This window comes from Panthera onca, chromosome D4 (assembly GCF_046562875.1).
Source record: "Panthera onca isolate mPanOnc1 chromosome D4, mPanOnc1 haplotype 2, whole genome shotgun sequence".
In the NCBI taxonomy this organism is placed as follows: Eukaryota; Metazoa; Chordata; class Mammalia; order Carnivora; family Felidae; genus Panthera; species Panthera onca.
This window is the reverse complement of record NC_138351.1, coordinates 92563968-93110720: the sequence shown is the minus strand read 5'-3', so window position 1 is coordinate 93110720 and position 546753 is coordinate 92563968. Positions and strand designations below refer to the sequence as shown.

The 546753-nt window shown below is 61.1% G+C and overlaps 20 protein-coding genes, 5 long non-coding RNA genes and 5 other non-coding genes across 55 annotated transcripts; 18 read left to right on the top strand and 12 right to left on the bottom strand.

Moving 5' to 3' along the window:
* The first annotated feature begins 78653 nt into the window (after positions 1-78653).
* On the top strand, positions 78654-81587 carry LOC132676820 (uncharacterized). Its single transcript, XR_014135997.1, has 3 exons — positions 78654-80202; positions 80673-80922; positions 81226-81587. It is a non-coding gene; the product is annotated as an uncharacterized LOC132676820 (long non-coding RNA).
* A 27494-nt stretch (positions 81588-109081) lies between these two features.
* LOC145713039 (uncharacterized) lies at positions 109082-110856 on the top strand. Its single transcript, XM_081790983.1, has 3 exons — positions 109082-109272; positions 109702-109951; positions 110258-110856. Exons 1-3 carry the CDS (start codon positions 109135-109137, stop codon positions 110836-110838), a joined length of 969 nt encoding a protein of 322 aa, XP_081647109.1. The 5' UTR covers positions 109082-109134; the 3' UTR covers positions 110839-110856.
* A 32722-nt stretch (positions 110857-143578) lies between these two features.
* On the top strand, positions 143579-146178 carry LOC132662771 (uncharacterized). The gene is made up of 3 exons (XR_013551618.2): positions 143579-144744; positions 145176-145425; positions 145737-146178. It is a non-coding gene; the product is annotated as an uncharacterized LOC132662771 (long non-coding RNA).
* A 7004-nt stretch (positions 146179-153182) lies between these two features.
* Positions 153183-165670, bottom strand: LOC132663875 (histo-blood group ABO system transferase-like). Its single transcript, XM_081790870.1, has 12 exons — positions 165575-165670; positions 160999-161068; positions 160374-160427; positions 159735-159787; positions 159497-159547; positions 159148-159412; positions 158838-158885; positions 157242-157277; positions 156627-156761; positions 155968-155996; positions 155423-155664; positions 153183-154454 (listed from the first exon to the last, which is right to left on the bottom strand). The coding sequence occupies exons 1-12, from the start codon at positions 165600-165602 to the stop codon at positions 154113-154115; spliced, it is 1353 nt and encodes a 450-aa protein (XP_081646996.1). The 5' UTR covers positions 165603-165670; the 3' UTR covers positions 153183-154112.
* An 8457-nt stretch (positions 165671-174127) lies between these two features.
* LOC132663876 (histo-blood group ABO system transferase 2-like) lies at positions 174128-199492 on the bottom strand. Of its 6 annotated transcripts, none has more exons than XM_078436254.2 (9): positions 199169-199491; positions 192832-192904; positions 189862-189912; positions 189229-189279; positions 188927-188983; positions 188465-188512; positions 187579-187614; positions 185205-185333; positions 174128-176229 (listed from the first exon to the last, which is right to left on the bottom strand). In XM_078436254.2, exons 1-9 carry the CDS (start codon positions 199206-199208, stop codon positions 175542-175544), a joined length of 1173 nt encoding a protein of 390 aa, XP_078292380.1. In that variant the 5' UTR covers positions 199209-199491; the 3' UTR covers positions 174128-175541. The 6 variants fall into 6 exon arrangements, with proteins under 6 accessions (XP_078292380.1, XP_078292381.1, XP_078292384.1 ...); XM_078436255.2 differs by having other exon boundaries at positions 189229-189276; XM_078436258.2 differs by lacking the exon at positions 199169-199491 and adding an exon at positions 198747-199078.
* An 8309-nt stretch (positions 199493-207801) lies between these two features.
* On the bottom strand, positions 207802-212123 carry SURF6 (surfeit 6). The gene is made up of 5 exons (XM_060610344.3): positions 211960-212123; positions 210741-210944; positions 210089-210177; positions 208803-209003; positions 207802-208677 (listed from the first exon to the last, which is right to left on the bottom strand). The coding sequence occupies exons 1-5, from the start codon at positions 212051-212053 to the stop codon at positions 208198-208200; spliced, it is 1068 nt and encodes a 355-aa protein (XP_060466327.2). The 5' UTR covers positions 212054-212123; the 3' UTR covers positions 207802-208197.
* Positions 212124-212236: 113 nt separating this feature from the next.
* LOC132663787 (uncharacterized) lies at positions 212237-214008 on the top strand. 2 transcript variants are annotated; one of them, XR_009603272.2, is made up of 3 exons: positions 212237-212580; positions 213469-213553; positions 213646-214008. It is a non-coding gene; the product is annotated as an uncharacterized LOC132663787 (long non-coding RNA). The 2 variants fall into 2 exon arrangements; XR_013551623.1 differs by having other exon boundaries at positions 212237-212585.
* A 443-nt stretch (positions 214009-214451) lies between these two features.
* On the bottom strand, positions 214452-222041 carry MED22 (mediator complex subunit 22). Of its 3 annotated transcripts, none has more exons than XM_060610367.3 (5): positions 221902-222041; positions 221331-221506; positions 219782-219862; positions 218838-219046; positions 214452-214965 (listed from the first exon to the last, which is right to left on the bottom strand). In XM_060610367.3, the coding sequence occupies exons 2-5, from the start codon at positions 221451-221453 to the stop codon at positions 214701-214703; spliced, it is 678 nt and encodes a 225-aa protein (XP_060466350.1). In that variant the 5' UTR covers positions 221454-221506; positions 221902-222041; the 3' UTR covers positions 214452-214700. The 3 variants fall into 3 exon arrangements, with proteins under 3 accessions (XP_060466350.1, XP_060466351.1, XP_060466352.1); XM_060610368.3 differs by lacking the exon at positions 221902-222041 and adding an exon at positions 221602-221883; XM_060610369.3 differs by lacking the exon at positions 214452-214965 and adding an exon at positions 215735-216397 and having other exon boundaries at positions 221902-222032.
* A 58-nt stretch (positions 222042-222099) lies between these two features.
* RPL7A (ribosomal protein L7a) lies at positions 222100-225631 on the top strand. Its single transcript, XM_060610362.2, has 8 exons — positions 222100-222190; positions 222788-222908; positions 223386-223535; positions 224034-224174; positions 224385-224464; positions 224766-224896; positions 225198-225267; positions 225457-225631. Exons 1-8 carry the CDS (start codon positions 222188-222190, stop codon positions 225559-225561), a joined length of 801 nt encoding a protein of 266 aa, XP_060466345.1. The 5' UTR covers positions 222100-222187; the 3' UTR covers positions 225562-225631.
* Positions 222569-222642, top strand: LOC132663955 (small nucleolar RNA SNORD24). The gene has a single exon (XR_009603342.1). It is a non-coding gene; the product is annotated as a small nucleolar RNA SNORD24 (small nucleolar RNA).
* On the top strand, positions 223228-223302 carry LOC132663954 (small nucleolar RNA SNORD24). Its single transcript, XR_009603341.1, has one exon. It is a non-coding gene; the product is annotated as a small nucleolar RNA SNORD24 (small nucleolar RNA).
* On the top strand, positions 224226-224300 carry LOC132663952 (small nucleolar RNA SNORD36). Its single transcript, XR_009603339.1, has one exon. It is a non-coding gene; the product is annotated as a small nucleolar RNA SNORD36 (small nucleolar RNA).
* On the top strand, positions 224627-224698 carry LOC132663951 (small nucleolar RNA SNORD36). The gene has a single exon (XR_009603338.1). It is a non-coding gene; the product is annotated as a small nucleolar RNA SNORD36 (small nucleolar RNA).
* Positions 225039-225105, top strand: LOC132663953 (small nucleolar RNA SNORD36). The gene has a single exon (XR_009603340.1). It is a non-coding gene; the product is annotated as a small nucleolar RNA SNORD36 (small nucleolar RNA).
* A 226-nt stretch (positions 225632-225857) lies between the features above and the next one.
* SURF1 (SURF1 cytochrome c oxidase assembly factor) lies at positions 225858-229460 on the bottom strand. 2 transcript variants are annotated; one of them, XM_081790982.1, is made up of 9 exons: positions 229275-229460; positions 229125-229176; positions 228224-228375; positions 227828-227910; positions 227147-227338; positions 226789-226861; positions 226538-226700; positions 226129-226210; positions 225858-226035 (listed from the first exon to the last, which is right to left on the bottom strand). In XM_081790982.1, the coding sequence occupies exons 1-9, from the start codon at positions 229458-229460 to the stop codon at positions 225966-225968; spliced, it is 1053 nt and encodes a 350-aa protein (XP_081647108.1). In that variant the 3' UTR covers positions 225858-225965. The 2 variants fall into 2 exon arrangements, with proteins under 2 accessions (XP_081647108.1, XP_060466329.2); XM_060610346.3 differs by having other exon boundaries at positions 228224-228357.
* On the top strand, positions 229429-233821 carry SURF2 (surfeit 2). Its single transcript, XM_060610366.3, has 6 exons — positions 229429-229536; positions 229622-229776; positions 230450-230553; positions 232359-232547; positions 232646-232812; positions 233222-233821. The coding sequence occupies exons 1-6, from the start codon at positions 229459-229461 to the stop codon at positions 233300-233302; spliced, it is 774 nt and encodes a 257-aa protein (XP_060466349.1). The 5' UTR covers positions 229429-229458; the 3' UTR covers positions 233303-233821.
* Positions 233677-246332, bottom strand: SURF4 (surfeit 4). Its single transcript, XM_060610361.3, has 6 exons — positions 246105-246332; positions 238834-239020; positions 238083-238159; positions 237438-237481; positions 236738-236924; positions 233677-236044 (listed from the first exon to the last, which is right to left on the bottom strand). Exons 1-6 carry the CDS (start codon positions 246150-246152, stop codon positions 235778-235780), a joined length of 810 nt encoding a protein of 269 aa, XP_060466344.1. The 5' UTR covers positions 246153-246332; the 3' UTR covers positions 233677-235777.
* A 361-nt stretch (positions 246333-246693) lies between these two features.
* STKLD1 (serine/threonine kinase like domain containing 1) lies at positions 246694-268956 on the top strand. 2 transcript variants are annotated; one of them, XM_060610328.3, is made up of 20 exons: positions 246700-246805; positions 247867-247989; positions 248489-248575; positions 251429-251473; positions 252991-253065; positions 254530-254631; positions 256779-256849; positions 257705-257820; positions 258884-259002; positions 259562-259725; positions 260331-260461; positions 261707-261790; positions 263838-263954; positions 264240-264380; positions 265209-265337; positions 266042-266170; positions 266241-266369; positions 267634-267774; positions 268099-268178; positions 268658-268956. In XM_060610328.3, exons 3-20 carry the CDS (start codon positions 248522-248524, stop codon positions 268745-268747), a joined length of 1917 nt encoding a protein of 638 aa, XP_060466311.3. In that variant the 5' UTR covers positions 246700-246805; positions 247867-247989; positions 248489-248521; the 3' UTR covers positions 268748-268956. The 2 variants fall into 2 exon arrangements, with proteins under 2 accessions (XP_060466310.3, XP_060466311.3); XM_060610327.3 differs by lacking the exon at positions 247867-247989 and having other exon boundaries at positions 246694-246805.
* Positions 268295-278525, bottom strand: REXO4 (RNA exonuclease 4). Of its 2 annotated transcripts, XM_060610335.3 has the most exons (8): positions 278194-278524; positions 275994-276352; positions 274666-274803; positions 274294-274487; positions 272838-272926; positions 271143-271217; positions 270650-270724; positions 268295-269979 (listed from the first exon to the last, which is right to left on the bottom strand). In XM_060610335.3, exons 1-8 carry the CDS (start codon positions 278410-278412, stop codon positions 269815-269817), a joined length of 1314 nt encoding a protein of 437 aa, XP_060466318.2. In that variant the 5' UTR covers positions 278413-278524; the 3' UTR covers positions 268295-269814. The 2 variants fall into 2 exon arrangements, with proteins under 2 accessions (XP_060466318.2, XP_060466319.2); XM_060610336.3 differs by lacking the exon at positions 270650-270724 and having other exon boundaries at positions 278194-278525.
* A 45-nt stretch (positions 278526-278570) lies between these two features.
* ADAMTS13 (ADAM metallopeptidase with thrombospondin type 1 motif 13) lies at positions 278571-310931 on the top strand. Of its 8 annotated transcripts, none has more exons than XM_060610318.3 (34): positions 278571-279141; positions 280811-280929; positions 281234-281345; positions 281691-281757; positions 282777-283057; positions 283137-283278; positions 284313-284458; positions 286439-286522; positions 286687-286811; positions 286931-287077; positions 288582-288722; positions 289203-289365; positions 290078-290182; positions 290485-290636; positions 290732-290795; positions 293181-293307; positions 293706-293854; positions 294200-294320; positions 295030-295110; positions 296265-296446; positions 298136-298271; positions 298374-298503; positions 299694-299897; positions 300098-300281; positions 300889-301009; positions 302442-302571; positions 302681-302860; positions 303529-303711; positions 306365-306569; positions 307202-307493; positions 307998-308144; positions 308478-308654; positions 309655-309830; positions 310448-310931. In XM_060610318.3, the coding sequence occupies exons 2-34, from the start codon at positions 280892-280894 to the stop codon at positions 310631-310633; spliced, it is 4878 nt and encodes a 1625-aa protein (XP_060466301.3). In that variant the 5' UTR covers positions 278571-279141; positions 280811-280891; the 3' UTR covers positions 310634-310931. The 8 variants fall into 8 exon arrangements, with proteins under 8 accessions (XP_060466301.3, XP_060466298.3, XP_060466304.3 ...); XM_060610315.3 differs by having other exon boundaries at positions 281174-281345; XM_060610316.3 differs by lacking the exon at positions 278571-279141 and adding an exon at positions 279854-280052 and having other exon boundaries at positions 281174-281345.
* A 382-nt stretch (positions 310932-311313) lies between these two features.
* CACFD1 (calcium channel flower domain containing 1) lies at positions 311314-321968 on the top strand. Its single transcript, XM_060610372.3, has 5 exons — positions 311314-311518; positions 314429-314501; positions 315931-316056; positions 319120-319227; positions 319735-321968. The coding sequence occupies exons 1-5, from the start codon at positions 311398-311400 to the stop codon at positions 319823-319825; spliced, it is 519 nt and encodes a 172-aa protein (XP_060466355.1). The 5' UTR covers positions 311314-311397; the 3' UTR covers positions 319826-321968.
* Positions 321969-322362: 394 nt separating this feature from the next.
* SLC2A6 (solute carrier family 2 member 6) lies at positions 322363-329830 on the bottom strand. Of its 2 annotated transcripts, XM_078436273.1 has the most exons (10): positions 329609-329830; positions 328932-329094; positions 327634-327840; positions 326940-327039; positions 326196-326407; positions 325644-325796; positions 324876-324984; positions 324276-324461; positions 323917-324062; positions 322363-323219 (listed from the first exon to the last, which is right to left on the bottom strand). In XM_078436273.1, exons 1-10 carry the CDS (start codon positions 329698-329700, stop codon positions 323064-323066), a joined length of 1524 nt encoding a protein of 507 aa, XP_078292399.1. In that variant the 5' UTR covers positions 329701-329830; the 3' UTR covers positions 322363-323063. The 2 variants fall into 2 exon arrangements, with proteins under 2 accessions (XP_078292399.1, XP_078292400.1); XM_078436274.1 differs by lacking the exon at positions 328932-329094 and having other exon boundaries at positions 329609-329717.
* A 2105-nt stretch (positions 329831-331935) lies between these two features.
* Positions 331936-334058, top strand: LOC145713088 (uncharacterized). The gene is made up of 3 exons (XR_014136021.1): positions 331936-332005; positions 332356-332507; positions 332759-334058. It is a non-coding gene; the product is annotated as an uncharacterized LOC145713088 (long non-coding RNA).
* Positions 334059-334127: 69 nt separating this feature from the next.
* On the top strand, positions 334128-336366 carry LOC144614028 (uncharacterized). Of its 2 annotated transcripts, XR_013551564.2 has the most exons (4): positions 334128-334633; positions 335188-335244; positions 335505-335613; positions 335932-336366. XR_013551564.2 is itself a non-coding variant. In XM_078436138.2 (3 exons), the coding sequence occupies exons 1-3, from the start codon at positions 334175-334177 to the stop codon at positions 336015-336017; spliced, it is 1029 nt and encodes a 342-aa protein (XP_078292264.2). In that variant the 5' UTR covers positions 334128-334174; the 3' UTR covers positions 336018-336366. The 2 variants fall into 2 exon arrangements, 1 of the variants encoding a protein (XP_078292264.2); XM_078436138.2 differs by having other exon boundaries at positions 335505-336366.
* A 12931-nt stretch (positions 336367-349297) lies between these two features.
* On the bottom strand, positions 349298-361128 carry MYMK (myomaker, myoblast fusion factor). The gene is made up of 5 exons (XM_060610370.3): positions 360882-361128; positions 356511-356625; positions 355565-355713; positions 352620-352736; positions 349298-352151 (listed from the first exon to the last, which is right to left on the bottom strand). Exons 1-5 carry the CDS (start codon positions 361014-361016, stop codon positions 352002-352004), a joined length of 666 nt encoding a protein of 221 aa, XP_060466353.1. The 5' UTR covers positions 361017-361128; the 3' UTR covers positions 349298-352001.
* A 7878-nt stretch (positions 361129-369006) lies between these two features.
* On the top strand, positions 369007-403833 carry ADAMTSL2 (ADAMTS like 2). Of its 2 annotated transcripts, none has more exons than XM_078436263.2 (20): positions 369007-369273; positions 369948-370073; positions 370881-370971; positions 371536-371678; positions 372344-372419; positions 373475-373577; positions 373946-374091; positions 374229-374352; positions 376813-376893; positions 379389-379564; positions 385205-385553; positions 387749-388112; positions 392736-392833; positions 396987-397113; positions 398195-398408; positions 398492-398647; positions 399181-399351; positions 400047-400223; positions 402280-402424; positions 403158-403833. In XM_078436263.2, the coding sequence occupies exons 3-20, from the start codon at positions 370882-370884 to the stop codon at positions 403274-403276; spliced, it is 2859 nt and encodes a 952-aa protein (XP_078292389.1). In that variant the 5' UTR covers positions 369007-369273; positions 369948-370073; position 370881; the 3' UTR covers positions 403277-403833. The 2 variants fall into 2 exon arrangements, with proteins under 2 accessions (XP_078292389.1, XP_078292390.1); XM_078436264.2 differs by lacking the exon at positions 369007-369273 and adding an exon at positions 369483-369702.
* LOC144614102 (uncharacterized) lies at positions 399742-403803 on the bottom strand. The gene is made up of 3 exons (XR_013551624.1): positions 403691-403803; positions 399950-400057; positions 399742-399851 (listed from the first exon to the last, which is right to left on the bottom strand). It is a non-coding gene; the product is annotated as an uncharacterized LOC144614102 (long non-coding RNA).
* Positions 403834-406396: 2563 nt separating the features above from the next.
* Positions 406397-433931, bottom strand: FAM163B (family with sequence similarity 163 member B). The gene is made up of 3 exons (XM_078436265.2): positions 433536-433931; positions 407899-408014; positions 406397-407380 (listed from the first exon to the last, which is right to left on the bottom strand). The coding sequence occupies exons 2-3, from the start codon at positions 407989-407991 to the stop codon at positions 406982-406984; spliced, it is 492 nt and encodes a 163-aa protein (XP_078292391.2). The 5' UTR covers positions 407992-408014; positions 433536-433931; the 3' UTR covers positions 406397-406981.
* Positions 433932-451496: 17565 nt separating this feature from the next.
* On the top strand, positions 451497-471892 carry DBH (dopamine beta-hydroxylase). Its single transcript, XM_078436266.2, has 12 exons — positions 451497-452305; positions 454824-454970; positions 456572-456829; positions 457695-457871; positions 458525-458627; positions 461885-462051; positions 464920-465063; positions 465465-465503; positions 466168-466227; positions 469723-469850; positions 470223-470382; positions 471340-471892. The coding sequence occupies exons 1-12, from the start codon at positions 451988-451990 to the stop codon at positions 471469-471471; spliced, it is 1833 nt and encodes a 610-aa protein (XP_078292392.2). The 5' UTR covers positions 451497-451987; the 3' UTR covers positions 471472-471892.
* Positions 471893-477169: 5277 nt separating this feature from the next.
* SARDH (sarcosine dehydrogenase) lies at positions 477170-539278 on the bottom strand. Of its 5 annotated transcripts, none has more exons than XM_081790978.1 (24): positions 539262-539278; positions 538134-538247; positions 537684-537738; positions 537266-537457; positions 535225-535584; positions 533734-533912; positions 532494-532673; positions 531678-531801; positions 531356-531456; positions 524289-524393; positions 523020-523149; positions 520491-520577; positions 520092-520182; positions 516724-516865; positions 513616-513699; positions 511790-511903; positions 506737-506875; positions 504994-505107; positions 499545-499692; positions 495329-495422; positions 482564-482726; positions 481900-482068; positions 480123-480258; positions 477170-478652 (listed from the first exon to the last, which is right to left on the bottom strand). In XM_081790978.1, the coding sequence occupies exons 4-24, from the start codon at positions 537348-537350 to the stop codon at positions 478527-478529; spliced, it is 2871 nt and encodes a 956-aa protein (XP_081647104.1). In that variant the 5' UTR covers positions 537351-537457; positions 537684-537738; positions 538134-538247; positions 539262-539278; the 3' UTR covers positions 477170-478526. The 5 variants fall into 5 exon arrangements, with proteins under 5 accessions (XP_081647104.1, XP_081647103.1, XP_078292396.2 ...); XM_081790977.1 differs by lacking the exon at positions 539262-539278 and adding an exon at positions 538344-538458; XM_078436270.2 differs by lacking the exon at positions 539262-539278 and having other exon boundaries at positions 538134-538443.
* Positions 539279-546753: the final 7475 nt, after the last annotated feature.

The following is a 546753-nucleotide window of genomic DNA, read 5'->3' as shown; positions in this document are numbered from 1 at the left end:
TGTGCCCACTCGGGGATGCCCAGAGGAAAGGACCCCACACGGGATGGGTTCAGTGGTCCTCCAGGATCTTAGAGGCTCTCATTCCCTCGAAAACCCCCTGGGAAAGTGAAGCCCTGGCCTAGGACCCGAAACCTCCCCCAGCCCCTCTAGGCTCTGCTCACCTGCTGGGTCCCCGGCCAGTCCCTGCCTCTTCTGGCCTCAGTTTCCTGACTGTTCCATGAGTGCTTGGAGGAGGGGCTTCACCAGTCCGGCTAGAGTGGCCCCTGGCTCCCACCTTTGGGCAGGATGGGGCGCGGGAGCCTCGGGGGCGGGGAGGCGCTCCCACCAAAGGTCGAGGCAGGTGGAGCCTGGGCAGGTGCACGGGGACCACGGGACTGCGCGCACGGGACCACCTCGCGGCAGGAGCCCACGACACCTGGGGTCGCACGTATCCGATCTCCGACGCCCGCTCAGTGACCCTCATATCCTCTTAGGCCTGGGCCCACGGCCACTCCACCCAGGCAGGGCGGCTGGACGCAGTGGGTATGGAGACACGGGGGCAAGAGGGAAACGAGACACACCCCCACCCTGCTGACCTGGCCCCCACACTCCACTCCGCTGTTCATGCGGGCGCGTGGCTGAGCCAGGAGGAGGGGGAGGTGGACACCAGCCCTGGGGTCTCTGGGGGGGACTGGAAAGACAGTCCGGTCCCTGGGGTGCGTGGAGATACTGGGAGGTCAGCCAAGGCATTGGGGTCTCCAGGAGGGACCAGGAGGACAAACCAGGCCCTGGAGTCTCCAGGAAGGACTGGGAGGACATCCTGGGACCTGGGGCTCCTGGGGGGACCTGGAGGACAGCCTGGGCCCTGGGGTCACTGGGAGGGGGACCGGGAGGACAGTCCAGGCCCTGAGGTCTCTGGGAAGGAAAGGGCTCCAAACTGAGACTCACAAGCTGCCCAAGCAACTTCCTGCCGAGTTTTCAGTGAAACCGCCTCTCAGAGTATATGGTGAACTCGGGGGCTCACACATTCAAGTGCAGAGTCACAGCCAGGATAACCCGCTGACCCCCTACCATCGCCAGGGAAATAGTCACGGGGAAGAGCTCTCTGGGCTGGGGGAGCGCTCCTCCCATTTCTCCTGGCCTGGGGGAACCCCAGAGAACGTCTCCATTGTTCTCTTTCCCTCCAAGGGAGGAGCTGCCCCGAGCACCCCTGCACCCTGGGTGTCCCCGCCCCCCGGGTCCCCACTGCTGAGAAAGAGGCCACAGTGACCTGTGTCCGGAGTCTGGTCGGCCACCGCTCCTGCGGCCATGCCAGGCCCTGGTGGCTGGATGGAAAGGCTGGATGGCTTTGGGGGCGGGCCTCACTGGCGTCCCCTCTCCCCTTCCCCACTGCGGTCTGCGATCCGGGCCCTGTACGGGTGCTCCATCCGTCACCGGTACCTGCCTTGTTCCTGCCATGGGAGTGATCGCCCTGCATCACCCATTTCACAGAGCAGGAGAGTGAGGCCCAGAGAAGGGAGGCAGGTGTTTCTGGGCACAGGGCTGGTCAGCAGAGAGCTGGAAAACCACCTCCGGAGCCCCCGCCGGCCCGGCACGGACCCCCCGAGCCGAGGGCGAGCCTTCCCCTTCTGCCTGGCCACTCATTCTTCCCAGACCTTGACGGTGGCCTGTTCCTTTTGGCCACAGGTATTGCTGGCTGAGCAGGAGGTAGTCCAGCTGGTAGGACAGGTGTAGCTACAGGGCACAGGGACACCTGTGAGCTACCAGGAGCCACATTGTGGGCTCTGTCCCCGAGCCTGCCCGGCAGCTGGGGTCCAGGTGCCCTAGGGATCAGCACACACCTGGGTCTGGGCTGAGCAGGAGGCCATGACCTCGAGGAGCCTCCACTCGGCCCTCTCCTGGCTCCTGCCCGGTCTCACCTGTCCTCCCTGAGGGGCTCCAGGGCCCGGATTCAGGCCCCTGATGGCTGCTCGGGCTCCAGCCATGAAAGATGTAGAGCCTCTGGAGCCGCGGAGTTCTTGGGGCTGGAGGGAGAGCCGGCCACCGACGGGGCCTCGGCTGGGGAGGATGCGGGCCTCGTGGGATGAAGAGGGGGCCGGGACCCGGTCCCGGGGTCGCGGCTCATGTATACAAAGGGCTGAAATCACTGAGTGCCCGGGGGATAGCCAGTTAAAGTAGCCCCCTGACACTTGGTCATCCTGGAGGTGGCCCCCGGCCTCCCCGGGCAGCTTGCCACCCTCTGACTGCTCACAGGGCTTCAGCCAGGCACAGGCGGGACCTCTGTCCATCCAACGCCCTGCCAGGAAGACAAGGCAGAAGGAGGAAAGGAGAAGGGCAAGGGGCAGACCGACTTCTCCCTGCCCTGAGTCGGCCTCCACTGCTGCCTCCAGGAGTCCTGGCCCAGCCCCTGAGATGCTCGGGGGTCCCTATCCACCCCGTCCCTGTGAGGCTGTGACCTCTGGGCATCTCCAGAAAGGCGCGTGCACACACACACACATTCTGACTGTCCAACTGGAGATCAGAGGGGAGTCCACACTGGGAGGGGGTGGGTAATACGGGGGAAAGAAGAGAACGGCTGGAGGCAGTGGGGCCATGGGGCAGGGACATCAGGATTCCTGGCAATAGCCCGGGACCCACAGCATAGGGAGGGACACATGCCGGCTGAGGTCAGGGGGTGTCCAAGGTGTCCAGGAGGATTGGCAGGAACTAGGGAAGACGGGGTCTGGGGTCCTGTGTGTACCACGCTGGGCCCCTGGAGCTGGGAAGTGTGGACGGGGCTACAGCACAGAAGGACTCAGCTTCCTCCTCCTAAACTGGGCTGTGTAGACAGTGTCCCAAGTGTCCCACAGGCTCATAGACGACTCTGTGTCCTGGGATCTTCATCCCTGGCCCTGTGTTCTCCCCTCCTGGGAAAATGCTTCCTACTCCCTCAAGGTCCTTCTGAGCAGAGGGCAGCCTGGGAGCTTGGAGGACCGAGGACTTGGGTTTGCAGCACTTGGCCAAGCAGCGGACCCTGGTGTGGGGACTGAGGTCAAGACCCTCCTTTTCAGAGCCCCGGGCCTCATTAGGAAGGGCTTCCAGAGGCAGTGCCTTGGCTGGGGTGAGGAAGCCTTAGGAGTGAACGGGGCACCGGGACGGGAGAGGTGGAACGGGGACAAGGGAGGCTTCTGAAGTCCTCACATCGCCCCTGGAGCCCGCAGGTCCTGCCCCTGTGCCCCCCTAGGGCCAGGGAGGGCTGCTGCCTTGACTACACCCAAACAAAGGTGTGTGTTTTGTTTTCTGGTTTCCCTGCCTGGGGCTGTCATGCCGGTGCTGACCACCAGGGGGCAGGCTGTGTCCACTGTGCTCAGGGAAGCCTCTGGAGCGGGAAGGGACGCTCAGGGGTCAAGCTGGGCGTCCCCTGCCCCCACCCCAACATGTACCTCTTACTATTAGTCTGCATGTCCACAGCGTGAGCTGCTCAGAGGCAGGTAGGGACTCTGAGATCCTCTCTGGACGCATTCAGCTCCTGTGCCTCTCACCCTGAGCAGGGGCTGTGTTGGGCCCGGGGGCCAGAGTCAAAGGTCCCACGAGGTCCCAGCCCTCCAGGAGCTCACAGCCCAGAGGGGGAGGTGGGTCAAAGCACAAGAGTGAATCCGTGTGAAAGGAAAGACCAACACTGTCGGGACATGAAGCAGGGTGAAGGAGGGCGGCCAGGGGCCCCTTGGTAGGGGCGGGTCTCACAGGCTTCCAGGGTGGCCCTGATGCTGGGACCCAGAATTACAAGAGGAGTCAGTCCCACAAACGTCTGCAAGCAGTGTGCTGCGGGGACGAGCAAAGCTGCACAGAGGGTTTGTCTGGAGAGGAGCTGAGGAGGAGCCAGTGTGGCCGGAGAGAGCTCGGGAGGGAGGAGGGCGGGCCCAGCCCCCAGCCTGGAGGATGGACTGTTGTCTATGCTGGGGGACACATTCACCTTACTTGGACCACCTCACACTTTCTGTACCAGTCTCCCGGCTCGGCTCGGCTGGGAGCCTCAGCCCCACGGTCACCCAGGAGGCCAGGGCTGCAGCCTCAGCTGAGGCTCGACTGGGGCAGGGTCCGCCTCCAAGACCGCGACCGGGCACGTGCTCTTGGCAGGATTCGGCCGGGACTGGGGGGTCTCAGGACTTCTGTGTCTCAGCCCGGAACCTCTGCAGGTTCTTGGCACTCGGCCTCCTGGGGCAGCTCATATTATCTGCTCTTGCTTCGTCAGAGAGAGACACACACAGACACACACACTGACACAGAGACAGAGAATGGACCCGGGAGAAAAGGAACCCGGAGAAACCACAGGCTTTCATGAACCACCTTGGAAGCCATACCCATCGTTATATTCTCTTCCTCAGAACCGGTCACTCGGGCCTTCCACCGGGGAGGGGAGGGTTTGTCACAAGGATACAAGAGGCTGTGTTAGTAAAAGAGGACACATGTCAGAGAGAGAGACCCCTGTGCATGCTGTGACACCACAGGCTGACGCCAGCCAGGACACGGTCGGTCCTCCCGTGGCCCAATGAGAAACCCGGAGATGCAGAAGGCCGGATGGTCACACAATAGAGGGGAGAACATCCCTCACAACCCAGGGTCAGAATGGTTCACAGGCCTCTGGGCCAAATTTTGCACCAAAGCCAGTGCTTTCCCCGGGATGGAGACCAGACCCGTCCCAGTCCAAGGGAGGGGGCCCCCACGGGAGCAGGCGTCAGAGATGCGGGGCGTCCCGGGGAGGGACTCGGGCAAGTGAGACCCGAGGGAGGCAGCGGTGGTCTCTTCAGACGGGCAGGTTTCTGGTCTGGGGACCGGCAGCCCAGGTGAAAACGTGAGGAAGCAGAGGTCCCCAGAGACAGGTTTGACGGGCTCCCGTCTCCGGGAGAGAGTCCTCAGGCAGAGAGGAGGGACCGGGGGCTCCAGGGGGACGCGGCCAGCCTGAGGGGAACCAGCCCCTCTGGCTGCAGGTGCGCTCAGGTGGCAGAGGGGACCTGAACGGGACAGCAGTGCGTGGCTGGCCTCGCTTTCCCCATCCAAGGCCAATGTCCTCTGCACCCCTTGCCACTCTGTCCCTTGTGTCAAAGCAAAGTGGTCTCTTCACTCAGGTTCCCTGGTGCCCGTTCAGGACAAGGATGCCTCCCGGTAAGAAAGACGAGAACCTGTGGGGCTCACCCATCCCGGGGACCCTGGCAGACAAGCCGGCACTCAGCCTGTGGACCACGGCCCTCTCCTGCCCCCACCGGCACCGTCTGCCCTCTGTCCGCTGATCCCCACCTCTCAGGAGACAAATCCAGCTCGAGGACAGCCTTGGGGACGGCCTGGGAAGCGCTGAGTGGAAGGACAAGTGAGGGAAGACACAAGGGGTGTTCTCGACTCCCAAATCTGACGACCCAAGTCTAGGAGGAGAGAGGAAGATGGGAGGAAATGCAGGGTGTGCATTTTCATGTCTTCCTAACAGGAGAGGTGGGTGGGTGACCCAGGGACTCGGGCGGAGACCTGACGCCTTCAAGGGAGCCGGGAGGAGGATCCGAGAGAACCAGAGCAAACCCACAAAAGCACAGGGGCGGCGGGAGGTGCCGGAGACATATGTGTGCGGGTCCTCCAGGGCCCCCACCCTTCGCTCTATGTGTGCGTGTGTGCGTGTGTGCGTGTGTGTGTGTGTGTGTGTGTGTGAGTGTGTACAATGGTTAAAAACCTTGGTGAATATGGCTTACGTGTCTTCTTAGGGTGAGGAGGGCCATGGGGACGACGCTCCCCCTTGCTGGCTGTGGCCCAGAGCCCCTGGGTGGGGTCCGGGGCTCGCTTTTGGGATCCAGGTGCGTGCACACAGCGGGGAGCAGACAGGGTGCTGAGGGCAGGCATGGACGCGTCCACACAGGAACAAGGACAGAAGCGGTTTCTGCTCTGGGGGGTGGGGCAGAGGCTCTTAGGTCTTGTGCTTGGATTTGGGGAACTGGGGCTGCCAAGGCACAGCTGTCCCCGTGACGCCCCCTCAGGGCGCCCGAGTCCACCTGCCCCTGGGGGAGCACCTGCGACCCTCCTCTCTGCCTGAGGGCTCTGTCCTGCCCCAGGGGCGCCTCCTCTCCTGCCCGCCGGGGCCAGCCTGCCACCTGGGAGCACAGGTACCCCGCATGCCCTGGGGACAGGGCCGGTCCTGGTAGGACACCGTCTCCCAGCGGACTTGAGCGCCAGGCCGCCACGGTGCTCCCCCTCCTCCTCCGGGCTGCGTGGGTCCAAGTCCTCCTCTGCTCAGGGACCACCCTCTGTCCAGGCTCCACACGCTGGCACTTGAGGCAGGTCGTCTGGACCTTCTGGACTCGTGCTTCCTTGTCGGGAACGTGAGCAGAGGCCTCCCTCCCAGACTCGCCAGAGGGGACACGGCCAGGAACATTCAGACCCTGCAAAGGAAGATGCCACGTGGGGGACCTATCGGGTCGTGCTCCCTGAAGAGGTCACGGTGCTCGGCACACGGCAGGGACCTGAGATCGCCGGGTGATTTAGGCAAGGAGGGAGGGAAGGAGGGAGGGAGTGAAACCACAGAAGCGGGGTCCACACCAGGTCAGGTCAGAGGGTGTCACAGCTCGGGCCCTGGAAGGGGGCACGGGACACGTCCTTCTGTCCCTCCAGCGCTGACCTGCCTCCACGTGGGACCTGTTGACCTCCTGGATCGTCTCCACCTCCTCCGCAAACAACGCTGAGTGTTCCCAGAAGGGGGACAGCGAGCAGGGGCCAAGGAGGGGCTTCCGGAATCCAGTGCCCTGGGGGACTCTGGGACAGACTTCCAGGTGGCCCTTTATGTCCTCCAGGCACCAGGCCACGATTCCATCTCATCTCTCAGGGAATGTGCCAACCCATCTAGAAGGCCCGTTACGTCCCCATGTCACAGATGGGGACACCGAGGCTAATAGCACAGCCTGGGTCACAAGTAAGACGAGCTGGGTCAGGAAGCCCATCTCCTTGACTTTGGATTGTCCTACCCGCGGGCCTGCATCTTGGCATCCTGGGGTTCAGGATCCCTCTTCCTGGGGGACCCCACCACCCGCTGAGGGCTCCCCCTGAACTCAGGGGAGCAGAGCTGACCAACCTGCCTGGGGCCCCACATGGGGCTAGGGAAAGGCCAACCGGGGCTCTGTGGGCTCTCCCAGTACTGGGCTAGCTGGTCCCCTGCAGGACAAGGACTTCTCGCTGGGGATTGCCTGGGGCCTCTGCTTCCTCACATTGTCACCTGGGCTGCTGGGCCCCAGACCAGAAACCTGCCCGTCTGAAGGTGACCACCACTGCCTCCCTCGGGTCTCACTTGCCAGAGTCCCACCCCAGGACGCCCTGCATCTCTGATGCCTGTTCCCATGGGGGTTGCCTCCCGTTGGACTGGGACGGGTCTGGTCTCCATCCCGGGGAACGCACTGGCTTTGGTGCATTGTTTGGTCCAGAGGCCTGTGAACTTTTCTGGCCCTGGGTTGTGAGGGATGCTCTCCCCGCTGCAGTGTGACCGTCCAGCCTTCTGCATCTCCCGGTTTCTGTTTGGGCCACGGGAGGACCAGCCGTGTCCCGGCTGGCGTCAGGCTGTGGTGTCACAGCACAAAAAGGGGTCTCCAAGATTGTCCCCATTTTTACTAAAAGGGACCCAGTTTTACATCTAATCTTTAATCCATAGGGGAATTTCCCTTTCAAATAGCAAAAATGTTATTTCATTCAAGACAAGGCACCTGTTGTGAGATTCCACTTATAGGAAGCATCCAGGGTAAGGAATGGAACAGGGAGAGAAAGCAGATTAGGGCTTCCCGGGTTCTGGGTGAGGGGATGAACGGGGAGTGAGGGCTCCGGGTACATGGTGTCCCTTGGGGACTGAGATATTCTGCAACGATATTCTGTGGTGTTTGCACAGTGTTGTGAGTGGACTCAGTGCTCAGGAATTGTCAAGGTCTGGGAAGAATGAGTGGCCAGGCAGAAGGGGAAGGCTCGCCCTCGGCTCGGGGGGTCCCTGCCGGGCCGGCGGGGGCTCTGGAGGTGGTATTCCAGCGCTCTGCTGACCAGCCCTGTGCCCAGAAACACCTGCCTCCCTTCTCTGGGCCTCACTCTCCTGCTCTGTGAAATGGGTGATGCAGGGCGATCACTCCCATGGCAGGAACAAGGCAGGTACCGGTGACGGATGGAGCACCCGTACAGGGCCCGGATCGCAGACCGCAGTGGGGAAGGGGAGAGGGGACGCCAGTGAGGCCCGCCCCCAAAGCCATCCAGCCTTTCCATCCAGCCACCAGGGCCTGGCATGGCCGCAGGAGCGGTGGCCGACCAGACTCCGGACACAGGTCACTGTGGCCTCTTTCTCAGCAGTGGGGACCCGGGGGGCGGGGACACCCAGGGTGCAGGGGTGCTCGGGGCAGCTCCTCCCTTGGAGGGAAAGAGAACAATGGAGACGTTCTCTGGGGTTCCCCCAGGCCAGGAGAAATGGGAGGAGCGCTCCCCCAGCCCAGAGAGCTCTTCCCCGTGACTATTTCCCTGGCGATGGTAGGGGGTCAGCGGGTTATACTGGCTGTGACTCTGCACTTGAATGTGTGAGCCCCCGAATTCACCATATACACTGAAAGGAGGTTTCACAGAAAACTCGGCAGGAACTTGCTTCGGCAGCTTGTGAGTCTCAATTTGGAGCCCTGTCCTTCCCAGAGACCCCAGGGCCTGGACTGTCCTCCCAGTCCCCCCCCAGAGACCCCAGGGCCCGGGCTGTCCTCCCAGTTCCCCCCAGAGACCCCAGGGCCCGGGCTGTCCTCCCGGTCCTTCCCAGAGACATCGGGCTTCAGCTCAGCCTCAGCCGCCACACGCCCCGGGGCAGCCTTGGGCCCTCACGAGCTCTGTCTCTCAGGGTCCGCAAGCACAGCTCCTCACTGCCCCTGACCCCCCAGCCGGCGGGCGACACCGCATCACCGGTGCCGGCCTGGACGTGATGATCAGCAGCTTGGACGAGAGCATCCGCCGAGCTGGCAGGGGCACGTCCCTTGGTCCCCTCTCCGAGACCTCTCCGGGTAGGGACCTCACTTGAACAATGCCTCTGACAGGAGACCATCTCTGGACCTGCCGGGGAATCCAGCCCCGGGAGGAGGCGGCGACCTGCTCTGCTCTACAGAGGAGGAGACTGAGGCAACATCATCCTCCCAGGCCGGTGCCTGGGAATCCATGCTTGCCTGGGGGCAAATACCAAGCCCGCGAGCTCCCTCCACATCTAGGATGCCGTGGCTCTGAATACATTGCCTGGTCTCCGTCCCTGAGCCTGGCCAGAAGCTGGGGTCCAGGTGCCCTAGGGGTCGGCACACACCAGGGTCTGGGCTGAGCAGGAGGCCATGACCTCAAGGAGACTCCACTCGGACCTCTCCTGTGTTCCGTGCCAGGCCCACCCTTCCTCATCCTTCCACTGCCACGTGTGCCCACGAGCCTCATGGGATAGCAGGCACGGGACGTGTCTACAGGTGGCTCCCTGATGGCGCCCCTACAAGTAGATGCCACAAGGACCCCACTGTGCAGACGGGGAGACCGGGGGGCCCCGGGAGGCACAGGGTCTGAGCGGGTCCCAGCACTGGTCAGGGGGAAAACCCAGGTCTGAACCCAGCGCTGTGGCCCCAAAGCCGTGGCACCGGCGGCACCAGGCCTCGCGGGGACGTGTCTGGGCTGTGTTGGTGTCACTGTAGGGACAGGGCATGGGGTGGAGGGGAGCCCTTTGCAGCCTGGGAGGGGCTCTTGTAGGAGCAGGAAGCCGGGTAAGGGGACCCCAGGAAGTGACCTCACCTCTCTGGTCACAGAGGCCAATGGAACTCACAACCCAGGTCACCAGGCACCCGCATTCTGGAGACAGCGCCCGACTGGGCTCATTCGTTGGGACACCTTCGCCTGACGAACATGTTCTCCTGTTGTGTGCCCGTGTCCCGCGGCTGCCGGGTCAGGGGAGCCCGCGGCCGCGACCCTTCCCGACCCTGGAGACAGTGGGTCAGGTCGTGCACTGGACGCCTCAGGTCTCTAGCTCGCAGGGACCCAAAGGTAACACAGGGAGACCCAGAGACATCCAGTCCAGCCCGACACCGCTCTGATCTGACCTGTGCGGCCCCATGTCCCCCCCCGTGTGTGTGTGTGTGTGTGTGTGTGTGCGAGGAAGGAGGGGTCATGTGTGGAGGGCCACCCGAGCAGGTGCAGGCTGATGAAGGGGTCAGATGCCTGGTGGGCGGGTCAGGCTCACACCCCCGTCAAGGCTGAACGGCAGGGACAGGGTGTGCTGGGGTGGCCCTCTTGTCCCCAAGGTTCATCCAGAGCCCTGCTGGTGGATGTCACTGTGTCCCAGGCGCAGGGCTGTGCACACTCAGGTCTGTGTCCGATCTGAGAGCTGCAGGGGGAGAGGGCAGAAGAACACTGAGGATGGCCGGGCGAGGATGTGATGTCTCAGGGCCATCCTCGGGTCACTGTCTTTACAGAAATCAACTGATGGAATTGGGAAACGTCTGGCCGAATCCCGATACACCAGCCTTACAGAGTTGTGCGTGTGCCCCGTCGCCCAGGAGGGCCACCCTGGACCCAGGGAGAGAGTGGCTGCAGGGAGGTCTTGGGAAGCAGAGCCTGGAGATGACCTGGGAAGGCCTCCTTCACCGCCCTGGCCCCTCCACAGGGTCCTGGTTCACCGGTCCTGGGATCAGGACCCGGAGCCCCCGGAGCCAGAGCCCGAGGGTGAGAAGGCTGGGGTGGGAGATGTGTGTTCACGGGGTCGGGGCGGTGCTGGGCCACCCAGGGAGGAGCCCCCGGGGGCTGGTGTGGGGCCAGGAGCAGAGACTGAGAGCCCCGGGCTGCGGACTGAAGGGGGGCAGAGGTCCTGGTGTGGGTTCCCGGCCACGGTTTCTCGCGGAGGCTCTGGGGTGAGTTGTGTGTCTGCAAAGGCCCCTGGAGCGGCCGGCGCTGGGTAGGGTGGGGGACCTTCCCTCCTCTCACCCTGAGGCCTTGGAGCCACTGCAACCATCACTCTGTTTCCTTCTCAAGAGTCCGGGGCAGGAGCAGAAGCCGGTGCGGCTCCAAATCCTGGCCCGACAGCATCGGGGGCCTCCGGGGCTCTGCAGGCAGGCGTGGTGCCTGGAATGACTCCAGCAGGGGCCGGAGAGCCAGCAGGTGACCTGGGACCTGTGCGGGGACAGCGGGCACCTGAGCAGAGTCAGCTGGGTCCTGCTTCTGCTCTTGCCTCTGCTGCTGTCACAGTTCCCGCTGCTGCTCCCAACTCTGTTCCTGTCACTGCCCTTCTCCCCGCCCCTCCCAATGCCCTTCTCCCCACTCCTGCCCCTGCCCCTGTCACTGCCCTTCTCCCCGCCCCTCCCAATGCCCTTCTCCCCGCCCCTGCCCCCGCCCCTGCCACTGCCCTTGCTCCCACATGGATGCCAGCCACAAATGAAGGGCCTGAAGACTCTCACGGGGTGTTTCTTCTATATCTAATTGTTGTTCCATTCCCGGACCATGACCCCCCACCAGAATGTCTCTTCCTCTTCTCCCTTATCCTTTCTCTCCTCTTCTATTTAGCTGTTACTTTATTTGTTCATTGTTTCTTTATAATCCACATTAATCTTCAATAAAAATTTTTGTTTGTTTTACATTGTGCAATTCCTGAGCACTGGGTACGCTCACAACGCTGTGAACCACGCAACAGAATTTTGTTGTAGAATATCTCAGTCCCCAAGGGTCACCGTGTACCCGGAGCCCTCACTCCCCATTCGTGCCCCCGCCAGCCCCTGGGAACCCCCAGTCTGCTTTCTCTCCGTGTTCTGTTACCTACTCTGGAGGTTTCCGTCAAGTGGAATCTCGCCAGAGATACCTTTGGGTCTGAACCAACTTTTCAGACGGGACAGATTCATTTTAGTACTTTGTGTTCATTTGAAATAGACTCTTTCTCATTTGATATTGAAATCACAATGGATTAAAGATTAGGTGGGAAAATGGAGGCCCCTTCGGTGACAATGGTCTTTGGGTGGAGACCCCTGTGCGTGCTGTGACACCACAGCCTGACGCCAGCCAGGACAGGGCCGGTCCTCCCGTGGCCCAAACAGAAACCAGGAGATGCAGAAGGCTGGACGGTCACACCACAGAGGGGTGAGCATCCCTCACGACCCAGGGCCAGAAGATTCACAGGCCTCTGGGCCAAATAATGCTCCAAAGCCAGTGTGTTCCCCGGGATGGAGGCCAGACTCGTCCCAGTCCAAGGGAGGTGGCCCCCACGGGAGCAGGCGTCAGAGATGCGGGGCGTCCCGGGGAGGGACTCGGGCAAGTGAGACCCGAGGGAGGCAGCGGTGGTCACCTTCAGACGGGCAGGTTTCTGGTCTGGGGACCGGCAGCCTAGGTGTCCACGTGAGGAAGCAGAGGCCCCAGCCGATCCCCAGCGAGAAGTCCTCGTCCTGCAGGGGACCGGCTGGCCCAGTACTGGGAGAGCCCCCAGAGCCCCGGTCGGCCCTTCCCCAGCCCCCATGCCAGGCCCCAAGCAGGTTGGTCAGCTCTGCTCCCCTGAGTTCGGGGGGGGGGGGGCCCTCGGCAGGTGGTGGGGTTCCCCAGGAAGAGGGACCCTGAGCCCCAGGATGCCAAGATGCAGGCCTGTGCGTAGGACAATCCAAAGTCAAGGAGATGGGCTTCCTGACCCAGCTCGTCTTACTTGTGACCCAGGCTGTGCTATTAGCCTCGGTGTCCCCATCTGTGACATGGGGACATAACGGGCCTTCTAGATGGGTGGGCACATTCCCTGAGAGATGAGGTGGAATCGTGGCCTGGTGCCTGGAGGACATAAAGGGCCACCTGGAAAGCTGTCCCAGAGTCCCCCAGGGCACTGGATTCCGGAAGCCCCTCCTTGGCCCCTGCCCGCTGTCCCCCTTCTGGGAACACTCAGCGTTGTTTGCAGAGGAGGTGGAGACGATCCAGGAGGTCAACAGTCCCACGTGGAGGAAGGTCAGCGCTGGAGGGACAGACGGACATGTCCCGTGCCCCCTTCCAGGGCCCGAGGTGTGACACCCTCTGACCTGACCTGGTGTGGACCCCGCTTCTGTGGTTTCACTCCCTCCCTCCTTCCCTCCTTCCTTCCCTCCTTCCTTCCTTCCCTCCTTCCCTAATTCAGCCGGGGATCTCAGGTGCCTGCCGTGTGCCGAGCACTGTGACCTCATCAATGAACACAACTCTACAGGATACCCCACGTGGCATCTTCCTTTGCAGGGTCTGAATCTTCCTGCGCTGTGTCCCCTCTGGCGAATCTGCGAGGGAGGCCGCTGCACATGTCCCTGCAAGGAAGCACGAGTCCAGAAGGTCCAGACCACCTGCCCCAGGTCCCAGCCTGTGGAGCCTGAACGGCAAGGCGGCCCCAACCCCCACAGTGGATGAGGGAGGCTGGACCTTCGTCCCTCCCAGCCTTCTCCAAAGTGCAAGGCCTTCTCTCCAGCCCAGGGTGAGCCTGCTGGGCACACAGGCCCCTCCGAACATGCCCTCGTTCACATGTGGGCCTGGGCCCCTCGCCCCACCCTCAGCTCCTCTGCCGGATGCAGGGGGAGCCCTCTCCTCTCCCTGGGTCTGCTCCTGGGGTCCCGGCCTGCTGGTCTCAGAAGCGCTTGCCGATTTGCTCCCCATGACCAGCGTGGGTTCAGGGACAGGATGGGGGCTGTGGGTCGAGGCCTGGACTTAGCGAGTGCGGGACGATGGGATTTGGCGAAAGAATGACCTGCAGGTTCAGCTGGACCGTAGACTGAGCAACCAGACTGCATACCCACTGGTCCCCCCTGAGCGCACAGGACAACAAGGAACAGAGGAGCAGAGACCCGGAGGGACAGGCTTGGCCCAGCGCTCACCTGCCCTTACGGTTTTAAACCTCAGCTATATGGGGGCGGGCGTATGCTGTCCCGACGGTACCTAAGGCAGAAGCCCTGTGTGGCAAACACAGGACAGAGCTGCTCAGGGTGACACCGGGATGAGGCGTGGACTCCCCGAACGTCCACGACCCCTAGAGGCCCGACCCCCAATCCCAGAAGCACAGCTTGACGAGCCCATGAGGAACCCATCGCTTCTTTTTATAGCGGGAAACACCGAGGTTTTGTCCAAGGTCACCCAGAACGTCGAGGGCAGGGCCCGTGGCAGGTGGCCTGAGACCTGGCATCTGTCCACAGAGACACGTGTCCTGTTGTCGCCCAGTCCCGGTACCGAGGCCCCGCGGGGCCTGACACGGATGTCTGGGTCTACCCTGAGCTCTCCAGAGCCGTCTGCTGGGCTCCCGGGAAAACGCTGGCCCTTGCTCCAGACAGAAGGTTCTGCCCTCCGGTAACAAATGGGAGGTGCATGCACTCACTGGGCTAGAGGCCCTGCCTCCACCTGCCCTTGGAGATGAAGGTCTGGGGAGCCCTGTTCCTGCTCCTTCCAGGGTTCTAAGACATGCTCGACCACGTAGCCCCTCCTTCCTGGGAGACATTCCCGGGCCTCCTCCGGGATCTCAGGCGGAGGTCACAGCCAGGGATCAAGCGGGAGGATCTGGGTGGTAGGGAGGTCGAGGACGGAGTTTGGAGGCCAGGGCTCCCGGTCCAGCTTGGCCGCTTAGTCTTTCCTTTCACACGGATTTGCTCTTGTGCTTTGACCGACCTCCCACTCGGCTGTGAGCTCCTGGAGGGCTGGGACCTCGCGGGACCTTTGACTCCGGCCCCCGGGGCCCAACAGCCCCTGCTCAGGGTGAGAGGCACAGGGGCTGAATGCGTCCAGAGGGGATCTCAGTGTCCCTACCTGCCTCTGAGCAGCTCACGCTGTGGACATGCAGACTAATAGTAAGAGGTACATGTTGGGGTGGGGGCAGGGGACGCCCAGCTTGACCCCTGAGCGTCCCTTCTCGCTCCAGAGGCTTCCCTGAGCACAGTGGACACAGCCCGCCCTCTGGTGGTCGGCACCGGCATGACAGCCCCAGGCAGGGAAACCAGAAAACAAAACACACACCTTTGTTGGGGTGTAGTCAAGGCAGCAGCCCTCCCTGGCCCTAGAGGGGCACAGGGGCAGGACCTGCAGGCTCCAGGGGCGATGTGAGGACTTCAGAAGCCTCCCTTGGCCCCCGTTCCACCTCTCCCGTCCCGGTGCCACGTTCACTCCTAAGGCTTCCTCACCCCAGCCAGGGCACTGCCTTTGGAAGCCCTTCCTAATGAGGCCCCAGGGCTCCGACAAGGAGGGTCTTGACCTCGGTCCCCACACCAGGGTCCATGCTCGGCCACGTGCTGCCCATCCAGGTCCTCGGTCCTCCAAGCCCCCAGGCTGCCCTCCGCTCAGAAGGACCTTGAGGGAGGAGAAAGCATTTTCCCAGGACCAGGAGCATCTTGGGGCAGGGGTGGAGGTCCAGGGCCAGCAGACAAGCCTGTGGGACCCTTGGGACATCACGTCTATGCAGCCCAATTTACACAGGAGGAAGCTGAGGCCTGTCGTGTAGCCCCCTCCCACTAGCGGGGTGTCTCCTTCTAGCTCCAGGCTTGTGGTGGACACAGGACCCCAGACCCAGTCTTCTCCGGGTGCCCCGGGGAAGTGCCCAGCCCAGGCAGCCCCCTGGGTACCCTGGAGACCTCGCTGGCCATCAGGCTGGCACGTCTCCCCACCCCACGTATGAGCCCTGGTCATGCTGCCAGCCCACTGGGCGCCCCTGCCCCGTGGCAGAGCTGCCTCCAGTCCCCTTCTTCTTGCCCCGGTGTCACCTCCCCCCTCCAGGGTGTACTCCCCTTGAGCCGCTGCCGGGTGGTCAGTGTGAGTGTGTGTCTGTGTGTGTGTGCGTGTGCCTGTGTGTGTGTCTGTGTGTGTGTGTTTGTGTGTGTGCGCGTGTGGTTGCCTGTACGGTCTGGGGACATCCAGATATAACAGCCCCACCTCGTACGGGGTTGATAGGGATCTGACGGGATCTCAGGGGTCTCATTCCCAGGGCGAACCCCAGGGGAGGGCTGAGTTTGGCCTAGGACGGAGACCCCCACTGCTTGGACTCTGCCCACCTCACGTATCCTGGGCCGGTCCCTGGCCTCAGTCTCCCACCTGGCCCTGAGGTTGGGCGTGGAGTGACGTCAGCGTGGACAGGGCCCAGGCTCTCCTCCTGGGTGGATGGAGAGGAGATGGGCCAGGCACACAGGCCTCCCTAGCAAAGGGCAGCTGGGTCTCGTGTCCTCGGCCTGGCACGGCTGTGTGCCCTCCCCGGGGGGCTCCGTGCCTCTGATCCCGTGTGCACCCTGCCTCCAGACCGCTGCCCTGTAACCCCAAATCCTGTGAGCCCTCGGATCAGCCTCACCCCAGCCAGTGGGCTGCAGACTTGAGGGCCGGGTGGGTTGGACACACGGGTACACGAGGGTCGCCGAATGTACCTACACCGTCCCAGCTGTCACAGACCCTAGGCTCCCCTGGCCAGGGTCCAGCTGGGTGCCTGGGTTTTCTGTACTCAGTGGGAATCAGATTTTACAGCAGCTTGAAAACCACGTTTAGGGTTTGAAACCCTTGGGGACCGAGATATTCTGCAGCAAAATTCTGTGGTGTGGTTCACGGAGTCGTGAGCGTACCCCGTGCTGAGGAATTGCACAACGTAAAATAAATAAATTTTTATTGAAGATTAATGTGGATTTTAAACAAACCATGAACAAATAATGTACCACCTAAAAAGTAGAGGAGAGAAAGGATAGGGAGAAGAGGAAGAGTCATTCTGGTGGCGGGGTCGGCGACTGGGACTGGAGCAACAATTAGAAATACAATAAACACCCCTCGAAGGCCTTTGGGCCCTTGATTTGTGGCCGGAATCCATACGGGAACAAGGGCGGTGGCAGGAACGGTGTCGGGAGCAGAAGCAGGACCCAGCTGATTCTGTTCAGGTGCCCGCTGTCACAGCACAGGTCCCAGGTCACCTGCTGGCTCTCCGGCCCCTGCAGGAGTCACCCCAGACTCCACCCCTGCCTGCAGAGACGCCGAGGACCCGGATGCCCTTGGGTCGGGCTCTGGAGCTGCACCGGCTTCTGGTCCTGCCCCGGACTCTTGAGAAGGAAACAGAGTGATGGTTGCAGCGGCTCCAAGGCCTCAGGGTGAGAGGAGGGAAGGCTCCCCCCCCACCTCCACCCAGCGACGGCCTCTCCAAGGGCCTTTGCAGACACACAACTCACCCCAGAGCCTCCCCGAGAAGCCGTGGCCAGGAACCCACACCAGGACATCTGCCCCCGCAGTCCGCAGCCCAGGCTCTCAGTCTCTGCTCCTGGCCCCACACGAGCCCCCGGGCGCTCCTCCCTGGGTGGCCCAGCACCGCCCTGGTCCCATGAACACACATCTCCCACCCCAGCCTTCTCACCCTCGGGCTCTGGCTCCGGGGGCTCCGGGTCCTGATCCCAGGACCCGTGAACCAGGACCCTGTATGGGGGGGGGGGGGCCGGGGCGGTGAAGGAGGCCTTCCCAGGTCATCTCCAGGCTCTGCTTCCCAAGACCTCCCTGCAGCCACTCTCTCCCTGGGTCCAGGGTGGCCCTCCTGGGCGACGGGGCACACGCACAACTCTGTAGGGCTGGTGTATCGGGATTCGGCCAGACGTTTCCCAATTTCATCAGTTGATTTCTGTAAAGACAGTGACCCGAGGATGGCCCGGAGACATCACAGCCCCGGCCGGCCATCCTCAGTGTCCTTCCACCCTCTCCACCTATGGCTCCCAGATTGGACACAGACCTGAGTGTGCATAGACCTGCACCTGGGACACAGTTGCATCCACCTACAGGGCTCGGGATGAACATCGGGGACAAGAGGGCCACCCCAGCACTCCCTGTCCCTCCCAACCAGCCTTGACCGAGTGTGAGCCTGACCCGCCCACCAGGCATCTGACCCCTTCATCAGCCTGCACCTGCTCGGGTGGGCCATCCACACTCGACCCCTCCTTCCACACAGACACACACACACACAGACACACACACACACACACACACACACACACACACACACACGGGGGGACATGGGACCGCACAGGTCAGATCAGAGCGGTGTCGGGCTGGACCGGCTGTCTCTGGGTCTCCCTGTGTTACCTTTGGGTCCCTGCGAGCTAGAGACCTGAGGCGTCCAGTGCACGACCTGACCCACTGTCTCCAGGGTCGGGAAGGGTCGCGGCCACGGGCTCCCCTGAGCCGGCAGCCGCGGGACATGGGCACACAACAGGAGAACATGTTCGTCAGGCGAAGGTGTCCCAACGAATGAGCCCAGTCGGGCGCTGTCTCCAGAACGTGGGTGCCTGGTGACCCGGGTTGTGAGTTCAATTGGGGTCTGTGACCAGGGAGGTGAGGTCACTTCCTGGGGTCCCCTTACCCGGCTTCCTGCTCCTACAAGAGCCCCTCCCAGGCTGCAAAGGGCTCCCCTCCACCCCATGCCCTGTCCCTACAGTGACACCAACACAGCCCAGACACGTCCCCGCGAGGCCTGGTGCAGCCGGTGCCACGGCTTTGGGGCCACAGACCTGGGTTCAGACCTGGGATGTCCTCCTGACCAGTGCTGAGACCCTGCACAGACCCCGTGCCTCCTGGGGCCCCCCAGTATCCCCATCTGCACAGTGGGTTCCTTGTGGCATCTACTTGTAGGGGCGCCATCAGGGAGCCACCTGTAGACACGTCTCGTGCCTGCTATCCCAAGAGGCTCGTGGGCACACGTGGCCGTGGAAGGATGAGGAAGGGTGGGCCTGGCACGGAACACAGGAGAGGTCCGAGTGGAGTCTCCTTGAGGTCATGGCCTCCTGCTCAGCCCAGACCCTGGTGTGTGCCGACCCCTAGGGCACCTGGACCCCAGCTTCCGGCCGGGCTCGGGGACGGACACCAGAATGTGTCCCTGTGTCCTGTAGCTCTACACAACTCACCCTGTCCCTCCCGGTCACCCTTGACCTGGGGTGTGGACATGACCCTCCCATCAGCCTGCTCCTGCTCTGGGTGGGTTCCCCCCCACGTCCCATCCTTACAAACACACACAGCCTCACACACACTCACAGACACAGGGAGGCTCGTGCGACTCACCAGTCGGATCAGGGCCGTGTCAGGCTAGACCGGCCAGTCCTGGGCCTCCCGGTGTCACCTTTGCGTCCCTCCGGGCACATGACCACAGCCTTCGGGGGTGAGACCTGACCCACCGTCTGCAGGTGGGAAAAGGCTCTCCCTGTGGGCTTTCCTGAGACCACAGCCTCGAGATATCAGGACACAGCATGAGAACACGTCGCGCATTCGAAGGTCTCCAACCACGGGAGCTGAGTGGGGTGCTTCTCTAGAATGGGGGTGCCTGTGATACACACGGGGGCATCTTGGGGATCCCCTGGCCATCGGCCTGCCGTGGCTCCCCTCATGGGCATGTTCCCTGGAGACAAGGTCCCCGCCCCACACCTCTTGTCTCCCCCCACCCCTGTCACCTCCAGGGTCCACTCATCCTTTGACCCCCACGCGGGTGGTTAGTTACTGGGGGGCGGGGGACCGTGTTTCCATGCAACTGCGTGGACCTGTGCCCACTCGGGGATGCCCAGAGGAAAGGACCCCACACGGGATGGGTTCAGTGGTCCTCCAGGATCTTAGAGGCTCTCATTCCCTCGAAAACCCCCTGGGAAAGTGAAGCCCTGGCCTAGGACCCGAAACCTCCCCCAGCCCCTCTAGGCTCTGCTCACCTGCTGGGTCCCCGGCCAGTCCCTGCCTCTTCTGGCCTCAGTTTCCTGACTGTTCCATGAGTGCTTGGAGGAGGGGCTTCACCAGTCCGGCTAGAGTGGCCCCTGGCTCCCACCTTTGGGCAGGATGGGGCGCGGGAGCCTCGGGGGCGGGGAGGCGCTCCCACCAAAGGTCGAGGCAGGTGGAGCCTGGGCAGGTGCACGGGGACCACGGGACTGTGCGCACGGGACCACCTCGCGGCAGGAGCCCACGACACCTGGGGTCGCACGTATCCGATCTCCGACGCCCGCTCAGTGACCCTCATATCCTCTTAGGCCTGGGCCCACGGCCACTCCACCCAGGCAGGGCGGCTGGACGCAGTGGGTATGGAGACACGGGGGCAAGAGGGAAACGAGACACACCCCCACCCTGCTGACCTGGCCCCCACACTCCACTCCGCTGTTCATGCGGGCGCGTGGCTGAGCCAGGAGGAGGGGGAGGTGGACACCAGCCCTGGGGTCTCTGGGGGGGACTGGAAAGACAGTCCGGTCCCTGGGGTGCGTGGAGATACTGGGAGGTCAGCCAAGGCATTGGGGTCTCCAGGAGGGACCAGGAGGACAAACCAGGCCCTGGAGTCTCCAGGAAGGACTGGGAGGACATCCTGGGACCTGGGGCTCCTGGGGGGACCTGGAGGACAGCCTGGGCCCTGGGGTCACTGGGAGGGGGACCGGGAGGACAGTCCAGGCCCTGAGGTCTCTGGGAAGGAAAGGGCTCCAAACTGAGACTCACAAGCTGCCCAAGCAACTTCCTGCCGAGTTTTCAGTGAAACCGCCTCTCAGAGTATATGGTGAACTCGGGGGCTCACACATTCAAGTGCAGAGTCACAGCCAGGATAACCCGCTGACCCCCTACCATCGCCAGGGAAATAGTCACGGGGAAGAGCTCTCTGGGCTGGGGGAGCGCTCCTCCCATTTCTCCTGGCCTGGGGGAACCCCAGAGAACGTCTCCATTGTTCTCTTTCCCTCCAAGGGAGGAGCTGCCCCGAGCACCCCTGCACCCTGGGTGTCCCCGCCCCCCGGGTCCCCACTGCTGAGAAAGAGGCCACAGTGACCTGTGTCCGGAGTCTGGTCGGCCACCGCTCCTGCGGCCATGCCAGGCCCTGGTGGCTGGATGGAAAGGCTGGATGGCTTTGGGGGCGGGCCTCACTGGCGTCCCCTCTCCCCTTCCCCACTGCGGTCTGCGATCCGGGCCCTGTACGGGTGCTCCATCCGTCACCGGTACCTGCCTTGTTCCTGCCATGGGAGTGATCGCCCTGCATCACCCATTTCACAGAGCAGGAGAGTGAGGCCCAGAGAAGGGAGGCAGGTGTTTCTGGGCACAGGGCTGGTCAGCAGAGAGCTGGAAAACCACCTCCGGAGCCCCCGCCGGCCCGGCACGGACCCCCCGAGCCGAGGGCGAGCCTTCCCCTTCTGCCTGGCCACTCATTCTTCCCAGACCTTGACGGTGGCCTGTTCCTTTTGGCCACAGGTATTGCTGGCTGAGCAGGAGGTAGTCCAGCTGGTAGGACAGGTGTAGCTACAGGGCACAGGGACACCTGTGAGCTACCAGGAGCCACATTGTGGGCTCTGTCCCCGAGCCTGCCCGGCAGCTGGGGTCCAGGTGCCCTAGGGATCAGCACACACCTGGGTCTGGGCTGAGCAGGAGGCCATGACCTCGAGGAGCCTCCACTCGGCCCTCTCCTGGCTCCTGCCCGGTCTCACCTGTCCTCCCTGAGGGGCTCCAGGGCCCGGATTCAGGCCCCTGATGGCTGCTCGGGCTCCAGCCATGAAAGATGTAGAGCCTCTGGAGCCGCGGAGTTCTTGGGGCTGGAGGGAGAGCCGGCCACCGACGGGGCCTCGGCTGGGGAGGATGCGGGCCTCGTGGGATGAAGAGGGGGCCGGGACCCGGTCCCGGGGTCGCGGCTCATGTATACAAAGGGCTGAAATCACTGAGTGCCCGGGGGATAGCCAGTTAAAGTAGCCCCCTGACACTTGGTCATCCTGGAGGTGGCCCCCGGCCTCCCCGGGCAGCTTGCCACCCTCTGACTGCTCACAGGGCTTCAGCCAGGCACAGGCGGGACCTCTGTCCATCCAACGCCCTGCCAGGAAGACAAGGCAGAAGGAGGAAAGGAGAAGGGCAAGGGGCAGACCGACTTCTCCCTGCCCTGAGTCGGCCTCCACTGCTGCCTCCAGGAGTCCTGGCCCAGCCCCTGAGATGCTCGGGGGTCCCTATCCACCCCGTCCCTGTGAGGCTGTGACCTCTGGGCATCTCCAGAAAGGCGCGTGCACACACACACACATTCTGACTGTCCAACTGGAGATCAGAGGGGAGTCCACACTGGGAGGGGGTGGGTAATACGGGGGAAAGAAGAGAACGGCTGGAGGCAGTGGGGCCATGGGGCAGGGACATCAGGATTCCTGGCAATAGCCCGGGACCCACAGCATAGGGAGGGACACATGCCGGCTGAGGTCAGGGGGTGTCCAAGGTGTCCAGGAGGATTGGCAGGAACTAGGGAAGACGGGGTCTGGGGTCCTGTGTGTACCACGCTGGGCCCCTGGAGCTGGGAAGTGTGGACGGGGCTACAGCACAGAAGGACTCAGCTTCCTCCTCCTAAACTGGGCTGTGTAGACAGTGTCCCAAGTGTCCCACAGGCTCATAGACGACTCTGTGTCCTGGGATCTTCATCCCTGGCCCTGTGTTCTCCCCTCCTGGGAAAATGCTTCCTACTCCCTCAAGGTCCTTCTGAGCAGAGGGCAGCCTGGGAGCTTGGAGGACCGAGGACTTGGGTTTGCAGCACTTGGCCAAGCAGCGGACCCTGGTGTGGGGACTGAGGTCAAGACCCTCCTTTTCAGAGCCCCGGGCCTCATTAGGAAGGGCTTCCAGAGGCAGTGCCTTGGCTGGGGTGAGGAAGCCTTAGGAGTGAACGGGGCACCGGGACGGGAGAGGTGGAACGGGGACAAGGGAGGCTTCTGAAGTCCTCACATCGCCCCTGGAGCCCGCAGGTCCTGCCCCTGTGCCCCCCTAGGGCCAGGGAGGGCTGCTGCCTTGACTACACCCAAACAAAGGTGTGTGTTTTGTTTTCTGGTTTCCCTGCCTGGGGCTGTCATGCCGGTGCTGACCACCAGGGGGCAGGCTGTGTCCACTGTGCTCAGGGAAGCCTCTGGAGCGGGAAGGGACGCTCAGGGGTCAAGCTGGGCGTCCCCTGCCCCCACCCCAACATGTACCTCTTACTATTAGTCTGCATGTCCACAGCGTGAGCTGCTCAGAGGCAGGTAGGGACTCTGAGATCCTCTCTGGACGCATTCAGCTCCTGTGCCTCTCACCCTGAGCAGGGGCTGTGTTGGGCCCGGGGGCCAGAGTCAAAGGTCCCACGAGGTCCCAGCCCTCCAGGAGCTCACAGCCCAGAGGGGGAGGTGGGTCAAAGCACAAGAGTGAATCCGTGTGAAAGGAAAGACCAACACTGTCGGGACATGAAGCAGGGTGAAGGAGGGCGGCCAGGGGCCCCTTGGTAGGGGCGGGTCTCACAGGCTTCCAGGGTGGCCCTGATGCTGGGACCCAGAATTACAAGAGGAGTCAGTCCCACAAACGTCTGCAAGCAGTGTGCTGCGGGGACGAGCAAAGCTGCACAGAGGGTTTGTCTGGAGAGGAGCTGAGGAGGAGCCAGTGTGGCCGGAGAGAGCTCGGGAGGGAGGAGGGCGGGCCCAGCCCCCAGCCTGGAGGATGGACTGTTGTCTATGCTGGGGGACACATTCACCTTACTTGGACCACCTCACACTTTCTGTACCAGTCTCCCGGCTCGGCTCGGCTGGGAGCCTCAGCCCCACGGTCACCCAGGAGGCCAGGGCTGCAGCCTCAGCTGAGGCTCGACTGGGGCAGGGTCCGCCTCCAAGACCGCGACCGGGCACGTGCTCTTGGCAGGATTCGGCCGGGACTGGGGGGTCTCAGGACTTCTGTGTCTCAGCCCGGAACCTCTGCAGGTTCTTGGCACTCGGCCTCCTGGGGCAGCTCATATTATCTGCTCTTGCTTCGTCAGAGAGAGACACACACAGACACACACACTGACACAGAGACAGAGAATGGACCCGGGAGAAAAGGAACCCGGAGAAACCACAGGCTTTCATGAACCACCTTGGAAGCCATACCCATCGTTATATTCTCTTCCTCAGAACCGGTCACTCGGGCCTTCCACCGGGGAGGGGAGGGTTTGTCACAAGGATACAAGAGGCTGTGTTAGTAAAAGAGGACACATGTCAGAGAGAGAGACCCCTGTGCATGCTGTGACACCACAGGCTGACGCCAGCCAGGACACGGTCGGTCCTCCCGTGGCCCAATGAGAAACCCGGAGATGCAGAAGGCCGGATGGTCACACAATAGAGGGGAGAACATCCCTCACAACCCAGGGTCAGAATGGTTCACAGGCCTCTGGGCCAAATTTTGCACCAAAGCCAGTGCTTTCCCCGGGATGGAGACCAGACCCGTCCCAGTCCAAGGGAGGGGGCCCCCACGGGAGCAGGCGTCAGAGATGCGGGGCGTCCCGGGGAGGGACTCGGGCAAGTGAGACCCGAGGGAGGCAGCGGTGGTCTCTTCAGACGGGCAGGTTTCTGGTCTGGGGACCGGCAGCCCAGGTGAAAACGTGAGGAAGCAGAGGTCCCCAGAGACAGGTTTGACGGGCTCCCGTCTCCGGGAGAGAGTCCTCAGGCAGAGAGGAGGGACCGGGGGCTCCAGGGGGACGCGGCCAGCCTGAGGGGAACCAGCCCCTCTGGCTGCAGGTGCGCTCAGGTGGCAGAGGGGACCTGAACGGGACAGCAGTGCGTGGCTGGCCTCGCTTTCCCCATCCAAGGCCAATGTCCTCTGCACCCCTTGCCACTCTGTCCCTTGTGTCAAAGCAAAGTGGTCTCTTCACTCAGGTTCCCTGGTGCCCGTTCAGGACAAGGATGCCTCCCGGTAAGAAAGACGAGAACCTGTGGGGCTCACCCATCCCGGGGACCCTGGCAGACAAGCCGGCACTCAGCCTGTGGACCACGGCCCTCTCCTGCCCCCACCGGCACCGTCTGCCCTCTGTCCGCTGATCCCCACCTCTCAGGAGACAAATCCAGCTCGAGGACAGCCTTGGGGACGGCCTGGGAAGCGCTGAGTGGAAGGACAAGTGAGGGAAGACACAAGGGGTGTTCTCGACTCCCAAATCTGACGACCCAAGTCTAGGAGGAGAGAGGAAGATGGGAGGAAATGCAGGGTGTGCATTTTCATGTCTTCCTAACAGGAGAGGTGGGTGGGTGACCCAGGGACTCGGGCGGAGACCTGACGCCTTCAAGGGAGCCGGGAGGAGGATCCGAGAGAACCAGAGCAAACCCACAAAAGCACAGGGGCGGCGGGAGGTGCCGGAGACATATGTGTGCGGGTCCTCCAGGGCCCCCACCCTTCGCTCTATGTGTGCGTGTGTGCGTGTGTGCGTGTGTGTGTGTGTGTGTGTGTGTGAGTGTGTACAATGGTTAAAAACCTTGGTGAATATGGCTTACGTGTCTTCTTAGGGTGAGGAGGGCCATGGGGACGACGCTCCCCCTTGCTGGCTGTGGCCCAGAGCCCCTGGGTGGGGTCCGGGGCTCGCTTTTGGGATCCAGGTGCGTGCACACAGCGGGGAGCAGACAGGGTGCTGAGGGCAGGCATGGACGCGTCCACACAGGAACAAGGACAGAAGCGGTTTCTGCTCTGGGGGGTGGGGCAGAGGCTCTTAGGTCTTGTGCTTGGATTTGGGGAACTGGGGCTGCCAAGGCACAGCTGTCCCCGTGACGCCCCCTCAGGGCGCCCGAGTCCACCTGCCCCTGGGGGAGCACCTGCGACCCTCCTCTCTGCCTGAGGGCTCTGTCCTGCCCCAGGGGCGCCTCCTCTCCTGCCCGCCGGGGCCAGCCTGCCACCTGGGAGCACAGGTACCCCGCATGCCCTGGGGACAGGGCCGGTCCTGGTAGGACACCGTCTCCCAGCGGACTTGAGCGCCAGGCCGCCACGGTGCTCCCCCTCCTCCTCCGGGCTGCGTGGGTCCAAGTCCTCCTCTGCTCAGGGACCACCCTCTGTCCAGGCTCCACACGCTGGCACTTGAGGCAGGTCGTCTGGACCTTCTGGACTCGTGCTTCCTTGTCGGGAACGTGAGCAGAGGCCTCCCTCCCAGACTCGCCAGAGGGGACACGGCCAGGAACATTCAGACCCTGCAAAGGAAGATGCCACGTGGGGGACCTATCGGGTCGTGCTCCCTGAAGAGGTCACGGTGCTCGGCACACGGCAGGGACCTGAGATCGCCGGGTGATTTAGGCAAGGAGGGAGGGAAGGAGGGAGGGAGTGAAACCACAGAAGCGGGGTCCACACCAGGTCAGGTCAGAGGGTGTCACAGCTCGGGCCCTGGAAGGGGGCACGGGACACGTCCTTCTGTCCCTCCAGCGCTGACCTGCCTCCACGTGGGACCTGTTGACCTCCTGGATCGTCTCCACCTCCTCCGCAAACAACGCTGAGTGTTCCCAGAAGGGGGACAGCGAGCAGGGGCCAAGGAGGGGCTTCCGGAATCCAGTGCCCTGGGGGACTCTGGGACAGACTTCCAGGTGGCCCTTTATGTCCTCCAGGCACCAGGCCACGATTCCATCTCATCTCTCAGGGAATGTGCCAACCCATCTAGAAGGCCCGTTACGTCCCCATGTCACAGATGGGGACACCGAGGCTAATAGCACAGCCTGGGTCACAAGTAAGACGAGCTGGGTCAGGAAGCCCATCTCCTTGACTTTGGATTGTCCTACCCGCGGGCCTGCATCTTGGCATCCTGGGGTTCAGGATCCCTCTTCCTGGGGGACCCCACCACCCGCTGAGGGCTCCCCCTGAACTCAGGGGAGCAGAGCTGACCAACCTGCCTGGGGCCCCACATGGGGCTAGGGAAAGGCCAACCGGGGCTCTGTGGGCTCTCCCAGTACTGGGCTAGCTGGTCCCCTGCAGGACAAGGACTTCTCGCTGGGGATTGCCTGGGGCCTCTGCTTCCTCACATTGTCACCTGGGCTGCTGGGCCCCAGACCAGAAACCTGCCCGTCTGAAGGTGACCACCACTGCCTCCCTCGGGTCTCACTTGCCAGAGTCCCACCCCAGGACGCCCTGCATCTCTGATGCCTGTTCCCATGGGGGTTGCCTCCCGTTGGACTGGGACGGGTCTGGTCTCCATCCCGGGGAACGCACTGGCTTTGGTGCATTGTTTGGTCCAGAGGCCTGTGAACTTTTCTGGCCCTGGGTTGTGAGGGATGCTCTCCCCGCTGCAGTGTGACCGTCCAGCCTTCTGCATCTCCCGGTTTCTGTTTGGGCCACGGGAGGACCAGCCGTGTCCCGGCTGGCGTCAGGCTGTGGTGTCACAGCACAAAAAGGGGTCTCCAAGATTGTCCCCATTTTTACTAAAAGGGACCCAGTTTTACATCTAATCTTTAATCCATAGGGGAATTTCCCTTTCAAATAGCAAAAATGTTATTTCATTCAAGACAAGGCACCTGTTGTGAGATTCCACTTATAGGAAGCATCCAGGGTAAGGAATGGAACAGGGAGAGAAAGCAGATTAGGGCTTCCCGGGTTCTGGGTGAGGGGATGAACGGGGAGTGAGGGCTCCGGGTACATGGTGTCCCTTGGGGACTGAGATATTCTGCAACGATATTCTGTGGTGTTTGCACAGTGTTGTGAGTGGACTCAGTGCTCAGGAATTGTCAAGGTCTGGGAAGAATGAGTGGCCAGGCAGAAGGGGAAGGCTCGCCCTCGGCTCGGGGGGTCCCTGCCGGGCCGGCGGGGGCTCTGGAGGTGGTATTCCAGCGCTCTGCTGACCAGCCCTGTGCCCAGAAACACCTGCCTCCCTTCTCTGGGCCTCACTCTCCTGCTCTGTGAAATGGGTGATGCAGGGCGATCACTCCCATGGCAGGAACAAGGCAGGTACCGGTGACGGATGGAGCACCCGTACAGGGCCCGGATCGCAGACCGCAGTGGGGAAGGGGAGAGGGGACGCCAGTGAGGCCCGCCCCCAAAGCCATCCAGCCTTTCCATCCAGCCACCAGGGCCTGGCATGGCCGCAGGAGCGGTGGCCGACCAGACTCCGGACACAGGTCACTGTGGCCTCTTTCTCAGCAGTGGGGACCCGGGGGGCGGGGACACCCAGGGTGCAGGGGTGCTCGGGGCAGCTCCTCCCTTGGAGGGAAAGAGAACAATGGAGACGTTCTCTGGGGTTCCCCCAGGCCAGGAGAAATGGGAGGAGCGCTCCCCCAGCCCAGAGAGCTCTTCCCCGTGACTATTTCCCTGGCGATGGTAGGGGGTCAGCGGGTTATACTGGCTGTGACTCTGCACTTGAATGTGTGAGCCCCCGAATTCACCATATACACTGAAAGGAGGTTTCACAGAAAACTCGGCAGGAACTTGCTTCGGCAGCTTGTGAGTCTCAATTTGGAGCCCTGTCCTTCCCAGAGACCCCAGGGCCTGGACTGTCCTCCCAGTCCCCCCCCAGAGACCCCAGGGCCCGGGCTGTCCTCCCAGTTCCCCCCAGAGACCCCAGGGCCCGGGCTGTCCTCCCGGTCCTTCCCAGAGACATCGGGCTTCAGCTCAGCCTCAGCCGCCACACGCCCCGGGGCAGCCTTGGGCCCTCACGAGCTCTGTCTCTCAGGGTCCGCAAGCACAGCTCCTCACTGCCCCTGACCCCCCAGCCGGCGGGCGACACCGCATCACCGGTGCCGGCCTGGACGTGATGATCAGCAGCTTGGACGAGAGCATCCGCCGAGCTGGCAGGGGCACGTCCCTTGGTCCCCTCTCCGAGACCTCTCCGGGTAGGGACCTCACTTGAACAATGCCTCTGACAGGAGACCATCTCTGGACCTGCCGGGGAATCCAGCCCCGGGAGGAGGCGGCGACCTGCTCTGCTCTACAGAGGAGGAGACTGAGGCAACATCATCCTCCCAGGCCGGTGCCTGGGAATCCATGCTTGCCTGGGGGCAAATACCAAGCCCGCGAGCTCCCTCCACATCTAGGATGCCGTGGCTCTGAATACATTGCCTGGTCTCCGTCCCTGAGCCTGGCCAGAAGCTGGGGTCCAGGTGCCCTAGGGGTCGGCACACACCAGGGTCTGGGCTGAGCAGGAGGCCATGACCTCAAGGAGACTCCACTCGGACCTCTCCTGTGTTCCGTGCCAGGCCCACCCTTCCTCATCCTTCCACTGCCACGTGTGCCCACGAGCCTCATGGGATAGCAGGCACGGGACGTGTCTACAGGTGGCTCCCTGATGGCGCCCCTACAAGTAGATGCCACAAGGACCCCACTGTGCAGACGGGGAGACCGGGGGGCCCCGGGAGGCACAGGGTCTGAGCGGGTCCCAGCACTGGTCAGGGGGAAAACCCAGGTCTGAACCCAGCGCTGTGGCCCCAAAGCCGTGGCACCGGCGGCACCAGGCCTCGCGGGGACGTGTCTGGGCTGTGTTGGTGTCACTGTAGGGACAGGGCATGGGGTGGAGGGGAGCCCTTTGCAGCCTGGGAGGGGCTCTTGTAGGAGCAGGAAGCCGGGTAAGGGGACCCCAGGAAGTGACCTCACCTCTCTGGTCACAGAGGCCAATGGAACTCACAACCCAGGTCACCAGGCACCCGCATTCTGGAGACAGCGCCCGACTGGGCTCATTCGTTGGGACACCTTCGCCTGACGAACATGTTCTCCTGTTGTGTGCCCGTGTCCCGCGGCTGCCGGGTCAGGGGAGCCCGCGGCCGCGACCCTTCCCGACCCTGGAGACAGTGGGTCAGGTCGTGCACTGGACGCCTCAGGTCTCTAGCTCGCAGGGACCCAAAGGTAACACAGGGAGACCCAGAGACATCCAGTCCAGCCCGACACCGCTCTGATCTGACCTGTGCGGCCCCATGTCCCCCCCCGTGTGTGTGTGTGTGTGTGTGTGTGTGCGAGGAAGGAGGGGTCATGTGTGGAGGGCCACCCGAGCAGGTGCAGGCTGATGAAGGGGTCAGATGCCTGGTGGGCGGGTCAGGCTCACACCCCCGTCAAGGCTGAACGGCAGGGACAGGGTGTGCTGGGGTGGCCCTCTTGTCCCCAAGGTTCATCCAGAGCCCTGCTGGTGGATGTCACTGTGTCCCAGGCGCAGGGCTGTGCACACTCAGGTCTGTGTCCGATCTGAGAGCTGCAGGGGGAGAGGGCAGAAGAACACTGAGGATGGCCGGGCGAGGATGTGATGTCTCAGGGCCATCCTCGGGTCACTGTCTTTACAGAAATCAACTGATGGAATTGGGAAACGTCTGGCCGAATCCCGATACACCAGCCTTACAGAGTTGTGCGTGTGCCCCGTCGCCCAGGAGGGCCACCCTGGACCCAGGGAGAGAGTGGCTGCAGGGAGGTCTTGGGAAGCAGAGCCTGGAGATGACCTGGGAAGGCCTCCTTCACCGCCCTGGCCCCTCCACAGGGTCCTGGTTCACCGGTCCTGGGATCAGGACCCGGAGCCCCCGGAGCCAGAGCCCGAGGGTGAGAAGGCTGGGGTGGGAGATGTGTGTTCACGGGGTCGGGGCGGTGCTGGGCCACCCAGGGAGGAGCCCCCGGGGGCTGGTGTGGGGCCAGGAGCAGAGACTGAGAGCCCCGGGCTGCGGACTGAAGGGGGGCAGAGGTCCTGGTGTGGGTTCCCGGCCACGGTTTCTCGCGGAGGCTCTGGGGTGAGTTGTGTGTCTGCAAAGGCCCCTGGAGCGGCCGGCGCTGGGTAGGGTGGGGGACCTTCCCTCCTCTCACCCTGAGGCCTTGGAGCCACTGCAACCATCACTCTGTTTCCTTCTCAAGAGTCCGGGGCAGGAGCAGAAGCCGGTGCGGCTCCAAATCCTGGCCCGACAGCATCGGGGGCCTCCGGGGCTCTGCAGGCAGGCGTGGTGCCTGGAATGACTCCAGCAGGGGCCGGAGAGCCAGCAGGTGACCTGGGACCTGTGCGGGGACAGCGGGCACCTGAGCAGAGTCAGCTGGGTCCTGCTTCTGCTCTTGCCTCTGCTGCTGTCACAGTTCCCGCTGCTGCTCCCAACTCTGTTCCTGTCACTGCCCTTCTCCCCGCCCCTCCCAATGCCCTTCTCCCCACTCCTGCCCCTGCCCCTGTCACTGCCCTTCTCCCCGCCCCTCCCAATGCCCTTCTCCCCGCCCCTGCCCCCGCCCCTGCCACTGCCCTTGCTCCCACATGGATGCCAGCCACAAATGAAGGGCCTGAAGACTCTCACGGGGTGTTTCTTCTATATCTAATTGTTGTTCCATTCCCGGACCATGACCCCCCACCAGAATGTCTCTTCCTCTTCTCCCTTATCCTTTCTCTCCTCTTCTATTTAGCTGTTACTTTATTTGTTCATTGTTTCTTTATAATCCACATTAATCTTCAATAAAAATTTTTGTTTGTTTTACATTGTGCAATTCCTGAGCACTGGGTACGCTCACAACGCTGTGAACCACGCAACAGAATTTTGTTGTAGAATATCTCAGTCCCCAAGGGTCACCGTGTACCCGGAGCCCTCACTCCCCATTCGTGCCCCCGCCAGCCCCTGGGAACCCCCAGTCTGCTTTCTCTCCGTGTTCTGTTACCTACTCTGGAGGTTTCCGTCAAGTGGAATCTCGCCAGAGATACCTTTGGGTCTGAACCAACTTTTCAGACGGGACAGATTCATTTTCGTACTTTGTGTTCATTTGAAATAGACTCTTTCTCATTTGATATTGAAATCACAATGGATTAAAGATTAGGTGGGAAAATGGAGGCCCCTTCGGTGACAATGGTCTTTGGGTGGAGACCCCTGTGCGTGCTGTGACACCACAGCCTGACGCCAGCCAGGACAGGGCCGGTCCTCCCGTGGCCCAAACAGAAACCAGGAGATGCAGAAGGCTGGACGGTCACACCACAGAGGGGTGAGCATCCCTCACGACCCAGGGCCAGAAGATTCACAGGCCTCTGGGCCAAATAATGCTCCAAAGCCAGTGTGTTCCCCGGGATGGAGGCCAGACTCGTCCCAGTCCAAGGGAGGTGGCCCCCACGGGAGCAGGCGTCAGAGATGCGGGGCGTCCCGGGGAGGGACTCGGGCAAGTGAGACCCGAGGGAGGCAGCGGTGGTCACCTTCAGACGGGCAGGTTTCTGGTCTGGGGACCGGCAGCCTAGGTGTCCACGTGAGGAAGCAGAGGCCCCAGCCGATCCCCAGCGAGAAGTCCTCGTCCTGCAGGGGACCGGCTGGCCCAGTACTGGGAGAGCCCCCAGAGCCCCGGTCGGCCCTTCCCCAGCCCCCATGCCAGGCCCCAAGCAGGTTGGTCAGCTCTGCTCCCCTGAGTTCGGGGGGGGGGGGGCCCTCGGCAGGTGGTGGGGTTCCCCAGGAAGAGGGACCCTGAGCCCCAGGATGCCAAGATGCAGGCCTGTGCGTAGGACAATCCAAAGTCAAGGAGATGGGCTTCCTGACCCAGCTCGTCTTACTTGTGACCCAGGCTGTGCTATTAGCCTCGGTGTCCCCATCTGTGACATGGGGACATAACGGGCCTTCTAGATGGGTGGGCACATTCCCTGAGAGATGAGGTGGAATCGTGGCCTGGTGCCTGGAGGACATAAAGGGCCACCTGGAAAGCTGTCCCAGAGTCCCCCAGGGCACTGGATTCCGGAAGCCCCTCCTTGGCCCCTGCCCGCTGTCCCCCTTCTGGGAACACTCAGCGTTGTTTGCAGAGGAGGTGGAGACGATCCAGGAGGTCAACAGTCCCACGTGGAGGAAGGTCAGCGCTGGAGGGACAGACGGACATGTCCCGTGCCCCCTTCCAGGGCCCGAGGTGTGACACCCTCTGACCTGACCTGGTGTGGACCCCGCTTCTGTGGTTTCACTCCCTCCCTCCTTCCCTCCTTCCTTCCCTCCTTCCTTCCTTCCCTCCTTCCCTAATTCAGCCGGGGATCTCAGGTGCCTGCCGTGTGCCGAGCACTGTGACCTCATCAATGAACACAACTCTACAGGATACCCCACGTGGCATCTTCCTTTGCAGGGTCTGAATCTTCCTGCGCTGTGTCCCCTCTGGCGAATCTGCGAGGGAGGCCGCTGCACATGTCCCTGCAAGGAAGCACGAGTCCAGAAGGTCCAGACCACCTGCCCCAGGTCCCAGCCTGTGGAGCCTGAACGGCAAGGCGGCCCCAACCCCCACAGTGGATGAGGGAGGCTGGACCTTCGTCCCTCCCAGCCTTCTCCAAAGTGCAAGGCCTTCTCTCCAGCCCAGGGTGAGCCTGCTGGGCACACAGGCCCCTCCGAACATGCCCTCGTTCACATGTGGGCCTGGGCCCCTCGCCCCACCCTCAGCTCCTCTGCCGGATGCAGGGGGAGCCCTCTCCTCTCCCTGGGTCTGCTCCTGGGGTCCCGGCCTGCTGGTCTCAGAAGCGCTTGCCGATTTGCTCCCCATGACCAGCGTGGGTTCAGGGACAGGATGGGGGCTGTGGGTCGAGGCCTGGACTTAGCGAGTGCGGGACGATGGGATTTGGCGAAAGAATGACCTGCAGGTTCAGCTGGACCGTAGACTGAGCAACCAGACTGCATACCCACTGGTCCCCCCTGAGCGCACAGGACAACAAGGAACAGAGGAGCAGAGACCCGGAGGGACAGGCTTGGCCCAGCGCTCACCTGCCCTTACGGTTTTAAACCTCAGCTATATGGGGGCGGGCGTATGCTGTCCCGACGGTACCTAAGGCAGAAGCCCTGTGTGGCAAACACAGGACAGAGCTGCTCAGGGTGACACCGGGATGAGGCGTGGACTCCCCGAACGTCCACGACCCCTAGAGGCCCGACCCCCAATCCCAGAAGCACAGCTTGACGAGCCCATGAGGAACCCATCGCTTCTTTTTATAGCGGGAAACACCGAGGTTTTGTCCAAGGTCACCCAGAACGTCGAGGGCAGGGCCCGTGGCAGGTGGCCTGAGACCTGGCATCTGTCCACAGAGACACGTGTCCTGTTGTCGCCCAGTCCCGGTACCGAGGCCCCGCGGGGCCTGACACGGATGTCTGGGTCTACCCTGAGCTCTCCAGAGCCGTCTGCTGGGCTCCCGGGAAAACGCTGGCCCTTGCTCCAGACAGAAGGTTCTGCCCTCCGGTAACAAATGGGAGGTGCATGCACTCACTGGGCTAGAGGCCCTGCCTCCACCTGCCCTTGGAGATGAAGGTCTGGGGAGCCCTGTTCCTGCTCCTTCCAGGGTTCTAAGACATGCTCGACCACGTAGCCCCTCCTTCCTGGGAGACATTCCCGGGCCTCCTCCGGGATCTCAGGCGGAGGTCACAGCCAGGGATCAAGCGGGAGGATCTGGGTGGTAGGGAGGTCGAGGACGGAGTTTGGAGGCCAGGGCTCCCGGTCCAGCTTGGCCGCTTAGTCTTTCCTTTCACACGGATTTGCTCTTGTGCTTTGACCGACCTCCCACTCGGCTGTGAGCTCCTGGAGGGCTGGGACCTCGCGGGACCTTTGACTCCGGCCCCCGGGGCCCAACAGCCCCTGCTCAGGGTGAGAGGCACAGGGGCTGAATGCGTCCAGAGGGGATCTCAGTGTCCCTACCTGCCTCTGAGCAGCTCACGCTGTGGACATGCAGACTAATAGTAAGAGGTACATGTTGGGGTGGGGGCAGGGGACGCCCAGCTTGACCCCTGAGCGTCCCTTCTCGCTCCAGAGGCTTCCCTGAGCACAGTGGACACAGCCCGCCCTCTGGTGGTCGGCACCGGCATGACAGCCCCAGGCAGGGAAACCAGAAAACAAAACACACACCTTTGTTGGGGTGTAGTCAAGGCAGCAGCCCTCCCTGGCCCTAGAGGGGCACAGGGGCAGGACCTGCAGGCTCCAGGGGCGATGTGAGGACTTCAGAAGCCTCCCTTGGCCCCCGTTCCACCTCTCCCGTCCCGGTGCCACGTTCACTCCTAAGGCTTCCTCACCCCAGCCAGGGCACTGCCTTTGGAAGCCCTTCCTAATGAGGCCCCAGGGCTCCGACAAGGAGGGTCTTGACCTCGGTCCCCACACCAGGGTCCATGCTCGGCCACGTGCTGCCCATCCAGGTCCTCGGTCCTCCAAGCCCCCAGGCTGCCCTCCGCTCAGAAGGACCTTGAGGGAGGAGAAAGCATTTTCCCAGGACCAGGAGCATCTTGGGGCAGGGGTGGAGGTCCAGGGCCAGCAGACAAGCCTGTGGGACCCTTGGGACATCACGTCTATGCAGCCCAATTTACACAGGAGGAAGCTGAGGCCTGTCGTGTAGCCCCCTCCCACTAGCGGGGTGTCTCCTTCTAGCTCCAGGCTTGTGGTGGACACAGGACCCCAGACCCAGTCTTCTCCGGGTGCCCCGGGGAAGTGCCCAGCCCAGGCAGCCCCCTGGGTACCCTGGAGACCTCGCTGGCCATCAGGCTGGCACGTCTCCCCACCCCACGTATGAGCCCTGGTCATGCTGCCAGCCCACTGGGCGCCCCTGCCCCGTGGCAGAGCTGCCTCCAGTCCCCTTCTTCTTGCCCCGGTGTCACCTCCCCCCTCCAGGGTGTACTCCCCTTGAGCCGCTGCCGGGTGGTCAGTGTGAGTGTGTGTCTGTGTGTGTGTGCGTGTGCCTGTGTGTGTGTCTGTGTGTGTGTGTTTGTGTGTGTGCGCGTGTGGTTGCCTGTACGGTCTGGGGACATCCAGATATAACAGCCCCACCTCGTACGGGGTTGATAGGGATCTGACGGGATCTCAGGGGTCTCATTCCCAGGGCGAACCCCAGGGGAGGGCTGAGTTTGGCCTAGGACGGAGACCCCCACTGCTTGGACTCTGCCCACCTCACGTATCCTGGGCCGGTCCCTGGCCTCAGTCTCCCACCTGGCCCTGAGGTTGGGCGTGGAGTGACGTCAGCGTGGACAGGGCCCAGGCTCTCCTCCTGGGTGGATGGAGAGGAGATGGGCCAGGCACACAGGCCTCCCTAGCAAAGGGCAGCTGGGTCTCGTGTCCTCGGCCTGGCACGGCTGTGTGCCCTCCCCGGGGGGCTCCGTGCCTCTGATCCCGTGTGCACCCTGCCTCCAGACCGCTGCCCTGTAACCCCAAATCCTGTGAGCCCTCGGATCAGCCTCACCCCAGCCAGTGGGCTGCAGACTTGAGGGCCGGGTGGGTTGGACACACGGGTACACGAGGGTCGCCGAATGTACCTACACCGTCCCAGCTGTCACAGACCCTAGGCTCCCCTGGCCAGGGTCCAGCTGGGTGCCTGGGTTTTCTGTACTCAGTGGGAATCAGATTTTACAGCAGCTTGAAAACCACGTTTAGGGTTTGAAACCCTTGGGGACCGAGATATTCTGCAGCAAAATTCTGTGGTGTGGTTCACGGAGTCGTGAGCGTACCCCGTGCTGAGGAATTGCACAACGTAAAATAAATAAATTTTTATTGAAGATTAATGTGGATTTTAAACAAACCATGAACAAATAATGTACCACCTAAAAAGTAGAGGAGAGAAAGGATAGGGAGAAGAGGAAGAGTCATTCTGGTGGCGGGGTCGGCGACTGGGACTGGAGCAACAATTAGAAATACAATAAACACCCCTCGAAGGCCTTTGGGCCCTTGATTTGTGGCCGGAATCCATACGGGAACAAGGGCGGTGGCAGGAACGGTGTCGGGAGCAGAAGCAGGACCCAGCTGATTCTGTTCAGGTGCCCGCTGTCACAGCACAGGTCCCAGGTCACCTGCTGGCTCTCCGGCCCCTGCAGGAGTCACCCCAGACTCCACCCCTGCCTGCAGAGACGCCGAGGACCCGGATGCCCTTGGGTCGGGCTCTGGAGCTGCACCGGCTTCTGGTCCTGCCCCGGACTCTTGAGAAGGAAACAGAGTGATGGTTGCAGCGGCTCCAAGGCCTCAGGGTGAGAGGAGGGAAGGCTCCCCCCCCACCTCCACCCAGCGACGGCCTCTCCAAGGGCCTTTGCAGACACACAACTCACCCCAGAGCCTCCCCGAGAAGCCGTGGCCAGGAACCCACACCAGGACATCTGCCCCCGCAGTCCGCAGCCCAGGCTCTCAGTCTCTGCTCCTGGCCCCACACGAGCCCCCGGGCGCTCCTCCCTGGGTGGCCCAGCACCGCCCTGGTCCCATGAACACACATCTCCCACCCCAGCCTTCTCACCCTCGGGCTCTGGCTCCGGGGGCTCCGGGTCCTGATCCCAGGACCCGTGAACCAGGACCCTGTATGGGGGGGGGGGGGCCGGGGCGGTGAAGGAGGCCTTCCCAGGTCATCTCCAGGCTCTGCTTCCCAAGACCTCCCTGCAGCCACTCTCTCCCTGGGTCCAGGGTGGCCCTCCTGGGCGACGGGGCACACGCACAACTCTGTAGGGCTGGTGTATCGGGATTCGGCCAGACGTTTCCCAATTTCATCAGTTGATTTCTGTAAAGACAGTGACCCGAGGATGGCCCGGAGACATCACAGCCCCGGCCGGCCATCCTCAGTGTCCTTCCACCCTCTCCACCTATGGCTCCCAGATTGGACACAGACCTGAGTGTGCATAGACCTGCACCTGGGACACAGTTGCATCCACCTACAGGGCTCGGGATGAACATCGGGGACAAGAGGGCCACCCCAGCACTCCCTGTCCCTCCCAACCAGCCTTGACCGAGTGTGAGCCTGACCCGCCCACCAGGCATCTGACCCCTTCATCAGCCTGCACCTGCTCGGGTGGGCCATCCACACTCGACCCCTCCTTCCACACAGACACACACACACACAGACACACACACACACACACACACACACACACACACACACACGGGGGGACATGGGACCGCACAGGTCAGATCAGAGCGGTGTCGGGCTGGACCGGCTGTCTCTGGGTCTCCCTGTGTTACCTTTGGGTCCCTGCGAGCTAGAGACCTGAGGCGTCCAGTGCACGACCTGACCCACTGTCTCCAGGGTCGGGAAGGGTCGCGGCCACGGGCTCCCCTGAGCCGGCAGCCGCGGGACATGGGCACACAACAGGAGAACATGTTCGTCAGGCGAAGGTGTCCCAACGAATGAGCCCAGTCGGGCGCTGTCTCCAGAACGTGGGTGCCTGGTGACCCGGGTTGTGAGTTCAATTGGGGTCTGTGACCAGGGAGGTGAGGTCACTTCCTGGGGTCCCCTTACCCGGCTTCCTGCTCCTACAAGAGCCCCTCCCAGGCTGCAAAGGGCTCCCCTCCACCCCATGCCCTGTCCCTACAGTGACACCAACACAGCCCAGACACGTCCCCGCGAGGCCTGGTGCAGCCGGTGCCACGGCTTTGGGGCCACAGACCTGGGTTCAGACCTGGGATGTCCTCCTGACCAGTGCTGAGACCCTGCACAGACCCCGTGCCTCCTGGGGCCCCCCAGTATCCCCATCTGCACAGTGGGTTCCTTGTGGCATCTACTTGTAGGGGCGCCATCAGGGAGCCACCTGTAGACACGTCTCGTGCCTGCTATCCCAAGAGGCTCGTGGGCACACGTGGCCGTGGAAGGATGAGGAAGGGTGGGCCTGGCACGGAACACAGGAGAGGTCCGAGTGGAGTCTCCTTGAGGTCATGGCCTCCTGCTCAGCCCAGACCCTGGTGTGTGCCGACCCCTAGGGCACCTGGACCCCAGCTTCCGGCCGGGCTCGGGGACGGACACCAGAATGTGTCCCTGTGTCCTGTAGCTCTACACAACTCACCCTGTCCCTCCCGGTCACCCTTGACCTGGGGTGTGGACATGACCCTCCCATCAGCCTGCTCCTGCTCTGGGTGGGTTCCCCCCCACGTCCCATCCTTACAAACACACACAGCCTCACACACACTCACAGACACAGGGAGGCTCGTGCGACTCACCAGTCGGATCAGGGCCGTGTCAGGCTAGACCGGCCAGTCCTGGGCCTCCCGGTGTCACCTTTGCGTCCCTCCGGGCACATGACCACAGCCTTCGGGGGTGAGACCTGACCCACCGTCTGCAGGTGGGAAAAGGCTCTCCCTGTGGGCTTTCCTGAGACCACAGCCTCGAGATATCAGGACACAGCATGAGAACACGTCGCGCATTCGAAGGTCTCCAACCACGGGAGCTGAGTGGGGTGCTTCTCTAGAATGGGGGTGCCTGTGATACACACGGGGGCATCTTGGGGATCCCCTGGCCATCGGCCTGCCGTGGCTCCCCTCATGGGCATGTTCCCTGGAGACAAGGTCCCCGCCCCACACCTCTTGTCTCCCCCCACCCCTGTCACCTCCAGGGTCCACTCATCCTTTGACCCCCACGCGGGTGGTTAGTTACTGGGGGGCGGGGGACCGTGTTTCCATGCAACTGCGTGGACCTGTGCCCACTCGGGGATGCCCAGAGGAAAGGACCCCACACGGGATGGGTTCAGTGGTCCTCCAGGATCTTAGAGGCTCTCATTCCCTCGAAAACCCCCTGGGAAAGTGAAGCCCTGGCCTAGGACCCGAAACCTCCCCCAGCCCCTCTAGGCTCTGCTCACCTGCTGGGTCCCCGGCCAGTCCCTGCCTCTTCTGGCCTCAGTTTCCTGACTGTTCCATGAGTGCTTGGAGGAGGGGCTTCACCAGTCCGGCTAGAGTGGCCCCTGGCTCCCACCTTTGGGCAGGATGGGGCGCGGGAGCCTCGGGGGCGGGGAGGCGCTCCCACCAAAGGTCGAGGCAGGTGGAGCCTGGGCAGGTGCACGGGGACCACGGGACTGTGCGCACGGGACCACCTCGCGGCAGGAGCCCACGACACCTGGGGTCGCACGTATCCGATCTCCGACGCCCGCTCAGTGACCCTCATATCCTCTTAGGCCTGGGCCCACGGCCACTCCACCCAGGCAGGGCGGCTGGACGCAGCGGGTATGGAGACACGGGGGCAAGAGGGAAACGAGACACACCCCCACCCTGCTGACCTGGCCCCCACACTCCACTCCGCTGTTCATGCGGGCGCGTGGCTGAGCCAGGAGGAGGGGGAGGTGGACACCAGCCCTGGGGTCTCTGGGGGGGACTGGAAAGACAGTCCGGTCCCTGGGGTGCGTGGAGATACTGGGAGGTCAGCCAAGGCATTGGGGTCTCCAGGAGGGACCAGGAGGACAAACCAGGCCCTGGAGTCTCCAGGAAGGACTGGGAGGACATCCTGGGACCTGGGGCTCCTGGGGGGACCTGGAGGACAGCCTGGGCCCTGGGGTCACTGGGAGGGGGACCGGGAGGACAGTCCAGGCCCTGAGGTCTCTGGGAAGGAAAGGGCTCCAAACTGAGACTCACAAGCTGCCCAAGCAACTTCCTGCCGAGTTTTCAGTGAAACCGCCTCTCAGAGTATATGGTGAACTCGGGGGCTCACACATTCAAGTGCAGAGTCACAGCCAGGATAACCCGCTGACCCCCTACCATCGCCAGGGAAATAGTCACGGGGAAGAGCTCTCTGGGCTGGGGGAGCGCTCCTCCCATTTCTCCTGGCCTGGGGGAACCCCAGAGAACGTCTCCATTGTTCTCTTTCCCTCCAAGGGAGGAGCTGCCCCGAGCACCCCTGCACCCTGGGTGTCCCCGCCCCCCGGGTCCCCACTGCTGAGAAAGAGGCCACAGTGACCTGTGTCCGGAGTCTGGTCGGCCACCGCTCCTGCGGCCATGCCAGGCCCTGGTGGCTGGATGGAAAGGCTGGATGGCTTTGGGGGCGGGCCTCACTGGCGTCCCCTCTCCCCTTCCCCACTGCGGTCTGCGATCCGGGCCCTGTACGGGTGCTCCATCCGTCACCGGTACCTGCCTTGTTCCTGCCATGGGAGTGATCGCCCTGCATCACCCATTTCACAGAGCAGGAGAGTGAGGCCCAGAGAAGGGAGGCAGGTGTTTCTGGGCACAGGGCTGGTCAGCAGAGAGCTGGAAAACCACCTCCGGAGCCCCCGCCGGCCCGGCACGGACCCCCCGAGCCGAGGGCGAGCCTTCCCCTTCTGCCTGGCCACTCATTCTTCCCAGACCTTGACGGTGGCCTGTTCCTTTTGGCCACAGGTATTGCTGGCTGAGCAGGAGGGAGTCCAGCTGGTAGGACAGGTGTAGCTACAGGGCACAGGGACACCTGTGAGCTACCAGGAGCCACATTGTGGGCTCTGTCCCCGAGCCTGCCCGGCAGCTGGGGTCCAGGTGCCCTAGGGATCAGCACACACCTGGGTCTGGGCTGAGCAGGAGGCCATGACCTCGAGGAGCCTCCACTCGGCCCTCTCCTGGCTCCTGCCCGGTCTCACCTGTCCTCCCTGAGGGGCTCCAGGGCCCGGATTCAGGCCCCTGATGGCTGCTCGGGCTCCAGCCATGAAAGATGTAGAGCCTCTGGAGCCGCGGAGTTCTTGGGGCTGGAGGGAGAGCCGGCCACCGACGGGGCCTCGGCTGGGGAGGATGCGGGCCTCGTGGGATGAAGAGGGGGCCGGGACCCGGTCCCGGGGTCGCGGCTCATGTATACAAAGGGCTGAAATCACTGAGTGCCCGGGGGATAGCCAGTTAAAGTAGCCCCCTGACACTTGGTCATCCTGGAGGTGGCCCCCGGCCTCCCCGGGCAGCTTGCCACCCTCTGACTGCTCACAGGGCTTCAGCCAGGCACAGGCGGGACCTCTGTCCATCCAACGCCCTGCCAGGAAGACAAGGCAGAAGGAGGAAAGGAGAAGGGCAAGGGGCAGACCGACTTCTCCCTGCCCTGAGTCGGCCTCCACTGCTGCCTCCAGGAGTCCTGGCCCAGCCCCTGAGATGCTCGGGGGTCCCTATCCACCCCGTCCCTGTGAGGCTGTGACCTCTGGGCATCTCCAGAAAGGCGCGTGCACACACACACACATTCTGACTGTCCAACTGGAGATCAGAGGGGAGTCCACACTGGGAGGGGGTGGGTAATACGGGGGAAAGAAGAGAACGGCTGGAGGCAGTGGGGCCATGGGGCAGGGACATCAGGATTCCTGGCAATAGCCCGGGACCCACAGCATAGGGAGGGACACATGCCGGCTGAGGTCAGGGGGTGTCCAAGGTGTCCAGGAGGATTGGCAGGAACTAGGGAAGACGGGGTCTGGGGTCCTGTGTGTACCACGCTGGGCCCCTGGAGCTGGGAAGTGTGGACGGGGCTACAGCACAGAAGGACTCAGCTTCCTCCTCCTAAACTGGGCTGTGTAGACAGTGTCCCAAGTGTCCCACAGGCTCATAGACGACTCTGTGTCCTGGGATCTTCATCCCTGGCCCTGTGTTCTCCCCTCCTGGGAAAATGCTTCCTACTCCCTCAAGGTCCTTCTGAGCAGAGGGCAGCCTGGGAGCTTGGAGGACCGAGGACTTGGGTTTGCAGCACTTGGCCAAGCAGCGGACCCTGGTGTGGGGACTGAGGTCAAGACCCTCCTTTTCAGAGCCCCGGGCCTCATTAGGAAGGGCTTCCAGAGGCAGTGCCTTGGCTGGGGTGAGGAAGCCTTAGGAGTGAACGGGGCACCGGGACGGGAGAGGTGGAACGGGGACAAGGGAGGCTTCTGAAGTCCTCACATCGCCCCTGGAGCCCGCAGGTCCTGCCCCTGTGCCCCCCTAGGGCCAGGGAGGGCTGCTGCCTTGACTACACCCAAACAAAGGTGTGTGTTTTGTTTTCTGGTTTCCCTGCCTGGGGCTGTCATGCCGGTGCTGACCACCAGGGGGCAGGCTGTGTCCACTGTGCTCAGGGAAGCCTCTGGAGCGGGAAGGGACGCTCAGGGGTCAAGCTGGGCGTCCCCTGCCCCCACCCCAACATGTACCTCTTACTATTAGTCTGCATGTCCACAGCGTGAGCTGCTCAGAGGCAGGTAGGGACTCTGAGATCCTCTCTGGACGCATTCAGCTCCTGTGCCTCTCACCCTGAGCAGGGGCTGTGTTGGGCCCGGGGGCCAGAGTCAAAGGTCCCACGAGGTCCCAGCCCTCCAGGAGCTCACAGCCCAGAGGGGGAGGTGGGTCAAAGCACAAGAGTGAATCCGTGTGAAAGGAAAGACCAACACTGTCGGGACATGAAGCAGGGTGAAGGAGGGCGGCCAGGGGCCCCTTGGTAGGGGCGGGTCTCACAGGCTTCCAGGGTGGCCCTGATGCTGGGACCCAGAATTACAAGAGGAGTCAGTCCCACAAACGTCTGCAAGCAGTGTGCTGCGGGGACGAGCAAAGCTGCACAGAGGGTTTGTCTGGAGAGGAGCTGAGGAGGAGCCAGTGTGGCCGGAGAGAGCTCGGGAGGGAGGAGGGCGGGCCCAGCCCCCAGCCTGGAGGATGGACTGTTGTCTATGCTGGGGGACACATTCACCTTACTTGGACCACCTCACACTTTCTGTACCAGTCTCCCGGCTCGGCTCGGCTGGGAGCCTCAGCCCCACGGTCACCCAGGAGGCCAGGGCTGCAGCCTCAGCTGAGGCTCGACTGGGGCAGGGTCCGCCTCCAAGACCGCGACCGGGCACGTGCTCTTGGCAGGATTCGGCCGGGACTGGGGGGTCTCAGGACTTCTGTGTCTCAGCCCGGAACCTCTGCAGGTTCTTGGCACTCGGCCTCCTGGGGCAGCTCATATTATCTGCTCTTGCTTCGTCAGAGAGAGACACACACAGACACACACACTGACACAGAGACAGAGAATGGACCCGGGAGAAAAGGAACCCGGAGAAACCACAGGCTTTCATGAACCACCTTGGAAGCCATACCCATCGTTATATTCTCTTCCTCAGAACCGGTCACTCGGGCCTTCCACCGGGGAGGGGAGGGTTTGTCACAAGGATACAAGAGGCTGTGTTAGTAAAAGAGGACACATGTCAGAGAGAGAGACCCCTGTGCATGCTGTGACACCACAGGCTGACGCCAGCCAGGACACGGTCGGTCCTCCCGTGGCCCAATGAGAAACCCGGAGATGCAGAAGGCCGGATGGTCACACAATAGAGGGGAGAACATCCCTCACAACCCAGGGTCAGAATGGTTCACAGGCCTCTGGGCCAAATTTTGCACCAAAGCCAGTGCTTTCCCCGGGATGGAGACCAGACCCGTCCCAGTCCAAGGGAGGGGGCCCCCACGGGAGCAGGCGTCAGAGATGCGGGGCGTCCCGGGGAGGGACTCGGGCAAGTGAGACCCGAGGGAGGCAGCGGTGGTCTCTTCAGACGGGCAGGTTTCTGGTCTGGGGACCGGCAGCCCAGGTGAAAACGTGAGGAAGCAGAGGTCCCCAGAGACAGGTTTGACGGGCTCCCGTCTCCGGGAGAGAGTCCTCAGGCAGAGAGGAGGGACCGGGGGCTCCAGGGGGACGCGGCCAGCCTGAGGGGAACCAGCCCCTCTGGCTGCAGGTGCGCTCAGGTGGCAGAGGGGACCTGAACGGGACAGCAGTGCGTGGCTGGCCTCGCTTTCCCCATCCAAGGCCAATGTCCTCTGCACCCCTTGCCACTCTGTCCCTTGTGTCAAAGCAAAGTGGTCTCTTCACTCAGGTTCCCTGGTGCCCGTTCAGGACAAGGATGCCTCCCGGTAAGAAAGACGAGAACCTGTGGGGCTCACCCATCCCGGGGACCCTGGCAGACAAGCCGGCACTCAGCCTGTGGACCACGGCCCTCTCCTGCCCCCACCGGCACCGTCTGCCCTCTGTCCGCTGATCCCCACCTCTCAGGAGACAAATCCAGCTCGAGGACAGCCTTGGGGACGGCCTGGGAAGCGCTGAGTGGAAGGACAAGTGAGGGAAGACACAAGGGGTGTTCTCGACTCCCAAATCTGACGACCCAAGTCTAGGAGGAGAGAGGAAGATGGGAGGAAATGCAGGGTGTGCATTTTCATGTCTTCCTAACAGGAGAGGTGGGTGGGTGACCCAGGGACTCGGGCGGAGACCTGACGCCTTCAAGGGAGCCGGGAGGAGGATCCGAGAGAACCAGAGCAAACCCACAAAAGCACAGGGGCGGCGGGAGGTGCCGGAGACATATGTGTGCGGGTCCTCCAGGGCCCCCACCCTTCGCTCTATGTGTGCGTGTGTGCGTGTGTGCGTGTGTGTGTGTGTGTGTGTGTGTGAGTGTGTACAATGGTTAAAAACCTTGGTGAATATGGCTTACGTGTCTTCTTAGGGTGAGGAGGGCCATGGGGACGACGCTCCCCCTTGCTGGCTGTGGCCCAGAGCCCCTGGGTGGGGTCCGGGGCTCGCTTTTGGGATCCAGGTGCGTGCACACAGCGGGGAGCAGACAGGGTGCTGAGGGCAGGCATGGACGCGTCCACACAGGAACAAGGACAGAAGCGGTTTCTGCTCTGGGGGGTGGGGCAGAGGCTCTTAGGTCTTGTGCTTGGATTTGGGGAACTGGGGCTGCCAAGGCACAGCTGTCCCCGTGACGCCCCCTCAGGGCGCCCGAGTCCACCTGCCCCTGGGGGAGCACCTGCGACCCTCCTCTCTGCCTGAGGGCTCTGTCCTGCCCCAGGGGCGCCTCCTCTCCTGCCCGCCGGGGCCAGCCTGCCACCTGGGAGCACAGGTACCCCGCATGCCCTGGGGACAGGGCCGGTCCTGGTAGGACACCGTCTCCCAGCGGACTTGAGCGCCAGGCCGCCACGGTGCTCCCCCTCCTCCTCCGGGCTGCGTGGGTCCAAGTCCTCCTCTGCTCAGGGACCACCCTCTGTCCAGGCTCCACACGCTGGCACTTGAGGCAGGTCGTCTGGACCTTCTGGACTCGTGCTTCCTTGTCGGGAACGTGAGCAGAGGCCTCCCTCCCAGACTCGCCAGAGGGGACACGGCCAGGAACATTCAGACCCTGCAAAGGAAGATGCCACGTGGGGGACCTATCGGGTCGTGCTCCCTGAAGAGGTCACGGTGCTCGGCACACGGCAGGGACCTGAGATCGCCGGGTGATTTAGGCAAGGAGGGAGGGAAGGAGGGAGGGAGTGAAACCACAGAAGCGGGGTCCACACCAGGTCAGGTCAGAGGGTGTCACAGCTCGGGCCCTGGAAGGGGGCACGGGACACGTCCTTCTGTCCCTCCAGCGCTGACCTGCCTCCACGTGGGACCTGTTGACCTCCTGGATCGTCTCCACCTCCTCCGCAAACAACGCTGAGTGTTCCCAGAAGGGGGACAGCGAGCAGGGGCCAAGGAGGGGCTTCCGGAATCCAGTGCCCTGGGGGACTCTGGGACAGACTTCCAGGTGGCCCTTTATGTCCTCCAGGCACCAGGCCACGATTCCATCTCATCTCTCAGGGAATGTGCCAACCCATCTAGAAGGCCCGTTACGTCCCCATGTCACAGATGGGGACACCGAGGCTAATAGCACAGCCTGGGTCACAAGTAAGACGAGCTGGGTCAGGAAGCCCATCTCCTTGACTTTGGATTGTCCTACCCGCGGGCCTGCATCTTGGCATCCTGGGGTTCAGGATCCCTCTTCCTGGGGGACCCCACCACCCGCTGAGGGCTCCCCCTGAACTCAGGGGAGCAGAGCTGACCAACCTGCCTGGGGCCCCACATGGGGCTAGGGAAAGGCCAACCGGGGCTCTGTGGGCTCTCCCAGTACTGGGCTAGCTGGTCCCCTGCAGGACAAGGACTTCTCGCTGGGGATTGCCTGGGGCCTCTGCTTCCTCACATTGTCACCTGGGCTGCTGGGCCCCAGACCAGAAACCTGCCCGTCTGAAGGTGACCACCACTGCCTCCCTCGGGTCTCACTTGCCAGAGTCCCACCCCAGGACGCCCTGCATCTCTGATGCCTGTTCCCATGGGGGTTGCCTCCCGTTGGACTGGGACGGGTCTGGTCTCCATCCCGGGGAACGCACTGGCTTTGGTGCATTGTTTGGTCCAGAGGCCTGTGAACTTTTCTGGCCCTGGGTTGTGAGGGATGCTCTCCCCGCTGCAGTGTGACCGTCCAGCCTTCTGCATCTCCCGGTTTCTGTTTGGGCCACGGGAGGACCAGCCGTGTCCCGGCTGGCGTCAGGCTGTGGTGTCACAGCACAAAAAGGGGTCTCCAAGATTGTCCCCATTTTTACTAAAAGGGACCCAGTTTTACATCTAATCTTTAATCCATAGGGGAATTTCCCTTTCAAATAGCAAAAATGTTATTTCATTCAAGACAAGGCACCTGTTGTGAGATTCCACTTATAGGAAGCATCCAGGGTAAGGAATGGAACAGGGAGAGAAAGCAGATTAGGGCTTCCCGGGTTCTGGGTGAGGGGATGAACGGGGAGTGAGGGCTCCGGGTACATGGTGTCCCTTGGGGACTGAGATATTCTGCAACGATATTCTGTGGTGTTTGCACAGTGTTGTGAGTGGACTCAGTGCTCAGGAATTGTCAAGGTCTGGGAAGAATGAGTGGCCAGGCAGAAGGGGAAGGCTCGCCCTCGGCTCGGGGGGTCCCTGCCGGGCCGGCGGGGGCTCTGGAGGTGGTATTCCAGCGCTCTGCTGACCAGCCCTGTGCCCAGAAACACCTGCCTCCCTTCTCTGGGCCTCACTCTCCTGCTCTGTGAAATGGGTGATGCAGGGCGATCACTCCCATGGCAGGAACAAGGCAGGTACCGGTGACGGATGGAGCACCCGTACAGGGCCCGGATCGCAGACCGCAGTGGGGAAGGGGAGAGGGGACGCCAGTGAGGCCCGCCCCCAAAGCCATCCAGCCTTTCCATCCAGCCACCAGGGCCTGGCATGGCCGCAGGAGCGGTGGCCGACCAGACTCCGGACACAGGTCACTGTGGCCTCTTTCTCAGCAGTGGGGACCCGGGGGGCGGGGACACCCAGGGTGCAGGGGTGCTCGGGGCAGCTCCTCCCTTGGAGGGAAAGAGAACAATGGAGACGTTCTCTGGGGTTCCCCCAGGCCAGGAGAAATGGGAGGAGCGCTCCCCCAGCCCAGAGAGCTCTTCCCCGTGACTATTTCCCTGGCGATGGTAGGGGGTCAGCGGGTTATACTGGCTGTGACTCTGCACTTGAATGTGTGAGCCCCCGAATTCACCATATACACTGAAAGGAGGTTTCACAGAAAACTCGGCAGGAACTTGCTTCGGCAGCTTGTGAGTCTCAATTTGGAGCCCTGTCCTTCCCAGAGACCCCAGGGCCTGGACTGTCCTCCCAGTCCCCCCCCAGAGACCCCAGGGCCCGGGCTGTCCTCCCAGTTCCCCCCAGAGACCCCAGGGCCCGGGCTGTCCTCCCGGTCCTTCCCAGAGACATCGGGCTTCAGCTCAGCCTCAGCCGCCACACGCCCCGGGGCAGCCTTGGGCCCTCACGAGCTCTGTCTCTCAGGGTCCGCAAGCACAGCTCCTCACTGCCCCTGACCCCCCAGCCGGCGGGCGACACCGCATCACCGGTGCCGGCCTGGACGTGATGATCAGCAGCTTGGACGAGAGCATCCGCCGAGCTGGCAGGGGCACGTCCCTTGGTCCCCTCTCCGAGACCTCTCCGGGTAGGGACCTCACTTGAACAATGCCTCTGACAGGAGACCATCTCTGGACCTGCCGGGGAATCCAGCCCCGGGAGGAGGCGGCGACCTGCTCTGCTCTACAGAGGAGGAGACTGAGGCAACATCATCCTCCCAGGCCGGTGCCTGGGAATCCATGCTTGCCTGGGGGCAAATACCAAGCCCGCGAGCTCCCTCCACATCTAGGATGCCGTGGCTCTGAATACATTGCCTGGTCTCCGTCCCTGAGCCTGGCCAGAAGCTGGGGTCCAGGTGCCCTAGGGGTCGGCACACACCAGGGTCTGGGCTGAGCAGGAGGCCATGACCTCAAGGAGACTCCACTCGGACCTCTCCTGTGTTCCGTGCCAGGCCCACCCTTCCTCATCCTTCCACTGCCACGTGTGCCCACGAGCCTCATGGGATAGCAGGCACGGGACGTGTCTACAGGTGGCTCCCTGATGGCGCCCCTACAAGTAGATGCCACAAGGACCCCACTGTGCAGACGGGGAGACCGGGGGGCCCCGGGAGGCACAGGGTCTGAGCGGGTCCCAGCACTGGTCAGGGGGAAAACCCAGGTCTGAACCCAGCGCTGTGGCCCCAAAGCCGTGGCACCGGCGGCACCAGGCCTCGCGGGGACGTGTCTGGGCTGTGTTGGTGTCACTGTAGGGACAGGGCATGGGGTGGAGGGGAGCCCTTTGCAGCCTGGGAGGGGCTCTTGTAGGAGCAGGAAGCCGGGTAAGGGGACCCCAGGAAGTGACCTCACCTCTCTGGTCACAGAGGCCAATGGAACTCACAACCCAGGTCACCAGGCACCCGCATTCTGGAGACAGCGCCCGACTGGGCTCATTCGTTGGGACACCTTCGCCTGACGAACATGTTCTCCTGTTGTGTGCCCGTGTCCCGCGGCTGCCGGGTCAGGGGAGCCCGCGGCCGCGACCCTTCCCGACCCTGGAGACAGTGGGTCAGGTCGTGCACTGGACGCCTCAGGTCTCTAGCTCGCAGGGACCCAAAGGTAACACAGGGAGACCCAGAGACATCCAGTCCAGCCCGACACCGCTCTGATCTGACCTGTGCGGCCCCATGTCCCCCCCCGTGTGTGTGTGTGTGTGTGTGTGTGTGCGAGGAAGGAGGGGTCATGTGTGGAGGGCCACCCGAGCAGGTGCAGGCTGATGAAGGGGTCAGATGCCTGGTGGGCGGGTCAGGCTCACACCCCCGTCAAGGCTGAACGGCAGGGACAGGGTGTGCTGGGGTGGCCCTCTTGTCCCCAAGGTTCATCCAGAGCCCTGCTGGTGGATGTCACTGTGTCCCAGGCGCAGGGCTGTGCACACTCAGGTCTGTGTCCGATCTGAGAGCTGCAGGGGGAGAGGGCAGAAGAACACTGAGGATGGCCGGGCGAGGATGTGATGTCTCAGGGCCATCCTCGGGTCACTGTCTTTACAGAAATCAACTGATGGAATTGGGAAACGTCTGGCCGAATCCCGATACACCAGCCTTACAGAGTTGTGCGTGTGCCCCGTCGCCCAGGAGGGCCACCCTGGACCCAGGGAGAGAGTGGCTGCAGGGAGGTCTTGGGAAGCAGAGCCTGGAGATGACCTGGGAAGGCCTCCTTCACCGCCCTGGCCCCTCCACAGGGTCCTGGTTCACCGGTCCTGGGATCAGGACCCGGAGCCCCCGGAGCCAGAGCCCGAGGGTGAGAAGGCTGGGGTGGGAGATGTGTGTTCACGGGGTCGGGGCGGTGCTGGGCCACCCAGGGAGGAGCCCCCGGGGGCTGGTGTGGGGCCAGGAGCAGAGACTGAGAGCCCCGGGCTGCGGACTGAAGGGGGGCAGAGGTCCTGGTGTGGGTTCCCGGCCACGGTTTCTCGCGGAGGCTCTGGGGTGAGTTGTGTGTCTGCAAAGGCCCCTGGAGCGGCCGGCGCTGGGTAGGGTGGGGGACCTTCCCTCCTCTCACCCTGAGGCCTTGGAGCCACTGCAACCATCACTCTGTTTCCTTCTCAAGAGTCCGGGGCAGGAGCAGAAGCCGGTGCGGCTCCAAATCCTGGCCCGACAGCATCGGGGGCCTCCGGGGCTCTGCAGGCAGGCGTGGTGCCTGGAATGACTCCAGCAGGGGCCGGAGAGCCAGCAGGTGACCTGGGACCTGTGCGGGGACAGCGGGCACCTGAGCAGAGTCAGCTGGGTCCTGCTTCTGCTCTTGCCTCTGCTGCTGTCACAGTTCCCGCTGCTGCTCCCAACTCTGTTCCTGTCACTGCCCTTCTCCCCGCCCCTCCCAATGCCCTTCTCCCCACTCCTGCCCCTGCCCCTGTCACTGCCCTTCTCCCCGCCCCTCCCAATGCCCTTCTCCCCGCCCCTGCCCCCGCCCCTGCCACTGCCCTTGCTCCCACATGGATGCCAGCCACAAATGAAGGGCCTGAAGACTCTCACGGGGTGTTTCTTCTATATCTAATTGTTGTTCCATTCCCGGACCATGACCCCCCACCAGAATGTCTCTTCCTCTTCTCCCTTATCCTTTCTCTCCTCTTCTATTTAGCTGTTACTTTATTTGTTCATTGTTTCTTTATAATCCACATTAATCTTCAATAAAAATTTTTGTTTGTTTTACATTGTGCAATTCCTGAGCACTGGGTACGCTCACAACGCTGTGAACCACGCAACAGAATTTTGTTGTAGAATATCTCAGTCCCCAAGGGTCACCGTGTACCCGGAGCCCTCACTCCCCATTCGTGCCCCCGCCAGCCCCTGGGAACCCCCAGTCTGCTTTCTCTCCGTGTTCTGTTACCTACTCTGGAGGTTTCCGTCAAGTGGAATCTCGCCAGAGATACCTTTGGGTCTGAACCAACTTTTCAGACGGGACAGATTCATTTTCGTACTTTGTGTTCATTTGAAATAGACTCTTTCTCATTTGATATTGAAATCACAATGGATTAAAGATTAGGTGGGAAAATGGAGGCCCCTTCGGTGACAATGGTCTTTGGGTGGAGACCCCTGTGCGTGCTGTGACACCACAGCCTGACGCCAGCCAGGACAGGGCCGGTCCTCCCGTGGCCCAAACAGAAACCAGGAGATGCAGAAGGCTGGACGGTCACACCACAGAGGGGTGAGCATCCCTCACGACCCAGGGCCAGAAGATTCACAGGCCTCTGGGCCAAATAATGCTCCAAAGCCAGTGTGTTCCCCGGGATGGAGGCCAGACTCGTCCCAGTCCAAGGGAGGTGGCCCCCACGGGAGCAGGCGTCAGAGATGCGGGGCGTCCCGGGGAGGGACTCGGGCAAGTGAGACCCGAGGGAGGCAGCGGTGGTCACCTTCAGACGGGCAGGTTTCTGGTCTGGGGACCGGCAGCCTAGGTGTCCACGTGAGGAAGCAGAGGCCCCAGCCGATCCCCAGCGAGAAGTCCTCGTCCTGCAGGGGACCGGCTGGCCCAGTACTGGGAGAGCCCCCAGAGCCCCGGTCGGCCCTTCCCCAGCCCCCATGCCAGGCCCCAAGCAGGTTGGTCAGCTCTGCTCCCCTGAGTTCGGGGGGGGGGGCCCTCGGCAGGTGGTGGGGTTCCCCAGGAAGAGGGACCCTGAGCCCCAGGATGCCAAGATGCAGGCCTGTGCGTAGGACAATCCAAAGTCAAGGAGATGGGCTTCCTGACCCAGCTCGTCTTACTTGTGACCCAGGCTGTGCTATTAGCCTCGGTGTCCCCATCTGTGACATGGGGACATAACGGGCCTTCTAGATGGGTGGGCACATTCCCTGAGAGATGAGGTGGAATCGTGGCCTGGTGCGTGGAGGACATAAAGGGCCACCTGGAAAGCTGTCCCAGAGTCCCCCAGGGCACTGGATTCCGGAAGCCCCTCCTTGGCCCCTGCCCGCTGTCCCCCTTCTGGGAACACTCAGCGTTGTTTGCAGAGGAGGTGGAGACGATCCAGGAGGTCAACAGTCCCACGTGGAGGAAGGTCAGCGCTGGAGGGACAGACGGACATGTCCCGTGCCCCCTTCCAGGGCCCGAGGTGTGACACCCTCTGACCTGACCTGGTGTGGACCCCGCTTCTGTGGTTTCACTCCCTCCCTCCTTCCCTCCTTCCTTCCCTCCTTCCTTCCTTCCCTCCTTCCCTAATTCAGCCGGGGATCTCAGGTGCCTGCCGTGTGCCGAGCACTGTGACCTCATCAATGAACACAACTCTACAGGATACCCCACGTGGCATCTTCCTTTGCAGGGTCTGAATCTTCCTGCGCTGTGTCCCCTCTGGCGAATCTGCGAGGGAGGCCGCTGCACATGTCCCTGCAAGGAAGCACGAGTCCAGAAGGTCCAGACCACCTGCCCCAGGTCCCAGCCTGTGGAGCCTGAACGGCAAGGCGGCCCCAACCCCCACAGTGGATGAGGGAGGCTGGACCTTCGTCCCTCCCAGCCTTCTCCAAAGTGCAAGGCCTTCTCTCCAGCCCAGGGTGAGCCTGCTGGGCACACAGGCCCCTCCGAACATGCCCTCGTTCACATGTGGGCCTGGGCCCCTCGCCCCACCCTCAGCTCCTCTGCCGGATGCAGGGGGAGCCCTCTCCTCTCCCTGGGTCTGCTCCTGGGGTCCCGGCCTGCTGGTCTCAGAAGCGCTTGCCGATTTGCTCCCCATGACCAGCGTGGGTTCAGGGACAGGATGGGGGCTGTGGGTCGAGGCCTGGACTTAGCGAGTGCGGGACGATGGGATTTGGCGAAAGAATGACCTGCAGGTTCAGCTGGACCGTAGACTGAGCAACCAGACTGCATACCCACTGGTCCCCCCTGAGCGCACAGGACAACAAGGAACAGAGGAGCAGAGACCCGGAGGGACAGGCTTGGCCCAGCGCTCACCTGCCCTTACGGTTTTAAACCTCAGCTATATGGGGGCGGGCGTATGCTGTCCCGACGGTACCTAAGGCAGAAGCCCTGTGTGGCAAACACAGGACAGAGCTGCTCAGGGTGACACCGGGATGAGGCGTGGACTCCCCGAACGTCCACGACCCCTAGAGGCCCGACCCCCTATCCCAGAAGCACAGCTTGACGAGCCCATGAGGAACCCATCGCTTCTTTTTATAGCGGGAAACACCGAGGTTTTGTCCAAGGTCACCCAGAACGTCGAGGGCAGGGCCCGTGGCAGGTGGCCTGAGACCTGGCATCTGTCCACAGAGACACGTGTCCTGTTGTCGCCCAGTCCCGGTACCGAGGCCCCGCGGGGCCTGACACGGATGTCTGGGTCTACCCTGAGCTCTCCAGAGCCGTCTGCTGGGCTCCCGGGAAAACGCTGGCCCTTGCTCCAGACAGAAGGTTCTGCCCTCCGGTAACAAATGGGAGGTGCATGCACTCACTGGGCTAGAGGCCCTGCCTCCACCTGCCCTTGGAGATGAAGGTCTGGGGAGCCCTGTTCCTGCTCCTTCCAGGGTTCTAAGACATGCTCGACCACGTAGCCCCTCCTTCCTGGGAGACATTCCCGGGCCTCCTCCGGGATCTCAGGCGGAGGTCACAGCCAGGGATCAAGCGGGAGGATCTGGGTGGTAGGGAGGTCGAGGACGGAGTTTGGAGGCCAGGGCTCCCGGTCCAGCTTGGCCGCTTAGTCTTTCCTTTCACACGGATTTGCTCTTGTGCTTTGACCGACCTCCCACTCGGCTGTGAGCTCCTGGAGGGCTGGGACCTCGCGGGACCTTTGACTCCGGCCCCCGGGGCCCAACAGCCCCTGCTCAGGGTGAGAGGCACAGGGGCTGAATGCGTCCAGAGGGGATCTCAGTGTCCCTACCTGCCTCTGAGCAGCTCACGCTGTGGACATGCAGACTAATAGTAAGAGGTACATGTTGGGGTGGGGGCAGGGGACGCCCAGCTTGACCCCTGAGCGTCCCTTCTCGCTCCAGAGGCTTCCCTGAGCACAGTGGACACAGCCCGCCCTCTGGTGGTCGGCACCGGCATGACAGCCCCAGGCAGGGAAACCAGAAAACAAAACACACACCTTTGTTGGGGTGTAGTCAAGGCAGCAGCCCTCCCTGGCCCTAGAGGGGCACAGGGGCAGGACCTGCAGGCTCCAGGGGCGATGTGAGGACTTCAGAAGCCTCCCTTGGCCCCCGTTCCACCTCTCCCGTCCCGGTGCCACGTTCACTCCTAAGGCTTCCTCACCCGAGCCAGGGCACTGCCTTTGGAAGCCCTTCCTAATGAGGCCCCAGGGCTCCGACAAGGAGGGTCTTGACCTCGGTCCCCACACCAGGGTCCATGCTCGGCCACGTGCTGCCCATCCAGGTCCTCGGTCCTCCAAGCCCCCAGGCTGCCCTCCGCTCAGAAGGACCTTGAGGGAGGAGAAAGCATTTTCCCAGGACCAGGAGCATCTTGGGGCAGGGGTGGAGGTCCAGGGCCAGCAGACAAGCCTGTGGGACCCTTGGGACATCACGTCTATGCAGCCCAATTTACACAGGAGGAAGCTGAGGCCTGTCGTGTAGCCCCCTCCCACTAGCGGGGTGTCTCCTTCTAGCTCCAGGCTTGTGGTGGACACAGGACCCCAGACCCAGTCTTCTCCGGGTGCCCCGGGGAAGTGCCCAGCCCAGGCAGCCCCCTGGGTACCCTGGAGACCTCGCTGGCCATCAGGCTGGCACGTCTCCCCACCCCACGTATGAGCCCTGGTCATGCTGCCAGCCCACTGGGCGCCCCTGCCCCGTGGCAGAGCTGCCTCCAGTCCCCTTCTTCTTGCCCCGGTGTCACCTCCCCCCTCCAGGGTGTACTCCCCTTGAGCCGCTGCCGGGTGGTCAGTGTGAGTGTGTGTCTGTGTGTGTGTGCGTGTGCCTGTGTGTGTGTCTGTGTGTGTGTGTTTGTGTGTGTGTGCGTGTGCTTGCCTGTACGGTCTGGGGACATCCAGATATAACAGCCCCACCTCGTACGGGGTTGATAGGGATCCGACGGGATCTCAGGGGTCTCATTCCCAGGGCGAACCCCAGGGGAGGGCTGAGTTTGGCCTAGGACGGAGACCCCCACTGCTTGGACTCTGCCCACCTCACGTATCCTGGGCCGGTCCCTGGCCTCAGTCTCCCACCTGGCCCTGAGGTTGGGCGTGGAGTGACGTCAGCGTGGACAGGGCCCAGGCTCTCCTCCTGGGTGGATGGAGAGGAGATGGGCCAGGCACACAGGCCTCCCTAGCAAAGGGCAGCTGGGTCTCGTGTCCTCGGCCTGGCACGGCTGTGTGCCCTCCCCGGGGGGCTCCGTGCCTCTGATCCCGTGTGCACCCTGCCTCCAGACCGCTGCCCTGTAACCCCAAATCCTGTGAGCCCTCGGATCAGCCTCACCCCAGCCAGTGGGCTGCAGACTTGAGGGCCGGGTGGGTTGGACACGCGGGTACACGAGGGTCGCCGAATGTACCTACACCGTCCCAGCTGTCACAGACCCTAGGCTCCCCTGGCCAGGGTCCAGCTGGGTGCCTGGGTTTTCTGTACTCAGTGGGAATCAGATTTTACAGCAGCTTGAAAACCACGTTTAGGGTTTGAAACCCTTGGGGACCGAGATATTCTGCAGCAAAATTCTGTGGTGTGGTTCACGGAGTCGTGAGCGTACCCCGTGCTGAGGAATTGCACAACGTAAAATAAATAAATTTTTATTGAAGATTAATGTGGATTTTAAACAAACCATGAACAAATAATGTACCACCTAAAAAGTAGAGGAGAGAAAGGATAGGGAGAAGAGGAAGAGTCATTCTGGTGGCGGGGTCGGCGACTGGGACTGGAGCAACAATTAGAAATACAATAAACACCCCTCGAAGGCCTTTGGGCCCTTGATTTGTGGCCGGAATCCATACGGGAACAAGGGCGGTGGCAGGAACGGTGTCGGGAGCAGAAGCAGGACCCAGCTGATTCTGTTCAGGTGCCCGCTGTCCCAGCACAGGTCCCAGGTCACCTGCTGGCTCTCCGGCCCCTGCAGGAGTCACCCCAGACTCCACCCCTGCCTGCAGAGACGCCGAGGACCCGGATGCCCTTGGGTCGGGCTCTGGAGCTGCACCGGCTTCTGGTCCTGCCCCGGACTCTTGAGAAGGAAACAGAGTGATGGTTGCAGCGGCTCCAAGGCCTCAGGGTGAGAGGAGGGAAGGCTCCCCCCCCACCTCCACCCAGCGACGGCCTCTCCAAGGGCCTTTGCAGACACACAACTCACCCCAGAGCCTCCCCGAGAAGCCGTGGCCAGGAACCCACACCAGGACATCTGCCCCCGCAGTCCGCAGCCCAGGCTCTCAGTCTCTGCTCCTGGCCCCACACGAGCCCCCGGGCGCTCCTCCCTGGGTGGCCCAGCACCGCCCTGGTCCCATGAACACACATCTCCCACCCCAGCCTTCTCACCCTCGGGCTCTGGCTCCGGGGGCTCCGGGTCCTGATCCCAGGACCCGTGAACCAGGACCCTGTGGAGGGGCCAGGGCGGTGAAGGAGGCCTTCCCAGGTCATCTCCAGGCTCTGCTTCCCAAGACCTCCCTGCAGCCACTCTCTCCCTGGGTCCAGGGTGGCCCTCCTGGGCGACGGGGCACACGCACAACTCTGTAGGGCTGGTGTATCGGGATTCGGCCAGACGTTTCCGATTTCATTGGTTGATTTCTGTAAAGACAGTGACCCGCGGCTGTCCCGGAGACATCACAGCCGTGCCCGGCCATCCTCAGTGTCCTTCCGCCCTCTCTCCCCGCTGCTCCCAGATCGGACACATCCTGAGCGTGCACAGCCCTGTGCCTGGGACACAGTGACATCCACCTACAGGGCTTGGGATGAACGTTGGGGACAAGAGGGCCACCCCAGCCCACCCTGTCCCTGCCGTCAAGCCTTGACCGGGGTGTGAGCCTGACCCGCCCACCAGGCATCTGACCCCTTCATCAGCCTGCACCTGCTCAGGTGGGTCCTCCACACATGACCCTTCCATCCATGCACACACACACACACACACACACACACACACAAACGGGCGGGGACCTAGGGCCCCTCAAGTCAGATAAGAGCGGTATCGGGCTGGACCGGCTGTCTCTGGGTCTCCTGTGTTACCTTTGGGTCCCTGCGAGCTAGAGACCTGAGGCGTCCTGTGCACGACCTGACCCACTGTCTCCAGGGTCGGGAAGCGTCGCGGCCGTGGGCTCCCCTGAGCCGGCAGCCGCGGGACACGGGCACACAACAGGAGAACATGTTCGTCAGGCGTAGGTGTCCCAACGAATGAGCCCAGTCGGGCGCCGTCTCCAGAACGTGGGTGCCTGGTGACCCGGGTTGTGAGTTCAATTGGGCTCTGTGACCAGAGAGGTGAGGTCACTTCCTGGCGTCCCCTTACCCGGTTTCCTGCTCCTACAAGAGCCCCTCCCAGGCTGCAAAGGGCTCCCCTCCACCCCATGCCCTGTCCCTACAGTGGCACCAACACAGCCCAGACACGTCCCCGCGAGGCCTGGTGCAGCCGGGGCCGTGGCTTTGGGGCCACAGGGCTGGGTTCAGACCTTGGTTTTCCTCCTGACAAGTGCTGGGACCCTGCACAGTCCCTATGCCTCCCGGGGCCCCCCGGTCTCCCGGTCTGCACAGTGGGGTCCTTGTGGCATCTACCTGTAGGGGCGCCATGAGGGAGCCACCTGTAGACACGTCCCGTGCCTGCTATCCCGTGAGGCTCGTGGGCACACGTGGCCGTGGAAGGATGAGGAAGGGGTAGGCCTGGCACGGAACACACTCACGCGGGCCTGGCTCTGCTCCGGGTCCAGACACAGCCACCCCTCCTGCCTGGGTCCCGGGCCCCGCGGAAGGTGGAGGTGAACTCGTTCAGACCCTGTGCCCTCCGGACACGCACTCCAGGGGCCCCATTGCGTTTGGGTTCTGGTCCCAGCGCCTGCTCTGGGCCTACGTGCCAGGCGGTCCCCACTGTGGCTCCCAGCCTTCCCGATTCCTGGTCCCACATCCCTCTGTCACCCCCTCCCCTCCCGGGTAGACGGCCCATGTGACTGGGTTCTAAGGGCTAGAATATGATGACTGGGTGTCATTTCCTGGCCAATTCATGGAATTTCTGGTTTCCTCTCTCCTGGGTCCATTCTCTGTCTCTGCCTCGGACTCTGTCTGTCTGTGTGTCTCGCGGGAGCAGGGCCTGTGGGCTCCAGGGTCCAGGTGACAACCCTCAGAAGCCTCCCTTGTGGCCCGTGTCCCTCCCCCGTCCTGGTGCTCAGCTCCCTCACGAGGCCTCCTCGGCCCAGCCAGGGCACTGCCTGGGGAACCACTTCCTAATGAGGACCCAAGGCTCCAACAAGGAGGGTCTTGACCTCGGTCCCCACACCAGGGTCCGCTGCTTGGCCACGTGCTGCAAACCCAGGTCCTCGGTCCTCCAAGGCCCCAGGCTGCCCTCCGTTCAGAAGGACCCTGAGGGTGTAGGAAGCGTTTTCCCAGGAGGGGAGAACAGAGGGCCAGGGATGAAGATCCCAGGACACAGACTCATCTATGAGCCTGTGGGACCCTTGGGACACTGTCTACGCAGCCCAGTTTACAGAAGAGGAAGCTGAGTCCTTCTGAGCCATAGCCCCGTGCACACTTCCTAGCTCCAGGAGCCCAGCGAGGTGGACACAGGACCCCAGACCCCGTCCTCCCCTAGTTCCTGTCAATCCCCCCAGACACTTGGTCATCCTGGAGGTGGCTCCTGGCCTCCAGGGGCCTCTTGGCACCCTCTGACTTCCCCCTGGGCTGCAGCCAGGCACAGGCTGGACCTCTGTCCAACGTCCTGCCAGAAAGACAAGGCAGAACGAGGAAAGGAGAAGGGCAAGGGGCGGACCGACTTCTCCCTGCCCTGAGTCGGCCTCCATGCTGCCTCCAGGACCCTGGCCCAGCCATGCCCCAGGGTCCATGCACCTGGACCCTGGGGTGGAGTCTGAGGTCCAGGCCAGCTGGGTGGGGTGGGTATAGTCACCGGCCATCGTGTCCCCAGATGTCCAACCCACCTGGCCTCACACCCTGGGTCCTGCCTGGATGGGGAGGGCATGGTTCTGGGGCTCAGGAAGGCTGGGGTTCCAGAGTAGTTGGTGGAGGTGGGAACATGGGGGACCAGCCAGGTGGGGAGCGATTGGATTCATGCACGTCAGCGTCACCTCTAGATCATCCACAGGTGCTGAGTGTCGGTCCCTGGGCACACGTGGCCATGACACAGACCCGGCTTGCCTTGGGGAGGGAGGCCTGTGTACCCGGGGCACCTCCCCTCCACCTACCCGTGGGGGCGAGCCTGGACCACGGCCACGCTGATGCACTTCGCTGTCTGACCCTCAGGGACAGGGGGGACACTGAGCTCAGGAGAGGCAAGGACTGGCCTATGACAAGTGAGGTGTGCAGGGTCCAAGGAGCAGTGCTGGTGTCCAGTTCTAGGCCAGCCTCTATCCCCCAGCTGCCAGGCTGCAGCCCTGGGCTGCCGAAGGGTCACATCCAGGTGACCAAGTGTCCACGCAGCCCGGAGGAGGAGGGCGAGCACCGTGGCGGCCTGGCGCTCAAGTCCGCTGGGAGACGGTGTCCTATCCGGACCGGCCCTGTCCCCAGGGCATGCGGGGTACCTGTGCTCCCAGGTGGCAGGCTGGCCCCGGCTGGCGGGAGAGGAGGCGCCTCTGGGTCAGGATAGAGCCCTCAGGCAGAGAGGAGGGTCGCAGGTGCTCCCCCAGGGGCAGGTGGACTTGGGCGCCCTGAGGGGGCGTCACCGGGATAGCTGTGCCTTGGCAGCCCCAGTTCCCCAAATCCAAGCACAAGACCTAAGAGCCTCTGCCCCAACCCCCAGGGCAGAAACCGCTTCTGTCCTTGTTCCTTTGTGGATGCGTCCATGCCTGCCCTCAGCACCCTGTCTGCTCCCCGCTGTGTGCACGCACCTGGATCCCAAATTGAGCCCCGGACCCCACCCAGGGGCTCTGGGCCACAGCCAACAAGGGGGAGCGCCGTCCCCATGGCCCTCCTCACCCTAAGAAGACACGTAAGCCATATTCACCAAGGTTTTTAACCATCGTACACACTCACACACATACACACACACACACACACACACACAGAGTGAAGGGTGGGGGCCCTGGAGGACCCGCACACGTGTGTCTGCGGCACCTCCCGCCACCCCTGTGCTTTTGTGGGTTTGCTCTGTTTCTCTCAGATCCTCCTCCCGGCTCCCTTGAAGGCGTCAGGTCTCCGCCCGAGTCCCTGGGTCACCCACCCACCTCTCCTGTTAGGAAGACGTGCAAATGCCCACCCTGCATTTCCTCCCATCTTCCTCTCTCCTCCTAGACTTGGGTCGTCAGATTTGGGAGTCGAGAACACCACTTGTGTCTTCCCTCACCTGTCCTTCCACCCAGCTCTTCCCAGGCCGTCCCCGAGGCTGTCCTCGGGCTGGATTCGTCTCCTGGGAGGTGGGGGTCAGCGGACAGAGGGCAGACGGTGCCGGTGGGGGCATGAGAGGGCCATGGCCCACAGGCCGAGTGCCGGCTTGTCTGCCAGGGCCCCAAGGCTGGGTGAGCACCGCCGGTTCTCCTCTTTCTTACCGGGAGGCATCCTTGTCCTGAACGGGCACCAGGGAACCTGAGTGAAGAGACCACTTTGCTTTGAGACGAGGGGCGGTGTGGCAAGGGCTGCAGAAGACGTTGGCCTGGGATGGGGAAAGCGAGGCCGGCCACGCACTGCTGTCCCGTTCGGGCCCCTCTAGCACCTGGGTGCACCTGCAGCTGGAGGGGCTGGTTCCCGGCAGGCTGGCCGCATCCCCCTGGAGCCCCCGGTCCCTCCTCTCTGCCTGAGGACTCTCTCCCAGAGACGGGAGCCCATCACATCTGAACTGGGGACCTGTGATTCCTCACCGTGTCACCTGGGCGGCCGGTCCCCAAACCAGAAACCTGCCCGTCTGAAGAGACCACCGCTGCCTCCCTCGGGTCTCACTTGCCCAAGTCCCTCCCCGGGACGCCCCGCATCTCTGACGCCTGCTCCCGTGGGGGCCCCCTCCCTTGGACTGGGACGGGTCTGGCCTCCATCCCAGGGAATGCACTGGCTTTGGTGCATTATTTGGCCCAGAGTCCTGTGAACCTTTCTGGCCCTGGGTCGTGAGGGATGCTCTCCCCTCTGTGGTGTGACCGTCCAGCCTTCTGCATCTCCCAGTTTGTGATTGGGCCACGGGAGGACCAGCCCTGTCCTGGCTGGCGTCAGACTGTGGCGTCACAGCACGCACAGGGGTCTCTATCTCTGACACGTGCCCTCTTTTACTAACACAGCCTCTTGTATCCTCGTGACATCCCCTCCCCTTGCCGGTGGAAGGCCCCTGTGACCGGTTCTGAGGGAGAGAATATAACGATGGGTGTGGCTTCCAAGGTGGTTCATGAAAGCCTGTGGTTTCTCCGGGTTCCTTTTCTACCGGGTCCGTTCTCTGTCTCTGTGTCAGTGTGTGTGTCTGTGTGTGTGTCTCTCTCTGACGAAGCAAGAGCAGATAATATGAGCTGCCCCAGGAGGCCCAGTGCCAAGAACCTGCAGAGGCTCCGGGCTGAGACACAGAAGTCCTGAGACCCCCCAGTCCCGGCCGAATCCTGCCAAGAGCACGTGCCCGGTCGCGGTCTTGGAGGCGGACCCTGCCCCAGTCGAGCCTCAGCTGAGGCTGCAGCCCTGGCCTCCTGGGTGACCGTGGGGCTGAGGCTCCCAGCCGAGCCGAGCCGGGAGACTGGTACAGAAAGTGTGAGGTGGTCCAAGTAAGGTGAATGTGTCCCCCAGCACAGACAACAGCCCATCCTCCAGGCTGGGGCCCGGGCCCGCCCTCCTCCCTCCCGAGCTGTCTCTGGCTATACTGGCTCCTCCTCAGCTGCTCTCCGGACAAACCCTCTGTGCCTCCGAGTCTCTGCAGCTTTGCTCGTCCCCGCAGCACACTGCTTGCAGACGTGTGCGGGACTGGCTCCTCTTGTCCTTCTGGGTCCCAGCGTCAGGGCCACCCTGGAAGCCTGTGAGACCCGCCCCTACCAAGGGGCCCCTGGCCGCCCTCTTTCACCCTGCTTCATGTCCCGACAGTGTTGGTCTTTCCTTTCACACGGATTCACTCTTGTGCTTTGACCCACCTCCCCCTCTGGGCTGTGAGCTCCTGGAGGGCTGGGACCTCGCGGGACCTTTGACTCCGGCCCCCGGGCCCAACAGCCCCTGCTCAGTGTGAGAGGCACAGGGGCTGAATGCGTCCAGAGAGGATCTCAGAGTCCCTACCTGCCTCTGAGCGGCTCACGCTGTGGACATGCAGACTAATAGTAAGAGGTACATGTTGGGGTGGGGGCAGGGGACGCCCAGCTTGACCCCTGAGCGTCCCTTCCCGCTCCAGAGGCTTCCCTGAACACAGTGGACACAGCCTGCCCCCTGGTGGTCAGCACCGGCATGACAGCCCGAGGCAGGGAAACCAGAAAACAAAACACACACCTTTGTTTGGGTGTAGTCAAGGCACCAGCCCTCCCTGGCCCTAGGGGGGCACAGGGGCAGGACCTGCGGGCTCCAGGGGCGATGTGAGGACTTCAGAAGCCTCCCTTGGCCCCTGTTCCACCTCTCCCGTCCCGGTGCTCCGTTCATTCCTAAGGCTTCCTCACCCCAGCCAAGGCACTGCCGCTGGAAGCCCTTCCTAATGAGGCCCCAGGGCTCCGACAAGGAGGGTCTTGACCTCGGTCCCCACACCAGGGTCCATGCTCGGCCACGTGCTGCCCATCCAGGTCCTCGGTCCTCCAAGCCCCCAGGCTGCCCTCTGCTCAGAAGGACCTTGAGGGAGGAGAAAGCATTTTCCCAGGACCAGGAGCATTTTGGGGCATGGGTGGAGGTCCGGGGCCAGCAGACAAGCCTGTGGGACCCTTGGGACACCACTTCTATGCAGCCCAATTTACCCAGGAGTAAGCTGAGGCCTGTCCCGTAGCCCCCTCCCAGTAGAGGGGTGTCTCCTTCTAGCTCCAGGCTTGTGGTGGACACAGGACGCCAAACCCCGACACTCCGGGTGCCCCGGGGAAGTGCCCAGCCCAGGCAGCCCCCTGGGTACCCTGGAGACCTGGCTGGTCATCAGACTGGCACGTCTCCCCACCCCACGTATGAGCCCTGGTCATGCTGCCAGCCCACTGGGCGCCCCTGCCCCGTGGCAGAGCTGCCTCCAGTCCCCTTCTTCTTGCCCCGGTGTCACCTCCCCCCTCCAGGGTGTACTCCCCTTGAGCCGCTGCCGGGTGGTCAGTGTGCGTGTGTGTGTGTGTGTGTCTGTGTGCGTGTGTGTGTGTGTGTGTGTGTGTGCGCGCGTGTGGTTGCCTGTACGGTCTGGGGACATCCAGATATAACACCCCACGTCGTATGGGGTTGATAGGGATCCGACGGGATCTCAGGGGTCTCATTCCCAGGGCGAACCCCAGGGGAGGGCTGAGTTTGGCCTAGGACGGAGACCCCCACTGCTTGGACTCTGCCCACCTCACGTATCCTGGGCCGGTCCCTGGCCTCAGTCTCCCACCTGGCCCTGAGGTTGGGCGTGGAGTGACGTCAGCGTGGACAGGGCCCAGGCTCTCCTCCTGGGTGGATGGAGAGGAGATGGGCCAGGCACACAGGCCTCCCTAGCAAAGGGCAGCTGGGTCTCGTGTCCTCGGCCTGGCACGGCTGTGTGCCCTCCCCGGGGGGCTCCGTGCCACTGATCCCGTGTGCACCCTGCCTCCAGACCGCTGCCCTGTAACCCCAAATCCTGTGAGCCCTCGGATCAGCCTCACCCCAGCCAGTGGGCCGCAGACTTGAGGGCCGGGTGGGTTGGACACGCGGGTACACGAGGGTCGCCGAATGTCCCTACACCGTCCCAGCTGTCACAGACCCCACGCTCCCCCCCAGGGTCCAGCTGGGTGCACGGCCGGGGCAGGGGGCCTGGAGGAGACGGTGGACACCAAGTACGGGCAAGGAGAGGATCGGCCTGTCACCTCCCGCCTCCCCCTCCTTCCCTCCACCTCCTCCCACGGTCTTCCTGCCAGAACCCGGGACACAAGGGGCAGCCTGTCCCTGGCTGCAGCCCTGGCCGGGTCAGAGGGGTGGGAGGGAGCCCAGGAAGGAGAGGGCACATCGTGGGGATGTCTGAGTGTTGGGGGTCGTTAGAGTTGCTAGGGACTCCCCGGGGTGCTCACTGACTTCCCCCCTTCTTATACATGAACTGCGGCCCCGGGATCAAGGGCACTCAGCTCTGAGTGACCAGGGCCAGCCATGAACGGGAACAAGGGACTCGGTCTTCACCCTCATGGAGCTCTGCCCTGACCATCACAGGTCTTATCCTGGGTTGGGGCTCCCCCAGCCAGGTGACCCCCGTGCCTCCTGCTCACCTTCCTGAGATGGGAGTCACAGGCCCCATTTTCAACGAAGAAAATGAGGCTCTGACCCGCACCACGTGAGCTTGTGGGTCACAGGGCTGGGACATGGCCCTATTGTGGGTTTGCCCCCCGGACAATCCGACCCAAAGCCTGAGCTCGCACGGGAGCCTGAGGAGGCTCCAACCCTGGAGATGAGGACGTCCTGGGTGGGGGCCACGGGAGGGGCGGTGGCGGCAGGGGCCTCTGAGGGGCCGGGGCTCCGTGGGCTCCCTGGGGGAGGAAGGCCCTCGGGAGGCCGCAGTGGGGTGAGGGCTGCCCACAGGGGAGGGCGTCTGGACCAGCTCACGCAGGGCGCCGGACGTCGGGCCCGGAGTCGGGGGTCACTGCAGGTCGGGGAGGGTGGGGATGCTCTGCCTCTGCGGCCCCCAGCTGCTGACTGTGGGGGACACGCCGTCCCACCGCTTAGGCTGTGAGCTCGAGGGCGGGGTGGTGTCTGGGCTTCACCATCGTGTGCGGGTACCTGCACACAGCAGCAGACAGACACGGGTGCTGACGCGTGCGGGGATGAATGAACGGACACGAGGCTGCGGCTCCCATCTGGCGCTGTAAACAGCGGGGCCCGCGTCCTGCGGCTCGGGACGGTCCCAGTGAGTCAGCGAGATGTGAAGTGTTATTCCTCACCCGGCACAGTTTGAGGGCTGAGAATCCAGCAGGGAACGGGACGGGGTGTGTGCGCCTGGGGCTGACCGGAGCGGGGGCCGCTCGAGCCGGGCATAGACGTCAGAAATACGTCGCTCGCGGGTGTTCTCGTCGGCCCTCCCTCTCCGGCTGGGGACGTGGTGGCCGCCGGCCTGCAGCAGAGGGAGTAGCGGGAGGGGGCGGAGTCCACACGGCCCCCAGGCGAGGGGCAGGGGCAAGCACAGAGCTGACGCGGAGGGGCAGGGAGAAGCGCCCGGGCCTGCAGCCTGCCCGTCTGGACACGCGTGGGGGCTGAGCAGGTGACCTCTAGCCGGTCAGTCCCTGGAGCCCCGACACTGGGGCGTCCGAGGGCGATGCCGCGGAAAGCCAAGCACCCTTTTCCCAGTCTGATGCCGACTCAAACGCCCAGGACCCACCCGGGAGCCAGGGGAGGTGGAGGTCAGCGGTGGGATTATGGGATGTCTCCGGGCCCATCACTGTTCTTTTTCTCATTTCTAACATCCTGTAGGAAATATGCCAGTAACTGGAACAAGGTATCACACACGATGTCTGCATAACACCCTGTTCTAGATTTTCTGAAACGAGATCCTCTACAATGAGGGTCTTGGCAGACGCTGGACCCCGGCCAGCACCCCGGCGGGAGACACCGTGGCTGGCGTGCAGGGTCTGGGGCGGCAGGGCCGCCTGGCGGGGGCGGGGATGTTGGGGGACGCACATCTCCCCCGGAAACCTGCTGTGTTTCTTGGGTCTCAGCCCTCCCCGCAGTGTCTACATTTTGTATTCCACCTGAAACTGGCCCAACCTTTCGTTCCAGAAGTTCCCATGGCCAGTAACAGCCGGGACAGAGGAGTGAGCGCACAGGTGTTTCCTACAGCTGCCCTGGGCCAGTGCCCGCCTTTCCTGGCTTGTTTCCCAACTGTCCCCGAGGGCCTGAGGTGGAAACACATCGCTCACCCAGCCTGGGGGCAGTGTGGGCTCTCAGCAGGGCTGGAGGGTAGCAGGAGGCAGGGGGTGGGGACGCCGGAGGCAGGGGTGGGGACACTGGGGCAGGACTGGGGCCCTCCAACCAGGGCAGGGGAGGAGACGCAGGCCTGGGGCAGGGGAAGGGAGGCTCGGGCTCAGGTCGCGGGCCTCTGTCCTCACTTAGCCGCGTCCTGGGACCCAGCCTGGAGGGCGCGCACCCCGCCCGGGAGACTCCGCCCCTCCTGGTCCCGCGTGGCGCAAGTCCGTGGGGGTATTGGAAGGGTTCCTCCGGCCGCTGTGGGGCCTCGTCGTGCGCACCGGGTGTGCGCAACCTGTTGCAGGGCGACCCGTGCCCGCCCACAGTTTGCAGCCCTTGCACGGGGCTCAGCCGGTGCCCAGAGTCCACTTGGGACTTTCCGGTGCTGGGGCAGGTCTGGGTGCCCTTCGACTGCCCAGTTGCCCCGGGGGACCGGGGATCCTTTGCCTGTCCCCGGGCCTTTGTCTTGCACTGTCCTTGTTTGTGTATGAAGGGACCGGCTGGAGACCTCTGTCCCTCCATGGAGGATCGGGGACCCCCGTCATCCAGCAGGTGTGAGGGCGGATCCTCGGCACCAAGGGGAGCACCGTCCACCACCACTGCCCTCGACCCCCTCGGGGCGCCTGGGGGCAGGGGCACACCTGAGGTCATTTTTCCTGTAATGACCTGGTAGCAGGTGCCCAGCTGTAGCTAGGGAGGCTGTGTTGGGCCTTTTCTATACACAGAATAACGCAGATGTGCTGGTTTCCGAAGGCTCCTTTAATGCAGCTGATGCTGTCAAGGTTCACCGTGAGTGCGGCACGGACCGGGGGAGTTCAGTCGGTCTCAAGCCTGATCATGTTCTTCAAATCATGAGATCATGACCTGAGCTGAAGTCTGACGCTCAACCGACTGAGCCAGCCAGGCGCCCCTGCATTTCCCATTTTTAAATTGGATGCGTAGTTTCTTCCTATTGAGTTGTAAGATTTAATATACATTCTACATGCGAGTCTCTTAGGATATATGTCCTTAGCCGATTCATTGTCCCATTCAGTAGGGTGCCTTCTAGCTTTCGTGATGCTGTCTTTCAGTTCACCTACTTGTAGTGTTTCTTTTTGAGAGAGAGAGAGAAAGACAGAGTGCAGGTGGGGGAGGGGCAGAGAGAGAGGGAGACAGGGAATCCGAAGCAGCTCCAGCTCTGAGCCATCAGCACAGAGCCCGATGCGGGGCTCGAACCCACGAACTGTGAGATCATGAGCTGAGCTGAAGTCGGCCGCTTAACCGACTGGGCCCCCCGGGCGCCCCCGATTTTGTTGAACGGACGCGTGGCATTCAGTCAGTTCCGTACGTACCTCGATGATTGGGTAGCTGTGTGTATGGCCGAGTGATCACACAGCAGGTCCCGTTAACGTCCATCTGCACACGTAGTTGCACATGTTTTCTTGTTACAGAGACTTTTCAGATTTACCCCTTTGCAGTTTCCACATGTGCAATGCAGTATTAACTACAGTGACCACGCTGCACATCACGTCCCTAGACTTATTTATTTTATCACCGGCAGATTGTACCTTTCGCCCACCTTCCCCGGTTCGCTCATCCCTTAGCCCCTGCCTCTCGCAACCACCAGTGTGATCGCTCTGTCTGTGAGTTCTTTGAGCTCTGTTTTTAAGATCCCACTTACAAAGGAGATATGATATTTGGGGAACAGAAGTTCCCTTCTGTTTCTGCTTTGAGCGTTCGTATCACGAAATGGTGTTGGATTCTGTCAAGCGTTTTCTGTACTTAGTGGCGATCGGATGTTACAGCAGCTTGAAAACCACGAAGTCGTGTCGCTTTCCCTCTTCTTCTGTCTTTCTCCCTCACACAAACACACAGAGCTTCTCTGGAAGCTCATCAGGATCCGGATGGGAGCTCTTTGGTCCTGGTTATCCTCGTTCGGGCCGCTGTGTGCCTGGGGGTGGGCCCCTTCAGATGACACGCCCCACAAGGGACAACTAGACATCAAAATAGTAACGATAATCTTCCAGGTGGTGGCTGCCTCTGGCATGCGTATGCCATAATTTCCTCTTCTCTGTTCCGACTATAGAGTGAGAATTTTTAGCATCAATGGAGACGACTGTACGGGAAACAGAGCATATCAAGCATGTGTCCTAACGGCTAATGACAAGGAGGCAAAAACCCCTGCTCACCCGAGACGCATGTCAGAGGGAATACAGCATCTTCTGTACCGACTTCCTTTGTGGAAGACCACGTTCCGAAAAGAACGTTTCTGGCTTGTTTTCTGAGGCCTCGTGTCGGGAGGCCCGCTTTTCTCTTCCGGGAATCTGGGTGCTGACGGTGTTTCCGGCCAGTCTCGCGAGCGGCAGCTCTGAGCCCACAACGTGGCCTCTTCCAGGTAAGAGGGCTTGGGGGGTCACCTGTGTCCTCAGCCAGGAAAGCATCAGCCACGCACTTCTCGGCATTCCCAGGAGGTGCCCGCAGAGCCCAGTATGCAACACGAGGCCTGGACCGGGGAGGCACTTTGCACGCTGCGTGGCGCTCGGTCTCTAAGGCCCACAAGTGACAGAGACTCTTAAAGTGGGAACGGGAAGGCAGTTTAGCGCTGTGGTAGTTGAGGTTCTCCAGGTTAAGCTCCAAAGAAAGAGAGTGAGAAAGTCATCCCCCCTCCTAACGTAGCACAGCTGTCCCAAGTACAGTTCAAACCATACACATCCTCTCCCCGAGGAGGATGCTGAGCTCTCAGGGGACGTCCACGCTTGTCTTTGATATCCTGTGACTTACATCCTATGATGTGAAGTGAGCCGTTATTAATGCATCTTATGCGATGTTACACGATAAGATGTTACACGGTAAGAAGGAAGGGAAGAAAAGAAAGGTATTTGATATTCACGCATACGGTCTACAGGTGAGGAAGACGCCCTGGGGTGGATCCTCGGGCTGGGGATTCTCTGCGCGGTGCTGGAACGTGTTCTGGTTTTGCAAAGGCACGTGGGAAGGCGCTCGCGTGGCCAATTTTCGTCCTCTTGCGGCACCAGTGCCGACCACGGTGCCGGCTCGACCCCCGGCTCCAAAGCTCGCACCGCCTTCAGGGCCAGCTCTTTGGTGCCGAATCCGGAGTTAGAGGCGTCTCCGGCACAAGCCCAGCAGCAAATAGAGCAGCAGGTAGGGAGCGCGGGCCGGCTCTCCCACCTGATCCAGTGTCAAGTCCAGAGCTGTGGTTCTAACATCGGCTCACGTGAGAGCCCCGGAACCACGGCCAGCTCCAGCACCGGCTCCAGGACCAGCGGAAGGGCTGGAACCAGCACAGGCACCGGCGGTATCACCGGCTGCAGAGACAGAGGCAGCTCTGTCGTCAACCGACTTGCCAGGTCCGGCACCAGCCAGCTCTGCAGGGTGGGTCAGACCGACGTACATTCCAGACCAACGGACAAGGCAGGAGCGAACTAGACCTGGTCCTCATCGCTCCCGGCAGCACGACTAGAGCTACAGGCATCTCTAGGGCTGGAACCGTCTCCACAGCCAGCGTCAGCACCGGAAGTGGTTTCGGCGCCAGATCCCACCCGAGAGCCAGCTCCGGCACCGGCTCAAGAGCTTGAGAGACCTGCAGAGCCAGCCAGCTCCCGCCGAAGCTCCAGACCCAGAGTCAGTCTGAGCCCTGGCCTCTGTGTCTGAGCCACTGCCACAGCCGGTTCTGTCACCAGCTCAGAACCACAGCCAGAACCGGCTCCAGAGCCCGAGGTCAAGCCACTTCCCAGCTCGAGTCAACTCCAGGTCCGGCACTGATTCAACTGCCGAGATCGAGGCCGCTCCAGCTTTAGCTGCGGTGCCAGGGCCAAGGTCAGGGTCGGTGTTCTCCCACCAGCCAGCCCTGGCTCGATGCCGGCTGTAGCGCTGCCTCCAGAGACGGCGGCCACTCTCTCGCCAACTGCAGTGTCAGCCCCGGTGGTCGTTCCAGTGCCCACTTGAGAGAGAGAAGCTGCTCGAGCCCCATGTAGAGCTGGTGCCAGGGTGCAAGGAGGAGCCAGCTCTAGCATCGGCTCCAGAACTAGAGTCCGGACTGAGTTCAGGGTCAGAGCCTGCCACAGCAGCAGTTCTCATACCGGGTCCGGAGCAGAAGCCCCCGCAAGTGCCAGCTGCTGCTCCAGCTCCAGAGCGAAAGCTGCCTTGGGCACCAGTGGTAGACGCAGAGCCGATGCCACCTCCGGACAAAGAACCAGCTCCGGCACCGACATCCCAGCCACGTCCCGCTCTGGCACCGGCTCCGTCACCGCCTCCTGTGCCGGAGCCCGTGTCCGCTCCAGCGCCGGCTCTGGTGTCGGCGTCCGCCCGGACGCCGGTTCCGCCGGTGGAGCCAACGCCGGGGCTCCGACCAGCTCCCCCGCCGGTTTCCCCACCAGCCGGAGGGCCAGATCCAGGACCGGCGATGCAAGCGGGTCCCCGGCACCGGGTCCGGCATCGCAGCCGCGACGAGAGCCAGCTCCGAACCAGAGCAGCTCCAGCACCATGGACAGCTCCCGCAGCGGTTCCGGGATCGGAACCCCCGGGACTCTGGCACCAGCTGCGTCGCTCGCACTGACTGCACGGCCAGCTGCACTTCCGGGGCCAAAGCTGAAGCCGCTTCAGCACCCACTCAGGAGCCAGAGCCAGAGCCAGAGTCTACAGCAGAAGCTCCAGCTTCAGCTCCAGAGCCATATCCGGCTGCAGAAGCAGGTCTGGGTCCTCTCTGGAGGTGCCTGCGGCTCTAGCACCTTCCCTAGAGCTGGAGCCACGTCCAGCACCGCCTCTTGCCCCAGCTGCAGAGATGGGGCCGGCTCCGGCTTCAGCCCTGGGGCCAGTTCCGGGATTAGAGCCCCCGTTCGAGCCAGAGCAGCTCCAGCAACAGCTGTGGAACTACCCACACGAGGGTCCGCGCCTTCCTCAACTGCCACCGTCGTGGGGGCCGGTATGGGGCTGGGGTCAGGACGGTCTTTGCTGGGCCGGCCACCCCAGGTACCCTGGTCACTCCACTCAGAGCTCGCCTGCCCGATCCCTCCTGGAGATCATAGTCCCGGGGCTCTGCACCCCCGTTTTCCCAAGCAAGGATCTCAGTGGCCCAGGAGACCGTGGAGGTTGAAAGCCGAGGCTTGTACCTGACAAATGATATAAAATTTGACCCAGAAAGTCCACTTGACGGCTTGTGTCCTGAAAAAGGAGAGATTTATGCACACAGTTGATCCCTTGAGGAAGCTGGGAGTGAAAACTCACAAACGGCCCATGTTCCAGGGCTGGGGCGCTTTGGAAATTCTGATGTGGGGACACAGGATGCAGAGGAAGAGACTTGAGTGGCCAGCACCCAGCCCCAGGGAAAGCTGGTTCGGGAAGAGCACCTACCTGGCACCCGCCTCACCCCACACGCTGCACCAGAGTTTCTCCGCTGGTCCTGGGACGAGCCCTGCTGGGGGAGGGTCCGCTCCTGTGGCCGCGGATGGGGGCTGCGCTCTGTTGTCCAAGAGAGGGGTGCCGGTCACACTTCTCGCTGTGGATCGGCTGGGGCCTGTGCTTCCTCACATTGTCACCTGGGCTGCGGGTCCCCAGACCAGAAACCTGCCCATCTGAAGGTGCCCAGCGCTGCGTCCCTTGGGTTTCACTTGCCCGAGTCCCTCCCCGGGACGTTCCGCATCTCTGACGCCTGCTCCCATGGGGGCTGCCTCCCCTTGGACTGGGACGGGTCTGGCCTCCATCCCGGGGAACGCACTGGCTTTGGAGCATTATTTGGCCCAGAGACCTGTGAACTTTTCTGGCCCTGGGTCATGAGGGATGCTCTCCCCTCTGTGGTGTGACCGTCCAGCCTTCCGCATCTCCCGGTTTCTGTTTGGGCCACGGGAGGACCAGCCGTGTCCTCTCTGGTGTCAGGCTGTGGTGTCACGGCACAAACAGGGGTCTCCACCCTGAGACCATTGTCACCGAAGGGGCCTCTTTTTCCCACCTAATCTTTAATCCATTGTGATTTCAATATCAAAGGAGAAAAAGTCTATTTCAAACGAACACAAAGTACAAAAATGAATCTGTCTCGTCTGAAAAGTTGGTTCAGACCCAAAGGTATCTCTGGCGAGATTCCACTTGACGGAAACCTCCAGAGTAGGTAACGGAACACCGAGAGAAAACAGACTCGGGTTCCCAGGGGCTGGAGGGGACACGAATGGGGAGTGAGGGCTGCGGGTACACGGTGACCCTTGGGGACCGAGATATTCTGCAGCAAAATTCTGTGGCGTGGTTCACAGCGTCGTGAGCGTACCCCGTGCTCAGGAATTGCACAATATAAAATAAATAAATATTTATTGAAGATTAATGTGGATTTTAAACAAACCATGAACAAATAAAGTACCACCTAAAATGAGGTGGAGAGAAAGGATAAGGGAGAAGAGGAAGAGTCATTCTGGTGGCAGGGTCGGCGACTGGGACTGGAGCAACAATTAGAAATACAATAAACACCCCTCGAAGGCCTTTGGGCCCTTGATTGGTGGCCGGAATCCATACGGGAACAAGGGCGGTGGCAGGAACGGTGTCGGGAGCAGAAGCAGGAACCAGCTGACTCTGTTCAGGTGCCCGCTGTCCCAGCACAGGTTCCAGGTCACCTGCTGGCTCTCCGGCCCCTGCAGGAGTCGCCCCAGACTCCACCCCTGCCTGCAGAGACGCCGAGGACCCGGATGCCCTTGGGTCGGGCTCTGGAGCTGCACCGGCTTCTGGTCCTGCCCCGGACTCTTGAGAAGGAAACAGAGTGATGGTTGCAGCGGCTCCAAGGCCTCAGGGTGAGAGGAGGGAAGTTCCCCCCCGCCCCCCCCCCCCCCACCCAGCGCCGGCCTCTCCAGGGGCCTTTGCAGACACACAACTCACCCCAGAGCCTCCCCGAGAAGCCGCGGCCAGGAACCCACACCAGAACCTCTGCCCCCCTGCAGGCCGCAGCCCGGGCTCTCAGTCTCTGCTCCTGGCCCCACACCAGCCCCCGGGGGCTCCTCCCTGGGTGGCCCAGCACCGCCCCGACCCCGTGAACACACATCTCCCACCCCAGCCTTCTCACCCTCGGGCTCTGGCTCCGGGGGCTCCGGGTCCTGATCCCAGGACCCGTGAACCAGGACCCTGTGGGGGGGCCGGGGCGGTAAAGGAGGCCTTCCCAGGTCATCTCCAGGCTCTGCTTCCCAAGACCTCCCTGCAGCCACTCTCTCCCTGGGTCCAGGGTGGCCCTCCTGGGCGACGGGGCACACGCACAACTCTGTAGGGCAGGTGTATCGGGATTCGGCCAGACGTTTCCCGATTTCATCAGTTGATTTCTGTAAAGACAGTGACCCGAGGATGGCCCGGAGACATCACAGCCCCACCCAGTCATCCTTAGTGTCCTTCCACCCTCTCCACCTGTGGCTCCCAGATTGGACACAGACCTGAGTGTGCATAGACCTGAGCCTGGGACACAGTGACATCCACCTACAGGGCTCGGGATGAACAACGGGGACAAGAGGGCCACCCCAGCACTCCCTGTCCCTCCCAACCAGCCTTGACCGAGTGTGAGCCTGACCCGCCCACCAGGCATCTGACCCCTTCATCAGCCTGCACCTGCTCGGGTGGGCCCTCCACACACGACCCCTCCTTCCACACAGACACACACACACACACACACACACACACACACACGGGGGGGGACATGGGGCCGCACAGGTCAGATCAGAGCGGTGTCGGGGTGGACTGGATGTCTCTGGGTCTCCTGTGTTACCTTTGGGTCCCTGCGAGCTAGAGACCTGAGGCGTCCTGTGCACGACCTGACACACTGTCTCCAGGGTCGGGAAGCGTCTCGGCCGCGGGCTCGCCTGAGCCGGCAGGCGCGGAACACGGGCACACAACAGGAGAACATGTTCGTCAGGCGTAGGTGTCCCAACGAATGAGCCCAGTCGGGCGCTGTCTCCAGAACGTGGGTGCCTGGTGACCCGGGTTCTGAGTTCAATCGGGCTCTGTGACCAGGGAGGTGAGGTCACTTCCTGGGGTCCCCTTACCCGGCTTCCTGCTCCTACAAGAGCCCCTCCCAGGCTGCAAAGGGCTCCCCTCCACCCCATGCCCTGTCCCTACAGTGACACCAACACAGCCCAGACACGTCCCCGCGAGGCCTGGAGCGGCCGGTGCCACGGCTTTGGGGCCACAGAGCTGGGTTCAGACCTGGGATTTCCTCCTGACCAGTGCTGGGACCCTGCACAGACCCTGGGCCTCCTGGGGCCCCCCGGTCTCCCCATCTGCACAGTGGGTTCCTTGTGGCATCTACTTGTAGGGGTGCCATCAGGGAGCCACCTGTAGACACGTCTCGTGCCTGCTATCCCAAGAGGCTCGTGGGCACACGTGGCCGTGGAAGGATGAGGAAGGGGTGCGCCTGGCATGGAACACAGGAGAGGGCCGAGTGGAGTCTCCTTGAGGTCATGGCCTCCTGCTCAGCCCAGACCCTGGTGTGTGCCGACCCCTAGGGCACCTGGACCCCAGCTTCCGGCCGGGCTCGGGGACGGACACCAGAATGTGTCCCTGTGTCCTGTAGCTCTACACAACTCGCCCTGTCCCTCCCTGTCACCCTTGACCTGGGGTGTGGACATGACCCTCCCATCGGCCTGCTCCTGCTCTGGTGGCTTCCCCCCCACGTCCCATTCTTACAAACACACAGGGCCTCACACACACTCACAGACACAGGGAGGCTCGTGTGACTCACAAGTCGGATCAGGGCCGTGTCAGGCTAGACCGGCCAGTCCTGGGCCTCCCGGTGTCACCTTTGCGTCCCTCCGGGCACATGACCACAGGCTTCGGGGGTGAGACCTGACCCACCCTCTGCAAGTGGGGAAAGGCTCTCCCTGTGGGCTTTCCTGAGACCACAGCCTCGAGGTATCAGGACACAGAATGAGAACACGTCGCGCATTCGAAGGTCTCCAACCACGGGAGCTGAGTGGGGTGCTTCTCTAGAATGGGGGTGCCTGTGATACACACGGGGGCATCTTGGGGATCCCCTGGCCATCGGCCTGGCGTGGCTCCCCTCATGGGCATGTTCCCTGGAGACAAGGTCCCCGCCCCACACCTCTTGTCTCCCCCGACCCCTGTCACCTCCAGGGTCCACTCATCCTTTGACCCCCACGCGGGTGGTTAGTTACTGGGGGGCGGGGGACTGTGTTTCCATGCAACTGCGTGGACCTGTGCCCACTCGGGGATGCCCAGAGGAAAGGACCCCACACGGGATGGGTTCAGTGGTCCTCCAGGATCTTAGAGGCTCTCATTCCCTCGAAAACCCCCTGGGAAAGTGAAGCCCTGGCCTAGGACCCGAAACCTCCCCCAGCCCCTCTAGGCTCTGCTCACCTGCTGGGTCCCCGGCCAGAGCCTGCCTCTCCTGCCTCAGTTTCCTGACTGTTCCATGAGCGCTTGGAGGAGGAGCTTCACCAGTCCGGCTAGAGTGGCCCCTGGCTCCCACCTTTGGGCAGGATGTGGCGCGGGAGCCTTGGGGGCGGGGAGGCGCTCCCACCAAAGGTCGAGGCAGGTGGAGCCTGGGCAGGTGCACCGGGACCACGGGACTGCGCGCACGGGACCACCTCGCGGCAGGAGCCCATGATACCTGGGGTCGCACGTATCCGATCTCCGACGCCCGCTCAGTGACCCTCATATCCTCTTAGGCCTGGGCCCACGGCCACTCCACCCAGGCAGGGCGGCTGGACGCAGCGGGTATGGAGACACGGGGGCAAGAGGGAAACGAGACAGACCCCCACCCTGCTGACCTGGCCCCCACACTCCACTCCGCTGTTCATGCGGGCGCGTGGCTGAGCCAGGAGGAGGGGGAGGGGGACACCAGTCTAAGGGGGCAGATCAGGCCGCCTTTCCCTCCTCCCCATCCCCTCCCCTGCCTTCCCGAGAGCCCCTCCCCCCACAAGCTCCCCCACTTCGGACACCTTCTCCTCCCTGCTTTCATCCCCCACACACCCAGCGGAGGTGGGAGCCGCCGACCCCATCTGCAAAAAGAGCACCGAGGTCCCAGAAGCTGGCACAGAGCTTGCGTGTCACAGGACTCTGACGTGGCCCCGCTGTGGGTGTGAGCCCGGGTCGCTCTGACCCGAAGCCTGGGCTTTGGCAGGACCCCGAGGAGGTGACCTCTGAAGCCAGCCTTAGAGGTGAGGGTGTTCTGGACGGGAGCCATGGAGCGGGGCGGTGGGAGCAGGGGGCTCGAGGGGCAGGGATGGTGGGCTCCCTGGGGGAGGAAAACACTAGGGGAGGGGGGAGGGGAACACCCCGGGGAGGGCATCTGGCCCAGTTCACTCGGGGCTCCGGACGTCAGGTAATGAGTCGGGGGTCACCGCAGCTTGCCAGGCGCAGGGGACGTGACCAGGCAGTGTCGTCAGAGCCACGGCATCCTAGATGTGGAGGGAGCTCGCGGGCTTGGTATTTGCCCCCAGGCAAGTGTGGATTCCCAGGCACCGGCCTGGGAGGACGATGCTGCCTCAGTCTCCCCCTCTGTAGAGCAGAGCAGGTCGTCATCTCCCCCCGGGGCTGGATTCCCTGACAGGTCCAGAGATGGTCTCCAGCCAGAGGAGTTTTTCAAGTGAGGTCTCTACCTCGGTGGTCTCCGAGAGGGGAACAAGGGACGCGCCCCCTGCCAGCTCGGCGGATGCTCTCGTCCAAGCTGCTGATCGTCACTTCCAGGCTGGCACCGGTGATGCGGTGTCGCCCGCCGGCTGGGGGGACAGGGGCAGTGAGGAGCTGTGCTTGCGGACCCTGAGAGGCAGAGCTCCTGAGGGCCCAAGGCTGCCCCGGGTCGTGTGGCGGTTGGAGCTGAGCTGAAGCCCGATGTCTCTGGGAAGGACCAGGAGGACAACCTGGGCCCTGGGGTCTCCGGGAGGGACTGGGAGGACAGCCCGGGCCCTGTGGTCTCTGGGAGGGACTGGGAGGACAGCGCAGGCCCTGGAGTCTCTGGGAAGGACCGGGAGGACAGCCCGGGCCCTGGAGTCCTGCCTTGTTCCTGCCATGGGATGGGTCAGTCTGCATCACCCATTTCACAGAGCAGGAGAGTGAGGCCCAGAGAAGGGAGGCAGGTGTTTCTGGGCACAGGGCTGGTCAGCAGAGAGCTGGAAAACCACCTCCGGAGCCCCCGCCAGCCCGGCAGGGAGCCCCCGAGCCGAGGGCGAGCCTTCCCCTTCTGCCTGGCCACTCATTCTTCCCAGACCTTGACGGTGGCCTGTTCCTTTTGGCCACAGGTATTGCTGGCCGAGCAGGAGGGAGTCCAGCTGGTAGGACAGATGTAGCTACAGGGCACAGGGACACCTGTGAGCTACCAGGAGCCACATTGTGGGCTCTGTCCCCGAGCCTGCCCGGCAGCTGGGGTCCAGGTGCCCTAGGGGTCAGCACACACCTGGGTCTGGGCTGAGCAGGAGGCCATGACCTCAAGGAGACTCCACTCGGCCCTCTCCTGGCTCCTGCCTGGTCTCACCTGTCCTCCCTGAGGGGCTCCAGGGCCCGGATCCAGGCCCCTGATGGCTGCTCGGGCTCCAGCCGCGAAAGATGTAGAGCCTCTGGAGCCGCGGAGTTCTTGGGGCTGGAGGGAGAGCGGGCCACCGACGGGGCCTCGGCTGGGGAGGATGCGGGCCTCGTGGGATGAAGAGGGGGCCGGGACCCGGTCCCGGGGTCGCGGCTCATGTATACAAAGGGCTGAAGTCACTGAGTGCCCGGGGGATGGCCAGTTACAGTAGCCCCCTGACACTTGGTTTTCCTGGAGGTGCCCCCTGGCCTCCAAGGGCCTCTTCCCACCCTCTGACTCCGCCCAGGGCTGCAGCCAGGCACAGGATGGACCTCTGTCCAAGGTCCTGCCAGGAAGACAAGGCAGAAGGAGGAAAGGAGAAGGGCAAGGGGCAGACCGACTTCTCCCTGCCCTGAGTCGGCCTCCACTGCTGCCTCCAGGACCCTGGCCCAGCCATGCCCCAGGGTCCAAGCACCTGGACCCTGGGGTGGAGTCTGCGGTCCAGGCCAGCTGGGTGGGGTGGGTGTAGTCACGGGCCATCGTGTCCCCAGATGTCCAACCCACCTGGCCTCGCACCCTGAGGCCTGCCGGGATGGGGAGGGCATGGTTCTGGGGCTCAGGAAGGTTGGGGTTCCAGAGTAGTTGGCGGAGGTGGGAACATGGGGGACCAGCCAGACGGGGAGCGATTGGATTCACGCACGTCAGCGTCACCTCTGGATCATCCACAGGTGTTGAGTGCCGGTCCCTGGGCATACCTGGCCATGACACAGACCCGGCTGGCCCTGGAGAGGGAGGCCTGGGTACCCGGGGCACCTCCCCTCCACCTACCCTTGGGGGCGAGCCTGGGCCAAGCCCACGCTGATGCACTTTGCCGTCTGACCCTCAGGGACAGGGGGGACACTGAGGTCAGGAGAGGCAAGGACTGGCCTAGGACAAGTGAGGTGTGCAGGATCCAAGGAGCAGGGCTGGTCTCCAATCCTAGGCCAGCCTCTGCCCCCACATGGGGTTCTCCCTGGGAATGAGAGCCCCTGAGATGCTCGGGGGTCCCTATCCACCCCATCGGTGTGAGGCTGTGACCTCTGGACATCTCCAGAAAGGCTCACACGCACAGAAACACACACACACGCTGACACTGACTGCCCAGCTGGGGATCAGAGGGGAGTCCACACTGGGAGGGGGTGGGTAATATGGGGGAAAGAAGAGAAAGGCTGGAGGCAGCGGGGCCATGGGGCAGGGACATCAGGATTCCTGGCAATAGCCCGGGACCCACCACATAGGGAGGGGATATGTGCCGGCTGAGGGTCAGGGGGTCCACAAGTGTCCGGGGGGATTGCCAGGAACTAGGGTAGAATGGGGTCTGGGGTCCTGTGTCCACGACGCTGAGCCCATGGAGCTAGGAGGTGTGGATGGGGCTACAGCACAGAACTCCTCCTAAACTGGGCTGCGTAGACAGTGTCCCAAGTGCCCCACAGGCTCATAGACGACTCTGTGTCCTGGGATCTTCATCCCTGGCCCTCTGTTCTCCCCTCCTGGGAAAATGCTTCCTACTCCCTCAAGGTCCTTCAGAGCGGAGGGCAGCCTGGGGGCTTGGAGGAAGGAGGACCTGGGTGTGCATCACGTGGCCGAGCAGCGGACCCTGGTGTGGGGACCGAGGTCAAGACCCTCCTTGTTGGAGCCTTGGGTCCTCATTAGGAAGTGGTTCCCCAGGCAGAGCCCTGGCTGGGGCGAGGAGGCCTCGTGAGGGACCTGAGCACCGGGCCAGGGGAGCGACACGGGCCACAAGGGAGGCTTCTGAGGGTTGTCACCTGGACCCTGGAGCCCACAGGTCCTGCACCTAGGAGACACAAAGAGAGAGACAGAGTCCAAGGCAGAGACAGAGAATGGACCCACGAGAGAGGAAACCAGAAATTCCATGAATTGGCCAGGAAATGACACCCGGTCATCATGTTCTAGCCCTTAGAACCCGGTCACACGGGCCGTCCACCCGGGAGGGGAGGGGGTGACAGAGGGATGTGGGACCAGGAATCGGGAAGGCTGGGAGCCACAGTGGGGACCGCCCAGCACCTAGGCCCAGACCAGGCAACGGGACCCGAGCCCAAATGCAATGAGCCCCTGGAGTGCGTGTCCGGAGGGCACAGGGTCTGAACGAGTTCACCTCCACCTTCCGCGGGGCCCGGGACCTAGGCAGGAGGGGTGGCTGTGTCTGGACCCGGAGCAGACCCAGGCCCACGTGAGTGTGTTCTGTGCCAGGCCCACCCCTTCCTCATCCTTCCATGGCCACGTGTGCCCACGAGCCTCTTAGGATAGCAGGCATAGGACGTGTCTACAGGTGGCTCCCTGATGGCGCCCCTACAAGTAGATGCCACAAGGACCTCACTGTGCAGACGGGGAGACCGGGGGGCCCTGGGAGGCACAGGGTCTGTGCAGGGCCCCAGCACTGGTCAGGAGGAAAACCCAGGTCTGAACCCAGCTCTGTGGCCCCAAAGCCGCGGCCCTGGCTGCACCAGGCCTCACGGGGACGTGTCTGGGCTGTGTTGGTGTCACTGTAGGGACAGGGCATGGGGTGGAGGGGAGCCCTTTGCAGCCTGGGAGGGGCTCTTGTGGGAGGAGGAAGCCGGGTAAGGGGGCCCCAGGAAGTGACCTCACCCCTCTGGTCACAGAGCCCAATTGAACTCACAACCCGGGTCACCAGGCACCCACCTTCTGGAGACAGCGCCTGACTGGGCTCATTCGTTGGGACATCTGTGCCTGACGAACATGTTCTCCTGTTGTGTGCCCCTGTCCTGTGGCTGCCGGCTCAGGGGAGCCTGTGGCCATGACGCTTCCCGACCCTGGAGACAGTGGGTCAGGTCGTGCACAGGACGCCTCTGGTCTCTAGCTCGCAGGGACCCAAAGGTAACACAGGGAGACCCAGAGACAGCCAGTCCATCCCAACAGTGCTCTGATCTGACCTGTGCGGCCCCAGGACCCCTCCCGTCTGTGTGTGTGTGTGTGTGTGTGTGTGTGTGTGTGTGTGTGTGTCTGTGTGTGTCTGTGTGTGTCTGTGTGGAAGGAGGGGTCGTGTGTGGAGGGCCCACCTGAGCAGGTGCAGGCTGATGAAGGGGTCAGATGCCTGGTGGGCGGGTCAGGCTCACACCCGGTCAAGGCTGGAAGGCAGGGACAGGGTGTGCTGGGGTGGCCCTTTTGTCCCCAAGGTTCATCCAGAGCCCTGCTGGTGGATGTCACTGTGTCCCAGGCGCAGGGCTGTGCACACTCAGGTCTGTGTCCGATCTGGGAGCAGCGGGGAGAGAGGGTGGAAGGACACTGAGGTTGGCCGGGCGGGGCTGTGATGTCTCCGGGCCATCCGCGGGTCACTGTCTTTACAGAAATCAACCGATGAAATCGGGAGGCGACTGTCGGAATCCCGATTCACCTGTCCTACAGATTTGTGCGTGTGCCCCGTCGCCCAGGAGGGCCACCCTGGACCGGGGGAGAGAGTGGCCACACGGAGGTCTTGGGAAGCAGAGCCTGGAGATGGCCTGGGAAGGCCTCCTTCACCGCCCCGGCCCCCCCACAGGGTCCTGGTTCACGGGTCCTGGGATCAGGACCCGGAGCCCCCGGAGCCAGAGCCTGAGGGTGAGAAGGCTGGGGGTGGGGGATGGGATGCACGGGGCTGGGCGGTGCTGGGTCTCCCAGGGAGGAGCCCCCGGGGGCTGGTGTGGGGCCGGGAGCATAGACGGAGAGCCCCGGGCTGTGGACTGCAAGGGGGCAGAGGTCCTGGTGTGGGTTCCTGGCCACGGCTTCTCAGGGAGGCTCTGGGGTGAGTTGTGTCTCTGCAAAGGCCCCTGGAGAGGCCGGCGCTGGGTGGGGGGGGGACCTTCCCTCCTCTCACCCTGAGGCCTTGGAGCCGCTGCAACCATCACTCTGTTTCCTTTCAAGAGTCCGGGGCAGGAGCAGAAGCCGGTGCGTCTCCAGAGACCAACCCAACAGCATCGGGGGCCTCGGGGGCTCTGCAGGCAGGGGTGGTGTCTGGGGCGACTCCTACAGGGGCCCGGGAGCCAGCAGGTGACCTGGGACCTGTGCAGGGACAGCGGGCACCTGAGCAGAGTCAGCTGGGTCCTGCTTCTGCTCCTGCTTCTCCTGGTTCCACTGTTCCTGCTTCTGCTCCCAACACTGTTCCTGCCACTGCCCTTCTCCCCGCCCCTTCCCCTGCCCCTGTCAACGCCCTTGCTCCCATATGGATGCCAGTCAGAAATCAAGGGCCTGAAGGCCTACACGGGGTGTTTATTTTACTTTATTTGTGTCATTTACTTTATTTGTGTTTACTTTATTTGTGTACTTTATTTCAAATTTATTCTCCAATCCCTGACCCGACCCCCCACCAGAATATCTCTTCCTCTTCTCCCTTATCCTTTTTCTCTTCTACTTTTTAGCTGTTACTTTATTTGTTCATTAGTTATAATCTATATTAATCTTCAATAAAAAGTTTTATTTATTTTACATTGTGCAATTCCTGAGCACTGGGTACGGTCACAACGCTGTGAACCACGCCACAGAATTTTGCTGCAGAACATCTCGGTCCCCAAGGGTCACCGTGTACCCCGAACCCTCACTCCCCATTCGTCCCCCGCCAGCCCCTGGGAACCCCCAGTCTGCTTTCTCTCCGTGTTCCGTTACCTACTCTGGAAGTTTCCTTCAAGTGGAATCTCACAAGAGATACCTTTGGGTCTGCACTGACTTTTCAGACGAGACAGATTCATTTTTGTACTTTGTGGCGGTTTGAAATAGACTTTTTCTCCTTTGACCTTGAATTCACAATGGATTAAGTATTAGGTAGGAAAAAAGAGGCCCCTTCGGTGACAATGGGCATGGTCTTGGGGTGGAGACCCCTGTCTGTGCCGTGACACCACAGCCTGACACGAGAGAGGACACGGCTAGTCCTCCCGTGGCCCAAACAGAAACCGGGAGATGCGGAAGGCTGGACGGTCACACCACAGGGGGGAGAACATCCCTCACGACCCAGGGCCAGAACGGTTCACAGGCCTCTGGGCCAAATAATGCGCCAAAGCCAGTGCGTTCCCCAGGATGGATGCCAGACCCGTCCCAGTCCAAGGAGAGGCGACCCCCATGGGAGCAGGCGTCAGAGATGCGGGGCGTCCCGGGGTGGGACTCGGGCAAGTGAGACCCGAGGGAGGCAGCTCTGGTGGCCTTCAGACGGGCAGGTTTCTGGTCTGGGGACCGGCAGCCTAGGTGTCCACGTGAGGAAGCAGAGGCCCCAGCCGATCCCCAGCGAGAAGTCCTTGTCCTGCAGGGGACCGGCTGGCCCAATACTGGGAGAGTCCCCAGAGCCCGGAGTCGGCCCTTCCCCAGGCCCATGTGGGGCCCCAGGCAGGTTGGTCAGCACTGCTCCCCTGAGTTCGGGGGGGGGGCCTCAGCGGGTGGTGGGGTCCCCCAGGAAGAGGGACCCCGAGCCCCAGGACACCAAGATGCACGCCTGCGGGTAAGACAATCCAAAGTCAAGAGATGGGGTCCTGACCCAGGTCATCTTACCAGTGACCCAGGCCGTGCTATTAGCCTCGGTGTCCCCACCTGTGACATGGGGATGTAACGGCCTTCTTGATGGGTTGTCGCATTCCCTGAGAGATGAGGTGGAATCGTGGCCTGGAGCCTGGAGGACATAAAGGGCCACCTGGAAGGCTGTCCCAGAGTCCCCCAGAGCACAGGATTCCGGAAGCCCCTCCTTGGCCCCTGCCCGCTGTCCCCCTTCTGGGAACACTCAGCGTTGTTTGCGGAGGAGGTGGAGACGATCCAGGAGGTCAACAGGTCCCACGTGGAGGCAGGTCAGCGCTGGAGGGACAGAAGGACGTGTCCCGTGCCCCCTTCCAGGGCCCGAGCTGTGACTCCCTCTGACCGGACCTCTGACCTGACCTGGTGTGGACCCCACTTCTATGGTTTCCCTCCCTCCCTCCTTCCATTCCTCCTTCCCTAAGTCAGCTGGGGAACTCAGGTCCCTGCTGTGTGCTGAGCACGGTGACCTCTCCAGTGAGCACGATCCGATAGCTCCCCCACGTGGCATCTTCCTTTGCAGGGTCTGAATGTTCCTGGCCGTGTCCCCTCTGGCGAGTCTGGGAGGGAGGCCTCTGCTCACGTTCCCGACAAGGAAGCACGAGTCCAGAAGGTCCAGACGACCTGCCTCAAGTGCCAGCGTGTGGAGCCTGGACAGAGGGTGGTCCCTGAGCAGAGGAGGACTTGGACCCACGCAGCCCGGAGGAGGAGGGGGAGCACCGTGGCGGCCTGGCGCTCAAGTCCGCTGGGAGACGGTGTCCTACCAGGACCGGCCCTGTCCCCAGGGCATGCGGGGTACCTGTGCTCCCAGGTGGCAGGCTGGCCCCGGCGGGCAGGAGAGGAGGCGCCCCTGGGGCAGGACAGAGCCCTCAGGCAGAGAGGAGGGTCGCAGGTGCTCCCCCAGGGGCAGGTGGACTCGGGCGCCCTGAGGGGGCGTCACCGGGACAGCTGTGCCTTGCCAGCCCCAGCTCCCCAAATCCAAGCACAAGACCTAAGAGCCTCTGCCCCACCCCCCAGAGCAGAAACCGCTTCTGTCCTTGTTTCTTTGTGGATGCGTCCCTGCCTGCCCTCAGCACCCTGTCTGCTCCCCGCTGTGTGCACGCACCTGGATCCCAAAAGCGAGCCCCGGACCCCACCCAGGAGGTGGTACGGCCTCTCAGCCGCAGCCAGCAGGGGGGAGCGCCGTCCCCATGGCCCTCCTCACCCTAAGAAGACACGTAAGCCATATTCACCAAGGTTTTTAACCATTGTACACACTCAGACACACACACACACACACACACACACACACACAGAGCGAAGGGTGGGGGCCCTGGAGGACCCACACACGTATGTCTCCTGCACCTCCCGCCGCCCCTGTGCTTTTGTGGGTTTGCTCTGGTTCTCTCGGATCCTCCTCCCGCTCCCTTAAAGGTGTCACGTCTCTGACCGAGTTCCTGGGTCACCCACCCACCTCTCCTATTAGGAAGACGTGCAAATGCACACCCTGCATTTCCTCCCATCTTCCTCTCGCCTCCCAGACTTCGGTCGTCAGATTTGGGAGTCGAGAACACCACTTGTGTCTTCCCTCACCTGTCCTTCCACCCGGCTCTTCCCAGGCCAACCCAGAGGCGGTCCTCGGTCTGGATTCGTCTCCTGGGAGGTGGGGGTCAGCGGACAGAGGGCAGACGGTGCCGGTGGGGGCGGGAGAGGGCCGTGGCCCACAGGCCCAGTGCCGGCTTATCTGCCAGGGCCCCCGGGCTGGGTGAGCCCCGCCGGCTCTCCTCTTTCTTGCCGGGAGGCATCCTTGTCCTGAACGGGCACCAGGGAACCTGAGTGAAGAGACCACTTTGCTTTGAGACGAGGGGTGGTGTGACAAGGGCTGCAGAGGACGTTGGCCTTGGATGGGGAAAGCGAGGCCGGCCACGCACTGCTGTCCCGTTCAGGTCCCTCTGGTACCTGAGCGCACCTGCAGCCAGAGGGGCTGGTTCCCCTCAGGCTGGCCGCGTCCCCCTGGAGCCCCCGGTCCCTCCTCTCTGCCTGAGGACTCTCTCCCGGAGACGGGAGCCCATCAAACCTGTCTCTGGGGACCTCTGCTTCCTCACGTTTTCACCTGGGCTGCCGGTCCCCAGACCAGAAACCTGCCCGTCTGAAGAGACCACCGCTGCCTCCCTCGGGCTCACTTGCCTGAGTCCCTCCCCGGGACGTCCCGCATCCCTGACGCCTGCTCCCGTGGGGGCCGCCTCCCTTGGACTGGGACGGGTCTGGCCTCCATCCCACGGAACGCACTGGCTTTGGTGCATTATTTGTCTCAGAGGTCTGTGAACCTTTCTGGCCCTGGGTCATGAGGGATGTTCTCCCCTCTGTTGTGTGACCATCTGGCCTTCTGCATCTCCCGGTTTCTCATTGGGCCACGGGAGGACCGACCGTGTCCTGGCTGGCGTCAGCCTGTGGTGTCACAACATGCGCAACAGTCTCTCTCTCTGACATGTGTCCTCTTTTACAAACACAGCCTCTTGTATCCTTGTGACAAACCCTCCCCTCCCCGGTGGAAGGCCCGAGCGACCGGTTCTGAGGAAGAGAATATAACGATGGGTGTCGCTTCCAAGCTGGTTCATGAAAGCCTGTGGTTTCTCCGGGTTCCTTTTCTCCCGGGTCCGATCTCTGTCTCTGTGTCAGTGTGTGTGTCTGTGTGTGTCTCTCTCTGACGAAGCAAGAGCAGATAATATGAGCTGCCCCAGGAGGCCCAGTGCCAAGAACCTGCAGAGGCTCCGGGCTGAGACACAGAAGTCCTGAGACCCCCCAGTCCCGGCCGAATCCTGCCAAGAGCACGTGCCCGGTCGCGGTCATGGAGGCGGACCCTGCCCCAGTCGAGCCTCAGCTGAGGCTGCAGCCCTGGCCTCCTGGGTGACCGTGGGGCTGAGGCTCCCAGCCGAGCCGAGCCGGGAGACTGGTACAGAAAGTGTGAGGTGGTCCAAGTAAGGTGAATGTGTCCCCCAGCACAGACAACAGCCCATCCTCCAGGCTGGGGCCCGGGCCCGCCCTCCTCCCTCCCGAGCTGTCTCCGGCTATACTGGCTCCTCCTCAGCTGCTCTCCGGACAAACCCTCTGTGCCTCCGAGTCTCTGCAGCTTTGCTCGTCCCCGCAGCACACTGCTTGCAGACGTGTGCGGGACTGGCTCCTCTTGTCCTTCTGGGTCCCAGCATCAGAGCCACCCTGGAAGCCTGTGAGACCCCCGCCCACCCAGGGGCCCCTGGCCGCCCTCCTTCACCCTGCTTCATTTCCCGACAGTGTTGGTCTTTCCTTTCACACGGATTCACTCTTGTGCTTTGACCCACCTCCTCCTCTGGGCTGTGAGCTCCTGGAGGGCTGGGACCTCACTGGACCTTTGACTCCGGCCCCGGGCCCAACAGCCCCTGCTCAGGGTGAGAGGCACAGGAGCTGAATGGGTCCAGAGAGGATCTCAGAGTCCCTACCTGCCTCTGAGCAGCTCACGCTGTGGACATGCAGACTAATAGTAAGAGGTACATGTTGGGGTGGGGGCAGGGGACGCCCAGCTTGACCCCTGAGCGTCCCTTCCCGCTCCAGAGGCTTCCCTGAGCACAGTGGACACAGCCTGCCCCCTGGTGGTCAGCACCGGCATGACAGCCCCAGGCAGGGAAACCAGAAAACAAAACACACATCTTTGTTTGGGTGTAGTCAAGGCAGCAGCCCTCCCTGGCCCTAGGGGGGCACAGGGGCAGGACCTGCGGGCTCCAGGGGTGATGTGAGGACTTCAGAAGCCTCCCTTGTCCCCCGTTCCACCTCTCCCGTCCCGGTGCCCCGTTCACTCCTAAGGCTTCCTCACCCCAGCCAGGGCACTGCCTTTGGAAGCCCTTCCTAATGAGGCCCCGGGGCTCCGACAAGGAGGGTCTTGACCTCGGTCCCCACACCAGGGTCCATGCTCGGCCACGTGCTGCAAACCCAGGTCCTCGGTCCTCCAAGCCCCCAGGCTACCCTCTGCTCAGAAGGACCTTGAGGGAGGAGAAAGCATTTTCCCAGGACCAGGAGCATCTTGGGGCAGGGGTGGAGGTTCAGGGCCAGCAGACAAGCCTGTGGGACCCTTGGGACATCACGTCTATGCAGCCCAATTTACAAAGGAGTAAGCTGAGGCCTGTCCCGTAGCCCCCTCCCAGTAGGGGGGTGTCTCCTTCTAGCTCTAGGCTGGTGGTGGACACAGGACCCCAGACCCCGTCTTCTCCGGGTGCCCCGGGGAAGTGCCCAGCCCAGGCAGCCCCTTGGGTACCCTGGAGACCCGGCTGGTCATCAGACTGGCACGTCTCCCCACCCCACGTATGAGCCCTGGTCATGCTGCCAGCCCACTGGGCGCCCCTGCCCCGTGGCAGAGCTGCCTCCAGTCCCCTTCTTCTTGCCCCGGTGTCACCTCCCCCCTCCAGGGTGTACTCCCCTTGAGCTGCTGCCGGGAGGTCAGTGTGCGTGTGTGTCTGTGTGTGTGTGTCTGTGTGTGTGTGTGTGTGTGCTTGCCTGTACGGTCTGGGGACATCCAGATATAACAGCCCCACCTCGTACGGGGTTGATAGGGATCCGACGGGATCTCAGGGGTCTCATTCCCAGGGCGAACCCCAGGGGAGGGCTGAGTTTGGCCTAGGACGGAGACCCCCACTCCTTGGACTCTGCCCACCTCACGTATCCTGGGCCGGTCCCTGGCCTCAGTCTCCCACCTGGCCCTGAGGTTGGGCGTGGAGTGACGTCAGCGTGGACAGGGCCCAGGCTCTCCTCCTGGGTGGATGGAGAGGAGATGTGCCAGGCACACAGGCCTCCCTAGCAAAGGGCAGCTGGGTCTCGTGTCCTCGGCCTGGCACGGCTGTGTGCCCTCCCCGGGGGGCTCCGTGCCACTGATCCCGTGTGCACCCTGCCTCCAGACCGCTGCCCTGTAACCCCAAATCCTGTGAGCCCTCGGATCAGCCTCACCCCAGCCAGTGGGCTGCAGACTTGAGGGCCGGGTGGGTTGGACACGCGGGTACACGAGGGTCGCCGAATGTCCCTACACCGTCCCAGCTGTCACAGATCCCATGCTCCCCCCCAGGGTCCAGCTGGGTGCACGGCCGGGGCAGGGGGCCTGGAGGAGACGGTGGACACCAAGTACGGGCAAGGAGAGGATCGGCCTGTCACCTCCCGCCTCCCCCTCCTTCCCTCCACCTCCTCCCACGGTCTTCCTGCCAGAACCCGGGACACAAGGGGCAGCCTGTCCCTGGCTGCAGCCCTGGCCGGGTCAGAGGGGTGGGAGGGAGCCCAGGAAGGAGAGGGCACATCGTGGGGATGTCTGAGTGTTGGGGGTCGTTAGAGTTGCTAGGGACTCCCCGGGGTGCTCACTGACTTCACCCCTTCTTATACATGAACTGCGGCCCCGGGATCAAGGGCACTCAGCTCTGAGTGACCAGGGCCAGCCATGAACGGGAACAAGGGACTCAGTCTTCACCCTCATGGAGCTCTGCCCTGACCATCACAGGTCTTATCCTGGGTTGGGGCTCCCCCAGCCAGGTGACCCCCGTGCCTCCTGCTCACCTTCCTGAGATGGGAGTCACAGGCCCCATTTTCAACGAAGAAAATGAGGCTCTGACCCCCACCACGTGAGCTTGTGGGTCACAGGGCTGGGACATGGCCCTATTGTGGGTTTGCCCCCCGGACAATCCGACCCAAAGCCTGAGCTCGCACGGGAGCCTGAGGAGGCTCCAACCCTGGAGATGAGGACGTCCTGGGTGGGGGCCACGGGAGGGGCGGTGGCGGCAGGGGCCTCTGAGGGGCCGGGGCTCCGTGGGCTCCCTGGGGGAGGAAGGCCCTCGGGAGGCCGCAGTGGGGTGAGGGCTGCCCACAGGGGAGGGCGTCTGGACCAGCTCACGCAGGGCGCCGGACGTCGGGCCCGGAGTCGGGGGTCACTGCAGGTCGGGGAGGGTGGGGATGCTCTGCCTCTGCGGCCCCCAGCTGCTGACTGTGGGGGACACGCCGTCCCACCGCTTAGGCGGTGAGCTCGAGGTCGGGGTGGTGTCTGGGCTTCACCATCGTGTGCGGGTACCTGCACACAGCAGCAGACAGACACGGGTGCTGACGCGTGCGGGGATGAATGAACGGACACGAGGCTGCGGCTCCCATCTGGCGCTGTAAACAGCGGGGCCCGCGTCCTGCGGCTCGGGACGGTCCCAGTGAGTCAGCGAGATGTGAAGTGTTACTCCTCACCCGGCACAGTTTGAGGGCTGAGAATCCAGCAGGGAACGGGACGGGGTGTGTGCGCCTGGGGCCGACCGGAGCGGGTGCCGCTCGAGCCGGGCATAGACGTCAGAAATACGTCGCTCGCGGGTGTTCTCGTCGGCCCTCCCTCTCCGGCTGGGGACGTGGTGGCCGCCGGCCTGCAGCAGAGGGAGTAGCGGGAGGGGGCGGAGTCCACACGGCCCCCAGGCGAGGGGCAGGGGCAAGCACAGAGCTGACGCGGAGGGGCAGGGAGAAGCGCCCGGGCCTGCAGCCTGCCCGTCTGGACACGCGTGGGGGCTGAGCAGGTGACCTCTAGCCGGTCAGTCCCTGGAGCCCCGACACTGGGGCGTCCGAGGGCGATGCCGCGGAAAGCCAAGCACCCTTTTCCCAGTCTGATGCCGACTCAAACGCCCAGGACCCACCCGGGAGCCAGGGGAGGTGGAGGTCAGCGGTGGGATTATGGGATGTCTCCGGGCCCATCACTGTTCTTTTTCTCATTTCTAACATCCTGTAGGAAATATGCCAGTAACTGGAACAAGGTATCACACACGATGTCTGCATAACACCCTGTTCTAGATTTTCTGAAACGAGATCCTCTACAATGAGGGTCTTGGCAGACGCTGGACCCCGGCCAGCACCCCGGCGGGAGACACCGTGGCTGGCGTGCAGGGTCTGGGGCGGCAGGGCCGCCTGGCGGGGGCGGGGATGTTGGGGGACGCACATCTCCCCCGGAAACCTGCTGTGTTTCTTGGGTCTCAGCCCTCCCCGCAGTGTCTACATTTTGTATTCCACCTGAAACTGGCCCAACCTTTCGTTCCAGAAGTTCCCATGGCCAGTAACAGCCGGGACAGAGGAGTGAGCACACAGGTGTTTCCTACAGCTGCCCTGGGCCAGTGCCCGCCTTTCCTGGCTTGTTTCCCAACTGTCCCCGAGGGCCTGAGGTGGAAACACATCGCTCACCCAGCCTGGGGGCAGTGTGGGCTCTCAGCAGGGCTGGAGGGTAGCAGGAGGCAGGGGGTGGGGACGCCGGAGGCAGGGGTGGGGACACTGGGGCAGGACTGGGGCCCTCCAACCAGGGCAGGGGAGGAGACGCAGGCCTGGGGCAGGGGAAGGGAGGCTCGGGCTCAGGTCGCGGGCCTCTGTCCTCACTTAGCCGCGTCCTGGGACCCAGCCTGGAGGGCGCGCACCCCGCCCGGGAGACTCCGCCCCTCCTGGTCCCGCGTGGCGCAAGTCCGTGGGGGTATTGGAAGGGTTCCTCCGGCCGCTGTGGGGCCTCGTCGTGCGCACCGGGTGTGCGCAACCTGTTGCAGGGCGACCCGTGCCCGCCCACAGTTTGCAGCCCTTGCACGGGGCTCAGCCGCTGCCCAGAGTCCACTTGGGACTTTCCGGTGCTGGGGCAGGTCTGGGTGCCCTTCGACTGCCCAGTTGCCCCGGGGGACCGGGGATCCTTTGCCTGTCCCCGGGCCTTTGTCTTGCACTGTCCTTGTTTGTGTATGAAGGGACCGGCTGGAGACCTCTGTCCCTCCATGGAGGATCGGGGACCCCCGTCATCCAGCAGGTGTGAGGGCGGATCCTCGGCACCAAGGGGAGCACCGTCCACCACCACTGCCCTCGACCCCCTCGGGGCGCCTGGGGGCAGGGGCACACCTGAGGTCATTTTTCCTGTAATGACCTGGTAGCAGGTGCCCAGCTGTAGCTAGGGAGGCTGTGTTGGGCCTTTTCTATACACAGAATAACGCAGATGTGCTGGTTTCCGAAGGCTCCTTTAATGCAGCTGATGCTGTCAAGGTTCACCGTGAGTGCGGCACGGACCGGGGGAGTTCAGTCGGTCTCAAGCCTGATCATGTTCTTCAAATCATGAGATCATGACCTGAGCTGAAGTCTGACGCTCAACCGACTGAGCCAGCCAGGCGCCCCTGCATTTCCCATTTTTAAATTGGATGCGTAGTTTCTTCCTATTGAGTTGTAAGATTTAATATACATTCTACATGCGAGTCTCTTAGGATATATGTCCTTAGCCGATTCATTGTCCCATTCAGTAGGGTGCCTTCTAGCTTTCGTGATGCTGTCTTTCAGTTCACCTACTTGTAGTGTTTCTTTTTGAGAGAGAGAGAGAAAGACAGAGTGCAGGTGGGGGAGGGGCAGAGAGAGAGGGAGACAGGGAATCCGAAGCAGCTCCAGCTCTGAGCCATCAGCACAGAGCCCGATGCGGGGCTCGAACCCACGAACTGTGAGATCATGAGCTGAGCTGAAGTCGGCCGCTTAACCGACTGGGCCCCCCGGGCGCCCCCGATTTTGTTGAACGGACGCGTGGCATTCAGTCAGTTCCGTACGTACCTCGATGATTGGGTAGCTGTGTGTATGGCCGAGTGATCACACAGCAGGTCCCGTTAACGTCCATCTGCACACGTAGTTGCACATGTTTTCTTGTTACAGAGACTTTTCAGATTTACCCCTTTGCAGTTTCCACACGTGCAATGCAGTATTAACTACAGTGACCACGCTGCACATCACGTCCCTAGACTTATTTATTTTATCACCGGCAGATTGTACCTTTCGCCCACCTTCCCCGGTTCGCTCATCCCTTAGCCCCTGCCTCTCGCAACCACCAGTGTGATCGCTCTGTCTGTGAGTTCTTTGAGCTCTGTTTTTAAGATCCCACTTGCAAAGGAGATATGATATTTGGGGAACAGAAGTTCCCTTCTGTTTCTGCTTTGAGCGTTCGTATCACGAAATGGTGTTGGATGCTGTCAAGCGTTTTCCGTACTTAGTGGCGATCGGATTTTACAGCAGCTTGAAAACCACGAAGTCGTGTCGCTTTCCCTCTTCTTCTGTCTTTCTCCCTCACACAAACACACAGAGCTTCTCTGGAAGCTCATCAGGATCCGGATGGGAGCTCTCTGGTCCCGGTTATCCTCGTTCGGGCCGCTGTGTGCCTGGGGGTGGGCCCCTTCAGATGACACGCCCCACAAGGGACAACTAGAAATCAAAATAGTAACGATAATCTTCCAGGTGGTGGCTGCCTCTGGCACGCGTATGCCATAATTTCCTCTTCTCTGTCCCGACTATAGAGTGAGAATGTTTAGCGTTAATGGAGACGACTGTACGGGAAACAGAGCATATCAAGCATGTGTCCTAACGGGTAATGACAAGGAGGCAAAAACCCCTGCTCACCCGAGACGCATGTCAGAGGGAATACAGCGTCTTCTGTACCGACTTCCTTTGTGGAAGTCCACGTTCCGAAAAGACCATTTCTGGCTTGTTTTCTGAGGCCTCGCGTCGGGAGGCCCGCTTTTCTCTTCCGGGAGTCTGGGTGCTGACGGTGTTTCTGGCGGGTCTCGCGAGCGGCAGCTCTGAGCCCACAACCTGGCCTCTTCCAGGTAAGAGGGCTTGGGGGGTCACCTGTGTCCTCAGCCAGGAAAGCATCAGCCACGCACTTCTCGGCATTCCCAGGAGGTGCCCGCAGAGCCCAGTACGCAGCACGAGGCCTGGACCGGGGAGGCACTTTGCACGCTGCGTGGCACTCGGTCTCTAAGGCCCGCAAGTGACAGAGACTCTTAAAGTGGGAACGGGAAGGCAGTTTAGCGCTGTGGTAGTTGAGGTTCTCCAGGTTAAGCTCCAAAGAAAGAGAGTGAGAAAGTCATCCCCCCTCCTAACGTAGCACAGCTGTCCCAAGTACAGTTCAAACCATACACATCCTCTCCCCGAGGAGGATGCTGAGCTCTCAGGGGACGTCCACGCTTGTCTTTGATATCCTGTGACTTACATCCTATGATGTGAAGTGAGCCGTTATTAATGCATCTTATATGATGTTACACGATAAGATGTTACACGGTAAGAAGGAAGGGAAGAAAAGAAAGGTATTTGATATTCACGCATACGGTCTACAGGTGAGGAAGACGCCCTGGGGTGGATCCTCGGGCTGGGGCTTCTCTGCGCGGCGCTGGAACGTGTTCTGGTTTTGCAAAGGCACGTGGGAAGGCGCTCGCGTGGCCAATTTTCGTCCTCTTGCGGCACCAGTGCCGACCACGGTGCCGGCTCGACCCCCGGCTCCAAAGCTCGCACCGCCTTCAGGGCCAGCTCTTTGGTGCCGAATCCGGAGTTAGAGGCGTCTCCGGTACAAGCCCAGCAGCAGGTAGAGCGGCAGGTAGGGAGCGCGGGCCGGCTCTCCCACCTGATCCAGTGTCAAGTCCAGAGCTGTGGTTCTAACATCGGCTCACGTGAGAGCCCCGGAACCACGGCCAGCTCCAGCACCGGCTCCAGGACCAGCGGAAGGGCTGGAACCAGCACAGGCACCGGCGGTATCACCGGCTGCAGAGACAGAGGAAGCTCTGTCGTCAACCGACTTGCCAGGTCCGGCACCAGCCAGCTCTGGAGTGTGGGTCGGACCGACGTACATTCCAGACCAACGGACAAGGCAGGAGCGAACTAGACCTGGTCCTCATCGCTCCCGGCAGCACGACTAGAGCTACAGGCATCTCTAGGGCTGGAACCGTCTCCACAGCCAGCGTCAGCACCGGAAGTGGTTTCGGCGCCAGATCCCACCCGAGAGCCAGCTCTGGCACCGGCTCAAGAGCTTGAGAGACCTGCAGAGCCAGCCAGCTCCCGCCGAAGCTCCAGACCCAGAGTCAGTCTGAGCCCCGGCCTCTGCGTCTGAGCCACTGCCACAGCCGGTTCTGTCACCAGCTCAGAACCACAGCCAGAACCGCCTCCAGAGCCCGAGGTCAAGCCACTTCCCAGCTCGAGTCAACTCGAGGTCTGGCACTGATTCAACTGCCGAGATCGAGGCCGCTCCACCTTTAGCTGCGGTGCCAGGTCCAAGGTCAGGGTCGGTGTTCTCCCACCAGCCAGCCCTGGCTCGATGCCGGCTGTAGCGCTGCCTCCAGAGACGGCGGCCGCTCTCTCGCCAACTGCAGTGTCGGCCCCGGTGGTCGTTCCAGTGCCCACTTTAGAGAGAGAAGCTGCTCGAGCCCCATGTAGAGCTGGTGCCAGGGTGCAAGGAGGAGCCAGCTCCAGCATCGGCTCCAGAACTAGAGTCAGGACCGAGTTGAAGGCCAGAGCCTGCAACAGCAGCGGTTCTCATACCGGGTCCGGAGCAGAAGCCCCCGCAAGTGCCAGCTGCTGCGCCAGCTCCAGAGCGAAAGCTGCCTTGGGCACCAGTGGTAGACGCAGAGCCGATGCCACCTCCGGACAAAGAACCAGCTCCGGCACCGACATCCCAGCCACGTCCCGCTCTGGCACCGGCTCCGTCACCGCCTCCCGTGCCGGAGCCCGTGTCAGCTCCAGCGCCGGCTCTGGTGTCGGCGTCCGCCCGGACGCCGGTTCCGCAGGTGGAGCCAATGCCGGGGCTCCGACCGGCTCCCCCGCCGGTTTCCCCACCAGCCGGAGGGCCAGATCCAGGACCGGCGATGCAAGCGGGGCCCCCGGCACCGGGTCCGGCATCGCAGCCGCGACGAGAGCCAGCTCCGAACCAGAGCAGCTCCAGCACCACGGACAGCTCCCGCAGCGGTTCCGGGATCGGAACCCGGGGACTCTGGCACCAGCTGTGTCGCTCGCACTGGCTGCACGGCCAGCTGCACTTCCGGGGCCAAAGCTGAAGCCGCTTCAGCACCCACTCAGGAGCCAGAGCCAGAGCCAGAGTCTACAGCAGAAGCTCTAGCTTCAGCTCCAGAGCCATATCCGGCTGCAGAAGCAGGTCTGGGTCCTCTCTGGAGGTGCCTGCGGCTCTAGCACCTTCCCTAGAGCTGGAGCCACGTCCAGCACCGCCTCTTGCCCCAGCTCCAGAGATGGGGCCAGCTCCGGCTTCAGCCCTGGGGCCAGGTCCGGGATTAGAGCCCCCGTTCGAGCCAGAGCAGCTCCAGCACCAGCTGTGGAACTACCCACACGAGGGTCCGCGCCTTCCTCGTCAACCGCCACCATCGTGGGGGCCGGTATGGGGCTGGGGGGCAGGATGGTCCTTGGTAGGCCGGTCACCCCAGGTACCCTGGTCACTCCACTCAGAGCTCGCCTGCCCGATCCCTCCTGGAGATCATAGTCCCGGGGCTCTGCACCCCCGTTTTCCCAAGCAAGGATCTCAGTGGCCCAGGAGACCGTGGAGGTTGAAAGCCGAGGCTTGTACCTGACAAATGATATAAAATTTGACCCAGAAAGTCCACTTGACGGCTTGTGTCCTGAAAAAAGAGAGATTTATGCACACAGTTGATCCCTTGAGGAAGCTGGGAGTGAAAACTCACAAACGGCCCATGTTCCAGGGCTGGGGCGCTTTGGAAATTCTGATGTGGGGACACAGGATGCAGAGGAAGAGACTTGAGTGGCCAGCACCCAGCCCCGGGGAAAGCTGGTTCAGGAAGAGCACCTACCTGGCCCCCGCCTCACCCCACACGCTGCACCAGAGTTTCTCCGCTGGTCCTGGGACGAGCCCTGCTGGGGGAGGGTCCGCGCCTGTGGCCGCGGATGGGGGCTGCGCTCTGTTGTCCAAGAGAGGGGTGCCGGTCACACTTCTCGCTGTGGATCGGCTGGGGCCTGTGCTTCCTCACATTGTCACCTGGGCTGCGGGTCCCCAGACCAGAAACCTGCCCGTCTGAAGGTGCCCAGCGCTGCGTCCCTTGGGTTTCACTTGCCCGAGTCCCTCCCAGGGACCCTCCGCATCTCTGACGCCTGCTCCCATGGGGGCTGCCTCCCCATGGACTGGGACAGGTCTGGCCTCCATCCCGGGGAACGCACTGGCTTTGGAGCATTATTTGGTGCAGAAGCCTGTGAACCGTTCGGGCCCTGGGTCATGAGGGATGCTCTCCGCTCCGTGATGTGACCGTCCGGCCTTCTGCATCTCCCGGTTTCTGTTTGGGCCACGGGAGGACCAGCCGTGTCCTCTCTGGTGTCAGGCTGTGGTGTCACGGCACAAACAGGGGTCTCCACCCTGAGACCATTGTCACCGAAGGGGCCTCTTTTTCCCACCTAATCTTTAATCCATTGTGATTTCAATATCAAAGGAGAAAAAGTCTATTTCAAACGAACACAAAGTACAAAAATGAATCTGTCTCGTCTGAAAAGTTGGTTCAGACCCAAAGGTATCTCTGGCGAGATTCCACTTGACGGAAACCTCCAGAGTAGGTAACGGAACACCGAGAGAAAACAGACTCGGGTTCCCAGGGGCTGGAGGGGACACGAATGGGGAGTGAGGGCTCCGGGTACACGGTGACCCTTGGGGACCGAGATATTCTGCAGCAAAATTCTGTGGCGTGGTTCACAGCGTCGTGAGCGTACCCCGTGCTCAGGAATTGCACAATATAAAATAAATAAATTTTTATTGAAGATTAATTGTGGATTTTAAACAAACCATGAACAAATAAAGTACCACCTAAAATGTAGTGGAGAGAAAGGATAAGGGAGAAGAGGAAGAGTCATTCTGGTGGCGGGGTCGGCGACTGGGACTGGAGCAACAATTAGAAATACAATAAACACCCCTCGAAGGCCTTTGGGCCCTTGATTTGTGGCCGGAATCCATACGGGAACAAGGGCGGTGGCAGGAACGGTGTCGGGAGCAGAAGCAGGACCCAGCTGACACTGTTCAGGTGCCCGCTGTCCCAGCACAGGTTCCAGGTCACCTGCTGGCTCTCCGGCCCCTGCGGGAGTCGCCCCAGACTCCACCCCTGCCTGCAGAGACGCCGAGGACCCGGATGCCCTTGGGTCGGGCTCTGGAGCTGCACGGGCTTCTGGTCCTGCCCCGGACTCTTGAGAAGGAAACAGAGTGATGGTTGCAGCGGCTCCAAGGCCTCAGGGTGAGAGGAGGGAAGTTCCCCCCGCCCCCCACCCACCCAGCGACGGCCTCTCCAAGGGCCTTTGCAGACACACAACTCACCCCAGAGCCTCCCCGAGAAGCCGTGGCCAGGAACCCACACCAGAACCTCTGCCCCCCTGCAGGCCGCAGCCCGGGCTCGCAGTCTCTGCTCCTGGCCCCACACCAGCCCCCGGGGGCTCCTCCCTGGGTGGCCCAGCACCGCCCGGACCCCGTGAACACACATCTCCCACCCCAGCCTTCTCACCCTCGGGCTCTGGCTCCGGGGGCTCCGGGTCCTGATCCCAGGACCCGTGAACCAGGACCCTGTATGGGGGGGGGGCCGGGGCGGTGAAGGAGGCCTTCCCAGGTCATCTCCAGGCTCTGCTTCCCAAGACCTCCCTGCAGCCACTCTCTCCCTGGGTCCAGGGTGGCCCTCCTGGGCGACGGGGCACACGCACAACTCTGTAGGGCTGGTGTATCGGGATTCGGCCAGACGTTTCCCAATTTCATCAGTTGATTTCTGTAAAGACAGTGACCCGAGGATGGCCCGGAGACATCACAGCCCCGGCCGGCCATCCTCAGTGTCCTTCCACCCTCTCCACCTATGGCTCCCAGATTGGACACAGACCTGAGTGTGCATAGACCTGCACCTGGGACACAGTTGCATCCACCTACAGGGCTCGGGATGAACATCGGGGACAAGAGGGCCACCCCAGCACACCCTGTCCCTCCCAACCAGCCTTGACCGAGTGTGAGCCTGACCCGCTCACCAGGCATCTGACCCCTTCATCAGCCTGCACCTGCTCGGGTGGGCCATCCACACTCGACCCCTCCTTCCACACAGACACACACACACACAGACACACACACACACACACACACACACACGGGGGGACATGGGACCGCACAGGTCAGATCAGAGCGGTGTCGGGCTGGACCGGCTGTCTCTGGGTCTCCCTGTGTTACCTTTGGGTCCCTGCGAGCTAGAGACCTGAGGCGTCCTGTGCACGACCTGACCCACTGTCTCCAGGGTCGGGATGCGTCGCGGCCACGGGCTCCCCTGAGCCGGCAGCCGCGGGACATGGGCACACAACAGGAGAACATGTTCGTCAGGCGAAGGTGTCCCAACGAATGAGCCCAGTCGGGCGCTGTCTCCAGAACGTGGGTGCCTGGTGACCCGGGTTGTGAGTTCAATTGGGGTCTGTGACCAGGGAGGTGAGGTCACTTCCTGGGGTCCCCTTACCCGGCTTCCTGCTCCTACAAGAGCCCCTCCCAGGCTGCAAAGGGCTCCCCTCCACCCCATGCCCTGTCCCTACAGTGACACCAACACAGCCCAGACACGTCCCCGCGAGGCCTGGTGCAGCCGGTGCCACGGCTTTGGGGCCACAGACCTGGGTTCAGACCTGGGATTTCCTCCTGACCAGTGCTGAGACCCTGCACAGACCCCGTGCCTCCTGGGGCCCCCCAGTCTCCCCATCTGCACAGTGGGTTCCTTGTGGCATCTACTTGTAGGGGCGCCATCAGGGAGCCACCTGTAGACACGTCTCGTGCCTGCTATCCCGTGAGGCTCGTGGGCACACGTGGCCGTGGAAGGATGAGGAAGGGTGGGCCTGGCACGGAACACAGGAGAGGTCCGAGTGGAGTCTCCTTGAGGTCATGGCCTCCTGCTCAGCCCAGACCCTGGTGTGTGCCGACCCCTAGGGCACCTGGACCCCAGCTTCCGGCCGGGCTCGGGGACGGACACCAGAATGTGTCCCTGTGTCCTGTAGCTCTACACAACTCACCCTGTCCCTCCCGGTCACCCTTGACCTGGGGTGTGGACATGACCCTCCCATCAGCCTGCTCCTGCTCTGGGTGGCTTCCCCCCCACGTCCCATCCTTACAAACACACACGGCCTCACACACACTCACAGACACAGGGAGGCTCGTGCGACTCACCAGTCGGATCAGGGCCGTGTCAGGCTAGACCGGCCAGTCCTGGGCCTCCCGGTGTCACCTTTGCGTCCCTCCGGGCACATGACCACAGCCTTCGGGGGTGAGACCTGACCCACCGTCTGCAGGTGGGAAAAGGCTCTCCCTGTGGGCTTTCCTGAGACCACAGCCTCGAGATATCAGGACACAGCATGAGAACACGTCGCGCATTCGAAGGTCTCCAACCACGGGAGCTGAGTGGGGTGCTTCTCTAGAATGGGGGTGCCTGTGATACACACGGGGGCATCTTGGGGATCCCCTGGCCATCGGCCTGCCGTGGCTCCCCTCATGGGCATGTTCCCTGGAGACAAGGTCCCCGCCCCACACCTCTTGTCTCCCCCGACCCCTGTCACCTCCAGGGTCCACTCATCCTTTGACCCCCACGCGGGTGGTTAGTTACTGGGGGGCGGGGGACCGTGTTTCCATGCAACTGCGTGGACCTGTGCCCACTCGGGGATGCCCAGAGGAAAGGACCCCACACGGGATGGGTTCAGTGGTCCTCCAGGATCTTAGAGGCTCTCATTCCCTCGAAAACCCCCTGGGAAAGTGAAGCCCTGGCCTAGGACCCGAAACCTCCCCCAGCCCCTCTAGGCTCTGCTCACCTGCTGGGTCCCCGGCCAGTCCCTGCCTCTTCTGGCCTCAGTTTCCTGACTGTTCCATGAGTGCTTGGAGGAGGGGCTTCACCAGTCCGGCTAGAGTGGCCCCTGGCTCCCACCTTTGGGCAGGATGTGGTGCGGGAGCCTCGGGGGCGGGGAGGTGCTCCCACCAAAGGTCGAGGCAGGTGGAGCCTGGGCAGGTGCACGGGGACCACGGGACTGCGCGCACGGGACCACCTCGCGGCAGGAGCCCACGACACCTGGGGTCGCACGTATCCGATCTCCGACGCCCGCTCAGTGACCCTCATATCCTCTTAGGCCTGGGCCCACGGCCACTCCACCCAGGCAGGGCGGCTGGACGCAGTGGGTATGGAGACACGGGGGCAAGAGGGAAACGAGACACACCCCCACCCTGCTGACCTGGCCCCCACACTCCACTCCGCTGTTCATGCGGGCGCGTGGCTGAGCCAGGAGGAGGGGGAGGTGGACACCAGCCCTGGGGTCTCTGGGGGGGACTGGAAAGACAGTCCGGTCCCTGGGGTGCCTGGAGATACTGGGAGGTCAGCCAAGGCATTGGGGTCTCCAGGAGGGACCGGGAGGACAAACCAGGCCCTGGAGTCTCCAGGAAGGACTGGGAGGACATCCTGGGACCTGGGGCTCCTGGGGGGACCTGGAGGACAGCCTGGGCCCTGGGGTCACTGGGAGGGGGACCGGGAGGACAGTCCAGGCCCTGAGGTCTCTGGGAAGGAAAGGGCTCCAAACTGAGACTCACAAGCTGCCCAAGCAACTTCCTGCCGAGTTTTCAGTGAAACCGCCTCTCAGAGTATATGGTGAACTCGGGGGCTCACACATTCAAGTGCAGAGTCACAGCCAGTATAACCCGCTGACCCCCTACCATCGCCAGGGAAATAGTCACGGGGAAGAGCTCTCTGGGCTGGGGGAGCGCTCCTCCCATTTCTCCTGGCCTGGGGGAACCCCAGAGAACGTCTCCATTGTTCTCTTTCCCTCCAAGGGAGGAGCTGCCCCGAGCACCCCTGCACCCTGGGTGTCCCCGCCCCCCGGGTCCCCACTGCTGAGAAAGAGGCCACAGTGACCTGTGTCCGGAGTCTGGTCGGCCACCGCTCCTGCGGCCATGCCAGGCCCTGGTGGCTGGATGGAAAGGCTGGATGGCTTTGGGGGCGGGCCTCACTGGCGTCCCCTCTCCCCTTCCCCACTGCGGTCTGCGATCCGGGCCCTGTACGGGTGCTCCATCCGTCACCGGTACCTGCCTTGTTCCTGCCATGGGAGTGATCGCCCTGCATCACCCATTTCACAGAGCAGGAGAGTGAGGCCCAGAGAAGGGAGGCAGGTGTTTCTGGGCACAGGGCTGGTCAGCAGAGAGCTGGAAAACCACCTCCGGAGCCCCCGCCGGCCCGGCACGGACCCCCCGAGCCGAGGGCGAGCCTTCCCCTTCTGCCTGGCCACTCATTCTTCCCAGACCTTGACGGTGGCCTGTTCCTTTTGGCCACAGGTATTGCTGGCTGAGCAGGAGGGAGTCCAGCTGGTAGGACAGGTGTAGCTACAGGGCACAGGGACACCTGTGAGCTACCAGGAGCCACATTGTGGGCTCTGTCCCCGAGCCTGCCCGGCAGCTGGGGTCCAGGTGCCCTAGGGATCAGCACACACCTGGGTCTGGGCTGAGCAGGAGGCCATGACCTCGAGGAGCCTCCACTCGGCCCTCTCCTGGCTCCTGCCCGGTCTCACCTGTCCTCCCTGAGGGGCTCCAGGGCCCGGATTCAGGCCCCTGATGGCTGCTCGGGCTCCAGCCATGAAAGATGTAGAGCCTCTGGAGCCGCGGAGTTCTTGGGGCTGGAGGGAGAGCCGGCCACCGACGGGGCCTCGGCTGGGGAGGATGCGGGCCTCGTGGGATGAAGAGGGGGCCGGGACCCGGTCCCGGGGTCGCGGCTCATGTATACAAAGGGCTGAAATCACTGAGTGCCCGGGGGATAGCCAGTTAAAGTAGCCCCCTGACACTTGGTCATCCTGGAGGTGGCCCCCGGCCTCCCCGGGCAGCTTGCCACCCTCTGACTGCTCACAGGGCTGCAGCCAGGCACAGGCGGGACCTCTGTCCATCCAACGCCCTGCCAGGAAGACAAGGCAGAAGGAGGAAAGGAGAAGGGCAAGGGGCAGACCGACTTCTCCCTGCCCTGAGTCGGCCTCCACTGCTGCCTCCAGGAGTCCTGGCCCAGCCCCTGAGATGCTCGGGGGTCCCTATCCACCCCGTCCCTGTGAGGCTGTGACCTCTGGGCATCTCCAGAAAGGCGCGTGCACACACACACACATTCTGACTGTCCAACTGGAGATCAGAGGGGAGTCCACACTGGGAGGGGGTGGGTAATACGGGGGAAAGAAGAGAACGGCTGGAGGCAGTGGGGCCATGGGGCAGGGACATCAGGATTCCTGGCAATAGCCCGGGACCCACAGCATAGGGAGGGACACATGCCGGCTGAGGTCAGGGGGTGTCCAAGGTGTCCAGGAGGATTGGCAGGAACTAGGGAAGACGGGGTCTGGGGTCCTGTGTGTACCACGCTGGGCCCCTGGAGCTGGGAAGTGTGGACGGGGCTACAGCACAGAAGGACTCAGCTTCCTCCTCCTAAACTGGGCTGCGTAGACAGTGTCTCAAGGGTCCCACAGGCTCATAGACGACTCTGTGTCCTGGGATCTTCATCCCTGGCCCTGTGTTCTCCCCTCCTGGGAAAATGCTTCCTACTCCCTCAAGGTCCTTCTGAGCAGAGGGCAGCCTGGGAGCTTGGAGGACCGAGGACTTGGGTTTGCAGCACTTGGCCAAGCAGCAGACCCTGGTGTGGGGACTGAGGTCAAGACCCTCCTTTTCAGAGCCCCGGGCCTCATTAGGAAGGGCTTCCAGAGGCAGTGCCTTGGCTGGGGTGAGGAAGCCTTAGGAATGAACGGAGCACCGGGACGGGAGAGGTGGAACAGGGGACAAGGGAGGCTTCTGAAGTCCTCACATCGCCCCTGGAGCCCGCAGGTCCTGCCCCTGTGCCCCCCTAGGGCCAGGGAGGGCTGCTGCCTTGACTACACCCAAACAAAGGTGTGTGTTTTGTTTTCTGGTTTCCCTGCCTGGGGCTGTCATGCCGGTGCTGACCACCAGGGGGCAGGCTGTGTCCACTGTGCTCAGGGAAGCCTCTGGAGCGGGAAGGGACGCTCAGGGGTCAAGCTGGGCGTCCCCTGCCCCCACCCCAACATGTACCTCTTACTATTAGTCTGCATGTCCACAGCGTGAGCTGCTCAGAGGCAGGTAGGGACTCTGAGATCCTCTCTGGACGCATTCAGCTCCTGTGCCTCTCACCCTGAGCAGGGGCTGTGTTGGGCCCGGGGGCCAGAGTCAAAGGTCCCACGAGGTCCCAGCCCTCCAGGAGCTCACAGCCCAGAGGGGGAGGTGGGTCAAAGCACAAGAGTGAATCCGTGTGAAAGGAAAGACCAACACTGTCGGGACATGAAGCAGGGTGAAGGAGGGCGGCCAGGGGCCCCTTGGTAGGGGCGGGTCTCACAGGCTTCCAGGGTGGCCCTGATGCTGGGACCCAGAATTACAAGAGGAGTCAGTCCCACAAACGTCTGCAAGCAGTGTGCTGCGGGGACGAGCAAAGCTGCACAGAGGGTTTGTCTGGAGAGGAGCTGAGGAGGAGCCAGTGTGGCCGGAGAGAGCTCGGGAGGGAGGAGGGCGGGCCCAGCCCCCAGCCTGGAGGATGGACTGTTGTCTATGCTGGGGGACACATTCACCTTACTTGGACCACCTCACACTTTCTGTACCAGTCTCCCGGCTCGGCTCGGCTGGGAGCCTCAGCCCCACGGTCACCCAGGAGGCCAGGGCTGCAGCCTCAGCTGAGGCTCGACTGGGGCAGGGTCCGCCTCCAAGACCGCGACCGGGCACGTGCTCTTGGCAGGATTCGGCCGGGACTGGGGGGTCTCAGGACTTCTGTGTCTCAGCCCGGAACCTCTGCAGGTTCTTGGCACTCGGCCTCCTGGGGCAGCTCATATTATCTGCTCTTGCTTCGTCAGAGAGAGACACACACAGACACACACACTGACACAGAGACAGAGAATGGACCCGGGAGAAAAGGAACCCGGAGAAACCACAGGCTTTCATGAACCACCTTGGAAGCCACACCCATCGTTATATTCTCTTCCTCAGAACCGGTCACTCGGGCCTTCCACCGGGGAGGGGAGGGTTTGTCACAAGGATACAAGAGGCTGTGTTAGTAAAAGAGGACACATGTCAGAGAGAGAGACCCCTGTGCGTGCTGTGACACCACAGGCTGACGCCAGCCAGGACACGGTCGGTCCTCCCGTGGCCCAATGAGAAACCCGGAGATGCAGAAGGCCGGATGGTCACACCACAGAGGGGAGAGCATCCCTCACAACCCAGGGTCAGAATGGTTCACAGGCCTCTGGGCCAAATTTTGCACCAAAGCCAGTGCTTTCCCCGGGATGGAGACCAGACCCGTCCCAGTCCAAGGGAGGGGGCCCCCACGGGAGCAGGCGTCAGAGATGCGGGGCGTCCCGGGGAGGGACTCGGGGAAGTGAGACCCGAGGGAGGCAGCGGTGGTCTCTTCAGACGGGCAGGTTTCTGGTCTGGGGACCGGCAGCCCAGGTGAAAACGTGAGGAAGCAGAGGTCCCCAGAGACAGGTTTGACGGGCTCCCGTCTCCGGGAGAGAGTCCTCAGGCAGAGAGGAGGGACCGGGGGCTCCAGGGGGACGCGGCCAGCCTGAGGGGAACCAGCCCCTCTGGCTGCAGGTGCGCTCAGGTGGCAGAGGGGACCTGAACGGGACAGCAGTGCGTGGCTGGCCTCGCTTTCCCCATCCAAGGCCAATGTCCTCTGCACCCCTTGCCACTCTGTCCCTTGTGTCAAAGCAAAGTGGTCTCTTCACTCAGGTTCCCTGGTGCCCGTTCAGGACAAGGATGCCTCCCGGTAAGAAAGACGAGAACCTGTGGGGCTCACCCATCCCGGGGACCCTGGCAGACAAGCCGGCACTCAGCCTGTGGACCACGGCCCTCTCCTGCCCCCACCGGCACCGTCTGCCCTCTGTCCGCTGATCCCCACCTCTCAGGAGACAAATCCAGCTCGAGGACAGCCTTGGGGACGGCCTGGGAAGCGCTGAGTGGAAGGACAAGGAGGGAAGACACAAGGGGTGTTCTCGACTCCCAAATCTGACGACCCAAGTCTAGGAGGAGAGAGGAAGATGGGAGGAAATGCAGGGTGTGCATTTTCATGTCTTCCTAACAGGAGAGGTGGGTGGGTGACCCAGGGACTCGGGCGGAGACCTGACGCCTTCAAGGGAGCCGGGAGGAGGATCCGAGAGAACCAGAGCAAACCCACAAAAGCACAGGGGCGGCGGGAGGTGCCGGAGACATATGTGTGTGGGTCCTCCAGGGCCCCCACCCTTCGCTCTATGTGTGTGTGTGTGCGTGTGTGTGTGTGTGTGTGTGTGTGTGTGTGTGAGTGTGTACAATGGTTAAAAACCTTGGTGAATATGGCTTACGTGTCTTCTTTGGGTGAGGAGGGCCATGGGGACGACGCTCCCCCTTGCTGGCTGTGGCCCAGAGCCCCTGGGTGGGGTCCGGGGCTCGCTTTTGGGATCCAGGTGCGTGCATACAGCGGGGAGCAGACAGGGTGCTGAGGGCAGGCATGGACGCATCCACACAGGAACAAGGACAGAAGCGGTTTCTGCTCTGGGGGGTGGGGCAGAGGCTCTTAGGTCTTGTGCTTGGATTTGGGGAACTGGGGCTGCCAAGGCACAGCTGTCCCCGTGACGCCCCCTCAGGGCGCCCGAGTCCACCTGCCCCTGGGGGAGCACCTGCGACCCTCCTCTCTGCCTGAGGGCTCTGTCCTGCCCCAGGGGCGCCTCCTCTCCTGCCCGCCGGGGCCAGCCTGCCACCTGGGAGCACAGGTACCCCGCATGCCCTGGGGACAGGGCCGGTCCTGGTAGGACACCGTCTCCCAGCGGACTTGAGCGCCAGGCCGCCACGGTGCTCCCCCTCCTCCTCCGGGCTGCGTGGGTCCAAGTCCTCCTCTGCTCAGGGACCACCCTCTGTCCAGGCTCCACACGCTGGCACTTGAGGCAGGTCGTCTGGACCTTCTGGACTCGTGCTTCCTTGTCGGGAACGTGAGCAGAGGCCTCCCTCCCAGACTCGCCAGAGGGGACACGGCCAGGAACATTCAGACCCTGCAAAGGAAGATGCCACGTGGGGGACCTATCGGGTCGTGCTCCCTGAAGAGGTCACGGTGCTCGGCACACGGCAGGGACCTGAGATCGCCGGGTGATTTAGGCAAGGAGGGAGGGAAGGAGGGAGGGAGTGAAACCACAGAAGCGGGGTCCACACCAGGTCAGGTCAGAGGGTGTCACAGCTCGGGCCCTGGAAGGGGGCACGGGACACGTCCTTCTGTCCCTCCAGCGCTGACCTGCCTCCACGTGGGACCTGTTGACCTCCTGGATCGTCTCCACCTCCTCCGCAAACAACGCTGAGTGTTCCCAGAAGGGGGACAGCGAGCAGGGGCCAAGGAGGGGCTTCCGGAATCCAGTGCCCTGGGGGACTCTGGGACAGACTTCCAGGTGGCCCTTTATGTCCTCCAGGCACCAGGCCACGATTCCATCTCATCTCTCAGGGAATGTGCCCACCCATCTAGAAGGCCCGTTACGTCCCCATGTCACAGATGGGGACACCGAGGCTAATAGCACAGCCTGGGTCACAAGTAAGACGAGCTGGGTCAGGAAGCCCATCTCCTTGACTTTGGATTGTCCTACCCGCGGGCCTGCATCTTGGCATCCTGGGGTTCAGGATCCCTCTTCCTGGGGGACCCCACCACCCGCTGAGGGCTCCCCCTGAACTCAGGGGAGCAGAGCTGACCAACCTGCCTGGGGCCCCACATGGGGCTAGGGAAAGGCCAACCGGGGCTCTGTGGGCTCTCCCAGTACTGGGCTAGCTGGTCCCCTGCAGGACAAGGACTTCTCGCTGGGGATTGCCTGGGGCCTCTGCTTCCTCACATTGTCACCTGGGCTGCTGGGCCCCAGACCAGAAACCTGCCCGTCTGAAGGTGACCACCACTGCCTCCCTCGGGTCTCACTTGCCAGAGTCCCACCCCAGGACGCCCTGCATCTCTGATGCCTGTTCCCATGGGGGTTGCCTCCCGTTGGACTGGGACGGGTCTGGTCTCCATCCCGGGGAACACACTGGCTTTGGTGCATTGTTTGGTCCAGAGGCCTGTGAACTTTTCTGGCCCTGGGTTGTGAGGGATGCTCTCCCCGCTGCAGTGTGACCGTCCAGCCTTCTGCATCTCCCGGTTTCTGTTTGGGCCACGGGAGGACCAGCCGTGTCCCGGCTGGCGTCAGGCTGTGGTGTCACAGCACAAAAAGGGGTCTCCAAGATTGTCCCCATTTTTACTAAAAGGGACCCAGTTTTACATCTAATCTTTAATCCATTGGGGAATTTCCCTTTCAAATAGCAAAAATGTTATTTCATTCAAGACAAGGCACCTGTTGTGAGATTCCACTTATAGGAAGCATCCAGGGTAAGGAATGGAACAGGGAGAGAAAGCAGATTAGGGCTTCCCGGGTTCTGGGTGAGGGGATGAACGGGGAGTGAGGGCTCCGGGTACATGGTGTCCCTTGGGGACTGAGATATTCTGCAACGATATTCTGTGGTGTTTGCACAGTGTTGTGAGTGGACTCAGTGCTCAGGAATTGTCAAGGTCTGGGAAGAATGAGTGGCCAGGCAGAAGGGGAAGGCTCGCCCTCGGCTCGGGGGGTCCCTGCCGGGCCGGCGGGGGCTCCGGAGGTGGTATTCCAGCGCTCTGCTGACCAGCCCTGTGCCCAGAAACACCTGCCTCCCTTCTCTGGGCCTCACTCTCCTGCTCTGCGAAATGGGTGATGCAGGGCGATCACTCCCATGGCAGGAACAAGGCAGGTACCGGTGACGGATGGAGCACCCGTACAGGGCCCGGATCGCAGACCGCAGTGGGGAAGGGGAGAGGGGACGCCAGTGAGGCCCGCCCCCAAAGCCATCCAGCCTTTCCATCCAGCCACCAGGGCCTGGCATGGCCGCAGGAGCGGTGGCCGACCAGACTCCGGACACAGGTCACTGTGGCCTCTTTCTCAGCAGTGGGGACCTGGGGGTGGGGACATCCAGGGTGCAGGGGTGCTCGGGGCAGCTCCTCCCTTGGAGGGAAAGAGAACAATGGAGACGTTCTCTGGGGTCCCCCCAGGCCAGGAGAAATGGGAGGAGCCCTCCCACAGCCCAGACAGCTCTTCCCTGGACTATTTTCCTGGCGAGGGTAGGGGGTCAGCGGGTTATACTGGCTGTAAACAGTGAGTCTACACTTGAATGTGTGAGCCCCCGAATTCACCATATACACTGAAAGGAGGTTTCACAGAAAACTCGGCAGGAACTTGCTTCGGCAGCTTGTGAGTCTCAATTTGGAGCCCTGTCCTTCCCAGAGACCCCAGGGCCTGGACTGTCCTCCCAGTCCCCCCCCCGAGACCCCAGGGCCCGGGCTGTCCTCCCAGTTCCCCCCAGAGACCCCAGGGCCCGGGCTGTCCTCCCGGTCCTTCCCAGAGACATCGGGCTTCAGCTCAGCCTCAGCCGCCACACGCCCCGGGGCAGCCTTGGGCCCTCACGAGCTCTGTCTCTCAGGGTCCGCAAGCACAGCTCCTCACTGCCCCTGACCCCCCAGCCGGCGGGCGACACCGCATCACCGGTGCCGGCCTGGACGTGACGATCAGCAGCTTGGACGAGAGCATCCGCCGAGCTGGCAGGGGCACGTCCCTTGGTCCCCTCTCCGAGACCTCTCCGGGTAGGGACCTCACTTGAACAATGCCTCTGACAGGAGACCATCTCTGGACCTGCCGGGGAATCCAGCCCCGGGAGGAGGCGGCGACCTGCTCTGCTCTACAGAGGAGGAGACTGAGGCAACATCATCCTCCCAGGCCGGTGCCTGGGAATCCATGCTTGCCTGGGGGCAAATACCAAGCCCGCGAGCTCCCTCCACATCTAGGATGCCGTGGCTCTGAATACATTGCCTGGTCTCCGTCCCTGAGCCTGGCCAGAAGCTGGGGTCCAGGTGCCCTAGGGGTCGGCACACACCAGGGTCTGGGCTGAGCAGGAGGCCATGACCTCAAGGAGACTCCACTCGGACCTCTCCTGTGTTCCGTGCCAGGCCCACCCTTCCTCATCCTTCCACGGCCACGTGTGCCCACGAGCCTCATGGGATAGCAGGCACGGGACGTGTCTACAGGTGGCTCCCTGATGGCGCCCCTACAAGTAGATGCCACAAGGACCCCACTGTGCAGACGGGGAGACCGGGGGGCCCCGGGAGGCACAGGGTCTGAGCGGGTCCCAGCACTGGTCAGGGGGAAAACCCAGGTCTGAACCCAGCGCTGTGGCCCCAAAGCCGTGGCACCGGCGGCACCAGGCCTCGCGGGGACGTGTCTGGGCTGTGTTGGTGTCACTGTAGGGACAGGGCATGGGGTGGAGGGGAGCCCTTTGCAGCCTGGGAGGGGCTCTTGTAGGAGCAGGAAGCCGGGTAAGGGGACCCCAGGAAGTGACCTCACCTCTCTGGTCACAGAGGCCAATGGAACTCACAACCCAGGTCACCAGGCACCCGCATTCTGGAGACAGCGCCCGACTGGGCTCATTCGTTGGGACACCTTCGCCTGACGAACATGTTCTCCTGTTGTGTGCCCGTGTCCCGCGGCTGCCGGGTCAGGGGAGCCCGCGGCCGCGACCCTTCCCGACCCTGGAGACAGTGGGTCAGGTCGTGCACTGGACGCCTCAGGTCTCTAGCTCGCAGGGACCCAAAGGTAACACAGGGAGACCCAGAGACATCCAGTCCAGCCCGACACCGCTCTGATCTGACCTGTGCGGCCCCATGTCGCCCCCCGTGTGTGTGTGTGTGTGTGTGTGTGTGCGAGGAAGGAGGGGTCATGTGTGGAGGGCCCACCTGAGCAGGTGCAGGCTGATGAAGGGGTCAGATGCCTGGTGGGCGGGTCAGGCTCACACCCCCGTCAAGGCTGAACGGCAGGGACAGGGTGTGCTGGGGTGGCCCTCTTGTCCCCAAGGTTCATCCAGAGCCCTGCTGGTGGATGTCACTGTGTCCCAGGCACAGGGCTGTGCACACTCAGGTCTGTGTCCGATCTGAGAGCTGCAGGGGGAGAGGGCAGAAGGACACTGAGGATGGCCGGGTGAGGATGTGATGTCTCAGGGCCATCCTCGGGTCACTGTCTTTACAGAAATCAACTGATGAAATTGGGAAACATCTGGCCGAATCCCGATACACAAGCCCTACAGAGTTGTGCGTGTGCCCCGTCGCCCAGGAGGGCCACCCTGGACCCAGGGAGAGAGTGGCTGCAGGGAGGTCTTGGGAAGCAGAGCCTGGAGATGACCTGGGAAGGCCTCCTTCACCGCCCTGGCCCCTCCACAGGGTCCTGGTTCACCGGTCCTGGGATCAGGACCCGGAGCCCCCGGAGCCAGAGCCCGAGGGTGAGAAGGCTGGGGTGGGAGATGTGTGTTCACGGGGTCGGGGCGGTGCTGGGCCACCCAGGGAGGAGCCCCCGGGGGCTGGTGTGGGGCCAGGAGCAGAGACTGAGAGCCCCGGGCTGCGGACTGAAGGGGGGCAGAGGTCCTGGTGTGGGTTCCCGGCCACGGTTTCTCGCGGAGGCTCTGGGGTGAGTTGTGTGTCTGCAAAGGCCCCTGGAGCGGCCGGCGCTGGGTAGGGTGGGGGACCTTCCCTCCTCTCACCCTGAGGCCTTGGAGCCACTGCAACCATCACTCTGTTTCCTTCTCAAGAGTCCGGGGCAGGAGCAGAAGCCGGTGCGGCTCCAAATCCTGGCCCAACAGCATCGGGGGCCTCCGGGGCTCTGCAGGCAGGCGTGGTGCCTGGAATGACTCCAGCAGGGGCCGGAGAGCCAGCAGGTGACCTGGGACCTGTGCGGGGACAGCGGGCACCTGAGCAGAGTCAGCTGGGTCCTGCTTCTGCTCTTGCCTCTGCTGCTGTCACAGTTCCCGCTGCTGCTCCCAACTCTGTTCCTGTCACTGCCCTTCTCCCCGCCCCTCCCAATGCCCTTCTCCCCACTCCTGCCCCTGCCCCTGTCACTGCCCTTCTCCCCGCCCCTCCCAATGCCCTTCTCCCCGCCCCTGCCCCCGCCCCTGCCACTGCCCTTGCTCCCCCATGGATGCCAGCCACAAATGAAGGGCCTGAAGACTCTCACGGGGTGTTTCTTCTATATCTAATTGTTGTTCCATTCCCGGACCATGACCCCCCACCAGAATGTCTCTTCCTCTTCTCCCTTATCCTTTCTCTCCTCTTCTATTTAGCTGTTACTTTATTTGTTCATTGTTTCTTTATAATCCACATTAATCTTCAATAAAAATTTTTGTTTGTTTTACATTGTGCAATTCCTGAGCACTGGGTACGCTCACAACGCTGTGAACCACGCAACAGAATTTTGTTGTAGAATATCTCAGTCCCCAAGGGTCACCGTGTACCCGGAGCCCTCACTCCCCATTCGTGCCCCCGCCAGCCCCTGGGAACCCCCAGTCTGCTTTCTCTCCGTGTTCTGTTACCTACTATGGAGGTTTCCGTCAAGTGGAATCTCGCCAGAGATACCTTTGGGTCTGAACCAACTTTTCAGACGGGACAGATTCATTTTAGTACTTTGTGTTCATTTGAAATAGACTCTTTCTCATTTGATATTGAAATCACAATGGATTAAAGATTAGGTGGGAAAATGGAGGCCCCTTCGGTGACAATGGTCTTTGGGTGGAGACCCCTGTGCGTGCTGTGACACCACAGCCTGACGCCAGCCAGGACAGAGCTGGTCCTCCCGTGGCCCAAACAGAAACCGGGAGATGCAGAAGGCTGGACGGTCACACCACAGAGGGGTGAGCATCCCTCACGACCCAGGGCCAGAAGATTCACAGGCCTCTGGGCCAAATAATGCTCCAAAGCCAGTGTGTTCCCCGGGATGGAGGCCAGACTCGTCCCAGTCCAAGGGAGGTGGCCCCCACGGGAGCAGGCGTCAGAGATGCGGGGCGTCCCGGGGAGGGACTCGGGCAAGTGAGACCCGAGGGAGGCAGCGGTGGTCACCTTCAGACGGGCAGGTTTCTGGTCTGGGGACCGGCAGCCTAGGTGTCCACGTGAGGAAGCAGAGGCCCCAGCCGATCCCCAGCGAGAAGTCCTCGTCCTGCAGGGGACCGGCTGGCCCAGTACTGGGAGAGCCCCCAGAGCCCCGGTCGGCCCTTCCCCAGCCCCCATGCCAGGCCCCAAGCAGGTTGGTCAGCTCTGCTCCCCTGAGTTCGGGGGGGGGGGGCCCTCGGCAGGTGGTGGGGTTCCCCAGGAAGAGGGACCCTGAGCCCCAGGATGCCAAGATGCAGGCCTGTGCGTAGGACAATCCAAAGTCAAGGAGATGGGCTTCCTGACCCAGCTCGTCTTACTTGTGACCCAGGCTGTGCTATTAGCCTCGGTGTCCCCATCTGTGACATGGGGACATAACGGGCCTTCTAGATGGGTGGGCACATTCCCTGAGAGATGAGGTGGAATCGTGGCCTGGTGCCTGGAGGACATAAAGGGCCACCTGGAAAGCTGTCCCAGAGTCCCCCAGGGCACTGGATTCCGGAAGCCCCTCCTTGGCCCCTGCCCGCTGTCCCCCTTCTGGGAACACTCAGCGTTGTTTGCAGAGGAGGTGGAGACGATCCAGGAGGTCAACAGTCCCACGTGGAGGAAGGTCAGCGCTGGAGGGACAGACGGACATGTCCCGTGCCCCCTTCCAGGGCCCGAGGTGTGACACCCTCTGACCTGACCTGGTGTGGACCCCGCTTCTGTGGTTTCACTCCCTCCCTCCTTCCCTCCTTCCTTCCCTCCTTCCTTCCTTCCCTCCTTCCCTAATTCAGCCGGGGATCTCAGGTGCCTGCCGTGTGCCGAGCACTGTGACCTCATCAATGAACACAACTCTACAGGATACCCCACGTGGCATCTTCCTTTGCAGGGTCTGAATCTTCCTGCGCTGTGTCCCCTCTGGCGAATCTGCGAGGGAGGCCGCTGCACATGTCCCTGCAAGGAAGCACGAGTCCAGAAGGTCCAGACCACCTGCCCCAGGTCCCAGCCTGTGGAGCCTGAACGGCAAGGCGGCCCCAACCCCCACAGTGGATGAGGGAGGCTGGACCTTCGTCCCTCCCAGCCTTCTCCAAAGTGCAAGGCCTTCTCTCCAGCCCAGGGTGAGCCTGCTGGGCACACAGGCCCCTCCGAACATGCCCTCGTTCACATGTGGGCCTGGGCCCCTCGCCCCACCCTCAGCTCCTCTGCCGGATGCAGGGGGAGCCCTCTCCTCTCCCTGGGTCTGCTCCTGGGGTCCCGGCCTGCTGGTCTCAGAAGCGCTTGCCGATTTGGTCCCCATGACCAGCGTGGGTTCAGGGACAGGATGGGGGCTGTGGGTCGAGGCCTGGACTTAGCGAGTGCGGGACGATGGGATTTGGCGAAAGAATGACCTGCAGGTTCAGCTGGACCGTAGACTGAGCAACCAGACTGCATACCCACTGGTCCCCCCTGAGCGCACAGGACAACAAGGAACAGAGGAGCAGAGACCCGGAGGGACAGACTTGGCCCAGCGCTCACCTGCCCTTACGGTTTTAAACCTCAGCTATATGGGGGCGGGCGTATGCTGTCCCGACGGTACCTAAGGCAGAAGCCCTGTGTGGCAAACACAGGACAGAGCTGCTCAGGGTGACACCGGGATGAGGCGTGGACTCCCCGAACGTCCACGACCCCTAGAGGCCCGACCCCCAATCCCAGAAGCACAGCTTGACGAGCCCATGAGGAACCCATCGCTTCTTTTTATAGCGGGAAACACCGAGGTTTTGTCCAAGGTCACCCAGAACGTCGAGGGCAGGGCCCGTGGCAGGTGGCCTGAGACCTGGCATCTGTCCACAGAGACACGTGTCCTGTTGTCGCCCAGTCCCGGTACCGAGGCCCCGCGGGGCCTGACACGGATGTCTGGGTCTACCTTGAGCTTTCCAAGGCCGTCTGCTGGGCTCCCGGGAAAACGCTGGCCCTTGCTCCAGACAGAAGGTTCTGCCCTCCGGTAACAAATGGGAGGTGCATGCACTCACTGGGCTAGAGGCCCTGCCTCCACCTGCCCTTGGAGATGAAGGTCTGGGGAGCCCTGTTCCTGCTCCTTCCAGGGTTCTAAGACATGCTCGACCACGTAGCCCCTCCTTCCTGGGAGACATTCCCGGGCCTCCTCCGGGATCTCAGGCGGAGGTCACAGCCAGGGATCAAGCGGGAGGATCTGGGTGGTAGGGAGGTCGAGGACGGAGTTTGGAGGCCAGGGCTCCCGGTCCAGCTTGGCCGCTTAGTCTTTCCTTTCACACGGATTTGCTCTTGTGCTTTGACCGACCTCCCACTCGGCTGTGAGCTCCTGGAGGGCTGGGACCTCGCGGGACCTTTGACTCCGGCCCCCGGGGCCCAACAGCCCCTGCTCAGGGTGAGAGGCACAGGGGCTGAATGCGTCCAGAGGGGATCTCAGTGTCCCTACCTGCCTCTGAGCAGCTCACGCTGTGGACATGCAGACTAATAGTAAGAGGTACATGTTGGGGTGGGGGCAGGGGACGCCCAGCTTGACCCCTGAGCGTCCCTTCTCGCTCCAGAGGCTTCCCTGAGCACAGTGGACACAGCCCGCCCTCTGGTGGTCAGCACCGGCATGACAGCCCCAGGCAGGGAAACCAGAAAACAAAACACACACCTTTGTTGGGGTGTAGTCAAGGCAGCAGCCCTCCCTGGCCCTAGAGGGGCACAGGGGCAGGACCTGCAGGCTCCAGGGGCGATGTGAGGACTTCAGAAGCCTCCCTTGGCCCCCGTTCCACCTCTCCCGTCCCGGTGCCACGTTCACTCCTAAGGCTTCCTCACCCCAGCCAGGGCACTGCCTTTGGAAGCCCTTCCTAATGAGGCCCCAGGGCTCCGACAAGGAGGGTCTTGACCTCGGTCCCCACACCAGGGTCCATGCTCGGCCACGTGCTGCCCATCCAGGTCCTCGGTCCTCCAAGCCCCCAGGCTGCCCTCCGCTCAGAAGGACCTTGAGGGAGGAGAAAGCATTTTCCCAGGACCAGGAGCATCTTGGGGCAGGGGTGGACGTCCAGGGCCAGCAGACAAGCCTGTGGGACCCTTGGGACATCACGTCTATGCAGCCCAATTTACACAGGAGGAAGCTGAGGCCTGTCGTGTAGCCCCCTCCCACTAGCAGGGTGTCTCCTTCTAGCTCCAGGCTTGTGGTGGACACAGGACCCCAGACCCAGTCTTCTCCGGGTGCCCCGGGGAAGTGCCCAGCCCAGGCAGCCCCCTGGGTACCCTGGAGACCTCGCTGGCCATCAGGCTGGCACGTCTCCCCACCCCACGTATGAGCCCTGGTCATGCTGCCAGCCCACTGGGCGCCCCTGCCCCGTGGCAGAGCTGCCTCCAGTCCCCTTCTTCTTGCCCCGGTGTCACCTCCCCCCTCCAGGGTGTACTCCCCTTGAGCCGCTGCCGGGTGGTCAGTGTGAGTGTGTGTCTGTGTGTGTGTGCGTGTGCCTGTGTGTGTGTCTGTGTGTGTGTGTTTGTGTGTGTGTGCGTGTGCTTGCCTGTACGGTCTGGGGACATCCAGATATAACAGCCCCACCTCGTACGGGGTTGATAGGGATCCGACGGGATCTCAGGGGTCTCATTCCCAGGGCGAACCCCAGGGGAGGGCTGAGTTTGGCCTAGGACGGAGACCCCCACTGCTTGGACTCTGCCCACCTCACGTATCCTGGGCCGGTCCCTGGCCTCAGTCTCCCACCTGGCCCTGAGGTTGGGCGTGGAGTGACGTCAGCGTGGACAGGGCCCAGGCTCTCCTCCTGGGTGGATGGAGAGGAGATGGGCCAGGCACACAGGCCTCCCTAGCAAAGGGCAGCTGGGTCTCGTGTCCTCGGCCTGGCACGGCTGTGTGCCCTCCCCGGGGGGCTCCGTGCCTCTGATCCCGTGTGCACCCTGCCTCCAGACCGCTGCCCTGTAACCCCAAATCCTGTGAGCCCTCGGATCAGCCTCACCCCAGCCAGTGGGCTGCAGACTTGAGGGCCGGGTGGGTTGGACACGCGGGTACACGAGGGTCGCCGAATGTACCTACACCGTCCCAGCTGTCACAGACCCTAGGCTCCCCTGGCCAGGGTCCAGCTGGGTGCCTGGGTTTTCTGTACTCAGTGGGAATCAGATTTTACAGCAGCTTGAAAACCACGTTTAGGGTTTGAAACCCTTGGGGACCGAGATATTCTGCAGCAAAATTCTGTGGTGTGGTTCACGGAGTCGTGAGCGTACCCCGTGCTGAGGAATTGCACAACGTAAAATAAATAAATTTTTATTGAAGATTAATGTGGATTTTAAACAAACCATGAACAAATAATGTACCACCTAAAAAGTAGAGGAGAGAAAGGATAGGGAGAAGAGGAAGAGTCATTCTGGTGGCGGGGTCGGCGACTGGGACTGGAGCAACAATTAGAAATACAATAAACACCCCTCGAAGGCCTTTGGGCCCTTGATTTGTGGCCGGAATCCATACGGGAACAAGGGCGGTGGCAGGAACGGTGTCGGGAGCAGAAGCAGGACCCAGCTGATTCTGTTCAGGTGCCCGCTGTCCCAGCACAGGTCCCAGGTCACCTGCTGGCTCTCCGGCCCCTGCAGGAGTCACCCCAGACTCCACCCCTGCCTGCAGAGACGCCGAGGACCCGGATGCCCTTGGGTCGGGCTCTGGAGCCGCACCGGCTTCTGGTCCTGCCCCGGACTCTTGAGAAGGAAACAGAGTGATGGTTGCAGCGGCTCCAAGGCCTCAGGGTGAGAGGAGGGAAGGCTCCCCCCCCACCTCCACCCAGCGACGGCCTCTCCAAGGGCCTTTGCAGACACACAACTCACCCCAGAGCCTCCCCGAGAAGCCGTGGCCAGGAACCCACACCAGGACATCTGCCCCCGCAGTCCGCAGCCCAGGCTCTCAGTCTCTGCTCCTGGCCCCACACGAGCCCCCGGGCGCTCCTCCCTGGGTGGCCCAGCACCGCCCTGGTCCCATGAACACACATCTCCCACCCCAGCCTTCTCACCCTCGGGCTCTGGCTCCGGGGGCTCCGGGTCCTGATCCCAGGACCCGTGAACCAGGACCCTGTATGGGGGGGGGGGGGGCCGGGGCGGTGAAGGAGGCCTTCCCAGGTCATCTCCAGGCTCTGCTTCCCAAGACCTCCCTGCAGCCACTCTCTCCCTGGGTCCAGGGTGGCCCTCCTGGGCGACGGGGCACACGCACAACTCTGTAGGGCTGGTGTATCGGGATTCGGCCAGACGTTTCCGATTTCATTGGTTGATTTCTGTAAAGACAGTGACCCGCGGCTGTCCCGGAGACATCACAGCCGTGCCCGGCCATCCTCAGTGTCCTTCCGCCCTCTCTCCCCGCTGCTCCCAGATCGGACACATCCTGAGTGTGCACAGCCCTGTGCCTGGGACACAGTGACATCCACCTACAGGGCTTGGGATGAACGTTGGGGACAAGAGGGCCACCCCAGCCCACCCTGTCCCTGCCGTCAAGCCTTGACCGGGGTGTGAGCCTGACCCGCCCACCAGGCATCTGACCCCTTCATCAGCCTGCACCTGCTCAGGTGGGTCCTCCACACATGACCCTTCCATCCATGCACACACACACACACACACACACACACACACACACAAACGGGCGGGGACCTAGGGCCCCTCAAGTCAGATAAGAGCGGTATCGGGCTGGACCGGCTGTCTCTGGGTCTCCTGTGTTACCTTTGGGTCCCTGCGAGCTAGAGACCTGAGGCGTCCTGTGCACGACCTGACCCACTGTCTCCAGGGTCGGGAAGCGTCGCGGCCGCGGGCTCCCCTGAGCCGGCAGCCGCGGGACACGGGCACACAACAGGAGAACATGTTCGTCAGGCGTAGGTGTCCCAACGAATGAGCCCAGTCGGGCGCCGTCTCCAGAACGTGGGTGCCTGGTGACCCGGGTTGTGAGTTCAATTGGGCTCTGTGACCAGAGAGGTGAGGTCACTTCCTGGCGTCCCCTTACCCGGTTTCCTGCTCCTACAAGAGCCCCTCCCAGGCTGCAAAGGGCTCCCCTCCACCCCATGCCCTGTCCCTACAGTGGCACCAACACAGCCCAGACACGTCCCCGCGAGGCCTGGTGCAGCCGGGGCCGTGGCTTTGGGGCCACAGGGCTGGGTTCAGACCTTGGTTTTCCTCCTGACAAGTGCTGGGACCCTGCACAGTCCCTATGCCTCCCGGGGCCCCCCGGTCTCCCGGTCTGCACAGTGGGGTCCTTGTGGCATCTACCTGTAGGGGCGCCATGAGGGAGCCACCTGTAGACACGTCCCGTGCCTGCTATCCCGTGAGGCTCGTGGGCACACGTGGCCGTGGAAGGATGAGGAAGGGGTAGGCCTGGCACGGAACACACTCACGCGGGCCTGGCTCTGCTCCGGGTCCAGACACAGCCACCCCTCCTGCCTGGGTCCCGGGCCCCGCGGAAGGTGGAGGTGAACTCGTTCAGACCCTGTGCCCTCCGGACACGCACTCCAGGGGCCCCATTGCGTTTGGGTTCTGGTCCCAGCGCCTGCTCTGGGCCTACGTGCCAGGCGGTCCCCACTGTGGCTCCCAGCCTTCCCGATTCCTGGTCCCACATCCCTCTGTCACCCCCTCCCCTCCCGGGTAGACGGCCCATGTGACTGGGTTCTAAGGGCTAGAATATGATGACTGGGTGTCATTTCCTGGCCAATTCATGGAATTTCTGGTTTCCTCTCTCGTGGGTCCATTCTCTGTCTCTGCCTCAGACTCTGTCTGTCTCTGTGTGTCTCGCGGGAGCAGGGCCTGTGGGCTCAGGGTCCAGGTGACAACCCTCAGCAGCCTCCACTGTGGCCCGTGTCCCTCCCCCGGCCCGGTGCTCAGCTCCCTCACGAGGCCTCCTCGGCCCAGCCAGGGCACTGCCTGGGGAACCACTTCCTAATGAGGACCCAAGGCTCCAACAAGGAGGGTCTTGACCTCGGTCCCCACACCAGGGTCCGCTGCTTGGCCACGTGCTGCAAACCCAGGTCCTCGGTCCTCCAAGGCCCCATGCTGCCCTCCGTTCAGAAGGACCCTGAGGGTGTAGGAAGCGTTTTCCCAGGAGGGGAGAACAGAGGGCCAGGGATGAAAATCCCAGGACACAGACTCATCTATGAGCCTGTGGGACCCTTGGGACACTGTCTACGCAGCCCAGTTTACAGAAGAGGAAGCTGAGTCCTTCTGAGCCATAGCCCCGTGCACACTTCCTAGCTCCAGGAGCCCAGCGAGGTGGACACAGGACCCCAGACCCCGTCCTCCCCTAGTTCCTGTCAATCCCCCCAGACACTTGGTCATCCTGGAGGTGGCTCCTGGCCTCCAGGGGCCTCTTGGCACCCTCTGACTTCCCCCTGGGCTGCAGCCAGGCACAGGCTGGACCTCTGTCCAACGTCCTGCCAGAAAGACAAGGCAGAACGAGGAAAGGAGAAGGGCAAGGGGCGGACCGACTTCTCCCTGCCCTGAGTCGGCCTCCATGCTGCCTCCAGGACCCTGGCCCAGCCATGCCCCAGGGTCCATGCACCTGGACCCTGGGGTGGAGTCTGAGGTCCAGGCCAGCTGGGTGGGGTGGGTATAGTCACCGGCCATCGTGTCCCCAGATGTCCAACCCACCTGGCCTCACACCCTGGGTCCTGCCTGGATGGGGAGGGCATGGTTCTGGGGCTCAGGAAGGTTGGGGTTCCAGAGTAGTTGGTGGAGGTGGGAACATGGGGGACCAGCCAGGTGGGGAGCGATTGGATTCATGCACGTCAGCGTCACCTCTAGACCATCCACAGGTGCTGAGTGTCGGTCCCTGGGCACACGTGGCCATGACACAGACCCGGCTTGCCTTGGGGAGGGAGGCCTGTGTACCCGGGGCACCTCCCCTCCACCTACCCGTGGGGGCGAGCCTGGACCACGGCCACGCTGATGCACTTCGCTGTCTGACCCTCAGGGACAGGGGGGACACTGAGCTCAGGAGAGGCAAGGACTGGCCTATGACAAGTGAGGTGTGCAGGGTCCAAGGAGCAGTGCTGGTGTCCAGTTCTAGGCCAGCCTCTATCCCCCAGCTGCCAGGCTGCAGCCCTGGGCTGCCGAAGGGTCACATCCAGGTGACCAAGTGTCCACGCAGCCCGGAGGAGGAGGGCGAGCACCGTGGCGGCCTGGCGCTCAAGTCCGCTGGGAGACGGTGTCCTATCCGGACCGGCCCTGTCCCCAGGGCATGCGGGGTACCTGTGCTCCCAGGTGGCAGGCTGGCCCCGGCTGGCGGGAGAGGAGGCGCCTCTGGGGCAGGATAGAGCCCTCAGGCAGAGAGGAGGGTCGCAGGTGCTCCCCCAGGGGCAGGTGGACTTGGGCGCCCTGAGGGGGCGTCACCGGGATAGCTGTGCCTTGGCAGCCCCAGTTCCCCAAATCCAAACACAAGACCAGGAGCCTCTGCCCCAACCCCCAGGGCAGAAACCGCTTCTGTCCTTGTTCCTTTGTGGATGCGTCCATGCCTGCCCTCAGCACCCTGTCTGCTCCCCGCTGTGTGCACGCACCTGGATCCCAAATTGAGCCCCGGACCCCACCCAGGGGCTCTGGGCCACAGCTAACAAGGGGGAGCGCCGTCCCCATGGCCCTCCTCACCCTAAGAAGACACGTAAGCCATATTCACCAAGGTTTTTAACCATCGTACACACTCACACACATACACACACACACACACACACACAGAGTGAAGGGTGGGGGCCCTGGAGGACCCGCACACGTGTGTCTGCGGCACCTCCCGCCGCCCCTGTGCTTTTGTGGGTTTGCTCTGGTTCTCTCAGATCCTCCTCCCGGCTCCCTTGAAGGCGTCAGGTCTCCGCCCGAGTCCCTGGGTCACCCACCCACCTCTCCTGTTAGGAAGACGTGCAAATGCCCACCCTGCATTTCCTCCCATCTTCCTCTCTCCTCCTAGACTTGGGTCGTCAGATTTGGGAGTCGAGAACACCACTTGTGTCTTCCCTCACCTGTCCTTCCACCCAGCTCTTCCCAGGCCGTCCCCGAGGCTGTCCTCGGGCTGGATTCGTCTCCTGGGAGGTGGGGGTCAGCGGACAGAGGGCAGACGGTGCCGGTGGGGGCATGAGAGGGCCATGGCCCACAGGCCGAGTGCCGGCTTGTCTGCCAGGGCCCCAAGGCTGGGTGAGCCCCGCCGGTTCTCCTCTTTCTTACCGGGAGGCATCCTTGTCCTGAACGGGCACCAGGGAACCTGAGTGAAGAGACCACTTTGCTTTGAGACGAGGGGCGGTGTGGCAAGGGCTGCAGAAGACGTTGGCCTGGGATGGGGAAAGCGAGGCCGGCCACGCACTGCTGTCCCGTTCGGGCCCCTCTAGCACCTGGGTGCACCTGCAGCTGGAGGGGCTGGTTCCCGGCAGGCTGGCCGCATCCCCCTGGAGCCCCCGGTCCCTCCTCTCTGCCTGAGGACTCTCTCCCAGAGACGGGAGCCCATCACATCTGAACTGGGGACCTGTGATTCCTCACCGTGTCACCTGGGCGGCCGGTCCCCAGACCAGAAACCTGCCCGTCTGAAGAGACCACCGCTGCCTCCCTCGGGTCTCACTTGCCCAAGTCCCTCCCCGGGACGCCCCGCATCTCTGACGCCTGCTCCCGTGGGGGCCCCCTCCCTTGGACTGGGACGGGTCTGGCCTCCATCCCAGGGAATGCACTGGCTTTGGTGCATTATTTGGCCCAGAGTCCTGTGAACCTTTCTGGCCCTGGGTCGTGAGGGATGCTCTCCCCTCTGTGGTGTGACCGTCCAGCCTTCTGCATCTCCCAGTTTGTGATTGGGCCACGGGAGGACCAGCCCTGTCCTGGCTGGCGTCAGACTGTGGCGTCACAGCACGCACAGGGGTCTCTATCTCTGACACGTGCCCTCTTTTACTAACACAGCCTCTTGTATCCTCGTGACATCCCCTCCCCTTGCCGGTGGAAGGCCCCTGTGACCGGTTCTGAGGGAGAGAATATAACGATGGGTGTGGCTTCCAAGGTGGTTCATGAAAGCCTGTGGTTTCTCCGGGTTCCTTTTCTACCGGGTCCGTTCTCTGTCTCTGTGTCAGTGTGTGTGTCTGTGTGTGTGTCTCTCTCTGACGAAGCAAGAGCAGATAATATGAGCTGCCCCAGGAGGCCCAGTGCCAAGAACCTGCAGAGGCTCCGGGCTGAGACACAGAAGTCCTGAGACCCCCCAGTCCCGGCCGAATCCTGCCAAGAGCACGTGCCCGGTCGCGGTCTTGGAGGCGGACCCTGCCCCAGTCGAGCCTCAGCTGAGGCTGCAGCCCTGGCCTCCTGGGTGACCGTGGGGCTGAGGCTCCCAGCCGAGCCGAGCCGGGAGACTGGTACAGAAAGTGTGAGGTGGTCCAAGTAAGGTGAATGTGTCCCCCAGCACAGACAACAGCCCATCCTCCAGGCTGGGGCCCGGGCCCGCCCTCCTCCCTCCCGAGCTGTCTCCGGCTATACTGGCTCCTCCTCAGCTGCTCTCCGGACAAACCCTCTGTGCCTCCGAGTCTCTGCAGCTTTGCTCGTCCCCGCAGCACACTGCTTGCAGACGTGTGCGGGACTGGCTCCTCTTGTCCTTCTGGGTCCCAGCGTCAGGGCCACCCTGGAAGCCTGTGAGACCCGCCCCTACCAAGGGGCCCCTGGCCGCCCTCTTTCACCCTGCTTCATGTCCCGACAGTGTTGGTCTTTCCTTTCACACGGATTCACTCTTGTGCTTTGACCCACCTCCCCCTCTGGGCTGTGAGCTCCTGGAGGGCTGGGACCTCGCGGGACCTTTGACTCCGGCCCCCGGGCCCAACAGCCCCTGCTCAGGGTGAGAGGCACAGGAGCTGAATGCGTCCAGAGAGGATCTCAGAGTCCCTACCTGCCTCTGAGCGGCTCACGCTGTGGACATGCAGACTAATAGTAAGAGGTACATGTTGGGGTGGGGGCAGGGGACGCCCAGCTTGACCCCTGAGCGTCCCTTCCCGCCCCAGAGGCTTCCCTGAACACAGTGGACACAGCCTGCCCCCTGGTGGTCAGCACCGGCATGACAGCCCCAGCAGGGAAACCAGAAAACAAAACACACACCTTTGTTTGGGTGTAGTCAAGGCACCAGCCCTCCCTGGCCCTAGGGGGGCACAGGGGCAGGACCTGCGGGCTCCAGGGGCGATGTGAGGACTTCAGAAGCCTCCCTTGGCCCCTGTTCCACCTCTCCCGTCCCGGTGCTCCGTTCATTCCTAAGGCTTCCTCACCCCAGCCAAGGCACTGCCTCTGGAAGCCCTTCCTAATGAGGCCCCGGGGCTCCGACAAGGAGGGTCTTGACCTCGGTCCCCACACCAGGGTCCATGCTCGGCCACGTGCTGCCCATCCAGGTCCTCGGTCCTCCAAGCCCCCAGGCTGCCCTCTGCTCAGAAGGACCTTGAGGGAGGAGAAAGCATTTTCCCAGGACCAGGAGCATTTTGGGGCATGGGTGGAGGTCCGGGGCCAGCAGACAAGCCTGTGGGACCCTTGGGACACCACTTCTATGCAGCCCAATTTACCCAGGAGTAAGCTGAGGCCTGTCCCGTAGCCCCCTCCCAGTAGAGGGGTGTCTCCTTCTAGCTCCAGGCTTGTGGTGGACACAGGACGCCAAACCCCGACACTCCGGGTGCCCCGCGGAAGTGCCCAGCCCAGGCAGCCCCCTGGGTACCCTGGAGACCTGGCTGGTCATCAGACTGGCACGTCTCCCCGCCCCACGTATGAGCCCTGGTCATGCTGCCAGCCTACTGGGCGCCCCTGCCCCGTGGCAGAGCTGCCTCCAGTCCCCTTCTTCTTGCCCCGGTGTCACCTCCCCCCTCCAGGGTGTACTCCCCTTGAGCCGCTGCCGGGTGGTCAGTGTGCGTGTGTGTGTGTGTGTGTCTGTGTGCGTGTGTGTGTGTGTGTGTGTGCGCGCGTGTGGTTGCCTGTACGGTCTGGGGACATCCAGATATAACACCCCACGTCGTATGGGGTTGATAGGGATCCGACGGGATCTCAGGGGTCTCATTCCCAGGGCGAACCCCAGGGGAGGGCTGAGTTTGGCCTAGGACGGAGACCCCCACTGCTTGGACTCTGCCCACCTCACGTATCCTGGGCCGGTCCCTGGCCTCAGTCTCCCACCTGGCCCTGAGGTTGGGCGTGGAGTGACGTCAGCGTGGACAGGGCCCAGGCTCTCCTCCTGGGTGGATGGAGAGGAGATGGGCCAGGCACACAGGCCTCCCTAGCAAAGGGCAGCTGGGTCTCGTGTCCTCGGCCTGGCACGGCTGTGTGCCCTCCCCGGGGGGCTCCGTGCCACTGATCCCGTGTGGACCCTGCCTCCAGACCGCTGCCCTGTAACCCCAAATCCTGTGAGCCCTCGGATCAGCCTCACCCCAGCCAGTGGGCCGCAGACTTGAGGGCCGGGTGGGTTGGACACGCAGGTACACGAGGGTCGCCGAATGTCCCTACACCGTCCCAGCTGTCACAGACCCCACGCTCCCCCCCAGGGTCCAGCTGGGTGCACGGCCGGGGCAGGGGGCCTGGAGGAGACGGTGGACACCAAGTACGGGCAAGGAGAGGATCGGCCTGTCACCTCCCGCCTCCCCCTCCTTCCCTCCACCTCCTCCCACGGTCTTCCTGCCAGAACCCGGGACACAAGGGGCAGCCTGTCCCTGGCTGCAGCCCTGGCCGGGTCAGAGGGGTGGGAGGGAGCCCAGGAAGGAGAGGGCACATCGTGGGGATGTCTGAGTGTTGGGGGTCGTTAGAGTTGCTAGGGACTCCCCGGGGTGCTCACTGACTTCACCCCTTCTTATACATGAACTGCGGCCCCGGGATCAAGGGCACTCAGCTCTGAGTGACCAGGGCCAGCCATGAACGGGAACAAGGGACTCGGTCTTCACCCTCATGGAGCTCTGCCCTGACCATCACAGGTCTTATCCTGGGTTGGGGCTCCCCCAGCCAGGTGACCCCCGTGCCTCCTGCTCACCTTCCTGAGATGGGAGTCACAGGCCCCATTTTCAACGAAGAAAATGAGGCTCTGACCCCCACCACGTGAGCTTGTGGGTCACAGGGCTGGGACATGGCCCTATTGTGGGTTTGCCCCCCGGACAATCCGACCCAAAGCCTGAGCTCGCACGGGAGCCTGAGGAGGCTCCAACCCTGGAGATGAGGACGTCCTGGGTGGGGGCCACGGGAGGGGCGGTGGCGGCAGGGGCCTCTGAGGGGCCGGGGCTCCGTGGGCTCCCTGGGGGAGGAAGGCCCTCGGGAGGCCGCAGTGGGGTGAGGGCTGCCCACAGGGGAGGGCGTCTGGACCAGCTCACGCAGGGCGCCGGACGTCGGGCCCGGAGTCGGGGGTCACTGCAGGTCGGGGAGGGTGGGGATGCTCTGCCTCTGCGGCCCCCAGCTGCTGACTGTGGGGGACACGCCGTCCCACCGCTTAGGCGGTGAGCTCGAGGGCGGGGTGGTGTCTGGGCTTCACCATCGTGTGCGGGTACCTGCACACAGCAGCAGACAGACACGGGTGCTGACGCGTGCGGGGATGAATGAACGGACACGAGGCTGCGGCTCCCATCTGGCGCTGTAAACAGCGGGGCCCGCGTCCTGCGGCTCGGGACGGTCCCAGTGAGTCAGCGAGATGTGAAGTGTTACTCCTCACCCGGCACAGTTTGAGGGCTGAGAATCCAGCAGGGAACGGGACGGGGTGTGTGCGCCTGGGGCTGACCGGAGCGGGGGCCGCTCGAGCCGGGCATAGACGTCAGAAATACGTCGCTCGCGGGTGTTCTCGTCGGCCCTCCCTCTCCGGCTGGGGACGTGGTGGCCGCCGGCCTGCAGCAGAGGGAGTAGCGGGAGGGGGCGGAGTCCACACGGCCCCCAGGCGAGGGGCAGGGGCAAGCACAGAGCTGACGCGGAGGGGCAGGGAGAAGCGCCCGGGCCTGCAGCCTGCCCGTCTGGACACGCGTGGGGGCTGAGCAGGTGACCTCTAGCCGGTCAGTCCCTGGAGCCCCGACACTGGGGCGTCCGAGGGCGATGCCGCGGAAAGCCAAGCACCCTTTTCCCAGTCTGATGCCGACTCAAACGCCCAGGACCCACCCGGGAGCCAGGGGAGGTGGAGGTCAGCGGTGGGATTATGGGATGTCTCCGGGCCCATCACTGTTCTTTTTCTCATTTCTAACATCCTGTAGGAAATATGCCAGTAACTGGAACAAGGTATCACACACGATGTCTGCATAACACCCTGTTCTAGATTTTCTGAAACGAGATCCTCTACAATGAGGGTCTTGGCAGACGCTGGACCCCGGCCAGCACCCCGGCGGGAGACACCGTGGCTGGCGTGCAGGGTCTGGGGCGGCAGGGCCGCCTGGCGGGGGCGGGGATGTTGGGGGACGCACATCTCCCCCGGAAACCTGCTGTGTTTCTTGGGTCTCAGCCCTCCCCGCAGTGTCTACATTTTGTATTCCACCTGAAACTGGCCCAACCTTTCGTTCCAGAAGTTCCCATGGCCAGTAACAGCCGGGACAGAGGAGTGAGCGCACAGGTGTTTCCTACAGCTGCCCTGGGCCAGTGCCCGCCTTTCCTGGCTTGTTTCCCAACTGTCCCTGAGGGCCTGAGGTGGAAACACATCGCTCACCCAGCCTGGGGGCAGTGTGGGCTCTCAGCAGGGCTGGAGGGTAGCAGGAGGCAGGGGGTGGGGACGCCGGAGGCAGGGGTGGGGACACTGGGGCAGGACTGGGGCCCTCCAACCAGGGCAGGGGAGGAGACGCAGGCCTGGGGCAGGGGAAGGGAGGCTCGGGCTCAGGTCGCGGGCCTCTGTCCTCACTTAGCCGCGTCCTGGGACCCAGCCTGGAGGGCGCGCACCCCGCCCGGGAGACTCCGCCCCTCCTGGTCCCGCGTGGCGCAAGTCCGTGGGGGTATTGGAAGGGTTCCTCCGGCCGCTGTGGGGCCTCGTCGTGCGCACCGGGTGTGCGCAACCTGTTGCAGGGCGACCCGTGCCCGCCCACAGTTTGCAGCCCTTGCACGGGGCTCAGCCGCTGCCCAGAGTCCACTTGGGACTTTCCGGTGCTGGGGCAGGTCTGGGTGCCCTTCGACTGCCCAGTTGCCCCGGGGGACCGGGGATCCTTTGCCTGTCCCCGGGCCTTTGTCTTGCACTGTCCTTGTTTGTGTATGAAGGGACCGGCTGGAGACCTCTGTCCCTCCATGGAGGATCGGGGACCCCCGTCATCCAGCAGGTGTGAGGGCGGATCCTCGGCACCAAGGGGAGCACCGTCCACCACCACTGCCCTCGACCCCCTCGGGGCGCCTGGGGGCAGGGGCACACCTGAGGTCATTTTTCCTGTAATGACCTGGTAGCAGGTGCCCAGCTGTAGCTAGGGAGGCTGTGTTGGGCCTTTTCTATACACAGAATAACGCAGATGTGCTGGTTTCCGAAGGCTCCTTTAATGCAGCTGATGCTGTCAAGGTTCACCGTGAGTGCGGCGTGGACCGGGGGAGTTCAGTCGGTCTCAAGCCTGATCATGTTCTTCAAATCATGAGATCATGACCTGAGCTGAAGTCTGACGCTCAACCGACTGAGCCAGCCAGGCGCCCCTGCATTTCCCATTTTTAAATTGGATGCGTAGTTTCTTCCTATTGAGTTGTAAGATTTAATATACATTCTACATGCGAGTCTCTTAGGATATATGTCCTTAGCCGATTCATTGTCCCATTCAGTAGGGTGCCTTCTAGCTTTCGTGATGCTGTCTTTCAGTTCACCTACTTGTAGTGTTTCTTTTTGAGAGAGAGAGAGAAAGACAGAGTGCAGGTGGGGGAGGGGCAGAGAGAGAGGGAGACAGGGAATCCGAAGCAGCTCCAGCTCTGAGCCATCAGCACAGAGCCCGATGCGGGGCTCGAACCCACGAACTGTGAGATCATGAGCTGAGCTGAAGTCGGCCGCTTAACCGACTGGGCCCCCCGGGCGCCCCCGATTTTGTTGAACGGACGCGTGGCATTCAGTCAGTTCCGTACGTACCTCGATGATTGGGTAGCTGTGTGTATGGCCGAGTGATCACACAGCAGGTCCCGTTAACGTCCATCTGCACACGTAGTTGCACATGTTTCCTTGTTACAGAGACTTTTCAGATTTACCCCTTTGCAGTTTCCACACGTGCAATGCAGTATTAACTACAGTGACCACGCTGCACATCACGTCCCTAGACTTATTTATTTTATCACCGGCAGCTTGTACCTTTCGCCCACCTTCCCCGGTTCGCTCATCCCTTAGCCCCTGCCTCTCGCAACCACCAGTGTGATCGCTCTGTCTGTGAGTTCTTTGAGCTCTGTTTTTAAGATCCCACTTGCAAAGGAGATATGATATTTGGGGAACAGAAGTTCCCTTCTGTTTCTGCTTTGAGCGTTCGTATCACGAAATGGTGTTGGATGCTGTCAAGCGTTTTCCGTACTTAGTGGCGATCGGATGTTACAGCAGCTTGAAAACCACGAAGTCGTGTCGCTTTCCCTCTTCTTCTGTCTTTCTCCCTCACACAAACACACAGAGCTTCTCTGGAAGCTCATCAGGATCCGGATGGGAGCTCTCTGGTCCTGGTTATGCTCGTTCGGGCCGCTGTGTGCCTGGGGGTGGGCCCGTTCAGATGACACGCCCCACAAGGGACAACTAGACATCAAAATAGTAACGATAATCTTCCGGGTGGTGGCTGCCTCTGGCATGCGTATGCCATAATTTCCTCTTCTCTGTTCCGACTATAGAGTGAGAATTTTTAGCATCAATGGAGACGACTGTACGGGAAACAGAGCATATCAAGCATGTGTCCTAACGGGTAATGACAAGGAGGCAAAAACCCCTGCTCACCCGAGACGCATGTCAGAGGGAATACAGCATCTTCTGTACTGACTTCCTTTGTGGAAGACCACGTTCCGAAAAGAACGTTTCTGGCTTGTTTTCTGAGGCCTCGTGTCGGGAGGCCCGCTTTTCTCTTCCGGGAATCTGGGTGCTGACGGTGTTTCCGGCCAGTCTCGCGAGCGGCAGCTCTGAGCCCACAACGTGGCCTCTTCCAGGTAAGAGGGCTTGGGGGGTCACCTGTGTCCTCAGCCAGGAAAGCATCAGCCACGCACTTCTCGGCATTCCCAGGAGGTGCCCGCAGAGCCCAGTATGCAACACGAGGCCTGGACCGGGGAGGCACTTTGCACGCTGCGTGGCGCTCGGTCTCTAAGGCCCGCAAGTGACAGAGACTCTTAAAGTGGGAACGGGAAGGCAGTTTAGCGCTGTGGTAGTTGAGGTTCTCCAGGTTAAGCTCCAAAGAAAGAGAGTGAGAAAGTCATCCCCCCTCCTAACGTAGCACAGCTGTCCCAAGTACAGTTCAAACCATACACATCCTCTCCCCGAGGAGGATGCTGAGCTCTCAGGGAACGTCCACACTTGTCTTCGATATCCTGTGACTTACATCCTATGATGTGAAGTGAGCCGTTATTAATGCATCTTATGCGATGTTACACGATAAGATGTTACACGGTAAGAAGGAAGGGAAGAAAAGAAAGGTATTTGATATTCACGCATACGGTCTACAGGCGAGGAAGACGCCCTGGGGTGGATCCTCGGGCTGGGGCTTCTCTGCGCGGCGCTGGAACGTGTTCTGGTTTTGCAAAGGCACGTGGGAAGGCGCTCGCGTGGCCAATTTTCGTCCTCTTGCGGCACCAGTGCCGACCACGGTGCCGGCTCGACCCCCGGCTCCAAAGCTCGCACCGCCTTCAGGGCCAGCTCTTTGGTGCCGAATCCGGAGTTAGAGGCGTCTCCGGCACAAGCCCAGCAGCAAATAGAGCGGCAGGTAGGGAGCGCGGGCCGGCTCTCCCACCTGATCCAGTGTCAAGTCCAGAGCTGTGGTTCTAACATCGGCTCACGTGAGAGCCCCGGAACCACGGCCAGCTCCAGCACCGGCTCCAGGACCAGCGGAAGGGCTGGAACCAGCACAGGCACCGGCGGTATCACCGGCTGCAGAGACAGAGGAAGCTCTGTCGTCAACCGACTTGCCAGGTCTGGCACCAGCCAGCTCTGCAGGGTGGGTCAGACCGACGTACATTCCAGACCAACGGACAAGGCAGGAGCGAACTAGACCTGGTCCTCATCGCTCCCGGCAGCACGACTAGAGCTACAGGCATCTCTAGGGCTGGAACCGTCTCCACAGCCAGCGTCAGCACCCGAAGTGGCTTCAGCGCCAGATCCCACCCGAGAGCCAGCTCCGGCACCGGCTCAAGAGCTTGAGAGACCTGCAGAGCCAGCCAGCTCCCGCCGAAGCTCCAGACCCAGAGTCAGTCTGAGCCCTGGCCTCTGTGTCTGAGCCACTGCCACAGCCGGTTCTGTCACCAGCTCAGAACCACAGCCAGAACCGGCTCCAGAGCCCCAGGTCAAGCCACTTCCCAGCTCGAGTCAACTCCAGGTCCGGCACTGATTCAACTGCCGAGATCGAGGCCGCTCCAGCTTTAGCTGCGGTGCCAGGGCCAAGGTCAGGGTCGGTGTTCTCCCACCAGCCAGCCCTGGCTCGATGCCGGCTGTAGCGCTGCCTCCAGAGACGGCGGCCACTCTCTCGCCAACTGCAGTGTCAGCCCCGGTGGTCGTTCCAGTGCCCACTTGAGAGAGAGAAGCTGCTCGAGCCCCATGTAGAGCTGGTGCCAGGGTGCAAGGAGGAGCCAGCTCTAGCATCGGCTCCAGAACTAGAGTCCGGACTGAGTTCAGGGTCAGAGCCTGCCACAGCAGCAGTTCTCATACCGGGTCCGGAGCAGAAGCCCCCGCAAGTGCCAGCTGCTGCTCCAGCTCCAGAGCGAAAGCTGCCTTGGGCACCAGTGGTAGACGCAGAGCCGATGCCACCTCCGGACAAAGAACCAGCTCCGGCACCGACATCCCAGCCACGTCCCGCTCTGGCACCGGCTCCGTCACCGCCTCCTGTGCCGGAGCCCGTGTCCGCTCCAGCGCCGGCTCTGGTGTCGGCGTCCGCCCGGACGCCGGTTCCGCAGGTGGAGCCAACGCCGGGGCTCCGACCGGCTCCCCCGCCGGTTTCCCCACCAGCCGGAGGGCCAGATCCAGGACCGGCGATGCAAGCGGGGCCCCCGGCACCGGGTCCGGCATCGCAGCCGCGACGAGAGCCAGCTCCGAACCAGAGCAGCTCCAGCACCATGGACAGCTCCCGCAGCGGTTCCGGGATCGGAACCCCCGGGATTCTGGCACCAGCTGCGTCGCTCGCACTGACTGCACGGCCAGCTGCACTTCCGGGGCCAAAGCTGAAGCCGCTTCAGCACCCACTCCGGAGCCAGAGCCAGAGCCAGAGTCTACAGCAGAAGCTCCAGCTTCAGCTCCAGAGCCATATCCGGCTGCAGAAGCAGGTCTGGGTCCTCTCTGGAGGTGCCTGCGGCTCTAGCACCTTCCCTAGAGCTGGAGCCACGTCCAGCACCGCCTCTTGCCCCAGCTCCAGAGATGGGGCCAGCTCCGGCTTCAGCCCTGGGGCCAGGTCCGGGATTAGAGCCCCCGTTCGAGCCAGAGCAGCTCCAGCACCAGCTGTGGAACTACCCACACGAGGGTCCGCGCCTTCCTCAACTGCCACCGTCGTGGGGGCCGGTATGGGGCTGGGGTCAGGACGGTCTTTGCTGGGCCGGCCACCCCAGGTACCCTGGTCACTCCACTCAGAGCTCGCCTGCCCGATCCCTCCTGGAGATCATAGTCCCGGGGCTCTGCACCCCCGTTTTCCCAAGCAAGGATCTCAGTGGCCCAGGAGACCGTGGAGGTTGAAAGCCGAGGCTTGTACCTGACAAATGATATAAAATTTGACCCAGAAAGTCCACTTGACGGCTTGTGTCCTGAAAAAGGAGAGATTTATGCACACAGTTGATCCCTTGAGGAAGCTGGGAGTGAAAACTCACAAACGGCCCATGTTCCAGGGCTGGGGCGCTTTGGAAATTCTGATGTGGGGACACAGGATGCAGAGGAAGAGACTTGAGTGGCCAGCACCCAGCCCCAGGGAAAGCTGGTTCGGGAAGAGCACCTACCTGGCACCCGCCTCACCCCACACGCTGCACCAGAGTTTCTCCGCTGGTCCTGGGACGAGCCCTGCTGGGGGAGGGTCCGCGCCTGTGGCCGCGGATGGGGGCTGTGCTCTGTTGTCCAAGAGAGGGGTGCCGGTCACACTTCTCGCTGTGGATCGGCTGGGGCCTGTGCTTCCTCACATTGTCACCTGGGCTGCGGGTCCCCAGACCAGAAACCTGCCCGTCTGAAGGTGCCCAGCGCTGCGTCCCTTGGGTTTCACTTGCCCGAGTCCCTCCCAGGGACCCTCCGCATCTCTGACGCCTGCTCCCATGGGGGCTGCCTCCCCTTGGATTGGGACGGGTCTGGCCTCCATCCCGGGGAACGCACTGGCTTTGGAGCATTATTTGGCCCAGAGACCTGTGAACTTTTCTGGCCCTGGGTCATGAGGGATGCTCTCCCCTCTGTGGTGTGACCGTACAGCCTTCCGCATCTCCCGGTTTCTGTTTGGGCCACGGGAGGACCAGCCGTGTCCTCTCTGGTGTCAGGCTGTGGTGTCACGGCACAAACAGGGGTCTCCACCCTGAGACCATTGTCACCGAAGGGGCCTCTTTTTCCCACCTAATCTTTAATCCATTGTGATTTCAATATCAAAGGAGAAAAAGTCTATTTCAAACGAACACAAAGTACAAAAATGAATCTGTCTCGTCTGAAAAGTTGGTTCAGACCCAAAGGTATCTCTGGCGAGATTCCACTTGACGGAAACCTCCAGAGTAGGTAACGGAACACCGAGAGAAAACAGACTCGGGTTCCCAGGGGCTGGAGGGGACACGAATGGGGAGTGAGGGCTGCGGGTACACGGTGACCCTTGGGGACCGAGATATTCTGCAGCAAAATTCTGTGGCGTGGTTCACAGCGTCGTGAGCGTACCCCGTGCTCAGGAATTGCACAATATAAAATAAATAAATATTTATTGAAGATTAATGTGGATTTTAAACAAACCATGAACAAATAAAGTACCACCTAAAATGAGGTGGAGAGAAAGGATAAGGGAGAAGAGGAAGAGTCATTCTGGTGGCGGGGTCGGCGACTGGGACTGGAGCAACAATTAGAAATACAATAAACACCCCTCGAAGGCCTTTGGGCCCTTGATTGGTGGCCGGAATCCATACGGGAACAAGGGCGGTGGCAGGAACGGTGTCGGGAGCAGAAGCAGGAACCAGCTGACTCTGTTCAGGTGCCCGCTGTCCCAGCACAGGTTCCAGGTCACCTGCTGGCTCTCCGGCCCCTGCAGGAGTCGCCCCAGACTCCACCCCTGCCTGCAGAGACGCCGAGGACCCGGATGCCCTTGGGTCGGGCTCTGGAGCTGCCCCGGCTTCTGGTCCTGCCCCGGACTCTTGAGAAGGAAACAGAGTGATGGTTGCAGCGGCTCCAAGGCCTCAGGGTGAGAGGAGGGAAGTTCCCCCCCGCCCCCCCCCCCACCCAGCGCCGGCCTCTCCAGGGGCCTTTGCAGACACACAACTCACCCCAGAGCCTCCCCGAGAAGCCGCGGCCAGGAACCCACACCAGAACCTCTGCCCCCCTGCAGGCCGCAGCCCGGGCTCTCAGTCTCTGCTCCTGGCCCCACATGAGCCCCCGGGGGCTCCTCCCTGGGTGGCCCAGCACCGCCCGGACCCCGTGAACACACATCTCCCACCCCAGCCTTCTCACCCTCGGGCTCTGCCTCCGGGGGCTCCGGGTCCTGATCCCAGGACCCGTGAACCAGGACCCTGTGGGGGGGCCGGGGCGGTAAAGGAGGCCTTCCCAGGTCATCTCCAGGCTCTGCTTCCCAAGACCTCCCTGCAGCCACTCTCTCCCTGGGTCCAGGGTGGCCCTCCTGGGCGACGGGGCACACGCACAACTCTGTAGGGCTGGTGTATCGGGATTCGGCCAGACGTTTCCCGATTTCATCAGTTGATTTCTGTAAAGACAGTGACCCGAGGATGGCCCGGAGACATCACAGCCCCGGCCGGCCATCCTCAGTGTCCTTCCACCCTCTCCACCTATGGCTCCCAGATTGGACACAGACCTGAGTGTGCATAGACCTGAGCCTGGGACACAGTGACATCCACCTACAGGGCTCGGGATGAACAACGGGGACAAGAGGGCCACCCCAGCACTCCCTGTCCCTCCCAACCAGCCTTGACCGAGTGTGAGCCTGACCCGCCCACCAGGCATCTGACCCCTTCATCAGCCTGCACCTGCTCGGGTGGGCCCTCCACACACGACCCCTCCTTCCACACAGACACACACACACACACACACACACACACACACACGGGGGGACATGGGGCCGCACAGGTCAGATCAGAGCGGTGTCGGGGTGGACTGGATGTCTCTGGGTCTCCTGTGTTACCTTTGGGTCCCTGCGAGCTAGAGACCTGAGGCGTCCTGTGCACGACCTGACACACTGTCTCCAGGGTCGGGAAGCGTCTCGGCCGCGGGCTCGCCTGAGCCGGCAGGCGCGGAACAAGGGCACACAACAGGAGAACATGTTCGTCAGGCGTAGGTGTCCCAACGAATGAGCCCAGTCGGGCGCTGTCTCCAGAACGTGGGTGCCTGGTGACCCGGGTTCTGAGTTCAATCGGGCTCTGTGACCAGGGAGGTGAGGTCACTTCCTGGGGTCCCCTTACCTGGCTTCCTGCTCCTACAAGAGCCCCTCCCAGGCTGCAAAGGGCTCCCCTCCACCCCATGCCCTGTCCCTACAGTGACACCAACACAGCCCAGACACGTCCCCGCGAGGCCTGGAGCGGCCGGTGCCACGGCTTTGGGGCCACAGAGCTGGGTTCAGACCTGGGATTTCCTCCTGACCAGTGCTGGGACCCTGCACAGACCCCGTGCCTCCCGGGGCCCCCCGGTCTCCCCGTCTGCACAGTGAGGTCCTTGTGGCATCTACTTGTAGGGGCGCCATCAGGGAGCCACCTGTAGACACGTCTCGTGCCTGCTATCCCAAGAGGCTCGTGGGCACACGTGGCCGTGGAAGGATGAGGAAGGGGTGCGCCTGGCATGGAACACAGGAGAGGGCCGAGTGGAGTCTCCTTGAGGTCATGGCCTCCTGCTCAGCCCAGACCCTGGTGTGTGCCGACCCCTAGGGCACCTGGACCCCAGCTTCCGGCCGGGCTCGGGGACGGACACCAGAATGTGTCCCTGTGTCCTGTAGCTCTACACAACTCGCCCTGTCCCTCCCTGTCACCCTTGACCTGGGGTGTGGACATGACCCTCCCATCGGCCTGCTCCTGCTCTGGTGGCTTCCCCCCCACGTCCCATTCTTACAAACACACACGGCCTCACACACACTCACAGACACAGGGAGGCTCGTGTGACTCACAAGTCGGATCAGGGCCGTGTCAGGCTAGACCGGCCAGTCCTGGGCCTCCCGGTGTCACCTTTGCGTCCCTCCGGGCACATGACCACAGGCTTCGGGGGTGAGACCTGACCCACCCTCTGCAAGTGGGGAAAGGCTCTCCCTGTGGGCTTTCCTGAGACCACAGCCTCGAGGTATCAGGACACAGAATGAGAACACGTCGCGCATTCGAAGGTCTCCAACCACGGGAGCTGAGTGGGGTGCTTCTCTAGAATGGGGGTGCCTGTGATACACACGGGGGCATCTTGGGGATCCCCTGGCCATCGGCCTGGCGTGGCTCCCCTCATGGGCATGTTCCCTGGAGACAAGGTCCCCGCCCCACACCTCTTGTCTCCCCCGACCCCTGTCACCTCCAGGGTCCACTCATCCTTTGACCCCCACGCGGGTGGTTAGTTACTGGGGGGCGGGGGACCGTGTTTCCATGCAACTGCGTGGACCTGTGCCCACTCGGGGATGCCCAGAGGAAAGGACCCCACACGGGATGGGTTCAGTGGTCCTCCAGGATCTTAGAGGCTCTCATTCCCTCGAAAACCCCCTGGGAAAGTGAAGCCCTGGCCTAGGACCCGAAACCTCCCCCAGCCCCTCTAGGCTCTGCTCACCTGCTGGGTCCCCGGCCAGTCCCTGCCTCTTCTGGCCTCAGTTTCCTGACTGTTCCATGAGTGCTTGGAGGAGGGGCTTCACCAGTCCGGCTAGAGTGGCCCCTGGCTCCCACCTTTGGGCAGGATGGGGCGCGGGAGCCTCGGGGGCGGGGAGGTGCTCCCACCAAAGGTCGAGGCAGGTGGAGCCTGGGCAGGTGCACGGGGACCACGGGACTGCGCGCACGGGACCACCTCGCGGCAGGAGCCCACGACACCTGGGGTCGCACGTATCCGATCTCCGACGCCCGCTCAGTGACCCTCATATCCTCTTAGGCCTGGGCCCACGGCCACTCCACCCAGGCAGGGCGGCTGGACGCAGCGGGTATGGAGACACGGGGGCAAGAGGGAAACGAGACACACCCCCACCCTGCTGACCTGGCCCCCACACTCCACTCCGCTGTTCATGCGGGCGCGTGGCTGAGCCAGGAGGAGGGGGAGGGGGACACCAGTCTAAGGGGGGAGGTCAGGCCGCCTTTCCCTCCTTCCCATCCCCTCCCCTGCCTTCCCGAGAGCCCCTCCCCCCACAAGCTCCCCCACTTCGGACACCTTCTCCTCCCTGCTTTCATCCCCCACACACCCACCGGAGGTGGGAGCCGCCGACCCCATCTGCAAAAAGAGCACCGAGGTCCCAGAAGCTGGCATACAGCTTGCGTGTCACAGGACTCTGACGTGGCCCCGCTGTGGGTGTGAGCCCGGGTCGCTCTGACCCGAAGCCTGGGCTTTGGCAGGACCCCGAGGAGGTGACCTCTGAAGCCAGCCTTAGAGGTGAGGGTGTTCTGGACGGGAGCCATGGAGCGGGGCGGTGGGAGCCGGGGGCTCGAGGGGCAGGGATGGTGGGCTCCCTGGGGGAGGAAAACACTAGGGAGGGGGGAGGGGAACACCCCGGGGAGGGCATCTGGCCCAGTTCACTCGGGGCTCCGGACGTCAGGTAATGAGTCGGGGGTCACCGCAGCTTGCCAGGCGCAGGGGACGTGACCAGGCAGTGTCGTCAGAGCCACGGCATCCTAGATGTGGAGGGAGCTCGCGGGCTTGGTATTTGCCCCCAGGCAAGCATGGATTCCCAGGCACCGGCCTGGGAGGATGATGTTGCCTCAGTCTCCTCCTCTGTAGAGCAGAGCAGGTCGTCGCCTCCTCCCGGGGCTGGATTCCCCAGCAGGTCCAGAGATGGTCTCCTGTAAGAGGCGTTGTTCAAGTGAGGTCCGTACCCGGAGAGGTCTCAGAGAGGGGACCAAGGGACGTGCCCCCTGCCAGCTCGACGGATGCTGTCGTCCAAGCTGCTGATCGTCACTTCCAGGCCGGCACCGGCGATGCGGTGTCGCCTGCCGGCTGGGGGGACAGGGGCAGTGAGGAGCTGTGCTTGTGGACCCTGAGAGACAGAGCTCGTGAGGGCCCAAGGCTGCACCGGGGCGTGTGGCGGCTGAGGCTGAGCTGAAGCCCGATGTTTCTGGGAAGGACTGGGAGGACAGCCCGGGCCCTGGGTTCTCTGGGGGGGCGGGGACCGGGAGGACAGTCCAGGCCCTGAGGTCTCTGGGAAGGACAGGGCTCCAAACTGAGACTCACAAGTTGCCGAAGCAACTTCCTGCCGAGTTTTCAGTGAAACCGCCTCTCAGAGTATATGGTGAATTCGGGGGCTCACACATTCAAGTGCAGAGTCACAACCAGTATAACCCTCTGACCCCCTACCATCGCCAGGGAAATAGTCACGGGGAAGAGCTCTCTGGGCTGGGGGAGCGCTCCTCCCATTTCTCCTGGCCTGGGGGGACCCCAGAGAACGTCTCCATTGTTCTCTTTCCCTCCAAGGGAGGAGCTGCCCCGAGCACCCCTGCACCCTGGGTGTCCCCGCCCCCGGGTCCCCACTGCTGAGAAAGAGGCCACAGTGACCTGTGTCAGGAGTCTGGTCGGCCACCGCTCCTGAGGCCATGCCAGGCCCTGGTGGCTGGATGGAAAGGCTGGATGGCTTTGGGGGCGGGGCCTCACCGGCGTCCCCTCTCCCCTTCCCCACTGCGGTCTGCGATCCGGGCCCTGTACGGGTGCTCCATCCGTCACCGGTACCTGCCTTGTTCCTGCCATGGGAGGGATCGCCCTGCATCACCCATTTCACAGAGCAGGAGAGTGAGGCCCAGAGAAGGGAGGCAGGTGTTTCTGGGCACAGGGCTGGTCAGCAGAGAGCTGGAAAACCACCTCCGGAGCCCCCGCCGGCCCGACAGGGAGCCCCCGAGCCGAGGGCGAGCCTTCCCCTTCTGCCTGGCCACTCATTCTTCCCAGACCTTGACGGTGGCCTGTTCCTTTTGGCCACAGGTATTGCTGGCCGAGCAGGAGGGAGTCCAGCTGGTAGGACAGGTGTAGCTACAGAGCACAGGGACACCTGTGAGCTACCAGGAGCCACATTGTGGGCTCTGTCCCCGAGCCTGCCCGGCAGCTGGGGTCCAGGTGCCCTAGGGGTCAGCACACACCTGGGTCTGGGCTGAGCAGGAGGCCATGACCTCAAGGAGACTCCACTCGGCCCTCTCCTGGCTCCTGCCCGGTCTCACCTGTCCTCCCTGAGGGGCTCCAGGGCCCGGATCCAGGCCCCTGATGGCTGCTCGGGCTCCAGCCGCGAAAGATGTAGAGCCTCTGGAGCCGCGGAGTTCTTGGGGCTGGAGGGAGAGCCGGCCACCGACGGGGCCTCGGCTGGGGAGGATGCGGGCCTCGTGGGATGAAGAGGGGGCCGGGACCCGGTCCCGGGGTCGCGGCTCATGTATACAAAGGGCTGAAATCACTGAGTGCCCGGGGGATAGCCAGTTAAAGTAGCCCCCTGACACTTGGTCATCCTGGAGGTGGCCCCCGGCCTCCCCGGGCAGCTTGCCACCCTCTGACTGCTCACAGGGCTTCAGCCAGGCACAGGCGGGACCTCTGTCCATCCAACGCCCTGCCAGGAAGACAAGGCAGAAGGAGGAAAGGAGAAGGGCAAGGGGCAGACCGACTTCTCCCTGCCCTGAGTCGGCCTCCACTGCTGCCTCCAGGAGCCCTGGCCCAGCCATGCCCCAGGGTCCAAGCACCTGGACCCTGGGGTGGAGTCTGCGGTCCAGGCCAGCTGGGTGGGGTGGGTGTAGTCACGGGCCATCGTGTCCCCAGATGTCCAACCCACCTGGCCTCGCACCCGGAGGCCTGCCTGGCAGGGGCGGGCGTGGTTCTGGGGCTGAGGAGAGGTTCGGTTCCCAGAGCAGCTGGCGGAGGTGGGAACATGGGGGACCAGCCAGGTGGGGAGCGGTTGGATTCATGCACGTCACCGGACCGTCTGGGTCATCTACAGGTGCTGGGTGCAGGTCCCTGGGCACACCGGGCCACCCCACGACCCAGCCGGCCCTGGGGAGGGAGGCCTGGGTACCCGGGGCACCTCCCCTCCACCTACCCCAGGGGTGAGCCTGGGCCCTGGCCACACTGATGCACTTCCCCGTCTGACCCCCAGGGACAGAGGGACCCTGAGGAGAGGCAAGGACTGGCCCAGGACAAGTCAGGTGTGCAGGGTCCAAGGAGCAGGGCTGGTCTCCAGTCCTAGGCCAGCCTCTACCCCCCCCATGGGGATCCCCCTGGAAATGAGAGCCCCTGAGATGCTCGGGGGTCCCTATCCACCCCGTCCCTGTGACGCTGTGACCTCTGGGCATCTCCAGAAAGGCGCGTGCACACACACACACACATTCTGACTGTCCAACTGGAGATCAGAGGGGAGTCCACACTGGGAGGGGGTGGGTAATACGGGGGAAAGAAGAGAACGGCTGGAGGCAGTGGGGCCATGGGGCAGGGGCATCAGGATTCCTGGCAATAGCCCGGGACCCACAGCATAGGGAGGGACACGTGCAGGCTGAGGTCAGGGGGTCTCCAAGGTGCCCAGGAGGATTGGCAGGAACTAGGGAAGACGGGGTCTGGGGTCCTGTGTGTACCACACTGGGCCCCTGGAGCTAGGAAGTGTGGACGGGGCTACAGTACAGAAGGACTCAGCTTCCTCCTCCTAAACTGGGCTGTGTAGACAGTGTCCCAAGTGTCCCACAGGCTCATAGACGACTCTGTGTCCTGGGATCTTCATCCCTGGCCCTGTGTTCTCCCCTCCTGGGAAAACGCTTCCTACTCCCTCAGGGTCCTTCTGAGCAGAGGGCAGCCTGGGGGCTTGGAGGACCGAGGACCTGGGTTTGCAGCACGAGGCCAAGCAGCGGACCCTGGTGTGGGGACCAAGGTCAAGACCCTCCTGGTCGGAGCCCCGGGGCCTCATTAGGAAGGGCTTCCAAAGGCAGTGCCCTGGCTGGGGTGAGGAAGCCTTAGGAGTGAACGGGGCACCGGGACGGGAGAGGTGGAACGGGGGACAAGGGAGGCTTCTGAAGTCCTCACATCGCCCCTGGAGCCCGCAGGTCCTGCCCCTGTGCCCCTCTAGGGCCAGGGAGGGCTGCTGCCTTGACTACACCCAAACAAAGGTGTGTGTTTTGTTTTCTGGTTTCCCTGCCTGGGGCTGTCATGCCGGTGCTGACCACCAGGGGGCAGGCTGTGTCCACTGTGCTCAGGGAAGCCTCTGGAGCGGGAAGGGACGCTCAGGGGTCAAGCTGGGCGTCCCCTGCCCCCAACCCAACATGTACCTCTTACTATTAGTCTGCATGTCCACAGCGTGAGCTGCTCAGAGGCAGGTAGGGACTCTGAGATCCTCTCTGGATGCATTCAGCCCCTGTACGTCTTACCCTGAGCAGGGGCTGTGTTGGGCCCGGGGGGCGGAGTCAAAGGTCCTGTGAGGTCCCAGCCCTCCAGGGCCACTCCGCCCCTCGTCTCAAAGCAAAGTGGTCTCTTCACTCAGGTTCCCTGGTGCCCGTTCAGGACAAGGATGCCTCCCGGTAAGAAAGAGGAGAACCGGCGGGGCTCACCCAGCCCGGGGGCCCTGGCAGACAAGCCGGCACTGGGCCTGTGGGCCACAGCCCTCTCCTGCCCCCACCGGCACCGTCTGCCCTCTGTCCGCTGACCCCCACCTCTCAGGAGACAAATCCAGCCCGAGGACCGCCTCGGGGCCGGCCTGGGAAGAGCTGGGTGGAAGGACAGGTGAGGGAAGACACAAGGGGTGTTCTCGACTCCCAAATCTGACGACCCAAGTCTGGGAGGCGAGAGGAAGATGGGAGGAAATGCAGGGTGTGCATTTGCACGTCTTCCTAGTAGGAGAGGTGGGTGGGTGACTCAGGGACTCGGGCAGAGACCTGACGCCTTCAAGGGAGCCGGGAGGAGGGTTCGAGAGAACCAGAGCAAACCCACAAAAGCACAGGGGCGGCGGGAGGTGCCGGAGACATACGTGTGTGGGTCCTCCAGGGCTCCCACCCTTCGCTCTGTGTGTGTGTGTGTGTGTGTGTGTGTGTGTGCTGTGGTTAAAAACCTTTGTGAATATGGCTTACGTGTCTTCTTAGGGTGAGGAGGGCCATGGGGACGGCACTCCCCCTTGCTGGCTGTGGGTGAGAGGGACTCTTTTTACCACCTTATCTTTAATCCATTGTTATTTCAATATCAAACGAGAAAAAGTCTATTTCAAAAAACCACAAACTACAAAAATGAATCTGTCCCATCTTAGAAAGTCGGTGCAGACCCAAAGGTATCTCTTGCGAGATTCCACTTGAAGGAAATCTCCAGAGTAGGTAACGGAACACAGAAAGAAAGCAGACTGGGGGTTCCCAGGGGCTGGCGGGGGGACGAATGGGGAGTGAGGGCTCCGGGTACACAGTGACCCTTGGGGACCGAGATATTCTGCAACAAAATTCTGTGGCATGGTTCACAGCGTTGTGAGCGTACCCAGTGCTCAGGAATCGCACAACGTAAAATATATAAAAAATTTTATTGAAGATTAATATAGATTATAACTAATGAATAAATAAAATAACAGCTAAAAGTAGAAGAGAAAAAGGATAAGGGAGAAGAGGAAGAGACATTTTGGTGGGAGGTCGGGCTCAGGGATTGGAGAATAAATTTGAAATAAAGTATCATAAACAAAAAATAAAAGAAAATAAAAAAAGCACCCTGTATAGGTCTTCAATCCCTTGATTTTTGGCCGACATCCATGTGGGAGCAAGGGCAGTGGCAGGGGCGGGGAGAAGGGCGATGGCAGGAACAGTGTTGGGAGCAGAAGCGGCAACAGTGGAACCAGCAGAAGCAGGACCCAGCTGACTCTGCTCAGGTGCCCGCTGTCCCCGCACAGGTCCCAGGTCACCTGCTGGCAACTGGGTCCCTGCACGAGTCGCTTCAGATACCACGCCTGCCTGCAGATACGCCGAGACCCCCGATACCATTGGGCCGGGCTCTGGAGCCCATCCAGCTTTTGCTCCTGCGGCGGACTCTTGAGAAGGAAACAGAGTGATGGTTGCAGCGGCTCCAAGGCCTCAGGGTGAGAGGAGGGAAGGTCCCCCCCCCACCCAGCACCGGCCTCTCCAGGGGCCTTTGCAGAGACACAACTCAACCCAGAGCCGCCCCGAAAAGCCGCGGCCAGGAACCCACACCAGGACCTCTGCCCCCCTGCAGTCTGCAGCCAGGGCTCTCAGTCTCTGCTCCTGGCCCCACACCAGCCCCCAGGGGCTCCTCCCTGGGTGGCCCAGCACTTCCCGGGCCCGAGCATCCCGTCCCCCACCCCCAGCCTTCTCACCCTCGGGCTCTGACTCCGGGGACTCCAAGTACTGGTCCCAGGACCAGTGAACGAGGACCTTACAGCAGAGCCAGGGCGCTGAAGGAGGCCTTCCTAGGCCAACTCCAGGCCCTGCTTCCCAAAACCTCCGTGCGGCCACTCTCTCCCTGGGTCCAGGGTGGCCCTCCTGGGCGACGGGGCACATGCACAACTCTGTAGGGCGGGTGAATCGGGATTCCGCCAATCGTTTCCCGATTTCATCGGTTGATTTCTATAAAGACAGTGACCCGCGGACGGCCCGGAGACATCACAGCCCCGCCTGGCCAACTCAGTGTCTTTCTGCCCTCTCTCCCCGCTGCTCCCAGATCGGACACAGACCTGAGTGTGCACAGCCCTGCGCCTGGGACACAGTGACATCCACCAGCAGGGCTCTGGATGAACCTTGGGGACAAGAGGGCCACCCCAGCACACCATGTCCCTGCCGTCCAGCCTTGACCGGGGTGTGAGCCTGATCCGCCCACCAGGCATCTGACCCCTTCATCAGCCTGCACCTGCTCAGGTGGGCCCTCCACACACGACCCCTCCTTCCACGCGCACACACACACACACACACACACACACACACACACACAAACGGGAGGGGACCTAGGGTCCCACAAGTCAGATCAGAGCGGTATCGGGCTGGACCGGCTGTCTCTGGGTCTCCTGAGTTACCTTTGGGTCCCTGCGAGCTAGAGACCTGAGGCGTCTAGTGCACGACCTGACCTACTGTCCATGGTCGGGAAACGTCGCGGCCGCGGGCTCCCCTGAGCCGGTGGCCAAGGGACACGGGCACACAACAAGAGAACAAGTTCGTCAGGCATAGGTGTCCCAACGAATGAGCCCAGTCGGGCGCTGTCTCCAGAAGGTGGGTGCCTGGTGACCCGGGCTCTGAGTTCAATCAGGCTCTGTTACCAGGGAGGTGAGGTCACTTCCTGGGGTCCCCTTACCCGGCTTCCTGCTCCCACAAGAGCCCCTCCCAGGCTGCAAAGGGCTCCCCTCCACCCCATGCCCTGTCCCTACAGTGACACCAACACAGCCCAGACACGTCCCCTCTTCTGTAAACTGGGCTGAGTAGACAGTGTCCCAAGGGTCCCACAGGCTCATAGATGAGTCTGTGTCTTGGTATCTTCATCCCTGGCCCTCTGTTCTCCCCTCCTGGGAAAACGCTTCCTACTCCCTCAGGGTCCTTCTGAGCGGAGGGCAGCATGGGGGCTTGGAGGACCGAGGACCTGGGTTTGCAGCACGTGGCCAAGCAGCGGACCCTGGTGTGTGGACCAAGGTCATGACCCTCCTTGTTGGAGCCTCGGTTCCTCATTAGGAAGTGGTTCCCCAGGCAGTGCCCTGGCTGGGCCGAGGAGGCCTCGTGAGGGAGCTGAGCACCGGGCTTGAGGAAGGACTCGGGCCACAATGGAGGCTTCTGAGGGTTGTCACCCGGACCCTGGAGCCCACAGGTCCTGGTGTTGCGAGACACACAGAGACAGACAGAGTCCGAGGCAGAGACAGAGAATGGACCCAGGAGAGAGGAAACCAGAAATTCCATGCATCGGCCAGGAAATGACACCCGGTCATCATATTCTAGCCCTAAGAACCCGGTCACACGGGCCGTCTACCCGGGAGGGGAGGGGGTGACAGAGGCACGTGGGACAAGGAACCGGGAAGGCGGGGAGCCACAGTGGGAACCGCCCAGCACGTAGGCCCAGACCAGGCGCTGGGACCAGAGCCCAAATGCAATGGGGCCCCTGGCGTGCGTGTCCGGTGGGTCCAGGGTCTGAACGAGTTCACCTCCACCTTCCCCCGGGCCCGGGACCCAGGCAGGAGGGGTGGCTGTGCCTGGACCCGGAGAGGACCCAGGCCCGCGTGAGTGTGTTCCGTGCCAGGCCCACCCCTTCCTCATCCTTCCACGGCCACGTGTGCCCACGAGCCTCTTGGGATAGCAGGCACGGGACGTGTCTACAGGTGTCTCCCTGATGGCGCCCCTACAAGTAGATGCCACAAGGACCCCACTGTGCAGACGGGGAGACCGGGGGGCCCTAGGAGGCACGGGGTCTGTGCAGGGCCCCAGCACTGGTCAGGAGGAAAACCCAGGTCTCAACCCAGCTCTGTGGCCCCAAAGCCGTGGCACCGGCCGCTCCAGGCCTCACGGGGACGTGTCTGGGCTGTGTTGGTGTCACTGTAGGGACAGGGCATGGGGTGGAGGGGAGCCCTTTGCAGCCTGGGAGGGGCTTCTGTAGGAGCAGGAAGCCGGGTAAGGGGGCCCCAGGAAGTGACCTCACCTCCCTGGTAACAGAGCCCAACAGAACTCGGAACCCGGGTCACCAGGCACCCACGTTCTGGAGACAGCGCCCGACTGGGCTCATTCGTTGGGACACCTTCGCCTGACGAACATGTTCTCCTGTTGTGTGCCCGTGTCCCGTGGCTGCCGGCTCAGGGGAGCCCGCGGCCGGGACGCTTCCCGACCCTGGAGACAGTGGGTCAGGTCTTGCACAGGACGCCTCAGGTCTCTATCTCGCAGGGACCCAAAGGTAACACAGGAGACCCAGAGACATCCAGTCCAGCCCGACACCACTCTGATCTGACCTGTGTGGCCCGAAGCCCCCCCGTGTGTGTGTGTGTGTGTGTGTGTGTGTGTCTGTGTGGAAGGAGGGGTCGTGTGTGGAAGGCCCACCTGAGCAGGGGCAGACTGATGAAGGGGTCAGATGCCTGGTGGGCGGGTCAGGCTCACATCCCCGTCAAGGCTGAATGGGAGGGACAGGGTCTGCTGGGGTGGCCCTCTTGTCCTCGAGGTTCATCCTGAGCCTTGCTGGTGGATGTCACTGTGTCCCAGGGGTAGGTCTGTGCACATTCAGGTCTGTGTCCGATCTGGGAGCCATAGGTGGAGAGGGTGGAAGGACACTGAGGATGGCCGGGCGGGCTGTGATGTCTCCGGGCCGTCCGCGGGTCACTGTCTTTACAGAAATCAACCGATGAAATCGGGAAACGATTGGCGGAATCCAGATTCACCCGCCCTACAGAGTTGTGCGTGTGCCCCGTCACCCAGGAGGGCCACCCTGGACCCAGAGAGAGAGTGGCCGCACGGAGGTCTCTGGAAGCAGGGCCTAGAGTTGGCCTGGGAAGGCCTCCTTCACCTCCCTGGCCCCTCCACAGGGTCCTGGTTCACCGGTCCTGGGATCAGGACCCGGAGCCCCTGGAGCCAGAGCCCGAGGGTGAGAAGGCTGGGGTGGCAGATGTGTGTTCACGGGGCCCGGGTGGTGCTGGGGCACCAGGGAGGAGCCCCCAGGGGCTGGTGTGGGGCCAGGAGCAGAGACTGAGAGCCCGGGCTGCGGCCTGCAGGGGGGCAGAGGTTCTGGTGTGGGTTCCTGGCCGCGGCTTCTCGGGGAGGCTCTGGGGTGAGTTGTGTCTCTGCAAAGGCCCTTGGAGAGGCCGTCGCTGGGTGGGTGGGGGGCGGGGGGAACTTCCCTCCTCTCACCCTGAGGCCTTGGAGCCGCTGTAACCATCACTCTGTTTCCTTCTCAAGAGTCCGGGGCAGGACCAGAAGCCGGTGTGGCTCCAGAGCCCGGCCCAACGGCATCGGGGTCCTCGGCGTCTCTGCAGGCAGGGGTGGAGTCTGGGGCGACTCCTGCAGGGGCCGGAGAGCCAGCAGGTGACCTGGGACCTGTGCTGGGACAGCAGGCACCTGAACAGAGTCAGCTGGTTCCTGCTTCTGCTCCCGACACCGTTCCTGCCACCGCCCTTGTTCCCGCATGGATGCCGGCCACAAATCAAGGGCCCGAAGGCCTACAAAGGGTGTTTATTGTATTTCTAATTCTTGCTCCAATCCCAGTCTCCGCCCCCCCACCAGAATGACTCTTCCTCTTCTCCCTTATCCTTTCTCTCCTCTACTTTTTAGCTGTTACTTTATTTGCTCATGGTTTGTTTAAAATCCACAGTAATCTTCAATAAAAATTTTGTTTATTTTACGTTGTGCAATTCCTGAGCGCTGGGCATGCTCACGATTCTGTGAACCACGCCACAGAATATTGTTGCAGAATAATTCGGTCCCCAAGGGTCACCGTGTACCCGGAGCCCTCATTCCCCATTCGTGCCCCCACCAGCCCCTGGGAACCCCCAGTCTGCTTTCTCTCCGTGTTCCGTTACCTACTCTGGAGGTTTCCTTCAAGTGGAATCTCGCCAGAGATACTTTGGGTCTGCACCTAATTTTCATATGGGACAGATTCATTTTCATACTTTGTGGTCATCTGAAATAGACTTTTTCTCCTTTGATATTGAAATCACAATGGATTGGGGTGCCTGGGTGGCTCAGTCGGTTAAGTGGCCGACTTCGGCTCAGGTCCGTGTGTTTGAGTCCCGCATCGGGCTCTGTGCTGACAGCTCAGAGCCTGGAGCCTGTTTCAGATTCTGTGTCTCCCTCTCTCTGACCCTCCCCCGTTCATGCTCTGTCTCTGTCTCAAAAATAAACGTAAAAAAAAAAAAAAAAAATCACAATGGATTAAAGATTGGGGGGGGGAAATGGAGGCCCCTTCGGTGACAATGGGCACAGTCTTGGGGTGGAGACCCCTGTGCGTGCTGTGACACCACAGCCTGATGCCAGAGAGGACACGGCTGGTCCTCCCATAGCCCAAACAGAAACCGGGAGATGCAGAAGGCTGGACGGTCACACCACAGAGGGGAGAGCATCCCTCATGACCCAGGGCCAGAAAAGTTCACAGGTCTCTGGGCCAAATAATGCTCCAAAGCCAGTGCGTTCCCCGGGATGGAGGCCAGACCCGTCCCAGTCCAAGTGAGGCGGCCCCCATGGGAGCAGGTGTCAGAGATGCGGGGCGTCCCGGGGAGGGACTCGGGCAAGTGAAACCCGATGGAGGCAGTGCTGGTCTCCTTCAGACGGGCAGATTTCTGGCCTGGGGACTGGCAGCCCAGGTGACAACGTGAGGAAGCCGAGGTCCCAGCCGATCCCCAGCGAGAAGACCTCGTCCTGCAGGGGACCAGCTGGCCCAGTACTGGGAGAGCCCACAGAGCCCCGGTCAGCCATTCCCCAGCTCCCATGTGGGGCCCCAGGCAGGTTGGTCAGCTCTGCTCCCCTGAGTTCAGGGGGGGCCCTCAGCGGGTGGTGGGGTCCCCCAGGAAGAGGGACCCCGAGCCCCAGGACGCCAAGATGCAGGCCTGCGGGTAGGACAATCCAAAGTCAGGGAGATGGGCTTCCTGACCCAGCTCGTCTTACTAGTGACCCAGGCTGTGCTATTAACCTCGGTGTCCCCACCTGTGTCATGGGGACGTAATGGGCCTTCTAGATGGGTGAGGCTTCCTCACGGCTTCCTCACATTCCGTGAGAGATGAGGTGGAATCGTGGCCTGGTGCCTGGAGGACATAAAGGGCCACCTGGAAGGCTGTCCCAGAGTCCCCCAGGGCACAGGATTCCGGAAGCCCCTCCTTGGCCCCTGCCCGCTGTCCCCCTTCTGGGAACACTCAGCGTTGTTTGCGGAGGAGGTGGAGACGATCCAGGAGGTCAGCAGGTCCCACGTGGAGGAAGGTCAGCGCTGGAGGGACAGAAGGACGTGTCCCGTGCCCCCTTCCAGGGCCCGAGCTACGACACCCTCTGACCTGACCTGGTGTGGACCCCGTTTCTGTGGTTTCACTCCCTCCCTCCTTCCTTCCCTCCTTCCCTAATTCAGCCGGCGATCTCAGGTGCCTGCTGTGTGCTGAGCACCGTGACCTCATCGGTGAGCACGACCCAACGGGGTCCCCCACGTGGCATCTTCCTTTGCAGGGTCTGAATGTTCCTGGCCGTGTCCCCTCTGGCGAGTCTGGGAGGGAGGCCTCTGCCCATGCTGCCAGCAAGGAAACACGAGTTCAGAAGGTCCAGACGACCTGCCCCAAGTGCCAGCGTGTGGAGCCTGGACAGAGGGTGGTCCCTGAGCAGAGGAGGGAGCACCGTGGCGGCCTGGCGCTCAGGTCCGCTGGGGGACGGTGTCCTAACCAGACTGGCTCTGTCCCCAGGGCCGTCGGGGTACCCGCGCTCCCTGGGGCACGTGGCCCTGGCTGGCAGGAGAGGAGGTGCCTCTGGGGCAGGACAGAGCCCTCAGACAGAGCGGAGGGTCGCAAGTGCTCCCCAAGGGGCAGGTGGACTCGGGCGCCCTGAGGGGGCGTCACCGGGACAGCAGTGCCTGCGGCTGGGGTCCCCATACCTGTCCCCTCCTCAGGCCCAGCAAAGGCCCGTCTGCATGGCGTTTGCCCCCAAACACAAAGTCTGGGCCGGGAACCACCCTCTTCAAGGCCTTGCTCCCATTCTCTCTGCCCACCTCAAGTTACAAAAATGGACAATAGTTCAGGTGGTGGTGGATGCCCAGAGATGTTTGTGTTTCTGACCCACGTTGTGACATCAACGGCTGTGTCCGGCCGGCTATGGAGTCGCGGAGAAGCAGGTGGAACATCTGGGAGCCACCAGGACCCGGCCCTGCAGGGGGCGGGGCTTGGCGACCCGCCCACCGTTCAGTTCTGCAGCCCCCGCTCCCCGAGCCTCATCATTGCTGCTCCGTGAGGCTGCTACTGTTTGCTTTTCAGGGCTGTGCCTTGTCTGAACCGCGTGAGGTCTGTTTCCTTTGTTGTGTGTGGCCCCTGGAGTCCCTGTGCGGCCAACTCAGGGGTCACTCAGCGGCGGGGCAGAGAGGTCACCCGTGTCTCTAAGTTATAGAGAGGAGGTTCCCACAACCTTGCCCTCGGGTTCGAATAATGTTGGAGCGGCTCAGAGAACTCAGACAAGCCTGTCACCTCCTAGATCGCCCGTTTGTCACACAGGACAGCACTCGGGACCAGCCGGGCGGAAGGGATGGGGAGCACAGGGCAAGGTGCAGCGGAGGCTCGGAGCCCCCCTGCTCTCTGCCCATCATCTGTGCTTCCTGACCGATCTGGTCCTTCCTCCCAGCTCATCTCGTAACTCCAGCCAAAGACCCTGAGGGCAGCCAAACTAACCCTCAAGCAACAGGGATGGACGTCCCTGACGTCAGCAAGACCCCGCGGGATTGACCCCAAGACAGCGATCGACCCGACCTTCACTGTCCACCTCAAGTACCCACTGACCATTGTCCTAGATTGTCCCTCATGTAAAATCCTAGGAAACAAATAAAACTTCACAAAAGGGGGGGGGGGGCACCTGTCATGATCTCGCAGCTTGTGAGTTCGAGCCCCGCATCAGGCTCTGTACTAACAGCTCCGAGCCTGGATCCTGCTTCCGATTCCGTGTCTCCCTCTCTCTGCCCCTCCCCTGCTCATACTCTGTCTCTCCTGTCTCAAAAATAAATAAACATTAAAAATTTTTAAAAAATTAAAAAAAGAAAGAAAAAGAGAGAGAGAACCACCACCAGGACCGTCTGCAGCACCTTGAGATGTCAGCCCCCTGTCTTCCCAGCGCCGGCCTCACCGAAATGGATCCTTTCCTGAGTCACCACCCTTTCTTGTGTCTCTCTGTCCTTGGCTTTTGTCAGCGGTGAGTGGCCGAACCTGGTCTGTTGGGACCCTCGAAGCCAGTGCCCGTGCACACTCGGGCCCCCGTGACAGTAACCGAGCGTGTCACACTCTCTGCTGTCTCCACGTGTTCACCAGTCGGATGGGCGTTCGGGGAGGCTTCATTACACGGGCACGATTGATTGGATCACTGGTCACTGGGGACTGAACGCCGTCTCCGGCCCCTCTCCCTCCCCAGAGGTGGGGGGAGGGGATGGAAAGTTCCAGCCACCTAGTCGCAGGGTTGGCTCCCCCAGCAGCCAGCCTCCCCCCTCAGGTAGAGTCCAAAAGCCACCCATGAACACAGCAAAAGGCAGTGTCATGGTTTTCATCACTCGGGAAATTTGGGAAATCTGTGCCAGAAACAGGGCGAAGACCAAATATATATTTACCGTGAAGCACAGTATCACGTTGCGTATTCAGTGGTGCACAACCGATGCCCAGATCTTTTGCATCTGGCAGAACCGGAACTCTCTACCCGGTGGACAACTCCCGGTCTCCCTCTCCTGTCCAGCTCCCCAAAACCACCCTGCTGCTTCTGCTTCTGTGAGGCCGACCACTCTACATACCTCATTTCACAGAAGTGGAACCATGCAACGTTTGTGTTTTCGTGACTTGCTTAGTTCACTTCGCATCCTGTCCTCAAGGTTCACCCACATGGCAGGTGTCAGCAATTCCTTCCCGCTGAAGGCTGGGTGATGTAATGCACGTTCCTACCACGTTTTGTTCATCCATCACCCACTGGTGGAGGTGGACACTGGGGGTGCTCCTGCCTCTTGGCTGCTGGGAATTGTGCTGCTGCAAACTTGGGTGTGCAAATAACTCTTCACAATCCTGCTTTCAATTCTTTGAATGTGTATCCAGAAGTGGAATGGCTGCATCATATGGCGGTTCCATTTTTAATGTTTGAGGAAACACCACACTGCTTTCCAGAGCGGTGGCAGATTTTACTTTCCCACCAACAGGGCACGAGGGCTCTGATTTCTCCACATCCTCACCAATACTGGTTATTTTCTGGTTTTTCTCTTTGCTGTTTATAATAGTAGCCCCATCCTAGCCTGATCGGGTTTGGGGGGGGAAGTAGACTCAAATTGTTAAAATCAGGAATGAACATGGAGACATCACTACCAACCTTACAGAAATAAAGAGGATTATAAGACGATACCACAAAGAGTTTTACACCAGCACATCAGACAACCTAGGTAAAACGGGTAAATTTCTGGGCGCCTGGGTGGCTCATTCATTAAGACTGACTTCGGCTCAGGTCATGATCTCACAATTTGTGTGTTCAAGTCCCACATCAGGTGAGCTCAAGCCCCACTTCAGGTAAAACACAAGTTCCAGTGAGCCCCACTTGTCCATCTCTCTCTCTCTCTCTCTCTCTAAAAAAAAAAACAACAATGATAAATTCCTAGAAATAAAAACACTACCAAAAGCAACTCAAGAATAAATAATAAATCTGAATAGACCTATGAAAAGAGATTGAATCAGGAATCAAAACCCTCCCAACAAAGAAAATCTCAGTGCCAGGATTCACTGCTGGTTAATTCTACCAACCATCTGACAAAGAATTAATACGACTTGTCCCCAAATTCCTCAAAAAGAGAGGAGGGGACACTTCCTAATGCATTCACCATTGTTATTGTCTCCCTGGGGGATATTGTTCTCGTGGTTTCCTTTAGGTATTTGTGCATATTTGAAATAGTTGGTTTTAAGTAAGTCTAGAGAGTCTAATGCATGAGCTTCCTCAGGAACGGTTTCTGTCAATTGCTTTGTTTTCAATGGTCTACGGGGTCCATGTTCTTGTTTCTTTGCACACCTCAAAAGTGTTTTTTAGTTGGGGTGCCCGGGTGGCTCGGTTGGTTAAGCTTCTGACTTCAGCTCAGGTCATGATCTCATGATTTGTGAGTTTTGGCCCCGCATCAGGCTCTCTGCCGTCAGCACAGAGCCCACGTAGGATCCTCTGTCCCCCTCTCTCTCTGCCCCCCCCATTCATTCTTTCTCTCTCTCAAAATAAATAAATAAACTTTTTTAAAAAAGTGTTTTGGGGGAGGCACCTGGGTGGCTCAGTCGGTTAAGCGTCTGACTTCAGCTCAGGTCATGATCTCATGGTTTGTGGATTCGGGCCCCATGTCGGGCTCTGTGCTGACAGCTGGAGCCTGGAGCCTGGAGCCTGCTTCGGATTCTGTGTCTCCCTCTCTCTCTGCCTCTCCCTACTTGCGCTCTGTCTCTGTCTCTCTGTCTCTCAAATAAACATTAAAAAATTTTTAAATGTTTTTTTTGAAAATTGACATTTTGAACAGTATAATGTACAACTCAAATATCAGTCTTCCCCTCCAGGGTTTACTGGCACAGCTCTCAGTAGTTGCTACTGTAGTGACTTTTCTGAACTAATTTTGTAAAATCTGTATTCCTTGTCGTGTGTGGTCACTGAAGTGTCTGTTCCGTGAATGTAGTGCTCATTGGGCAGACATTTCCTTAAACACCCGGAACCACCGCCCCCCCACAAAAGAAGAAAACAACCTCCAGTCTTTACAGATGGGGAGGAGATGGTCTGCAAAGATCAGGATACACCTTCCACACCACCCAGGCTGTTTACAACTCTGCCTTGACCTTTACTTCCTAATTGCAGAGTCTGACAGTCACCAGAGGGGAGAGCCGGGGCCCTTCTCAGGTCTTTCCTGAACATGCACCCAGCCCTTGCACGCAAGCATCCTAGAGGCTCAGGAATAATGGGCCAGGGGTTCTAGGTCCTTATTCCCTAAAGCTCCTCACCACTCAGCCTTTCTTCCAGTCGTTCTGCTCGGTTCAACCATTGCCTTAGGCAGCCAAGACTAACATATGCCTTGAAATGTTTTGAACATTTAGTGCCCTCCGGTAGCCACCTCACCACTGGGAGAGTTGGTGGCCAGCAAGAAGTCACAGATGACACCAAGGGTCTGGACCTGGTGTTTCTCTCCTGAGATGGGGACACCTGCGGAAGGAGCAGGTACCTGACACGGACGGGTGGGCAGGGGAGGCCCGAGGCCCCCACACCCCAGGGGTGTGTGTCTGGCATCTGGACCGAACAGTTCGGTTCAGATGGGGTGGGATCGGTGAGGCCCAAGGGATGGGGCCCTGGGGTCCTTCAGGCCGAGGAGGAAGATGAGGGGAGCGCAGGGGACTGAGGAGGCTCAGGTTAGACAGGACAGAGCTGAGCAACTCCTCTGGGGGAGAAGTGGGTCAGGTCCAGGCTCACGGGGACAGACCTTGAGGCCACTGTGCTACGTGAAATAAGCCAGTCCCTAAAGGACCGATATTGGAGGACCCCGCTCATGACGGACCGAGAACAGTCAGATTCATAGGGTGGGAGGAGCAGTGGGTGCCGGGCCTGGGGAGGGGGATGGGTGTGGGAGGGTTAGGGTCTAGTGGGCAGACACAGAGTTTGGAGTGACGAAAAAGTCGTGAAGATGGATGGAAGGGACAGTTGCAGAACAGTGAATGTACCTATTGCCACTGAATTGTACACCTGAACGTGGTTAACATTATCAAGGTTATAGGGGCGCCTGGGGGGCTCAGTCGGTTGAGCTTCCAACTTCGGCTCACGGTTCTTGGGTTCGAGCCCCGCGTCGGGCTCTGTGCTGACGGCTCGGAGCCTGGAGCCTGCTTCGGATGCTGTGTCTCCCTCTGTCTCTGCCCCTCCCCGCTAGCTCATGGTCTCTCTCTCTCAAAAATAAATAAACCTTAAACAAAATAAAAAAATAAATAGAAAAGCATCCGACATAAAATTGGAGCCGTTTACAGCGGCAAGTGACCCAGAAATTGTAACAGTTCGCCAACGTCACGGAGAAATAGCAGTGGCAACGCGGACCGCCCTGTCCTGGATGTGAGAAGGGAGACGCAAGGCGGAGACTGCAGCACTCAGGCCTGGCCGGGGCCTCGAGGAAGCGCACGAGGCAGGTTTCCGGGACAACCCGCAACTCCCGTCATCCGCCAGAAACATTTTAGTGGCAGTGACAGGGCAAGTGCAACACCCACAACACGGCAGTGACTGAGGGAGGCCAGGGGGTGGGGGGGTGGCTGTCCTGCCCCAGCGGGAGGCGGGCTGTGCCCCAGGCTGCCGGGAAGCCAGGCGCCAGCCAAGGGGGTCCTGATCCGGCCTCAGCTTCACGTCCTGCCCGCGGCCGCAAGCGACCTTTCAACTCCGACCAGGAACCCGAAGAGCAAGGGGTCTTGCTGGAGCCGCGCCCCCCGGCAGGCCCCCGGTCAGGCCTAACCGCGCCCGTGCCCGATGCGGGCGGCGCCGGGCCTCGGCGATGTCCCGCGACCGGACAGAAAAAGGGCGCGGCGACAGCCCATCTGCTCTGACGGCTGGGGTCAGGGTGGCACCCCTGACGGACACTAGGCCAGCCCGTCATCAGTCCCGGATGACCCGGTGACTCTTGGGCACGGTCACATACCTCAGCTTCTTCACGACGGCGGGCCAGCCCAGCAGTTGTTCGTCCCACAGGTACTCGGGGGACAGCACCTTGGTGGGCTTGTGGTCCAGCAGGTACCTGTTCAGGTGGCTCTCGTCGTGCCACACCGCCTCGATGCCGTGGGCCCGGTCGACCACCATGGCCCGGTGACAGGCCGACGTGAGCCACAGAACCTCGGCCACAGACCCCCCGAAAAAGCCTCCCGCGTAGTAAAAGTCGCCCTCGTCCCTGGGGATGTGCGCCTGGGACTGCGGCCGGCGCTCGTAGGTGCAGACCCTGGGCTGCTTAAGGAACGGCCGCTGTCCTGGCCTGTCCTGGGCGAGTCTGCCCGTGGCGCCTCCCTAACCTCTGCCCCGGGGGACGGGGGACCATCAGCGCCCCATCTTACAAAGGGGAGCGAGCCTGAGGCGGAGGAGGCTGGAAACCCGTACAGCCACGGGTCAGCATGCTGGAGCCAGCAGCGCACCCCCGTGCCGAGCTCCCCTGGCAGACCCCCTCCACCCGCAGGACCCGCCCCTGGCAAATCCCCTGCAGGTTCCCACCTGCTGTGAGGGAGCCGAGACCCTTCGGGCACAGCTCTGGTCAACGTGCCCTCGCAGACTTCGTAGAACCTGCAGGGCCGGCCACCTGCCCCTCTTGGCTCAGTGCTCAGTCCCTGGCCCCCCAGGACCGTGTCTGCCCCTGCAGGGCCCTCCCTTGAAGGCTACTGGGCCCTCAGTCAACAGCGGGTATTCTGAGGAGGGGCCACCCCCCCCATCTCCCCCAGATCAGGACTCAGGCCCAGCATGTGGCCAGGGGAGGCGAAAGAGGGCCCCTGGAGGAAGAGGGGGCTTGCTCGGGCCCCAGCACTGAACCCGAGCGTGTGAGCTTCTGGGTCCAGGTCTGTATCTCCCCAACCCCAAGAGGCTGGAAGTCTTCTCCAACCGCCTCCCACGGCTGGTCCCTCTTCGAGGGGGCTCGCTGCTCCCCACCTTGCACACAGCAGCTCCCCCGTCATCGGGCAAGTGCGGTGAGCCCCTCGGTGACAGTTTTTTGAGCAGGCCCTGAGGCTACTTCCTGGTGCCTGCCCCAGAAACCCCTCCCACAGGGAAGGTGGGCACTCCGTTTCAATAGGGGACATGCACACACACACACACACCCCTGCCCAGCCACCAGTCAGGTCACCAGGGGCAACTCCAGACCCACCCGATGTGATCGTGGGTTCACAGCTCGACTCGGGGAGTCTGGTTTCCTCCGAGGACATGCCCACCACCTGCCCACCCCCTGGGGACTGCACTCGGAGCCCAGAGGGGACACACGGGGACAGCCAGCGCACGCGCAGCAGGCAGTGCTGCGTCAGAGCTATTGGCACTGGCCGAGGACCCTGGGCAGTGAAGCTTCTGGTTGGTGATTTCAGCCGCTTGTCTCCAGGGACTGGAGTAGGATCCTGAGGCGACCCTGTGCCCTTCTTACTCCCTGCACTTGGGGCCGAATGCCCCTCTCGAGTAAGACCTGGGAAAGGGGTTGCAAAGGCCTCAGGGCATCCTCTGGGGTCTCGGGTGAGCTCTGCGGAGGGAGGAAGCCCCACCTGTCCACACGCAGGCCCAGCACCTACGAGCTTTCACTCCCCCCATGGCGATCCCGAGAGAGGATGCTGTCGTCAGCCCCACTTTCCAGAGGCTCAGAGAGACCACGCCACTTACCTGCGGCTGCCCAGCTCATTCAGCGGAAGTCACCTGTCCCTGGAGTCCCAGGGCCTCACTGCTCAGCTCCCTCACAGGAGCCTGGGGTCTGGCACCGAGTGCTGTGCCTGACCTGGCTGTCCCCCCTCCATGACCGTCACCCTATAAGGGAGCACACAGGAGCCCAGCTCCACAGGCACTGGCTTCCTACCCGTCCAAGGAAGCACACAGCCTCCTCCCTTCTGCTACTGTGGCCGGAGGAGGGCTCCTCTGCCGCCTGGATGTTGGGGTGCTCTGCTTCTTCCTTGACTCAGCAGGAGAACAACCGAGGATCACTGCTGGGTCTGGAGCTGCCTTCCTGGGTGACGTGCAGCCTTTGGAAGGGGAGCCAGGTGGTGTCCACCCGGGAAGACTGCTGAACACGTGGACTTTCACGTTAAACCCTAGGAGGACAGGCTGGGTCCCCACCCACCGTGTGCTGAACACACAGCCAGACCTGATGTCCTCGGTCTCTCCTGCATCCCAGTCCCCACCCTCTGTCATCTCATCTACTTACTTTTTTTTTTTTTAATGTTTATTTATTTTTGAGACACAGAGAGAGACAGAGCATGAGCAGGGGAGGGGCAGAGAGAGAGACGGAGACACTGAATCCCAAGCAGGCTCCAGGCTCTGAACTGTCGGCACAGAGCCCGATGTGGTCGGGCTTGAACTCACGGACCGCGAGATCCTGACCTGAGCTGAAGTCGGACGCTGAACCGACTGGGCCACCCAGGCGCCCCGTCACCTACTTACTTTTTGATCGCAAACACCGTTAGTCCGATGGTGGTGTTCCGGAGCCGGAACTGCTCATTCAGGATGTCAATGTTGAAGGTCCCTTCCCAGACGGTGGGGGCCAGCCAAGGGGTGAGGACAAGGACATCTTTCCTACTGCAGCACAAGAGAGCCACCCGGTGTCAGTAGCCTGAGAGTGAACACACCGAGGGCCCTGGCGCATCACCACCCCCACCCGGGACCCCCACCCACCCAGCCTGCACCCCATCAGGGACCCACAGGGCTGACCCTCCTTCCAGAAGGCCCTCACATGTGCAAGAAACAAATGACATGGAAATCAAAACTCAGACTCGCGCAAATCACTCGCAACCCTTAGCGAACCCTGGACCCTGCTGGACCTCAGCGTGGGAGCTGGGATTTGCCAGCGAGGGGCGGGGGCCGTCCTCCAGGAAGGAGGAGGCGCCCCTTGGGCATTCTTTGGTGGAGAGAGAAAGACGGAGAATAATTGGTGGGCTCCAAATTCAGACTCAGAAGCTGCCGAAGCAAGTTCCCGCCGAGTTTTCGGTGAAACCGCCTTTTAGTGTATATGGTGAATTTTGGGGCGGGGGGGGTGGTGGGTTCAGCAAGTTTACTCACGAGGGTGTTAGCACCTTGGGCTGGGGGTAAACCATCCTGAAAAAAAAACACAGCGCAATGGGAGTCTGCAGGAAGATGGCATGGACATCCCCAGTCAGTGGGGCTGGGAAGCTGCTGCAGGTGACTGAGCTTTTGAGTCCCCCCAGGAGGAGCTGCACCGGGCGCTTCCCGGACACAATCCCAGGGCCTGAAGGAGGGCGGAGCCTCTGTGGCTCGGTTTCACTCTCTCGAAACCGGGAGTGGAGACCTCGGGGTGCATTCCCTCCCTCATAACCTCAGGGAGAGATCTCACCGTGGCGGGAGGGGCTGCAAGTGGCCACTGTCCCAGGTATTTCACCCAAGCAAGTAGCTGGGTCAAGGGAACGGCAGCCAGACACACAGACGGTCTACCTGGACCTGACGCTGCCTCCCCGGCTGGGTGACGGAGCAGGTCTCTAAGCTCCCGGGGCCCAGGCTTCCTGTCTGCAGAGAGGGACACCCGTGCCCAGCCCCGACAGCGGCGTGCAGTCTGGGAAAATGTGTGCGCAGCGGTCCTGCCCCAGACTAAAGTGTCGTGGAGCCCGAGGAAAAATTAGCCAGTGGGCCGTCTGTCATTGTCAATAATGACTGCACTTTGCATTTCCTGGGTGGCATTTAAAAGCAGGGCGTCGGCTTTGAAAAGGCAGGAAAGTCTGCAACAAACCACCCCATGGGTGAACCCACGGACGTCGGACACCGTGCAGAGTGAAATAAGCCAGTCACAAAAGGGCGAACACGCTGTGACCCCACTTATAGAAGGGACCGGAGAAATCAAGTTCATGGAGACAGGAAGCTGAATGGGGCACCAGGGGCTGGTGGCAGGGGGATGGGGGCAGAGTTTCAGTCTGGGAAGATGAGAAAGTTCTGGAGATGGACGGGGGTGATGGTTGCACAACACGGTGATACACCTAATGCTGCCTACAAATGGTCAAGAGGGTAAATTTCAGGGCATACATATTTGCACGGTTAAAAGTTTTTGGGGTTTTTTTTTTTTGGTTTTTTGTTTTTTTTTTTAAAGTTGGGCACGAGAGGGGCACCTGAGTGGCTCAGTCAGTTGAGCGTCCGACTTCGGCTCCAGTCAGGATCTCACGGTTCATGGGTTCGAGCCCAGCTTCGGGCTCTGTGCTGACGGCTCGGAGCCCGGAGCCTGGTTCAGATTCTGTCTCCCTCTCCCTGCCCCTCCCCTGCTTGTGCTCTCTTTAAAAAAATAAACATTAAAAGAAAAATTAAAACAAAAAAATCGTCAGACACCAGTCCACGAGACTGCCTGAGACCTTCCCAGTCTCATCCCCTCTAAAGACCCTCTTCCCAGGAACCCCTCTGAGCCCAGACAAAGCAGGCCGGTTGGTGACCCTCTTTAAGAGCCAAATTCCAGGAAGCTGGTCAAACCCAAACCTCCAGCTACCCCTGGATCTTTCCATGGCTTCAAGGGGAGGGCCAAGTCTGACCCAGGACTTGGGGAGGGGAGCGGTGCTCCCCATGTGAGGCGCAGGAGAGAGCCTATCCAGGCGCTCTCGCCTCTCCCCTGGGGCTGTGGAGCAGGTGAAGGGGGCAGAGGACCCAGGGAAGACGTCCTACCTGGACAGTGTCACTGCTTGCGGGCCATCCAGCTCTCCACCCGCCTCGCTGCGGGATGAGAACACAGAGTGGGGGCTTTACCGGGAGAGTTCAGGGCTCAGGTTCATAGATGGTGGCTGGGGGCCCAGGAGAGGGGGACAGTGGTGGCCTAGGGTATGAAGAGGGCGTCCGTCTGAAAGTGGCCAGAACAGCCGTCACTGTGGGCAGTGGGCCTGGCGCCGGCCCATGTCCCCCTGTGTCCCCAGACGTGACGTCAGACCCCACGGGGGCAGGTTTGGCCTCTGCTCAGCCACAGACCCCCCGCCTTCACCTCATGCTTCTGAGCGAAGGAGACTGAGCAGCTGGTGGTTTCAGACCATGTGGGCATCCCGAGTCCCCTCCCGTCAGGGGGTCCTTCCCCGGGCCCTGCACACAGTGGCCTTGGTCTCGAGGATCCGACAAATGCAGAACAGCCGTGCTGGGGCTGTGGGTCTTCTGAAGCCACGTGCTCAGGAGGAACAGTCTGACTGGGAGACACGGATCGGGGAACCTCCGAATGACCCGGGAAGGAGCCCAGGCCGAGCCCTGGGTGCCGTCTCAGGCGGGAGCCAGCATCAACCCTGCAAATGTGAGGGGCCTTCGAGCTGCCCCTGTCCCAGCTACCGTCGGTCTACACTCACCTGACACACCTGGGCCCACACTGCCCAGCTGAGCCCAGTCGACCCCAGGATCTGGCGAGATGTGGGCTCAGTGGTTGTGATGGTCTCACACCACAAATTGGGTATTTTGTGGCCCAGTAGCAGATGGCTGCTACAAGGGGGAAAAGCCAGACGCACAGCAGGGGACAGACAGAAGAGCGGTCCGGGCAGACGACGTAGCACGTGCAAAGCCTCAGAGTCACGACACGTGCCAGGCGACCACAGACCCCCGGGTGGACCGCAGAGGTGGGGTTCACGGTGGGAGAGGTGAGGCTGGAGAGGACGGGCAGGCAGGGAGCCAACCACAGAGGGGCTCATGCATATGTTCCGGAAAGATCACTCTGGCTAACGGAGGAGAGTGGGTCCGTGCGCAGGAGGATGGGGAGATGGCACGGAGGCTGCCAGAAAGATGGGGGAGCCTCACCCGGAGCAGGACGGGGGGGAGCAGAGAGAAGCGCGTGAACTGAGAGATACTGACAGGCAGTTCTGCTCTGAGTGGGGCGCGGGTGGGGGTGGGGGAGGGGCAAGGATGATGCCCAGGCTTCCACCTTGGGCTGGGTGGGGGAAAGTGAGGCCTTTCACCGAATCAGGGGCTTGAGAGCAGGAGCAGGGGGTCACTGTGGGGACACCCAAGTGTCCAACAGGTTGAAGCCAGACCCGGGGTGGGGTGGGTGTCAGTCCTGCCCAGGTGACCCACCAAGGCCACGGAAATGACCTGGCTGCTCTGGGCAGAGGGTGAGGCCCAGATCACGGGTGCATCAGCCTGGGGCGTGGGGGCAGCAGCCATCTCTGCCCCCCCCAGCACACAGCCAGTCCCCGCGGCTGTTGGGCAATGTGACCCTGCCTCCACTTCACTCACCTGGCCCCTACCTGCCTCCCCAGCCTCGAGCTCCTCAGGTTCAGGAAACCGGCCCTGTGGAAAGAGCCACCAGAGGCCCCTGTTGAGGAGGGTGCACCTGGGTTGGCTGTTCATCCATCCGCATGCAAAGCAGGAGCTGGAGCCCGCGCGGGGAGCCCAGAGCCCCCTGGCACAGCTGCGGGGCTTGGGCGGGGCTGGGAGCAATTGTCACCAAAAGCACGGGTGACACCCAAGGGGGCGGCAGGAGGGCGGTCACTGAAGACAGTGCTTCTGCGTGAGCTCCCGCGGCAGCCAGAGAGGGTCCCCGTGCGCGGACAGCACAGCCCCCGGGAAAGCAGCCGCGGGCCTTTACTCCATAGTCCGGAGACCATCTCCATCGGGAAGCTAACACTCAGCTCCCCTGCGCCTTCCCCACTGCCCAGCCACCTGGCTCCTCGCTCAGGAGCTGGGGGAAGACAACTCCCACACAAGGTGGGGTCCAACGGGAGGGTGTGTGTGGAGGGACAGCTCATCAGCCCTGCGGTGACCGCACTGGTGCTGGGGTGGGGAGCGGCCCGGCACCCTACAAGCAGCCGACCGCTGTTGTCGCTGCCTGGAGGGCCTGCACGGTGCACACGTTCCTTACCCCAAGAGGACGCAGAAGAGTGTTATCAGGAGGGAGATCACAGTACAAAGTGAGCAGCATTGTGGTTTCCCTGGAAAACAGCAGTGGGACCCCGATCACCCCACTGTGCTCCTCCCAACCTGCCCACTTCTCCCCCCGCCCCCCCCCCCCCCCGTGTGATTCAGATCAGCTCCCATGGCGGCCGCCTCCCGCCAGCAGGTGGTTTGAGCGTTGTGACAGGCAGCGTCTGAAGGAGCCGCTCCAGGACCAGGTTCTCCTTTGTCACTCACAGACGGGGGGTTAGGAGGTCGGTTCTTTCCTCCCGGCACTCTGCCCAAGGGTCCCCTCCGATCCCCAGTTACACAGGCCTCCCTGTGGCCTCTTTCCGCCGAGCACCCCCTCTCCTTGGAGGGAGGCTGACACGGCCACGCTGAAATGAGCACAGAGGACGATGCCGAAGATTCACGTACACCTGCAACGTAGCCCCAAAATAGGCGAGGCAAAAAGCGGACACAACTGAAGAAGAAATGGTCAACTCGACAATTAAGCGGGAGACTTCCAAGTCCTACTTTGCTGTCAGTGATGGATGGGATAACTGGAACATCGGCAGATACAGCTGAACACCGCACACCAGTGAGATCTGACCGATCACACCGCACAACGCTCAGCCGGGCAATAGCAAAACACATGCTCTCCTCTGCGTGCACGAAACCTCCTGCAAGAGACGCCACGTGCTGGGGTCTAAAACAAGTCACTGCAAATTTAAGAGGACCGCGGTCGTACAGAGCATGCACTCTGACCGCAGGGGAGTGAGATTCCGAGGGCAATGACCAAGGCACATCGGGAACCCCCCAAATACATGAAAAGGCAACAGCACGCATCTGAGTAACCCATGGGTCAAAGAGAAAAACTGAAGCATCTTCTGAGCCGAATGAGAAGGAAAGCAAAACATGCCAAACTTTACGGGATGCAGCCAAAGCTGTGTTTCGAGGGAAATGTATAGCTGTAAATGCCTGGGTAAGAAAAGAAAAAAACCTCAGGTCGGTACTGAAGTTCTCACTTTAAGAGAGGGCACCTGGGTGGCTCAGTCGGTTGAGCGTCCAACTTTGGCTCGGGCCATGATCTCACAGTTTGTGAGCTCAAGCCCCACTTTGGGTGAGCCCCACTTTTCTCTCTCTCTCTGCCCCTTGTGGGATTCTCTCCCCCGCCCCAGCCCTTGCTCATTTGCACCCCCCCCCAAAAAAAAAATGTCTGAAAAGAAAAGAAACTACAAGAAGAAAAAGAAGAACAAATTACACCCAAAGTGAGCAAAGGGAGGAAATAATAGAGATTAGGGTGGAAATCAATTAAATAGAAACCAGAAAGGGGAAAAAACAACGAAACCAAGCATTTCATTGGGGGTGGGGAGGAGACACAAATGACGATAAAATCAGGAACGGGAGAGGAGGCACCAAGGCCAGAGTACTACAGAGATTAAGATCTGAAGGGAACGCTACTGACAACTGTTTGCCAACAACTGAGATGGCCTGGATAAGATGCACACATCCTGAAAGGCACGAACTGGCAAACGTTAGAAGCAAACACAGGACTACATCTTTGCAGCACGGGTCAAGCAGAGATTTCTTATGTAGGACACCAAAAGCACAAACGATAAAAGAAAAAACGTGAGGTGGCTTCCCTAAAATTAACACTTTGGCATTCAAAAACACCCTTAAGAAAGTGAAGAGACAAGCCATAAACGAGGAAAAAATATTTGCAAACCACACATCTAATAAGGACCAGGCATCCCAAATTAAGGACCTCTTCATACACAACGAAGAGAACAAACACTCCAATTTCTGAAAAGGCAAGTATTTTTTACCGACTTTTCACCAAAGACATTTGAGTGGCTGATAAGTGCATGGAAAGGTGCTCCATCAACGTCATTAGTCATTAGGTGACGCACATCAATACCACTGGGAGACACCCCTTTCCACCGACAAGTGTGGCAAGAACAAGTGAGGCTATGGAGAAACGGAAACCCTCGTACCCCGCTGATGGGGACGTAAAATGGCGGAACCCCCTTGGAAGAGAGTTTGGTAGTTTCTTAAAACGTTGGACATACATTTACCATACGACCCGGCGATCCCTCTGCAAGGTAACCACCGGGGGGGCAACGCAAACACAGGTCCACACAAAGACGTGAACGCGGTGCGCACTACAGTGTTGTCCACAAAACTACAAAGTGGTCTGTACCACTTTTCGCACCTTCACGGAATGTCCATCCACCGACGAGTGGGTACATCCATACACTGGAATGACTAAGCAAAAAATAAATAAATGATACACGCTCTGAGGTGGACGAGCCTTAAAACATTCATTCAAAGAGAAAGGAGTCCGATGCAAGAGATCACAGGTTATTAGGATGTTATTAGGCTCTGTTTAAATTTTTTTTAACGTTTATTTATTTTTGAAGGAGACAGAGACAGAGTGTGAGTGGGGGAAGGGCAGAAAAGAGAGGGAGACACAGAATCGGAAGCAGGCTCCAGGCTCCGAGCTGTGAGCACAGAGCCCGACGTGGGGCTCGAACTCATGAGCTGTGAGATGGTGACCCGAGCCAAAGTCAGCCGCCCAACTGACTGAGCCACCCCGGCGCCCCTGTTAGGCTCTATTTATATGAAAATCCCATAAAAGGTAAGGCTATAGAAACAAAGTGGTTGCCTGAGGTGGGTGGGGCCACACTGGAACAGGGAGGGATTGCAAATGGACACCAGGGAATTCTGAGGAAAGTTCCAAAATCTATTACAAACTCTGTAAAGTGACTAAGCGAATGCTACGGTATATAAATGATACTTCAATAAAACCGTTAAAACGAAGAGCCATCAGGGGGGCCTGGGTGGCTCAGTCAGTTATTCGTCCGGCTTCGGCTCAGGCCATGAGTTCGAGCCCCACGTTGGGCTCTGTGCTGTCAGCACAGAACCTGTTTGGGAGTCTCTCTTGTGGTCGGGTCCCCTCCCTAAGGAAAGAAAAAAAACCTCAAGGCAACTGGCTCCACTTAAGTGACAACATCCCTCACGACCTTTTAACATGAGACCACTTAATCAGACTGCAAGTTTGCGTGTTACCATATATGAGAGACAAAGAGGTGAAAATATACATAAAAAACTATCTCCCGCGGCGGGAGGCTCAGTTCTTCCAGTAAGAACCCAACTGAGCGGTGCCTGCTCGAATAACATTGCTTCCTAGAAGGAAAAGCCTCGGGGTCATGACTCTCTGTGCGAGAATTTTGCTGCAATCTCTCCCTCCCTCTTTCTCTCTCAAAAATAAATAAACTTAAAACAATATTTTAAAATATTGGTTGAACGAATGAACAGGGAATCTAAGAATGGGGATTATTTGCCAGTTTTCTCGAAAGATCTGAACTCGGGCTTCAGGTTTGCATGGGGTCAGTTGTGGGCCCGACGTCCCTGCAGCCTCAGGGGTATGGAGACCAAGGGCAGAGTCCCTGGGCCTCAAGAGTCCCAGAGCAGGTAGAACCTCGGTCCCCGTGGCCTGAGGCCAACTAACACAGCACAGGACCTGGGGCCTGGGGGGCAGGCGAGCAGGGAGACCAGAGCAACTGTCCTGCAGGTGTCCGCATGGGTTAAGACTAAGCTGCACACCTTACGTGAGGTTTATTGCATAGATGCTGTTAAAATATTTTTACAGAAGGGGGCGCCTCGGTGGCTCAGTCGGTTAAGCAGCTGACTTCCGCTCAGGTCATGATCCCATGGTTTGTGGGTTTGAGCCCCGCATCAGACTCTGCGCTGACAGTGTGGAGCCAGCCTGCTTGGGATTCTATTTCTTCCTCTCTCTCTCTCTCTCTCTCTCTGACCCTCGCACTCTCTCTCTCTCTCTCTCTCTCTCTCTCTCTCTCTCAAAATAAATAAACTTGAAAAAATAAAGAAAGAAAAAGGAAAATATTTCTCGAGGAGAAAGGGAGGCGACAACAGGAGCACACGGAGGCTCAGGGAGGAGCGCAGGGAAGCAGAAGCCGCAGGCGAGGAGCCCTGGATTCCAGACTCCATTGTGCCCCTTCCTGCCTTGTGACCCAGGACAGCGACCTCGATCTCCCTAAACCAGCCTTCCAGCCGGTAAAACGAGAACGGCCCTCACCACCCAGGCTTTCCCGGGCTTACAGTAAACACGAACAAACGGTGAGTGTGTCTGAGGGCAGTGAGACTGAGCACCGCACCCCCACGCAGCTTTCCAGAACCTCCGCTCGCCCCCAGCTCCGCGGCGGCGGTTCTCCAGCCGGGGCCCGCACCGCCCGCGGGCTCTCGCCTTCGGCTCCCGGTCCGCCCTCCGCTGCCCGCACCCCAGCCCCGGGCGCACTGCCGCCGGCCCGGCCCCGAGGGGCCCCGCGCGGCCCAGGCGTCCGCGGGGCCCCCGACCCCCGCAGGACCGGCACCGCGGACCTCGGGGGCGCCAGCCCGGCCCGCCGGCTCCCAGCACCAGGGCCCCAGGAGGCTCCTGACCTCCCGTCGCGGTCCGCGGCCCGGGGCGCCCACCTGCCCGGCCATCGGGGCGCGGTCCCTCCTGCCCGGGGCCCCCGGGGCCCCCGGGGCCCGCCACTCACCGGCCTGCGTCCGCAGCAACCCTGCCATGGCTCCGTGTCCCACGGCCGCCTGCTCGCTTCCCCTCGGCTTCGCCAGGGCGCCCGCCCCTCCGGGACCTTCCGCCTACGGCTGCCCCGGGGCGGGGGGGGGGGGGGGGGGGTGGAGCGTGCCCCGGGGGGGTTGGGGGTGGAGCGGCTCCCGCGGCCCGGACTCCCCCCACGCCCGACCACGCGAGTGACAGCGAGGCGCGGGAGCCGGGGGGAGGAAATCTCTGGGTCCCCGACGACCCCCGCCAGGCACCTGCGAGGTGGGTGCCAGCGGATCGCACCTGGCCCCGGCCCCGCCCCTGGGCTCGACCCCCTCCACTCCGGCCCCATCCCGCTCCGCCCCACCGTGCTCCTCAAACCCCGCCCCCCCCGGCCCCGCCCCCGAGCTCGACCCCGACCCCGCCCCCTCCTCCCCCCCCCCCCCCCCCCCCCCCCCCCCCCGGGCAGGACCCCAACGGCTAGCCCCAGCCTGGGTCCCCAGTCCTGCGCCCCATCGCCCTGACCCTGTCCCCAAGCTGCAGACCACTTCTCCTGGAGCAAGAAACCAACCCACCAGCCAACTTCAGGGTCGCTCTCTGTCCCACCACGTGGTCCACTGGGACTCTTAACCTGCCCAGTAGAAAATTTGCAACCACTCCCCACCACCCCACAAACACACCCCAGAAAAGGTCGCATCCTGTCAGCAGCCCCTTCACCCTGCGGGGAGCTTCTGGGTAACAAGGCCTCAGGTGGGGGGTATCCCAGCGCCCGTCGTCTCCATCCTGGTGATCTGCCCTACCTCCCGTGCCATCCTGTCATTAGTGCTCCCATGCCCCAGGGACCCTGCCGTGCTCATTCAACTGCACACAGCCTTCTCTTGCACTTTGCCAGGCATGGTGGCCAGTGCTTTCCCTGGATCCGCTCACCGATCTTCACCTGAACCTTACCTTTAAAAGGTAACCGAGGCACAGAGAAAGGAAGTGAGTTGCACAAAGTCTGAGGCCGAGGCAGGATTTGAAGCTGAGACATCCGATCCAGAGGCTGCCCGCTTAACTGCCCCATCATGACCCAGAACTAGCTGGAGCCCCAAACCTACCCTTGTCCCTAAAAAAAAGCCACTTACACCTTTCCTGCTCTCCTCAACCCCCAACTCTGCGTCCCAACTCTCTGAGCTGGTCCCTGGTGGGGCAGCTCCTGGTGCGAGGAGAACCAGGAAGCGCCTGAGACTCGGCCCCACCTGCAAACTAACAAAGGCTAACGATGGAGCCTCCGCTGCGCCCTGGAAGACATGGGGTTTCCAGGTCGGAGACAAAAGACATCATCACTCACCGCGCCCACACGGCGCCAGCCCCAACCCACTGTCAGAAAGCTACAAGTTCCCCAGGAGGTTTGTCTCCTCTTACCTGGTTCACGGAACTCCAGGAACCTAGTCTGACCAGTTCTGAGCATTAGCATGGGCTGGGAGGGATGTTTGCCCTGGGCATGAAAGTCTCATCTGTGCCTCTCTGCTGCCTGCATTCCGAGCCCTGCTGTGGGGAGTAGACCCCCCAGGAGTTTCTGTAGGAAGAAGGAGTGAATGAGCCCGGCGGTACATGACCTCCTTCGCCTCAGCACCTTTGAAGGAGCGAAGAGCCACTCACTGGACTGCAAACTTTCAACCAGCTGGGCTTCCAGAAGCAAAGGTGAAGGAAGCGGTTTACGCTGTCTTCTTCGCCATGTGTTCCACAATGTTCCCGGATGAGATCTAAAAGCGCGTGACGAGCAAATAGCCCCGTGGGTGCTCTAGACTACATAGCATCTTGGAACCGCTCTCCACGTTCCCCTTGCCCCTAGGGTGAGGGAGACGGGCTCCCCCATCTGTGCTCTCCACCCCAGACCTCTTCCCGCACCCCACCCGACGCTTTCCATAAGTCCGGGCCCCTCCTCCTCCAATTAGCCGTCCCCTCTGCGTCTTCGACCTTGAAAGCACATACATCTTGGCCTCCCACCATCAGCCTCAGCCCAGCATCCTGGGGTGGTCCTGATTCATGGGCCTGCACAATTATTACTAGAGTCCCTTCTTACAAGCGTCCTGGTTTGCATGAGTAACCATGTGGCCACCTTCTGACCACACCCTTCTCCAGGTAGGGGATATTGTGCACTAACAGGGACAGCTCAGACACGACGTGAGAAAGACGGCGCTGCCCTGGGCCTGGCAGGAGCCGGCGCCGCTCTCTGGATGTCACTGTAACCCCACTTGGGGTTAATCTTTGGCCAGCAGATGACCGTGAAGGAGTGGCACATAACTAAACCTCTGCAACAGCCTTACCCTCATGCCCTTCAGCTACAAGTCAGGGCGGGCCAATACAAGACCAGCAGCCCTCAAGCTGTGGCTCCCTGGGGAAACTGGGACATCAAGAGGACTCCTCCACGGCGGGACAGGTGTAAGGTCATCGGGAGGGCGCTGGGGCAAGCCGAAGCTCTGGACACCGTGGCCCAAGCCGTGGCCCGAGCAAAGGCAAGATGGGGAGACACAGCGACAGCAGCCTCGCTCACACGGCCCCCGCCTCGCGGAGGCAGTTGAAGAGCTCAGCCTGGACACATCAAAGGGAATTAAAGGCATTCCACACCAGAGTGTCAGACGTGGACTTAAGATGAGTTCAGTTCACTAGACGGGTGTCTGGGTGGCTCAGTCAGTTAAGCGTCCGACGTCGGCTCAGGTCATGATCTCGTGGTTCATGGGCTCAAGCTCCACATCGGCCTCCGTGCTGATAGCTCAGAGCCTGGAGCCCGCTTCGGATTCTGTGTCTCCCTCTCTCTCTGCTCCTCCTGCACTCATGCTCTGTCTCTGTCTCTCTCTCTCTCTCTCTCAAAAATAAATAAACATTTAAATAAATAAATAAATGCAAAAAAAAAAAAAAAAGAAAAGAAAAAGAAAAAGGGGCGCCTGGGTGGCTCGGTCGGTTAAGTGTCCGACTTCAGCTCAGGTCATGATCTCACGGTCCGTGAGTTCGAGCCCCGCGTCAGGCTCTGTGCTGACAGCTCAGAGCCTGGAGCCTGTTTCAGATTCTGTGTCTCCCTCTCTCTCTGCCCCTCCCCTGTTCATGCTCTGTCTCTCTCTGTCTCAAAAAAAATAAATAAACGTAAAAATAAATAAATAAATAAATAAATAAATAAATAAATAAATACATAAATACATAAATAATAACAAAAGAGTTCACAACAACGAGGGCTCAGAGATGAGATGCTAAAATACCCAAACGACACTGAAAGGTGATCCCAGACCTGGAAACAAAGACCCCAAAGTCTCTTGCACAAGGAACACACCATGGGCAAATGCAGGGAACAGAAGAGCCGTGGGCTGGTGACTGACGCTGCAGAGGAAACAATCACAGTGGTCCTTTTCATCGGCACGTAATCTACATACAATAACATGCCAAATATGTTTGGCAAGTGCAATATGTTAGAAATAAGCCCACCAACTCAATCAAAGGAGGGACGTGGAGACTCAGAGTACAATGAAGACAGGCTTTCATCAACGTTCTTGCAAGAGCAGGTGTCTGATGGACAGACACACTCAGGGTGGTTACAGCAGGCAATTTATCCCCTAGCCTGCAAGTCCCTCCCCTGGTTCCTCATTGGCTGAGCACTACAGAGGTAAGTCCCTCCCCTGATCCCTCATTGGCTGAGCACTACAGGGGTTCCGGCCTTCCCCGGAAGTCGCCTATGCCCATGTAAGGCAAGAAGTAGTCCGACTGGAACAAGCCTACATTCCCTGAGGTGACGCAGACTTTCAGTCCTTCCTTTGTTTTTTGGCGCATGCTCATTGCAAAGCCCACAAAAATAAGCCCTCCAATCGGAGAAGGGAAGAAGAACCGGGAAGTGCAGTGTCTACCGGTTTGGGACTCCATGGGGCGGGGTGGGGTGGGGGAGGTGTCATGTATATTTCCAATAGGTTGTAGACCTACTGTTAACTAGACAGCACAGCTTTTATTTGGTATTGCTCAGAATGAATCCTCTCCCTTACTTCTCACACAATACACCCTTAGTCACCTACAATAGCATCAAAAACATTTCTGTCATCTCAATCAAGTCCCTTTTCCAGACAACTGCCACCCCCTCCATCAGTGGCAAACACTTTCCGACATTAGTCACCATAGAGGGGTACTGCCCGTGCTTGGATGTTACACGGATAACATGGAACATGATACACGGAATCCGACAGTCCGTGTGCTCTTGTGTCTGGTGTCTGGCTCACGTGTTTACTGACCCTCCCCCGTTCACGCTCTGTCTCTCTCTGTCTCAAAAATAAACGTTAAAAAGAAATTTTTAAAACAAACACCTGAAGGCTCTGGAAAGTGACCGAAGGAAAAGGTTTGGAGGGGAGTCTTCACTTGGAAGGAGAGACGAACACTAGGAGAGACTCCTGTTGCCTGCAGCGGTTAGTCTGAGGTCAGGTGCCCATCAGCGACATGCAGCTAAAAGCCAGTAAAAAATCCCCATCCCGCTGGTTTGAAGAAGGAGGTGAGCCACAGCCACGGGGGGGAATACCAGGAGAGAGAGATCCAGAAACAACAAGTCCTAAATTCCTCGGGCTGACCTACCAACTACTCGTGGGGTGGGGGGTGGGGTGGACTCCCAAGCCACCAAGATGACCCTGAAAGAGCCACGGGGAACTTGGTCACGCCGCCCACCACAGACGGGATGGAGCTTGAGCCGGAGTCCAGCCAAGCTGTAGTAAAGCAGAAGAATTAACCTTTTCCTGAAGACTGTAACACAAACAAACAGCATTCACTTATCAGAAGCATGGAGGTCAGAAGACGGTGACCTGGCACCTGTAAAGGGCTGAAAGAGAAAAACCTGCCGACCCAGAATACTCTGTGTGGTACGGCACTGTCCTCAAAGCAAAGATGCATCCAGGGGCTCCTGGGGGAGCTCAGTCAGTTGAGCATCTGACTCTTGATTTCAGCTCAGGTCGTGATCTCACGGTTCACGGGACGGGAGCCACACGGCGGGCTCTGCGCGACAGCACAGGTCCTGCCTGGGATTCTCTTTGTCTCAAAATAAAGAAAGAAACTTAAAAAAAAAAAAAAGGTGTATTCAGATAGAGGCATAACAATGAGAACGTATTGCCAGCAAACCTTTACTACGGGAACTGCTGAAGCAGGGAGCCTGGCTGGCTCAGTCGGTGGAGCGTGTGACTCTCGATCTCGGGGTCAGAGGCTCGAGCCCCATGTTGGCCGTGGAGCCTCCTTAAAAAATAATGCCGAAGGAAAAATTTCAGACTGAAGGAACATGGCATGAGATTGAAATCTGAATACTTTGGGGGGGGGGGGGGGGCGGAAGCACCAGAAATGGCAGGTACCTGGAGACGTAGAAAAGGACCATCTATAGTCTTAATTGCTTAAGAGTACATATGAGTCTTTTAAGCAAGAGTTATGACACCATAGTTTGGGTTCTGTAGCGTGTAGTGTAACATACGCGACAACAACAGGACACGTGTCCTCTAGGACACGGAGGCAGTGAATGGGCACACGCAATTGCAAAGTGAAATGGTACAACACTAACTCGAAGCAAGTCGCGAAAAGTTCAGAATGGATTCTGCGATCCCCGGAACAGCACTCAAAAAAAAAAAAAAAAAAAAAAAAAAAAAAGCAAAGAATTACGGCTAAAATGTCAATAGATAAATGCAATTAGGATTCTGTGATACCATTTATATAGAGGCAAAACTAACCTATAGTGAAAAAAAATCACGCCAGCGGTTGCCTCTGGGGACTGGGAGCAGGAATTGACTGGAAAAGGAAGTTTCCGGAGTGACACTGGTGGTCTATTTCAGTTGGGCTGCTGGGACACAGGAGTAGGCCTTCGTCAAACTCACTAAATGGTACGCTTCACCTCTCTACCATACGTAAGTTTTAATTTCAAAAAGAACTCTAGGTAAAGACTGAGCTCTAATTCATAGTATGCACGCTTGAGTGTTTGAAGCGACAGATACTGAAATCTGCAATTTTTAATTGTTTAAATGTTTATTATTATTTTTTTGCTTTTCTTTTTTGTATTTTTTTTATTGTTTGTTTCCTTTTGAAAGAGAGAGAGACAGAATGTGGGAGGGGGAGAGGCAGAGAGAGAGGGAGACACAGAATCCGAAGCAGGCTCCAGGCCCCGAGCTGTCAGCACAGATCCTGACGTGGGGCTCGAACTCACGGACCGCGAGATCATGAGCTGAGCGGAAGTCGGACGCTCAACCGACTGAGCCAGCCAGGCGCCCCAAATGTTTATTTAGTTTTCAGAGAAAGAGAGAGAGAGAGAGAGAGAGAGAGAGAGAGAGAGAACAGGGGAGGGGCAGAGACAGGGAGAGAGAGAATCCCAAGCAGGCTCGGAGCTGTCACTGCAGAGCCCGACAGAGGGCTCGATCTCACAAACTGTGAGATCATGACCTGAGCCCAAATCCAGAGTTGGATGCTTAACCCACTGAGCCACCCAGGTGCCTTTGCAAGTTATTATTTTTTTAATTAATTAATTAATTAATTAATTTTTAATGTTTATTTTTTTTTGAGAGAGAGAGAGAGAGAGAGAGTGTGTGTGTGTGTGTGTGTGTGTGTGTGTGTGTGTGAAAGGGGGAAGGGTAGAGAGAGGGAGACAGAGGATCTGAAGTGGGCTCTGTGCTAACAGCAGAGAGCCCGACACCGAGGCTCAAACCCACGAGCCATGAGATCGTGACCTGAGCCGAAGTCAGATGCTTAACAGACTGAGCCACCCAGGCTCCCCTCTGCAAGTTGTTTTTAAATGTAGAATAAAAACTTAAATGAACTGATGGATGGATGGAGGCATGGATAGGTGCATGGATGACATATGATAGCCGGGGAGCAGGGGTGCAAGAGCTCTGGGTCTGGGGGCCCCAAACTGACCAGGTTGGGCCACTGGCCGCTGAGAAAATCCAAAGGCAGAGAAATGAGTGGCAAGTGGAACGAGACAGTTACTTCTCTCGGCGAGGCCAGCACCGGGAAGGGCGGACTGGCGCGTCTCAAAGACTGTCTCCAGAGTGCCAGAAATAGTTCCAGGCCTATGAAAGCCAAGTATGGGGCAAAGGTGGCTGGGTCCGTGCGGGTGGGCAGGGAAGGCCAAGTCGGCCCCAGTCCCTGGAGTCAATGACAAGCAGGGTCTTGCTGGCTGGAGACACCCCTTATTGAGGGCGTAGTTTCAGATCCCGTCAGGGGAAGTTTTTTCCTCAGGGTCTTCTGCCTGAGCCAGGAGACCAGCTGGTAAGAAGAACCCAACCAGAAAGTTTGAGGTCAAAACGGAGGCAGCTAAAGACCTTTTTCACTCTGTGAGCGGTAGAATCACCGCACAGGGTTCACAGTGGCATCTACATGGTAGGTACGGGAGTGTTTGCTGTGTGATTCTTTAAATATTTTTTTGTATGTTTCAAGGTTTTTTTAAATTTTTTAAAATGTTTATTTATTATTGAGAGACAGAGAGACAGAGCATGAGCAGGGGAAGGACAGAGACAGGAGAAGACACAGAATCCGGGGCAGGCTCCAGGCTCTGAGCCATCAGCACAGAGCCCGACGCGGGGCTCGAACTCACAAACTGTGCGATCGTGACCTGAGCTGAAGTCGAACACTTAACCCACTGAGCCTCCCAGGCGCCCCTGTATGTTTTAAGTTCAAAAAAATAAAATGTTGGAGGAAAAAAAACCTAGCACCTAGCTATGAGTCTTGAAAAACAGATTTGCAAGACCTTTACGGAGAAAATTACGAGGTTCTGTTGAAAGATTGAAGGACTGAGTAAACCGAGAGCTTTGCTCACGCGGTGGGATCTCCGATATCGACAAGCTATTTTTACCCCGGTTCTGATGAAACCTCCAGCAGGCTCCTCGGTGCCACGTGACAGAAGATTAAAGATGGAAATGCAGCAGGGCCAGGGCCAAGGGCAACCAGAACACTCTTAAAGAGTCGGGGGAGGACTTGTCACCAGATACCAAGACCCGTTTCTAGGCCTAGAATGAGTAAGACGGTGGTCGGCACCACAAGGACAGACCAGCCGGCCGATGTGCCGCGGGAGCATCAGGCAGGCCGACACCCCACAAGCGACCCCCTGCCCCCAGGCGGGATGCGTGTGACGTTCCTCAGGCTCTCCTGGCCGCCCAAGGAGAAAGGAAAGGGAAAAACCAAAGGCTGGCCGATAGACATCACAGTCATCATCAGTTCGTACGTGTCTGAATAAAGTACAAGGGCAATCTTTTCTTTTCAATGTTTATTTATTTTGAGGGAGAGAGAGAGAGAGCATGTGTGGGAGGGGCAGAGAGAAGGGGAGAGAATCCCAAGCAGGCTCCGCACTGTCAGTGCGGAACCCAACGCGGGGCTCGAACTCACTAACTGTGAGATCACAACCTGAGCTGAAGTCAGAAGCTTGACCGACCGAGCCACCCAGGCAGCCCCCCAAAGGGCAATCTTCTCAATAGCTTAACCTCCAGAAACCCACTGACTCAGTTTCCTGGAGCCCCAACATCACCCACCCTCTCCTCCGTAGGGATGTGGGGAACAAAGACAAGACGGAAATGCAAAAAACACTAAATTTCTTTATAACCTGCAGCCTCCTGAGGCAAGCAGAGTAGAACATTCCTCCAGGAACTCCCTACTGTCTTCATGTTACTGACTTACTAGAGGAAAAACCACCTCAGGGTGACAACAGCCAGGCCTCAGTTATCCTAGGAGTCCTCTTTACCATGTGAAACTCCTTCTGGAGGCTTCCTTTTGCCTTGACCTCCCCCAACTCTGTAGTGTGTAACCAGTCACTCCTCACAACCCTAGGGCAGCTCCTCCCGCCCACGGGCCCCGTCCCTGCGCTTTGATGAAATCACCTTTAAGCACCAAAGACACAAGAATTCTTTCTCGGCTGTCGGCTCCAGACCCCCACCACGCCCAAACCGCATCAAATGCAACAGAATAGAGAGACCCTAAAGGACCCGGCACAGAAGGACAGCTGCCAGCATGAGGCCGACGACAGTGCATGTCGGGGAGAAGAACTTTCCGGTAGGTTTTCAAACACGTGTTCACTAGGCGGTGCTCGGGTGATGGTTATCCACGGAAAGCCACATTAAATTGAGCCCTTCCGTTAAAAGCACACACAGGTCACTTTCGGTAGATGAATGACTCAAGTGTGAGGCAAAAACATTAAGTGTTTGGAAGATAACAAAACAGACTATCTTCATGATTTCAAAGCAGGGGGCGATCTCTTAAATTTGCCTACGCTGAAAGAGTTGAAGTGGCAACATAAAAACCGGAAGAAGGCGTTTTTAACGTGCGTCAGAGAAAAGCAGTAAGAGCAAAAGCATGTGACAGACTGCCAGAAACCCTAGAAGAAAAAGCCCAACAACCCAAAGCCGCAAGGCACCAACCGACCCAGACCAAACCCGGAAAAGTGCTCCCTGGCTGGGCCTCGCCCACCGTCTCAGCACACGGTGTCCTGGGTTTTTACGGGTCACTTAAACTCAAATGTGAACCTGTTTTGGGAGTCTCCGGGCACAAGGCCCTGTGGTAGGAGGTGACCCGGACAAAGGCGGAGAGATCTCAGCCTCTCGGCCCAGGAGCTCACACCGTAATGGGCAAGGCCAGTTGGAAATAGGGGCGGAAGGGCAGATGGAGCCGGAAGGACACAGCGCTAGAAAGGCGGGGCGGGGAGCAGCGGGCCTCAACCGCAGGAGGAAGAGACCAAGAAACCTTGCCGGGGAAGGGGCCCTTACCGGCACCACGAAGGGTGAGCCGACTTTAAATACGAGGCAGGATTAGGGAGAGATGAAAAACCAGAGCCGTGTGTGCTTGGTGGGTAGTGGGAGTCTCTCCAGAAGAGGAAACTGAGGCACGGGGACTCATTCGCCACCAGAGCCGTGGCCGATCCCTTTCCCAGCGGAAGACCCGCTAAGGCCGGCCGTAGCCTTGCAGGGAGACCTCCTGGAGCACCGCCCCCCCCGCCCCGCCCATCAGTTCCGGATTTCTGCGTGATTCTTGGGCACCGCCACGAAGCGCAGCTTCCGGAGGAAAGGTGGCTTCTGCAGCATATGTTCGTCCCACAGGTACTCGGGGGACAGCACCTTGGTGGGCTTGTGGTAGAGCAGGTACCTGTTCAGGTGGCTCTCGTCGTGCCACACCGCCTCGATGCCGTGGGCCCGGTCGACCACCATGGCCCGGTGACAGGCCGACGTGAGCCGCAGAACCTCGGCCACCGACCCCCCGAAAAAGCCTCCCGCGTAGTAAAAGTCGCCCTCGTCCCTGGGGATGTGCGCCTGGGACTGCGGCCGGCGCTCGTAGGTGAAGGCCGCGCGGGCCGCCCCGTAGAAGCCGGGGTGCAGGGTGCCGAAGAGCGGGGACAGGATCTCCACGCCCACGTGGTCGCGGAACCTCATGTCCACGTCCACGCACACCAGATAGTCCACCTCGTGGAGGAAGCGCTGCCGGGAGAAGTTGCTGATCATCTCCATGCGGTGCATGGACACGTCCTGCCAGCGCGAGTAGTTCCGGACCTCCAGGACCACCACCTGCCTCCCTTCCCCGAGGGGCACGCGGGGCACATCCCCCGGCCGGTCGGTGAACACGTAGTAGGTGACCTTGTGTCCCACCATGAAGTGCTTCTCCGCCGTCTGCAGGAACAGCTCCAGGAAGACCACGTATCTAAGACCAACAAGCACCCCAGGAGAGACGGTGGGTGTTAAACACAATCAAACAGCAGCAGAAAAACAGACTTAGGCAAAACCAGCTTATAATACCATGGCCATCCCTTGAGGACATCATGCTAAGTGAAATAAGCCGATTGCAAAAGACAATCTACTTGACGGAGGTGCCCAGAAGAGGCCAGTTCATAGGAACAGACAGCAGAAGGGTGGTTGCCAGAGGCTGGGGGAGGGGGGAACGGGGAGCTAGTGTTCAGTGGGCACAGAATTTCAGGTTTGCATCTGAAGACGGGTGGTGGGGATGGCTGCCCCACAATGTGAGCACTTAACACCACCGAAACGCACGCTCACAAATAGTTAGGATGCTCAATGTTCTGTGCGTTTTACCATGATTAAAAATCAAAAGATATGGGGCGCCTGAGTGGCTCAGTCGGTTGAGCGTCGGACTTCAGCTCAGGTCATGATCTCAGCTCGTGAGTTCGAGCCCCGCGCCGGGCTCTGTGCTGACAGGTCAGAGCCTGGAGCCTGCTTCCGATTCTGTGTCTTCCGATTCTGTGTCTAATATTTTAAATTTTAAGATATTAAAAATTGTTTTAATTGAAAGATAAAAATAAAACCATAGCCAATCTACTAGACTAGCTAAAGACCATGTATCTCAACTGGATAGTAAAAGGAGGCCTTCAGACTGCTTGGGTATTGAGCAGATAGTCTCAACCACAGGTATTTTCTTAGTCCACAAGGCTGGCAAAAGTTCAAATGATAGATAATGTCCAGACGATGGATTTCTCCAACCCACGACCCTCAAATGGTTCCTTGTCCTTAAGAAGAACTAAAAACGAATTCAGGACACTACAGTGGTCCTCCAGACCCTACAAGACCCGCCTCTGATGTGGTCTCCTTCTCCTCTTGTCCACCTTTTTGTCCGGGCAGGCTGGCTACTTGATGTTCCCGACACAGGCCAGGCATGCTCCTCTGGGCCCTCATACTGCCTGTTCCCTGGGGCTGGGGCCCTGTTCCCTGCAGTGCTCGCCCCCTATAATAGCTTTCATTCCTTGACCAATGCCCAGAACTGCATATGCCTCATAGGTCTCCCTGCTAGCATCAACGCAGATGCATGAGGCGGTGGGGAGATGGGGGGGATGCTGCAGGCTATGCCCTTGAACGGGCGTACATTTTACAACGTGGAAATTATAACCCAATAAGAAAGAGCAAATAGATACACAAATAAATATGAAGATACATCCCTCTCCACCCCTTACCCAGCCTTAGGTATTCTTTTAGAGCCCCTATCACCACCTTGACATACTTTGTATTTGTGTTTTACTTCTTCTCCCGTCTTTTCCATCTTTACGTGTTCTTTCCGTCTAGAACGTAGCTCCGTGAAAGTAGGCCTTTGTCTGCTTGGGAAACTACCTTACCCCTATTGTGCACACGTCATAACTGCTCAGTAAAGGTCTTTTTTAACAGATGAGTAAGTGAATACGTCGGTGTGGCTGAGAGTGCGGGAAGGCAGGCACTCTCATGTACCCCTGGGTCAAGTAACCATTTGTATAACCCTTTCGGAGGGCATAGGAGAAAATACACTCAAACTTTAAATGTGTATATTCTTCCTCCGATTCCACTGTCCGGACCCTATGCCGCAGATCTACTCGTATGTGAGTATACGGACCCAGGTATAAAAGTTCGCGGGCGACTCACGCCATCAGATGCTGGTGAGGCAGGTAGAGCAGCCGGAGCTTCCGTGTATTGTGAGTGGGGGCGTGAAACCGGAAAAACGTGCGGAGTGGTTCTTTACAAAAGGAAAGCCGTCTCTCGCCTGAGACTGAGCGGTTCTACTCCTAGATGCTCAATGGAGAAAAGGTAGATTGCGTGTCCGCAAAAGGTCTGTCCAACATAATTCATAGTTACTTATAGTGTCCAAGCCCTGGAAACAGGAGCCCGTCAAGATGGAAAGTGCAGTAGGCAACTGTGGTGCGCCCATCCCACGGAACGCTAAGCAGCGAGAAAGGGCTACCGGTTCACGCAAAATCACGGCTAAATCTCAAAATCACGATTCTCGGGTTCCGGAAGATGGCGGCGTAGGCACAGCGCGTCCTGCCGATCACTTAGATTCCACCTACACCTGCCTAAAGAACCCAGAAAACCGCCAGAGGATTAGCAGAAGGGAGTCTCCGGAGTCAAGCGCAGACGAGAGGCCCACGGAAGAGGGTAGGAAGGGCGGCGAGGCGGTGCGCGCTCCACGGACCGGCGGGAGGGAGCCGGGGCGGAGGGGCGGCTCGCCGGCCAAGCGGAGCCCCCGAGTCTGGCTGGCAAAAGCGGAGGGGCCGGACGGACTGTGTTCCGACAGCAAGCGCGACTTAGCTTCTGGGAGGTCATAAGTGAACAGCTCTGCTCGGAAAGCGGGAAGGCTGGAGGACAAAGGGAGGGAGAGCTGCTGAGCCCCCGGACGGCAGAGCTCAGCTTGGCGGGGAACAAAGGCGCCAGCGCCATCTCCCCCGCCCATCCCCCAGCCAAAATCCCAAAGGGAACCGGTTCCTGCCAGGGAACTTGCTCGCTCCGCGCAAACACCCAACTCGGTGCTTCTGCGGAGCCAAACCTCCGGCAGCGGATCTGACTCCCTCCCGCTGCCACAGGGCTCCTCCTGAAGTGGATCACCTAAGGAGAAGCGAGCTAAGCCTGCCCCTCCAGCCCCCGTGCACCTTGCCTACCCACCCCAGCTAATACACCAGATCCCCAGCAACACAAGCCTGGCAGTGTGCAAGTAGCCCAGACGGGCCACGCCACCCCACAGTGAATCCCGCCCCTAGGAGAGGGGAAGAGAAGGCACACACCAGTCTGACTGTGGCCCCAGCAGTGGGCTGGGGGCAGACATCGGGTCGGACTGCGGCCCCGCCCACTAACTCCAGTTATACACCACAGCACAGGGGAAGTGCACTGCAGGTCCTCACCACGCCAGGGACTCTCCAAAATGACCAAACGGAAGAATTCCCCTCAGAAGAATCTCCAGGAAATAACAACAGCTAATGAACTGATCAAAAAGGATTTAAATGATATAACAGAAAGTGAATTTAGAATAATAGTCATAAAATTAATCGCTGGGCTTGAAAACAGTATACAGGACAGCAGAGAATCTCTTGCCACAAAGATCGAGGGACTAAGGAACAGTCACGAGGAGTTGAAAAACGCTTTAAACGAATTGCAAAACAAAATGGAATCCACGATGGCTCGGCTTGAAGAGGCAGAGGAGAGAATAGGTGAACTAGAAGATAAAGTTATGGAGAAAGAGGAAGCTGAAAGAAAGAGAGATAAAAAAATCCAGGAGTATGAGGGGAAAATTAGAGAACTAAGTGATACACTAAAAAAAAATAATATACGCATAATTGGTATCCCAGAGGAGGAAGAGAGAGGGAAGGGTGCTGAAGGGGTACTTGAACAAATTATAGCTGAGAACTTCCCTGAACTGGGGAAGGAAAAAGGCATTGAAATCCAAGAGGCACAGAGAACTCCCTTCAGACGTAACTTGAATCGATCTTCTGCACGACATATCATAGTGAAACTGGCAAAATACAAGGATAAAGAGAAAATTCTGAAAGCAGCAAGGGATAAACGTGCCCTCACATATAAAGGGAGACCTATAAGACTCGTGACTGATCTCTCCTTTGAAACTTGGCAGGCCAGAAAGGCTTGGCACGATATCTACAGTGTGCTAAACAGAAAAAATATGCAGCCGAGAATCCTTTATCCAGCAAGTCTGTCATTTAGAATAGAAGGAGAGATAAAGGTCTTCCCAAACAAACAAAAACTGAAGGAATTTGTCACCACGAAACCAGCCCTACAAGAGATCCTAAGGGGGATCCTGTGAGACAAAGTACCAGAGACATCACTACAAGCATAAAACATACAGACATCACAATGACTGTAAACCCATATCTTTCTATAATAACACTGAATGTAAATGGATTAAATGCGCCAACTAAAAGACATAGGGTATCAGAATGGATAACAAAATCACGATTCTCAGAAAAGGCAGCACAGGGGCGCCTGGGTGGCGCAGTCGGTTAAGCGTCCGACTTCAGCCAGGTCACGATCTCGCGGTCTGTGAGTTCGAGCCCCGCGTCAGGCTCTGGGCTGATGGCTCGGAGCCCGGAGCCTGTTTCCGATTCTGTGTCTCCCTCTCTCTCTGCCCCTCCCCCGTTCATGCTCTGTCTCTCTCTGTCCCAAAAATAAATAAAAAATGTTGAAAAAAAAAAATTAAAAAAAAAAAAAAAAGAAAAGGCAGCACAAAGCAGGATGTGCTTTAGGGCTCCAGGAGGCAAACATAATCTTAGAGTAGAAAAGAATCAGGACAAGCAACGCCGCAGGAGAGGCTGTAGGGGGAGGGGTTGGCCGGAAAGGGGCACGACGGAACGTTCTGGGGGTGATGGGAACACTGTATACGTAGAAAGAATTTTGGTTACACGACGATATGTATTCGCCAAAACCCAGGGAATTCGTGTATGTACATTTTGCCTGGGAAGAAGAAAAACCATAAACACATCTCAAGCTCCAGTTAATGACATGCACAGAGAAGTATTTAGGGCGAATGTGCTGATGTCCCAGATTTACCTTCACACGTGGCAAAAGCAACTATGAATGGATAGATGGACAGAAGGACGACCAGACGAGTAGATTACTGATCACACAAGTACAATAAAATGTTAATTGTGAAGCTTATGGACTTATGGGAAACCATAAAAACAAATAATATATGCATGATGGGAATCCCAGAGGGAGGAGAGAAAGAGAAATGGGCAGGAAATACATTTACAACAATAATGGCTGAAAACTTCCCAAATGAGAGACCCGGACATCTGGATTCATGAGGCTCAAAGGACCCCAAATAGGTTGAATCTGAAAAGGGCTACGGAGAGATGCGTTATAATTAAGTTGTCAAAAGTCAAAGATAAGGAGGGTGCCTGGGTGGCTCAATGGGAAGAGCATGTGACGCTTGAAACTGTGCAGGCCACGAGACAGAGGGATGATATAGTCAAAATGTTGAAAGAATATGACACCCAGCAAGGCTGATTTCCAGAAATGAAGGAGAGAGAAAGCGTTCCCAAACAAAAGCTAAGGGGGTTCGTCACCAGTAGAGCCACCTTACAAGAAATACTACAGGGCATCACGCTCTTCCAGCAGAAGGAAGAAGATGCTGACTAATATGATAAAAACATTAATATATTGATAAAATCCACTGGTCATGGTAAACATACAGTCAAGGTCAGATGTTGTAATGGCGGTACATAAATCACTTACAACTCTAAGAGTTAAAAAAACAAACATAAAAAATCCAACCATGAATACAGTAATCTGTTTATGTAAACAATATTTAAAAATATGTGAATTGTAGCACCAATCACCTAAAATGTGAGACAGAGAGAGAGAAGTAAAAGTATTGTTTATAGAAGCTATTGAAATTAAGTTGTTATCAGCGTAAAAGAGGTTGTTATAAACAGAAAATATTTTATGTAAGCCTTACTACCCGCAGAGGGAAAATCTGTAGTGGATACACTACCAGGAATAGTAAAGGAGTCAAAGCTACCGGTGAAAAGTCATCCAGCCACAAAAGAAGGCAGCAAGAGAGGAAGCAAGCAACAGAGAGTCCACGGAACAGTCAGAAAACAATGAACAAAATGGCAACAGGAAGTCCTGACCTCTCAAGAATTACTTGAGACCTCTCAAGAATCACCTTTTGTAAAAGGTAAAAGGATTCTCCACTCAAAAGATGTCGAATGGCTACATGGATTAAAAAAAAGTTTTTCAAAGATCCAACAATAGTCTGCCTAAAAGAGACCTACTCTAGCTTTAGAGACCAGACCAAGAATGAAGGAATAGAAAAAGATATTTCAAGCAAACACTGACTGAAAGAAAGACGGGAAGATATATTTATATCACACAAAGTAGGCTTTAAGCTAAAAATGATCAAAGAAGACAAAGAAGGTTATTCTATAATGATAAAGGGGTCAATCCATTAAGAAGATATAACAATTGTAAACATTTATGCACCCAACAACATCAGAGCAGTTAAACACATAAAGCAAATACTAACATAACTAAAAGGAGGGATAAACAGCAATACAATATTGATGGCTGACTTTAATAAGCCACTCTCAAAAATGGATAGGTCACCTAGACAGAGAATCGGTAAGGGAGCAGCATATTTGAACAAGACTATAGACCAAATGGACCTAACAGACAACATAGAACATTCCATCTAATAGTGGCAGAACATATGTTCTTCTCAAGGGCACATGGAACATTTTCTAGGATAGACCATATGTTAGGCCACAAAACAAATCTGAGCAAACTTAAGACTGAAATCATACAAAAGAAAATATTCAAATGGCCAACGGGTACATGAAAAGGTGCTCCACATTACTCATCGTCAGAGAAACACAAATCAAAACCATAATGAGGCATCCCTTCACACCCGTTAGAAGGCTCATCTCAGGAAGACAAGAGACACAAGTGCCCGAGAGCATGCGGAGAAAAGGGCACATTTGTGCACTGTAGGAAGATGGTAGGGAGGCCCCTGCAAAGTTAAAAACAGAATTACCCAGGGGCGCCTGGGTGGCTCGGTTGGTCAAGCGTCCGACTTCGGCTCAGGTCATGATCTCACAGTCCGTGAGTTCGAGCCCCGTGTCGGGCTCTGTGCCGACAGCTCAGAGCCTGGAGCCTGTTTCAGATTCTGTGTCTCCCTCTCTCTCTGCTCCTCCCGTTCATGCTCTGTCTCTCTCTGTCTCAAAAATAAATAAACGTTAAAAAAAATTAAAAAAAAAAAAAACAGAACTACCCTACAATCCAGCAATCCCACTTCTGGAGATGTAGAAAGAGATAGATGATAGAGATGGGGGTAAAGATAGGAAATTAAATCAGTATCTTTTTTAATTTTTTAAAAAATGTTTTATTTCGTTTTTGAGAAAAAGAGCACAAGCTGGGGAGGGGAAGAGAGAACGGGGGACAGAGGATCCGAAGGGGGCTCTGCACTGACAGACCCACAGCAGCAAGCCCAATGTGGGGCTCGAACTCAGAACTGTGAGATCATGACCTGAGCCAAAGTCAAACACTCAACTGACTGAGCCACACAGGCACCCCAATATCCTTTTTTTAAGGTTTTTTTTTAAGAGGGAGAGGAAGAGAGAGAAAGAGAGAGAGAGAGAGAGAGAGAGAGAGAGAGAACCCCAAGCAGGCTCCACACTCACACTCAGCTCAGAGCCTAATGAGGGGCTCCATCCCATGACCCTGGGACACTCACCAATCATTTTAGGTGATTGATGCTCAATGGACTGAGCCACCCAGGTGCCCCTAAATCAGTATCTTGAAGAGATACCTGCCCTCCCACGTTCACTGCAGCAGTATTTACAACAGCCTAGACAGAGAAACAACCCAAGTGTCCACCAACAGATGGCTGGATAAAGAAAGTGTGAGAGATATATATATTACTCAGCAAGGAAGAAAAAGAAAGAAAGAAAGAAAGAAAGAAAGAAAGAAAGAAAGAAAGAAAGAAAAGAAGGAAGGAATCCTGCTATTTGCAACAACACGGTTGACACTCGAAGCCATTATGTAAGTGAAATAAGTCAGAGAGAGACAGATAAGTACTGTATGATCCCACTTATATGTGGAGTCTTTAAATAACAAAAACAAAAACAAAAAACCCCGAATCCATAGAAACAGACAATAAGTGGTTACCAGGGGCAAGAGGTGCAGGACTGGGGAAAGCGGTGAAGGTGGTCGAAAGGTACGGATTTCCAGACATAAGATAAATCAGCTGTGGGAACGGAGCGCACAGCATGGCCACTGCAGCTGACATACCGTATCGCATATTTGAAAGTTGCCGAGAGTAGGTCCTCCTGGGGTGATCGTTTCACGACACATACACACATCAGACGATTATGTTGTACACTTTACATCGAGACGATGTTACATATTGATTATATCCCAATAAAAGCAGGCAAAGTGAGAAGGGGAAAAACAAGAACGTTAGTGGCGGAGTCCGGGTGGTGGGCAGACACACGTTCACTGTGACGTTTTCGCAACTCGGCCGCGCAAGTGAAAAGTTTCGCGATGCAAGGTTGTCTTCAAGGGTGCTGCCTGAGGCAGCTCTCTGGAACGGTCAGCTCAAGCGGGAAATGCAGTGGCTCTGGAGTAAGAGTGGGCAGCCGTTTGAAAGAATGAGGAAGGTCCGCGTGTGCCGACGTGCAAAGGCGCCCGACACGTGCCGGCGAAGGTGCCGGATGTGAAACACGAGCCGGTTTCCAAAGCAAACAAGCTAACCCCAAAGCCGTAAATGCAGCTTGGAGGCTTCGGGTCCGACTCCACCGCATAGTAAGCCTGCTCCGGCTAACTGGGGCGCCAAGCCTCAGTCGGCCTCCCAGGGGAACGCATCGGGGCGGCCGAGCACCTGCTCCCGGGCTTGGGTCACAGGGTTGGTCCCGCTAAGTGGTCAGCAGTGGCTGCCAGGCCTCTGAATGGTTGATACGGTCACTTCTGGAGCAGACGACTCTCAGGTGTGGGGCTGCTATTTTGAGCAGGGGTGTGCCTGGTGGCCCGTGCAAATCCCACCAGGTTCACCTGCCCACAAAGCCACCCACGCCTCCCCCTCCCCCTGTGAGCACCCCATCCTGGCAAAGAGAGACACCTGGTGAGGAGAGCCCCCTATCTGGGGCTTGGCTTCCTGGTTTAGCCTGGGCACGTGTCCTTCTCCGCATGGCTGCCAAGATCTTACCTACCTATTTTTTTCTTTAAGTTTATTTATTTTGAGAGAGAGAGAGCAGGGGAGGGCCAGAGAGAGAGGGAGAGAGAGAATCCCAAGCAGGCTCCACACTATCAGGGCAGAGCCCAGCTCGGAGCTCAGACCCAGGTGCTGTGAGATCATGACCTGAGCCAAAGAGTCAGACACTTAACCGGCTGAGCCACCCAGGCGTCCCAGATCTCACTTACTTTCTGATGGCAAAAACGGTCAGTCCAACGGTGGTGTTTTCGAATTGTGCGTCCAGAATGGCAGAGTCAAAGACCCCGTCCCAGATGACAGGAGCAAACCAGGGGGTCATGACCAGCACATCTGCCCTCCTAGAGGGAACAGGTCACAGTGCGTTAGAGCAGGGCATGGAAAGGTGGGCCAGGGAAGGAAGGACCAAAGGTCCACAGTCCGCGAGCAGCGCAGTTAGACGCAGCCGGGATTCCAGACTCCCATTCCAGTGCTCTCTGCCTCACAAGCTCCGCCCCTGAGCCCTGACCCTGCCATTCCCTCACTGCCCCGCGTGGAGTGTCTCCTGAGCACTGCCGAGTACTGGGTCCCACAGGACACTCCTTCTGGGAGGCCCCCAACCCCATTTCCGAGAAGGAGCTGCATCTCAGTGAGAGCAATAGCCAAGCCCTTTCCCAGCAATAGGGACTTGGCCATAAGAAACATATATTCAGTCTTTGACCCCAGATCCTGACACGGGGCTCCTAAACCCCTTGGAACTTCCTGGGTGATAGGGACACCTTCTGTTTTAATGAGGTGACCCGGGGCGGGCTCCTGGATGGCTCGGGATGGGGACTGGCCACCGGAAAGACCACGCCGTGGTCGGAAGCGTGACACTGCAGCCCCAGCCCCCATCCTCCCGGCAGGTGCGTGTGTGAGGGAGCCTCCACCAGATCCTGACGACGGGGTCCGAGAGGGCACGGAGGCTCCCTGGCCTCCCCACGTCGCCCCCTGGGGACCTGTGCCCCTGGCTGCTCCCGCGCCCTTGGTGATACGCCGAGACTCTAGAGTAGACTGTCTTCTTGGGTTCTGGAGCCACTCTAGAAAGTCATGGAGCCCGAGGAGGGGCCGGTGGGAGCCCTGAGCTACAGCCGGTCCGTCAAAAGCACAGGTGACAACCTAGAACTTGCGGCTGGCACGTGGGGGGCGGGGGGCGGCTGTGGGAGTGAGCCCCCGCCATGGGGGCTGCTGACGGGGGGGAGCGGCGACATCGTTCCCTGTGGGAAACCTACCTGTTTGCTGGGAGTAGGGGGTAACACGAGTTTTCTTCAGGGACAAAGCTAGGCCTCCAGCCCCCTCCCATCTCGAGGGCTTCCCCTCCCCCCAGTGTCGCCCCACAGAACGTTCTCTGTCCCTTCTCCACCCTAGCCCGCACGGACGCCTCTCTCCTCTCCTCCCATCCTGTCTCACGAGTGCCCGTTCACTCGTGGCTTCTCGGGACACGGCTCCAGGACCCACGAGAACAGGCTCACGCCAGCCCGTCCCTCCACATGGGCTGTGTCCAACAGAGATTTGTAATTTAAAATTGTTCTAGTAAGCACACAAAGGTAAAAGTGACCAGGTGAGGGGCGCCTGGGTGGCTCAGTCGGTTGAGCGTCCAACTTCAGCTCAGGTCACGATCTCATGGTTTGTGAGTTCGAGCCCCGCGTCAGGCTCTGTGCTGATGGCTCAGAGCCTGGATCCTGCTTCTGATCCTGTGTCTCCCTCTGCCCCTCCCCCACTCATGCTCTGTCTCAGAAATGAACAAAAAAAAAAGTGACCAGGTAAAGTTACAATTAATCTGGTGTATGTTGTTTAACCCGCAACGTCCAAAACACCATCCTTTCAATGCGTGATCGGTTTTTAAAATGAGAGACTTCGTATTTTTGAGATATTTTAAATGGAGTGCTTCGGACCTGGTGTGTGTGTGTGTGTGTGTGTGTGTGTGTGTGTGTGTGTGTCCTCCCCAGGGACAGCCCTCTCATTCCAGGGAGGTCATGTGTCAGGTTGTCACGGCCTCCGGGTGGCTCTAAGGACTCAAGGAGGCGTGGGTACTGGTGTCAGAAAAGACAGTGAGCACTCGCAGCTCTCCCGGCAGGGAGGTGGCCCGGCCTGGGCTCGGAACCCGACCGCGCCCTCGCCGGTCGCACAGCCTCAGGCAAGTACCTTCACTTCTCTGGGCCTCAGTTTCCCTGCTTGTAAAGCGAGGGCTGACCAGCGTGGCCTCAGGGCGACCTTCCTGTCTGAGGTCAAGGGACCGGCTGCCAGCGCCATCTGGGGCAGAACAGCCAGGCGGTGAGGGCTGAGGAGGCCGGGCGCCTGCACCGGGGGAACCCAGCCCGGACCTGTCCTGCGTCCCCAGGAAGAGATGAGAGAGGGTTCCGTGCCTTCTGTGGACACCCATGCTCCCCAGGCCCGGGAGTTGGAGGCGCCTTCCCTGGCACCCTCGCCCGGGACCAGACCCATTGGCAATCAGCCCAGCCCCCTCTCACGGCAAGAGAAGGAAAAGAAAAGGCTAGGACAGGTGGCAGTGAGGGCGAGGAGAACTCGAGGCGGGCCGGTGGCCACGGCAGGGATGTGCTAACTTACGCAGGCTGCAGGAGCTGGGCCTTGGGGTAAACCATCCTGCAGAGAAGACACGCGTCAGGGAGGAGGACGGTCGCATCCAGAAGCATCTCGGAGCCAGGCAGTCTACGCCCACAGCCGCAAGGTGCCGTCCTCCCCGTCTAGATGGCCAGCTGTGCCAGGAGCACCACAGGACTGCCAGCCTGCCCGCCCGCCCTCCTGCCCTCCTGCCTTCCTTCCTTCCTCCTTCCTTCTTTCCTCTCTCCTGCTCCCCCTCCTTCCCTCCTTCCTTCCTCTTGTCCACTAGTCACCTGTCCACTCACTAGACAGACAGCGGTCAAGCGTGCCCACCCAGCCCTGGGGACGCCACATGCTTCCCAGTGATAAACCGATGAGGCTAAAAGCCAAGCAGAGGAAAGGGGGTCACCCCTCAAGGTCTCTGGTAACTGCCAAGGCTCTAGACTCCCCACATCTCCTCCCTCTCTCTCCCTCCCTCTCTCTCTCTCTCTCCCTGTGTTGTAAGTCCTAACGTGGGTCTACCTCACAACTACGAAGGCCCACCCCCACCCCATCCAGCCCCCATGCCGCGCCCACCTCCATGCCCTCCCCGGGCCACATCATCCTCAGGTGTTAGCTGAGCTGAGGGCTGAGAAGCCGGGGCCGGGCGTGCCACGGGCATGACACTGAGCAGCCCCACGGCCGGAGGTCAAGTGGAAACCCCCCGTGACTCCCATCATCTAACGTCTCCTCCTGTTCTCCTGTGCCCCCATCACCCTCCTCTCCCCCATCACCCTCCTCTCCCCCGGGAATCAGGCCTTGGACTGGGTGGGGGTGAGGAAGGGGATGGGGAGGCACATGTTGACTTGCTCGGAAAGAGGCACAGAAACACCCGAAGAGGTGGTCCCCATACCTGGGGACTTCAGGGACTCTGCAGGTGTCCGGAGGGCAGTCCCTTTCACTGAGGGAGGGAAACAGAGAGCACTCAGCCCAGGGTCGGGTCCTGGGGGAAGCGCTCCCGTGCCGGCGGGCAGGTCTCCTCCAGGGCCGGCCACGTCACGGCCCCTGAGGAGAAAGTGCCCGTGTGATGCCGAGCCTGGGCCGGGGGAGCGGAGCAGGGGTCTGAAGCAGGGCCGAGAAACCCTGGACACGCTGACCGTGTCTGGGAGCATGGTGCACGGCTTCACCCGCAGGGCGTGACCGCGGCCTCGGGAGAAACTGCCCCCCCCAACACACACACACACCTGGGAAGGAGGAGCAGAGACCAGGAGGCAGGAGCCGTGGCTGCCCCTGTGGGTCCTGGAATCCCCAGGAGAGCTCTGGCAAGGCCCCCCTCACCCTGTCAGCCCCGGGAGCCCCGCCCCCCGCCCCTCACCTGCACTGCTTTGTCTCCAGCAGCATCCCCTGCGGGACCACACGGAGGCCATCCTGGCTGAGGGAGGAAAGGTTCCATCGACTCACTTCGTGAAAAGTAGCGATTGCCAACAAAGAGCCGTGCCCTCGAGAGGGGGGCGCCCCAGGCCAGGATTAGGTGTGCATCCCCCCTCCCCACCGACCCCTGGGGACCCCCGCCAGGCCTGGGGGTGCGGGGAGGGGAGACAGGCTCCTGGATGGAGTTCAGTGGGGCCGACGAAGGCCAGTGTTTGTGAGGGAGGAGGAAGGAGCGGAAGTCACTACCTCGATGGCAGGCTCTCCTGTTGGCCCTGCAGGGGACGGCCCTCCGTGCTGCTGGAGAGAAAAGTGACACCAGCTGAGCCCACCATCCACCTGGCCATCCGACCAGCATGTGTGGGCCCCCCAAGCTGGACGGAGAGAGAACTGGGGTCGGGCCACGCCCTGGGGGCTCGTGACGCGTCCCGGTTGGGAGCTGTCACCTTATCTGTTCACAGGTCGCCAGAGAGGCCAGCTCTGGAAGGAATGGGCTCTGAGAGGACACTGAGCCTCGACCTGTCTGGGCCCTGACGGGGTCAGAGGGCCCCCACCCCCGCTCGGCCCCGTCGAAGCGGCTGAAGGGACCCCGGAACCCATGCCAGGCGCTATCCCTCCCAGAATCCCGGCCTTGCCGCACAGCCCGCTGGGCAGTGCGTGAACTCTGTAAACGTGTTCTCTCCAGCGCAAGCTAGAACTTTCTCTGCCTTGTCCTTTGTCAAGGTTTGAGAAAACACGGTGGAGGGAGGGACTCGGGAGTCACACTGGGAACCGAGGGTCTCCGGTTAGAAGTACCTCCAATTCAGTACATATGTATATTTCTATTTCTGCTCTAGATCTTTCCAGAAGGAACCGCCCTGAATCCAAAGACGCCGCCATTACCTTCGAGACTCTTCTATCTGCCTCCATCCGGGAATCAGCCTGAAGACATTGCTGGGGGACAAACAAGAGTGTGAAACTGAGTCTTCGCCGGGCGGGAGGACCGACAGGATGGGGGTTCGAGGCTGAGACTTTAACACACACATTCTCACCCTTTTGGCCTCTGGCTCCTGAGAAAATGGACGTGGGGCCCGACCAGAGCCCTTCTGGCCCCATCCCCACTCCTGCTGGTCATCTGGACCATTGTGACGCAATCCCATCACCACAGTAACCAACAGCAGGGCCGAGGACCGCGGCATCCCGTTCACCTGAGGAGTCGTTTCTAGATGCAATTCCAGGCCCCTGCACAGTGCTGAGCACTTCGGAGGCGTGTGTATGTAGAAAGCTCTCTTTCTAACAAGCGCCCCAGGTGACCTGCGGACACTCTCAAGTCTGGAGTCATGCCTCCTTTCTGTGTTCCTTTCTGCTTATTTCTCTCTCTCTCTCTTTTATTTTTCTTTAGAGATAGAGAGAGTGCATGAGTCGGGGGGGGGGGGGAGAGACAGAGAGAGACACAGAGAGAGAGAATCCCAAGCAGGATCCACGCTCAGTGTGGAGCCTGATCCCACAACCCCCGCCCGGCTCATGACCTGAGCTAAAACGAAGAGTCAGACACTCAATCCACTGAGCCACCCAGGCGCCCCCCCTCTTCTATTTTCTTTTTTGTTTTGTTTTGTTTTGTTTTGTGAGAGAGAGAGAGAGAGACCGATGTCAGCCTGCATCCAAATCACCTAGGGGGCCTGTTAAAACACAGAAGGGAGCCGGGGGCGCCTGGGTGGCTCAGTCGCTTAAGCACCGACTCTTGATTTCTACTCAGGTCATGATCTCACGATTCACGAGTTCGAGCCCCACGGTGGGCTCTGTGCTGACAGTGTGGAGCCTGCTTGAGATTCTCTCTCTCCTTTGCTGCCCCTCCTCTCTCTCTCAAAATAAATAAATATTTTAGAAGGAAGCTTAATGTAATAATCAGGTGAATCTTTTGGGTACTAAACATTTACCAGTCTAAAAAAATTAAAAAGGAATCCAAGGTGTGTCGAAATGAGGGAGAAAAGAAGAAAAAACAAGATCTAAACACGGGATAATGCAGAGGAAGGAGGCGCTGGATGAATAACCCAAAAGAACCATGGCATCTCGATGGAGAAAAGAGGCCAGACCCCAGACCCCAGACCCCAGACCCCTTGGGCTGCCACCCTGGGAACCTTGCTGTAACACACGTCGTGAACTTCAGTGAGTCCGAGCGGGGTGAGGGGCTTCAGAACTGGGACCCAGCGGGGAGCGGCAGGGCACGGGGACAGGTGTCTCCAAAAAGCTGAAGGCATGACACCGAAGGGGCCACACGCTCTCAGCGCTCCCTGGGGTCCTTACGCTACAAGGAAGAATATTCTCGTGCAGTTCGAGGGCACATTCTGAGAATCAGACATCGGGACAGGCCGCTCGCAGAGGACGGAGTTCTGCTGCCGTATAAAGTTCAGGTGGGGCCTTGATCACCTGCCGGACAGGCTGTGGAGCCAGCTCAGCCCCCTGACCCGCAGCAGGACACAGGCAAGCTCTGAAGTGGACACCAGGCCCCGGGAGGACAGCACAGCAATTCAGGAGGTCCCTGTGCTGGTCTACAACCCCCACGCGGTGGGGAGGGGCCACCTGGACGAGTACAACTGCCCCCACCAGCACTGTTCCATCGGTCGCTTTCCATTGTCGCTGACACCAGACTGGCCCTTCAAAGCCCTGGCCAGTGTCTACCTCTGGCAGATCAAGGGGTGTCTTCGTCCTGGGAGATCCGGGAAAGCCTGTCCCCACTCTCATGGCAGCCTATCACCTGTGTATTCCCCCTACCAGATCGGACACTGCTCAAGACAAGGAGCTGTCCCATTGACAGTGACATCCTGGCGCACACACGCACACACACCAACACCAGGCTCAGTAAACGCCTCTCCAGGGGAATGTGTTGACGTGTCCGACAGAGTGAGGGCGCCGTTTTCCAGAGCACGCGCTGGCTGGACCCGCAGCCCTGAGATGAGATGCTGGCCCCAGGTCGACTCGCCCTCAGGGGCCCGGGAAGTGGGTTTGGAAGGGTTTGCGTCCTGGCCTTGCCACTTCCTACCTTATAACCCGCGTCTCACCTTAACCTCTGGAGCCTCACCTTCCTCGGGTGTGAAACGGGGACAATAATGCAGATCTGACAGGTTGTTGAGAGAATGTACGAGAATGTCCATCAAGCATTTTGCTCGGTGCCCAGCACAGGACACACATCCAGTAAGTGTGAACTCCTAACAGATTATTTACGGAAGTCATCAGTGAAAACGCGCACAGCTCTCAAGGTTAACCGCTACGTGAAAATGCCTTCCTGTGGTCTCGACTGCACATGTGAACATTCAGTTTCCACCTCAAAGTTGAGGCTACAGGCAGTTTCACCAGTGCACTGAAAAGGATCCACTAGATTCTTTTTTTTTAAGGGAAGGCAATTTTACTAAGTCGGTTTGGAAACATAAACTTTACTGTTTGTTTTAAACAAATGAAAGGCAGTAAAAAAAAAAAAAAAAAGGGGGGGGTTATCTGTTTTCAGTAAATGCATTTAAAGCACGGTGTGAGCTCTACGTAACCGGTGTTTCTAACAGGCTGTAAAACACTGCCTTCGGAAGCCCTCTGCCCCCCACCTCTCCCCAGGGAACCTATAAATGCCGACAACTCATCAGGGAGCAGAGCCGAGCGCTGGCTGGGAGTCTGCGTCCCTGCCAAGTGGTCACCTGACGCAGAAAACACCACCGCGTTCCCTCGGTTTCCTTATCTGCAAAATGACAGCGACCGTGTGTAACACCTTCTCCGGGACCACGGCTGTGGGCCAAAACCCTGACCGGTTTCATGAATTAAAGTCAAATGAGCTATACTAAACCCCAGCCCACCACAGGGACCCCAGGGACGTCCCCAGACTCTCACCTGTAGAAGCCCAGACACGCAGCCAAGAGCAGGATCCCGCACAGCCAGGAGCTGGCACTCCTTCCCCAGAAGCCTGCGGAGAGGAAGCCTGGGTTATTCCGGGGCCAGTTCACCCGAATCACCTTGTTGGGGCCCACACTGGGCACTGGGCACTGGGCACTGGGCAGGGAGGGGCTTCTGTGGGCTCCAGCTGAAAGCCCTCTCCCTCTTGTGTGCCCTCAGGGAAGGAGGGTTACACCTCTCCTGGAGGCATGACCCACTGAGCCTTGCCCTGCAGCCCCTGGGCACCCGCCCTGGTGCCCCTCCTTGTTGACAAGCCCCCGGGGGCGCGGGTCCACTCTTCACACTTCAGAGGCTGGGGCGCACCGCAGCCATTACCCCACAGGCAGAGCGTGAAGGACAGGGCCCAGGAGGGCTGTGACAGACGACGGTGCACCAACCCTCTCACCGAGGGGACCCCGCACCCCACGGGCACCTCGCAGCACAGCTACATACAATAATACATCATGGTGGGAGAGCCCATACAGGGGTGTGGCACCCCGGGAAAGGGGCACGTTGGAAGGAAGCCATACCGCGTGCATCAGTTAAATCTTAGCTGAAGGTGGTGGGTACAGCAGGACCCACCACTGATAAAGAGCCTCCTCCCCCAAGCCACCCACCGCTGGGTTTTACGACGCCCAAGCCCGATGTCCCAGCGGCGAGAACCTCATTGATCACAAATGTGTTGGGGGGTCCCAAGTGCTGGACTGAGAAAACCACCAAACAAACAAAACATGCACATGTACACCTGGGTGCAGCCCAGACACTGTTACCAAAGAGTTTCACTGGGTCTAAGAGGGATACGTCCGTTTCCTCTGGGTGTGAAAATGTGAAAAGCCACATGTATCCAAATGTGCAATCCCAGAGGTGTGTGCAAAAATAAAGAGTAGCTTTTTTGGCCTCGGATTAGGCAAAGTTGTTTGTTTTGTTTTTTTTAATGTTTATTTATTTATTCTAAGAGGGGGGAGCACGAGTAGGGGAGGGCAGACAGAGAGGGAGACAGAATCCCAAGTGGGCTCCAGGCTCTGAGCTGTCAGCCCAGAGCCTGACGTGGGGGCTGGAACTCACAAGCTGTGAGATCATGACCTGAGCTGAAGTCGATGCTTAACCGACTGAGCCACCCAGGTGCCCCTAAAGGCACAGTTTAAATATGTGTAGTTATAGGTCAATTATCCTGGAACTGGTTTAAAAAAAAAAAAAAAAAAAAAAAAAGCAAGGCACAGTGAGATACCATTTCCCACCACCAGAGGGCGATAACACACCGCGTCTGCCGGCTGCTCTCAAGGCAGGGGGTGTGGGGAGCAGGCAGGTAGGGACATCACCTGAGAAGGTGAAAATTGGTTCTTGGGGATGCAAAAAAAAAAAAAAAAGACAAAAAACCCCACCACCTTAGACATTAATTATTTGTGGCCTTCCAAAGCTTAACTTTACCCGCCAAAATCTTACTCCTTAGTATTTTTCTCTTTAGGGACATTTTTTTGTTTTTAAAGTAGGTCCTATGCCACATGTGGGGCTTGAACTCAAGACCCCGCGATCAAGAGTCACGTGCTCTGCTGACCCAGCCAGCCAGGTGCCCCCTCTCTTTGGAGGCAATTTAAATTCAATTTTATTTCCCTCCTTATACTGCTATAACTGGGGAGGGGTGAGGTTCAGAAACACCACTGTAGGGGGTGGGAAGGGGAGGGAGTCCATGGGAAGGGACATCTGGCAGTGTTTACCCAGAGTCAGACTCACTCAGCATGTGATCGGGCAAACCCACTTCCGGGGATCTCTACCACAGAGACACCTGCCCACGCGTAAAATGACTGTTATTCACGAAGGCTTTGTCTGTAACAGCAGGAGCCTGGAAAGGACTCCAGTGTCCATGGCTAGGGACTGAAGTCCACTTCTGCGTGACCAACAAAGGGCATGCTGTGCAGCTCTGAGAGAGAGTAGGGGCACGCTTAGCACAGGTTTAAAGCAAGGTACGGAACAGCGAAGACAATACTCTACCTTTTGTATGTTGTTCACGCTTCCCTAAAAAACCTAAAAGGCTGCGCGGGGAATGACTAAAAACGGTTACATACAGGGAGCAGGAGGCTGGCAGAGGGGCCGGCAAAGGTCAGGCACCAGTCACACTTCTCCATCACGTCGAGGGATCGTTTTTAGCTTTGAGCCATGCAAGGCTACTGCCCGCTCCAAATAATAAAATTAGATAAACCCATAAATAAACCAGAATAAGACAGAGATGCTGCATTTTCAGTCTTGGAGAGGGTCAGGCCCTTTCTAAGTCTGGCCACAGATTTCTTCTTAATAGCCCTAAATGAAGACAAATAAATATGACCCGGTGAAAATAAAATTTTCACGCACAGTTGAAAAGACAACCATAAACGCAATCAAAGAAACATTTTTTTTTTAAAGTTTGGAACTCATAAACCCCCAAGCCCTTTGATAATAGCTCCTAGGATCTAATAAATAAGAACAACTACTGAATGGGTTTTTTTTTTTTAATTTTTTATCTTTAATCTCTAAACCCAATGTGGGACTCAAATTTACAACCCCCAGATCAAGAGTCGCACGCTCCACGGACTGGACCAAGCCAGCCAGGCGCCCATGAACTGTTTTTTCTTTGGTTTGTTTTAATGTTTATTTATTTTGAGAGAGAGAGAGAGGGGGAAGGAGGGGGGGGAGGGAGGGGGGGAGAGAGAGAGAGAGAGAGAGAGAGAGAGAAGGATGGAGGGAGGGAGAGAGAACCCCAAGCAAGCTCTGTGATGTCAGCACAGAGCCCGGAGTGGGGGTCAATCCACGAACGAACATGAGATCATGACCTGAGAGCTCCACCAACCGAGCCAGCCAGGCGCCCTGCCCACCAAGGGCAAAGGGTCTTGGGTGACAACTCAGGCCGCAGGCATTCGACCTCGCTACGGTGACCGCCGCGCAAGAAAGATTGAACTGAAGAGGCCAGATGTGCCCCATCAGGTGCGCCACGGGGCAGTGGCTGGGCTGACCCAGGGGAGCTGGGAGACCCCGCCCCAATCAGAGCAGGGCTTGGGTGAGAGGGATCCTGCACAGCACGGGGAACATATGGTGTGCGTGCGTCATGCATGTTCTCCCTGGACACTCCCTTCCTGGGGCCCTCCCAGTGCTCCCCTGCCCTGGAGAGATTGAATCATCCTGTCTCCGTACCCTCCGTCCCTCCTCCCCTTCTCTCCTCCCCCTCCCCAACCAGCCTTCACCCCAGCCACCCACCGGGACCCCTGCAGCCCTAACCCCGCACCCTCTCCTCCGCCCTCAGTCCACTTGCCCCAGCAGCGTGGCTGAACTCTGCTCCCTCTGGTCTGTCTGCTGGTGACACCCGCCCAGCCACCTCTGTACCTCCTCCTGGGGGGAGGGGGGGCCACAGACACTGGAGGCTCCAGGCGTGGTCCCAGCCTTTCTTCTGCCCCCACCGTGCACCATGGGAGCACGAACTATGACATCTACCCTGCCATCCCCTCCGGTCATTCTCCAGCCTTTACCTTCTGTCGGCCCCTGGACCTGGGGACCTAAGCACTCGTGGACCCTCCCCACTGAAGGCACACCAGCCCTTTCACAGCCAAACAGGACCCTGGGTCCCCGTCACCCAGGCCCCCCGCGGGGCACACTTCCCACGTCACGGCCAGGCACCGGAGCGCACGGACAGATCAGAGGCGTCTTCCCACCCCAACTCGACGCACCAGCACACGTGTCAGTCACACCTTCAGAGTGTGGTCCTGGGTGCGGCTGCTGGGGCAGAAAGCTCGGCAGTTCCTCAAAATGTACACAGAACTGCCGCGTGGTCCGGCAATCCCACTGCTGGGTCTGCACATGCTCATGGCAGCAGTGGTCCCGGAAAGTGGGAGTAACTCGTGTCCAACAACGAATGAAGGAATAAGGGAAGTGCGGTCTGTCCACACCGTGGAATACCACTCAGCTCGTGCCTCCGCGGCCATGGGATTCCGCTGGCCCCAGGAGCTGTCCTTCCCACCAGCCACCACCCACACGGGGTCTCTGCCCTGGGCATGGAGAGCAGACACACTTTAGAACCAGGGCACAAGTCAAGAGTGGACGCCCAGGGCACCCCTCCCAGCTAGCTGGGGACGGGGTTTCTTGAGGGAGCCCTGCTCCCAGTCTGGCTGCCTCTTATCAACAAAAGAAGGTTGACGACCACACTGTTGTCTCTGCCTTCCTCTTCTGGAAAAACATGTGCCCTCCTGCCCAGGCTGAGCCCTGTCTCCCTAAGGGGCTGAAGAAGCCCCTTCCCACTCTGTCTCCTCCCAGGTGCCCCCAGGGCGCCCCCCCCCCGCATCCCCCCACCCCAGCCAGGCCCCGTCCCAGGAGGCAGGACGGAATGGAGGGAGGAATCTAGGGCTGTGTCCTGATCTCCCTGGACCTTCCCAGCGTCTCTCCAGGGCCTCTTCCTCCTGCTCTCAGGGGAGATGGCTGAGCAGAGACCCGGGGGCCTTCCTAGAGGCCTCCGGGTCACCTACCTTTATCCTCTGGTCAGAGAAGGGGAGACCGCAGGGCCTGCGGTTCGACCCCAGCTGTGGAGGGTACCTAGGAGATCTGGACCCACACAGCCCATTTTCACGTCCCAGCTTTGGGCACATGCTTTGGACTGCCGTTCTGGAACTTTCACTGAGGCCACACTGTGTGCCAGGCTCTTGCAAAGGGCCACAGATGAGAAGGTGAATAAACAATGCCAGGTCCCGGGCATTAGGAAATGTGCACAAACCAGGATCACGTCCTCTCCATCCTGGTCACCGAGGACAGGCAGCAGGGCACAGGGTGGCCCCGGCGGGAGCTCTGAGCTGGCGGGCCTGCTGTGTGGTTTGCGTCAAAGCCCCCGTGTCGGGGGGGAGGCGGGGGGGGGGGTGTCCGACGGCTCCCAATGCCCAGAGCTCTGCCTGCCCACGGGGCTAGGGTTTCTCCACCTACACTCAGCCAAGGGGGCTGGGCCAGGGGCTGCAGTCCTGCTAACAAGCAAGAACCTGAGTTGCTGTGTTGAATTGTTTCCCGGCAGCTGCAGAGATGGCGGGAAGAGAGGGCCGAGGGCCAGACAGAAGCTTCCTTCTCTCGGCCAGACATGCAGAGACCACCCTGTGGGCAAATATGCAGCAGACCCCAGCACCCTGGCCGGGCTTGGGGTGGGGGCTGGGCCAGGAAGGGGCCTTCCTCCTGGCTCTCCAGGCCCCTCCCCTCTCCCTTCTCTCCTTTCCTGTCCTTAAACCCCAGCCTCGTAGTATGACCTTGGGCCAGCTACAGGCAGCATTAGTGATATCAGGGACCCAGCCTGCACCCACAGGAGGTGGCCCTCCCCTCAGCCTATTTCCTCTGTCCCTCCTTTTCTCTGTCTCCTTTGTCCTGGTCCCCCAGCAGGTGAGCCGGCTCCCCTACCCCAAGCACTGGCTATGTCTGAGCTCTGAGCTCCTGAGAGTCTCCTACAGGCTTCACGGCAGGAGGAAATTCCCTCATCGACCGCCTGCTCCAGCCTCTGGGGCCTGGACTAGTAGAGAAAGGAGAGAGCCCAGGAGAGGGCACAGGGACAGGAGGGCTGGGCAGGGAGCTTTTCATGGCAAATCAAGATATCTCCCCCAAGTCTGCCCTCCACACTAAGTGCTCTGGCCACATTCTGCTGCACTTTCCTGGGCGCCAGCATCATCCCTGCCCAAGACTACCCCCACGCCCGCACACATAAGCAAATGCAGCTCCCAGACCCTCCCTGCCCCCACGGCACCCAGCCGCCCCCCCTCCCCGCCGCCGGCCCTCAGCCCGACCCGACCTCTGGCTCCAGGTGGCCGGAAGCCCAGCAGAGATGGGCAGGGCCCCATGTGGGTAACCACTGCCCCATCCCGGAGCCCTTGTTCCTCTCCACTCACCTCTGGGGTCCATGGCTCCTCTGAGGACCCAAGGCCAGGTGGGTAGGAGGTGGAGGGCGCCCTGGCAGCACTGCAAGCACAGCTCAGAACTCAGGCTCAGAGCCAGACCAACCCGGGTAACAAAGTCCGGCTCCTGCCTGGGCCCAACCCCACCTGTCCCTTCTGGGTGGGAGGAACCTGGCAGGGGTGGCCAGCTTCGGTCAGTCCCATGACAAAAACCAGACTTTTCAGCCAGGTGCCCGTGGCCAATTCTCCCAACCTCACCACCGCAGAGGGGCCCAGCTGGCAGTTTCCCTTGATCTCGGGGCCAAGCCCGCCTGCATTACGGCCTCCAAGCCCTGGGAGATCTGGCCCCTGCTCACGTCTCTAGCTCCCACTCCCCCGGCCCTCCCCGAGCTCTCGAGCTCTCGGCCTCTCCTCACCCGTGTCCCATCGTGGGGAGCTGCCCTGCTCCTGGCGCATCGCCGGCCCGAGTTCCACGCAGCCCCGGGGGCTCGGACACTTTCTGGGCCTTACTGTTTTCTCCAGAGGAAAGGCTGCAGAGGTTTCAGACACGCTGGGATAAAGATGGGCTTCGGTGAAAGCCTCCGAGAGGGTGTCACCGGCGTGCAGCGACACCAGGGACACCACTCAGGGATTGAACGCAGCACGCTGCAGAGCGGGGAACAGGCAGAGCACCGCCGTCTCCGTGGCCCCGTCCTCCCGCTCCCGCTCTCCGTGCGGGCTCCCACCCGGCCCAGGGGGAGGGACGAAGGAAGCAGGCAGGGCAGGGTGGAGACACCGCGCCACCACTCCCCACCGCCCGGGCCCCACAGCTCGGCGCCAGCCACCCGGTCGGAAGGGAGGCCCTTGCCTCGAATCGTCCCCAAGGCATGCCCCGGCCTGCATCCGGCCGAGGGCAGGGTTGCAGAGCTGGGCCCACGGGGGCCCCTTGTCAGGGTCACGCAGCAGCAGAAGCTGAACGAGACGTCAGCTGTCACACCCACCGCGCTCTGCACACAAAACTTAACTCAAAATGGGCCAGTGGCCTAAACAGGAGCTTAAACCACGCAAAGAAAATTGTCTCGCTCTTCACAACACATAAAATAATATTTTAAAACACTTACAAATCGCATCTGATAAGGGTCTAATAGCCGGAACGTATGGAGGACTCTTACAACTCGACAAAAGACACCGGACTTCAAGACGGACGAGGGGCTCGGCTACACCCCTCTCCAAGGACGACACGCAAACGGCCGGCGGGCGCAAAGGTTCTCCACGCCACTGGCCCTCAAGGAGACGCGAGTCGGAGCCACACCCACTGGAACGGCCAGAGTCAAAAATCGAGACAACAACACGTGTTGCTAAGGACGGGGGGAACTGGGGCCCCCCACTCCGCAGGCGGGAACGGAAAACGGTGAAGCTGTCGTGGAAAACGGCCTGGCGGCTCCTCCAAAATGTAGCGCGGAGCCACCGCGGACCCCGGCAGTCCCACGCCTCAGGTACACACGCAAAGGGGCCGGAAACAGACACCGTGCCGCGTCCACGTCCACACGCGTTCACGGCAGCGGCTTCACAACAGCCCACCGGCGGCCCATCGACAAGCAGAGCGTGGGCCGGCCGCACAACGGAGCATCACGCAGCCGTGAAAAGGCACGGCATCCTGACCGGTGCGAATGGACTAGATGCCCCTGGATCACACACTTTTGTTTTCGACGGGGGGTGGGCAGTGACTGAGGGCAGAGAGAGGGCGACAGGAAGAAGCAGGGCTCCCTCCAGGCGGGGCTCCTGTTCACCTGACGCGGGACTTGAACTCACGAACCCTGAGGTCCTGACCTGAGCCGAAGCCAGACGCTTAGCCGACTGAGCCACCCAGGCGCCCTGAACTGTGCATTTTTAAATGATTTGTTTTGGGGCGCCTGGGTGGCTCAGTTAAGCGTCTGACTCTCGATCTCAGTTTGTGGGTTCGAGCCCTGTGTCAGGCTCTGTGCCGACATCATGGAGCCTGCCTGGGATTCTGTCTCTCTCCCCCTCTCTCTGCACCTCCCCAGTGCATATGCACACAGTCAATCTCTCTCTCTCTCTCAATAAATAATAAACACGTGAAAAGATAAAATAATTCATTTTACGTTGTATGAACTTCATCCTCATAATTTTAAGAATCGACTGTGTCGTATTTTCTGCCGTTGGCTCACGACAAACAAAGGACACTTTCTGCCCCCGATTCAACCCCAGCTTCCCGGTCTCCCAGTTCCCAGTTCCTGGTTGGGCGGTTCCCCACTTGTGCTGAGCCTGAGAGGGCTGGGCCTCTGATGGGTATGCGGGACCCAGACGTAGGCCTGGGCGACAACAGCGAGGCCTCGGGGGAGCCCAGCCCGAGGTGGGGGCCTGAGGACCACCGTGTGGCCCCGCGAGGCGGCAAGAACCGCGGTCCAGGCCAGGAGCAGCCGTGGAGCCCACGAAACGTTCCCGACTCCCAATGGGCCGAGGTCGGCAACGCAGACCAGCAGGTGGGGCAGAACTGGGTCCACCAGGAATGAAGGAAGGAGTGTGGCCCATGGCCACCTGGCAGGGAGCCCTCCCTGATGGTTACAAGCACCTCCCTCACCCATCAGTCACAGTACAGTTTGTTTCCTCAAAACTTTCTTCCTGGTACGAGAACCCCTCTCCCGTCTTCGCGTGTCCCGCGGCCACCACTCCCCTGGCCTGGCCGTTAGTCTGGGCCGGTCTGTTCAGCCGCGTCTTTACTCAACAGGCCTTCTTGCCACCCCACCCCCCACCCCCGCCATCAGGAGCTCGCCCACACGCCTCAGGACATGGGCTCCTGCCGCCCACTTGGTGGCTCCCCAGGGTTTGGGGACCAGCCCGCCCCCGGCCCTCTCTCGTCTGTGGCCCTGAGTCTCACCAAACTCTGCCCGACCCCCAGATCTGCCTCGACACCCCTCCTCGGATCGGCCACAACAGCTACCTCTCCAGGCCTCTCCCTCGTGTACTGCTCCCCTGGTGGGGGGGGGGGGGTCTCCCCCAGCACCACGACCCCGTGTGCGGAGCTGTGCCTCAGTCCCCCCCGTAGTGCAGTGGGTGCTGCCCCCTGAAACCCTCCCCACACCACCGGACAGAGCATCCTGTCCCCTCCAGAATACGGGGACCACGGGCAAAGATGAGACATCTTGGCATCGTGCCTCCGACAGGACCCGGTGTAGACTCGTTCACATACTCGGTGATTGTCTGTCACCTGCTGCACGCCCGGACACCAGGGTCTGGAGAGACTGGGGCCCCTCCTCACCAGCACGCTCTGCGGGACCTTAAGTGCTGCCCCTCTGTCACTCTCACTTGAGCTCTGTGGCATTTCACTACCGGTGTTACGCTCAAGTAATAGAAGTAATTTAGAAGCAGTATTTTTTCGATTCTCTGAACGGTTTAAACGGAACTACAACGATTCCATGGAAGTTCTGCACTGATTTTTTTCTGTTTGTTTGTCTACAGCAGGGACAAACTTCTTTGGAAGTTCTCTCCATTTCCTTTATGAAAATCAGTCTGCTTTAACCTTCTACCTCTTCCCAAATCAGCTTTGCCAAATTATATTTCCTAGGAAACGATCTGTTTTGTTCAGATTTTCAAGTCTATTGGCATAGAGTTAGGCAAAGTACCTTTAAAAAAAAAAATTATTGTGAGAGACAGCGCGTGCACAAGCAGAGAGGGGCAAGAGAGAGGGAGAGAGAGAGAATCCCAAGCAGGCTCCACGCTGTCAGCACAGAGCCTGATGCTGGGCTCAAACTCACACGCTGTGAGATCATGACCTGAGCCAAAATCAAGAGGCGGACGCCTGACTGACTTGAGCCGTCGAGGTGCTCCCTGATCACGGCCTTTCAAGTCTCTCCTCTACCCTTGCCTGCTTCCCCTTTTCCATTTCTCATTTTGCATTTTTTCTTCTTGTTCCTCTTTTCCTTCTTCCTCTGTTAATAGTTGACAGTAATGATGTCTGACTTGTATTTCCTTTTATCCGTATCGAGTCACTTTGTCTCCGTTATTGTTGATCAGGGTATCTAATTTACTTATTCGTATTTCTTCTTGTTTCTTCCTCTAAGTAATTACATCAGCTCATTTCTCTCAGCACTGCGCCAGCTGCAGCCTGCCATGCTGATGCCCCCGTCCCCTGGCTTTCTTCCCAGGAGTCGAGAGATTTTTAAGAAATTATTGGGAGGGTAGCAACTTTTTACTGTATGATTACTACTGGCTATAATTTAAGGTTAATGTTGCCTGCAGTGCTTTATTTTATGAAGATTTATTTTACAGCGAATTAATGTTCGTGGACATCTGTCATTGTGACCGTCCCTGGAGTCTTTGAAAAGTTGTATTTTCCACTCTCAGTACACACACCAGACCTGAATGGGTAATCGTGTTCCTTCAGCGTTCTGTGTCTCCCCTTCATTGTGCAGGTTAATGACATGTCATTAGGTGGACAGATACTCGCACTGACTGTATCTTTGTGGAGAACGTGCTTGTTGTCATAAGAGGTCCTTTTTTCTCACCCAGGGCTCGTGTCCCTGAAGTCAGCGGCGACAAGAACCGCCAGCACGTGACCCGGGCCTTCTCTTTCTTTGCATTCATGCAATTCCTTGCAAACCTTTTGTCAGTGAGCCGATCTGCATCACATCTTTGTAAAGTGTATTTCTTATCCATATCACGGACTTCGGGCTCGCTTTGTGGTCCGAGTGGAAACTCTGCCCCTTTGGTAAGGGAGCTGGGGCGATGTTTACTCTTGGTCCCGTGAAGTTCTTTGAATTTGTTTTGCTCTTTATAGCTTTGAAAGACCTTTCACTTTGGTTGGCTTCCTTTGATGTGTTTTTTCGATACTTTGGGATTTCTCTTTGCACCTTCTTAACGCTTTGTCCCGTTTCATTTCCTTGTCTTTTATTATGCTTCTTGGTGTGTGAAATTTTAGGAGTGTTTACTCTTCGTATGCTCCTTCTAATTTTATTTCCATGAGGACTTATTTTACTTCCACTTTTTCTCCGAGCTTGTCTGATGTTTGAAGTCACCTCTATGTGCAGCATGGGGCTTGAACCCACACCCCGAGGTCAGGAGTCGCACACGCCACCGACTAAGCCAGCCGGGTCCCCTTTCATCGTTTTCAATCCTTCTGCTGACTCACCATCTCCTCCGTAAGGTCATTTTTCTACTTCAGGCATTCTTTCATTTCAGAGAGGGGACTGCTTTTTTTCTTTGTTTTCTTGTATCGTGTGATACTATTACAGACCTCACACTAATTCCCATTTTGAAACGCATTTAAGAACAGGGATCTTCCTGGGGCGCCCGGGGGGCTCAGTCGGTTAAGCTTCCGACTCCAGCTCTGGTCATGATCTCACGGTTTGTGGGTTCGAGCCCCACGTCGGGCTCTGTGCTGACAGCTCAGAGCCTGGAGCCCGTTTCGGCTTCTGTGTCTCCCCCTCTCTCTGCCCCTCCCCTGCTCGTGCTCCCTCTCTCTCAAAAATACATATTAAAAAAATTTATTTTTAACAACCCAAAAAACAAAACTTCCTGGCTCTTCCCCCGGACACCAGGTGGGCTGCGTTTCTGTCCCCACTGGAAGTTATGTGCAGCCACGTGATGTGACCAGCGGAGTGTGAGAACACGTGGCACTTCCAGACAAAAGCTTTCGGATCCAATGTTTGGTCGGCCTGTTTTCTCAACCGATAACCTTTACCGTCAAGAGCGGTTTCAACTTCACAGCAAAACTGCCAGGAGCCAGCGTCCTCATCCCCAAGGCCACCTCGCCGCCTGGTATCTAGACCTATAAGCAGAGTCGCACCCCAACAGGCTCCAAGCACCCAGTTACGAGGCCAAAGTAGGAAGGTTCAATTCACTAAATGGACAGAAACATCTGCTGTTTTGTACTGGAGAAAATCCAGAGGAACGTCTCGGAACATCTGGGCAGTGCTTGGCCAGGAAGGAGGGCTGCTGTAGCCGTGCGCCGAAGAAAACCTTCCCAGACACTTGGACTGAGCAGCCATGTCGGGCTGCCTCGGCCAGTGAAACAGCAGCAGCAGCAGCAGCAGCAAACTACACATAGCTTTTATTTCCATTTTATCAGATATAGTTATTAAAGAGTTCAAAGTATGAATGAGGAAACAAAGGACCTACTGGTGGTTCTGTGAAAACACCCAGGAGTGCGTGCAGCTCTGGAGTGCCAGGAAGTTCCAGCCGATTTTGTTATCTGTCCTCTGGGGGATCAAGGCTCCAAACTCAAGCTATCACGTTCCAGAGCCTGGAGACCAGAACATTGCTGACGTTTCGGCAACCGCCTCGTTCACCCCGCAGGACTCACAACGTGCTCTCTAGAAACAACTCCCCGGGATGTAATCTCAGATTGGCTTCCATTTGGAATCAAGAGTCCACAGGCTAGCTAGGGAACTAGGAAGGATTCGGTGACTTCCTCTGTTGCTCAGCCAAAACCTGGAGTCCCCTGAAGCGCACACTAAGGTAAGTGAGGCTTCTGGAAATTCCCTGGAATAAGAGGAAGGTCAGACGCCCCAGTGGAGACGTAGGCTTGCTGGAAGGGCCTTACTGACCCTGTTACCTGCTCATCTGCCCAACAGGTTGTCTTGGAAGGATCCAAGAGGCACACCTTTGCCACGTGCGAGTTCAGGCATCTTGGAGAAGCAGCACACGGCAGCTCTTCTCCGAAGCTGGAGTGCTGGGACGAAACCAGAACTGAGCTCAGGGCCGACGCAGGCGTCAGGACCCGACCGCAGGGAACACACAGCACTTTTCTTTCCACAGGCCACGTACGCAAGGCTCCCACGACTGGTGCAGTGAACTGGATGAGCTGACCCACCAGGGTCTAGAAACAGCTCTCTCTGCACGCCCCACCCCCACCAGATCTGATGAACGGAAGCCTCACTTAGAGCTGCCTGACCGGTCCCAGCCACTCACCGAATTTCTCAATGTCCAGCAGCTCAAGTCCTAGGGCCCCTGGACACGAGGGAAGGCAGGCTATGCTCCTTCCCAGACTCACCCAAAGGGCCAGGGGAGAAAGGGGACTCGTGCTGAGCTTAAAAATAAAACCACCAGGGGCACCTGGGTGGCTCAGTCCGTTAGGCAGCCACTTCGGTTCAGGTCACGATCCCACGGTTCGTGGGTTTGAGCCCAGCGTCAGGCTGTGTGCTGACAACTCAGAGCCTGGAGCCTGCTTTGGATTCTGTGTCTCCCTCTTCTCTCTGCCCCTCCCCTGCTCACACAGTCTCAAAAATAAACATTAAAAATAATAATAACGCAATTACCAGTGACCTTACCAGCAAAACGTGTTTATTTAGGAATAGAGAACTGCAACCCGGGACACGCAAACTAGGGCAAAACCACAGGCAAATCCAACAAAGGGGGGATTATTTTACGAGGAGGATGCTGGGAAGGGCTGTCCTGACCCAGAGACTCACAGCACAGGGCGAGGGCCGTTCCCCACTGGCCGGGTCGCTGGGTGTCTCACAGGAGGTGCAGCGTCCTTCCCTGTTGAGCCTGTGACCACGACCCTTTCCTGTCGAGGACGCTTCTGCTGGGTCGGTGACACTTCCTCCCACGATGGACGCAAGGCAGCACAGTGCACGAGCGCTCCTCTCTCCGGCCTCCCGACTCCATTTCGGTGAGCTTTCTCCCTTTGTTCCTTTTCCCACCGCCATGGCCTTCGGGACAGTTGGAACCACTGTTCCGGGCAGGTGTTCTGCTTGGGGCAACCTTCATCCAATCCCCTCCACCCCGGGAGGGGGAACTTCCGCCATCTGGCTCTGGAAACGCTCCGACGTCAGGCCCTTGAAGATTTCTTCCACCGTGCTGCGCTGTCTTCCCACACTGGAGGCGACGACACCCAACAGGGGTCTATCGGGCCTCCCAGACTCGTCCTGGGAGTTTCCCTTGGCCACGTCCCACTGCCCACTATTGTCCCTGGAGGAGTTGCTCCTGCTGCCACCTGCCGCAGGACACGCTCCCAGCACGGACACCTGGGAGTCGGGCTCCACCTCCCACAACCACCCACAGGTAGACTCGAGAGTGTGTTTTCGAAATTCCAAACGTGAAACTCTGACCACCTCTTGACTTTGACGACGAAACCCTGCCGTGGCCGGACACCACACCCGGTCTGACTCCTTGAAACGAAAACGCCCTTTATAGACCAGATGCTCAGTTCTCATTGCTGCTTCAGAGACGCGCAAAGCGTGTGTTTCCAGACACGCCGTTCTGTGTTGCTAGATCGAGCTCGTGACTCTCCTCCAGACCTTCTACATCCACCAGAGTTCTGCCTAATGTTTCCAGGCCTAGGAAAAGAATCAGAAATCTCCCGCTCTGGGCAGACTCAAGGCTCCAGTCCCGGGGTCGTCAGAGCCGCTCTGCCTGCTGGGAGCACGGAACCCCTCCATCGGGGGGACGGGGCGGGGGGGGGGGGGCTGTTCTTTCCTCCTCACGGTGCCGTTCGTTCTCAAGTCAGCTTTGTCCACTTTGTCCACACCAGCCTTTCCGTTACAGTCTGCTGGGTATGTTTTAAGTTTATTGTGAGAGACAGACAGACAGACAGACACAGACAGCACGAGCAGGGGAGGAAAAGAGAGACAGAATCCAAAGAAGGCTCCACACTGCCAGCGTGGAGCCTCCCTTGGGGCTAGAACTCATGAACCAGGAGACACAACCTGAGCCGAAATCAGGAGTTGGACGCTTAGCTCAGTCATGAGCTACCCAGGTGGCCTTCGGCTTTACCCAAACAGAATCTATGTGCCATGAGCCCCCCCACCCCCCGCCCCGGGGTTCTGCACGTCTGCGCCCCTCCTGCCCCCCTGCAGGTCTGCGTGGAGTCCCGCTGCCGAACTGGGCATCTTTCGTTTCCCTCGCTGAGTCTGAGCTTCGGTTTTTCCCCTGTCTCCCCCTTTCTTTCCAGCCTAATACACACCGTGCAGATCTAGCAGGCACCTTGAGACTTTGAACGTGTGTTCACCTAAGTGCTACCTTTTGTTCCTCCTACAAATAAACCCCAGATAACTCCCTTCTGGCCACACCCAGGTCAGCTCCCCCCCCCCCCCCCCCCCCCCCCCCGCCCTCACCGGAGACTCCACCTCTGGCTCAGTCTACAGAGACCCCTCCCTTCCAGGCGAGTTCAGCAAGGACACGGGCAGTTCCAAAGGCCATTCCCGCCCTGCTCCTGTAAACTGGGAGGAGAAGAAGGGGCCAGGGAGGCGCCCCCCTGCACCCCCACCCTGAAAACTTCCAGGGAGCTGTCTGGCCTCCCAAGAGAAGGCGGGAACCCGGACCCGGTCACTCCTTACAGGGATCCAAAAGACCGTGGGCCTCCATTCTGGACACCGTTCCTTCCACACGCGAGCTGAGCCCACGGAGCCCGCGTGCCCAGGGGCCCGGGCAGCGCCGACCGAGCCCCGCCCGGCGTCACCCGCCGCGGCAGCCCAGCCGCCGGTCAGGGACGCGGCCCGGGTCCTCACGCCAGGCCGGCCCGCTCCAGGTCCTGGGGCAGGATGCGGCCCTTCCTGCGAGCCCTGTCCAGACGCCGCTCGGCCCGGGCCGCCTTCTTCTTGCGCAGATTCTGTCGCCGCTTGTCCTGCCGCTGCTGCATTTTCTCGACCACGTGGGCCGTGCGTTTCTCCCACCTGCGCTTCCGCTGCGCCCGCTGCTTCTCCTTGCGCTTCAGGGCCTCCTGCAGCAGGCGCTCGTCGTCCCGGATCCGCACGCCCTCGGCCTTGTACAGCAGGCCGGTCCACCGCATCTTGGTCTCCAGCTCCCGCGCCTTCCCCTCGTCCTGGCCCCGCAGCTCGGCCAGCCGACCCTGCCGCGCCCGCAGGCGCTCCAGCAGCTGCCGGTAGTTCTTCCCCGTCAGCGGCGTCAGGTTCCCCTTCAGCTTCTGCCTCTTCTCCTTCCGGCGCTGGGCCTTGCCAGCCGGCTCCCCCGCGCTCACCTCCACCTTGGGGGCGGCAACCCCAGTGAACTCCAGCTTCGAGGCGCGCCTCTCCCGTGAGCCCCCACGAGCACCCCAGGGGCAGGCACAGCCCGGGTCCCCGAGCCTGCACGGCCGCACCTGCCTCTCACCTTATTGAAGAGCAGCCCCAGCTGTGCCTCCTCTCGGGGTGGCTCGTGGGGTGGCTCGCGGGGCGGCTCGACAGCCTCCGTGGCCTTTGCCACCTTCTCCTTCGCCCTCAGTTCCTTCCGCTTCCTCTTCTTGCGGTCCCGCTCCTGCTTCCTCCGGCGTCTTTTCTCCAGAGCCGCGGGAGACGGCTCCGAGGTGCTGCCCTGGAGGAGGAGGAGAATCAGAGCTCCCTCACGAGGGCCTCCCAATTTCGGGGCCCCCGGTCTGGGATGTGGAATCAGGGCAGGAAAGCGGGTGAGGAAACGCTTGCGCAAGACAAAGTGCTCACTGAGCTCAGTGTTCCCCCGGGAGACAACCTGTCACCCGGAATCCAAGGGACCCCAAAAAGGACACGAGGAACCCCAGGTAAGAACCATGGCTTCCAGTTCCCAGACACAGACGTTGCACCAGGGCCCTTTACAAATAACTCAACGTAGATGTGTCCTCCATCGTTTTGCAGACGAGGACAGGCCTAGCCGAGGACACCACCTGGAACTCGGCATCAGATCAGGATGCTCAATGCCCATGCTGACCATGGTGCTGTTCTGCCGGTGACTCACCTAACCTCTGCTCTCACAGATGGCCTTTTCCGTCCGGAGGCCAAAAAGAGAACTCTACCAGACTGACCCAGACCTGCAGACAGGAAGGCCAGGCCGGAGCTCAGGCTGCCCCCTAGGAACGATCCCCAGGCTTGTCCCAGGGCACTGCACAAAGAAGCTGGGGGACTGTCCCACACAGCAAGAGGCCCAGGGTACGTCCCCAGGGAAAGGGCAGGTGGAGGCTAAGTGGAAAGATTATGTCACTCAGCACAAAAAACCCAGGAGGGTTAGGTCTGGTGCTTCCTGTAGCGGTCACCTCATTGCAGACCCTCACCACCTCACAGAGCTATCGTGACGTTAAGAGGACAAAGCGCTGCCCGGTGTCGTGTCCAACAAAGGCAGCTTCCTTCGACAGACTGAGCCTCTCTCCAAGGGCACAGGGAACCCACAGCACAGACTATACAAAGCAGGTTACCGTGGGAACTGAGTCTCCCCAAGATGCCGGAAACTACACCTGATCTCTTCCCAACCAAAACCACCATGGCCCTGGCAAGACTGCTGCAGGGGTGGGAACAGCGGCTGCCCAGGCTGGCAGAACTGAGGACCAAGCCCACAAAGGGCACCAAGGTACTTTCTCCTCCACGCAGAGCAGGAAAACCACTGCAGAAAACCACACTGCTTCCTACACTCCAGCAGCCTCCCCAACTTACCTGGCCCCGCGCCTCCTGTATTTTCTCACGTAGCCGCTGCCGCAGAACATCCAGGGCAAACAAAGAATCAGACTCTGTGACCTCGACGTCTGTGAGGAAAGTGGGAGCTAAGAGAAAACCCCCTGCCTGACCTTCCCGTCCCTCTTCCCAAGGTCCAGCTTCAAAGCCTGAAACCCCACACACTGTCCCACTCCCCAAGTGGCCACTCGTCGACCTGCAGGACAGTTCTAGTAAACACTACTCTCCACTCCCCAAGCTGGACTGGCCCCCAGAACAGAACACCCCCGTGCGGTAAGACAAAAGGCTTCTGATGGGTCAAGACAAACCCATCTCTCATTTCTTCCAATTTCTGCAGGAGGGGCTTCCCCACCTCTCCCAACAGGTCAGCTCTCGTGATGCCACTCTGGACACCTGCAGGCAGTGAGAGCCTCCTCGGGGCAAGGTCCTCAGGGGAACATGACCCTGCCCCTCACCAGACCCCAATGCCAAATGGCCTGGAACCACTATGTATTCCCTGGGATCTGTCCCTTGAAAACCTGCTCTCTAGAAAGTCTCAAAACACCCCAAAAATGTGCGTGACACCGTATTTTCTCATGTCCACAGAGGGCCACGTTTTCACATGATCTCAGTCAGCCCTGCCCCACATCTCCACCTGCAGGAGATCCTGTGGAGGTGAAGGCCTCTTCCTCCGTGGCTGCTGCTGGGTTTCTGGCCTTGGAAGCTGCTGGAGACTTCTCCCCTAGGGGTTGGGCTTTTGGCTCCACAGCCTTCTCCTCCCTCTCCCAGGATTTCTTCTGTGCTTTCTTCCTCTTCTTTTTTGGGGGCCCAGAAGCTTCTGAGCCTCGAGTTTTGCTGCCTGAAATACAAAATCATAAAGGGCTGCGGTCCTAACCTTTGTGACCCATCCAACCTGCATGAAAGTTTTGCAAAACCTTTGATCCCAGGGTACTGTAGGCGAATCAGGACGGAGGGTGCAGAGACCCCTGTCCTTTTGTAAAGCTCAGAGCCACCCACAGACCTGAGAAAGGAGACTGGCCACAGGTGGTAAAACCCTGCAACACATCCACACTTGACCCAGCAGTCTGCTTATGAGAATCCGTCCCGGTTACGCACCAAGATTTGACCTCAAAAATGTTCATCACAGGGAAAAACTAGAAAAACATGAATACTCACCTACAAGGACAAGTTAAGCCACCTGTCACATTACAAAGCACTACCTAGCCGTCAAAAACGAGAACACAGGCTTTTTTTAAGGGATCAAGAAATATTTTCATTTAAGCTAACAAAAAGAGTACACCAAGTACGAAATGAGACGTTTTAAAACGCTGAGACACTCACAGAAAAAAACTAATCTTTTAACGTATAAAGTTACAGCCCAGTGCTAAGAAACCTCAAATTTCCTAACTTCCGGTAATGAGTACGTTTGCTTCGCATAAAGACAAAAGGCCGTTCTCCGTGTAGCTGCCTGTCAGACGCTGATGCTCTCTGCCCCTTCGGGTCCTGGCAGCACTCACAAGTGCCAACTTCTGTCTCACCTGCTCGTGTACGGACTTCCCGGTACACCCCACTGGTAGGAGCCGTCCCGTTCCCGCCCTCTCCCTACCTCCCCCATCCCATCGGGTCACCTCCTGCAGGCCCCGCAGGGGCCTCCGGCCCGGTGAGCGGACGCAGCTGGTTCCCTGGCACCCCCGAGCTGATGCCCACAAGCAGGGAAACAGTGACAACTGTACATAACCCTTATGAGTCTTTCCACCGTCTTACGGGCTTGCTTCACGCACCCACGTGTCTCACCCACCCGCAGGCTGCGCGGGGCGGCGCAGGGGCGTACCCCACCCCCAGCCCTCCCAGGCCCGACCCCGGCTGCGCTGTACCGGACTTGCGTTTCTGCGGCTCCGGGCTGGGCTGGGAGCAGATTTTCCTGGCCAGGCCCTGCAGGTAAGCGTCCTTGGCGAGCAGAGAGGCCATGGTCGCGGGTTCTGGGACTCTCCCGGGAGACACTCGCGCGACACCCTCACCACGCCGCCGGACAGCCCTCGCCGGAAGCCGCGCGTGCGCAGGCGCCGCCAGCCGAGCGCCGAGCCGCCAGCGCGCGGTGCTCGACTAGCCAGGCCTGGCTCCGCCGGAAGAGACGCGCGGGGCGGGGCGCAAAGCATTGTGGGTCCTGGGCTTCCGTGGCCCCCGGCCTCTTTCCTCGGGCGGGGATGGCGACGGTGCTGTGACTTTCCGGCCGCCGCGCCCCCCCCCCCCCCCGCCGGCACGGTGCCGCGTACACAGTGGGCGCTCAGTACCCGGGGGCGACGGGACTGATCGGCCGTGGTTCAGCCCTCTGGGGACCCAGATCCGAAGCGGGACCCGGCGAGAGCGGGTCCGCTCCGAAAGCACCGCGCGCCCAGCAGGTGCCGGGCGGGCTGCGAGGGCGGGAGATGCCAGCGCTGAGAAGACACGCAGCGGCGTCCTCGGCGGGTCTGCGTGTGTGTGGCCACCGGGAACACGTAAGGCAAGCGCAGGATGAGTCGGGTAACGGGGAGTGCCAAGGAGAAAGGTCCGGGAGGAAGGGATGTGAGGTGTCGGGAGGGAGGATGCTGGGGCGCTCGAGGAAGACCCACTGGAGTCTTTGCTCTGGACAGGGCAACCACAGGCTAAGATTTAGGACAAGGCTTATCCCTTAACTCACGAGGGAAGGGAGGGGAGTGTTCAGCCTGAGGTCGGAGACCACCGCACCCCTGTTCCACAATTCATGGCAGTGACAGGCTTTGTCCCAACACCCAGCCCTTTAGGGGCTGCCTTGGGGTGAGTAGGGGAGGCCTTATTCCTCAAGGGAGGGAGGGGGCAGGGACTTGGATTTATAAACTACAATTTCAGAAGCTATTTGAAAAGGTTTCTGACGAAGCAGTAAGAATGTAACTTTCTGCCTGGGATCTTTGCTGTGAGGTGACGTTTTGAGGAGAGGATGGCTTTGTTGTCCCCCACGGTAGATTTCCAGGACACTCACTGAGCCATAAACGTGTCCTTCCTGGCACCGTCCGTTTCCACCATCAAAGCCAGAGGCGCAGAGGAACAGGGATGTGCGAAGGGAGGGGGATGATGTGTCCTCTTCCAGTCCACACCACCAGTCTGGGGTTCTCCGTCCCGTGTGACCCATCTCCAGGGGGGTCTTTGAGGCTTTGCTGAGGTCCTGTCTGGGCGGGAGGTGGTTGATGGCAGCAGCGTTGCCAAAGGGCCGGGAGAAGAGTTGAGTTCTGAGTGCAAATCTTGACTCATGGGCCTTATTCATCTGTGAGTTTTCTGGAGGGTTTGACCAGCAGATCCTACCTCCTCCCTGAACACCTACTCTCCTCCTTGGGTCTCATTTCTTTTTTCTGTTAACTCTTACTGTGCAGTGACTCCCTTCAGAGCTCGTGACTCGGTGCTGCTGACTCCCCTGAACTCCAGGCCCACATTTGGACACGAGACACATCGTCGTGGGTATGTACAGAACAGGGGTCCTGGCCTCCCCCGACCCCACCTCCCCTCACTGCCTGCCTTCTGCCTCAGCTAAGGCCACTCCATGCTTCCAGGCACAGAAGTCAGACCTTGAAGCCACCCTGCCTCCTCATTCCCTACACCCGGTCCTTGAGTGAATTCTGTTGGCTCTCCCTTCAAAGTATATCCGGAACTGTGTTTGACTTGTTCCAGACTGCCACCCTGATCCTGTTCTAGATTTCAAAAGGCTGTAAGAAATAGTAACTAACTGCAACGCAAAATGAAAATAGATGTAAAAAGATGTTTCGAGGGACTCCTGTGTGGCTCAGTCGGTGAAGCGGCCGACTTCGGCTCATGTCATGATCTTGCAGCTTGTGAGTTCGAGCGCAGAGCCCGTTTTGGATCCTCTGTCTAACCCTCCCCACTTGCTCTTTCAGAAATAAACATTCAAAAATAAACATTTAGAGAACGACTGGGGACGTTAGAATGTGTCACGAGGCACATCTGGGTGGCTCAGTCAGGTTAAGCGTCCGACTCTGTTTTGGCTGAGGTCATGATCTCACAGTTCTTGAGATTGAGCCCCATGTCAGGCTCTGCGCTGACAGCGCAGAGCCTGCTGGGGATTTTCTGTCTCTCCTCTCTCCCCCTCCCTCACTCTCTCAGAATAAACATTAAAAACAGAAAAAAAAAAAGTGTCATGATACTAGATGATATTATGGGATAATTGTTCACATGGGCCTGATGCTGGTGTTGGGCCACGGAGAGTTGCTTTTCCTAGAGAGGCAAGCTGGCAGGCATGTAGGGGTGAGGTGGCGTGAGGTCTGCGGCTGCCGTTCACGTGGCTTTTATGGATGAGAGAGCAAGCAGAGGTGCAGGAAGTGAATCCAGAAAAGCACCCAGGTGGGTGTTCTTTATGCGACCTTTATAACTTTGCCAGGGGTGTGAATGTTCTTGGAATAAAATGCCTGGGACACAGAGGCAGGAAGGACTGAGGACTGACCAGGCTTGAGTGACACGGAGGCCACAGGGGACCTTAACACCCGTAGCTCGGCCGGGGTCGTGGAGACGAAGCCGGCCTGAAGCAGACTTGACAGAGACCTGGAAACAAAGAGCCCGTTTCTCCAGTGAGGTCTGCTGCCGGGGGCGTGGGCTAGAGAGGAGGAGGTGGTGGGGAGCTGCCTTGCTCTGGGGTGGGGGGGGAGAAACCACTTCGCTTTCCATTTCCAATGGGGACGGTGGCCTCAGCCCAGGAGAACAAGACACTGATGGTGCAGAGAGCCTGTTGCTCCGGTGTCATGACACTGAAGACAGTCGAAACCCCCGTCAGGTTTGGTCCACTCCGTCGGCCTTTTCCCCACACGTGCTCCATTGGTTGCAGTCCTTTTTTCTTCGTCAGTGTCAGATACAAGTTATTTCTGCAACGAGGGTATTTCAGGAAGAGATCATCACCGGTCTCCTCGATGCGGAGCCTTCCCCAGGCCACCCCCAGAAAACCAGGGCCAGAGCCAGGACTGGGCCCCAGCTCCCACCCGTGTGGCACCCCTGCTTGGCCGTGGGGGTCTCTGCGCCCCAACACCATTGGGCTTGTGTCCTTCCCTGTCCCTGAGACTGCACCGTGTGCTGCCACCTCCTCCGTAGACCAACTGCCGTCTCCCTCGCGAGGAGGCACGCTGGCGACAGGGCGTGGGCTCGAAACCCCCTTTCTCGGGGGGGCCTGGCACCCGGCACTGGGCCTAGCATCCCGTCTGGGTTGAGCCCCAATTTCTGCTGCTTCCCTCCCCGGCTCGGTGGCTGCGGACACAACGCTTCAACCCCTTCGAGGCCCGTGGCCGTTCCTCCCCGTAGTGCAGGTAACTGCCACACCAACGCCAGGTCCGGCGAGGACGAGATGGGACCGAAATACAGGCAGCTGGACCTTGTGACGTGCAACGATGGCAGTATTTCTCTAGTCGCCAAGCGTTACGGACTTTCCAGCTCCCAGGCAGTTCTAGGCGACGGGAATGCAGCCGTTAGCCCCAAACTGACCAAGTCCCCGTCTGCCCAAAGCCCCTGTGGGTGGAAGGCTTACCTGGAGCCCCAGGCTGTCCAGGCAGAGCCCAGCAGCTGTTCTCCCCACAGCCAGCGGGAAACCGGGGGTGATCCCAGACTGGTCCCGGACCATCAAGAAGGAGCCAACCAATGCGAGATGGCAGTGCTGTTTTTATTCAACTGTCTTGTTACAAAACCCACCGGAATGTGTGTGGCAGAGTGAGGAAGGTCCCTTGCTCTCAGCATCCCTCTCCCCACCACAAGCCTGCGGGGACGGTCCGCTACCAGGGGCCCTCAGGACAAAGCAGCAGGTGCATCTCTGCACAGGAGACCGGAGGGTGGAGTGTGGACTTGGCCAGTACTGTCCACCGAGTGCCACCCTGTGGCTTGTAGCAGGACATCCTCCGGCCCCACTATTGGCCTGGACACACTGTCTAGGAAACGTCTGCCCAGCAGGCCAGGTGGGCAGTGAACAGAGGTGGCATCTCCGAGGGACGGGCTACCTTGGAAACGGTTGAGGGCAGTATTCCCCAACACTCTGGGGGGGTGCTGTCCCCGGGCTAAAGGTCCCAAGGAGGCCACACCAGACTTAAGAACCTAGGGTTGCGGGGAGGGGAACCCTGGGAGGCTCAGGCGTGCTCTGTGGGGCCGGGGCCAGTGGCATGGGAGTGGGCAGGGGCTGCAGCCTGCAGGGGGCCAGCGCTGGGCTCCGGGGACGCCAGCACAGGGGCCGAGAGGCCATCAGCAGAGTCTGTGTCGAGGTCCAGCCTCCAGTAAGCTTCGCACAGAGGCAGGTCATTAGCTTCGCAAAGACTTGAGCTTTTCCACCACCAGAAACCCAGGGAGAGACAGGAGCAGGCAGAGGTGGATGGAAGCCGGGGCGGGGCAGGGAGCGAGATAGAAGCAGAGTTAAGAAAACAGACCACACCCCAAATCTGCCTTTCCCCTCCTGTGTGCGGGCCCCTCTTCAGGCAAGCCTGGCTCAGGGTGGGTACGTGCGGCCGCACCTGCTTCGGGGTCCTACGGAGCATCCCGAAGGGCGGCCTTCCAGGAGCAGCCACCCGTGTGACCTCGACAAGTCCCTCCCAGCTGACCGCCACAAGGCTGAGTGGCCTGCGCTGCCATGTCCCTCCCAGCTTGGCTGCCCTCCTTTTGCAGACCCCGGAAAGCAGCGCCCAGAGCTTGCTGTGGTCCCTCCACACTCACTACACTTCGCGAGGACGCAAAAGCAGAGACCTGGTCTTTTTGGGATCTCCGCTCAGCAGGGATGGCCGGATGAGGTGATCAGAACCAGAGACCCCGGCGCTCCATTCTGTACCACTGTACCAGCCGTGTGGTCTCCAACAGGCGCCTAAGCCCCCCCGAGCTCAGTCTCCCTGCCTCTAACACGGGGTCTGCGGTGGCGGCAGCCTCCCCGGGCACGGGCACATACGGGTGAGGATGTGGGTGAGCAGCACGGCTCGCTAGGGTTGTCAAAGGGGCGACTAGAGCACCGAGGTCCCCACACCCGTCTAACTGGCTTGCTGCTTCCTCCGGCCCCGCCCCTCACTCCCTCCCCTGCTCCTCCTGCCCTCAGCAGTCTGGGCACAGAGCAGCAGCCCAAGGAGAGTGCAGGGTGATAGGCAGAGAAAGAGCAAGCTGTGAACAGGAAGCAGGTGAGCACGGCCACGGGCATGCAGGGCACGGCAACCCGTGTTGGGAGCTCTAGGGGACTCGACCCCGTGTAGAGGCCCCGCCTTCTGCAGGTGTTTACAGCCGAGAGGAACTCAGCCTCCTGCGGCTCCAAGGATGGCAAGGAACCCCCTGGGTGAACCAGAGACGGACGGGGCAGGACATGGGAAGCCTGCCACTCAGGCCCCTGGGTTCCCTGCAGTCTTGTCAAGTGACTTTGGGCAGGTCCCTCATGGCCACCCCCGGCCCCGGCCCCCAACCCCAACAGGCAGGGCTGAACTGCTGTCCTGTAACCACTTAGTCCACACGCCCGGCCCTCGGGAACATCAGGAAACACACACAGGGACATGAAGGGACCATGCAGTATCCAGTGGGGCTGGGAGCCATGTCCCAGCGTGGTCTGAGACACCCCTACCCCTGTGGACCTACTCAGGACCCCTCTCTGAAGGGTGTTTAAGAGGTACTTGCCACGTATCTGTTGAGCCAATAGATATCAGGGACCAGAGGTGGCCCCAGAACCCTCTGGAAAAGTCTAGAACCATTCCAGCTAAAGAGAGACACTATGCCTTCTCATAGACACCAAGATGACCAAGACAGTGGGGGCTGGCATGGAGTACAGGGCAGGGAAACCAAGGCCCAGACCGCAGAGAGTGCTGGCCCTGGGCCTCTGTGGCCCCAGCATGGCCTCCGTGGGACAGGAAGGAGCGTTTGAAAGCCAGCACAGGAAGAACAAACCCCACAGGTTTGTGTGGGCAAGGGCATGGGGGGCACAGACTCTGTCTGAACAGAGACTTGATTTTTCCGGCCAAGGGGCACAGAGGAGCGAGGCCTCCCAGTTTCCAGCCTCCGTTTGCCTCCATGTGAATCACACAGGGACTCTGAGTTCTCAGGGCCCCTCGAGCTCAGAAGACTCAGGGTTTGGAATTCTAAGTCATGCACGCAGGCTGGGGTGACAGGTCCTGCCCGCTGCCGTATCCCTGTGGCCCAGCATGGGCCTAGCATGTAGCAGGGCTCCGGTCTGTGAACCGGGCCGAGCTGAACAGGAACTCAGTGGGGTCGTACCCCCGGCCCGGCCTTCGAGGCCATCCTCTGTTCGAGTTTTTTCCTCCTTCGCACCCTTCTGTGGACCCTGACGCGCGCCGTGAGGTTTCGGTGACGCCCACGTGGAGCTACATCCCTAGGCAGGCACTAGCGTCCTGCACGTTCTGGGCGTGAACCTGGGCTGCCAGAAGCTCACCCAGCTCCGGCTGGAATGTTTAGATACTGGCTAACAAGCTAAGAGAACCACACAGGCCCAGAGTGAGGCAGCCAGCAGCCCCCCAGGAAATGCTGGCTCCCGCTTGCCCTTCTCGGGCTTGGCCCACCCAACCCCTGAAGTTCTGTGATTTTCATCCTGCTGCCCAGGGCCTGGCAGTCAATATAAATCGTCTGTCCACCAGTGGCTCTGACCACGAGCTCTGCTCTCAAACCCGGGCACGGGGCTGTGCCGCCAAGACCAGGAAGGGCTCGGAAAGACGGGACCTTCTGGACTGCCGGCCGGGCGCGGGCCCACGGGTGTGCTCTGCGCAGGGTCCGGCCCTATCTGTACCTGGACGAGTAATACTCCTCCTCCAGCTCGTACAGGTCGATGGAGATCTCATCCCGCAGGGCGATGAGCTTCCGGTCACACTCTTCCTGCAGGGCTCGCAGCTGCTGGTTGCGCTGGTCGATGGCCTCGTTCACCGATGGGAAGTCATTGAGGATGAGAAACTGCTTGAGGTCGGACACCAGTTTCATCAGGGACTCGCCGGCTCGGACCTGCGGCCACCAGGAGCAGAGCAGGGGTGGTGAGGAGGCCACGGCGGCCCTGCCTCCGTTTCTTCCTCTGTAAAGTGGGACTAGGGCGTGGACCTTCCCAGGGTCATTGTGGGAAGGGAGAGAACTAGAGAGGAGTCCCGGGAGGGCAGGGTCCCTGGCTCCCGCCCTGACTGCAGAAGAGGCTTTCCCCGGGGCTTCCCAGCCCCACGGGGCCGCCAGCTTCCTCTCCAGGCGGTGCTCCACTCCCATCACATGGGTTCCTTGAGCCCCCACTTCACAGAGCCTCAAACCCCAGATAAGACCGCCGCCCTGCCTCGTGCCTGCCCCGCGCTTCCTTGGGGCAGCGTGCGGGCCAGCTGGGCGCGACTCCTCGGGGCTCTCCCCACACATTCTCACCGGTGGGCACACGCTGACGGGAATGTTTGGTCAATGTGCTCGTTCTGTGGCACCGGAAGGGATTAAAACGCACACCTCGTTTCGCTCAGCAATTTACTTCTCCCCCAGTGAATCTCGAGGAGCCTTCTCGTCAGCCAAGGAGGGCCGACCCCTCTCTAAGCACCGCACGGCGCTCGACGTGATGGACGTGGCCCACCGCCTGCCGCCCCTCACACGACTGCCACGGACAGCCCTCCCCTCGAGAGGAGTCTCCTGAGGATCGGTTTGCCCTTCCTCCCCCCGCCCCCCACCGGAAAGCCCCCGTGCGGACCGGGCTGTGCCCTCCACCTAGTGACTCACGATGTTGGCAGCTCGCACGTGCATCTCGTAATTGTCCTGCTCGCCCTGAGTGGCCCTCGACACTTGAGTCTCGTCCTCGATCTGGAGGACAAACGAGAAAGCCCAGAATCGGCAGGTGCCCCAGCCCACGGGTGACTGGCCGGCTGCACACACCCACAGTGGCTGCCTCCTGCCTGTCGTCCGCTGCACCTTCTCCGCCGGGCACTGCTGACCTGACCTTGGGCGACGTTCAGCCGCACCCCCTCTCGTCCTCTTCTAAGGAGCTAACGGGCACCTTCATTGGGACAGGTGGATGCCTGTGTATGTTGACTGCCTCGCCACGTGCAGGGAGGTCTCGGGCAAGTCTTTTTTGGGGTGTGGAGCCTTGTTCTGTGTGAAACGGGGTCACTGGCTGAGGTGCTCGGTAAACCAACTGCCAAACGAGTAAAGGCACAACGTGGTTCTCTTAAGTGACCATTTACGGAGCATTTCCAGGGTGCCGGGCACCACGTTAAGCACGTGACCACCGTTAACTTGCGACGTTCTCACCGAAGCCCCGACTGCCATCCCTGGTCTACAGGAGGGCAAAGCTGAGGCAGGGCAGACCCCAGAGTGCACTCAAGGTGTCTCCGACGGTAAACAGAGGCGCCAGGAGTGCTGCTGGCCTGTCACTGCTCCAACCTGTCCATCTGGACGGGGCTTTCACGGGGGGTCTTGCCAGGCATGGGTCAGGGCACTCTGCAGTGAGGAGCTGGACACCCTGGGTGCAAATCCTGGCTCTGCCAGTTATTAGCAGAACGACCTTGGCAAATCACTGAGTCTCCCGAGCCTCGGTTTCCTTCTCTAAGAATAGAAACCACAGTACTGCCCCGTGGAGGGTTTCTGTGAAGGTTAAACGGAAGGAGACCCAGACGGCCCTGGGAATACAGCGACACACGGTGAACAGACGCTAAACACAGGCCAGCCAGCTTCATCGCCTTCAGAAAGCCTTCGGAGGGTGGCAGCAGTCTCAAAGATCCAGCCCCACCCAGACACTGGCCACGCTACCGTCCTGGAGGAGCCTCCTCAACTTTTCTCACTGACCTCACTCACTTGCAACAGCTACCGCATCTGGGCCCCCATCAGGCCCCACAGCAACCATTTTATAAAGTCATCCAATCGCCAGAGGGCTTTAGGTTGCGGGAGAAACCGAGGCACTGAGAAGGCTCGTTCCCGCCCAGACCCACACTGCTCGTAAGTGGCGCCGGACGTCCAACCCTGGCAATCTGACTAGACTCCTCTCCAGCTTCATCTGTCGACCTGCTTGTCATTGCTGACACCCCCCCCCCCCCCCCCCCGTACAGTCCTCCCAAATGTTTTTCCCATGTGGACATAAGCCGGGCCTGTGTGTTCACTGCTGTATCCTCACCACCGGGCACAGAGCACCTGCTCCATGTTCAGTGGGTGCTGCTGAAAGCAGAAATCACTCCCCCCCACGCCATGACCCTTGACCAGAGCAGGCCAGCTACTCAGCTCACCACCATCCCCAGACCCTGCTCCTTCCCTTGGTCCCAGACCCCGGGGCGCCCACCTTGGCAGTCTTGATGATCTCGGTGAAGTTGTCCATGATGGACTTGATGTCGTCCTTGAGCCGCTTGTTGTAAGACTGCAACAGTGTCTCCTTGCTCTGCGGCAGGGCTCTCTGCTGGGCCATGGCGGGGGCCTCAGGCAGTGCAGGGACAGAGATCTGGGGCCACCGGTCGCCACCTGGGAGCCAGAGTCCGGGTGAGCGGAGCCAGCCTCAGCCGCCCACATCCCAGCAGAACTGGGATCTCGGGAGAGGCCCTCTCCGCTAAGCACACCTGTCCCACCATCCGCACACAGGCACAGTGCGGGGACTCGTGTCCCGGCCGCTCAGGGGCGAGGCCCGAGCCTTCCCCGGCCCCTCCGCCGGAGCGTCCCTCCGACTCTACCGCCACCGCCGCGCCCAAGGCTCCCTCGCTCGGGGTGGGGGTCTGGGGGTAGTCCCGGGCCACCTCCGTCTCCGCGCCAGGAGCCTTGCGCCTGCGCGCCGCCAACCGACGGAACTCGCGGCCTCGGAGCCGCTTAGTGGGGAGGGTCACACCCGAGAAAAGACGGCGACCCCGCTCCGCCGCCCCCACCTGGTCCGCAGAGCCCGGCGCGACGGGCACTCGGTCGGGGTGGAGACGAGCGTGCGTCCCTCCCAGTAAGACCCGGCTCCCTGCCGCCGTCTCCGCTCCGCTCCCGTACAGCGCCGACTCGCCGCGGTAGGCGCGGTAGGCACCGCTCCCGGGCGGAAGCGCGCGAGAGCGGTCCTGTGGCTTTAAATCCGAAATCCCGCGCAGGCGTTAATTCTCGCGATCTCCGAGGTCGCCTACATATTACCCACAATTCTCTTTTTCTGTCTCTCTTCTCCAGCCTTCCAAGATGGTGAGCCGTCTGGCGGTTCTCGGTGTTAAGCTGGGTCCGGCTTCTATCCACTGCCATCCTCTTCGGGGCGTGGCCGTGCGGGGATCCCTCCACGGCGTAGCGCTAGGGGAGCCCCGCGGGGCCTGGCGGGGTGGCACCGGGCCGGGTAGAATCCCGGCGGCTGGGTCGGGGAGTGGGAGAGAGGAGGGCCCCGGCGCGGAGCGCAGCGCCGCAATGCGGGGCTCGGAGCGACGGGGCCGAGCTCCTGGGGGCTCCCCCGGCGGCCTTGGGCGAGAGGTTCCGAGTCCACCGCTGCTGTTTGCGGAGGCTGCCGTGTGCCGGGCCCCTAGGGACGGGGCGCGTAGTTCTGGGACGCGGCGGGCGCGGCAGCCCGGGTGGTGCAGGTGATGTGAAGAGTATTTGCCGTCTGAGTGATGGTGAGGACGCTCCTAACCACCAAGATCGCTGATGCACACGGGCCGTCGCCGCGCTCGCCTCTGGGCTGCCTTGGCCGGGGCCTGGGGGGTCAGGCTCTGCTCGTAGGCGGGGGGATCGGGGCGCCTCCAGAGCAGCGCGTGCGGGAGCGCGGGGTTGATCTGGGTGTCGCTTCTCGCCTAGCCGAAAGGGAAGAAGGCCAAGGGAAAGAAGGTGGCCCCGGCCCCTGCTGTTGTGAAGAAGCAGGAGGCCAAGAAGGTGGTCAACCCCCTGTTTGAGAAAAGGCCCAAGAACTTTGGCATCGGTGAGTAAGGGGGGGGGGGGGGGGACGGCAGCGGAAAAGCGGAAGTGTGCTGAGCGGAGCGAGGGTCGTGTTCCTGCCCCGTTGATAGGTTTCAGCGGGTGTGGGGTTCCCCCCTGGCTGGGATGTGGGTACGCCGGCACAGGGTGCGTGGCCTCGTTGTCCCTCCCCCCGAGTGTGTGTCAGCTCCGCTAGGATTCGGCTTGGCCACCAGGAAGGCAGCGCTCACAGGCACGTTGACCGCTGCACTGATGGGCGGACCGCTGGGCTGCTTGTTGGATGAGGGAGCGTCGCCAGTGCCCCGTGATCATAGGTGTTTGTGTGCAGATGATGTAAGAGAATATTTGCTATCCGAGAGATGGTGATGACGCTTTAAACCACCAAGATCGCTGATGCACCTACACCCTCCCAAGTGGCGCTAAGCACGAACTTGACCGGGAGTTTGAGCCTCACTTAACATCGTTGCCCTTAACTTCTCAGGACAGGACATCCAGCCCAAAAGGGACCTCACGCGCTTTGTCAAGTGGCCCCGCTACATCCGACTGCAGCGGCAAAGGGCTATTCTCTATAAACGTCTCAAAGTGCCTCCTGCGATTAACCAGTTCACCCAGGCCTTGGACCGCCAAACAGGTGAGTTTGTGTAAACCAGCACGGAGACCGTTTCCTGGGCAGTTAGGGCTGGATCTGGGGTCTTTAAGGAGTTCTGGGTACTTGCAGGAAACCGGCTTACTAAAATCTAGGTTATCTTGTCTGGTTTCCAGATCGCGAGGGTGGCATAGCTGAAGTGATCTCGTACATAGTCTGAGATTTTTTTTTTTTTTTAAGTTAATTTCTGTTGAGAGCACACACTTGGTGGTACAAGCAGGGGAGGGGCAGAGAGAAGGAGAGACAGAATCCCAAGCAGGCTCCACGCCATCGGCGCAGGGCCCTGTTAAGGGCTTGAACTCACAAACTTGGAGATCATGACCTGAGCCAGGATCAGGAGTCTGACACTTGCCTGGGCCACCCAGGCGCCCCGGGGTCTGAGATTTGCACTACGATAGTATTCCGGACAGTGACTTAAAGCATCACGTAGATAGCAAAGATCAGAGCTTGAAACGCAAGGCTAAACTGACCTCATTCTTGCAGCCACTCAGCTGCTCAAGCTGGCCCACAAATACAGGCCGGAGACCAAGCAAGAGAAGAAGCAGAGATTGCTGGCCCGGGCTGAGAAGAAGGCTGCTGGCAAAGGGGATGTCCCCACTAAGAGGCCCCCTGTCCTTCGAGCTGGTGAGTGGGCCCCTCCTTAAAGAGGGTGAGTGGTGGGGTGGGGCAGGCTGTTGGCAGTGATGTGTGAATTTCTTCACCTGGAAACACCGTGGAGAGCAGAATCCGAGCTTTTTAACCCTGAGCCACAGCTGGGTGTGTACCATAGTAGAGCTGCTTTTGTGACCTGGGCAGTCCCTGTGAACTGCTCATGCAAACTGTTTGTGCTTCCAGGGGTTAACACCGTCACCACCTTGGTGGAAAACAAGAAGGCTCAGCTGGTGGTGATCGCACACGATGTGGATCCTATCGAGGTGTGTCGGATCGGTTGCTAAACGCTGTTAAAGTTAGATTGGGCCCTCATGTCAGTACTGGGAAGACTGGAAGTAAGCTGGAGTTTGGCTCGAGAGGCCCAAGTAGGCATGTGACTGCTTTCCGTTGAAAACAGTACTGATGAGGGATCCCACGGATAGCCATTGCGATGATGTGGATTTCTCACTGAATTCAACCTTGAAGTGCAAAACATGAGCTTTTTAACCCTGAGCAGTTGCTAAGTTAGCTTCTAAATTACTGCTTTTGACCAATATACGTTCTAAAGCTAATGCGCTTTTCCAGCTGGTTGTCTTCCTGCCTGCCCTGTGTCGTAAGATGGGGGTTCCCTACTGCATCATCAAAGGGAAGGCCAGGCTGGGGCGACTGGTCCACAGGAAGACCTGCACCACTGTCGCCTTCACACAGGTTAACTCGTAAGTATGCAAGGGGCCCCTGAACTCCCAGACGTCAGTAGAGGTCAGGCAGTCCTCTCCCCCGGTACGTTTCATTCACTTCTCGGGATTTTACCTTAAAGACCAAATGTTCTACCTTCAAGCAACACGTTCATCTGAATCTTTGCCGATGATGGTTACGAATTTCTTCACCTGAATAAGCCATGTGGTCATGTTGTGTCTGAGGCAAAGGCCTTGTGTTTGGGGCTATAGAAAGGAAGTTATTCCTGTTTTCTGGAAAAGTAACATGCTGATGACCCCCTTGTCCCTCCCGCCTTTTCAGGGAAGACAAAGGAGCTCTGGCTAAGCTGGTGGAAGCCGTCAGAACCAATTACAACGACAGATACGATGAGGTAAGCAGCAGCTGGGCACAAAATGTTTGGGGTAAGTCAGGCCTGTCTCTGGGGGACTGGCCAGCTCCTCCAGAGCAGTCCTACTGGGCAAAGGACTTGGAGTGGCCAAGGAGAAGACAGCATGACCTAGCATGGCTCCGAGAGCCTGACAACGACAGCCCACGCCAACAGCCTCTCCTGTCATTGCAGATCCGCCGCCACTGGGGAGGCAACGTCCTGGGTCCCAAGTCGGTGGCTCGCATCGCCAAGCTGGAAAAGGCAAAGGCTAAAGAACTGGCCACCAAACTGGGCTGAGTGGGCACAGGTGACTTTTCTGTATATAAAAGTAAATAAAAGGCTCTTTCTCAGCCCGGGCCCATTGGCATTTGGGGTGGACTGTAATTTTTTGTCGTCTTACACACGTTTGGGGTGGTGGCAAGGTCCTTATTCGTTGTAGGGTAGAGTTGTGTTAAACCTGCTGTGTAGGTTGTACGTTGATCGTTTGGAAAAAGCAGCCTTAAGACTGCTTGGTCACATACCAGGCCCAAGCCTGGACTGTATGATCATCCAGTTAAAAGTGGCCCAGGTAGAAAGACGGATACGGCACACAGTGTAGCACAGAGGTTTATTTATGCCAGTGGTTGCTGATCCCACATGAAAACATCTCCACAAATCAGCCACTTCCTGATAATTTAGGGGAAGGGCTACATCTGCTAATCTCACACACCAGAAGTCCGACGTAGGAATTTCTTAAACCACAGGTATGACGTAGCTGCACAGAGTCCGTACCTTGGGTCAAAAAGATGAACAGTCAGGATTCTGAAGGGGGGGGGGGGGGCTAGAGATCCGGACTCACCCCGTGACATCGTATCGGGGACTCACCAGGTGATGATGTATTGCATGTGCTCGTTCCTCAGAGTGACTCGGGTTTGCCCTCCAATGGGTCCCCCGGGGACGGTGCTCTCTGCAGAGACAACGGACTCAACCCACAAGAGCTATGCCACCAGCTTCTCAGCACCAGTTTCTCCCTACAGCGGCTTGGCCAGCTGTTTCCTTGGAACCTTGCAGAGCTTTTTAGATTTTTGCGCGGCCAAAAGTTCAGTACATACCTTTCACCTGTAACCAACCCTGGGTTGCCTCTTTGCAGACAGATACTCCCCTTTCTCCCAACGGATACTACGATGTAACTAGCAGGAAATAACTAGAAAATTTCCAGGGCTAAAAGGAAGGTAGGACGGGGTATTTACAAAAAAGCTACTCGATCTTCTAGGATGGGCTGATCACAACGTACTGAAGTCGGCATCAATGAAAATGGGGTCTGCGCCTGTGAGCCTGGCCATGGCCTCCAGGTCCCGGTAATGCCAGTGATTTCTTTCTGGATTGTTCTCAGGGACAAAGGGCTTCCTGGTTTCTGTCAGCCTCACCATCCCAACTAGGTCCACTTCTCCCTCGATCTAGAAAGGAGAATGTGAGATTCCTCCTTAAGGCCTGTGGTTCCTATACAGCCCTGCTCACAAAAAAAGGAGGGTTCTTGCCCCTTACCTGGCCTTTCTGCCGTGTATCCGGATTCACTTTCTTCCTGGGGACAAACCCTCTATTTACCAGGATGGTGATTCTGAAGTAACAAAGTATGCTCTCAGGTGGAGAAGGATTTTTGGACAAAGGTTAACGCTGGTAGTCTCCGGGAGAACAGGGAGCAGGTGTGCCCCGGGAAGGCATGCCTTTGTCCAGCCTGTGTCCTGACTGGCAGAACACCAACTCTGAAGACAGATACCCAGGGTCCCTGGGAATCCCTGCCCGCATCCATCTCCGCTTCCTCCCTCGGGCCTCCTCCTGCGACATCCACGCAATGAATGACCCTCTCCCACAACCAGAGTTCTGACCTGTCTGTCCTACTCACCCCAGCTCTGTGCAGTGGAAGGGGGTGATGACGTAGGCCCCGCTCTCCGGCGAGGAAGAGAGGCGGCCGGCCTCCCGGGCCTCCCGGGCCGGGTCCACCATCGTCCGAGGCATCATGTACAGCTCCTTGGAGTGGTCAAAGTGCCCCCTGACCTTCACTGGCCTGTACTCCAGGTTCTTCAGTTCCATTGGGCTACACAGCAGTGGGGAGAAGTGAGGCCCGACGAGATCGGGCGGGAAGTCAAAGCCCGTGAGGCCTGCACATCACAAATAGGGCACGGGTTTGCTCCCCTAAACTAGCTCTTGTCCCTCCAGGACAGTGGGTCAAAAGGAGGGGTAGAGACAAGAGAATCACTTAGGATGCTTTTTCAAGATTCTGCTCTCCTGTCAAGACCACATGAGGGGACACCACCCCCACCCACCAGGTAAGAATTACTGCTCCGGGGAGCCCATCAGCACTGTGCCCCCACAGGTACGATGGGCCTGGGAAACAAGGTGAAACCCCAAGTCACAGATCTCTTTCTAAAAATGTCATGCCACCCCCCAACGGTGGTCAGGAAGCTCATTAGAACAACTCATCTCGAGGGCTCCCGTCTGAGGGTCAGGACAGCAAGCGGAAGCAGCCAGGCCCCGCTGCCGACCTTGAGTGAGGCCAGTCCCAGGCGGGCAGCCACACACTCACTCTGCTGGCAGAGGGATGGGCTCAGCCATAACTCTAGACTCGAGCTCTGCTATCAGCTTCAGCTTCCACTTTCGACGCTGGACCTGTGGAAACAGCACACCCAAGCAGGTGGCAATAAGGGCAAAAGCTCAGAGCCCCCATGGGCGCCTGGGTAGCTCAGTCGGTTAACCATCTGACTTCGGCTCAGGTCATGCTCTCCTGTTTCATGAGATTGAGCCCCGTGTCCGACCCTGCTGACAGCTCAAAGCCTGGAGCCTGCTTCGAATTCTGTGTTTCCCTCCCTCTCTACCCCTCCCTGCGTGTGCGCGCGCGCTCTCTCTCCCGAAAATAAGCAAACATTAAAAAGAAAGAAAAAAAAAAAAAGCTAGAGCCATCAGCGCTAAAGCTAGTATTTACCTGCCAGGTCCCCAGGCCAAAGGCAGTCACAGGAATGAGAAGCAGGAACCACTGGAGAAAGGAGTCATCCTCCGCTTTGGTGGCAGGTGCTTCAGCTGCAGAACTACCACACCTGCTTGGGCTCCAGGCCAACCCTAGGAAGGTTTCCAACCGTGGCGTGGGGTCAGAAGCCCCCGGCAGATAGACCTGGAGCAGCCTATTCCTCAAGGAGACACGAGCACTACTGCCCCAGAGTGAACAGACCAGCCTGCGGCCACCGGGCACGCTCCCTGGACGTTCACCGACTGCATAAGCAAGACCTAGGGCCTAGTCCTGCCTTTGCCACCAACCCCGACCCTGGGTAATTCGTGCAACCATCTCATGCCTTTTACACAACAACAGTCTGCCGCGTACTCGTCGCACTAAGATGCACCCGCTATGCAGAGAGGGAAGCGCGATCAACTCGGGAAAGGGGCTCCCAAGAGCACTCCCAACAGCTTCTCTTGTTCCCTGCTCGTGAACTTAAAGATGGAACCACGTACAGGGAAAGTGCAATTCAGCGGTCAGAGCGTGAGCCTCATCAAATGAGGGCACCTCGGGCGTCGCGGACGGTAAAAACGCAGGCCTGGAGCAAGGGTTCTACAGCACCCTTCCTTCTTACGCAGCACGCTATCCTGCCGGACGTGCACGCGCAACCCGCACGCCGCGGCTGTGCTGTCGTCTAGGGCCCCGCCGGGCGTGACTCGGGGGTACGAGAGGGGCCGGCCCGCGGGCCACCCCGGCTGAGAGGCACGCCCGCGTTCGGGCGGCAGTTCGAAGCTCCTCTCAGTGCCTGCGGCCGCCCCCCCCCCCCCCCCCCCGCCGCTTACAAAGCGGGGCGTCTTTTCCCAGGTGCCCAGGTCACACCCGGACGAGTCCTCACCTGGGCGCAGGGGGACCGCAAGGACGCTCCTCCGGACGGCGCGCGCCGGGGCCTACGGAGACCGAGGGGCTGGCTGAGCAGGCCCAGGCCGGGTCCGGGTCCCCCAGCCCGCCCGACTCGTGCCCGCCCCGCGCCCCGCGCCCCGCTCACCGGCGCCGGCCGCGCAGCGCGAAACCCCAGCCACCGCACCGCCGCCGCCGCCGCCGCCGCCATCTCCCCGCCCCGCCGGCGCTTCCGGGACGAGAGGCGTCTGCTTCCGGGGCGCCGCCGAGCCCCGCCCCCGGCCCACGTGGTGCGAGCGGCGCCGGCTTCCAGCTCCGAGGGCGGCCGAGCCATGAGCGAGCCGCCGGCCGAAGTGCTCGCCTTCCTCCGCGAACACCCGAGTCTGCGGCTGGAGCCCGGCGCCGCTAAGGTCCGCGGGGCCGGAGGAGGAGGTGCGGACCTGCTCGGGCGGTCCCCGCACCCCCTGACCCTCTCGCCCGCCCTCCGCCCCGCAGGTGAAATGCGCTCTCACCGGCCACGAGTTGCCCTGCCGTCTGCCCGAACTCCAGGTCTACACCCGCGGCAAGAAGTACCGGCGGCTGGTCAGCGCCTCTCCGGCCTTCGATTACGCGGAGTTCGAGCCGCACATCGTGCCCAGCACCAAGAACCCGTACGTGGGAGCGGGCTTAGGCCGGGTACTGCGGGAGGGGCCCCGAGTGGAGCCGGGTCCCGGCGCTGAGTCTGGCCGCTGCCGCGAGGTGGATTCGGAGCCCCGGCCCCTCCCCGCTGACTGCGCGCTCCTCGAGGGCTTGGCGCCGTGCTTCGTAGGTAGATGTTAGGAGACTGGACATCCGGGTTGCAGGCTAGAGCTCCCCGGTGAGCCCCCTCTCCGTGGTGCGTGTTTGCTTTTCGTAACGCTGAGGCTTGTCACCTAAGGCTCTGAATGCGTTGAGTTCCACGTATTTAAGGAGAACTTTGGTGCAGCTGAACGTGTACGGTTGACAGCACTAGTTGAAGGGAGGGGGCCGGGGGATGCTCCCGTTCATCTAGGACTTTGCCAAGCCAGGTCTTCACGTGCATTCCCGTGGGCCGGAGCGGATGCTGATGACCAGGTGTGTTCCAGGTAAACGCCGAGAGGTCACGGTCCGTCCGGGTCACTGGTTCTCCACCCCAGTTGCGGGGTGGAATTGTTTTCCAGCCTTTAAGAATCTTGATGCCCAGTCTGCTTCGGAGACTTCTTTGCCAGACTCTGGGAATGATTCCAAGACGCAGCCGTGGTTGGAGAGCCACTGGTCCAGACCCTTGTGAACATCCCTGCCAGCCCACGTTTGCCTGTCCCCTAGGCACCAGCTGTTCTGCAGACTCACCCTGCGGCACATCAACAAGGTCCCCGAGCATGTGCTGAGGCACACCCAGGGCCAGCGGTACCAGAGAGCTCTGCGTGAATGTAAGTAGCCGTGGGCGGACGCAGCCTGCCTCGGTTTACAAGTATTTCGGGTGCATGCCTGCTCTTCTCCAGGACCAGTGCCCTCGAAGGCAGAAGTGGTGTCTCGGTCAGCTTTTGGCAGTAGCTGGTGGTGCACCCGGCCCAGCCCAGGGGAGGGGTGGTGGCGGAGACTGCGGTAAAGCAGGCAGTGGGCCCTGACATAACCGTGAGTGCTGTGGCGGTCGTGTGCCGAGGGCCGCCAGGAGGCCCTGGGGAGGCGGGGTTTCTGGGCTGGGACTTCAGGGACATAGCGAGTAGAGGCAAGAGTGCTCCCGTTAGAGGAAGGATTCCGGCAAGATGAGAGGCAGAAAAACACTTGGTTGTGGGAGGTCCTGAAGGACGGCCGCTGTGACACCACGCAAGATGGGGTCGGGGTCAGCAAGGTAGGTGGGACAAGACCACAGGGGGTCTTGGAGGCCACAAAGGACTGAAGCGGGGACTGGCAGTCACCGTGTGCGTCAGGGTCACTGTGGTGGGGGGTGGGGGGCGGGAAGGAGTGGAGCAGGGGACCCTTGGCGGCTGTGCAGCCAGCTGAAGGTGACGGTGGCCGGGGCTACAGGTGCCGGCAGGGAAGATGTGGACGGATTGCAGCTGTTCTGTGGGTAGAATCAGTAGGTGAGGGAGAGGAAGAAGTCGGCTGTGACTCCCGGATTCCTGGCTCGAGAACCGGGGTGCTTACGAGAGTGGCATCGGAGTCACGGGCTTTGTGGGGAAATGAAGCATTCTCTTCAACGTGTGTCAGGGAAGGTGGCTGTTGAAGACGCGGGCCAGTGCTCACATGACGCACACCACTGACACTAAGTGGCGTTTGCGTCCGCAGAGCCACAGCAGAGGGGACGCGGGGCCAGGCCTGAGCAGGGAAGAGCCCCAGGACGGGGAGAAGCAGGCGGGGTGGTGTCGGGATGGAGGTGTCGAGGAGGAAACGGTCGACGCTTCTCAAATGCTCCTGACGGGAAGGTGGGGACGGAGCCGGCGGGAGCCCCACGGGGAAGCGAGGGCCAGGTGGCGCAGAGCCAGTGGACCCGGGTGTGGGGAGAGAGGCAAGGAGAGGGAGAGGACTCTGAAGGCTGTGTTTCCCCAAGAGGAAATGAGGCCCAGTCTTCGCCCACGGGCAAAAGTGAAGGACCCCTGAAGGGTCCCACATTGGCACAGAGCCTGGGGGCTGCCGGGTGTGGGTGGGAAGGGAGGGACTGGGTTTGCCCCAGTAAGAGAGTCGTCCTGATGCTGGAGCGTGTGGCTCACGGGACCGGCGGCCGGGGAACCTGGCCGGGGGTCCTGAGAGGGGACTCCAGGTGTGGGGGCCACCGGCCCCGAGGCCGTGCGGGGCCACAGAGCGAGTGGCCGAGATGAGGCAGGAGAGAAGAGCCTGGCGGTGGGGGACATCAGAGGCTGGGGCCCGGTCCCCTCCCCCTCCTCCCTGAGACCGGAGAGCGCCGCCCACGGAGGGCCGCCTTCAACAGCCAGGCTCCTCGGTGCCACCCCGCTCCTCATCGGGGCTTGGTCTGTGTCCGCCATGCCGGGCGTCCGGCCTCCCCAAGGCCTCTGTGCGTGAGACGGTGTGGAGGCCTCGTCGCGGCCCCCCCTGCTCCGGGCAGGGTCAGCAGCGGCCAAGCTCCCGCTCTCGCCCTCACCCAGGCTGGGGCCTGGCACAGCTCTGCGTCTGCTCACGCCTCGCCCGCGCCCCCACCGGGGGGGGCGGGCCGGTGGAGCCGGTCTCTGCTCCGGAGGACAGGGGGGCAGACACGGCGTGCCGGCCCGTCTCCCAGATGAAAGGTGTCAGAAGCAGGGCGCGGAGTACGTGGCCGCCCGCCTCCTGCACAGGAGGAGGAGGAGGGAGGACCAGGTGGACGGCGCCGGGCCGCCTCGCCGGGGAGAAGCCTTCTGGGAACCTTCGTCCGGTGAGGACGGCGCAGCTGCGAGTGACAGTGATGACAGCATGACAGACCTGTACCCGCGTGAGTGGGACCGGCCCCCTCGGCCCCGGCTGCGCCCCCTCAGCCCCGCGCAGACGGTGACGCGGACCTAAAACTGCCCATCCCTCTGTCCCTCTCAGCCGAGGTGTTCACCAGAAAGGACCCGGGAGGGACTGAACACGGGGACGGCACTGAGGACTTTCTGACCGAGGGGGAGGACGAGAGGCCAAGGGGCCTGACAGAGACGGGCCCTGGGGGCGGAGAAGAGACGCGAGGGGACCAGGAGCCGGTCCTCAAGCGCCGGAAGGTGAGTGGCAGCTTCCCCTGCCGACGGTTCTCCGTTTCCTTACAAAACCTGTGTAAAGAACCTTTCTGTGGCAGATAAAATGCCAAGCTAACGTTTCGGGAGTAAACTAGAAGCCGAGGCTGCTTTGGCCTGACGGGGCCAGGGGCTGCCGCACGGACGCTGGGCTCTGCAGCCCGTCCGAGGGGACTCCGGGGCGCACGCCGCAGGGGACCCGCGGGAGGGCCTTGTTAGGCCATGGCCAAGGTTCCTTCGCCCTCAGGTCTAGGGGAGATCCAGAGCTCGCTGGAGGCTGGGGGCGGGGGGGTGGCATTTCAGGGAAGCCACGGGTGGACAGCTGGCCTGACTCGGGGGCGCCCCTCCGAGAGGACGGGGATGGCTCACTAACCGGAGCTCCGTGTTCGTGTTCCAGAGGCAGTTGGGCTCAGCGAAGAAGTTCAGACGTCACCACCGTAAACCCAAGAGCTTCAGCTCTTTTAAACAGTCAGGTTAATAAACGGCTGCCGGAGAAAAGCACACGTGGAAAGCTTTTCCGAAATCCTTCAGGTCCTCGAGCCCGGGTCCTCTTCAAGCCACCTGCTGTGCGCCCTCTCAGCCGATGGGGTGGGTGTCTCAGGGTCCCCTCCATCCGCTCACAATTGCTGCCCCCGGGGCTGGGGCTGGGAGTCTGTTGCCACTGGCATCAGGGCCACCTTACCCATCCCCAGGAAGCAGCCCCCAGGGACCCCGAGGGAAGCATTCTCTCTGGACGTGGCTTCTCAGCGGGCCTCGGCGAAGCCTAGAGGGTTCGGCTGGCTCGCTGGGCATCCGAGGAGAGGCCTGGTCAGGCCCCACCCCAGCCGGACAATACCAGAGGATCACGCCGCATACAACAAATGCCGTTATTTATTTTGATGTTTCCAAAAATCAAAACGTTTCCAAACACAACTAAGATATAAAATACAGCATAAAATGAGATTTATACCTATTTCCCACATAAAGCCAAAAAATTCTCAGAAATGGTTTTGCCGAAGCCAACTGGTAGATGGTATTTTTCTCTCCTTTCTGCAAAGGCATCTACCCCCGTCCCAGGCACGAGCCCACCGAGGGCCAGGGGAGGCCCGAGCAACCTCCTCCAGCATTGAGGGTGCCCTCTGACCGCACCCCTTGGCCTCCTGGGGTCAGACCATTCCTGCAAACCAACAGAGGTGTTGGAACTGTCAGAGGTGTCCCGGAGGGACGGACGTGGCTGAGTGTCATCTGATGGGACGGCGGTGCTGTGCTGACGGGAAAGGGGGTGGACCGAGAGGTGGCCCCGAGGCGGACGCACGGAGTCAGAAACCACCCCGTGCAGCGAGCATCCGGGCGGCCAAGTAGAAAAGCCCTCTCCATCTGTTGCTTTTCCAAGGCCGGAGGCGTTTGCAAATGGGCAGGGGTTGGGAACATCTGGGGCTGAGGCGTGGGCACGAGGTGGGGTGTTGAGAGGGGTGCCATCACTCCTGTCAGGTCTGGCGGGTCCAGGCCGCAGAGCCAAGTAAGGCTCTAGGAGCACTGGGAGGCAAAAGCGGGGCAGCTTCCCCGCCCCATGCTGGCTCTGGTCTGGCTGGTAAATGTGGATCCTGGCTCGGGACTGGCCCCGGCATCCCTAGGGATGCCCTCAGGCTTACACATCTAGCCACGAACCAGGAAAAAAGAGACCAGCTTCAGGCAGTCCTTGTTCTAGCTTGGTCAGCCTGCCACCCCCCCCCCCCCCCGAGGGTCTGGGGGAGGACTGGGGGAGGCACAGACGAGTCCAACTCTCCCCTCGTGGCAATCGCTACAGCGTGGACGAGTGGAGAAGAGCCAACAGGCGCGTGCACCCCCAAGAAGAGAAACGCAGTGTAAGGCAATGTTAGAAAACTTTAAATACAGGATTAAGATCCAATCGGTAAGGCATCACAAATCGTAAAAAGTAATTTGGGCTGCATTCAGCGTAGCAAAGACAAATCTGAGCAAGCAACAGCCTTGAGAAAGTGGTAAGTCACGGCTGCGCAGCTTGGGAAAAGTCCCTCCAGCCGAAGGAGAGGCGGGCGGGGCGCTTGGCCAGGTCGGAGCCCACGGGGGCCCACACGAGCCCACAGCGGCAGCCCGGGCTCAGCGTGAAGACCGGGGGTGAGGTAACTGGTCTGAGAGCCCGCTTCGTCGCTGCCCTGCCCCACGAGGCTGCTGCTCCTCCCACGCCCCTCACGGGAGTCAGCGCACAGGCATGTGGCCAGGCCAGGGTCGGGGCGAGGGTCCCCATAGGCTCCAGGTGCACCTGGGGACTTCTAGCCCCGCCGTTCCCGCCCTGAGCCACTGAGGCTCCCGGGGGGTTACCCTACCCAACGAGCTGCACCAATTGGAGCCGGTTTTGTGCCGAGGGAACGGCAGCCTCGGTGGCCCCTCTGGCACCACTTCGTTCTTTGGGTTTGGGTCCAAATGCCGTTGTTGTCCCTGCGAGCGTTACGATGCGGCACGGGGACAACTCGGAGCCGTGGGTGAGGCTTCCGCCCAGGACGTTGACTGTGTGATGTTGGGCTGGGCCATCCCAAGTTGTTTAGTTTTAGCTAAAAACGTAAACTTAAAAAACAGTAAGAGGGAGACCGCTTTGAAGGATACACAAATGTATCTGCTCACAGTACAGCTTGAAGGCCCCCCACCCACAAAACAGAAACAAAAATGGGAACTGAGGCCACAGCCCAGCAAGCTGCTCGTGGGAAGCCGAGGCCGTGCCTGGGGGAGGGAGGCGCTGTGCCCAGCCAGCCCGCCCCAGTGGTCAGGTACTAGGCTGTGGGTCCAGAGCAGATTTAGCCGCCAAATTTCAGGTGTCTGCAAATAAATTCTCAAAACATCTGTGCCTTTACCAAGGGAGAGAAGGAAAGAGGACACATAAATGCTGGCATTTTTGTCGAATCCACCCCGAACCAGTCCTCGATGGCCGCGGGTCCTAGCCAGGCAGGGAAGGGGTCTGTTACCACTCTTTCTTCTTCTCGTCCATGGAGACACCCCCGGGGCCCAGGGCCACCACAAGGAGCAGGCCTCCGATCACCGACATGGTCTGGAAGAAATCGTACTTCAGGAAGTCATGCATGGGCTTATAGACAGGAATGGTCCAGAAGGCGTTGAAATACACGTTGATGGCAAACAGCCAGACGACAAGAGTCAAAGCAGCCAGCTTGGTTTTAAAACCAATGGCCACTAAAATCATCAGAGCTGTGCCCACGATGTTCTGGAGAATCTGCATAGGTTAGAAGGTAAGAAAAAAAAAAAAAAAAAAAAAGGTGAGGAAGAAGAGATATTCCAACTGCCCTTGTCACTGCGGTATGTGTCCAGGTGATGTCACAGAGGGGTGTGCATTCAAGTGAGGAATAAAGAGGGAGGCGCCAGGGGCTTCAGTGAACAGGCTGCAATTTACCAGGACACACTCAGGCCCCGGCCTGCGGGCCCCCAAGCCATCCAGGGAGTCCCCAGTACTTCTTAGGAGCGGGCTCCCCCCTCCCATGGCGCCAGGTGCCCCTCCTGGGAGCTTTTCCCGGCCAGGGCGCCCAGCCCGCTCTAAAGACGGGCTTCGTAAAGCTCCCGGGGACGAGACACCCGGCGTGCACACAGCACGCGATAAAGGTACGAGCAGCGGGCAGCTAAAGAACCAAGGGTCCGCGAAGAGCCTGGGTGGACCGCCTGCAGGCCGGCACACAGGACACCAGGACCTCCAGGGAGGTCAGGGAGAATCTGGACTTCCTTTGTCAGCTCCGGGCCCCTAAGAGCTTGCTGGGTGTTCACTCCTTTTAGTAGGATCCGACGTTTGCCTCCTTTAAGCCGACTCCTTCCAACAGCCCCTGGACTGGGCTCCATGCGCAGGCGGGGAAGAGAGGTCGGGGCCCTTTCTGAGGGACAGGAGCCCAGGTCCACGTACGCAGGCAGGAGCGCTCACCGAGAAGAAGCTGGCGTCAAAGTGAAGGAGGGTCATGAACATCAAGACCAGCAGAACCCTGCCTCCGAGCTGCATGTACTGTTTGGGAGAGCTCTCGCGCATGGTGGGGACGCCCGCGAACATGCTCTTCCCTTCGGAACGGGATTCCGCCAGGAGCAGCAACAGGCCTCCTCCCAGGGCCAGATTCCTGAGGACAGAAACGCCAGCTGAGTTGCCGGGGCTCGGCAGGCACTATGCACGCCCGTCAGACCAGGTCGGGAGACCTCGGCGGGAGCACAGGAAGGGAGGGCCCTTAGGTCCCTCTCTCTAAACCGTGCCGGACCGGCTGGGTGTCAGTCCACAGGACTCCCAGCCGCTCCACGGCTGAAGACAGATGGCTCTGTTCCACCCAACAGTGACATTAACCGGAACACACTCGGAACCCGGCCCGGCCTTGGCCCTGCTGTCGACCAGCTGGGTCCCTGCGAGCAAGTGCTGCCATTCCGGCCCTCCTTCCCTCCCTCACGAACGGGGGGTTGGGAGGGACAGCTTCGTTCTCACCTGTGTCCCGGGGTGCGGGTGGGGGGTTGTTGGGGGAGGGAGCCTCTGCCAACACCTCCTACAGACTCCAAGTGCTTGGACCCCAAGAAGTTCACTCCCGACCGCTAGTTACTGAGTCGACAGACATGAAAAGCAAGCTCAGCATGTGGAGCGCACGTACCTCATCAAAAACTTCAAGTCCCACAGGATGCTGTAGGCGATCGTCTGAAGGGAACAGAGGAGAGACAGAAACTTGAGTCTCACGTTTCCAAACGCACTGGGACTTCTTGAGGACAGCAGTAGGCAATCTCTCCCACAGAAGCGTAAACTTAAGGTGCACGGGACAGTTTAGGAGCCCAGGACAGCTCCGAGTTCAACCACAGGCTCAGCATTTCTCGAGCTGTGCTGACCACCCCGGGCCCGCGTTAACGAGCACCGTTCCCTGGGAGCACCCAGCCCGCAAGGTGCCGGCACGGCGCCCGGGAGCTCCGGTCCAGGTGCAGACAGCTCATGTGGCCAGCTGGGTGTTCATGAGGTAAAACGATCAGACAGTGTCCTGGCTGCAGCCAACCCTGTCATTTGTCCCCATCAGAGGAAACTCGGGAAGGTGGCAAAGAGGTGGGCGCCCAGAGCTTGGCACCTTTTCAGGGGCCCCATCCTCTCCAGCTCTCCTGAGCCTGCACTCGGGAAAATCCAGTGTTTTCTCAGGAAAGAAAAGGAGACCCAGGCAGAGACACAAGGGGGTGAAGCCGCATCCTCAGAGACGCCTTTGCGGAAGCTATGCCCCAAGCACGGCAAGGAAGAGAAGAGACCCAGCCCCGCGTACCTGCAGCGCTATGATTCCAAAGAGCCCAAAGCAGGCGTACTGCACGAAGTTCCTGCTCAACACCAGGATGCAGCCGGCTGGAAAGGAGAAGGGCCAGGCTCAGGGGGCCGTGGGCGAGTTCCGGGCGAGGGCCGTCGCCATGGCACCTGGCGCCCTCACCTGAGCCCTGCGCGGTTGCTGGCCCAGCCACGCGCCCCGAGAAAAGAGCAACTCCTAGGAGAATTCATCGTAGACCCGGACCACACACGAGTCAACGGGGCCTTACTTATCGAAGATACCGTTCTAGAAAACAGATCCGTTGCTCCAGAGAATGGGCCGTTTTCCGGAGCAGGCGGTGCAGTGGAAACTGCCGTGGGAGCTACAGGACCGACTGAGAAGCGCAGGCCCCTTTCCGGCCCCAAAATGTACAGGGAGGGGGGCTGCCGCCAGCAGACAGCGGCCGGGGAGCAGAAGATCTGCGGCCCACGTGAATCCGGCCTCCGATTCATCCTTTCCGACACCCTGCGTTTGCCCTGCTCTGGCTCCCCTCCGGCCCACCCAGGTCACCCAGTCTCCCCCGCGTCCCGGTCCAGGCGCTTAGAGCGGGGCCCGGGTCACGGGTCTTCAGTGAGCACAGCACCCACCCGAAGGCCCACAGAACCAACGCCCAGGCCCGGCCCGCCCGCCAGGGAGGGGGAAAGGGCCGGCGACGGCCGGCCCGGGAGCCCCTCGAGTGACCTGCCGTCCCCGCCCACAAGGTAAGCCAACTCACTCAGCTGTCCCAGCAGGTTGAGGAGCACAAAGGCGGAGGCCAGCGCGTAGCCGCAGCCCCACGTCGTGTCGATGTAGTCACGCTGCTCGCCCCACTGGAACCACATGCGGACGCCGTCCTCCAGGAACGTGCTGATCAGGCAGAGGCGCGCCACGTGGGGCAGGTACTGCTTCGTGACCCGGAGGAACTGCGGGCCACAGAAACCCGGCTGAGGGCTGCGGGACCCTCGGGGCCGCTCCCCGCGCTGCCCTGTGTGTCTCTGCGCCCGTCCGTCAGGCTGGGACCCTCAGGGCGACAGCCTCCGCCCTGTCAGCACGGGCGTGTAGGCGCCAACTACGGTCACCCAACGAGGGGCCCACGCAAGGCACACCGCGCGGACGCTCGGGCGGATCGGGATCACCCCGATGAGGCCCTGCCGGCTCACCCGCGGTCTCCCCTCCCGTGCGCCCCGGCATCTGCACTGAGTCGTCTTTATCCTAGGCCGACCGGCACCAAAGGGGGGGCGCGCGGCACCCCTGGCCTCTACCCACCAGACGTCATCGGCAGCCCCCCTCCAGCCGTGACGGCCAAAAACGCCTCCAGACACTGCCACAGAACCGCGCCCACTCCCTCGAGACCCTCTCGTTTCACAAGTGGGCAGACTGCACCCCACAGGGGAAAGGGGCTCCCTGAGAGCTGCACGGACCCGAGACAGCCCGCTGAGGCTTGGCCTGCCAGTCCCACACGGTCACACACGGCTAAGCCTTGGCCTCCCGACACCCCCAGTGGTGCTCAGACCCACTCTAGATGGAAGAGGGCTGAGCACGCTCTGCAGAGGACAGTCCACTTAGGGGACAGCCAGGGTCCCAGGCCCGGAGGGCCTCACGGTAGACCAACGGTAAGTTCATGTGTCTACGCTTACCCCAAACCTCCGAGCAGCGAGAGAAGAGGCCGGGCTCTGGCAGCCGCGCGCGCACCCCCAGTCCCCCCCAGAGCCCTGGACTGGAGAGGGTGGGGTGGGCAGCGGTGAGCACACACACGGAACTGGTGTGGCCAATGGCTAGAAGGCTCTGGAGTCTTTTACAAAGACATGCTAACAAATGGACGCACGACTGTCTCAACAGCAGTGAAGAGTCCAGTTCGGAAAATCACTGGTGAACAGCAAAGGGAGACAAAGCACATTTAGAACTTCCTCCTGCTCCGTGCGAAGTGTGCCGTTAACGACGGTGTGCTTATGAAACATATATCGGGTGGAGACACAAATGTCACTCGGGTGCCCTGCAGCCACTTTCTCTTTCCCACCATCCAAGCTAAATGCAAAGGGAAGGAAACCCTACAGCACACGGTAAGGGCAGGCTCTCCGGGAAGTCCGCCCACAGGAGTGACGAGTCAGGCAGCCGAGTCTAAAGGGCACCTGTGGGCCTGGCCCCGGCAAAGGGACAGTCAAATGAACATCACTGCCCCTCTCAGGGCTGGCGAAACCTTACTGGGACCAGCTAAGGTGTGTCTGAAGAGTCTGTTAATTATTGGCGTTTTTGAAAAGTCGCTTTCAAGTCCTAGAAACAGCTGATGCTCTCGGCCGCAAGTAACGAGCCTCTGGCTGTTGAGATCAACCTCCAGTTTGTCGACTTGGGCTCAGTCAGCAGAGAAGCCTCGCCTCCCCTCCCCTCCGCTGGGCCATGGCAGCCGGGCACTCGTGGGAGGGAGGGAGAGCGGGGAGAAAGCCCTTACAAGCCAGGTGTCCTTTCTCTCCAAATCTCCCGAGCTCGACTGAGCCCCAAGGTGGCGATTCTGCACACGCCTGCTCAGCCCTTGACCCTCACCGAAGCGGGGGCAGAGGTCACAGGGAGAGACCGACGCCTGGACAATGAACCAGGTGGGTCTAAGGTTCTTTCCAACTTGAATAAGCGGAGGAGAAGAGGGAAGGAGAAAGAACCTTAATGCCCCTACAAATTTTGGAGTCTCTGTAAAGCACACACAGGATGTCTGTCCACTCGGGGTACACACCCCCCCGCGTCAGACCGGGAGGTAGAGGGACAGCTGACCACTGGCCCTGCTGCTTCTGCCTCATGGCCCAAATGCTGTCGTGAGCCCCAGCAGGGTCAGCGGTAGAGTCGTTCCCAGTCTAATCCACAGGGACACGACTGGGGCCGCGGCGCAATTCTGGGGGAGGCTGACCCCAAAAGGCAGGGGCAGACAGACATGGGACACGTCCTGACCCGCCTCCAAACTGGAGCTGAAAGCTGCCTGCTGTGCTCACCAGTGAGGAGCAAACAAGCCCGGGCCCTTGGCCTTCACTCTAAGCCTCCTCACCATGAAGCACCCCGCTTAACACGCGCTCTGCTCCACAGCCCGGCCCAAGAGACACAGGCAGTGTTTAAGAGCTTCCGTGATGAGTCTGTACGCCTAATTTGAGTGTCTGGGTCAAGAGGATTAAAGAGCAACAGGGAGACTCCTCCCTTCCCCGTGAGACAAGCTGAGGAGACAGACAGCTCTGTGCTTTGGGGGGGCTGGGGGGGGAGCCCAAATTCAGGTTATTTCCAAGTTGGATGTGGTTCAGGCTACGGGTCGACTGTGTTTTGCAAGCCAGGCTGCTCCAGAACCTCTCTGAACCAGCCAGCCTCTAATAAGCACCTGTTTGGACTCAACAGGAAAGAAAAAGAACTGTTTCAACACGAGGCCAGACCCAATTTTACTCGGATTCTCCGAATGCGTGCTGGTTACGGCGGTTCAGACTCGGCCACTGAATCCACGTCAGGCGTCTGGGGACCGCATCCTCCTGGCACAGCAGAGAAGAGCCCCTGCAGGAGGCATCCAGGCAGCACGCGGGAGCCCGGGGGCAGTCCCCTGTCCCGTGCTTGTGCAACGGGTCCTGCGGGCCGGGGGCTGGGTGCTGCCCGCTGGGGACACGGAGACCCACGACGGCCACGCCTGGGACAGAATCGTGGAGGGAAAGCCGGAAGCGGGCAGCAAGCAGGGGCGGGCCAGGCCACAGGAGAGGACGGTTAGCCTGCGTGGGGCAGGCTTTTCCCTGGAACCTCCAAGAAGCTCACCGTCAAGCAGGGTGCGGTTCACAAGCGATGACAGGACCTGGGTGACTTATGAAATACGGAAAGTTGGGATTTATTTACGAAGGGCTATGATTTTGATTTTAGAGGGGGTTTAAGAAACCTAACTCTGAGAATACAGTGATCATGTCACACAGCCACCTGCAGCTCTCAATGACACAGAAAAGCTACTTTCTCTGAGTACTGAGGACAGAAGGGACTTGAAAGCTGTCTGCAGTTCTTGGTTGGGAACTCTGAGGAAGCAAAAAAGGGCATGAGACCATCTGGTCGCAGGGACTGGGGCTGCCCTTCTCAAGGGCCACTTCAAGCCTCCACATCCCAGAAGATTAGAACTTGTGGCCAGACGGCCTCCCTCACATCAGGCTGAGTCAGGGCCAGAGCAAGAGTTCGATGACTCACACATGGGCATTCACCATGACCCCAGAACCCCCCCGGCAGGTCTCCCGGGTGCTGCTGTGTGGGTTCACGCTGCACCTCCAAGTACAGGAACAAGAGTCAACTGGTCCTGGAGATGGCCTGGCTTCCGTACCAGAAATCCACATGACTAAGAGCCTAACCATAGGAGAGTAGCAACAAATCCCACGGAGGAGAACACAGCTGTGCCTCACTTTCCAGAAGCCTTGCTGACCAGTGCCCCCCGTGTCTCCACCCCTCTCCCCGGAAGAGGCGGGATGGCTCCTCTTAGGGCAAGCAGGAAAGAATGCGTCCTCTTTGCCTTCTCTCCTCACTCCCGATGGCGCAAGGCAGGAAGCCCCGGCAGGGAGGGGGACACAGAGCAGAGGAACAGGAAAATGATGCTCACAACCCATCACTGTTACGAGAGCCCCACTCATACCCTATGGCCGTCCACACACGGTTAATCCAGAGCCCTAACACCCGGGCAGCAGGTGTGCCCACTCACGTTCTGTCGGGCCATCCGAGCTACCCAACGCTGGACCAGCGGCCCAGGGGAGCTCCTGCGGGCACAGGCTCCCAGGATGGCTCCATCATGCCAAAAGACAGGTAAAAACCCCAAAGGCCACACGGGACAGCAAGGCCCCGTGCAGCTCATCTGTCACCCTGGTGACAGAGGAGCCATCAGGCCGAACCCAGTAGATGCTAATATTCCCATTTACTGGTACAGACATGCTTGCAATTACGCTCTGCCGAAGGGCAGCGAGCACCGGCTTCAGGACCCAGACGTAATTTTGGATTGCTGAGTTCGTTAGTCTCTGGCCCCTCCTGACCTGGTCTCAGATGGCTTCCGAGTGCCTAGCTCCTGCAGAGGGCACGCTCAGCGTTTTCTCTAGCGCCTGGCCTCCTGGCCGCCAGGGGCAAGGAGCCCGATGCCAGAGATGTAGCTCTGGATGAGCCGGCCAGTCAGAACGAACGGGACAGCTGACCCTGTGCTCTCACCTCTGCGGGCCTCCAGGGGAGGCTGCAGGACAGCCAGGAGGCGAGGAGCCCAGCCTTTGGTACCAAGATGTGGACTCAGAACCTCAGCCTGCCTCACTCCACGCGAGACCGCCCTCTCCACACCTGAAGATAGAGGCCCTGTGGCCAGCCTCACGCGGTCCAGAGGGTAACACAGTACTAAGCGCGGAGGACCTCGCCCAGAGTTAGCGTCTCTTATCGTAACTATTGGGGGACACGCAGGCTTTATAGGTCCCACTCCAGCGACCTAGATTTTCTGGTTAACACCTGTCACTTGAGTTTTGCTTTCGTTTTCTGGAGACAGGGTTGGAAAAAATGGGTCTGTCGTGTTACTGATCGGTGACGTTGACAATATTGCCCATGCCCTTCAAATGAGATCATTTTCATTTTAAAAGCCTGGACTCCAGCACTTATTATTGGCAGCTTTGTTTGAGTACCGTGTGGATGAATGTTAAAGCGGCACCCCGGCCTGGCCAGATCACTATCCACAGGAAGCCGTCACTTGGGCTCTGCACCCTCTACCCTGCCCACGTCCTCCCGCGCCAAGCCTGCCCGGGCAGAAGACGCTCCTGACTTTGGTTTTGGAGAGCATGAGGGCCACTGCCCTCCTGAGTCACCCACAAAAGGGCGTGGAGGGGTCTTTTGACATCCGCTGCCACCACCAAGGCGGGCCCTGGCCCTGATAAACTGACAGCAGGAGCCCACGCTGCCTGACAAGACACAGCCCTGGGCCACTTTGGGTGTTCGACTGTGATGCAGGCAGGCCCTTTCCCCTCCATTCGTGCCAGAAGAACACCAGGCCTCGGAAGCTCGTAGTATGTGGCACTAGCTTTGAGGTCAGAGTCTGGGGTCCCCCCCGGGGCTGTGCCCCAGGCCAGTCCAGAAGCCCCAGCAGGCCATCTTTCCCACCAGTAACTTAAGTGCAGCCAGACTGTGTGTCTGCCCGAAGGGCCTTTCAGGTTCCAAGATCCTGCTGCTTTGATTTAAACAAAATGCAGGGAGAAAAAGAAGAAAAGATTACATATAGAGATTTTGGGCTTTTTTTTTTTTCTGTAGGGAAGTTGATCGTTTGATAGTTGGCACCAGCTTGGTTAGAGACATTTTATCTAGATTTGGTTATGAAATGCACTTGCAAAATCAGGGTTCTCCGGACTGAAGAGTGAGTGTGCAGAGCTCTCACGGTCCCCGTGGCTCAAAGGAGCCATCTTCTCAGGGAGTTGCTACTTGGGGAAATGCAATCGGGTCACTAAAACCACTGAGAAATGGACAGGGAAGGCCTACGTGGTTCTTGAGAGCTTTTGATATGAATTGTGTTTATGAAGGATACGATTTTTAAAAGGTCTTTAAACACAAAATCATGACCTTAGCAAAAACTATTTTTTCCAAATGGACACGCTTTCCCCACCTCACCCCCCCCCCCCCCAAGCTGGTTCTCAAATACCGGCTCACAGGAGAGTGGTGCAATGGAAACCCCGCTACCAGACCACACTACAGACGGCACCCCTCAAGGGGAACAAGGGAAGATCGAGCTCGCCCATGCCGGATCAGAAAACACGCATTCGTGTTTCTGACTCACACAAACGCGTACAAGCCTTCCAATAAACCCAAACTTCAGAGTTTCGTTACTCAATACCACCCCCATAAAAGTAAAAAATGTAACCTCACTACTTTTAAGTCAGGCAAAAACCACAAACCCGTTAAGTGCACAAGGGAAAGAAATGGCCAGTGGGCCAGACATGGCTCTGCCTGCAGGGATAAGGCTGCTCATCTGTAGACCTAAAGGGACACTTTCACAGGTAAAACGTACTAAATAATCAAAACTCGATGAAAATCGCCAGGAAGCTCCGTCCTTTCCCCTTTCTAGGATCTAATTCTGTCTATCTGGTCTGTGTCAACTGCCTGTTTCAAGAGCTTCCCCGGTGCTCAGAATGCCACCTGTACACTCGGGGAAGAAAAAAAAAAAAAAAAAAAAAAAAACCCAGGAAGATAGGCTTCCCCTCCTCCCAGGTTTGTGTACTGATAGATACCCATTCAATTCAGTCCCAGGGCAGAGTCCAAACAGGGAGGGAAAATGCTGGGAGGGTCAAAGGGACCCCATGAGTCCAACACATCTGGGAAATAACAACAGAAGAAAGTGCGGTTGCTTTCCGTAGTTGGGGTACATACCAGGGCGCCCCCTTTCCTCTGGGAGGACCCCCAGGCCTCCTTTCTGACCGACCCCCCGTTCAGGATCACAGCTCCCCACCCCGCCCCCTAAGAGTGCCAGTGAAAGGAGAAGCGTGCAGGGACCACCCCAACAGTTCGAGACGGAGAGAACGCTCCCCAGTAGCCAGACTCGGCCCAAACCCGCAGCGCCCCCCAGCCCCCAGGCCTCGGGCTCCCTTCTCGGGACCGGGCAAGGCAGCCCCTCACATCCCTCACCTCCTGGGGCCGGCCAGGCTGGGGGAGGGGGGGGCGGGGGGGAGGGGGGCGGCTCACCGACCTGGGTGCCGAAGCACGGGCCCGAGAACCCACCCGGAGCCCTGGCGGGGAGGCGGCGACAAGGGCAGGCCGGGTTTCGGGGAGCCCCGGGTCGGGAAGGCGACGAGCCCCGGAGAGGAATGCCCCGGTTGGGGGAGGGGGCGCGATTCTCCGGCGGGCTCGGGAGGGGTGAGGACGCGGCGCAGACCCAGGGGCGGCCCTCGGGGGCCGGGGGCCCGACTCCGGGAGCGCAGAGGGCTCGGGGCCGAGGCCCGGAGGGGGAGTCGGAGGGGACGCGCGGGAGGGGCCTGGGGGCCGGGGCAGGAGGCCCGGTCGGGCCGCAGGCCGCACCTGGTCGGCGAAGTCTTCGGCCGTGCCCATCAGGTCGTTCTGGCCCATGGCGGCGACGGGAGGCTCGGCTCGCTCGCTCCCTCGCTCGCTCGGCGCTCGGCCCGTCGGCGCCCGCGCCCGCTGCGGCCTCCACAGGAAGTGCCCGGCGGCCGGCCTCGCTCCTCGTCCGCGGCTCCAGCGGCTGCCACGTAGGCCAAGCCTTAAAGGGGCCGCGCCGGCGGGCCCGCCCCGGCCGCGCCTTAAAGGGGCCGCGCGCCGCCCGCCGCCGCCCCGTCCGCCGCGCTCGAGGCTCCGCCCGCCGCGTTCTGGCGCCGGCAGCCCCGCCCACCGCGCTGGGGCCTCGCCCGCCGCGCCCTGGCCCCGGCGGCCCCGCCCGGCCCCGCCCGCCGCGCTCTCAGGCCCCGCCCGCCACGTTCTCAGGCCCCGCCCGCCGAGCGCTCTCAGGCCACCCCGCTGGAGGGGCGTGTCGGAGCTCCCCCCTCCCCGCCCCCGCCCGCGCGTGCACCGTTCAGGCAGGCGCACCTGGGGCTGAGGAGGCGCCCTCGGGGCGGGGGAAGGGGCGCTCTCCCGGGCGCGCTCTCTACTGAGCATGCTCAGTCGAGGGTCCGCGCGTGGGCGCCGGCTAGGGGCGCACCCCCAGCGCCGTGCCAAGGGAGAGGACGCGGGGAGTCTCCCCTGGGGACACTATGGAGAAGTACCAGGTGCCAAGTTGTTCCCTGGTGGGGAGGCCGGGCGACGAGAACCCGCCGGTTTGGGGCGAGCCAGGGACCTCAACGACCTCCTGCAACCCCCACCCAGCCCCCTACCGGTTTACCGGTCACAGCCGCTGGAGAGGGGGCTGGTGGCCAAGTCCCACCCCCACCCCACACCCCCCGCCAGGGTCTGCCTCCAGCGCGTGGAATGACCCCCTGGGTGCCCTTTGCCTCTCTGGGCCTCAGTTTCCCCTTCTCTAAAATGATGGATGAAATGACTCTCCAGCACCGTTCGTCTGAATACTTGAGGGGAGAGAAGCCCACCGTTTTGCCGGTGGACACAGGACACCCTAAAACGTCCAGAGTTCACAATCAGGAGCCTCCAAACTCCTAATACACGCCGTCGGTAGTCCCGGGTGGGAGGGCCTGGCCCATCTCCAGGGCCCGTGACCATGTGGAAGACTTGAAAAATTCCCAAAACAAAAGGAAAGATGCAAAATTAAAATGAATGAGTGTGTAATTGTTTAATTGACTGCTTCGATACATGATATGCCAACTTTATCAAATGTTAGATTCAGTCTTTGTAAAGATTTCATTAATTTGAAAACAATTTGTAGATAAGATTTTGCTCACTTTGGGAGAACTCCCTTCCTTTGTGTGGGAGGGCTACGGGGGCGTCAGCCCTGTAAAGGAGATGAGTTTCTGGGGGGCAGAGAATTTTAAAGGCAAAGTTACTTTTTGGGGGAGAAAACCAGAGACCCCATCTGAGCTACGAGTGTTTTACTGTTTAACCCACCACTTAAGAGAGCCTAAGCTGTGCGTCCTTAGACTGGCTTAAGCCACTCGGTAGTACATTGTCCCCCAAATTCCCTAAGCACAATTCAGTCCACCCACAGGGGCTGGATTGCAGAATCCAAGACCCTCAACTCAGGGTTCCACCTCCTATATCCACTCCTTTCCGTCCTGCCAGGCTTCCTCTATCCCCTGGCAGGTGTAATTCCATCGTCTAGCCTACCCCATAGTCCTTGGCCTCCCTGCACAGATTTCTGACTTGGTGGCCATCTCTGCAGGTTTGCTTCATAACGCAGACCCTGGAGTCAGACCCCAGAGTTCCCGTCCGCTCCAGGCCGTCTAACTTATTAACACTGTAGCCTCAGGCAAGGACCTCGCTCCCTACGCCTCAGTCTTCTCCGGTATGGACATGGACGTAACAATAGTGCCACTCACCAGGGGGAGGGGCCTGTAAAGTGCTTGGCACAGTGCCAAGCCACACGTAGCTGTAACTGCACAGCCATTATGGACCAGTTATTTTCTTGTTTGGATGTTCAGTTCGGAGGTGGGTGCTGGAAGCTGGAATAGTAGGGGGGCTAGAGAGAGTGAACAAAGCTCTGCCCCAGGGAGGTACTGGCTCTTGGATGCCCACTGCTCCCTGCTGCCGCGTGGAGAAGGGGTTACAGGGTGGTGGAAAGAGCTCCAGAATTGGCCCTCGGAGAGACGGGCTCAGGTTCTGCCTTCTGAGGGCTCCTCAGCCTTCTGGGCATTTCCTTCTCTGCAAAATGTGGTGGAGACGCTTGCTCTGCTAGTCTGCGAGGGGACTGGGGGTCAGAAAAGGCGTCGGAGTTGAGCGCGCTTTGGAAAGTGAAAAGCCATCCGTGTGCGTTTGCTGAAAGCTTCTCTTTCTCTTCCTGCTAGATTTTGCACCAGCTGAGTCCTGGGGCCTTGGGGATGAACCTCGTGGTGGAGAAAACAGAAAACAAAGTAAAGTACGTGATAAAGCAGGTACGAGGTGACTCCGGTGGCATCCTAGCGCGAGTGGTGTCCCCAAACGTACACTTACCGCCTCCATGTTAGAGAAGGGCTCCCTCCCGATGAGAGCTGTTTCCTCTCTGCCGGCAGTCACGGAGGCAGATCCAGTTGAGAGTAAAAGTGGGGGCGGCACGAGGCTCCCCAGGCTTCCCGCCACACTTGCCTCTCACCTGCGTGGAGTAGGAGTGCTCATTTTAACTTCAGCAACTGCAACCATACCAGCCCCTCATTCAGCATGTGCTTCCAGCCAGTCGCATTCAGTCTCCCCCCAGCCCTGCCAAGCAGGAGCCATGGCCCCGGTCTACAAGGATGGGGAGGCTTGGGGAGGCTGCAGCTGGCCAGCATCAGCTCCCAAGAGGATGCGAATTCAGGCTACCTCAGCAGGGCTGTCTTTTTACCAAAGGGGAGCCAGGCCTGGGGTGGAGGAGGGGTGGGCAGGGACTCGCCCGAGGTCACACAGGACATCATCGGGCCCTGGGCCCTTCCGCCACCTCCTCACCGGGGTGGCATGGCAGAGGGTGGGTACGGACCTGCAGGGGGAAAGCCCTTTGTGCATCCGAGCCAGGGCGGTTCAGCTGTCTGCACAGAAGGTGTAGGAGAAGAGGGCCGCGCTGAGAGTTCCGGCCCCGCCCTCGTGGTGCACGGTGACGGCTGGGATACCGTGGAATTGGGGTTGACCGTGCACGTGGGAGAGCCTCGCTGGCATCAGCTGCTGGGGCCACTTCTGCTGACCAGGCGGGCTGCCTGTGGAGCCGTTCAGCAGCCTCTACCAGAGGAGGCTGGGCCTGGAGTCCTTACCTTCCTCTGGCTCCACTGCAGGCTGGCCGGAGGGCCGCCCCCATTTGTCTCTCCGGCCACTGGAGCAGGACAGCCGACCGCCTTCTGGGGGATCAAGGGGCGTGGCCCCACCTGCTTGGTGGACTGTAACTGCCCCCAACGATCCCTGAGCCCTTCGTGTATGATAAGCGCTTAGCCTGTTCTCGGTCTTTCACTCTGTGTCAACAACGCTGATAAGCAACCTTCTAGTTAACTTTTTTGAGGATCCATGATATCCTTGGGGATCAATTCCTAGGGGTGGGGCATCTAGGGCAAAGGAGGTGACATTTGGAAGGCTTTCAGGGTGTGTTGGCCAAATTCACCGATAAGCATGAGCCCCTGGAACAGGAGGAAGGGAAGGCAGTCTCACTGTGCTGCTCCGTCTGGGGTCTTTATGGGATCTGGGAGTAAGCCACCACCTCTGCATTTTCACCTACGATCACCCCAGTTATAAGAGTTCATCATTTGTTTTTAAATTTTTTTAATGTTTATTTGAGAAAGAGAGAGTGAGACAGAGTGTGAGCGGGGGAGGGGCCAAGAGAGGGTGGGACACAGAATCTGAAGCAGGCTCGAGACTCCGAGCCGTCGGAGCCTCACGCGGGGCTTGAGCTCACGAACCATGAGATCATGACCCGAGCCGAGGTCAGATGTTTAACTGACTGAGCCACCCAGACGCCCCTAAGAGTGCGTCATCTGTAAGTCTTACGCGCAGAAGCTCTGGGTGAGGATCGGGTATTAGAGGCGGGGATGATATGCTCCTGCAAAATACATGCATACTTTGCCACCAAGTATGTGGTAGACTTGAAGTTTCGTGCTGCTCCTCCCATCAACCACCCCTTTTCTCCCACATTCCCCCACTGCCCCATGTTCAGTGACAGGGACAATCTTCCCAGTTTGGATAAGGAATGAAGTGGTGAGGTTGATACTTGGCCAACCGGAGGATCCTCTAATGTTGTTTGGAGTTTATATTATTCTATCCTAGGCTTATCCTTGTGACAGGAGTAAAGATGTTCTCATTGCTCAAAGCATTTTTGGATATCCCTGCCTTAGGAACAACTCCAGGCCTCATCTGGTGCCATGTGGTGGGGCGCGAGTGGTAGAAGCCTGGCCCCCGTCCCAGTGAATAATAGTGGTGATGATGATGGTGATGATGGTGACAGTGATGATGGTCATGGTGATGGTAATGGTGGTGTGGCAATGATGATGATGGTGATGATGAGAGTGATGACGGTGACAACGGTGATGGTGGTGATGATGGTGATGATCATGGTGATGATGGTGATGGTGATGATGGGGATGGTGGGGATACTGATGGCGATGGTGGCAGTGGTGATGACGATGATGGTGATGACAGTGACGATGGTGATGGTATTCATGATGATTATGATGGTGATGATGGAGATGATGATGGTGATGGTGGCAGTGGTGATGACAATGACGATGGTGATGATGGTGGTGGTTACAGTCGTGGTGGTGGTAGTCATGGTGATGATAGCGATGATTGATGATGGTGATGACTGACAACGGTGACGGTGGTGATGTTGGTGATGGTGATGACGATGACAATGGTGATGGTGTTGATGGTGATGATGATGGTGATGGTAATGATGATGATGCTGGTTATGATGGAGATGGTGATGGTGGCAATGGTGATGACAATGACGATGGTGATGACGGTGGTGAGGATGATGGTGATGGTTACAGTCATGGTGATGATGGCAGTGATTGATGATGGTGACGACAGTGACAACGGTGATGGTGGTGATGTTGGTGATGGCGATGACGGTGATGATGGCGATGATGGTGATGGTGATTATGATGGTGATGATGGTGGCGATGGTGATGGTGATAATATGATCACGGTGATGATGGCGATGATGATACGGTGATGATGATGGTGATGGTGATGGTGGTGGCGGTGGTAGTCATGGAGATGGTGATCTTGATGAGAGTGATGGTGGAGACGGGTTCCTACATGTTTACTGAGTTAGTGTTCTTGCACCCCTACAGGTGGAGTGTATTGATGAGCATCAGGCCAACGAGGCCTTGGAGGAGGTAACTTTCTGGGTGGTTCCCTCCCTAGAGGACCCGATGCAGAACACACAAAGACTGTTCTGTACCTCATTGGAGGCAAGGAGGGTCAGAACCAGTCCTTGCCCAGTGCTGCAAAGCCAGAAGCCCCAAGGTCATGAAGAGAGTCTGTGCCCCAAACATTCGTTTCTGAATCCTGGTGCAGACAACCCAGAATATATGTTCTCAGAGAAGATAAAGTTTTTTTTTTTTATGTTTATTTATTTTTGAGAGAGAGGGTGAGAGCAAACTGGGCAGAGGCAGAAAGGGAGACAGAAGATCCAGAGCAGGCTCTCTGCTGACAGCAGAGAGCCCAATGTGGGGCTCGAACTCAGTCACCGTGAGAACATGACCTGAGCCAAAGTCAGACACTTAACCGACTGAGCCCCCCCAGGTGCCCCAAGAAGATAAAGTTTACAAGTTGGCCAGGTCCCAAGACTAATCTACCAATCACCATCTTTTAAAACATTGTCCCTTCGATTATAAAAATATCAGTTACAGTGGAAGATTTGGGAAGTTTGGAATTGCTTGAGCTGCAAATGTATGTTCTTTTATATTCCTTCAATCTACCAGTCAGAACCCACAATAACATCCTAACTTATAACAATCGCACTAACAGCCGCATGCGCTTGGATTGCCCAAAGGCTCCGAGCGGCTTTCCTTTGCTTGTCTTCAACTTCAACTTGCATGAAGCAAATGCCTCCCTTCCTGTGTGGTGGTCACCCGTTTGCCATCTTGCCGGAATCACCGGTTCCTGAGCTTTGCCAGCACGCAGCTGTCCAGTCCACAGTGTGAGGGAGGCACAGTGCAGCACCCAGGCCACATCCCGACAAAGTGAGATAGAGACCGTGGGAGACCTCCCGCAGCCCCCACGCCACCACAGCTGTGCCCAACCCCGTCCCCTTCCCCACTCCGCTGGGCCACCTGCGCTGGCAGCCAGCCCTCCACCAGCAGCAGCTGGCCGCCTGCCTCCTGGTGGCTACGGCCGCCATTGCTGTGGCCCAGCCGCGTGGCTTCTTCAAGCACCGTCAGCCGGGAGTGGGCCATTGGAGCCCCAAGTGCGTGCCACCCAGGAGGCAAGGTGGGGGCAAGTGCATCAGTGTCCCGCCTCCCTGTGGCCGCACCACCTTCTCCAGCTGACCCTGACCGTGCTTTTTGCCGTCCACATCAGGCACTTCCCTGGATGAGCTCACTTTGGCCCTCGACACCCCCGTGAGGCAGGTGCCACTGTTACTGCCATTTTCAGATGAGGCTAGAAGCTCAGAAAGGTTGAGGAGCCTCTCCTCGGCCACACAGCACAGCCAGCACATGCTGGAGAGCCGGGACCCACACTGGGCTGTCTGACTCTGAAGCACAAGACTGCATACCCTCCTCGTGCGCGCTCCCCAGCCCCGTTCAGAGCCAGAAGCTTGCGTTTTTGTCGGGATAACGTGACACAGAAGCACTAGCTGAGGAGCAGTGTTTCCCGCACATGGCCACTTCCTCTGCTCTCGTCCCTGCAGCTGATGCCGCTGTTGAAGCTCCGGCACGCCCACATCTCCATATACCAGGAGCTGTTCATCATATGGAACAGTCAGGTGGGTCAGAGCCGACACCTTCGGGCTCAGCTGGCGTCCGGTGGCTCCAGGAACAAGCCAGCTGAGCACAGAGCACCCCGATGCCATTTAACCCCTTGAGCAGTAATGGCAGGGACTGTAAATGCGGCGGCCCCTGACTCAGCACTTACCGGGGCCCCGTTGGGGACTCTGTGGGCATCATCTCCTATGAGCCCGCAGGAGTCTCAGTGGAGGAGGGGTAGGTATACGACTTTAGGGAAGAAAGAAAGGCTAAGAGAAACAAGTCCCTCCTGGTTACCTACCTAGTCCGTGGCCCAGCCAGGAGGCCGGGCCTGGAAGGCTTGACTCCAGTGCCCTGTGTGTTCAGCGGCTGAGCTCATCCTGCAGCCAAAGGCTCCGTGAGTCTGCCCTCTGAAGGGGGAACTTTTGACTTTCACGGAAGGAGCAGGCTTTAGGAAGCTGGTCCCTGTTCTCCCCCCTTATTTGGCATCAGTTTGTCCTGTGCCTCTGGACCCTTGACGTTTGCGGCTCCTGAAGTTTACTAATGGCCGTCCCTACAGCCTGGGAGATCTGCAGGTTGGACGTAGTGTCCTCATTTCCCCGGGGCTCAGAGAGGTTAAGGAGCTCTCCGAGACCACACAGCCAGTAGCAGCTGAGTAAGATTCAAATCAGGGTCTTGTAAGTCCCCAAGCCCTGTGTTTCACCCCATAGGCCATGTGACTTCTGGTCTTTACAGGGATCCAGAGTCCTGCAAATCGTCCCAGATGGGTTGAGCTGGGTGGGGCAGGGGCCCTGGAGGTGAAGGGAGGCCACAAGGCTTCCTGGCAGACTCAGACCTCTGCCTTAGTGTCCCTGTCTGGGGGAGGGGCGGGTGGCAACCAAGGGCTTGAGCAGGAGTGGAGGGTCCCCTCATACATATTCCCCCTCTTCAGCTGGGCCCTGAGGAAAGCCTTAGGGAGAGGCCATCACTGTGTGCACCCCGAATATTTTCGGAGCGCCCTGTAACGCTCTCAAGGAAACACAGAAAAGCCAAGAGGGCATTTCGCTGTGGAAGGAAAAGCAGGGGTCCTCTGAGAGCCCTGAGTTGAGGCCCCTGACCTGGTCTGCTGGAGTCCCACCCGGGCCAGGCTCCCCTGACAGAGGAAACGGACGTAAGCTGAGCCCTAAAGACTGAATGGTTACCTGTGAAGAAGGGGTCCCAGGTGCGGGGGTCTGTGTATACAGTGGCCAGAAGGCCTGGGCCACTTTCAGAAAAGTCTGAGGGGTTCATACAGATGGAGCAGGGACAGAGGGGGACGAGAGGATAGATGAGGCCAGAGGGGTGAGCAGGGGCTGTTTGCGGGGGGCTCATATCCCACTGCAGGCAGTGCTCCCATAGCCCTGTGGAGGGAGGCCCTCACAGAGGTAACCTCGCAGAGACGCCCAGGCCTGGGCTTGTGGGGGCTGGGACTGTGACATCTGGCTGAGGCCTCATGTCCCCAGCAGATCTCCTCTCTGTTCCTCTGCCTGGTGATGGAGTACAACCATGGAAGCTTCCAGAAGGTCATTGAGAAGAAGAGGGAGACAAAGACAATCATTGACTCCGAGGTGAGACAGACTCTCTAGAACACCAGGCCTGGGGGCCACCTGGACCTCAATCAGGGGCAGAAGGGAGGGCGGACGTGCCTTATCTTTTCTCACATCTATGCCTAGAGGTAATTTGCACGCTGTGACATGCACAGGCCTTCAGTGCACAGCTTGGTGCACCGTACCAGGCATACGCTCACGTAACCTCCCCCACTTGGAGATGCAGAACACTCCTGGAGCTCCAGAAGTCCCTGTCCATGCCCATGGTTGGAATTCTCCGCCCAGACATTCTTCTGCCTGCCCCGGGGTTCACATTAATGGGCTCATACAGTGTGTCACCGTTTGTGTCTGGTTTCTTATGCGAATGTATCATGAAATTGTCCGTGTCGTGGCTAGGTGCCGCCCCATTGTGGGGCCACGTCTGTCTGCACGCGGCCCCGCTCTGTGAGCACGTGGCTTGTTCCTAGTTTCGGACTATTATGAATCAGGTTGCCATGAACCATGCTGGATGTGCCTTCTGGTCACCCTAAGTGCTCACCTTTCCTGGAGGAATCCCTGTTGGACCGCAGAGCGGGTGTGTGTGTGAGTAGCTTCCGTACATGTTCCAGTGTCCAGCACAGTTTGGGTGACTCGGGGTTACTCCCAGCACAAGCTGTGAGCATTCCGGTTCCTGCTTCCTGGCCAACACGGCATTCTGTGCCATTTTAATTAAAAATCACATTTTAATTTGAGATAAGCTCAGTAATCGTGGCAAGTGCTTTTTAGCCGTTTGGATGTTGTGCCTGTTTGAGTCTTTTGTCCATTTAAACGTTGGGGTTGTTTGTCTTTTCTTGTTGGTGTGTAGGTGTTCTTTACATATCACGGATGCGGGCATCCAGAGTCTTCTCCCAGACTGTGGCGTCCTGATTTGGTTTCTTAACTTTGTCTTTTGATGAACAGAACTCCTTAATTGTAATGAAGTCAGGTTCTCTGTCCTTCTTTTATGGTTAGCGCCTTTGAGCCTGTCTGAGAGCCTGTCCTGCCCCAAGGTCATGAGGATATTTTCCTGTTGCCTTTTAAGCGAGGTCATTTTTGCTTAGGTCATTTTTGCTTTCACATTGCCGATGATGCACCCCAAGTGAATTCTGCCTGCTTTTGCTGTGAGCGCCTCTCTGCTCAGGGGGCCCGTGGGCACCATGTCACTACTGAGACTGAGGGGTTCTGAGGGGCACGCAGCTCCTCTCCCAACGTGGGCCTCAGGGTCGGTTCTGGAGTAGGTTTCAAACTTTCTGTTAGTGGTGGAACCCTTTCAAGCACAAAATGTTCTCAGAAACACAGCAAGGAAGGCAAAGCCATTCTAATCAGGGGGCATGGCAGGGTTGGTGGAGGGTAGAGTGGAAGCCCGGGGTCTTGTACGCTCAGCTCCTCTCTGACACCCCTGGGTAGAGTCCGGGGTTCCTAGGAACACGGTTTGAAAATCACTGCCCTGGACACTAGATGGATCTTGTTTCTGACATAAAGTATTTCTAGAATGTTCTTTGTCAGAGCACTTTTCATTCCAATGGCACGGAGAGGCAAACCTCAAGTAGGCAATAGAGATTTCAATATCTTTGATCCCCACAAGGCCCCTGGGCCACAAGGGGTGGAGCGCAGGGCTGGGGTCAGGGCACCCGGGGACTCTGAGATGGAGGCAGGGGCGGGTGGTCTGGAAACGGGGGCGTTGCCCTGGCTGACGTGCTGTCACTGTCTGGATGGCTGCACACACTTTGGCCTCGAAGGCACGTGAAGCAGAAGCCTCTTGCGTCGGCTCTGGGCTTTTGTGGGGCTTTGGGCCTGTCTTAAGCAAGGAGAGGGGCGCCTGGGGGACTCAGGCGGTTGAGCGTCCGACTTCGGCTCAGGTCACGACCTCATGGTTTGTGAGTTCGAGCCCCGGTCGGGCTCTGTGCTGACAGTTCAGAGCCCGGAGCCTGCTTCGGATTCTGTGTCTCCCTCTCTCTCTGCCCCTCCCCCACCAGCACACACGCATTCTCCACCCCCCCTTTCTCAAAAATAAATAAAAAACATTTAAAAATTAAAAAAAAAAAAAGAATACACCATGATCCCACCGGCTGTTCTGCGTGGTCGCTGACCTGCCTAAGCCGGCTGCCGGGAGACCCCTCCAATCCTGGCGTCTCTCATTTTCCCCCCAGTGGATGCAGAACGTGCTGGGCCAGGTGTTGGACGCTCTGGAATACCTGCACCACTTAGACATCATCCACAGGTGACCGGGGCGGCCAGGCTGCTTCAGGAGCAAAGGCACTGAGTCCCCTTGGGTGTCAGTACCCAGGGGCAGGGGCAGGGCAGAGAGGTGTGGCCGGGGTCAGCGCAGCCAGGAGAAGAGCGGGCACCTTTCCAGAGCAGCTCCCAGGCGTAAAGAGAAGGCCACCCCCTCCACGTCACCTGCAGTGATTCACCCAGCTTCATGAAGCGTAACCTGACCGGGGCAGGTTGGTTCTAAAGTGCAGGGAGAGCAGCCAGATAACAGCATTCGGAGGAAAGAGATTAGGCTGCGCGCCGTGGCCTCTGGCCGGCTGGCGGGGCTGCTGCCGTCCCCGGGGCTGAGCTTGAGATCGCCACCAGCACGGCTTCGCTCACCCTGTGGCATCCATGGTCCGAAGGGCCTGGGAATGGCTTCCGACGGAATCAGTGTCGGGTTTAAAGGAAGAGAGAAGAAACGCGTGGACCATGTGGACGAAGAGAAGGCTCACGATTTAGTGTTGATGTCACTGGACCTCAACAAATGGTCAAAAGCCAAATCCCTAAGTAGATGCATAGATAGCGAGGGTCTGGAGGGAGGTGAGCAAGATGTCAGTGGAGAAACGGCAGACGGTCAGGTGTTTTCCTCCTTGTGGCTGGCTGGTGGTTTTCCCATTTAGAAGAACGGAGTAGACTTTATTTCTGTAGGAAGCAGTATTTAAAAAGCAGGCTGCAAGGGGGGCATTTCCGGAGAGTGGAGCGGGACTGGGTGGGGCAGGGAGCAGGGAGGGAGGTTCAAGGTGCCGGCCCCTGCCCCGGGAGGGTCACCCGTGGCGGCCGGTGGTGGGGGTGGGTGGAGAGTCCTGCCTCTTCGTTTCAGGAATCTCAAGCCCTCCAACATAGTCCTCAGCAGCAGCAACCACTGCAAATTACAGGACCTGAGCTCCAACGCGCTGATGATGGACAGAGCCAAGTGGAACATCCGCGCGGAGGAAGGTGGCCCGGGGTCGTCCCGGGCTGCGTCCCAGGCTGGGGGAGGGGCCACGCTGCCAGTGGGGCCGTTCCCAGAGCCCAGAGGGCGGGGCCCCCTGGTGGAACGGGTCAAACCTCTCCTTGTTCAGAAGGTCCCCACAGACCCCCATGGGCTTTTGTGGGCTCCAAAGAGACCCCCTTGCCTGGGTTGTGACTGAGCAGGGGTATACCACCGTGGCAGGGGAGGGGGCGCACGCAGGGTCCAAGAGACACCCAGGAAATGTTAGCCTTCGTGGAAGCAGAAGAATGGCCTCAGGAGATGGAGGGCTGGTGGGTGCCAGGCACCGGTGAGGGCTGGGTTACTTTACTGAGCCCTAAAACTAGCCGAGGAGATGGCAGACATGGGGAGTAAGGGGAGATGGCTTCTCCTTCCTTTGGAAGGACAGTGGGGCAAAGGGAGCTGGGCTTCAAGCCCATGCCAGCTGTCAGGGACGGAGAGAGTAACCGTAGTTGAGGATTTCAGAGTCCTGGTTGCCTAGAGGACAAATGGACGGACGGACAGGCGGATAGATGGGCGGAGGCATGGACGTGTGGGTGGATGGGTGAGTGGGTGGGTCTACTGGAAAGGTAGGAGGGTCCTTGGAGTTCACCCCTTTACCGTTCCATTGGGGAATGGAGGCCCGGAGAGGGAGGGGCTGCCTGAGGTCTATCGGGGACTAACGGACGGGTGACCCCGCTCTTTTGGCTGCTTGTCTGGGGTTCAGGTTTTAGAACCTAGGGCGGGGAAACTGGCATGTTGCCTCTGGGTTCTGACCTTTAGAGGGGCAAGATGGCCAGAGAGCCTTGTTGGCTCACGGCTCTTGGGCCACCTCTGCAGCCATATTGGGTGCAGAGACGCGCGTGTGTGCACACACGGGCCAGCCTGGCTGGGCACCTGCCTCGCTGTCTGAGACCAGGGCCGGGATGTTGCTGACCAGGGCCCTCTTCCTTTCCCTCCAAAGAGAGCACCTCTTTGGTGAAAGTGAGTCTCCCCTCACTTTCCCAGGGAGACAGGACATCCACATCTGACACCTTCTCCTGCCGACAGACCCTTGTCAGAAGTCCTGGATGGCGCCCGAGGCCCTCCGCTTCTCCTTCAGCCAGAGATCTGACGTCTGGTCCCTGGGCTGCATCATCCTGGACATGGCCAGCTGCTCCTTCACAGACGTGAGCTGCCTTCTGCCTGCCTCTCCCTGCCACACCCCACGTCCCCAGAAGGCCGGCTCTGCCCACCTTGCTCAAAAGGGGCTCACTCTTCCCACCTGCATCCTCCTGCCTTGCTCTGAGCCTCCAAGGGGCCGTGAGGAACCCCCCGTCCCAGCTGCTGGGGGACCCTCGCACTCAACATTGGGCCTGCGGGGCCCCGGCGTGGTGAGGAGGGCAACGACCATGACAGGCAGACCGCCCCACGCTAACCCTCACAGCGGGCTCCCCACGTACTCACTGCCTCCTGTGGATGAGAAGGCCCCGTTCAGGTGCACTAGCCGGCCCGCGGTGGAATGCAGGTGCCACAGGAAAGTGACCGAGGCTGGCCTGAACACACAGGGGCTGCCTGTCACCCGGGGCCCCGAGGTAGCCGTGCAGGCTCACTTCCCCAGCCTTCCCACCTCTGGCCCCCTCAGGGTGGCCCTGGGACAGGCCAGCCAGTCCTCTGCCGGGGCCGGGCCCAGCTGGGGCGCGGTTGAGGCAGCGCGGGAAGCAGCGGTGTTTGTCTGTGTCCCCTCAGAAAACAGAAGCCATGCTTCTGAGAAAGTCCCTCCGGACCCTCCCGAATGGCCTCAGGGGCGTCCTGGAGACCCTGGAGGAGAAGAAGATCCCCAACGCGGAAACTTTCGGTTCCCTTTTGCCTTTGATGCTGCAGATCAACCCTTCGGAGCGAATAACAATCAGGTGAGCTGGGGGCTGGGGCCGTGTTTTAATCTTCCTGTGGATCTCTCACGGTCTCTCCCCGCAACGGCGTTTTAACGCTTGCAAACACGCCGTCCCATCCGCGGACCACTGGCTTTCCCAGTGTGGCCGTCCCAAACCGCGGTAACCGGTGACCTCGCAGCCGACAGAGCCGGCTCCTCTGTCAGGTGCCGAGGCCCTGAGGACCAGGACCGGTCTTCGTTGCAATTTACATTCAAATAAGAAGGAAAACAGGAATATACAACAACGAGCCCAGCCTGGGTCCTACTCGCCATTATACCGACACGACACAATAGTAACATCTGATCTTTCAATACGTTTTCTGGAGGAAGGAGCCCCCGCGGGTGAAGTTGCCGGGGCCCAGCACCGTCCTCCCTCGCCCTGGGAGCAAGCCCGGGGCCCCTCCAGGAGGCGGAGTGGCTGGGGCGCCAGCGGGGCACGCTTGCAACGTCGGGAGAGGTGCCGCCGAATGGGGTTCCCAACGGGAAGGTGGGGTTCCGGCGTCTGTGCGCCCGCCTGCCGGCCACCCAGAGCCCCCCCCGAGAGCCCCCAGGTGAGCCCAGCCAGCTGCCTCCACTCCTCTCCAGGGAAGTGATACACATCACCTTCGTGGGCGGCAACTTCAGGTCCTCCAGCATCGCTCTGTCACCGCACTGGCAGCTGATGCCTGACTCTGTCACCGACCTGCTGCTAGGGGGCAACATGGCCAGCATCATAGGTGATGGCGGGGACCGGATGGGGAGGGCCCTGGCACTGCTCTCTTACCTCCCCTGAGGCCCAGTCCCCTGGTCTGCTCCCGACATGCGGCCGGTGGCTGGGAAGGTTTCGGGGCACTCCCCTCCATCCAGCCCCTCGTGTCCCCTCCCCCACCCCCGCCACCTCTAAGCGTCCATCCTCGTGCCTGGCCCCCACCTGCTTCCCTTCCCTTCCCGTTCCACGGTCCTCAACATAGCCGAACAGCGCCCTCATTCTCACAGCCCCCAGAACTGCCTGCTTTTTGCTTCCACGCCCTGGCACACGGTGGCCCCGATGCCCGTCATGGTGCCGGACACTGCCAGACTGGCAGGCGCGTCCCTGTGGGGGCTCCGTGCAGTGTGACGCACACTGGCCTCCGTCGGGGGTGCCACCAGTCACCTGGTGCCCGTGCACAGACAGCACCGTATCTCCACCAAGTGCCCCTGGCCGGGGGCGCCCCGCGGCTCCCCACAGTACCCCTGAGGTCTTGGGTGAACGATGAGGTCTACAGGTCACCCTCAGCTTCCACTCGAGCTCCACTTTCCCAGCCCTCCTCCCCATCTGTGGCTCCCTGCGCTGGCTGCTGTGACAAGGGACCCCCTCCCCCATCTGCCGCTTCTGCCCTCACTTCTGGGGAAGGGGTGCTCACGAGGCCTTAGATTCTGTTTCCCTGAGTCTCACGGTCCTGGGCTTTGGAGGCAGGTCCCTAGGTCCGGTTGAAGCTGCGTGGCCTTGAGCGAGCCACCCCCTCTGAGCCCGTTCCCTCATCTAGAGCGACGGGAGCTGCAGGGCCCATCTGTCGGCCTCTACGAGGTGCCCTGTGCCCAGACACGGGTGCAGGAGGGGCTCTGAGTCAGCCAGGGGATAGGGAAGGGCTCTACAATGGGCACACCTGGAGACTGCTGCTCCTTTTGGGGGCTGGGGGCGTTTGTCATGAATCAAAGGCAAAGACCCCTGCGGGGAGGCTCAGAGGCAGAGTGGGAAGAGCCCTGGGCTCAGGGCAGAGCCCTGGCCATGTTGAGCCTCGAGTGAGACTCTAAGACAGGCTGGGGTCTGCCTCTGGACAGGCTGCTCGGCCTGAGAAGTGGGGATGAGGGCGCCCCCTCATGCCCTATCATATGTATCCGTGAGCAGCGGGGTGCCCACAGATGGACCCCTTGTGCCCCGGGCCCTCGGAAGGGTCCCCGAGCCAGCCGGGCTCCTCCCCATGCCGTCCTGTCTCCTGCAGAGGTCATGCAGAACTTCTCCATCAGACCCGAAGTCCAGCTCAAAGCCCTGAAGAGGCTCCTGAAGATGCCCGAAGAGCAGCTAGGTAGAGCCCCTGCCCCCCTTCCCCAGCTTCCCCGGGGCTCACCCTGTGGCACAGGCCTTTGGGGGAGCGGTGATCCCTCCCAGAGGCTCTCCTAGAGGGGCTCTCCTACACCTTTGAGGCTCATGTTGCCACCTCCTTGGAACGGGCAGCCTGGAATTCTCGGTGGGTGAGCGCCTTCTACCCGGCAGAGAGCGGGAATGGGATGGTTCGGTGTGCAGCTGGTGGCAGCCTGCCGTCACACGCTTTTCGTGGATTCTTAATGTGACATCCCATCTCTTCCACCGCTGCTACTGACGGGCATCTGACCTGTTCCTAATTGTCCAGTATCATAAGCAAACCCACAGTGGACGCCCTGGAGCACACGCCTGTGCGCACCTGTGTGAGCGTTTCTGTAGATGAGTTCCTAGACGTCTGGGGTGTGAAGGGTTCACAGATACTGCAGACTGCCCTCCACAGAGACCCCAACTTACCCACCTATCAAGGACAGCATTTCTTCCCAACACTCTCCATCAATAAGTGTTCGTAATCCTTTAAGTTTTGTCAAAACATGGTTTCATAAAATCTCTCCATTCAACTTGTCTCACGAGAGTGAATATTATATTCGCTCACCTGTCCAGCCACCCATCAGCCCTCCATCCATTCCCCCATCTAACTACCCATCTACCCATCCATCCATCCACCCATCCATCTATTCATTTATTTATCCATCTGTCTACCTATCCACCTCCCCCACCTGAGTACCTATCTACCCACCCACCCTCCCCACACACCCATCCTTCATCCACCCACCACCGCCACCTAACTGTCCATCCATCCATCCACCCCCCATCTAACCATCCTTCCGTGCATCCATCCATCCATCCATCCACCCATCTGTCTATCTATCCATCTGTCCACCTATCCATCAGCCCTCCATCCACCCTCCCATCTAACTGTCCATCTACCCATCCATCCATCTGCCGACCCACCCACACACCCATCCATCCACTCACCATCTAACTGTCCGTCCATCCGTCCATCCATCCATCCATCCACCCATCCATCAGCCCTCCATCCACCACCCCATCTTAACTGTCCGTCCATCCGTCTATCCACCCCCCATCTAATGATCCATCCATCCATCTGTCCGTCCATCCATCCATCCATCCAACCATTCACTCACACACCCATCCATCCACCCCCCATCTATCCACCCATCCATCAGCCCTCCACCCCCCCATCTATCTAACCATCCATCAACCGTCTATTTCTCCATCCATCCATCCATCCGTCCATCTGTCCATCTACCCATCCATCAACCATCTGTCCATCCGTCCTTGCACAGAGGTCCGTTCGGTGGCTGGGGCATCAGAGATTGCAGAGGCCCAGTCCCAGCCCTCTAAGGCAGCAGCAGAGACTTCACACTGGCCACTTGCCTTTCCCTCTTCCTCATTCCTCCCCTTGACTCCTTCTGGAGCTAGGCTGTGGCCAGAGTAGAGTCCATAGGAAGGGAGATTTTATCTTCCCGGAGGAGCTGAGGGAGGCTTCCCCGGAGCCACACCTGCCCCAGCCAGCCTCATTCGGAGGCGGGCTAGCTGTACTCAGCCTCCTGGGCGCCAGCACTCTCGTTCTGGTTGTTCTCACTGAACGAGGCAACAAAGCAGCAGTGGAGGGGCACAGCGGGCACTGGACCGTCAGCTGCCTGCCCCCGCCTCTCACTCCTACCCAGCACACACAGCACTGAGGAGAGTCAGCGACACCCACGGATGCCCACACTCAGGGTAGTTATGGCCACGGGCTCCAGAGTCAGGCTGTTGAGGCAAGAGCTGTCCTCTCTCTGCCCGGTTTCCTCATCTGTAAGACGAGAGTGACAAGAAGGGCTGCTGGAACGAGATGCCCACGGCAGGCGCCCAATAAGGACTTTCTTTCCCCGCCTCCGCGTCCCTCCGGGGCCGCGTGCACGACGCCCTGTGGACTCCTAGCGGAGTTGGGGTCCCTGGTCTGGTCTGTACACCCGTCCCACCCCTGCTCCTATGCCAAGGCTCACCTCGTCGCCCTGCCCTGCCAGGTCTGCCGTGGCCGACAGAACTGGTGGAGTTGTTGACCGCCATCATGAAGCAACACGAGAGGATCCTTGACATACAGCTGCACGCCTGCTCCCTGCTGCTGCGCACCCTGGGCCAAGGTGGGTTCCGGGCCACACCTGTGTCAGATGTGGACTCTGGCACGCCGTCCCAGAGCCAGCGGAGCCTTGGAAACCAGCCCTGGCTGCACAGCGCCACTCACTGTCCTGCAGCGGGCACTTGGGGGGACCTGCTCCGTGCCAGGCGGGCAAGGCTTTCTCCATGCGAAGTGGGGGCACTGCCCCCCACCCCCACCCCAGCCAGGGAGGGGGCACACCTGCCTGCCACCTGCCCCGTGAACCCAGGTTCGGGAGGTAACCCTGGGCGTCTTCCCTCGGCCCAAGCAGCGCTGGCACGGGACCCCGCGGCCGAGGTGCCGAGTGAGAGCTCCGTCGTCTCCGTCCTGCTGAGCTGCCTGCGGATTCATCCCGAGTCAGAGCAGCTCCTGGCCATGGTCTACAGCGTGCTCGCCATCATCTCCAGCCAGGGTGGGTGTGCCTGGCCCTCCCTCTCTCGGGCGGAGGCGGGGGCACTGCCGGGGCACGGGGGCATGCCCGCTCCGGATGCGGCCCGACCTGCACTGCCTTCGGCGGGTGTCGCCCATGCAGTCGTCCTGTTTTATCTCCCAACGCGGAGCTTCCATTTGACGGTCACTTGTTCCCTCCACAAACGTGCATGACACCGACCGGGTGCCAGGTGCCACCATGGGCTTCACGGCAGCGGCTTCTGCCTTGTTCATCTCCCCAGAGCACCTGGGCTCCTGGAGCCACCAGGCAGGCAGGCCGTAGGCGGCCAGATGGGGAATGCCACGGGGAGGATCGCGACGAGGGCGTTGGCACCTGACCTGTTCCCACCTTCCTCCCCGGGTCAGCAGCCCTCTCTCCAGCGGGAAGCTGGGCCCGTGAGCCCCGGGACACTCACCTAGAGCCCCGTGGCCAGCCAAGGGCAGGGACCCCGCACTGCTCCTCACCACACTGGCTGGATCCCCCTTTGGGGAGTGGGCGAGGGTGCCGTGAGGAGGCACGTCAGGACGACAGGCATACATCAGAGCCATCAGGCAAACTGGGTGTCAGCTCAGCCGCCGGGACACAATCACGCTGTCGTCTCAGGAGGCTCAGGCCGGCTCTGTGTGGTCCCGGGAGGCCGGTCCCAGCCCAATACTGGGATGGGCGATACTGGGACTGGCGGCCCAGGGGATGGACCGCGTCCTCCGGTTTCTGGGCCCCGCACTGGGTATGACTGGCACAGAGTAGGCGCCCAGGAATGCGGGGGGCAAGGACCACAGACGGACGGGGTTCTCCGGGTCTTGCCCGCAGAATCGGCCTCCGAGGAGCTCCAGGAGGCTGGGCTGTTCGAGCATATCCTGGAGCGCCTGAGTACCTTCCCCACAAACAGGGACATCTGCATCAACGGCCTGAGCCTGCTCTGGGCCCTGATGGTGGATGGTGAGGGTCCCCTCCTCCTGCTCTCCTGCCTGGGGGCTGGTGTCCTCGCTGCTCCCTGATCACCTCTGCAAGCCTTCGAGGGCCTCTGTGTCCTGCCCCTTAAACACTTCAGGACAAGAGCCCACAGAGAGGCTCTTCTGAGAGCCTGGAAGCAGAGGAAGAGAAAGGAGTGGAGGAGGACAAGGGAGGGGGGCTCCACCCAGGGGAGGCAGGCTTCCTACCCGGGTGGGGTGCCCCCCCCCCCCCCCCCCCCCGCCCACACCGACTCTGGTGGCTCCTGCCCTGGGAGCCCCTCTACCTGCCACCCACCCTGGGATTTCCTGGGCAGTCCCTGGTTTCTGAGGGTGCCTTTGGCAGATGCCTCTGATTCAGAAAAGGGGCTGGGCTGCTCCCTCTCCTCCAGGCGCCCTCTGGGCCCTGCAGCACCTGGGCAGTAGTTCTAAGGAAAAGAGGGCTCCGGGCCACGGAGACCCTGGGAAACCAGAGAGGCCTGTCCACACCCAAAGTGCAAAATTCCCGAGACCCCCTGGGGACAGACAGTCCCTCCTCTCCCCAAACTCCCCTCTCGCCTGAACTCTCTCCCAGCAGCTTTGGCCCTGTTGTCCTTGGTGGGAGGCAGGGGGCGTGGGGTCGCGTACACAGCAGGCACTCCTGCAGGCACTCAAGGGCTAGGTGTCCCCTCCTTCATCCTGTCCCGGTCCCAGCCGTCATTGTGAACAAGACCCCCTTGGAGAAAGCCCCGGTCCTCATCGCCGAGGTGCTGGCCGCCCACCCCACGGACGCAGAGATGGCTGAAGCCGGCTGCGCGGTCTTCTGGCTGCTGTCCTTGCTAGGTGAGCAGCCTGGGCTGGGCGGCACGGACCCCACCCGTGAGGCGAGGAGGCCTGACTAGGCCCTCCGCAGGCTGCGTAAAGGAGCACCAGTTCGCAGATGTGGTGACGCTGTTCCTCCAAAGCATCCGGCTCTGCCAGGACAGAATCCCACTGGTGAACAACGCCTACCGGGGACTGGCCAGCCTCGCAAAGGTGTCCGGTGAGCCAGGGAGTGGACTGGGCTACTCCGAGGAGGCGGGGGGCCAGGACTCAACAAGTCGTGTCTGCCAGCTGCCCACAAACCAAAAGCAGAACCGAAAAGTCAAAGTAGGAAAAGAGCAACCTAGAGTCCCATCATCCAGAAGTTGCCGTGGAGACTTTTCACACACACACTTGTTTTGTGGGGTTTTTTAGCTTCGTGCTATACTGAGATTCTCCTTCCCTGCCCATAAACACTCTGAACAGGTGTTAGGTCAGCACAGGTATCCCTACGGGTATAGCTTATGGAAACACCCAGGAGACGGGTCCCACTCCGGTAGCCTGAGAGCTGTTACTTGGGGTGGCAGTGCTAGGGGCCGTGACTGTCTCGTGGCACAATAACCCTTCGGAGACGCTTGGGACCCGAGACTGGACAGGCCGCCAGCTGGCATGTGAGGGGTGCTCCAGCCCCTCTGAGGTCTGGTCCCAACACAGTGTTTCAGGGCAGGTACAGAGGGTGGGCTGGACGGGGGCCAGGCGGCCAGGCCTCTGTCTGCTTCTCGGCCTGAGGTGGTCCGGGCCTGCGGGAGTGGGGCCGCCCTCCTTCCTGGAGAGGCTCCAAAGGGCGCCGGCAGGGTCGTCCTCTCCCGACACGGGGTCTGTAGCAGCTGCCGACCTTCGTGGGACAGGAAGGGGAGCTGGGGTCCTGAGGGCAGATGTGACCTGGCTTGGCAATGGAGGGGTGGTCGGAAGCCGGGGCCAGAGAGTGAGCGGGAACGGACTCTGTCACCTGCCGGCCCGACAACTCAAGTCTGCGTGTGAGATCCCCCAGGCTCCGGGAGGGTCTGAGCGGTAACATCTCACAGGCCCCGGCCCCTCGAGAGCCAGGGCCTGACCCCTGACTGGGGGTGTACGTGTGCCGCGTTGGCGCTCCCCCAGGCCCACCCTACAGGCACGCTCTGGAAAGCGTTCTAGAGCTTCTCTTTGCCTGCGGGCGGAGGCCAGCCCTCCAGCAGGAGCCTTCTGCTGGGGGGGGGGGGGGAGGTGGGGCGTACATTCCCGCCAGAAGGAAAGCGGCCCGCAGATGCCTTCGCGACCTTTACAACCCGTGGGGCAATGCTGGCCTCAGCGGCTCCCCAGGCGGCAGGAAACTGGCCTCCTCTGCCAGTGGCGGAGGTCCCTGCTATCCTGAGCACCCTGGACTGCCGTCAGCCCCCTTCCTGGAGGACACCAAGGCACAGGCAGCTGCAGGAAATGAATTCCCCGCCCCCCCCGCCCCCCGCCAGAGCTGGCAGCGCTGCAGGTGGCAATGCCAGAGGAGGGCGGCGGCGGCCTCAGCCTCATCCGGGAGACGTACCGGCTGTACAAGGATGACCCGGAGGTGGTGGTGAACATCTGCATGCTGCTGGCCCACCTCACGTCCTACGGTGCGAGTCCCCCTTTCCCTGTCATCCCCCCCAGGAAGCCAGTGGTCAGAGGCACCCCGCTCCCAGCTCTTACTGGTGGGGAGAAGGAAAGGAACCCTTCCCTGCAACTTCTGTGCGTTCAACAGCAGAACTCAAGGCAGCGGGTGCCGCGCTGACCGTGGGGGTCACCGGCTGCTGAGCCCCAGAGGCAGCGTGCGGTCATGCTAAGCCCGGGTGGGATGGGGCCCGGCTTTGTCCCGCTGGCCTCAGAAGTGCCCCGGCCCGGGTTGTACAAGCATCGGGCTGGCTGGGCCCTGACCTCAGGACCCTCCGCTCTGCCCACAGAGGAAATCCTGCCCGAGCTGCGGGCCAGTGGCATCCAGCCTCTGGCCCAGGAGATCAAGGAGCGCTTCACCTCCAGCCTGGTGAGTGTCAGCGGGGGCCCAACACACCAGGCCCCCAACTGCCTCTACGGCCAGATCTGGGTAGCACAGAGGGGCCCAGAACAAGAGACATTGTGCCAAACAGACTTGACTCTGTGTACGGTGTTTTTTTGTTTTATTTTATAGAGGGGGCACGAGCAGGCGAGGGGCAGAGGGAGAGAGAACAAATCCCGAGCAGGCTCCACGCTCAGTGTGCAGCCCAATCCCACGACCCCAAGACCATGACCTGAGCCAAAACCGAGAGGCAGACGCTCAACCGACTGAGCCACCCAAGCACCTACTCTGTGTGTGTAGTTTTCATGCCTCTTCCCGTTTGACTTCACATGTGTCTCTGGGCCCCCCAAACTTAAGGGGCAGGGACAATCAGACCTCTTCACAGAAGAGCAGATTCGGTCACAAAAAGACCTACGAGTAGGTCCCAAGAGTGTCACAGACACGGTGCCTACTGGCTGTCTTTCCAGGAGCTGGTTTCCTACGCAGAGAAGGTACTCCTGAGGCTGGAGGCCGGCACGCCACCAGGCTCCGCGGGAGGACAGTCGGCTCTGCCCTGAGGAGGCAGACACCCCACGGCCTCCCGCTTTCCCGCACCTTCTCTCCCGCCCTTCTTTTCCTTGTCTGGCCCTGGAGCTGCCCGGTGAGCGGCATTTTCCTTAGGTTTTGTGTGTAGGGGGGGTTCCACTTTGCTCACGCAGGCGCCCTGGGGGCAGCGTGGAGCACCGGTGGGGCCCCGGGGGCTCGATTCGGCAGGCTCCGCACAGACCTCAGCCCTGGACCCACCAGCGTGGCCCTTGTGGAAAAAGCGGCCCTTTCAGACCACTCTAAACGCGGAAAGTAACCTCCCCACACTCCACCTCTAGTAAAAGCCCGCCTGTGTTAAATCTCCTCAGTGGGTCCGGGGCTTCCTTGTGCCACGTCAGGCGGTTTGGTAAAGCCGGGCCGTATGCCGGGCTCCCGACTCTTCTCAAAGACCCTCACACCCGGGACAGACCCGCACGGTGCTTCAGCCCCACAGCTGGGGATCAGCACATCTGTCCCAGACGGGGAGGGACACCCGCCTCTGGGGGGAACCATGGTCACCCAGCGCAGACGAGCTAAGCCTCCCTCGCCGTGCTGCGGGCCCTGACCCCAAGTTGAAACCTGGCGGGTGGACCTGTGGGGTGGGGCTGGGGGTGTGAGAAAGGATCGGCACCCTCAGAGAATCTCTCCAAGTCCAAAGGCGGCCGCGGCAAACTTGGGAGATGGGGCCGGAGCACAGCTCACTGCACACGCTGGGTGTGGCCCGTGAGTCCGGTGGGGTTCTTTACGTGACCTGTGACCCAAGGCACAGAAAGAAAGGGGACTGGCCTCCTCCCAGGAAGATGCTACAAACCCAGTGGATGCTGGGTGCCCCTGGCTCCTGGGACCCGGCGAATCCCCGGCAGAGATGCCACCCCGCTGTGGGGACAGCACACTGCAGAACGCCCCCCGACTTGCCGTCAGTCCTCAGGACAGAGCCCCGCCGTGCTGCCTGCCCCCAGCAGGGGCGCCAGGTCTGGGATGGCACAGAGGGAGGAAGCAGTTCTCGGCCGCCCCCACACCCTGCCGCCAGGACGGCGAACATGTTTCAACAGAGCTGCCGCTACGGGGAGACCCGAGCTGTCTTGTGCGTGGTCACAACCGCCTGCGGACGGGAGGTGCTGTGGCTGTCTGGAACGGGGGCCGTGGGGCGCCTGTCCTGGGCCGAACTCTCCCACTCCTTCTTCACCAGGACATACAATCTCATCGCCACCTGGGCATCCTGAATCTAGGGGGCACAGAACACCACTGTGACCGTCCCAGCAGGCGACGGGCAGGGCACACACGACCCGAGCCCTCGAGCCACACGCGGGGCACGCCAAGGAGAAAGCCAAGCAGGGCAGCCACCTGGGGGTGTGATCCCAGCGGGGCTCTGGCAGCTCATGCGCCAGCCTGCGGGGGAAGAAAGGACCAGCGGAAGGCAGGAACAGGCCTGCTGCCTCTCGCGAGGTGTATCGGGCAGCAACCCACGGGATGCAACAAGCAGACACACGGATGCGAGCGGGGGTCCGGCGGGAGGCTGACCGAGGCCTCGATGCAGGGGCTGGGTTCCCTGGGCCAGCAGCCTGGTGCCAGCACCCCCCCGCCCTGTCACTGGAGCCTGTCCCCAGGCCCAGGGGAACAACCGGCCCGGGCCGCACGGTCTGTAAAGGCCTCAATCTAGACGGGGGGCTTTTTCTCCTAAGGGCTGTGATGTGGCAGTTTTTTGTGTGTAAGTGTCGATGAGCTACATACAAACACCCAGACTTTAACGGCCGCGCGGCAAGCCTGCTGTACCATTTCATCTTTTGTGGACCGGTGGCCTTCTAAAAATAAGTCATCCGGGCCCGACAGAGTGCCTTGGCCGCAAGGTGAGGGATGGCCCCCAGTCCTGAGGACTGTCACCCCAGGACACTTACCGAACAGTGCTCTGCCTGCTGCACCCGGACCCCCAGGATTCTCTCCGCGAGCAGCTTCAGAGATGGCCTTCCGCTCTGCCGGGGGACAGCACGCAGCCATGCTGGGGTGGAGGCCTCTCAGCAGGGGGGTCACCTACTGAGCCCCGGCCCAGGGACCTCCAATGCGCCTTCACTGGAAGCGCCCGGGGCACCTAGGGCACGTGACACCCTGGTCTGCCCGCAGGGGAGGGCCTGGAAAGGGGTCTGCGTGTCCGACTCCCTCTGCAGCAGATCCGAGGGCAGCTTCTTCCCACAGCTGGGGGCCTCCCTGTGGAGACCGGGGTAGCCGGCCCTTGGTCACACCGACTTTTAAAGGGCAACGTGCGGTAAAACTCTGTTTTGTTTTTTGTTTTTAAACGTTTCTCAGTTTCAAAACTTAGAAGGCCACCCGAAACCAACCATCACGTGAACCAGCCAACAACTACGAAGCACACAGCCATGCTTCTTTAAATACCTTCACTTGACTCTTGAAAGGTTTGTATTTCTGCGTGTCCCGAATCTTCTTTTTTGGGTGATCAAGAAACAGCACCTGGAAGACAACACAGCGACGGTCACAGCCGCTGTCGGCGTGCAGCGGTGGGACCCCCTTTTTTCAAACAGCCTCTCACGAGGAATCCTAACGGGTGACACACACGGGAAAGCAGGTATTGACGTGAACTTGGACTTGGGATGGAAAACTCTCACACGGACTAAAGACGCCGCCCAACAGCAAGAACCACGTTAGTAGAAACACAATCTCGAGGGGCGCCTGGGTGGCTCAGTCGGTTGAGCGCCGACTTCGGCTCAGGTCACGATCTCGCGGTCCGTGAGTTCGAGCCCCGCGTCGGGCCCCTGTGCTGACAGCTCAGAGCCCGGAGCCTGTTTCAATTCTGTGTCTCCCTCTCTCTCTGACCCTCCCCCATTCATGCTCTGTCTCTCTCTGTCTCAAAAATAAATAAACGTTAAAAAAAAATTTTTTTTTAAAAAAAAGAAACACAATCTCGAAACCACGGAAACCAGAGACCGACAGCCATCAATTATCCAGCAACCACTGTGCTCCTGTGTCCTGAGTGGGTGTCGCACATCGGGGAAGTTATGGAGAACGTGCTCTAACAGCTCATCTCGCGACCTCAGGACGGTCTCAGGAGACCGCCGGACACGAGCCTGCCCAAGTCGCCAGGGACGGAGCAGGTGTGAGGAGACAGCATGGCCCAACAGGGAGGGGGCCACTGAGACTTCGGCGGGCAGAGTGCCTGCTATATTCATTTCAGTACTTCCGGGTTACTTTAAAAGGCCATGAAGACCAACACTCGGCGACGCCTGAAACACCCGAGGACTCCAGGGCTCCGCGGACACCCGCCTGCCCCGCGGCTCTCCTCAGAACAGGCGGGCCAGTCCCGCCCACAGCAGAGACCCTCCGGGGGCAGAGGCCGAGCACATGGCCCCTAGGGCACCAGGAGTGGACCCACGAGCTTACATGCCACCTGCTGCACTGGCCGGCTGGGAGGGAGCGGCGCCGGGGGACGCGTCCCCACGGACGGTGGCTCTGACCTCAGAGGAGCACCAGGCCCCGTCCAGCTGGGCGGAGCTGCGGCACTGGCTGCCTGGCTCTGTCCACGTGGAACGCGCTAGAGCAGTGGGCAGGCACCTGGCCCCAGGTCTGGGTTTGCGCCCGGCTCTGCCACGTGGGCACTGTGGGCACGTCACTCAACTCACAGAGCCTCAGGTCTACCTCCTGTAAAAGGAGCACCACTGGACGCCTTTTAAAGAACCACGAACGGGCGCCCGGGTGGCTCAGTCGGTCGAGGGTCCGGCTTCGGCTCAGGTCATGATCTCACGGTTTGTGAGTTCGAGCCCCGCTTTGGGCTCTGTGCCGACAGCTTGGAGCCTGGAGCCTGTTTCGGATTCTGTGTCTCCCTCTCTCTCTGCCCCTCCCCTGTTCGCGCTCTGTCTCTCACTGTCTCAAAAATAAATAAACGTTAAAAAAAAAAAATTAAAGAACTGAGAAACACCCAGCGCTCCCCCAGGACACAGGGAGAACTGGACGACTGGCGTCTGATGCTGTTGGGGGGCCTGCCCGACACCCAGGCGCCACAAACCAAACACTGAAATGCGTCCAGAACACGGTGTGGGCGACGGCAGGGGTGCAGTCTGCACGAGGCAGCGGTACCTTTAGGTCGTTATGCAGCGCGTGTCCCACTAGAATCCGGCCCTTCAGCATGTCCGCCACCTCCTTCTGAACAACTTCGAAGTTTTCTCCTGACGAGAACGAAGAGGTGGCTTTTAGCGCCGTGTGCCACGCTGCTGAGCCCATCACACCTGCCACGGCCACGACAGAGGCAGGGAGCAGAGTGGCCGTTCGGAAGCGACCCGACAGTCATTTTTACTGTTGACTCAAGTGAGAATCGGTCTTAGATTCCGTGCTTTCCAACCGGAGGTAAAAACAAGACTGGTCCCCCGCCACAGACGGCGAGCAGTGCTCCCCCAGACCTCCGGCTCCGGAGGCAGCCCCGCCTGCTCTCCTGGCAGACGCCCTTGGTCCTCTCCCTCCCCCGCCAAGGGAAGGCTCGGAGCCACCGTGCCCGCCCCCGGACAGAAGAGCTCGGGTCCAGGCAGCCCACGCTGAGCAGGACCTGACCGAGCCTGGAGCCGGAGGGACTGGTCAGGCCGGGGCACCGCCTGCTTGGTTATGTGTGCACAGGGGATCTGAGAGGCACAGAGAAAGGAGGCCGCGGGGGCCAGAGAAAGCAGTGGCCTCGGGACCTCTCAGGTCCCTGACCTCAGAGTCGCCCTGGGTGACTCCTCCCCCACGGCCAGTCCAGCAGGCCCCACGGACTCCGCCTTCAGGGTGCACCCGGAGTTGGGCCACGTCCTGTCACCTCTCACGGCGCCCCCCGACCATGACCAGGTCACCAGCGGCACATGCCCCCTCTTCCCATTTCCACCCTCATGGCCCGAGTCTCTTCTCAATCCCACGGCCGGAGGGAACCTGTGGAAACCTGAGCCGGGCCTGTCACTGCTCAGACCTCCCCGTGGCTTCCCGAGGTCCTCGCGAAGATCCACGAGACCCTCCCATCTGTCCCCACCTTCCCTCCTCACCCCCACGCCGGCACACTCTCTGGGTCCCTACTGCCAAATGACACACGGGTGAAGACACAGATGTGCCTGAGAGCCATCTGAAAACAGTCACCCTGGGAGACGTAGGACTATTGGGGCTCCTGCTGTGGCCAATGCTCCAGAACAGAAAGGGGACAAAAGGAAGAGACAGGGGGTGCCCGGCTGGCTCAGAGAAGCGTGTGACTCTTGATCTCGGGGTCGTGAGTTCAAGCCCCACCTTGGGTGGAGAGATTACTCAAAAAAATAAAGTAGTAACTTAAAGAGGGGGCTCTTGGATGGCTCCATTGGTTAAGCGTCTGACTCCTGGTTTCGGCTCAGGTCACGATTTCATGGTTCGTGGGTTCGAGCCCTGTGTGTGCTAAAAGCACAGAGCCTGTTTGAGATTCTCCCCCCCTCTCTGCCCCTCCCCTGCTCGCACCCCCTCTAAATGAATAAACTTAATAACAATAAATGGGGAGAAAGGGACCCAGGCACTGCCTCTCCCGTGCTCGCCAGCAGGGAGGACCCACCCTGCTTGAGGTTCTCCGGCCGTATCCCGCTGACCGCCGTCCTGTAGTCCGTCACCGGCTGGCTGGGCTTGATGCACTTGTCGTAAACACACTTCCCATACTGGTTCACGATGGACACGCGGGCGGCGATGCTCTCTTCCCCCTTGGGGCCCACGCCCACCATCTCACAGTCCATGGCTAAGGCTCTGGTCAGGCTGAAGGGAGCCAAAGGTCCCACTTACTCAACGCTGCGCCCCCCGCCATCCAGAGACCGGCCTGGCTCTCAGGGCTCCTCGTAGGATGGGGCGGCGCCTGCCCGACTCGGCTAGGGGCGCGGGGGGAGCCCCTGCCCGAGACCCTCGCCCTCCCCGGCTGGGCACCGGCCCCACGTACCCGCCGAAGGCCTGCTCCTTCGCCAGCGTGATGCTGCTCTCGCTCTGCCCCAGCCGCTTCCTTGCTATCCGGGCCGCCTCCGGGCCCAGGGCCGCCTCGATGTCCGCCGGGTCGACGTCATCAAACCAGATGTCTTCCCTGGAAGGCAGAGGGACCGGGCGTCAGCGGAGGGGCTCCCGCGGTCGGGCCCACACCGCCGCCCCTGCTACTGGTTCAGCGCGGTCCTTCTGCCGCTTTTCTTAACTGGGAGACGCGCTCGCTACCCCAAAACCCAGGAACCACAGAGAAACACCAAGAACACAGAGCACAGACGCGCGGGCTGCGGGCGACGGCTGCTAATGCTCTCTTCTGAACTGAGAGAGCAGGAAGCTCGTCACCGAACGCTTGAGACACAAATACACACAACGACTATAAAAGGGAAACGCAGACGCCCCCGAGCCCCCCCCTCCCCAAACTCTGGCGACCCCTGGCACCTGCACACCAAGCCCACACAGAGGCCCACGCGAGGACGTACACATCTGCCTGGTGAACTGCCTCCCGGGCGCAGCTAAACGTCACCTCCTTAGAAACCGCTTCTCGACCCCGCTGGGTGGACACACTCCTCTGGCCGTTCGCGCCCACGAGCTCTGCCCTCACCGGATTTACCCTGCCCACACTCACAGAATTACCCGCCTAGCTTCCGTCTGGCCGCCTCTCCTGCCGGCCCGCCGGCCTCAGGGGGAGGGCCCTGGGTTTCCAGACAGCAGACCGGCACAGCGACACGTGGCCGGCGCTCACACCGCTCTCTCCTGGAAGCTTCGGCAACCATGTCCTCGGTGCCCAGGTAACTCGCCAGCAGCCTGACTTACGAACTCCTGCGCTGCCTCCAGCCGAGCCATTTGGAGGCAGCCACTGACCCCGGGCCCCTGCCCTCCCCGTGGGAGTGACCTCCACAGGGTGCTCGGGCCAGCCCCGCCCATCTCGCAAGCCCCGCCTCCCAGCACCACAGGTGGCCACGAGGAACCCCACCAAAGCACTTGACTGGCAAGACTTGGGCCTTTCTGGCTCTGACCTCCGTTCACCCCACAAATCTTTACCGGAGGCCTAAGGGCCTCGCTCTGCGCTGAGCCCTGCAGATACAGCGGTTACCAAACAGGCCCTGCCCTCATCACGCCTCCGTCCTGGGGGAAACTAGTAAACGGAGAGACAGCACTGGGAGGAGGTGATGGAGAGACTGCGGAGAGGCCACCCCCCCGCCCCCCAGGCCTCCCCCAGGAGACAGATGCTCAGGGATGAGCTGACCGAGGCCGCCCGCAGCACAGGGAGGCGGACACACCCCCTGTACTCACTCGGTGGGCAGGGCCGGAGTCAAGGCCACAGTCACCTCCTTAGCTTTCCACTTCTTGCGCTTGGTGTCTCCTCCTTTCGGAGAAGTATCATCATTTGTCCTTTTCTCGGCTCCCTTCCCATCGTGCCCCGCTCTGCTGACCTCTGTGCAGGGAGCCGGCGCCTTCCTGCCCGCTGGAGGTACTGAAGGACCAGAGCCCCCCGTGGCCGCTGGGGCCGCTGTTTCTGGCCCCGTCTCACTTCTCTTTGCTTTATCTGGGTCGACTTTTCTGTTCGGTTGGATAATTCCGGGCTGTATTTTGGAATCCGTCTGAGAGATAACAAGAGGCTTTTCCGGGGCCTGTGTTTTTTGTTTCAGGAGCTAAGAGGACCCAAAATAAAATACACGACACGTTTTAATTTGGAAACCAGGCACGAGAGACTGAAAAACTTACGTGTGTATACACCCCGTCTACCCCTACGGGCATCGCTGAGATCCATTATCGGACAGTTTGGCAAAAGCCCTTCTCATTCACACCTGGCCACTTGTGGTGAGATGATCTTCTCTGCTTATCTCGTTACAAGGCATGATCTGATACCTGCTGCCTCGTTCCTACAAAATTTTAAACGCCTGTCCAACACCTTAAGTGCCTCCCGAATGACTTCACTCCGCCTAAGGGATGGTGAGCAAGCTGTTCTCCCGTTTGCTTAGGGCTCGTGTTAGAGCTCCCTCCTGCGCAGACTAGGCCAACAAAGTGGGGGCGGAGGGGGGATGGGAGCCAGATCCTCGAGGGTCTCAGGAAGAGAGAGGGGCGTGTGTTCAACCAAGAGTTTGGTTCAAGCCACGGGTTCAAGCCCGTGGCGGCTGAAGAGCGGCCGGCAGCCATACACTGTGCTCAGGCAAGCAGGGCTGTCGTGTCCCTTCCCTCGCACCCCAGCCCCCAGCACGGCGGTTCTCAACCGCGGTTAAGACCCTGGGAGGTAGAACCGAGCTGAGAGACAACGTGGGTTTCTACTTACTTGTTCCTGCGACGTTTAACCACGGAAGGGCTTACTTTTTGTAGAACGTACAGAAAACACAAGCTTCCCCCCTGATAAATCTCCTTTCCACTCACTTGATTTTGCTTTACCTTCTTGAAAGAGAGGGAAGGAGAACCACAGCTCAAGAAATTGTCCAGAACCCTGGGTTTGCCTGAAGGAGCCTCCTCAGTCCTGTCCGTCCAGACAGGCGGTTAGGATCTCCCATCCCTACGACACTGGCCGTATTAAGAGGCTCAAGCAGCTTTTCTCTATCGCCCGAGGCTCCGAAACAGAGCCCAAGACGTTGTGGAAGACTCTGAAGGTCGGTGGTAGCAAAGAACACAAACTCCCGCTCGGAAGGGTGAGTCTGCACCCCGATCTGCCGTGTCTTTACTAGCTCTGTGACACCGGGCCAAACTCCTCAAGCTCTGTGCCTCCGTTTCCTCACCTGGAAAACAGCGACGACAACAGCAGCTTCGCTTCGAGGAAGGCGTAGAGAACTGATGACTGAACGGCATGGAACAGCATCGGGCGGAAAGAAACCGCCACGTGGGGGGCCTGGGTGGCTCAGTCGGTTAAGCAACCGACTCCTGGCTTCGGCTCAGGTCACGATCCCAGGGTTATGGGACTGACCCCTGCATCGAGCCTGCTTGGGATTCTCTCTCTTTGCCCCTCCCCCGCTTGCGCTCTCTTCCTCTTTCAAAATAAGTAAGTAAATAAACTTAAGAAGAAAGAAAAAGAAACCTCCACGAAGAACCTGGCCACCCGTGCGGAGAAAGGCAGTAGGGCACCACACGGGGTTCAGAGCAGTGGCTGTTGGTGTGGGACACCCGGTTCTGCCCACCCGGCTGCAGTCCTGGACAATTTCTCTAACCTTTCCGGGCCCCCTTCCTCGTCTGTAAAAGGAGACGACACAGGCGTCCACCGCACAACGTTGGTGTGGGGGTTAAACAACAAGACACGTGTAGATCTACCGGCCGAGTCCGCGCAATTCCAGAGATCAGTACCCCGGGGGGCAGCTGCCATCAAGGTCACTCACTCACAAACCCCGGTTCTATCACGTTCCCGCGGACTCGCTGTCCACCCTCACAGGCTAACCTTCCCGCGACAGGCTCTGTCTGCAAGGTTTCTGCCGCCATGTGCCCGCACAGCGGCCCCACGCGTCTTCCTCTGCCTCCGTCCGCGCGGCCCCTCAAACCTCACCCGCTGCAGCGCCCTCCAGTTGCGGGAAAAGTCCTCCGGCGCCTTCGGAGGTCGGACCACGGCGACTCCGGGGCCGCAGCCCGGTGTCTTGCTCGCTTCTCGCCCTCGGCTTTTCCAGAATCTCCTCTTCCTGCTCTTCTTCCGAGCTACCTTCTTGCCAAGCCCCGGCTCAGCCACGGGGTCGCCGGGGGCGCGCCTGGAGGTCGGCGCCTTGGCCATCCCGCCCCCGGCCGGGCTCTGCCCACCCAGCGCCCGAGAGACACCAGCCTCCGGGACCCCGGAAGCGACCCCGCGCGCGCCCCGGCACGTGCGTCCCGGCCTCCGGAAGTGCTCTTCTCTCCGGACCGGCTGGAAACCGGGCCTCCCTTCCTGGTTCCGCACGGCCGGGAGCAGGGCGGGGCTCTTCTCCCGCCTGGGAGAAGGGCCACCACCCCGGGAGCGGCGTCCGGGGTCCATGACCTGGGGTAGGCTTGGGGTAGGCCCGGGGCCCTGCCGAGAGCCGGGACGGGGGACGAGAGACGCGTGCGCCGGAAAAGAACTGGGGGGCCGCTGTCGGTGTAGCACCGCAGCTGGGCCGGCCGAGCGCGGGGGCGCAGGCGACCGCGAGGGGGCGCTGGGCGGACGGGCCCCGGTTGGGGAGCCGCCGGAGGAGGGGGGGGGGGGGCGGGTAGCGGAGCGAATAGGCGCGCGGGCCCCGCCCCTCCCTCCCCGAGTGGGGAAACTGAGGCCGCGAGACGGAAAGAGGGCCCCAGAGCGCTGGTAGAGCGGCACGTGCGCCCTGGGGCTGCAGAAGCACTTGAGCCACGTCCGGCAGCAGTGAGAAAGCGTGATGACAACGCTGCGTATTAGTTTGCGCGACAGCGGTGGTAATAAATCACTAGCACGCCTTGCGTGGCCCCTCGGTACCTTGATGAGCCCATGACGCCTTCGCTTCCCTAAAGCTTCGCCGTGAGTATGTGTGTCGTGCGGGGGTGGGGGGGTTTTCAGAGAAACTGATCACAAACGAACCAGGTAATTCTGGATGCGGGTAACTGTCGCTAAGGTGATAAAGTGAGATGCTGGGGAAGAGGGTGACCAGGGGTGTGGTTACCAGACAAAATGCAGGGGGCCCGGGGGAATGGGAATTTCTGATAAAGGGTAGTTCTTGTATAAATGTGTCCGATGCAAGAGCTGCACTATTTGGGGCATACATCAACTGAACCAAACAAAAAGTATTCTGTTTCCCCAAAATTCAAATTTGACAGAGTGCCCCGATTTTTATTTTCTAAATGTGACAACCCTACCCGGAGGTCGCTTAGATCAGGTCCTAAGGGAAGGCCTCCTGAGCGGGTGACATTTGAGCTGAAACTGGAACGTAAAGCCAGGGCTCGGAGGGAAGAGCAGTATCTGAACAGTGAGAAGCAGGCTGGTGTGGCTGAGGCTCTGCGTGCAGGGAGAAGAGGCTTAGAGATGCAGGCGGAGGGATGGCCGGGGCCAGTCTGATCTATGATTACAGAGCCTTGGAGGCCTCAGGAAGGGGTTTGGACGGTTTACCCTAAGGGCAAGGGGAAGCCATCGATTGTTACAGAGCTGGGGGGTGATGCAATCTGACTTGAGTTCTTAAAGTCAAGTCGCTGCCGCTCTAAGAGAAATGGGATGGGGAGGACGTGAGGGAGAGAGCAGGGAGGCCAGCGGGAACCCATGACAGATGCCCAGACCGGCAGTGATGCAGCTTGGATTGGGGCATGTGTCCATCCGGGTCTCCGGAGAGCAGTCACAGAGCGAGTCAGGAGTGCGCAGTGTGAATTAGGATGGAATACCTGGGAAAGGGAAAGGCAGAAAAGCAGGATGGACAGAGAGAGCCTCAGACGGTCCTGCAGGTGTGGTCGGGGAATGGCAAGCGGATTGGCCCAGGATGGCGTCGGGGCAGCCTCCCTGATAAAGAGGAGGAGAAGCCAGGAGACCTTGAGATCCCCCTCTAGCTGTCAGGGGAGTTGGGGGGCGATGTCCTGGAGGTGGGAGGGAGTGTGAAACAGTGCTTTGGAGAGGGTGGCTGAGAACCTTCCAGAAAGTGGAGTGGGCTGCCAAGCAGTCGGTGACATGTGGTGCCACTCGCCTGGTTCTGTGACGGTCCTTGGCCGGCGGGGGCGGGGGGGGGGGGAGTGAGGAGTGAGTTCAGTGGGGGGCCGGGCATCTGCCCTGGGCGCGGAGGGTGAAGTGCGACGGGGCCATTTATGTCAAGGGGTTTTAAGTAGAGCCGGAGTCCATTAAGGAGATGGGCTGTATTCACCTCCTTGCCATCCTCACCGGGGGAACCATGCACTTTTGAACTGGGCCGAAGTGCCAATGTTCCAAGGACCGAGCCTGAACCCTTGCAATCAGCTAGCGAGAGGTTGTTTACTGACAGCGTTAGTCGAGGTGTGTCTTACACGGGTTTAACTTGCGGCCACCAACACCAGTGTGAAATTCTCTGTAAGCAATGCCCACGAGCGAGCCTGCTTTTGCCGTAAAGGCCCCTGACTTTGGCTCCCTGGTGGGGCACTGTTTGGATTGTGACCCAAATCTCCGTGGCCTGAATTGCCGTTCTTTGATCCCAGATAAATGGGCTTGTGTAATTATCACCTCCGGACAATTTTAGGTTGACAAGGGGAATTGAGGACAGGAGAGCGGGGCAGATCATGGGCTGTCTGTGGACGTGAGCGGGTTGTTGGAGGCTGGAATGCTGCTGTGTCCGGTGCAGCCTGTCACCAGCCAAGGGTGAGTAACCCAGCCCCAGTTCTAGAATCACGCCTGGGTCCACGTCTGTTAAGATCCCTAGTCCAATGCTCCGTCCTCCAGACTCTGCTGCTTGGCTCAGCCCCGCTCTGGGGTATAGGATCCGGAGCTCCAGACCAAGGACCAGCCTAGGGCAAGGGCCTGCAGGCTGCCCACCCCCCCGTGGCCCCTGCCCCTGGAGGAAGCTCCCAAGAGTAAACAACAGCCTCCTCTTCCCGCCCACCAGGGTCTGCCACATTCCACACCGGCCAGATTTCCAGTCACAAGGCTCTCTCCCTCTGAGCAGGCTGGTTTTCCTGAGGATGAGGGAGCCTCGCCCCTGGGGGAGATGCGTGGGGGCAACGCTCACTTCTGCCTTCTTTCTCCTGGGCTGCTGGGGACGCTCCGATTTCCAGCAGGTGGGTGAATCTGCAGGAGCTGAGGTGCTTGGGAGCCCTGGAGCTGGGAATCTTGAGCTCTGCTGGGTGCTGCAGGGGGGTGCCCCCCAGGAGAGATGGAGCTGCCCAAACAGCCTTTGGGCAGCGTGAGGGTGTCCTTTCAGCTTCCAGGTTTGCACTGGGAGAGGGGCGGATCTGAGCTTGGGGTTTCGGGGATAGAGCGTGCGCACCGAGGAAGGAAACGGCCTCTCGGTACTGATCTCCTCCCACCCCCACCCCTGCCTTGGTTTCCCCCTCCTCCTTGCCTTGCCCCTCTCCCACCCCCTCTCCCCGCCTTTCTCCTCCCTTGTGCTTTCTGTCCTGCAGCAATTTCTCCAAGCTTTGGAGCCAGAGGAAGTGACTTCTTATTTTGGCCCCAATGCTACCTTAGAAGGTATCTGTCCTGGCGTCTTCTCAGCAGAGGGAGCTCCCCCGACTGAGCCGGGGCCGGGGGGGGGGGGGGGGTGCATCTCAGCTCTGCTTGGGAGGAGGTCCTAGAAACTGCCATCGTTCCTGCTAATTAACTCCATACTGCCGCCAAGTCCGTAAAAGCTGGTCTGGGCGTCCTGGACCGAGCTGGGGTTCTGACCCCAGGCTTCTGCTCCATATCTCCAGGGAATGGTTCCTAATTAGCTGGTCCCTTTTGCCCCTGGGCCTCCCTTGGGCTGGCCAAGCTGCCGGAGCTCTTGTGGCTTTTGGCCACGGACGGAAATGGAATTATTTATCCTTTCCGTGAGAAACGAGATAGGCGCTGGCTCAAGCTCCGGCCAGAGCCTCTCGTGTCGCTCTTGGCCATGCCTGCGGACTTCGCTGGGGTGCCAGCCCCCTTTCCAAGTCAGGCCATTGACGTAAAGGCTGTTGGGGACCAGAGGCAGGGTGGGCTAGCGGTCAGGGTGGAGAGCAGTAGGGGATGTCCCATCTGTGACTGAATTCCCTGTGGCCTGGGTCACATGCACATTGAGCACTGCTTGGGGCTGCCTGGGGATTGGGGGTGGGACCTCCCGGGGCCTGGGGGCTGCTTTGTGAGGCAGATCGGTGGAGAAGGGTGGTGAGGCTGGCCTTGGGCACCTGCTCTTCCGTAAAGGCCAGAGAGGTTGTGGCTGTACCTGCTTTGCCTGCTGGGGTTCAGGCCACCCCTCAGGAAACCCGATTCTGGGGCGAGGCTCGCATGCTGAGTGCTGGTCTGCCCCGGGGTGAGGCCCAAATTGGAGAGGAAACTTTCAGTCTACCACCCTGCGTGCCGGGAGGAGCTGGATTTGAGCCCAGGCCTCTCGGGCTCCAGGCCAGCCCTGCGCCCCACTCACCAAAGGGAACGGATCGGTTGGGGGGGGGGGCCCTCCCCAGGGCAGGAAGACGCGGAGGGCTGAGCCCCGGGGGGAGGGGAGGAGCAAGGTGGCCTCCTCTGTCCCGCAGTGCTGCAATTTGACGTGGCCCCGCTCACCTGCATCTGTGAGGATGGGCCCGGGGGGCCTCCCTGCAGGGCCCCGAGCTGCTCTCTGCTCGCCCTGGGACAGCTCTTTGCCTTCTCCTTCCTGCCGGAGCGGAGCCTCCTCACCGCCTCCTTCACCAGCGAGCACGTGCTGAACGCCTCCCTCCGGCTTGAGAGGCGGCCTCCTCATCCCTGCTTCGCGGGAGGCCGCCCCCTGCTGCCCCTGGGCGCGGTGGCCAGGGTCACCTACTGCTCAGGCCACTTGGTGAGCGTGACGTCCCAGAGAGGCCCTGTCCCTCGGTGGGGCCGGTGGGCTACGTGCCTGTCTGCTGTCTCTCCTCCAGGAGGGCGACATCCTGGTGGGCGCAGACAGGTTCCGCGTCCAGCCGGTGAGGAGGCGGCATTGGGAGCTGCTGCCTCCCCGGGTTCGTGCGCAGCCCCACCTGGTCCACAGGCCCGGCCCCGAGGCCCCCCAAGTCATCCGAGGTACGGCTCCTGGGAGAGGGAGACAGCTCTGGGGGAGGGCCAGCTCTCCCCGGTGCCCAGGTGGCTGTGCAGAATGCCACAAGCCCGGCTGAGCCATCTTTCTTCAGGATGCCGGGGAGCGGGCAGGCCAGGGGGACACGTGGCCATCGGCCATGCCCCCAGCTGTCCTAGAGGGGGACAGCTGGGCCTCCAGCCTATGAGCAGCCCCTCATCGATCACAAAGCACGTTCGCAGACGTGCGCTGTTGGGGTCTCCCAGCTCCGGGACTGGCAGGACATCCGATACCACAGATGGGAACACTGAGGCCCAAAGACAGAAGGTGGCCACTCGGGGCTTGCACGGCTGGCTCTGCGGCTGCCCGGGCCTGCTCGTCGGGCCCCCAGCTGCATCCAGGTGCAACCAGGGTCCTGTCTCGGGCTCCTCTCGGGATGACCCCGTTCTCCAGCATGTGCCCGGAGCGGGGGCACATCGAGGGGGCAGAGCCAGTGTGGGGCTCTGGGGAGACACCAAGGACGTAAAAGCCACACGACAGCTCCCTCCTTGGGCCCTGCCCTGCCACCTGGTCCTTTCAGTGCTCCGAAATGGCCAGTCGCTGATGGGACCTGGCCTTGGGGGTGGGCTGAAACCCAGGACCCAGTAGCCTCTCGGGCCAGCTGCCACTGTTTCTGACAGTCCCAACGTAAAGTGACTTTCAACAGCTCGGGCCCTTCTGCTCTCTGAGACCGTTGATTTCGGAGGAGCCTAGAGGCCAGCTCCCGGAGGGCCCGAGGTAGGGGCTGAGACTGGGTCCGGGACAGGCCCTCTCACTCGGCGCCCACCCGCCCTGGAGCAGGCGTTGCCTGCTCCCCACCTTTCCCATGAGAAAGCCCGGGGACTGGGCCCCCTGACTCCATAAACCCATGGTGATAAGTGGCAGGGACAGAGCTCACAACCGTGTCTCCAAGTCCACGAAAGAGCTGGCCGTGGGCGGCCAAAGCTGTGGGTTGTCTGCTTTCCGGAACCTTCGCTCTGAGCCCTGCCCCCTCCCTCACCAGGCCGTCCTCCTTCCCCTCGCCTTCGCCTCCGGAGATGGGCTGCCGGCAGGGTCCTGCACCTGGAGCTGCTGGTGGCCGTGGGCCCCGACGTCTACCAGGCCCACCAGGAGGACACTGAGCGCTACGTGCTCACCAACCTCAACATGGTGAGTGTTCCTTGGGGAGCGGACCCCTTGGATGGTGCTGACCACAAGCGGTGGGGCTCGGGAGCCTCTGGACGCGGTGCCCCACGCCGGGGACTTGGGGCCGAATGTGAGTGGGCTGGCTTATCCGGTAGTTTGAACTTGGGCTGAACTCGGGTGTAAACCTAAGCAAGGCTGGGGTCATGCTCGGGGCCCAGGGCTTTGGGGTGGGGAGGGGTGTGGTCTGTCCTTTCCTTCCTCCCCCTCCCCTCCCTCACCTGCGGTGGAGGCGGGTGAGGTCCTGGAACCCCTCTTGGCTCCCTAGTGCACCCCACCGCCTCTTGCTACTTGGGTCCCTTCTCTCCAAGGGCCCCTCAGGTCTGGCCTCTGGCCTGAAGTCCATTTGCTCCATGGGAACCTCGGCCAGCACTGCCTGGGCACCAGCCGGGGTGCCCCACACTGGCCTCCCTGTTCCCTTTCTTGGGGGCACCCCCGTTTCTACTGGCCCCCCCTTCCCTTGGCTTCTAGCGCTAAAGGTGGCGTGGGAAGAGTGGCTCCCACTGATTGTCGTCTCGGGGGGCAGGGTAAGCAAAGAAAGGGGTGTTTCAACAACCTGACGCTCGCGTGTAACCTAACGGACTGCATGAAACCCCGTGTCCAGCGGTTTGAGAATACACGTATGACACGCGGTGACTGCTCTGGGCCGCCGGCGAGTGTCTGCCGCGTCGGGGGATGGACACCAGTGCCAGGTGGGGGGCGGGACGAGGAGACGGCCGCCGTCCGCAAGTTGGCCGTGCAGGGAGGCAGAGCCCGCCCTCCAAGAATGCGCGGAGCTTGGCGCCACTTTGTGCCCAGCCTTAGGTGTGCCCACCTGTTTGGGGCAAAAGGAAAAGCCCCCCCCTCCCCCCCCCCGCCCCGGGGCTCAGAGCGCCAGGCCATCAGACCACTCTGTCCGCTGTCAGTTCTCTGGGCCTCGGACACACCCGTGTGGTCCTGTCCCCTTGCAGACATGGCCCGAGTCCACAGGTCTTTGCCTGCAGCCCCAGAGGTGAAAAACACTTCCTTTCAGTCACCTGAAAGCTTGGCAGGAAAGGGGGGGGGTTCCTCCCCCCGTTTACTCTGCTGAAATTCGGTCATCAAGCCGTACTCCCTCTGGTCACTTGATGTGTCTTACGAGGACCTGGGACAGTGGTAGGTACCAGACTGGCTCCTGCCCGGATGGTGGCTGGCCGTGGTGACAGCCACTGTCGTGGCTGGGCACCCATCCTGTGCCCGCGGCATCGTTCCTGAGTCCGCCAGTAGCCACGGAAGGCTTTACCTCCGTGTCACAGATGAGGAACCTGAGCTTCCAAGGTTAGTTAGCAGGATCACGTGCACACGGGTAGTTCGCAGCAGAGCTCGAATTCAGGCTCAGGTCAGCCGAGGCCAGTGGTGGCAGGGTTCTCTCTCTCTCTGGGGGGGGTGGGGGCATGTCTAATTCAGGGACAGGCTGCTGCAAATAACCAGACAGTCAACCATGATGGGCATCTTGGCAGACATGCTGAGAGAGAGAGAGAGAGAGCCAGGAGCCTGGCTGGGGGGTGGTGGGGACAGCGCTCTGTCAGGGGAACCCGGAAAAGGGTTTGCGGAGGGAGGGGAGGCCCTGGTGTCGCCTCCTGGAGAGGCGCAGGTGAAACAAGCCGAGGTGGAGAGAAGGGTGTTCCAGGCGGACGGACAGAGAAGGGAAAGGACGGGGTGAGTCTGGTGAGCAGGAAACAGCGTTGGAATGGAGTGTTCTAAACTCCTAATTATTTGCATCCCACGGTTTCAGGTTTTCTTTCCTTTGTGGTTGGCCTTCTTGAGCCGTGAGCAAGGAGGACCAGCACACGTCTGCCCGTCTCTGTGGCTGGCCGCCAGCCCCGAGACAAGCATTTCCCGCGCTGCTAGTGGAGCAGTCTCTCCAGGCCCTGCCCCAGCCAGGCCCCGCCCACCCACCAGACACCGCTCCCTCCTGCCTTTCCACAGGGGTCAGAGCTGCTGAGGGACCCTTCCCTGGGGACTGAGTTCCGAGTGCATGTGGTGAAGATGCTCACCCTGACCCAGCCTCAGGTAGGCACCACGCTGGGAGCCCAGAGTCCCTGCAAACCCCATTTCCACTCTCTCTATCTCTTCCTGTCGCTCTCCCCGTCTGTAGCACGGACAGCGACAGGGTTGTGGTGAGCACTGTGGCGCAGGTCCCGTAAACACGGGCTCTGTGACGCCCCCACCGCCAGGATGCTCCGAATATCACAGCCAACATCACGGCCTCACTGCTGAGCGTCTGTGAGTGGAGCAGGACGGTCAACCCCGAGGACGACACAGATCCCGGGCACGCCGACCTGGTCCTCTACATCACCAGGTAGCCGAGCGCCCCCGGGGCACGCCAGCCTGCCTGGGAGCTGTCCTCCCCTCCCCACCCCCCCCTCTGCAAAGGCGGCCCGGCCTCAGCACCCGCCTGGTGCCTTTTTTCTTCCCAAGGTTTGACCTGGAGTTGCCTGACGGTAACCGGCAGGTTCGGGGGGTCACCCAGCTGGGGGGTGTCTGCTCGTCCTCCTGGAGCTGCCTCATCACTGAGGATACCGGCTTTGACCTGGGGGTCACCATCGCCCACGAGATTGGGCACAGGTAGGCATACTGTCCCCAAGCTGAGGTCTAGGAGCCGACTGGGGCTCCCAGGAGGGAACGTTGAGGCTGCCGTGGGGTAGGAGGGCAGCCCTGTAGCAGTCTGCTGGAAGGAACCTGTACCCTTGACCTCAGTGGACTTGGGGGGGGAGGAGGGCAAGGGCTGGGAAATCTGCTATTTCTTGATTACCAGGTGATTAAAAAAATTGTTTTTACCCCCTCCTCCCCCCAAAAGCAAGACAGACTTCGCAATTAGAGAATGTTTTCTAGGAAATTCAGGTAAAGGAAAAGCAGGCTGTAAAAATTATCCCAAATCCCAGCCCTTAGAGGTAACATCCGTTCACGTTTTGTACGTAATTATAGTCAGGTCTTACACACACATATTTACTTTTATTTTACGAAGAGAGAGAATCTTGAGCATGCTTAAGCGAGCAGGGGAGGGGCAGAAGGGGAGAGAGAGAATCTTAAGCGGCCTCCATGCTAGTGCAGAGCCCGATGTGGGCTCGTTCCCCCTGGGATCATGACCTGAGCTGAAATCAAGACTTGGACCCTCGGGTCCCTGGGTGGCTCAGTCAGTTAAGCATCTGACTTCAGCTCAGGTCCTGATTTCATGGTTCCTGAATTCAAGCCTGTCACTGGGCTCCCTGCTGTCAGCACGGAGCCTGCTTCGGATCCTCTGTCTCCCTCTCTCTCTGCCCCTCCTCTGCTCACGCTCTCTATCTCTTTCTGTCTCTAAATAAACATAAAAAAAAAAATTCAGATGCTCAACTGACCGAGCCACCCAGGCACCCACACACACATAGTTTTTATTTGCAAAATCAGGATTATACTGTATGTTGTTTTTTTTTCTGGTTTTTAAATTTTTATTTATTTCTGAGAGAGAGAGAGAACAAGCAGGCGAGGGGCAGAGAGAGAGGGAGACACAGAATCCAAAGCAGCTCCAGGCTCTAAGCTGTCAGCACAGAGCCCCACATGGACTCGAACCCACAAACCTGGAGATCGTGATCTGAGCCAAAGTCAGTTGCTCAACCGACTGAGCCCCCCAGGCGCCCTAAAGCCTTTTAAAAAATGTTTTATTTATTATTTATTTTTGAGAGAGAGCGGGCACATGAGCAGGGGAGGGGCAGAGAGAAAGAGGGGGTCCCAAGCAGACTCTGCCCTGTCAGTGCAGAGCCCCGAGAGTGGGGGGGGGGGGGTTCCATCTCACCAACCGTGGGATCATGACCTGAGTGGAAATCAAGAGTCAGTGGCTCAACCCACTGAGCCACCCAAGGGCCACTAACGCCTTTTGATATTTATTAGCCCAAAGAGGCAGGAACCACCTGGCTGGCTGGCTGAGCACTCCTTCTGGGGGAAACGGAGGCAGGGCTCGCTGGTGGGGGGGGGGGGGGCCAGGAGGCCGTGGGGGTCTGCAAAGGCTTCCAACCCGACCAGAGGGCTGGCCAGGCTTGGACTCCAGGCGGGTGGAGGGGGCACGAGGGCTCTGAGCGTTGCCTCCCCCGGACAGCTTGGGCTTGGAACACGACGGCGCGCCCGGGAGCGGCTGTGGGCCCAGCGGCCACGTGATGGCGTCCCAGGACGCGGTGACCGCCAGGGGTGACCTCTCGTGGTCCGCCTGCAGCCGCCAGCAACTGCTGCACCTGCTCAGGTAGCCGCGTCCCTCACCCGCGCAGCCCTCCCCGCCCTATCTCCACTTGGGGCCACCCCTACCTGTGCCCCCAGCCCTCTGTTCAATCCCCATCGCGCTCTGTCCCCTCCCCCCCTCCGGGGCCCTCTTTTGTCCTCCTTGGCCCCTCCCTCCAGCCACCCTTCCCTGCGCGGATCCCGTTTCTCCCCCGCTCCCACGCACCCTCTTACGTCCATCAGTTTCCGCGCCCACACCTCAATTCGGCCCCATCCCCGCCCCTCCCTCCAGCCACCCCTCCCTCCTCGCCGCTCCCCTGCCTCATCCCCTTCCTCCCCACTCCCTGGCGCGGGCAGATGCCCGGGCCCCACCTCCACTCCCCCGGGGCCCGAGCCCGGTCCAAGCTCTTGCTGGGGGTGCGCGCTGAGAACCCCCTGCCCGCCCGCCCGCGCCCACCCCTCCACCCCGGTGTGCACCCGGGGTCTGAGCCGGGCCTTGTCGCAGCGCAGGACGGGCGCGCTGCCTGTGGGACCCGCCCGGGCCGCAGGCCGGGGCCGCGGGGAGCCCTCCCCGGGCGCAGCCCGGCCTCCACTACGGCGCGGACGAGCAGTGCCGCGTCGCCTTCGGCCCTGCAGCGGTGGCCTGCACCTTCACCAGGGGGCACCTGGTGAGTCCCCGCCGTCCCGCTTCTCCGCCACCCAGCCCCTGCACCCTCTACCCGCGACAAGCTCCTGCCCCGCGCTCGCTGTGCCAGGCCGCCAGGCACCTCTTAAAATGCGCAAATTTTGAGCGAGGGTGCTCATGTTTTCCTTTTGACTGTGTCCCACAGATTATGTGGAGCCCTTGAACCCATGGACGCGGGACTTAAATAGGCAGTCACCAAGGGCTTCCGATCCGATGGGAACCTGGAGGGCTCCCTGGAGGAAGTCCCCTCCACACTGAATCCTATAGCAGGAGTGTGAGCTAGCGGGGGAAGGGGAGATGAAGGGGGGCCGGCTCCCCAAAGAGGGACTTCCTCCCTGGACTTCCATGGGCCCCAGGCACCTTTGCCCTATCGGGGCCTCTTTCTCAGTACGGAATACTGAGAATTGTTATCAGTGTTTTTATGAAATATATAAAGTTTTTTTTCTTCGCGTTGTTATAACAAAACGTATTAACGTTACATATGAGGACACCTGCTTTGACCTAAAGAATCGTTTTTTGTCTGCTGATTTTAGAAGAAGTGAAAACATTTTCGTGGGCTCACGGACAGGTGTGCTGTGCCCATTCTCCCCGGCCACCGGTGCCCACAGAGCGGTGTGTGCGCCCCCGTGGTCTGCGGGGGGACAGTTAAGGCTGGACACTAGCCCCTCCAGCGGGCCCCCTGTGTCCCCGTTTAGGACGTGTGCCAGGCTCTCTCCTGCCACAAGGACCCCCTGGACCAAAGCGTCTGTAGCCGCCTCTTGACTCCCCTCCTGGATGGGACAGAGTGTGGCGAGCAGAAGGTCGGAGCGGGAGTGACGGAGCATGTGTTGGCTGGCGGGCTCTACCAGGCGCTCGGCTTCCCGCTACCCTGCAGACCTCTGTGCCTCTGCCCTTCTCCTCCACTCTGCGGGGACCAGACCCCTCTGTCCTACACGCTGGGGTTTGCCCTCTTTCGTATTTAGCTTCATTTCCTGAGCAGGATGGGAGGGCGGGGCACGAGCACGTGTGCATGCCTGTGTGGCCACCCTGCGGGCGCGGGGCCCTGGGGATGCCAGCCGTCCTGGGTGTGCGATGGTGTGCCCTTCTCTCCCTTCTCTCGCAGTGGTGCTCCAAAGGTCACTGCCGCTCCCTGGCGGAGCTGACCCCCGTGGGAGTGGTGCACGGGCACTGGTCTAGCTGGGGTCCCCCCAGTCCCTGCTCCCGCTCCTGCGGGGGAGGGGTGGTCACCAGGAGGCGACAGTGCAGCAACCCCAGGTACTGCTTGCAGGAGGCGCTGTTCTCCAGGTCAGGGCTGGCTGGCTAGGGGGGAGTGGCTCCCCTGTCACCCCGTGTCTTGTGGGTATTTTCAGGCCGGCCTTTGGAGGGCGTGCGTGTGTGGGCGATGACCTCCAGGCGGAGATGTGCAACACCCAGGTAGGCCTGCCTCCCCGGGGTGCAGCCAGAGGGTCAGGTCGGCAGCGCGGGAGCCGGGGGGTGTGGAAGGATCAGGGCGGCTGTAATTCGTGGCTCATGCCAGGGCGCTTTTGAAAGAGGGGGGTGCTGTTCTACCTCTACTGGGACCTCAAGGCATACTCCAGGATGTCCCTGCAGCGTCCCCCTCCCTCCCCACCTGCCACTGCCCCCCCCCCCAGCACCCCCTGAAACCATTCCTCCATTCTAAGAGCAGGTGAAATTCACATCACATAAAATCAACCATTTTAAGGGTGAGATCCCGTGGCATTTAGTACATTCACAATGTTGTGCAACCACCGCCTCCATCAAGTTCCAAACCGCTTCTGTCAGCCCAGAGTAGGACCCCAGACCCGTTAAGTCGTTGCTCCCCCCCCCCCCCCCCATCCTCCCGCCCTGGCAGCCACCAGTCACCTTTTGTCTCCACGGATGCGTCTGTTCTGGACATTTCATACAAATGGAATCACACAACGCGTGGCCTTTTTGTGACTGGCTTCTATCACTCAGCATCGTGTCCTCAAGGGTCATCCACGGTGTAGCAGGTGTGAGAAGTGCAGTCCTTTTTGTGGCTGAACGGCAGCCCATCATGTGGATGGGCCACATGTTATCCGTCCATGTGTTGACGGACATTTAGGCCATTTCCACCTCTTGGTTATTGTGAACAGTGCTGCTGTGGGCGTGTGTGTATGTGGACTCCAGTACCAATTCTTATTCCTATTTTTTAGTGTTTATTTTTGAGAGTGAGAGCGCGCGTGCGGGTGTGAGGGGCAGAGACAGAGGGAGACAGAGGGAGACAGAGGATCTTCGGTGTCAGCGCAGAGCCCAGTGCGGGGCCTGGACTCACGAACCGTGAGATCGTGACCTGAGCGGAAGCCAGAAGCCACCCAGGCACCCCCCCGATTTTTATTTCTTTTGAGTATGCACCTGAAAGTGGGATCACTGGATAGGGGCGCCTGGGTGGCTCGGTCGGTGGAGCGTCCGACTTCGGCTCAGGTCACGATCTCGCGGTCCGTGGGTTCCAGCCCTGCGTCGGGCTCTGCGCTGACGGCTCGGAGCCCGGAGTCTGCTTCGGATTCTGCGTCCCCCTGTGTCTCTCTCTCTGCCCCTCTTCTGCTCGTGCTCTGTCTCTCTTGCTCTTAAAAACGAATAAACGTTAAAAACAAAAGCGGGATCGCTGGATTGTATGGCATTTCTACGTTCAAGTCTTTGAGGAGCCTCCAAAACCATCCTGCACAGCAGCCCAGCTATTTTGCACTCCCGCCAGCTGTGGGCGAAGGTTCCGCTTTCTCCATATCCTCTCCGCTCCCCATCTTTATTGCCCGTGAGGTTTTTTTTTAAGATTTTCTTTCTTTTCTTTCTTTTGCCTTTCTTTCTTTCTTTCTTTCTTTCTTTCTTTCTTTCTTTCTTTCTCTTTTCTTTCTTTTGCCTTTCTTTCTTTCTTTCTTTCTTTTGCCTTTCTTTTGCCTTTCTTTTGCCTTTCTTTCTTTCTTTCTTTCTTTTTCTTTCTTTCTTTTGCGTTTCTTTCTTTCTTTTTTCTTTCTTTTCTTTCTTTTGCCTTTCTTTCTTTCTTTCTTTCTTTTGCCTTTCTTTCTTTCTTTCTTTTTTCTTTCTTTTCTTTCTTTTGCCTTTCTTTCTTTTGCCTTTCTTTCTTTCTTTTTTTCTTTCTTTCTCTCTTTCTTTCTTTCTTTCTTTTTCTACTTTTAGAGAGAGAGCAGAGAGCGAGCCGGGGAGGGGCAGAGAGAGAGGGAGAGAGAGACTCCCAAGCAGGCTCCACACTGTCAGGGTTGAGGGCTCAAACTCACAAACCACAAGATCATGACCTGAACCGAAATCCAGAATCAGACGCTCGACTGACTGAGCCACCCGGGCGCCCCTGTTGCCGGTGTTCTTTGATCATGGCCGGTACCCTTGGTGCGAAGCGCTCGGATGGCTCCTTTGACGTTGTGTCAAGATGTGCACGTGGCGAGGCCTTCCCTCCCACTTTCCCCAGGCGGTCACGGGCCTCCCCAGACCTGGAGGGCAGAGTCCTCACCTGGAGCACGGGCTCAGGGAGGGGAGCAGGCGAACAGTGCTCTTTCTTTCTTTGTTGCTGGCTGGTAGGCCCTGCCCTGTGTCCTTGCAGATTCTCCGGGATTCTCTCCTCAGCAGAGAAAGGCTCTTGGTTCCCCTGCTTTCTAGAGCGGGGAACCGCAGCGCAGCCAGGAGCGGGCTCAAAGCCACACCGTGGCCCTCGTGCCGCGGGGTGCCTTGCTGTCCCCGGTGGCAGAGGCTCCTGTCCTAGATCCCCCGTCCCCAGGCCCCCCATCCCAGGGCCCCTCCTGTGCCTGTTCTCTGCCTCCTCCCGGCCAGGCCTGTGAGAAGACCCAGCTGGACTTCATGTCTGAGCAGTGCTCCCGGACGGACAGGAAACCGCTGCACCTGTCCCCAGGCAACGCCTCCTTCTACCGCTGGGGCTCCGCTGAGCAGTACAGTCAAGGTGGGCTGGCCCCCATCACCCTGATGCTGTTGAGAGCAGGGTTCGGACTCAGGCTCTATATCGCGTCCTGGCTCAGCCCCCTTGCTAAGGGGCCTGAGTCTCGGTGTTCCCATCTGTAACATGGAAATAAGAGTAGGGTCTCCCTGCTCGGGTGTTGGAAGGATTCAGTGAGACACCGGGAAGCACCAAGGGGGCTCCTCGGCTCGATTCGGTAACAAGCGTTACGTCGTGATCGTGATCGCTGCCTCAGGAGGCGGGGCCCTGGCCCCAAACCCGGAGGATGAAGTGAAGTGGCCCTGACAAGGGCAGGCCCACCTGGGCTGTGCTCTGCAGGGTCACCGCCTTCCCAGCTCCCGGTCACCCTCGCGTCAGGGTTCTCTGTCTCTCCACCTTCCCAGGGGACGCTCTGTGCAGACACATGTGCCGAGCCATCGGCGAGACCTTCATTGTGAGGCGTGGGGACGGTTTCCTGGATGGGACCCGGTGTGTGCCAAGTGGTCAGCGGGAGGACGGGACCCTGAGCCTGTGCGTGTCGGGCAGCTGCAGGGTACGCGTGTGCGGGCAGCGGAGGTACCCTCCCACCCGCTGTGGCCCTGCGGCCAGTCACGTCGGAAGCCAGATGCTAAGGGGCTCGGAGAGGGCCTGGTCTGCGGGCGCGGTCCTTGTGAAGCTGCCGCGGAGTCCGCATGGGGTGATGCTAGGGCACTGAACTGACCTTGGAGTCAGCAGGGGGTCGAGAGCTCCGCTGTGACCTTGGGGGAGTCACTTATGCCTGCTTCCTGCATGGAGGTCAGATGCTGCAAAACGCCTCGAGTTTGTCGTGTGAATCCCAGGGCCTCAGAGCAGTGGGGTCGGTGGGGACAGGCGTCACCTGCCACTGCTCTTTGCACAGACATTCGGCTGTGACGGCAGGATGGACTCCCAGCAGGTGCGAGACGCGTGCCAGGTGTGTGGAGGGGACAACAGCACGTGCAGCCCCCGCAACGGCTCTTTCACGGCCGGAAGGGCCAGAGGTAGGGGCTTCCCTCGGGGTGGATGGCCGGGCCCCCGCCAGCCTCCAAGAGACACCTGCAGCTCAGAGCCTTGGCAGTGAGCCCCGGACCCTCCTCGTGGGCCTCGGCCTCTGCCCTCCACCTCGCCAGCCTCCCCACCCAGCTCGGAGTCTGATGAGGCCGCCGCCGCCGGGGGCAGTGGAGTTTTGGGAATGACTGCTCACGGTAGCTGTGATGCAGATAAAACCCGGATACTGGGCGGTCTGTGGGAGGCCGGCCTGGCCCTTCCTACCCAAGGAATCCCATCAGAAGGGATGTTATACTTGGGAACCCCTTGGCTGTGATCTGTTTATAAAGGAGGTCAAGTCATTTGCAAAGTGGGCGCTTAGAAGGTCAGCTGAGGAGTTGAGTCCCACCTCCCTGTGGCGGGTCACACGCTGAGGCCAGAACCTTGGATTCAGTCCCTCCTCCTGGCCGGGGCAGCACCCTGGAGGGTGGCCGCCCAGCCTGGCTTTGATTGGCCCCTGGTGACACGGGGCTCTCTACAGCCCGAGGGGTGACAGGGGGCTCTCTACTGTCCGAGGGGTGACGGGGGCCCCCTACTGCCCGAGGCAGCCCCATTGTATTGGTAGCTTTCGGGGCTGAGGCTCTTTTTCCTGTACACCTGAAATTTGCTCCCTTTGCGATGTAAGTGACCTGGGACCACCCACCCTCCCCTGCTTCCTTCTAGAGTATGTCACGTTCCTGACGGTTACCCGCAACCTGACCAGCATATACGTCGCCAACCGGAGACCTCTCTTCACACACTTGGGTGAGCTGGGCAGAGGGCACTCACCCAGAGTTAGCCAGACTGCGCACGGCGAGGCACAGACCCCAAGATGCCCTCACTTCGGATGCCAGCTACAAGTTCAGGGGGTTCCCTGACCACTGCCAGGGTGGATCTGTCACTAGAAGGATCCCCAGAAGTTGGAGAGCTTTTATACCCGCGGTTATGGCTTAGACAATAAAGCCAGAGCAAAAGACGCCTAGGGCAGAACCTGGGAGGGTCCCGTGTCCAGCACCGAAGCGTGACAACATGCACCGAGTAGTGCCAACCCAGGGAGCTCACCGGGGTTCAGCGTCCAGTTTGAATTAGGGCTTCATCATGTAGACGGGAGGCCTGACCGGCGGACCGGTTCCTCACGCGGATGGTCTCCATCTCTGGGCTCGCTGAGGCGGTTGACTCAGAGCTGCTGTCTAAATCGCGTCTTTGGTCTTGGCGGCTTGGCCAGCCCCCGCCTTAAACAAAGATACAGCTGTCAGGTGTGACGCAAGTTTCTGCCTGGAAGCCCAGGGCAAAGGCCACGTCTGTCTTTGGACCAGTTGCATTACTACCCGATGCCATGGTGGTTCTTGATTTCGAGGGCGCCTACACCCGTCCTTGGAATCCGGAGTGGGGGTGCTTGGGGGTCCTTGGGGCCCTGAAGCTGCCTGGAGAGCTCCACGTGAGTGCACCTGGTGAGATGGCAGGTCCACAGTGCTCACCAGGTTCTGGGCAGAGGCGCAGAGCCACCGACACGGGGACGCTGTCAGCACAGAGCCTGACACAGGGCTCAAACTCACGAACCGTGAGATCACGACCCGAGCCGAAGCCAAGAGCTGGACACTCAACTAACGGACCCCCCCCCCCCGCCAGGTGCCCCGTGGGGACGCTCTCTGTGGTCAGATGCCTGTGCACACCTGGGAGGCTGTGCCTTGCTGGCTGCAGAGACCGCCTGACCCACCGAGGCGCCAGGCAGATGGGCTCCCCAGGGAGGGCTGGGACCCTGGGGGGGAGGCTACCGATGTGGCAGCAGAGATCACGTCCCGTGGTTGCCACCACCCCATTCCTTAAACCGGGACCTCTTCCGTGAGGGCTGGTGGCCACCTGCCGCGGGGCTGGGGTGGGGTGGCGCTCCCCCTGCTGACAGCCTGGATCTCCCACAGCGGTGCGGATCGGAGGGCGCTACGTCGTGGCCGGGAGCTCTAGCATCTCTCCCAGCACCACCTACCCCTCCCTCCTGGAGGACAGCCGTGTCGAGTACAGAGTGACCCTCACCGAGGACCGGCTGCCTCACCTGGAGGAGATCCGCATCCGGGGACCCACTCGGGAAGACGTGGAGATCCAGGTGACCAGGAGGGCCTGGGGGGGTGGGTCGGTGGGGCCTCCTCCTGGTACCGCTCAGCAGCCAGCCCACGGGGTCCCTGGCGTTCTGAGAGTGGGCGTGCAGGGGTCGGGGGCTTCCCCAGGAGAGGGCTGTGCTGCTGAGGTCAGAGATGAGCTGGCCGGGCCAAGCAGGGAGTGACGAACGCGTCTTGAGGAACAGTGTGTGCCCAGGATGGGTAACTAGGAGGGATGAGGGAAGGGACACCCCCCCCCCCCACCCCAGGCAAGGAGGCGGGACAGATCTGCAGGGGTCTTGCTGGCCACGGGAAGAGTGGGGGCTTCCCCCCGGGGACTTGGGGGTTGGGGAGGGAGGGTGCAGAGGGGGCTCTATGCAGGGCCATCAGGTGCAGTGGGGATCAGGCCTGTGTCGGACCTGGCCCGAGGAGGGCATGGGGAGCGAGACCGTCGGTGATGCCCTGATTAGAGACCCACTGTGGGGGCATCCCTCCTGGAGCCGCGTCAGCCCAGGAGCCGGATGCAGGGTGACCCAGAGGTGAAGGGTCCAGGCCCTGGGACTCCGACGGACTGGAGTGTGAATCCCGGCTCTCCAAGAGCTTGGGCAAGGGCACGAACTTTCCTAAGCCTAAATTTCCCCACCCGTGAAATGGGGCCAGGCATGCCTACGTTACGAAGTTTTGTCAAGATTCGTTTGTCAAAAACAAGGTGCATTAAGCGTGTGGCAGGGGGGCACGTCCTGAAAGGTGGCCGCTGCTAAAGGGCTTGCCGGCTTGGATCTTGAAGGTGCCAGAGGATGGGCACGCCCCACCCTAATCGAGGGAAAGTGAGACCCCCCGGGAGCCGTGGGACAGAGGGACGGGCACAGGGCCAGGCCTGCAAGCTGAATGTTCTCCCAAGCCACGCTGTCCTCCGCAGAGGCTGCTAGGTTCTCCCCCTGCCCTTGCCGCCTGTGTATGCCACCGCCCTGTGCCTCAGTGTTCTCCTGTAGGATGGGCAGCAGGCTGCCATCCCGCCTCCCGGGGTTAGGGGACACACGCGCCCGGCAGCATGGGCAGCAGTCGCTGGCACCGAGTGGATGTGGGGTCTTTGTGCTGGGGACAGAGGCACACGGGAGCACGGGCTTCGGGCTCATCCTCCACGCACGAGCTCCTCTGCACGTGTCCCCACGTGTGCTTTGCCGAGGAAGGCGCCTGGAGGGGTGGATGCAAGTTAGCGTGTGTTGAAATAGCCCTGAGAACCCTCAGGGAGGGGTCCGAGGCTTGGCGGCCCTTGGCTTTGGTCTGGCAGCCCCACCTCTGCCCCCACCGCGGGGGGAGACAGCCGGGGGCTCCCCCAGAGTGCAAGCCAGGCTGGAAGGAGCCTCCTGGTAAGCCGTTCACTCCTTCCCTGCCTCCTCGTACAGCCCGGTTCGGCCCCCAGCTCCAACCCCCCCGGGAACACTGTTCCAGATGTGGCCGCCTGGCAGCTGTGTCTGCACCCTTTACTCTGTGGGTAAAAATACTACAGATTCCTGGGCCACGAGAGAGAGAGAGAGAGAGAGAGAGAGAGAGAGCGCCGCTGAGGCAGGACCCGCCAGGCGGGTTTTAACAAACAACACGGTGCCGGTGCTGAGTGGCCAAATGAGGCATCGTGGGGACAGGTGTTAGAACCTCGCGGGGGGGGGGCCAGCCCGGCCCCTGTCTGTCTCACGCAGGTTTACAGGCGCTATGGGGAGGAGTATGGTGACCTTGCGCGCCCAGACATCACCTTCACCTACTTCCAGCCGAAGCAGCCACAGGCCTGGGCGTGGGCCGCCGTGCGGGGGTCCTGCTCCGTGAGCTGTGGGGCAGGTGAGGCCCGGGGTGGGGCTGGCCTGGAGCACCATCCGCCCCCTGCGGCGAGGTGGCTCAGCCGCTCAGCCTCCCCCTTCTCCCCCCACCCCCCGACCCCAGGGCTGCGCTGGGTGACCTACAGCTGTCTGGACCGGGCCGGGAACGAGTGGGCGGAGGCTGCCCGGTGCGAAGGGAGCCAGCGGCCGGCAGCGTGGCCGGAGTCCTGCGCCCCCGGGCCCTGCCCCCCAGAGTGAGTGCTCTCTGCGCCCGGCAGTGGCCCCCGGGCTCTTGCTGGCCGCGGGGTCCACGTAGCTTGGGCTCGGTGAGGCCGCTTCCAGGCGTGTTCTCGTGCCGTCCCGGACACTGCCCTGGGAGGTGCGTTGTGTCAGTGCCCCCGTCCTGCAGGCGAGGACACCGAGATTTGGGCCCAGGCGGGTGCCAGGGTCAGCCTAGTGTGACCCATTCCCGCTGCACCTCGTCTAAGGGCAGCGTGCACCCGCTCTGAGCTCGCCGCAGGGTGGAGGTGGTCGCCTCCCCGGGAGGGAGGAGGTGAGGTTCAGAGAGGTGACGGCGGAAAGCAGCTGGCACGCACCGTTGGCAGGAGCGTACCGCGAGGGACCAGGCCGTCCCTGTCGGGTGCCGGGCTGGCACTTTTACCCAGCTGTCCCGAGGCTCAGGTGGCTGGACAGGTCCGCCTTGTCTCCCACCGCCTCTCCTGGGCCGGTCCTCCGGGAGCCGGAGCCCCCGTGGCTCTGTTCCTCCCCGCCTCAGCTGGGCCACTGGAGACTTGGGCGCACGTGGGAGAGGGCGGTGCGTTTCGTGGAGGCCCAGGGCAGCCTCCCGAGGACGCTGCCCCCTGCCCGGTGCCGAGCCTTGGCCCTGCAGCCGGCAGTGCCGGAAACCCGCAACCCCCCCAGCCTGGCCCCGGCAGGTGAGCGCGGGGAGGCGGGGGAGGCGGGGGCACCGTCTGTCTGGCAGGGCTTGTCCCTGCACCGAGCCCTACCCTTCCAGAGTGCCCCGTCTTCCCCAGGACTCTGGCTGGGCCCCACCCTCCTGAGTGAGAGGCGGGGGCGGCCCGGAGTGGCCAGCTTCAGAATTGCCATCCAAGAGACCGTGGGCTGGCCATTTCCCTCTCTGAACCCCCGGGTCCCTGCTCATGGAGGGGCTGTGAGGACCAAGTGATGAAGCCACAGATGGAAAGCAATAAGGGTCACTTTGTCACTGCTATCATTGTCTGCACACGGCACCCCTTCCCCCCATCCCTTCAGCGTCCAAGCTGGCTTATTCTGATGTGCCATATACTGGGTGGGTGACCGGGGCAAGTCCCTTCCCTCTCGGGGCCCCGGTTTTGTTGCTTGTCCGGCGGCGAGGGGGTTGGCCTAGGTCACTGGTGGCCCACGCGTGGCTTGGGCTCCTTTTTCCCTCTCCCATCCGTGGCAGTCGTAGGAACCACCCCCCTGTCCCACCGAGGCCCACGCCTGCCTCCGAATCCTCAACACGGCGCCGCGGGCCTGACGCCACCTGTCAGGGTTCGCACGCACACGAGACGCAGCGGCCATCCCCGATCTGGGTGACCCGATTCTGTCACAGCAGTGATATTATAACGTGGACGGAGGCCCGCTGTCCTCTCTGGAAGGCAGGAGGGTGAGGGCCGTGTCACCGCGGATGCCGGCAGCCGCTCGTCCCGCGCTGCAGGGAGAGGCCTCCGGGTTTTGCTCCGTGGTGCCTCTCTGGGCTCTCGGATCCTGGGGCGCAGGCTCGCTGCCTCCTGCCCCAGGGGCTGGGCTGTACCTGTGGCCCAACGGCAGGGACAGGGCCTGATGTGAGTCCCGCATCCTCCTCAGGCGCCAGGAGTCGGACGCGTGCTCATCAGCCTGTGAGGCCCACCTGGCTTCGCACAACGGGACGTGTGTGCACGGGGCAGGTGGCCCGGACGCGCTGGCCACAGCCGGGCCCTGCTCCACGGACGAGAAGCTGCCCACCCTCGAGCCGTGTGTGGCCACGGCATGTCCTCCGGCACAGGGCCACGTGAGTGCCCTGGGCTATTGGGTGCTTCTCTGGCCAGAGAACGGGGAGCGCTGGTTACCATCCGCCTCCTGGCCAGAGCGCAGAGGTTGTCCCTCCGCAGTCCTGCTATGCGCGGGATCCCCCCGCCCCGGGCAGAGAGGAAACTTGGGGGAAAGGCTCGGGACCTCCTGGAAAGCCCCGCTGCGGCCGGCAAGCCGGGCTGAAGCCCAGACCCTGTTAGAATGCTGCCAGTTCCCTGCAGCACAGACACTCCTGCCTGCGTCCTGGGGCCCTGGCTGACGGGCGTTGCTTTCAGACAAGACAAGCCTGTCCCCTCCAGACTGGTGGGGGCTGCGGGGTCAAGGGCGCCTGCAAATCTGGCTCCCGAGCCCCAGCCTCAGCCCTGCCCTACGGTGATACAGAGGCCAAGGTGGGTGTGGGCTGAGGGCTTCCTCTGGCAGCCAGAAGTACATCTCCCCAGAAAGGAGCGGCAGGGAGGGGCAGCCTTTGGGGGTGCTGCTGACCGCTTCTGCTCGCTCCTGAAGAGATTGGCACGGCTGGAGGCCAGGTGCCCAGGGACCGAGAGGGTGAAACCCAGACCCAGCAGCTCGTTCCCTGTTCCCTGCAGACAGACCCCCGGTCTCTAGAGGAGGAGGCCACATCCCCACCGGCCCCTGCCAGGCCGGGGGCCCGTGCCGCACACGTGTGGACCCCCCTGGCGGGGCCGTGCTCTGTCTCCTGCAGTCGAGGTAAGGCCCCCAGGGCTCGTTAGCTAACTCTTACCTGTCTACATTTTGTGTAGTTATTTTTTTTTTAATGTTTATTTTTGAGAGAGAGAGAGAGAGAGACAGAGCCAGAGCGTGAACGGCAGAGGGGCAGAGAGAGAGGGAGACACAGAATCCGAAGCAGGCTCCAGGCTCTGAGCGGTCAGCACAGAGCCCGACATGGGGCTCGAACTCACGAGCTGTGAGATCATGACCTGAGCCGAAGTCGGACGCCCAACCGACCGAGCCCCCCAGGCGCCCCGCATCTTACCTAGTTCTAGAAGCATTTGGGTGGGCTTACAGAGAATCCAGACTACACGAGAACGTAACATAATGCACAAGGGGACCGGGGCAAAGTGCAGACAGTCATGTAAATGTGTTCACTGATTGCCTGAAAGATAGGAAAAGATGATAAAACCCAGCAACACTGGCACCCAAATGTATTTCTTAAGGTGTGGAAAAGCAGTGAGAGGAGGGCCCCAAACTTAGCTCTGAGCTTCCTGGCAGCCACACCAGAAGAAAATTCTAAGATATGCCGCGTTCTTAAACCAAAACGCTAACCACTTGCTTCGTGAAACTTCAGCACATGTACAACCAAGACCAGAGATTTCTTTTGAGGATGCTCCTAAAGGAGAGATTCAAGGAAACCAGCCCCGATAACATCGTCATCAGAAACGCATTAAGAGATTCTCATATAGCTATTCTGGACCTACTATGTGCCAGGCACTTTGTTTCTGTGCTTTAAAAATCTTGGGGCGCCTGGGTGGCTCGGTCGGTGAAGCGTCCGACTTCGGCTCGGGTCACGATCTCGCGGTCCGTGGGTTCGAGCCCCGCGTCGGGCTCTGTGCTGACGACTCGGAGCCTGGAGCCTGTTTCCGATTCTGTGTCTCCCTCTCTCTGACCCTCCCCCATTCATGCTCTGTCTCTGTCTGTCTCAAAAATAAATAAATGTTAAAAAAAAAAAAAATCTTTAGAGGGGCCTGGCTGGCACAGTCAGTTAAGCGTCCTACTTCGGCTCAGGGGATGATCTCCCAGTTCGTGAGTTCGAGCCCCGCGTCGGGCTCTGACAGCTCAGAGCCTGGAGCCTGCTTCGGATTCTGTGTCTCCCTCTCTCTCTGCCCCTCCCCCGCTTGCACTCTGTCGTCTCTCTCTCTCTCTCTCTCTCTCTCCTTCAAAAAGAAACATTAAGAAAAATTTTTAAGTCTTTATAAATATCCCTGCACGTTAGGCAGATGAACAACCCGAGGCTCAGAGAGGTTAAGTCACTCGAACACGTGACTTGGCCAGCTGGTAAGTGGCAGAGGCAGGGCTGGAGCCCACGTAGGCCTTATCTGCTAGAGTCTCCAGAGACCTGGGTACCTGTAGTTCTGGCTGAATCCTCCTCTTGGGGCTCGGGGCCTCTGCTCCCTCCCTGCAGGCCTGAAGGAGCTGCATTTCGTGTGCATGGACTCTGTCCTGGGGACCCCTGTCCAGGAAGAGCTATGTGACCTGGGAAGCAAGCCTGGGAGCCGGCGGGAGGTCTGCCAGGCTGCCCCGTGCCCGGCTTGGTGAGTGGGGGTGGAGACCGTGCTGGGGGCGGCAGCCTGGGTCCCCCGGGGAGGAAGGAGTCTTACCCTGGTGTGTAGCCTCCTAGGGAACGCTGGCCTGTTACCGCAGGTGGGAGACCCGAGCCCTGGCGCCGTGCCCAGTGACCTGCGGAGGGGGGCGGGTGCCACTGGCTGTCCGCTGCGTGAGGCTGGACCGCGGCCGCCCCATCCCCCTGCCTCACTCCAAGTGCTGGCCGCTGCCCAGGCCCCGCCCCGTCCGGGACTGCAGTCCGGAGCCCTGCCCTGCCAGGTGGGCCCCTTCCCAAGGAGACGGGTGGTCCTAGGCGTCGCCTTCCAGGAAGCCCCTGACCCTCCGTGCCCTCGCCTGCGGGAGCAGGTCACACTGGTGTCCGGGAAGGCTGTGGGGTGGGGGGGGGACGTTTAGAGCGTGTGAGTGTTGTCTCACGGGGTCTGGGATGCCGTGGGCCCATGTGGCTGACGGTTCGTTTATCGCTTGCTCTTTCCTGAGCACCTGCCACGCCCAGGTGCTGTTCTGGCAGCAGGGACCCAGCAGGGAGCCGGACAGACAAGCATCCCTGCCCTCCCGGAGCGGGTGCCAGGGGCGGGGGGAGATGGGAGACAGAGTCGGATGGGGGGATGTGGCAAACGTGGGGGGAAGGAAGATTAGGAGTGCCGGCCGGGCGCGGTGGGGGGCTGGGGTTCCTACTAGAGACAGATATCCTTGCAGGCTCCCTTGGGTCCCCTGCCTCTCCCCCAACTTCCCTTCGAACACGTCGGTTTGCCTTTAGCTTTGCGTTCTGCTGAATGGGCTCTCCCGCGTGTTTTCTGTCCACTGGGCCCGGCCTCTCGGTGGGGATGTGAAGGTGACCCTCGGAGAAAGGCCCTGGCCAGGCCCTTCCCGGTCTGGGGAAATGGGACCTGCTTCTCCGGGCGCCGCCTGACTCCGGTTTGCCCCAGGTGGCAGTACAAGCTGGCAGCCTGCAGCGTGAGCTGTGGAGGAGGGGTCGCACGGAGGATCCTGTATTGCGCACGGGCCCACGGGGGGCCCGAGGGCGAGGAGATCCTGCCGGACAGCCAGTGCCTGGGGCTGCCTCGCCCGGAGCAGCAGGAGCCGTGCGGCCCGGAGCCCTGCCCACCCAGGTCAGCAGCCCCCAGGTGTGCAGCAAGCAGCCCGAGGTCCTGGAGTGTGTGTACGCCCGGCCGGTCGCGGTGGGGCTTAAAGGGTGGCTCTGGCGGGAGACGGTGCTCGGGCAGCAGGACCACCTGGCAGGCTGCGCTAGGTGTCCGAGGTGACGTTCCAACAGAACGCGGGTGGCCTGCCCGTGGGGTGCGCAGGTGTGGGGAGGGCTGGGGGGCTTCAGCGGGAGGGGGCAGCATTGACGCGGGGTCCGCGGCTGGTCCCTGCCGGGCACAGGACAGAGTAGCTGCAGCCAACGAGGTCCAGGGGTGGGGTGGGAGCCTGACGGGGAAGAGCAGACAGTCACCTTGTTTGTCGGCCCTGCTTCCACGGCTGCTTCTTTGTAGCTCTGCGTTTTTTTTGTTTTTTTTTTTTAACGTTTATTTATTTTTGAGAGAGAGACGGAGTGAGAGAGAGAGACAGAGTGTGAGCGGGGGAGGGGCAGAGAGCAAGGGAGACACAGAATCCAAAGCAGGCTCTGAGCTGTAGGCACAGAGCCCGACGCGGGGCTCGAACCCACAAACCATGAGATCGTGACCCGAGCCGAAGTCGGACGCCTCGCCGACTGAGCCACCCAGGCGCCCCGGGAGCTTCGCGTTTTTACCACCGAACTGCTTTTCTGAACCCAAACAAGGGAACAGACACCCGTGTCCCGCCAGCAGCCTTAATAGACGCACTGTATTGCCATGTTTCCTTCCTGTCGGTCTCCTTGGCCTCAGAGAAATACACCGTTACGGATAAGAATTCGTTCCAATTGAAACGCTTAGCTCACCCGTCATCTATCTGGGGTCTGTCGCAAAGTCGGGAGCACACTGTATTTCTCCACGTCAGTCACTGAATTTCCCCCGACGGCTCCTTTATCGTGTCCTAGATCCTTGTGTACGTTGGGATCTGTGTCAGGGCTTTCTGTCGGCTTCTGTTGTTTGTAATTCCCCCACCCGTCCCCGTGTCAGAGTGTTTTAAATACCGTGGCTTTATGGTCCACTTACCACCCACAGCGGTGTCTCTTGGCTTGTGCTGAAGTCCCTTGGCCGCGCAGCCCAGTCATTCGCATGGGAATTTATCTGGGATTTATACGGCAGTTCCACACACCCCTGAGCTCTGGCTACTCCCCCGATGGCGCCTGCCTCAGGGCTTCTGTGGCTACCTTCCCGCTGCCAGAATGGGTCTTCTCTGGATAGCCTTTCGTCCGGGCTCTGCTCAAAGCACCGCAGCAGAGAGGTGGGGAGTCCTCCCTGAGCACCACTCCAGAATGGCACACTCAGCCCGCCCACCGCGTGACTCTGGGCTCTGCCCTCTTCTTCATAGCATGTGCTACGCCCTGGCGTTTATTTCGCTGTTGATTTCCCTGTCTGTTCCTTCACTGAGCGTAGCGGTTTCCCAACCCGGGGCGATTTCGCCTCCCAATGTGGCATTGTCTAGACACATTTTTTCCTTTAAGTTTTTCTTTATTTATTTTGACAGAGAGAGCACAGCAGGGGAGAGGCAGAGAGACAGAGGGAGAGAGAGAATGCTAAGGGGCTCGAACTCATGAGCCGTGAAAACACGACCTGAGCGGAAAGCAAGAGTCGGGCGCTTAACCAACTGAGCCATCCAGGAGCCCAGCCTTGGTTCTCTTTTCTTTTCTTTTTCTTTTTCTTTTTCTTTTTCTTTTCTTTTCTTTTCTTTTCTTTTCTTTTCTTTTCTTTTCTTTTCTTTTCTCTTTTCTTTTTTCTTTCCTTTCCTTTCCTTTCCTTTCCTTTCCTTTCCTTTCCTTTCCTTCCCTTTCCTTTCCTTTCCTTCTAATCCTCAAGTTAGCTAACATGCAGTGTAGTCTTGGCTTCAGGAGTAGATTCCTGTGATTCACTTCTTACATATAACACCCAGTGCTCATCCCAGCAAATGCCCTCCTCAATGCCCATCACCCATTTTCCCCACCCCCCGCATCTCCCATCCCCATCCACCCTCAGTTTGTTCTCTGTATTTAAGAGTCTCTTGTGGTTTGCCTCCTTCTCTGTTTTTATCTTACTTTTGCTTCCCTTCCCCGATGTTCATCTGTTAAGTTTCTCAAATTCCACAGATGAGCGAAGCCCTACGATATTTGTCTTTCTCTGACTTATTTCACTTGGCCTAATACCCTCCAGTTCCATCCACGTTGTTGCAAATGGCAAGATTCCATTCTTTTTCATCGGCAAGTGTATATAAATCACATCTTTATCCATTCACCCGTCGGTGGACATTCGGGCTCTTTCCATCCTTTGGCTATTGTCGATAGCGCTGCTATAAACATGGGGATGCCCGTGCCCCTTCGAATCAGATGTGCAGACACACGTTAAGTGCCGTGACTAGGGAAGGGGGGTTGCCACTGGCATCTGGCGAGTGGGTGGAGTGAACCTCCTGCACCGCATCTGACGGAACCGTTGGCCCCAGATGTCAGTGGTGCCAAGGCGGTGCTGAGGCTAATCACAAATCGACACGGGCAGGACTGACCGACGTTGGGATGTGTTCTCCCTTATCCAAGGGCGTCTCTTCCCCCGTCCCTGTCACTTGCATAACTGAGGATCCACGAGCCCTGGACGGGAAGGGCCCACCCTTCCTGGGCTCGGGGCTGCACCCTGGGGTCTTCTGTCCTCGCAGGTGGAAAATCGTGTCCCTTGGCCCATGCTCAGCCAGCTGTGGCCTTGGTACCGCCATGCGCTCCGTGGCCTGTGTGCAGTTCGATCAAGGCCAGGACGTCGAGGTGGACGGGGCGGCCTGTGTAGGTTTGGTACGGCCGCAGGCCAGCATCCCCTGCATCACCGCCGACTGCGCCTACCGGTGGCATGTCAGCACCTGGACACAGGTGAGCACGGCAGCTGGGCGTGTGTCGGCCGAGGGTCCTCATACGCAGGGACCTGGGGGCTTGGATTCATCGTGACCCCCTGAAAGGAAGGGGGAGACTGGGGCGGGAGGAAGTAGTCAGGGCATCTAGAGACAGAAGACACAGCGAGGCCTGGAGACCTGAGGGGCGGGTCTGGACCGAGGTCTGGAGACACCAGGACACGAAGGGGAAGGTGACTCAGGTCTCCGTTCTTGCCTTTCTGGTGCCGTCACCTCGCAAGGTAGTGGAAAGACAAAGGTAGATATGGTTAGGTCTCCTGCTGGAAGATCTCGCTCATGGTCGGGCGGGGGAGAGGAGGCAAAGCAGACAGCCACAGCCTGCGTTGGGCACAAGGACTCTGGGCGTCGGGTCCTGGTGGAAACGAGAGCTCAGACGAGTGCAGTGCAGGGTAGGAGGGCAGGGGGGTTGCTGGTGCCGTGACCCGGCAAGGTAACCTCTCCGAGCCTCAGTCTCCTCACCTGTGGAATGGAGACGTGTGCTCGCCCCCCGGGCTGTGTACAAGTGAGATCGGATCATGCCTGGCCAGCGGTCACTGCTGTCCTCGACGCCCTCTGGCGAGGTCAGCCTCAGCTCCCTCTCTTGTCTCCTGGCAGTGCTCTGTCTCCTGCGGAGACGGCATCCAGCACCGGCACGACGCCTGCCTTGGACCCGGGTCCCAGGCACCGGTGCCAGCCCACTTCTGCCAGCACTTGCCCAAGCCAGCCACGGTGCGGGGCTGCTGGGCCGGGCCCTGCGCTGGGCAGGGGACCCCCAGCCCGGCGCCCCCCAAGGAAGCCACTGCTGGCACTTCTCCGGAGCAGCCCCGGCCCCAGGCCCACCTCCTCTCCCCAGCTCCCCGGCTTCAGGGGCTTCTGCCTGGGCCCCAGGAAAGCCCGGCTGAGTCCAGTTATGTCCTTCAACTTTCTGTCTGGGCACTGGCTGGCTGCGGGAGGGGTGGGCAAAGCCGTCCCCAGCTGGGAGAGCTGGGACAGCCTCCTTGTGGGGACCTCCTGGGGTCATCCTGCGAAGCAGCACTTGGGTGCGGCGGGGGCTGAAGGCGTGGCCTTGGGAGGTGGGGCTCCAGGCTGGCCCTCTCCTTCCACTTTGCTTCTGCTGGCCGAGTGCAAGCTCGCTTTCCTTACCCTCAGCCTGAGGTTTCACGGGATCCGACCCAGGTCTGTGGGACTCAAGGCCACGTGCTGCTGTCCACACTGCCTCCCTCTCACTGGAGCATCCGGAAGCGGCTCTGTGCCCCTCCCCTGACCTAAGAATGCTTTTCCAGCTGGGCCCAGGAGGCTGTCAGCCACCCTACCTCTCAGTCTCCTACCCAGCGTGGAAAACCCCGGGCCTCCCTTCGGGGAACGCCCCGCCCTGAAGCTCCGTTCTCCTGTGCTCCTGCCTCCTTTCCAGGCGTCTGTGGCCGGCAGCACCTTGAGCCGACAGGAACCATTGACATGCGAGGCCCAGGGCAGGCTGACTGTGTAGTGGCCATCGGGCGGCCCCTGGGTGAGGTGGTGACCGTTCAAGTCCTCGAGAGTTCCCTCAACTGCAGCACTGGTACGTCTGGGGCCGCACGCACCACCGGTCTTGGTGTGGGGCCTCGGGCACTGGTGAGCAGGACTCCAGCCTGCCCCGTTCCCAGCAGGATGCACCAAGTGCATTCTCCAACCCCCCCCCCCCCCCAATAATCATCATGGCCATCTTGAGCCTGTCGTGCAATTGTCCCCGTTCTGCAGATGAGGAAGCCGAGGCTGTGTCCGATGACTTAGAGCCACAAAGGCAGGAAGTGGGAGGGTTGGGACCCGACCACAGCTCAGTCTACCCCAGGGCCGTCGTGCTGCCCGCCCAGAGCAGGGGGTGCTGGACCCTCACCACTCCGCCACTTCCTAGGGGATATGTTGCTGCTTTGGGGCAGGCTCACGTGGAGGAAGATGTGCGGGAAACTGTCGGACGTGACTTTCAGCTCCAAAGCCAACACGCTCCTGGTGAGGCAGCGCCGTGAGCGGCGGGAAGGCGGAGTTCTGCTGCGGTACCGGAGCCAGCCTGCCCCGGGAGCCTCCCACAGAGGTATGGGGGGCGGGGGGCGGGGGGCAGAGCCACCCCCACGTCCCTGCGGGTGCCGCCTACCGGCGGCTGACTGTCATGGAGGAGGACACCACCAGCTCCTTGTGCCAGGACGAGGTCCTGGTGTGTGTGCTGTGTGCCTCCCTCGCTAGGCCCCTGCAGCCACCTGGGTGGCTGCCCTGGCACTCATGTCCCTCAAGACCCTTCAAGGTCCTCTGTGAGCAGCTTTCCCCCAGCCCTGTTCCGGTGCAGTGTCCTCTCTGCTCAGCCCCCAAAGAGCTGGTGTGTGCGTGCATGCTTGCACGTGTGAGTGAGCGCGCGTGCACACACACACACACACACACACACACACACACACCCCTCAGGTAGAGGATGGCATCCCATGGCCCCACTGGTGTCTTCCAGTAGCCCTCTTGGAGGTCTCAGGGGACTTTCCCTCTCCCAACAGCCCAAGCTGGCTGAAGGTGGCTTCCCTAGCCAGCTCCAGAGGTTTCTGGCCCCCCCAGGCTTCACTTCTACAGAGATTTGCCTGCCCCCCCCACCCCCCCACCCCTCAGCGAGTAGCTTTTTGGTGCCTGAGCACGGGCATTGAGTGCTCAAGGGCGGGCCGCCCCTTCTCAGGCTCCTCTCTTCCTGGCCTCCCTCCCGCACATGGGCTCTTGCCTCACCAGGGGCACAGGCAGGAGGCGCAGCCAGGCGGAGCTCCCGTGGGCTCCTAATGTCAATGGCCTTTGTGACAGTCACCTTCACTTTACAGAGGAGGGAACTGAAGCTCAGAGCATTTAACGCCTTCGCCTAGGGTCTCACAGCAGAAAGTGGTACAGGTGGGGTTCGGCGAGGGCTTCTGTGGCGGAGACCCGATCTTGACCACAACGCCATATTGCCCCCCTTCACTGCCCCCTGGCTGTGAGCCACCCTGGCCTCTGGCATTAGTGGTCTTTCCCGGGGCTGCTAGGTCCTGAAGTGGCCCACACCCAGCCCAACCACCTGCTCTCCTCTGCAGAGTGTGATATGCAGCTCTTTGGACCCTGGGGTAAAATCGTGAGCCCCTCGATGAGTCCACGTGGGAGGAACCTGGGGGGCTGCCGCATCTTCATCAATGTGGCTCCACGGGCCCGCATTGCCATCCATGCCCTGGCCACCAGCGTGGGCACGGGCACTGATGCCAGCCACATCTTGGTAAGGCTACCAGGATGGGGACAAGAATGGGCTGACTTTTGCTACGAGTCTAGACAGCCGTCCCTGGGGATGGGATGAGAACTGGGGGTGCTGTACCCACTTCGCCCCCAAACCTCAAAATCATTTGTGAAAGAATGAGAGAGAAGAGTTTCCTCCACTTACTCACCAACAGATGTTTACTGAGCGCCCCACAGGAGTGAAATAGACAAGACCTTTTCTGATGTAGAGAGTTAACCCAGAACTCAAGCATAATTTTAGATCCTGATATAACTTTCCCAGAAGAGTGGATCAAACCCTCCTCCCATGAGGTCTGTGTGTTCCGGGAGAACTGCCCTCTGCAAAGTGTCAGCTCCCCTGCTGGAGGCAACCTGGCTTCTGGAATTAGACAGACCTGGGCTCAGAACCCATCTCTCACACGCTGGCTGTGTGTCCTTGGGGAAGTAATACAACTTCTCTGAACCTGTTTCCTGGGTAGAATAGTAGTGGCTTCCTGACAGGGCTGTTGTGTGAGGATTAAGTGTGTGGCCCTGAGTGTATGATCCCTTGTATATTAAAGGCACCATAAATGCTAGCTACCGTTTTTGGCCGGCCCTCTGGGGCTGCCCCTTTCCCCTCAGATCCGGGACAACCACAGCCTGAAGACGATGACATTCCGTGGGCAGCAGGCACTCTACTGGGAGTCCGAGGGAAGCCAGGCTGAGATGGAGTTTAGCCAGGGCTTCATGGAGGCGGGCGCTAGCCTGTGGGGCCTGTACTGGACCCTCGGATCTCGAGTGCAGGAACCTGGCTGGGCCGTACCCTAGCTTCCTCTCCAAGCACAAACCTCCAGTGCCCTGAGTGCACAGTAGGATGCCTCCTCCAGGTTCTGGAAAGGAAAGAAACGAACTTGACATTTATGAGCACCTGTTAGGTGCCTGGCAAGCCCCAGAGGGTTGACTCCGGTCTCTGAGTGCTTTCCAATTTGAATTCCGTCCAATCTTAAGTATCTCCTTTAGGGCCTCCTCCAACATGCAAAAGGCTAGGCGGCGGGAGGCAAGGTCGGGACTCTGTCTGGAAAGGCAGTCACCAGTCCCTCTGTACCAATAAATGGAATGTGCAGTCTGAGTAGCGTTTTTCTTCACATAACCTGTCCAATCTGCCTTGAAAACCCACCCCAGGGCATTGCCGGAATTCCCTGGCAGCGGCAGGGCTCTAGACCCAATACTGAGCTGAGCAAGCCCCAGGCCACCCGTGGCGGTCTTCTTTTTCTCTACCCAAGAAGGAGGGACGAGGGAGCGTGGGGTCGAGAATGAGCCCCCACGCTGGCACACTCGTTAATTCTCTGCGAGGCCCCGCCCCTGTGCTGGTCCGGCTGGGAGGACCTGACCACCCGGGAGGGCGGGTGCCGCCAGGCCCCGCCCCCTATGCCGATCAGCGCGAGACCCTCGGGCGCACCCGCCACCGCCCTGCGAGCCCCGCCCTTTATGCTAATGAGCGGCCGCCTCTCCCACAAGGCAGCGCGCCGGGCCAACGCGGCCGGCTCCGGAGCCCTTTGTGAGGGTGGCGGGCTGCGCCAGACAGCGGCACCATGAGCGGCTCGGGCGGGGCGTCGACAGCGTCCGTCAGCTCCGCGCCGCCCGCGCAGGAGGAGGGCATGACGTGGTGGTACCGCTGGCTGTGTCGCCTGTCGGGGGTGCTGGGGGCCGTCTGTGAGTACCCGGCCCGGGGGAGGGGTCGGCCTCGCCGCCCACCGCGCATGCGTGTTCGGCCCCGCCCCTCCGGCGCGCCCCCGCGGGGAGGGGCTGGTGGGGCGGGGGGCGGTCTGCGGTGGGTGGGCGCGCGCGGAGCGGACGCCCCGGCGGTTGCCATGGTCCCGGCCCCGCGGCCCGGGCTCCCGCGGGGCCCGCGGCTGGGCTGGCGGCGCTGGGGACATTCCAGGAGGGAACGCGAACTACCGTGGCCGAGTTACTGCCCCCCGCGCCGCATCTGAGCGCCGGGACGGTGCGTGCGGCCTCTGCCCCGGGGGCTTTCCGAGACCTCCCGTCTGTTGCTGGGAGAGCGCAGCACTGCCCGGCCCGGAGGCAGCCTCACCTGTTGGCGCGGGCGGAGGCCACCTTAACCTTTGGGCCAAGGCTGTTTAAACATGGGCGGGTGGTGCCCGGGCACGAGTAGTCCTCGAGGGAGGGCCGGGCAGTGAGCATCTGGGTCCTCACTGTCCACTCCGAGGCCAGTGCATTCCCTCTGCTGTCGACTCTGCGTCGGCCACCGCTCCTCTCCCCTCCTCATATCCCCGCAGCGCCATCCCGACGCACATCTTGACCTCAAGTTGCACGGAAGCCAGGCTCTTTTGGCACCCCTTCCCCCCCACCCCCCCCCCCCAAAAGAACACCGCTAGGAAGGCCGACCTGCTGCAGGGGTAAAATGAAGCTCATGTGGCCAATACGTGTCTGGTCTGTTCGAATGGTCTGCTGTCCTGTCCTGCGGCCCTCACCTTTGGGAGTCACTGGAGTGGGTTTGAACAGTGCCCGCTTGGCACAGAGGGCTGGAGCAGGGCAGATCCTGATCAAGTCGGCCGGAGGGAACACCGCTCAGGGTCCCCTGCCTGTCCCACAGTCGTCCCAGGTGGCTGGGTGCTGGAAGGAAGTTCAGGGGTGCAGGGTTAGGCGTGTGCTGTGCAGAAGGGCACACCCTTATCCAGAGGTGATCATGGGACAGGCCCTTCTGCAGATCCCAAAAAGGCCCCTGAGTCCCTGTCACTGCTGTCAGAGCAAGCATCTTTTTGACTTTGTAGGAGAGACTGGCGGCTCAGGATCAGGCTTTAGACAGGATCCTCTCAAGTGTGGCCAGTTGTCTTCCTTGCAGACTAGAGTGGGGGTCCTGTAGGGAGTGAGAGGGGCCAGTGGTGGAGAAAGGAAAGGTTCTGCCTGTGGCCTCTGGGCCCTCACCCTCCCTCTGCCTTGGATTCAGCAGCCCTGCTGGCTCCCGGGTTAACCCTGGTCTCCCATCCCGTTCTGTGCTTCTTAAAGTGAGGTACCTGGGCCGCCCCAGGAGTTCGTGGTGTTGGGGCTACTCCAGAAGCATCAGGAGAAACTTGTGTCGGTGTCACCTGAGTATTTGGGGGGAGGTGATTGTTATGCAAATACCAAATAGGAGATCGCAGGGTGGGGGGCAAGGCAAGAGTTTTAGGGATGCGATGCGGGGCGCCCCGCTGGCTGAGTCAGTAGAGCGTGAGACTCTTGATCTTGGAGCTGTGAGTCCAAGCTCCACATCGGGTGTAGAGATTACTTAAAAATAAAATCTTAAAAAAGTTTGAGTGATGAAACAGGAATTCAGATAAGGGCTGTGCTTCCAGCTGGTCACTTGAGGCAGAACGTCCGGATCTCCAAGGGGTGAGACACCCTCCGGGCTGGATTGTTAAAGGACTCCTTGCTGCAGCCTTCTTTCTGCGTTGAAACCTAGTCCTCCCCTAAGGTGGGCTGTTGGTAGGACAGCGGGGGCAGGGTCAGAGCTGGAGGAGAAGTACTGACTCAGTAGGGGCATTGTCTTGTGGGCACTCAGGTCTGTGTTCTGTGTCTCCGGGGAACCTTGCTGCCTGGAGGCTGATGGGACGTGTCCAGACAGAGTGCCGCTAGCAGGCAGAAAGTACCTCGGTCCCTCTAGGAGACCTTGGGACCACGCGAGGGCAGGCCCCCTGCAGTCTGGGTTCACTTGGTCTGGTTTCATCCTCCACCTGCAGCCTGCATAGGGTTACCTGGGAGAACAGCAGGAGAATTCCAGGCCCAGGCAGGGATCAGGTGCCAGGCGAGCTGCTGCAAGTTTAATGAACTGGCTGCTGATCGCTGCCTCGGGGCCCAGCTTCCAGTCCCACCCCAGCTATGGCCCTGGGCAGGGCTTTGCTTCCAGCTGGGAGCCTGTGCCTGGGAACCGCCAGTTCTTGGTGAAGCTGGGCTGCTGGCTGTAGGGAGAAGCGAGGGGAGTGTGGCACACCCACCCCTTGGGGTGCGGTTGGGAGCACTGGGCGAGGCTCCACACGTGGGACCCCGGAGAAGCCTCTTTCAGGGCCTGGTGCTTCAGGGGTGGCTGGGCCGGGCTGTGGCACTTGCCCGCACTCGGGGGACAAAACAGGCCTCAAAAAGTGACGAGGACGTCCCCAAGGTTCTTCAGCTGGTGTGCAAGTCACAGCTGGGATTGTGACCCAGGTCTACCTGGTCCCAACTTTTGTTCCCAGAGGGGCAGCGGGCCTCGTCCCAGCAAAATCCAAGCCTCATTCTTGGCGCCAGAGGCTTCTTGTGTGGCCAGCCCTGTGAATGGTGGCACCTGCCTGAGCCTGAGGCCTGAGATCCTCTTCTCTTGTCATGTTCCATGCCTTGCGGCGGGTATTGGTACAGCTGGGGTGCGGAGGCCGGCCCTCCAAGCCCTGGACTGGAGACAGGGTGAGATGCCCGTGCAGCCGGCCGCACCCTTGCCGCGGGGTCTGGGCCGAGCCGCCTCGCCAGGGACCTCGCTTGTCTCAGATGGCGGAGTGCAGTGCTGGGTGTCGGAAGGGGTCTGCCAGGGGTCTTCCCTGGCAGGCTCTGTCCCTTCCTGCCTGCTAATTCCGGCTCCTGTCTGCTTTCAAGCCTGCGCCATCTCGGGCCTCTTCAACTGCGTCACCATCCACCCTCTGAACATCGCGGCCGGCGTGTGGATGATGTGAGTAGCCCCGTGACTGTCCTGCCCCATGGGGCTGGGGGCACGTGGATTTCTGGTCGCCTTGCGGGGGTCTTCACCTCCTTTCCACCCTGCCGTGTTCACTTGTCCCGATTCTCATTAGGGCCAGGCCAGGGGGGACACTCACCCAGGCCTTCACTGGGTTTAGGGCCGGGGTCACAAATGCCTCCCGAGTGTCCACGGAGCGAGACTCTGCAGGCACTGTGTCTGCTACCAGGGGCCTGGCCTGTGGGAGCTCGGGGGCCGTCAGGGCTGCTGGAGGAGGCTTGGTGGAGGCTTGGTGTCTGGCGGGATTGGAGTCAGGTGCTGGGAGCTCCAGGTCGGAGGTGGGCAAGCCAGACGGCGCAGGTTAGAGCTGGTGTGGGACCAGGGGCTAGAAGGCCCCAGGTGAGTTCCCTGCCCCCCTCCTGCCTGGGTAGCCCGATCCCGTTGGAAGGGAAGGCGGAGGGGGTGGGGTGAGAATCAGCCAGTGAAACTCTGGCCGTGCCTGAGCCACCTGCGCGTGAGAAGCGGCTGTGCACCAAGCATCGTCGGTGCCCACGTGGGGCTTGGCCTGGGAGGGACACGGAGGCGGACAGGGTGGGACCCTGCCCTCAGGGAACTCAGGCCAGCGGTGAGGCCTGTGGGAGCGGGGCCCGGAGGCCTGTGCTGGCCAGAGGCAGTCCGGAGACCGGCCGGCCTGGATGTGGGCGGCGGGGGGGGGGTTGGGAGGACTGGCCTGTAGCAGGGGGCGTGTGAGTTGTGCAGAGTCCCTGCTCTGGGCTCAGGTGGGCTCCCGGGGCACCTCAGCTTGGGTTCTGTCCCTGGTAGGTAATGAGGGCACTTTCCTCCGAGGCTTGGGGTGGACGCAGGCTTGCTGTGGCATTCTTTGAGGGCCCGGCGTCTGTGAGCGTGACCCAGCCGTGGAGAACAAAGACTGGAGCAGACCCCCTCGGTCTGTCTCCGTGGCTTCGCTGCCCCCAGCCGGAACACAGGAAGGAGGGGCAGGGTACGGGGCTTGCTAGGTGCCCTCCTCCCCGTGTGGGCTTCCCAGGGGTCCGCCCCCAGTGGCTGTTGTGGGCTGATGACCTCCTCCTGGCCGTCCTGATGGGTGAGCCGCTGCCGGGGACAGCTTTCCCCGCGCAGACGACGATGTCGGTGACAGTGGCGGTAACGGGGTGGACGAGGGGCGGCCGGCTCTCTGCAAAGCGCCCTGAGTGGAGGAACCCCTCCGCGTGCTCACGGCAGAGCTGAGGGGCACCTTCCGAGACAGGAGGGGTGAAGGGAGGGCTCTGGTCCTCGGGGGGGGGGGGGGAGCGGCTCCGCAGAGGCGCTGAGGGGGAGGTGGGGGAGGGGGAGCGGCACTCTGGTGGGCATTGGGGCCCCCCTCCCCGACCCTGTCAGCCCACCAGCCTCTCTCCCCGCCCTCCAGCATGAACGCCTTCATCCTGCTGCTCTGCGAGGCGCCCTTCTGCTGCCAGTTCGTCGAGTTTGCCAACACGGTGGCCGAGAAGGTGGACCGGCTTCGCTCCTGGCAGAAGGCCGTCTTCTACTGCGGGTGCGGGGCCCCCGGGTGGGGCTGGACGGTGCGGGGACTTAACCCTCCGGGGCCCCCGACCCGGGTTCCCAGAGCTCAGGGACCTGAAGGGCAGGCGATGGCTAGCGGGCCGGGCTGGGGGGGACCTCTCGGGGAGGGCGAGGCTGCGATGGCTTCGTGCAGAGTCCTCCTCCGACGGTGGGTGTGGCGTGTGACCTTGCGTCTGGGGGGTGAGCCCACAGCCGTGGCCGCCCGCACTTCCGCAGGGAGAATGCGTGCCCTGCAGCCTGTACGGGCTAGAGAGAAGTGAGCGGGGCCCGGACCTCTGGCCCGGGGTTTGAGAGTTGTTAAATCGACCCTGGTAGGCCCAGCGATGTGCTTCTGTGCAGCCTTGCACGAGGGGTCCATCCCGATGCCCCGGCACGAAGGCAGGTCGCAGAACAGAAAATATTACCTGCCTGTGGGCTTCCCTTGATTTTCCTGGTTCTAACCACAGATTCGCTGTGGGGCATTGTCCACCTGAGTCATGAGGTTGAACGAATTTCAGGGTGCGTCCCATGCACGGAAGCTTCTAGAACAGTGCTGGTGCACAGGAGGCCCTTCGCGGCTTCTGACAGCAATGGCAATGGTTACCATGATTTAGGTTATGTTTAGCAATAAATGCGGTGATCTTGGGGCACCTGGGGGGCTCAGTCAGTTAAGCGTCCTACTCTTGATTTCCACTCAGGTCATGATCTCATGGTTTTGTGAGTTCAAGCCCCACATCGGGTTCTGTGCTGACAGCTCAGAGCCTGCTTGGGGTTCTCTCTCTGTCTCTCTGTCTCTCTCTCTCTCTCTCTCTGCCCCTCCCCTCCTCTCAAAATAAGTAAACTTAAAAAAAAAAAAAAATAATAAATGTGGAGTTCTTTGTTCCAGGGTTTTTTCCCTTTGTGGAGGCCAGTTGCTTTGACAGCAGGAGATGTGCGTTCCATTCTAGAGCCGCTTCCTACTGGGTCTAAACCACAGAGGAATAGAGGTTCACAAGAAACTATCTGCCATCATGCCCCTTGCCTTGATCTGTATTTTATTTTATTTTTTTTCAACGTTTTTTAAAATTTATTTTTGGGACAGAGAGAGACAGAGCATAAACGGGGGAGGGGCAGAGAGAGAGGGAGACACAGAATCGGAAACAGGCTCCAGGCTCCGAGCGGTCGGCACAGAGCCCGACGCGGGGCTCGAACTCACGGACCGCGAGATCGTGACCTGGCTGAAGCCGGACTCTTAACCGACTCCGTCACCCAGGCGCCCCGTGTATTTTAAAAATACTAACAGTAATGTACATTTACTAAAAATAACTTGGAAAATATTAAAGCTTTACTGCTTGGAACATTTTGGTATGTTTCTGTCCATTAAAAAACTTTGTTTTTAATAGTTTTTTTTTTTAAGTTATTTATTTTGAGAGAGAGAGAGAGGGAGAGAGAGAATCCCAAGCAGGTTCTACACTGTCAGTGCAGAGGCCAGTGTGGGGCTCGATGCCACAGACCGTGAGATCATGACCTGGAGTGAAATCGAGAGTCAGATGCTCAACTGACTGAGCCACCCAGGCACCCCTGCAGGTTTTGTAAACTTGTTTCTTACACAGTATGACCGTTAGAAGTAAATTTGTGTCCTGCTCGTTTTCACTTAATACCGTGACGTAAACATTTTCAGGATCACCGGTACAGACTTCATAAGATTACTTTTACTGGCAGGAATATTTATTCCACTGCCTGTGTCTTGCTTTCTTCCTCTGTAAACAGTGGTGCAGATTAAATCAAACCACAGCAAACAGCGATGAGCAAAACTTTTCCCGTGGTGCTTTCCCTAGGATATATCTCTCCTTGGGCATGGAATTGTTAGGCTGTAGGTTAGTCATTGGAAAGATTTCAATATGTGACTGACTTGCTTTCCCAAGAGGCGATCAGGGTTTCTGCCTCCTCTCCACCCCGCTGGTGCTGCCCGTCTCGTGTCTGACAAGAATTGAGCTGTTTTTCTGAACGTTTTTACTAATTGCATTTTCTCTCCTGAAAATGTTCTCGTTTACTTCTTACCTACTGGCGTCTCAATGTTTCACTTAGCAAGTTATGTGTTTCCTATAGTGAAGATTTCTTAACCCTTTGTTCTTCTCCGACATCTTTCCAGCCGTTTCCCTTTAATTTTGTTGGTAGGAGGTTTCCCCCTTGGTCTTTTTTTTTCTTTCTAATTCCCATTATTCTTTTACTACTGAAAGATTTTATTAGCACAGCAAAACCTCACGATCGCACGTCCCGCCTGAGTAGAGAGGCAGGCGGACTTGCGGCGGCCCATCTGGCGGCCCAGTGTTCACCTTAGCGTGCGGGGTGTGCGTGGGCAGGTGCGGCTGCTGGGCCAGACGGCTTCGCCCAGGGAAGCGACGGGACAGAGCGCCGGTCCTCCAGCTGCGGTATCTCCCTGGCCTGGTTAACCCACTGCCACGGGGGTCTGGAAATCCCAGCCGGCATGGAGAGTCAGCCCATGGACACTCGAGCCAGAGGGGACACCTGCCGCCAGGGGGCGCCCAACCGTGGCGGGGACCAGAGGGAAGCCCCTTGCCCTGTGCGGTTCACGCTCTGGGATCTCTCTTGTTGAGATAAGGCTGGTTTCACTGCACCACGAAGAGCTGACCTTTACCTGGTGCTGATGCTGTTCCGGGCACTGTGTGTGGAGTTCACACGGGAGGAGTTCAGGAACTTGGCCCGTCACAAAGCCGCTAGGGAGGAACTGACGAGATTTTCGGGCGGCCTGTTCCCTGAAGGGGTGGGTGGATGACCCCAGCGCTGTTTTCCTCTGTGTACCACAGACCCTTCCAGAGGTCTGATGAAGGCTTGGGTCCTCGCCTCAGAAAGCACACGGAACTTCGCAGACAAGTGCACGGGTGTCTAAGGACTTTTTGAAGCCTGGCCGTGACCCTGTGTCTGGACTGGTTTCTGGGGACCCTTCCTGCACCTGGCTCTCTGGGAGGGGGGGCCTGGGTTAGTCTGGGGAGCCTGGAAGTCATATGGCAGCCGCAGGGCAGGGGTACCGCCTTGACCTGGGCTTCTCTCCTAGGATGGCCGTCGTCCCCATCGTCATCAGCCTGACCCTGACCACGCTGCTGGGGAACGCCATCGCCTTCGCCACTGGGGTGCTGTACGGACTCTCGGCTCTGGGCAAAAAGTGCGTCTGCCTCTCCCAGCCCCTGGGAGGGATCTTCACATCCTACCTCCTGTAGTCTTCTCAGTGCGGAGGGTCCAGGAGGGGCCCCTGGTGTCCGTTTGTGGGAACGGGCGCGGCAGTTGTCAGTGACTCTCATCAGTGTCCCCAGGGTGTTTGCCGCTCACGGGAATGAGAGCAGGAGGGTTCGTGGCCTTCCTGGTGGCCTGGCTGTGCCTCGCCCCAGCCGACAGTGGGGATGGCAGGTCTGTGGTTCGGCAGAGCCTCTTCCCGTCCAGCGCCCACGCCTGGCGTCCCAGTCGGTTGCCGCCCTCTGCTTCAGAGCCCGGGCTGCAACTCTGAATCCCAGATCCCGGGCAGCCTGTGCCTCTCTTAGAGACGGCCATCCTAGCAGCAGAGTCTCTGGCGACACCTGCTGTCCCTGCAGCTGAAGCCTCGGTCACAGGCCAGGAATCTGCTGGTGGGTGGGAGGACTGGGCGTCCTGTGACACTGACTCGCTGTCTCCCCAGGGGCGACGCGATCTCCTATGCCAGGATCCAGCAGCAGAAGCAGCAGGCTGATGAGGAGAAGCTCACGGACACCCTGGAGGGAGAGCTGTGAGGCAGGTCAGGCGACCCGCTCCTTCCTGCTCGCCCCTGGGACTCTGTGTGAGCACGGCCTGCAGGGATGAGGCCTGGAGCGTTGACCCTGGAGAACAGCCTGGAAGAGGAGCCTTTGCCTCGCTCCTGTCAGCCCCCTTACACCTGTCCCTACACCTGGAGTCCTCTTGTGTCTTCCCTCTCTCCAGATCTGTGTCTCCTGCCCCGGGCCTTGGCCAGCAGCAAGGAGACTGGCGGTGGCAGCAGGCGGGCCGCGTGGGCCTCGGGGTGACCCAGGCCGCAGGACTGGAGGCAGAGCGGAGCCCGCAGTGGCTGCGCACGGGCGGCCCGCCTGGCCCCGCCCCTCGCAGCTGGCCCGGCTCCGCTGGAAGCAGGCTGCCGGGTGGGTGTCCGGACTCACACCGCTCGCAGGGCCGCAGGGCCGGGAGGAGCCTCCTGGGGGATGCCGGTCCGGGCCTGAGCTGGGAGGCACGGCAACCTGGGCAGGGGTGGGGTGAGCCTCCCGTGGCTCTCCCTCGGGGCAGGGCAGCGTGCTGCTGCCCCCGGCCTCGTCCCGCTGCCCAGGCCCCTCCCCGCCGCTCTGCCCTCCGCGGGAGCCCACGGCAGTCCCGGGATGCTCCTCGAGTGCCCAGAGCAGCGGCTGGCTGGCTGGCTAGGGAGCGCCCCTTCCCCAGTTCCTGGGAACCTCAGACACTCTGGGACACTTGTCATGGGTCCTCCCCCACGGCCCCCAGGGGCCCGGTGCCAAGGAAGCGCGGAGGGCAGGCTCTCCCCTGCCCCGTGGGGCTGCTCGTCCACCTGTCTGTGTGCCCCTGCCGTGTCGGCCGTGGCCAGAGCCCAGGCAGCGGGGCCGAGCTCCGCCCACCTCCGTATTCCTGCTGGCCTGCCCCCTACTCTGGTCTCTGGGGAGCAGGGCAGGGGCCAGAGCCGCCTCCACCACCGCGAGCTGTGCGCACCGGGTGCCTGGCCCGTGCGGGGGGCCTGAGGAAGCCGCCCTGGCGGGGATGCGCACTGTCACCCCGGCCTCCCTCCATCCACTGTTCCTGGTGTCCCCTGTGTGTTTCTCCCTCGGCCCGCTGCCTGCCCCGCCAGCCCGACCGGCGCCCAGCTGCCAGGCGTGTCTGGTGGGGCCTGGCTGAGCCTGGGCGGTGCCGGGAGGAATGGGCTGGTGTGGAAAAGGCTCGGTCTGGGGCCCAGCTCCCACTCGTCCTTCTCCCAGGGCGCCCGGCTGGGCCCGGCTCAGAACCCTGAGCTCGGGCCCAGCCCCCCTTTGTTGAAACCACCCCTAGAGCTGTGTCCAGATCCTTGCTTCCCAGAGGGAGCCCTCCTCCCTGGGGCTCGTTAGCGTTCCTCGCAGGAGCAGCACTCACTGTCCCGGGGGACGCGCACAGGGATCCTGGTCTGCGGCAGCCCCCGGCAGCCTTCCCGCGAGCCCGTCCAGGCCGAGCCCCGGGGGGGCGCGGGCCCTGCGGTGTGGCCAGCGGGTGGGACACGTGCCTTCAGGGGTCCTCTGGGACCACCTTTCTCAAGCCAGCGCAGGGTTCAAAGGGCTGTGGGCTCCGGGCCTCTCCAGGCGGGCGGGAGTGTGTGTGTGCGTGTGTGTGTGTCTGCTGTGTGTGCCGTCTACCTCCCAGGAGGGGCAAGGGCCCTGCCCGCCCCTCTTGGCTCATTCTTATCTGGGAAGTGGGACGCGGGGGTCACTTCTGCCCAGCCCTCCTGCCCCTGCTGCAGGGGCCTCGCTGGCGGGGGTCTCCCTGCTGCAGGAGGGGAAGGGCTGGCTGTGTGTCCCGGAAGGTTGCACCTCCATTCTGTCAGCAGGTCTGCTGGGGGGGGAGGGGGTGGGCCCTGGAGGCAGGTGCAGAGGTGGGAGGGCCCTCTGACCCCTCAGTCACAGGCAGGAATGGACATGCTACGTGCCCAAGGTTCCCAGTGAGTGTAGCCGAGCAGTCCCGCAGCCGGGGATCCTGTCCCCTGCCTGTGTGGGCTGCCGCCCGCAGGGAACATCTGTCTGTCTGGGTGGCAGAAGGGGCTGGGCTGCCAGGGCCCACTCCTGCCTCAGTGGGTCTGGACTCTGCCTTCTCGGGGTCCTCGTTCACCCTCCATGTTTAACTTGTTTGAGCAATAAAGCCTGGCCGTGGTCTGAATGCTCGCTCGCGCACTCTGCCTGCTCCTTTCTCCCTCTGATACCGTAAGTACGGGGGGCCGGGATCGCTGGTCCTGGGACTAACTGCCATTTTATCGAGGACCTTCTGTGCTGCTGGCCCTGTCCCAGGTCTGCTGGCAGCATCTCAGACAGGCAAGTGGCTTGTCGAGGTCACGCAGCCGGGAAGGGCCGGAGCCTGTGGGATGGGGCCGTCGCGTGGCCAGGCTGTCCCTCCCAGGCTGCCTTGCCCCTTCTCTCTGCCTCCCTGTGACCCCACAAAGCGGGCTTTGCCTGGGGCATTAGGCCATGGTAGCCTTGGCTGAGAGTTTGGGTCTGGCCGAGCCTGGCTGCTGCGTGGGCTCCCCCACCTACAACAGACCCCGTTCCCTTCCACGCCAGGGCCCAGAGCCTGATTTATTTTTACAAACGGGGTGAACATGGTTTACAGACAGGGGCACTTAAGAGCCCTGTTCCCAGAGACCGGGTGGGTATAGGAGGAAGGTCTGTATTGGGCTTTGTGCCCTGGCCTGGGAGTCCAGAATGTTCTCTGTGGCATCCACAGCTTTCAGAAGTGCAGATCTGTCTTCCTCCCTGTGGTTAGGACGCTCAAGTGATCAGAACAAAATGGCACGACGACGTCCTTGTGTGGACCCGTCCACTGCCCCTTGCCCTGCCTGGCTCTGTCCTCATTGCAGCCCTGTGTGGGGGCATCCTCTGAGCCTGAGTAAGCGCCAAGGCCCTGGGGTCACCCAGCAGGGCCTTGTCCTGGACCTCGGGCTGTGTACTCCCCTGCTCAGCCCTGGCTTCATCCTGGACCCCGGGCCATGTACTCCCCTGCGGCCCATGGCTGTCTCCTCTGCCAGCAGGTCTTGGCCGACGAGCGTGCGGCACGGCTGAGCTGGGGCCCAGGCTGGGGCCCGGCCTGCCCAGAGCCAGAAGCGCACTCGGGGCGGGGGGGGGGCCTGTCGTCCTTCTGTCTGGTCCTGGGCTCTCTGATGGCATGTTGCTGTCGCCCCCTGGGCTTGGGGTTCAGGCTTGTGGCCAGCACAGAGGCCCGGCGTCCAGTGCTTGGCCCCTCCCAGGTGGGGACCCTGACCTAGTGCAGGAAGGACCTCCTCCCAGTGCGGAAGAAGGACTCGATCTGCTCCAACGACCGGCCCTTGGTCTCAGGCACGCAGCAGCCGGTGAACAGCAGGTTGACCAAGCAGATGGCAGCAAAGAAGAAGAAAGGCACCTGGAGGCCAAAGGCATTCTGGGGACATGGAGGGAATGCCTGGTCACACGGGGGCTCCCAGCACGCTCCTGCTTATCCCAGCAGGCCTCTCGGGGCTCCACAGCCTCCCGCAGGAACTGCAAATGCTTTAGCCATTCCCCCCAAGTCCCGTCCCCCAGGCCCTCAGGTCTGGGGCGGCCTCCCCGTGGTGCCGGGCCCCGAGGACTTCCTCCACTCGAGGGCAGCAGCCTGCCCAGGCCTGGACCTGGGGCCCGGACCTCTGGTCTCAGCCTCGGCTCAGACCCCTCCCCCCCACCTCTCTCCCTCGCTGCCCGGTGCTGCCACCACAGCCTGGCTGGGAGCGCACTCCACACGCCCCCCTGCCTTGCCCCGAGCTCGTCCGTGCCTCTCTGCTGGGGCTGTGCTCGCTCTGGGTTCCCCCGACCCTGCCCTGACCCACTGGCTCCACCAGGGTAGGCACCGGCCGAGCTGCCTGGGGAGGGGTTTGAACCAAGTGTGTGTGTGTGTGTGTGTGTGTGTGTGTGTGTGTGTGTGGCATGGGGGAAGCGGGCACCGAGCCGGATGTGGGCTGACCAGCAGAGATCCATGCTGAGAGACCCAAACTGCCATGTGGACAAGTGCGGCCTTCTGGGCTTGGTCGCCCCGGCCCGGGAGGACGTGTGTGGCACTTAGAGGCCGTGCCATTGAAGCCCTGAGCTCAGCCCCCGGCACTCACCACCACCAGCAGGAAGGACTTGGTGAGGGCGAAGGCGGTGAGCCAGCTGACCAGCACGCAGAGCCCCGAGGCCACCCCGCGGGCTTGCAGGGGCAGGATCTCAGACATTAGGAGCCAGGTGATGGGCCCCCAGCCCATGGCGTAGCCTGCCGACACAGGGGACATGGGGCCTCTTCTGCCTCCACTGAGCTGCCGAGACCCCTCCCCAACCACCCCGACAGACCAGGACAGCGGTGCCCTGCCCGTGCCCTAGCACGTCCCCCACACCTAAGCCCCAGACGGCCCCTCTCTAGCTGGCCTTCGGCCCTCCCGGCCCCCGCCCCCCCCGCCCATCCTGGTGGGGTCACTGCCACACCTACCCATGATGAAGAGCATGGTGGCCACCAGGGGCACCAGGGTAAGGTAGCTGGTGGGTGCGGCCAGGGGCTGCTCCGTGCCCCCCAAGGGCACACTCTCGAGCTCCACGGTGCTGTTGGGAGTCGGAGGCTTTGGACCGAGGTGGACATAGAGCCCCAGCGTCAGGTTGGCAGCAAACATGATGGTGGCTGTGGACAGACCGGTGGCCCTCGGAGGGGCCGGGACCGTCTGAGCCCGGTGCTTCCTCAGCACCCTGCACCCCGTGCGGCCCATTTCTCATCCAGGCCGCCGTCGTGGCCCGTCTGCGACCGGACACTTCCTGCAGAGCTCTGACCCTGCCCGCGTGTGAGCTGCTGTCACACCCACCGTGTGGCTCACGACTGGCTCGTTTGCTCACCCAAGCCCCAGCAGGTCTTTCTGGAGCAGCTCGTGGCTGCCAGGCCCTGTGCTGGGCGCTGGTGGGGGCAGGGCCAGCAGGGCAGGTCTGACCCAGCCATCCCCCCCCCCCCCCCCTCGCCCCGGGGCTCCCAGTCACGGGGGCCGGCACACGATCGGCCGCTGCGGGAGGAGTGGGCCAGTGCAGGGGCCAGGCCGGTGCTCACCTGAGACAAAGAGCAGGACCTTGCGGCCAGCCAGGTCCATGGTGAGGGCAGCAATCAGCACGGAGAAGAGCCTCACGGCCCCCACAATGGCTGCATCATCCTTCGGGGGCTGCAGGGAGGGAGCCACCGGGGGCTGAGGGACCCTGGCCTGCTGCTCCTGTCCCACCCGTCCCGCACACGGCGCTGCAGGGCGCTCAGACGCCAAGCTCCTTCGGAGCGTTGGGCCGCCCGGCACGTACCATGTGCCGGGCACTTCCTCTGCTCACCCGGCCGGGCCCCCTCAGCCGGGGCGCACGCAACTGCCGCCCCCGCCCCCGAGCCCGAGGCCAGCAGAGAGTCCGGGCATCACAGTGACTCGTGGGACTGCACTGTCACTAATCTCTAAATCTCATCTCCCTTTGAGCCCAGGACGGGCCGACGGAGGCCCCCTCTCTGCTATCTCCATTCTACAGAGGCGGAAGCTGAGGTCTGCAGGGGCGTGGCAGATGCTCTGAACCTGGGGGTCCATGGGCACCCCCCCCCCAGGGCTCTCTCTGCGTTTCTATACAGTGGGTTCCTCTGCAATCCGGTCTGGCTTCAGACACGTGAGGTTACTCGTAAACGTTCTTCCGAGAACAGGTGCAGGGCACAACAACGGCGGAGAGACCCCGGCGGGCTCCACACGGCGCATGCGCCCCCGACCCGAGGTGCGGAGCAGGTGCTCGGTAAGGGACGGCCCCCCGGGGACACGGGGAGCAGAGCTGGGGCGGTGTGGGGCCCGGGTCTCACCAGCAGGACGGCGGTGCTTTCGAAGATGGGCTGCAGGTAGACAAGGATGGGCGTGATGCCCGTCAGCTGCTGCAGGAAGCGCATCAGCAAGGCGATGACGATGGGCCGGTACACGTGGGGGCTCCGGGCCTCGGCCCACGACACGCGGGTGCTCTGCCAACGTGAAGCTGCTCCTGAGGCGGCTGCGCCCGCCCCTCCGGCAGGCCCCACCCTGCCCTGGACTCCCTTCTCCCTTCCTCCAGGAAAAGACCCTGGGCACTGAGGCCACAGACCCCCGCCCGCCCCCCTCCCCCCAACCCCAGGCTCTTGGGGGAGCGGGTGGGACAAGGCACATGTTCGCTGGTCAGGATCTCTGGGTGCCCAGGCATCGGCAGCGCGGAGCACGTGCTCTGGGTCGTGGCAACGCCTCCCCTTCCCCTCGTTCTCGGAGGTGGGATCCGCCGTCTCCCCCCCCCCCCCCCAACCGCACCCCTCCCGCCCCGGACGAGCCGCCAAGTCTCGGGCCCAGTGGGCGGCTGCACCACCCAGGGCCTCGCACCCACCCTCCCGCACCTGTCTCTGGACGTTGTCCTGGATCTGCGAGAACTCCCAGCGGATGTCGGTGTCGGCCCCGCGCAGCCAGGCCAGCGCCCGCAGCGCCTCCGAGTCCCTGCCCCGCGACAGCAGGAAGCGGGGGGAGTTGGGCATGAAGCTGAGCAACAGGGTCATGACGAGCACAGGCCCTTCCCCGGCCACAGCCAGCCAGCGCCACGGCAGCAGGAGGCCTGGAGGTGACGACGGGGTGAGCGGCCGGCGTCCAGGCTACGCGTCCAGTCCCCTCCTATCGATGCCTCTGAGCGACCTGCTCTGTCCTCAAGCGCTAGTCCCAGGGCCGTCTCCTACAGGAAGCCTACCCTGCTTGCCTCAGGCCTCCGCGGTCTAAACCAGGAGGGGCTACAGGGATGGCTTGGCCTGAAGGAGGTTCTCGGAGCGTCTCAAGGGCCACGGCGGGGTGACGGCGGGGGTAGACGGAGCAGGCAAGGCCCCGGGCTACTATCTCCGAACCCCCACCCCACCTCAACCGGATGTACCCTGCTCTCCTTTCCGTATGGGCTTCCCATGTGACCAGAGAGAGGCAGAGCGTTGCCTAGAGGTACACAGCCCAGTGCCGGCTGAGCAAGTATCTTGTCCCCCAGCTCGGGGTTTGCTCTGGGGCACATTCGCTGCCTTTCCACCCACGGCTGCTCAGCAGCGGCGCCCTGTTACCCGCCCGCCTGCACACGGGAGGTGCTCATCGCTCATCTGGACAATACTTGCCAAGGGCGTAGAGGGACAGTGACCCGAATACTGCCATGAGCTGGGGCGTGGCCCCCAGGGCCCCACGAACACCCGGGGGAGCAATCTCAGACACGTACACCTGCAAGACACATCGGGCCGCACGGCCTCTGGTGAGAGTTTGGGCTCCGGGGCCCGGCCCGAGACGGCAGAGGTGGCCCTGTGAACCTCGGGAGCTGAGAAGCGGGGGCTTCAGGTGGGGTTCTTATCCTGATCGGGACTCAGTCCGTTTCCCCGTCTAGTGCACAGAGGCACTCGGCTCTGAAAATGGGTGGCCTGAGGTTGGGAACTGGAGCAGACTCTGGTTCCACCCCCGCCCCCGGGCACCTCCGCCCCCTTCTGGGCTCGCCTGGGCCCGGACATCGCGTGGGGAGCTGTGGGAGGAGTCCGAGGGACGGCTCGGGGCAGACACTTCCCCTTCGCCCCTTGCTTCGTGCAGATTTTCTCCAATTGAGCAATGTGCCTGATTGTCAGGAAATGGGGTAGGAACTATGGGGAGTCCAGAGTGAGGTCAGCCGGGGCCAGATTTCCCTGAAATGGGTTGCCCTGGTGGAGGTAAGCTGAGGCTCCCTGGCAAACATCACCCCCACTGACCAGATGGCTCGAGGGTCAGGAGGCTTTAGCTACACGGGGGCCAACTCGGTGCCGAGGCAGTGAGGGGTGGTCCTGGCCTTACCGGGATGCAGGCAGCTGTGAGCCCCCCGGCGAAGCCTGTCATTGTCCTCCCCAGCAGCAGCATCCAGAAGCCGTGGGCGCCTGCCATGAGTGCGTAGCCAGCTGCCGAGGGTACGGCTGAGAACATGATGCTGAGCTTCCGACCCAGGAGGTCATTGAGGACCATGGCACTGAGGCCCCCAGCCGCCGCGCCCAAGGTGAAAACGGACTGCAGGAAAGGAGTGCACGGCAGACGTGTGTGGGCGCCCCGCACTCCCGTCCCACCCCCCATCAGAGCCTAGAGGCAGCTGCTTTTCCAGGCTGACCGTGGGATCCTGGGGTGCAGGACTCAGGCCCTGAATGGTAGTGAGCCTCCCGTCTCCAGGCGTGTACAAGCGGCATGTGCATAGCCATTTCTTAAGAGGTGCCACCGTAGGGAGGCCTGCTCTGCAGAGGATGTGGGGCCGTGTGTCCATGGTGGTTCTGCTCAGCTGAACGCTTAAAAGTCTGATACTAGAGTATAGCAGACGGGAGTATTCTATGACCTAAAGCCCCTGGCATTTTTAGACTTGGGGATTCTTGGATTCCCTGTGGAGTGGAGTGAGTAGGATCCGGTCAGTGACTTGGACACATTGCTTGGTCTATCTGAGCCTCAGTTTCGTTAGCTGTTTTATGGGGGGGGGGGGGGGGGGGGCAGGAGTACCCACTCTTAGGGTTGGCCCCGGGAGTTAACCAGCTCTCACGTAAAGTATCCAGAACACCCCTGGCGCATACTAAGTGCTCGGCACACAATGGGTATTATCTTAGCTACTATGTTGTCATTGTACATGTGAGGCTGCTAAGATTGTGATTCTGGAATTCTGGGACTCTTGGGGCCTCTGCTCTTCCCTTCCACTCGCCCACACTCTGTCCTGGGACCCCCCTCGCCCCAGCTGGCACCTCTTTCCATCGGCATCTGATGCCCTGTCCCCCATCATCCAGAGAGGCGTCTGCTCTGCTGTGACAGCCCGGCTGTGGGTGGCGGGGGCAGTCTGGGGAGCCCTCAACCCCCCGGGGGTGAGACCTGGAGGGGCACCTCCCCACTTGTTCCTTCCCACACCTTCTCCTTCAGCTCTCACTTCCTCCTTCTATTTCAGAGCCATCATCTGGCCTCACTCACCCACTGCCCCTCCTGCGGCCCAGCGTGGTTGGGGTGGATGGGGGAGGGGGAAGACCAGGGCCCTAGAGGGGGCCCCACGCCTGAGATTTTGGGCGTCCCTGGCTTCGTGGGTCCCTGCTCACTCTGCCCTGCCCATCTCCAGCTCAGAGCATGGCTCTTACCCCAAACCAGGATGCCTGGGTTTTGGTCAGTCTCAGGTCTGGGTCCAAGGACAGCTCCAGAGCAGGGATGACAGGGGACGTGTAGACCAGGGCGTACCCAAAGCTGAAATTGCCCAGCACGGCGGCAAAGGTAGCCAGGAACACCCTCTTGTTCTGTGGGGCCCTGGTGGGGGGGGTGGGCAGAACGATGAGGTCTTTGAGTTCCTCCTCCCCCAACTGCTGAACAATGGCTGCCCGCTCGGGCTGTGAGGGCAGCGCTTGGCGAGGGCTGGCTCCAGGGCCAGACTGCCAGCTCCCGGAGCCTGAGTGTCATCTCGTTTCGAGAATTCCCCAGGACGGTCCCCAAAGCCCATCCCCGTGGCTGAGACACGGGTGAAGGAGCACTCTTCTCTAGAAGAGGAGGCTTGGTTTCTGCCGCCAGCTTTGCCACTGAAGCTTGCCGTGTGACCTTAGGCAAGCCCCTCGCCCTCTCTGGCTTTCACTCACCCTATCTGAGGCAGTTGGGGGCTGGGCCCAGTCCGGGGGGGGGGTGGGGGGGCAGCTCCTTAAATAAAACGAGGGTGTCTGGGGGCAGGAGGGGGCCAGATGGACCCTTGGTGGACACTCATGGAAGGTCAGAGAAGGCCCAAGGCGGAAGCCAGCCCCCGCCCGCAGCCCCCGTGCCCAGCGACTCTCACCCGACTCGCGTCCTCTCCCCCGGCGACGGGGACGACTTCTCAGGGAAGGTGTCATAGTCCGGGCCCTCGGCCCCCAGCAGCGGCTCCTGCATGGCCGGCCCCTCCTGGCAGTGTCCGTGCCGCCGCCGAGTGGCCGGGTGCTGGGGGACAGCTCCGGCCGGGAGGCGCGTCGGGCCGCAGCGGCGCCGAGCATCCGGCCCGGGCCGCAGCCCCGCCCCTCGGCCGCCATTGGCTGCCAGGCGGCCCTGCGGAGCGGGCGCGGGCCAATGGGGCAGCCGCGAGCGGTGCGGATGCTCGGGTGCCGGGGCTGGGCGCGGGCGCGGTGCGGGGCCCGGCCGGGCTTTCCCGGGGCGCGGACCCGGGGACGGGGCGGGGTGCGGGGCCCGGCCGGGCTTTCCCGGGGCCGGAGCCCGGGGGCGGGGCGGGTGCCGGGGGCAGGGCTCCGTTGGGGCTTTCCGGCGGCGCGGCCCTGGGGGCGGGGCGCGGACTGGGGCGCGGAGCTCTGGCCGGGGGCGTGGGGGCGTGGCTGGGCTTCACATGGGCGTCACCCGTGCCTCGTGAGCCCCCGAGGACCCCCTGGGCTGGCCCTGAGGATGGGCACCCCGCGCCCAAGGAGGAGACTCGACAGTCTTGCGGGGCCTGGAGGCAGAGCCCCTGCGGATTCGTCCGTGTGCACATGTGGGGGGACTGCGGGCCACCCTCGGGTCCGGCTCCCGTGGCTCCTACAGGCCGGAGGAACCGAGCCCCGAGGGGCGCAGCGACTCGCCAAGGTCACAGGGAGAACCCTGGTCTCCAGCGAAGGCAGGACTCTGGCCCTGCTACCTCGCGTCCTGAGTCACCGCTGGCCCTGCTTCCTCCCCTCCAGGGACGAGGTGCATTCGGGCTGAACCGCATCCCCGACAGCCAGTGTGTGTGTGTGTGTGTGTGTGTGTGTGTGACCCAGAGAAGAGAGGGTGGTGGCTCCGGCGGCAGAGACTTGCATTTTCCCCGTTTCTGGTCTTTTTTGATTGCAGGAATAAACGGCTTGTTGAGAATCATCCAGGTAATAAAATAAAATTACAAGATAAGAAAAGCAGAAACTGAATATCCCAGGAAGCTCACCCTCCAACAACAGCACAGTCACTGGGGCCCGCTGCTCCCTGTGGGCTTTTTCCGGGAGGGGCTGGATCCCACCCCCTTCTGCTGCCCGGCCGACCCCCCGTGTTATGTTTGAACCGATCCTTTGTTGTTGAACATTTAGGTTATTTCCAAGTTCTAGCTATTATAACAGTGAGTTGTTTGAAAAAGGTGTTATATAGGGGTGCCTGGGCTGCTCAGTCAGTTAAGGGTAGGACTCGACTGCGGCTCAGGTCTCCATCTCGCATTCGGGTTGTGGCATCGAGCTGTGTCTGCTTGAGATTCTCTCCGCCTCTCTTGTGCTCGCGCACAAATGCTTGCTCTCTCTCAAAAATAAACAGATAAACGTTAAAAGAAAAAAAGGTACAATTCCCTTTTACTACGGAAATCCAACTAGTAGACCCACAGGAAAAACAGGCTCCGGAAAGCCCCATCCATCACCCTGCTGGCATTTCCGTGTCTTTCCCCACCTGCGTCTAATCTTCATATCTTCCCATTATTTTCGTTGTGTGTCTATACAACTGTGTGACCACTTTACGTATTTTAAGCCTTTTATTGCCGTAAAGGACATAGGCTTTGGATCCAGCACCCAATAAATGGTGACTCATCGCTGGTGTTGCACAAGCCTTGTAACCGTATTTTAACAATTGAGATATAACCCGAGTTTGTTCAGGAATCTTCTGTCATGGGCATTAAGGCTATTTCAAACACGTTTGCTTTTAAAATTAGTGATTCAATGACCATCTTTATCTTTAAAGGATGATTTCCTCCACCAAGGATGTTTCTCTGGTCCTCGGACCTCTTTTAACTACCATCTCCCTCACTGGGTCACTTGGGCCTTCTCTCTTGCCACCTGGGCCTGCCCTAGATGGGCTGCTTGGGGACCTGGCCTCTGGGACAGGGTGGGGCTCTCCTCCTCCCCCCCTGCCCCCCTTCCCGTGCCTGGCACGGCACAGGCACATAGGGGTGCCAAGAGGTCCCTGAGCCCCTTCCAGCCCCCTCTGGGAGTTGTCCGCTCAGAAGAAGCAGAGAGCACTTGTCTGGGGGTGGGAGCACCCATTCTGCTTCCCCTCTGTGGCCCGGACACACCCACAGCAGGGGCCGGTCCCTCATTTCCCCGCCCCCCATCTCCAACCCCTCCCCGAGGGAGGCCCCAAGGAGGGTGGGTTCTTTCGAAGAAGGTTCCCTAGTTGATCCAATCAAGCTGCCACTGGTCGCTGCCTGCACTGGGGAACGTGGCCGGTCCCGGGCGTGGGAGCCGCCTCCCGCCCTGGCCAGAAGGTAAACGTCCTGCAGAGCTGCCTGGGGTGGGGAGGGGCTGGGTGGAGACCACCTCCGACTCCTGGGCTGTCTCCATCCCTGGCCGATCCTGGGTGCTGGAGCTTAGCAAACCAGTTCATGCACAGTCTGCCCCTGTGCAGACGAGGAGCCTGAGGTCCAAGAGGACCCAGGATGCTGTGACCGCCTCTGCCAACCTCTGGGGCTTCTCGGGAGCCCTGCTCCAGGGAGGTGCTTCCTTCTCTGAACCTGGGTTTTCTCAACTGTAAAACGGATGTAATCTGGTGCCCACAGCCCCAGCCACTGTGTGGGCAGAGGGCGGCTGGCAGGCCTTGATGGGGCTTCTCCTGCAGTTTGACAAAGTTCCCCCCAGATGAGTCCTAGGCTTCTAAGTGCCCAAGAAACCAGCAGAGCTGCATTCCAGATCCCCTGGCACAAGGGCAAAGGTCTCGGGGGCTGTGGTGCCGAACCTGACTTTCCAGCCCCAGTCGTCTCAAGAGAGAAGGTAAGGGGGGGTGGGGCCGGGAGGAGATGCCAATAACCCAGGCGCTACTGTCTCATCTGGTCCCTGTCCTCCCTGGTGGCCTTTGGCATCCCGGTTTTACAGCGGAGAAAACTGAGGCTCAGGGAGTCACTGCCCAGGGTCACCTCGGGGACCTCTGGTCACCTGCTATGTCTGGAGGGCCTCCCAGAGGAGAGGGATGGGACGGCCAGGCAGAGAGTGGGACGCTTCCCAGAGGAATTCCTGTCCCTCAGGTCCCCCTTCCCACAGATGGGCCGGCCAGGGCCCCCCGGAGAGAAGGTCGCTGACACCCAGCTGTCTGGTGCCCCTGCCGCCCTCCACCATGCCCTTGGAGATGCCATCCTCGGTCCCGAGGACTCGGACCTGGTGCCCTCTGTGACCCTGGCCGCAGCCCTGGTCCTGGTGTTCCTCCTGCTCTTGGCCTGGCTGGTGTAACACAGGCCCGAGTCTGCTGCTGCTGTGGCCTCCGAGGCAGAGGGTGGGGTATCTGTTGGCCGGGCTGGGCAGGAGTCAGGAGTGGAGCTCCAGGAGCAGATCCAGGGATGGGGCTGGAGGGTGGGGGTCTGCAGAGGTGGGGAGTTGAGGGTAAGAGTGGGGGGAAAACTTGTGGCCTCTGTCTATGGCAGCCCCCGTGGGACCCCAGGAGGACCCCAAGGCCCCCCCCACTGGAGAGCGGGAACCCAGGGGAGCCCTAGTCTCTGCTTTCCAACGTCACTGCTGGAGGCTCACCCCTCCAGATGGCCGCAGATGGTGGGCTAAGAGCCTGGGGCCCCAGAAAGTGCTGCAGCAGATGGGGCTCAAATCCACCTCATCCAGGTTTGCCGCAGGGCTGGAGTCCCCATCTTTGCACGACCATCCGGGTGCTGCAAATAAAGCCAGGTGATCCCTGGGAATTTGTGGAACGAAATCAAAGGGAGTCCAGAAATGAGCGTTCCAGCCCGGGCTCTGTCCACGAAGGGTTGTGCCGGTCCATGTGGTCTTGGCCCGCCACCTGCTGGCTGAAGTGAGAATTGCACCATCTGCTGTGCGATCCCTTTGGGGGTTCCTCAGGGCAGAGGAGGTGAGGGTGTTTTATTCTTCAAACTGGAAAAAAATTTGAGATTATGGATTAAGCACAAGTCCTGTTACTTAGAGAGAGCTTCTCTTACCATTTGCTATTTATCTTCGTTCCTTTCATTTCTGTATCTATAATTTTACCCCAAAAATATCCTCAGGAAGGGGGAGGAGGGGGTGGGAGAGAATTGTGTACATCGGGGGGGCAGTGGTGATGGGTCACACTGCCCAGGGTCACTGGAGTCTTGCTGCGCCATGGTGGCCCCGTCCTGGACCTTGACAAAGGAAGGCACGCGTTACTGAGGATGGGAGGGGCGTGGGACCTTCAGGTTAGGACCGGGAGGCACCAGGACCCCTCTGTCCTCATTGAACAAATACTTATCAAGACACCATGTGCCAGACACGGGAAGGTGGACGGGGCGGGGGCGCCCAGAGAGCTCGGGGCTGGCCCTCCCCGGGGAAGGGAAGGCCTCTGGGGCGAGCCCCAACCACAGACTTCCCTCCCCCGGGGGTGACGTTTCTTTTCCCTGCTCCTCTGGCTTCTCAGAGTCCAAGCACGCACCTGTGTGTCCAGGCTGGTGTGCCGGGAGTGGCAGATGCCCTCTGTCCCCCACCGCTGCGTGGATTCAGCCCAGTGGAGAGGGCAGGTGGGGAGTGAGTGGGGGCTCTGGGGGCCTCAGAGACTTCCCGGGTGGAGGGGTGTGGAGGTGGATCCTGGAGGTCTGGAGGGGCCTCTTGAAAAAGTGGGGGTGGGCACTTCAGCTGGGGGTGAGGGAGCCGAGGCCTGGGGGCTGGACAGCGGCCTTCCTGACCTGTCAGCAGCACCTCGGGGCGGCTCTCGGGAGCTCTGCTTGTCAGCTGACCCCCCACCTGCTACCGGGGTCGGGAGGCCTGACCGCCGGCACAGTGACTTTGAGACTGCCCTCCTTTGTCCCACTTCACTTCCTGTCCTGCAGGCCCAGCGTGTGGCAGGGGCAGGGCTCTGCTGGGGCCACAAACTCTGGGAACTGCACCTGCGAGGAGGATCCCGTTCAGGGACCGGTTTTATAAACGCCGTGGGTTCCACTTGGGGTTTTTCCTGCCCCGGCTCCTGCCTCCCGCCCACCCCCCCCCCCCCCACCCCACCGATTTCCAGGGATACCGGGGCAGCCAGATGCCTGAGGTGAAGAAAGTATATGCTTCGGGTGGGTTGCCCATCGCCAAGGGTGACACGATGGGCCTGGGGCCTGGGGTGGGGCTGGCCGACAGCTCCTGAGCAGGCTGTCAGCGTCGCTGGGGGCGGGCAGCCTACCTGTGTAGGTGTGCACCTGTGTGCTTAGTCCCCGTGGCCTCCCTGCAGGAGCGTGTGCAGTAGCGAGGTGGGCGTCCTTCCGCCCAGCCTGGTGGAGGGCCGCTGGGGGTCTGCAGGGCGAGGGGGTGAGTGGCCCGTCGAGGCTCCAGGTGGGGGTCTCCCCTGCTGCTGTTGGAGAGAGCGTGTGGGAGACGGGCCGCTCTCCGCTCTCCGGCCGGGCGTCCTTGGGGGGGGGTCACGCAGCCCGCGAGGGCCGGGGGGCCGGGGGGGGGGGGGGCGACGCCGCTGTCTCTGTTCTTTTCTGCCCCTTCCTAAAAGGTCCTCCAGCTGTCCTCGCAGTTAGGTGACCGAGTGAATCAGTTCTGGCCCAGAAGGGTAGGTGAGAGTGTCCAGGGAGGGTCACGTTTCCTGAGTAGAGAGGTTTGGGGGCCTGGCCGGGCCCCCTGTGAGAGGTGGAGGCTCCGGGTCACAGGGAACCGGGCAGCGGCCGGGGACCCAGCGCGGCCATGGGGCCTGGGCCCCCGGCCACTGCCCTCCTGCCTCGTGTCCTCCGTGAGGTGGGGAGGGGAGCCGGGACAGAGGGGCACGCAGACGGCAGGTGAGCAGATGGGCCTCCTTCTTCATAACTCCGGCAGCCAGTCCTGGGGGCCAGGCCCCAGAGAGCCACGCCGAAGACCTGGCCGGACACTCCTGGTGGATATTCTTGGGGACCCTCTCGGGGTGCCGGCCAACCCGCACTATCAGGTACGTCCTGCTCCGGGCTTGATAGGGGACAGGAAAAGGCCAGGGCGAGGCCCTCCCCGCCCCGCTGGCTAACCCCCTGCTCAGGGCACTGCTGTGACCCCCACCCACTCCGGCCTCGGGGGCCTGGCAGGGTGCCCAGACGGCCTGGGGCTGAGTCCTTGCTGGGCAGATCTGGTGAACCACTCCCCTCCGTGAGCCTCTATTTCTCGTGTACATGGGGACAGCGGGGAGGTCCGCACGGGCAGGTGCAGGCGGAGCCCCAAGCTGGACGCCCGGGGTCCTGGATGGGCGCTCGTCACCTGGCCCGTCTGTTGTCAGCCCTCATGTGGCAGGCGGGGACCCGAGGCCTGCGGGAGAGAAGGCGGCTGCCTGGGAGATGGACACGGTCTGATCTGAGCAGCTGAGGTGAGCTCCCTCCCTGTCTGCTGCCAGGAAGGGTCAGCGCAGGTCCCCCACCCCGGCCAGACGCCCTGGGGTTCATGTCCCCTGCCGGCCTCAGCCAGCGCCGTCTCTGGGGACGCAGCCGGCCAGCACACGGCCGCCTTGCTTGCTCAAGCGTGACGTTACATTTGGTCGCACGGTGGGACTCTTCCTGGCCCGCCGTGTGTAGGCGACAGTCTGGCTCTGTCCTTCCTGGCCGTCCCCGTGTCTCTCTAGTTTATCTTCGGCCCCTGTGCTGCCGCGTGGACGTCCCGCCAAAAGCAACGACTGAATTCTGAGTCGTGTTTTGCTGATGGTTTTGAATACGTAGAATATGTTCGATCGGGAGACCTGAGGGCATCCCAGGGGTGGGCAGTGGGGGCCTGGGAGCTGAGCTGCGGCCAGGCCCCCCGGGGGTGGACGTTTGGGGGTGCCTGGCGAGCTGGGGGAGGGCTGGGGTGAGTGAGACTTTATTTACAGCTGTCACTTTTGGTGCTTTTGGAACGCCATCCTGTGCAAGTTCAGCGGTGGGGGTTGGGGGGGGGGCTTCTTTTCCTGTTTCGCAGGAGAGGAAAAGGCTTTTTACAAAGTGACCCTACTTCCTGCTTGACAGGCTGGCTTGGTCCCGGCCCACTCATACCCCAAAGCTTCTCGAATACGAGGCGGGCAGTGGGATCTAGGTCCGCCCTGCCCTGAGGGAGCTCCTGGTCCGCTGGGGGAGTGAAAGTCCACCAAACTGCGGGGTGGACAGGGGCAGGACAGACGGACGGATGGACGGAAGTGCACCTGGGCTACGTGGCACACGGGGGCAGGCTCAGGTCCCCAGTTTGGGGACCAGGCATGCCTCCTGGCCATGAGGGGATCCCCGAGCTCAGTGCTTAGAAACACGTGGGGCCAGCCAGATGGGGAGGCCGTGGGGAGGGAGGTCCTTCTGAGGGCCCCAGGGTGGGAAGTGACTTGGTCCCGGGTTGGAGGAGGCTGTGACCGGCAGGTGTGGCTACAGCATGAGCCCGAGCGGGGTGCCAAGGGACAGCAGTCAGGCTTGGAGGGTGGGGGTCCGGCCTCGGACGCTCAGACCTGGCCTGTGCGCAGTGATGCTCGTAGATGCCGCATGTGTGCCCGTGTGAAGATCTTATGTCCCTGCGGCTACACGGCCACAGCTCGTCCTGTCGCCCTGGACGGCCACATGTATTTGGACCTACGGCTGCAATTTCAGGGGAAGAAGCAGCTAGGGTGCCCGCCCTCACCCACCCCTGACCTTTGAAGGCTTCGTCTCGGGTGTACCCAGAATGTCTGTGTATTTGCAGAGCTTGGCTCGCAGCAACTCTGTGACCCAGGAGACCAACAGAGGCCTGGGGTCTCATGGGCTTTCCTCTGTGGGAGACGACAGATTAGCTGCCCAAGCAAGTGGCTCTTCTGCGAAGCCGGGCTCCTTCTTGCCGGTAACGATGGGATCTGCTTTTGCAGGCCTGGAGGATGAATATCCAGTTCCCGCTGCCCCTAAAGGGACTGGCTGGTGGGCTTGGACAAAATGGGGGATTCGGACCTTCTGGGGCACGGTGGCGAGGGAAGGGACTACCGGTTGTGGGGGTCAGGGCCCCCCCCCCCCCCCCGCCATCCAGAACGTTCACATCGTCCCCAGGAGCAGCCGGGCTGCAGGTGGGGCTGAGAGTGGGCAGGGGGCTCAGGGATCCTGCCCCCTGGCTGGGACGTGGAACCCTGCTTCCGTGTGTCCAGGGGGCGGGGAGCCGCATTGCACATGAGTGTTCCAGTGTGGGGGGGGGGGGGCGGCAAGGATGCCCGCTCCTGCCTCGCCGTCTTCCATTTCACAGACTCGTATTTGTCAGGATAAAGGTTGAGTGCCCTCCGGACCCCTGTTTCTGAGAAACTGCCCGCTCCCACCTTGGCCATGTCTCTTCCTTCTTTTCAAAGCTCAGACATAAGGCCTCGGGGCCAAGAGCTCCGAGCATGCGGGCTGGCCCCTGAAAGGCAGGCGGGTGGCCCCCAAACCTGGGTGGAGCCAGCCCCGCGCCTCTCTCCGTGCAGCTCCCAGATGCTGGCAGACGGAGTCCCTGGGCGGCTCGGAGGCCACGCCCCCACCCACGACAGCCCTGGTAGAAGTGAGGAGGCTGGCTGACGGCTGAGCATCCCCAGGAGGACCCGGCACTTTCTCTGATGCACCCCGAAGACCTCGTGCTCCCCCCTCGGGGAGGGCAGGCCGGGTTTGGCCCGGTTAGAACTGCCCGCAGCTTCTGCGACAGGTTGAGGGCAGCGGCCTCGCTGTGCGTGGCCTCCTGATGCTCGGCCCTCCCCCCACCCCAGGTCGGCCAGCCTGATCTGTAAACTTGAGGACCCGGAACACACCCCCCCCTTCCCGCCTCTGGGAAGCTGAGCTGGCCTTTCCTCGGGTGGGAGGGCGCTGCAATCCTGGTGGCCACTGGGGGAGCAGCGGCCTGGCCTGGGGGAAGGGCTCCCGGGCCGGCCACAGACTGGGGGCGCAGTCCTGCCACACCGGGCCCCCTCCTCGAGCTCCTGTCCACCCCGTCTCGGCCGGGGCTGACCTGCCCGTGCGGGACGTGACGGCTCGGGAAAGAACACTGGGCCCCAGAGCTCGGAAGGTGCTAGAGAGAGAGACAGCGAGGCGGTCGGGGGAGGGTCTGGTCCTGCCGAGATGGACGTGGGTGCCCACACGGAACCACGGTGGCCAGACCGTGGGCTCTGCAGGTTTCGGTCCTGCCCTGTCACTTTCCAGCTGGCCCTGACCGTGGGCAGGCGCGCCTGCTTCCCCCCGCACGTCTGGTGCCTCAGCTGGGGTGGTACTCTCACCCCCCACTCGGGGGGCGTCGGAGAGGATCGAATGAGTTCACATAGGGAGCGCGAACCTTGAGCCACAGCCCCGTGGAGGTGTCTGCAGGGGAGGGTGTCTCAGATTCCAGGGGAGTCAGATGGCCTTTTTACTCATCTGCACGTGTGAATGTGCCTACAACACACGCGAATGGCGGGGGCCATTTTCGAAAAGGTTAAACGGTTGCTTTGCACAAACTAGAATCGTCACCCGTGTGTTGCCTACGTGGTAAAAAATGACGAAAAGTTAATAAAACAGAAAACTCTGCATCCGTCGTCCCTGATGGGAGGCCAGCTGGCTGCAGGGCTGGGGATGGAACGGGCCCGGGGGGGCGGGGCGTGGCAGGGGCTCTGCCGGTCGCGGCTCTGCACGTGCGGACGCATCTGTGGGTGCACGACGCCTCTCAGCAGGGCGCCGATGAGCGGAGGAAGGGGTTCATGGAAGGGCCGGGTCTTGGAGGGTGTGCAGGATTTTACCAGTCGGGGAGCCGAGATGTGCACGAAGGGAACAGCCTGCGTGTGTGCACGCACGGGTCCCTACACACACACACACACACACGGTCCCTCCGTATATGCTGGGGGTGGGGTTGCCACCTGACAGGAGGGGAAACTGGAGAGCAGGTGAGGCCAGTCCGCTGGCAGGCGTGCAGACTGGACGAGGCCCTCAGCGTGATGCAGTGTGGACTTTGGAAGCAGGAACCTGAGCCGAGAAGGGTGACTCGGTCCCAGCATCTCGCTGGGCAGGGGCCATCGGAGGGACGGTTCACCAAGAGAGGTCTCAGTGCACAGTGGGCGGCGGGCGGGACGCTGGGGACAGGCTTCACCAAGTCCTCAGGTCTCAGTGGCGGCTCCTGAGTAGGTCGGGGGTTCCAGAAGCTTACAAACCCCTCTCAGGCTTCTTCTCAGACACTGTGGGACGCCGGCACATGGCCCTACCCCACAGAAGTCACCCAGCTTGGGAAAGCCTCCAGACAAGAAGCTCGCACATTCCTCTGGTTTGGGGCTAGAGATATCCTCCCACCCACAGGGCTGGAGGGGGGCGGGGGACTGCTTTGTCAGGCTGGGATGGGGGCCAGCCGAGCCCCGGGACACGCCGTCCCCTGGCCTGGCCTGGCCTGGCCTCCTGGAGCAGGGCCCGTGCTGGCAATGGCATCTGAGCCTGTGTTCCAGGCGAGGCTGGGACAGCGTCCTCAGGACACAGCTGTGCCCAGCTGTTTCCCGAATGACATCGTCCAGAAAGTCCAGCCTCTCCCCGGCAGCTCTGCTGACCAAGGGACACAGGTGTCGGGGCCCTTTTGGGGACCTATGACCTTTGGGGTAACAGGACAGAGGCCAAGACCTGCCTGGCTCGCAGAGTTTCGGGAAAACTGTTGACTCCCTGAGGGCTCCCAGGTACGCTCGGGGGCTCGGAAGTATTGTCCACGGCCCCGCCCAGGGGATGCCCTTTGCTCAGGCTTGTAAAGTTAGGGGAGGCCCTGTCTTCCGATGGAAGAGCTCCTAACTCCCTCGTCATGGCCACCAGGGTCCCCCACAGAGAAATGCCAGCAGCCTTAGAAGAGTGGTCCCAACCGTGAGGTCCAGCCGGAATGGCCAACGTGGGCACTGGTCCCTCCTGGAATGCAGAACGTCTGACCGCCGCCGTTGGCCTCCGCAGAGGAGGGATCTGCAGACGTCCTGCATTCACCGCTGCACCCACTCGCACTGGAGTATAAGCTTCGGAGGGCAGTGATGTCACCCGTCTCCTTCCCTGCCATATGTCTGGTGCCCCAGCAGTGCCTGGCGTCTCGAGGAGGCTCAATGAATATCTGGCGAATGAATACATTCACCAATTACTAACTCATTTGTTGACGATGGCAGAGTTTAAGTGCACGGACCCTGGAGCCAGAGGGTCCTGGCTCCGAGGTTTGAGTCTGTGATTGACCGGCCCTTTGTTGAACGTCCCTGTGCCTCAGTTTTCGCTCACGTATAAAATAAAGGCAAAAGATTTCCGTTCTTCTTAGTATGAAAAGCCGCTACAAATTTGGGATAGACTAAAAGATGTCCGTCTTGGATGCTATCTTCCGTTGGCTAGGGGGCGCAGAATCTTCGGGCCAGGATGGGAAAAGGGGGCGCCCCAGGGAGGAACGTGGCGCACTGAAGCTGGTTGTGCTCTGAGATGTAGGGGGATGAGGCCACCAAGCCACCTCTGGAACAAAAGCCTGGATGCATTGTTTGTGAAACCAGGGAGCACCGCAACTGGGAGGCACAGACCTCCCGAGCAAAGCAAACTGCTGGCCCGGAGCAGAGTTTTATCAAGGGTGGCATCGCAGCGGGGAGTTTGGGGGCCGGATGGTCTTGAAAAGAGGAAGCGTAGTCCCAGGAGTCTGGCTGCCGCTGATTGGCTGACCGCAGCAAGTTGTCTGCCGCTGATTGGCTGACCTCAGCAAGTTGTCTGCCGCTGATTGGCTGACCGCAGCCAAGTTGTCACCAGTAGGTTGGGGTGGATTTGAAGCTGGTTCTGGTGTTAACTGGTTTTGATGGCCAAAGAGCAACGTGTCCTCTCTTTTTGAATTTTTTAAATGTTTATTTATTTTTGAGAGTGTGTGTGTGTGTGTGTGTGTGTGTGTGTATATATATATATATATATATATATATATATATATATATATATGAGTGGGGGAGGGGCAGAGAGAGAGGGAGACACAGAATCCGAAGGAGCTCCAGGCTCCTAGCTGTCAGCACAGAGCCCCATGGGGGGCTCGAACTCATCAGCCGTGAGATCACGACCTGAGTTGACGTCAGATACTTAATTGACTGAGCCACCCAGACACACCTGTCCTCTCTTTTTGAATACGGGGACTTGAAACTTTTCTGTTCTCATAGGTGGATTGGAGCATCGTATTTTGGCTCCCTTTGGGGCTAGGGACAGAAGACAAAGCGCCGAGCCTGGCCATGCTGGGGGTGAAACAGAAGACCACCTCCATGAATAGGGGACTCCCAAGTCCCCCCTCGCTGTAAGGGAAACTAGAAAAATCCATCTGTTCTTTAGGTGTCGCATCAACAGTGCTTATGTCAAGCCCTGGTGCCGAGGCCGAGGAGGAAAAATGCTCTGGGAACCCATAATTACAAGCTGGCCCCATGTGTGTGCAACCTGAATTCACATCCCCTCAAGTATCCCCCCAACCTCAAACAAGGGATTTGCGGTTAAAGGGCTCTGAGGCTGGGAGAGCCCTAGGTGTGCAGGAGAAGCAAAGGCAGGCACTTTCCAAAGGAAGCTGCTTTTCTGCCAGGCCTCTGGGAATTTCCACAAAGTTCCATAGCAAATGAGCAGTTCAGAGTCAACATTCACTAAAAAATGAATGGTGCCCATTCATGGTGCCCGAGGAAACAAGGCACCATGAGCAAAAGCTGGCAGAAACAATGGGCGGTAGAATCAGATCAGAAAAAAAAAAAAATCAGATATTAGGAATAGCAGACCTAAAACACAAAACGAACATGTTTTATAGAAGAAATGAAGGGGGGGCTTGAATACATTAATAAAGAACAAGCATTCTCCTAAAAGTAAAACAAAGAACAAAACAGAACAAAACATGGTACTTGAAATTAAAAACCAGAGGATGGTTTGAACATAATCAAAGAGGGAATTACTGGACTGGAAGATAAGGCAAAGGAGGTTAGGAAAACTGTACTCCTGAGAAAGTAAAGACCTGGGGAAACATGAAACAGCGTGGAAAATAAAGTGAGCAGGTACATGGGTCACCAAGTGGGGTTTTGACCATTGAGGAGAGATAGAATAGGGACAGGGCTACATTTGAAGAGAATTAAGGCGGGAACTGTTTCAGATCTAATGAAAGACAGCCACCTACAAATATAAGAAGCCCAATGTATTGCAAGCAAGATGAGTAGAAAAGGGGTCCACACCTCATCACTTCAGAGGAAAATGATGAACACCCAAGAGCAGAGAAGGCTTGAGAATGAGTTGGAGAGAAAGTATAGATTACCTTTTCAGGAGCTCACCCTTCAGCAGCAACAGGGAGCTCTAAAAAAAAAAAATTATAATGTCAAAACACAGACAGCAAATGACTGTCAAGCTAGAAGTCAATGTTAGGGAAAAGGGGCCAAAATCAAGGCAAAGAAACATCAAGAAACTGTCCCATGGATGACGTGTACTTGAGGAAGTTCTAAAGGACATATCTGAGGTGGAAAAACAATGAACCGAGGCTGGGGGGGGGGGGGGGGGAGAGGAGCATCAGAAGGGAAGAGAGTCAAAGGGAAGGCTGTGTAGATGGGCAGATTGGAACACATAAAGATGATAGCAATGTAGTGTGGGCTTTGAATGAAGACAGGGCAGAAATACAAGGTAATATGGCCTTTAAGTCAGGAGGGGAGAAACTGGAGAGAAGAGGTTCTAAGTCCTGTAAGGCTTAAGAGGAAGATAAAAGGATTCGGTTCGGCTAGAAATGAAAAGTTTGTGCAAATACTGGGCCAGGGAAAGTTGGAAAAGACTCTATTTGTACCAGAAAAAATACACTTTGTCAAAAAGAACCACCAGACCCAGTCCATTACTTAACGATTTTTTAAAAAGCTTGATTTATTGGAAGACATAACTGTTCTTACCTTGAATGCCCCTACTAACAAAGACCTCAAGATATAGAAAGCAAAATTGGGCAGAGCTACAAAAAATAACCAACTCACTGTTTGAGTGGGAGATTTGTTTTTGTTTTTGTTTTCTAAAGTTTATTTTTGAGAGGGGGGAGGGGCAGAGAGAGAGGGAGACACAGAATCCGAAGCAGGCTCCAGGCTCCGAGCTGTCCGACGCGGGGCTCCAACTCACGAACGGTGAGATCATGACCTGAGCCGAAATCAAGAGTTGGATGCTTAACCGATTGAGCCACCCAAGTGCCATGTCTTTTTAATTTTCTTAACGATGGCTTCTCGGGAACCAAAGTTTTAAATTTTGATAAAATCTAGCTTACTAATTTTTGTCTTTGATGGCTCACTCTTGTGCTGTCCTTCCGAAGGACGTTTGCCTACCCGAAGGTCACGAGGATTTTCTCTTGTGCTTTCCGCTGGAAGCTTTCGGGGTTTTTTTTGAGTGAATTTGGGGGTGTGGTGCAAGGAACGGGTTGAGGTTCGTCTCGTTGGTGCCAGCACCCATTGTTTTAAAGGCTGTTTGTTCCTGGGGCGCCTGGGGGGCTCAGTCGGTTAAGCATCTGGCTTCGGCTCAGGTCATGATCCCACAGTTCGTGAGTTCGAGCCCCGCATCGGGCTCTGTGCTGACAGCTCAGAGCCTCCCGGGGATTGTCTCTCTTTCCCTCTCTCTCTGCCCTCCCCCACTTACTCTCTCTCTCTCTCCCTCTCTCTAAAAAATAAATAAACGTTTTTTAAAAAAAGCTGTTTTTTCCTGAGTGGGAGGTCTTATCACCTCCCTCTCCGTGATGATGGCATCTACTTCGTAAGCCAATGAGCTCAACTTGCTGGACCTCCTACAGGAAGCGGACGGTAAACACGTTGGGCCAGTTACAAAAACCCACCAGCCACATGCCCGGGCATAAAGCCAGTCTTTGCCCATTTTTTACACACTGGTGTCTCACAGAGTGACCTCAGGACCAGGGGTCAGTAATAGCTTGAAAATTAGGAAAGAAGGCGTCGTCAGGAGTCCAAAACGAGGACAGTCATGGTGCCTGTCTCAGAGGGCGGTGGAGAGGCCCGAGTCAGGACATACAAAGCAGGGCACCCAAGTGTCCGGAAGGCGCCGTGCACGCCGGCGGCTGGCCCTTTTTTCCTACTTAAAAAATGTTTAAGGTTTATTTATTTATTTTTGAGAGAGAGAGAGAGAGAGAGAGAGAGGGAGAGAGAGAGAGAGGCAGGGAGGGGCAGAGAGGGAGGGAGGACCCCAACCAAACAGGCTCTGAGCACAGAGCCCGATGCAGGACTCAGACTCACGGACCACAAGACCACGACCTGAGCCAAAATCAAGAGTCGGACGCTTAATCAACCGAGCCCCCCAGGCGCCCCGGGCGGTTGGCCTTTTATTCCCTCTGCCCCCTGCCCGTCAGGCTCCGTTGCTGACTCACGAACCGGTTTACGTCCTGGTGCTGCCTGCATGGCCGGTCATGCACCAGGCTTGGTGGGGGGGCTCCCTGAGTTCCCGGTCAGCAAGGACGACACCAATGCCTCGCCGGTCACGTCTCCTGCGTGCTCACAGAAGGACGCGGTGCCCAGTGGCTTGGGTGGTCCACAGTGCAGTGCCACATTGTGCCATCGCACAGCAGGACGAGGGGGGCCGCGAGGGGCAGCGGAAAGGACACAGAGCCAGGAAGCCCCACCGCAAACAGGGTCGAGTCCCAGCTCGGTCGGTGTGAGATGTCAGGTACCCTGACACTTCACTGATCCCCAGTTTTCCAACCTGTGCAATGGGGACAGCCGTGGTGGCCGGGATGGATGAGGATGAGGAAGCGATCCCAGGTTCGAGAGCCCCTTCTCGGCTCTAAAGTCCGTCATGGGGGCCGATCACACGATTCGTAGGACGTGGGCGTCGTGGGGCCCCATACGGAAGGGCGAGCGTTGGCAGGAAGCAGGATCAGCTGGCCTCTGAGGTTGTCTCTTGAGTTGACATCTTGGGTTCTGCCATTCTGGGATTTCTGGAGCCCGCTGGAGGCCCCAGGCCAGGGACCGCCCCGCCGCCCGGCCCCTCCCCTTCCAGTCCCAGAAGTCAGGGCTGTTGGTCTGAGGCAGGCGGCTTCCCGGAAGGAGCCCAAGCTGATAAGGCCTGCTGCTCCGAGGCCCGCTACCTCGGGCAGGGGGCCGGGGTCTCTGCAAACATCTTCCAGATGTGGCCGCAGCTACTCGACAGCCTGGCTCTGGCTGGGGCCCGCACCCAGCAGACTCCTGTCAGCCGAGCTATTAGGAAAACAAACCCCAACGAAGGCACCAGGGGCCCAGCTTCTCGGAAGGGAGAGAGGGCGACCGGGCTGGTCATGTAGCTCTAGGCGCTTGCTGGCCCCTTCCTTCTCTGCGGCCTCCAGGCCGGACAGCCCAGCCTGCCCAGCCGGCCCTGAACTTGGGGTGGTCACGGCCGTCGCTGGCTGCCTCCTGGGTGGGGAGTCTCAGTGACCCCTGCCCAGGGCTCCCCGGATCCTCCTCCGAAGCGCCCGCGGGTCGTGATGCGGACCTCGTGACCCCGCTCACCCCAGCCCGGATGGCGGCTTGACCCCATGGTGCCGGCTTGCCATCAGAGTGAGGGTCCGTGCGCCTCTGCCAGCCTTCCCGAGCAGGACAGGTTTTCGGCAGCCTGGGGGAGGGGGTGGTGGCTGTGGGGGAGGTGCCAACACGGCCACTGTGTCACTGGACGGCCCCAGCAGGATAAGCAAGGGTCTCTGCTTCTGGAGACGTTGGGGGCCGAGGGTCGTCCAGGGACCCACGGCCCACGGCTCCAGAGCCGTTTCCCACACTTGGCCCCGCCATCCTGGTCCTGGAGTGCAGGTCAGCAAGGGGTCAAGGCCGAGGCTTCTCAGGCTACCGACTAGCCCTTTATCAAGTGTGGGCTCTCCAAGGGGCCAGGAGTCTGCCCTCACCAAGACATGGAAAAGCCTGCCCATTTGTTGGCAAATATTGGTTAAGTGTGAGTGGAGAGTCACCCACGTCCACCTACGTTCCGCTATGGCAGCAACAGCCTCCCGGCCCCCGGGCACCCGGCCCGCGCCCCGTCCGCCCGGCCCCCGCCGCTAGCTCTCGCGGCCACAACGGCCCCCGCGGTGCCCAGACAGACCCCGCTGACCTTCCGCCCTCTCCCTGGACCACCGCTCCCTTCTCCTTAGGTCTGCGAACGGCACACGTTCTGCGGGGTCTTTCCCGACCCCCACCCCCTCGCTCACCTCTGTCTCTGCTTGTGCGAGCCGGGGAGGCAGAGCCCGGGTGTGGCTGGCTCCCCGCGAAGCCCCGAGGTTGGGAAAGCTGCTTGGCAAATGTGACCGGCCGGGAAGGGGGTGATGGTAAAGTGAGGCATCGGGGCGAGACAGAAGCCCCAGAGCAGCACTGGCGACGAGGCACAGAGGCGTGGGCCATCCAGCAGCCCTTTCTCGAGCAAGGCCGCACCCCGAGGCCAGCACACGCCTGCCTCTGAAGTCCTGTTCATGTGCTGGGTTGACCGCAGCCCTCCCCCCTCCCCCGCCCACCCCAGCTCCCAGCGAGGGCAGGAGAGCCCAGGGCGGCCTCCTCCTCCCTCCACCTTTGGACCTTGAGCACGCCAGGCAGGCCCATCTATGTCCCTCTTATCCTGGATCACATGCCGGCGACAGAAGCCGGGACGGTCGAGCCGGGCAGACCCTTCTCTCCAGCCGGGCAGCAGCGGTTCTCTGGGAAGGATGCAGGGGGTCCGGGGAGGCCCAGGGCCTAGAGGACGGTCAGACTCAGAACCGTGGACCGGTGAAGCCGTCACAGACGAGTCTCAAGAGCCAGGCATCTGCAGGCTCACACGGTTCAGTCCACTTTGCTTTTCTAGCTTCCGTCTCAAGCCCGCCTCTTCCAGGCAGCCTTCCTCGCTTACTTCCTTGATCCATAATTCTTAGTCCATAATAAACATTTGGTTTGAAGCATTTCATTTTCTTGCCATTTGGTGCCATATCTGGGGTGCGTGTCCCCTGACTGTAAGGGTCCCTCTACTTGATTGCCTGCTACCCTCCGGCTCGCCCAAGACTACTGATCACGAAAACAAGGCCAGTTATTTAAAGGCCACTTAAACAATACCGTGCTAAGCGCTTTGTTTTCAATCACCTCATTTAACCTTGGCAACGCCCAGGTGAGGCAGGCGCCTCACGAAGGAAGAAACTGAGGCCTAGAGGACCAGCAGGGTGCAGGGGGCTTGCCCGAGGTCCCAGAGGGAGATGGAGCCCACGCCTGTTTCCTCACCTCCACACCGGACCTCCCGACCCACACTCCTGCTTCCTCTTTCTGCCTTGTTTTCTTTCCCAAGACCAGGGCAGCCAGCATCTGACTCAGTTCACCCCCTCCGGCCTGAGTGCAGCAGCGGGCGAGGCTGCTGTCCCCGGCCAGAGGTGAGGAAACCTGCTGCAGAGGTGGGACCACACGGGCCCCGGGGCGCCGAGCCGTGAGGGATCCCCGGGGGGGCGCCCAGCGAGCTCTGGCCACCGGCTAACCGGCCAGCCGGGTCCCCCCCGCCCCCGCCCCCACGGCCTTCCTGCCGACTCTGCAGAATTGGCCTTGCCCACATACCTGGCCCTCCTCCCTGCGGGTCCTCGGCCAAGACCCTGCGGCTGAGCCCAGGGCGAATTCCTGTGGCAGCTGCCGCTGCTTTCCCGCTTTCCCTAACTACAATCGCAGCCCGCCAGCCGGCAGGGATGAGGCAGACGGGGAGCTGTAAAGCCTTTTTAAAAGGGGCAATAAAAGTTTTGGGTTTCAGATGGTCTTACTGAAGAAGAGAATAACAGAGACAGGAAATGTCGGTAGCAGGCAAAGGCCACGGGCACACAGACTGCCCTCAGACCAAAACACCTCCTTCTGAGCAAACAGAGGCCGCTGGCTCCCCGGGCGGACCCCGCCCCAGCTCCAGGGAGGCGGAGGGGCCCCTACGATAGACTGTTTTGTCTGCGTGGTTGTAAGTGTTTATAATACTTCTGCGTTTGCCTTTTGCCGCTGGGGGTGTGTGGCTCCCCCTGCAGCTGAGCTCTGTGTGTGTGCACGTATGTGCGCACGGGCGTGCGCGTGTGTGCCTGCGTCGGGGGCACCGGTGCTCAAGCGGGGGCACTGCTCCGTGCCCCTTGCTCTGCGGGGTCTGGAGGCCGCGTCCAGGCGCAGGGAGGCCTTTGCGCACCCCCCAGCCCCCAGGGTGCAGGGAGGATGCGGCGAGCGGAGAGGGCGCGTCCTGGGCGCTGCAGCCCCTCGGCCCGCGGCCCATGCTCTCACTCAGGACCCCCCAGCCTGCACGTCCAGGGAGCTGTCCCGTTCCTTCGGTTTCTGGCAGACGCGCCGTCCCGTGCGGTAGGCGCCGGCCGCGGCCGCGGCCGCGGGGATAGGACAGGGCGCCGCATCGGATTTGAATCTCAGATGAGCGGCGACGCTTGTCTTCCTGTAAGTGCGTCTCACGTAAATAGGTCCCAAATACCGCGTGAGACACACGTAGGCGAGATCATCGTTTTTTGTTTGTCTGAAATTCATGCGTAACCAGGTGCCCTGCATTTTATCTGCAACCCTCCACACGTGGCTTCTTACATTTTAGATTAATCAGCTCCTCCGTGGCACCAGCCACATTTCAAATGCCCTGTGGCCATGTGTGTGGCGGGCAGTTGGCGTGGGAATGGTCTCATCATCTCCATCATTTAAAGTTTTTTTTTTTTTAATGTTTACTTGGTTTTGAGAGAGAGAGAGCATGAGCGGTGGGTGGGGGGGGGGGGGTGTTAGAGAGAGAGGGAGACCTAGCATCCGAAGCAGGCTCCAGGCTCCGAGCTGTCAGCACCGAACCTGACGCGGGGCTCGAACCCACAAACCGCGAGATCATGACCTGACCCGAGGTCGGACGCTAGTGGACTGAGCCCCCCGGGCGCCCCCGCCTCGCCTCCATCATGAAAGCAAGTTCTACTGCACAGGCTGCTCTGGGGCTGCCATCATCTCGGGCTCGGCTTCCAGGCACACGCTGGAGTCGGGACTCAGGCTTCCCTCATCAGGGCTGGCTGGAGGTGAGTCCCGTCCAGAGCCCCAGGGGGCCTGGGGTGGGGCCCTCGGAGGTCCCTCCTGGCACCGGGTGCCATGACCGCTGGATTCTAGGGCACGAAGGCCCCGGGCTCGAGGACACTGGGACTCAGAGGTGTTTGGTCTGAAGGCCATGAGACTTCTTTTCTTCCTTGTTAGTCTCGAGGTGTAGGGCTGGCGGGTCCAAGTGGCCTCTTCTCTTTCTGTCCCCCTCCCGGGCACTCCCCCCCCGGCCCTTGGCTGGAGCCCCCAAGATGTCAAAGTGGGCCTTGGAAGCAGAGGAAGAGGCCGCTAGGGTTAGGAGTAAGACCCTGGGCACAGCCACCGCTCAGCACCCAGTGTCCTAGTCACCGGGGCCAGCCGCCGGCCTCCGGCCCTCAGTGTCCCTATCTGCACCGTGGGGTCTCCACGGTGCGGACCCTGCTGAGGAGGGGCGCGGTGGGCCTAGAGCCCCAGAGGCGGACGGGGCTGAGGGCTGGAGCGAGCCTCCTAATTGTCCATGACTTACAGACTTGGCTGGGCTCCCAGACGGCCTCATAAATCAGCGTGGCCGCAGTGAGTAGCCTGTTAGTATGGTCCTTAACGCTCTTGGCCGGCCCCTCACCTCCTCCCTGCTCAGGAGCATCCCGCGGCCTCCAACTTTCCATCTGCTGCCGCGGAGCTGGGAGCTGGGGTGTGCTCGCCGGGTGTGTGTCGGGGGGGGGGGGACACGGGGGAGGGGATGGGAGGGAGGTGACGGGGAGGGAGGCGACTGGCAGAGGCCTGTTTCCAGAGTGATGCCGCAGGCCCCCCGCGTGGCCCCCACAGCCTTCCCTTTCCTTCCTGCCCGGTGTCTCCCCTCGCGGAGCTGGGAGACAGGCCGGACAGGACGATGCTGTTTCCAGGGGGCCCTATCTCTTCGCGGTGTGAGCGGGCATGTGTGTGTGCCCACCCCTCAACCGGACCAGAAGCCAACGGAAGCGGCTTCTGCCCGTCCCTGCGCCGGGCGGGGGATGCGGGGACATGTCCGTCTGGGAGGACGGCCCCGAAGCTGTGGGCTCAACTTCCTCAACTGGGAAGCAGAGCGAGGCTGAGGCCTGCTCCCCGGGGCCCGGCCAGGACTCCGAGCCCGTGTGAACTGCCCAGAGGCTGCTCTGTCATCCAGTCTGTAGGCTCAGGAAGGGGCTGAGCCAGAGTGAGACTGTGGGCGTCCGGGCCCCACACGTGGGACCTCTGGACAGTCAGGGAGGCCGACAGACCGGGGGTGCCTCGCCGAGGGGCCAGCCTTGTCCCCGGCTCTCTCCCGGCCCCCTGAGGGGAGCAAGAGGTGACTTCAGGACAAATAAGGGGCCGCCCCGTGCGGTGGGGGTGGGTGTGCACCATCTGGAAACACAAAACAGGCCCCAGACAGGTGTAGGTAACTTCCTGCCTGACAGATGTGCCCACATCATTCGGGAAGCTGGGGTGGGCTGGGGCTGCCGGGGAGGCTCAGGTTTGTGAGGTGATGTCTGGGAGGCCGGCTCCCGCCCTCGCGGGGCCCAGCGCAGACGGGCTGTAGGCGGGAGCCGGCCGCCCTCCCTCAGCACTGCCGCAAGCCTGCCCCGTGTGCCTGGCTCTGGGCCCGCCGGCCTCCGCTCGGGTGTCCCTGGGCCCAGACCCCCTTCCCGCGCTGGCCGTTAGCCCCGGGTGGAGCTGTTCGAAGGGCCAACACAGGTGCTCGCGCCCAGCGAGGGGGCGGGCTTGGTGGCGGCGGGCCTGGCCCGGGTCTGCGCTCGCCTGCTCGAGGCCTCGGACACACCCTGGACCCTGCGCCTCAGGCTTCTGTCTGTAGAACGGAGTGATCATCCTTTAACGCAGACTTGTCTTACGAATTAGATTAAGCGATGATCATAAGCTTCTGGCACACAGGAAGGTCAAGGGTTGAGGAGCTTCCTGTGGGCTGCCGTTACTGACACGGCTTGATTCAGGGACCCGGCCGGAGGGACGGCCAGCAGGCCTGGACGGAGCTGGCCCCCACTGGCCTTGGCTTCCTACACGGGTCTGCTCAGAGCCCGAGGGCACAGGACAGAAGCGGTGACAACCAGGGTCCAGGAGGAGACAGGTGTTGTGAAGGGGACATGGGCAGAGTCCCTTTGTGGCTGGGTGAGGAGGAAAGGGGGACGGGGCGGGGGGAGACACATGTTGGCTGTGGGGTCCTGCGGACGCAGACTGGCCATGACTGTGGGGGAGCAGGAGCGGGGCAGGAAGTCCTTTTCTCTCCAGCACGGTGGCTCGTACTCCGTAGAAACCTAGTAAGTGGGCTCCCAGCAGCACTCAGCGGGATGCTCCCCAAATCCCTCTGAGGGGAGACATTTCTCCCGGATGCTCAGAGCTGGGGGGGGCCATGGGGGTCTCTCTGCAGGCGGGAGATGCGGCAGGGCAGGGGCTGGCAGGGGGCAGGGGGCGGGCGCGGTGCGCAGTCAGATACAAGCACAGCAAAGGGTGGGGCAGTTCAGCTTGGCAGGGGGTCCCGAGCTTCCGGCCTTCTTGTTGACCTTGGGCAGCAGGAGGACGAAGGACATGGCCAGCGCGCAGTGGTAGAAACTGTGCACGTAGGTGTAATCCCAATCCTGTAGGGGTGGGGGGGGGGGGAGTCAGTCTGGGGCCCCAGGCCCCCCTCCCCGACGCTCTGGGCCCCTGCTTGCACGCCGGCCTGCCTGGCTCCCCAGGGCATCTGCCGGTCACCTCCCCGCCCCCACTCAGGAATGTGGCCAAGTGGCCTCCTCCAAGGAGCCTCCCCTCAGTGTCCAGCCCAGGCCATCTTTCCTGACATCAAACCCCACTCGCTAGGCCTTTGACAAGGAGTCTGGGGCTCCTCCCTGCCCCCCTCCCTCCTCCCTCCTCCCTGCGGGTGCTGGCCCCCGCCCCAGGCCCCATCTGGGCTGTGCGCCTCGCCTCAGGTGCGCACAGGCAGCGATCGGCCCGGTGCTGGGGACGAAGCAGGCTGTGGCGGGAGGGAGGGAGGCTCCCCTCCACCCACCCCGAGGGACAGAAAAGCAGGAACGTGAGGCCACCCCGAGGAGGCTCAGGCCTTGTACCTCAAAGAAGAATCGTAACATGAGGGCCAGCGCCCCGAAACAGAGGCCGGGGCCTATCTGCTGGGTGTAGACGCTCTTGTCGGGGTAAAGACCCTTCTTCTCCTTCATGAGCTGCAGCTGCGGGGAGAGTGGCCGGTGATGCGGGGGACGCCGCCCTGGGCTGCCCGGAGAGCTCGCCCTGGGCATGCGCACCTTGGCTGCACTCGGGCAGGGGCTGGGGCGCAGGGAGACGCCCCACATGCCCAGCCTCGCGGCTGCGGGACCCAAGGGAGCCCCCAGCCTGGACGGCCGAGCTGGGAACCGCGGGCCCAGTACCCACCCCCCCCCCCCCATGGGGACCCCACCCCTGCCTGCCTCTTCGGGATGTAACAAGGCCACCCTTTCACATGCCCCTCCCCCAGCCGGAGGGGACCCCCCCAGGGCGCCAGTCACAGCAAGGGGGTGTTGGAGCACTGGCCCTGCCCGCCAGTATGGCCGGTGGGGGCGCCCGTGTGGTGCTCCGAAAGTCCCTTTGGTTGCTTTCACCGATGTCCCATCACAGTATTTATGAGACAGTCTGACTCACACGTTACATCTGTGGTTTCGCAGGCCCTGATGTTAGCGGAAGGCTCAAGCGGGCATTTGAATTCGGGTTCACATGCACTGAAATCATGCAGTAAATGCAGGTCCACACCCTGGAATCTCGAACCCTTGGGCGTTCCGAAGTGTTTCAGAGAGCGGGGTGTTTAGGCCTGTGGCAAGCCTACACATGCACACTGCGAATGGTGGAGGCCCCCCGGGGGCTGGGGAAGCGCCCCCCTCCCCTCCACCAGCCCACCAGGTGGAGTGCACAGAGACCCCGAGTAGCCTTGGGCTGGGGCAGGGCAACTTTGGCCGCCAAAGCCTGGTTTTCAGGTTTCTGTAATTTACCATCGCTGATAAGGAATCAGGCGGCACAGATAGGGCTTGGGTGCGGCTGGGGGCGTCCTGGGTGTGGGTGGCCACGGCCGTGGCTGCCCCAGGTCGTGCCCTAGCCTGGCCTGACCAGCCCTGCACCCCCCCCCCCCCCCCCCCACACCCGGCTCGGCTTCCTCTCCCCGAGGGTTGCTGTTCCCAACTCTGGCTCGAGAAGGGACGAGCCTCCGGGAGAAAAATCCACCCTCATTCCAGGAAACAACTGCCCTTGAAAATCCAAAATAAATTCCACGCTAAATGGTCTGCAAAACACAATTGGAGCCCCAGATGCAGGGAGCCGGGCAGACCTCTTGGTTCCTGTGGCTGGACCCACAGCCCCCAAGGCCGTGGAAGTCCCCATGAGGATTCTCAGGGACACTAGGGAGTGACTTCTATTCTGGCGGATTACAATGCAGCCCAGATTCAGACCTGCCAAGATCTGCGAGAGGGGGGGTGGGTGGGGGAGGCGGGGAACGACAGCCCTCCAGGGCAGACCAAGGAGACTATCCTACTTCCTGCCAGGAGTGAGCGCATTATCGAGGGCTCTGTGTTTATGCATTCCAGCCTGTTCATTAATGTGGTCCTTCCCTGGGTCCAGACACGGTCCCCTCCTCCGAGGCAGCTCCGAGGGGCCTCCTGGGTCAGGCCCAGGCCAGCAGTGCGTCCCTGAGCCCCAGTGAGAAAGAGGCTCCCTCCCTTCCCTTGCTTGAAAAGTCGAGGCCCGGCCGCGCTCGGTGCTGCTGTGACTTCTTGCTGGTTGCTGACCTCTCTGAGCCCTACTTCCTTCATTAACCGCCTGGCCAAACAAACCCTCTGCTCCCTGGCTGTGGGAGGAGCCCGGGGCGCGAGGGGAAGGATCGCCACCAGAACTTTATGTTCTCTCCCGCAGCTGTAAAATGGGTTGGTGGGCACTCTCTGCAACCAGTTGTCCAGCCGGACCCCTCTTCCCAGGGAACTGCCTTCCTGCTTGCTCCCCAGGTGGCCCGGCAGACCATCCTCTGAGGTCCTGCCATCTTGGCTTAATTTTAGGGCCTTGAGTGGGTGTGTGGCCTGGGCTGGGTCGGACCGGACCTTCCGCCAGCACTTGGAGCTGGGACCCTGAGATTCCAGGAGGAGCTCCAGAGGGGCTAAAGTGGGGCAGAGGGACGTCCCCCTGGGGCCTGAGCTGCCGCACGGCTGGAGAGTGAGCCCGGCCTCAGGCCTGCGGCAGTCCAGACCTGTGTTCTGGCCCGGCAAGGTTCAGCTCCTTCCCTTCTGGGGCCCCAGGCAATGGCCCTGGGCCCATCCTGCCGAAGGTTTCTCGAAGGTTTCTCGACAGCCTGGGGAGTGTGAGTTTCAGGTCTCACCGCCGGCGGGGGGGGGGGGGGGGGGCAGGGGGGGGGGCTCGGTACAACAGAGGATTAGGGGAGGCCTGGGAGCCGTGTGTAAGGGCCTACTGGGTGCCATACCCCCCAGGGGTGGGCAGCAGAGGGCTCTCAGCGTCAGAAACTCCAGCTCGAGCTTCCTCAACGCTTACGGGCAGATCCCTCTTCCTGTCGACTGCATACCGCAGCCTCCTTCCTCACTAGAACCAAACTCTAGGCTCACCCCCTCCAGGAAGTCTTCCCAGATCAACCCAGGCCATTTCCGATGGGTTTTGCATCTTTAAAGGAGTCACTGTCTGCAATACTATGAACAGCAATACCCCTAACGACTCCTATTTGTTGAACACCCAGGTTCCATGCTAGTACTTTAAGTGCATTATCTCAGTTCATCTCGGAACCAAGCCCACGAGGTAAGGAAGAGACTGTTCCCGTAATGATCGCTTCGCAGACCTGGAAGCTGGGGCAGGGGAGTGACGTCACTTGGGTTTTAGGCCCAGAGCCGGTGAGTGCCGGTGACAGAAACCACGCCGGTGGGGCAGGGGCGCCTGGTGCTCACCGTCTCTGTGCTTTAGGTGAGACGGGCGGTCATCGGAGAGCCCGGGGCGGAGGGGTGAGGGGGGCCGGGGGACAGGCCCAGGCGGTACGCACCCACTTGGTGGCGATGATGAGGACAGCCACGCCGATGGGGCCCGAGTACACGCCGTAGCCCCAGCGGTCGTGGTAGATCCGGACCGCGATGGTCAGGACGCCAAACATCACAAAGGTCGACCTCTTGGGTTCGTCGAAGTCGGCCAGCGCTGGAGGGCGGGGAGAGGAACCGGCAGAGGTGAGCGGGCCCCCTGACCCCACCCCACCCCCACCCCGGCCGCTGCTCCCCCAGAGGCATCCCTCAGGGCTCCCAGTGCTGGGCGTCCTCTGCCAGAGACAGCCCATGGCCCAGCCCGGTCACTCCGAGGTCTGAGTTGTTCCAGCGGGTTTGAAGGGAGAGACGTGGACGGAGCAGCCCGGGCGGCACGCACGCGCCCCTGGGGACCCCTGGGACGGAGACAAAGACACCCAGCTAAGAGACAGGAAAGATCTGGGTCCTTCACGGGCGCGTAGCAGGGAGCCCCGAGCGACGGGGTCCACGTGCCCTGACTCACATTGCCGCGAGACGGCGCTAAGTGAGAACAAAGTCGCGGGACGACTTGCGTCCAGGGATTCCATCCTCGTACCGACCCGAGCTGACAGCGACGTGCGTCAAGGCTTGCGCGAGCCTCAAGAAACGTCTCGGGGGCAAACCCTGCCCTGGGGACAGCGGTCTCCGGGGGAAGAGAGCGGAAGCCCTTCCGCCGGCCCTCGGCACTGCTCTGCCATGCGCGTGTCGGAACAAGCCTTCACCGAGAGTGTCCGTTGGAGGTTTCGAGAATGGGAATCCGGGCCTGTAAGGGCTGCGCGTCCCTAGACCAGACTGTGCTTGGGCCCCGGGAGCGGGGGAGGAGACGCTCCAGATGAGGACTGGGCAGCAGGATCGCTGGGGTCGGGTTTCTCGGGAGGGGGGGGGGCCCGGCCCGCGGACGGCGGGGAAACTGGGCTTCGAGGTGCGGCCACTCACCCATCAGTGAGACCCACATGCTCAGCGCTGTCCCGTAGACGCTGAAGTACTCCAGGACGTCGTGGCGCATGAAGCAGACGACCGACAGGCCGGGCCCGTTGCAGGCGTGGTAGAACTGTGGGAACACGCAGGGCAGTTGGGGGCTGGGAGGCACAGCGCACGGGTGGGGGAGGGCGGGAGGGGAGGGGGGTGGGGGGACCGGGGCCGGGGCTGGGCCCCAGCCACAGCCCCACTCCGAGCTGAGCCAGACCACTCACCAGCTCGGGCAAGTCCTTTCACGGCCCCGTGCCTCAGTTTCCCCACCTGAAAAATGGGGGTGCTGCCTACTGCTCCCCTCATGGGGTCTCGTGGGGATTCGAGGAAACAATCCGTGTCGGGGTCCGGAGCCTGGGACGCGCTGAGGGCTCAGACGCGTCTCTTACTTTCTGTGACGCGAGTAGACAGAGGCCGGGCGACGCTCCGCCGAGGCTCAAAGACGCGCCCTGCACGTTCCTTCAACAGCCGGGGTTACCGCCAGTGGGTGCCGGTGCACGTTCCCCGCGGCCGTGGACGTGAGGCCAGGGCCTACGCTTTGGATGCCAGGCGGCTCCTGGGGGGCCTGAGGGGCCTCCTGCTGTACGGTTGACCCCTGTCGTGACTGGGCTACCCCGCAGAGGAAGCCCTCAGCCCCGAGTGGGCACCAGAACCCCCGGGGGGGGCTTGTGATTCCTCGGATCGCTGAGCCCACCCTGAGTCGTTAACTCGGCAGGTCTGGCGGGAGGTCGGAGATGTGCATTTTTAAGAGTTTTTCAGGCTGAAGCCAGCCCCCAGGGGGAACACGCTTCGAGAACCACCGCAGGGACCCCGGTGCTGCAGACGGCACGGTCGTTTTGCCCGGCCGCTCCCACACTCGTACGGTCGTCTCCTCGACACCTTATTTAATAGCAATTTTTTCTAACCTATTATTTTTTTATTACTTTTTTTTAATGTTTATTTTTTGAGAGAGAGAGAGACAGAGCACAAGCAAGGGAGGGGCAGAGAGAGAGAGAGAGAGGGAGACACACAGAATCCAAAACAGACTTCAGGCTCCGAGCTGACAGCACAGAGCCCGACGTGGGGCTCGATGTCACGGACCGCAAGATCGTGACCTGAGCGGAAATCGGACGCTTAACCGACGGAGCCCCCCAGACACCCCTACCGGCAATTTTTAAAGCCAAATGCCTCTATGGGGTATCCTCAAAGCTGTCAACTGACTTCTTACCAAAAACAACTCTTTCCTTTTGCATATATGCATTTCATCATTTTAAGGAATATTAAATTATGTGACGTAATTATTTTGACAAGTTCCACGGGCATAGACGAGCCCGGAAACCGGCACAATCATCTCTTGGTGAGCCCAGCTCAGCGGGCGGGAGGAGGTGTGCAGGACAGCAGCCCACGTCCGGAGGCCCCAGGGATGTTACAGGGGGAGCAGGAGCCCAGGGTCACCCGGTGAGTCAAGCAAGTTGGGGTGGATTTAGAGCTCATATTGGTTACAATTACGGGTGTCTTAAAGCTAAGGTGCCCCGGGAGGTGTTAATAGAGGTATAGTGCCCAGAACAAGGGAGGTGACAGAGTCCTGCTTCTCTCTGTCCGGGTCAGACCCACCTAGAAGACTGTGTTGAACTTTGGAGTCTGCGCCCTTTGAAGTGACACAGGCAGAGAGGATAGAGAAGAACAACTAGGGAGTGGACATAACTGTTTGGGGAAAGGGAAGCTTCAGGTGAGGCCTGATCAAGGTGCTCAGAACTCTGTGGGATAGAGTGGGGAGAAGGACACTTGCTCCACGTGGCTCTGGCAGGCAGAGCGAGGCCTTGCAAGTGACATGGATATTCTCCTGCTACTTCTAGAACTCCATCCCTCCCCCCGCCCCCCAGCCCCATCATCTGCTGTCTCTGCACCCACACCTCTCCTTCGCAGCACAGATCGCCGTGTAGAATTACGGACTTAATTGCTAAGAGATTCTTGGAGTGTCTGTGCCCTGCCCCCATCAAGAGCAGGAATACTGTCTCATCCCGGCCGTGTGAATGCAGGGTTTAGAGCGGTTTGAAGGAGAGCTGACCCGAGATGGGGGGGGGGGGGCTCTCCGGCCAAGCCCTTGGTTCATTTCTGTTGGGCAGGTGGGGACGGTGAGATTCTGAGCAGTGCTACCTGCCAAGGAGGCAGGGCAGAGCGGGGATAGGCGCCTGTGAGGCCTGCCTCCGTCTTCCAATGCAGGGGCAGATTGGGGGCCCGGAGGGTGCTGGTGGGGGTGGGGTACAGCTGGGGACCTGGTGGGAGACCGCACCGCCTCCAGAGGCCGACCTCACGGAGCCTTGTTTTGTGAGCCCGGCCACTGGCTGCCTGCTTGGGGCCCCCTCTGTCGGTCCGCGGGGTGGGCCAGGCCACCCCCTGTGACAACTGGCCAAGGAGGGTCCTGGGTGGAACGCAGAAGAAGCCACATGGGAGGCAGGGGCTGCACTGGTGTTGCCTGGGGCTCTGGGAGAAAGGGGTTGAGTGTGGCTTTGAGGTTGGAGGACATTTGTCGCAGGAGGCAGCTGCCTCTGCCATTCTGGGCGGGCCAGGGCGGGCCGCTGAGGTCAGCCCGGAGGCAGCTGGGGGCCAGCCCAGCCCCGGCAGGGAGGGGTGGCCTGGCCGTGTCTGTGGGTTCCTGGGTGGGGTCTGACCTGGGCCTGGGGACGAGACCCCTGGCCCCCCTCCCCGGCCCTAAGCCCCCTGTACCCGCAGAGAAGTCCCGCGTCCGCCCCGTGCCTGGGCTTCCCACCTGCCAGACCGACTTCCTGGAGCCCTCCCAAGCAGGGGTCCCTTGTGGGGCCAATGAAATGGCATCGGACAAAATGCCTTGACTGAGCCAGGAGCTCCAAGGTACATCTGGTGCTCACAGTGACACGGGACTCAGCCTCTGTCGGACTCGGTTTCTCCATCCGTCAAATGGGCCCGTCACAATCCCAGGCTCACGGGGAGCCGAGAAGACCACAGAAGACACTGTGTGCAGAGCCCCCGGCACGCCCCCCAGCCTGGATGCTGGCTCCTGGCGGGGGTCTCTCCCACCCAGAGGTGGAGACAAGCCCCAGGCAGCCCCTGGCCCCAGGTCCCTGCTGCCTAAGGGGGCGCCCGCCCAAGTGCACACACACGTGCAGGCACGTCTGCGGACACAGGCGTGTGCTCACACACCTACTGCCCACGGCTGCCCCCGGGACCCCGAGGCCCTGCTGCTGGGGAGCCGGGCCGGCGGCAAAAGGCATCGTGCGATTTGTCACGTCCGGGGGGACGCTCGCCCCCGCGGTGCGTGCTTCTGGCGGGGAGCTGGGCTTCAGTGAAGGGTGAGTCTGAGGGGAGCCGAGGAGGAGGACTGTCAGAGCCAGGGAGGGGGGCCAGCCGTGATCGTGCGGGGGCTCAGAGGGACATGGCGGCAGGGAGATAGAATGGCACTGAGACACCGACGGGGGCGGGCAGGTGGATGGAAGGATCATCGACTGGGTAGGTCGGGGGCAATGATTGATCAGATAGAGATGTACACGGGCAGGAGTATAGGCAGACAGACAGACAGAAACTAGAGGGACAGATCGAGCCAAAGAGACACGTGGAGGGGCAGGGGGGCAAAGCCGGACAGGGAGAGACAAGGAGGTTTGGGAAGAGGGCAAGTTCTATGGAGAGAGAGCTCCAGAAATCAAGAGAGACCCAGACGCAGACAGAGTGAAAGAAAAAAAGGCAGATGTGGAGAAAAGCAACAGGAGAAAGGCAGAGGGAAAGAGCCCCATGGGGAGGGGAGGGGGGGAGAGACAGTGCTAAAGGGCAGCCGTCCAGGCTTATAAATGGAGAAAGAAGGACTCAGAGAGAGACGGACGTAGGCCCCAAGAAGGAGAGACAAGCAGACGTGAGCAGGCCCTCCTGAACAGGGGCCAGCTACGGAATTCCAGAATCCTGGAATCAGACTCACCCAGGCCCTACACGTTCCCTAAACCCCACTACCCCCCTCCCGGGGCCCGGTGCGGCCCCTCCGCCCCGGCTCAGCTGCCCCGCGCTCGTAGGTGGGACAAGGGCGGGGGCCTGGGGTGGCCTGCCAGCGGTGAGAGAAGGGGCACCCCGGAGGGGCTCGTCCTGGACCCACCGAATCTCGCCCATTTTACGCACACCAAGCCCAGAGTGACTTCCCGGCACAGGCGGGGAACCTGAGGTCCAGAGAGGAGGAGGGGGGCCCCCCACCCCTTTCTCCTGGTCTTCGGGCTCTTTCTTTCACCTCCAAATCACTTCTCCTCATCACCGATACAGGCACGTGGTGGAAAGATGGCCCCCCTCCTCCGCCGTTGGGGGGGTGCCCCGCGTGGGCCCTCCCGCGGGGCCCGGACTTACCGCCACGAAGAACATGGTGAACAGGTAGACCATGGCCTCCATGTGGAAGTGCCGCTTGGCAGCGATGCTGACTGTGGGGAGGAAAGCCAGGCTGCTGAGGGTGGGGAGGAGCAGCTTTGCCACGAGCGTCCCCATGGGCCGGGAGGAGGGCGCCGGCTGGGGAGGAGGGGAGGGTGCGGGCCGCCCGGGTCCCCAGGGCAGAGAACTCAGAAGGGACGAGGCCCGCTCCCTTCAGTGGGGGCTCCGATGGCAGCTGTGGTTCGAATGCCCCGAAGGGGGGCAGGGACTTGAGTGCACGTGTTGAGGGCACACGGACAGAGGCCAACAGCTGACGTACCACGTGATCAACACTTGTCTCGGAGTTTTTTTTTTTTTTTTTTTTAATTTGGGAGACCAGAGTTATTGATTCAAGGAGACCATCCTTCTTTCCTTCGAGGTGACAAAGTCCCCATGAGTACCAGCCTCAACTTGCAGCCTCTTTCCGTCCTGGCCCTCTCCCCAGGGCACTCGGGAGCCCCGGACGAGGGCACCAATGTCCGCTGGCGGCTAGAGGTGAGAGAACCCAAGGTTTAGTCAATTCTAATCACCGAAGGACCCTGTAGACAAGTGTCATATTTTACCAGCCCATAGGCAGGGTCCCGCTCACTCGCCTGCTTTCCGCCCCCCTCTCCCCCCCGCCACACACAGATTCCCCCAAAACAGAACCAATGAAACGGTTTTTTTCTGTTTGTTTACGTCGTCTCGCATCTGTAACAGACACCAGGATGGTCTCCAATGCGATCCAGGGTAAGGCTGACAATCCAGGATAAGGCTGACGATCCAGGGTAAGGCTGACGATCCAGGATAAGGCTGATGATCCAGGATAAGGCTGACGACCCAGGACAAGGCTGACGCTCGCCTTCTCCGCACCCCTTGGCTGGCCTTTGGGAAGTGACTTTCCCTTGTTTTAAGAGGTCTGAGGGGAGCCGTCTGGCGGGGTGCCCCCTTATCCTCCGGCCCAAGAACGATGGGAGTGGTGAGCTCCACAGACAGACTTTCTCCCTGGTCTGACTGCTTGCTTGTTTCCTGATGGATGGATTCCTTGTCAGCAGAAGAACATTCTTTCCCTTCTGCTCTATTTTTTTCATCCTGATAAAATTCACATATGAAAAATGCACATTTAAAAATTTTTTTTAATGTTTTATTTATTTTTGAGAGAGAGAGAGAGAGAGAGACAGAGAGACAGAGCGTGAGTGGGGGAGGGGCAGACAGAGGGGGAGACCCAGAATCCGAAGCAGGCTCCAGGCTCCGAGCCGTCAGCACAGAGCCCGACACGGGGCTCGAACTCACAGACCGTGAGATCATGACCTGAGCCGAAGCCTGACGCTTCACCGACGGAGCCACCCAGGTGCCCCCCAAATGTACAGATTTTAAGTACAGGTTTGATGCATTTTGATGAGTGCATACACCTCCGTGACCCATGCCGTGTCCCCGTCACCCCAGGATGTGCCCGCGTGCCCTTTGCCAGCACAGGCAGGCGCTAGTCTGATTTCTGCCTGATTTTGCCTGTTCTGGAAACCCACACACATGGCGCGTTCTCGTGGGTCTGACTGGCATTCGCCCCACCGACAGAACGTCCCCGAGGTTCGCCCACGTCGTGGCAAGTGGTTCCTTTGGTCGCTGGGCGCGTAGCGTTCTGTTCGGATACGCCACGCTTTGGTTCTCGTGGGAGCCGGGCCGCGGAGTGTGACCATTCCGGGGACGGGGTGGGTGCCGGGGGAGGGTCTGCCAATGCATCTCAGTGTCTCAGAGAGGGGCCTGGCTACTCCACTTTTCCTTCTGTAGAAGAGCAACCAAAAAACCCTTTCCATAAATCTCATTTCTGACCTGAGCTGGCCGGAGCCTGCTTCTGCTGTTTGCAATGATGCATTTGGTCGTGTCATTTTTCCGCGTAAGCGCCTGCCAAGTTTCCAAGGCATCTACCGCCGTTGGGGTGAAGTCCAAGTGTCAGGGAGACCACGGGGCCATCCCCGCCCCCGGCGCCCCCACCGCACACCCCGCTCTCCACCGTGCTCTCAGACCCCGGAAGAACATGCTTCCCCCTCCCCTGTTCTGGTCCCTCTGGTCGCTGTCCGGGCCGTGCCATCCGTGGGGAAGCTGCCCCCTGCGCTGGCCCCCAGGCAAGCTGATGGCGCTCCTGTGCTGAGCCCCAGCCTGGCACACGGTCGGAGTTCAACAAACACCGGCTGAATGAATGACTTTGTTAAAAGAATGAATGAAAGTCCGAGGAGGCCAGGCGGCTGCACATTTCAGTCTGGCACTTAGCGGCCAGTTCCCTGCCCCAAATGGGAAAACCAGATCCTGCTGCGTGCAGCTCCGGGCAGGAGGCAGGCGACCCCATGCGGGCCCACCCCTCCGCCCCTCAGCTCCTGCTCGGACCCGGCCCCAGCCCCAGCCCCCAGCCCCAGCTTCCAGGAGTGGAAATACGAGTAGATGTCAGGTGTCCGAGAACTCTCTGGAGCCATAAACCCTGCTCAGAAGCAGGAAAACATTCCACAGTTGGTTTTGTGCAGGAGTGTGTGTGTGTGTGTGTGTGTGTGTGTGTGTGTGTGTGTTTTCTTTGCAGCTGTAAACTCCAGGGCCAGGGCTGTGAGCTTGGGGAAGGGAAAAAGAGAAGGGGGAGGTGGTGGAAGCAAGGGTGAGGCCGCTTGTACATGTGTTGCAGTGATTAAGGCAGAAGGGGGCCGAGGGGGGCCGCCCCCAGAGCAGGGGGACAGGTGACCAGTCCGGGGGCAGCCCGAGGAATTGCAGGGACAGCGTGGGGGGGGGGGGGGCCTGCGTGCGGCTCCCCTCTGAGACCTGGCCGCCTGGAGACCGACCAGCTGGCTCGGGGGAAGGCGTCCAGCTCCGAACAGGACTGAAATGACCCTCGGCTCTCCCTGCAGCAGGCGAAGTGATGGGCCTGGGGGCTGGGGGAGGGGGAGGCAGAGTGGAAGGCGGGCTGCTGCTTCCAGGGTCGAGCTGCCTTCGGAGGTGCAGGGGCAGGGGGGGGACGGGGCCACTCAACCAGCGGCCTGAGCAGCAGATGTGCAACCCCCCCCCCCCCTTCCCTGCGTTCGGTGACCTCCGCCTGCCAGCCTGCCGTGGACACCCTCCCCCACCGGCCCCCACCTGCCCACGTTCCAGCGCATACCCTCCTTCGGCCTGGCCGCTCTTGCCACTCTTGCCTTCCCCTGTGGCCCTCAGCCTCTCCTGACGCCCGGCGGGGTGTGGGCTCCCTCTTGCAACCCACCCCCCTCCACAAACACACTGTGTGTGTCTTGAAAACCACTGGCAGGCGCAGACATTTATTCAGCGCCGGCCATGTGCAGGGCCCTGTGCCAAGCACTCTTCCTACTTTGTCCTGTCGGGTCCTGGCAGCTGCTAGAGGGTGGGGCGGGGGGGGGGGTGGGGGTGGGGAGAGCTGCCTCTGCCGTGCCCATTTTACAGGGGAGGAGACTGAGGCCCGGAGAGGAGCAGAGACTGCTCGGGGTCTCCCTGCGCGGCCCCAGGCGCCATCCCCGCTCCGCCCAGCAGGTGGCGCTGGCCCGGGGTTGCTGGGGGAGAGGTGGGGGGAGGCCCCCAGGGAGCCCGCCCGCCCGCCCCCCCCCGTCCCTCACCCCCTCGCCTCGGAGCAGGCGGGTTTTATAGAGGTGCCGAAACGCCTGGAATGGCACGGAGCCCCCGCCTCCCGGACAGCTGTCTGTCTGCCCTGCCCGCCCGGAGAGCGGAGCCAGCGGCTGCGCCTGCGTCCTTCCAGCTTCGAACACCCGGCCTGGAGCTCCGGGGCGGCCCCTGCGCCTGGGCTCCCTGCGTAGGGGTGCACCGAGGCGGGCCCACACCTGCGGGGCGGGGCCGGGCTCTGATGTTTCCCAGCTCGTTCCTTGGCGTCCGCAGCCTGGACCGCTGTCCGGGACCTCTGCGCCGTGCACGTGTCGCGTGTGTCCGCGCTGTGTGTCTGCGACGGAGCTTGTGAGAGCAATCATGTGTCGTCCTCGGCCGCCGGCTGAGAATTAGCAACCCGAGCCACCCCCAGCTTCTGAACGCCTGCCACGTGAGCCAGCCGGAGCACGCCGCCCCTGCCTGGCTCTGGGGCTCTGGTGTGCCCCTCGCCCAGCGAGCCTCAGTCTCCTCATCTGCAAAATGGAGCCCGCACTGCCCCTGCCTCCCAGCGTCGTGGTGTGGAGCTCTGAGCAGCAGCCGACCGCCTGTCTGGCCTCGGGGCTTCGTCTCCCTGGGGGTTGCCGAGGCAACAGGGGCCTGTCATGCACCCACCACTCCCCGCCCCCTTCCTGTTCCATATCCGGGTGGAAGGGAGCCTCTTGTGGAATCTGAGAACCAGAGAGGTCTACCCATTTCCTGGGTCCCCCCCCCTTGAACTTCGAGCCTTGGCTTGACAGAAGAAAGGCCGAGAAAGTTGGACAGGGAAACAAAGAAGTCCGTTTGGTGGTCCAGCCTCCCACCTGCTGACCCCCGTGGTCTGCAGGGGGAAGTTCTTCCCGAATGTCCAGCCCCTGGGCCCGGAGCAGAGAAAGTTGTCATCTGCCCTGGGCTGGGCAGGGAGCTCACGGGGTCCCCAGAGCTCACGGAGCTCTGGACTGACGGTGCTGGGGCTGCCCTCGGGGGCCTGGTCCTCTTCTGGTGTCTGGCCGGTCACCTCCAAGCTGGCCCCTCGATGGCCCAGGGCCTGTTGGGTGGGAAAGCTCTGCTGTCAGAAGGCACCCAGGACGCCTCTGGGGGGACAGAGAGAGGAGGAGGAGGGCAGGCAGGCCGCTGGCGGCCGGGGCAGGGGGACCTGCCTCACACACGCTCTGGCTGTGGTCCCCATGCTTCTGGGCTCCACTCTGGACACTTTGCCGTGCAGCACAGGGCCTGGCTCCGCGTGTGACTGTTCAGCCACCAGCACCCCCAGCCCGTCACCCCATGGCACCCCGCGCCCCTCCCGTGCCCTGGATCTCTTCTCCTCCCTGAGCCTGCCTCACGGTCTGCCTCCTGTTTTCCCACACCCCTGCTTGGCATCGTTAGAAATGTGCCTGCTTTCCCGCTTCCAAGCTCCTCCTCGGACATCCAGAAGGCTCCAGTGCCAAGACAGTCTCCTAAAACACAGCCGGGACCCACAGGTGGTGGCGGGTGGGGTCTCCATGCGGCAAAGGCCCTGGGGGACGTCAGCAGGCCAGCAGGGAGCTCTGCCTCCGGAGAGCAGAGAACCTCAGAGGACAGGGGGCCCTGGCATCAGGAGCCGCCACACACATCCGCCCCTTTGTTAACCGAGCACCTACTACGAGCCGGCCCCACAAAGATGCCCTGTGACCTGGGAGCGGCCCCCACTCTGTGGGGTCTCAGCTGCCGGTCAGGGAAGAGCATTCTGGCCCGACATGAGAAGCCTCAACGAAGTCCCAAGGGCTTCCTGGAGGAGGTGGCCCTAGAAGATCGGCTGGGGGTGCTGAGCATGTCCAGATGGGTGCAAAAGAAGTGTTCCACAAAGTGGGGAACAGGACCTGAGACAGGGGCTCAAAATACTCACAGTGACTCCAGGGAGCCCAGACGCAGTTTGAACCATAGGAGGGACCCAGCCAGGAGGCAGTGACCCCGCTGGGTAATTTGTGGGGCTCAGTGCAAAATGGGGGGGGGGTCTTTGTTCAAAAAGCAGGACAGAGCTTCTTTCCTCCCCGATTCTCCGGACGGACCGTGTTAGTTTTTATCCGAGGCTTAACGCCGTGTTCCTTTGGGCACGAGGATACTCCTGGGATGAGCGTTCACCCTCACGGGTACCCGGGATCCCGCCCAGCGCGGAGGGCAGAGGCAGTTGCGGTGGCTGGGTCAGGGCTGGCGGGGGGTCGGGTGGTCAAGAACCGGGGAGGCGGAGGGAGGTGGACCGTGCGTGAGCCAAGGCTCCAAGCCCCAGTGCGTGCTCCCTCGTCCCTTAGGATGTCACTTCCAGAATACAGATCCAAGCGAAACATTATTAAGACTTTCAGTACACTGACGGCCGCAAGCGTGGGTCCCTTCTGAGCACAGCGGCCCCGAGGCTCCTCGGGAGGGCGCTCTGGGTTCCTGCCCCGAGAGCCTGGCTGGGACCCTGTGAAGTGAGTCCCCAGGGCACCTATGGCCTGTGGCCCAGGAGGCCCACCCCCACCAGCTCCCCCCGGGGCCAACAGCTCTCCACACTCGGGGCACAGTCCTGCCTGTGCTTTATTCTTCACCCCAAATTCCTAGGGTCTTGGGGGGCCTCCCAGAAGCCTTCCCTGGCTCCTGAGTTCTCTCCTGACGTTGCCAGGCCACCAGCAGATAAAGCAGCAGGTGCAGCTCCCTGCGGGTCTGGAGTTTGGGGGCTCACCGGTGTCCCTCGGGGGAGAGCCTTGGCGGGTTCCTCCAGGTGGAGGCTGGGGTGGGGCGGGAGCGTGGCAGGCACCTGGGACGGTCACACACCTGCAGGAGGTCGCGAAGCCAGGGGGGTGGCAGGCCTGTCTCCCGGGCACTGCCCCGCCGGGCTCAGAGAAGGCGCTGGGGGTGTTTGTGTCGGTTGGCCGTGGGGTCCCTCCCAAGGGAAACCATTAGTCACCCTGGCGCTGGCTGGCTGTGGAGCCAGAAACGCTGGGAGTTTCGGGACCGTGCCAGGGGGTGCCGGGCCCTGGCGCTCGGCTGGAGGGGAGGGGATGGCGGCTGTGTCTGTGAGGGCCGGTGGCGGGGGTGGGGGGGGGGGGTCTGCGCGTGAGTGCGGGTGCTACAGACAGTGCCCGGGGACAGGCTCCGTCCTGTCTGCACTTCAGCACACCGGCCGCAGGGGGCAGTGTGGAGCCGGGTTCAAGTCTTGGTCACGGTGACTATCCCAGTGGCACCAAGGGGAAAACGAGATGGACAAGACCCCCCCCTCCCCCATGTTCCGGGGAGGACAGATATCACGGGAGAACCCTGCAGACGGAGAGGACACGATCAGCAAGAGTGCTGGGGTCCCCGATGGGCCCCTTACCGGATGTGGGACTTGAAGCCTCGGTCTGTCCATCTGCAAAATGGGCATAGCGAAGATGCTGGCCTCATAGCTCCCGGTGCACGGGAAGGGCCCCACGCACGGGAGCGGGCGGTGCTGTTTTACTCTTACTCCTTCTCCAGTGTTCCTGTTCCGTGGCCAGACAGGCCACGGGGACGGGATAACTCTTAGCCACCCAAGGTGGCCGCCGAAGGAGCTCACCGTAGCTCCTCTGGCAGGGAGGATGGAGGGGAGGAGGGGGATTCCCCAGGTGCCCGTGCAGGCCTATGACCCCTGCGCAGCAGAGGCAGGGGGGCGGCTGAGATGGCTCAGAAGACCTTCCATGGTGGGCTCCAGGAGGGCGGGCTCCAGGGAGGAGGCCGGTGTGTAAGCGGCGGGTGCCAGGCCCTGCTTCGGGGACCGCTCGCAGAGTCCGGGGTTCTCCCGGGTGCCCAGGGGCTGGAGCGTGTGCTGCCTGCTCCGTCCTCCGCTCCACACTCTGACTCAGCAGGAACACAGGTCTGGCCTGCCAGGGGCTGCCCGACTGGCCTGGGCCCAGCCAGGCTGGTTCCCCAGCCCCCCCGCCCCCCACCGGCCCTGGCCATGTCGGCCGTCCGGTCAGCACCCGGGCACTTCCGTCCCTTCCCCGGAACCCTTGGCTGAGCCGCCACTGGGTCTCCCTTAGTCCCTCCGCTCGCATAGGCGTCCGCTCCTCAAGGAGGACCTTTCCAGGGCCGGCTGGGTGGCCCGGACCTCACCTTTCCCATCCGTAAAATGGAGCCGTCAGACCGGCTGTCTCCTACATCCCCGGACCCCGTTCTGGGGAGCGCCGGAGGACCGGATCCCCTCCCGAGGCAGCAGCCGGACCGGGCCGAGGCCGGGGCTGGGCTCTGCCACCTCCAACCTCCCCCGTGACCCCGGGCCCGCGGCTGCTCCGCCTGGACGCCCCAACGCGTGTTCCCCGTCCCGGACCCGGGAAGGCGGCCTCCCCGCTCGCGGCTCGCTGCTCTGGGCCGCCGCCGAGGCCGCAGTCGGCAGGCAGCTGGGCCGGCCTGGCCGGGCTCCAGAGGCGCGGAGTGGGTTAAAGTGTGCGCCAGGCCAGCCGGCGGCGGGCGGGGGAGCAGCCTGGTGGGAAGTGTGAGTTCCTCCCTGTCTGCCTGACAGCTATAAAGGCGGCCGCGCCACAGAGCCGCCACTGGGCTGCGCGCCTCCCCGGGAACCCCCTCTCGTGGGTGCTCTTTGAAGTGGAGGACGGAGGCGGCCAGGGGGAGGAGGAGGGCGGGCGAGGGGCAGAGCCCGCGGCCCTCTGCACTCTGAGCCTCCCCCTGCTCCCGGCACCTGGCGCCTCCCTCGCACAGCGGCTCTGCCCCCTTCCCCGGGAGGACGACCTGCTGACCCGGGGGCCAGGTAGGCCACCTCCGCCTTCCCGCGTTGCCCCCCCGCGGCACGGATGGAGCTCTGAGGGGGCCGGGGGGCCGGAGCATCTCCCGGTCCCCCCCCCCCACCCCCGGGGAGCCGTTATGTAACAGGAGGAGGGCTCACGGGGAGGGGTCCGGACCCTCAGCGCGTGGCGACGGTGGCCCCTCAGCTCCCAGCCTCGGGCGCCTGAAGCCGGTCTTTGCACGGCGAGCCTCTCCTGCCGGCCGGTGGCTGTTTTTGGACCCCAGGGAGGGATGGATCCCGCGTGAGCCGGACCTGGCCTGTGGCCAGCGGTGTCTGGGAGCCTTAATGAAAACCAAGTGTGGGGCCGGCTCAGCACCTGTCTTCGGCTCAGCAGGCAGGAGCTGGGGCACCGACTGGCCAATGGGGCTGCCGAGGGGGGTGCTCTGTGCTTGTGTGAGGCTGGGGGGGGGGCGCAGGGGGGGCTGTAGGTGGAGGCCTGCGGGGGAGGGGGGCAGATTTGGAGTTGGCTTCGGGGCTGGCGGGGGGGGGGGGGCGACTTTCACACCTTCTTCCTTGAAAGTAGCCGGGGGCAGGGGACGAGTCCCCGAGTCTACTCTGGTCTGGGTGGGGGGGCGGCGGGTATCTGGCCACCTTGCTGTGTGGCTTTGGGCGACTTGGCTCCCCTCCGTCGCTTCCAGGCTGTAGGGGGACAGGCTTGGCGGCTTCTGAAACCCCTTCTCTGACCTGCTGGCAAGTGACACTCAGGACCTGAGATAGACCCTGGACAGAGGCCGCCGAAGGCCCCCGTGCCTCCCTTCTAGGAGGTAGGCGTCCACACAGCGGAGGCAGATAGGGGAGGCTAAGGGCTCCCCTTGGTTTGACCCCTGGCAGGGAGGTCGAGGGGCGTTTGGGGCTGACAGCGCTAACTTGTTGGGGAAGAGACAGCCCCGTAGCTCTGGTCTGCCCTGACTCCACACCCCGGGGGACAAGGGAGGGACACAGGCGCCTGGACTCTGTGTGGCCTGAGATCCCTGAGGGTCCCGGGCCCGGCCCCCTCCAGGGCAGGGGTAGCAGGGGCCAGAGAGAGGAAGGGGCTGGCGGAGCGGGTGGCATCCAGGGGCCCCTCCGGCAGCCCCGTGTGGCTGGCAGGGAGACCACTGTCCCAGGTGGGCAGCTAGCACTGAGCAGGTGAAAATCCCCAGGGGCTCTTGTTCAGGCCAGTTCCCCCAGTGGAGATGGCGGCCTGAGTTCTGGGGCTTGGCTCCCTCGTCCAACGGGTGCGGCCTGGGCCTGCAGCCTCCTCAGCTGTCCCTGCTTTTCTCCGCAGGCCCTCTCTAGGGAGCTCAGGTGGTCAGAGGCAAAGCACACATCCCTGCGCACCCTTAGATGGGAGGTGGGGCAGGCTTTGCAAGCTCACCGCCGCCTGTGGTTCTCGTGCCTGTGGCAGGCATCGTTAATCACCCACCAGCCTCTCCCAACGGGGCCACCAGGCAGCCACTACCAATCAATCCCAGAGAGCCTCTGGGCCTCGGTGCTGGGCGGGCCCCCAGGGCTCTTCCCGTAAGTGGACCCTCCTCAGCTGTCAGAGGAGCTGGGTCCGGCCTGGCAGTGACCGTGGCCTTGCTTCCTAGGATGGGTGGCAGACGGCAGCCTTCACGCTGGGTCTGGTCCCTGCTGGCTGTGGCACTTCTGGCTGGGCGTGTGGCATCTACTGGGGCCACGGTGAGTGGGGAGCAGGGTCCCTCACCCAGATGGGCTGAGGTGGGAGGGGCTGCGCGGCAGGTGTAGGGCACGTGTCCAGCGAGCCCTGCGTGCACTCCCAGATCCCCACACAGCCCCGGAATATGTCTTACAAGCTGATCAGACCAACCCCTATCAGACAAGCCCCTACGGGGACTCTGGCCACTCCGGAGCCTGGCTGATTTGGGCAGGATGGGGTTGGAGGGGGCTGAGTGCTTCCTTCCGAGCAAAGTCCTGGAAGGAGGCGTGTAGACGGGGCGGGCTTGTGTCCCGCAGAACCCAGGCCGGGGCCCAGGCCGCTCGGGAGAAGATAAACAAGGACGGTGTGGCCTCAGGCTCCCGCCGAGCCCCCAAGATGTTCCAGATCTCGCGATTGGGAGGGCTTAAGGCCCACGACTTCCGGGGAGTTCCCTCCAAGACCGCCCCGGACACCTGGGCGGGGGTGCCGAGGGACCCAGCCGGGCTGTGTGCTGCTGACCACAGCAAGGGATGGCGGGCCAGTCCCGTTCCAGCGTCTTCTAACCTTCCGTGGGGACTCTCGCCCAGGACCACAGCCCGACGTCCAACAGCCTGGAGGGGGGCTCGGACGCCACCGCCTACTGGTGGGGGGAGTGGACCAAGTGGACGGCATGCTCCCGCAGCTGTGGGGCCGGCGTGACGTCCCAGGAGCGGCACTGTCTGCAGCAGAGGTGTGGGACTAGCACGGGGGTGGGCAGCGGGTGACACGTGGGCGGGGGCTCAGGCTGGGAGGGGCCTTCAGGCGGAGGCGGCACAGGCCGGGTGAGTGAGCCTTTTTGCTGGCCTGTCAGGGCCGAGGCTCCTGATGGGTCCTGGGCGACCGTGTCCTGGGGTTCACCCTGTCCCGGGACTCTGGGGACAGACAGCCCTTTCGTGAGAAGGCATGGTCTGTTTCTTGGGATTTTTTTCAACGAGAGGCGAGGTCTTTCCTGGTCCTTCTTTTCTGAAGAGTCTAATTCACACGGGAAAAAACATAGGCTATAGTGGTTACCGTCGGGCGGGCCCGGGTTCAAATCTTGCTTCTGCTACGTCCTTGCTGTGTGACCTTGGGCAAGTCGCTTCATCTCTCTGAACATCAGTTTCCTCACGTATGGAGTGGTACGGAGTAAACGTTCTTGGCATTATTATCAGTTCTGTGTACAACCCTGGGCTCTATGCCGGGGGTGCAGAGGTGAAGTGGTATCTTCCCCGGGCTGCGGTGGAGTCGTGGGGGGCCGGAGGAATTAGGGGGGGCCTTCCGGGGCCCAGCCCAGAGGCCGTCTGGAGCAGGGGCACGGTCGGTGCCCGCAGCCCGCGGCCCCCAGCCCCCGGCTCAGAGCCCGGGTCTTCCCTCCAGGAGGACGTCGGTCACGGGCGCGGGGAACAGGACCTGCACGGGCACGTCCAAGAGGTACCAGCTGTGCAGACTGCAGGTGAGGCCCCGCCCGGGCGGGACCGCAGCCCTACCCCCAAGCTCCTTAGGCCGGTCTCAGGTGGCCCCCAGACCCTCCAGGCACTCTGCGACGGGTCTGCCCTTACTTCCGGTTGAAGAGAAGGAGGGTGAGGGGTCCTGGGCTCAGAGCCCCCTTCACGCCTCGGGTCACATCTGTGCTGTGCACGCGCAGGGGTGAGGACTGGCTTCTGCTGGGGGCGGGGGCTCACGTGCGGCCTCTAACGTGCAGATCTCAGGCTGCTCACAAGTCCTGTGCCAGGTGCTTGCTGGGAGACCGAGAGTCACCAGGTGTCCCGTCCCCAGCCGTGAGAAGTCTCACTGCAGCTCCCCAGGGGGGACAGGAGATGCTGACTCTGGCTCAGCCTCTGGGTGCCCTTCAGTGGGGCCAAACCAGTCTGGACCTGAACTCCCCTCCCCCCCCCCCACCACCCAGAACAGGTGTGGGGCAGAAAGACAGCAAGCCATAGGGGTCTTTGCGTCCCCGTGAGTGTCTCGGGGTATGTGCACGCCCGAGGAGTTAGGGCCTGAAGGGAGGCGGGTGGCCACAGCTCCTGTGTTGGCATCGCTGGTCTGCTCCCCTGCTGGACGCTTGTGAGCTCCTCCGAAGGGAGACCCACCTACCCCCCCCCCCCGGCGTGACCGGCTGCCCCCCACTCCCAGGCCTCCCCCCTCTGCCCTGGGCCGCAGGCGAGTGGGGGGCAGCGCCTGCACAGCCGAGGCCGGGCGCCCCTTCCGCGCCCTAGTGCCTCTGGGGAGGAGGCTGGGGTGGCAGGGACGTGGAAGGACCCTGCCCGGAGCACCAGGAGGGCCAGCGCATGTAGGCGTTTGAGGGACGGCAGCAGCCCTTTCGGTTGCCCCCTGCTCCTTCCAGAAAGCGAGTGGGACTGAGGGAGAACGAGAGGCCACCCCAGCCCGGCCGCAGCCACTTCCTGCTCAGCCGGGACAAAAATGCCTTTGTCGGGCCGAGTTCCTCCTGGAGCCTCCTCTCTCTCTCTCTCTCTCTCTCTCTCTCTCGCTCTCTCGCTCGCTCCGCAGGAGTGTCCGCCGGACGGGAGGAGCTTCCGGGAGGAGCAATGCATCTCCTTCAACTCCCGCGTGTACGACGGGCGGACGCACCAGTGGAAACCCCTGTACCCCGGTACCAGGCCCTGGGCTGCCCAGCGGGGAGCAGAGTGCGAGGGCGGCCCCTCCACACCCGACGGCTCCCTTCTGGGGACGGTGGGGAGGGGACACCCTGGCCCGGGGTGGGCAGGTGGACGGTGAGGCCCGGCGGGAGGGGTCAGGTCACAGGCCACCGTGAAGAGGAGCCGGCCTCTCACTCACGGAGCAGGTGCCGGGCCGCCCGGGACCGTCCGTCGGGGGATCCGTCCCTTCCGCTCTCCCGGCCTCAGTTCTTCCGTTCGCGCAATGGGTGGGAGGAGCTAAGGCGGGTCTCGGCGGGAGGGACAGGAAGTTCCTGAATCCCCCCCCCACCCCCCACCCTGAGACCCTCCGTCTCCCCGTCAGACGACTACGTCCACATCTCCAGCAAGCCGTGCGACCTGCACTGCACCACCGTGGACGGTCAGCGGCAGCTCATGGTCCCGGCCCGCGACGGCACGTCCTGCAAGCTCACCGACCTGCGAGGGGTTTGCGTGTCTGGAAAATGTGAGGTTGTTAAACATTGTAGCAAAAGTACCACTGGTCTCACTGCGCTGACCGCCCCGCCTGTCCTCCTGTGGCAGTGGCGGCCCCGGGGGCCCGGGTCGCAGCGCCCTCCCAGCGGCCCTCTCCGCCTCCCTTCCTGCAGCCCATCGGCTGTGACGGGGTGCTCTTCTCCACCCACACGCTGGACAAGTGCGGCGTCTGCCAGGGGGACGGTAGCAGCTGCACCCACGTGACAGGCAACTACCGCAAAGGGAACGCCCACCTCGGTAAGAGCCGCGGCGCCTCCCCCACCCCCCCCACCCCCCCCCCCGCGCCTCCCCCCTCCCTGTCCGGTCCCGCTGCGCGCTGTCTCCGGCCTTGGGTGCCTCCTCGTGAGCTCCTCTCCCTCGCTCTCGGCCACCTGAACGTCCCTGCTGTGCCCAGGCGGGCCGGCCAGGTGCTCGGAAGGCCCCCTCTGGCTGGGGATACTGAGCCGCTCTTTGTTGACTGCCTACTGAATACCGGGTGCCTGAGTGCACCCTCGCCTGGGGGATTGTGTTTGGCCTCTGCGGCAGCACCCAAAGGGGGGAAACCGAGGCACGAGTCCCATCCTCGTGTGAGGCTGATACGAGATTTGAGTCCGAGGCCTAAGCCCTCCAACCCGTTTCGCAGAGTCCGCCCCTCCCTTCCCTTGGGCAGTGGCTGGTCGGTCACCCAGCGTGCCCATTTAGGCCTGGCTCCCCAGGGGCTGGTGGGGGTGGAGGACAGGTGGGGATTTGGGGGTCTCTGCCTGTGACAGGACTTTGTACTTTGCAACGGTGTCACTTTAGCACTCAGTACCACGCCGACTGCATTTCTGGGTCTCTCCAAATGCTTGTGGGGTCAACCTGGGTTATCACAGCCTTCAGACTGGGAAAAGCAGGGCGCTGGAAACCCACTTAGCAGATGGGGAATCCGAGGCCTGCACGGGAATTGCCTGCTCAAGGTTCCCGAGCGAGGGTGGGCAGGTCCGGACTAGTTGGAGCCGCCGTGGACCCGGCTGTCGGGGACCCTGACCGTGTCTACCCCACACAGGAGGGATAATTTCAGAGCTAACGTTAGGGCTTAGACGAGGGGCCCGGGGATGGGTCTGCTGGGCTGAGGAGGGACTGGATGAAGACCGCAGGGAGGGTCTGAAATGGAGGGCCCAGGGCAGAGCAGCCGGACAGGTGTCTGAAGGACCCACAGCCAGCGTGACAGGGAGAGGCTGCTCCTTGCCGGATGCCGGGACGTGTCTCTGAGCACCTAAGTCCCGTGGACTCCCGGCGTGGGGGGCCTGGGGCTGACGCTTCCAACCCCGCGACATCCACCTAGTCCTTCCTGTGCCCGGGCCGAGGCGTTCGTGCCTCGCACATTACGAGGCAGGTCCTGGACGGGTGCCACAGACGCGGGAACAGGCAGAGAGGGGTGAAGACACTAGTCTGAGGTCACACAGCCGGGAGTGGCAGAGCGGGGTCTGAACCCAGACAGCCTGGCTCCTGGACCTGTGGTCCTAAGCGCTGACCCACCGTCTCCCCTGATAAATGCGTGCGCCCTAACCACGCCGGCGGCCCTGGGCCGTGCAAGAGCCGTTATTAGATGCGCAGGAATCTTGTGAGCCGGTTGCTAATTTAAAAATGAACGTATTTAAACCCACATTTGAATAAATGGCAATTAAGCCAAATCATCATTTCCTGTTCATTTCACCGCTGTGTGTATTATGGGCGTGTAGGGGAGACGCTGTCGAGGGAGGCGAGGCGGGCTAGTGTGTGCCTCTCCCCTGCTCTGCCTGCACCCGGCCCAGCCCTCGGGGAGCCTGAGACGGGCTGGGGCGGGGGTGGGGGTGGGGCGCGGTTTACACTGCAGACCAGAGCTTCCCGCTCTGCCCCCCAAGGAGCCACTCAGCGCACTCTGGCTCAGGGCCTTTGGGCGCCTGCAAAGGGGGGCGAGGGGGGTACAGGTGGACTCCCCCTCGCTGCCACTGTTCCCTCCTGGGAGACTTTTCTATCTTAGGGCTTTCGGAACCTCTCCTCTGGGGTCTCCTCCCCAGACCACCCTCTAGGCCGTGCTGGCAGCACCCGTCCCTTCCTCAGACCCCGGCCCCCCTAGACCCTCAGTCCCTCCGTTGGGCGTCTCTGTGGGGGTCCCCACGGCTGCCTCCCCACCTTCTACGGCCCTCAGCTGTGTTTGCCCACCTGCGTCTCTGAGCGTTAGCAAGTCTGTAATATCAACATGGTGCTGGGCCAACGCGGGCCTTTAAAATAGTAGGAGTGACTGTGCCCTTGGGGCCAGGCCCTGTGCTGTGCAGAGATCTTCCCACATGACGCAGAGTGGGAGCCATCATCCCTGTGCGCAGATGAGGAAACTGAGGCCCAAGAGCTCCAATGACTTTTTTCAGAATCATCTTGGTGACATGTGGCAGAGTAGGACCCAAGTCAGTTTGACCCCAGGCAGATTTAAGGTCCCTGTGGCCCACGGTGTCCCTCCAGAGGGGCTGGGGCAGGGCCTTCGTAGGAGAGGGTCATGGAACCTGGGTGAACCCGAGCCCGTCCCCGGGTGGCACAGTGCGTGTCTGCAGGGCCTTGGACGCGTGTCTGGGCCCGGGTGCAGCTGCTGAGGGTGGGGCTGCCCTTAGACAGCACCCCTCCCCCACCAAGAGCACAGGAGGGTGGTGACTTTCCAACAGAGCGGGGCCGGCCCGCGGCTCACTGTCATCTGATGTCCCCCAGGTTACTCTCTGGTGACCCACATCCCGGCCGGTGCCCGAGACATTCAGATTGTGGAGCGGAAGAAATCTGCCGATGTCCTAGGTACGCGTGGGGGGCCTGGGTGCTGCCTCATGTGGACTTGTGGGTGTGTGTGGGGCCACACGTATGGGTGGATTCTTGACCCTGGATCCGTCCTGCAGGAGAGAGTCAGGCCCCAGAAGCCAGAACTTGACCTGGCTGTGTGTAGACGTGTGTGTCGGAGGGGGGGCTCGTAGGGAAGCTGACCCCACCCCCACACGTGACAACACGTAGTGACTTCCTGTCCCTGGAGAGCCTGGCCCAGGCCAAAGCTGGAGGTGCTGGAGGTGGGGTCTCTGACCGCCCCTCCCCCAGGGCACAAGGATGAGACTCAGGAGGCGAGTAGGTTGAGGCAGATCCAGAGCCCGGAGGTGGCCCGGCTGGAGGCCTTCAGCCACACGAAGCAGAAGTGAGACTCAAACTCGGGCCTGGCGGCTCCCTGGTGGAGGTTCTCGCCCCTGGATGGTCTCTGCGGGGCAGCTGGACCTTGGTAGGTCGGGGGCCTTCGACGTGAGGATTCTGGGCTTATTCGCATAAGTGAGGCCCCGAGCTGATGGCAGTTTCTGGAAAGGCTGCCTGCGTAGTTGGAGCGTTGTCCTGACAGCCTGCCCTGTCTGTGCCCCCCGGGACGCAGCCCGAGGCCCTTCTGGCTCAGGTGGGTGGGTGCTGACACCACTTAGCTGCTCTGCACGTGGCCTTGCCCTGGGTGGGGGCGGGCGGGGGGCCCCGGGCAGGGAAGCTGGTCCCGACGCCTGGCTCACTCGCCCGTGTCTCAGGGCAGCGTGGGAGAGCCGGGACGGCTGGGTGAAACCCGCCCTTCTCGGGGGACGCCGCGGGTGGGGACTCTGCTAAAGGTCCCCGCGGTGGAACCTGGGCTCTCGGCCCCCACACCAGCAGTTCTGCACACTCCAGGCCCCCGGCCCCACCACCCGAGTTCGGGAGCCAGGCCTCTGCCAGGCCGGTGGCTCTGTCCCCCGCTGGGAGGGTGGCGAGGCCAGGAAACACGGTGTTCTCAGAGCTGGCTGCAGAGAAATGGCTCTTGAAACAGCCGCGTGGAAACAGCAAGGGCAGCCTCGGAGCAGAGGCAGAGCCGCAGGAAGGAAGGTCATTACTGTCAGGAAACAGGCTTTGGATGCCGGCCGGGATTTAACCCTATGCACATACCTGGAGGCCGGGCAGGCACGCGCCCCAGGAGGCACAGCTCGGACCCTCACTCACGGTATTTTCTGACGTCGCTGCGTCGAGGGTATTTTTCCAGCAGACGAGTCTCGCTTGCTGCGTCTGCCTGATAATAAACGGATGCCCCCCCCCACCCCCCCCACCCCCCCTCCCCCCCTCCCCCCCTCCCCTGCTCGGATTGCATCAGGAGCTCTGGAAACTGAACTCTTCCCCTCCCTCCGGCCAGCTTCCGGAACTGGCTCAGAGGACACCCTCTGAAAGACACGCTGTCCCCCACCGTGTGGAGCCTGCCTCCTCGCTCCCATCCCCTGGGCCCGAGGCCCCGAGCACCCTGCGAGCCCTCCGCAGCCCCAGGGAAGGGCCAGCTGCCCTGAAAGATCACCCCAGCTCTGGAGACTTGTCCCCGCCTCCGGGGTTGGCAGGAGACGGGCTGCTGAGGGCTGCACGCACGTTCCTGCTGTCTGGGCGTCATCGGGCTTGGGTCAGGCCAGGGAGTGGCTGTCCTTCTGAGGTCCCCTGTTCCAAGTATCCACCCACACCCCGTCTCAACGAGAGGGCGACTGAGAATGTGCCCGGCGCTGCCGTCAGGCACGCCTGGGAGAATGGACTGATGGGGTAAAAGGTCAGCCTGGTCACGGCAGCACGGGCCGCAGAATGTCATGGCTCCCGGTGTCGGCGTGGCGCTGGCCAGCTTGGGGTGGGCTGCAAGGGCCTGCCGGCGCTGGTGGGACAGCGTTCTGGGCCAGGCAGGCCAGGGCTGCAGTGTCGCTCAGTGTGGACCCTGGAGGGGCATGGAGGTCCCCTCCCCGTGTGTGGTCCCCTCCCTTCCCAAGGTGGGAAGCTGGGCGGGGATTACTCACCCAGGGTCACGAAGTGAGTTCTCAGCAGGGCCGGGCTGATGGCCCTGCCCTGAGCCGGCCAGTGCCTGCTGTCCAGAGCATGCCTTCCCCGGGCACTGACCTCCTGGTCCACTTGGCCGCTTAGCCTATGCTACTCATCACCTCTCAGACTCTGGCCTCTTTAGAGGTGACCAGAGACACCAAATGGGCCCCGGGCCAGCCACCTCCACCTCCTGATGGGAAAGTGCACTGACCTCTCCTTAGCATTCGCTGGCCGGGGCCACATGCTGGACACGGTCGGAGCTTCCGACTCCCCCACGAGAGGAGGTGTCCTGTCTTCGGGGTATTCGGGGAGGGTCGCGGGGGTGAGCTGGCCACAGGTGCCTGAGTGAGTGATACTGGCCACTCCCTGTCCCCCCCCCCCCCCCCGCCCGCCGCCCCGTCCTCCCTGTGGCTCGTCCAGCTCATGTGACCAGGTGGCTCTGCCCTGTGCTCCTTTAGCTCTCGCGGACGAAGCCGGCTTCTACTTCTTCAACGGCAACTTCAAAGTGGACAGCCCCAAGAACTTCAACATCGCGGGCACCGTGGTCAAATACCGGCGGCCCATGGACGTCTACGAGACCGGCATCGAGTACATAGTGGCCCAGGGGCCAACCAACCAGGGCCTGAACGTCATGGTGCGTGAGCCGCGGGCTTCGGGCCGCCAACGCCGTGCCGTGGCCCCAGGGGGTGTGTGCACGAGGCAGCGTCTCCGCCCGGCGTGGCGAGGGTCGTGCTCGGTCACTCCTTGCGCACCCATCCGCTCGGGGTTTGATTCCTGTACTTAGCCTCTATCAGCTCATTAACGAGTTGCTTCATTTGCCCGTCCCCTCGCTCACCCAGCCACCCACTGTCTCAGCCCTCACCCAAGTAACCATTCATTCATTCACTTGCCACGGCCGTTAGCGCCCCTGGTGGACTGCAGTCATCAGGACCTGCGGGGTTGCTAAGGACAGGAAGTAGACGGGGACGCAGGCCCCCTCCCCCACTCCATAGTTGGGGGTTTGTACCCCCCGCGTACTTCCCTGCCCCGGCCGCATCGGCACTGTGGCCTCTCTGCCAGGTCCTCAGTGCTGGGGGGCCCAGGCAGTGCCTGTGGCCCCCCCCCCCCCCGCTACCCCCCCAGATGCTCACGGTTTCTGGGGGCACAGCACAGGGGCGAGGAGAGGGCGGGAGAGTTTGGACCTGCTCTGCTCAGCTCCCTGGGAGCGTTCCCACGGCTAGCGTGTTCCCATGGCTAGCGACAACAAGTGTCGTTGCTTTGTGGCCCTGCGTCGAGGAAATGTACAAGGACTCGTCCCTGGAAACAGGTGACGCCCAGATGGGCAGTTCTGGTGTTTTTCAAGGTCTGCGGGTGTTCGTGGAAGCTGAGGGGTACAGTGGGGCCAGAGCCTACCCGCCTGACCTGGCATGATTTCTGGATCCCACCGTGGTGGGCGTTTAGATCCTCACTTTGTAGACAAGAAACCTGGGCACACAGAGATTACGGACTTGCCCATCACGGACCTGTCGGCGGTGTGGCCGGGCTTGGGGCCCGGGTCAGCCTGGTGCTGGAGCCGGTTGTGTGTCTAAGTGCCCTGCCAGAGGGGTCTTCAATTGCGGTGCCCCCCCCCCCCCGCCACCTCCCCACACTGCTTCCTGGCTGCAGAGCGTCCCTGGATGGCCCCAGAATCTAATGGGGGCCACGTATCTCCTCGCGGCCGGCCGGCTGCCTGGCTTCCCTGCCTGCCCGCAGGAGCTGTGTTGCAGGTCAGGATCCCAGGAAGGGTCTGTGAGCAGCGGGGTTTAGGGCGTGGTGACGGGAGCAGTGGCCGTGAGGGGGTGAGGGGGACAGGCCTGGACAGAGGGAGATGTTGAGCCGTGCTGCCGGTGTGGTCAGAGGTTCAGCTGATCCCAGCGGGGGCTCTGGGGTCGCAGTGGCCCCTCGAGTCCCCTGGACTTGAGGCGGAGAGGCGTGGCCCGGTTGCTGGAAGCCACAGAGATGGGCGTGGCCTCGGGAGAGGCGGCCGAGGGACGTTCCTGGGGCAGGGCTCGCTATGAACTGTCCCCAGCACACTCCAGGCAGCTCACTGAAGGGTGGGGTCCGGGGGCTCGCCGCCGTGCCCGCTGGTACCCATTTGCCTGGTGGAATGCTTGGCAGGAAGGACTCCTCTAGAATTCTGGCTGGCTTCCCCCCCCCCCCCCCCCCCCCCCCCCCCCGGGAAGGCTGGCGAGGTGACCGGCAGCTAGCCTGGGGCTGCCAGCCAATCACATCACTTGCCTCCTGCGCTACCCACTCCGCATTCTCCTCTGCTAGTCTAGGTGGCTCACCTGGCCGGGTGTCCCTGTCCCTCCTACCCGAGGGGTCTGGGCTCCTGGTTTCGGGGCCCTTTTCCATCCCTGTCCTTGTCCCGTTGCCACGGGCAGGGCGATACCAGGAGGAGCCCCCGTGGGGCAGCAGGGAACCAGATATATTCTCTGCCCCTAGGGTTGAAGCATCCCGACACGGCCTTGGTGGTCAGGGTCAATCCCCCTGCTGGGGCGGCCACTCCTCTCCGGCTGCTCTCTGCGCACAGGGTGCCAGATGGCCCAGGTGGCGGTCACAGCTTCCCGTTTGTGGAAGTGTTTCCCTGCATCAGGACCTGTACACCTGCAGACCCTAAGCCGCAGGGACTAGAAACCCCAAATGCCCACGGGGTCACTGGGAACGATTGCGGAGGCGACTTCCGTTTTGTGCTTCCCGGGCCCACGCTGTCTGCCCGGTGGGGACGCAGCACCGTGTCGGGGCGATTCCTTGTATATTGCGTCGTGGAGGGCACCCCGGCCCCTCATCCTCGCAGGGTCCTGCCGTCTCTACGTGGCACCGTGGCCTCAGCGTGCGCGGTCGCATCAGGCCACAGCGTCTGGGTGACGCAGCCTGTGCATCTGACGGTCACGTGCCTGCTGAGGCACCTCCTTTGCTGTGACGTGGGTCCCTTTGTCCGATGCAGTGTCACGTGCCATCCTGTCTCAGCGGATCAGATGCTCTGGGAGCCCTTGGGCTTGGGGGCCGCAGGCGCTGTGGTCAGGAAAGGCAACCTCGCGGTCACTTCCCTGCTAGGACAGAAGGGCGTCTAACGTAGCCCGCTGGCCGTCAAAGGGCTGACGGCCTCTCGAGGCACGGTGCCGCATGTCAGTCTCTGTCGGTGCTGGAGGGCTTGGTGAGTGACCGCCCTTGCCCTCGGGGCCACGCATGGTGCCCATCCTTGCCACCATGGCTATCCCCTTCATGCACCTGTTGTGCCATCAGAGGGGGGACTGATGGCAGAGGCTGGTCTGTGTCACCTGGCAAGGCCATTTCACCTATAACCTGGTGTCCGGTGTCCCTCCCATGGGGGGATGCTCCCAGGGGCGCGTTAACAAGGGACACGGCGGCTCCCATCTTCCGCCTGTGGCGTGGACCCATCCCCACGTGTCTCCTCCAGACCTCCTCACCCCCTCTCAAAGCCCTTTCCACCCAGGATCCTGAGCCACCACCCAAACCGTGTGCACCGCCCACGAGGCAGTGTGTATTCTCACCTCGGGCTGCTGTGCGTTTCCTACAGATTAGATGATCCCACACGCGCCCCGCAGAGCCCCCCGGGAGGAGTTTCCCTCAGTGCAGTTTTTTTGAAGCCGCCCCTGAACGGGGCTCCAGTGAAACAGATCCCATTTTCAGCTCATACCGCCCTCCCCCGCCCCGTACCAAGCCGACCCGTCTCTGAATCAAGTTTGGCCCTTTCTCTCCTCTCAGACTTCACCCTAACGGTACCCCGTGCACCTGACGTTGTGAGCTGACAGATGTCAGGGCAGGGGCCTCGGGTGATGAGAGTCTCGGTCACCTGCTGAGCCGGCGGTCCTGTCCTCTGCTCTGATTGTGCCTAACCCCGGATGTGACATTTCCATCTTACGACGGGTGGCTGCGTGACTCCCGGCTGTGTCACTCGATGTCCCGTGGTCACAGGGTTCCATCTCTATAGGGCCTGGTAGCATGTCACAAGCTCTTTTCGAAATGATGTGATATTTGTCGTGGGCGGCATGGCTTCGCTCCAGAGCACTGGAGGACTACGCGATCCTCTTCCTATCAAGGCCTGCCAGAAAGCCCGTGTGACGTCTTTCCCCGCCGCTATAGAACCAGCTGGGTGTTATGGCCCAAGTGGCAGGCTGTTTATCCCGCAGCCTGGACCGACTGTAGAGCCCCTTCTCCTCAGGACCCCCGCTGAAAGCTGGCAGCTTTTACCCAGTATGTGGATTGGATCCACATTTCTGGATATGTGCCACGCTGTGTCCAGAATTCCTCTTCATAAGGGAGGGAATGCAATGCAATCCTCTGCCCTCTGCTTTCAAGGGTATGTCCTGGCATGCCCTAGGCCACTGACCCTGAAGCGTTCGCCGATGGGGGTGGGGCACTGGATCCCCACAGGGTTCAGTGTCAGGTCTTCTGGAATCCGTAGGCTTTCCAAGGCCTCCCGCATCGCTTCCTGTTCAGCTGGCCTGGTAGACATGGTGTCACCAACGTAGAGGACCCGTGTGATGTTCTGTAGAATGGTCCAGACCCCCCTGTACTGTATTACGTCGAGGAATGGGGCAGTTAGCACGGCCCCGGGTACAAACCCGCACGTGTATACTCTTGTCCGTTCCAGGTGAACGAACACCACTTCCTCCTCCCCACGGGGGTGGAAAAGAAGGCGTTTGCCACGTCGGCGGCCACAGGTGATCGACCTGAGGTCGTGTTAATCTGCTCCGGGAGCTGCATCCGAGGCTCCCGCTTGGCGGGGTTTGGAAGGGCTCCCCGTCATCCTCCCGGGTCTGTCTTGCTTTCATGGGCGCCAAACCGCTGAGTGAAGCGGGGCATATGGGGACCACCGCCTCGCGTCCTCCGGCAACCTCAGGAGTGGCTCTGATCTCTGTAGTTTCCCCGGGATGCAATTCTGTTTTGGATTTACTCCCTGGGATGGGCACGGGGGTCAGGGGCTGGGGTCACGGGCTTCCGCTGAGCTTTCCCTGCGATGGTAGCGCATACCCTACAGGCTGAGGAGCCGACTGCCAGCAGTGGACTTGGGAACCGGGTAAGCCTTGGACCCAGGGTGAGCCACACTGGGCGCACCGTGAGCCAGACCTGGGCCACACTTGTTTGTCACCCACAAGCTCTCGCGCTAACAGGGGGCGATGATGATGCTTTGGGTCCCTGATAAACAATGACAGCTTGGACCCTGGTTCCCAAATGTCTGTCCATTTCTCCAGCAAACAGTTAACCAAGTCGACGGCTGTAGGCTCTTTGGGGGAAGAACTGGGAGAAGCATTACCATATACACTTGTGGTGGGTCCTTTGTCCTGGGGACCTGGCCGTTCCATCATTCAGTGGATCCTGGGTCCAAACGCTGGCCCAGGAAATGGGATAGGGCTGTGACTTTTCTGGGGCAGCTGTCCTCCGCCCCCTGAATATCCACCCTTGATACGTTTTGATCTTACATACTGAGAAGCCCCTCTTCTGGTCCCGTTTATTTGTCCGGGAGTCCTTTGTCCTATCCGCCGCGTGCAGACGTCTCTGTGGGTCAGGGCTCCCGGCCACCACGTCGGCCTCCCTTATTCTGATGATCGAGGGGAGTCTGGTTCTATCACAGCGTCTCCTGGCATCCGCCCTGGGCTGCGGTCACTCAACGGTGTCCCTCGAAGTGAAGTCAGTGCCTTCTCGCTGGCCAATTTCTTTTCACGCCGGTGAGCAGGATGTCCTGCAGGGGGCTCCTGCAGGAAACGGTCACCTGGCCAATTTTCCAGCCTTTCCCTCCGCTCCCACGCTCCCACTACCTGCTAGGCCTTTATTCTCCACTTAGTGCTGGCCTCACTTTCTCCAAGCTTCCAGGAACCACCCTGGGGGGTGCACTGGCACTTTCTCTCAGAGCTCCACCCGGGGTGGGAATAAAGTGCAGATGGGGTTTTAGTCGGCTTTATTACTTAGAGCATCCTGTGTGCTCGGGGCACCCTTCCCGGCCTGCGCCTCGAGTGGACAGCTCCCTCTGCCCCGCCCTGGGCGTGCGCCCCTGTTCGCGGGGCTCTGGAGGCCGGCTGCCCTTGGGGAGCAGCACAGCGCGGGCAGGGCCACCGTCCTTCAGTCGAGGGCGTGTCCCTGGGAAGGGCTTGGCTGTGGGCCGCAGCCGGGGCTGCTTCTGGCGGCCCCGGGACCGGAGTGCAGCTCTCCTCTGGGGGCTCGTGGCCCACGAGCCCCGAGCCGCTCCCGGCTTGTGCAGAAGGGGTGAGGTCCCGCTTCTCCTCCTCCCCAGGTGTGGAACCAGAACGGCAGGAGCCCCTCCATCACCTTCGAGTACACGCTGCTGCAGCCGCCGCATGCCCACCGCACGCAGCCCGTCTACTACAGCTTTTCGGAGCCCGCCGCGGAGAGCGCGGAGAGCCAGGAGCTGGACGGGGCCGCGCTCCTGGGCTTCCTGCGGCACAACAGCTCTTTCTACGGCCAGGCCTCCTCGGAGCGGCTGGGCCTGGACAACCGGCTGTTCGGCCACCTGGGCCCGGGGATCGAGCTGGGTCTGAGCAAGGGCCGGGAGACCAACGAGGTGTGCGAGCAGGCCAGCGGCAGGGCCTGCGAGGGACCCCCCAGAGGCAAGGGCTTCCGAGGTAACCAGGAGGGCCGGGATCAGGCGGGGGCTTCCCAGGGAGGGGGCCTTGGGCAGAGGGTCTTTGGGCCCCCGCGGCCGGCAGACGAGGCCCGTGAGAGGCTCCTACTCGCGGCTCTCCTGGGACAGGCACGGCACGGGCCCCTTCGCGCATGCCCCGCTTTCCATCCGTTCTTCCAGGGGGATACAGGTGTCCCCACTTGACAGATGTGCGGGGGGGGGGGGGGGGCTGAGGCTTAGGTGGGGGCTGGGCTTTCCCACATCCACAGTTGAGCTGCGGGTCAGACCCGGGCAGTCTGTCCTCAGAGCCCGTGTGCTTGCTCATTCGGTAGAGGCAGACAGACAGCACGCCACAGGGTGGCAAGAGCTCTGGAAGGGGACATCCGGCCAGTGAGGGGGCGCGGGCGGACCCTGAGTTCTCAGAGAGTGTGGCCCCTGACCTGAGGGTTTGGGAACCAGTGAGGAGTAGCTGGGTGAGGCTGTGGGAGAGGGTGGGGTGAGAGAGAGCCGCTCAGGGCTGACAGCCTGGCAGGCAGATTTCAGGGAGGCAGCAGGAGGTGTGGCCGGAGATGTAGGGATTCGTGAGGGTCCCCAAGTTGCAGGGGTGCGTGAGGGTCCCCAGAGATACAGGGGTGTGTGAGGGTCCCCGAGACGCAGGGGTGTGTCAGGGTCCCCAGAGACGCAGGGGTGCATGAGGGTCCCCGAGATGCAGGGGTGCGTGAGGGTCCCCAGAGATGCAGGGGTGCGTGAGGGTCCCTGAGATGCAGGGGTGCGTGAGGGTCCCCAGAGATCCAGGGGTGCGTGAGGGTCCCCGAGATGCAGGGGTGCGTGAGGGTCCCCAGAGATGCAGGGGTGCGTCAGGGTCCCCGAGATGCAGGGGTGCGTCAGCGTCCCCAGAGATGCAGGGGTGCGTCAGGGTCCCCAGAGATGCAGGGGTGCGTCAGCGTCCCCGAGATGCAGGGGTGCGTCAGCGTCCCCGAGATGCAGGGGTGCGTCAGGGTCCCCGAGATGCAGGGGTACGTCAGCGTCCCCGAGATGCAGGGGTGCGTCAGGGTCCCCAGAGATGCAGGGGTGCGTCAGCGTCCCCGAGATGCAGGGGTGCGTCAGCGTCCCCGAGATGCAGGGGTGCGTCAGGGTCCCCGAGATGCAGGGGTGCGTCAGCGTCCCCGAGATGCAGGGGTGCGTCAGGGTCCCCGAGATGCAAGTGTGCATCGGGGTCCCCGAGATCCATACCTGCAATTTGGACGTGTTCCTGAGGGCCATGCACCGGTCACCAGGACTGCCTGGGCCGACACTCCAGTTTTTGAGACCCTGAGAACCTTCTAGTAGAAGACATTTTTGAGGTTGTATTAATCCCCCAGGACAGCTGTAACAAATCACCCCAAACCGGGGGGCTCACGACAAATAGAAATTCATTCTCTCCCAGTTCTGGAGGCCAGAAGTCCAAAACCAAGGCGTCAGCAGGTCTGACACTCGCTCTGGAGGCTCCAGGAGGTGGGGGCGGTCCTTCTCGCCTCTCCCGGTTTCTGCAGGCCTCAGGCGCTCCTGCGCTCAGGGCCGTGTCCCTCCGGCCTCTGCCTCCGTGGTCACACGCCTTCTCTGTGCGTGTGTGTCTTCTCTTCCTCTAAGGACAGCAGCCGTTGGAAACAGGGCCCACCCTAGATCCATGATGACCCGTCCCTCCATCCTTAGCCACTTTTGTGAGGGTCCCGTTTCAAATAAGCTCACGTTCTGAGCTTCAGGGCAGGTGCGAATTTTGAGGAGGACCCAATTTATTTATATATTTTGGGGAGGGGGGGGAGGATAGAGAGCGAGCAGGGGAGGGGCAGAGAGAGAGGGAGAGAGAATCCCAAGCAGGCTCCACGCCGTCGGCACAGAGCTCGACACGGGGCTCAAACTCACAAACTGTGAGCTCATGACCTGAGCCGAAACCAAGAGTCGACACTTAACCGCCAGAGCCCCCCGGGCGCCCCGAGGGGGACCCTGCTTCATCCCCTGCAGGTTCCCCTACAAGAGGCTGTGCAGGCCGGCTCGCACACCTCCGCTTGGTGATCTGTGTGCTCTCACTGCCTCCGGGAGCCTCTCGGTTCAGGTGTTCGCTGCGAGCCCCACCGGCCCCCCCACCCCGCCCCCACGGGCGGCCCTTGCGCCCACACAAGGGAGCACTGGAGAGTGAGCCACCTGTCTCCCTCGTAGACGGCAATGCCACCGGGACGGCTCTCGCGGGGGACAAGGATGACCCAGAGGTGGACGCGCGTCTCCCCTCTCAGCAGCTCCTCTCTGCCAATGCCATCTCCGACCGGCTCCTGGGCACCGGCTCCGACTCCAGGGAGCTCCCCTTCAATGACACTGGCAACAGCATCTTTGTGCAGGGCGCCCCGAGGAGCTCCCCGGCTGACAGCCTCTACGAGGACAACGAGGGAGCCGGGACTTACCTGCTCAATGGGTCCTACCTGGAGCTGAGCAGTGACAGAGTGACTAACACCTCCTCCGAGGCCCCGTTCCCCAACGCCAGTGCCAGCCTCCCCGCCGTGGCCGGGAACAGGACTCACAAGGCCAGGTAGGTCCTTGCTCCGCTGTCGGGGGAGCCGGGGCGGGTCCTGGCAGGTGAGGCCAGACCCCGGGGGCAAACGGGAGACAGTCACTCGTGGCCGGGCTCCCCGACCCCTGGATCCGAGCAGGGCAGAGGCCTGGGTCGTAGCGAGTCTTTCCCGCAAGTTTGGCCCACGGGTTATAGCGGTGCTGAGTGCCCACGTGCGGCCGTGACGCCGCTTCCGGGGGAGGGGGAGGCCGACAATTGTGAGTGCTCACTGTGGGCCAAGCTCGGGCTGGGCACCCGTAAGCACGGGAACACCCGTCACAACCGCCCTTAGCGTCAGGGCAGTTATGGGGACTCAGAGAGGGTCACGGAGCCCGAAGGCCTGGCTTCTCCGTCCGGACGGTCGTCGCACACGTGGCCGTCGGGCAGCTCCCTGGATGTGGAGTGGCTCGGCACCAACCTTCACTGCAGCCCGAGAGGAGATGGGGAAGGGTCCCGTGGGGTCCTCAGCCGGGGGCCAGACCCCGGAGCCAGGCACCGGAAATGAGGCCTTCTGCTTCGGGGGCTGGTGCTGCCTCTAGGACCGGTCCAGTGAGAGTCTGTCTACCTGGGCCAGGCCCCCAGAGCCTGGGATGCACCTGGGGATGCCTGGACAGTCACACCTGGGGACACCTTGTCAGCCACACCTGGACAATGATAGCTGGGGACGCGTGGACAGTTACAGCCGGGGATGCCTGGGCAGCTACACCTGGGACAGCTGGACAGTTATAGCTGGGGACACCTGGACAATGATAGCTGGGGGTGCCTGGACAGTTACACCCGGGGTCAGCTGGACAATAACAGTTGGGGACGCCTAGGCAGTTCCCTGGGGACATCTGGACGGTCATGTCTGACCCTGGGTTAACGGCTGGGAGCAGGGTGGCCCCAGTCCTGCCACCACCCCTACCAGGAGACAGTCCCTGGTGACAGGTCCCTTAGGCTGATCATGGCCGCCCTGGAGCGTCCCTGCACCGTTCCCCAGAGGCTCAGGGGGCAGTGAGGCTGCTTCAAGTAGAGCAAGCCGGGCTCAGCAGCCACCCGAGGGGGGTGGGGGCCGGAGGAGGGAAGGACTCAGTGGGTTTGCTTTTGTTTTCTGAAGACCAACCCAAACCCCTTGGCTTTAGACACCAACACGAATGGAGCCCTGGCCAGGGCTGAGGATGCAGAGGTGGGTCTCCTTGGGACCCTGGGGGTCCACTCATAAGGTGATGCGGTCCGGGTGACCCTCTCACCCTCGCCCAGGGGACGAGAGCTGCGAGGCGGGCCTCCCACAGCCCATGAAAGTGCCCGCCCCTTTTCTCAGGCTCTTTTCTGAGGCCCCCTCCCCCCCCCCCCCCCCAGCTGCAGGGACCGCCGGGCATCGGGCTCACGGGGCACATCTGGTTACCTTTGACAGGCTCTGGGTAGAATTCTTGTTTGCAAATTTGGACGGAATAAAGCTCTGGAAGCTTCTGTGGCCGCTCTTCTCCCCCCAGGGCGGTCTGCTCACCTGACCAGGGGCCCAAAAGTCTGCAGGGTGTGGGTCTGGGGGGCACGTGGGACCCAGCGGCTGAGAGGGGTGACAGGCTTCGCTACCAGGCGCAGGTCTGAGTCCGAGAGCGGGGTTCGTGGTGGCCGGTGACTGAGGCTCCCAGCCCGGTTCCCGCGTCTAACCAACCTGGGCTGCTTTCAGCTCCTGGGCCGTGCCCAGAGGGTTGCAGTCTATCCCACGCAGAGGCACCTGGGAGGACGCAACAATGGAAACCCCAGTCGTGCAGTGAGCCTCCAGGGCGGGGCCGGGCCTCCCAGGGGCTGAAGAAAGTTGGCTGGCAGGTCTGACACTCAGCGTCCCCCTCTCAAGGGGTCTGTGGGGGTGACACAGGGGCCCTGCTGCTCTAATGCAGCCTGTGGCCTGGAGAGAGCTCGGGAGACCCGGGGCGCCGTCCCGACTATGCCCTGCACTTCCCCGGTGACTCAGGCACGTCTCTGACTCCCCGTCCGCGTCCCTGAGTGAGGGCCCGCCAGCCGGGCAGCCGAGGACCCCCGGGGCCAGATCGGGCACGACCTTCGGGTCCTCAGGCCCCAGTTCCAAGAGTCTCTCCTGCCCCACCCCGGCTGAATCGTAGCCCACTCCTCAGCCCCGCGGGGGCCCACTGCAGAAATCGATACGCTGGGTCGTCCGCACTCGGAAAGTCCCGACGCGGTGACGGGGCGGCGCCTCCAGCCGGCTGCCATCAAAGGATGCTGGAGAGCTGAGACCAAAGATGGTCTTTTGAGATAAAGGGCTGAGGGAGGCCGCGGGGAAACCACCAGGCCAAAATAGCCACCGCGCACGGCGCGTTGTCCAAACACAGGAAGTCGCGTCTGCTCGACAGAGGCCGAAATCAAAGGGGCAGCTCAGAAAGGAAAGGTTATTTTCATCTCAGAACAGCCTCAAACAATCAAGGGAGGCCCCCCGGTCACCAGAAGCAGACGTTGGGAGCCAGCGTGCGAGACACAGAGACGCAGGGTCTCTCTCCGGGGCCCTCGGAGCCGTCCTGGCAGGGACTCTCCGGCCCGCGTTATCTGGGCCCGGAGCCCTGAGTGTGGCGCACAGGGGCGCTCTCTTCCTTCCACAAGGAGGCGGGCGAGGGGCTGGTGGTTCGGGCGACTCTGTGGGTGTTTCTCTCCTGGGGCGCTGGCCACTTGCAAGCACAGAACGGTTAGGCGTTCCGTTGTTGTGCAAACACGAGCAGGGTTTTTCAGGAGGGGCTTTGCTGGGCCTGACGTGTGCCCGTGTAAGAGTGATGTGTGGGCAGCCCCTCCAGAAATACCTTTTGTGCTTAAAACCCGGAGGGTTATTTTGAACCAGGCCGCTCTCTCCCGAGTCCAGGATGAGTCACGCGGCCTGCTGGCTGAGGAGCGTGTAATTACCGCAGTTCCCCCGTGGGTGGGGCGGTGGGGCCTGGCTGGGACCTTCTCATCTCTGTTCTTGGGGAGAATTGACAGCCATCGTCGTCGTCGTCGTCGGAAGGACGGCAGGGGTAGGGGACCCAACCGGCAAGAGTCGTGTTTCCTGAATCAGGCTTCTGGGAGGGCTTGCTCAGGGGAGCTGGGTGCTCCCTGGGGGTTTCTACGGGGCCTTTGCTCCGAGATGACAAGGTCTTGAGTGGGTGGGGAAACCGCATTTAAGATTTTTCTTCTCCTTCTTCAGGAGGTGGGAGGGGGACCTTCCCCTCCCCCCAGAAATCTGTGAAAGGGAAGGGCTGTCTCCTGGTTGAGAAGCCAGCAGGTGAGGGGCTCAGCAGCTGTAGGTGGCCCTGAAACCGGCCACCAGCTCATGGCCTGCTCCCTCCGCCCCCTGCTTTCTCCTCCTCCGCCCCTCCCAGCCCTCCGGCTTCCTGGGTTGTGTAGCCCCATCAGTAGACTCGGTACCTAAGGCTGTGGGCGGAGCATCTCCTGGTTTAGAGCAAGTTGCACCTTCGGGGCAACAAACGTTCCTACAGAAGTAAACCTCCGAGCTCGTCCACTTGTGAAGCCCAGACGCGGAGCGAGCTCCCAGTGGGATCCAAACCAATGTCTGGATCGTAGAATGGACTGGAAGGCCCTTCGGAATGGATGCCCTGCAGCATTCATTAAGCCCGACCACCGAGGTGGCACAAGGTCCCCGGGGAGGGACCCGTGCGCACGAGCCCACAGGGAAGCCTTGTGAAAGGGCGTCAGCTCCGGTGGTCTCCAGCCGGCCCCTCGCCGGGCACTGGGGCGGCGCCCGGTGCAAGAGGGATGCCGGGGCCTCGAATGGTGTCCCGTCAGCCGGGCCATCGCCCCACGTCCCCGTCTGCAGGTCGCAGGGCTTCGGGTTGTGGGGGGAGGGGCTGCATCTCAGAGCAGAGGCTGGGGATCTGGGAGGACCCCTTCCCTCCTCCCCTGCTGAGTCCAAACCCAGCCTGCATGTTGGATACTGAGGCTGGGCCCCAGCACACCAACTGGTTCAAAGAAGCAAACGGTCCTAACAATAGTTGGCTTCAGCCGCCCGCGCTCCGGCCAAGAATCATAGCTGGTTGCTGGCGCGGGCCCAGCTCGCCTTCCCCACACCGGCAGCCATCACAGACCTGGGCAGAGGCGTCTGGAGGGGACCGGCCACTCCCCTGTCTGCCGCTGAGCTTTTCTGTTTTGACACTTGGAGGCTGAATGGCCAGTGTCCCCGTTCAAGCAGAGTCGGGCTGAGGGAGGCCTCAAGGGGAGTCCTGGCAGGTTCTCGGCATAGAAGGTGGCGTCTGCGGTCCCTCCTGGGGGAGCGGAGAGAAGGAGTCGCCTGCCCGCGCTAGCAGGCGGCGTGCGTGCGTGCAGGGCGCAGAGGCAATGCTGGGGGGCCCCAAGCTCACTCCCCACCCGGAAGGACCTTCAGCAGCTCCAGTGCCCGCCTCGGACCCTCGCCCGTCCAGGCTGGAGAAAGGCGAACGTCCGTTCTGTCCCAAAGCGTGCCTCCCCGCGATGCCCCCTCCCGTCCTCTGCTCTAGACAGTGGGTGGGCTGACCCTGATGGTGGGGACTCCCCCCGGGGCCGGGGCAGGCGCGCTGCTCCCCAAGAGCCCGTGCCCGCAGCCCTCGGTGAGCGCCCGTGCCCTTCTCCGCTTCTCCCTTCCAGGACCAGGCCCAAGGCGCGCAAGCAAGGCGTGAGCCCAGCGGACATGTACCGGTGGAAGCTCTCGTCCCACGAGCCCTGCAGTGCCACCTGCACCACAGGTACCAGTCTCGGCTGCTGGCCGGAGCCACCTGCTCAGCGTCCCCTCCGCAGTGGGCCTCGCTCTGCGGGGCCCGCGCACTCGCCCGGGGCCCCGAACTGCCCACAGGGAGCTTGTCTAGTAGTTTCCTGATCCGGGAGGTGGCATGAGGTCACAGGGGTTGGTGTCCTCATGCTCACGGCGTGTGGGACCATGGGAAGGACCCCGGGGGGTGGGGTGCGGGTGCCGCCACCCCCCCCCCCCATTCACTGTTCTTTGTATGGTAGAGCGAACGTCCCTTTGGTTAAAACTACGACGTCTCAAGTGGGGAGGATTTTGCTTTTGTTTACAGCAACCTAGGAAGGGAAACAGACCCACGAAGGACTAGAACAGATGCTAGGACCTTGTCTAGGACCTGGGCAGGTAGAGGGGAACAGAGACCCCCCTCCCCCGGTGGTGCCCAGACAGAGAGACAGACACACGTGGTTAGTGGTCAGTAGGTGCCGAGCTGGGATTGGAACCCACGTCTGTCCGCCCACGGGGCTGGCCACCCGCACCTTCGGATGCTGGCCGCAGCCGCCGGGGACCTGGGTTCCCTCCGCTGGGGCCGGCTGCAAGCTCAGATGTCAGACCCAGGACCAGCCCCTGTGGCAAAGGTTGTGGGGAGACCCCGAGTGCCACCTTGCCTGTGCCCGGAGCAGCTTGTTTGGGTTTGGTCAGCACCTGGGGCTGCCCCTGAAACTGCATGATGCCCCCTACCCTCCCCCTGCCCACCCCCAAACTGGCCCCTGCCGTCTCTGGCCAGTAAGCAGGATGAGGCGAACCCCTGGCGGACCCTGGGCAGCCGGGAGTCTGGGCTTGATCGCGCCTCCTGCGGTCCTGCTCGGCACCTGAGGAGATGCCCGAGGGAGCGGCTGGGGAGCCCGCCCTGCAGGGCTCAGAACGGACCCCGGGTCCTTACGTCCTGCTCACCCCGGAACTCGCTGTCGGTTAGGGAGCCGGGGCCCCCCCTGCTATTGAAGACCCTCCCGAGCAGGGTTCGGGGCACGCAGAGTTTGGAGGGCACGAGGCCGGCTTTGCTGGCCGTGCGGTGAGCGCGGGAGTGGCACCACCTGGCCCACCGTGCCACGTGCGCTCGGCAGGTTGCTTGGTCTGTCTGAGCCTCACTTTCCTACCCGTCAGATGGCACGGGCCCCTCCGCCACGGCGGTCGTGAGGATAGGAGGGAGAGGAGAAGTGAGCTGTCGCGGCCAAAGCGCAGGTGCCAGGCCGCTGGTCTTGAGAGTGAGCCGCGGGGGCCCCTCCCAGGGCTGGGCACGGTGGGGCGCTGGGGGAGTCTGCCTTGCCGGAGGCTGTCAGCAGCGCACGGACCGGTTCTGACTGAGAGCCGCACAGCCTCCGGGGACGCAGCGAGAGCTGGAATTGTCACGGAGCACAGCCTGGGAGCATCTCCGTTCCCTCCGGGACATAGGGCTGCCTGGGGAGGTGACATCGCCTGAGGTGGTGGTGAGGGGCTGATGCCTGGCCCCGGGGTGGGGTGGGGGGGAGACAGTCCCCAGGGAGGACACGGCACCACTCTTTGTCACCTACAGAGTGACCAGGCGGGGGGTGGGGGGACAGGCTGAATTTGTCTCACGTGGCCCAAGGGGCACAGTAGGGTGAAAGAAGGAAGGAAGTGGGAAAGACAGATTTGGGCTCTGCTATGGAAAAAGCTCTGCTTTAGAGGAGGCTGTCCAGGAGTGGAGTGAACGGCCCCGATAGAGGGTGAGCTCCCCATCGCCGCCAAGGCACCGAGCCGGGTCCGGTGGCACCCGGCCAAAAAGGCGGAGTCGGGGCCCTGCCGAATGGCCCCCCGCCACCACCTCCCGTAGGCTCTGTCGGAGTCAAAGCTCGTGACTGTGGCAACTACTCTCAAAATCCCATTTGGCAGAGGAGTGCCGAGGCCAGACGGGGTGGTGGTGAGGTTACAAACCCGCTGGGGCTCGTGGTGTCTGTGCTGACGTCCTTGAGTGTCCTCTGCGCACAGCAGGGGTCCCTGGGCACCCTGTGCTTGGCTGCGAAGGGCCGTCACAGCAGATCTCCTGCCTCCCGAGCTAGCTCCGTTACAGAGTCCCTTTCTTTCAAAATGCTCTTTGGGGCAGCAGAAATACAGGGAATGTGGACTCTTAGCCTGAGCTTGAGCCCAGCTGTGGTTTCAGACCGTCCCTTGGCACTTCTGGGGGGTGGGCTGGGGGGGGCGGGGCCGGCGGACCCTGAGCCTCGTCCTCTGCTGGCGCAACACGCCAATCTGTGTTTTGTGCCCTGGGGTGCCCTGCTTGTTGTTGTTGTTGTTGTTTTTTAAATTAATGTTTATTTCTATTTGAGAGAGAGACAGAGACAGAGTGTGAGCAGGGGAGAGGCAGACACAGAATTGGAAGCAGGCCCCAGGCTCGGAGCTGATAGCACAGAGCCCGACGCGGGGCTTGAACTCATAAGCTATGAGATCGTGACCTGAGTCAGAGTCGGACGCTTGACCGACTGAGCCCCCCCTCCCCCGCCAGGCGCCCCCTTGCTCGCTTTTGCTTAAAGGGAAGGCCTCGTGTATGAGGTTTCAAAAGCACTGTGTCCGAGACTGATGTCACGAAGAAGATTGCTACCTTGACTCTCCCGGCATCTCGGGGAGGTTCCCAACTTGAGGGTGACCAAGCCGAGGCCTGGAGACTCTGATAGTGTTCACGTGACCCTGCCTTGACGAGGGAGAGACTGAGCTGGGTCTTGAACCCCAGTCTCTTTTGATCAGGACCTGCTGTGTTTCCGCTCAACGGTGAGGACTGAACGGACAGTCGGGCATTTGGCGAGGGTCTGTGAGTCCCCAGCCCTGGACCTCCCTGGGCCCCAGAGCTGGTGTCTCTGGAGGCCTGGAACATTCCAAGCAGACCTGGCCAGGAAGGCAGCCTCCCCTCAGAGAAGGCTAAAGACGACACAGCCCAGTGCTGGCACGGAGGAGTCCTTTATGGAAAGAAGAAAAAAATCCCCACGTAGGGCTGCTTCCCGGGCGGTTCCGTTCCATCCCGGCTGGGGCTTGGGGAGGTGGGAGCTTACAGACACACGCCGCCAGAAAGGGAGAGTGAGGTGGCTGGGGCTCTCCGTCAATGGGGAAATTGATTTCCTCCTGGGGCACTGGCAGCCCCGTTGAAGAGGGTTCCATTATCTCCATCATTCAGGGAGGCTGGGTACCTCCCCCCCTCACACACACACGTGCGCGCGTGCGCACGCACACACACACACACACCTCAGCAACAACAAACCCTAACTCCACGTGGGCCTTCACTGATGCTAACAAGTCTCCCTGAGTCATCCTGCCTCCTTGGCAGGGACCCACCCACTGTTCAGTGGATTTGGCCATGTGCCAACACAGTGCCAGATGCAGGGGTGCAGGGGTGCAGGGACATGCGTAGAAAGACCAGAGGGGTAGAAGATGGGAGTGGGGTCAGGGAATTAGCAACATTGGGTGAGGGCTGGCCCTTTACACATCATCCCCCTGATGGGATTTGTAGAGTACCGGGGAGGCAAGGAAGATAAACACACAGAGTGGGGATTAAAGAAAGTTGGAGAGAGTTGGATAAGGACTGAGACATGCCACAGGAGAGCAGGGAGGGTCTGAAGATCTAATATAACATCTGGGGGTGCTGGCAAGGGCTCGAATGGTTAGTTTTCAAACATATCCATCCATCTACCCACCCACCCACCCACCCACCCATCTATCCATGTTTCCATCTACCCACCAAACTCTCCATCCATCCGTCCGTCCGTCCGTCTGTCCATCCATCCAATCATCCAGCCAGCCATCCAGCCATCCACCCATAACCTGCCCACCCATCTATCCATCCATCCATCTAACCATCCACCCACCCACCCACCCACCCACCCTCCTATTTACCCATAGGGGTGGGTGTGGAGGTGGGGGTGCAGAGAGAAGTCAGACCCTGAGACGTGTGGGCAGGGAGAGACTTCAGATCCACAAAACTGTCCTCACTGGGCTCTGCCACTGTTCGGTAAGCTGGTTACTGTCGTTATCCTCAGTTTAAACCAGGAAGCTCTGAGAGGTAGCTGCCTTGCCCGTGGTCACATGGCCCATCTGCCGGTCCCCAAGGGGTTCGCTTGTGACTCACAGGCTCTCCCCTTGTCCTGAACCAGGAGTCATGTCTACCTACGCCATGTGCGTTCGCTATGATGGCATCGAGGTGGATGACAGCTACTGTGACGCTCTGACCCGTCCTGAGCCCGTCCAGGAGTTCTGCGCGGGGAGGGAGTGCCAGCCCAGGTACCTGCCACCCAGCGCCCCGGGCACTGCGGGGGGCAGCCGGGGCTCTGCTTCGACTCTGCCCAGGGGAGCGACGGGAGCTGGCTAGCATCCTGCTCCTTCCGTGGGCGCTGTGGTGGGCAGGGCCTCAGGACCTGTGGGGTGGGGGTGCCTGCCAGGCTCTCTGCCACGGGCCACACGTGGCTGCCGAATTTCAGCCAACGTCTCCCACTGCAGATCCTGGAGCCACCCTGTGCATCACTCATCATTGGCCCCCACCCCCAGGCACACAGGAGTTTTATAAACCAAAATGGTTATTCCCGAAATTCCAAGCCGCCTGGCTGTCCCTGGGATGTGGGGGGAGGCCCTGTCTTTCTGGTCCCCACCCAGGCCTCCTGTCCCGCTTCGCAAACAGTCAGAAACTGACAGAAACTGAGCCCTAAGCGTGTCCTTTTCCAAGTCATGACCACGGCGGGAGCTGACGCAGGGTCCCCGGACTGGGGGGGGCGGGTGGGGAGGAGGAGGAGGCTACACAGTTCTACTCTTCTGGCTCCCTGCACATTTGCTCCCTTCTGAGAAGCTGGTTGTGTGGTTCTTGGGGCCTGTCCTTCCCCTGGGAGCCCCCTTTGTGTGTGTGTGTGTGTGGGGGGGGTACTGCACAGGCTCTGGGACGCTGAGGCATGATCCCAAAGTAGGAGAAGGAAGGAGGGGGGCACTTTGGGAGGAAGGAACAGCGTGGGCAAGGGAGCAAGGCCAGGACGTGGCTCTTGAAGTGACTGGAAAGCCAGGTGTCCCGCCTGGAGGTGGGAGCAGGTGGAGGCCACACGGGTTCCTAGGCAGGCGGGCCAAGCACATACCCGGGGCACCAGCAGGGCATCGGCGCCCCTCCTCGGGTGTCTCCCGGGGGGGGGGGGGGGGGGCGCTCAGGGTCACCTAGACAGCAGCTTCCCCCCCAGGGGGCCTCACCAGCTCTCTGGCTGGCTTGGCCCCGCGTGATTTTGGACCTGGGTGAAGACGTGCATTCTCGGGGTCGGGCGTGGGGTTGCATGGGGTCCCGGAAGGAAGGTGGGGGGTCTCTGAAAGCCGGCCCCTCCCGAGGCAGGTGGGAGACCAGCAGCTGGAGCGAGTGCTCCCGCACCTGCGGCGAGGGCTACCAGTTCCGCATCGTGCGCTGCTGGAAGATGCTGTCCCCCGGCTTCGACAGCTCTGTGTACAGCGACCTGTGCGAGGCGGCCGAGGCCGTGCGGCCCGAGGAGCGCAAGACGTGCCGCAACCCGGCCTGCGGGCCCCAGTGGGAGATGTCCGAGTGGTCGGAGGTGAGCGCATGCGCGGCCGGGCGCTCGGGCCCGTGCGCGCGGGCTGCGCAGTCCTGACCCCGCCCTCGCCCGCCCGCTCACAGTGCACGGCCAAGTGCGGGGAGCGCAGCGTGGTGACCAGGGACATCCGCTGCTCGGAAGACGAGAAGCTGTGTGACCCCAACACCAGGCCCGTGGGGGAGAAGGACTGCACAGGCCCCCCCTGCGACCGCCAGTGGACTGTCTCCGACTGGGGCCCGGTGAGGGGAGGGCCGTGGGGGGGGGGGGGGCACGCGGAGGGGTGGCCGGTGCCCAGTGGCCGCGGGGCCGCCTCACGCCCCCGCCGTTCTAGAGGGAGGGATGTAGGGTTAGATCGGCGAACCAGCCGTTCTCCCGGTCACGTGAGGAGTCATAGCCTGTATCCAAAACCGAGTGGCGACTTCGGGGTCCCTTTTTATGACCTCCCCGTGTGTCTGTCTGTGTGTCCGTCTGTCTCTCGGCTGTGCTCACCAGCGCTCCCCCTCCCCCCTCCCGCCCCGGTACTGGGCGCACAGATGACCTTTTTAGGTATTTTAGGTGTGCTTTTGTGTGTCTGTTTTCCACCGAGCGCGTAATATTTCTGTAATTAGAACAGAAAATGTTATTTAAAAAGTGGTTGCCATGGCAGCCGCTCCCTCCCCCACACCGCCTGGGGAGCCGGTCCTCTCTGGGAGTGACAGCAGGGGAGGGGGGTGCACTGGGAGAGGGTTTCCGCCCCTAACCCCCCCTCCCCGCCCCCCCTTCCCCCCTGCAGTGCAGCGGGAGCTGTGGGCAGGGCCGAATGATCCGACACGTGTACTGCAAGACCAGTGACGGCCGGGTGGTGCCCGAGTCTCAGTGCCAGATGGAGAGCAAGCCGCTGGCCATCCATCCCTGTGGGGACAAGAACTGCCCCGCCCACTGGCTGGCCCAGGACTGGGAGCGGGTGAGTGCCCCCAGCCGCAGCAGGGCTCCCCTCTGGAGGGCTCTGGGCTGAGAGCCAAGTGGCCAGGTTGGCGGATTGGCCAAACGAGGAATTAATTGCAAAATATGATGGCACAATTCACTGAAACTTAATTTGAAATGGAAAAAGCCAAAAAGGTAAGAAAAACCCTTAACACCTGCCAGATCTAAATAGGCAAGTACCTGATGATGCAGAATTGGTCTTGTGTCCTCGGCCCTCTCCCAGCCCCCACTTTATGGCAAACGGGGGCCGGGGGCACTCGGGCCTCACAGACTCTTGGCCCCTGGGTCTTGGGCAGACGTTTGTTCTCATGACCACCTCGTCTGCCCCCCCCACCCCCGCCGGTCACAGTCACCAACTTGCCTTTTCAGACGGGTCGTTCTCAGCCAGTTGCTTCAGGTAGATCACCATTAGCCGAGCCGTCTTGGGACAAATTGTCACGAACCGTTGTGTTTCCAAACAGATGGTTTTCCGTGAAACGGCTTTTGATCAAATGTGTTTGGGGCCAAAGGGTTATCGACCAAAGAGTTCTCAGCCAATCTGCCATTGACCTAAACGTTTTCACCCCATCGTTACTGACCGAGCCATATCCCCGGAGTCGCGGAGTCACGTGCACGGTGTCCTGGTCCTCCTGGCCTCTGGCCTCTGACCCGGCCCCGTCTGTCCCCCGGTCTCAGTGTAACACCACCTGCGGCCGAGGTGTGAAGAAGAGGCTGGTGTTGTGCATGGAGCTGGCCAACGGGAGGCCACAGACGCGCAGCGGCCCCGAGTGCGGGCTGGCCAAGAAGCCCCCTGAGGAGAGCACGTGCTTCGAGAGACCCTGCTTCAAGTGGTACACCAGCCCCTGGTCGGAGGTGAGCGCCCGGCTGGCCCCTCGGGGCCACGTGAGGCCGGAACCTGAGTCCTGGTCCCGCCTCGGTACCTCGAGCCCTGCCCCAGACGCGCCCCACCGCCACCTCTGTTGCCTCCTCCGTGTGTCCTTAGTACCCGTGCCCCCACCCCCGTGCCCCTCGTGCCCTCTCCACCTGGTGATGCCATCAGTTTTCAAGAGGTGGCGGAGGGGGAGGCCCAGAGTGGTCTTTGAGCATCACTGAGCGGGGAGGGGGTAGAGAACAGGAGCCCCGGGGCCTCTGTCGCCGTGGCCAGGCTGTGTGCTCCGGGGTCTCCGGTGCCTCTGGCCTCGGTGTCCTCATGGGCCAGCTCTGAGCACTGAGGGGGATGACGCAGGGGTGTCACAGGCGGTGGGGAGCCCTGTACGTTGCACCGTGGTGTTGTCTCAGACACACGCACGCGAGGCTTCCATGGTCTTGGATGGTGGAAGGCACATCCCCAAACCTTAGAGTTCAAGGTGAAGATTCTTAGAGTCGGTAAGACAGGGGTGAGTCTGGGGATTCCGTGAGTGTTGCCCCGACTCAGAGGGTGATGGGCCGGGACCTCTGCACCCCCCGCCCCCACCCGGGCTCAGGGATCTCAGCAGAGAGACTCAAGGTGGTATCTGGATGCAAACCTCGTCCTAGATGGGGCCTACTGGCACCCAGGCTCGTTCAAGAGCGAAAACACACATTTCCCCATTCTGTGTCATCCACAAAAGGACCCACCGGGGAGAAGGAGGGAGACTGGGGGCGGGGCGGGGGCTTCCAGACGAGGCGTGGGCAGAGCCAGCGCCTGAAGGATAAAGAGTAGGTTTCTGGAGGGGCCAGGAGGGTCTAGTGGCTACGGGGAGCAGAGTGAGTCATGTCTGGGGGCAGAGCCCGGCAGGGAGTGGGGGAGGACGTCAGGTGGGGCCGAGAGGCCGGTGAAGTTCGCCTGGGGCTCCAGGCCCCCAGGAGCCACGCCAGCACGGCGCTTTGGAAGGTACTTCCTGCTTCAGAAGATGGGGGCCAGGAGCTACCGGGTGCAGGTGCTGGGCTGGGTGCTGGGTGCCGAGCCCTGGAAGGGGGGAGAGCCACAGAGAGGGAGCAGACCCTGCCCCCCAAACAGCCTGAGGGCATTGGGATAGGGACACCCGTATTGCGCTGATGACGGAGGGTGGGCAGGGGGGCGGTGACCGGCACAGGTGGACCACGGTGGGTGTGTGGAGCTCTGGCGTTCTGTCCCTGTGGCTGCCCCTCCCTGGGATACGGGCTCAGTAAGAGCTCATTCCTCCCAGCTGTTCTACCCCCTCCCCAGGGCCGGAGGGTCCCCTCCGGGGGCACGCGGAGGCTCCTCGGAGCGGCCGCCCGCGGTCGATGGTCCTGTGTGCTCCGTGCCAAGCTGGCCGCCTCTTGCCTCCAGACTGGGCCAGCCCCCCATGCTGGGAGCGGGTGGGTGGTCCCCTGTTAAGTCTTACTCAGTTAAATGGGAGGGTGGGTCCAGGGCCGGGGCCTCCCACCCCTACCCCGCCTCAGGGACCCAGGGCTCAGGTCCCAGAGGCGCCTGGGTGACGTGGGGTCACCCACGTTGGAGGGGGGTGGCAAGAGGGAGCCACCGCCTGCAGGATCTTGGCAAGAAGACGACGGGGCAGCCGGGGTCAGCAGATGTCCCTGGTGCTTGGGTAGCTCATCGGGGTTTTCCAAGGGGAACATCTGGACGAGGGAGCCTCAGGCGGGAGTGTGGCTTTGGAAGATAGGTTTAATTGGCCGGCAACACAGTTTTTCACTGGAGAGGGAAACCAGCGCTCTCCCTCTGCCACGGCCCCGTGTGTCCTGAGGGTCCGTCTCACAGGCCCCGGGGAGGCTGGAAGCGAAGGACGCACCCAGGGACAGTGGGGAGGGGAGGGGCCGCCCCTTCCCTGGGCACCTGCTGGAGCTGCGCGGCCCTGGGTGGGGATGGGACCCGGCAGCCTGGTGGGAGGGGTGCGGTCGCCCCTCCTTGGGGCCGGAACCCTCCGCGGCCAGGTGGGGGCTCCGGCCATGCTGTCTCTCCCATCAGTGCACCAAGACCTGCGGGGTGGGCGTGCGGATGAGGGACGTCAAGTGCTACCAGGGGACTGACATCGTCCGTGGCTGCGACCCGCTGGTGAAGCCTGTCGGCAGGCAGGCCTGTGACCTGCTGCCCTGCCCCACGGAGCCCCCAGGTGAGGAGGCGGGGGGCCGACAAGGCGGGCAGAGCCAGGGGCCAAGGGGACCAGGAAGACCGAGCGGCTACGGCCACCGAGGCCTGGCGGGGGGCGGAGGCTCCTCCTGGGATGGTGGAACCCGGCTGGGAGGTGAGGGTGGGGAGGGCGGCAGGTGAGGCCTGACTGGGGCCGGGGGTCCCCAGGAGCCACACCAACACCTGTATCTGGCTTCAGGAGGTGGGGCCGACCGGGCGGGGACCGGGAGTCCGGGGTGACTCAGCCTGAGCCGGGCACATGGGAGGCGGGGGTGGCCGGGCCTGACGTGGGGCCTTGGCGCCTGGAGGAGGGGCGGGGGTGCTAGAGTTCTGTAGAGGGGACCCCTGTGGGCCTCCTGGGAAGGTTCGGGCCTCCAGGGGTGAGGTCAAGGACTCCTCCAAACCCTGGCCCTGGGCATAACGCTTGCTGTGCGCAGATCAGACCCCTCGGGGGGATAGCGTGGCGTCCTGGGGAGGGCTGGGGGCAGGGGTGGCAGAGTAGCAGGGCTGGAGGGCCCGACGCGGGTGGGAGGCCCATTGCCCCTGGAAACGGGCACGTAGGGGCCACCTATCCACGGGTGCTGCCAGCGGGGGCCACCCCCGAGGTGGTGGGGCCGGGGGGTCCTGTCGAGTTTCCACCCCTTGGCCACCGGTGATGCCCTCCTCCCCCCCCCCTCCCCCCCCCCCCCCCCCCCCCCGCCGTGTCCCTTCCCCAGATGACAGCTGCCAGGACCAGCCAGGCACCAACTGTGCCCTGGCCATCAAGGTGAACCTCTGTGGCCACTGGTACTACAGCAAGGCGTGCTGCCGCTCCTGCAGACCTCCTCACTCCTAGCCACCCCCGCCGCCCCCCAGAGACCTGAGCGCTCGGCCCTGGGGGCCCCCCAGCCACTGGGGCCCCTCTGCGGACACCCTTCCCGCAGGGCACCCGGGCTGTGAAGACGTGACACTGAGCCTCTGCTCTCCCCTGGGGAAGGAGAGCCCCCCCGCCCCCACGAGCGCGCCCCGGGCCCCTGCCCCTGCCCGGGAAGGTGTCTTAGGGCTGCAAGGACGGTCGTGTTTGTGGGTCCCACCGGCCAGCCCCCAGCTCCACCCAAGGGGCCTGGGAATGTCCTCTCTCCCTCCAGGGCCGTGGGGTCGAGGACCGGGGCTGGGGCGGCGGGGAGATCCAGGTGCTGCCTCGGACCCGGATCCTGTTCGGGTGTGCCCCTTCCAGAGGAATTGTATCTCGCAAGTAGCATCCACTTGCCTCGTTCTATGAAGCTCTCGCGCACGGAGGGACCCGCTGCACTTTACGCCCCGGGAGGAGGCACTCTTTCTCACGGCACACTAGGATATGGTCGTCAGCCAGTGCTCCTGTATGTTAATAAAGTGGTCGTATTTATGGCGGCATCGTGGGCTCCCAGTGGCTCTGGCGGGAGGTGTGCGGTGGCCGTCGGGCTCCGGGAGCCAGGCTGTCCCGCCCTCGAGTCCGGGAAGACCGGCTGAGGCCTGGGTCCGGGACCGGGCTAGGGGCCTAGGACCGAGCAGCAGTGCCTCCCTGAGGAGGGGACGGTCGGGGAAGCAGAGGTGGGGTGCCTGCAGGGGTGACGGGGGTCAGGAGGCATCGGGACCTGGATGTGTTCTCAGAACCGAGCCGGTCTCCCGCCTACTGACCGAAGTGGAACCTAGGGAGGGGGCTGGGGGGCTGGAGGAATTGTACGACCTGAGCCTTGGGAGAAAAGGCTGGCCTTGAGATGTCTAGGGGAGAAACAGGAAATGAGGCAGGGGCGGGGGTGGGCCCCAGATTGGGAGCTCGGGAAATATCATCCATCGTTACTGTTCCTGAACCTCCTAGAAGGGCTAGTTAATCTGCACTTGGGTGGGGGGTGTGCGGGGCCACTGGAGGGCTTCCTGGGGGAGGTGGTGTTTAGGCTGGTCCAGCAGCAGGAGTGGTTCTCCAGCATGAAAGAAGGGGAAGCAGCCAGCACGGAGTCTCCAGGGAGAGGGTGGGGATGGGGAAGATGCTGAAAACCTGCTCTGGCCTCAGCTGGGGGCGGGGGGAGGAGGACCAGGGTGTCCGCCCAGCTCGGGAAGCAAGACTGCCATGGGCTGAGGGTGCCACGGGGATCGTCTTCTTCGGGGACACGTAGCAGGGCGACGGGCGGCTGCCAGAGCAGGGCCCGGCACCCAGCGCTCAGGGCAGCATTGAGGGTGCTGCTCAGTGACGAAGGTCACTGAGGCCCTGGGATGGGCTTGCGTGAGGTCCCCAGCCCCAGGAGAGGGGAGTCACAGTAATCCAGGGGTCTGGGCCCTCCCCGATGCACCCTGCTGCTGTGCCCTGTGGTCACCCTTGCCCCCGGTCCTCCTTTCGGACCACACTCGGCACTTCCTGTGTGCCAGGCTCTGCCTCCAGTGCTCTATCAGCCCTGCTTCACGAACCTCCCAAGAGCCCCTGAAGCGGGCGTCGTTATCACCCCCCCGCCCCATGCTGATGGCCAACACGGGCCCAGGGCCAAGGCCATCAGACACTGGTCCCAGGTGACTCAGCCAGTCACCCCCACCCCGCTCTAAAGGAGCTCAGAGTTTAGGCCAGCGGCTCCCAGACTTGGCAGACAGACACGGCACCCTAGACGTGGCGTGCCTAGACCCACGCCCCCAGATGGGAGAGGAAAGGCAGACCCTGCCTGGCACTGGGCAGGACGGGGTCCCCTCCCGGAAAGTCCCGGGCAGAGGTCGGGCTGGCTTGGAATTGCAGGCAGACCGAAGGCGGTGGCGGTGGTGGTGCTGGAGAGGAGTTTTATTGGCTTTCTCTTTCCTCGGGGAGCACGCAGCCCCCCGCGGGTCCCCACAGTGCAGCTGCATGAACTCACAGGGATGGGTGTTCACCTCATTTTAAGTGGATCTACGAATCGATACAGAGGACAGAGACCAGGGAAGGAAACAGGAAACCGGAACAGAACAGCCACAGGAAGTGCCGCCTCCTGGTGCTCGCCCCCCACCCCAGCCCACCCCCCCAAGCAGATGCGCAAAACAAACTCATGGGGTTCCACAAAGGAGGAGAGCTTGGGCTGCAGGGAAGCTGGGGGTGGATTCCATTAGCGTGTCCCAAACTGAGGCTGGAGGTGAACGGAAGGAGAAAGAGAGAAAGCTGAAAACAGTAAGCCCTCCCTAACGCTGCTCACGTCCAGACGACTCTGGGGCATTCAGCAAGAGGCAGGTGCTCGGGCTGTCCTCGGCTCAGGGGCCCTCAGAGGCTGCTTTGTCTTTTAGGAAGGTGGCTTCGCCGAGGAGCCTGGCAGACAGCAGCTACCCTGCCTCTGGGGCCCTGCTGTGCAGGAGGAGATCTCGCCCCTGGCCGGTGGGGGAGCTGCGTTCCCCGTGCCCCTGGTCACTTCCCTGGGGTGACCACTGAGCATCACTTCCCCAGCAGAGGGAGGGCGCTAGAGAGGGGCTCCCAGGGAGACCTCGGCCCTGCTGGGAGCTTGGCGGAGAGTGGGCTCAGTTGAGGTCGGACGTGGAGCGAGAGCGGGATCCGGGGCCCTGCTCCCCGATCCTCCTGAGAAACGGGGCGGCTGGGAGAGTTCGGGTCGGTCTCCCCTGGGACCAGAGCTCGAAGGGCTCTGGATGCTGAGGCCCAGCGGGTGGGAGGGCCTGTCGCAGGCCTCATGGGGAGCAAGTGGGTCTGTTAGGTCCTGCTCCCCGCCCTGTGCACCCCACCACACCTGGACTTCGGAACGGGGTGCCTGTTTCAGTGCGGGTGCTCCCACAGCAGGTGGTTGGCTCGTGGCCTCCTCTACCCTCTGTGCCTCCCTCTTTCACCAAAAAGCCAGTTGGGTGGGGCTGTGAATCCCGAGGGCCTGGTTGCCCCTGAAACTTCCGGGACATCTGCAGGAAGGCCAGCCCAAAGAGCGTCTCCGCCGCTTGGCACCGGAAGCCAAGGATGTGCGTGTGAGCGGGAGGGCGCGGGGGGGGGGGGGGGGGGGTGGCCGGGGGGTGGGGTGGGGTGGGGTGGGGGTGTGCTCCCCACCCCCCGCGCCGTTCTGGGACTTAATACGTGGTCTGCAATAGCCAGGGAGGGCTTGTGCTACCGGGCCAGTGGCATCGCGGCTGAGGCTCGGGGCGGCAGGCTGGGGTTGGTGGGGGGTGGGGGGTGTCGGGGGGTGGGGTCAGGCCCGGCCTCACAGCCAGCGACGGCCAAGTTGCTGGGGCTGAGGTGGAGGCCACTTTCCCCCTGCAGCTCTGCTGGACGGCAGCTTCAGCGTCAGGAGCCTGGCGTCGAGGCCCCAGAGCCCTGCCTTGCCCTGCGGACTGACACCTGGGAGCTCACCTGTGCCCGCCCGCCTGGGAGCCCCAGGCCCCGCACCCCCTACCCCCGGCGGCCACCTCGTGCTCACCGGGCCCTATCCCTGCAGCGAGCCGCGGAGCTCCCCGACCGGCCCCCGTGGGGACAGGGAGGCGCGGAGGGCTGGGCGGGGCCCCGGTCCCGGCCCCGGGGCCAGGCTGACGCGCCCCGGGGACCCCACCATGGTCTGGGGGCCCGTCGGGCGGGCGGGGCTGCTCAGACGTCGGTGCTGATGCTGCGGCTCCGGGAGAAGGCCTCCCGCATGGCCGAGAGGCGGTTGGGGTTGAGCGCCTGCAGGCCCCCGAAGGCCCCCGGCGGCGGCTCGGCGTCCTCCTGGCTGACGCTCTGGTAGGCCACGCGCTCGCCGCCGTTGCGCACGTCCTCGTCCTCGGGCTCCTGCAGGAAGAAGGCGGGCGGCTCGTAGTGGGAGCAGCTGCGGCAGAGGGTGCGGGCCTGCGGGCTCTTCTGGCTGAAGGAGGTGGAGGCGGCCGGGTAGAGCGCCGGCCCGTTGGTGAGCACCAGGCTGCGGCCGCAGGGCAGCGGAGGCGGGTTCGCGTGCACGGCGAAGTCAGGCTCCTCCTCGTCCTCCTCCGACTCTTCCTTGCAGCAGTAGTACTGCGGGCAGAGGGCTGGTGACCCGCGGCCCGCCCGCCCTCGCGTGCGCGCGCACGCATGCACGCACGCATGCGGCCAGACGCCCCGCCGGTCCCCACGGCAAGCTGTGCGGGCGGGGAAACCGAGGCCCAGGAGGGCCAGGCAGCCTGAAGATGGGCGCTGTGCTGTGCATCTGGGCCTGCTCTCGGGGTTGGGGGGCACTCGGAGGGCCGTCCGGTGTGGGTAGGGAAGGGAGAGCCCAGGGGGCCAGAAGCGAGGCCCAGACGCTTACTCCTGCTGCTCTCCCGCATGGCAGCTGCGTGCGCCGTCGGCCAAGTCCCTTCCCCTCCCTGAGCCTCCTCGGCCTCGCCCTGCGGGGGGGGGGGGGGGGTTTGGGAAGCCCTGGGAGGGGTGAACCCTGGCAGGTGGGACCCAGGCCGGGGCGGTCTGCTGGGCACTTTCTCCAGCAGGACCTGCCCCTTCCCCTCTGGCGGGGCCCCAGCCCTCCTCGCGCCTCCCTCAGCGCCCCCGGGGGGTACCTGGAGCCGGCAGTAGCACAGAACAGCGATGATACAGAGCAGAATCACAGTCGCCAAGATGCCCCCAGTGATGACCACTGTCCCGGCTGTCATCCGCCCCCTTCTCCATCAACAGCCTGCAACACACATCACCAGGTTTCCCCGCATCACTGCTTCCTCCTTGCAAGAGCCACCCCTTCTGGTTTAGAAAGTCGAGGAGACTGGCCCAGAGGGGAAAATAGAATCCCCCGGGGCATGTGCGCAGGAGGCAGGGGCAGGGGCCGGGCCGGGGCTGGGCCGCGGTGCAGGGCAGGCCGGCCCTGCCCCTCCGTCTCCGGGCCCTGCGTCCCACGTCTGGAGAGGGCGATGCTAACAGGACGCCCCAGCCCGGCTCGCGGGGCTCCGGTGAAGATTTCGGCACTGAGCGTAGCACGCTTTCAGGGAATGGCGCCCTTCCAGGCTGGCTCTCCCAAGCTCACGCATTTCTAAATTCACCCAAACACAGTCAAGCTGAACATATGGTTTTGTAACCGAACAAGATCGTCCTTATTTTTCCAGATCATTAAATTTCCTTCCTCGACATCGCTTCTAGCCACGTCCCGTCGTCTGACACAACCCGTCCGGTTGTGGTAAAACACACATAACGTGAAGTTCACCACCACGACCGTTTTTAAGTGTGCGGGTTCGGTGGCGGTAAATACTCAACACCGCTGTGCAACCCGTCTCCGGAACTTTTGTCTTCTTTCATGACTGAACACCAACCCTTTTTTTTTTTTTTTTTTTTTTTTTTTTATATTTAGGTTGTTTACATTAAAAAAAAAATACTTTAAGTGGATGTTTTAGTAAGTGTTTTTGCAGCTAAGTGACGGGAGCCATTTCAGCTACACGGCCGGCTGCGATTACTTGTTCAGGAGAAGTTCCTAGAAGGGGGATTTCTAGGCCGAGGGACAGGCCCTTTGTAAACTCTTCATCCTGGAAAATGTCACACAAAGGCAGAGAGAACGAGCACGTGTCACCAGCCGTGTTTCTGTTAGCTTTTCCCTCCGTCCGGGCGCTGAGAAACCGGTTCCAGAAAAAAAGCATCCTGCCTCGTAGGCTCTTGCGATGTCCGTCCTCGAGACGGCCTGTTTCAGGGGTTTAACATCTGGCTTGCAAAGTTCCCGTGTGCCTGACGATCACCTCCCACAGGCCAGTAGTCGCTGGCTCGGGCACCCCTGCCTCGACTGGCCATCCCTCATTTTCTTTTGCAGGGGGGGCAGTGTGTGTGTGTGGGGGGGGCGATTGAGCGTATTAAAGGAAATCCCGGAGCGTGTCAGTTTACTCATAAATCCTTCAGTGCAAAAGCTGACAGATGAAGACTGAAAAAAACAAAAATCAAAACCATAAACGCCCTGTGTGTGTTCAGCTTCCTTCACTCAGCTCGAAAATGTCTTTTTACAGTTGCTTTGTTCAAATCAGGACCCAGTTACATTTGGCTCTTTTGACTCTAGAACAGTTCTGTTCCCTCCTCTCTCGCCCTACGCACCCCGCCGCTGTTGTTTATAGAAGAAACTGGGTCGTTTATCTTCACAGAATTTTCCATGTACTAGAGCTGGCTGGGTTTCCTCGAGTGGCTTCGAACACTCTGGCGCTGTTTTGTCTTCTAAACTGGCTTCCTACCCAGTCACCGTTGGGGGCTGTGACTCTGTTCTGCCTGCCACCACGTTGAGATCAACGGCTGGTGGGTCCAGCTGCCGTCCGTTCCCCCGCTGGCCCTCCACCCGATCGACTTACCAGCCCTTGGGGATTGTGTCCTAGATCCATTATTTAATTAGGGGGCCGCAAAGAGTGGCTTTGCGAGCAGTACGGTCTCTCCTGCATTGACTAGCCCTGGTCCTTCTCTGAAGAACTTTCCCTAGTACCTACGTAGTTATCCTGAAAATACAGCGTGCAGAGGAAAGGCACAGGTGCTCAGCTCTGTATCAATTTTCAGAAGAGGGGGGTACCCCCAAGAGGTTTGCGGTGGTTTTCTAGTATCACTGTGATCTCACTGACTTTTATATATTTAATGTAGTTCAGTCCACATTTTAATGTTCAAATGATCCCATTGGGACTGTGGGGTTGGAGGTCCCTCCACAATGGCTCCTGTGTTATTTTGATGGGACCCCCACTAATCCTTGATGGCATTTTGCTTTACATTTTTTTTTTAATGTTTATTTATGTTTGAAAGCGAGAGAGAGACAGAGCACACGTTGGGGAAGGGCAGACAGAGAGGGAGACACAGAATCCGAAGCAGGCTCCAGGCTCTGAGCTGTCAGCACGGAGCCCGACGCGGGGCTCGAACCCACGAACCGTGAGATCATGACCTGAACCAAAGCTGGTCGCTTAACTGGCTGAGCCACCCAGGTGCCCCGATATTTTGCTTTTAGGTACAAGGTGTCCCAACTAGGGAATACTTTTTTTTTTTTTTTTTAGGAAGAGAAAAATAAAACGTAAGTTTCTATTGACTTTATTCCTTATTAGTTTTTCCCTGTTATATATAATAACTTAAAAATAACGGTACCAGGGGCACCTGGGTGGCTCAGTCGGTTAAGCGGCCGACTAACATGTCCACTGAACATGTCCACTGAACAGAACATATTTATTTGTTCTCTTTTTGTTCTCACCCCCTCAGGAGTGGATAGTAACAAGACTATTTCAAAGTCACTTGAAATAATTCTTAGTATGGTTTTTCTATCCACTCGATACTCAGGTTCATTCATTCCAGTTAGTTCTTCCCTTTTTAAAAAATTGGTTTAATTTTGCATTTTAATTGTAGAAAACATCCGGTTCCAAAGTCAAAAGCATAAAACCAGGTACATTCAGGGGTCTCACTTCCTGTCACTCCCCGGCTCTGCCCCAGAGGGAACCATTTTACTTGGTTCTGGATTTATCTCCCCATTGCCTCTTTTTCTTCCTTCCTTCCTTCCATGTTTATCTTTGAGAGAGAAAGAGTGTGTGTGAGCGGGAGGGGGTGGGGCAGAGAGAGAGGGAGACCCAGAATCCGAAGCAGGCTCCAGGCCCCCAGCCGTCAGCACAGAGCCCGACACGGGGCTTGAACGCATGAGCTATGAGATCATGACCTGAGCCAGCTGGACCTCAACCGACGGAGCCACCCAGGCGCTCCCCACTGCCTCTTTCCAAAAATATAAGGAAATAGACCCTTCCTCCCTTCTCTGAAGCTAAAACGGCACTCTGTATAGACTTTCTGTACCTTCCCCTGCTTCACCTAGCGGTCTGTCACTGCGTGTACCATACGCTCCCCGGTCACTCCGAACGTCCCCAGGGACCCCTCCCGAACCTGGCTCCTTTTCGTAGCCGCACCGCACTCCGCAGTGTGGGGGAAGCCCCGCTTGCACAGCACATTCCATGGGTGGGCATTTGCACTATTTCCTACTTCTTGAGACGACAGGAATGTGCAAGGAAGGGTTTCACGGTGTGCACGTTTCTCAAGTTTTTGATAACCCTTGCCAAAGACTTGCTGGAATCTGGGCCCGTTTTTTCCCCTCCAGGAACGTGTGAGAATTGACACGGGATTTTCAGACTCAAGATCTGAGCAGTTGGTACGTGGGGAGCGAGGGGCTGCACCCCTGTACGTGCACGCGGCTGGTGGCGCCTGACCTCAGTCCACAGTTAACTCCGAGGAGCCCCTAAGAGTGACCTCCTTCGGCCCCGCCACCCCTCTGCCCTGGCTGTGCTCACCCCCCAGGGCAGCAGTGTGGGCAGGGGCAAAGCTGGGATGGGAACCCAGACTCCGGACGGATAGGCAGACAGAAAGGCAGATCTGTACACACCCAAAGTGATGAGCCGATGAGACACAGACTCACAGACGGCTCCGAATTCAGACAGAGGTGCAGACAGGCAGATGCAGACGGGGCCCGAGTCAGGAAGACACAGCACAGGCCACACAGACAGACAAAGCAGGAGCCCCAGGGACCCCCACATTCCTGGGCGCCCTGCCAGGCGGCTCCCACCCACCTTGGCCCCCAGGGCGGCTGAGGCCAGCTGGCCTGCCGGCCCCACCAAGGGTGCAGGCCGACCTGGGGCCGGATCCAGGGAGCAGGGTGTGCTGGCGGTGGGGGGCGGGGCTGGGCAGGGGCCAGGCCCGCCGTCCAGATGCGTTTCACGCTTTTCACTGAGGTGAGGCAAAGCAAAGCAAAGCAAAGCAAAGCAGGCAGATGTTGGCCTCACTCCCCCGCGCCCTTCCCTCCTGTGGGGCTCACGGGATACCACAGCTCACCCCAGCCTTCACCTGACGCGGCCAGAAGGCGGCAGCGGGATGGACCCCAGGCAGCGGGATGGACCCCAGGCAGCGGGATGGACCCCAGGCAGCCGGGTGGACCCCAGGCAGCCGGGTGGACCCCAGGCAGCGGGATGGACCCCAGGCAGCCGGGTGGACCCCAGGCAGCGGGATGGACCCCAGGCAGCCGGGTGGACCCCAGGCAGCCGGGTGGACCCCAGGCAGCAGGGTGGACCCCAGGCAGCCGGGTGGACCCCAGGCAGCGGGATGGACCCCAGGCAGCCGGGTGGACCCCAGGCAGCGGGATGGACCCCAGGCAGCGGGATGGACCCCAGGCAGCGGGATGGACCCCAGGCAGCCGGGTGGACCCCAGGCAGCCGGGTGGACCCCAGGCAGCGGGATGGACCCCAGGCAGCCGGGTGGACCCCAGGCAGCGGGATGGACCCCAGGCAGCCGGGTGGACCCCAGGCAGCCGGGTGGACCCCAGGCAGCGGGATGGACCCCAGGCAGCCTGGTGGACCCCAGGCAGCCGGGTGGACCCCAGGCAGCCAGATGGACCCCAGGCAGCGGGATGGACCCCAGGCAGCCGGGTGGACCCCAGGCAATGGGATGGACCCCAGGCAGCGGGATGGACCCCAGGTAGCCGGATGGACCCCAGGCAATGGGATGGACCCCAGGCAGCGGGATGGACCCCAGGTAGCCGGATGGACCCCAGGCAGTGGGATGGACCCCTAACGTGTGTGGCACCGCGGGAGGGCACAGAGGGCACTGGGACTCTGTGGACGAGGAAGCGGGTTGGGGCGGGCTGGTCCACGCACACCCTTCCAACAGACGGGTTCCCCTGCAGCCGGAAGCCATACCTGCCCCACTGCCAGCCACCTGGGATCCGGGGCCTCCCAGGCCCAGGGGGTACCAGTGTCGCCGCTGTCCTGACTGGCGGGATTACATCTCCCGCCCCCCCCCCCCCCCGCCCCGCATCTGCAGAGCGACTCATTCTGTGACTATGTCACCTTTGCTGGGGTTTCGGCTCTTTGTACCCCAGACGGTAACTGTGTTCCTACTTCATCAGTGGGAGAACTTAGCTCGAGAGAGAGCGTGCAGGGATTAGACTCTGCTGGGCCGTTCGGTGCCCCCAACACCCCAGCACCCAGCAGACCCCCTGGGGCCAGCCTGGCTCTGCCCTCAGTTAGCACGGGGCTTTAAACGCCTCCACGTGTCCGTGCCTCAGTCTTCCCCTCTGCACGGCCAAGAGAGCAGCACCAAGTGTCCCCCAACCCCGGCCAGCCGGGGTGCCGTGCTCCGGCTGTTACTGTCAGTATTTGGGTCCCTGTCCGGCTCGGGCTCCCCTGGCAGGTCCCGGAGGGTGCTGGGGAGTGGCCGTGGCGGCCGTGGGGCCTCTCTCCCAGGTCTGAGATACGGAAGGCCCCTTGCTCGGCCCGGCTGTCGGGGGCCCTCTGGCGGCAGTCAGCCTGGTGGTGTGGTGGGACGGGTGCCGGTGCGGGCCAGGCGCCCGGGGCTGTCAGCAGCCCCAGCTCCGACACCCGGGCCACGTCCAGCTGGAGTGTCTCAGCCTCGCTCTGCAGATACGCGCCTGCCGAGGGGCAGCGACACCTGCGACGGGGCGCCAGACCCGGGGCCAGGCCCGGCCAGCAGGCGCGCACGCGGCCGGCGGCTCTTCTGGGGCCCCGGCCTGACATCGGTCCATAGTTAACTCCGAACAGCCCCTAAGAGCGACATGGCCTCCTTCGGCCCCACCCTCCTGCCACCCCTCTGGCGTGGCTGTGCTCACCCCCAGGATGCCCTTCCCTCTGCCTCCGCAGAGCCTACCCTGCCAGCCGGGCCCAGAGCGTGTCTCCTCCTCCTCCTCCTCCTCCTCCTCCAGGAAGCCTTCCTGCACTTCTCTAACCTTGAAATGCCAGTGCTGGGATGTCCCATTCCTCTATTTAGTACAGTTGGGTGGGAACGGAGAGGCCGAGGACAGTGCGGGGCCAGGCGGGACCCGTCCATGACCTCACACAGTGAGTCAGCAGAACGGCAGCCAGAGGCCTGTTTCTCCGATTCTCACACCGGCCGTCCTAGCCGGACCGTCACCTTTCGGACCTCCTTCCTGTGCCTGGGGACTCTGCCCCACCGGACACCATGGTGATGAGCCTGAGGGGCCCTCGTCCTGCCCGAGATTGGGGGTGGGGGGGGGGGGCAAGCGAGGAAAGTCCTGCCGTACACTTGCTGGTCACCCTGGGTCAGAGGCCTCTCTCGGGCCTCAGTTTCCTTGTCATTGTATTATGGGCGTGACGTCACTGCCCAGGGTGGGAGAGGTGAGAGCCGCACACACGTGGACGCATGCTTTCCTGGGGGCCCGGAGGACGCCGGGCCGGCCCAGTGGCCGCTCCCTGGACACTTGCGTCCTGAGCAGGGTCGTGCTGAGTGCCCAAGAGACCAACGGGGGGTTCCAGTGGGGGGCAGGGCTCCACACAGGTGGCACCACACCCAGACGCCCACCGGGGGCTTCCTGGAAGGATGGACTGGCCGGGCTGGCAAGAGGAGGGGGCGGCTGTGGGAGGAGGGACAGCAAAGCAAAGGCTGGAGGCAGAGAGGAGCCGGCAGGCCCAGGGACAGGCTGGAGGAGGCCTCTGACACGCGGTCCCCCCTCGGCTCTCCCTGAAGTCTTCGCCGCCCTGCCAGCCAAGACGGTTTGGCCAGGATCGCGCTGAATTGTTAATCTGCCCCCTGGGACCATAAACGGTTTTAAAGCTTTATAAACGGCTTTACTTCCCTGTCCCCACCCTGGAGTTTTCCAGGGACAGGCTGAGGGACGGCCCGTCTGTGCACCCCCACCTCCACTCCCAGAGTCTGCGGAGGGCGCCACCCCCCTCCGGTGGGCACGGCAGGCGGGCGTGGGGAGCCGGCTGCTTTACGAGCCCCGGGCGTCTCCTGCCGGGGGTGGTGGCGGGGGCGGGGCGCAGGAAACACCTGGCCTCAGAGCCAGACGCCAGCCCTCCACCTGCCTCCCCCCCACGAAGCCCCCTCCCCGGCACAAGACCCCGCACGCCTGCCATCTGGACGGCGCGTCCTGCGCTTGGCTGCAGACGCTTCTACTTCCCTGCTCCCCTCGAGCCCCGCGCGGCACAGGGCACCGGGCTGTGCCAAAGGAAGGCCTCTGTCCGCCGCGTTCACCTGAGGTGCCCGGTGCTCCTTGGGGCGCCAAGGAGAAGCCAAGCCCTGCGTCCTTGCACGCCGGCCGGGCCTCTGGCTCGTCTCGGCCAGTGACTTCCAAACCCGCCGGGCACCAGATGCAGGGGCGCCTGGCAAGCACGGCCTCGCGGATCGGCACGGGGGCCCTGGAATCCGCTCGTTTAGTAAAGCAGCCCTTGCGACCGAGCGTTGATGGTGCCGCTCACTTCCGGATGGGGAGACCGAGGCTGGGGGAGCCAGGCTTAGGCTCCTGCCGCCCCGCAGGCCTTTCCCCATCCCGCCGTCTCGGCAAGGGCTTACGGAGAGCCGGCACGCCTTTTCCTCCACAAACACATCTGTCTGGTTACAAAAGCGCTCCTGCTACCTGGAAGCCCGAGGGCCCCGTGGTCCGCGAGCGAGAGCGTCCGCGCAGTTCCTGTCTAGACCTCCTCCACATTTGTTCCTAATTTCACGCTCCGCGGGCTCCCAGATTCCTGTGTTTGGTAATAAATAGACGGGGAAGTGCTCGGCAGCACTGTGGCTGGTCTCAGAGATATTCTCCAGAGCCCGGCTGGGCTGGGCTGGGCTGGGCTCGGCTGGCGGCCTGGACGGGCGGTTCCCAGCGGCGCCTGGAGATCTCCTCTCCCAGCTCCTCAGAAATGCAGGCCCACCTGGAGCGGGGCCCCCCGCGAGCCAGACCCGCGCCCACCGGCAGGGCAGGCCGGGGCCGGAGCGCGCCGGGGCAGGGGGGTGCTGGTGTTCAGGAAGCCGGGGATGCCCTGGGCTGGCCTGCTTCGCGGCCTGGGCTCCGTGAGGGACCGCGGGGACGAGCACAAGGCCCGCGCTATTTTGCTGGCTCTCTCGGGGGCTCGTAGACTTGTAGCAGTTCTCCCCAGACCCCCGCTGAAGACCCCCCAACCCGTCCCCGCCGCCTGGGGCCAGCGCTGTGAGAGCAGGTGGTTCCCCGCTCCGTTCCCGCCGCCCAGCCCAGCCCGGGGCGCACAACAGACACTCGACGCTCACAGGGACGGTGAGCTCTTGAAGAATGAATCGAAATTTCCAGGACGGACCCAGCAGAGCCAGGAGCGCCCGTGAGAAGGGGGGCGGTGTGTCCCTCTCATTTCGCCCCACGGCTCCCCCCGGGTGGCTGCCCCACCCGCACTCCCCAGGCCGTGGGGGATGCAGGGAGCGGATGCATTTCTTTGCAAGATCCCCCCACCCACAGCCTAGGGGCAAACCGAGGCCGGAAGAGAAAAAACAACGCACCGAGCCAGCAGAAAAGCCCATCGTGATGGACACCTTGTCTTTGTGCCCCCTCCCGGCTGCCGAGCCGAGGCCGTGGACTACAGGGACAGGATTCAGGGCAGACTCTGGGCCCTGGAGGGCTGGGGGGCCTGGGCCACGGCCAGGAAACTGGAAGGAGCTGCCTCGCCCGACCTGGACTGGCCAGGGGGCTCGGCATCCCCACTGCCTGGGGAAAGAGGGCGCCCCCAGCTGGGTGGCCTTCCTGCCCCCTCGGGCACGGTCCCCAGGCACTTGCTGTCCTCTGCCTCAGGCACCTCTGGGAAGGCAGAGAGCGACGAGAGGTAGCCCTTCCTTCCCTCTGCCACAGAGCCATGCCAGGGTCACCTGGGGTCCCCCCGGCCCTTCGGGGGCAGTGGGCAGCACATCGGGCCAGTGGGAGCTACCGGGCCAGGCTAGGGGACACCTACGAGGCAGGCCACCACACTGTCCCTCTTGCAGTTGGTCCTGGAGGCCCCGCCTCAGCACACCGTCCTGCTTCCAGAAGAGTGGCCAGTCGGGGTGCGCTGAGGCATGCGGTCAAATGAGGCCGGATCCCCCGGCTCCATGGGGACCAGGCTTGGTGGTGTGGAGGGCTGGGAGCATGTGGCCGTGCCCTGTCTGTGCAGATGGGTGGCTGTGCCCCCCAGACAAGGAGACCTACCCAGGGTGACCCTGGATGCCTGCCACAGAATGAGGGCTGAGCACAGGCCAGCGACCCTGACCTGCCCCCTCGGGCCCCAAGGTGGTGGGGGTGGTGGGGGTGGTGGGGGATGGGAGGAGGCGAGGCACCCCGTGTCTGATGTTGTTGAGCTCAGCAGTGTCTGGCCCTGGGGCCCCAGCAGCCCCCAGACCTCTCCTGTCTGACGTCCTGTGATCTGTCTGAAAGATGTACGTGTGTCTGTGAGGACAGTTCACACCCGTGCGACTCCAACGCGGCAGAGAAATCCGCCCTTTAGCAAAGAGGCCGCCCAGAGGTTCCTACCCTGCCCTCCCGCCCATGCCGCCCCACTGGGGCTCCTGAACCTAAGTCTGGACAGGTCACTGCCTCCCTCAAACACCCTGGGTGGCTCCCCGGTACCTCACATTAGCAATAAGCACACTGTCCTGTCCTGAGCACCCCCTGTGCCTGGCAGGGAGTGACAGTCTCCACCAACATCTCTAATCCCTAGGAGAGTCTGAGCAGGTATCATCACCCCACTTTACAGACAAGGAAACGGAGCCAGAGAGCTGCACAGGAGGTCACATGGTCCGGGGTGAGGGAGCTGGGGGTGAACTTGGGTGTGCCACCCCAAAGCTGGTGTCTTGTCTTTCCCCCCTTCTCCTGGCTCCCCCCTACACGGCTTGCCTAAAGAAGGGGGGCAGGGACAGGGGCGCTCTCTCCTCCTTGCCCACTGGACTGACGGACGATAAGCCCCATGAAGGCAGGAACCTGGTTCACCACGTTTTGTGGCCCTCCTGTCGCTAGGGGTCAGCATAGTGCAAGGACACAGAAGGAGTTCTCAAACGGGGGGGGGGGCGGATTTCTGAAATGAACTGGGGTCTAATTGGCGAGCCCCCACTGAACAGGCCCAGAGCTTGGGAAGGGAAGGGACGGGGCTTTGCCACTGTGGCTCTCACCTCCCGCACCTGCCTGCCCCCCAGGGTGTCCTGGGCAAGTGGGGGAGGGTGCGGCAGGCACAGAGTCTCGGGCCAGGCCCGTGCGGGGTCCCCGTCGGGAGAAAGGCAGGCGAGGTGCGCCTTCAAGAGCTCTGTGAGGCTGGGGTGTCCCAATCCGTGTCAGGAAATGGGGGGGGGGGGCAGCTCAACCGTAGTCCGCACCGGCCTCTTCTCTCCCTTAAAAGTAACAATGTGTAGACGTTGGGTCTGCAAAACCCTTTCTGTTGCTTGACTTAAATTTTTTATTTTTATTTTCAGCTTCCTCTTCCAAGAACTGAGTGCAGCTGGCACCACGGGAGTTTCCGTTTATTAAACACTGACTGCGTCCCGGCGCTGAGCCGAAGGCTGTGCCCTTGACATTTCACTTAACCTCATGGCTACACTCAGCCCAGGCCCCGTGAGTGTCTTCACGCAGAGACAGGGGAACTGAGGCCCGGAGAAGGTGGTGCGTCCAGGCCTGGACGCGAGGAGGAAGCACAGTCAAGATCTGACGCCAGGCCTCTGCCCGTCGCCCTGGCTCAGCACCTCGAGCTTGATGAAGCCCTAAAGACATTCAGTAGACCCCTCGTGGTCTCAGCCCGGCAGAGCGGAGCAAACAGGGCTCAGGGATGCTCAGCAGGGATCCCCCATCCCAGGGGATTCAGGGTTCCCCGGGGGGGTCTCCCTGCTCTCCTTCTCCCCGCCCCCCCCATCGCTCCACAAAGCTTTGCATCCGATTAGCACGGGGTTCCCAGTGTGCACCACTGCACCTTGGCACTGTCCGCCCGTGTGTGCAGGGACAGCGACCCCGTGCTTTGTGCGCCCCACACCTCGGCCTGGGCCAGGCCGGCTCCCCACCAAGTGCCAGTCCTCACCTGGGCTGCGTCAGCGTTCCCGGGGGGGCTCTGGACCACTGGGCTCCCCCTGGGAGTTTCTGGGGTACACTGATGCTCCTGGGACAGGGGCCACAGGGGCCTGTGGATCAAATCACGTGCCAAGGCAGAGCCCTTGGGAGCTGAACACGTGGGGAGGGAAGGGAGAGGGGAGACTTTGGGGCCGTAGATGAGTTTGGGGGGAAGAAGACCAAGCCAGCTGTGGAGGGGCTCGCTGGAAAGGGCAAGGGAAGGAGGGAGACTGAGGAGACCCTGACCGCGTTTGCTCTGCTCCTTCTTGCTCCGGTGGTGTGCCACGGGGAAAGCCCACTGCTCCTGGAGAGCCTCGGTTTACGCATCTGTGGAAGCGGGGCGGTGGTGATGCCCGCATTCGTGGTGCTTGGGGAGAATGCACGCACCACCCCGTTTAAGCCTGATCATCATCCTCGGGGTTGGAATTTTTAACCCGTTTCACAGATGAGAAAACCGGGGCTGGCGGAGGTGATGTGACCTGCCCCAGGGCACACGGCCAGTGAGGGGCAGAACCGGGGGCCCGATGAGGGGTCGGGGGGCTTTTACAGAAATGCTGGCTGCCTCTGGCATCTCACAGGATTGGACAGGCACCCAGCCCATCACTGACAGCCCGTTGTGTGCTAGATCCCGCCCCCAGGGCCTGGGGAGGGGTTGGGGGGGCGGTACTCAGCCATCCGAGCCATGCTCGGATGCCCCCACTGGTCCAGGACCCCCAGGTGGGTGTCTCCACGTGGCAGGGATGCAACTTGCCCAAGTGCAGAGAGCAGGGGCAGATACCCCACGGCGGCGAGGCCCCGCTCCGCCGTCCAGACGAGGCGCCCACGTCAGCTGTTTCCCTCCTTGCAGCCGATGTCCCTCCCGTCCTGCCCGTTAGCTCCCGAGGAGCTCAGCGGCCTCGAATCGGCCGCCTCCGTCACATCACTGGAGCCACCGTGGCCGATGACATCTGTTCTCCCACGGAACCCTCACCGCAGCCCCTGACAGATTCCCGCCGCCCGAGGCCCGGCTCGGATGCCTCCTCCTCCAGGAAGCCTGGGCTCATGCCGGTCGGCGCTGGTCTTTCCCTCCCGGCCCTGCTCAGCCTAGGAGTCAGGAAGACTTTGGTGTGAATCCAAACTCTCCTCCCTACTGTCAGGGTGGCCACGGGCCCCGGTCCCCTCACCTTTAAAACAGGATGTTAACGCCTGTCTCCAGCTCCCCTCCCTCCTCCTTCCTCTCCCCCTCCCTCCTTCCTTCCCTCCCTCTCTCCTCCTTGCCATAAGCACCATGAGCGCGGGCAGCCTGCCAAACACTGTGCTGTACCGAGGACACAGAAGTGAGTGGGGGTCGCCCTCCCTGCCTCCTCCTGGCCCTCAGGAAGCTGGACTGTCGGGCAGGCCAGACGTGCACCCTTGACCCAGAGCCTTAAATGCTGCCCGTGCTCTGGAGTTGCTGGTGGCCTCCACGGAGCCCTCACTGACCTCCTCTCCTTTGTATTTCTGTCCAGAAGCCCGTGACTTCTCTCCTCTTGGGCTGTGAGCTCTGGGGCCCGGCCCATCTCGGCTCCCAGCCCAGGGTGCTCAGTGACAGCTTCCGAAGAGATAAGTGGGGGCCTCGGGGGCGAGGTGGGGGCCGGGGGGCATTTCTAAGAGTATGCCAACAGGTGTCGTTTTGATTGTTTTTTGACAACGCGAGCCCCTGCACGGAGACTGCCCCGTGTTGGCTTTCCTACCCGTGTCTCATGTCTGCACGTTCGGAGCCACGGTTCGCCTTTGCAGACGCCCCCTCCCCCCCCCTCCCCCACTACAGCCAAGAATCCCCCTGGAACTCAGGCCTGAGCGTGACTCTCCTGGTCTAGGCCCCAAACATCTGCGTGTCCCTGGCCCTCCGAGCTGGTCTCTGATTTTCTTCCTCAGCTCTGCATTTTCTATTGCCGCCATGCTTCTTAAGCCAGTCTGGCTGAGAGGTTTGTTCCCTGGGCCTCCCGACCACAAAATGCACGGTCTTGCCTCTGAGCCTTTGCTGGTGCCATTCCACGCGCCTTGAACTCCCTTCCAGTTCTGCTTATTGAAACCCCTGGCTATTGGTCAGCAGGCTCCTTGAGTAAGCCCTTCCTGCCATGGACACAGCTCCCCCTTCTGGGATCTAGTGGCCCTCCCTGTCCCTACTCTGTGCTTGGCGTCGATCATTTATCGACAATTCAGCTGCAAATATTTATTAAGCTCCTACTGCATCCTGGTTTCTGCTCTGGGTCTCCGCCTTTGAAACAGCAAGTGCAAAGGCCCGGGGGCAGGCAGAGCAAGCTGGGCTCCAGGAGCCGGAGCACAGGAGCGGCAGGAGGAAGCGGCACAGGGTCGGCAGAGACCAGGCTGCACAGCAGGGTCCGTCTGCTCCCGAACAGCCTCCACGGAGCATTACTGCCTGTCTTCTCACGGCTTCAATTTCATGCCCCCTCCCTCCTGAAATGCCTTCTAGATTCGTCATCCCTCACCTTTGGATGTGCGTCCAGTCTACCTGAGGTTGAGACAGAACCATCGGAAAGGATTCTAGAGAACGCGGCTCGGCGCTCCCGCGGGTCCAGGGGGAGGTCCTGCTCCCACCTGTCGTAGCTCCCGGAGCACTGGCCACAGAGCTCAGAAGGGCTGGGACTGGGTGCTGCTCCGGTCCTGCCCGACAAGCCCAAAAGCTCGAGCCGAATGAATCGAAGCGTTTCCAAGTAACAGCCACAGCCCGGAACAAAGCTCACGAGTCCGCACAGGGGTGTGGCTCCCAACCAGCTGGGAAGTTACCTGGCCTGCCAAGAAGCCAACGATACGATCCATAACGGGGAGAGAAGTCAGGCCGTCGAAACTAACCCAGAAACGGCACAGATGACAGAATTAGGAGGCGAGGACATGGAAAGCGTTACGACAGCTGTCGCCCCCGTGGTCAGAACGCGGGAGGAGAAACTGGGCACGTGAAGCAGAAACACAGACGACGTTAGAGAGAACCGAACCGAATTTCTAGAGATTAGCGATTTCTCAGGTGAGAAATACGCCACGTGGGAGTAACTTCAGAGTCGATGCTGCGGGAGAAGGGGGCTTGGGGGCCCAGGTAGAAACAGCCAATGAAACAGCAAAGGGACAAACCCCCGACCGAGGAAGCGGGGCTCCGGGGAGAGGACCGGAGCCCCCAGAGGAAAGCGGGCGCAGAGAGGTGACTCATGAGAAGAAATGTTGCTGGAAACTTGGATCCCAGACCCTCCACAAACCGGAAACCCAAGAAACACGAGGGAAGCCGCGGCGAGGAACGTTCTAATAAAATCGTCCAAATCCAGCGATACGGTGAACATCGAAGACAGAGGAAAAGGCACGTGAGGCGCAACGGAGGCACGCACAGACTGCGGTGGGAACGGTGAACGCCAGGAGACAGCTGGCAGCAAGTTTACAGTAGGGGGAACACCAACGTAGAATTTTCTATCCAGCAAAACTCTTCCCGAAATTAACACGAGAGTGGCATTAGTATCGTCTCCTCTTCTCGACGACAGAGTCCTGGAGGGCAGGATCACAGCGTGGCTCCTCGCCAGGGCACGCTGCTTGGCTCTATTGCTGGAAGATTCTTCTCACTGGGTTTGGGTCTCCAGCGGCCCCATCTGTGCACGTGTTGGGGAATCGTGTGGGAAGGACTCCGTTCTATGGGAGTTGGGTGGAATCTGGCTCGTTTTGGGGGAGGCCCAGTGGAGGGAGCAGCGGCCCTTCGGGGGCTCTCCCCACGGGGGACCCCCAACTTCCTGGACCCGAGCCCTGCAGAGTGAGCTCAGGGGGTGGGAGGTGCGGGGCGCCTTCTGTTATGACCGCCTCGCGCCTTGTATTGACCTTGCCCGTGCCCACAGGAGTGTAAAAAGCAGAAAAGAAATCTGCTTGATGTTTTAAAAAAACAACAAACCAAATATATACATATGTTTTAGCTGTTCACAAGGTTACAGCAGTTTCCATGGCTACAGCTGTAAGCTGCGTGCGGGGAGGTAAGGAGGTGGGCTCTCCTTAACCCAACAGATTGGGGCACTTGGACAGTTTCTGCCGGGGACCCAGGCGCCTGGCCGCCGGACTGGAGGGAGGGACGGAGGGAGGGAGGGAGGAAGTGCGCAAGAAACGTCAGCTGTCTGCCTGCGCCCCCGGGACCCGTTTCAGTGGCGACTCAGGACAGACCACTTGTGTCCTGACGGCTCCCTGCAGTCTGAGTTTTCAGGTACAGACGGCGTCTCCCCAGAGAGCGGCCCCGTGAGTGAGGAAGACAAGAGTCACGCTCATTCACAGGTGGGCACCGAGGTCACCCAGGAAAGCAGGTCGGAGCAGTGACCCACTGGGCTGCTGCCTGACCTGTCCAACCCAGGACTCCTTCCCGTGTCACGGCCTCGGGCTACCTGCACGCGCCGGTGGCCTGCAATTCCCGCCCTGGCCAGGACGGCCCAGAGCAGCCGGTGGGGCTGGCGCCAGCCGTGCCCTAACGAATCCAGGCAGTACCTCCTCACCCCAGAGCTGTGTGTGTGCATGTGCGTGCACGACATGTTTATGTGTACGCGCATGCATGTGCGCGTGCCATGTGTTTGTGTGTACACGCGTGCGTGTGTGTCCATGTGTGTGTGCATACGCGCGTGCATGTGTGCGCCCATGTGTTTGTGCGCACGTGCGTGCATGTGCGTGTCCAGGTGTGTGTGCGCACATGTGTACGCCCATGTGTGCGCGCGTATGCGTGTGCATGTACACGCCCATGTGTCTGTGCGTACGTGCGTGCATGTGAGCGTGCCCATGTGTTTGTGTGTACACGCGTGCGTGTGTGTCCGTGTGTGTGCATACGCGCGTGCATGTGTGCGCCCATCTGTTTGTGCGTACACGTGTGCATGTGCATGCGCCCATATGTTTATGCGTACACGTGTGTATGTGCGTGCGCCCATGTGTGCGCGCGCGTGCGTGCATGTGCGTGTCCAGGTGTGTGTGCACACGCACACGTGCACGCCCATGTGTTTGTGTGTATGCATGTGCATGTGTTTGTGTAGGCATGCATGTGTCTATGCATAGGTGTGCACGTCTGTGTGTATATGTGTGTGTTGTACGTGTGTGTGTGTGTGTGTGTGTGTGTGTGCGTGTGTGTTGTTAACCTTAAAAATACAATAGCCAGTTATTTCACCAGCAAAGTGGGTTTATTTGGGAACAGCAAAGAATCGAACTAGGGAAACTTAGGGTTTTTCCGGAGCTCGCGTGTCCTAAACTGCAGTTCTCGGCTAGTTCTTTTTTTAAAAACATTTTTTAACGTTTATTCATTTTTGAGACAGAGAGAGACAGAGCATGAACGGGTGAGGGTCAGAGAGAGGGAGACACAGAATCTGAAACAGGCTCCAGGCTCCGAGTGGTCGGCACAGAGCCCGACGCGGGGCTCGAACTCACGGACCACGAGATCATGACCTGAGCCGAGGTCGGCCGCCCGACCGACTGAGCCACCCAGGCGCCCCTCTGCTATTTCTTTATAACCTTGTGTGTGTGCATCTACATGCATGTATATGTGTGTGTACACACCATGTGCATGTATATGTACCCACATATGTATGTATAAGTGTATGCAGCATGCGTATTTATATCCACATGTGTGCCTGTATGCGCGTGTATGCATGTATATGGCATGTGCATTTATATCTGCATGTGTGCCCGTGTGCGTGTGTATGTGGTGCTGATGGTGAAGGAACAGCAGGTGAGTCCAGGCAAAGGTGAGTTGAGCAACCCGGAGGTTCCAGAGGGACTGGCTGGACGGTCCAGCAGCCGGTGGGGGGGGGGGGGGGGGTGGGTTGGGCTGTGAGCTGCCACCATCCGTCCGGGCACTCCCCTTGGAGTTCAGATGCCCCCAGGGGACTTGGCACCTACCAGGGAGCCCCCCTGGATCCCTGCCTTGGTCTAAGGTCAGTGCAGCTCATTTAAGACAGGCCCACCTTCTGCGCTGGGGCTCCAGGCAGGGTCTGGAGCTGGGTGGGGAACCAGAGGGCAGGAGGACGGGGCGGACGGCCAGGGCACTACTGGAGCCTGGGAGGAGGGTCCGGACAAGCTGGTAAAATGCTGGACTCCCAGGGACTTAGAGCCACGCGGCTCAGAGTCTCAGAGAATCAGAATATCTGACCAAGAGTCCCCCGCTTTCCCCCGCACACCGGGAAGGGACTTCGGACGTTACCCGGTCTAATCACCGGCTCAAGGAACAAAGGGACTTTCCCTCTTGAAATCACAGTTCATCCAAGACAGCCTGAGCGGTGGGATACACACCCTTAGGGGATGGGGGACGGTGGGACCCCCTCGGCTCCGGGCCACATTCCAGGGTTCGCTTCTCCCCAGGGGTCACCCCAAGTTCTCTCCAAGTACAGGCCTCGGGGAGCCCGAGGCGGCCCCACCTGCCTGGGCGCACGGACGGATCCTGGGGGCAGAGGCCTCACCAAACGGCGGCCGTCAACCTGGCCGGCCCCACCCCCACCCCCACCCCCACCCCCACCCATTTCTTGGTTCCTCTGACATAGTTTCACGGGCTCAAGTGCCCCGGGGCACGGGCACAAGCTCGCCCTGGTCCCGTCTGGCACCTCTGCTCTCCGCAAGGCTCTGCCAGCTCGGCGGCCGCCGTGACGCCGTTGTCAACTTCTGGGGGCAACTCTGCCGCCCTGAGCAGTCCTTGGTGGCCCAGGCTTCAGCAAAGACCCTGCCCGAAGCGGTTTGTTTCACATCAACTTTCCTTTTTAAGAAAATTGGGCTCAGCCATTTTTAAGTGAGTGTAGGCGTGTTGTTGAAAGGGCCCGTCTTGCAGATTGAATGATTTTTAAAAACCCGGAGGCCTGGCCGGGAGCTGAGGCCTGGCCTGGGTGACCCACCAGCCCTGGAACCACCTCACCCGACGCTGAAATTCCTGCAGCTGGAAAACGGCAGGTGCCGCGCGGAGCAGACCCTGTTCACCTCCCAAACTGCTTCGCAACTGGCTGCACTCTTGCCACGCTGGCTTACTTCCCGTTTCTGGAACGTTCTGAGTCTTCCTCCCGGAGGAGGTTCTGAGTGTTTGGAGGGGAGACCCTGATGGGGAAATAGATGTCATCTGTGGCTCTAAACATGGGGTGTCTCAGTCCGGGGAGAGGTCGGGGAGAGGCCACGGCGGCCCCTGGCAGACAAGGTGGGGGCGTCAGAATGGCACAGAAGCTCCCAGCCGTCCGGTAAATGTCTACCAAGTGCTCCCATCCACGTGCCCGGCACTGCGCCTGGTTCTGGGCGCACTGGCGGACAGCATCCACAGGTGCGCTCCTCAAGGGGGCCCCCCAGCCTGTGTGCTGACGGAGACCAGTCAGGAAGACCCAAAGGGCCAGTGTCACGGTGGGCCCAAGGGCATGTCATGGGGCTGAACCTCCCGGGAGGTGACGTGGGGTCAGGGACACGTTCCTGAAGCACACCGTGGCCAATGAGATCTGGTCTTCAGGCAGAGAGGGGAGTAGGCGGGACTGCCCCCCCTTCCCCCCCAGAAGGAAGGTTCTGGGCATGTTCCAGAACGGGAAGTAAGCCACCATGCGGGAGCCCAGTGGGGGCGGACAGGCCAGTGAGGAGGTCGGGGGCTTCGCAGGGTCTGTGGCAGGCAGGGCCTGCTAGGCTGCAGCCGGGGTCCGCGCTCTGTCTTCAGCTGGGACGGGATCGAAGCAGGGTTCCGACCCCCAGCTGCACAGATGACCGGGAACCCAAGTTCCATCACAGGTGCTACTCAACAGGCCCTCAGAGACCCCAGAATCTAGCACCAGGCCCCCTCTGTCGTGCTCCTACCGGGCATCCGGGGTCTTACACGGGGGTGAAGAACCCTCACCACCACCCTGCGAGAGGGGCACAGCTATCTGATTTCTGTGGACCGGGAACGTAGGGCACAGAGAGGGCTCACCAGCCCGGAGGACCTGCGCTGGCGGCTGGGCAGAGTCGCGGGGTCCTAACCCTTGTGCCTGTTCAGGGCATCCCACAGATTCTTCAGCCTTGCTGGACCCCTACCCGTTCGCTCCCACGCCTCCCTCTTGCCCTCGGGTCTCACGTTCAACACTGGGGATGATCCCAGAGAGAAAAGGTTGGACGTGGAAAAACAAGACAGCCTGGCGGCAATAAAACCTACCACAAAAGTGATCATTCAGGACGCTGCATCGCAAAACAAAAATTGTCCTTTTGAAACAGAAATCTGTTTAGTAATTAGAGGGAACTCTCGTGTGGGAAGTTCCACGAAGGTAAAATTAAAGTTGCCTATATTTTTAATTTTGTAAATGGGTTCGCACTGAGCCAGGAGCCTTCTGTATAATGAGTGTTTTAACCAAACAAAAACTCCAAGCACAGGTAAATACCACAAGTTCGCAATTTGACGATGTTACAAAGAAGTTGCTGTTTTTTTCTGCGAAATATTCGACTTTTTTTTCCCCCCTGTCCTCCTTTGAACCAAAATTGGATCATCATATCCTGGAATCAGCCCTCTCAAAAGCCATTGCTGGTTTCGCAATGTTTCGAGGGGAGACCCTGCCAGCAAAAGACATGTGGGTCCTTCCCTAAGCCAGCTGGGTCTGCCGGCTTCTGGGAGCAGCGGGGGGCAGACGCCCTGCAGAGAGAAAGGACTTCTGGACTAGGCGCTTGCCTTAGAATCTGAAAAATGAGCATCTTTGCTGTAGGAAGGTTCCCGAAGGTATCGAGTCAGTGCATTTGCCAACAGCAAGTGAAAGAACTGGGAAAACGGGGAGTAAATGTGACATTCCAACACCGCGAGGCAAGGCCTCTGACAAGTGTCAGGGACACATTAATGATGCGTCCCAGCCTCCTCCTACGCCCTGGGACACACGCTCCTGTGCTCCGAGCAGCCTGGCCAAAATAACCTGAGCCAGCGCTAGGGGGATGTGCTGGCGGGAAGCACAAAGCCAGAGCCGGCTGGCGCCCTGGAGTTGAGGCAGGGCCGTGGGGCCGTGGCGGGGGCTCGGCCGCGGGTCCCTCGCGTGTGTTACTGGGGCGGCGGGGAGCCTTTTTGAGCCTGGCAGAGAGACCAGAGCATGAATGCCGACCTCAATCACAACAGATTTGAGGCTCCAAGCCAATGGGACCACCAGAAAGTGGCCAGCTGGATCCCCCCACCCTTACAGGGCACGGACTACTGGACACGGTCGGGGTATCTTCTGTGAGTCACTGATTACCAAAGTCAACAGAGAGGCGTCTTGCGTCCCAGGGATGGCAGAAATGCCCCGTCTCCCCCGGCACGCTTGCTCCTCCCCACTCCATACTCCTTCCGGGCTTAGCTCAAGTTCCACCTCCAGGAAGCCCTCCCAGACTGCTCTGACCCATGGGGTATCTTCCTCTGAATCTGGGATGCCTGCTGCCCCACACCCGTGTCACAATCCATCGGGAGGTGCTTTGCCCAGCTCTCTCATTCTAGTCACAAGTGTGCACTCCCCCCCTGGAGTCCCCCCCCCCCCCCCCACCGAGATCCTTCCCTGCTGGGATCACACCAGTGAATGAATCAATAAAACTACGCGGCACAACCCAAAACCCAGGATGACCCACACGCCTGCTCACTAACACGGGGCCAGGAAACACCAGAAGACGGGTGCTGATGCGGGGAGAGGGTCCAGATCTGCCGACAAAAGAACAGGGAGGAACACAGGCCGAGGAGCCCCTGGGTGATGGATCCCCGGCCTGGGGGTGGGTCGAAGCGGGGGGGGGGGGGGGGGGGAAGCCCCGGGCTTATAGTTTGTGAAAAACAAACAAACAAACAAACAAAGGGATGGCTTGACTTGTCTTTTACAGCCAGCACCAATTTATTTCATTTCAAAATCCCTTTAACGTATTAAAATTTAACATATCTCAGCTAAATGCGTAAGCCTGGAGGAGACAGTCACCTGCGATGGCTTTCCTCCGCTGTTTTTGTGTACAGAATGTCTTCTGGAACAGCGTGTCTCCAACTTCACGGAGCACAGGGATCGCCCGGGGAGCCTGTTAAACCAGGAGGTCTGGAGGGGGTCTGAGGATCTGTGCTCCCAGCAAGTCCCCAGGGACGCGAGGCTGCTGGCACCCACCCCGGGCAGTACCGTTCCACGTGCCAGTTCGGACGGGGTGCACGGCCAAGTACAGCAGATGACGATAAGTAATAAGAAATAATAATAATAATAATAAAGGAGGGAGGACTGTTCCCCAGGGATCCCGGCCGCCAGAGGGCCCCACTGGCCAGGGCAGCCCGGGAGTGCCCCAAGGGTCACCTCTGCCACTGCTGTGGCATGCGGAAACTGTGGACCAGGTCGGGAAGAACCCAGATGCAGGCGACGGTCAGGGAGCCGGGGTGGCCCCCAGGCCAGTCTGCCCTGAGCCCACTCTGTGGCTGAGCCAGGAAACGAGCACCCACGGGGGCTGCCCCGGGGGGTGGACCTGCCCTGGAAGAGAGGTTTCTGTGAGCGCCGAACAGTGCCCGCAGCCCCCTCCCCGGCCAGCCAGCTGAGACGCAACCTAGCACGTCCTTCGAGGTGGATGTTAACATCGTCACCGAGCAACCCAAGGCCCAGAGAGGCCAAGTCACCTCACTAGGGACACTCAGCATGGACAGAAACACGGCTCTGGTCAGCCCCAACGGCCACGCTCTCCCCCACTCGACCACACCACCGGGGAATGGGGCGAACGAGGCGGCAGCCCCCGCAGCCTGGCTTGCTGTAGGGCCACCACCCAGGCCCCTGGCCAGCCTCCACGTGGGCCTCTCGGCTGGCCCAGGCTTCTCCCGCCTCTGCCACCTGGGAAAGCCGAGCACGGGGGTACAGGTGGCTGGCTAGACAAGGGCGGGGCCCAGTCCCGTGGGAACCCCTCGAGGTGGGTGGGGACCGTGTGCAGGGGACAGGCGGTAACACGGAGCCAGGCTGTGACGCCATGCTGCTGCTGGAACAGAAAAGTCTTCCTCGAGGCCCCCGGGGCGGCCTCCTCACCACTTGGGCGCGGCCCATCCTGCCTGTCCGGCCACGCCCGGGTCTCCGGCCCGGTCCCGTGTAGAGCAGAGCCCTGTGACAGGTAGATGTTCCGTCCCGGGCCTCTCCCACCACCCAGCACGCTGTCTCCTCGCCCCTCCCTCCGAGGGATGGTCGTTTCCGCCCACTTCTCAGTCCCCTGGTCCAGGCCTCCATCGTTTCCCTTCTGGCTGGACGCAGTGGCCTCCTCCAGAGCCTTCCTGCCTCCAGCCTCACCCTCTCCACGTAGCCCGTCGTGCCGCAGCCCGAGAACATTCCGTAAAGGCTACAACTGGCCGTGTCCCTCCCAGGCTCCCGACGTCTGTGGTTTCTGGGGATCTCTGGAGAAACCCACCCCCGGAAGCAGGGCTTACAAGCCTCGCCTGATGGGCCGCAGCCCAGAAGATCCCACAGCCAGGAACCAGCAGGCTTGACTCAGACCCGGGGCAAGGAGGTCAGTCCCCCTAGAGTTCTTCCTGTAGCGCCTTCCACCCTCAGAGGGCCCCCAGCCGGGGGTGGGGCTGGGCCAAGCCTGGGGGAGGGCTCGCCAGCTCGAGCCTGCTTGGGGAGGGGACCTAATTCCAAAGGGAACAAAGAGCTTTGCAAAGAGAAACAAGGTGCCCGCACCAGGAGCCTCTCCGCGCGGCAATGGGAGGACAGGAGCTGGCAGACGCCGAAGATGCCGGGCTTGTCAAACCCCCTTTGGAGCAAATCCGAAGGGACCGAGACACCGCAAGGAAAACCAGCACCAGGGGGAGAGCAAAGGCAGGCTGAGAAGCCCCCGGTCGCGCTGGTCTCAGTGGAGCGGACCCCGGGCTGAGCCTGGGGCTGTCCCCTGCCTCGGGGCGGGGGGGGGGGGGGCAGATTCACAGCTGCCGCCCTGTGCTGGCGGGGAAGGCAGGAGCGCCCTCAGTTTTGCACACGAGGAGGCTGACCGCTTTGCCCACGGTCGCCCAGGATCCGCACTCTCTGCCACACAAACTGCCTCTTACTGACGTACAGACGCAGACTGGCTATTTTGCAGAGGGTGGCCGGGCCAGGGGCTGCCGGGAGGACGGGAGTGGGGCTCTTTTGCCACCGTGCCTTGCCTCCTGCCCGAACTCAGATGCAATTTACAGAGATGTAATGACTCTCCCCCCGCAGCCCTGCCTGCTCCCTCACCCCTTCTGAGTGCTGCAATTATTCCTGGCTGGGTGTCGAGACCATCGCTCTGTGGAGCGGATCCGTGGAGCCCAGGGGCCTCTCTGCGGGACTGGGTCCCTGCCGTGTAGCCTCCGGGCCGGCCGGGCCATATGGCTCACCCAGAACCAGCACCAGGAGTCAGTGATTTAGAGCCGGCCCCCAAACATGCAAGGCTGGGACGATCACTTGAGTGGGGGGCTTGGGTTCAGATTTGCCCCGAGATTTCAAAATTCCTCTGTGCTCCCTCAATACTGCAGCTCCTCCCAGCCTTACACGCTCACTCTGGGGCCTCGATGAGCAGAGTGGTCATGGCCCATCAGGGGCATGGCATGAGCCACCCCATCATCTCACAGATGAGAGACTGAGGTCTGGAGAGGGAAGGTGACTTGCCCAAGGTCACCCCGAAAGGTGGACACAACTGGGCAGATGAGTCTTGGCTCCACGAGCTGTGCCCACCTTTCCCCGAGCGCCCTTCCTCCTGTTTGACGATTGTGCCGGTACAAGCAATGCGCGTCTGGGAGCTCGAGGCCTCGGAGGCTGGGAAGGGCTCGGTGGTGGACGCCCTCCCCTCTTCCCCTGGAGAGGCTAGAGTGGAAAAGCTGGAACATTTCCATAGCCAGCGCTCTCAGCAGAGAGTGCCAGAGAGCTCCAGAAAGACCAGCCGATGGTCCCCAGAGCTCCCCACGTCCGTCCCCATGCACCCCGAAGGCACCGAGGCCGGGAGAGCCTGTGGGTGGGTCCTTCCCAGACACCCCCAAACACTTCAGGAGACCAGTTCCAAGCTTTCTGAGGGAATCGGGACCAGTCAGCCCCTCTGGAAGTTCAGGTGGCAGGGAGACCAGAAGTCAGGAGGATGCAGGGCACAAGGCTCACCCTGGGTTTTTTTCACCCCGTCACGCAGGTGCCCCACAGCCGCGCCAGACGGAAACAGGAACAAAACCCCAGCTTGCCTGAGCCCCAGCCCCAGGAGCGAGATGGACTTGTCCCGAGTTCCCAGCACCCCAGCTCTTCCGAAAGCTTACGGTCAGTGCACAAAGAATTAAAGTCGGTCCCTCCCCTCGGCCCAGGAAGCACTGGTGCCACCTGCTTAGGTAAGAAGAGGTCTCTGGTCGTTTGGGCTCCATTGTCAGTGCCACTGGCAGAGGCGGCTGGATGCTGTCCTAGCGAGCGCAAACCTTCGGGGGTTGGAAGTCCTCACCGCACCTGGAAGCCCCCCCCCCACCCCGCCCTTCCCGCCCCAGGAGCCTGGCCTGGCCCGAGCAGAGGGGAGGGCCAGGGAAAGGCTGGCAGGTCGTCCCCTCTGGCTCTCCTGAGCTCCAGCTTCCCGAGGAACGTGAAAGGAGGGCAGGCTGGGGCTAAGGCCCCTGGGACACCCTCTTATTTTCAAGAAGGGTCAATGAACTTGACCCTTGAGACTGTCGTCACAGAGCGGTGGGGCTGAGATGCACACTGGCAGGGCTCTTAGTGCCCACATGGCCCTCGGCCTTGGGAGCACAGGACACTGGGTGGGATGACGTGGCAGAGCTGGGAGGGTGGGCAGGCAGTCTCTCCTGGAGTTTTGGTGTTTGGAGTCTTTTTATTCCTGGCTGGGGAAACCCAAAGGCCAGCCCCGTGCTCCTCCCCCCCGTTTAAGCTGAGATTTCAAACAGACAAAGGTGGGTGGGCGTGCGGCCGGTGGCCGTGACCGAGGTCAGCACCACCACTTCTGGCTGTGTGACCTTGGACAAGCGACCAAACCTCCCTAAGCCTCAGTTTCCTCCCCTGTCAAATAGAGCCAGTGCCCCTCTCTGATGGGTGTTGGGTGAATTGGATGAATGATTACACAGGTCAGGTGCCGAGCACGGTGTCTGGTCCAAGGCAAGTCTCACTGAAAGGTCTCGGCTCCTGGCACCACAGAGAACAGAGGCCAGGCTCCTCTCGGAAACTTTCTCTCCCCGATTTCCTTCATGCCCAGGCCAGGAGAGAGACCAGGCGTCCCTTGGCACCGTGGGTCCCCACCTCCCTCCCTGCCTCGCTGCCCGCCTGGGTCTCCGTTCACAGTCCACGGCCTCCTCCCCAGGGGCGCACGTCCAGGGCAGATGGAGATGGGACGGGTGGTGTGGCCCGGCAGCTGCGTGGGGCAGGGACCCGGCTCCACACTGCCCGGCAGGCTGCAGCGGGCGCCCCAGCCTTCGTGGGCACTGAGCCGGGGCTTCCCTGCCTGCGTCCCCGGCGGCCTCGGCCCCCTCGCCCCGCGACCGCTCGGCCCGCGCTCGGCCCTTACCTTGAACCATGGGAACGGCGCTGCCCCCGGCCGGCCGAGGACTTGGGCGCACGTGACGGGGCGGTCCGGCGTCCGTCCCGGGCAGGGCGCAGCTAGCGGCGGCCGCTCCTGCCCAGGCCACGGCTGCGGCGCCTGCTGGGGCCGGGCGGGCGAGGCGGGCGCTGGGGAGGCCCGGAGGCCCGCGGGAGGCGACTGCGTGCCCGGGCGGGAGCCCCCTGCCAGCTCCGGCTGCGGCCACGGCTCCGGACGCGCAGGCTGGCTCCCAGCGAGCGGCACGCGCGGTTCCAGCCCAGTCCCGGGCGCGGGGCGCGCGCTGGCGGGAGGGCGCGCGCACGAGCCGGCGGGGAGCGCGCCGCCGGCCCCGCGCGCGCCGCCGTCGGGGGCTGCGGGGAGCCGTTCGGGAGCTGTCCCTGGTGCTGACCGCTCGTCCGCTGCGGGCCCAGGCCGCGGGACCTCCCGCCCCCGCCCGGCGCCCCGCGGGGCTCCCGTGGCTCTGCGCCTGCTTTCTGGGATTGGGAGTCGGGCTGAAGCTGCTGCTGCTTGTCAACAGTGCGACCTTGGGGCAAGTTCCTGACTCGGGGAGTCTCTCTGGCTCTCACCTGTGAAAGGCGCCATAGCGGTGCCTGCAAGGTTGGTCTGAGAACGCAGTTCAACCAGGTCCAGGGGCCTGGCACACAGTGGGGGCTCAGTAAACTCTGGCCTTTTTCATGGCTTGTTTCCATTCTCATGGTGGGCAACCGCCAAGCTAGGGAGAAAGGGCGGTGCCTGTCCTGCTCTGGGGCCTGGTGGCTGCCCTTGGATCTCTCAGGGCATCCACAGAGGAAGGGAGCAGACTCCTGCTTTGGGACCACAAAGCACAGATTTGGGACCAATGGCTGCACGCTGAAGCAGGACAGACTGGGCTGCTTCCTTCCTGGCATGAGGTACCTCCACCTGAAGGGAGTGCTCCAAGAGGCAGCGAGTGACCTCTGTCCCTGCAGATAGACACTCAAGAGGAGGCCGAAGTCGCGGGGACCCCGAGCCGAGAGAGAGGTCTGAAACTAAATATTACTAAAGAATATGTAAGGCACTAAGAACCGTGCCTGGCTCATTGAAAACGTAATACGACCGTTTGCTTCTCCAACTCTTAAGTTCTTTAGAAGACTCTGTATCTTGGTAGGAAAAACCTGTTACTTCGCTCCTGTCCTAGAGACGGGAATCCTGGGGACACATAGAGGGGGTGGAGGGACCTGCTTGGAGTCCACTCCCACCTTACAGATGGGCTGAGGAGAGAGAGATAAGCACCGGGCTCAGAGCCACCCCACAGGACCGAGAGGGTGAGTATGTACGAGCCAGATAGACAGGCTCCAGATGTCCAGCCTCCTGCCTCGCCCTGTCAGGTTCCCTAGGAAGGGTCACTGCCCAATTTCCCCAAACTGTTCAAGCCACTTTGACCCTGGAGAGTTTCCTTACCTCATTCCTCTTAACTAATGGAAAGAGCTGGTGCCTGCCCCGTGAATGTCGAATATCTCCGTCCCTTCCGAGCAGGATAATTGAACATCACCCGCCTCGCTTCCTAAGGGATCAGGGGCGGTGCTTGATTCATTAATTAACTGTGCACAGTACCTGCTTCCACCAGGCACTGACTTCATGATAAACATCACTCATTATGTGCTCAGTACATCCCCGACACAAGGCTACACACGTGGCCTGCACTGTCTCGTTGAAATCTTCTCAACAATCCTGTGAGATGACTTTGCAGGTGAAGATTGGGGACTTAAGAGCAGCAGACTGGAGCTGGCTTAGACTGAATCCTAAACACATGCTCCTCATACCCTCCTCCCAGATTTTCGATGTGCTCCCAACCTAGGAAAAAATATGGAAACATTAATAGAAATTCCATATGGGGGGGGGGGGGAGAGACAGAGAGAGATGTATACCGGCCAGCCAATCAGTGCCTGAGGAGTCAGCCTAGGAATCCTTTAAATCGACATTTTCCGTCAAAATCCCCATTAGACAACTGAGCCACCTCTTTTTTCTTTTTCTTTTTTTTTTAATTTCAGGATTGCTTAGATCTCGGCAAACATGTGCCAAGAATTTTAAAAGGAGCATCACTGCCAAACTCTCTTCACCAGCCGGCTCCGATGCCCTGCCCCTCCTGCCCCCGCCTTCTCTTCATTCACACTCGGCAGAAGTTCCCAGCTGTGGGTCCGGAGCTGCTGACCTCGTGAAGCAGGGGTTTCCTTCCCAAGCTCTGCAGAGGTGGGCTCCCGGGGCCTGTGATGGTGCCCTCCGAGCCCGTTTTGCTTCATCCACGACTGAATGCTCCCCACAACGCATAAAGTAGACACACTTCTTACTCACGCGTTGTCGGTGGTGGGAGAGGCGCGAAGCGACTTACCGACGGTCGCACGGGCCGCGAGAAGGTGGCTGCAGTGAGCAGATTTCACTTGGATGTTGATGCTCGATGGTGCCCACCAAACTCGCTCTTAAAACCACGTCCAACCCTTTTTCCAAGAATAAAAATGGGGGGGGAGCGAGGAGCCACTGGTCTGACTTCATAGAAACAACCCACCATCAGGTTCGCTTAAATGGCAAATTCTCCTGACGCGTGCCTGCAGGCAAAAAAAAAAAAACAACCATTTGAGCTACACGTGGTTCTGTCAGGCTGGCCAGAAGCGGTCCTGGGGGCGGGAGGCACGGCTCAGTGCCACCTCGCTGGCGCTCCTTCCTCTTCCATATGCTTTCGGTTGCACGGCAACTTCAGTTTATGGCGGCTACTGTGTCCCCATCACTGGCATCTCTCTCCCGGCACAGAGCTTCGTGGCTGTAACTCAGATCCAACAGATGGCCGAGTTGGTTGCAAAAGCCCCAACACATTGGAACATAGGTGGCGGTTGATGAGGGTTCATTTCCCACTGAGGGCAAATGGAGCTTTTGTCGGATCAGCCCCATGCTGTCAAGACGTGACCTTCCTACCCATGTGTTTCTCGGGGGGCAGGGCGGATAGCTTGCAGGGGAGGGGCCGTGATGACCACTGCCCGTTTCTCTCCACGCGGTCACTGACTTGACGCATAGGAACTAATTACGCGGGTGACTGCAGGGGCCTCGACCCTCTGACCACAGCCCCGCACCCAAGACGGTCACATAACCATCCGGATGGAGTGCATTACGTCCTGGGAGGCAGAGGATATGCGCCCAGCCGCGGCTTCTCACCTGAGTCTCATCCAGCTGAGAGGGAGGGGAGCCAAGCGCTCCAGGAGTGAGGATTCGGCCAATTCCCTTTCTGGGAACCCTCAAGAGGGAGTGAGCTCCCCGTCTCCAGACGGTGTCCAAGCAGCAGCTGGCCGTTCACTAACTGCGGAGTCGAGCTGGCCGAGCTGGCCCCCGGCGGGGGGGGGACCCCTCCAGCCTCGGAAGTCTGTGGAGTCTTAGAAGGGGGGGCCGATGGCAGCTTGGGGTGGGCACCCCACTGCCCGGCCCCCATTTCACCTGCCCGGTGGACCTCGGGCCACCAAAGGGGGCCCCATGTTGAGCCTTCCAAGTTCTTTCCCCAAAAGGGCACTGGGGCAAATGACCGAAAGCGGCCGCTGTTTCCTCCGGCGGGTACTTATGGAAATTGCCGGGGGCTTCGGGCAATTACTAAATTAACCTTAGTTTGGTCTTTGGAGTGTTTTCTTTTCCCGGCCTGCGCTCCTGAGGGGGTTTTCCACTGACTGAATGGGCTCCGCGGCAGGTCCACTTATGTCACTGAACCTGTGTCTACCCAATTCCAAAATATCCGTCCAGGTCAAGCCCATTTAGAGAATAGGATTGGTTTTTTTTGTTTTTTGGTTTTTTTTTGAGAGATGATCTGGGCCATGACATTGCCATTATTTTGTGATGTTGGCTGGGCAGAATACACTCGCGTTCCAGATCAAGGGCTCTGGGTTGGGTGTCTTTGGGACGTGACCAGGAGCAGGACAAGGCATCAGAGCGTGCGGGGGAGAGCAGGAGTGAGAGGATGAGACAACCGCGTGTGTAGAGGGCCGGGCGCGGGCGGGGCGGGGGTGCCGGGGGGTGCTTGGGCGCACACGGCGGTGTTTCCATGGCCCCGGTTTGAAAAGGCAGCCTTGTCTGTTTGAGCAGAAATTGCCGGTGCTTTTCAGTCACCGCAACATCCTACAACGTTGTGACAGCAAGCTTGATGTGCTCGTTCTTCAGCAACCTTCGAGGATGATGGGTGCGGACGAGCTGATGCCGAGCGAGGTGCTGGGGAGCAGTCAAGGGTCCCTGGGGGCTCCCCCGGTGAATCACAGTTCATCCCGACGGGCTCTCATGACCTCACCGCCTCTTTCCCGGCCAGCTTGGGCTGCGCGTGCCTGCACTCATTCGTTCACTCACGTGCCGCGCACTGTGGGTGCAGAGAGGCCCCGCTGTCGGGGAGCTCGGACTGGATGAGGGTTCAAAGCCGGAGGAGACAGGGCTCCCTGGGCCGGGTGGGGCTGGATCCAGGACTGCACTCCCCGTGGCCGACATCCGTGGCGTGCTGATTGTCACGTGGCTCTCCTGACAGCCCTGGGAGACGAGGACCGTTCTCTCATTTTACCCGTGTGGCCTGAGAAGGACCGGAGCGCTTTGGCCACTGCCGTCCTATCAGATGCATCCCTGCCACCAGCCCCTGACGCCCTGGCTGACGGTGGCAGGTTTGGATTGGGGGCCAGGAGGAGGGAGGGTGTGGGAGGAGGGGAAGGACGGGAACGGTAGGGTCAAGTGCGGGGAGGCAGGATGAGCGGGGCAGACCAAGGACGGGAACAGTGCCCCAAGGTCGAAGGGCGCAGGGGTGAGGTGTGGGATGCCGAGGCCTTGCTGCTGCACCCCTCCACACGCACACGTCTGGCGGCCTGAGGTGGCTCAAGAGCCTCGGCTGGGGTCTGTGCTCCAGCTGCTGCCCCTGCGGTAACACGACCCGGAGACGCCATGGCACTTTCGTAGCCCCCTGAAGAAGCACGGAGGACGACCTTCAGCCTCGGGCTCCGCCGCGCTGTCCCTCTCTTCCTAGCACCTGTGCACGGTCTCCACGGTCCTGAGTCTCGGGCACCGTCTCCCCTGTTGGCTCCCACATCCTCTGCGTCTCTGCTCTGGGATAGAAGAGCCGTGCGGGCAGACATTTGTCCCTTCCGCTCTCCACTGTCCCCCGGCACCAGCCTCAGTGGGAAGGCATTAGCCCGAGGCTCTGTGCTGGTCCTGGATTTCTCGCCCCCTCTCCCCCGGACGAGGGGCGGCCAGAGGCCCGGCCTCCCTCTGCTCCTCGTGCCCCACTGGAGACCACTGGCCACGCGATTTCTCCTGTGGGACCGACAAGGAAACTGAGGCAATGAAGTGCAAGTGACCGGCCTGGCTGCAGAGTTAATGAGTGACTCGGGGGTGACTCGTGCCCAGAGCCGGTCCCCACAGGGCCTGCCGGGAAGAAAGGGCAGAGCCTGTCTGAGCCCGTCAGCCCTGGGGACGCGTGGACCACCACAGGACCCCTGAGCCCACCCCACACTCGCCCGGAGCCCCTCCGCTGCAGGAGCGGCCAGACTGTCCCCTGGATGGGGTGCAAGCTTGGCCACCAGAGCCAGCCCGGCCCGCCCTCCCTCCGCAGGCTGTCAGCCTAGCCAGCTCTGGCACTGTCTGCGCCCAAGCTCTCATCCTCCCGGCCTTTGCACACGCTGGTCTCTGCCCGAGACGCCCCTTCTGCCCGTCACCATCTGGCGAACTCCTACGCACCCCGCAAGGCCCAGGCTCAAGTGGGGCAGCCTCCAGGACCCCAGGGGGGTCAGAGCCCTTATGTCTCCTGTGCTCCCACGACTCTCCGGTCAAAAGTCTAACCTCGCCTTCTCTGTAATCGCTTAACTCCATGTGAGCATGAGCACCTCATGCCTGGGGGCCGAGTGAGTTGGCCTCATTTATTGAGCGCCTACTGTATGCAGTAGCGGTGGGTGCTGGGACGCAGGCGTGCGTAGGACAGGCCCAGCCTTTCTCTCTCAGGACCGATGTCCTAATGGGTCTGCTGTTGTCTCCTCCACGTGCCCGGGGTTCGGCCCGCAGTTGGGGCTGGTCCAGAGTTTGGACCTGGGGATGTGGATCTGGTGCGGGCAGAGCATGGAGAGACGAGGGCTTGGAGGTGGGCAGAACTGGGCTCGATCCTGGCCCTGCTCACTGGGTGGGCGAATACGGATGAGCCTCAGTTTCCCCACGTGTGGTTCCGAGCCACCCAGATCTGCTTATCCCCCAGGACGAGGGTGGGATGACCCTCGGCTTGCCTGGGCGAGGCTGGCAGCAAGGGCCGAACCTTCTGGCCTGGGGCCTGGGTGCTGGCCTTGGGAGCCCCAGTCCCACTGGCTTCCCCCCATCCTGGGCGGCTGGGGCCTTGGTGAGACAGGCTCCCTACCTCCGATGGAGTTTGGAGCGGGGCTGGCATTTACCAGTGGCCCCTGCCTGTGGCAGCTGCCCACTGACCGCCCCGTGGACCCCACAGCCCTGCCCGGGAGGCCTTCCCTCCTCCCCTGGGCTTTGGAGAGGACTTTGCATTCTCTGCCTTTCCCTTGGCAGCAGTCTGGCTCGCGAGGCTGTGGGGAGCACTTCGGGGTGAGCGTTTGCACGCGCCCCCAAACCAGGGCCCATGGGCGCGTGCTCCCAGCCCAGGCCTGCCGCTCTGCCACTCGTCTCCTCTGCTGTAGGACACGCGGCAGGGAGGGGAGGACCAGCCACTAACCCACCCTCCACGTGACCCCCACCCCCACCCCTGGTCCTGTCGTTGGCCCCCGTCACTCCGAAACAGGATCAGCCTTGTCTGGAGGTATGAGCCCTCGGTGTTGGTGGTCCCCCACCCCCCCGCCCACCCGTACCCCCTTCCCCACAGCCCAGGGTGCTTGGTGGCTCCTGTATGGGGAGGCACTGTCCCTGCTGTAAACCCATAATCCCGCACAAGGGATCTTGCCCTTCCCAGCGCTGGCCTGGCCTCTCCCACTGCACCATTTTCCTTCGCTTTTGCTCTGTTTCATCTTGATGAGAAGCTTGGGGGTAGTCACGTCACCGCGGGACAAAGAGAACAGTGGCTTGCTTCCCCATAGGGGACTTTTTGAGACTCCCGTGTTTGTGAGCCGTCCCTCCACTGGGAGCCTTGTCCAGACTTGCTGGGGCTGACTGTGGTTTCCTCCCCCTGAAACCCGGGTCTGAGGACCCCGCCACACAGGTGGCAGCGTGTGGCTCTCGAGAGGGGTGACAAGGCCGTGTGTAAGACGTGGGTGGACGTCTGCCTCGGGCCTCTGTGCCCTCCAGCTTCCCAACAGGCATGGCCCGGAAGGGGAGTGGGGGTCTCCGTATCCCTGGCTCCCCCGCTTTAGGGCCACGTCAGGCGGGGTTGGGTCTCCCCATGCCACGTACCCTCTCCTCTGACCCCCTTCTCCTGGGGCCTCGCCCCCTCAGGCCAGGGCGAGGGAACGGCACCTGCTCACTGCCCCTCACCTTGTGGCTTCCTTTCCTCACTTGCCCACTTCTCCATCAAAGCCCCTTTACTAAAAGCCTCCTTGAGCATCATCGGGTGAGTGACCCTGCCTGAGGTGCCCTCCTCCCCGCCGTGGGGACAGGTTCTGTCTCCCTGCAGCCTCACGGCACGGGGGTCCGTCATCTGGTCCATTTCCCCCTACTTGTATCTCATTGGGTGGCTGTGTTTTCCCAGCTGCCGGGGAGGTTGAGAGCCCCCTCATACGCCCGCTCCCATCACCTGCCTGTTCCCCCATTTCCGAGTCTTCGTGTCTTGACACGGATGTGCAGACACTCTTTATGTGCTCATCTGTTTCGTGGGGTGCAAAGCCTTTCTTCCAGGCTGGTGTCTGTCTTCACCTTGGCTTAGGTAGGGTCCGTCATCGAGCTGGGGCCGCTGGCTTTTAGGGGCCAGACCTGCCAGGCTTTCGTGGCAGGGCTCCAGAGAGGCTCAAACAAGTAGGCGAGGGGCGCCTGGGTGGCTCATTCCGTTGAGCGTCCAACTTCGGCTCAGATCGTGATCTCACGGCTCGTGGGTTGGAGCCCCGCGTCGGGCTCTGCGCTGACAGCTCGGAGCCTGGAGCCCGCTTCGGATTCTGCGTCTCCCTCTCTCTCTGCCCCTCCCCTGCTCGCTCTCTGTCTCTGTCTCTTAAAAACAAACATTAAAAAATCAAAAGAAAAAAGTAGACGAGATTTTTCCATGCCACTTGTGCCATTTTCATTTTGTGTTGAATTTCTAACCCATCTAGGATTTTTGTGGACATGAGCCACAGGCTGACCTGTTTGTGTTTTAATGTTGTCTTGACACTCGCATGACCAGTGGTCACTGGCTCCCTATCCAAGTGAAAATTGCGTCGTTCCAGATATGCAGGGTCTGTTCCCAGAGCTCCTGCTGCGCTATGATCCACAGGCCTATCAGGTCACCAACGTGGGACAGAGGCAGCTTGGACAGCTCAGGGGAACCACGCTACGTCTCCGTGTCCTTTCGTCTGGCTGCCAACATTTCCTTGAGCGTTCTCCTCTTCTGAATGATCTGTATTATCGACCTGTGAGATCGGGAATCGTTTGGGGCCCTAACGAAGACTGGGTTGAACTGTAGATGGACTGGAAGAAGCCCAGCCCCTGGACCAGTAGACCAGAGCAGCAGAGACGCTGGGACCAAACAGCCGGGGTTCAAATCCTAGCTCTGCCACTCCCTGGCTGTGTGCCCTTGGACAAGTTGCTTGACTTCTCTGGGCCTCAGCTGCTTCACCTAGAAAACGAGGTAACAGGAACACCAATACCGCTCCAAGATTTGGTCCAAAAAAACAAATGAGCTAAGATCATGAAAAAAGCATACATGAAATCAGACATCATCTTTTTTAAGGTAAATCCTTATTGTGTTGACTACCAGGAGGGGGTAGAGGGATGCTGCCATTGAAGCTCTGATACGCCCTTGATTGTTTCAGGGACGTTTGAAGATGGGAGTCGTGTTTATTAGAATCAATATGGTAGACTGCTGTCTTTACAACATTCTAACGTCTCCCAGCAAGGGGGCTGGTTTTTATCTTCATTGATTTAGATTTTCCTTTTTTTTCTCTTGCGGTAAAACTTTATAATATTCTTCATATAGGCTCTTCAGGGGCTTCAGTACATTTTACGGGGGGGTAAAGGGACCTTGAGACCACAAAGTTTGAGAACCAGAGCTCTGCATTCTTAGAGAGGCAGGGAAAGCTTGGGGTAGTCAGAACGGATGCTGGAAAAGCAGCTGATTGGAGTCAGCGGCACTTGCTGATTGAAAAGAAATGGGGAGAATCTTGCTTACCCATCAGAGGGCATTTAACACCCGTCTTCGGCCGGCGCCCTGCTCATTGGCAAGCACAGGAAGCGCTCCCGGGGACAAGCTGAGCGTCCCTGTGCGGCTGCATCCCCCGTGGCCAGCTGGCCTGGCGAGTCCGCTGGACAGAAACGGAAATAAAAGACGCAGATATCGAACCAGAAGAGGCTGAGCGGGTGACTGCTCCCTGACACTTGGAAAATTCCACTCGGTAAATCCAAGTGAACCCGGGGAAGATTGATTAAGACAATTAGGCGTTTGCCAAAGTGGCCAGTGACAAAATAAACATTGTGGGTGGGGGAAAAAAATCAATGTTTTTGTACCCGTTACCATAACCCAATTATACGTGTGATGAGAATCTGTGTTCACTGGAGGAGAGGCCGGGGGGCTTCCCCGAACCTGTGATATTTCTTTATTTTGCGAAAGCACAGCAAATACGGCAGAACAGACACAGATCTGAGCGGTGAGCACATGGGCATTTATAACGTCATTCTCTGTGCCTTTCTCGTGTTTGAACCTGTCCCACCGCAAAGACGATAATCGATCCCGTTCCTCGTGACAACGAAACCGCCCAGGCTTCATTCCGCGTCCTATCGGATTTTATGTCCCCATCTTTTCTGCCGGCCCGTCTTTCTCTTCCTCGGGTTGAGATTTTTGTTCGCTCTGGTTGAGTAACTTGAGTTAAGGCTCTCAGAAAGGGGAGTGGTGGTGAAATCCCCGAGTCCCTGAACATCTGAAGGGTTTTCTTTGCTCTCAAACCAGGATGCCCGGTTCGGGATGGTAGACTGAGTAACGCCTTCTCTCTGAACTTGGAAGGAGAGTCCCGTGTCTCGTGCGGGCTCACACCGCTATTAGGAGAAGGCGCGGGGACCTGGCTCGCACCCCTCCACTGGGGGTGGGGGTGTCCCTCCCATTCTCACCGTTGCCCCTGGCACCTGCGCTCTGTTCTCTCCGGGAGCATCGGAACCTTCGCTCTGCTTCTGCTGACCCGGAAATGGGCCATCGCGCGACTGGAACAGGCCTGGGTTCATTTGCTCTGCTCGGCACCTGGCGAGTTCTTGGAGCCAACGACCGGTGTCCTTCTGTGGCCCTGGGTCTTTCTCTGGCCACTCTCTTCCCTCCATCCCCACTGTGCCACTTGAGGGAACATCCATCAGGTGGCCGAGGGGCGTCTGGAGCTGTCCCCAGGTCCCCAACTTCTGCCTCGTGTTTTCCGTGACTTTGCCCTTTAGGACGAATCCCTTGCACGGCCCCTGGCCTCATCTTCCAGTGTGCTGATTTGCTCTTCAGATGTCTCCTCTCCGCTTCCAGCCCATCTATTTTAAATTTCCGAGATCTCTAATTAGTTCTTTTATATAAAAGCCCATTCTTGCTTCACGGATCCGATAACCCCTCTTATCTCTCTAAAGGTAGTAATTATACGTCTTTTAAAGGCTCCTCTGTTGACTCGATCGCGGCGCTCCCCGGTGTCAGGGCTCCTGTTTCTGAGATGACGGCTCTCTTTTCTGGGGTTGCTTTGTCTCACATGCCTGGTCATGTGGGCAGCGTGCCTATTTCTGCACTAAAGTCCCCGTTTGTCTGTCCACCGCAGCCGTGTCTGTTTCTGAGGCTCTGACGGAGATGGGGAGGTCCGCGCACCCAGGCGCGGTGGGAGGAGAAGTGCTCCCGCGGGCTGGGGGCCTCTAGCTTCACTGAGCTCTGTGGTATCCTGGTCTCCGTCCTGCTGTGGTGACCACCCTCCGCTTGGACCTGGGGACTCAGGGACTCTCTGCCGTCCACGGCGGCAGGAGGCGAGTACCCTGACCACTGCCCCGCCCCACCGCTGTGCCCTACCTCCCTGGCTCGGGATGGAGGGGGGTGGCCTCCAGCCACGTCTGCAGCCACCCAAGCTGTGCATCTTGGGGGACGCGGTTCCCCCCGATTTGGTTTCCTTGAGTCTTTTTCTGTGATTCCTACAGAATTCTGATGCTCTGAAAAGACTCCTTATTTACAGCCAATTTTATTATGCTTTTTTTTTGCTTTTAAAAACATTCTTCTGACACCTGGTAGGATTTGGGGGATGGCATATTTAGTTACCCATTTGGCTGAGGGCCCCGGTATGTTATAAAACACCCTTGAAGCGCGTGTCCGCCCCGGATGCCCAGCAGTCCCCTCTCCAGGGCGGTGGAGGCCCCCTCGGACAGTCCAGCACGAGTACCAGCTACCTACACACACACGGCGTTTCTTTCCTGCGGATGAGCCTTTCAGACCGAGACTAAAATTTGCGTCCGCCCGGCATTCTGGGGTTGCACAACAGAAAATAACCAAAACGCTCAAGCCGCAGGGCCTTCCTCTGGGCGAAGGATGCTGATCTCCCGCCTGACGGAGGCTCTGGCCCCGCTGGACCTCCTTTGCCCCTTAAGGTCCGTTGGTCTTGGTTCCCAAAGACTGGCCTCCATGCAGAGCCGTGGTCAGTGCCAGCCAAGGGGGCGACCACATCAGCCCCCGGGGGAGACTGACACCTGGGACTCCGCAGGCCCCTGGAACGGACCTAGCGCCCTGAGCGGTGACCATACCGTGACATCAGCCGTCCCAGTGCCGTGGGACTTCGGACGCAGACCTGTTGTCCAGGAACGACGCAGGCCTTTGGTAGTGACACCCTGCACAAAGCCAGCCCTTCCGCTGCAGATATTGACCAAGTGCCACCGAAAGATGTCCCCCCCGCGCCCTCCAGCTCACGCGGCCCCCTTGCCTCCCACTCACGTCAGATCTATGTCCTGGTGGTTTTAATTCGCCTTCCCCCGCCCAGTGCGTTACAGGGTGAGTCTCTCCCTAACTCGATCAGCTGCGGGAAAATTGGATCAGGGTGGGCAGGTCGCTGTCCCCTTCTGGCCACGTGAATGTCAGACGCCCCCAGGCACGGAGACCTGCTCATTTCGGTAGCTTCCTCTTTGAAAAGCAGATGGCGAGCCTTGGGCTTTATTGAATTTGTGTTTATGTATGTGATGCATTTGATTGTAGCCTGCGGGCGGCTGCCTAGTCCCAGCGCAAATCTGGCCCATCAACCAGGTTGAAACCTACTTACCTGTAAGAAACCATTTGTTCTCGGGGAGGCGGTTTTGTCTTCGGTGCCTGGCAGAGCGGCCGGTGGCTGGACGACTTCCTTGATCAAGACCTTTTGAGCCTTGGGAATGACTTCAGTTAGGGAGCCCAGCTGCCTTCGGCCTCCCAGGCTCCCACCTGCAGGGATCTATACTGAAAAATCTCAGGCCCAAGTTCAAAGGACAGGCGTGCACGAGCTGCCTCTACCAGTTTAATTAAAAAGCCAACAACCCCAATCTTTACCAACAGGGAGCCGGTCACATGGATCGGAGCACAGATACAATGGAAAACTCGAGAGCTAGCCAGAGGCTCGAGGTGGGCCAGGTGTGCTGACGGTGGGTGTGTGTCCAACACGGAAATGGGGGGGCCCAGGGCGAGGGCGTGGGGACCCGCGTGAAAACCAGCACTTCCTCGCGGACACAGGATTACCGTGTGATCGAGCAATTCCACGTCTGGCGTGAGCCGCAAAGAACGGAAAGCGGGGACTTGAGCAGGTGTTCACCACAGCCAAGTGTCCATCAGCAGACGATGGGTAAACAAAACAGGGTCCGTCCACACCACGGAATGTCATTCAGACAATCCCGATACGTGCTGCAACGTGGATGAACCTTCTCGAGGACATGATGCTGAGGGGGATGGGCACGAAAGGGCCACGAAAGGGCAAACACCGTATGACTCCACTTACCTGGGGGCCCTAGAGGGGCCGAAGCCACTGAGACGGAGACAGAAAGTAGACAGTGGGGGCCGGGGGCTGGAGGAAGGGAGAAGAGTCAGTGTTTACTTGGGGGGGGGGGGTCAGAGTTCCAGTTTGGGAGGGTGGAAAGTTCCGGAGACGGCTGCACAACAGTGTGAATGTTTAATGCCCCTGAACTGTGACCTTAAGAATGGTTAAGGCGGTAAATTTTGCGATGTAATGAACGTAACAAACACATAAATAATAAATAATGAACGAAAGTTAAAAATACATTTAAATAGTGAAAGGAATTCTGAAATACGATGCACTGAGCTATTAACAGTGGTTAATTTTTGAGGGTGGGATTCTGGGGGCTTTGACTTGCCCTGTGGAGGATTGCGGGCACATTCGTGCTTGAACGACAGCCCGCAACTGAGGGGCCCGGAGCCCAGAGCCCAGAGCCAGGGTCGGGGGGCCGTCCCAGCAGCCACGCCCCTCCTGTGAGGGTGGCTCACCCCCCCCAACCCCCCACCCCCGTGAGATGAGCGAACTCTCCTGTGGTTCTCCATCTCTATCACTCTCACGGGGGCAAGAGCCCCTTCCTGCCAGTGACGCTGATCTAAATGTCAAGGGACGGCACTCCCCTGGCCGTGCCCCTAATGCCTCGGATGCAGACACAGCTGCTGTCGGTCACCTTGGCTCTGGGCAGGACCTCAGATGTGGTTCGCACTGCACCTGCGAGGTGCTGCGTCTCTGGTCTGATTTCCAAATTCACCTGCCCCCCAAGCAGGCATGGGGGGCAGGGGGCTGCGGGGCGGGGCCCCTCTGACCCTGGGGCCCGAGTCGTGTTTTCTTGGCTGTGGTTTAAGGAGCTGGGGCAAGTCAGAGGGGGCAAATCCCCCCGGATTTCTGCAGTGGCTGGTGATGGTTGACACAGGGTGTGGCGGCCGCAAGCTGCTTAGGACCAGGGAGGGGTGTGGTGGCCCCCTGGACGTGGGCCTGGTCTGTGTGCAGCCCCCGGCTGCCCTTCACAGCCCCGTGTCCTGCTTCCCTCAGCTAGATTGCTGGATTTTCCTGGCGCCAAGAGCTCCCACGCAAGGGGCAGAGCCTGCAGCCGCTGGGGAGCGGCCCGGTCGGGCCTGTGTGTCTTAAGGCCACCCACCGGGCTCGGGTGCCCCCCACTTGCTACGATCTGGGCACTGGGGAGCCAGCCGGAGCCGGCCTCACGTGGCACAGGCAATGGGGGATTACACGCGAAGATGACAGTTCAGACGGATGCGGAAAGCCAAAGGGCTTATTAAGACGCCGAAATTGGTTCCAAATGAGGTCAGCCGTCGGAGCGCCTTGGAGGAGAGCCAGGCGCTGAGCAGCGAGCGGTGTTTATTTCCTGACAGGGTGGTGGTGACGCTCTGGGCGACACCCCCAACCCACCCTGCCTTCGGAGGGCAGACCGCACCTCAACACCAGAGCACAGCCAGGCGGGGCTGGGAGCAGGGGTCAGAGGGCACGCAGGCAGGGGCTGCCCGGCTCAGCACTTGAGGGCACCTGGGGCGGGCAGGTGTCTCACCCGGTGCTGAGTGTCGCTTCCTCATGCCGGGTCGAATTGCACGTTTGTAACAATCCATTAATGCAAGGGACGCACATCGCGGCAGGGGCCGTGTGATTGGCCGGGTCCCTCCCGCCCCCCCCCGCCCGCGGGGCCCAGCGCTTTCCTCCCTGGATGCATTTCTCCTCTGCGTGTCCCTTCCTCCTGACTCCAGTGGAATGGCCCTGACCTTGGCGGCCTCCCCGGTGCAGTGCTTGCTAGAAGCACACTTCGGGGTCCTTGACCTAGCGTGTGGCCTGGTCTGGCCTGGCCCCAAGGGCAGGTTGCTCAACCTCTCTGCGGCCTCGTCTCCCAGCTCCTGGCATCCGAGGACAGTCGCAGCCCTGGCCCCGAGGCTGGCCAGGGTGACAGGGAACGAAGCTGGTGGCCGGCTGGGCGAGGACCCGCTTTCCAGCTCCTGTTGATTCCTAGTACTTGGTAATTATCTTTTCTGAGATCGGCAGCATCGGCTGTGCCGGATGCAAGGGGACCGCGGGCACTGCCTCCCGGTTCCAAGCTGGAGGAAGAGAGCGCCGTTTAAATCCTGTTAAAAATAAATGTGTGTCTGTAGCACTCTGCTGTTTACTAAGAGGCACACAGGCCTCCCCTCCTTTGGAGCGGCTCTGAGCAACTGTTGATCTCCCCGTATCCAGGGAGGAATGGGGGCGTGCTCAGCTGCCCGAGGGCCTGCCCGGGGCTGGCACTGTGTCCCTGGGCTCCTGGCCCCGGGCCTCTCTGCCTCTGCCTGCCCAGACCGCTGGGTTGAAGGCAGCCAGAGGATACATTACTGTCGTGTCCGACCCCTCTGGCGATCTGGGTGGGGAAGGGGGCTTCCCCAAGGAGGCCCAGCCGGGAGCCGGCCGCATTCGAACCCAGGGCTCTGAGCCCCCGGGAGATGCGGCGTGAGGGCCCCGGGGTTTCGCTGCCCCGGAGTTAGTTACCGCGGTTCGTGGCTCAGCCCATCTTCCGACCGGAGCCACCTGGATGGTTGGCACCAAGGCCACCAGGAGGCTGGCCCAGAGCCAGGCACGCCCTGATCCCGGAGGGGACTGTCCAGGCTGTGTCCTGATCTCAAACGCCAGCACCTGCTTCCACAATAATTTGGAGAATGAGGGCCGTTCCCTCTCAGGTGAGGCCTTCGGAGCCTGGTCTCCACCCCCAACCCCCCGACCCCGGCCTGGGCCCGCCTGTCTTCTGTGCCGGGCTGCTTTGCCCAGAGCCTCTGGGACTAATCCCGTAGCTAGCCACACACTGCCCGGTGCCCCCGACCCCCGGAACACGGTCCTTCCAGGTCCTACTGGAGACCCTCCCCAGCCTCTGGGAAGCTTGCCGGCCGCCCCAGGCCGAGGGGCCTCCCTGGACTCCGACTTCTCCCTCGTGCTCCGTGTCTGTGACCTCTCTGGGCTTTCCCCAAGCCCTGGAGGGAGGGCCTGTGCCATCACCCCCACTCGTGTCTCATTCGCTCAGCAACCCTTTATCTTTCACTCTGCCTCCTGCGCCTGGGCCCCGTGGGGGACACAGAGGACAGCAGCGTGTCAGACGGCCGCTGTATTGTGGCAAACGTGGCATTCTGTTTGCCAGCAATTTCCTTGTAGCGTGCCTCATCGATGTTTCTCGGCGTCACCCGATTCTAAAAAACGTTCCTTTTTTTGTGAACTCGCCCATTCAGGCACCTCATGGTTATTTCCTCGTAACGCTCCCTCCTGCCTTTTTGCTTCTTGATTAATTTCTTCATTACTGCTTTCGTTATGTGTCTACGTTTGTCTATGAGGCATTTGCTTCGCTATTTTCCTGAAAGGTCATCTAGCTCTCAACACCTCAAGTGGAACATTTACAGCGACATGACTTCTTAATTGTTCCCTTGAACCATTTGCTGTGTAAGGAACAGAAGTATTCGCTTTGGTCTGGGGTGCCGGGAGGGAGCCCAGAGGGCCCTGGGAACCCGCGCCTTATGCGCTCCCAGAGAGACGATGTATACCTGGGAACTAATGAACCGTTCTGTACCTTAACCCCCCAGGTCCAATCATCATCTGCAATGCCTCCTGGGGGCCAAGTGGGCCCAGGGGTCGGAGTCACTTGTATCCATAGATACATTCCTTTGTTGCCAGAGCGGGGATTTCGAACCCATCTGTCCCCCTCCCTGGCTGGGAAATATGTGGGGCTACCCTTCCTTTAGGCAGAGGAGTCTTTATAGGGGGTGGCGAGGGCTGGATGTAGGGCTGCATAATTTCCCTGCGGACTCTTCTTTCTTTCCCCAATGGTTCTTTTCCCGGGGGGGCCCGTCGTGGGCAATTCCCCCACCGACAAATCCCCAGGTACTTTCATTGGTGGGGGGGCTGCCCCGACCGACGCTAAGGCCAAATTACATAGAATCGGGAATGCAAGAAGCTTCGCTTTCCGTGAGCCGCCATGCAGTCCCCATCCGTCCAGCGCCCGGGCCCTGCCATCGGGCCGGCTGGACAGCTTGGCTTCCGGCAGTCTTTCCCCTGTCTGGTTTGGCTGCCCGGGGCACAAAGCACCACCGCCAGGGTCCCGTGAGGGCTGGAATGTTCCCTCGGTTCCATCTTCAGGCAGACACAGTCATTCCTTCCGAAGGAGCAGCGTTCACAACGAGACCTAGCCTGGCACCGCCTGTGCAAGGCCAGCCTCTGCAGACACCTGAGGACTAAAAGCTGGGTGCCAGCTGGTGACGCCCCGGTGTTCCTACGGTTGGGCTCTCGGTGTCTCCGGAAAGGGGAGGAAGAGGAGGAGGGGGACGAAGGAATGGAGGGAGGCAGAGTGAGAGCGAGTCATGTGCCCGGGGGGAGAGGGACCGAATTCAGGGCAGTCAGGGAGAACTTTCTGGAGGTGGCAGCCCGACTAGAGTCAACGCAGTCTGCACAGAGAAGGATGGGGGTGACTTGGGGGGCAGCACCAGGGCTGTGAGCCCCAATGGATCTGTGCAAAGGCCCTGTGGTAGGTGTGGGAGAAACGGTGCTATAGGCCAGCAGGTGCGGGAGGGTTCAAGTTCAGGCAGGGTCCACTCAAAGCTAAGGGACGTCATAGCGCTGGGAACTTGGGTGGCAGGGAGGCAGGCCCGTCATGTGCACCTTTTTCTGCAAAGTCTGTCCCCCAGCGATGCACCCCGTGCCATCTGGCCCCACCCCCCCAGCAGTACACCCACTCCTGCTGGAGCAGCCGTGGCACCAGCTGGAGCCTGTGAGGAAATAGACAGGAGACAAAAGTGGGAACAGCAGGCCATGGAGAGAGTGTCTAAACACAGGGACTATGTGGGGACCGTCTTTTATTTTTAGGTTGCAGTTGGTCCACCCTCCAGCATCGTGGAAATGGCTCACCGGGCCCGGGCCCCAGCGGCAGTCTTACCTACTCACTGGTCACCCTGGAAATAAGCCCTCGGGGCCTCAGTCTGCCCATCCATGGATGGGGCGGCCTGGGGCCCATCCTGCGTGTGGCTCGGGGACAGGACCAGACAGCCCGCCCGGTGGCCGGCCCGGTGCCGGGCTGACGGCGTCTGGAAGGCCTGCTGGCTGCAGGGAGGGGCCGCCCTCCAGACAGCTCCGCAGAGACGATACAGACAGAACGAAAGCAGCCAGTCGGCTTCAATTCCCGCTGATGATGTCCATGTGTCATTAGTGCCGATTAGGAGAGCGAGGGACGCAAGGGTGTGCCCCGGGGCACAGGCTGGTGGGAGGGTCACCGGGACAATTGAATTCCCTACCAGACAAATGCGATTACCGGGGCAGCTTGGGCCCACCCCCTGGAGGGTCGGGACATAAAAGTCCCAGTGGGGCGGCCGAGCTCGCCCGGCCATGCAGGTCCCCAGCCCCAACACGAGAGAGGCAGCGTCCATGTATGGCACGGTGGTGGCCATCTTCCTGGTCATCTTGGTGGCCACACTGCAGAGCTCGGCCCCCCCCGAGGATCCCTTCCCCTACCGAATACCCTTGGATCCCGAGGGGTCCCTGGAGCTTTCCTGGAATGTTAGCTACGCGCAGAAGACCGTCCACTTCCAACTCCTGGTGCAGGAGCTCAAGGCCGGTGTCCTGTTTGGGATGTCGGACCGCGGCGAGTTGGAAAATGCTGACCTGGTGGTGCTCTGGACCGACGGACACGGCACCTACTTTGGGGTGAGTCGTGCCGAACCCCAGCGCTCCTGACCTTGTCCTCACCCAGCCCCCGCCCGGCCTTCACCCTGCACTCACCCCCTCTCTTAACCCAGCAAAGGAAGCTCTCCCTCCTCTGCCTTCCTGTTTACTCTGACCTTAGCCAAGTCCACGCCCCAAGCTCGGGCATCTCGGGGATTCCGATCTGAGGACAAAACGGATGCCCTCCGCGGTCCCTGAGCGCACATCCCCGAGCAGGACGCGGCGTGCCAGCGCGCCTGTGCCCCGGCCACTCGCGTGCCAAGCAGATGAAGGCATCCGCTGCCCCCCGCCGATGAGGGTGGAGCCTGCGTCCCCCACCGGCACCAACCCCCCCCCCCCCAGCACACCCCGTGGGCCTGGTGGCTGCACGTGGCCAAGCACAGCAGCAAGCACCCACAGACCTAGCTTGCACATGAGGGTGCAGTGAGCAGGTGTGTGGACCCCCGCCCCCCCGCCCAGGTGTGGCACAAACCCACCGAGCTGACCCAAAATAGGAGGTGCTCTTGACTCCGCGCCTCCAAAATTCACCCGTATTTTTTACCGTAAACTGTAGGGGAAGGAGGAAGTTTCCCTTCGAACCAGAGATGGAGGGGCTGTGGGGCCCTCAACAAGCTCCAGGGAGGTGCAGGTGCGCAGAGGCAGCCCCTGGCCTGAGCCACCGCTCCCACCCTCGGCCCCAGATGGGCCTCTCTGGGGATGAAACCCACCTCTCTCCACAAAAACAGACACAGGAGGGTCTAACTTCTTTGTTTTCATTTTTTTTTTTAATGTTTATTTGTTTTTGAGAGAGAGAGAGAGACAGACAGAGACAGAGCACGAATAGGGGAGGAGCAGAGATAGAGACAGAGCGTGAGCAGGGTGGAGTCAGAGAGAGAGGGAGACACAGAATCGGAAGCGGGCTCCAGGCTCCGAGCCGTCAGCACAGAGCCCGACGCGGGGCTCGAACCCACGGACGGCGAGATCGTGACCGGAGCCCAAGTCAGACGCTCAAGCGACTGAGCCACCCAGGTGCCCCCTCCCCAACTTTTTTTTAAGGTCTTTATCTGTGAGCAGAGGGTTTTTCTTAATCCGTTTAAAAACGTGGGGGAACCTGCAGGGGCCCCCCAGGCAGAATGGGGTGCAGTAAGGATGCTCGGTGGCCCCGGGGAGGGGTCACGGCCAAGAAATACCTGGGGCAGCCCCAGCTCTGAACGGGAGTAGCCGGGCCCCCGGATCGGGAGCGCGAGAGCTCCTTGAGGGGCAGCGATGCCTGCTGCCAAGAGAGCCTGGGTGCCCCCCCACCCCCCCCCACACTGCAAGATTAATTTGCACAACAAACTCCCGTGCAAACAAATGCCAGACTTGTTTTTCCCTCCGTTAGCCGTATGTTCAACAAATACATTCTAGATTTCCAGCTGAACTCTCATACACTAACTTTCTGCCTCTGCTTTTTAAATTAGGCCTGCAAATTAGTAGTGTCTCTTAGCAGGAACTTCACTGTGGGGCTTTTCTCTAGGGGAAGTGTTGCAAGATTCTCTGTAGGTTTCTTTTTCTTCTCAAGGAAATGGAGCAAACATGTTTGGGGACACAGGATTAAAAACAAAATCCCAAGGCCAAGGGCTCGTGGTGTTCCCGAATGGGAACAGAGGCCTTTGGCCGGTGGGGCGGGCTCTTCCCTCCCTCCAAGCATCCTCTGTAGGTGACTGCTTTCCCGGCACTGGCCTGCAAGACTAGGCCTGAGAGTCAGGTCCACAGGAAGCAGGTGCGGGGAGGGGAGGGCAGGGCTCGGTCAGATCAGCCACCCACTAACCCCCGGGGCAAAATGCCGCAGGCCTGTTTCCTCCCTGGGCCTCAGTTTACTCTCTCCAGGCAAGTTCAGGGCTGGGCGAGGGGAGTGAGAAGCCTGGGGCACAGTGAGTGAAGGGGTGCTCGCTCTCAGGGGTGCGTGAGGTCAGGGAGGGCACGGGAGGAGAGAGCCACCTGAACCCCCGCAGCGGATTTCTTCCTCGCCTCCCCCATCTGACCCAGTCTCCACGTGTTGTCGTGCCCCTCCCTCTGCAGACGGGTAGGGGGGAACGGTATGTGTCCCAGACACCCATCGCCAATCACGGTGCCTTCTTAGCAATAGATTCCTGGGTGTACCCAGAGGTTTGAGACTCCCGCTTGGGATGGCTTCTGCGGGCACACCGTCACGTTGCACTGGGGTGTCCGAGGCCCAAGTCTTCATCCCCGCTCCCCCCATCCCCTGGGGTCTCGGAGGTCCGCGGGGAGACCTCCCTGTCCCTAACCAGCCACCCCGAGTCCCGGCTGGATTTGAGAGCCCTGCTTCAAGGCGCAGAGGAAGTGAGTGGGATTGGAGTATGACTCTGCTATCTCTAGGCAGACGCACAAAGTGGGAGTCACCCCCCCCCCCCCCGCCAGACCCAGGAGGACCCCCGGGATCCACGCTGTGGGCAACCAACCTTGAGCTCTGGCCTCCCGCTCAGCCCCTTGTGTTCAGGGTCGGTCCTTGTCTCTGCAGGACGCCTGGAGTGACCAGAGGGGACAGATCCACCTGGATTCCCGGCAGGATTACCAGCTGCTGAGGGCGCGGAGAACCCCGGAAGGCCTGAGCCTGATCTTCAAGAGGCCCTTTGACACCTGTGACCCCAAGGATTACCTCATTGAGGTAGGTGGTGGCCCCACGTGCTCAGGAGATCGTGGAGCGTTCCCGCATCCTGGGGCAGCGTGCAGAGAGAAAGCCGGGGAAGGATCCCCGAGGTGGCTGGGAGGGGACAAGAGACCAGCTCTGTTTTCAGCCTCTGACCCCTTCAGGAAGTATTCCTGGCTGACACCCAGCCAACAGGGTTGTAGATGTGGGTCCTGCCCCCAAGCCTCTCAAAGTGGGACCAGAACGATCTTGCTCCTGCCTCTTTCCTCCTGGCCCATCACCTTCAGGTGGAATTCTGGAAAGAGCCCAGGAGACCTGGTTTCCCAACCTGCCCTGTTGCCAGCTGGCTGTGAGGCTTGGGGCCGGTCCCTCCCCCCACCCCCCAGACGTCCTTGGTTTACCTGCCTGTGAAGTGTGGGGGAGGGGAGAGAGCAGGTTGGCCTCTAAGACCCCACCAGCTCTGCCCAGGAGCTCAGGGCCACGGTGGATCCAGAAACACCACAGGCTTCTCATGCGGCTCCAACACACCCACTGCAGAAAAGCAACCCCGCTTGGCCTTGAAGACAAAATTCTTTGAATTTTCAAGGGCCCTTTGACCTCGGTCACCTTGTGTAAACTTTACGGTACGGCAGTGACCGGCTGTCTATGTGCCAGACAAGGAAACTGAGGCCAGGCAGGGGAAGGAGTTGCCCAGGGCCCCACGGCATGGTGGGACAGAGCTGGGCCCTCCGTGTCCTTCCAGCGGGTCACGGGGTCCTCACGCTCCTGACCCGCCTTCCCCACGGACGACACAAGGACAGGCGGACCCTGTCCAAGCACTTTGCAGGGTGTCATCTGATGTGCGGGTGCACTCAGCTCAGAGCTTCGGGGCTGGGTGTTGGGGGGCCTCCCGCCCGGAGCTCTGATACGCTCTTTGGCGAGAGCAGCTCACAGGGGCCCCAGGTTTCGGTGGCCGCAAACTCAGAGAGCAAACGGGCCACCCGTCGGGAATACAAACCCACGGGCGCCCAGAAGACCACGGAAGGCCACGTGTGGCGACAGGCTTGCGTTGGTGGCAGCTGGTGGGAGGAGGTCAAGCCCAGACCCCTGCCTCCTGGGGTCTGTCTGTGACCTCTGGCACGGTGCTGCCTGGAGCTTCCCGTGTCTGCGCTGTCCGGGACCAGCGGGACGGCACGGCTCTCCAAGTCCGATGTTTCTGTCGCAAAGCCTCGAGCTGGTCTGTTTCTCTTCGTGGGGGCGCTGACTCCTCACGCTGAGCTGTTCACGGGACCGGAGGTGATGACCCACAGCTTGTCCCCGGTGACCCTGGGGGCGGTGGAGGGGACAGATGTGTGAGGTGGGCCGGCTGGTCCGGCCCAGCAGTGGCTAGCTGAACCGAAGCCTAGAGGACGAGGCCAGAACGTATTTGGAAAGGAGAAGCGTGACGCCTGGTGCAAGCTGCGGGCTGTGGGGTGACTAGCCTGGCCCGGCCGGGTCCTTGGGGAGCCTCAAAGACACCCCTGCCTCACAGAGACACGGACCGGGCATGTCACCCCCCAGGTGAGGCGGGCAGGGGCCAGGCCGGGCCCGGGTGCCAAGGAGCCCAGCTCTGGGGCGTCTGGGGGGTGTCTTGGCTGCAGGATGGCACCGTCCACCTGGTTTACGGGGTCCTGGAGGAGCCGTTCCGGACGCTGGAGGCCGTCAACACCTCGGGGCTGCGGACGGGGCTGCAGAGGGTACAGCTGTTAAAGCCCAGTATCCCCATCCCGGCCTTGCCCGCGGACACGCACACCATGGAGATCCGCACCCCGGACATCCTGATCCCCGACCAGCCGACCACATACTGGTGCCACATCACTGAGCTTCCGGATGGCTTCTCCCGGCACCACATCGTCATGGTACCTGGGGGTGGGGGTGGGGGGCGGAGGGCACATGGCGGGCGGCCTCAGAGGGGCGTGCAGAGACGTCCCTGTGCTGGAGAGCCGTCCGTGGCTCAGCTTGAACCAGATGTCCTCTTCCCGCCTGAACCTGGGGCACAGTCTGAACTTCCTGCGGCCGCGAGCATGCTCTGACCCCCTGTCACCCTGTCATCCTGTCACCTTGCTCACAGCCCACCCTCCCCGGGCCCCTGTGGCCCGACTTCCTAAGACGGGACCAAAGGACACTGATTCTGTCTGTCTGTCTATCTGGTCACATTCCCCTCACAAAACAGCTCAGTTCAGACCTCAGTTGCTCTAAACACCCACCCAGAGATATACCGCGAGGATAGCGGCTGTTAGTGGCTGACTGTCACCTATTTTCCTGGCCCTGCAGGAGTGGGGGGGGGCTCGCTCCTCTCCCCAGTAGTATTGTCACCACTGTCTCCAACAGAGAAAGCACAGCCCAGAGAGGTTGTGTGAGTGTGCAAAGACCCACAGGGGTGGCCGGCCGGGTCGCCTGGGCTCAGGCTTAGCCCTCAGGGCAGTCTCTGTGTCCTTGCCCAGGACAGCTGCCTTCCTGTCCCCACCTTGTCAGGAAATGGTTGGCCAGGGTCCTTATTGCCTTCACTCTGGAGGTCTTTGTGGGCTTCTGGAAGATTCTGACTGGCTTCGGCTCGGTGGCTCCACCTTCAAAACCCTGGGCCCCAGAAGCTCCTCCCTTAGCCCTCCCATTTTACAGATGGGCAAGCAGGGGCCATGGGGGGAGCTGAGCCCCCACCAGGGGGTGAGCAGGCAGGCATCTGCCGCCCCGGGCTCAGTGTCCTCCCCGCCCCTGCCGCCCCAGTACGAGCCCATCGTCACCAAGGGCAACGAGGCCCTGGTGCACCACATGGAGGTCTTCCAGTGTGCCCCCCAGTTTGAGACCTTCCCCCAGTTCAGCGGGCCCTGCGATTCCAAGATGAAGCCCGGACGCCTTGATTACTGCCGCCACGTGCTGGCCGCCTGGGCCCTGGGTGCCAAGGTGCGTGCCCCCGCCCCCCTCTCCCGGCCTCCTCTGCGCTCCTTGGGGTCCCGCCCCTTCCGCACCTGTGTCCCCCGGCCTCTCGGTCTGAGAGGCTCCAGAGGGTGCTGGCGAGGCCACCAGAGAGGCCCCCGCCCCATCAGGTCAGCCCCAGGCCCGGCGGTGCCCCCGCTGCTCTCGGGCCCGGAAGGCTCTTCTACAAAAGTGCACAACGTGAGCGTGGGCACTTTGTGGGTATCGATCTCATTTCCCCGCTGGATGTGGGGTTGCGCACAGGGCGGTCCTGGCTGGCGGCCTCCACGGGCTGCACCGAGGGGCTTCCGCCAGCCGCTCCCGCCGCCGATGCAGGGGGCGCGGCAGGGCCGAGCGCAGGGCCCGGGGGTGGGGGTAGGCTCGCCGTGGGGCGCCGGCTCCCTCTACTCCTGACCCCGAGTTGACTAGGGACATCCGGGCGGGCCGGTAATGAGCTGCCCGTCAGCGGGAGAGCCTCGTTCTGATCCTGCCTCACCGACACCCCACGCCGCAGCTCAGGCCCCAACGGGTGGGTGGGTTTGCCCCGACCCGCGTCTGGGAGCCCCTCGTGAGACGCCGGTCTGCCTGTCTGGGCTGTGGTGCCCAAACCGCCTGGCACACCTCCTTCCCCCACCCTGCAGGCCTTTTACTACCCGGAGGAAGCAGGCCTTGCCTTTGGGGGCGCCGAGTCCTCCAGATTTCTCCGTCTGGAAGTTCACTACCACAACCCGCTGAAGATCCAAGGTAGGGATCTCTGAGTGTGCATTCCTACCCCTGTGCTCCCTGGACTCGGGGAGTCCCTGTGCCGGGACTCAGCCAGCTGCAGTCTGGGAGGGGCTTGGGGTGACCCCACTCTCCGAGGTCCAGCCTCCTCGGACGCCCCATCGAGGCATGACAGCCTCTCACGCCTTTCCCTCTGCTCCTCTCCCGTGACGGCAGAGCGCTCCCCGGGACGGGGCCCCGGCTGGCTGGCTCATCGCTGCACCCCACGCAGTGGGAGCTCGGCACCCCCATCTTTCTCGAACGCACCCACTGCCAGAACCACCCTCTGGGAAAGGCAGGCGGAGGTTTCTTGCCCATTTGCGGATGAGGAAATTAAGGCCCAGGGGTGAAGGGTGAAGGGTGAAGGGACCCCCACCAGGGCCTCGAAGTGGGCAGGAGGGGCCAGGAGGTCTGGGTCTGGACCGTGGGCAGCCTCAGCCACGTATCCTCCAGTGGCTGGACCCACACCTGAACTGCCAAGATGGGGCGGACTCCAGACCTGTGAGGAATCACTTAGGTACTGGTTCGGTCCAGTGGCCCGCCCTCCCCCCCACACCCCATCCTCGCTCTGTAGTGGGGCCGATAGGCTCAAGCTCAGTGAGGAGAGGTCCCGGGCCAGAGCACTGTCCCCGGTTTCCCTGGAAGTCCCACTTCTCTGAGGCTGTCAGACCAGTAGCTGCCTCTTGTCCCCAACTGTCCCCCCCCCCCCCCCCCCCCCGCCAACGGGGTGGCTGCCAGCATCCAGGCCCTATGCCTCTGCCCTCCCCACAACTGGCTGGGCCAGAACAGGGCCACCCGGCAGGACGGCAGGCCACTCCGGGGCCAGCGTGGCCCCTGCCCAGCACCCACCCTGCGACGGCCGGCCCGCTGAAGGCACTGCCCCCCGGACTATCTTCAGGTCAAGGGAAGAGTGCCTGGCGTGGGGGAGGGGGCGGCATTTCTGGCCGTGAGCTTCCCCCCTGCTCCTTGAAGCCCAACACAGCACGCCTGTGGGACTTTCTATCCACATGGTTCTGTGACGGGGGCGCCTCTAACTGACCCTCAGCAGAGGCACGGGGCTCCTGTTGGAAGGGCACCCGAGGCTGGCCGGGGCCGCAGCAGGGCCGTGCTGTCGCTTTTCAGTGATGTCTGCCCTGGGCAGCCCTGGCTGCTGGATCACCCCGTGCCTGCAGGCGGACGACCAGGGTGGATGTTTAGGATGGCGAGGCCAGTTGACGCCTCATCAGAAATAGAAATGTTTCCATCTCTCTGCTGCCCCGGCACCTTCTGCCCCATACGGCCACATAGCCCTGTCCTTCTAGCTCTCTGTCTTTTTTTTGGTTTTGTTTTAAGGGATGCTTGTTTTCATTTGTGTGCATGAGGAACAGAATAGTCTGAGAGATGAGAGCAGGAAGTTCAGGCTGGGCCCCAGCCCGGGCCTCTCTAGCTGCATGACCCTGGCGGGGGACCCCTCCCCCCATCATGCAGCTGTCCTGAGGCTGGCAGAGCTCTGGCCTGCGGCCCCCGCTGGCCGTGGGCACCGGGGTGTGCTCCATCAGCGATAACTAACTCTTTCTGCCACCCCCGGAATTATCTATAGTGTGCACAGAGCAGGGCATAAGTCAGCTCGGGCTTTAGCATGATATGGGATTTATTGCTCATTTAAAACCTGAAAGCAAATGGATTTTTGAAAACTCTTTAAGCGTCAGGGAGGTCTGTCTCTTCCTGATTATCTGGTTATATTTATGGATCCTTTGCCAAATATAAGGACGCTCAGTCACTTCACAAATCTGGAGATGGGCCGCTTTTCTATAAATATCAAAATGCCACAATTATTTCATTATTTAATCCCCATCTGAATTTTAACCAATGGCATCTCCCTTGTTATTATTATCCTCTGATGTAACCAGCCCAGAGATACAGACGCTGAGTTTGGACATTGCATGGGGCGGGGGGGCCGGGAGTAGGGCAGGGGGAGGCAGAGGCAAGAGGGGGCGATCTTGGCCCCACCTCGGGGTGAATGAGCAGTGAGTCCGCGGCCCCTGGCAATGCTCCGGGCTCAGATCCCGCTCCGACACTCTCCCGACCTGCGATCTTGGGCAAGGTCTCCAGCTCGGGCTGTGAGCCTCAGTTTCCTCATCTATAAATCGGGGCGGATGATTCTTCAGTGACATGGGCTCCTCTGCCCATGTCCCAGCTCTGCAGTACGTTCTGAGGGGTGGAGCCACGTCCGGCCCCCTTATTTCCCCCCACCCGCCGACCCCCGTGGGACTGGCCCAGGGCTCTGCCCTGACACACGTGGGGCCTCGGCTGACCGATTCCGGGCAGGGGTAGAGCAGGGGCTCCTGGAGGCCACGTGGTTGTGTGGCTGTGCCTGTGGCTGCCAGCATCCCTGACCTCTGACCATCAGTTTCATGTGACCGCTGGGAGGCCTGCCCGGGGAGCCTCACGGACTGTGCAATTAGCAAACCGTAAGAAGAACCGGCCGGAGTGGCTGGACAGTGATGGGCAGAAGCCCTGAGTTCTCCTTTGGAGGAGGCTCTTGAATTTGAGCCCAGAGAGGCCCAGAGAAGGACGGCGATTTGTCTGAGACAACAGCACACTGTTGGCCAAGGGGAGTCCGGGATCGTGCGTGAGCCCAACGCCCGCCCTGTTCCAGGGCCCCACCCTCCCGCTCTCGTTGTTTTGCGATGCCCTCAGCGCACGCCCTGGGTCTGCCTTGACCTTGCAGGGCGGTAACCAAAGGAGTAAAGTGGGAGGCTGCTTCTTGTCGACTAGAACACGCGGATGTCCTCGCTCGCCCACGTTTGCCAGGGGGTGGAGGCTCCTGGGGGGGGGGCTGGGGTGGACGCCGTTCCCCACCCTCCTATTTGCACAGATTCCAGTGCAGACGCCTCTGAACGTGGGGGGGGTGGGTGGGGGGGAGAACATCAGAGCATTTGCAAAGCCACCTGAGGCGTTGCAAGCTTTCTAGATATCTCGCGGGCGCCTCACCCCCCACTGACGCATCACTCGGTTTTCGTTACCCGCCTTTGTCAAGTCTTTCCAAAGCATCGACTTAGTTTTCATAGAAACAACGGCTCTTTCTCTCCACGTGGGTGTCGCACCGAGCGCGTCAACGCCTGGCATAAACAGGTGTGGGAGCAGGTGCAGGGCGCGGCCGAGGGCGGCTGGGGGGGGCTGCCGGAGCCGGAGCACGGGGCCGACCGGCAGGGGCAGCCGCGAGTCCTTCCGCTCCCCTGCGCCCCTCTTTCTGCCAGGCCGTCGCGACTCCTCGGGCATCCGCCTACACTACACGGCCAGGCTACGTCCCTTCGACGCGGGCATCATGGAGCTGGGGCTTGTGTACTCGCCCGTGATGGCCATCCCCCCGCGGGAGACGGCCTTCGTCCTCACCGGCTACTGCACGGACAAGTGCACCCAGCTGGTAAGCGGGACTGGGCCGGGCACCTCACCCTCCCTCTCCCTGGTTCCCCGGGCTGGGGTCCTACGGGCGGTTCCCACCCGGTCCACAGCACGTGCCGGCCAGCGCCTCCTCGCGCCGCCCTGAAAACCAGGCTTTCATTCCGAGAATAAGAGAGACGTGCGTTCACCGCCAAACCACGGGTACTGCAGCTGCTGATAAAGCCCCCCCCCCAGACACCCCGTTTTCGGCTCCTTTGTGTCCTTCCAGACTACAAATGGCGACGTGCCCTTATATGTGCTGTCTAAAAGCAAACAGACTGAATAGGAGACATGTGTCCTGCCACTTACTTGCCTTTTGGCGGCCACATGCCCTCGCCCAGCGTGGTTCCACTGTGGACCTCAGCAGGGCCAGACCGCCGCGGCCAGGGGGCACCGATCTCGGGGCCGTGCGAGGGCGGGTGGGGCGCAGGTCGGCACGTAGAGCCGGAGCGGGCGGTGGGGACCTCGCTTCCAAAGGAGCGGCAGCCTTCCCAGGATCTGCGCCCTCGGCGCTCCCCTGCCTCGCCCGGCCCCGCCTGTGTCCACCTGCCCCCTAGCTGCCCGTGTGCAGACCCCTGCCGACTTCTCACCGACGACGAGAAGAAGGCTACTGGGATGTCCTTGCACACCAGGAAGACGTTTTCTCAGGTAGAGTCCAGAAGATGCCGTGCACAGAGGCCGTGAGCTTGAATTTGAATAAATCTCACAAAGTGCCCTCCAGAAAGCGTACCTGTTCCCCCCACCCCCGCCACGTTATCGATATTTTCAATATTTCCCCAGTCACTGGGAAGAATGCTTCACTGTCGAGCGTGAATTTCCCCGACTCTTTGTAGAGCTTGACGGTGAGGGTCTTTTCATCCGTCTCATCGGCCGTGTTCTTTCCCGTGAACATCTACTCACAACTTTGTTTTCCTAGCGGGGTGTTGGCTCGTCTTAGATTTGTTGCTGGGGGTTCTTTTCTGTTTTCTGTCTGTGGCAAATGCCGCCACGCCGTTGGCTTCCCACAGCGCCCCGCTGGGTAAGCGCTGACCGCCAGGCCCTGCAGCCAAGGAGCCGGGGGCCGGGGCCACAGTCCCAGCAGGTGCAGGGCGCGGAGGCGCGCGTGGGTCTGACCTGCAGAGCTGTGGCCACCGCAGCGGGCTACTTTGCGACGTGGCATCGGGTGCGCGTGTCTCCCCAGCGAGCTGGCTCTCCACGTGGACTTGTGCTCCGCGTGGGCTCCCCGAGCCGAAGAGAGATCGAGCCATCAGCCTCGATCGGTTCCTTCTTTTCTGAGACCAGCATCTGGCGCTCTTGCCCGCATCCCCAGAGCTCCCGTCAGTGATTCCTCCTGCCGCTGGAGAGGCTCTGTGGCCCCAGGCGTGGGCCTGGGGCGTGACCCACTGAGGACGCACCAGGGCAAGTGGCCCCGTGGCACTCTGACCTCTGGAGAACGCCTCTAGCCCGCGTTTTGGGAAATGTTCTGTCGAAACCAAGTCTGCGTGACGTTAGGGAGAGCGTCCTTCCTGGGAATGTAGACCAGCCTCCCGATACTTTACCACCAGGAGAGAAAAACTCAGTTTGCCCCTCCTCCCCTTCAAATAGTACATATTTTTCTGAAAATCGCATGATGTGGAAAACCTGTTGAAGGGTCTCCACGGAGTCTGGCCCTGTCTCTCCTTTAGCACATCACCGAGGGGCATAAATTCGGCAGCTGAAAGGCCGGTGTGGTCGACATATCCTCGTCCAGATGGACAAGCCAAGAAAAAGTATAGCGTTCGAGACCACAGGCCCCCGGGCGAGCGACGAGCCTCTGGGGCCGCGGGGAGAGAAACCCGGGGTCCCGCAAGCAAGCGGAGGCTCCCAGTCGTCACAGGCGCGGCCGTAAGCCTTCCCAGCCTCAAATCATTGAGCGGGGGCCGGAAGTTTCCAAGATGCCAAGGGCAGGACAGCAGCAGGTGGAGGGCAAGAGGGAAAGCACGAGGTGAAATCAGCCGACGGGCAGAAATCTCCGCAGCCTGGGGTCGCTCGGCGACAGAGCCACGGCCGCAGGAGCCCCCGAGCCGCCAACAGTGTGGACGGAGCAGAGCGGAGCACGGTGGGGTGCCGCCGGGGAGACGGCGGGTGGGGAAAACGCTTCACACGTGTAACCGTTTGAGGAAACGTTCTGTCGAAGCCAAGTCCACGAGACGTCAGGGAGAGCGTCCTTCCTCTGGGAAGTCTCCTCACGCCTCAACGGGGAGGGCAGGCGTCTCGACGTGAGGGCTGGAGGCCCCTTCCGAGTGCCAGCCGACGGCTTCCGCGCTCGGTGCCACGGCGGTCAGTGCCACGGCCAGAAGACAGTGTGACCGTGAAGCAGGGGAAGGTCTCCCGTGGGTCGTGCCACAGGGCAGCTGCTGACGCTGGTGCCCGGCGGGCACTGGACGGGACCGCCTGGCACCGGACCCGAGCCCGCCGAGCCGGGGGGGGGGTCCCACTGTGCTCACCCGGGTGGCCCCCTGCCCGCCGGGCGCTCCCCTTAAAGTCTGTTGAGCGGATGAAAAGTGGACGCGGCGGCCTTCAGGGGCTCGAAGAAGGAAGCCGGCTGCGCCCCCTGACGAGCCTCCGCAGGCTCCCGCAGGCAGCCGCTTTGGAAGACCAGGGCCGTGACCGTGACACCGCTCTGCGGGCAGCTCCCTCCCTACGGAGTTTCCCGATGGGGACTCAACCTCCAGGGAGAGAGACGAGGCTGGGCAGGGCAGGCGTTCTGGGGACGCGGGCTCGGTGGTGTCGCTGTCCCGCGGCCCGCGATCCGGGCCGGCGGTCAGCCCGAGGGCAGGCGGCGGGGTCCCCCGCGTGCCGGGCTCTGACCCCGCCCCGCCCCGCCCTGCAGGCCCTGCCTCCCTCAGGGATCCACATCTTCGCCTCCCAGCTCCACACACACCTGACGGGGAGGAAGGTGGTCACTGTGCTGGTCCGGGACGGCCGAGAGAGGGAGATTGTGAACAGGGACGACCACTACAGCACTCACTTCCAGGTAGGGGCCGCCCGCCCCGCGGGGCCCGTTCGGTGCCCGGGCTGGGGGCCTGTTTCACCTTCTGTCTCCCACGGCCACAGGAGCGTGCCCATGCCGGGTTCCTCGTCCTGGGCCGGGCCAGACACCTGAGAGCTCACAGCGGCCAGCCCCTCCCCTTTGGGGGTGCAATCCAAGGGAGGCACTCTGGTGGCAGATTCTGGCATGTGGCTTTACAGATGGTAAAGTCCGTCCCGGAATACCACCTTCTGGGGCTAATCCCTTCCTGGCTGGGGGCCACACTTGACCGGTCCTGGCTTCCCCCCCGCCCCGAGGGGCTGGGAGCACGGCCCCAGAGGGCTGCAGAGGAGAGGTGGCTGGGAGCTGGTCTGCAGCCCTCTGAACTCTCCCCTCCGCCCACCCAGGAGATCCGCATGTTGAAGAAGATGGTGTCCGTGCGCCCGGTGAGTGCCCAGTCAGGAGCGGGGAGGCGGGGAGGGCTGGGGGTGCCCCCCCACAGGAGGAGAGAAAGGCACGAAGGACGGCACGGGCCGTGTGAGGACTTCTAGAAGCACGTCCACGCGAGGCGGGGGCTGGGGCCATCCCACGGTGAGGTCCACCAGGACGTGACCGAGGCCTCAGAGGGCCCGGCGCAGGCAGCCCCGGGGGGCCTGGTGCACAGGCAACATGCCTGATCAGCCAGCAACAAGCCCTGAGCTTTAGGGAAAGACAAAGGCGTGGGGGTCGCTGGTGGGGCCCCTGATCACGCAGAAGGGGAGCCGGGGCTCAGGCCGGGGCTTGGCCCAGTTCACCCATGGGCTGTGACGTGAGCAACCGGTCCGCACAACAGTCCTGCCTGCCTGTGACCTGGGTACTGAGGGGCGCAGAAGCCAGTGCCAATGGGCAGTCAGTCCCTGGGAACACCCAGATTTTGACCCTCACGTGTGGGGGGCCCAGAGGCCACCCTGAGGTTCCTCAGTAATTGATGGATGACTGCGGACCGTGGCACGTGCCTTCGTGCCTTTCTCTCCTCCTGTGGGGGCTTGGTCAAACGTGGGAGCAGCCCGGTGCACCTGTTACCCCCAAGTGCACAGGTGCTGATGAGCGTCTCTTGGCTCGGCTCCCCAGGGGGACGTGCTCGTCACTTCCTGTACGTACAACACAGAAGACAGGGAGCTGGCCACCGTGGTAAGTCGCGTTGACTTTTCCCTGGTGCCTGCTCACGGAACGTGTGAGGCCGGGACGGGGCGGGGCGGGGGGGGGGGGCGGTCCCTTTTGGGGCTTTCTACCCTTTCGGGAGGACAAGTCTTAACTCGTTACCTAGAGCGTAGGTTGCCGGAGGGCAGGGGGTGCCGTCCCTTGTTCATTCGGTAAACTGGAGGTTCTCGGGGTAGGGGTCCCTCGGCCAGGCCCCCCTGGGAACTTGGGAGAAGCAAAAACTCACAGGCTCCACTCCAGACCTTGAGTCGGAATTTGGGTGGTGACATGTGGCCATCCCGGTTTAAGAAGCACCCCCAAGTCACTCTGACGCCTGCCTGAGTTTGAGAGCCTCTGCAGTAGACACATCAGCACCTGTGTGCGGACGCTGGGGAGACGGGCGTGCGGCTGATCCCTGTCTGTGCGGAGCTCCCTCACCCAGGGGGACAGGCAGAGTTGGAATAAACACTAAAAACCAGAACAGGGAGGGCCCAGAACAGGGGGGCCTCGTCAAGTAGGGAAGGGGGGGAGGTGGGGGCGGGGGACGGTGACCGAGTGCCCGGGCAGAGGGAGGCTGGGGAAGGCCCCCGAGGACTGAGAACACCCCCGGACCTTAGGTGACAAGCCTGCAGACTGTTGAGGGCAAAAATAAACGGGCCGCAGAAAGACTAATTTTCACGCCATTGCCGTTGGGGCCTTTTGGCAAAGACAAGTCCGTGCAGGTGTGCGGTTGGCTGTGCCGGGCAAGGGTGTGGATGGATGCACTTGGGCTGCACCGTGGGTGGCCCGGGAGGAGACACCGTCTTCAGGGCTGGCTGTGTGGTGGGTGGCCATACGCAGGTCCCCGACACCGTCACCCGGCCGGCGCCCTCTGTGGAGTGGCAGCCAGTGCTGTTAATAGTCACGCGTGCTCGGCAGGCATCGACCAGGGCTGTCCTGGCAAACTGACCGCCGGCCAACACGGCTTTGCTAATTGTCTTCTTGGTCACCGTGGTCCCCCGTTAGCATCCCGAGAACCTCGAGGCTCCCGGAGGAACAGACCTGGAGCTACAGCCCCCCCCCCCAGGGCACCCCACTCGCGGCTTTATCGAGACGTATTTCACATGCCAGACGATTCGCCCATTTAAAGCGTGCCGTCCAGTGACTTTTTAGGCTCGGCACAGCTGTGTGCAACCACCCGCACCGTCGAGGTCGGAGCGTGTCCTCTTTGCAAAAACAAGCCTGCCCCCTTAGCCGCCAGCCCCGCCAGCCCCCGTCCTGCCTCCCGCCTCTGTGGGTTTGCCCACCCCGGGGCCTTCAGGTAACTGCACTCATATCATCCGCACTCTTTCCTGACGGGCGTCTTGCCCCCAGCGTCACGTCCTCGGGGTTCTTCTGAGATGTACCCAGTGGTAGCACGTCACTGCTTTTCCCACCGGTCGTCAAGGGAGGGGGCTCTGTGTTCTCACAGGTGAGAGCTGGGGCTCAGAGAGGGAAGACGCTTGCCGGAGGTCACACAGCTGATAACCGGCCGTGCGCCCGCAATGCGCTTGAGGCACGATTCCTCCCTCCCTCCCTCTCTCCCTCCCTCCCTCTGGATTTGGGGTGACAGCTTCTCCGGGTCCATGGTCATAAACTCGGGGAGTAGGAGACCTTGGCAGGCACACGGCCCTGGCCTGGACCCCACAGCCACTGCTTCTGTCTCGAGGAGGGGCTCAGTACATAGAGCAACAGTTGCTAACAGGGACTGCTTTCTCCACACGGCGGGCTGGGTCCCACGGCTCACCCTGTCCGAGCTCAGGGACCCTCTAAGCCTCCCCAGGACCCTGTGAGGAGGTTCCAGGGGGAGACAGTGCTGGGGGAGCAGCCAAGGGCCCTCGGCCCCCCAGGCAGCAGGGCTGGTCCGGCCGCCGAGCTCACAGGGGCCGCCTCTCCCTACAGAGCTCTGAGCTCTTGTACGATGAGCCAGGCCCCTGGCAGGACCGCAGTATCTCCCCATTCCGCAGGTGGGCCTGCCGGGGCCGCGGGCCAGGGCGGGGCAGTGAAGGGGACCCCCCAGGCCCACCCCCACCCAGTGTTACTTCTGCGAGGGCCATGGTCACTGCCCCACCCGCCTCCTCGAGGTCAACTGGCATCCGGGCCCAGGATGTTCAGGCCAGGCGCACCCCTGATGTCTCAGACGCCAAGTTCTTCGAGCCGAGGCCCCGGGTGCCCCACTCCCTCCTCTCAACTGCCACTGTCATCACCCCAGAGGGACCGAGGAGCAGGGCAGCTGACGGCTCCCAGCAGGCACTCACAATCTGGCCTGCACCGGAGAGACAGGGGCTTTGGGATGTGATTTCCATCCCGAGGCGAAGGTGAAGGGAGGGCTCGCACGACCAGAGCCTTCCGGGGTCAGGACCCTCCTTGGACGTCCCGGGGCGCGGCGTGCGAGGGGGCTCTGGAACCGGACGAGAGAGGTGACCCTCCCCGTCTGCGGCCAGGCCAGGCGATAAACTCAGGGCCCCCGGGGCCCTGGGGAACCAGAGAACGACACAGGTAACACCGTCCGGTGGGGGCCGCCCGGGAGCCAGGCAGATCAGCTCACGGGAAATTTCCTGTGTAAACGCGCTGACCTCCTCGAGAGCGGCGTCCACACCGGGACGGGGCTGAGACGGGCCTTCGGCTGGGCTCTGTGCAGACCTCGTTTCTACCGCCAAGGAGCAGTGCCCCTGTTTCCCCAAACGCCCCTGCCCGCCACACGCTGCACCCCCCGCCAGGCCCGCATCAACATGCACAAGGGGCCGGGAGCCCAGGACAAGGCACAGGTGGCCAGGGCGGCCCGCGGGGGTCTGGGCTGGCCGTTCTCTTGTGGGGCCGCTGCCACACGGAGCCTCTCCTCCAGTCCCGCTCCCCGCGGCCGCCTGCTTCCTGTTCCTCCGGGGTCTGGGCTGCAAGAACAGGGACCGGGCCAGGGGCCTGAAGCCCGAGGCGGCCGGAAGAACCCACTCTGCCCCCTCCCACACGACAAAGCCACAGGGTGGCCCTGGGAGGCCGCCATCCCCCGCCTCAGAGTCGAGTTCTGGAAACGACCGGTAGACGGTGCGGGTTCCACGGTGCGAGGGGAGTTCTTCCCCGCTGTCCTCTGTCCCCAGGCTCCCGCTGGCAAGGGGGCCCCTCCTCAGCCAAGGTTGGGAGGTCGTGTCCACTCAGACCTTGCCCCTTTCCTTCCCCGGGACTCAGTTTCCATATCCATAAAATGGGCGCGCCGACACCCCCGTGTCCTCACCCCGTGGTCTTTTTCTTCCTGACACTCGTGGCCACCTGAGACGCGGTCACGGGCGGGCTTGCTTGTCTGTCTGTCCCGTCAAGGGAGACAGGGAATCCCCAGAAGGCAGGGACTTTGCTCATTCGGAACACCACCCGTGCTGTGCCCCAGCGAGTGAAGGCGGTGAACAGGCCCGGAAGCCGGCGGTGGTGGCGCCCCACGAGGCACCGGTCCTGACGGGCGTCCTCCCCGTCTCGCAGGGGGGCTTCGGTATCCTGGAGGAGATGTGCGTCAACTACATCCACTACTACCCCCAGACGCAGCTGGAGCTCTGCAAGAGCACCGTGGACCCGGGTTTCCTGCGGGAGTATTTCCACCTGGTGAACAGGTGACAGTTCCACGGGAGTGTGCCTGCCTGGGGTCTCCGTCCCCGGGCGCGGCGGAGGACCCCCCCCCCCCCCCACTGTCAGGCAGCTGGGGAAGCGTGAGCCATCCAGGCCGAGTTCTGGGAGCACGTGCTGCCCTGGGAGGGGCCCGTGGCAGGCATCACTGATAGATCCCCGTCCTCTTGTCCTGCTGAGCCTGGAATTGGCCCGAGGAACCCTCTGGGCCCAACCCTGGAGCGGCCGTTCCCGGCCCCCGCTTGGCGTGGAGGCGGCGGGGTCGGGGAGGAGGCGGCCTGAGTCCACCTGTCGGGGGCGGGGGTCACCCACCGCCACCCCATCGGCCCCACCGCACTCCTCCCCCCTCCACCCACCAGGTTCAATGGTGAGGAAGTGTGCACCTGCCCCCAGGCCTCTGTCCCTGAGCAGTTTGCCGCGGTTCCCTGGAACTCCTTCAACCGAGACGTGCTCAGGGCCCTGTACGGCTTCGCCCCCATCTCCATGCACTGCAACAAGTCCTCGGCCGTCAGCTTCCAGGTGCGTGCGTGGGGGGCGGGGGAGCCGCAGGCAGCAGGCCACCCGCCCGAGGCGACACCCTCACACCTTCCGACCCCCGCCCGGCGGCAGGTCCCCGGGTACTGCCCCTGGGCGCCCCAGGCCCCGCCGAGGACCCCGGGGGGGGGGGGGGGGAGCGATGGGGCTGCGCCCCAAGGAGCTGGCAAAAAGCGCTCCCTCCGAACAGCTGGAGAAACCCGGTGGTGCAGACGGGCCCAGACAGACAGAGGGCCTGCAGCGGGGAGGCTGATCGGCCTGATGGCCCTCTCCCAGGCGACATCACGCCCAGGGGCTTGTCTTGGTGGTGTGAGTGGGGCACCAGCAACGCCCCCAGAGCCCAGAAATGAGGGGCAGGGGGGAGGGGCAGGCGAGACGCCGAACAGTCTGAAGCTGGAGGGGCCTCCTCGTGTGGGGCCTGCTGGGGTCCAAGGGCATCTCACTTATTCCCGAGAGCAGAGAGCGAGCCCGTGGAGGCCGGGCTGGTGCGGGGTGGGGTGTGGAAAGGTCTGCGAGCCTGCAAGTCTGGGAGGCAGATCTCCTGCCCTTCGGAGCCAGATTAATTGCCGAATCAAACATTCCCGGCACCGAGGGCGGGGTTGACGCTGGCTTGGGAGAGAGACGCGGTGTGGACATCTTATGTGGTTGAAAACGCGGCATCTGGTGCGGCCTTGTTGGAGAGGAGGGGCTAAAAACTCAGCCTACACCCAGGGCCTCTGATTTTGCTTCATCTGGGTGACACTTGAAGTGAGGGACAGGCGGTCGGGGGGGGTGGGGTGGGGACGGGGGTGACTCCAACCGGAGGGAAGGAAGGTGAGTTGGGTTGGGATAAGGTGAATTTGAGGGCAAGAGCCCAAGAGGTCACGGGGAAAAGTGGCTGGGAAGGTGGTGCCCCATCTCACCCCTCCAGCCTCAGTTTACCTCCTGGTCCTTTCCTTGCAGGGTGAATGGAATCGGCAGCCTCTGCCTGAGATCATCTCCAAGCTAGAAGAGCCCACCTCTCACTGCCCAGCCAGCCAGGATCAGAGCCCCTCCAGCCACACTGTGGTCAACATTGGTGGGGGCAAAGGTTGAGTGGGGGACTATCTCTCCCCACTCCATGCTACGGCTGTGGGATCACACCAGCTCTGTGCACCCCCACTCTGTGAAGACCCCTGTGTGCCCAGGATGAATGGGCAGGGCCCAGCCCCCCCCCCCCCCCCCCCCGCCTAATACCATGGTCCATTCTAGCGTTTGCCCCTCAAGGATCCCCTGCATGCGGAGAGGGTCCCGTGAGAGTCCCCTGTTGACCCACCTGGGACTGGGGGCGACCAAGGCCTTCTCCACACCCCCCTCGGTGGCCTAGAGTCCAGTGCCCCCAAAGCCCCGCCTACCTCGCCGAGAGGGGCTGGTCCTGGCTGCGGGGCGGACCCCCTGACACGGCCCCCGCGTCCCCAGCCCCCGTGGATGGCGATCTGTGTTGGTGCGCTCTGGGTACACATGCTACTTAAACGTTTCCCTGCAGAGTGGCTCCTTTGTCACAGTGGGCGTCTTCCCTGCCACGGAGGCAGGACAGCCACTTAGCTAGTTAGACATTTGCCTGGGGAGACTGCTCTCTCCCAGGGTAAACAGATATTTTCGCCCACCTAAAGGGAAATGCTAACAAGTCTCACCAGCACTGAGAGATGAGTCGGCAGAGACCCAGACGGGGATCTGGGTGCCAGCTCCTCGGGGAGGTGGAGTTATCAGCCCCGGCTGCTTTCCTCGGCGGCCGTGGGACACGTGCCTAAAGAGCAGGCTGTGGAGTCAGGCCTGCGGTGGAGGTGGGACTCGGGTGGGTCACTCCCCCTCCCTGAGCCTCAGTCTCCTCATCTAGCAAATGGGGCCCATGCTGTTGGGTGAACGAGACCATGAAACTCACACGCGGGCCGGCGCCTAGGGGCACCGCCCCCACGGGAGGGGGCCTCGTCTGAGCCTCCTTTCCACGGCGGGCGCTCCGCCCCTGGAGGAGCCGGTACGCGCCCCACGCGTCCTGGGCCAGTCTCCAGCTTCGTCCCCTCTGCGCTGCCTCCCATTTGAGGCCGCGTTTGGCTCCCTGATGGTTTCTGCAGGGACTAACGGATTTGGCTCTGTTCAGCCAGTTCAGCAAAATGCTGCACGGCCTCTAGGGGAGCAAGAGGGTGATGGATGGGCCTCCCGGTCCTCCCCGCTCAGAACCCGTCGGCCTCTCCTCCTGAGAGCCATTTCATTATAGACGCGAACAAACGGGCCCAGACACTGCGGTGCGTCGTATAAATCATGGCTCCCCGCGCCGTAAGTCACAGGGCATGATCTCCCGACGGAGGCTGGAGGGCCGGCCGGCCCTCTGTCACCTTTACAGTCTGGGATGACAGGTGGAGGGGAGGCCCCTCCCTGCAAGGGCGGGCCTCGGGAAGGTGGCCTGGAGCACACCCAGGCCCAGGAAGACCCCTTCCCTCTGAGCACGATGACTGCCAGCGGGGACAAGGGTCCTGGCCAGCCCGGGGCTGTGGGAGAGGGTGCCAGGAGGACCCGCAGACCACGGCGAGCCAGCCTCACCCCCACTGGGCCCTTCCTGGCCACCATCACTTTCTTCCTGAGCCCCCAGCCCCCAACACAGCGCTTGCAGCCTCCCAATCTCCCCAGAGGAGAAACGCCTCACCCAGGGTCCCCGGCGGATTAGTGGCCATAGGGAAATCGCACCCGTCCGGAACCTTCCGCCACCCGGATGCCAGCCCCTCCCCCCACCACGTCACTCACTCTCACCCTCTCAGGCTCGTCTGCCTCGTGCCCCCGGGACAGCCTGTTGTGCGCTTCCCGCAGGGACCCCTGCGTGCACCCTGCCCCGCCCCCGCCCCTCCATCCAGCCCCGCCTGGATTGTTGCACCCCCGTTCTTGCTAAGAGCCGCCACCGTGTGCACACTGGCTCTGTGCCAGCCCGCCCGGCAACCCCACGGCATAGCTGTATCTGCTCCCGTTGGCAGGAAGGGAAACTGAGGCATAGAGCCCGACACTTTGGCGCTGTGGTCGCCCAGAGGGAGCCGTGCCGCCCAGCAGCCAGCCCGGATGCGTCACCTGCAAGTCTGGCCTCTCCACCTCCATTTCCTTGGGCAACAGGCACCATCCCTGTGCCCCTCGAGGACTCGGCAAGGGCATCTGGGAGAAATGGTTTATTACCTAAAAGCAGCCCGTCAGGGCGAGGGTGCTACTTTGGTCCAAGTCCCTCGAATGACCCTCGGGGCTCTTCTGAGCAGTCTGGTGGAGGAAGAGTGAGGGTCTAGCAGCCTGGGTTCCCATTCCTCTCTCTGCTGTGTGGCCCTGGGCCAGCCGCTTTCCTTCTCTGGGCCTGTCTCCCTTGCTGCCCGTTGAGGGGCAGGGGCTGCGAGGGTGGCATGACCGGGCAGCTGTGAAGTGCCCTGAGTCCCAGGCCGAGGTGTGCTCACGCAGGATTGATGCTGAGAGGGTCTGCAGGGGGGCGGCGTGGGGGGCGGGCGTTCTCAGTCTGCAGGCTCCAGCCAGAGCGGGTGTATCTGCCTGAGCCGGCCCCAGGACGCTCCAGGGCTGTGCTGCCCGGTGGCCAGGGGCCTCATGTGGCTATTCAAGCATAATTTTCAATGAATCAAAATGATATACAAGGGAACATTTGGGTTCTCAGTCACACCTGCCACATTTCAGCTACATGTGGCCGTGGCTGCGATACTGCACGGATAGAGAGCACTGGCTCATCGCAGCAGGTTCCCCCGGGCTGCGCTGCCCCCCGGGGCTGCGGTCCCAGACAGCACCAGCCTCACTGAGCGGTTGGGGGGGGGGGGGGGACACACACCCGATGGGCCGCAGCGGGCCCGGCCCCGGCTGGCTCTGCAAAGAGCAGCCGGATCGTCCCTCACGCTGCAGAAGGATTGGCCTCCCGGGCCCCCACCCCCACCCCGTGCAAAGCCTCAGCAGCGCCCCCCGTCGTGACCAGCAGAATGTTCCCACAGGTCCCCAAATGCCCCGCAGGGACAGGCTCCCCCGGCTGCCAATGGCTCTCCTGGTCCCCGGCCCCCGCCCCCCCGCCCCCCCATCCTGTCGTGCGGACAGAGAAACTGAGTCCCAAGGATCGCTGGTGCCCCCACCTTCTCTCCGCTCCGCTGCAGCGAAAGACAAAGCTTCTGATTACAAAGCACCCCCATTTAGTCCCCCTCTAGCCCTTGCGACACGCACTGAAAACCACCAACAGTCTCCCTGGGACACGCACCGTTCTATTTTCTCCACGCACACCCACCAGCCTCACGCACACACTCCACGTTTCCCTGATTTTTTGGGAGGTTCTGGGATGGAAGGCAGCCCGCTGTGTCCCGGGAGTCCCAGGCCAGAAACTTCGGTTTTTGTGGAAGATTCCTAACAGGGACTTGGGGAGCCTTCAAGGGAAGATTCTAGACTAGAATCCAGGAAGCTCTCCCTCTGATATTCGGAACTTCGGGGGGGGGGGGTGTGGTGGTCCCCTTGAAAACCTGACTTGAATGGGGTGAGGAAGCCGCCCTCGGCACATTTGCTCATAAACAGAGGAGGTTTGGACCCAGAACGGACTCGGAGCATCACAGTTGCCCCCGAGGTGGCCCCTCTGTCCCCCAGTCCCCGTGGTCCTGGGTCTCGCCACCCCCCCAACCTCCCCTCTCCTGCCTCTGGTCTGAGCTACTCATCCAGTCCTAGCTGTGGGGCAGGCCCTGGGGCTGGACCCTCAACAGAGCGTGGGGCCCTCCCGGCTTTCATGGGTGGGGGGAGGGTACAGACGGTCAACAGACAATAAGGAAGCGAACAATATGCAGATAGCAGTGAGCATCGAGTAGAGCGGGACGTGTGGGTGGCCATTAGGGACAGGCTTGTTGGGAAAGGAGAAAGTGACGCTAAAGTCCTGAAGGAGGTGAGGAGGGGAGTCCGAGAGAGCACAGGCCCCGAGGTGCAGTGCGGTGGGGAACAGGGGGGAGGCGGGCAAGGCTGAGCGGGGGTGGGGGGGGCAACGGGAAGTCGAGAGGCCAGGGAGGCTGCAGGGGGGAGGCAGTGGCCAGTGGAGGCCGGCGCAGTAACCAGGAGCCAGGTGGTAGCCGTGGGGGCGGGAGACGGGGTCAGGCTCCAGATGTGCCCAGAGGGGAGAGCCGAGGAGATTCACCGGCAAATGCTAGAAACTGAGTGAGACAGTGAGGGACACCAGGACTCGTTCAGAAGAACCAGGCCGGCAGCCCAGAAGCCTGATGCTGTGGCACACGCTGTCTTCCCACCCCTTGTCCTGTGCCCAGGTGCCCCTGGCCTCTTGCACATCCTCTCATGGTGGGTGTGGGGATGAGATGAGCACTCAGGCCCCATCCGGACTAGACGGTGCTCCCACCGGAGCAGGGAGGGTCCTCGGCAGGCAGGAGCCCCACCGGGGGTGTCCCCAAGCTGGGGCAGGGTGGGGAACATAAGGACCTTGCCCCCCCACCTCCCCCAAATGGCATGGCTGAGGCCCAGATGAGGCATGATCCCGGCCCTGGTCACACGGCAGGTCAGACCCACCCCAGGACCTTAGCACATGATGGGCTGCTTGTCCACAGTCACTCGGGGTGTGACTCTAGCGCCTCTCTTTCCCCAGCACGTCCGTTGTCCCTTATATCTGCCATGCTAGAGGGAGGAGGGCGCATGCCAGCTCCGGGCATGTGAGGCATCTGGGAATGGAGTGAGCTGGGAGTCACCCGGGCATTCTACTGCCAGGGCCATCGGTCCCCCCTGGGGAGGCGGGCACCTCCTCCCTGCCAGCTGGGCTCCTCCCCACTCACCCCTGGAAGACCAGAGGTGGAGGGCCAGCTGCCTGATGCACGTGCCGCTGCGGACCCGAGCCGTCTCCGGCAGCCCAGCACAGCCCAGCAAGACCGGCACATAAGCAGAGGCCTGCCCACCTGCCCTCCCGGGGGGACACTGCGCGCCCCCCCCCCCGGGGCCCCCTGAGCTCCAGGGACGGCTGGGGCCAGCACACAGGTTGAGTCTGAGGGCCCCTCTCCTCTCGACTCCCAGCCAAGCTCAGCCCAGAGTTCCTGAAAGGCGGTGCTCAGCCACCCTGAGGGCCATGGTGTCGTCGTCCAGTAAAACCTTCAAAAACAGGGCCACAGGTGTCTAGACCGGGGGTGAGAGAGGACTGATCCGGGGACACGCATGGGAACGCACGCACCCTGCCCTAAGCCACCGAGGCGGCACGCCCGGGGCTGTGGCCCCGCCTGGACCTTCCTGCGGCTGGCAGGAGAGCCTGGGAGGTGGCTCCCTGGCCTCTCCCACGTGGTGGCCCGATGCCCTCCCCGGAGGGGCCGGGTTATTTCCCCGCGGCAGAGACGCAAACGTACCAACAGCGAAGGCTCGAGTCAAAGCTCCTGTCTCTGAGCTCAGCCCCCGAGGCAGCGGTCAGATGGGAACCTGGATCGCCCCCCGCCCCTCACACTTAGCCTCCCCCTACCCAGGACAGGCTGTGGGGGGAACACGTATCCCGGCCCAATCCAGGGCTCTGGGGCCAAACCGCGGAGCCCGGGGAAGCAGGCCAGGCCTTCTGGGAAGCCGTCTCCCCTCCTCTCCACTTCTGGCCCCTCGGGGTCCACTGGGCTTCCCCCAGACTCTCTCACGCGGGAGCCAGGCCTGCGTGAGCCGGGAGGCTACAGGTCTCCGGGTCTCCTCTGCCGGAGGCGCGCAAAGCCCCAGAGGCCCAAGCTCCGCAGCCTGTGGTCTGGCGAGGGGGCCGAAGAGCTTTCCAAAGGCCATGTGAAACCCAAACATCTTCCCACGACTTTGACTTTATTAGCCTGACCTGTTCCAGCGCGGTCCACGGTGGGGCTGTGTACTACGTGAGCATCTGAAAGCAGCCAGGGCTCGCCAGGGACTGCCCCCTGCCCCAGCGACCGTGCGGCTTCCTGCGAGCGTCTGCGGGGACCCTGTCCTCCTTGTCCCCCGCACACCCGCCACCTTCTGCTCCCCAGAGAGTCAGGCACGCCGGGCAAGGCCGCATGGGCGGCCCCCGGGCTGCCCGGTGGGCGCCGAGATCCTGCTGGGGTGAGCCGGAGAGGTGACAGAGGAGGGACCGGGGACAGGGGCACGGGGCGGGACACACGCTTATCCTGGCCAGGAAGGCAAGGAGGAGGATCACACAGGCAGATGTTAGAGAGCTCTGAAGGCCCAGAGAAGGGGTGCGGGGGAGTCACCCCCTTTTAAGACCCTGTGCGAGGCCCTTCCCCGGGGCCACAAGTGGAGAGAGCAGGGAGGCGGGAGCCGCGTCGCAGTCACAAAGCAAGGACAGAGGCCACAAGGCAGGCGGGGTCTGTCGGATTCTCACCCGGCAACACGCCGCTCCTTCACGAACCTAGTGAACGACGTGCTCTTGGGGAAACTGAGGCAGGAGGTGGGGCTTCTGCATGGGCGAGGGAGGGCGCCGATGTGAGACCCACCCCTCCCACCCCCTGCTTCTGCTCACCTATTTCACCAGCTGGTGGTGCTCAGAACGCTTTCCCGTGTGAGAAACAGGTCAAGGCAGGAAGAATTTGCTTCCTGGATCCCCTCCTCTGCCAGCCTCTGGGGATCCGACCATCGTGCCCAACGGCCTGGCCGCAGGGATCCAGCCAAGCTGGCACCCCTGCTCTCTGCCTTTAAACTGCGCCCGAGGCAGACAGTACTAAACAATCCTCTGTCCCTAATTCCAGGTGGACCTGGAAACTCTCCAGCGGTGCTCTGCTCTGGACAGTCTGCTCGTCAGGCAGGCCCGGGGTACCAGGCGGATCCCTTTGCTTCCCTGCTTTTATACTGGGCTTACTAGGGGTTAACTACGCACCTTCTCAGAAGCTTCTAGAGGGCCACGTGGCACGCTCCCTGAGCCCAAGACCTTGCAGCTTTGTTTTGGGGGGTAGGGGTGGACTAGAGGCCAGCCTCTGGTCAGTGACCATAGGACAGGCCCTCTGGGTCTCCTGTCCGCTCGGGTGGTATCTGTTTGGGGGGCGAGCAGCTCTGCACTAGGAGGGCGGGGAGGCCCCTGCTCTGGCCGGGTCCGGTCCTGGGCCAGGGTGGCGGGCCCCGTGGGGAGGGTCAGCGAGGGACGGAGCAGGTCTCAGCCTCCTGATGCACCGAGGCTCCGCCCCGCGGGGGCGTCAGTAGATTCCCTTCACCCTCTTGTTGTCAGGGTCGAAGGGAGACTTCAGGTGAGCCCGGGCAGGGTAGGCCACCCCCATCCGCTCCAGAGCATAGTCACCACTCTTCACAAAGTCCAGCGAGACCTGTTGCAGAACACGAGGGGGTGTGGGTCACCCGTTACCTGGCGGGTGCTGGGCTCCTATCTACCTGCTTCCCGGAGGGCGGGCTCGGCCTCACCTGTTCCCTCTGGGCGAACCCATCTCTGCGCCACGGGCCCTCCTGTGAACCCAACAACCGCCCTGAGCCCGTAGGAGCCCTGACTTGGACTTGACCGCCTGGGGCCCCAGCAGAGCCGCGGGCTGGCAGCCAGCCCGTGGGGACACCTCCAGCTGCAGAAAGTGTGGATCCCTGCGAAACCGGGGAACGGGGAAAAGGACCGTGTGCCTAGACCCTGGGCACACTGGCTCCGCACGGGGATCCTGCCCTCTCAGTACAGGGGCCGCACCCAGGGCCGGCCGCGGGCAAGGCACCGTGGGCTCTGCTCCTAGAGATCTCTTCTCTCCCAGCGATGCAGGACAGGCAGCCCGGGTCCCAGGACCCCCAGAGGCCCAGGGTGGGAGCCCCCTGCCCAGGCCTACATGCCAGGCCCGGCACGTCCCTGGCACCCCTGCCTGGGCTGGTCTGACTCACACCCGCCTCCTCCCTGCTCATTCTTCCAAGTGGATCTCCCTCTGGGGCCTCTGCTGGCCGCACGTGGGGGGAGCTGCAGCCTGGGGTCCTCCGAGTGTCTAAGGCTGAGGCTGGAAAGCTCAGCCCCGGCTGGGTGAGCATCTCGGCCCCCACGGCCAGAGCCTTTCAGCGCCTCAGTTTCCCGGCTGCCACGGGGCTGGTGCAGACCTCCAGGGAGCAAGGCAAGCGGGCCCGGCCACAAAGGTGCTACGGCGGTGAGCTCCTCCCCCTCCTCGCTCGCGTCACGGCGTCCAGCCCAAGCCACTGACACCCTCGTGAGCAGCCAGCCAGTCTGGCAAGTGCTTCGAGCCCCCTCCCCGGGCTCTGACCCCTGCAGGCCCTCAACGGGCCCTTTCTCTGCCTCCGCGCCCCCTGCCGATGTGCAGGGAGGAGCCGGGCTCAGTGCGGGTCACTGGGGTTTACAAATGGTCACGTGGCAAAACGTGTCTATGGCTGCACGTGTCCGTACGCGCGTACACGTGTGCGTACATGCGTGTGCAGGCACACGTGGGACGAGGAAAGAGAGGAGAGGAATGCGCTCTTGGGAGGATGAGGTCCAGGCCTCTGCTCTCCCTGGCGCCCACCCCAGCCTCGAGGTTTGGGTCTCTGGCTCCAGGAGCAGAGGGCGTTAGCCCTGGCCCAGAGCCTCTTTCTGACCAAGAGAAGCCTGGAGCTCCCAAAGTCGGATTTTTTCAGAGAGAAAATACAGAAATAGCCACTGACCCCGCCAGAGACGCGGCCCCATCAACCGTGACCTCGCCGCGCCCGGTCGCCCAGGTCCAGCATGGCGCAGGGGTGCAGGCGGCACGGGGCGCTGACAGGGAGCCGGACGGGGAGCCGAGCTTCCCTGGGCAGAGCCAGGGTGGGGGGTGGGGCGGACTCACCGACTGGCCGCTGGGGTCCCGGATGTAGCCGTAGGCGAGAGTCTTGTCAACGGCAAACCCAAAGTCAGCCCTCCGGACGTGGCCTACCACCTGGCCGTTTCTCCAGATGGCCTCCAGGCCAAACATGGGCACTTTTCTGGAAGAAGCAAGAGAGAGCTGGGGCCCCGGAGCCCCCAGTGGGGAGACCCGCGCCCTGGGGCCCGGAGCCATCCCAGTGCCTGGCCCCCAGGTCGCCAGGCACAGCGCCCAAGCGGATGCCCGAACGAGAACAGACGACTGCCGGGCCCTGACTTCTGCGTCTGCAGGGACAGACCCCAGGTATTTGGGAAAGGCCCGCCTTTTAACTTGCTTTTCCTTGACTTCTGAATAATTGAAAGCCTTATGCCCCCGAAGCTTGTTTTACTGTGGTTCTTTCTCCACAGAACGCTGCGTTATCTATCAAAACGACTTTTCTTTAGTATGAATGCAGACTATAACATTTCTGAAAATTCAGAAGAGAAAACGCAGAGATTAGACTACAATCACAGATGCTCCAGCGCCCGGAAGTGCCTGGCATATTTAGTGCAAATCTCTGCAGACTCGTGCCTCTGGGTGTTGGGTCTGTGTCTGTGGAGAGCCTGACGGGTGCCCGGGGCCGGCCGCCCCCCAGGAGAGGGTGGCGCAGCAGTGCGGATCCTGCCCTGGGCAAAGGCGTGGGGACGAGGCGCGGGGGCCTCTGGCTCTGGGCCCCGAGTGAATGAGGGAAGAGGGTGGGACAGACGGCGGTTCCGCGACAAATCCCTGCCCTTTCGTCCCACCCTGTCCTGTGGGGCACATGCTGTTTGCACGTGAGGCAACAGGCCGGGGTAGGGGGCATCCTGGCCGTGCCCTTCCTCGGGACCGGAACCGCCCTGGCTGCCTTGGTGGCCCTGCAGAGAACACCCGAGTGGGGCCGGAGGGCTGTGGCGGGTGCATCGGAGGCTCCCGGAGGCAGACAGACATCAGGCCGCAGGTGCTTCCCGGGGGGCCAGGTGGCACAGGGGCTCCGCAGGGCTCTGCTCCGTCTATACCCCCAAACTGGAGCCTGGGCTGCTCCCCAGCAGGTGGACAAGCGGCGTGCGGGGGGGCCGGTCTGACCGGAGCCCGGGGAGAAGCAGCAGGGCGATGACAAGCCACAGCTCGGCTCCCCCTCTGCCCCCCCTCGTGTCTCCTGACACTTCTGTTGACGGCTCCAGAAATCCGGGAGAATGGCCGCGTTCGTGGGAGCCTGTCAGCCGCAAATCAGCAAAGTCGAGCCGCCGTCCTGGAGACCGTGGCTACCCAGGTTCCCGCGAAGACACCAGCCTGGGACTGTCATTTCAGAGTCACTCCGCCCAGGTGGAATCCTGGGACAGCACGGGCCAGATCCCGAGGACATAACTGAGCCACCTGCTCAAAGCCCCCTCCCCACTTCGGGGGCAAGTGAAGGGGTCGGGTCCCCGGAACGGGCTCTCCTTCTTGCGGCTGGGTTACCCTGTCCCTTGGCACCCCAGGTCTCCAGGCCGCGGCCTGGCCTTCCCTCCACCATCTGTCGTGGGAGGGATTTAACCGGAACATGGTGAGAAGTCACCACACGGTGACTGGGAAGCTGGGCCCTCAGCCCGGGGTCACCCACGGGAGGTGGCCTGGCGGCACCTTTGTCTTTCAAAAGCTGTGTGTGAGCAGGGTGTGTCCCATCCCCCCCGGGTCCCCTCAGGCCCTGCTGACCCCGTCCTACTGGACGGACAGACGGACAGACGCAGGACCACGGGCCACTCACTCGTCCACCGTGAAGCACACCAGACGTCGGCGGAGGCCCTCGGCCCGCTGCTTCTCCAGGGCCTCCCGCCCCAGGAAGGGGACCGCTGACTTGAGCTTACAGGTGAAGGCCAAGCCCGCCTCCAGGGGGCTGTCGTCGGGGCGCAGGTCGGCGTGCCAGTGCCGGTAGCCTGCGGGGAGGACATCCTGGGGTCGGTGCCCAGCAGACGTGGGGGGCCGGCTCCTCCTGCACCTGCAGAAGGTCCCCTGGGCGAGGCCCCGGGAGCAGATGCCCCTTCCAGCCTCTGCCCTGCCGGTGAGCTGTCAGGGAGGGACCCGAGCAGCCCTGCCCTCACATCCTTCCAACCCCCTGGGGAAACCCAGGCACCCAGTCCAAATCCAGCTCCGGTCCCGCCCCCCCAAGGCTGGGCAAGCACCCCTCCCCCTCGCCCTCCAAGTGCTGCTGTCAGGGACCCCAGCCCCGGCCCCAGGCCTGCGTGGAAGCCACGGTCTGTGGGCAGTGCAGGGGTTGGTGGGGGGAAGGCTGGGGAGGCCGACAGAAAGGGGCAGGCGGGAAGGGGAGTGGGGCAGGGAAGAAGCACAGGGGCCGACACCCCCCGCCCCCCACCCCCGCCTGCAGCGTGGCTCCGGGCAGCCCAGGGGCGCCCTGTGGGCCCCACACACACCTTTCTCGATGCTCAGGGAGTCGATGGCCCGGTACCCGGCGTTGACGAGGCCGTGCTTGGTGCCTGCGGCCATCACAGCCCGGTACACGGGCACACAGGCTGGCTTGGGCACATGAAGCTCCCAGCCCAGCTCCCCCACGAAGGAGAGCCTCATGGCCCGCACCTGGGGGCACAGGCACGACTCAGACCCAGGCTAGGGTCAGGCGACCCAGGTCCAGTGCCTTCTGTCACCATTCTCACTGGCTGGCCCCGGCCCTGGCCGCCCAGCACCCAGGGATGGGGTCTCCAAGGACAGAGCTCCAGACTGCTCTGGAAATCTCTAGGGGGAAAGAGGGGTGTCAGCGCTGGGAGCAGGAGAAAGCGGACACACGGTTCCCAGGCCTCACTCTTCTAAGTCACTGTGCACGTGTCCCGGGGCAGCCGTACCGAATGGCCACAGACCGGGGACTTAGAGGAGCAGAAGTGTGTTCTCTCCCCGTTCTGGAGGCTTGAGGCCCCAAATCAAGGTGGCAGCACTCTGTGCTCCCCCCAGAAGCTCTGGGGGAGGGTCCTTCCTGCCTCCTCCAGCCACAGGTGCTTCCTGGGCTTGTGGTCACATCCCTCCAGTCTCTGTGTCACACGGCTTCTCCTCTGTGTCTTCTCTACTTTGGTCTCTTATCAGGACACTTGTCACTGGAGCCAAGATCCACCCTGGTCCTGGACGATCCTGTCTTAAGATTCTTACCTGAGTCACAACGTCAAAGACACTACGTCTCACTGAGGCCACACTCGGGTTCTGGGCGGGGGGCTAGGACACAGCCACCTATTTGGAGGCCACCATTCGGTCACCACGGCGACCTTTGGCAAGTCTTCTGGCCTCCCTCTGGCCTCCCTTTGGCCTCCCTCTGGCCTCAGTTTCGCCATCTGTAAATGGGATCAGGAGCCCGGCTCTGTCTGTTTTAAGAAGCTCTGAGGTCTGGGGCGCCTGGGGGGCTCCGTCGGTTAAGCACCCGACTTCGGCTCGGGTCATGATCTCACGGTTTGTGAGTTCAAGCCCCGCGTCGGGCTCTGTGCTGACCGCTCGGAGCCTGGAGCCTGATTCGGATTCTGTGTCTCCCTCTTTTCTGTGTCCCTCCCCAGCTTGCACTCTGTCTCTCTCTGTCTCTCTCTGTCTCTCTCTCTTTCAAAAATAAACACCAATCAATCAATCAATCAATCACTTAAAAATAAAAAAGAAGCTCTGAGGTCTGTCTGTGAGGGGGAGTTGCTGGGAGGTCGGTGGCCCAGCTCAGGGGTCACCGTGGCTGCACCCGATGGGTTCTGACACATCAAGAGGGGAAGCAGACAGGTGCTGAGTCGGCACTGTGATTGCTCCCCGGCCTGGTCAGCCTTGGCCAGATGCTGGGCTCTGAAGACACACACAGACTCTGCCCGCGCCCCCCCCCCCCCCCCGCCCCGGCCTGGAGTCTTAGAAGGCCAGAGCCAGAAGCACAAGCCAGTTCTCTGGCAACCACGCTCAGGGTGGGCAAGTGTTGGGCAGGAAGGTGCCTGCCTGGGAGGGCCCGGCCCGGCTGGCAGGTGACAGAGCTTCCCGCTGCGGACAGGCCTTCCCGGAGAGCAGGGGCCAGGACACCGAGCTGGAGCAGGTGCGCAGGGGAGGACAGAGAGAGAGGGGCATACAGTGGGGTCGAAAGGACCTTTGTGAGGACCACTTCAGTGACAGCTGGGCCCCAGGGGCCAGCAAGGGACTGTGCGTCCCCAACGCCCCGGAGAGGACAGTGCTGCTGACACAGTGTTCCCTGGGCTACGTTCTGCACACACATCCCGTCACTGGAGCACTTCTCCCACATGGTGGCAGAGACCCATGTAAATAACATCCAGGGGATGATGCAAAAACGGAGGCCCAGAGGCGCCACGCATCTCTGATGGGGCAGCTGGCCTCTGGGTACCAGGCTGGCGGCTGTGTGGGGGCCACAGCCAGCAGCGGGCAGCACCCTGCCCGCTGGCCCGTGACCTGTCCTGTATGGTTGGTTTGCTTACTGGTCATTTACCACCCAGCCACAGTGCCTGCTTCCTGGCCTTCGGGCAAATCCTCGAGTCCACGGTGTCCCCGGGGGTAAGGCCTGAGCTCGCAGCTCCAGGACCGTCCTTGTCACAAGAGGGACATGGAAAGTACAGCAAAGTGCAGAGCTCACGGGGAGGAAGGAGCCTACCCCATCGCTGCCGCGAGCCTGTGCGGCTCCGACTGGATTACTGTCTACACAGGAGGGGGCGGAGGCCACTGTCCCGAGCACAGACCCAGCTCCTTACAAACCTGACACTTTAATCACATTGCTGCCGAGGGGTTGGGTTCTGAAAGCTCTGGAAACAGTGAACATTTGCTCTGAGTTGCCATTTGCCCAGGCCTCTCAAAAAACTCAAAATCGACACAGAAAATGTACTGTTGACATTTCCCTGCTTCCCTAGTGCAAGCCGTGGGCCCCTGACAAAGATTGCCTGTCAGCGGGGTTCTAATTTTAGACAGCCCACGGAGGAGCTTGGGGCTCAAAGCCAATCTCATTTTGAAATAGGAAAAATCATTTTTAAAGCTCCCCCATTAATGGCCCAGGTTCGTGTCAGACACACACGGTCCCAGTTAAGTGAGAGGGTCAGGCCCTGGGGCTCCGTGATTTCATCGGTGGAAAGCCTCTTCCCAGCCTCTTCCACGGCTCCCAGGAACCCCACCCCCACCCCCCGCCCCACTCCCCGGGCCAGGGGTCGGCTGCCTGGCTCTCTACTGCACCCCTGTGCACAGGTTCAGCACACGGTAGGTGCTAAATAAATACTTCCCAAACGATGGAGTAAAACAGGGGCAGATGGACCTCTGCTCCTGGCAAATTGAGGGAGTTTGGGGAAGCCCAGGTGCATTTCTAAGTTCACAGAATTGCTGGTTTTCAAGACATCTTCATTTGTTTCCACTGAAGCCGTGGATTTGGGGGGGTGGGTGCTCATTTCTTCCGAGCAGGGACACACAATAAAGAGGAAAAGCTAAAAATGAGGATATCTGGATCATGGGCTCTGGTCAGCCTCTCCTCCCTGCCTCAGTGCCCCCATCTGATAGATGGGAGAGGACAGTGCTTCTGATCATCAAGTTCAGGGGAAGCATGGTGCCTGGGACACAGTCATCTGCCAGCAAAGACTGGGTTGGACTGACTTCAAAAGCAAGCCCCAAACCGAGGCAAAGCCCCTTGCAAAACAGAGCCCCACTCTCTTACAGGAGCCACAGGCCCTGGATGAAGTCACAAAATCATGGAAGGTCATCAGGAAGGACCTTAAATCAGGACCCTTCTCTCACCCTAAAGGCCCCCCAAGATACTGTTGGAATTAATAAACACAGGCTCAAAAACCAACACACAAAAATCAATGGGGTTTTTATACCTCAGCAATGAACAATCCAAAAAGGAAATTTTTAAAAAACCCCATTTATAATAGTATCAAAAAGAACAACATACTTAAAAAGAAACCTAACTATGGAGGGAAAAGACACCTACACTGAAGTCTACCAAACTTTGCCGAAAGAAACGAAAAAAGGTATGAATAAATGGGAAGACATCCCATGTTCATGGATTGGAACACAATATCATTATGATATCAATACCGCCCAACGCGATGTGCAGATTCAGTGTTTTCCTGTCAAAATCCCAGCGAGGCTTTTTGCAGAAATAGAAAAATCCATCCTAGCATTCATACGGAATCTCAAGGGACCTCAAACAGCCAAAGCAATCTTGAAAATGAGTAAGGCCGCAAAACTTGCGGTTCCTGATCCCAAAACTAACTACAAAGCTCCCATAATCGAAAAGCGTGTGGTACTGGCATAAAATCAGACAAACCAACCGATGGCATAGAAAAGTGGGCCCAGAAATAAACCTTCACGTGTGTGGCCAAACGATCTCCAGCAAGGCTGCCAAGACCACTCAACGGGGAAGGGACAGTCTCTTCAACAAACGTGTTGGGAAAACTGGACCTTCACATGCGGAAGAATGAAGCCGCATCTGCGCCACATACAAACATTAACTCAAAATGGATTAAAGACCTCACTGTACGTCTTAGGACTGTAAAACTCCCAGGAGAAACGGGGGAAAGTTTCATGACATTGGACTTGGCAATGCTTTCTTCCACACGACACCAAAGGCACAGGTAACAAAAAGCAAAATTAGGCAAATGGGGCTACGTCAAACACGAAAATTTCTGTGCATCGAAGGAAACAGCCAACAGTGAAAAGGCAACCTACAGAGTGGGAGGAAATATTTACAAACCATGTATCTAATAAGGGCTTAATATCAAGAATACATAAAGAACCCCTACAACTCAACACCAACAAAACAACCCGACTGAGAAATGAGGAAAGGATAAACAGAACTGGGGTCTATCCACACAATGGAATATTATCATCCAATAAAAGGAAGGAGATTTTGACACCTGCTACAACACGGATGAACCTTGAGGCCATCGTGCTAAGTGAGATAAGCCAGACACAAAAAGGCAAGTCCTATATGATTCCACTTCCATGGAATTAAACTAGTCACACTCATAGAGACGGGAGGTAGCTGGTGGTTACCAGCAGCTGGGGACAGGGCAAATGGGGGTTGTTGTTTAATTGATATGGAGTTTCAGTTTTGCCAGATGAAAAAGTCCTGGAAATCTGTTGCCCAACAACGTGAATCCAGTTAATACTACTGAACTACATGCTTTAAAAAGGTTCAAGTGGTAAGAACAGAACAAACACCCTTTTCTCCATGGACGGGCGCCTAACGCCCAGGGAGACTGGGTGACTACTTTCTTAACGTTTTGGGTGCCAGGAGCAAGGGAAGGGCAGCAGACGCTCGTGCTGACAGCGGTCCATGACGGGCCAGCCACCCACAGAAGCGGCGGGCACCACGGTGGCCGAGAGCGCGAGCTCGGGTTTAAATCCGAGTCCCCAGGGGCGCCTGGGCGGCTCGGTCAGTCGAACGTCCGACTCTTGATTTCCGCTCAGGTCGTGATCTCACAGTTCGTGGGATTGAGCCCTGCGTTGGGCAAAGCATGGAGGTTGGCTTAAGATTCTTTCCCTCGTCCTCTCTCTCTCTCTCTCTCTCCCCCCCTGCTCCTCCCCCCTCAAAAAAAATAAACTTTTAAAAATAAAAATAAAAAAAATAAATAAGTAAATAAAAAGTCCCCTGGTGACTGATGTCCCTCTGAGTCTCTTCTGCAAGCCCAGGATGATGACAGTATGTCCTTCATTGGGGCACCTGGGAGGAGGGCTCAGTGGGTTAAGGGTTCAACTTTGGCTCAGGTCACCATCTGTCGGTTCGTGGGTTCGAGCCCCGCGACGGGCCCTGTGCTGACACCTCAGAGCCTGGAACCTGCTTTGGATTCTGTGGCTCCCCCTCTCCCTCTCCCTCTCTCTCTCTCTCAAAAATAAATAAACATTAAAAAATTAAAAAAAATAAAAACCCGTATGTCCTTCACAGGCTCACGGGAGCGCTCAACAGAATCATCCCCATAAAGCCCCAGGCAGGGTGCTCACCACGGGGGAAGTGGTGTTACCGGCCCGAATAAGGAAGCGGGGACTCAGGGGGAGTTTGGTCGCTCGCCCCAGGCCCGCTGATGTCCCGGGAAATGTTTGATAATCATCTCCCGGGGTGGGGTGGGGGGGTGTTCTGCAGCACTGACCACTTTCCGTGGTGTAAGTGCTCCTCCCGCTGCTGGTGATTTCACTGTGGCTCACTAGTCTTCCTACAGATTTCACCGCGGCTCTCCCGCTGGCACCAGCCCGCCCAGTACTCGGGGGAGGCCTCGCAACTGGGAAGCGGGCAGCACGGGGGGGGGGGGGCCCCGCCAGGGTTTCCAAGTGGAGAGCCCGTGCGGGTGCCGTGAGATCCACACTCCCTGCCCTGACGGACTCACTCGAAGATTGTTGGGTGCTTGGGTTCTAGCAAGACATGATCCAGGAGCTTGCCTCCATATTGGTGCCTCAGGGCGCTCCTGCCGGCTTTCCGTGGACGGGACGGGAGTCCGGGGAGGTGCCGGGCCGCCGCCTCGGCTCAGATCAAAGGCCACGCAGGGGCCCCCGGGCAGGGGAGGCCACGTGGCTCCCGTGGGATGCCCTGGACACGTGCGTCACCAGAACAAGCCCGGAGTGTGCCTTTCCGGGTAAATATCGCAGGAGGGCTCCGGCAGCTGGGCCCCCGGACTCAGGCCAGCACGTCCAACCTTTTCAGATCACATTAGCTCATGGCAGTCTTCCAAGTTTCCAGGCGTTTGGTTGTGTAACAGCACCCCCAACACACCACGCACATCCTCCCAACTCAGCCATCTCTTACATAAATGAGGATTCCCAGGGACCCTGGAGGCAGGGGGTGGGCAGAGATCAGAGCACGGGCGGCCCTCTGCAGGGGCCTGGCGTCCTGAACCCACAGGAAAAGGGGAGAAAATGTTGGCGATAGGTTCAAGGATCTTCATTTTTCAACCTCCCTGGAGGCTCCCAAGACATCCTCGATTCTAATAATGATCTGCAGGGGGGATGTGCAATTTCCCCCAGTGGTCTGGTCCAGAAGGCTGGGTGTGCAGTGGCTATGGTGGCTCTGGGGAAGGTGATTGTGGTAACAAAGATAGTGGTGATGGCAGGAGTTGGGCATGGTGAAGGGGGTGGGGGTGGGGGGGTGGGAGAGGATGTTTGCAAACCAATTTCCAAGAATAAGAATAAATAAAAGGTACGATGCTCAAATCACACGTCAAAAACTTGACCTTCGGGGCGCCCGGGTGGCTCAGTTAAGCGTCCGACTCTTCATTTCGGCTCAGGTCACGATCTCACGGTTTGTGAGTTCGAGCCCCACATCGGGCTCCGCACTGACAGTGTGGAGCCTGCTTGGGATTCTCTCTCTCCCTCTCTCTCTGCCCGCCTCCCCACCCCACCCCCCCATGTGCACGCTCTCTCTCAAAATCGATCAGTCAACAACAACAACAAAGTCAACCACAAGTCAACAACAAGTTGACCCTTTCTGAGGATCTGAAAACTTGACCCTTTCCGAGGATCTGAAAAGCTCCACAGAAGCTGTCCGACCCTCGGGGTCCTTCTTCCAGGCCCCCGGAAGGCCGGATGCGCCACCGACCCTACCCCCTGCGCTCCTTAGCGGAAAGCACACCTCACCAGCCAGCCGCCCCTGGAACCGCAGATTTCAAGTCACCCTGGATAGTCCCTGAGCTGTCTACACCACAGAGCACAGTAGAGCGAGAACACCACTCACTGCCTGTAGAGAAAGGACGGAGCCCTACCCCAGGGGAGCTTCCAGAACCTCTGAAGCTCACGCCCCGGACGCCATCCAGACGTGTCTTCACCTCACGCTTTCACGGCAAGAAGACACCCGGTCCCCCAGGGGGTGCCTTGAACAGTGGCTGTGGCCACACGGCGGCTTTCTCCACCACACCCACGGGACCCGCCCCCCGCCCCCCTGGCTTCCCAGAGCCACGGACGAATCTGGGCATGTTGTGCGAAGCGACTTCTTAGGCAGCCGCTAAAACCCCACTGTCAAATGAATACAGGCTCTGTGAAGCTACGGGCAGCTCTGTATGAAGGCCCGAGCCCCCGACTGTCCGCGTAACACGTGCAGGTGGGAGAACATTCCATCCCGAGCTAATCGGATCCCAACACTGCCATGGCGAGCCCTTCACACCATCGGGAGGAGAAATCCAATTTCCTTTTGACCTGAAATTAATTTTCAGAAGACAATCACTTTATCACTGGGCCTCGTGACGGGCCTCGTGATGAGCTTCCCGAGGGGGCCCCCCGTCCTCGGCCGAGGCGCCAGGAACACCACGTCTCCCCCGGTAACCACGCTGGGAGAGTGCTTCCCACTGGGACCCTCGCTGGCCTCGAGGCCAACATGTGAAGGCAAGGACATCTGGTCAGTTTCCTGCCAAGGAGACGCTTCCCTCCTCCCTGCCCTTCCTCTAGGAATGCGAGGCTCAGGGAAGCTGGGGGCCCGAGTTCTTGGGGAGTTGTTGCAAAACCAGGACGCGGCTCAGCCGGGGTCGTCGACCCGTCTGTCGGCCGTGAGTGTGGGTCACGGCGGGCGGTGGCAGGGTCCCGATCACCGCCCTGGACCCCGGCTGCGGTCGGGGCTCCGGCCCCCAACATTCCGCACATTGTGACCAGGAGGCCTTGCCGGCTACACATTCCTCTTCTGCATCTGGTTGGCTAGAACCCAATTACCTCCCGTACAACTTGGCCCGGCCCACGCTCTGGCCCAGCACCTCTTCACGCGGAGGGATATGGCGTCAGTACGTGCTGAAGCCAGGGCAAGATATTATTTGGGAGAATATGAAATCCCCCTGGATTCAGACAGAGTTCAGGCTGTCTGGACAGACTTGCAGGGCAGCCCAGAAAGGATTTTAGACACCGTCCAGGCTTCGTGCTACAGGTGGGGAAACCGAGGCCAGGAGAGGTGGTCCCAGAAGGCCGGGGCAAGACTAGAGGCTCCTAGCTCTGTTGAGCACTGGGGTGACTTTGTTCCCGAACCCTCGGGTTCTGTGCTGACCCAGCTCCCGCCCCTCCCTCCCCCCCCCCCACACCCCCTGCCTGTGAGGCCACCACGGGGCCGAGGGCAGCTCAGGTCCCGCAGCCTGAGGCCCGGCCAGCGGTTGACTTCCCCACTCCCCTTCCTGGACAGTGAATGGGGAGGCCATTGCACCCTAGGCTTGGACCATCCTGGAACAGAGGGCCTGGGCCATTCTGAGGTCAGCAAACCCCGTCACATCACCACTAAGGAAGCTCAGCCTTTGCTCCGTGTGGCCTCCATCGCCCCAGGGAGGGGATACCCGGAGGTGGGATTTCGGCACGTCTGGGGCCCCAGCTGGGCACCAACCTACCCCACCCTCGTCGCACCCGTCGAATGTTCTTGCCCCGTTTCTGTCATGTCTAGGAGCGGGCCCACCAGGCCCCCTGGGGGACTCCCAGCCCCTAGGGCAGGATGGGGTCCTCCCAGTAGGCCACAGGGCAGGCTGCAGTGACCTCACCTCCAGGCTGTTTGACGTGACCTCCAGAGCAGCAGGGAGGAGGAGGGACCAGAAGAGGGCTGTGTGACACAGCCAGGCGCCAGGCAGACTCTGGGCTCTGCACTCGCCCAACTGCCCAGCCCCCTAAAGGCCCCGAGCATCCAAGGACACACACACACACACACACATACACACACACACACGAGTGACCCCGCAGGACATTAAATCCGTGTGTTTGGAGATTGGCCGCTCTTCCTAAGGAGTGAGGCAGCGTCCCCCCGCCCTGGGCGCTGGCTGTCACGTCCCCTGTAGGAGCTGCCATGCGCTTCTAGCCAGGCAGTGGACAGAAAGAAGCCTGTGCTGGTCACCCCCAGGGTGTGGGCTCCTTTCGTCCTGCCAAGGGGGGCAGGGGGCCGTGGGATGAGGGACCCCTGTCCCGGGGCCGGGCCCCTCCCCAGCTGAGAGGCCCGAGTCCCCTTGTCTTCCCTCGCTTGCCCTGCCACAACTCCATTCTCCCTCCTGGGAACCTGCTCCTGGGACCTTCCTCGCTGCCTGGGGAGTGACCAGGCCCTGTCTCCAATGCAGGCGGGGCTGTGCTGCCCAGTCCTTTCTGCCCCCACCCCCTCCCCAGCTAGGCTGCGAGCCAGGCTGTGGAGGAGGGAGGGGCGCATCCCAGGGCCTCTGGGTCCGGCTTACGGCCCGGCACCAGTGAGGGGGTTGCTCCCAGCCAACAAGTCCGGAATTAATTCTAGAGCCAGGTGGGGGCGCAGGGGCTGGGTGGTAGAGGGCAGAGGTGCGGGGAGCAAGGTCAGCATCGGGACTAGATCCTGCGGTTTGGTCAGGACTCAGAGGAGAACCCGAATTGGCCAGTGTGAGCTGAGGATGCCAGCCTCTCGCAGGCGGGACCCGGCCTGGCAAGCTCTGAACTTTTGCGCCCCTCCCACCAGAGGCCTAGGACAGCGCGGGGCACGGGGAGGAGACAGAAGCTACCAAAGGAGCCCACCACGGAATGACCCAGCGGGCCCGGACTGTGTACCTGGGACGCCTCTGGGTCTGGGTCTGGTTCCGGTTCTGAGGGACCTGCCTTAAGTCAACGATCAGAGTCCTAAAAGGGCCACCGTCAAGGGGAGCTCATCCCCAGGCTGTTCCCAAGCACGACGTTGCTCAAGGAGCCGAGAGACGACCACAGGGGTTTTCAAAGTGGCTCCTGGAGAATGTTTAAAGGAACTGGAAAACTGTCACCACCGTCATCAGAGAAGAAAGCTGCGCGCACACGCTGTCTTCTGTTTTAAACCTTACAGATGCGGGTCGGGGAAAGCAGACGCGATGTCAACCTGTTGACCTCGGCTCTGCCGGGGGCAGAGTCACAGGGACCTCCGTGTCCTTGCTCTTGGTTTACAAATGTCCCCAGTATTTACAGTGAGACGCGGTGCCCACCATCCCCTCAGCCAGACTCCGGCAGGCGGGCTCTGGGCTGGCACCTCGTGCGAGGCCCCTGCTCACGCACCAGCCACCCCCGGGCCAAGGGCGGAGGGAAGACACTCAGGTCCAAGGTCACACTCAAAGGGGTCACGCTAGAAGGGAGCTCTGCCTCCAGGCCCCTCCTTCTTAACCACCACACCGAACATTCATTCATAAAGTAATAAAACACTTTTTGACAAAACCAGGAGGTCAGTTCCAGAGGAGACAGTGAGAAGCCGCCCCATCGGTGTCCTGTGCCTGGACCCGGGCATCCCATGACATCCTCACCTTGGGTCTGGCCTCTGTGACCCTAGGGAGGGGTGTCATCCCGGAGTCTGGCCCAAGACCTGACCCAGCCCGGCTCCCCGGCCCTGCCGGCCAAAGTGCAGCCACACGGCCACGGGCCAGACCTAGGGAGGCAGCCAGGGCTGAGAAGGGCCGGCCCCCGGGGCGGGAGACGGCTGAAGTACACTGGCCAAGAACAAGCCCCAGGTGCCTCGTTGGAGCGGCCCGGGCTGGGAAGGGAAGTGCTCCCACCTGGTGCTCTCCCCCACTCCCCCACCCCAGCCACACGCGGGCCGAGCGGACACCAAGCCTCTCAACTCCCCTTCACACCTCCACGAGCCAGAACCCAATCCCAGATGGGGCTGGACGCTGCATGGACCCCATGGGGGCCCACAGCCCAGCTGCCATCGAGGCCCGCTGGACGCCTGCCGGGGCCTGGGTCGAGCTGTGCCGCTTTCTCAAAGCACCCACCCTCTCTGGTCCTGGCAAGCAGCTCTGCACAAAGGAGGCAGGAAGCAAGCTAGACAGAGTAGACAGAGACCCCTCCCCCCCAGCTTCCTGTCCCTCAGCTCCGCCTCCGGGGAGTGAAGGTCGGTGCTCCCCTGCTCTGCACACCAGCCTTTGTCCCCATCCTCTCTCTGGCGGCCTCCTCAGGACCCAGTGCTAACAGGACCCAGCTTGGGCCCCGAACTCCAGCCCCTCTGCAGGCCAGGATCCCACTCTTCCACGACCCGGACGAACATGGAGGCAGAGGGAAGGGAGAGGTGCACCCCCCGCCCGGCTGTCCATCCACCCCCACCCCACCCCCCAGCCCCCGCCTGACGGCCCTGTCCGTTTCGTGGACGCGTATCTGTGTGCTTTAATGCTTCACTAGCTGAGGGCCGGGGGCGCTCTGCCCAACCTCTCTGAGCTCAGTTCCCTACATCATGAGCTGCCGTAGGGCCTGGGCCAGCGCACCTGGCCGTGACCCTGACCGCCACGCGGGATAATCCCAGACTAGCTGTTCTCCCTGGGCGATTCTGCCCCGCTGGGGACACTGGGTCGCGTCTGGACACATTTGTGGTGGTCACTGCTGGGGCGCTCCTGGCATCAAGTGGGTGGAGGCCAGGGGTGCCCCTCGGGCCAGCCTCCGGCCTCCCGAACATCCACAGTGCTGAGGCTGAGGACCCTCGTAATGGAACCTTTGGGTACTCGTGAGCATTAAGTGGGACACGCGCATGCCATGTGCTCAGAACGGGGCCTGGTGCCCAGCAAGCCCCCGGCAAGTAGTGGCCGAGGCTCCCTTTACCGTCTGCTCCTTCCCTCGGCCTCGGGGAGTCAGAACGGAGACCAGGATGCTTCATTTCCAACAAGGACGCTGAGGCGCCGGGAAGGGACGTGCTGGCCCAGAGCTGGACCCGGCCCTGGTCCCCCCTGCCCACCGCCCCCACCCCCCGTGGTCTCCGAAGAAACCTCCTGCCAGAGCCGGGTCCCATAGAGCCCGGACACCGGCCGCAGTGCCGGAAGCCTCGGGTCCCGGGACTTGCACTTTCTGGAACAGGGAGCAGCTCGAGAGGAGCACCCACACACATCCACAACGCTACGTGGGCGCGGGGTGGGGGGTGGAGAACGCCAGGGAAGGCCAAGTGCCTCCCCAAAGGCCACGGAGCCCAGCCACGGTAGCAAACCGCTCTGCTGTCCCCAGTCCTGTCGTCTGCAACGCGGTGGAGGAAGTACGTGCCACCCTGACCTTAGAGGACATGATGCCCCGTGCCTCTGACGAGGGGACGCTGAGGGCGGCTGTGTGGGTGTCGAGGCTGTCTTTCCTGGTGGAAGCTTGGGGGTGAGCCCCCCAGCATGTGCGGGGCACTGGGCAGAGCACCGGTGAGGCCTGACTTGGACCCATCACCCCTCTGGAGTCCGAACAGCCCGTGGGCAGGACCATCTAAGCCCCCCCACGGCGAAGTGGGGCACAGAGGCTCCCAAGCCCGAGCCCCAGGCACCCTGCCGCCACCCACAACCCAGGAGAGGCCGCCCGTTGGTACCCACCAGGTGCCCGGCGGCTCTCACCAGCCTGTGGGTGGAGAAAGGAAAAGCCTCGTTGCTCAGGTCTGCGTCCAGCACCTCCTGGAGGATGGCCCGGCTGTGGGCAAGAACAAAGTCCGCTGGTCAGTCAACAAACTCTTGCTGAGCACTCGTGGGTGCGGGCTCTGGGCCAGGAAGACACTGGGGACAGAGCAGTGAGCAGGACGAGTCCCCGTCGCCGTGACTCAGACGGACAACGGACAGGTATTAGTAACAGCACACCAAGAGAAGCGCCTGCCAAAAATCCAGTCCGCAAGAAAGCCCGTTCAGCGGGAACGATGATGGGCGGTGAGCCCAGCCCGGGTAGAGACCAGACTCACCCGAGCTCCTGGGGCAGTGGCCTGACCATCTAACGCCCCCAAGTGTCCCCCAAGTCCCGGGGCAGGAGCCTAGTTTGGGAGTTCCCTGAGGGCAGGGGCTGCCCGCCTCACCTCCCGCACCCCAGCACCGGCACCCGGGAGTCCGGCTCTCGTGCTTGATGGGTTACCTGAGAGCTCGCTGGGCCCAAAGCTCTCACTACCCATGGAAACCTTCACTTCTTGGGCCCCTTGCCCCCTTGTCTCCCTCCAAGACTCCGTTCACTCCTTCCTGCGCTCCTCGGCATTGCCACCCGGGTGCCCTGCCCCTGGTTAAGCCTTTGTCACCCTCCAGGTCTTGGCTTGGCTGCCACCTCCTCCAGGAAGCCCTCCTCGACTCCCTGAATCTGAGGCTCTGATACATCTGACAGGGCGCCTCTCACATGGCTTGTCCTTGCTCCTGTCCCAACGTGCCCGGCACAGAGGGCACACGGTAAACGGAATTGAGTGACCACGGCCTGGCTCTGCACCCCAGGGTGGGCTCCCCGTTGGCAGGAGACGGCTCCCCGTGGGGGTACCAGCGGGTGCTGGGGCTGCTGGGTACCACTGCTCAGAATGCTTGCGGCCCACCCTAACTCCCGCCCCCACGGTGCCGGAGCTGCCCACCCACACCGGCCCGAGATGCCTAGCACGCTGCAGGCTGCGAGTGCCTTATGTAACACACACCCCCGGCCCCCACGTGCTGCCAGCCCCCAGAGAGCCCACCTCCGGTCCTCGAGGAGCACGGCCCCTCCGTAGCTCTGGGGGGTGGCCGGCGTCTTCCCTGCCTGCTTCCCGGCAGGGGCGGGAGCCTGGAGCTGCCGCCTGGGCCGGGCCGAGGGTCTGTAGGGGGTCAGCAGGCACCAATCTACCTAACGTGGGCGGGGGCGCAGGAGGCTGTCCCTCCACGAGAGGGACAGCAGGTGGCGCTGGAGGGCAAGGGCCAGAGACGTAGGTTCAAGTCCCGGCTCCCCTGCTCACCCCTGGCCTCCCCCCGCCTCCCCATCCTCTGCGGGGGGCGGGAGGGGCAGTGATGCCACCTCCCAGGACCCCGGCGGGGAATCGGCGAGAAAGCACCTGCCGCGCATCTGGGCGTTGATGACCGTGACAGCGAGCACCCACTAGCCGCCTGTGGCCGCTTGGGTTTCAGTTCATTACGATGAAATATTTGGTCTCTCCAGACACCTTTCGAGGGCTCAATGGCCACCTACAGCTTAGCGGCTGCTGTCCCGGGCCCACCCAATTGCGGAACGCTTCCAGAGAGTTCTACCGGACAGCTGGAAACTTAGCACCGCCCACGGTCCGGGTGCCGGGCTAAATTGCTTCCCACCTGACAATTCAGAGGGTCCAGCCCCCCACCCCCCCCCGCCCCCGGTGGTGCCAGTGAGGCTGTTACTCTACAGGAATGTGGGGCTATTCTTGAAGGAGAAGACACACAGCAGCAGTAAGTAAAGAAATTTCCGGGGGGCGGGGGTGAGGTGGCCGTCACCACCACCCTCCTGGAGCGGCTTCTAATGAGGCAGAGGAGGCTGGCCTGTCCCCTGGGGGCGCTGCCTTGATCCGAGTGCCTGCACCCTCCCTCCCCTGCCCACCAGCCTCCCCCCGCAGTAGAAAAAGCTCACGCCCCACCGCGGGTGCTGTGGCAAGGGGGCAGAGGCTGCCGAGGGCCAGCCAGGACCCCCGGCCCCGTTGGGCCCACAGACGGGGAGCTGGCTGGCCCTGGGGAGACATGGAAACCACCCCACGGTATCTGCTGGGCGAGCCGGGGCCCTGGGTGATCCCTCTGGGCCCCACGTCCCTCCCCGTAGCCGTGGCCACCAACCTCTGCTCCGCTCCGCGTTCCTCTCCTCCCTTCCTGGATCCACGTGCTTCTGCCCAGCGGTCCCGCAAACCACCCTCGAGTCCACCGGAAGCCCCAAACATAATGCTCCGCTTTGGATCTTCATCCCACTTGGCGCCAGCGACGAGGACACGGCTCGTCGCTCCCTCCTGGAAATCCCGGCTTCTCCGGCCCCCGAGGCTCCTCACACACCTGCTGGCCTCCTAGCCCGGCCCAGCATCAGAGACCCTGTGAAAGCCCAAGTCTGACCATGTCTCTGCTCTGCTCAGTCCCCCTCACTCACAGCCCCCTGGACCCGCAGGCTCTCGCCTCCTCTGCTCCCCGAGCACATCTCCAGCTGCCCTGCTCCAGCCGGCCTCCCTGTTTTCCTTCAGCCACACAGGCACATCCCAGCTGCCGGGCCTTTGCACCTGCTGTGTCCTCTGCCTGGAACACCATCCCTCCAGAGAGCTCCAAAGTTCAATCTCTCATTTCTTCCAGGGCTTTGCCCAAACGTCCCCTTAGTGGATGTTGGTTTTCATGGGCAGCCTGAGGGCAAACACTTGACAGATGCCGATCCACGTTAACGTATACGATGTTCTCAGGTTCCATTCATTCGTTCAGCAAGCACGTTCCTGCCGTGTGCCCCTGAGCAACGCCCACACAGAACCAGCTACAACACAGCCTGGGAGGGAGGCCGGCCAGTCTAGGACCCAGCCGGGGAGCCTCAGGCTCGATCAGCTCCAAGGCCCCAGGGAAAATGACCCCACGGCCGGTCTGAGCACGCCAGCCGGGGATCCCGGAGGGACTCCTGGCTGACAGGGACGTCACCTGGACACAGCGTCCTTTGTCAGAGCACGCAGCCTGGGGATATCTGGCTGCAGGCACATCCCCCTCCCCTCCCCCTCCCTCCCTCTGCCTCCAGCTCTTCCCGTCATTTTCCAGGAACACATCCTTCCTTGAACACGGGGCCCCCAGAAGCAGGGGCCCTCACCCGCGAGGAGTCTCCCCACCACTGACGCGTGCCTGGGCTCCGGGGTCAGCGACGGAGCACCCACAGCAGGTGCGTCGCCACACAGAGGGCGTGTAACTCCCCGGGAAGGGCAGTTGCGGGCGCGCGGCTGTCTGAGAGCTCGGGGGGAGTCCGTGCCCACCCGCCCTGGCACTGGTGAGCTGTGCCACCCTGGGCAAACGTCTCCCCCTCTGTGTGCCTCTGTCTCCTCCCCCTCAAGGAATAAGAACAATTAGGACCGCCTCGAAGGGCTATTATCAGGATTTTCGGGAGACGCTGGCACAGGGTTTGGCAAATCACAGGTGCCCAGCTGGTGGCTGGTACCACGATTATCCTTCCCCACTGGTCCCCCGCCCCCGAGTCCCTTCCCGGAGCCCTTCTCGAGAGACCTTTCCAAAGCACGCAACTGCCCAGGTGCCCCTTTGCCTAGCCCCCCCCCCCCCCCCCCCCCACCGTGGCTCCCTGCACAGGCCAGCGTCTGAGGGTTTGCAGGCTCTGACTCCTCATGGGCGGGAGTGTAGCTCAGCAAATATTTACGGAACGGACGCATGACCGACTCATCCACCCGGAGGTGTTCGGGGCGGGGGGCGCGGGCCTCTCGGTGTTCGGTATTATTCTCAGCCCAGGTGTCAGGTAGAACCCTGGCCCGGCTGGGCCCACTTGGACGTGGCATCAGCAACTGCTAGACCGTCGGTGACCCGGAGACACCCCCCCCCCCCCCCCCCGCCGACACACACAGGCCCTTCTGTGACCCCTGTGAACCCTCAGGCGCAGACTCCTGTCCGGCTGGGTCTGGCGCTCCCACTGAGGGCTCGTCTGTACTCTGGGGCTTTGAAGGTGATTTATCTGGCGTGGCGTCTCTGGGTTCACGAGAGCCTTTAGCTACCCGGAACGTCCCATTCTGGACCAGCAGGACCAGCGGCTGCCTCTGCCCACGGGTGCCAGCTGGAGGGACCCAGGTGTGGGTCCCAGGGGCTGGGCACCCGGCCGCTTGGCTCCCGGTCCCGTCCTCACCTGGCCGGGCCCTGGATGCTGATCAGACCCAGGTCCTCGGAGCTGTCGATGAGCTGGCACCGGAACTTCTGATCCTGCAGCACCGTGCTGATGTGAGACCAGTTGTGCTGGGCCACGGCCCCGCCCACGGCCAGGTAGTAGCCGTCCCCTGGAAGAGAGGCGGCGAGGACTAGCCGGAGGCCTCTGGGTCGAGGAAGCACCTGCTCTTTCCCGGAAAGTGAAAAACACAAGCCAGAGGGCAGTGACCCTCCCCAGGGGCACCGGCTGCTGTCCGGGGGCAGGGAGTGGGGGCCGGGGTGGGGGACCTCTGGGGGCTGCACACGCCAAGGGAGCACTGTTCTCGGAGAGTCTGAGGCTTTCACCCACTTCTCAAAGGGCTCCTGACCAGGAGAGGGGGACAGCTCCCACCCGGTCGAGGCCCGAGGCTCTGTGTGTCATCAGTGCTGGGCAGCCTTGGACAGATCTCTTCCTCTCTGGCTCTGCTCTCACTCCGTATGCCCCTGGCCCCCCGGTCTCTGGATCCCCCTTTGGCCATATCAGGACTTGCTGGGGCCAGGTACCAGGCCGGGCTTTGCCAGTAATACCCCCTTGATTCCCCCTCCCCCCCCCCACACACACAGGAGGCTGATTCTCATCACCACCCCAGGGTTTCAGAAAAGGAGACCGAGGTTCAGAAGGTCATGTGGTAGAAAATCAGACTCTGTCCAGCTCTGAGTCATGGCCTGGGCCACACTGCCACCCAGGTTTGGGTGAACGGAGGGCAGCCCGCCTCGGCCCAGCGTCCGGGGAGATTCACTGCCCTGGGGAGCTGGGACAGCTGTGTGGCCTTGGACCATCACACAGCCTCCCTGAGCCTCTGTGCTCTCATCTCTCATGGAGAGTCTATGTAGCTCCTCTGCAGGGGTACCGTGAGATACAGCCACTGCCTGTGCCTGCGGTGGGCGGGCTCCCACCCGTCATTTGCCCATGATCTCTGGAGGAACCGGAGGGGGTGGGGGTGGGGGGTGGGGAGGGAGGCGGGAGGCCTCCTTCTTCTCAGCTTTCCCTGGACCTCCCCTCGCACCCCCCCTCTCTCCTTCCTTATTAATTCTCACAGGGCTCCCCCACCCCAGAGCAGACATCCCCAGGCCATCCCTGACCCCTCAGCCGCTTCTCCGTCTGTACGGTGGGAATATGGGACTGGAAATGCCCTCACAGGCCAGGTTCGCACAGCTGCTGTGGGCGGGGCCCCAGGGAGGGGCGCAGAAGGGTCTAGAAGGCCTCCTCCCGTCGGGGTCCCCTGGCAGCCGCCTCTGTCAGCCTGGGCATCACTGCCGCGGGCTGGGCATAGCATGTGGGCACGGGTGGAGATGGGCAGGGGGCTCCCTGCTGGAGAACCCTCCTGGGTGCCTCCCGCTGGTGCGTCCCAGCCCCGCCCCCCCCCACACCCCCCACCCTGCAGCTGTGGTAATAGACGCAGCCGCCCACCGTCATCAAAAAGCAGTCCCTCCTCACTCTACCCTTCCCTGGCAGAGGAGGGCCCGGCTGGTGGCAGAGGGCTCAGGGTAAAGGGCACCAGGCTCTCTCCGTCTCCAGGAGCAGCTGCTGGCTAGGCTCTCGTGGGGGGGGGGGGTCCCGGGCGGGGTGGGGCTGGGCTGGGACCACCAGCTGGAAGCTTGGAGCTGAGGCCCGCCTCCCCCCCCCAATCCCGCCTGGGAAGGAGCGGAAGCAGGGGCTGTGGTCCTCAGCTGCCTCCTCCCACCCGTGTCCCCAGGTGACCCCTGGGACGTTCCCCACCTTGTCACCCCACATGCTGTGTGCTCCCCTAGGTCCCACGCAGAGGCCTTAGCCTCCGGGAAGCCCTTCCTGAATATACCAGGGCAAGTGGCCAGCGGCCCCGCCGTCTCCTCCACCCCCACATCCCGAAGCAGCCTCCAAGACCCTCCTCTCAGCGCCCGGGGCAGCAGCACCTCTGGGCTGGATGGCCGGACCTGTCCCCTCCTGGCCCCAGCCTCCAATCCCACCCCCAGTCCTGCTCACCACATCTCGATCGCCCTTGCTCCCACGGCCCTCAGGAGGGTCCGAAAGCACTCCCCGCCCCGACCGTCAGAGCCTGCCGCCCACAAGGCACGTGGCTCTGATGCACTTGGCTCTGCTCTTGGGCGGGGGTCTGTCCTCACCCAGGCCCTCCACTCACCGGTGCCTCGCCGGGCCTGAGCCCCTCCTCCTCACCTTCCGGGACCCAGCTCAAACATCCCCTCCTCCGGGAAGCCCGCTCACCCACTCCACCCTGCAGAGCACCGACACGACCTCACCGCAGTGGCCTGCCCCCTTGCCCGTGCCCGGGGACCGCGGCCGTCCCGCGTCCGTCCTGCGTCCACAATCTCCCTACAGCCAGGACCATACCCTGTACCCACCTTTGGATCCTTTGGGCCGTGGGGCTGGGGAAAACAGGCTACCCCCCAAATCCCTGTGGGGATACTCTGCAGGGATACTACCCCTCCCCACCCCGGAGGACACCGTCTGGGAATCACATAGGCCTTGGCATCAGACCGGCCTGGCCAAGAGGTGGCTCTGTGGCTCGACACCCTCACTTCTTACTTCTCTGGGCTTCCGTTTTCTCATCTATAAGATGGGCTGAACCACACCTGCCCCCATAGGACCAAATAGCATCCACTGGGTTAAAACGTCTACCAGAGCACTGGTCAGGTATGATCAAGTCTCCTCTCTTCCTCCTTCGTCTTAAACCGATGAGCACAAAGGGAGACAGAAGCCAAAAAGACAAGTCGGCCCCCAAAAGGGCCCCCCCGGCCCCTGGGCCTTTTACAGGCTGCGTCCTCCGCGTAGCCCCAGGGGTCCGAAGCCACCCAAGGCCCCTCCTCAAGGGACGGGGGTTACCGGGGCCGCCTGGTGCCAGGGCAGCTGCCGGGCCCGGCGTTCTCTGGACAGCTGTCCTCATCAAAGACCCAAAGTGCCGGGTCCTGAGGCCGCAGTTCCGGGCCCAGCCTGCAAGTGGCCGTGGCAGAGAGGGCGGTCAGTGGGCAGAGTCCAGGGGCTCGGGCTCCAGCCGGGGAGCTGGGGGCTGCGGGGTTGACCTTGCGCCTTCCTGTATCGTCAGCACGTCTCTCTCCTACAAGCACGTCTTCCTTTTGGGAGGCGAACGATGGTTCAAGATCACGTTTGGCATCGACAGCTGCTTTGCACACAGCCTCACTCGCGTGCACATCACCACATCCTCTTGACGTCGTGGTGACCTGACGCAGCGGGTATAATTAACCCGCGTCTAAAACATGCATATTTAACAGGCATGCATATTCATGGCAGGAACAGTACAGTTTTTAAGGCCGAAAATAAAACACCGTCCACATGCCGCCGGTCTTCTCGTGTTTGGCCGTGTCCCCGGGCCCGGCAGCACGTTCCAGCGCCTCCCGGGATGTGACTCAAGCGTCACGGCGCCTCCCTCACGACGCGCCACGCGCACTTCCGCTGGCAGGCCGAGCAAGAGCCTGTCCCCCGCGCCCAGGCGGCCATGCGGTTGGGCCGGGAGGCGCCAGAATCTGGGAAGAACGCCTCCCGAATCATTAGCACCTTTCCCTTGCCTCTGCTCCACGGCCTGTTCTGGCCCCCGCCCTGGCAAGGCGGGCGCTCCTCGAACCGTCAGGGCCAGGAATCCCCCGGCACCTTCCGGAAGGTCCCCGTTCTCCAGATGGGGAAAGTGAGGCTCAGGGCTGTGGGCCGCACAGCCAGGCAGTGGCAGGACCTGGCCCAGGATTTAGATGACCTGTGCCCTCACCGGGGTCCCTCTGTCCCTCCTCCCCAGCTACACCAGCCCTTGTCCAAATGGCCCCTGCTCCTCTCCAGCCAGCTCCTTACAGGCACCTTTCCAGCCGGCAGCTCCTATTCATCCACCGGGGCTCAGGCCAGAACATCACCTCCTCCAGGAAGCCTTCCTCACCCTGGCTCAGCTACTTCCATAGCCTCCATAGTCCTGCTCTTTTCCATCCCCTTGCTTTTCCACTCGGTGTTCTAATGGTCTCTTCCCGGCCCTGTCTGTCCCTACCGTGAGATCTTGGAGGCCCGCCCAGCCCCCTTCACCTCCTGTGACCGCTGGCTGCCCGCATCTGTCTTACCGTAAAGGCTCTTTGTGAGCGCTGGGAGAAGGAAGGGGCGGACAAGTTCATTCACAAAGCACAGGCGCTCTGGTTAAGCCCACTGCTTTCCCGGCTTCTGCACCACCAGTGGCAGGAGGGAAGGGCCCCCTAAGCCCCAGCTGCCGCCAGTAAGACCGCTCACCCGTGCCCACAGCCTCCAGTCGGCCGGTTTTCAGCAGTCAGTCAGAGACTCAGGAATCCCACCCACCCTCGGCCCCCAAATCCACCCCAAAGGAGTCTGTGGCCGGCAAAGCAACCTTGTCCCATCGCCCCTGCACCCCCCCCCCCCCCACCAGAGATATAAACTCCACGGGCCAGAACCTCCTGGGTGCCTCAAACAGCCTGGGATGCGACAAGTGCTCAGCAGGTACTGAGTGCACCTGCCTGGCTAATGCGCCCTCCTTCTCGCTCGCCTCCCCCTCCCCCAGTGCCCTGGGAGCTCGCCCGCCAACCCCTGGGGACCCTCACCGAGTCTGGGCAGCATGGAGCCAGGCCCCTGGAGGCGGGGGCTGCCAGCTTCTCTGAATGGGCTGAGTTCTTGTGCTGACGGACCCTCCCCCTGGAGGGGCTCTCAGAGAGACACCCTCTCCTCTGCACATCCAGTCTCCCAGAGCGGCACCGGGGCCTCCCTGGAGAAGGAGGGTGCTCCCCACTCTGCGGATCTCAGCCGTCTCTCTTCTCCCTAGCAGGGACGGCTACGGGACTAGAGATGACCTTGCTCTGTGTGAACCAAGGGGTAGGGTCGGGGAGGTGAAGGGACAGGCAGCACATCTGGCTCAACGTGGCCGTCAGGGCTGTGCAAACAAGCATTACAGGTAGTGAGCTACCTGTCACTGGAGGCATGCAAGCAAAGGCGAAGGGGCTGCAGAGGGCAACCCAGGAACAGCTTGAGCACTGAACTGCACACCTTCTAAGGACCTGCCCCGCCTGAGACGGGATTCAGCAGAGATCAAAGTCGGTTCCGCATAGATGTCGGTGGCAGAAAGGAGCTGGTACGTCCAAGTGGGAAGCACGGCCTCCTCCGTGGCTCCCTCTGTTCTGGGCAGGCACGCTGAGTATGCCCACGCCCTCGCTGTTCTGAAACACCGCGGTACGGACAGGTTCAAAGACGGAATCACGGAGTACTCAGAGCCCGCATCACTGCCTGAACAAAGCCGACCTCCAGCCTGAAGCGACACCTCTAATCTCCCAAGCCCTGACCGCTGCGGGCACCACAGGTAATTACAGAGCGGCCCTCGGCAGCCCGTCCCCGGCCACCGCCGGTCACCGGAACAAGGGCTGCAGTGACAACATCGCTCAGCCCGTGGGGCATCTCCTACCTTCAAAGGCGGGGGTCAGGGCGGAGGCCTGGGGGCCGGGGGCCAGGCGGCTGACGGTCAGGTCGCTTTCGGTGCCGCCCCTGTGGTTCAGCATGCAGGTATACACGGTCGAGCCTGGGGGCAAGAGAAAGACCCGGAGTGTGGGAGCCGCACGGCACAGCCCGGCACGCACAAGTCTGGGTAACCGCTCGACGGGATGCCCTAGTGCAGGTGACCTCAAAAGGCGACGTCACCACGACCGGGCGGCCCAGAGCGGGAGGGGCAGGTCACCCAGCACTGCTGTTCCCGGAGGAGGAAGGGTCAAGAGTGGGGCTTCGGGGCGTCTGGGTGGCTCAGTCGGTCGAGCATCCGACTTCGGCTCAGGTCATGATCTTGCGGTTCGAGAGTTCGAGCCCCGCGTCGGGCTCTGTGCTGTCAGCTCAGAGCCTGGAGCTCCTTCGGATTCTGTGTCTCCCTCTCTCTGCCCCTCCCACACTCATGCTCTGTCTCTCTCGAAAATGAATAAAAATATTAAAAAAAAAAAAAAAGAGTGGGGCTTCTTTCTTCTTGAAACACCTTGGCCCGGGACGTGGATGCCCCCCATCCCAGCCTCCCATCCACCCACCCCCCACGTGCCAGAAAGTTCTTAGGAGCAGGGTTCCTGTCTCGCTCACTCTGGTGCGCCCTTGCCTGCTGAGAAGAGGCTCCTGAGGTCTGTCCGCATAAACGACTATGTGGATGGATGGATGAAAGGGGGTGAACGGGAAGGTGGATGGAGGGGTGCTGGGGCGGGGTTGGGGGGAAGGGGGGTGTGGGGAAGGGGGAGGTTTAAGAGGAGCAGGTGGGGTGACTGCCGGAAAAATGGTGTCACGGGTTGAACTGTGTCCCTGAAATGACATGTTGACGTCCCAACCCCGAGTTCCTGTGAACGTGAGCTTATTTGGAAACAGGGCTTTGCTATGTGATCATGTTAGGATGGCCATTACGGCGGGCTCCACTCCGGGATGCTGGTGTCCTTATGAGGAGAAGCAAACGCAGGGATGTGTGATGTCAAGGCAGGGGCGAGCTTGGTGCCCGCCCCCACCCCCTGGAGCCAGAGAGGCAGGAAGTGTCCCACCTCTGGTCTCAGAGACAGCACAGCCTTGCTACCACCTTGAGTCTGTGCTTGTAGCCTCTGGAATGATCAGACAACACGTTTCCATTGTTTAGGACCAGCCCGTTTACGGTGTTTTGTTACAGCAGCCCCAGGGAGCTAATACGGACGGGTGGGGGGCGGTGGGTAACGTAAAAGGAGATGAACATCCCAAATATTACATGGGACACACTTAGTAGGAAAACATCGTCCATTCTTGAGACTCAAATCTATCTGACCTTCCTGTATTTTTATTTAATTCTGGAAATCCTCTTTGGGGAGAGTGTTCCTGTGGGGAGTGCCCAAAGGGGCTCCACATTTACAGAGAGCCTCCTGCCTTGTATCCTTTCTGGAACAAAGTAAATGGAGAAGGGAGGGAGGGAGGAGGGAAAGAAAGGGCAGGGGGAGGGACAGTGGAAGGTGCTGGGGGCCTAGGGCCTGAGGTGTGGCAATGAGGGCAGAGAGATCTAGACGCAGGGGCCCAGGGCCAGCCAGGGGGCAGAGCCCTGAGCTGGAGAAGCCTAGAGGGGATAGAGCCAGCTTGCCGCCTGGTCTCAGCACCCAGGGCTGTGCCCAGGGAGTTCTTCCTGGCACCGAAGTGGGAGAGGGGCATGGCCCTCTGGAGGTCGTACCTGGGGGTCGGCTGACATCAGCAGAGAAGAGCCAGTCGGCAGCCTTCCTCGCATCCAAACCCACCAGGTAGAACTTTCCGAAGTAGGACATGTTGAACACAGCAGCGGCCCCTCTGCAGGCCAGACATTCCTTCTTGATCTGAAAAGTTCCAGGGAGGAAGGACGCCATGAGGGCTCTGAGCTATGCCTCCGCAGAGCACAGCGCGCTGGGCTCTCCCTGGCACACCTGCTCTGAGACTCCCTCCCCACTCCCAGCTGGGAACACAACTAAGACCACTCTTCAGAAGCACAGGGAATTATACCCCACAAAAGAAGACAACAGATTCAACAACATGTTCTTGGATGACAATGGAATTACATTAGAATCACAGCAGGAGGAAACTTGGGGAGTTTGCATATAAGTGACATTGAACAACACATCCCTGAATAACCAAAGAACCAAAGAAAACACTTGTGGGGGGAGGGTTGGGAAATACTTTGAGAAGGAGGGAAGGAAGGCAGGGCCTTGCTCACAGAGACCTTACACCTGCAAATGCCTCCAAAGTTCTCAATCGATGCCTCAGCTTCCCACTTGGAGAAATTGGAAAAGAAGGGTGAATTAAACCAGAAGCAAGCAGAAGGAAAGACTTAATAAAGACTAGAATAGGATATAGAAGAAATGGAGAAGAGAGAAATGGAGAAAATCGGCAAAAACAAAGCTGGTTCTTTGGAATGATCAACAAAAGTAGCAGACCGCCAGCTAGACTCACAGAGAAAATAAGACAGGAGACTCAAAGTACTAAAATCAGGAAGGAAAGAGGGGACATCACTACCAACCTTACGGCAGTAAAAGGATTGTAAGGGAAAACCATGCATAACTGCATGCCAGGGTGTGACATATGAAACGACACATTCCTAGAAAGACACAAGTTATTAAAACTGACTGAAGAAGAAGGGTTCCCCGGGTGGCTTGGGTGGTTGAGTGTACGACTTTGGCTCAGGTCATGATCTCACGGTCCGTGAGTTCGAGCCCTGTGTCGGGCTCTGTGCTGACAGCTCGGAGCCTGGAGCCTCCTTTGGATTCTGTCTCCCTCTCTCTCTGCCCCTCCCCTGCTCCTGCTTTGTCTTTCTCTGTCTCTCAAAAAAAAAAACAGTTAAAAAATAAAGAAAAGAAAATAATTCCACCTACATCATCAAAAAGAATTTAAAAATACCCACAAATTCAACAAAAGAAGTGTAAAACTTGTACTCTGAAAACTCAGCAATATTTTTGAAAGAAATTAAAGAAGGCCTGAACGAGTGGAAAGACATCCCATGTTTACAAAACGAAGACTTGATATTGCGAAGATGATGTGCTCTCCAAACGGATCCAGATTCAACACGATCGCCGTTAAAATCGCAGCGGGCTTCTTGGCAGAAATTGACAAACTGATCCTAAAATTCATATGGAAATGCAAGGGACCCAGAATAGTTAAAACCATCTTGAAAAAGAAAGACCAAGCTGGGAGACTCACGCTTCCTGATTTCAAAACTCACTACAAAACCATTGTAATCAAGACACTAACACAAGGATATGCATATAGATCACTGGAATGGGGTTGAGAGTCCAGAAATAAACCCGCACGTTTATGGTCACTGCTTTTCCACAAGGATGCCAAGGCCAGGCGAGGGGGAAGCCACGGTCGTCAACACGTGGTGCCCGTGCAGCTGGACACACGCAGAGAAGGAGGCTGGGCCCCTACCTCACACCATACACGAACCATAGTCAAAGTGGGTCCCAGACCTAAGAGTAAGAGCTAAACTATACGATTCTTAGAAGAAAACATGGGAGTAAGTCTTTGTGGTCTTGGGTTAGGAAATGCCTTCTGAAATATGACCCCAGAAGCACAAGCAACAAAAGAAACAATCCGTAAGTTGGATTTCACCAAAATCAAGCCCTTTTGTGCCGCCAACAACACCATCAAGAAAGGGAAAAGACAACCCACAGAATGGGAGGAAGTATCTGGAAGGCATAAATCTGATAAGAGACTTGTACCCAGCATATAACAGGAACTCTTATAACTCAGTACAAAGACCAGTAACCCAATTTAAATGAGCAAGGTGTCTGAATAGACATTTCTCCAAAGAAGATGCACGAATGGCCAGTAAGCACAAGGGAAGACGCTCACCATCATTAGCCAGTAGGGAAATGCAGCTCGAAACCCCAGTGAGATCCCACCTCACACCCACTAGGCTGGCTGGGATCAAAGAGACAGAATCACCAGTGGTGGCGAGGACTTGGGGAAGTCACAACCCTCACCCACTGTGCGTGGGAACGTAAAACAGTGCAGCCACTTTGGAAAACAGTCAGCAGATCCTCAAAACGTTAAGCATCGAGGTCCCACATGACCTAGCAACGCACCTGCTAGACATCTACCCAAGAGAAATGAAGACCTACGTGCACACAGAAACCCGTCGGGGCATGATCGCAGCGACGTTATTCCTAACAGGCAAAAAGCGGGGCCAGCTCGAATGTCCGGACACACTGCAGAGCATCCACGTGACTGAAAACTGCTCAGAAAAAGAAGTGATGAAGCACGGACACGCCCAAAAACGTGGATGGACCTTGAAACTACGGTGCCGAGCAAAGAAGCCAGTCACGGAAGACCGCACGTTGTAGGACTCCATTGATAGAAACGTCCCAGCAGGTAAAGCTCCAGGGACAGAAGGAGCTTTAGTGGCTGCCTGAGGGGAGGATGGGGTGGGAGAGGGTGGGGGATGGGGGTGACAGCTGGCAGGTCAGGGTTTCTCCTGGGGGTGGACAAAACGTTCTAACATCACATCGTGGTGACGGCTGCACGGGCCCAGGGGGACACTAAAAAACACCGCCGAATTGTGGCTCAGTCCATCAAGTGCCCGACTTCCGCTCAGGTTGCGATCTCACAGCTCGTGAGTTCGAGCCCCACATCGGGCTCTGTGCTGACAGCTCTGAGCCCAGATCCTATTCTGATTCTGTCTGTCTCTCTCTCTCTCTCTCTCTCAAAAATAAACATTAAAAAAAATTTTACAAAGCACCCAATTATACACTTTAATTGGATGCATTGTGTGGTACGTGAATTCTATCTCAGTAAAGCCGTATTTTTTTTTTTTTTTTTTACACAAAGAACACAGCATGCCTGCTGGCCGGTAAACAGATGCCCCTGCCGGGCCCTCCAGGTCCCAAATTATCCATCCGTTTTTCTCCTCTGTCTTCTGTCCCGGAGCCACTGCATCTTTGTTTTACACACATCACCCAGCCGCTGAGGGGAGGCCCCACCTTTGCTGCTCACTGAAGGAAAAATTGTGGCAGCAAAGCTACCCCTCGCCGAACACTGGCTGTGCGTCGGGGACCTGTGTCACCTCCTCCACCCCGAGGTTCCAACGCCACTTCCCACGAGGACGCTGCCCTCTGGGGCCCGGGGAGGGGACGCGCGGTCTGTTGGGGGCCAGGCGGCCAGAAGATCGCGGAGCCGTGCATCCGGCCCGTGCTGTCGCGGTGCCCCAACCCCCCCACCCCCAGCTCCGCGTGGGTGTATCGGTGTGAGCGGTGAGAGCATTTACACCGGGGAAACCGGCCAAGGCCCCAGTCGGGCTTTCCCGGGGGAGCTGGCACCCCGCCGGAGCCCCAGATGCCGCGACCCCACCGCTCTGCAGACACCGCTGTCCTCTGTGGGGCTCCCGCGACCCGTCAGGCGCTGCAGGACCTTCCCCGACACTGGGGCCGCAGAGCAAAACCCGACACGGTCTCCGGGCTGACTCTCGTCTCCCCGTCTCCCCGGGCTGGGGAGGCTGCCAATGCTGAGAACAAGTGTGTGTTTCATGCTTTGGGACTGTTCAGGCGCATTTGCGGAGGCTGGATGAAGCCACCAAGCCAAGTTGGCATCCCCTCCGGGCTCCCACGTCCCCGAGGTCCAGACGTCCTGCAGGCTCTGGGAGCCGCGGGAGCCGAGGTGCCAGACTCGAGGCGGTGCCAGGGACCCCGGAGCTTGGGGACGCACGTGCCTCCTGCTTCCGCCGCCCAAGCCCCTCCCCCAGTGCCTTTACCACCAGAGCCAGCTTTGGAGGAAAGCACAGGAGGGAATGTTTCTTTCCCTTGGGGACCGGCTGCAGAATTTGTGAGGCCTGATGCAAAATGAAACCAGGGGCCCCGGTTCCTAAAGTCTTAAGAGTTTCAAGGTGGCGACAGCGGAGCGTTAAGCCCCACTCAGGGCCCTTCTGAGCCAGGCCCTGGGTGACCTCACAGGCCGCACACCCAGGAAGCTGGCCGGCTGCCTTTTCCCCCGAGACAGTGCTTCCCAGGCAGCCCCGGGCTGGGCACCCACATCAGGGGGCAGCTGAGGCCTCTCTCGCTCTCTTGGGGCAGCCACGAGGCCACGGCTCAGCCCCGTTCTGCTGGGTGACCCCTTTGCAAAACGGCGGGGCCGCTCAGCGTGGAGGCTGGCATCGCTCTTTCTGCCGAAGCTGCCCTCAAGGGCACCTCTGCCCGGGGCAGACTGCGGGGGGCAGCCCGGCCCCAGGCCTCGTCACCCCCACCCCGGCGGGAGTCGGGCCCAGGCAGCCCGGCCGGGGCTCTGACCAGCCTCATCTGCCCACTTCTGGAGCCAGAGGGGCAGCGAGCAGACCCCAGACCACAGACCTCCTGCTCGTCCTCTGGAGGGGCCCGTCTTGGGTCTGTGTGTCCTGAATCTACTCTGCGAGAGAGCCACCGACAGCAGCCCTAAGGAAGAGCTCGTCACTCACGCCTGTCACAGGAGCCTCAGAACAGATCCAGGGCAGGAGGGAAGGAGGCCCAGAGAGGGGCGGCCCCTGGCCTGCGGCCACACAGCCAGCCCCAGCCCCCACCGCCCGTGGCGAGGCCTCGGCACAGAAGGGGGCAGAGAGGAAGACATCACCGGCTTGCTCCTCAAAACTGAGTCAGCCCGAAACGGGGGGTGAACTGGATGCAGTCCACAGAGCCTCTGGCAGGACTCTCGGAGGGCCCCCGGGGGTCAGCCCTACCGGGAGCCCGACTTTCTCCTCCATGAGGGATGGGGGGTGGGGGGACTCAGCCACTGACCACGTCGTGGTGGGGCGGGAAGTCGAACGTGTACTCGTCCCCCAGCAGCCGGCCGTAGGCGTGGTCCTCGTGCATCCGGTTCCCATACGCCCCATAGTAGTCGTACCGCAGGACCTGGGAGGAGACACGCTCGTCACTGTGCCCCTTCCTCCCTCCTCCTGGTCCTTCCTTCCCTCCGCCCCCGCCCTACACTCCACGCGCACACACGTTCACAAGGGCGCACACGCGCACGCACACGGCTTGGCGGGCAGGGAGCCGGGTGGAGCAGATCTGGCCTCACCCGGCCGCCCTCGGGAGGGCTGTGCTGGGGGCACGGCCTGGGGGGGCGGTGAAGGGGTTCAGGCAGCCCACAAACCCTTGCGCAAATAACACCCTAACTGCCGTGGTGGTGGTGCGGCTGAGGGCCGGTGGGGAGGCTGGGCTGCGTCCGTTGGGGCCCAGAAGGATGGAGAAAAAGCGGGGTGTACTCGGGCTGGGGAGAGACGGGCGGGTCCCCTGGGACCCCTGGGCCACCGTCAGGGCTTTCAACTCAAGGCCGAGGCAGCGGGATGAGACCCCGGAACCAGCTCTCTGAGGAAGAGGGTGACGGAGCTGGGGGCCGGATGGCACTGTCATGGCAGTCAGGACCGAGCCCTGCTCCGGGTGCCTCAAGCTTCTAGGCAGGGAGATCCTTTCTACAGACGAGAAACTGAGGCAGAGAGATGAAAACTCGCCTGATGTCACAGGCCTGGCACAGGCCTTGCGGCACGTGGGCCCCAGAGGCTGGCTCCTCGACCGCCACTGGCCGTGGCCTGTCCTGCCCTCTGTCAGCGGCTCTGAGATGCCCACATGCCACTGGGCCCTTCCCCAGCCCTGCCCCTACTGAGGGAGCCAGTCAACTGTCCCTCCCCAGCACGGCCAGACTTGCCCAGCCTCTTTTCACAGGTGAGAGGGCACAGAGCCTGCCCATCTCCGGACCAAGGGAATGTTCCCGATCCCTGATCCAGGGTCCTCTCCTCGCCCAGGGGCCAGGGGCTTCCTGGGAGAGGCCAGCTGGGACACGGAGGGCTTTGCAGGGGGCCGTTCGAGCCCCACCCTGTCCTGGTGGCTCCAGCCTCTCAGCCTCCTGGGGACAGGCTGCTCCCCCTGGCGGTCTTAGAGAGCCCACTCTTGCCTAACGATGCCCTGGGACCCGCCTTGGGCCGCGAGTTGCTATGGAGATGGGAGGTGGTTGCCCTGGAAGGGGACTGGTAAATTACAGCAGCAGAAGAGGGGTTTTAATTTGCATAAATCCGGATCAAATTCTGTCCCCGCCCGCTCAGGGGACCCCAGCCCACGAGTTTCACAAGCAGGCTGGTTGGGTTCTTCTCTGACAACCTGGGCCCGTGGGAGGCACTGGGGGAGTTGGGGAGCCCCCAGGAGGGCACCCAGAGGCCGGGAGGCTGTGAAATCCCAAGTTACAAACCAACACGGAATGCATAATTTTGTGCTAAATGCTCCTACTAACATAAAATAACGGTGGCATTTGCCAAAAATATATGAGCAAAATTATGGGAAGATGTGCTAATTTCTCTGGCACGGCGGGGGAGTCTTGCGCGCGGCCCCCTCACTGTGGAACACCAGCTTTCCCGGGGGCCCCGGGCTTATCTGGGCCTTGGAAGGCCTGGCTGCTGTGGGTGGTGAGTGACGGCCCCGGGGACATCTGCAGAGGACGGGCCCCGTGCTCACGGGCACATCTACAGGGGGCTCGGCCTTCCCGCCCGCAAGGTGACTCACCCGCCCCGCGGGCCCCACCTCGGGTGGTGTGGATGGGAGTGGGGGTGGGCTAGGCCCGGGTGGCCACTCACCGGAGCTGTGCCTTTCGGGGTGAACCATCCCGGCCGCTCCCAGCCCTGTCGCTCCTGGAAGACGCAGCCTCGGGCCAGTAGTTCCTGGGTAGGGGTGGGGAACGAGCACCCTTCAGGCCCGGCCAGACACCCCCCCGCCTCCCGCCATGCAGGATAGTGAGTGACCGGATTCCCCCCAAGGGGATACACCCCAAGGAGCAGAGGGCAAAGAGGTCCTGAGGCTCGGAGCCAGGACCCAAGCCCAGGCTGCAACTCCTACCCCAGAGCCCCACCCCCAGCCCCAAATTCCTGCTTGAAGCCCTAACGCCCCCAGTGTGACCGAATATGGAGGTGAGGCCTTCAAAGAGGCAATTAGGGAGGAATGAGGTCATGGGGTGGGGCCCTGATCCCAGGACAGGGGGACCCAGGGGACCCAGGGAGAAGGCAGGCTTCCAGACAGCTAGGGAGGGGGCCCCAGCTGGAACCACTCAGCGTCCAGACCTGGGAGCAAGGAATTTCTTATGGCTTCTCCCCCCCCCCGCACCCCCGGTCTGTGCTATTGTTCCAGCGGGAGCAGGCTGACCCCACGCCAGACCCGGCGATCCCCCTCCCAGGTGCACCCCTGAGAGAACAGGGAGGAAGCAGGTCTCTGCACACCCAAGTTCACAGCCGCCAGCAGCTGGAAACAACGGTGCCCACCGACCGATGAAAACAGACGAACACGCCTGGTGGACCCACACGGTGCAGCGAGACTGGGCCTTAAAACGCAACCGAGCTCCGACCTGTGCCGCACCACAGACCAGCCTCAAACACAACACGCCTGTGACCTTCTCTCGTGACCCTTCACGACCCACTTACATCAAGCGCCCAGAGGAGGCGAATCCCCGGACGGAAAACAGATCAGTGGCCTTTCTAGGCTGGGGAGAATGAGGGATCACTGCTTCGTGGGCACAGGGTTTCCTTTCGGGGTGATGAAAACGTTCTGGCACCAGAGAGTGGTGAGGGACGCACAGGACCGTGAATGTACTTCATCTCCCCGAATCGTAGGCTTTAAGAACGGCTAAAATGGCAAGTTTTATGTGCTGTGTGCTTCAGCGCAATACGAAAACGTAACGGACTGAGTTCGCTTCCTGGGCCCGGTCTGCACGTGCCCGCGTGTGGGGACCTGCCACACAGCAGCAAGCAATCCTCCGACCCCGGCAGGATGTCCCAGAAGCCAACTCAACTCTGACACTGTCTCCCCGAGGACGGCATCAGATGCCCCAGGCTGGGGACTCAGTCCCACGAGGCTGCCCCCATCTCCTACTCGAGTCCCTCCAGGTTACCTAGACTGGTGACCCACCGGCTATAGAGCAGGCCCCCTCCTCGGGCTGGATGCATTTGTCCGAGCCGCTCACAAGGCTCAGAGAAACGTTTTACCCACTGCGTGGCTGGTGTTTCTGGAAGGTTATAGCTCAGGGACAGCCGGATGCAAGAGGAAAGTAGCCCCAGGTGTGGGGAAAGGGCGTGTGGCTTCCGTGCCACTCTGCACAAACCCCCCTGTGCTCACCAGCCTGGAAGCTCTCTGGGCCCCTCCTTTTGGGTTTTTATGGAGGCTCCGTGATACGGGCACGGTTGATTGCCTCGGTGGCCGCTGGTGACTGAGGCCACCTCTGGCCCCTCCGTCTTTGTGGCCCTCGCCATTTAGGAAATTCCAAGGGTTGGGGGAAGTCTGCGCCAGAAACGGACTGGACGAAGACTGAATTCCTATTTCTTATCATAAGTCACAGTAGCACACGGACACAATTAAGCGACATCAGGGCAGGTTTCTTTGACTGTGAGTTCGGGTTGGGGAAAAACGATCATCTCCGCCCTCAAGTTTGGAAGGGCCCCGTGGCCACGGGCAGCCTTGTCGGACTGGCAGGAGGGCCCAGAGCCCCGGGCCGAGCAGCCTTGGAAGCTGGGTCTGGCAGAGGCAGGCAAGTGCGCAGGCGCCCGCGCGGCCCCCCGACGGGCTGTATCCCGCTGCCCCCCGAGGACCCACCCACACCCTGAGCGGGCAGAGCAGTAGCCAAGAGGACACTGCCAACGGTGGCACCAAGAAATGCCCTCCTCGGACACCCCAGGGCGCAGCACAGGGGCAGTTCTCAACACAAGAAAATCCCCCGGCATGAGTGATGGGGTCCCGTGGATCGAGGAGGAGGTCACCTTCCCAGGGAGGGAAAATAGGGGCGTAGCCGCCTCTAATAAAACCGGCCGTGGCTGGGGGGGGGGGGGGTGTCGCGAGCAGGGCTGACAGCGCAGACAAGAGGTGGGCGCTTCTGAGCCCATCTCCTTCCAGCACAAGTCAGGCAGCCCCTGTGTTTGTCGGGGAAGCTCTGGGGCTGTCGGGACGGGGTGACCCGGGACGGCAGAGGGGGGCTGGGGGTCACCGTGGCCCGAGATCCCAGCTGGCCCACTAGGCTCAGCTGAGGGGCAGGGCAATGGACGCCGGGCCCCTCTGGGGTCCAGGTGCTGGAGTCCCAGACGAAGGAGGTTCCTTTATTCAGCCTCAGAGCTGCCTGCTCCATGAGCCTGCCTGCCTCCATTCAACAAACACCCCCGAACACGTATTAAAAGTCAGGCTCCGTGCTCAGTGCTCAGAACCGGAGAGACTAGGGCAGAGCTCCTGTTGCCGGGGCCCTAGATGAGCACAACTTGCAGCACAAGATGGGGGTGGGAGAGGGGACACGGAGGTGGGTTGGGAGCACGAGGAAGGGGACCGTCAGGGGCTTGGGAGAGTGCCAAGGCTGGGCTCCGGGGAGGGCACCTGACAGTGGGTTTCGTCATACGAGTAGGAGCTTGCCAGGGAGGAAAGGCATCCCAAGCAGGCCCCACACGCAGGACGCATGTCTCTGGGGCTATGCTGCTCTCTGTCAGCGCCCGTCCCTGATGGGTCACCGCACACACCGGCCGGTGCCCCCCCCCCGCCCCCCACGACCGCCGTCGGCAGTTAGGGAAGATGCCGGGGTGTGCGCTCCGAGCACGCTCCGTCGGTGAGAGCTGGGAATGGCCGAGCCACCGCGTCACCTCACCCGGCCCAGAGCACGCCTTTCCGTCGCCCCAGTGCCCCGGACTCCCCGAGAGTGGCCGCTCGTCGGGGTGTGGTACCTCGTGCAGGGGGTCTGTCCTCATGTTGCGCCCCGCCAGGGGCTCGTCGTGGGGGAACACAACAGAGTAGTTCTTGGCGTAGGACTCGTGGCTGCGCTCGCGGATCCAGCGGCGGTGGTCGGTGAGCAGGTGATGGAAACGCCTGTGGCGGGCGGAGGGGCGGTCACTGCCTCGGGGGCTGTGAGGGAAGGGCCGGCCAAGGACCCGGGGCCAAACCGGACCCGCATCCCTCCACCAGAGTCCTCCCTGGGGCATGGGTTCGGGAGGGGGTCCGGGCTCTAGTCTCCCGCCCTGGAGCCTTGGGCAGCTAGGCCTCCTCACTGCGACACCCACCCCCCCCCCCCCCCCGCCACCGCCCCGGGTCACATGGCCTCTCCTCCAGCCAGCAGCTCGAGACACCCAATGGCTTGTCCTCCGAAGGCCCCGGCTGCCCGAGCCGACCGCGTAGCTGCTGGCCCACCTGGGTCACGGGCCCCCGGCCCCTCCCACGCACAAACCCACCTCTCAGCCTCCCCATCCGTCCCTTCCCTCACTGTCCACCCTCTGGCATCTCACGCGCCCTCCCGGCCCTCCTCCCCATCCGCGTTCCATCCTCCGTGACGCCTGTCGGAGCCTCACCGGGGCTAATTGACTCTCAGTTTGCGCACAGTTCTAGCGAGCACGATGTTCTGATGGGGGCAGGGGGCGGGGCTACAGACGTGAGCTTATCGTTATGGATATTAACGTGAGTCGCGGCGATCGTCCAAGGGGCCCCTTCCTGCTGCCGGCCCAGGGACGAGTGCTGTGTGCGAGAACCTGCCTCCACCTTCAGCGCGGCCTCACGCCGCCCCTGGTTTGACTCATTGGCACACGAGGCGCAATCCAGCCTGCACTGAGCCAGGAGCTTCTGGGAGGAGCTGCAGGGCAGGGGAGGGAGCCACGGAGCCAGGCCAAGGGGTCTAGGGAGTTCCTGAAGGAGAAGCGTGCTGGAGTGCGGGGTTTGGAAATGCCTGGCCGGCTTTGGAGGGGCTGAGGCGGCGAGGAAGGGGGCTCGGAGGCTGATGGCCACTCTGGTCAGATTCAGCCCCGGTCACCAGGAGCTGGCATGGTTCTCCCAGGACCGGACTGGTGACCTTCCCCGCTGCTTTGAGAGTCCTGGCTGGGGGTGGGGAGCGGGAAGTGGGGAGAGGGAGTCCTGCATTTCCTTCCTCACGCCCCCAGGACAAAAGAGGAAGCTGGATCTGGGGCGGGGCCGGGTGATCCCTGCACGCACAGACGCGGCCCCTCCACGGCCCCTCCGGCAGGTTCCCCGTCGCCCGGGACTGCCGCCTCGGCTCACGTCTGTGCACACGTGTGCATGGCAGGGGCGTGGGCTCGAGCTCAGCCAGAGCACGACCAGGGATCGGCAGGGGAATGGGCCCCTCCCTGTGGCCACGCGGGCTGCCTCCAGCACTCCTCCTGTGAGCAGGGGGCCCAAGCCGGGGCTAGGGTCCGGCCACCCTCAGCGCTCAAACGATGACGCCCCCTCCCGGTTACTCGGACCCAAGGGCTTTCACTACCAGTCCCGGCCTACACCCCAGACCCTGCCCGTGCCAGGCACCGTGACGCGTACAAGCGAGTCCCAGATGCGCTGCACCAAGAGGTGAGTCATCACCCCCATTTCACAGATGGGGAAACCCTCTGCCTGAGCCACAAGGGTGAGTGGGCTAGTTCACTGCCCCCCCCACCCCCCCCCCCCCAGGCGCCAGCTCGTAGGGGCTCCCCGCCCCCCCCTCCCCCCACCATACCATCTGCCTCCCAGCCTGAGACGCCCAGGCCCAGCCTCCCCGCCACGAACCAGCCCACAAAACACTCCTGCCAGGCAAGGCAGCTGACGACGGGAGGCCCAGACCCGTTCCTAACCGGGCAGGGGTTTCACAGGCAGCCTCGGGGCTTCCTGCTGAATCCGGGACTGTGCACCCCCTCCCCGCCAGGCCTCCCCCAGCCCAGGAGGGGGGCAGGCATGCCAGCCGCATTCTGCAGCCGTGGACACTGCGGCACCGGGAGGCCACCCGCCGAGGCCTGGGGTGAGCCCTGACGCGGCGGTCTGTTCCTGTGCCGGAGCCCTCGCCCCCGAGGGAGGCGAGGCGCTGCGTCCCTGCCCGCTCTGGCACCCGCACTGGGCGACTTCAGACAAGCGGCCTCCCGCATCGGTGCCTCTTCTCGCCGTTTGTAGCAGGAGGGGCTTGGACCGGCCCATCCCCGAGGCCCCTTGAAGCTATCATTTCTGGAACATTCCTCTCTTGGGAGCGCGTGGGCGCAGCCCCAGACGGGCTCGGAGGCAGCCACAGAGCAGAGCTGTGCCAGGCGCCGTGGAGGGGGTGGCCGTGGGGGAATCTCAGTGTCTGTCTGTCTGCCTCTGTGGGGGCCAGACATCCCCCCGCCCTCCCCAGCGGGTGTAATGTCTTCATCAGGCCAGGAAGGGGTGAGGTTAGCAGAGGAGCAGGGGGCATGTTGAGCGGAACCAGCACCCCAGCACCCCCCCCCCCCACCCCGGGCAGCTGGGGTCTCCCCAGGGAGGCTGTCTGCCAGGAGCAGTAACGGAACGGGCTGCATGCCCACAGGGGCGCCCCTCCAAGCCGTCGCCTCGACTGCCCCCTGCCCGACACCCCGGCCCCACCAACACCCACCCTCCGGACCCTGCCTGGGAGTGAGTGCCTTCGCCCTGCCTGCAGAGGGTGATGGAGGCCAGGACCCCCTCCCCCTGCTCTGACGACAGCCCCCCACCCCCACCCCCCCGGCTCAGGCTTGACTAGCGTTTCCTTGCAGACGTGACGCAGAGAGTTGTGCCTACACAGACGCCCTGGCTGCCCCCGACATTAGCAGCACGCGCGTCATTACCCGGGGCTACGGTGAGGAGAGCGCTGGGCACTGGGTCTGATGTATCCCCGCCACCTTGGACGTGAACGTTCAGCTGGCATCTGGGCTCGGGGCCATCTGACTCCCAGCTGCTGCGCACCCACTGATCATAACCACCCAACTCAGCCTCACTCCCTGGGCAACGCGCGGGGTCCCTCCTGCTCCCCAGGCCTCAGTCTCCCCATCTGCCAAATGGGATGAGGCGATCCCGCTGCTGATCCTGGAGCCATCCGGCGGGTCGAGGAGGACACTGGGACAAGAAATCCCGGAAACTGTCAAGGGCCGTGAATCTGCCAAACCCCGGGCGCCTGCAGAACCGCCCCTCCTGGCAGCCTTCTCCCCTTCTTCCCTTACTGGCGCCTCTTCCAAGAAGCCCTCTGGATTTCAGAGAAGGCTCCTTTCTAAATAGCCCTCGCTATATACCCGGCTCTACCTAATCCCAGGGCACCGGCAAGCAGCCGCCCCGCCCACGGTCTCCGGTGCACACTCGCCTGATGTCATAGCTGTACATGTCCTTCTCTGGGCGCCCGTGGACGATCCAGTGGGCCAGCTCCTGCCCACAGCCGCCGCCCAGCATCATTCCTAGAAGGAGTAGGGCCAGAGGTCTGCCGTCCGCCCCGGAGCCCCCACCCCAATATCATGCCCCTTCCGTGTCCACAGCCAGCATCACCCCCCGAACCCTGGATCTCACACCTGGGGTGCTGTACTGCTGCTAACAGGACCTCGCCCCTCCCTGTGGCCCTCCTCTGCCCTCACCCCTGCCAGGGGCCGCTGTGCTCCTGAGCCCCCCACACTCTGCCTGGGGAACCTTTTTTTTTTTTTTTTTTTTTTGCCTGGGGGAGCTTTAAGATCAGGGTGGTGGGTGTCAAGGAGGGGCCTCTCACACGCACCTGCACTGTTGAAACCGCAGCCCAGGAAGAACCCTCGGAGTTCTGGTGCCTCCCCCATCAGGGGCTTGTGGTCAGGTGTGAAGGACTCTGAAAGGGAGGGGGGCCTGAAGCTCTCCCCGGGCCATAGGCACCCGGGGCGGGGTCTCCCGAGAGGGCAGTGATTGGACCGGCGTCTGCCGCTGCCCCTTCACCCAGACTTTCCCCACTTCCTCCAGGGGGCCTCCCTGACTGCTCCTGTCACGCTCCCGAGCTCCTCAGCATTTACTGCCAGAACCACCCTGCCGGGACCGAGTTCTGCTTTGCAGCATCCAGGTTTGCCTCCTGCTGAGGAGGGGCCTTTCCCTCAAGCCCCCGTCACAGGGCACCACCTTCCTGCCGCGTCACTGCTGGTCATTCTTGCCCACTGGACCATGAGTGCATGAGGGCAGGGACGGGGCTCCACTCAGTACTGTGTCCCAAGGCCTAGCATGGGGCCCAGCAAACAGCAGGTGTTCGATAAATGTCCCTGAATGAAGGGCTGACCCCAAGTTCTCCGGGAGAGGGACGGGGGCTTCTGCTCTGTTGGCCGAAGGTGTGTCACAGGCGGAACCCGGAGCACGGAGGGCAAGGGACCCTTGGGAAATCATTATAAAGGGCTGAGCTTTGTAGCCACAATCCTGGGCTTGAACCCTGCTTTACCCTTTCGTAGCCCTGTGACCCTGGCCGAGTCACTTCACCTCTCTGAGCCTCATTATCCTCATCTGTAAAACGGGGACCATGGCACTGACTTCACAGGGCTGTGAGTTAGTCCATCTACAAATACTTGCCGCCCCCCTGAATGTGCCCAGCGCTCGGCTCTGACCATGACTGCTCCCACTCCTCAGGCAGCTGACGAGAGGGGACGGTAAATACGCAAATAAGCAAAACAGAGAATGTCTGGGAAGAAATGACAACGGGAGGAGGGACGGTGTGAGTGACCCTTCTGGTAGGCACCATGGTCACTAACTATGGAACAGATGCGGAAACTGGGTCACCCTGCCAGTGAAGCAGGGAGCCAGGAGCCGGCTCAGGGCTGCCTGACCCCCAGCCGGAGTTCTCAACCTCTGCGCGGGTCTGTCCCGTGCGGGATGGGGACGGACGCGACCCCGTGTGAGGAAGGTCGGGAGCTTCCCGGGCCCTGGGGGGGGGTGGGGTGTCTGGCGGTGGCAGGGGGCACAGGGGCAGCCAGGGCGAGGGTGACAGTGGTGTGGCTGGGTCACCCACCCAGGGAGCGCTTCGGGAGGGCTGGGGATGTTTCCAGGCGGACAGGAAGGTGAGGACAACCTCACGGGGCATCTGAGGAGAGAGCTTCGTGGAGGGGGACGAGAGTCTCTTGAACGTTCAGCCAATGACTCACGACCGAGCAGCTTGGGGATGGATGCAGAATGATGGGATGTTTGGGCAGCACAGACAGGGGCCCCCACCTTGGCCGGGACCCCTGGGACCCGGAATGGGAGCTCTGCCCGCCCCCGGATGCCCCGGAGTCAAGGGGGCCTGGGACTTCCCAGTTCTGTTCTGGAAGCCAAAGGCCACTGACCGCTCTCGTCCTCCCTGGCAAGGGGAAGCGCTCTGTTCCCCATGAACCCTCCCCCACAGGCCGGAAGCCAGACATAAGATGTCTTCACACACACATCCCCCCCAGATAGGGCTCCCTGGGAGCAATGACTCCCCAGTCCAATTAAACAGAGGATGTTCCCGGGTGACTCGGGCCCCTGGGATCATTTCAGGCCCGTGCTTCTCATTGCCAGCCCCACGCAAGCCCGGGGAAGCTGCGGGGGGAAGGGCAGAGAGCCTTCGGCCCCCCACCCACGCCCTGCACCCCGAGTCCAGCGCTCAGGGGCACGTCCATCCTGCCCACCGCGGCTGGGCCGCCTCACGAGCCGAACAGATTCAAGCGGCTCCAGGGGCACCGGGCGGAGAGGGCTGGCCCCCCCGGCAGGCCACAGGCCCCTGGGCATCAGAACCTTCCCCTCTCCTGTCCTGGCCGGCCCCTCACCCCCTACATAGCTGTGGATGACCTGTTACTCTCCGGCCTCCGGCTAACCCCTTCCCCTCAGGGCTGATGGCAGTCTGCTGGTCTGGGCCATGCCCCACACCTCACATATGGCTTCTCCTCCTTGCTCTACTCCTGCTGAGTAGGTATGCTGTCACCCATTTCACAGACGAGGACACTGAGGCACCCAGAGCCTCAGACACAAAGTTTCCTCTTTTGACAACACTGTGTGTTTCCGAACCTATCTCCCCAGGCCTGATATGGGGCAAGGCCGGCCCTACCCGTGTTTTTGCCTTGACTGAGGATTAAAGGGACCCTGTGTGTGCCAGGAAGAAAGAGGGGGTGGGGGAGACACCCAGTGGGAGTCCCAGTGCTTCTGCTGGGACGGCAACGGGGGTGTCGTGTCTCTGTCCTGCTCGCGGCAGGGACGGCCCAGGTCCGTGCCCGACACAGGCCAGCCTCGGTCTCGGGCAGAAGGACCCAGCATGCCTGCCCTTGCTTCCAGCCTCCTCACTCACCCGGGCCACAGACTGTGGACTTGACCCCCGTCTTCTCCAGCACTGGGACGCGGTTGATGGCACCTTCGATGTGCTGGGTGAACACGTCCCAGTCCAGGTCAAAGAGGCCAAAGGCAAACTTGTCTGACACCTGGGGAGGCGGGTGGGGGGAGCCGCCCAGTGGGAGCCGAGCCCGGCCAGTCTCCCCTGGGTTGGGGGGGTGACAGGGCTGGGCCCCTCAGGTCTCCTGCACCAACCCATCAGTGGGGCCCGTCCCCTCCCTTCCCCCGTGCTGACCCAGGCCCCCCAGCTCTGCGTTGGACTCTTGCAATGGCCTCCACCTGGTCACCCTGCCTTCCTACCCTCCTTCGACCTTCTCCTAAGTCAGACCATGCCCTCTCTTGCTCTCCAGCAGCCCTGTGGCTCCCCGTGACTCTGTGGCCCACCGAGGCCTACAAGGGCAGGTCCTGCCCCCGTCCACCACTGGCCCACGGCCACGCTGACCTTCCTTCAGTTCAAGGACAAGCTTGGCCAGACCTCGGGGCCTTCACCCCCGGTCTGAGGCAGCTCCTCACTGACCGTGCTCTCTCCAGGGGGGCTCTGCTCTGACGTCACCTCCTCGGGGGGCCCTGTCCGACCACGGCGCGAAGGACAGGCCTCCACTCTTACGAGGCTTGTTCCCAACCTGCTGGCTTCCTTCAGCACAGGTCACCACTGCTTATCTGTTTACTGTGGGTCTCCCCGTCCAAACACAGGCACCCCGGGACAGGGGCTTTCGTGCTGCTCTCCCTCTGTCCCCAGGAAGTAAAACAGAATCTGACCCAAGGTTGTCACTTAATCATTCGATGTCTGCATGAACCCAGGAGCGAGGGCGGCCCAGGCGTGCTCGAGGGGGCCGAGGGGGCCGCCCGACTTCCATGCAGCCCCAGAAGCTGCCGGGAGAGCCGCGGGGCCCGGACAGACGCCACTGCCGTGGGTCCGGGCTCAGGGTTGTTTGCTGTGGACACAGGGTTTTAACGTTTTTGTCGTCTTCCAAAGCTGTGATTTGACATCTCCACAGCCTGTAACTACTCTGCTGTTTGAGGCCAGCGCTCTCCCTGCCCCAGGTCTGGGTCTACCTGTGTGCCACGTTCAGAGAAAACCGAGTTGACCCTTCTGGGGCCAAGGGACCTGCCATTTCTCAGGTGTGCACCCGAGGAGCTTCAGGAAGGTGGGCTTCCTGGAGGAAGGCTTCTCCACACTGAGACGCAGCCCTGAACCACCCCCCTCCCCGATCCCTCTGTGTCTTACCTCCTCCCAGAAGATGGGGTTGGTCTCATAGCCACCCACAGACAAGGCATCTCCTTGGAGGCGGAGGTAGACAGAGGCATCGTGGTCGCGGACGTTCGGCATGTTCTGGAAGGCAGAGCAGAGAGGCCTCAGGGTCAGCCAGGGCTGGGCCGTGGGTCCAGTACCTCCGCCAGGGGGCACAGGCCCACGGTGGACTATGGTGCCTCCTTTTTGTAGGAGGGCAGAGTGGACCCGGGGTCTCAGGCTACACTGTGGACAAACCACCCCCGCTCAAGTCTCCCCTTCCCCAAACCCCATAAAACAGCAGCCGTAAGGAGAGCGAGGCGGGAGGGATGAGGTGTAGCCCACAACGCTAGGAGAGCCGCGGGGGGACAAGCGCACGCAGGAGAAAGGAACCAACGCTGGAGGGTGCGGAGCGGAGGCCACGCCCCAGCTCGGGTTCAGGGCGGGGAGACTGCACAAGTCGAGCCAGTGCCACCCTCCATCCCCTCCAGTCAGTAGAGACCCAGCTTGTGGCAACCCAGCTCCCTCTGCAGGGGCCGACGGGCAGACTGCCTGGTGTGTGTGCACACACGTGTGAATGTGAGAATGTGTGTATGCGTGTGCACATGTGTGAGCGGGAGACAAAGAGAATGTGTGTGAACGGGAAGACAGGCCAGGGTGTCTTCAAAGCAGTGGGCCCAGATCCCCTCCGTCCTCCCCAGCTAAGGCCCGTCCAGATGCTGACACCAGGGCCGCTCGCCAAAAAGGATGGCTCACCCTCACCCCCTGTGAGATGCCCTCCCTCTCCAAGCTTCCAGTCGGCCTGTGGACTTAAAAGTGAAACCGGGGACTTCGGAGCTGTGACAAGACTGGGCCCGTGAAATAAGGTGCCATGGAAAAGGAACAATCCCAGATCAAGAAAGAGGTCTCGAAACAGGAGATGATCATCAAAATGAAAAACGCAACAGGCGGGTTGGATAAGACCATCTTCCATATAGGAAGCTAAACAAGATGAAGAAATGGAAATCAGGAAAGGAAAAAATAAGGAAATCACAAGGTCAACCCTAAAGGTCCAACATCCACCTTATCGGGGTTCCAGAAAGACAAACAGAGGAAATGGAGTAGAGGAACATCAGAGCAATGGGCCTGGACAACTTCTCAGATTGAAAGTCATGAATCTCCATATTAAAGGAGTCCTATCACGCCCCATGAACGGACAGGCCGGCACCGAGGCATGCTGGGGTGAAACATGGGAATAGCATCCTGGAGACTGAACGACCTGGAGCACAGTCTCCAAAATTCAACAGACAATTTTATTTTATTTATTTATTTTTTTAATTTTTTTTAACGTTTATTTATTTTTTGAGACAGAGAGAGACAGAGCATGAACGGGGGAGGGGCAGAGAGAGAGGGAGACACAGAATCCAAAGCAGGCTCCGGGCTCCGAGCTGTCAGCACAGAGCCCGACGCGGGGCTCGAACCCACGAACCGTGAGATCACGACCTGAGCTGAAGTCTGGTGCTTAACCGACTGAGCCACCCAGGCGCCCCATCCACAGACAATTTTAGATGGAGAATTCTAGACCCCGTCAATCCCTCAATCAAGTGTCCGGAAAGAATAAGGATTATTTCAGACATGGATGAACACAAAAACATTTTACTTCCCATGTGCCCCTTCTCAGTAAGCAACCAGAGCGCATGCACATCAAGGATCCAAACGGAAGAGGCGTGAAGACGGCCCCAGGGTCAGAGCCGAGCAGAGGCCAAGAGGCAGGCAGCCCAGAAAAGAGCCACTCAGAAGAGCAGAAGGCTTCCTCTGGGGCGGGGAGAATGGGACATAGAGACCATATGTGATTTCTCTGGTGTGCACGAGTTGTGCAGAACATACTATTGAGAACTAGTTGACAGACATGTTGAAATGTTGGGGGGGGGGTGTGGAAATGTGACAGTTATGAACATACATGCAAATAACCTCAACAAAATACCAGCCAACTGAACCCAGCAGCATATGAGAAGAGTGTATGCCATGACCTAATGGGGGTTATCCCAGGAATGCAAAGTTGGCTTGACATCTGAAAATAAATCCTTGTGATACACCATAGCAACAGACTAAAGGATGAAAACCAATCATTTCAATAGATGCAGAAAAAGGATTTCCAACACCCTTCATGACAAAAACACTCAGCAATCTAGAAATAGGAGGGAACTTCCTGACAAAGGGTATCTAAGACACACCCACAGCTAAAACATACTTATTCTCAGCTCTTCCTTTAAGGCTAGCCCAACGATAGGATGTCTACCTCACCACTTCTACTCAGCATCATATCGGAGGTTCTGAGGCAGCAATTAGACAAGAAAAAATAATGAGAGGCATTAACATTGGAAGAAGGAGTAAAACTTGCTTGCTGCAGATGACGTGATCTTACATATAGAAACCCCTAAGAAACCCACTAAAAAACTGTTACAACTAACAAAATAGTTCAATAAGGTGGCAGGATACAAGATCAATGTGTAACAGACAAAAATTATTGTATTTCTTCACTTCACTAATGATGCAAGCCAAAAAAAAAAAAAAAATGAAATTAAGAAAATAATTCCACCTACGTCATCAAAAAGAATTTAAAAATACCCACAAATTCAACAAAAGAAGTGTAAAACTTGTACTCTGAAAACTCAGCAATATTTTTGAAAGAAATTAAAGAAGGCCTGAACGAGTGGAAAGACATCCCATGATTACAAAATGAAGACTTGATATTGCGAAGATGATGTGCTTTCCAAACGGATCCAGATTCAACACGATCGCCGTTAAAATCGCAGCGGGCTTCTTGGCAGAAATCGACAAACTGATCCTAAAATTCATATGGAAATGCAAGGGACCCAGAATAGTTAAAACCATCTTGAAAAAGAAGGACCAAGCTGGGAGACTCAAGCTTCCTGATTTCAAAACTCACTACAAAACCATTGTAATCAAGACACTAACACAAGGATACGCATATAGATCACTGGAATGGGGATGAGAGTCCAGAAATAAACCCGCACGTTTATGGTCACTGCTTTTCCACAAGGATGCCAAGGCCGGGCGAGGAGGAAGCCACGGTCGTCAACACGTGGTGCCCGTGCAGCTGGACAGCCACACGCAGAGAAGGAGGCTGGGCCCCTACCTCACACCATACACGAACCATAGTCAAAGTGGGTCCCAGACCTAAGAGTAAGAGCTAAACTATACGATTCTTAGAAGAAAACATGGGAGTAAGTCTTTGTGGTCTTGGGTTAGGAAATGCCTTCTGAAATATGACCCCAGAAGCACAAGCAACAAAAGAAACAATCCGTAAGTTGGATTTCACCAAAATCAAGCCCTTTTGTGCCGCCAACAACACCATCAAGAAAGGGAAAAGACAACCCACAGAATGGGAGGAAGTATCTGGAAGGCATAAATCTGATAAGAGACTTGTACCCAGCATATAACAGGAACTCTTATAACTCAGTACAAAGACCAGTAACCCAATTTAAATGAGCAAGGTGTCTGAATAGACATTTCTCCAAAGAAGATGCACGAATGGCCAGTAAGCACAAGGGAAGACGCTCACCATCATTAGCCAGTAGGGAAATGCAGCTCGAAACCCCAGTGAGATCCCACCTCACACCCACTAGGCTGGCTGGGATCAAAGAGACAGAATCACCAGTGGTGGCGAGGACTTGGGGAAGTCACAACCCTCACCCACTGTGCGTGGGAACGTAAAACAGTGCATGTGCTTTGAAAACAATCTGACAGTTCCTCAAACAGTTAAACATAGAGTTACTATGTGGCTCAGCAATTCCACTCCATGATATCTACTCAAGAGAAATGAACACGTATGTCAACACAAAAACATTTACATGAATGTTCATAGCAGCATTATTCATAACAGCCAAAAAGTGGAAACAACTCAAATGTCCGTCAACAGATGACTGGACAAATAAAAGGTGGTCTAGGATAGACTATTAGTTAGCCATTGAAAGGAATGAAATTCTGATATATGCACCACATGATGAACTTTGAAAATGTCATACTGAGTGAAAGAAGTCAGACGCAAAAGGTCATATATGGTATGATTTCATTTTATTAAATGTCCAGAATAGGAAAATCCATAGAGATAGAAATCAGATTAGTGATTATCTAAGACTGAGGGTTGGGTGGGAAATGGGGAGTGACCGAAAATGGGTATGGGGTTTGGGGGGATGAAGGTAATGTTGATAGACAGATAGATAGATAGATAGATGATAGAATTAGTGACAGTTACATAGAAAACTGAGCAACTGGAAAACAATAACTCCAGGAAACACAAAAGTCAGACACTATTTTGCTCAGGAGTTAACAATATTTACATTGTCATTATATTGCAAACACTGCCTACTGATTTCACCAAAAACAAACCAAAATCACTTTAGAAAGTGACCAAGAGTCAGGAGACGCCACGTCCCCTGCTGCTCTTTGGCTCTGGAGGAGCTGCCTTCCCTCATGGGCCACTTACCCTGGAGACGGGCACATGATGTGGGACTCCTCTGCCCCGTCTCCACGCAGAGACCAAAAGGGAAAACCTGGTGGATGCCCCTCCCTCCCACTCCAGTCTCCTAGTTAGCTGGACAACTAGGAGGACTGTTGTCAAGAACGTGTAAGAAGTTCTTCGTAACGGAGCACTTCGGAAACAGTAATCATCATATCATTACTTCCATTGTCACTACAACTCTACAAACGAAACAGAAACTCTGGAGCTCCATAGAGCAGGACAGTGGGGACACCTGGTGGCCAGGGAAGTCCCAGACTTTTGTTCCAGCAGGATCAGTGTCCCCAGCTCCTGGCCCCAGCACACTGAGCTGCCTTGAGTGCCCAGCACATGCTCAGTTCAGCCCCAAGGCGTCCTCTGGGCACTGTCACTGCCAACTCCACGCAGAAGCCCCCCCCCCCCCCCCCCCACGGGTATGACCCCGTCCCACTGATGTCTCTGCCTCCGGACCTCAGCCCACTCCCTTGCATTATTTCTCCTGCTCCCCATCCATCCAAAACCTGTTGGCCACTTCCTCTGGGAAGCCTTCCGGATTGTTCCAGCTTTCCCTAATCTCTTCCTCTGAAGCACCAGCTGGCCAGACCCCTCTGTGCCCCCTTGGTCCTGGTCATCGTCATCTTCACCATCGGCTACAGGCCAAGCACTGTGTTTGGCCCTTCACCTCGCGCAGCCCTGTGCAGTCCATATGGTTATCACTTGTTTTGCAGAAAAGGAAACTGAGGCCCACCCAGCACTATGACTTTCCTGGCTGCGTTATTGGGGGCTGAAATGCAGCCCCCGAGCCTGGGCTTTCCCATCGCTCGGTGCCCAAGCAGAATAGCTTCTGCAGAAGCGGGCAGAGGTTGGTGGGAAAGCCAGACCAGCAGAGAGCACTGGACACTCTGTTTGTCAGCCACAGACACTAGGCCCAGAGAGGGAAGGCACCAGGTCATAGAGGAGCTGGGGGCAGTGCTTGGCCTGGACTCAGGCCTGGGTCAGACCCTCAGGGGTGCCCAGGGTAGCACAGCCCTGTGGCCACCCAAGGAGAGTGATCCCTCCCGGGGACACAGCCCCTGTCCTGCCCACAGGCTGTCCCCAGCTTTCCCCAGCTGTAGTCTGAGCCCACGGCGGCCTGAGGGCGACCCCTGGCGGCCACCCGGGGAGCCCTCCCCACAGAATCAGGGAGCACGTGGCACAGAGCAGCCCTTTGGAGGCCTCGGCGGGATCACATTAAACTCATCCACGAACAGGGGCAGGGGCAGGAGTGGTGGGGAGGCCACCTAGCAGCCAGCCACTGACGAGGGAAGCCAGGCTCTTCCAGGGCAGGGCGGAGGCTCCCAAGACCCTCTTTGCCGGGTCCCACCTCCCACTCTCCCACCACCACCTTCAGGCCCCTCTCTGAACTGCCTGTGGGTCCCGCACCGCCCTCCTCCTGCCCTCTTCCTGCACTCCCTCCCTGGGCTGGGAGTCCCGGAAGAAGCCCTGTGCCGGCCTCCTCAGAGCCCTGCCCCACCACTGCCATTGCGCCCCCATCAGCCTGCTCCGGATTTGCTCCTTTGCCTGTCCGTACCTCCCCCCAGCTTCACCCAGACAAGAACTGGGTCCTTCTCTCCGTCACGTCACAGCCCCGGTTTCTAGGATAGGGCCTGAGACGCAGCAATGTTTGCGGGGTGTGAGCAGGGTGAAGGAGGGAGGGTTACATGGAATGGGAGGTAAATGGGTTAATAAACAGTTGGATGATGAGGGAGGGAGGGAGAGATGAAGGGGTAGAAGGATGGAGGGCTGGAGGGCAGGAGTGAGGGAGGGGTGGAGGGGTGAAAGGAGGGAGGGGCGAAGGGAAGGGGAGGAGTGGAGGGGTGGAGGAAGGGAGGGGCGGAGGGAGGGGGAGGGGTGGAGGGAGAGAGGGGCGAAGGGAGGGGGGCGGGGTGGAGGGGTAGGATGGAGGGCTGGAGGGTGGAGGGTTGGAGGTTGGAGGGCTGGAGGGAGGGGTGGAGGGGTGGAGGGAGGGAGGGAGGGAGCAGAGAAAGGGAGAGGGGAGGGATGAAGGTGTAGAAGGATTGAGGGCTGGAGGGTGGAGGGCTGGAGGGCTGGAGGGAGGGGTGGAAGGAGGGGTGAAGGGGTGGAGGGAGGGAGAGGCGAAGGAGGGGGGAGGGATGAAGGGGTAGAAGGACGGAGGGCTGGAGGGGTGGAGGGGTCTCCCTTGGGGAGGACCTGAGGGTGGGGAATCCGTGCCAGGACTGGCACCCGGGGCATATCTGGGGGACGCAGACGCACGGGGGTCCCCCGAAGAGGTACCTGGGGCACAGAACATGGCAAAGCACTGACTGACTGCACCAGGCAGGACAACCTTGGGCGTCAGTGCGGGGCTGTGCCCCGAGGGTCAAGGGGGTCAGCACCAGCAGGGTCACACCTGTGTTACTTCATTTAACCGTCACCCCACCCCAAACACCCGGGGTTATGATGCCCATTTCACAGATGAGGTGGCTGAGGCTCAGGGTGGCGAGCCACCTGCCAAGTGCTAGGACTCAGAGCCAGGTCCCTGCGCCTCCCACAGTCTATGTACCTGGATCCCCTCAATGCGCTCGGTGACGACGTAGGCATGGTGCATGGCCACCAGCGGGACCTTGACTCCGGCCATCCGGCCCACAGCGCTGGCCCACACTCCTGCGGGCAGAGCAGGGAAAGGTCAGCACTGCTGTGCCTGGAGGGGCGGCGGTGGTGCCAGGTGGGGTGGGGCGCCTGTGCAGGCACCTCTGTCCCGGGGCGATTCCTCTACGTCATACCCAGGCCCCTCCCCGCCCCCCCCCTCCCCGCCCCCAGAGAAAGGCCCGGCTGCTCCCTCAGCCAGCGTGGCCACCCGAGAGCCAGGGGACAGTCCTGCTCACCTGCACAATTGACCACGCAGGGCGTCTGGATGGAGCCGTGCTCTGTCTCCACGGCTGTGACCCGCCGCACCCCGAAGTCGTCGGTCCGCACACGGATGCCGGTCACGGGGCAGTTCTCGATGACCTGGGAGCGAGAGGGGCTGCTTCCAGAGCCATGCAGGGCTCCCCGAGGGTGCTGATCACCCCTGATGTCCCCCCGCCTCGCCTGGACGGGACCTGGGGCACCGTCGGGGAAGTGGGGAGACCATGGCGCTGGAAACTAGCCCCAGGAGCTCCTTGACTTGGGGAACTTGATCCCAGACCCGGGGCTCTTTCTCACAAAGTGGCTTTTAAAAAGCAAGGCTCGAGTCGCTAACGGGTGTCTGTGGTCTAGTCCTTCGGTAAAAAGGTCACCACCCATCAGTGTGGCTTCCTTCCACGTTGTATACAAGTGTATCTTCCTAAACACGTATTTGGGGTCAAACTAAAATCTCAACATTTTTCCCCTCTGGGTGATTTTCATTTCTTCTCTTTTGCTTTTCTGTCCTTTCCAATAAGTTCTACGACTCTGGGTTTATCTCGGATAAAAGACGAAACTCAAGAAGACATCCGGAGAGGACTCCCTTGTCTAGCACGGCCAGAGCCCCGGGGAAGGAAGGAGGGCCGACATCCCCCGAGGCACCACCCACCTTTGCAGGGGCAGATCAAAAGGCTCAGAGAGGCTGTCCCCGGCCCAAGGTCACACAGCAGGGAGAATGGCACCTGTTTCCTTTCCTTGGGCTCTTGGGGTTCTTGGGGCCAGGAGCGGGGGGCACAGGGCCAGGCGGCCTTTGGTACCTGGGCTCCCCGGGCAGCAGCAGCCCTGGTGAGGGCGGTACACGTGCCGGCTGGGTCCATCGTACCGTCGTGCGGCACATACAGGGTCCCGTACAGGTCGTCCACGTTCATCAGCGGGTACAGCGCCTTCGTCTCAGCCGGGCTCAGCACGTGGGACTCCACGCCATACGCCTTGCCCAACTAGAGGGACCCAAAGGCAAGTAAGTCAGCCCTCGGGGAGCAGATATCCTCTGGCCGCTCTCCTCCCGGTCTGGGCCTCCGGGCCTCCGGGCTGCAGCTCCAAACTTGCCTCCTCCAGGAAGTTCCCCTGGGGTCATGGGGTGATAATGGCTTATGTGGTTGACACCCCTAACGGGCTCAGACCAGTCTCTGGTGAGGAAGGGGCTTCCTACAGAAACAAACATTTTGGGCTTGAGGACCAGATTCCCCAGTCGGACCCGCTCCCAGGAGGCCAACCCGATCCTGGGTCCCAGGCCCCTGGCTTAGCAGGACTGGCCACACCGGCACATTTGATTGGCCCACGGGCAGCCAATCAAGTGTCCCCAGGTATCCCAAGGGGACACGCCCCACCCAACTAGAAAGAAGCTGAGCCAATCGGATTCTCTGTCTCAGAATGAAAGTGGCTGAGGCTTCAGGGAGCTGCTGGGAACTTGGGCTGGAAGGTTGGGGCTGGGGCTTTCTTTGGAGGCCTCGGTCCCAGCTGACGAGCGAGCCCAGGGGCAGGATGAGGCCGGATGGGGCCAGCGCCTCTGCCCAGGAACCCACACCTGCCCTGGTGAAGCCAGCTGCCCCTGCCTGCAGCCTGGGGTCCCAGGGGACTCGGCATCCCTGTGACAATGAGCCCCTGCTGGCCACACTGCTCACTGCGCCCTGAGCGGGCATTCAGTCGGTGCTCTATAAGGGGACAGATGGCTGGAGACGCCGGCCTCACCCATGTCCCCACCTCAATACAAGGCTCTTCAGCGGCATAAAGCTTTCTCCTTGTCGGGGACGCCTCCTGGTGAATGCGACCTCCTACTGATCCTGCCTCCCCTGAGCACAGCCCGGTGACGGTAACAGCTCCACCGTGGGGCCTCCCCCGTGTCCGGGGCTCGGCGACCGTGCTCCACAACACGGTCCCATTTTGAAGGCGAGCATGCCAAGGCTCGCCTGTCCCAGGTGGCCCGCCAGCAAGGGCTCCTTCCCTGAGCCGTGCTGCCCCGTCCCCACCCCGCCGGTGCCGGCCCGAGCTCCCACCCACCGACATGAGCCTCTTGTACTCATCCAGACGCTGCCGGTTGGATGCTATGAACAGGCCCCCATTCTGGATCCAGCCCGTGTGCAGCCCCGTCTCCTCCTCCAGGTCGTGGCTCACCACACGCCGGGTGTGGGCCAGAAGCTCCACCTCCACGTCGCTGGGCCGAAGCTGCCACAGCAGGCCTGGCCGGGAAGGGGCAGGGCACCATCAGTTCCCGGCGAGGCGGTGGGGCACCCCTTCCTCCCTCCCGGCAGGCCCCGGGCTCCCAAAGAACAGGCGGCGGGCCTGGGTCTTTCTCTGAAGGCCCTGGGGGACTTGGAGAGGCAGATGAGCAAGAACTCACAGCGCCGGGCGCCTGGGGGGCTCGGTGGGTTAAGCATCCGACTGGGGCTCAGGTCACGATCTCGTGGTTCGTGAGGTCGAGCCCCACCTTGAGCCCCACGTCGGGCTCTGTGCTGACAGCGAGAGGCCTTCCTGGGATTCTCTCTCTTTCTTTCCGCCCCCACCCCACCACCACTGTGCACGCTCCCTCTCTCTCTAAGAATAAATAAAATTTAAAAACAAATCACAGGGTCCAAGATGATTTGGGGACGGGGCTCCTGGCCCCTGGGCACCTCAGATTGTGGCACTATCGAAGGTCCTATTTATGAACACTTTCCGCGTGCCAAGCCCAGGGCTCAGCCTGTCACAGGCTGACAGAACAGCCCCCTGGGGTCAGCATGATTAGTTTACGGTGACATTAAATGGCACCAAACAGTTCCACTCTCGGGACAGCAGAGCAGGTGACGATGGGGCCAGGACCCCGACCCAGGACCGACAAGCCCAGGTGCAGGCTGTCGAGCAGCAAAGCCGCTCCATTCAGAGCAGAGTGTGGGGCGTGGGTGGCCAGGGCTGAGGCCGGTCTCACAGCGACGGGACGGTGGGAAGGCAGAGGCAGCGGTGTGCAGGCCTGAGCGCGAGGCCCGAACTGCTTCCCGACTCCACGTCCAGTGGCCTCACGCCGGCAGCATGACGTTAGCCAAGGTGGGGGTGTTTACCCCCCAGAAACTGGCAAACTTAACCCAGGACCCGGGGTTAAGGCAGAAGGTCGGCTGCGTGCATACCGTAGGTGCCTCGTGCGTGCCCACTGGTTAGCTAGCAGGTTGAGACTCACGGACGCACCTGGTGCCCATGGAGGACACCGCTCTGCATCGCCCCGATGGCTCCTTCCCCGTCTGTGCTCCAGACCCACCAGAGGACCCCCCTCATCCACAGTGGCTCTGTCTGGGGAGGGGTGTCTGCTCTCGGAACAGACAGCTGTCTGGGCCCCCAGCTCCGGTGACGGCCCCGCTCCTTCCTCCCCACCTCTGCTCTTCAGAGACGTGGGGGGCCAGGAGGACCCCCCCACCTTCGGATGAACCCGCGTCTTCTGTGCCCCTCCTCCTCCAGCGCGGCTGTCTCGGGTTGCCAACCCGGAATCAGCCCCTTCCAGCACCCCCCTGCCCCGGCCCCTACCTGCCGTGTGCCAGGTGGTCCCGGAGGTCAGCCGCTCCCGCTCCAGCAGCACTGCCCCGCTCACGCCCAGCTTGGCCAGGTGGTACAGGGTCTGGCAGCCCAAGCTGCCCCCGCCGATGACCACCACGTGGGCTGTGCTGGGCAGGGGCTGGCTTGGGCCCCGGGCCACCGTCGAGGGGCCCTGGGGGTCCTTCAGGGTCCGCCGGTATGGCACGCTCTTCTCGGCGGCGGGGCCGGCCTGGCCGGTCAGGGCGCGCAGCCCCAGGCCCCGCGTCCGGCTCCGGCGAGGGCATGTGGCGGCCACACGCAGGGCTCTGCTCAGCGAGGCCATGGGGACTCCAGACTCAGCACCGCAGGGAGCTGGGGAGAGAGCCAGGGCTGGCTGCGGCGTGGAGGGGTGGGGGCTGCACCAGGTGATACCGGGGGGGGCGGGGGGGGGGGGGGGACAGCCTCCCATACCCTCCAGGCCCTCCTTCCTCCGCCTCCCCAGGGACCCGAGTGCACCTGCAGCCCAGTGCTCAGGGACTGAGGGCCTGTGGGCCTTGGCGAGCCCAGGGCGACCGTGGTGGGAGGCAGGAGGTCCCTGCCAGCCCAGGGGCGGGCTGCTGGAGTAGGTCATCGAGGGGACATGATTGCAGGTTGACCCACGAGCTGGACCCAGGCAGTCAGAGGCCCCTCACCCCCTCCCCCATCCCGGGAACGTACATTCTGCCCCCGTTCCCACAATGGGAGCCGTTTTCAGGAACGAAGCCTCGAGGGAGCAAAGCGTCGCTGAGACCCTCTGGACAGTTCGAGTGACTGAGCCCCGTAAGGCCGCTGCAGAAACTAAGATCTGGCAGGTGGGTGCAGAGACCCACCGTCTCCCGGCCCCGAGACGGGCCTCGTGGCGAGGCCCCTTGCTTGCTAACCCTGCCACCTGCCACCGACAGTGGCCTGCTTCTGTCCGTCTCTCCTCGCCCTCCGTGGACGGACATGGACAGTGAACCGGGCTGTGACAGAGCACCGGCCCTGGGCTGGGGGGGTGGGGGTGTCAGGGGCACAGGGGAGGTGGGGAGCAGGGGGCCGATAGGAGACCTGGGGAAGTAGGGTCACTGGTGAGGGAGGGCAGGGAGGGGGGAGGGGACCTGAGCGCTGAGGACAAGCAGGAGCTCAGGTGTCAGGGGCATCCAGGACCCAGAGAGATGACCTCCAGAGGGGGAGAGGCAGGCTGCAGGGGGAGGGGGCTCAGGACACTGGGCAGGGTATCTCCCTGAGCACCGCGCCCCGCGTCCCACAGGTCTGCAGGAAGAGCCCCCGGCACCGCGGTGTGGTGATGGGACAGGTTTGGCAGTGGGGGGGAGACCGAGGGAGGTGTCAGTCCCCAGAGGGCCTGGGGCAGGGGCCATGGTGAAGGAGTCACCTGGGCACACAGACGGGAGCGTGGGGGTGGGGGTGGGGGAGGGGAAGCCCCCTCCCTGCCCCTCTGCCTCCTCCTCGGTGTCCCCCAGGGGCCTTCAGGGCTCACCTCAAATCCCTCCTCCTTCAGGAAGCCCTCCCAACCAGAAAAGTCACATAATTACAAGAACACGACAGGAGGCCCACCTCCTAAGGAGCGAAGGGGCCAAGAGGTGTCTCCCTGGGGATGTATCCTGCCCGCCATGGGGAGGGGCCTCCCGGGCCCCCTTCTGGGGTCAGCAGGACAAGCAAGAGGCATTTAGTGGCGAATGTGAGGTGCACGGGTGCCACCTACAGTCATAGTCATGACTGATATTTATGACCTCGTTAATTTAATTTAAAAAGTCGACCTCTGGGGCGCCTGGGTGGCTCAGTCGGTTGAGCGCCCGGCTTCAACTCAGGTCACGATCTTGTGGTTTGCGAGTTCGAGCCCCGTGTCGGGCTCTGTGCTGACAGCTCGGAGCCTGGAGCCTGCTTTGGATTCTGTGTCTCCTCCTCTCTCTGCCCCTCCCATCCTCATGCTCTGTCTCTCTCTGTCTCTCAATAATAAATAAACATTAAAATTTAAAAATAAATAAATAACAAATAAATAAAATAAAAAGTAGACCTGTTTCCAAGAGTGTGCCAGGTGCCAAACTTCCTCCTTCAGCAACCGAGAAATGCTCTCGGGTCAGTATGACTGCTGTCCCCATTTTACAGGGGAGGAGAGCAAGGTGCCGGCAGGCTAAGGTGGCCAAGGTCACAGGGCGGCCGAGTGGCCGAGCACAGCCCAGGCCTGCAGGCTCTCCCGGGACCTGGTCTGGGGGAGGGGAGCCTCGCGGCCACACCTGTTCCACCTCAACAGTGGGGACGTGGGTGGGGGGCCCAGCTCTCCGGTTGCTCAGGGCTGCCCCGGCGCCCATCCCCCCCAGCGGGGTGGGGGCGACAAGGCATCTCAGTCCCTCTGCCCCCCTTTGCCCCCCAGTCTAAAGGCCCACCTGCCTCCTGCCCACAGAGGGGCTCCCCGGCCACGTATCTGAACTTACCTTCTGTCTCCAAAGTGCCCTAATCTTCCAGGAGCCCCCAACAGTGAGTGGCGCCCTGCCAGTGGAAAGTCGGCGTCACGTGGCTGTGGGGCACGTTCAAGGCTGGGCATCCGCCCCCGCGCCCGCCCGCGCTGCCCCGTCCCCGCGCCCGTCCGGCCAGCTCAAGTGCCTCCCGCCCCGGGGGCCGCCACGTGCCCCCTCCCCACCCTCCGGTGGCCCGCGGAGTCTCCCAGGGGGCGGGGACGGGGCCTGGGGCTCTCCCAGGGCCGCGGGGCCGCCGGTGCTCCCCCTACCCGAAGCAGCTGCTTCGACGTGAACTCGCTCTCCGGCCCCGCTGACCCTCTCCCGCCGGTCAGCAGCGTGGCCCGTGCGTTCCCCGGGGTGAGGGCGCAGGGCAGCCCAGGGCGCGGGGGCATTAGGACGGGGTGGGGACTTGAGCGACGCTGTCACCTGAGCTGTGAAGCCGGAGCCAGAGGAGCGCTCCTCAGAGGCTGTGGGGTGAAGGAGGTTGACGGAGCCTCCGCCTGGTGAAGGAGGGCTCGTGCCCTCGCAGCCCGAAGGTTCCTGCAGCCAGAGGCGGAGAGAAGTCTTGATCTGTCCCAACCCCGCCCGCCCAGGGGAGGGCCCGGGCCCTGCCCCTCCCGGGGGGGGGGGGGGGACCTCCAGCCGGCCACTGCTCCGCTTGGCGCCCCCTGCCAGTGCCTGGCCCGGGGGCTGCAGGGTGCCGTCCCTTCCTTCCTCCTCAGCAGCTTCCCAGCCGGAACCGGGCTGCCCGCCCCCGGCCCGCCCCGCCAGCCCCTGTCGCCGCCCACCACCCCGCCGGGAGGGACCGCCCACCGCCTCTGGCTTCTCGGCTGCCAGGGCCACAAGCATGTGGGCGGCAGAGCAGTCCTGTGGACCCTGAGGCCCCATTAACCCTGGGTGTTGGGGCGGGTGACCTCACCTCATCTCTAAAACAGGGGTTACAGGTATGCTCCGGTGCCCCCGTGCACCCCTGCCTGCCCGTGCCTGTCTGTGCTCTCCAATGCCCCCAAATGAGGTGACGTGGGCAAAAAGTGCTGGGTAAGCAACAGGGTTGTGCCAGGCCCCTTGGCTCGTGAGGGCCCCTGGGGAGGGGATCCAGGGCCTTGGCAAGCACCTGCCTGTCCAGCTCCGGCTTGCTTGCTCCCGGGGGAGGGGTGCCCACCGCCTTCAGAGGCAAGCCAGAAAGTCTGGCTGTCTGCACCCTGCCCTCCAGAACTCCTGGATCCCTCGTCGCTTTGAGAGATGTCCCTGAGCCTCTGGCTTGCCAGCTGCACAGTGCCCAGCTCCCCTGGGCAGGAATGCCTGCCTCCATGTGACTGCTGGGGACCTTGGGACCCAGAGAGGAGGGGCGTCAGCCTGCCTTGGGCCACACAGAAGCCTTCGCTCTGACTCTGGACCTAGGCCGTTCAGTCTCTGCCCAGAGGAGAGACCACTCACTCCCCTGCTCGCCCCTCTCCCCCCGCCCACCGCCCCCCACCAAGGAAGGTCGCTCCGCAGGTGCAAGGCTTCGCTGGATGGTGCTCGGGCCAAGGGCAGGGGGCCCAGCCTGCTCACTCAGCACACGGTGGGCCAGGCCAGCAGCCTGGGGCCAGGCTGCACTCACTCAGTGAGGCGAAGGACAGGTCAGAGTGAAGACGGAGCGTGGCCACAGCGTCCTCAGACCGCTAGACATGAGGGGCACCGGGGACACAGCGGTTGCTGTGGCCCCAAGGCAGCGGCCGAGGCAGCCCGGGCCTCTCCTGGCCCTGCACTCAGAGACAAGCAGCGGTTGCAAAATTGTCCCAAGCCAAGCGAGCCGCAGAGTTGCCCTGGACTTTGGACAAGGGGTGGTGGCTGGCGGGCCAGGCCTGGCCGTGGGTCAGCGTTGTAGGATAGGTGATTGGTCAGGCCCGGCTCGGGTCCGGGACAGGTGGATGGGCCACCTCGTCTCCCCAGGCTGCTGGACGGCACAGCTCCAGAGGTGGGCAGGCTCCAGCCAGGGACGCTGAGGCAGGGCTGTCTCCTCTGGCCGAGCCTCAGTTTCCCCATCTGGGGCGCAAGGACTATAACCCCTGTCGTGTCAGTTTTAGGGAAGTTTTGTAAATTTCCCTGCCTATGTTACCTTCTACTTCCAGTGTACTTTGAAGAGAGCCATGGTGCAACGCGGAGTGACAGTTGACCCTTGAGGGTGAGGGGTCACCCCCAGTGCCAGCCCTCCCCCTGTCCCTGGACCGACACCCTGGCGGGCTGCCCCCTGCCCGCATGGCCTGCATGCACCTGGGCGAGCACCCTCCTTGCCCGGGCGGCCCTCCCCACAGGCCCTGGCCGGCCCTCCGCCCCCACCCGGTGGCCAGGCCTCCAGGACAGAGGGAGGCGCCTGCAGGCCGCCCTCTGACTGGGCAGACGTCCAAGGTGGAGCAGGGGGATGGGCGGGGGGAGGAGCCTCCTCCAGAGAGCTCCCTGCGTGGCCCTGCAAAAGAGGGACACTAAATGACAACAGGGCAGCACTGGCTGCCATCCAACGAGGAAGGTGGCACCCAGCCTGGCCCCAGTGGCCTCTGCGAGGTGCTCCGGGGGCCTACTGGGGGACAAGCCACGAGCGCTCTACACGTGTCACCTCAGAGAAAAGAAAAGACCGGTGCCGTTGACTGAGGCACAACACAGCCAAGGGGTGTCAGGCAGGGCAATCCAGGGAGCAGGGAAGTTTCCAGAAAGACTTTGAGGGCTGGAATTAGAACGCTTCCAAGATTTTCTTTTTTCCAAGAGAGACCCTACAAAAACATCAACTCCCCCCATGGCTTCATGACGACAGGGTGTTTCTTCATCCGGGGCTAAGGGGTGGTCCCCCCCCCAGAGGCAGGCGACCCCCTCCCCGCCTCGCACACTCAGGGCTGCGGCCACTTGGGCACAGCTGTTCCTACCAGTGGGAGGCCGAAGGGTCCCTCCACACCCCTGGGACCCACACAGCGGGTGTGGGCAGCTCCGTGCAGGGCCCCAAGGCGCCCGCTTCACTCTGATTTGTTCCGCAAAGTATTTGTGAGCGAAATAGTGTGTGTGTAGTGGCGGACGGGGGGGGGGGGGGGGGGGGGGGGGGGGGAGGTGGGGACTGGTTGCTCCTTCTGCGGGGCCAGGCCGACTGAGGGTTTCACGGGTCACCTGGGGCTGCCACACTGAGCTTCAGGCACCACACTGCCCAGGGGAGGGGGACAGAACGGAGCTTCGGAGGGAGACCCTGCAGAGGCTGTTGGAAGCGGGAGATGGAAAAGCAGTGACCACGGACAGAAGACCCCCCCCCTCCACACACACACACACACACACACACACACACACACACACACACCAGCCAGGCCCCTGCCAGGTCAGCCAAACCCTCTAGGCTCTCACATCAACAACCCCCCGGGGTCAGGAGGCCTCCCCCACCCCCCACCCGCCCACGAGATTCAGGCTGTGCTTACGGCTTTGTATGTGTTACCCTGGAGATTTCCAAGCTCCTCTTGAAAAGTTGAGAGGCTGGGCCACACGGGCCACCCCCCCTCCCCCCCAGCCAGATGCACTTAGATGGGCCTGTTCCGTCCAGTTGGCCACTGTCCCCACCCTGCCAGTTTGCCCTTTCACATTTCCTGCTGGCCTCGGGGAGCTTTGCTTCCCCCCCCCCCCCCCCAAGACTGGGAGCCCCCAGGTATTGCCCGAGGCAAAGACAATCTTCCTCTCTCCAGCTCAGGGGGCCAGAGCTCCCGGAAACAGGAACCCACCCGGGGAAACAGGGGTCTTGCAGTGAGCAGAGGGTGAGGGAGCTGTGCGGTGCTGTCTTCAGCCCTGGGATCTGAAAGGCCTCTGGGCGCTTAGGCGAGGGCAGCAGCTCCCGGGGGATGGGGGGCTTGGCCCCCGCCCCCGTCTCAGGGGGCTGAATCTTTACAGAAACACCGCCCCCTGGTGTCCATATGTGAGTATGACACCCTGGGAGAGCTGGACCCCAGACCAGGACCCGGCCCCAGGATGGGCACTATTGCCCCAAGAGGGAACCCACAGGCAGACTGGAAGGCGGATCCCCCCACTGGGACTGGCATCCTGGGCTCCTTCGGGCTCTCACGCTGTCCTCACGGAACACGCCCCTGGCAGGGAGCTTCCTTCCTGATTGCTCTCGGCTTTGTCTCAGTTTCCGAGATCAGCTTAGACGCGCCCTCTCCTCGTGGGATGTGTCCATTTCTCCCCATAATTCGGCCAGCTTTCCTCTTATCGATTTTCAGGCTCTGTTGTGAAGTGTATTAAGCTCCAGGATTGTTCTAGCTTATCATTTCATTGTCCCTTTTTATCATGAAATAATGAACCTCTTTATCTGGGGGGGGGGGGTGCTGCTAAATATTTAACATTTGGCTCGAGGTGGGGAGCGTTGGCTGATCCCTTTGGTGTAAATACTCCCGCCAGCACCAAGTTCAAGCTGCCAGCGGGGAGTCGCTGAACCCAGAGCCGGAAAGAGGCCCACAGGACCTAGCACGAGCCACTTGTGACCACCACTGTTTTTACACATTAAGAACGCTTTTTGCCCCAAAGCAAATATTGGTCTGATACCAATATTGTTCTCTGCGCTCTGACACCTGCCTGGTGCATCTCTTCCCATCGTCTGCTTTCAGTATTTCTGTGACATGATGTCTCAGTGGTGCCCAGCACATTCCTACTTTAGAGTGTGACACAAAGACAATTTAGAGTGTGACCTCCCACCACTGGGGACAGCGGCTTCTCCCGGGAGCCGACAGAGCAGAGCGCGGGGCCCACAGACAAGAGGCTCTCACCCGGCCCGGCTGCCGGTCTCCACCCTGGGAACACACTTTGTCCCTTTTCTGCTGAACTCGCTGAGCCCCCCAATCGGGGAGAGAAATACAAGCATGCGTTTGGCACGTTGGTTAGGGTTTGGGGTTTAGAGGGGGTGTCAGAAGACAGTTCTAAGAAACAAAATACATCAGACCAGGGGCGACTGGACGGCTCAGTCGGTTGAGCGTCCGACTTCAGCTCAGGTCATGGTCTCGCGGTTTGCGAGTTCGAGCCCCGCGTCGGGCTCTGTGCTGACAGCTTGGAGCCTGGAACCTGCTTTGGGTTCTGTGTCTCCCTCTCTCTCCGTCCCTCCCCTGCTCTCTCTCTCTCCCTCTCTCTCTCACACACACAAGTAAACATTAAAAAAGGTTTTTAAAAAACATGTCAGACCAAAAAGCCATTGGGGCAGTTGAAATAGAAACTTACGTTCTCTCCCAAGTGTGTGTGTTTTACTGTGTAGCTCACTTGTGTGAATTGAGCTATTCAGGGTGTTGTTCATATCCGAGTGGGAAAGGACTGTGGAGTGTCTGAGGAAGTTCAGCATTCTGTGCATTTTCCCCATGAATCAAGATTGTCCATCTGCCACCAAGACATGCCTCGAGGGGGCCTGACAGCCTGTGTTTGCCCCACGGACCCCTCATGGCTGCTGGTCTCTGTCTCCGTTGGCAGAGGCTGCTATCACCTCCTGCTTCCCCCCATTCTCTTATCTTTCTCTGGTAATCAGACCAGAATAAAGACTGCATTTCCCAGCCTCCTAGGCAGCCAAGTTATGGCCAGAAGAAAGTTATGGCTTTAAAGAAAGATGGTCATGCCCCTTCCCTGCTCCTTCTCCTTCCTATTGGCTGGAAGGTAGATTCCAAGGCTGGAGCTAAAGTCCCATCTGGGAGCATGTGAAGTCACACCCAGGAGACCAAAAAGAAAACTCAGAAAGACCGAGGTCCCTGACACTGTGAGCCTGGGTCGCTACCCAGACTATTAGGTGAGCAAGAAATGGCTATTTCCATCTCTTGTCTTATAGGCTGCCCATCATCCGTGGCCAGATTGTAACCCTAACAGCCCAAGGCTTGCATTGGGGTACGACTTCAGAGAACTGCGGGTGGGGGTCTCGCTTCAGCCATCTCGTCACAGCCCCAAGGGCACATAGGTGTCAAGATGTGGAATGATTATCCAGAGAGAATCCAGGGGAACAAAACTCCCATGCAGATCCTATATGCACGTGTAGGCTTTCTTTTTCTAGGGAAATTAAAGGATCAACACTAAATTGTTAAGAAAAGAAATACAGCAATCACGACTAAAGAACAGGAGTCTAACTCACAAATGTAAAATCTTGTGGGACCTCCCCCCCCCGCCGCTACCCCCTCCTCCAGCGGTGGGGCCAGCCAGTGCCCATGGCCAGTCGGAGCCGTCCAAACGAGAGCTGCAATTATAAAACCTTGTGATTTGTGCACATTTAATACATTTGTAATTTTCTACTTGGAAAAGTCCCATTTTAAATAGATAATTTGAATGGAGACCTAAAGCTTTTGTTCAAGGAAGTCATGTTTTGTTTCAGCCCGGAAGAGGGAAAGCCTACCTCCAGTCCTCGGCTTTTGCAATACGAGCTATCAAGGTCACCAGTTTCCGGTCAAGTCCCGTTTCAGTAGTATATTACAAGTTGTGCTATCAAATATTTCTATCCTTTAAGAATAAATTTGAAATATTTTATAATTTCCTTTTTGATTTTTATTTAGAACTACATTTCTTAATTTGCAAACATATGGAAGTTTCTTGTGTATTTTTTTTTAATTTTTTTTTTAACGTTTATTTATTTTTGAGACAGGGAGAGACAGAGCACGAACGGGGAAGGGTCAGAGAGAGGGAGACACAGAATCTGAAACAGGCTCCAGGCTCTGAGCTGTCAGCACAGAGCCGGACGCGGGGCTCGAACTCACGGACCACGAGATCATGACCTGAGCCGAAGTCGGCCGCTCAACCGACTGAGCCACCCAGGCGGCCCCTTGTGTATTTTTTATTACTGATTTCTACCCTCGCTCATTGTGGCGAGAGAAACTAGTCTGTAAGGTGACTTGAAATCCTTTGAGATCTGCATTATGGGCCAGTACGAGGTAAATCTTCGTGGAGATGATGTGTACTCTCCAAGGGGTCACAACATTCTGCATATGCAATAGCTAATGATTATTTTACTCTTACCGTTTTTGTTTCAATGTCTGCTTCACTTTTCAGTTACAGAGACAGAAAGAGAAAGTTGTATTAGAGCTTCCCATGCATGATGATGGGTTTGTCTCATTCTTTCTGTTCTCCTGTGAATTTTGCTTTATGAATTTTGAGGTTATGTTATAAGGAGCATACTACTTTAAAACTGTCATGTTTTTCTAATAAATGAGAATTTTAACTCATTAGGTAACAAGCCTTTTAAAACAATTTTAATTCATTAGGTAACAAGCCTTTTCAAACTCTGGTGATGCCTTTTTTTGTTTGGTTTGCTTTAAAATCTGTTTGGTATGACATTGACTTTTAACTTGACTACACTGTGAATTTTTCTTTTTTTTTTTTTTTAAACATTTATTCATTATCGAAAGATAGAGACAGAGCATGAGCAGGGGAGGGGCAGAGACAGAGGGAGACACGGAATCCAAAGCAGGCTACAGGCTCCGAGCTGTCAGCGCAGAGCCCGACGCGGGGCTTGAACTCACAAACCATGAGATATGTCCTGAGCCGAAGTCCGATGCCCAACCGACAGCCACCCAGGCACCCCTACGCTGTGAATTTCTATTTTTTATTTTTGAAGTCCAGGGTTAACTACACTGTGTTAATTTGTCCTGGGGCAAACCAATGCCTTTACATTGTTTTACTTCTGGAAAGTTAACAAACTGATTGAAACCTTTGTCCTATTTGGTGTGTTAATTTCCTTTTCACGATGGGGGTGCTCCTTGAGATGCCCAGCTTTACGCAGGAGGCCAGTTCCGGCTCCTGGCCTCCGAGGTCCTGGGGCCAGTGTCTTGAGTGTTGGAATCCCTGGTCTCCACCCCAGAGGGCTTGAGATCCTAGAAGCTGCCCTGGCATAGGCTCCCGTATCTGCTCTGGTTTTGTGTCTCTCCTTTCTGGGACAGGCCACCTTGTTCCAAGCTCCGTCTTGCATTCTCTTGTGTTTTATATGGCGTTCCTGTGTTTGTGGTGCAGCGGTGGGAGAGGCGTCCTCCTCACCTCAGAAAGCGGGTGGTTCCCATCTCGTCCAGGGAGCTTTCCTAGAGCTCCACGGGGCGGCCTCTGCGGCTGCCCCACCCAGGAGTGCCCACACCGTCAGATGAAGGGACATGGCGCCCTGGCACCCTGAGAGCCCTGCGGGCAGCAAGCCCTCTGACCAGGGGTGCGTGGCTCCCATCAGCTTTCCTACATCCCGGGGTGACCTCAGGCGGCAGCCTCCTCCTCCCTCCAGGCCTCCACCCTGGTCCACGCGCGGGCCCTCGAACAGGCCTGGGGCTTCCCACTCTTCCTGGGTCTGGGCTCCACAGCAGGTGCTCTGAGGCCCTCCCTCGAAGCTTCCCTGCCCCTAGCACCCCCAATTCCACCTGCACTTCCCCTCACGCCACCGTGGCTCTCTGCAGCTCGCTCGGCCCTGCTCGGGGCAGCCGGGGACCGCTGACCCCAGGGCTGCTGAGGGAGCGTCTGTGCCTGCCCATCCCCCACGTGGGCGTGAGAATTCAGAGCTGCAGCCGGCTCTCTCGGGAGGTGGGGTTGGGACAACCAGGCCTCTCGGGGCCTCGGGCCTGAGAAACTCATCGAGGGAGGGCTGGTCCAGGAAAGGCGGGCCTCCCATCGGGTTCTCAGGGGCATCACAGTGAGCCAGACTCCGGGGCTGTGGGTCCTGGAGACCAGGGCTGGGTGAGCTCCAACACTCTATCTGTGTCACCTCAAACATCGGCACTGGCCTCCTGGTTTGCAACAAAATCTGAGTGCCAGCTGTGTACCAGGCTCCAAGTCTCACTTGATCCTCACCACCTTGAGGTGGGTCCCGGGGCGGGTCACCCACCCCGTCAGCTATGCCCCTGTCTCCTCAGTAACAGGACCCCAACACTCTCCAGGGAGGCCATGTGTCCCGCTCAAGTCCTGCAGTCAGTATTAGCCTCCGCTGCAGGCAGGAGTGGCCACGTGCCTCGGCTCTGGGTAAGGAGGGGAAAGGGAAGCACTGTGCCAACCTCTGCCTCTGCCTCTGCCCATGGCCTCGATGGCAGGAGCTCCAGCAGCCACCTTGGACCAT

Excerpts from the sequence above, each read along its gene's own strand:
- SURF4 (XM_060610361.3), bottom strand. The coding sequence starts at position 246,152 with ATGGGCCAGAACGACCTGATGGGCACGGCCGAAGACTTCGCCGACCAG. Across the intron at positions 239,021-246,104 it reads CCGAAGACTTCGCCGACCAG|TTCCTCCGGGTCACGAAGCA; the intron begins GTGCGGCCTGCG and ends TGTGGCCCGCAG. Across the intron at positions 237,482-238,082 it reads TTGGAATCATAGCGCTGCAG|ACGATCGCCTACAGCATCCT; the intron begins GTACGCGGGGCT and ends TGTTCCCTTCAG.
- SARDH (XM_081790978.1), bottom strand. The coding sequence starts at position 537,350 with ATGGGGACAGCAGTCATACTGACCCGAGAGCATTTCTCGGTTGCTGAA. Across the intron at positions 505,108-506,736 it reads TGATGTCAGCCGACCCCCAG|GCTCGACCGTGTATACCTGC; the intron begins GTACGACCTCCA and ends TCTTGCCCCCAG. Across the intron at positions 499,693-504,993 it reads CCTGACCCCCGCCTTTGAAG|GGGACGGCTACTACCTGGCC; the intron begins GTAGGAGATGCC and ends CCTCTCTTCCAG.
- SLC2A6 (XM_078436273.1), bottom strand. The coding sequence starts at position 329,700 with ATGCAGGAGCCGCTGCTGGGGGCCGAGGGCCCGGACTATGACACCTTC. Across the intron at positions 327,040-327,633 it reads TCACAGCTGCCTGCATCCCG|GTGTACGTGTCTGAGATTGC; the intron begins GTAAGGCCAGGA and ends TGTGTCTTGCAG. Across the intron at positions 323,220-323,916 it reads AGTCCTTCCTGCTGGTGGTG|AATGCCTTTGGCCTCCAGGT; the intron begins GTGAGTGCCGGG and ends CCATGTCCCCAG.
- MED22 (XM_060610367.3), bottom strand. The coding sequence starts at position 221,453 with ATGGCCCAGCAGAGAGCCCTGCCGCAGAGCAAGGAGACACTGTTGCAG. Across the intron at positions 219,863-221,330 it reads AGATCATCAAGACTGCCAAG|ATCGAGGACGAGACTCAAGT; the intron begins GTGGGCGCCCCG and ends TTTGTCCTCCAG. Across the intron at positions 214,966-218,837 it reads GAGGAGTATTACTCGTCCAG|AAATAACTTGTATCTGACAC; the intron begins GTACAGATAGGG and ends CCCTCGTTGCAG.
- RPL7A (XM_060610362.2), top strand. Across the intron at positions 222,909-223,385 it reads GCCCAAGAACTTTGGCATCG|GACAGGACATCCAGCCCAAA; the intron begins GTGAGTAAGGGG and ends TTAACTTCTCAG. Across the intron at positions 223,536-224,033 it reads GGCCTTGGACCGCCAAACAG|CCACTCAGCTGCTCAAGCTG; the intron begins GTGAGTTTGTGT and ends TCATTCTTGCAG.
- LOC144614028 (XM_078436138.2), top strand. The coding sequence starts at position 334,175 with ATGCCCTCTGTCCCCCACCGCTGCGTGGATTCAGCCCAGTGGAGAGGG. Across the intron at positions 334,634-335,187 it reads GGACCGGTTTTATAAACGCC|GTCCTCCAGCTGTCCTCGCA; the intron begins GTGGGTTCCACT and ends CCTTCCTAAAAG. Across the intron at positions 335,245-335,504 it reads ATCAGTTCTGGCCCAGAAGG|CCAGTCCTGGGGGCCAGGCC; the intron begins GTAGGTGAGAGT and ends TAACTCCGGCAG.
- STKLD1 (XM_060610327.3), top strand. Across the intron at positions 267,775-268,098 it reads GGCCCACCTCACGTCCTACG|AGGAAATCCTGCCCGAGCTG; the intron begins GTGCGAGTCCCC and ends CTCTGCCCACAG. Across the intron at positions 268,179-268,657 it reads AGCGCTTCACCTCCAGCCTG|GAGCTGGTTTCCTACGCAGA; the intron begins GTGAGTGTCAGC and ends CTGTCTTTCCAG.
- FAM163B (XM_078436265.2), bottom strand. The coding sequence starts at position 407,991 with ATGACAGCCGGGACAGTGGTCATCACTGGGGGCATCTTGGCGACTGTG. Across the intron at positions 407,381-407,898 it reads TGTGCTACTGCCGGCTCCAG|TACTACTGCTGCAAGGAAGA; the intron begins GTACCCCCCGGG and ends CTCTGCCCGCAG.
- ADAMTSL2 (XM_078436263.2), top strand. The coding sequence starts at position 370,882 with ATGGGTGGCAGACGGCAGCCTTCACGCTGGGTCTGGTCCCTGCTGGCT. Across the intron at positions 388,113-392,735 it reads AACAGGACTCACAAGGCCAG|GACCAGGCCCAAGGCGCGCA; the intron begins GTAGGTCCTTGC and ends TCTCCCTTCCAG. Across the intron at positions 398,648-399,180 it reads CTGTCTCCGACTGGGGCCCG|TGCAGCGGGAGCTGTGGGCA; the intron begins GTGAGGGGAGGG and ends TCCCCCCTGCAG.
- SURF2 (XM_060610366.3), top strand. The coding sequence starts at position 229,459 with ATGAGCGAGCCGCCGGCCGAAGTGCTCGCCTTCCTCCGCGAACACCCG. Across the intron at positions 229,777-230,449 it reads GTGCCCAGCACCAAGAACCC|GCACCAGCTGTTCTGCAGAC; the intron begins GTACGTGGGAGC and ends CCTGTCCCCTAG. Across the intron at positions 232,813-233,221 it reads CGGTCCTCAAGCGCCGGAAG|AGGCAGTTGGGCTCAGCGAA; the intron begins GTGAGTGGCAGC and ends TTCGTGTTCCAG.
- CACFD1 (XM_060610372.3), top strand. The coding sequence starts at position 311,398 with ATGAGCGGCTCGGGCGGGGCGTCGACAGCGTCCGTCAGCTCCGCGCCG. Across the intron at positions 314,502-315,930 it reads GCGGCCGGCGTGTGGATGAT|CATGAACGCCTTCATCCTGC; the intron begins GTGAGTAGCCCC and ends CCCGCCCTCCAG. Across the intron at positions 319,228-319,734 it reads CTCTCGGCTCTGGGCAAAAA|GGGCGACGCGATCTCCTATG; the intron begins GTGCGTCTGCCT and ends CTGTCTCCCCAG.
- DBH (XM_078436266.2), top strand. The coding sequence starts at position 451,988 with ATGCAGGTCCCCAGCCCCAACACGAGAGAGGCAGCGTCCATGTATGGC. Across the intron at positions 462,052-464,919 it reads CGGACAAGTGCACCCAGCTG|GCCCTGCCTCCCTCAGGGAT; the intron begins GTAAGCGGGACT and ends CCCGCCCTGCAG. Across the intron at positions 466,228-469,722 it reads ACAGGGAGCTGGCCACCGTG|GGGGGCTTCGGTATCCTGGA; the intron begins GTAAGTCGCGTT and ends CCCGTCTCGCAG.
- LOC132663876 (XM_078436254.2), bottom strand. The coding sequence starts at position 199,208 with ATGCGCCAGGAGCAGGGCAGCTCCCCACGATGGGACACGG. Across the intron at positions 189,280-189,861 it reads CAGATAGAAGAGTCTCGAAG|CAGCACGGAGGGCCGTCCCC; the intron begins GTAATGGCGGCG and ends TTTTCTCTCCAG. Across the intron at positions 185,334-187,578 it reads GCCCAGCTCCTGCAGCCTGC|GAGGGCAGATGTGCTGGTCA; the intron begins GTAAGTTAGCAC and ends TGTTCCCTCTAG.
- REXO4 (XM_060610335.3), bottom strand. The coding sequence starts at position 278,412 with ATGGCCAAGGCGCCGACCTCCAGGCGCGCCCCCGGCGACCCCGTGGCT. Across the intron at positions 276,353-278,193 it reads ACTGGAGGGCGCTGCAGCGG|CTCCTGAAACAAAAAACACA; the intron begins GTGAGGTTTGAG and ends GGGTCCTCTTAG. Across the intron at positions 269,980-270,649 it reads AGCAGGCAGAGCACTGTTCG|ATTCAGGATGCCCAGGTGGC; the intron begins GTAAGTGTCCTG and ends TGTGCCCCCTAG.
- LOC132663875 (XM_081790870.1), bottom strand. The coding sequence starts at position 165,602 with ATGGCAGGGTTGCTGCGGACGCAGGCCG. Across the intron at positions 159,788-160,373 it reads GGGAGGCAGGTAGGGGCCAG|CCTCACCTCTCCCACCGTGA; the intron begins GTGAGTGAAGTG and ends CGTCCTCTCCAG. Across the intron at positions 155,997-156,626 it reads ACGGTGTTTGCGATCAAAAA|GGTGACGGTCATGGAGGGGG; the intron begins GTAAGTAGGTGA and ends GCTCCCTTATAG.
- SURF1 (XM_081790982.1), bottom strand. The coding sequence starts at position 229,460 with ATGGCTCGGCCGCCCTCGGAGCTGGAAGCCGGCGCCGCTCGCACCACG. Across the intron at positions 229,177-229,274 it reads GCGCTGCGCGGCCGGCGCCG|GCCCCGGCGCGCGCCGTCCG; the intron begins GTGAGCGGGGCG and ends CGGTCTCCGTAG. Across the intron at positions 226,211-226,537 it reads TTTCATTGATGCCGACTTCA|AGAGCACCGTCCCCGGGGGA; the intron begins GTACGTTGTGAT and ends TTGTCTCTGCAG.
- SURF6 (XM_060610344.3), bottom strand. The coding sequence starts at position 212,053 with ATGGCCTCTCTGCTCGCCAAGGACGCTTACCTGCAGGGCCTGGCCAGG. Across the intron at positions 210,945-211,959 it reads GCCGCAGAAACGCAAGTCCG|GCAGCAAAACTCGAGGCTCA; the intron begins GTACAGCGCAGC and ends TTTGTATTTCAG. Across the intron at positions 210,178-210,740 it reads CTCCACAGGATCTCCTGCAG|ACGTCGAGGTCACAGAGTCT; the intron begins GTGGAGATGTGG and ends CTTTCCTCACAG.
- ADAMTS13 (XM_060610315.3), top strand. The coding sequence starts at position 280,892 with ATGCTGCTGTGTCCGGTGCAGCCTGTCACCAGCCAAGG. Across the intron at positions 289,366-290,077 it reads CCTTCACCAGGGGGCACCTG|GACGTGTGCCAGGCTCTCTC; the intron begins GTGAGTCCCCGC and ends GTCCCCGTTTAG. Across the intron at positions 301,010-302,441 it reads CTCTGTCTCCTGCAGTCGAG|GCCTGAAGGAGCTGCATTTC; the intron begins GTAAGGCCCCCA and ends CCCTCCCTGCAG.
- LOC145713039 (XM_081790983.1), top strand. The coding sequence starts at position 109,135 with ATGTTCTCCTGTTGTGTGCCCGTGTCCCGCGGCTGCCGGGTCAGGGGA. Across the intron at positions 109,273-109,701 it reads TAGCTCGCAGGGACCCAAAG|AAATCAACTGATGAAATTGG; the intron begins GTAACACAGGGA and ends CTGTCTTTACAG. Across the intron at positions 109,952-110,257 it reads CCCGGAGCCAGAGCCCGAGG|AGTCCGGGGCAGGAGCAGAA; the intron begins GTGAGAAGGCTG and ends TTCCTTCTCAAG.
- MYMK (XM_060610370.3), bottom strand. The coding sequence starts at position 361,016 with ATGGGGACGCTCGTGGCAAAGCTGCTCCTCCCCACCCTCAGCAGCCTG. Across the intron at positions 355,714-356,510 it reads CATGTGGGTCTCACTGATGG|CGCTGGCCGACTTCGACGAA; the intron begins GTGAGTGGCCGC and ends CCCGCCCTCCAG. Across the intron at positions 352,152-352,619 it reads TGTTACGATTCTTCTTTGAG|GATTGGGATTACACCTACGT; the intron begins GTACAAGGCCTG and ends CCACCCCTACAG.